General features: G+C 41.4%; 2 long non-coding RNA genes across 2 annotated transcripts; both read left to right on the top strand.

Moving 5' to 3' along the window:
• The first annotated feature begins 249922 nt into the window (after positions 1-249922).
• Positions 249923-557657, top strand: LOC142661463 (uncharacterized). The gene is made up of 3 exons (XR_012850738.1): positions 249923-250326; positions 250407-250786; positions 557482-557657. It is a non-coding gene; the product is annotated as an uncharacterized LOC142661463 (long non-coding RNA).
• LOC142661741 (uncharacterized) lies at positions 399619-425909 on the top strand. Its single transcript, XR_012850802.1, has 3 exons — positions 399619-399742; positions 401656-401764; positions 425832-425909. It is a non-coding gene; the product is annotated as an uncharacterized LOC142661741 (long non-coding RNA).
• Positions 557658-576716: the final 19059 nt, after the last annotated feature.

Here is a 576716-nt window from a genome sequence, read left to right as displayed (position 1 = left end):
TACCTTTCTGAGCTCTGCCGTGTATCCCAACAGCAGTTTATGACCATATGTGGGATATTGCTGTATTCGGGAGAGATTGCTTTACAAATGTTGGGGTGCTTTTTCTACTTTAACTCTTGTAGAAATGAAAAATGTCAACATTTTAGTGATAAAAATGTTGATATTCATTTTCAGAGCCTAATTCCACTAAATTCCACAAAAAACTGTGGGGTCTAAATGCTCACTATGCCCCTCGATAAATTCCTTGAGGGTGTAATGGTGGGGGGGGTAGGGAAACGGACAAGTGAGCCCTAATCTACCCGCCACTCTGTCCCTGCCTACTTGCAACGACCCGCCCTAGGCGACGGGGTACAACTGGGCGGCGGTCCCTGCGCTCAGTAAGTGCATGACAAACACGACAAACAAACAAGGGAATACAAGCAAGGGAAATGGGCAGTTGCTCGCGGAAACACCGTGAGCAACAGAGTAGTGAACGAGCCGAGTCAAGCCAGGAGAGTGCGAGGTACAAAGCGAAAAGCAGAAGAGTAGTCGGTAAGCCGGGGTCTGTATGGAGCAGGATCAAAAAGTAGCAGGAGCTGTAGCTGGGCCAGGAAACCTCAAGGAAAGAATTCACAAGCACAGATGGACAGGAAGAGCAGGCTTAAATAGACCGAGGGAGGGAGCTAGCTGAGTCTGGCCAGGTTGCGATAGGCTCTCCCACTCCTAAGCCTGCCAGCCTGAGTGGAGGAAGCTGGTGTCTGTCTCAGGGATGTACACTCAGGTGTTGACTGATTAATTCTGGGAGTTAACCCCGAAGCAGTGCCTGGCAGATCCTTTACAGTACCCCCCCTTTTATGAGGGGCCACCGGACCCTTTCTAAGTGGACCTGGCTTACTGGGGAAACGCAGGTGGAACCTCCTGACCAATACCCCAGCGTGAACATCCCGGGCGGGTACCCAAGTCCTCTCCTCGGGCCCGTATCCTCTCCAATGGACCAGGTACTGGAGGGAGCCTTGGACCATCTTGCTGTCCACGATCCTGGCCACCTCAAATTCCACCCCCTCAGGGGTGAGGACGGGAACAGGAGGTTTCCTCGAGGGGGCCAAGGACGGGGAGCAGCGTTTCAGGAGGGAGGCATGAAACACGTTGTGTATACGAAAAGACGGGGGTAACTCCAGCCGGAAAGAGACAGGACTGAGGACCTCAATGACCTTATACGGCCCAATAAATCGGGGAGCAAACTTTTTGGACGGAACCTTGAGACGCAAGTTCCTGGATGACAACCACACCAGATCCCCGACCACAAACAGGGGGTTAGCAGAACGTCTTCTATCGGCCTGAGCCTTCTGTATGCTCTGGGACGCCTCTAGGTTCTTCTGAACCTGGGCCCAGACTGTGCACAGATCCCGATGAACGACCTCCACCTCGGGATTGTTGGAACAACCAGGTGAAACGGAGGAGAACCGTGGATTAAACCCAAAATTACAGAAAAAGGGAGAGACCCCTGACGAGTTACTGACCCGGTTATTAAGGGAAAATTCGGCGAGGGGAATGAAAGAAACCCAATCAAATTGACAGTCAGAGACAAAACATCTTAAGTATTGTTCTAGAGACTGATTAGTCCTCTCCGTTTGGCCATTGGTTTCGGGATGGAAAGCAGAGGAGAAGGACAGATCAATCCCCAACTTATTACAGAAGGCTCTCCAAAACAATGAAACAAATTGTACCCCTCTGTCAGAAACAATATTGACGGGGACCCCATGGAGACGCAGGATGTGTTTGATAAACAAGGTAGCCAACGTCTTGGCGTTGGGTAGTTTCTTGAGGGGCACAAAGTGGCACATTTTACTGAAGCGGTCTACCACCACCCACACCACCGACTTGCCTTGGGATGGAGGCAAATCGGTGATAAAATCCATGGAGATATGTGTCCAAGGTCTCTGGGGAATGGGCAACGAACGCAGTAAGCCCGCTGGTCGGGACCTGGGAGTCTTGGACCTGGCACAAACCTCACAGGCGGCGACGTAGGCCTTAACGTCTTTAGGCAAACCAGGCCACCAATAATTTCTGGTAATGAGGTGTTTGGTACCCAGGATGCCTGGATGGCCAGATAGTGCGGAGTCGTGATTTTCCCTAAGTACCCTTAGCCGGAATTGCAGGGGAACAAACAGCTTGTTCTCAGGAAGGTTCCCAGGAGCTGAACCTTGATCAGCAGCAATTTCAGAGACTAAATCGGACTCGATAGAGGAAATGACTATACCTGGAGGCAAAATACAAACAGGATCTTCCTCCGAAGGAGGGCTGGCCATGAAGCTACGCGACAGTGCATCCGCCTTAATATTTTTAGACCCGGCCCTATAGGTAACCAAAAAATTGAATCTGGTAAAAAACAACGCCCATCGAGCTTGTCTCGGGTTTAGCCTCCGGGCAGATTCTAGGAAAACCAGATTCTTGTGGTCGGTAAGGACCGTTACCTGGTGCCTAGCCCCCTCCAGGAAGTGGCGCCACTCTTCAAATGCCCATTTAATGGCTAAAAGTTCGCGGTTGCCAATATCATAGTTACACTCCGTGGGCGAAAACTTCCTAGAAAAGTAAGCACAGGGGCGGAGATGGGTGAGGGAGCTGGTACCCTGGGACAAGACGGCCCCCACTCCCACCTCGGACGCGTCAACCTCCACAATAAATGGCTCCCTTTGGTTGGGCTGAACCAGCACGGGGGCCGAGATAAAGCACTTCTTGAGGGTCTCAAAAGCCTGGACGGCCTCAGGGGGCCAATGGAGGACATCAGCACCCTTGCGAGTGAGGTCCGTAAGAGGCTTAGCGACGACCGAGAAGTTAGCAATAAATCTCCTGTAATAGTTAGCGAACCCCAAAAAACACTGTAGCGCTTTCAGGGAGGCAGGTTGGACCCATTCAGCCACAGCCTGAACCTTGGCAGGGTCCATGCGGAAATCATGAGGAGTGAGGATTTGACCTAAAAATGGTATCTCCTGTACCCCAAATACACATTTTTCGATTTTGGCAAACAGTTTGTTTTCTCGAAGGACCTGGAGCACTTTCCTGACATGCTCTATGTGGGAGGACCAGTCCCTGGAAAACACCAATATGTCATCAAGGTACACTACAAGAAATATCCCCAGGTAATTTCTCAAAATCTCATTTATGAAGTTCTGGAAGACCGCAGGGGCATTGCACAACCCAAAGGGCATGACGAGGTATTCGAAATGGCCTTCGGGCGTGTTAAACGCAGTCTTCCACTCATCCCCCTCTTTGATGCGAATAAGGTTATACGCCCCCCGTAGGTCCAATTTAGAGAACCATTGGGCCCCCTGAACCTGATTAAAGAGATCAGGAATCAAAGGAAGGGGATACTGGTTCCTTACCGTGACCTTATTCAGGCCACGGTAGTCAATGCATGGCCTAAGACCCCCATCCTTCTTCCCTACGAAGAAGAAGCCAGCACCTACCGGAGAAGAAGAGGGACGAATGTAACCCTTGGCCAGGGATTCCTGGATATACTCCCTCATGGCTTCACGTTCGGGACAAGAAAGGTTAAATATCCTACCCTTAGGAAGCTTAGCTCCTGGTACCAATTCGATAGCGCAATCGTATTCTCTATGAGGCGGTAATACTTCAGAGGCCTCTTTAGAGAAAACATCAGCGAAGTCCTGAACAAACTCGGGTAGCGTATTCACCTCCTTAGGGGGAGAAATAGAATTAACAGAAAAACATGACGTACAACATTCATTACCCCATTTGGTTAGCTCCCCAGTATTCCAGTCAAACGTAGGATTATGCAACTGCAACCAGGGAAGACCTAGAACCAAATCGTACGATAATCCCTGCATCAATAGTACAGAGCATTGCTCCAAATGCATGGAGCCAACAAGGAGTTCAAAAACAGGGGTATGCTGTGTAAAATAACCATTAGCAAGAGGAGTGGAGTCGATACCCACTACCGGAACAGGTTTAGGCAAATCAATCAGAGGCATAGCGAGAGACATAGCAAATTCCACAGACATGATATTAGTAGAGGACCCTGAATCCACGAAGGCACTGCCGGTAGCAGACCTACCACCAAAAGAGACCTGAAAGGGAAGCAATATCTTAGTACGTTTCATATTTACGGGAAATACCTGTGCGCCCAAGTGACCTCCCCGATGATCACTTAGACGCGGGAGCTCTCTGACAGCATTCTTACGCTTGGGACAGTTGTTTACTTGATGCTTGACATCCCCACAGTAGAAGCAGAGACCATTCTTCCTGCGGAATTCTCTACGTTGTTGAGGGGACACGGAGGCCCCGAGTTGCATAGGTATTTCTGAGTCTTTAGGGGAGAAACGAAGCAACGGGACTTCGGGAGGCATCATGGGGGAGTCGGAGGAAAAAACACATAAACGTTCACGTTGTCGTTCCCTGAGACGTCGGTCAAGTCGTACCACTAAAGCCATAACCTGGTCTAAGGAGTCAGAAGAGGGATAACTAACTAGCAGGTCTTTCAGGGCATTCGACAGACCCAACCTAAACTGGCACCTTAAGGCAGGGTCATTCCACCGAGAAGCTACGCACCACTTCCTAAAGTCAGAGCAATACTCCTCAACAGGTCTCTTACCCTGACGTAAGGTCACCAGCTGACTCTCGGCAAAGGCAGTTCTGTCAGTCTCGTCATAAATAAGTCCGAGGGCAGAAAAGAAACAATCAACGGAGGAAAGTTCAGGGGCGCCAGGAGCCAAGGAGAAGGCCCACTCTTGGGGCCCTTCCTGGAGCCGGGACATAATTATACCCACCCGCTGGCTCTCAGAACCTGAGGAGTGAGGCTTTAAGCGAAAGTAAAGCCTACAACTCTCCCGAAAGGAGAGAAAAGCCCTCCGGTCACCTGAGAACCGGTCGGGCAACTTGAGGTGGGGTTCAAGGGGTGCGGTGAGGGGAACTACCAAGGTAGCATCAGGCTGGTTGACCCTCTGAGCCAGGGCCTGGACCTGTAGGGAGAGACCCTGCATTTGCTGAGCCAGGGTTTCACGGGGTTCCATAATGGTGTCAGGGACCAGGGTAGACTAGGTATACGGCTTGTGAATTTGTAATGGTGGGGGGGGGTAGGGAAACGGACAAGTGAGCCCTAATCTACCCGCCACTCTGTCCCTGCCTACTTGCAACGACCCGCCCTAGGCGACGGGGTACAACTGGGCGGCGGTCCCTGCGCTCAGTAAGTGCATGACAAACACGACAAACAAACAAGGGAATACAAGCAAGGGAAATGGGCAGTTGCTCGCGGAAACACCGTGAGCAACAGAGTAGTGAACGAGCCGAGTCAAGCCAGGAGAGTGCGAGGTACAAAGCGAAAAGCAGAAGAGTAGTCGGTAAGCCGGGGTCTGTATGGAGCAGGATCAAAAAGTAGCAGGAGCTGTAGCTGGGCCAGGAAACCTCAAGGAAAGAATTCACAAGCACAGATGGACAGGAAGAGCAGGCTTAAATAGACCGAGGGCGGGAGCTAGCTGAGTCTGGCCAGGTTGCGATAGGCTCTCCCACTCCTAAGCCTGCCAGCCTGAGTGGAGGAAGCTGGTGTCTGTCTCAGGGATGTACACTCAGGTGTTGACTGATTAATTCTGGGAGTTAACCCCGAAGCAGTGCCTGGCAGATCCTTTACAGAGGGCTTTAGTTGCCCAAATGAGGTCACTTTTGGGGAGTTTCCACTGTTTTGGTCCCTGCAGGGCGTTGGAAACGCGACATGGCACTGAAAACCAATCCAGCAAAATCTGCGCTCCTTCCATTCCGAGCCCTGCCGTGACTCCAAACAGCAGTTTATTACCACATATGGGGTATTGCCGTAATTGGGAGAAATAGCTTTACAAGTTTTTTATTCTTTATTCCTTGTAAAAATTAAAAATTTCTATGTTTTAAAAAAAAAAAAAAAAGTAATTTTCATTTTCACGGACTAATTCCAATAAATATAGCAGAAGACCTGTGGGGTCAAGATGCTAACTATACCACTAGATAAATCCTTGAGGTGTGTAGTTTCTAAAACAGTGTCACTTTTCGGGAGTTTCCACTGTTTTGGCACCACAAGACCTCTTCAAACCTGACATGGTGCCTAAAATAAATTCTAAAAAAAGAGGCCCCAAAATCCTCTAGGTGCTCCTTTGATTCTGACGCCTGTGTTTCAGTCCATTAGCACAATAGGGCCACATGTGGGATATTTATAAAAATTGCAGAACCTGGGCAATACATATTGAGTTGTGTTTCTCTGGTAAAACCTGTGTTACAGAATTTTTTTTATTACAAATTAATTTCGGCAAAAATAAATACATTTGTAAATTTCCCCTCTACATTGCATTAATTCCTGTGAAACGCCTAAAGGGTTAAGAAACTTTCTGAATTTTGTGTTTAATACTTTGAGGGATGCAGTTTTTAAAATGGGGTGTTTTATGGGGTCTATTTAGTATATAAGGCCCTCAAAGCCACTTCACAACTGAACTGGTTCCTGAAAAAATAGCCTTTTGAAATTTTCTTGAAAATGTGAGAAATTGCTGCTAAAAGAATGTTCAAAAAAACAATGCACACATAAAGTAGACATATGATATATGGGAAATAGTAATAATTTTGTGTGGTATTACTATCTATTTTACAAGCAGATACATTTAAAATGAGAAAAATCATAATTTTTGCAAATTTTGGTGTTTTTCACAAATAAGCAATGAATTTATTGACCAAATTTTTCCACTGAAATAAAGTAGAATATGTCACGAGAAAACAGTCTCAGAATCACTTGTATAGGTAAAAGCATTACAGAGTTATTACCACATAAAATGACACATGTCAGATTTGGAAAAAAAACCACCTTTTCAGAAAAGATTTCAACCTGCGATAACCCTGCTGCCATTACACTACTGGATGAACAGCTTCTAACCTCCCCTACTGTGTCCTTCTAACTTCCTGTAGCGGCCACCACCAACCTCCCTCTCCTCCACTTATACTCACCTCTTCACAGAACCGCTCCATTCACTGCAGGCTGCGGTCTGGCCCCCTTCACTGCCTACTTCATTAAGGATTCCAAATTCCTTCCATGTATCCCTACTCAAACCTCTGGTCTTCAACCGTTATTCTAAGAAGAATTCCCCTCCTCTTACTTCCACTACTAACCCTGAGTTTGAAGTCAATGAAATCCTTGATGCTAAACGCTCCAGAGATAATCTGTTGTTTTTAGTTGACTGGAGGGGGTTTTAGTTCTGAGGAGAGGTCGTGGGAACCTGAAGAGAATATTGATGCTTCTTCTCTCCTCAGGGCTTTCTACCGTAAATTCACTGATAAGCCAAAGAAGAGGGGACATAAGGTGGTGGGGGAGGTTACTGTAGAGGCCACTACTGCGCCTCTCTCTCTCCTCCACTCATACTCACCTCTTCACGGTACCGCTCCATTCACTCCAGGCTGCGGTCTGGCCTCAGTCCTCTGCTACATCTGCTATTCCTGGTACTACTGAGGACAGCTCACACTATTAATTACTTAACTCTCTGCACCTGATGTCCTTGCCTGTGAAGTAGCAGCCTGCACTAATTGGTCATCTTCAGCACCTGTTGCTTTCCTAAATAAGGCCTTATTCACACATTCTTTTAACGGCCGTTTGCAGAACAATAATGTTCTATGGGTGTATTCACATGGCCGTTTTTTTAACGGCCGTGTATAATGGCCGTCAAAAAATAGAACATGTCCTATTTTTGGCCGTTTTCACGGTCTGACGGCCCCCATAGAAGTTAATGGATCAGTTTTTAACGGCTGTCAATACATGTAACAACCGTTAAAAACGGATCTGTGTCATGGGGATTGGCAAGGGAACTACTAGTTCTCTTGCTGGCTATCGGCGCCTTGATGACATACTCACCGATGCAGCGCCGACCTCTTCAGGTGTGGTCTCTCTCCTTCACGGGTTCTGCGAAGGCGAAGTGATGACGTCATCCCGCCGCATTCGACGATCCCATGAAGACGAGAGACCAAACGAGAAGATGTGCTGCATCGGTGAGTGTTATCGCGTCGCCTTCGCAGATCCCGTGAAGGCGAGAGACCTGACCTGAAGAAGACAGCGCTGCATCGGTGAGTATGTAGGGCATTCATGTCGGGCAGTGTTGCATCAACTACATCGGGGCTGTGTGGCATCATATACAGGGGGGCTGTGTAGCATATACAGGGAGGCTGTGTGGCATATACAGAGAGGTGTGTGGCATCATATAGAGGTAGGCTGTGTGGCATATACAGGGGGCTGTGTGGTATCATATACAGGGAGGTATGTGCCATCATATACAGGAGGTGTGTGGCATCATACACAGGGAGTTGGGTGGCATCATATACAGGGTGTGTGGCATCATATACAGGGAGGTGTGTAGCATCATATACAGGAGGTCTGTGTGGCATCATCTACAGGGAGGCTATGTGGCATCATATACAGGAGGGCTGTGTGGCATCATATACAGGGGGCTGTGTGGCATTGTATACAGGAGGGCTGTGTGGCATCATATTCAGGGAGATGTGTGGCATCATATACAGGAGGTGTGTGGCATCATATACAGGGAGGCTGTAAATAGTGTCTAGGTGAACATGTGACCTTCCTTTTTTCAGGGGGCTTGGACAAAAAAAGCCTGACCAATTAAATCAGTTTTTGTAACGACCATGAAAAACTGATGCAAAACGGATGTCAAACGTCCATTAACAACCAACAGACAGGTTGGAAATGGATGAAAATTTAGAGACACACTGATGCAAAATGTCCATGAAAAACTGACAGTTTTTAATGGACATTTTTTTTCACTGTTGTGTGAATATAGCCTAAGGCCTTATTCACACAAACGTGTGCCTTTTGCGCACGCAAAAAACAGAGCGTTTTGCGCACGTTGCAGTTCCGTGTGACATCCCTGTATGGTGCGTGTCTGCGGGATTTTCGCGCATCGTTATGACACTGTGTTTTTATGTTTAAAATCAGAAATGAAGGAGGGGCTTTTATTTTTGCCTTCATTTCTTAAACAACTGTTGCGCGAATCAGAAGTGCGTCCGTGTGCCGCGCGTGATTTTCACGCACCCATTGACTTCAATGGGTGCGTGATGCGTGAAAACCGCTCAAGTATAGGACATGTCGTGAGTTTTACGCAGCGGACACACTCTGCGTGAAAATCACGGACTGTTTGAACGGCCCCATTGAGTTACATAGGTCCGTGCGACGGACGTGAACTACGCTCGTATGAATAAGGCCTAAAACTCTCACTCTCAGTTTGACTTTGCCAGAGCAATAAGATTGCTCTATCTTAAGCCCTTCTCAACATTTGCTGTATCCATACGTCATAGCCCAGTAGGGGAAGTATGGTACGGGCTCCCGGAGTGAACCCGCTCCATACGATGTGGGTGTCGGCTGTATGTTACAGCCGACACTACACAGTAATGAGTGAGATCGCGCTCGAGCGCGATCTTGCTCGTTTAACCCGTTAAATGCTGTGGTCAATAGCGACCACGGCATTTAAATCGTTAGAAAGAGGGGTACGCCGTAATTTTTTTTTGTAAAAGCCAGAATCTCTATTTTTTGGTCACCCCATCTAGTCCCCCCCCCTTAAAATAGAATAAAAAGTGATCAAAACGTTGCATGTACCCCAAAATGGTATCCTTAAAAACCACAGCTTATAATCCAAAAAATAAGCCCTCAAACCACTTAATCGACAGAAAAATAAAAAAGTTATGGCTCTCAGAATTTGGCGAAACAAAATAAATTAAATTTTTTACACTTAGTTTTTTACTTGTAAAAGTAGTAAAACATAGAAAAAAATATATATATTTGGTATCGCCGTAATCGTATTGACCGCAGAATAAATTTAACATGTTTTTTTTTAATTGCACAGTGAATTCCGTAAAAATGAAGCACAAAAAACAATGGAGGAATTTTTTTTTTCATTTTCTACCCCACAAATAATTTTTTTCCCGTTTCCTAGTACATTATAAGGCACACTAAATGGCGCTACGAAAAAACTACAACTCGTCATGCAAAAATCTATCCCTCATAGGACTATATCGACGGAAAAATAAAAAAGTTATGGCTTCTGGAAGGTGGGGAGGAAAATTAAAATCTGAAAGTTGTTTACGACGGGAAGGGGTTAAAGCCTGGTTCTGTATCTGCTGTTTTTGATCTATTGGATTGTATCATCAATTATTCTTGTTTGCCACCTACCTACTGACCCTGGAACGTGACCCCTACTACTCTTCAGTACCAGTGCCTACCACTATGGATCTGCACTCGAGACTGTACACCTAAATAGTAAGTTCGCCATTCGTCACTTCTATTCCGTTGGTTATTTATTGGCTATTGTATAGGGAGACTATTTCGTGAGTTCAGCGATCAGGGACTTCCTCTCCCTGAAGACCAAGACCCTATACAAGGGTTGAAAGGTGACAAGCCGAGGGTCCCCCGGAATCCGCTCTTAGGTATAGCCTCCAGAAATCCCGTACGACACGGTGGGTTCATTATACCCCCATCCGAAAATTTTATTGCTGCGCTATATTGGACGGAGAGCGTCACACTTCCCTTGTAGATTGTAAGTCCTTGTGGGTAAAGACTGATTTATTAAAGGGCTAGTCCGGTTGCGAAGGGTTTTTACCCTTTTCAGTGGGGTCCACTGAATGCCAGAACAGGGGGTCTCATTTCCACCATTTAATGGAACAGTGGTTAAGCATTTGTGCTGCCACTCCACTTTCTATTACTATTATTTCAGCTTTCTAAGAGCACAGATGCATTTGATAGAGTTAGCAGTGTCGCACCTACGTCAACCACCGTTCTCGACAGGTCCCAGAACTAAGATTTATCAGACATTTATGTGATATCTCGTGAATCTGTCATAAATGTCTTAGATTGTGTAACGTCCATGGTCGCTGACCACAAACTCCTCCCATCCTGTCGACGCCCTTCTCTCCAAAGATGTCTGCACATGCGGCCGTCCTGTTCCGCAGTGACCACTAGGGTGAGCTTGCGAGCTCAGTCCAGTCTTAAGGAGACAGAGCGCACCCATGTGTGAGATTGAGCTGATTGCTCCCAGATCACACTGGACTATAAGAAGGGCTCTGCTCCTCCCTGCATTGCCTGAGCGAGTTTGTATCTACCCGTGTCTGTCTTTGGTCTTTGCAAATGGTTCCTTGACTGTTTTCCAGTTCCAGTGTTCCCGCTCCTGCTACCTGTATCCTGTTTCCCGTGCTACCGTGTTCCTGTGCTATACTGAGTTGGAGTCGTGTTGTGTTGTCTACTGCACCCGCTGTGTTTCTCCGCACCTGTCTACCTGCTTCCAGAGTTCCATCCGAGCCTCAATCATCGCTACTGTCTGAATTTCCACAGGTACCTTTATCCGAACAATAGACATTGACTTTGTACCCTGTTTGGCCAGCTGCTATACCGCTACGGTGGTACGGCCCAGTGGCTCCACATACCCACAGATCATGACAGTTGGGAACCTTTTAAGGGGTTGCTATTCAAGAGTAAGGAATCATATACTGTTCTTGCACAACGGCGCTCTAATGTCTATGTCCACCCCTCGAAAAAAATATTAAGTGAGCAATTGATGGAAGTTCTTTTATGGTTTGTTTTTGTATTTTAGACTTGTGGTGTCTTTTTTTAATATGCAGGACCCACTGTTTGCATTCTTTTCATAATATACACTTTATAACTTATTCTGTGGTGTGCAACTGTAAAATAAATAAACTTAGGCTATGTTTGCATTAGCGTCGGGTTCCATTCGACTACGCTATTGTTTCCGTGATAAAAATGTAAACTTTACGGAATGGAAACCAACTGCAGTGGTAGCATTACCTTTGAAATCAATGGTGATGCAAACAGAATCTATGGTTTTCATTCGGCTTTCCGTTCATTGGTTCCTCCGACAGAAAGGTCGAATCAAACCAATGAAGTGAAGTGTATACTCCCTAGACGCTCTAATTGGTGAGCGTGGTAATTAGAGCGCCTAGGGAGTATACACTTCACTCCTATACCCAGTTCACTCAATACACTGCATGGTTCAACTAAGCGGCAGTAATATATGCCGTTCGGACTGAAATATAAATACCGAGCCAGTTGTGTTACTGCACAGCCACCAAACAGTGTTTTGTCTAGCTGCAGTATTTAATATACTTTTACGGTTAACATTCACAGCATAATATTGTTATGTTACACTACTGAGCTCATAATTTCATTTGTCTCTATCCCTCAAATCCCAATTGATCAATTTCAAATATAGTTGTTTTCAATATTGGAACACCATTTGTCAAGTGGGATGTGTTTAAAGGAAGGGTGTCGCGAATTTATTTTTTTATTTTTTTTAATATAAATTTGCTTTTAGTGTTTTATTAAAAAATGTTTTATTTATTTGTGTGTTTGTGTTTTTACTTTTTTTTATTCTCTAACTTTTTCTTGTCTATGGGGGCTGCCATTTATTTTTTCATCTCTGTATGTGTCGATTAACGACACATACAGACATGGAATACAGCACATACAGCCCCATAGTGAATGCGAACTGGAGCCGTTCCATTCACTATGCTGTACGCCGTCTGTGTGGGAATGGCGCATGCGCCGCTCCCACACAGTCCAAATGGAAGGTCTTCGGCCGAGCGACATCCGGCACCATTTTCTTGTGTACCGGAAGCCGCGGCCGGACAGTAACATTACTACTTCCGGTCGCGGCTTCCGGAACATGTGTTCTGAAGCAAGCACTAGGAGCGGAGGGAGCAGACGGAGCGGACAGACCAGAGGGAGCAGTGGCGGCAGGAGCAGGTAAGTTATGTCTGTGTTTGTTCGTGTTTTACTGTGTGATTAGCACTGTATGTAAGCCTACTACACTGTGTATTTGCTCAAAAAATGGCGACAAACAGTGTAGGAGGTTTGAACGTTCAATCCCCTCCTTTCTCCTGGCACTAGCCAGGATAAAGGTGGGGGGATTGTTTGAGGACGCTAGAGCGAGTGTGTCTTCTCAAATTTTGCAGCATAAAGCAATGTGGTTGCTTTACCACATGCCAATGCTGCAATTTTGGGAATTGCTCCCTCTAGTGACCAGCACAGGGAAATGTTATAAATTAGAATCTAATTTATAATATTTCCTGACTCGTGAAAATGTAAAAAATTAGAACAATGTTTAATCATTTATACACTAACTGTTTAACTAAAAGGCAAAAAAAAAATTTTCTACCGACACATTCCCTTTAAATATATAGGGTGTTATTAAGGGACCGCTCACCCTATCCCTCTATGGTATAATCAACCTTCACAGCCGGGCTAATATCATACCTTCTGATCCCACACTTCCTGCCCTACTTCCCCCCCTTCAATATATTCACTTACGTGACTCACATTAGGGCAATGTTGACCGGAAGAAGTGTTTGATCCCAATACTTTATTTATCTAGGTTGGCCAATAAAGGAGACACCCAACCTATGCTCTTCAGGGTTACCAATTTATCCCTATGTACACTTCTACCTTTTAATATATAATGAATAAAGGTTAAATTTTAATTTAGTTTTATACCAGCTTTCCTCCTCTCTCCCTCCTTCCGACATTATTTACGCTTTCCCATACAGTGGGCCACCGCAAAGAAAGCAGTATGGTTTTTTTTAAAATTTTGTACATTGGTGATGTTTACCATGCTTTTGCTATTCAGTGCCATACATTGGAAGTATACGTTGGAGTTGTACGTCGGAGGTATATGTAGGGAAGTACTTCCAACATATACCTACGACATTGCTCTGACCTGATGTAAAGAAGGGCCTAATATGTTTTAAATAGAAATATGATGGCAGCTCTCCATGTGGTATTTAAGAATGTTACACGGAGCACTCATGCAATCAGCACACAAAAATATATTGCTTGGACTGTTTGTGGATCTATGTTCTGATTTTAAGTCTCAGTCCGGCCCAGGATTTGGTAGTATAAATTTGCTCACCGTTTGTGCTGCACATAAGATGTAGAAATGGGAACCGATTGTGTGTCATGTTTTCTAGGTTCCCGTATTCATTTTGGGAGCTTTGCTGTGCAGTTCTTAGTGATTATAATACCGAATTACAGCAGAGGAGTCTGTACGTGATTTTGGTGCTTAGGTGGTTAGGGGTTTAGGCTTGTTAACGTCAAACTGTCCCCAAAGCTAGTTTTTGCAATTCTGGCATGGGCACTTGGAAGGTGGTACATTTTGGCATTTCTTCCCCATTTTCTTCCAAACCTGCAGAGCTGTTGGGTACTTTGTAGCATAATTCTGGCGGCACTAACAAACAATACGTGTATGGAGTGGCTTCTGGCAAAGGGCTTCTTGGGGTAGAGAAAAGGGCAAGATTTTGTGTGGCTTATTTGGGGTTTGCTCCAGTCATGTGTCAGTGTTCCTTGCATTACTGGCCTGCTTCCAGCATAACAAAATGTTCACTTGGGTCAGACCTTAGTAAGCATTTTTTCCATGCATGGAGCAGGGCTGTGAGAGGTGTGATTGTAGTATATTGTTTTATGCCTATTCCCCTGGAATGAGCAGGAGACTCTCCGAATAAGAGTATCTTGCCCAGTCTCCTGTCAGGCATAGACTGCTCCAGTTCCTGCCGAACAGATGGTATTTGTAAATGCTTTTGGCTTGTTTACTACCATTATTTTGCAGACAATGTGACTGACATTATGTGGGGCATTCTGGCTCTCATTCTGCTAGTCTTTGTTTCGCACATCCTTTTTTTTTGTTTTTTATTGGGCTTGTGTAATGTTTTTGTAGCTATTTACTGCCTGTGTGATTCCCCTGGCCCAGTCCAGAGCTGGAGGGGTATAGGAATAATCAATATATATGTAAACGTACATGCTTAGCGACTGTATGCAAAACAAAATCCAACTTACTGACCACTGAGTGGCAGCAGAGAGCCCTTTGCATTCTTTGAAAATGTTTCCGATTGTCTTACAAGTCTTGGCTACAGATATAAAGAAGATTCCTATTCCTACATTTTGTGTGTGACTTCTGAACAAAATTCATATTTTTCAAATAAATGTGTAACTGACAGCTTCTGTACGATTTGCCAAATGGTAACATGGCTCCTACAGGAAATTTGTTCTATTGTTCTTTGGTAGGGGTCCATAGGAGAGCTGATAATATAGATGGGGCACACTCCGGTGCTTCTAATGTAAGTCATGATGGTACCTCTGAAGTAACTTGCTACTTTACTAGGGTAGCCAGCTGAGCCGCAAACTAATATTTAGTCATTTCTGAGACCCCAAGACCACCCCTGAAACAATGTCTATGCAAGGACCCTGTCTGAAATGCGAAACAATCTCTACACTATATCATGTGTTCAGTCATGGGTTTTAAATGATTTTGGAAATAATCTATTTGGTTATATACTTACCACACATGCTTGGGATTCTGGATCTCTTCTCTTTTTGTACATTTGTGAAACAGTTTTGCTCTATTGATTTCCATGCACCATACCTCTGTGTGTGATGTTATGATCCTCAAGAATGAGCTATCTCTCTGGTTTTGTTTTAGATTTCTATATAAGGTGAATCTATTGGTTCAAGGGATAGTCATTCCATATAAATTTCAGTATCATGCGTTGGACTGTTTGCAGATAATACCCTGAAACAAGGTTGGGTAGAACTCAAAAATAGTATAGTAATTTTTGAGAGAGGTGTAATTTTGACTGCAGCAATCCAGCCCAGCCACGTAATATCTTACCTGGGGGTTAATTGACTGCATAAAATGTAGATATATCGCTTAAATAATTATAACTCTCGATGACATTTGTCTTTGAATAAGGGTTAATTGACTGCATAAAATGTAGATATATCGCTTAAATAATTATAACTCTCAATGACATTTGTCTTTGGATAAGGGTTAATTGACTGCATAAAATGTAGATATATCGCTTAAATAATTATAACTCTCAATGACATTTGTCTTTGGATAAGCATTTTTTTTTAATGCTGTAATTGTATCTGTCATTACTACCTTGTGGGGTAGGGCATTCCATAGTTTTACTACTTTTACTGTAAAGAACCCTTTCCTATATTGATGTTTGAATTCCTTTTCTCCACAAATAAAAAAAGTCTCTAGGTTCTTAGGACTTTTCTTGGAATTAGTAAATCATGTGCCAGTTCTTTATATTGACCATACATTTATTTGCAGTACATCCCTCATGACCGCACCACAGGAGGCTGCCCTATTGACCTCAAAAGGGACAGCAAGACCGGTCACCCACTTGCCAGTGTTCCTCCTGTCCCTACAGGGTCAGGAGCAGAGATACATCGCTCCTGGATAATTCGGGCAGGGGGCTAGATCAGAGAGTCCGTGTACTCACCCTTCTATTCCCCCTATGTGCCTAGGCTAAATACCTCTCTAACGAGAGGGCCCTTAGCTCCTCAACCGAAGCACCTAACTTGGGATTCCCGAACCGCACGCTACCGGAATCCAGCCTAGATTCCTAAGTCCAGGCCGGGAGCTGCGAGATCCATACGGGACCGGGGGCTCCATAAGGTTGATAGCGCCGGAAATATCCTCGTCAGCGGCCGCGTAGCCGGAAGTGATCTCAGGGAGTAGCCACATCACCGGAAATGACGCCGGGCTACTTCTGATCCGCGGCCATATTGTAAGGCGGGAAATTCAAAAAACGCCCGCATTTAAAGGGACCCGCGCAGGTATGTGTTAGAGCTAATACCTCTAACGTGGATTTATATATACAGCCTTAGAGCATATATATTTTTGATTTGGATATTGGATTTTCTTGTTGCGGTGATGGAACTACCTCGTTCTTATGGAATTCCAGATATATCCCAGGGTCATGTGAGTATCACCCTTGGGGTAAGGGTTAGGATTCCATATGTAAGTAAACCTTACTTTACCTGCCTTTGTTTTCTCTAGGATAAAGATTCCTCTCAGAGACAAACAGACCCTAAAAAATGTGCGACTTGTGGGAAAAAATTGCTAGAATCGCATAAGAAACAGTTGTGTCAGGACTGCATCACAAAACTACTGAAAGAAGTGAGTCAGTCAGTAGCCTCCCTCGCCCCTCCTCAAGAAACTCCATCACACTCCCGTGCAAAAAGGCCACGGACAAAAGTAGAACAAAAACGGTGCCCACCGTCTCAGGGGTCTGACTCTGAGCAGGAGTGTCATTATTTATCGGAGGTTGAATTAGAAGGAGAGGAGCTCTTACCTTCAACCTCATCCACACAGGAGAACATTTTTTACTTCTCTTCTGATATGTCCGATACCTTAATCCAGGCAATACGGGAGACAATGGATATCCCAGAAGAAAACCAACCCTATACCATCCAGAATGAAATGTTTGGGGGCCTGACGGAGAGAAAAACAAAGATTTTCCCGGTGAATGAAAATCTCAAGAAAATGGTAACGGTGGAATGGGAGGATTCTGAAAAAAGACTCTTAATTTCAAGAGAATTAAAAAACAGACTTCTCTTTGAGCCAGAAGACACGAAATCTTGGGATGAGATCCCAAAAGTTGATGTCCTGTAACTAGGGTTGCTAAAAAAAAAAATGCAATCCCTTTAGAAGATTCATCTCCGTTAAAGTACCCCATGGCCCGGAAAGCAGACGGACGGCTTGGGAATCTTCATCCGCTTTAATTTCTACAAATATCACTGCCACGTCTGTAGCAAGATCGATGTTTATTTGGTTAAACCAACTGGAGGCCCATTTAATGATGAAAACGTCAAAAGAAGATATATTGGAATCTCTACCCTTACTAAAAATGGCAACCGGATTCTTGGTAGACGCATTAGCCGAATCCATTAGATTTGCTGCCAGGATGCTGTGAAATGCTGCTAGAAGAGCATTATGGCTCAAGATGTGGTCAGGAGACAAGAAGTCTAAAAACAAACTGTGTTCCATCCCATTCACAGGATCCCTGATGGATAGAAAAAAGGGGTTTCCAGGAGAGAAACCTAGAAAGAGACCTCCGTTTCGCCAACAGAGGGAAACAATTTTACAGAACTACAGAAGTAAAGGGAAGTCGTGCCGCTGGAGTTACCCCAAGGGTGGAAGGGGTCGAGGATATCTCCTCAACCCCAATAACTCATTCCAGCCCTCAAAGCAATGACGCCAGAAGCGTAAGGGGAAGGAAGACTCCTACATTTATATTCCAAGTGGACCAGAGTAACCCAGAACCCTTGGGTTCTACAAATTATAGAAGAGGGGTACAAGATAGAGTTCTCCTCCCTTCCACCAGAGAAGTTTCTATTAACCAAGTACCAGTCAAGAGATCTTCATCAATTTCTCATGTTGGACGTCCAGAAGCTGCTACAATTAAAAGCGATTACTCCAGTACCCCGCAACGAAAGATTCAAGTGCCACTACTCAAAAATCTTCTTGGTTAGAAAAACAAATGGTTCTTACAGGACTATCATCAATCTGAAATTATTGAACAAAGGAAAGAAACATCAATGTGTACAATAGGTTTAAAGGATGCGTACTATCACGTCCCTATCCACCCAGCTTACCAAAAATTCCTCAGATTCGCGATTCAGGATGGTCAGTCCGTTATTTACTTCCAATTTGTCTGTCTCCCCTTCGGCATTTCCTCCGCCCCCCAGAATATATACAAAAATTATGGCAGAGATTATGGCATTTTTAAGGAATCAAAACATAGTGATCATCTCATATCTGGTCTATTACCTGCTGACAGCAGATACTCTGTCTATCCTAAACAGCTATCGGTTACAGGTTCTTTCCCTACTACAGGAATTGGGATGGATGTCACGAGGCGTGGTGACTGTCACGATGCGGGGTGTGGACCCACTGAGCCGTACCGCGTAGCGGGGTGGCAGCTAGCCAAACAGGTATGGTACAGAGCCTATAGTCCAGAACGGGTACCTGAAGCAATGTAGACAGTAGCAAGGCAGGCTCGGCTGAGACCAGGCAGCAGGTAGACGTCAGGCGTGGAGTAGCAGAGCAGGCGTGGAAATGCAGCACAGCACGACGACAGCTCAGCACGGCAGTAGACCAGGATGTACTGGATAGCACGGGAAACAGGATACAGGTACGGGGAACACTGTGAAGCTTGAAGACACTTAGGAGACCATTTGCAAGACAAACTTTGGGAAACAACAACAACGTTCAGGCGAGGATAAGAAGGGCGGTGAGTTATGAGTTAATGATGATGATTTTCATATGCGCGCTGGCCCTTTAAGAGCGAGCACGAGCGCGCGCGCGCGCACCCTCCGGCTTGATACCCGGAAGTGAGTGGCGGCGCCTCACAGGGGGACGACGCAGCACAGCAACAGGACGTCCATGGCCGCGGTTTTCGAGGGGTAAGTTAGAACGACCATTGACCGGGGCCATAGATGTTACAATGGATAATCAACTTCGAAAAGTCAAGTCTTCTTCCCCAAAAACAGAAGATCTTCGTAGGAGTACTTTTAGACTCCTCCCTCTAACATTCCTTCCTCCCAAGGGAGAAACAAATACTTCCACAGGCCGAAGTTAGGAAATTTTGGGGAAAAACACCTGTTCCATAAGAGAAGGAATGCGGATGTTGAGTTTGACATCTTGCATACAATCCATTCCGTGGAGTCAATTCCACTCCCGACCCTTACAGAATCTAATCCTGTCCCAATGGGATCTGAAACAAGACTCCTTGAATTCAAAAATTCAGATTCCCGAGACAGTGAAGTCATCTCTCCACTGGTGGCTCTGCCCAAACAACCTAAGCAAGGGGATCCCATGGAAAACTTCTCCTTATGTGTTAATTACCACAGATGCCAGCGAACATGGCTGGGGGTCGGTGGTGCAAGCAAGCATTTTCAGGGCACATGGCCTACTCGGATTAAAATTATGTCCCTAAACTTCAGAGAACTAAAAGCTGTATGGGAGACATTCATAAAAGCTATGCCCATCATAAAAGGGATGCACGTAAGAATCTTATCAGACAACACAACGGCAGTGTTCTTTCTTCGCCATCAGGGGGGAACAAGACACACTCATCTTCAGGCCTTCTCTGCACAAATCTTCAGTTGGGCAGAAGAAAATGTCCTATCGGTCTCTGCGGTCCACTTGAAAGGCTCAGAGAACATATCGGCAGACTTCCTAAGCCGGAAGAAAATAGACCCCGGGGAATGGTCCCTGAACAAGGAAATTTTCCAGTCTTTAACCCAAAGGTGGGGTTATCCCCAAATACAGTAGATCTATTCGCCATGAGGAAACTTCCAGGTAGATGCATTCTTCTCCCTAAATCTCAGAGAGAACCCATTGGGGGTAGACACATTATCCCAAACCTGAGACATGGATCAGGCCTATGCCTTTCCTCCGTTTCCTCTAATACCAGTGGTGTTAAGAAAAATCCAGGAAGATTTGACAAAAATTATCATCATTCTTCCCTATTGGCCAAAAAGAAGCTGGTTTCCAATCCTAAAGTACCTAGCATTGGAAGACCCTATCATGCTCCCAGTCAAGGAGAACCTTCTCTCCCAGGGTCCCTTATTCCTTCAAGGAGTAGAAACGCAAATTGTCAGCTTGGATTCTGAAAGTCAGATCCTGAGAAACCACGGTCTGTCAGACGAGGTAATTTCAACTATCTTACTAAGCCATCAATAAGTTACCTCGAAATCTATAAAAAAATTTGGAAGAAATTCAGTTCCTGGTATGGAGATCGAAGACCAGACCCCTTTCTTCCCAACTTCGCAAAGATCCTAGATTTTTTACAATCAGAATTCAAAAAAGGGCTTAGCTCTCGTACCTTTAAAAGTGCAAATTTCAGCCCTAAGCAACTTTTTCAATATAGGAAAGGACAAAAAATTGGATCCAGCGAAGAGTCTGTGTGATTCTGTTAAAATAAAGGAATCTTCTTCCAAGTTTTATTGAAGCAAAAGATAAAACAAGTGCGGTGAATGACTAAGGACGCAGCCAGCGTCAGAAACGCGTAGGCACCGCTCCAATAGCTGTTCTATCCCTCCATTGCATATTTGAGACATTCATTCTTATTCACCGCACTTGTTTTATCTTTTGCTTCAATAAAACTTGGAAGAAGATTCCTTTATTTTAACAGAATCACACAGACTCTTCGCTTGATCCAATTTTTTGTCCTTTGCTATGTTTATAAGTGTGCCGACACGGGGATCCGTGCGTGAGTGACTCTGCATATCTGCCAAAGGTGAGCTGGAGGAACCCTCCTATTTTTTCTACAACTTTTTCAATACTCCCTTAGCTGAACATAGGTGGATCAGAAGATTCACTCAAGCCATTTCTAAATTGAAACCTTCCCTAAAGAATTCGGTACCTACCTGTGATTTAAATCTAGTTTTAATGGCTCTTTGCGATCCCCCCTTTGAGCCTCTCGACTCCATTAATATACATTTTTTAACGCTAAAATCTACGTTTTTAGTCGCTATTACATCAGCGAGAAGGATTGGAGAAAACCAATCTTTTTCGGCCATAGAACCCTACCTAAATATTCAAGAAAACAAGATCATTCTAAAACTAGACCCTTCCTTTATTTCGAAAGTGCCTACTGCCACTCATAGAGAACAAGAAATAATAATACCTTTTGTCCAGATCCTAAAGACTAACAATAAGAAGAGATCCATTGCAGGGATGTCCGGCGAACAATTCTTCATTATCTGGATAGAACCTCCTCTTGGAGACAAGATAAAAATCTTTGTCCTGTATGGTGTTAAGAATTAGAGGAAAGAAGGCCTCAAAAGGCTCTCTAGCGAGATGGGTAAAAACTACCATACAAGAAGCCTACAAGTCCCAAGGACTCTGTGCCCCCGAGGGCATTAAAGCTCATTCAACGAGAGCAGTTTCGGGCACTCTGGGCAGAAAGAAGAGAAGCCTCTATGGACCAAATCTGCAGAGCTGCCACTTGGTCAAGCCATCATACATTTTGCAAACATTATAGGCTAGATGTTCTGTCAGATACGGATTTAAGTTTTGGACGGAAAGTCCTTCAATCCGTGGTCCCGCCCTGAGGATTATAATCTGGTATTGCTCCTGTGGTGCTGTAATGAGGGATGTACTGGAAAGTAGGAATTAGACCTACCGATAATTGTATTTCCAGGAATCCATCATGACAGCACCCTTACATTCCCTCCCTTTATTGAAATTCTGATTTGTGCAAGTAACATGTCAGTTATTATCCCTAGAAATAAAATAGGGTTGCATCCATCCTGGTGTAGTAATTGAAAAATACTGGCAAGTGGGTGGTGGGAGGGGCCTTTTAACCTCTGTATTCCTGTCCCTATAGAGGTCAATAGGGCCACCTTCTGTGGTGCTGTCACGATTGGTCCTGGAAATACAATTACTGGTAGGTCTAATTCCTACTTTATACATGTAGGTGCAATAAATGGGATTGTGGGTTTTTATACACTATAAAAGCCTATTTGCTTTAGCTGTTGCTGAGTGACATTGAGTATTGCTGCATAGCTTACTTGTAGCCTGCATACCAAAGACCAATAATGCTTGTGTTTTACTAATCAAAAAAAAACTACATTATAGTAAACATACAAAACTTATCATCCTTCATTCAAGCGTATACAATTTACAAAAGCCAATATCACACCTGACCAGTGCCTTTCAGATTCATCTCACTAGGAGCTCTAACCTCCTATAATATATTACCTACACTATAAGAAAGACACATTTCCCATTGTCTCCCAGTTCATATCATTCAAATACTGTTAGCAGCTCTGTAATCTGCAGATGACCCCAGTCTCTCATATCTCTACAACCAATGATACATTTTACTGAATGTGTCATTAAGTTCTGTACTGAATCCCATAAACATATTGAACTCACACAGAGTGTCAAAAATCCCCCAGAAACTCTCCGCAAGATCTTGTCATTTTAATCATCTTGTCCGGCTGTACCTCAGCTGGGTATCAGGGTATAGGAAGTAGATAAAGCCTATTCCATATAATGATATGTTATGTGTGTAACGTCTGTGGTTCATATATGCACTTGCTGCACAGAGGGGATTGATCTAATCAGCAGAATGTAGATCATTGCTGATATGATTCCTGCTGCAATGGCAATGGAAAATAATCCCTCTTATTTTCTCCATCTGTATTAAAGATCACATATTAACATACATATTAAAGGGGTTGTCCAGGAAAAAAAAAAATTCTAAAAAATGTCCCCCAGCCTTGATTTGCCTTCCCTAATACCCCCTATTAAACTTCTAACCAGTTTCTGTTTGATTTCCATCGTCACTGCTGCTTTTTCTGTTTGTTTACATCCCTTGCTGTTTGTTTACATCCCTTACTGGCTGTTTCCTGTCTTGTAACCCACTATACCCATGATCCCCGGCTGCATCTGAGGAGACAGTTGCATCCTCCCCCTTCCTCCAAAGCACCTCAGCTATTTGCATACTGCCACGCCCCTCTATGGTCACATGGTCCTTCCCTGCTCTAATTACAGATTACAGGCAGAGGCTCCCTCCCTGCACACTGTCTGAGGCCGGATTACACCAGCGTGTGCCTTTTGCTTGCGCAAAAAACACATCGTTTTGTGCGCGCAAAAGGTACATAACAGCTCAGTGTGTCAGCCGCGTATGATGTGTGGCTGTGTGATTTTCGCGCAGCCGCCATCATTATGACACTGTTTATATGTTTGTAAACAGAAAAGCACGTGGTGCGTTTCTGTTTTCATTCATACTTTTTACTGCTGTTGCGCGAATCACGCGCGTACCACGGAAGTGCTTCCGTGTGCTGCGATTGATTTTCACGCACCCATTGACTTCAATGGGTGCGTGATGCGCGAAAACACAAATATCGGACATGTCGTGAGTTTTACGCAGCGGACACACGCTGCATGAAACTCACTGACAGTCTGCACGGCCCCATAGACTAATATAGGTCCGTGCGAGGCGCGTGAAAATCACACGCGTTGCACGGACGTATTACACGTTCGTCTGAATAAGCCCTAACACAGTAATAATCATCATTATCCTTTGTGTCTCCATCTATCCCTGATCTAAGTACAGGCACCCATCTCCCTCCCCCGCCCCTTCCACAGCCTGATAAATGTCAGGGTATGTTCACGTTCCGGGCCATGCTTTCACTTTTAACCCGTTTTGTACCCATTTTTTTCCTTGTCCGTTTTAAAAACGGATGAATTTCATTTGTCAATTTCCTGCCACACACTGCCCCCTGTAGATAATGCCACACACTACCTTCTATAGATACTGCCACAGCCCCCTGTAGGTAATGCCACACATCCCCGCTGTAGGTAATGCCACACATCCCCGCTGTAGGTAATGCCACACATCCCCGCTGTAGGTAATGCCACACATCCCCGCTGTAGGTAATGCCACACATCCCCGCTGTAGGTAATGCCACACATCCCCGCTGTAGGTAATGCCACACATCCCCGCTGTAGGTAATGCCACACATCCCCGCTGTAGGTAATGCCACACATCCCCGCTGTAGGTAATGCCACACATCCCCGCTGTAGGTAATGCCACACATCCCCGCTGTAGGTAATGCCACACATCCCCGCTGTAGGTAATGCCACACAGCCCCCCTGTAGGTAATGCCACACAGCCCCCCTGTAGGTAATGCCACACAGCCCCCCTGTAGGTAATGCCACACAGCCCCCCTGTAGGTAATGCCACACAGCCCCCCTGTAGGTAATGCCACACAGCCCCCCTGTAGGTAATGCCACACAGCCCCCCTGTAGGTAATGCCACACATCCCCCTTGTAGGCAGTGCCACACAGCCCCCTGTAAGTAATGCCACACAGCCCCCTGTAAGTAATGCCACACAGCCCCCCCTGTAGGTAATGCCACACAGCCCCCCCTGTAGGTAATGCCACACAGCCCCCCCTGTAGGTAATGCCACATAGCCCCCCCTGTAGGTAATGCCACATAGCCCCCCCTGTAGGTAATGCCACATAGCCCCCCCTGTAGGTAATGCCACATAGCCCCCCCTGTAGGTAATGCCACATAGCCCCCCCTGTAGGTAATGCCACATAGCCCCCCCTGTAGGTAATGCCACATAGCCCCCCCTGTAGGTAATGCCACATAGCCCCCCCTGTAGGTAATGCCACATAGCCCCCCCTGTAGGTAATGCCACATAGCCCCCCCTGTAGGTAATGCCACATAGCCCCCCCTGTAGGCAATGCCACCCCCCTACTTTCCTGTAGGGGACGGCTCTGGAGAAATCTCTCACTTCACTGTCCATATATGAACAGTGAAGTGAGGTACTTCTCCTGGAGCGGAATCCCCGGCCACATCGGCGGGGATTCCGCTTCAGAAGTCACTGACGTCACTGTCCATATATGGACACAGTGAAGTCAGTGACTTCTCCTGGAGCGGAATCCCCGGCCACATCGGCGGGGATTCCGCTTCAGAAGTCACTGACGTCACTGTCCATATATGGACACAGTGAAGTCAGTGACTTCTCCTGGAGCGGAATCCCCGGCCACATCGGCGGGGATTCCGCTTCATTAGTCCCTGACGTCACTGTCCATATATGGACACAGTGAAGTCTGTGACTTCTCTTGGAGCGGAATCCCCGGCCATTTCGCCGGTGATTCCGCTTCAGAAGTCACTGTGTCCATATATGGACACAGTGAAGTCTGTGACTTCTCCTGGAGCGGAATCCTCAAACCCGGGCTTGGGGATTACGCTCCTACAGTGACCAAATAAACACCCTCCTCCTCCTCCTCCTCACATGCGCTTCGGACTGTGAGGAGAAGGAGAGAGCGAGCTACAGTAGACACGGCCATCACAGTGCACACCGATACCACATACTAAAACTTGCGCATGCGCAATGAAACTGCTGCTGAAGACGCAGCCATACCATTTAACAGAGCATGCGTGGTAGACACAACCACGCATGCTCTAAGCAGATGGGGAAAACACGTGGTACAGTTATGACGTACCCGTACACTGAAAACCGGAAACCGCAAACCGGAAGTTAGGCGCGAATGGACGGGTATGCACAGGAAGTGCAAATTTTACATGGACAAGCGGTCACGTGACGGAAGAGGGGATACGACGATACAGCCAGCTAATCAAACGTAAGTACATTACAAAGTTAAATGTTTTTTATTGTTTAGTTTAATTAAAAGTAATTTTTTACTTCTGGAAAACCCCTTTAATGTCTCTATACATCTACAATTGATCTTTCACTCATATATTCTAGCATATGTTTTTATCTGAAAATACAAACTATATTAACCCCTTCCTGCCGCAGCTATTTTTCTGATTTTCATTTCTGTTTTTCCCTCCCCACCTTCGAAAAGCCGTAACTTTTTTTTATTTATACGTCGATAAAGCTGTATGAGGGCTTGATTTTTGCGAGTTGTAATTTTTCATGGTACCATTTATTGTACCATATAATGCATACCTCCCAACCGTCCCGGATCCGGTGGGATAGTCCCGGTTTCTCACCGCTGTCCCGCCGTCCCGGCCGGTCTGCAAAATGTCCCGCTGCATCAAAACAGCCGATCACTGCTTACTACAGCAGCGATCAGAGGAAGGCAGGAGTCTTGCGGTGATGTTGTCACTGGGATCGATGCCGGCCCATGAGTGGACCAGTCCAGTCAACTGACCTGTCACCTGACTTCACCGGTCTTGTGACTGGACTGGTCCACTCCCGCTCTCCGCTCTGGCGGCAATGTGGCACCTACAGGGGGACTGTGTGTGGAGCTATCTACTGGGGGGCTGTGTGTGGAGCTATCTACTCGGGGGCTGTGTGTGGAGCTATCTACTGGGGGGCTGTGTGTGGAGCTATCTACAGGGGGCTGTGTGTGGAGCTATCTACGGGGGGCTGTATCTGGCATTACATACAGGGGGGCTGTACCTGGCGCTATGTACAGGGGTCTGTGTGTGGCGCTATCTACTGGGGGCTGTGTCTGGTGCTATGTACAGGGGGCTGTGTCTGGCGCTATGTACAGGGGGGCTGTGTGTGGCGCTATGTACAGGGGGGCTGTGTGTGGCGCTATGTACAGGGGGGCTGTGTGTGGCACTATCTACAGGAGGGCTGTGTCTGGAGATATCTACAGGGGGGCTGTGTGTGGAGCTATCTACAAGGGGGCTGTATCTGGTGCTATGTACAGGGTGGGCTGGGTCTGGAGCCATCTACAGGGGGGCTGTGTGTGGAGCTATCTAAAGGGGGGCTGTGTGTGGCGCTATGTACAGGGGGGCTGTGTGTGGAGCTATCTACAGGGGGCTGTATCTGGAGCTATCTACAGGGGGGCTGTGTCTGGCGCTATGTACAGGGGGGCTGTGTGTAAAGCATTCTACAGGGGGGGATGATTTTTCCATTAACCGGTAGCAGAGTTACACTACTAGAAAAAAAAAATCCCCATCATGTAAATCTGCTACCTGTCAATTGAAAAGTCATCCACCACGGGGTCTCCCTCTTGACTTTCATTGTTCTCAGCCTTTTGGTTTGTCCTGCAGCTGCCGCCGCCGTGATGAGCAAATGTTATACCCAAGATAGGAAAAGTAACATAAAGACGATATAACCTGATCCATAATATCTGTAATATCCAGACAGTTTAGAGATCCGCAGTGAGAATTTGCGCTTGTTATTTGCAGAAGGATCTGGCCGTGATTTGATGTGTTTATGCGGGATATTGGGCGTGGTTAGGGGCGTGGTTTAAAATGTCCCTCTTTTCCGAATTCAAAAGTTGGGCGGTATGTATAATGTGGTGGACAACTGGGAAAAAATTCTTTGCAGGGTGGAATGGTAAAAAAAAACAGCAATCCCTCCATTTTTTTGGAGGGTTTATTTTAAACGGCGTTCACAGTTTGGTAAAAACGACATGCCAACTTTATTCTGCGGGTCAATACAATTACGGCAATTCCAAATTTATATAGGTTTTTTTATGTTTTACTACTTCTATAAGGAAACAACTAATTGTTAAAAAGAAAATTTGTTTTGTCACCAAATTGAGAGCCATAACTTTTTTTATTCGATTGAGCGGTATGAGGACTTTTTACCGGATCGAGCTATAGTTTCTATTGGTACAATTTTGGGGTACATGAAGCTTTTCGATCACTTTTAATTAAAATTTTTTGTGGTAGATAAGGTGGCCATAAAAACAGTGAATCGGGCATTGAAATACATATATTATATCAATTTTTTTTTTTACAGTGTTCTCCGTGCCGGCTAAATTTTATATTGTGATAGTTTGGACTTTTACATACACGGCCATACCAATTATGTTAATTTGTAGACCTTAATGACCAAGCATTTTTTTACGTTTTTTCATCATCGCATTAAAAGAGCTATAACTTTTTTATTTTTCCGTCGACGTAGCTGCATAAGGACTTATTTTTTGAGGGACAAGTTGTATTTTTTAAAAGCACTATTTTGGGGTTCATATAATTTATTTAACTTTTATTAACTTTTTAGGGGCTAATGGAAAAAAAAACCTTAAATTTCGCTATTCTTATTCGCGTCTTAAATTTACTCGGTGATACCAAATTTATTTAGTTTTTTTTATGTTTTTCTGCTTTTACACAATAAAACCTTTTTTTTAAAAAAAATATTTGTTTTTGTGTCGCCATATTGTCGGAGCTATAACTTTTCTCCTTTTTCTGCTGACTAGCTGTATTTTTTGTGGGACAACTTGTTGTTTTTATTGGTATAATTTTGGAGTACATATGACTTTTTGATCCCTTTTATCAATTTTTTTTTGAAGGCAGGATGAACAGAAAACTGCAATTCTGGCATTGTTTTTTTATTTTATTCGTAATGGCGTTCACCGTACGGTTTAAATAATGTAATAGCTTTATAGTTGTGGTCATTACAGATGCGGTAATAGCAAATAACTTTTTTTTTGTCTTTTCATAATAAATCATTTTGTAAGGGGGGAAAAGTGGATTTCTAATTTTTTTTTATTATAAACTTTATTACGCTTTTTTTAACTTAATTTTAGTCCCACTAGGGGACCTTAAAGGAAGGGTGTCGCGAAAAAATAATTTTTTTAGATAAATTTTGTGTTTTATTAAATTTTTTTAAATTTATTTGTGTGTTTGTGTTTTACTTTCTTTTTTTTCAAACTTTTTCTTCTCTATGGGGGCTGCCATTTTTTTTTTCATCTCTGTATGTGTCGATTAACGACACATACAGACATGGAATACGGCACATACAGCCCCATAGAGAATTCGAACGGGAGCCGTTCCATTCACTATGCTGTACGCCGTCTGTGTGGGAACGGCACATGCGCCGCTCCCACACAGTCCAAATGGAAGGTCTTCGGCCGAGCGAGATCCGGCGCCATTTTCTTGTGGACCGGAAGCCGTGGCCGGACAGTAAGATTACTACTTCCGGTTGCGGCTTCCGGGCATGTTTTCAGAAGCAAGCGTAGGTAGCAGACGGACCGGAGGGAGAGGTGGCGGCAGGAGCAGGTAAGTCATGTTTATGTATGTTTTGTGTTATAACCACTGTATGTAAGCCTACTACACTGTGTATTCTCTGAAAAAATGGCGGCACACAGTGTAGGAGGCTTGAACATTCAATCCCCTCCTTTCTCCTGGCACTAGCCAGGATAAGGGAGGGGGGATTCTGTGAGCTCACTAGAGCGTGTGTGTGTTAACACCAAATTTGCAGCATAAAGCAATGTGGTTGCTTTACCACATGCCAATGCTGCAATTTTGGGAATTGCTCCCACTAGTGACCAGCACGGGGAAATGTTATAAATTAGAATCTAATTTATAATATTTCCTGACTTGTGAAAAAATGAAAAAAAAAATTATAACAACGTCTAATCATGTATACACTAACTGTTTAACTAAAAAAAATAAAAAAAAAATTCTAGCGACACATTTCACAATTCACTGATAGTGTCTAAAAGTAGAACAACTTAATTAAATATGTCGTTAAACAGGGAAACAATCCCCCTGTCATAACCCAATGTGCTCAAAATAATAAGAATAACAGACAAAAGCGGTATATATTCATCATTTGGTCCAGTTGTGGATCCTATAGATGAACAACCTAGTATTGATACTTGGAGGTAATTGTGCCTAACAATGTTGCTACAGCAGTCCAACCCTAATTCTAGTTGGACAGACAGGGCATTCCCTGAATGACCGAGGTAAATGGGCTAAAAGATCGAAATATGCTGTCAACTGCACGTATTCCCTCACTATTTTGACCTTAGGGGACCTTACTATGTGATTATTTGATCGCTTTTATAATACACTGCAATTTTTTTTTACTAGTACCCATAGGGGACTTTAACCAGCGATCGTTAGATCACTAACATGATATACATCAATACTAATGTATTGAATTATATCGGGATTCTGACAGGCACCTAGTAAGCCTAATAGGTGTACAAAGATGGCAGACCTGAGGGCTTTCATTAGGCCCCCAGGCTGCCATGACCTCCATTGTTTAATCGCGTTTGCGTCGTGGAGGGCACGATGGCACATCAGAGTTGGCTGCTCCCTAATTGTAACGGCTTATATGCTGTGGTCGCTATTGACCGCAGCCTCTAAGGGGTTAAACTAACGGGATTCAGCTTGTTACGCTGAAGTCTAGGCTGTAATATACAGACATGCTCTTTCCATGAAGCGGGCTCAGCCTGTGAGTCCACTCCATACTCCCCTGTCAGACCTCTGCCGTATATATACAGCGGCTGTCGGGAAGGGTTTAAGGGTGCAGTCACACGTGGCAGATTTTTTTGCAGAGATTTTCTGTGACTAAAAATCAGTTCCATTCATTTGAAATCTATGCACCTGCTGCAAAAACAACCCCATGCAGATGAATGGATTTGATTTTCAGTCGCAGAAAATTTCTGCAATAAAATCTGCCATGTGTGACTACACCCTAAAAGGATGCTAATTTACCAGTCTGCTCAATTTTATGTGAGTTCCTACATGAAAACTGGGTCCATATAGAGAATTATTTAGCTCCTGGAACATATCCAAAAGGCTTTTCTTATTAGCTCTCTGTGGGGAATCACACCTCCCAAGACACTCCCTAAACTTTTAAAATAGTCAATTGATTTGTAGACTGAATTTCACTCTTCCTCCACTCTAGGGACCATTGCTCCACTGGAGGCTTTGGAATGCGCCGCTGATAACCTAGACTTACAACTATGGAAATTGAGAGGTATCTCTTATCTATCACGGTTGCATAGCGAGGTGGAAGAGGCAGCGTAACTGTGGATCCGGAACAGACAGGAGGTGTAACGATGGAGCTGCAGCAGCATCCAGAAGAGGAGCAGGAGGCTGATCCAGTCGGGCGATGATATAGTTTACTGCCACGAGGAATTAACTCTGGTGTGCACGCAGGTCACACATATCCGTTTGCATCACCTGAACCACGGTCTTAGGTTGGCCAGCGGATTCCATGGTCTGAGCGTACTGTCACGATCTAGGGGTATGTGGACCCACTAGGCCGCTTCGCCATAGCGGAGTGGCAGCTGGCCAAGCCACAGTCTATAAAAAGTTCTTAGCACAAGGGTACCAGAGGTAGTCCAGACAATAGCAGAGGCTTTGGCGCAGATGGGGCTTGACGTGACAGGTTGCGCCAGACGATACCAGGAGTGGTAGACAACAGCAGACGTGGGGTGTAACAGCAGGCGTAGTGGATGACACCAGATGTGGTGTATAACAGCAGGCGTAGTAGATGACACAACACGACTCCAACACTAGAAAAAGCTCAGGAACAAACCGCACAGGATACAGTTACCATGGTACGGGAACACGTTTTCAAGACTAACATGGGAATACACAACAACGGTCAGGCAAGGAGTGAAAGGGCAGGGTCTTTTTTATAGTCCAGGGTGATCTGGAAATAATGAATTAATTACATATATGCGTGCTGGCTCTTTAAGGCCGGGAACGAGCGCAAGCGTGCCCCCAAGCAGTCACTATAGAGCAGTGTGGCCAGATGTGGTGACTTCTCCGGGGAAGGAGACGTCGGCCACAGGAGAGAGGTCTGCGGCCGTTAGCAGGTAAGGGGAGGTGGCGGACCGCGGCCGTTACACAAACTGACTGTGCAGATGGCACTTGTTCTAGTTTAGTTGAATATCTAAAGTTGCTTTGAGTTCGTTTTGCTCAAACCATGGATATGTCGGCTACATTGCACATATATTGTAATGTTTCAAAAATATTATTGCAGGGTCTATGACATATGTGATTTGTAATACACCCTAGTGATTCTGTACATATTCCTGCATGATCTGTAATGGATATGTGCATATTAATGTTTACCTTTTTCATTGTATTAAACTGTGTATTACACTTTATTAAACTGTGAAAATATGTTAATACAAATTTATTGTAGCGAAAACCGGGGTGCTTCGCCTCTAATAAAAGACACCTGCAGCAATGGTCCTTAAGAGTAAGGCCACATGTAGCGGCCGTGGTTCCACTGAAGTGCGGCCTCAATGTGGTTGAAAACGTCACCTTCATGCGGTCTTGCCACGAATTGAGGCAGTTTTGGAATGCACGCAGCTAAACTGCCACCGCTACATGTGGCCATACCCTTAGGCCTTATTCATACGAACGTGTTATACGTCCGTGATACGCACGTGATTATCACGCGCGTCGCACGGACCTATGTTAGTGAATAGTGCCGTTCAGACTGTCAGTGATTTTCATGCAGCGTATGTGCGCTGCGTAAAACTCACGACATGTCCTATACTTGCTCGTGTTTCGTGCAGCACGCACCCATTGAAGTCTATGGGTGCGTGCAAATCGCGCACGGCACACGGAAGCACTTCCGGGTGCTGCGCGTGATTCGCGCAACAGTAGTAAAAAGAATGAATGAAAACAGAAAAGCACCTTCTGCTTTTATGTTTGTAAACATAAAAACAGAGTGTCATAATGATGCCGGCTGCGCGAAAATCACGCAGCCACGCACCATATACATATGCCACACGGAGCTTTTGCGCGCGCAAAACACAGCGTTCGTGTGAATAAAACAGACACGTTCGTGTGAATAAGGCCTTATACTTGGCCGTTCTAACCGAGACTATATGAGGTAATAGGAGCACCTGTAGCTGTAGGTCAACTAAGGGATAGACCTTGGCCTGTCAATGGCCCTCAGAGCAGTCCTGTGTGAATCCCTGTTAAGACGTACCTGAGATTCTTTAACAGCTGCCTGTGCATTTTGCATACACAGACAGTAATGTATTGGAATACCAATACATTATAATCAATTCCAATCCATTATAATAAAAATAAAATGCCTCTTATCTGAGTTTAATAAAATAATTACTTAAAAAAACACATATATATGTGATATTTTTAAAGGGGCTTTTGACTCCCGGGACCCCAGCCAGCCTGACTCACGGGACCTCTGCCGATCAGCTGTTTTGAAGGGGCCCCAGCACTACTTCCCCTTCATTTCATTTACTGCTCATACTGTGAATCGCCGACACAGCAGTAGCGGTGGTTCATAGTATTACAGCCTGAAGTGATTGGGAGTAGGCTGTAATCCAGTGAACCACAGTTAACATGTGTGTCGTCGATTCACAGTATGAGCAGTAAAGGAAATGAAGGGGAAGGGGAGTATCACAGGATGAGTGTTGCGGCCCCTTCAAAACAGCTGATCGGTGGGGGTGCCGGAAGTCTGACCCCGACTGATCAGATATTGATTTCTTATCCTGCGGAAAGGCCATACATTTTTTGTGACTGGACAACCCCTTTAAGTTTCCCCTTAATCCTTACAAACCCCAAAATGAATGTAACATGTAAAAAAAATACCCGGAAATACAAAAATACACAGGCAAAAATGGAAGAATGTGCTGCGTCCTGAAAGGCTAAAATTAAGGGGTTAAGCACTATTTGTATATTCCTTGATAATATGCCTCATGCACACGACTGTTGTGCCACTCGGGTCATTTTTAACGGCATCCAAGTGGCACCTGATAGTCTTCATGGACCCATTCACTGGTGAATTGGGTCAGTGAAAAATTATCCGAGTCTCCAATCCGAGGAAAGATAGGACATGTTCTACCTTTCCTCGGAACACTGACGGGGCTCGGCTGGTGCACACGGTCGTGCGCATGAGGAGCAGTGGCGTAACTACCGCCGTAGCAGCCGTAGCGGCTGCTACGGGGCCCGCGTCATGAGGGGGCCCGTGTCGCCCGCCGGCACGGGCCCCACCATGGCCGGAGGCTCCGCTAGCAGCCGCTATGGCTGCTACAGAGCGACGCCACTAAACACTACGGCAGAGCAGGGAGGTATCTCCCCGCTCTGCCATTAAACAACAGACATGTATCCCCTATCCGTTAGCGCCATACAGCCTCCTCTGTAGATAACGCCATACAGCCCCCCCTGTAGATAACGCCATACAGCCCCCTCTGTTGATATCTACAAAGGGGGCTGTATGGCGTTATCTATGGGGGGGGGCTGTAAAAAAGGCACTATCTACAGGGGGGGGGGGGGTTGTGTGACACCCAGCGTAGGGGGGGGGGCCCAGTCAAAAGTTTGCTATGGGACCCAGTCTTTCCTAGTTACGCCCCTGATAAGGAGAGTAGGGCAACTGTTGTAGGAAGATCATGATTTATCCTTTGTGCATACCGTAACAGAAAGTGCAACCTCTCTGTGTCAGCACCATTTGACCGCACCTTTATATTGTCACTGATTGTACCAAATATCAGTCTATCATTCTGGTTGTTATTATTTTTCTTATTTCCAGTAAATGTATTCTGCAATAGAAAATCTGTGTTGATGTTAACTATTATTGTGCCCAGAGGATGCATTTACAGTACATTACAGTGGTTACCATGGGGAAGTCGTTTTATGGAGACTGGTAGTTCTAGTGCTATACCACTTATTCCTCCTATGTTATTAGTAAATATTCTGCCACTAGTGTTGCAATAAATGTCAAAGGCAAACACCTCAATGAAGTGATGCAAGTTTTCAATGTTGAAAATGCGTCTTGTGTGTTTATCCACATTCTTCATTGTTTAGATGAGGATGGGACATGTTACGCTTTATCACAGCATGATGTTCAGACGTACAGTAGTTGGCAATCCATTTCTTATCATATTGACCTAGGAGAAGCTAGACTTTAAAGCATTATTAGACAAACACTTACTAAACAAAGAATAACAATCATATTTGAGAGACAAGAATTCCTTTAATTCCAAGCTTTTCATTGTTTTCCTTTGATCATGACGTTTTTGAAATTTTTAAGTAAGTATTCCACCAAATGCTATTATTCTAATTTTAGGCTACTTCAGTATGGAGAACTGGGTTACATTTAATCTCCTGAGGAGAATATCTTGTTATGCGTCAGTCACACAGGAGTTCAGATTAAAAAAAATAGTTGCCATCTTTTGAGGAGGGACATTCTGAAAGTGCGGGACCATGTTCATTTATGTAGGTCACACCTCGAAACTGCTGCATTTAAATCACAGTACACAGTCTCCTCCTTATCACACCCAAAAGAAATAGACCCCCAGACCAGACTCCCTGAATAAATAGACAAAAGACCAGACCTCCTAAATAAAAATAGTCCACAGACCAGACTACCTAAAATAATATATACCCCAGACCAGAACTTCTTAATAAATACAGACCCGAGACCAGACCCTTAAATAAATACAGATCACGGACCAGACCCCCTGAATACATACATACGCTGGACCAGACCCTTAAGTAAATACAGACCCCAGACCCTGTAAATAAATGCAGACCCCCTTAACCCCTCCTGGACTGAGCCATTTTTTATTTTCATTTTTCACTCCCCGCATTCCAAGAGCCATAACTTTTTTATTTTTCCATCAGTAGAGTAGTGTGAGAGCTTTTTTTTTGCGGGAGGAGTTGTAGTTTTCTGTTGGTACCGTTTATAGTTCCATATAATGTACTGGGAAACTAAAAAAAAAATATTTGCGGGCTAAAGCTGGAAAAAACTGTTATTCCTCAATAGTTTTGTCAGGGTATACCAGACAGACAAATGTTGGTACACATCTTTCCTCAGTTAAGTAGGAAGTAAGAACTGAACTTTTTATTGAACAAAGAAAGAAACACAATCTTCTCCCTAGAGATGTGGGATGTGCTTAAGCCCCATTGGCTCTATTCAGCTGTAAGTCCATCTGTACACTCCTCTTGCATTCCAGGGGCGGTGTCTCCATAGGCGTGTTCCTGATACAGCCTCCATCTTGTTTCATTTACAAATCTTTGTGGAATATACTGATATAAAGCAATAATGTTTTTGAAAACAATATATAGGCTAATGATCCCTGACAGTCCCCCCTAAAAACATTATTACTCTATCCCTGAGTCTTGCCTATCAACCTACCACTGACCACTCGAGCCAGACGGGTAGGGGTTTTGGATTTCTTCACCAGCTTGAGACGAGCTACTCCTTATGAGTAACCCCCCTTTGTACCTCGACTTCCAAGGTTTCGGAGTGGTCCTAACTTTCCCTATTCTCCTCAGGATACAGGATGGTTGTCTTGGTATAATCTACAAACCGCTGCTGGTTGTAATATAATTAATCCAGTCTACATTTTATTAATGGTAATAATTGTCGCACTGTCACTTACTGTCCTAATGGGACTTTTACCCCTTCAGATATAACAGGTCATAGGCAGCATCTTCCCCAAACCTAAAGACACCCGGGTAACATAACCTCTGGGCTGTCATTGCTGCCATGTACTTCTCACATATGAGTGACAACAACCAGTGACCTTCACCTCACTCCTCCACATAAAACTCCTCAGATTGTATTTTGCAGCACCGTAGCATATTTACACACATTATAATTATAAACCTCCGACAATATAAACAATAGAGCCTCAATTAATAATATAATTCTATCACCAATCTCATGCTATCACCCTCAGGTTTTGGGTCCCATCAGTTCATTGCAAGTCCTGTACATCATCGTCCTCTTCTTCTACTGTCTTCTGTCGAGTCAGACTGCACATTGGTTTCCAGTGGGGGATTTATTATTATCCTCCACCTGGTCACTTACTTATTAAAACACTTGATCCTGCTGACGGATTCACTCAGGTCTTTGGTCTTTACTTTACTTTGCTGATGTCATCAGGACTTGGTTTGGTCCTTCTCATCTGTCAGACACCGTCTCTTTTAGTTTATGTCACCGGGCTGTACATAGCACCTCATGCTGTGAGCCTGGGGTGAGATCCCACGTAGACGGAGTACTGGAGTTTTATTGTGACTACCACAAACCCTCCGCATCTGTCCTCTTCCTCCGTTAAGTTACTTGTCTGGGCGGCTGCTTAGAATTGTGACACTGCCGTCAGTTCATGATAAAAGCGTTGTACTGGCTCCGGCTGCGCCTGCCGCATCTCAGTGATGGAGTTCATCATATTAAAAATCTTTTAGTTCATGTTTACTGGCACTTGTTGGGGACCCCCAAAACTTGTCAAATGTTAAAATAAATACTAATCTGGTGATAACATCATCCGCATACATTATAAACGTTGTTCTAAGTACATACAATAATAATGACAGGCCCTTAAACGACATCAAACAAACACCTTTATGTAAGAAAAACTTCTCTGTTCCACTGGACAGGGCACCTAGAAGGTGTGTAATTACTGGGTACATTGTATTTCAACTTGGTGTCACACTTTCCAGCAGGATTTATACCTTGATCTCAGCTGATTACCTGGAACATCTCCTACTCACAGAAATCTACACAGATTCCACATGTTTATCTGACAAGTGTCTCAAACCAATTTTCCCCCCCTACTCTGGTTCGTTCTACCTGGGAAGGCCTCTCAAGGTCTCTTCTCTTTGTGGGAGCCGGGTATGATCAGGTTGGCATCGGTCTGCCAGGACCGTTCTGTAGGCAAATCAAACAGCTCTAACAGAATTTAGCAGCATCAGCTGTAAAGCCTGGGACATACCAATTAGATCTTACCACATTGATCCTTGCAGTCTTGGGGCATATGTGAGGTCATACGCCATCAATGCAAGTACCATCAAGAGTGCCTTGGGTGCTACCGGTTTACCTTCCTTTATCCGTCCACATTCTGTTAGAATCTGGTTCTCATGCCTTCCGCTCCCAGTTGGACACTTCCTGTGGAGAACAAGCTTTTCATCGCATAATCAGTAATTGATTCTAATCAGATAATTAATTTGAAGAAAAACATTAACAATTACATATTTATGTTAAACGTTCACATTGAGCAATAACTAAAACTGATATATACAAACTGATTCTCCTTCTCTTTATATATATATATATATATATATATATATATATATATATATATATATATATAATCTATACATACACATATACACTGCACAGAATTCTGTGCTCTAAAATTTTCCTTTCACAACAAATATATTTTCAAATGGGAATCTACTTGCACTGAGAAGTTATCATCTACACAAACATAATACTGACGCCTCCAATAGTCCAATGCTAAGGCTGGTCCAGAACTTTATATAAGACTTAACCTCAGTATTTAATATTCCCACAACACTTTCTGAATATCTTTATTAAACGAACTAACTTTGGGACAACATCTGGAGAACTGCTGACATCTTATCATTGTACAAACACCAGGTCAATACTTGGGATAACACTGTTCCCCTGTCACTACACACAACGTCTGCAGTGGGGAAGACACCGGCCGGGCTTCAGGCCCCCCTGAGAACAGGTCTACACACACGAGCACATTGTCATACACTTCTGCCTCGGGTAGTTGTATGTTCTGCAGTCGCTGGGACGGGTAATCTGGCCGGGCTGCACTTTTCACAGGTACCTTAGCTGTTTTACCTATGTCACGCCGTGCACACATCATGCAGGCTGCTACAAACCTAGTGGTGGCATTATTGTATCCAGGAACAAGCCAATTTACTGCCACCTGGCTGCACATACCCTTGTTGTCAGTTCTGTCATCACCTTGCTCTCTCAATTGTCTTACCCGATAATCCAATAAAGTTCCTACTACCAATGGGCCCATAATTGTGGGCGATGCCAAAATCGTACCTATAGTCAGTGTAAATGTCGGCCGTCTTACCTTCTGCCAGGTTACAAGCCTCAGCAAGCACCTCCAGCTTCGCTTCTTGAGATGAACAAGAAGGTGAGAGTGGTTTCTGGATGATTTACCTGGTGCCTCGTATCCTGTCTTGTACATACTGTATATAATCAAGTATTTCTACATTACAAATTTACATTAAAAACCCATGTCACATATAGATAAAACATTTCAAAGGGGGGCGTCCTCATTCTCGAAAATAAAAACAAATGTTATACACCTCTCCACACTCATCTGATAATCCAGAACACTGTGAGAATCTCACTTTTAACAGGTTCTGTAAATACTTGATTAATACAAAAACAAATAAAAATTACTAAAATCTTTACATAAAATTAACAATGTTCAGATAATTTTCACCTCCTTCCCTACTAAATCTGTAAAGACTCATCTGTGAGTGACCTCGGCCTCTTGTGTAAATTTGCTGGAGGGGGATGGTCTCTTACACATTTTGTAGATCTCCTGGAACCAAATTCATTAATTCAAAACAAACCAAAATTGTACCTGATCAGTCCCTTCACCATTCCCCCTTTGTGGACTCTGCGAAAGTAATGTAGCAGGGTTCAAAACTACATCTCAACATAATAAGGTTGGGCACTCTATCTGGGGGGCACTAGTTTAACCCCTGTAATGCACAACAGCCTGGAACAAAAATGACTTTCTCCTGACAAAAATACATCTTATCTTTAAAATAACTTGCAACCATTTACCTGTAAAACATCTCACATTTTCCAAAATAACATTTAGGCCACACTATAGCACGTGCCTCATGTGTAAAAACAAAAACAAAACAATTGTAATTAGTTATTCAATAAAACGGAAAATAATATAGCTGGTAATATTAATTACTGCAAACCAATAAACTGTATATAAAAATAGGGAACAGTGGGGGCACATACATGTTCAAGACCTGTCGCGGACACAGGGTATGTGGACCCACTAGGCCGCTCCGCCGTAGCGGGGAGGCAGCTGACCAGGTCACAGTCTATGCGAAAGTCAATGGCAGACAGTAATGCTTGGGTACCTGAAATAGTACGGACGGTGGCTTTGGCTACAGCACGGATGGAGGCAGGTGGCACCAGACGTGGCGGGCAGTATGCGATGAAGCAGAAGACACTGGACGTGGCAGACGTCACTGGACGTGGCAGATGACACTGGACGTGGCAGAAGACACTGGACGTGGCAGAAGACACTGGACGTGGCAGAAGACACGACTCCAACGCTGGTAGGCACAGGAACTGGAACAATACGGAATACAGGAACGGGTAACAGGGCACGGGTAACAGCTGGAACGGGAGACACTAAGGGACCATTTGCGAGACAGACTGGGATAGACTAACAAGGATTAGAAGGCCTGGGGCCTTATTATAGACCAGTAAATCGTGACAGGTGATGATGATGACGACTTCCTATTTGCGCGCGCTGGCCCTTTTAAGGTTGGGCGCGAGCGTACGCGCGCACCCTATGGGACACAGCCGAATGGAGCGGAAGTGAGCGCTGGCGTCTCCTAGAAGGGAGACGGGAACCAGTGCTCACGGATCCATGGCTGCGGGCGTCGGGAAGTGAGTAAACCCGACGGCCCGCGGCCATGGATGCTACAGTATCCCCCCTCTTACGTCCCCTCTTCTTGGGGCCAGAGCAAGAGAGGAATTTTTTAATAAGAGCAGGAGCGCTGAGGTTCTCTTCTGGCTCCCAGGACCTCTCCTCAGGACCAAACCCTCTCCAGTCCACCAAATAGAAAGTCCTTCCTCCTACCCTTTTGCAGTCCAGGATCTCTTTTACCTCGAATACATCAGAAGGACCACTGGGGGCATCTGTGGAACTAGAAGTCTTGCTATAGTGGTTCAGGACCACTGGTTTCAGGAGGGACACATGGAAGGAGTTAGGAATTCTGAGGGTAGGAGGCAGCCACAGTTTATAGGAGACAGGGTTGATCTTTTGCAGAATCTCGAAAGGACCAAGGAACCTGGGGGCGAACTTGTATGAGGGTACCTTCAAGCGAATGTTCCGAGAGGACAGCCAGACTTTAGTCCCCGGAAGATACTGAGGCGGCTCTCTTCTCTTAGTATCTGCCTTTCGCTTCATGCGATCTACTGCCAGCAAAATAGAGGACCGGGTCTGTTGCCAGATTTGCAGGAAGTCCCCATATGCAGAGTCAGCAGCGGGTACCTGAGATGAAGTCGACACAGGAAGAGGGACTCTGGGATGTTGACTGTACATGATGTGAAACGGAGGGGAAGTGGTGGATTCACTTGTGTGGTTGTTGTATGAAAACTCAGCCCATGGAAGAAGCTGTACCCAGTTATCGTGCTGTGAAGAGATGAAGTGGCGGAGATAATTTTCCATGATCTGGCTGATCCTCCCAACTTGCCCATTGGATTGGGGATGATAGGCAGAGGAAAAGTCCAAACTCACATCCAGGAGTTTACAGAGGGTTCTCCAGAACTTAGAGGTAAACTGAAACCCCCGGTCGGACACAATGTGAAGAGGCAAGCCATGCAAGCGAAAGATGTGCTGAATGAAGAGACTCGCCAGTCGGGGAGCAGAAGGTAGGCCGGTCAGCAGGATAAAATGTGCCATCTTAGAGAACCGGTCCACCACCACCCAGATGGTGTTGCATCCTGCTGAGGGAGGAAGGTCTGTGACGAAGTCCATTGCGATGTGCTGCCAGGGGGCACTGGGTACAGGCAAGGGTTGAAGCAGGCCGGCAGGCTTGGAGTGAGTCACTTTGTTAGAGGCACACACCATGTAAGAAGAGACAAAGTCCAGAACATCCTTAGGTAGCGTGGGCCACCAGAAGTGACGGGCAATCAGGTATTGTGTTTTACGGACACCAGCGTGCCCAGCTAGTTTACAACTGTGTCCCCAGCGGAAAATTATTTTTCTGTCTGCCAACCGAACATCCCGGAGGGATATTTCTAAGCTGCAGAGGATTAGCGGTGACAACGCAGGATGGGTCTATGATAGTCTGAAGGGACTCCACCGTGTCTTCCGTCTCAAATGATCTGGACAGGGCATCGGCCCTCACATTCTTGTCAGCGGGACGGTAGTGGAGCAGAAATTGGAAACGGGTGTAGAACAGCGACCACCTGGCTTGACGAGAATTCAGTCTTTGAGCGGACTGAAGGTAGGTGAGGTTCTTGTGGTCGGTGAAGATCAGGATGGGGTGAGCAGCGCCCTCCAGAAGATGTCTCCACTCCTCCAGGGCCAATTTGATAGCCAGTAGCTCCCGATCTCCAATTGAGTAATTGCGCTCAGCAGAGGAAAACAGTCTTGAGTAGTAGCCACATACCACTGCCTTTCCTTTGGAGCTCCTCTGGAACAGAAGTGCACCTGCACCAACAGATGAGGCGTCCACTTCTAGTGAGAACTGCCGAGACATGTATGGGTAATGGAGGATTGAAGCTGAAGTGAAGGCTTTCTTGAGGCTAATGAATGCAGACTCTGCTTCTAGAGTCCACACCTTGGCGTTCACACCCTTCTTGGTAAAGGTAGAGATGGGAGCCGTCAGAGAAGAAAAGTTTGGAATAAACTGCCGGTAGAAATTGGCGAATCCCAGGAACCGTTGTATGGCCCTTAGGCCTTGAGGACGTGGCCATTCCAGGACAGACTTTAGTTTCTCAGGGTCCATCCTAAGGCCTTGATCCGAGATGACGTAGCCCAGGAAGGGCAAAGACCTCTTTTCAAAGGTGCACTTTTCCAACTTGGCATACAAGCGATTCTCTCTTAGTCGCAGAAGAACTTGACGAACATGCCTCAGATGGGTCATCAGATCTGGGGAGAAAATTAAAATATCATCGAGATAAACTACAACACACATATAGAGGAGATCTCGGAAGATATCATTAACAAACTCCTGAAATACTGTGGGAGCATTACACAGTCCGAAGGGCATCATTAGGTATTCGTAGTGCCCATCGCGGGTGTTAAATGCCGTCTTCCATTCGTCACCCCGGCGAATCCGGATTAGATTATAAGCCCCCCGCCGTTCTAGCTTAGAAAAAATGTTGGCTCCTCGTATGCAATCGAAGAGCTCGGAAATAAGTGGCAACGGGTATTTGTTCTTGACCGTGATCTGATTGAGACCACGGTAGTCAATGCAGGGTCGAAGAAATCCATCTCTCTTTTTAACGAAGAAGCCTGCCCCGGCCGGGGAGGAAGATTTTCGAATAAAACCCCTCTCCAAGTTCTCCTTGATATAGGCTGACATCGATAAAGTCTCTGGCAAGGAGAGAGGATATACTCGTCCACGGGGAAGAGAAGCATTCGGAACCAATTCAATGGGACAGTCATAATTCCATTGAGGAGGCAATGTCTCAGCCTCTCGTTTGCAAAAGACATCCGTAAAACTGGCATACTGAGATAGTAGACCGGAAAGTGACTGAGGCAGAGGGGGTACAACTGGACGGACTTGTGACAGGCAATGGCTATGGCATCTGGAACCCCATTGAAGAACCTCTCCAGAATTCCAGTCAAGTGTCGGGGCTTGTAGACGGAGCCATGGCAGACCCAGCAGGATAGGATTGATAGCCTTGGGTAGTACCAGGAAGGTGATCAGTTCTGAGTGAAGAGCTCAGACAAGTAGTGTCAACGGCTCTGTGATGAGCATGATTGGATCAGGCAATGGTAGACCATTCACGGAGGCAACAGCCAGGGGTCTCTCCAGACGGACTGTGGGTAGACGAAAACGATCCACTAGATCCTGCTGGATGAAATTAGCAGCCGCTCCAGAGTCAAGATAGGCGGAGGAAGGATGTGATGTCTCTCCGGTGACGATGGCCACAGGAATCGATAATCTGGAAGAGGTTTTAACGTTTGGAGACGTTCCACCTAGAGTTGCCTCTCCAATCAACCCTAGGTACTGGAGTTTCCCGGTTTCTGTGGGCATTGGCGCACAAAATGACCCTTGAGGCCACAATACATACATAGTCCAGAGGAGCGTCTGCGCTGCTTCTCCTGTTCAGATAACCGGACTCTGTCTACCTGCATGGGTTCTTCAGGTAGCGCACTAGGAGTGGACAATAGTGGTCCCTGGACTGATGGTGCTGGTCTGTGGACCCGGCTCTCCTGTCGAACCTCTTGAGAGCGCTCCCGGATTCTCATATCAACCCGGGTGGCTAACAGGATGAGGGCATCCAAGGTAGAAGGAAGGTCGCGGACTGCCAGTTCGTCCTTGATGTGAGAGGACAGTCCCTGCCAGAAGGTCGCCACCAGTGCCTCATTGTTCCATGCCAGCTCGGCTGCTAGGGTACGGAAGGAGATAGCATACTCCCCTACAGTGGAGTCTTCTTGCTTGAGGGTCAACAGAGTGGCTGCGGCAGAGGATGTTCGACCCGGCTCCTCGAACACGGCACGAAAGGACTGCAGGAACAAGGCTAGGTCCGCGGATACAGGTTCTTGTTTCTCCAAGATTGGGTTCGCCCATGCGAGGGCCTTGCCAGCGAGGAGGGAGATAATAAACGCCACTTTGGCCTCCTCGGAGGGGAAGAGATGAGGCCGTAGCCTAAAATGCACCGTGCATTGATTGAGAAATCCTCTACATGCTCTGGGGTCACCGTCGTAGCGAGGAGGAAGAGGCAGAGGAACTGTGGATCCGGGAAAAACAGGAGTAGCAACGGGCAGTGGCACAGCAACAGCTACAGGAGGAAGAACCGGAGGTGGAACAGCGAGTCGATCCAGGCGGACCATGATAGAATTCACCGCCTCAAGGAGTTGATCCTGACGTGTGCGTAGGTCATGCATCTCTGTCTGAATCTTCTGGACTGCGGTCTTGGGCTGGCCAGCGGGTTCCATGGCCTGAGCGTACTGTCACAGACACAGGGTATGTGGACCCACTAGGCTGCTCCGCCGTAGCGGGGAGGCAGCTGTCCAAGTCACAGTCTATGCGAAAGTCAATGGCAGACAGTAATGCTTGGGTACCTGAAATAGTCCGGACGGTGGCTGTGGCTACAGCACGGATGGAGGCTGGTGCGGCAGGTGGCGCCAGACGTGGCGGGCAGTATGTGATGAAGCAGAAGACACTGGACGTGGCAGACGACACTGGACGTGGCAGACGACACTGGACGTGGCAGAAGACACTGGACGTGGCAGAAGACACTGGACGTGGTAGAAGACACTGGACGTGACAGAAGACACGACTCCAACGCTGGTAGGCACAGGAACTGGAACAATACGGAATACAGGAACGGGTAACAGGGCACGGGTAACAGCTGGAACGGGAAACACTAAGGGACCATTTGTGAGACAGACTGGGATAGACTAACAATGCTGAGGCAAGGATTAGAAGGCCTGGGGCCTTCTTATAGACCAGGAAATCGTGGCAGTTGATAATGATGATGACTTCCTATTTGCGCGCGCTGGCCCTTTAAGGCCGGGCACGAGCGTGCGCGCACCCTACGGGACACAGCCGAACGGAGCGGAAGTGAGCGCTGGTGTCTCCTAGGAGGGAGACGGGGACCAGCGCTCACGGATCCATGGCTGCGGGCGTCGGGAGGTGAGTAAACCCGACGGCCCGCGGCCATGGACGCTACAAGACCCCGTGTCTCACAATATCTGTAGTTTAATACATCTGAATTAACATCAAAACACATTAAATCTTATCACATCATAACACAAATCTGCAGCGTAACTTTTATCTTTTTTTTTTAGACATATCCAGCGGTCTGTAATATTTTCCTCGCTTGGTGAAGTAATGGACAACAATGCATGCGCAAAGAGAAGACATTTTCCTTTACACAGAAAAAAAAAACTGATTTTAATCCCATACACAAAACACTAAGAATTTTGGTTTTTAGACATTACTGCTGTTAAAAATAAGAGCATACAATATAGATCTAAAATCAGTGCAATATTGTAATCCCTTGTCTCATCAGTCCACGCCCTGTATACCAGTCTGCTTCACACTGCACACAGCCCCCCTCCCCCACACAATCGCATTCTACTGGAGGGGGTCACGCACTCACTCCTCACAGCTTCTGTTCTCACAATCTTAATAATTTCAATGCCGGCAAAACAATGTACGTATCTGCAATCATTCATCACACTATTGTATAGGAAATATCTATGTTCAAAACATCAAACACATAATCTGTAACTGTGTCTAATCTGTCGGCCACTATCTCTATATTATGATGACGTGTCTTTTCACCAGTACACAGGGTCCTGCACCCCTGGGACGGAATCTAGAATAGAAGAAAACACTGCAGCATGTGTTACTGGCGAATCTTTACTGAGGGAAATGACAAAATTAACAAGGCTATCATTTCATACTGATTTGATTGGGCCGGGCGTGACCTCATCAGGGGGTGGGGGCGGCCTCTCCCACAGGAAGCACATTGCTCAGCTGTGAGGGGGGTTTTGCTGCCCACAATGAGGAGACACTCAACACGAGGGACGGCCGCCATTACAGTTCGGAGGCCAGTCCTGTGGTTTCTAATACATATAACATACAATGCCGTTCTTATTTCCAACTTCCCTTCCCTTCACCAAATCATATGAATAGGATCGTCCGGGTACAGGTGTTCCTGATGATTTGAATATGGACCGTAAACCATCCATTCTAACCGTCTATATTATACACGTAATTTATATAACAATGTTTGGTCTGCAACTCTCTGGTGACCGGTTTCACCGTAGTCTGGCCAACATATTACAATCTCCCAGTCTGCAATTTTTTTTAAATCTCGCTGGAATATAACAATCTCCCAGTCTGCAATTTTTTTTTAAATCTCGCTGGAATATAACAATCTCCCAGTCTGCAATTTTTTTAAAATCTCGCTGGAATATATATCAATCTCCCAGTCGGCAATTTTTTTAAAATCTCGCTGGAATATAACAATCTCTACGCTAGTAACAATTTTCGGACTGCAACTCTCTTGGTCTGGCCGATATATTACCCACAACTTTTCACACGTCTTATCGTGTCCCTGTATAAAACAGGTTATATTTTCTATCTAGTCCCTAATTACCCAGAGGATGGTTAGTCGGGCGCGACTAATTTCTTATGGGTACGTGACCACACAGCGGGGATGTCTCCCCTGTTGCCTGAGCTAATCCAGCCAACCGACAAGGCTTATACAGATTCCCACAAGACCGTCCACTAACACAGATAAGTCGTAGATTAATAAAATCAACTGACTTACCGTGTTATTGTGGAGGTGATCAGGCTCCTTCAGTGGGCAGTCCTGGATCGACTGTTTCACCCTGTGATTGTCGGTTCTCCAGATTCTGAGATCCCCTCAAGTATGGCCCCACGTTTGGGTGCCAATTGTCAGGGTAAAACTTTATTTTCCCTGTTATTTCCCACCGAATAACCACCTCTGTAGGTTGGAATCTGAGGGCATGCATGGAAAAAGTACACCAGACAGACAAATGTTGGTACACATCTTCCCTCAGTTAAGTAGGAAGTAAGAACTGAACTTTTTATTGAACAAAGAAAGAAACACAATCTCCTCCCTAGAGATGTGGGATGTGCTTAAGCTCCATTGGCTCTATTCAGCTGTAAGTCCATCTGTACACTCCTCTTGCATTCCAGGGGCGGTGTCTCCATAGGCGTGTTCCTGATACAGCCTCCATCTTGTTTCATTTACAAATCTTTGTGGAATATACTGATATAAAGCAATAATGTTTTTGCAAACAATATACAGGCTAATGATCCCTGACAGTTTTTTGGGTTTTGTTTTTACGGCTTCCACCATGTGGTAAAAATGACAACTTATCTTTATTTTGTGGCTCAATCCATTACGGTGATACCAAATTTATATAGGTTTTTTTTATATTTTACTACTGTTATTGCTAAACTTTTTGTTTAAAACAAAAAATGTTTAGTCACCACATTCTTTGAGCCATAACATTTTTTTTTTCACCTATTGAACTTCTTTTTTGCGAGACAAGCTGTAGTTTTTATCAGTACAATTTTTTGGTACGTAGAACTTTTTGATCACTTTATTATATTTTTTTTAACCAAAAAAACAGCGATTTTGGCCGGGAGTCAGTGATAGCAGACAAAGCTAGAATGGGATTTAGGCGGCCCCGTTCTAGAGATAGGTGCGGGTTCCAGAGGTGGGACCCGCATCTATCTGATATTTATGACATATTCTGTAGATATGTCATAAATGTCCCTCGTGGGAAAACCCCTTTAAATACAGAACCAAGACCAAACCCTATAAAAAATAAAGAATAAAAAAAGACCACAGACCAGACTCCGTAAATAAATACAAACCACAGACCAGATTTTCTAAAATAAATACAGGCCCATAAATAAAGACCCCAGACCAGACAACCTAAATAAATACAGACCCCTTAAATCTATACAGCTCCCAGACCAGATCCCCTAAATAAGCAAACTTACAACAAGAGCCTCTAAATAAATACAGACCCAAACACTCTAAATACAGACAACAGACCAGCAGATATTAACCTCTCCTTGTCCTTCTCTTCACTTATGTGCACTGCTGCAGACAGCGTTGTGACGTCGACCCCAGCTTCAGGACGTTGTCTGCATTGGCACCAGGAAATTAAGAGTATTTCAGGAATGAGTAGAGATGAGTATGTTGTGAGGTCAAGGAACACCCAGGAGATTTTCCTGCTCTGCCTAGGGAATCTGGGAGGTCTCCTCTTTTTCTGGGAGTCTCCTAGAGACGTTCCGAGAAAATTGGCAAGTATTATAAAAACATGATTTGGGAAAGCAGGACATGAAAATACCCTGGTGCATAGATAGTTAGATATGAGATATATAATTAAAACAGGGCCAGCCTTAGATTGGATGATGTCCTGGGCAGTACCTTCTATTGGCTGCCCCCCTTTATAATGTATTATATAAAGCCCAAATGATAATCATACAGTGTACAAATGACATTGTAGTATAGGGTCCAAATATCACTGCCAGACATTTGCCTATATAACACTGCCTCATAAATACTAAACTATAAAATGAAGCTGCATCTCGTGTAGCTACCTTTACATCTCATGCAAGTTCTGGGTACCTAGGCCAGTGGCGCCCCTTCAGTAATAACAGGTAGTGTACCCTGATCAACCACACAGAATTACACAACTTTAAAGCCATCGCTGAATAGATAGATAAAAAACTGTAATACCAGGAAAAATCCCATGAAAGCACAGGGGGATAAAAGATATCCACGTGGATGTTGTCCCAGTTTCTCTCCTGGACCCCTGTGCTGCAAGGCATTAGTGATAACCACTGAGCCACCATGCTGCCTTTTATTTTGACAGAGACTGTACATTAGTAGGTTGCCCTGTCATCCTGTTAAAATGTATAAAACGTAACATGTCAAAATACGAGAAACTGGAAACACATTTGGTACATTTCCTATGGTACTGTACTTCTGTTTCATTTCCGCCCCTTGGGATGCAGTTCTACTTCTCCACCTGCTGCCGTCTTGTCCAGCTGTACAGCAGCTAATAAACTGCAGGAGAATGTGTAATTATTAATACATCTGTTGTATAATTTGTACGTGGGAATGAATACACGTTAAACCAAGATTGCTGAAGCCATAGAACTGCCACTATTGTCACAGCACATTTTTTTCTGCCTAACTCCTGACTGGTGCCTGAAGTAAAGAGTCATGACATGTTGTTCAGCAGCTTGTAACAGCAAGAATAACAGAGGAATTAAATAATGACATGTTGTGAAGCAAGTATAGGGGAAAGTTCCCATGTAATGGACTTGCTGCTGAAATTTTCCGCAGGAAATCTGCAGCAGCAAATCCGCCCCAACACATGCAGATTTTGTTGCAGATTAATCTTATGAGTAACCTAACAGTTGATTTTTTTTATTTTAAACAAAAGCAGTATACTCACTTTACCAATCTTCTAGCACTGCTGTTATGACGCCACTCTTTTGCCACGCCGGATTCTGTTTAGCCTGCTCCAGCAACGACATGTCGACACTTGACTGCTGCAGCCTTTGATTGGCTGCAGTGGTCACGTGTTAAGATGACACATTATTGCAGAATGCTGGCAGATAGAGACCAGTGAAGCATCACCACAGGAGGGCCAGGGGAATTCGTAAGGTGAGCATACTACTTTTCTTATTATAAAGGATTATTTGCATGTCTGGATTATGCTGCGGATGCGCAGATTGCTTTATTTCATCGTAATGTATTCTTTATTGTAGGCAACGTTTGTTTACTTTAACTTTTGTATATGGTCTGGTTGAATGCGTCGTTGGGACAAATGGCCCGGATGGCTTCTTTTTCACGCCAATAAGGGTGTGAGGCAACCAGCATTGGGACACTCAATGCAAGTCTATGGCCCTGAGAGCAGTGGGGTGTTGTAGTGCTGGCAAGCACGTGGATAATGTGAAACCCTTGAGATTGAGTGGGTCTGGAAATGCCAGGTGGATTTGCTAGGGAGCCTCCCCGCAAGCACAGAAATTGATATGGCAGGTGGAGTTGACGGGGAGTTTTCCTGCAGGAAAGATTGATATGGCGGGTTGAGTTGCGAGGCAACATATCCAGAAGACAGATTGAAAAGGCCCTGGAAAAAAAAGAGGACACTACCCTGCATTAGCGAGGAGTTGAAAGCTCTGTCTGGAAGTTGTGGTGAGCCACCATTGCCTGCATTACTGCCATTGTAAGAGACTGTGTACATTTTATCTATGAGAAGCTGTTTGCACCCCTTCAGGATAATTCCGGAATACCTGTGAGATAAAAAGACTTGTGTGTACATTATATCTGGGCTACTGTCATAATTTTTTATAAAAACCTCAATGCCAAACCGACTGTAGACTGCGGTCCAAATAATTTAGAAGGTTTGGTTTTGGGTCTGCATTTCTTTAGGGGACTAGACTGGAGTCTAATTAATTTAAGGGACTGGTGTCCTAATAAATGCAATTTAGTGTTTTGGTCTACCGTCTGAATTTTATTTTGCTATAGACGGTAGGGATGTGCTGCAGAAGCGAGGGGCCAAAGATGTCTTAGAAGCAAATATTGCAGTCATCAGGAGAAGTAGTCATGCCGGGCTGGGCTGGATAGAGAACAGAAGTGACCATCTCAAATCTCAGAAGACGTCGCCTGTGAGTCACTGGATTTATTTGGCATGTATTCTGCCTTTAACTCTGTCTGATCAGCACTAGATTCTCTTGTATGGTATGCAGCGTGATAATACTCCGCAGACCGCCTGTGTAGTACTGGTATCTGACCAGGATATGGTCACTGTTTGGCAGTATTATTGGTTATATTGGTCTTTGTATAGTGGTAGCATATACCTGTCCCTGACTAATAACTTATTTGTACATTCAGGAACAAACCTATTGCTGCTTACTGATAAACAGAAACAATTAGTTTGATGTGAAACCAAGTAACAACTTGGTGCATTGACCTATAATATCACAGGTCTCGCCTATAAATGAAGGTCAATTAACACTCAGATTAAGGCCTCATAAACACGAACGTGATATACGTCCGTGCGACGCGCGTGCTTTTCACGCGGGTCGCACGGACCTATACAAGTCTATGGGGGCATGCAGACAGTCCGTGAGTTATGCTCAGCATGAGTGCGCTGAAAAAAACTCACGACATGTTCTAAATTTCTGCTTTTTTCGCGCATCACGCACCCATTGAAGTCAATGGGTGTGTGAAAACCACGAAGATCGCACGGAAGCACTTCCGTGTGAACTGCGTGATTCGCGCAAGAGCTGTCAAACTCTGAAAGTAAACAGAAAAGCACCACATGCTTTTCTGTTTACAAACATCCAAACGGAGTGTCTTAGAGATGAGCGAACCGAACTTCACCGGGTTCGGCCGAACTCGTTTTGACCGAACCCGGCAAAATTTTTTCCGGTACGCGACGTCAGGAGACAGTCACTGTCCAGGGTGCTGAAAGAGTTAAACTGTTTCAGCACCCTGGACAGTGACTTCCGATCACAATATATATGAACGTGTAAAAAAAAAAAGAAGTTCTGACTTACCGATAACTCCCGGCTTCTTCCTCCAGTCTGACCTCCCGGGATGACAATTCAGTCCAAGTGACAGCTGCAGCCAATCACAGGCCAAGCACAGGCTGCAGCCAATCACAGGCTGCAGTGGTCACATGGACTGCCGCGTCATCCAGGGTGGTGGGGCCGGATGTCAAGAGAGGGACGCGTCACCAAGGCAACGGCCGGGAGACCGGACTGGAGGAAGCAGGAAGTTCTTGGTAAGTATGAACGTCTTTTTTTTATTCACAGGTTGCTGTATATTGTGATCGGAATTCACTGTTGAGGGTGCTGAAAAAGTTACTGCCGATCAGTTAACTCTTTCAGCACCCTGGACAGTGACTGACGTCGACTAGCCTCATCTCTATGATGGCGGCTGCGCGAAAATCACGCAGCCGCGCATCATACACTAATGACACACGGAGCTGTCAAGTGCCTTTTGCGCACGCAAAACGCTGCGTTTTTTTTTGCGTGCGCAAAACGCACACGCTCGTGTAAGTGAGGCCTAGTAGAAATATGAAAAAACTTTATTTGACATAAATATACAGAATATGAATGATAAAAATAGGACCATGCTATGCAAAGAAGTGTCCTGCAGTTAGAAGCAACATGGGGGGACAGAATATCATAACATATCAATACAAAGATCAAGGCTGTCTAATAAACAAATATATTCACCAAAAGTAAAGCTGTAGCTGTATTACTGCCCAGAATCAGTGCATGTATATGACCAAAAGTCAGCTTACCCATGTATATATGCTCCTGCAACTGCAGAGACACCAAGCCCGACGCGTTTCGGCAGGAATGCCTTCGTCCGGGGGTGGCGTCTCTCCAGCGGAACAGGGTATTTAAGGAACTGCTATCCAATGGAAAAATTAGGGCACATAAGGAGGAATAATCACTGAGATCAGCCACTATAGAACGGCATGCGTGAGGTACAGAGCAGACCCATGACGCACTTCCGGCGCTGCGTCATCAAGGAGGTCGGAGCAGGAGCGCACGTGGCACCCGTGCTCCGCCCCTCCAGATGAAGACACATAGACGGAAGACGCCTGAGACACTCCCCCCTGACGTAAGCCCTGGGCTGGTCATCTGCAAAATGCAGTATGTGTCTGACTAAAAGAGCGACTACGTGATTAGGTGTTTCTGTGCTAAACTTTTATTTTTCTTCTTGAGTTGACAGTTTGGCTTACGTATTTATAAAATATTGAATAAAATTTGGTTTGTAGCGTGAGGAGGCTTTGCGTGAATAGTACCTTACATTATAGATGTGTGGGAGATGCTTTTTTGATGTTCGCCCTGTCATCCAAATTCCTTAGAAACTGCCCTGGAAGAAGGGAACGCATAAAAATATATTTGCTGTGATATAAGCACTATCTACTGCATGCTTTGTAAAAGACCCTTATAGAATTTCTATCACAACATCACTTTCGTATAATTATATACATTGCTTTCAGAAGTAAGAATAGGTGAAGCAAGTTGTATATATAAAAAGAATAAGCTGGAATCCGTCAAGACATGTCCTTTTATTCTCTGCACTATGCAATATTTTTGTCATAAATATTAAATGTAATGAAATCCTTGGACACATTGTAAGCTGTTGGCATTATACAATATCTGTGCAAACAAGCACATACTTGTTCTGATCATACTTGTCTCCTGTACAAAAGTTTAGAAACAAACTTTATGAATTGTGAGGCTCTGTTCACTGATATCATGGCTTCCATTTTTAATGAAGCCATGACGTATATGACGGATCTGTCATAATCCATTGGGTAACAGATCCTAACATATTTTACTGGATAAAGTATTGCAGCATACTATGCTATCCTGAACATTAAACAATAACAGAAGCCTGTCTGAAGAAAAGTGTGAACAGAGCCTTAACTGCTTCTCCATTTCTAGCCTTTACATCTGGCTCAGTGGTTAGTAATGTTGCCGTGCAGCACTGGGGTTTTGTGTTCAAAGCCAACAAAGTACAACATTTATAGGAAATTTGAATGTTCTCCCCGTATTTGTATGGGTGTTTTTTGGGTCCTTTGGTTTCCTCCTACACTCCAAAAGTATACTTATAGGCATATTTGCCAACTTTGGAGATTCTGTAAGAAGTCTCAAAATATTGGGCTTCATGCCCTGCCTATACATATAGGACAATTCCCCATCCTTGGGCCTTTGAATCAATTATAGTGCATATCACCCACTTCATCACACCCCAAAATGAATACAGAGCCCCTGAACTATTACTGACACCAGACCAGATCCCCTAAACAAATACAGAACCCTGCTCCCTTAAATACAGAACCAAGACCAGATCCCCTAAATAAATACAGACCCCTAGAGTTTGTGTGAGATAGATAAATTAGATTGTGAACCCGATTGGAGACGGGGACTTATGGGAATGATTACAATACCTGAACAGAACTGTGGAATATGTTGGCAGAAAATGAATAAATTAAATACTGCGATGATTTATATTTTCCTTCCAACAACAAATATTTTCTACATGTCCAATTGTCTTTTGAAAAAACACGTAAATTTACTTCCAGTATGCAGCAGAGGGAGTATTTTTCATATAGACTATCTCACTCTGCTGACAATGCCATGATCTGTGGGAAGCAGGCAGGATGAAGCCCCGATATCGCCATGAAACTCAAGTAAGGCTGTTGGAGTGAAAGAAAGCCCCTTCCCTGCCCTGGGACACACTGACCCACTAGTAGACAAGAGGATACTCCCGAAAGGCTCATGTTCTGACGTGGTCATGGGTTTTAGCCACAGCAGGGACTATCATGTCCAACCGCAGATCACTTGCTACTGAGGTAATTCAGCAGAGTTTACTTAACCATCACTCCTGTAACCATGTTTTATCCAAGATTTGTTGACGACTTTGCCTGACCCCCACCAGGCATCTTTGAGTCACTTGCCATCTCAGAACTGCAATAAAACGTAGAATTTCACTAGAACAAAAGCAGAAGACTGCTCTGATTAAAAAAAAAAAGTTATAGAAGCATATTCTGTGTTAACAGTTTATTATAAGCTTTATTCATGGATCTTCTCTACAGTTACAAATGAGTTTAATATACTTTCCTATGGCCATTTGATAATCCAGAATATCTAATAATCCGGCACCTGTCAGGTGCCATTGATGTGGGTTAAAGAGAAAATATATCTGTAGAAGTAATAATAAATAGGGCATCAGGGATATTTCAAATTCCCCATGGCTTACCTGATCAATTATTGTGAGGGCGCATTCACACTTGCATATGAAAATACATTACAAATACAGGTGTCCAATAAGAATCAATTTTTTTTATTTATTTTTTTATAATTTGTACCAATTTTTTCTGTGTTATATCTGTTTTTGTTCCTTATTTTATTAGTTGTCCCTTTTTTATCTGTAGTTGGTCCGTTACCGTAATGTTGCTGAAATACGGATGTAAAAAACGGAACAAATACGCACATGTAAACTATGCAAAAAATGTAACATGCGTTTTTAAACTTAGTCCATTGACTTGTATGGGCTAAAAACAACATCAATACGGATCCATTGTAACGTGCTGCGTATTTAATAAAATGCCGTGGACATAGAAAAAAGCACCAACAAAAAACGCAAATGAGAATAAAAACATTTAAACGTATTGGCACCATTTTTTCGATTGCAAAAAATGGATAAAAAATACGCAAATGCTGCAGAAATTTCTGCGGCTGAAAATATTTTTCATTCTTCGTTGCAGAAACAACCCTATTCAGATGAAAGGAACAGATTTTAAGTTGCAGAAATTTCTGCAACAAATCTCCCACATGTGAACTTAGGGTATGTTCACATACACAGTGACCAGAAACGTCTGAAAATACGGAGCTGTTTTCAGGCGAAAACAGCTTCTGATTTTCAGACGTTTTTTTAAGAACTCGCGTTTTTTACACCCATTTTTGGAGCTGTTTTTCAATGGAGTAAATGAAAAACGCCTCCAAAAACGTCCCAATAAGTGTCCTGCACGTTATTTTGCGAGCTGTATTTTGACAGCGACGCGTAAAATTGTACCTCGTGGGAACAGAACATCGTAAAACCCATTGTATGCAATGGGCAGATGTTTGTAGGCGTATTAGGGGCATTTTTTCAGGCGTAATTTGAGGCGTAAAACGCCCGAATTACGCCTGAAAACAGTGCATGTGAACATTCCCTCACCCTTATTGGGGTTGTTGACCTCATTAGTATGTTTTCACCAGGGCTGGCCTTAGGATAGATGGCGCCCCGTGTGAAATTATTTTTCGGCGCCCCACCCCATCATAAAAAAATTACCCATAAAAAAGTATAATGCCCCCACAGTATAATGCCCTATATAGTGCCTCTGCACAGTATAATTTCTCATTAGTGCCCCACGCACAATATAGTCCCACCATAAAGTATAAGAATATTTAATAATATATATTATAACCCCTTCAAGAACACTGTATTTTGCCCTCTAATTGTGCCCACGCAGTATTATGCCCCCTGTAGTGCCCCTACACAGTATAATGTCCACTTTGCGGCCTCCACACAGTGTAATGCCCCCCTCCCTTGGCTACCACACACAGCCCTCCCTTTGTAAGGCCAAAAAATCTGCCATAAAATTCCTTCAGGAATTGACAGCGTTATTTGAAGTTTTTGGGCGTTTTTTTTTTAAGCCGTTGAAGCTAATGCAAAACACACAGGCAAAAAAGAGCCAAACGAGCGCCGCAGGTATTTTCTGCCTCCTATTAATTTCAATAAGAGGTCAGAGGTAAAAACCACTTGAAAACCATCAGCCCCCCACTCACAGAAAAAGGACCATCAGCCCCCACTCACAGTAAAATAACCATCAGCCTGCCACTTACAGATAGGTAGAGCGCAGTGGACGTGGATTCTGCTTCAGAAGTTGCCCCTGATGTCACTGTCCATATATGGACAGACATCAAGTGCTCTGTCCAGGCGCGGAATACCCGGCCACAGGGGGATTCCGCTCCTTCAGGGAGTTACAGTGGCGCTAGTAGATAGCAGAGCAGAGAGCTACCTCCCTTCTCTGCTATAGTGTTCAATAGTACCTGCCTCCTAAGGACGCAGATACTATTGAATGCGGCGTTGCTACCACTGTAGCAGCCACAGCGGCTGCTAGCGGCACCATCGGCCATGGGGTTGCCCGTCACAGCGGGCAGCAGGGCACCCTCAGGCCCGGTGTCGCTGCTATGGCTGCTACAGTGGTAGCATCGCCACTGAGAGAAGCAGGGGAAGGGAGCCAGCACAGCGCCCCTTCCACCTGCTGGAGTTATGTGCACTGTGAAATGGCACAGGTAGCACATCCCTAACGCCGGCCCTGGTTTTCACTCTTTATTTTACAGAGCGCACAGCATTGCATGTATTGATAATTGATAGTAACTAGAATCCGGCTCCGACCATGAGGGCAAGGTGCCAATTCCCTCAGGGCCTCCCTCATGCATAAGCCTCTGGTTCCTAGTGGAAAATCAGGCTGTGAAACTGGAAGAAAGAAATTTCCCTTAGAACCTAATAGTAACTACTGTACCAATAAATGACAAACCTGTGGCTAAAAGGAAAACAATTAAGTGAAAATGACTCCGAAAGATTAGAAGTGCAAAACTCATCATTATATAAAGGGGGACACAAGAGCACCATTTACATCAAATATTCAAAATGGTTTTCGTTAATTTCAAGTGTACGTGATAAACTGTGAACAGGAAACATTCTTTGTAGATAAAATTTGCTCATTAGGAATAGGTTGAGCCATAATAATGTGTATTGTGAAGCTGTTTACTATGAAGTGAGCACATTAGTCAGCATCATTTATTCAGGATACATATTAAATAGCAGCTAATGAGTATGCTTAGCATTATGTCTCTATTGAGTAAGAAAGGCTATTGAAATAATTTGCTTACCTGGAAGCTCAGACAGCGAAAATTAAAAGTCTGACGCTGAATGTCAAACATAAATCCTGTGTGGGAAAATATAAGAAGTAAGCGCAGCTTTTAAAATATAATCACAACTGATAGAAATGCTTGAGTTGTTCTCTTCTGTTCACCTGGTTCTATAAAAGCATGGTAATAATCAATATTACTTTCTGATCACTTTGTTACTCGACAGAAATGCCATTCATCTCAATGACTTATAAAAGCTGTAATGGCGGCCATATTAGATGTTAGTTTTCCTAGAAGTTGCTCATACACATTAACCCCTTCCCGTCACAGCCATTTTTCAGATTTTAATTTGAGTTTTTTCCTCCCTACCTTTCAAAAACCATAACTTTTTTCTTTTTCCGTCGATATAGTCCCATGAGGGCTTGATTTTTGCGGGACGAGATGTCGTTTTTTTGTAGTACCATTTATTGTGCCATATAATGTACTAGGAAACAGGAAAAAAATTATTTGTGGGGTAGAAAATTAAAAAAAACTGATTCCTCCATTGTTTTTTTGCGCTTCGTTTTTACGGAATTTACTGTGCAATTAAAAAAACATGTTATCTTTATTCTGTGGGTCAATACAATTACGCCGATGCCAAATATATATAGTTTTTTCTATATTTTACTACTTTTACAAGTAAAAACCTAAGTGTAAAAAAGAAAATTTATTTTGTGTCACCAAATTCTGAGAGCCATAACTTTTTTATTTTTCTGTCGATTAAGTGGTATGAGGGCTTATTTTTTGCGGGATAAGCTGTCGTTTTTAATAATACCATTTTGTGGTACATGCGACGTTTTGATCACTTTTTATTTCATTTTTTGTGGGAGATGAAGTGACCAAAGAAATAGAGATTCTGGAGTTTACAATTTATTTATTTTTTACGGCGTTCACCGTGCAGGTTAAATAATGATATATTGTAATAGTTCAGACTTTTATTGACGCGGCGATACCAATTATGTTTATTTATTTATTTTTTTACTATGCTCTAGGGGGAAAAGTTTTTTTTTTTTACTTTTAATATCTATTTTTTTATTTTACATAAAAATAAAACTTTATTTTACTAATTTTTACTTTTTTTATTAGTCCCCCTAGGGGACTTCAACCAGCGATCGTTAGATCGCTTGCACGATATACTGCAATACTAATGTATTGCAGTATATCGTGATTCTGACCGGCTTCTATTAAGCCCTGCCGGAGGCAGCGCTTAATAGGAGCACAAAGATAACAGAACTAGGTGCCTTTATTAGGCCCCCAGGCAGCCATAGCAACCATCGCCATCCCGCGATTGCATTGCGGGGGGTGCGATAAGCTGTTAGAGGGGGTCGCCCTTCTCTTTCTAACGATTTAAATGTCGCTATTGACCGCGGCATTTAACGAGCTAAACAAGTGGGATCGCGCTCGAGTGCGATGCCCATCGTTACTCTGAAGTGTCGGCTGTAACATATTCTGTGAGCCCGTTACATATTTCCCCTACCCGACTTTGGCGTATGGATACGTCAAATGGCGTGAAGGGGTTAAACAAAACTGCAAAAACCTCTGATTTCAGCTGGATCAACCACTGATCTAATGTGTTTGGCAGCTACGTGACTCTTCCCCAATGGCTTCTTCTGTTTCAATGCAGAGAACTTTTGTTCCTCTCTACCTCTCTTATTGAAATAAACATGCACTCACGGCTGGGGAAGTCGTGGAAATATAGGTGTTCGTTAGTGACCACAGTTATTTAATGTATATGACCACAGTTATTTAATGTATATGGCCACAGTTATTTAATGTATATGGCCACAGTTATTTAATGTGTATAGCCACCTTAAAGGTCACATACACATTAGATAGAAATCGTCCAAAATGGCAGTTAATTAGTCATGTTCTTATGCAAAAACAACCGACTATCTACAGATATTCTCCTGAAATTTTGATGACCATCTGTTTTTTTCTAATGTGCACGATGACCTTTAGGAATCCTTTAGATGCACAGATTTTTGTCCCATTTCTATCCAGACAATATCAATATAAAACTGGCCCTACAGCTGGAGAATGCTCATTTGGGCAACAGGTATTCCTCTATACTCCACAACAAATATACGACCCCACTCCTCCTTGAAGTAAGTGTAGCTATGATTATTAGTAGATGTAAGGTTAGCATGCTGCGCTGTTTTGTCAGGCAAGAAATGCTAATCACATAACTGGTCTCACATGTATGCTTTATAATGAAAGCATACATGTGAGGCCAATTATGTGATTATTAAATATAATCGTTCAAGATTTCGCTGGTTATTATGAATAATAAATAATCACAAGAATATCCAGTTAAATATCTCAGTAAGTGTAATTATTATTACACGGTGCCGTCCAGGATAGAATATAAGACTATGACAAAAAAAGAAAAAGAACATTCCCGGACATAGCCAACACACACTGATATTTCAATATTTAAATTTATTATATATTTTCTAGTATAAAAAAATGTATAGATACCATTTCACTGGTCAATACCATAAACCATTTCTAAAAAACAACTAGTGCAATATAAAAAGTGATCACTTGGCCAGGAAACTAGTAAACGATTAGAACCACAGATATTTAAGAACCAGAGGACAATGTCCTTCAATATAAACAGTATTAAGTTATAGGACCCCAATAGTACACATACTGACAAAGAATCTAACCATTTCCTTTCACCAGACCCGGTTCAACATGCAAAATGCCACCATTGGTTGATAGCGGGTCTGTCAGATGTTGGTCATATAGACTGGGTACAGCATTGATCTGCAAACTGCTTAAGCTCCAGTTACGTCTTTCAGGACGTGGTGAACAGTTCCTTATCGAGGAAAGAAATACAGTTTAGATATGGAAGATGGCAGGTCCCGTGTGGTCTTAGCCGTTTCAGGCAAAAATAACGGCTTCAGATCTGTGTTGCCTAGGTAGTGTTTCCTGCGTGGCGTAACATGGTGCATCTCAGAAATATGATAGCAAGCCGTATGGTCACGCAGGGCAAACACACGGCGTGATGACGTCACTCAAATCCATGTCAAAACATAGCTTGCAAGCTGATTGGCTGACGCATTTCATCCCATCCGAGACTTCCTCAGAGCCACTATGGCCATTACCATATCCACACCTTATATAGTATTCCAATTAAAGGTGCAGTGCGGCTCCAAATGGAGCTTCTTTAAATAAAAAATAATCATAATCACAACTATCTATTATAAGCAAATACAGTACAATGGTACCTTATGGATTCCAATCAATATAACTCATAAAGAGTGCAAATCCTGCTGTACATATTACCACTTAAAGGGCAGTATTTCTCCTAATAGAATGGAGCTTCTTTACAGCAAAAGAAAGAGACAATAGACAGAACTCTTCAATATAGACGGTACAATACAATGGTTCTTCATTCATTATAATCCGTATACCACACAATAGGATATGGATCCTGTCAGTATCATGGATAAGTGCTTTCTCGAAAATAAGAAGAAAAAATAATAAAGAAGGTGAATTATATAAATAACAAAATAAAAAATAAAACTAACCAAAATAGCACATCTGTTCTTGAAAAGTATGTTCCTAATTTATATCCAAATAAGTATGGGTTGATAGGGTACCAGCTGTTGGTGACAGGCAGCCAGACAGAGACAATGCCCATAGGACAGTCCCAGACCAGGTCCCCATTGACAGCGGCAGGCACCAATATCGCCCCCAGGTTTATAATTAAATAAAGGGAATTAAATGTATCAGGTGTCCACCGGCAGTGACAGCAAGTCAGTACATAGGATCGGCTCACCAACGGCAATAGACACCATGATTATACATCGATCAATGCCACATAGCATTAAGTAATTTATTAAGTAATCTTTAACCTAATGTCCGCATCTATCAGAAAAGATGATAAGCGACCCTCAGTGTTGGGGAGCCGGCTCAGGGCCACCGCTGGTAGCCACGGGTCCTGTCTTCAGCACCGATGGCTGAAAAATAAATCCAAATTTTTTACATTTTTATCTCCGGGGAAAACAATAAGGTTCAGGGATATAAACATTTATAATCTCATATGAGCCAACTCTTATCCAGTAACCCATAAAATTAAACATCTATATGGGGCCAAAACCATTCGGAATATCGGGTGCAGAATCATCATCAAAAGTATAAAAATGTTTAATGCACCTATGTATCAAGAGATGGTCCATGGTGGCTCATTGTCAACTAAGACACTTGTATGCAGTCATACAGTGGAGAGGCATCCCACAAGAACCACTATAGCCTCATATTCCCTTATTCAATTAGAGAAACATATTACATTTCATTATTGAGGCCACCAGGGGCAAGCATACCAATTGTATTAATCCACATAGTTTCTATTTGCAACAGTATTCGATTTTTATCACCTCTCCTATCCTCAGGCAGTTGGCAGATTCCCATAAATTTTAGTCCAGAGGGGGACTGATGATGATTTTAAAATGGGCTGCCAAGAGATTTTGGAAGTCAAACTAGAACAAAAGGAAATTTCTATTAGATAAAAAGAAGAAATATCAAAGGGATATGCTTTTGAACAGAATCAGATATTTTCCTTTCTAACCAAAAAAGAGGGACATAATAGACGTAGACTCTTTATAAAAAGGGTTTAATTTGTCTCTGCTGATGGGGATACTACAAGTGATCCCTCTAGTGATAATGAAATCAATAGGGGTACAAGGATTTATTTTTTTTAGGAGACGGGAAATAGAAGACACGTAGAGGAAAAAAAGTAGAGAAAAAAGGTAAACCAAATACGAGACCGAGAAGGGGCACATAATTGAGAATAACAATGGAATTCACCTCACAGATGTTACTTTATCACCTTGTCGTATTAGTTTTTTAAATCATGGTTCGGGATTTTCATCAGTCACCATGGAAAATTAATTTGAGATATATATGGATCTCCATTTATTTGAGAATTTTTATTAAGACTATGGCATGCGGAAAAAAGTGATGAGGAAGTGGCAAAAATACAACAGCCTACTCCTATTATGAATTCAAACTTGGAAGTAACTCTGAGCCGAAGAGATCTTCCTATATTATTTGATTTAGAGGAGTTATGGAAAGAGGGCAACATTGGAGATGATAATTTTGACTAAGACTGTATCTTAGGATATAATACCAGAATTTACCGACTTACGTAAAAAGAGCAGAACTATGCCAAGTGTTTACTCAAATAGGTACACACATGCCTTTATGGAGGCTATACACATAGATTTGGGCCTCGTCGACTGGTCTTGTTTCCTGAGTATGGACCACCTTACCCAAAAAGAACGTACAGCCTTAATGGAACTATGTAAATTAGAAAATGTGGTTATCAAACCAAGTGACAAAGGCAGTAATATTCTTCTCAGGGAGGAATACTATGTCGTCGAGATCAGAGACAATTGAATACTAACTGTTATGTCTATCTAGTGGACAACCCAATTTAAAACATATCCTGTATGCTGGTGAGGAACCACGTATGCCAACCATCTATATACACTCCAAGGTACACAAGAATAAAAATTTACTCCCAGGGAGACCTTTAATCTCCGGATGTGGAGGGCCTACTAATCATCATGGGAAGTATGTGGAAGAAAAGCTTAAACCATTTGTTCGCCTACTTCCGTCATTTGTCTTCGATATGAGTGATCTTTTAAGAACGATCAATGATTTACAACTTGATTCTGGTTTTCTATTAGTGGGTTTTGATGTAGAATCCCTACCTACCTCAATACCCCATGAGATTGGCTTAAGAACATCCGCACATTTAATTTATTATTGAAATGTTGGAATTTGTATTGAATTATAACTGTTTTTCATTTGATGGTAAACACTACCGCCAGGTGCAGAGGACTGTGATGGGTCATCTTGTGCTCCATCATATGCCTGCTTGCACATCGAGTGGAGGGAGGAGATTGTGGTTTCTAAAAATCATCTTTTCAGTAAATATTTAGCCTGTTGGTAAAGATACATGGACAATATTTTTATCTGCTGTAAGGGATCTGTTCAGGAACTGGAGTGTTTTGTGAAGGATCATACTTTAAGTATCATCTTAATCTATACTTATAGTAAGTCAACAATGAGCTTTTTTGATCTCAATATTCACAGGGATGATTGTTAACAATTTCTACATATCGAAAACCAACTGCAGGCAAATCCCTGTTAGCAGCAAGCAGTCATCATCCTCCCTCACAGATAAAAGGATTTCCGGTGAGCCAGCTCCTTCGAATCCGATTTTTTTCTTTTTCAATTTGATCAATTTAAATCTGAAGCTATTGACTTATCAATGCATTTCCAGTCCAGGGATTACTAAAAAAAATTTTATAAAACGGGATACAATCAAGCATTAAGGAGTGATAGAAATGAGATTTTGTGGAGGAGGAAGATAATAGGGTTCGGTTCATTTCAAGATATGACTTACATTGGGAAGTTCTATGTAACATTATGATAAAAAATTATCCTCACTTGACCCTTAATTCAAAAATTAACCGGTTAAGGACTAGGCTCTTTTACAGCTAAATGACCAGAGAAAATGTCACAATTTTGCTATGCACTTCTTTAGATGACTATAACTCTGCAGGTGAATAAAGTTCATCTTTGAATTTTACACTATTTTTAAAGGATAGATAGGGCTTTGTTTTAATGGCATTTATCAGTATACCTCATTTTAATTTTTTTAAGTGGGCAAAATTGGAAAAAAATGCAAGAATTTAGCAATTGCGTCAGTTTATGCTAGCATTTTTGACACCCAGTATGGACCACAGACAAAATTAATCTCCTTTCACATTCTTCCACTTCTCCCGTGCATGGGGATACCAAATATGTATGGTTTATTCAATGTGCGGGCATGTGCCAGGGCTTGGCATAAAAGGAGGCTTTTTGGCCTTTTCGGGCCAGGAATTCTGCAAATGATTTTATAGCAGCATATTGATTTCTGGGTGGCCTAATGCTGCTGAAACATTATAAACACCCCATAAATGACCTAAGTTACACAAGTAGACCCCACAAGGTTTTCTTCAAGGGGTTTATCATATTTTTAGAAAGTCCAGTTTTCTTCTGAAAGTTCCTTGAATAAGATGGAACAAAATAAAATTAGCACTTTTTTAGCAAATGCGTCAGTTTATTCTAGCATTTTTCACACACAGTATAGTATAATAAGTGTGTCTTATTTATCACATAGAGGTGTAGGAGGGCGGATGATAGAAGAAGTTTTAATTTCACAAATCACCTATTTTCAATGCTGGTTTTACAAAACTCAACAGAGTTTCTATAACACTTTCAAGATATCTGCTCTTGAAGCAGAAATCCCAAAATATTCATCTAGGGGTTTCGGGTTTCCTAAAATAAGAAATCGCAGGTTTATGCAAATGGAGCTATCCAGTATATGAACTTTAGAAAATATGCAAACATGTCATACCCCCCCCCCCCCACCCATTCCCTCCCTCACCCTTGGAGTAAAATCATTGGAAAAATAAAAATGTAATGTAGGGGAAATATATTTTCAACTAATAATCTAAAATCTAATAATTCAGAACAGTGTGGTATTTTTTTAAAACATGGGTGAATGCACAGGTCTGGTTGCGAGGGACATTAGGGACGGAAATATCGGGAATCTTTGCAGACGCGGCACTTTTTCTGGGGGTTGCTTCTAGTTGGTGTTGTGGGAATGCGAGTGATGAAATGTCTTTCAGTCAGTTGCTTGACATCCTCAGACTGGGGGCATTCTCTGGTGTCCTGAACGTCAAATATGAGGCCTTCAATAATTTTCTCCTGGAAATCCAGGTATGTGTCTCTGCCTCTGTTTTTTTTATAGATCACAAATGAATTGTGGATTGCCACCTGTTAAAGATAAATAGCCACTTTTTTGTACCAGGTTTTTGTTTTGCGTTTTACTAAATAGGGCTGTAAAACCTGGTCGCTTAAATCCACCCCCCCCATGTACTTGTTATATTCGGACACGCTCACTGGTTTGTGCTTGTCCAATGTTGCCCCCCTTCCCCTCACTGTCACTGTTCCTGCGGTATGAATCGTGCTTAGTACATATACATCTCTGCGATCCCTGTACAGGACTGCCAGCAATTCTTCAGATGCATAAGCACAGGAGTCCCCCTTTACCATGCTCTTCCCCACTAATTGCTATGGAAAACTAATTCGGTTTTTGCGCATGGTACCACATACCCCAGTCCTTGCAGCATGCAAATGCCTAAACAGGGGCACACTGGAATAAAAGTTGTCGCAGTACAGGTGGTACCCCGGGTGAAGCAGCAATTTTGCTGCTGGTGGAAAGATCAGGGGAGCATCCAGGAATATTTATTGAGCGGTCTGGCCCTTCATAAATTCAGAACGCGGTGGTACATCCTGACCCGCTTTCACACAATTTATAAAGCTTAACGCCATATCTTGCCCTTTTGGAAGGTAGATATTGGCGAAAGCTAAGTCTTCCATGGAAGTTGAGGAGGGATTCGTCCACACTTACATTCTGCTGAGTCTGTGCCACCATCCCCGGGCGTCAGCTGTATGTTACAGCTAACACCCTGCTGTAATGGCAGGGATTAAAGTTAGCTCCGATCCTCGCCATTAACCCCTTAAATTCAGGGGTCAAAAGCAATCTCTGCATTTAAGGTGTTTGCAGCTCATCGCTACTCCAGAAATTAAATAGCCGTGGTGCCGGTGGCTGCAATGGCAACTACAGGCCTAATACAGGCCTCCCAATCTGCCTAGTATGGAAGCCTTCCGTAGCAGATGGCAAGATGGCACGGGCTCAGAAGCTGAGCCTATGTCATCAGCGGTGGGTGTCATTTGTATGTTACAACTGACACCCTGCTGTAACGGCAGGGACCGGAGCTAGCTCAGATTCCTGCTATTAACCCCTTAGATGCAGCGATTGGAAGCAATCACTGCATCTTAGTGGTTTGTAGCATATCGGCAGCCGACGGCTGCTATGGCAACAGGAGACTTAATAATGGCCTCCTGGTCTGCCATTATGGAAGGTGATTAGGCCCAACCCAGAGGCGGAGCCTAATTAGCATGCTGTCAGTGAACGACTGACAGATCTAATACATTGTACTACGTAGGTAGTGCAATGTATTAGGAAATAAATTAGACAGTTGGACCTTTTCAAGTCCCCTAGTGGGACTAAAAAAAAAAAAAAAAAAAAAGTTTACAAAATAAAATACGTTTCAAGTCATAAAATAAAACACAATAGCCTTTTTCCCTTATAAAGTCCTTTATTATTGAAAAAATAAATAAACCATACATATTTGGTATCGCCACAACCGTAACGGCCTGAACTACAAAAATATTATATTATATTATTATTATATTATTGATCCCACGTCGTAAACAGCGTAATAGAAAACCTTAAAACAATGCCAGAATTTCAGTTTATTGGTCACTATCTTGGTCAACTCTGAATTTAAGAGGAGAAGAGGGAGGGAAATCAGGTTTGGTTGAATAAATATCAAAGACGTATGTATAAATGTGGGTCATGTACCTCTTGTAGATATGTCCTAAAAACAGATAAATTTACTGATGTTAATGATAAGAAGGAATATCGGGTGTAGACCTTTATTAATTGCCGTTCACGCATGCTTGTATACTCTATCATCTGCCCTTGTGTGGCAAGATGTACATCGGTAAAACAAACCGTGAACTTCAGCTATGTATAGGTGAATATATCTCAGATATACGGAAAGACGAGGTCAAAAATCCCTTGGCAACCCATTTTAAAATATGTCATCGTCATTCCCCCTCTGGACTAAAATTTATGGGAATCTACCAACTGCCTGAGGATAGGAGAGGATGTGATAAAAATAAAATAGTGTTGCAAAAATAAACTATATGGATCTATACAATTGGTACGCTTGCCCCTGGTGGCCTCAATAATGAAATTAAATTTAATATGTTACTCTAATTGAATAAGGGAATATGATGCTATAATGGTCATATGGGATATCTCTCCTCTGGACGACTGCATACCAGTGTCTTAGTTGACAGTGATCCACCATGGACCATCTCTTGATACTTGCAATAACCCCTTCCCGCAAATGGGCGTCCCTGTACGCCCTTTTTAGCGGTGCGTTCCCGCAAATGCGCGTACAGTAACGCCTTGAGGATGAAGCGGGCACAGGAGCTGTGCGCACCCCATCTGCACCGGGTGTCAGCTGTAATATACAGCTGACATCCCACTGCAACGGCGGTGATCAGTTATCTCCGATCACCGCCATCTAACCCCTTAAATGCCGCTGTCAATAGCAACAGCTGCATTTAAGTGATTGACACAGAGGGAGGGGGCTCCCTCTGTACCCCGTTGGCCCCCGTGAAAAATTACAGGGTGGCGATGGTTGCTATGGCAACCAGGAAGCCTAGCAATGGTATTAGGTCCTGCCCAAGGCAGGACGTAATAGGCTTAACTGTCAGTTGTAAAATGACAGTTACAATACACTGCACTGCATAAGAAGTGCAGTGCATTGTACAGGGAATAAAAAGATCAGATCTTTAAGTCCCCTAGTAAGCGTAAAAGAAAAGTGAGAAAAAGTTTAAAAAAAAGTTATAAATAAATAAATAAATAAAAGTTTTATGCAATAAAAACAATAATCTGCCTTTTTCCCTTTATAATTAGAAGAAAAAAAACAAAAAACTATACATAATAGGTATTGCCGCGTTCGTATCTGCCTGACCTATTAAAATATCATACTATTTATCCCACACGGTGAACACCATAAAAAATAAAATAAAAAACAATGGCCATATTTCCTTTTTTGGTCATGTTGTTTTTTCAAAAAAATTGAATAAAAAGGGATCAAAAAGTCACACGTACCCCAACATGGTACCAATAAAAACGACACTTTGTCACGCAAAAAACAAGCCCTCACACAGCTCCGTCGACAAAAAATTAAAGTTCTGGCTCTCAGGATATAGTGACACTAAAACATTATTGTCACGTTGGGTACGTGGACCCACTGGGCCGTACCACCTTGAAGATATGGCAGCAGGCTAACAGGACGCAGGTCACAGTCTATAGTTTTTATAGTGTACCTGTGGCAGCTCGGACAGTAGCGAGACAGGCTCGGCTGGGACTAGGCAGCAGGCAGACGTCAGGCGTGGTGTAGCAGGACAGGCGTATACAGCACAGCACGACTTCAGCTCATCACAGCACTTGACAAGGATAGCACAGGATACAGGAACGGGGAACACTGGGAACTGGGGAACACTAGGAGACCATTTTCTTAGACAAACTTTGGGTATGACAACAACGCTCAGGCATTGCAGGAAGGGGCTGGGCCCTTCTTATAGTCCAAGGGGCTCATGGGCTAATTTAGTACTAATTTCAGTTACGGGACCTGGCCAGGAGAAGTGGAAGTGAGCGCTGGCGTCTCCTGAGGAGGAGATGGGGACCAGCGCTCACAGTTCCATGGCTGTGGGCGTCAGGAGGTGAGTGAACCTGACGGCCCGCGGCCATGGGCATGACAATGATTTTATTTAGAAAAGTGTTTTTATTGTGTAAAAGTAGTAAAACATATAAAAACTATATAAACTTGGTATTGCCATAAGTATCGAACCACAGAATAAAGTAAACATGATGTTTTATACTGCACAGACAACGCCGTTAAAAATGTATAAAAAAACAGTGAGAGACTTTCTGTTTTTTGGTCTCCTCACCTCCCAAAAAATGAATAAAAACTGATCAAAATATGACATGTGCCCCAAAATGATACTAATAAAAACTACAGCTTGTCCCATGAAAATCAAGCACTCACACAGCTCGTCAACGGAAAAATAAAAAGTTATGACTCTCGGAACGCAATAATGCAAAACGAAGATCCAGACTAATTTATATATGCAGCAGTTCTTCACCTAAAACCCTACGCCATCACTTGCTAGCCCCCACTGGTAGACCCTGTAAATGCACCGGAAACTATGACATTTTGGAGTCTGTGCTACATATGGGGCTAGTGAAGAAGTGAAAGATTAGGCAATGCTGGAGTGCGGATATTTTGTACAATACCACAGACACCCTTTAGAAGTGCCACTCCTGCCCCCAAAAAACTGGCCTGTGCATAAAGGATTGGTTCAAAGCGGACGTCACTATCCAGGGATAATTAATTTTATTATTCATTTACCCCATTATTACATCATCCTATTATGACCTGATGTACTCCGCCCAGCTTACATAAACCCTGATGTACTCCACCCAGCTTACATATACCCTGATGTACTCTGTCCAGCTTACATATACCCTGATGTACTCCGCCCAGCTTGCATATACCCTGATGTACTCCACCCAGCTTACATATGCCCCCATATTATAAACTGAAACACCAGTAAAACACTAAACAAAACTACTAGCAAGCAAAATCTGATCTCCAACTGGCGGTCCTTCTGGGCCTGGCAGTGTGCCCAAATAGCAGTTTATGACCACATATGGGGTATTACTGTACTCTGGAGAACCGCTTAACAATTTATGGGGTGTGTCTCCAGTGGGACAAGCTGGGCACAACACATTGGGCACTGAAATAGCATTTCTGTGGAAAATGGCAATTTTCAATCTGCAACATCTACTTTGCACTAATTTCTGCAAAACCTGTGGGGTAAAAATGCTGACTACACTCCTAGATGAATTCCTTGAGGGGTGTTGTTTCATAAATAGGGTCACTTCTCGGGGGTTTTCACTGTACTGGTACCTCAGCGCAATGCAACACAGCGTCAAAAATCTATTTTGTAAAATCTCCACTCCAAAAATGAAATTGCGCTTTTTCCCTTTAGACCTTTGCCATGTGTCTAAATAGCAGTTTACAACCACATATGGGATATTTCCCTAATTGTGTAACACATTTTGGGGTGTCTTTTCTCCTGTATTCCTTGTGGAAATGAAAAATGATGAGCTAAATCTACATGTTATTGGAAAAAATATATGTTTTCATTTTCATGGCCCAATTCTTATAAAATCTATTAAACTCCTGAGGAATAAAAATGCTCACTACACCTCTAATTTAATTCTTTGAGGGGTATAGTCTCCAAAATGGGATCACACCTGGGGAATTTCTAATGTACTGGTACTTTCAGGGGCTCTGCAAATGCGACATGGCACCCAGAAACCAATTCAGAAAAATCTGAGCTGCAAAATCCAAATGGCACTCCTTCCCTTCTAAGTCCTGCCGTGGGTCCAAACAGCAGTTTATTACCACATATGGGGTATTCCCATAATCAGGAGAAATTGCTTCACAAATGTTAAGGTGCTTTTTCTCCTTTATTCCTTATAAAAATTAGAAAAGTATATGTTTTTTTCAGAAAAAAAATTTCGATTTTCATCTTCCCAGACTAATTCCAATAAATTCAGCAAAAAACCTGTGGGGGTCAAAATGCTATCTATACCACTACAAAAATGCCTTGAGAGGTGTAGTTTCCAAAATGGGGACACTTTTAGAGGGTTTCAACTGTTTTGGCACCATAAGACCTCTTCAAACCTGACATGGTACCTAAAATATTCTAAAAGGAGGCCCCAAAATCCACTAGGTGCTCCTTTGCTTCTGAGGACTGTGTTTCAGTCCAGTAGCACACTAGGGCCACATGTGGGATATTTCTAAAAACTGCTGTAAAGGATCTGCCAGGCACTACGTCTGGGTATACTCCCAGGATTAATCAGTCGACACCTGAGGCCAGACCTCTGAGACTGACACCTGCTCCCACCAATCAGGGTGGCAGGCTCAGGAGTGGGAGAGCCTATCGCGGCCTGGTCAGTCAGAGTTAGCTCCGTCCCCTGTCAATTTATACCTGCCGTTTTCTCTTCCTCCTTGCTTGTTTTTCTTCTTGGATTCCTGGCCCCACTGCTGCCTTGCTCCAGCCTGCTTCTGCCGTGCTTCTGCCTTGCTTCAGTTCCGTTTATCCTGCGTTGCTCTGCCCCTGGCTTGCTTCTGCTCCGTGCTCCCGTTTGTATACTCCACTACTTCCTGATCCTGACTGGCTCATTCACCGCTCCGTTTCCTCGCGGCGTTCCGTGGGCTACTGTATTCCCTTGCGTGTTCCCTGTTTGTACTCCCTTGCACTTAGACAGCGTAGGGACCGCCGGCAAGTTGTACCCCGTCGCCTAGGGCGGGTCGTTGCAAGTAGGCAGGGACAGGGCAGTGGGTAGATTAGGGCTCACTTGTTCCCTTCACCTCCTTCCTGCCATTACAACTGCAGAATCTGGGCAATAAATATTGGGATGCATTTCTCGGGTAAAACCTTCTGTATTACAGATTTTTTTTTATTACAAATGAATTTTTAAATTTCACCTCTACTTTGCTTCAATTCATGTGAAACGCCTAAGGGGTTAAAACACTTGCTGTTTTGAATACTTTGAGGGTGAAGTTTTCAAAATAGGGTGTTTTATGGGGGTTTCTAATATATAGAGCCCTCAAAACCACTTCAGAACTGAACTCGTCCCTGAAAATATAGCCTTTTGACATTTTCTTAAAAATATGAGAAATTTCTGCTAAAGTTCTAAGCCTTGTAATGTCCTAGAAAAATAAAAGAATTTTTAAAAAACGATGCAAACATAAAGTAGACATATGGGATATGTTAATTAGTAACTATTTTGTGTTGTATTACTATCTGTTTTACAAGCAGATACATTTAAAATGAGAAAAATAATAATTTCTTCACATTTTCTCTAAATGTTGGTGTTTTTCACAAATAAAAAATTAATTTATCAACCAAATTTTTCCACTAACATAAAGTACAATATGTCACGAGAAAAGCATCTCATAAACACTTGGTTAGGTAAAAGCATTCCAAAGTTATTACCATATAAAATGACACATGTCAGATTTTTAAAAATGGGGCTGGTCCTGAAGGCCAGAATGACCTTGGTCCTGAAGGGCTTAAACATTATTTTTATACTTTTGATGATAATTCTGCACCCGATATTCTGGTCGGTTTTGGCCCCATATAGACATTACTTTGATTAATTTTATGGGTTACTGGATGAGAGTTGGCCCATATAAGAATATAAAGTTTTATATCCCTGAACCCTGCGGTTTTCCCCTGAAATAAAAATTTGAAACATTAAAGTTAAAGATTACTTAATAAATGCTATGTGGCATTGATCGATGTATGATCATGGTGTCCAGTACCGTTGATGGCGACCCAATCCTATGGACTTGCTCGCTGTGGACTCCTGATACATTTTAATTCCCTTTGTTTAATTATAAAGTTGGGGGCTATATTGGTGCCTGCCACTGTCGATGGGGACCCAGTCTGGGACTGCCCTATGGGTATTGTCTGTCTAGCTCCCTGTCACCAACGGCTGGTACCCTATCAACCAAAAGTACTTATTTGGATATAATTTAGGAACATACTTTTCAAGAACAAATGTACTTTTTGGGATAGCTTATTTATTTGTTTTGTTATTTATATAATTTTTATAATTTTTTCTTCTTTTTTTGGAGAAAACACTTATTCATGATACTGACAGGATCCATATCCTATTGTGTGGTATACTGATTATAATGAATGAAGAACCATTGTATTGTACCGTCTATATTGAAGAGCTCTGTCTATTGCCTCATTCTTTTGATGTAAAGAAGCTCCATTCCATTAGGAGAAATACTGCCCCTTTAAGTAGTAATATTATTTACAGCAGGATTTGCACTCTCATTATGAGTTATATTGATCAGAATCCATAAGGTACCATTGTACTGTATTTGCCCATAATAGATAATTCTGATTAGGATTAGTTTTAATATAAATAAAGTCTATTTGGAGCAGCACTGCGCCTTTAACCCCTTAAGGACGCAGCCTAGTTCGGACCTTAAGACTCAGGACCTATTTTTGAAATCTGACATATTTCAATTTATGTGGTAATAACTTTGGAATGCTTAAACCTATCCAAGCGATTCTGAGATTGTTTTCTCGTGAGACATTGGGCTTTATGTTATAACACCCAAAATAGTTACTAGTTCACATTTCCCATATGTCTACTTTAGATTGGCATCGTTTTTTGAACATTCTTTTATTTTTCTTGGACGTTACAAGGCTTAGAACATAAACAGCAATTTCTCATATTTTTAAGAAAATGTCAAAAGCCTTTTTTTTAAGGTACCTGTTCAGTTCTGAAGTGGATTTGAGGGGCCTATGTATTAGAAACCCCATAAAACACCAAATTTTAAAACCTAGACCCCTCAAAGTATTCAAAACATCATTTAGAAAGTTTATTAACCCTTTAGGCATTTCACAGGAATTAAAGCAAAGTGGAGGGGGAATTTGCAAATTTCATTTTTCTTGCAGAAATTCAATTTTATTCAATTTTTTTCTGTAACACAGAGAGTTTTACCAGAGAAACACTGCTAAATATGTATTGTCTAGATTCTGCAGTTTTTAGAAATGTCCCACATGTGGCCCTAGTGTGCTCGTGGACTAAAACACAAGCCCCAGAAGCAGAGAAGCACCTAGTCCATTTTGGGGCCTCTTTTTTTATTAGAATATATTTTAGGCAGCATGCCAGGTTTGAAGAGGTGTTGCGGTGAAAAAACAGTAGGAATCCCACAAAAGTGATGCCATTTTGGAAACTACACCCCTCAAGGAATTAATTTATGGCTTTTGTTACCATTTTGACCCCACAGTTTTTTCACTGCACGTATTTGAATTGGGCTGTGAAATTAAAAAAATTACATTTCTTTCAATAAGATGTCATTTTTTATCAAAATGTATTATTTTCACAGGGAACAAAATATCCCATTTTGTTGCCAAATTTATGCTGAGTGCAGAAACACCCCATTTGTGGTGATAAACGGCCGTTTGGGCCCATGGGAGGCCTCAGAATGGAAGGAGCGCGTTGTGTTCTTTGGAGTGCAGATTTTGCTGGATTGATTTTCAAGTGTCATGTCGCATTTGCAGAGCCCCGGAGGTATCAGAGCAATGGAAACCCACCAGAAGTTACCCCATTTTGGAAACTACACCCCTCAAGGAATTCATTTATGGTTGTTGTTACCATTTTGACAGCACATTTTTTTCACAGCATGTATTTGAATTGGGCTGTGAAGTTAAGAAAATTACATTTGTTTCAATAAGATGTAATTTTTGACCAAAATTTCTTATTTTCACAGGGAAAAAAATATCCCATTTTGTTGCCCAATTTCTCCTGAGTGCGGCAATACCCCATTTGTGGTGATAAACTGCTGTTTGGGCCCAGGGGAGGACTGAGAAGGGAAGGACCACCATTTGGCCTACTGGAGCTTTTTTGTTGCTAAGTCATGTATGTAGAACCCCTGAGGTACCAGTACAATTGAAAACCCGGAGAAGTGACCCCATTTTAAGAACTACACCCCTTAAGGCATTCATCTAGAGGTGTAGTGAGCATTTTGACCCCACAGGTATTGTGTAAAAGGTAATGCGCAGCAGATGGTGCAGAGTGAGATTTGCAATTTCCTATACATATATGCCATTTCAGTGTCCTATATAATGTGCCCAGCATGAGCCACCGGAGACATACACCCCATAAATTGTAATGTGGGTTCTCCCGGGTACGGCAATACCCTACATTTGGCTGTTATCTGCTGCCTGGGCACATGGCATGGCTCAGAAGGGAAAGATGAGGGGGATAAGCTGTGCGGAGTGCATCAGGGTAAATAAAAAATCAAGGGATGTATAGTACATTTTAAAACAATCTTTTATACAGAGCCCCGTTTTTTTCGGGACAAGTGTCACATTGATATGTTGTGTCCTCCATTCCCCCCCTCTTATAGCAGACTTTGCACCTCTTTTGACTCTTTCCCTTCCCACGAGTTTGGGGAACTTCTCCTGGAAAGTGTTGCCCTGGTACTATGCGTGTGGCCTGGCTTCCAGAAGTACTGGGTGGCCCCCCTTCCTGGTCCCTAACAAATATGTTCTTGATAACCACCCCTTGAAATTCCAGGAAAGTTTCCCTCTGGCCTGCACATCGACGTAGCATGTACGCTTGTACAATGCCATCTGTATGATGTGCACGGCCAGCTTCTTATGCAACACCCTTGATTTCCGCATGGTGCTGTAAGGCTTCAGGACTTGGTCTGACAAGTCCACCCATCCCATGTACCTATTGTAGTCCAGGATGCAGTCTTATTTGGGGGTCTCTGTACTGGTACCTCTTCCTGGTACATTGGTACTTTTTAGAGAACAAGTGGACTTCCCTGACACTAAAACTAACTAGGGCTAGGGTTCCTAACACTAAACCTAACTAAATTTTATGTGAACTTCCCTAACGCTAAACCTAACTATGGCGACGATTCCCTGACACTTAACCTATCTAGATTATTCCGAGCTTCCCGGACACTAAACCTAACTAGGTTATTCCGAACTTCCCTGACGCTAAAACCTAACTACGGTGACAAGCGCCTGACGCTAAACCTAAGTATATTTTATGTGAACTTCCCTGACGCTAAACCTAACTACGGCGATGGATCCCTAACGTTAAACCTAACTACGGTGACGGATTCCTGACGCTAAATTCCCTGATGCTATACCTAACTACACTTTTTGACGGTTCCCTGACACTAACTAACCCTAATACTAAACTAACCAGTTAAATTGTCAAAATTGGCAATAACCTTTTCTTTTTTTTTTTTATACATATATATTTTTGGGTTTTATATATTTTATATATATAAAAAAAATCCACAGGGACCAAGAAATTTGATCCTGAAGACTGAGAAGTGGTCAGTGATTGGAGATCACTGACCAAACACGTGGGGGGAACTCAAGGAGGAAGGGAACAGGAGTGGGTAGTGGATGGAGAGATGAAAAGCAAAAAAAAAAGTGCTTTTTGAAACAGTTTTTTAAAATTTTTTAAATTCTCTCTTTTCTCTCCCTGCTCACAACCGCTCTGAACGCCTCGCTAACTCCAACAGAGACATTCAGGGTGGTTGCAGCAGGATGTGATGTCAGGGAGAGGAAGTGAAGAGACCGATCACCGCTATTGGTCAGTCACTGACTAGCTAATAGCGCGTTCGCCGAGGCGGGGTCTTCGCGACTGGTCCCAGCACATGTCGGAAACAGCAGCTATCACAGCTCGTGAACGTGCCGGGCACAAGCGCCACTGTGCTGAATGCAGGACGTACTATTAGGTCATGGATCGCGAATGATACAGCTACCATGACCTAATATTACGTCCAGGAGCTGGAAGGGGTTAATTGGAATACGATATAAGGTGTGTATGTGGTGATGGCCATAATGGCTCTGAGGAAGTCCCGGATGGGATGAAACATGTCAGCTAATCAGCTTAAAAGCTATGTTTAGACACGGACGTTAGTAACATCATCACGCCATGCATTTTTCCTGCGTGACCCTACGCCATGCTAGCATGACTCTGAGATGCAGCATGCTACGCCACACGGGCAAAACTACCTAGGTCACACAGATCTGAACCAGTTATTTTTCCCTGAATCGGCTTAGACCACACGGGACCTGCTATCTAAACTGTATTTTTTTCCTTAACCCCTTAAGGACGCAGCCTAGTTTTGGCCTTAAGGCTCAGAGCCCATTTTTCAAATCTGACATATTTCACTTTATATGGTAATAACGTCTCAGAATGCTTAAACCTATCCAAGCGATTCTGAGATTGTTTTCTCTTGACACATTGGGCTTCATGTTCGTGGTAAAATTTAGTCGATATATTCAGTGTTTATTGGTGAAAAATTGCAAAATGTAGAAACATTTTTGAAAAAATAGCATTTTTCAAAATTTAAAGGAACAGTGTCATCACAATTTTTTTTTTAATATGTTAAAGATGTTAGTGCTTTATTAAAAACGTTTATATTTATTTGTGTGTTTGTGTTTTACTTTTTCTTATTTTTACACTTTTTCTTCCCTATGGGGGCTGCCATTTTTTTTTCCATTTCTGTATGTGTCGATTAACGACACATACAGACATGGAATACGGCAGCCACAGTCCCATAGGGACTGCGAATGGGTCCCGTCCCATCCACTTCTGTGTACGCCGTCTGTGTGGGAACTGCGCATGCGCCGCTCCCACACAGTCCAATTTGAAATGCGCGCCGTCCGGCGCCATTTTCCTGTGGACCGGAAGTCGCGGCCGGACAGTAAGATTACTACTTCCGGTCGCGGCTTCCGGACTTGTGCACTTGGACCAGCGGCAGCAGACGGAGCGGACAGGCCGGAGGGAGCCGCGGCGGCAGGAGCAGGTAAGAGATTTCTATGTATGTTCGTGTTTGTGTACGTTTACTACTGTATGTAAACCTACTACACTGTGTGTTAGCTCAAAAAATGGCGACACACAGTGTAGGAGGTTAGACCGTTCAAACCCCTTGTTTATCCCGGCACTAGCCAGGATAAAGGAGGGGGGGGGATGCTGAAAGCTCACTAGAGCGAGGGCTTTTTACCCAATTTTGCAATGCTGCAATTTTGGAAATAGCTCCATCTAGTGACCAGCAATGGGAAATATTATAAATTAGAATTAATTTATAATATTTCCTGACTCGTGAAAAAAATAAAAAAAATTTGAACAATGTTTAATCACCTACACACTAAATGTTTAATTAAAAAAAAAACAAACATGTTTTTCTGGCAACACATTCCCTTTAAATGCATCTGCTTGTAAAACAGACGGTTATACCACTCAAAATAGTTACTAGTTCACATTTCCCATATGTCTACTTTAGATTGGCATCATTTTTTGAACATTCTTTTATTTTTCTTGGATGTTACAAGGCTTAGAACATAAACAGCAATTTCTCATATTTTTAAGAAAATGTCAAAAGCCTTTTTTTTTATGTACCACTTCAGTTCTGAAGTAGCTTTGAGAGGCCTATGTATTAGAAACCCTGATAAAACACCCCATTTTAATAACTAGACCCCTCAAAGTATTCAAAACAGCATTTAGAAAGTTTTTTAACCCTTCACACATTTCATAGGAATTAAACCAAATTGGAGGTGAAATTTGCAAATTTAATTTTTCTTGATGAATTTCAATTTTATTAAAAAAAAATTCTGTAACACAGAAGGTTTTACCAGAGAAACACTACTAAATATGTATTGTCCAGATTCTGCAGTTTTTAGAAATGTCCCACATGTGGCTCTACTGCGCTCGTGGACTAAAACACAAGCCCTAGAAGCAAAGAAGCACCTAGTGCATTTTGAGGCCTCTTTTTTTATTAGAATATATTTTAGGCAGCATGCCAGGTTTGAAAAGATGTTGAGGTGCCAAAACAGTAGGAATCTGTGACCCCATTTTGAAAACCACACCCATAAAGGAATTCATTTACGGTTGTTGTTACCATTTTGGCCGCACAGTTTTTTCACAGCACCTATTTGAATTGGGCTGTGAAATTAAAAAAATTTCATTTTTTTCCAATAAGATGTCATTTTTTTATCAAAATTTCTTATTTTCACAGGGAACAAAATACCCTATTTTGTTGCCCAATTTCTCCTGAGTGCAGCAATACCCCATTTGTGGTGATAAACTGCCGTTTGGACCCATGGGAGGCCTCAGAAGGGAAGGAGCGCTGTGTGTTCTTTGGAGTACAGATTTTGCTGGATTGGTTTTCGGGTGCCATGTCGCATTTGCAGAGCCCCAGAGGTATCAAAGCAATGGAAACCAACCAGAAATGACCTCATTTTGGAAACCACACCCCTCAAGGAATTCATTTATGGGTGTTGTGACCATTTTGACCCCATAGTTTTTTCACAGAACTTATTTTAATTGGGCTGGGAATTAAAGCAAAATTAATTTTTTCTAATAATATGTAGTTTTGGCTGAAAATTTCTTATTTTCACAAGAAACAAAATACCCCATTCTGTTGCGCAATTTGTTCTGAGTGCCGCAATACCCCATTTGTGGTGATAAATTGCCGTTTGGGCCCATGGGAGGGCTCAGAAGTAAAGGACCACCACTTGGCCTACTGGGGATTTTCTGTTGCAAAGTCATGTATGCAGAAGCCCCTGAGGTACCAGTACAGTTGAAACCCGCAAGAAGTGACCCCGTTTTAAAAACTACACCCTTAAGGCATTCATCTAGAGGTGTAGTGAGCATTTTGACAGGAGACATACACCCCATAAACGGTAATGTGGGTTCTCCCGGGTACGGCAATACCCTACATGTGGCTGTTATCAGCTGCCTGGGCACACAGCAGGGCCCAGAGGGGAAAGACGAGGGGGGATAAGCTGTGCAGAGTACATCAGGGTAAGTAAAATTGGGGTAAATTTTAAACTAAGAGAGGTATGATAAATTTTAAAACACTCTTTCATACAGAGCTCTGGTTTTTCGGGACACGTGTCACATTGATATATTGTGTCCTCCCTTATCCCCTTCTTATAGCAGACTTTGCACCTCTTTTGACTTTTTCCCTTCTTGCCAGTTTCGGGAACTTCTCCTGGAAAGTGTTGCCCTGGTACGATGCGGGTGGCCTCGCTTCCAGAAGTACTGGGTGCCCCCCCCTTCTTGCAAAAAATACAATGGAGCGGACCTCAATAGTTGGTGGGCGTGCAACAGTTAAATTAAAAAAAGGCTGCCTGCCGGCAGAAATAAGCCCTGTTTTCCAACCATTATTAAAGAGTAAAAATAAAAAAGTCTTTATTCAATTTGCAACAAGGACAGACTACATGAAATTTAAAAGTTAATGTCCATTTCTGACAGCAATTAGCACAGTGCCAGACGTAAGAGCTCTGTCTAGAAAGGGTTAAGTACCACAACCACAGAGCGCTACATGCAGTTAGTTATTAGTTAGATTCAAAGGTGTCAATAGGACAATTATTAAAATAAAGGTAGAAGCCCCCCCGACATGTTTCGCTACGATGTAGCGTCCTCAGGGGTATCGGGGCCAGTATCATCCACTTCTCTTCAGAACGCCCAGCTTCTGGCAGTGCAGCTCTGTGACGTCACTCACAGGTCCTGCATCGTGTCGGCACCAGAGGCTACAGTTGATTCTGCAGCAGCATCAGCATTTGTAGGTAAGTAGCTACATCGACTTACCTGCAAACGCCGATGCTGCTGCAGAATCATCTGTAGCCTCTGGTGCCGATGTGTCCTCGCTCGTCTGACACGATGCAGGACCTGTGAGTGACGTCACAGCGTGATCTCTCGAGAACACGCTGTGTCTGCACTGCCAGAAGGTGGGCGTTCTGAAGAGAAGTGGATGATACTTCTATACACAACGCCCAGCTAGTAAAAGTAGTAAACACGCCCCGATGTACGCACATAATACACGCCCAGTTGTACTTTTACTTTTCAACACGCCCAGTTGTACTTTTGCGAGCCTCATTTGCATAAATACGAAAATGGTCATAACTTGGCCAAAAATGCTCGTTTTTTAAAAATAAAAACGTTACTGTAATCTACATTGCAGCGCCTATCTGCTGCAATAGAAGATAGGGGTTGCAAAATCTGGTGACAGAGCCTCTTTAAATGTCTGTGGTTCTAATAATTTACTAATTTTCTATAAATTGTTTATGGTATTGACCAGGGAAATGGTATCTCTACATTTTTTATACTAGAAAATATATAATAAATTGAAATATTTTTGTAACTCAGTGTGTGCTGGCTATGTCCGGGAATGTTGTTAGTTTTCTTTTTTTTTTTCGTAGTCTTATATAATGAGTAATGGCCCATTGTAACATATCCTATATCCATCAACATATTCATTTATGCACCTGATCTTGCAATTAACATTTTTATCTCAACTTACAAAACATTGTCGTTTTATATTTTGCTGTAAATTGAACACCAGTCATGTATAAAGTGGTTAGAGAACTAGTCTCTTTCAACTTTATGATTTTGGTAACAAGTGTTTGCAGAAGGTGTCATTGTGCTTAGTGGCGCTCTATATACTGAAGATCAATTAAATGAAAGCTGTCAGCATTTAATACATTCTCAACTGAGGCTGTGGCCACATGCCAACAAGCATTGTGAGTTTCAAAAGGACAATTTTCTGCCATTTATGATTGCTGGGAATACTCTAGTGTGAAATTGAATGGCATTTTAACTTTCATACTAATTGGATAGACTACAGCCCATGATGTTATTATGCTCCGCTTTACTATCCGACGCATTATTGTAGCTATTCCCAACCCTAGACTTTAGGGACATTGACTAGCCTAAGCTTTAAAGTGAATTAATTAGTCAACAACCACAAAAATCTGTTCTGTAAAATACAACACACCACTGGCAGAGCTGGAGAAATATAATAAAGGTTAATAGGATTTATAATCACCATTCCCTAAGGCCTCTTGTGACATGTAGTAGGGAGAGCTGGGATTTACTTAGGACACTTACAGTAAAAGAAATTTCGCTCTAACAAACTAGATGTTTTCTGTTCCATTGCCGTTTAATGGAAACAAATATTTCATTACTCGCTGTGGGCTTTTATTCTAATTCTAACACACAGCTGTATGCTGAGATTTTGATAAACTTTTTCACCACTTTCAACATTATTTGTGACTTTCTTAAAATTTCGCTCTACATTTTATGACTGCTAAATATACCCCTAGGCCAAACTTTATTTTTCTGGAGCTGCAAATGTGCTTTGTTTCCCTCTGCACATCTATGAATAAGCACAATTTTTAGACTGCTTTTGTAATTTTTTTCAAAAGCTGCATATATAAAATAATACCGCCATAGAATGCCTAAATAATACCTCCGTACAATAGCTAAATAATACTACCATATAACACCGCCATATTTTACCTACACAATACTGCCATGTAATGCCCAATTAAAACTACAATTTAGTGTCCAAATAATAAGACTATACAATGAGTAAGTGATTCTGTGTGGTTTTGATTTACCAGCTGTACAGTCCTCTCCATTTTTGGGCTCAGTGTACATGAATGCTCTGTAAACAACTAGAACTGTCTGTGAAGTAGGATGTTTTTTTGCCTTACTTTCGGGTTGCTTCTGATGGTCCCAACCTCTGGACCCCCCTATTAATTGTGGGCCCTGGCAACTGCCTACTTTTCCACCACCTAAAATAACTCCTCACTGCCACCTAAAGCTGTACATAGTGGGGGAAATATATCAACACTAGTATAAAGGATCTGCCAGACACAGCTTCTGTGTCAACGCCCATAGGTAATCAGTCTGCACCTGCTTCTATGTCTGTGAGACTGACTCCATCTTCCACCACTCAGGATGGCAGGCTTAGGAGTGGGAGAGTCTATCACAGCCTGGCCAGACGGAGCTAGCTCCCGCCCTCTGTCTATTTATACCTGCCTTTCCTGTTCCTCCTTGCTTGTGATTCTTCTCGTTTGGTTTCCTGGCCCTGCTGCAGCTTCTGAACTCTTTGACCCTGCTTCATACTGACCCTGGCTTACTGACTACTCTCCTGCTCTGCGTTTGGTACCTCGTACACTCCTGGTTTGACTCGGCTCGTTCACCACTCTTGTTGCTCACGGTGTTGCCGTGGGCAACTGCCCCATTTCCCTTAGCTTCTGTGTTCCCTTGTCTGTTTGTCTGTCGTGCACTTACTGAGCGTAGGGACCGTCGCCCAGTTGTACCCCGTCGCCTAGGGCGGGTCGTTGCAAGTAGGCAGGGACTGAGTGGCGTGTAGATTAGGGCTCACTTGTCTGTTTCCCTACCCCCATCATTACATAATCACAAGCCCATATACCTAGTCTACCCTGGTCCCTCACACTACTATGGACCCCCTTGAGACCCTGGCTCAGCAAATGCAGGGTCTCTCCCTACAGGTCCAGGCCCTGGCTCAGAGGGTCAACCAGCCTGACGCTACCATGGCAGTGCCCCTCACCTCACCTCTTGAACCCCACCTCAAGTTGCCTGACCGGTTCTCAGGGGACCGGAAGACTTTTCTCTCCTTTCGGGAGAGTTGTAGGCTCTATTTTCGCTTAAAGCCTCACTCCTCAGGTTCTGAGAGCCAGCGGGTGGGTATAATTATGTCCCGGCTCCAGGAAGGGCCCCAAGAATGGGCCTTCTCCTTGGCTCCTGACGCCCCTGAACTTTCCTCCGTTGATCTTTTCTGCTCTCGGACTCATTTATGACGAGACTGACAGGACTACCTTTGCCGAGAGTCAGCTGGTGACCTTACGTCAGAGACCTGTAGAGGAGTATTGTTCTGACTTTAGGAAGTGGTGTGTAGCTTCTCGGTGGAATGACCCTGCCTTAAGGTGCCAGTTTAGGTTGGGTCTGTCGAACGCCCTGAAAGACCTGCTAGTTAGCTATCCCTCTTCTGACTCCCTAGACCAGGTTATGGCTTTAGCGGTACGACTTGACCGACGTCTCAGGGAACGACAACTTGAAAGTTTTTGTGTTTTCCCCTCTGACTCCCCCATGATGACTCCCGAGGTCCCATTGCTTCGCTCTTCTACGGAAGACTCGGAGGTACCTATGCAACTCGGGGCCTCCGTGTCCCCCCGTCAACGTAGAAAGTTCCGCAGGAAGAATGGTCTCTGCTTCTATTGTGGGGATGACGAGCATCAAGTGAACACCTGTCCTAGGCGTAAGAATAAGCAGCCGGAAAACTTCCGCGCCTAAGTGATCATCGGGGAGGTCACTTGGGCGCACAGGTATTTCCCGTAAATATGAAATGTAATAAAATCTTGCTTCCCTTTAAGGTCTCTTTTGGTGGTAGGTCTGCTACCAGCAGTGCCTTCGTGGATTCAGGGTCTTCTGCTAATATTATGTCTGTGGAATTTGCTATGTCTCTAGCTATGCCTTTGATTGATTTGCCTAAACCAGGTCCCTCACCCATCTCCGTCCCTGTGCCTACTTCTCCAGGAAGTTTTCGCCCACTGAGAGTAACTATGATATTGGCAACCGCGAACTCTTAGCCATTAAATGGGCATTTGAAGAGTGGCGCCACTTCCTGGAGGGGGCTAGGCACCAGGTAACGGTCCTTACCGACCACAAGAATCTGGTTTTCCTAGAATCTGCCCGGAGGCTAAACCCAAGACAAGCTCGATGGGGGTTATTTTTTTACCAGATTCAACTTTTTGGTTACCTATAGGGCTGGGTCTAAAAATATTAAGGCTGATGCACTTTCGCGTAGCTTCATGGCCAGCCCTCCTTCGGAGGAAGATCCTGCTTGTATTTTGCCTCCAGGTATAATCATTTCCTCTATTGATTCTGATTTAGTCTCTGAAATTGCGGCTGATCAAGTTTCAGCTCCCGGGAACCTCCTGAGAACAAGCTGTTTGTTCCCCTGCAATTCCGGCTAAGGGTAAGGGTACTTAGGGAAAATCATGACTCCGCACTATCTGGTCATCCAGGCATCCTGGGTACCAAGCACCTCATTGGCAGAAACTATTGGTGGCCTGGGTTGCCTAAAGACTTAACGTCGCCGCTTGTGAGGTTTGTGCTAGGTCCAAGACTCCCAGGTCCCGACCAGCGGGATTACTACGTTCTTTGCCCATTCCCCAGAGACCTTGGACCCATATCTCCATGGATTTTATCACCAATTTGCCTCCATCTCAAGGCAAGTCGGTGGTGTGGGTTGTAGTAGACCGCTTCAGTAAGATGTGCCACTTTGTGCCCCTCAAGAAACTACCCAATGCTAAGACGTTAGCTACCTTGTTTGTCAAACACATCCTGCGTCTCCATGGGGTCCCTGTCAATATTGTTTCGGACAGAGGGGTACAATTTGTTTCATTGTTTTGGAGAGCCTTCTGTAAAAAGTTGGAGATTGATCTGTCCTTCTCCTCTGCCTTCCATCCTGAAACTAATGGCCAAACTGAGAGGACTAATCAGTCTCTAGAACAATATTTAAGGTGTTTTATCTCTGACTGTCGCGTAGCTTCATGGCCAGCCCTCTTTCACCACTCTTGTTGCTCACGGTGTTGCCGTGGGCAACTGCCCCATTTCCCTTAGCTTCTGTGTTCCCTTGTCTGTTTGTCTGTCGTGCACTTACTGAGCGTAGGGACCGTCGCCCAGTTGTACCCCGTCGCCTAGGGCGGGTCGTTGCAAGTAGGCAGGGACTGAATGGCGTGTAGATTAGGGCTCACTTGTCTGTTTCCCTACCCCCATCATTACAACTAGTGCAAAGGAAAAGTAGAGTAGTTGCCTAGATGGCAACAATTCAGCTACCAACTCAGTTTTTAAAGGCTCTTATGAAAATGAAAGAAGAAATCTGATCTATTATTATGGGCAACTACTCAATTTTCCCCTTGCACTAGAGTTGATAAATCTCCCTCATTGTGGTTATCTCATTGTTAGGATATGTTCACATGGCTTATTTTCGGAAGTTTTTCGTCTGAAAAATGGCCAAAAAATCGGAAGCAGAACGCCTCCAAACATCTTCCCATTGATTTCAATGGAGAAAAACGGGGTTCTGTTCCGACGGGGCGTTTTTTTACGTGGCCATTGTGAAAAACAGCTGCGTTAAAAAACACCCGCGAAAAAGAAGTGCATATTATTTCTTGAGCCATTGTTGGCGCCATTTTTCATTGACTCTATAGAAAAACAGCTCCAAAAACGGCCATAAAAAACGCAGCGACAAATGCTAGTTAATTAAAAAAAACGTGTGAAAATCAGGAGCTGTTTTCCCTTGAAAACAGCTCCATATCTTCAGTCATTTTTTGCTAAGCGTGTGAACATACTCTAAGGTTATGTTCACATGCTTAACAAAAAATGTCTGAAAATACAGAGCTTATTTCAGAGAAAACAGCCTCAGGCATTTTTGAAGCTGAAAATGAAATTTGGAGCTTCTTTTCAGGCTTCTTTTCAGGCGTTTTTTGAGGCGTTTTTTAGGCTATGTTCACACGGAGTATTTTGCAGGAGGAATTTCCTCCAGCAAAATCAGTTCAGGTTTTACCTGAGCGGTTTTTTACAAGTGGATGCGGTTTTTGACGCGGTTTTTGAAGCGGTTTTTGAAGCGTTTTTTTAAAGACATCCCACAGGAAAAGGCTGTACTTCCCAAGAGGGAAAAAACTCCTCCCAGTCTTCACAATTGCCATTACACACAGTGTTGTTGGAGAAACAGAACAGCTATGGACCAAAATGAAGAGCAGCGCAGCAGTGTGGCATTACCACAGCCACGAGTAAAGGTGAGGAGGCGTGAGATGCGCCTCCTCATGAAGGTGTTGATCAACGTCGTGCGTCGACGTCGCTTGCGTCAGGTAAGTTTTTACAAACACTTTTTCTACGCTGCATTATCAAATGTTAGACAAAGCATTCATTTCTGTTCAACGCTTCATTTTTTTTAGGAGGAAGAGCGACGCAGAGAACGGCACCGTCGGTACTGGGTACACCCCATAAATGAACTTCGGCCACAGAGGGGACATATTGGACATCTCTACGCAGAACTGCGATGGTGAGATTTGTTTGATTTTGCAGTTGCAATTCTAAAAATATGTGAAGAGCGAATTATGATCATGTCCATTGTAGTAATAGATGATGTGATTCCACGGCATCCAGGCCATTAGCGGTGTTGTAACTACCATGGGGTACACTGCATGAGGGTGCCCGTGCCGTCCTCCAACACCGGCCCCCCCATGCCCGTAGATGCCGCTAGCATCTCATATGGCCACACTACATTGAATAGTATGTGCTTCCTTGGACGCATATACTATTGAACAGTATGGTATAGCAGGGAGGACATCTTTGTACTGCATCTTTATCATGTGCAGAGAATGGATCCCAGCATTTTAGTGGTGTGATGCCATCACCGCATCACGCTGGTCTATGCAAGGATCCCGTTGGTCTTGATGTTGTGGATCAGCTTAGTTGATTGCCTAGATGAGTATTAAATATTTTTAGTTTTTTTTGGGTGGCGTGGCTGTATGTCGCTATCTACAATGGTATCTGTATGGCACTATCTACAAGGGGTAGTTGGGTGTTGCTATCCACAAGTGGGTTGTGACACTGTCTACTCCAGGGGGGGCTGTTATTTATGTTTGGCAGGGCTGAATGTGAAAACTACATTAAATATAACTTACAAATGCTTAATCCATACTTTTTTTTTTTTATTTACAGCTATCCTGAGAAGTTTTTTTATTTAATCAGATTGACAATAACTGCATTCGATCGACTGGATGAAATCCTGCAATGCCATTTGATGCGCCAGGACACCACCATGAGGAAGGCCATCTCTCCTACGCATAGGCTGCTAATCACATTGCGGTGAGTTTCAAAAGAAAACAAAAAAAAACTTGTGTGTTTTGCCTTCTTGACCATCGATTCAATGTGTATATTACTGGGTATGGTCAAGATAGGCTTGTATATACGCGATTGATCCTTGGTCTAATTTTATTCTTTCTCTCTCTTTTTCAGATTTTTGGCAACTGGGGAGAGTTACGCATCTCTGCACCTGCAATTCCGGGTTGGTAAATCTACCATCTGCGGAATTGTGAGTAGTACATGCCACGTGATCTGGCAGCACTTACAGCCGATTTTGATGCCCAGTCCGACCCAGGAGACTTGGTTGCGGGCAGCAGCAGGCTTTCAGTCTGTGGCCAATTTCCCAAACTGCATAGGCGCCGTCGACGGTAAGCACATACGTGTGAAGCAGCCACCGCACTCAGGATCACATTACTTCAATTACAAGAAGTACTTTTCTGTGGTCCTGATGGCGGTGGCTGACTCCTCGTATAAGTTTGTTGCTATTGAAGTCGCGCCTATGGCAGTACTGGGGACTCCCGGGCGCTACTGACATCGACATTCGGCCAGCGAGTGCTGGTAGATCAGGTGACTCTGCCCCCTCCAAGACCTCTTCCGGGTACCACGCATCCATTCCCTTTCGTCATGGTAGGGGATGAGGCTTTTCCGCTGATGACCATCCTGCTACGCCCATACCCACGAAGGGGACTGGATGTCCGGAAGAGAGTCTTCAACATGAGGCTGAGCCGGGCACGACGCTTCGTGGAGTGTACCTTCGGGATCATGAGTAGTAAGTGGAGGGTCTTCACCTGTGCAATGCAGTTGGATCCCGGACCAGTTGACATGGTTATTAAAGCTGCCTGTGTGCTCCACAACTATGCTCGGGACTATGACAGTTTGGACATTGGTGAGGAGCAACAGGCAGCTTTTCGTGACATACCTGGCAATTATTTTTTTGGCCGTTCATCCAACCGTGCTGTACAGGTGAGAGATGGCTTTGCGGACTACTTTATGAGTCCCGAAGGTGCCGTGCCCTGGCAATTTGCATGTCTCAGCGAAGAGCAGCCTGTCCAGGATTGATGTTTCTCCTCGTGGGTCCCATCCAATCTCTCAGCATCCTGCCTGCTATCAAGTTTCTTCTTCCGGCTTTGGGTCCTGTCGATTACTTAGACTTTGATGTGAAGGCCTTGTATACTTTATTAAAAGTTAATTTTTGTTTGTAATACATGTGTTGTGTTTTTTTTTTCTGCTACGTTTCTATGAAGGCCTTGTCCACACGTAACAGAATTTGTTCAGCAATAGCAGCAGACTTTCCGCTGCAGAAATTCTGTGGACTTACAACATTAGAAATTGCCGTGCCGTAGCCAAAAAAATAGACCATGCACGTCAAGTTCGGCTTTCATTTTTTGGGCAGTGTGTGTATGCGATTTGTTCAATCTCATACACTTTGCTTCTACTGTATTCAGATGCGTATTTCCCATCCACATTTCTGTGTGGCAAATACGCAGCAATTCGGATACGTGTGGACAAAGTCTTTTCTGTCTGACCAGGACACTGTACAGTTGTGTTGTTGCTGAAATATACCTTATGCTTCGTTCACATCTGAGCAGACACAAAGTGACACGGTCAGAAAACAGAGGTTTCCATCTCCATCACTATTAATTGAAAAGGTGACGGAGCCGATGCATGTGGTTTACGTTTGGCTCATTTGTGCACAACATCAGTCATTCAATGCACAAAAGAGCTACATGTAAACCACCGGCACCGGCACCGGCTCCGTAACCATATCAATCAAAGTTGATGCAGACGGAAACCTCTGTTTTATGACGGTGTCACTTTGTATCTATTTATAGTCCCGTTCAGAGGGAAAACTCCCATGGAAATTAAGAACGGGACCCCAATACAGATCTGAAGGAAGGAAACCTAAATAGAGTGGATTAAGCATAATGTCATGTTTTCACATGAGGGACATTTATGAGCTATCCGCTAGATATGTCATTAATGTCAAGACAGATGCCGTTTCCAGGTCTTGTACGCACACCTTACATTTATGACATATTCCGTCGATGTATCGTAAATGTGTCTCGTGTGAAAACATTAAAAACACAATTTAACGTTAAAATAAATAGACACACACACAATGTAACGAAATAATTAAATAAAACTTTATTACAAAACAAGTAATATCAAAAAGCAAATAATTAAATAAAACTTTATTACAAAACAAGTAATATCAAAAGCAACGGATCCCTTACCATAATTTACCGCAATTTTAAACTTGGCAACAAAAACAAAACATAGGCAACGTCACCCAGAGGTGAACTACAAATTGTAATACCGGGGTGGTGTGGTGGGGTTTGAGCACGAAGCATGTTGTCCAGTGCTGCGAGGGTGGTAAGAGTCAAATGTTTGGTAACATTGTCGGTCAGCATTGGGCTGGGGAGGAGCGGGGTAAGTGGTATACTGGGGTTGGCTGTAGGTGGCGGTGGTGGGCGCGCCCGAAAGTTGAGCCATATGGAGCTGTATGTCCTGCCGGAAATGGCTAAGAAAAATACAGAGTTCCGGCAGGGAGGGGGCGTTACAGAAGTCTGCCGCCACGGCGTGACAAAAGGCAATAAAATGATCTTTCCTATCTGTTGGCATCTTGCGGCAGGAAGATGTCAACACGTACCCAAAAAAAAATCAAATTTGTCATCGCCGTCCACCCTCTGGATAAGGGAGATGGCCTCGGACTCCACATCCAATTGCCTGTCCCTTACCCGGGGGGTCCTTCTGCGCACCCGCGTGGAAGAGGGGCTGGTACGGGGGGGGGGGCGGGATCACTGACCTGGGTGGCCACAGGGGGGGCCTCACGCTGAGACACTGTCAAGGGTGAGGAGATAGGTGTCTCATCCCCAGCGGCATGTCTGTGGCCACCAAGTATCCCGCAAGATGATCTTCCCCCTCCGCTTCATTCTGGGTCGATGTTGAAGGAGTGGGTTCCCTCTCTATCTGCTGCTGCTCATCTTGGGTGGCAGGGGCCTCTGGCTCGTGAAAATTGCCAGCAGTTCTGTTGAAAAAAAAAAATATTAAGTACCTAGGAGAATTGGTTTGGGAAATTAAAACATAGGCATTAATACTTATGGCCGTTGTCCCCTGCTAGGCAAGATGAACAGCAGCTCTTCGTAATGAGGGACCTTAAGTTTTTTCAATGGAGAGGTCCCACTCCTCTCTGTCTTCCGCACCTCCTTCATAAAGCGGTCCCGCACACTCTTCCATCGTTTCTTTACATCGTCCGCTGCAACGACAAAAAAACATTTCAAAATAGTTGTCAAAAACATAGCATGTGGAAAAAAAATGCAGTTCCAAAAAAAACAAAAAAAACTCACCGTTACGAACTTTTTGGGCAGGTGAAAGACTGCTCCAGTCCGGGTACAGTGCCTTGCAGATTGCTGTCCATGCATCCTCACGGACATTACGGTCACTATACCCGTCGGCGCCCTTGTCCCATAGGCAGGGATGTGACTGGACCTGTAATAACATATAATTGAAACGTTAGTTTATTTACTACATGCAAACACAAAGTAAAAACGTTAGCGCACATGCATTATCATTGAAATCAATGGTGATGCAAAGGGAATCTGTGCTTTCTGTTTGACTTTCCGTTGCGGGGTTCCACAACGGAAACCTCCGACGGATGGGACCCCTGAACGGAAAGCCAACGCTGATGTGAAACAGCGCAACACTTGCACAACTGAGGCAAAGTAAAAACATTAGCGCACATGCATCATCATTGAAATCAATGGTGATGCAAAGGGAATCTGTGCTTTCTGTTTGACTTTCCGTTGCGGGGTTCCACAACGGAAACCTCCGACGGATGGGACCCCTGAACGGAAAGCCAACGCTGATGTGAAACAGCGCAACACTTGCACAACTGAGGCAAAGTAAAAACATTAGCGCACATGCATCATTATTGAAATCAATGGTGATGCAAAGGGAATCTGTGCTTTCTGTTTGACTTTCCGTTGCGGGGTTCCACAACGGAAACCTCAGACGGATGGGACCCCTGAACGGAAAGCCAACGCTGATGTGAAACACAGCGCTAATGTGCACAGGCACACATGAAAAAACATTGAATACTCACTTCATGTATCAGTTTCCCGACGTTCATGTCCATACGATGGTACGCCACTTGAGACATTTTGGTACCTGAAATGTAAAAAACAATATTTAGTAAAATGAAGCTCATTAAATATTTTAAAAAAAATGAAAAAAAAATGAAAAAAAAAAACAACATTTTTTTAAAAATTAAAAAAAATAAAAATAAAAACACATCTGCACACATGTATGGCATGTATGTCAGATGTGAACAGGAACCAGTAATTGCACTTACTTTTTCACTCGGATGGTGCTTTTCAAATGAATGATGCTGCTGTCCTCAGGGGAGTTCTTCCACGATGTGGATTTCCAGGAAATGGCTGCCTCCCGTTTATGCCAGCCCCTGTTTGGGCTGGGCTTGTGTTTTACACACAAGCTTTTTTTGTGAAATACAGCGTCAAAACAAGCCTCGAAAAACTTGAGACGCTGTTTTTCAGCCTCCCATTGATCCCAATGGGGTTTTGGAGGCGGAAAACGCCTGAAGATAGGTCATGTCGCTTTTTTTTTCCTCGAGGCGTTTTTAACGCCAGCGGGGAAAAAACGCCTCCACATCCCATTGAAATCAATGGGAGTCAGTTTAGGGCTGTTTTTGACTAGTTTTTTGGCGCGGAATAACAAATAACTAGTCAAAAACCTCCGTGTGAACATAGCCTTATAGTGTTCAATGGAAAATAAGCTAAAAAAAATGCCTCAAGAAGTGACATGCTACTTCTTTTTATGGAGCATATTTTTACGCTCCGTTTTTTGAAACAGAGGCATAAAAAGACGCCCCGTATGAACTACATGCTGTTTTTCCCATTGATTTCAATGGGCAGATGTTTGTAGGCGTTCACCTTCCGTTTTTTCAGGTGTTTTTCGAGGCATAAACGCCCCGAAATACGCCTGAAAACACTGCGTGTGAACATACCCTAAGTGGAAAGCATTGTGTTATGACAGATCCAAATGCTGTCCTATGGACTCCACTGACTTATAATGGAGTGTGTCGGTGTTCTAACCAAGTTGTTCTTTTGATTGGATGAAATCACTGCGCTATTTTTGCTGTCAAAGTGACGGAATCCCAGGCAGCGGTGCCGAAAGGCAGTATGAAAAGAGAAAAAAGCCTTAGATCATTATACTGTATGGCCACTTTATTAGAGACAGCTGCCGTTTCACAATTGGAGCTTCCTTGTATGGACGTTAGACACGTGACCCTGGAGTGCAGCATAAAATCAAGTGAGCAAGTTTTCTGTGGTTCAGTTTCAGTGTAAATTCACATTAGAATAGGAAAATCAAGCAATCCGAATGACTTCAAACAAGGCATCATCGGTGCTAAAACCAGCCACGGCCAGTATTTAAAAAACTGCCAACCTTGTGATGTTTTCTTGTGCAACAGTGTCGAGAGTACACCAAGAATGGTGTGATCGAGGAAAAACATTAGTTGTGAGAGGATCCTGTGTACGTAAGAAACCTGTCGATGAAAGAGGTCAGAAGAGGATGTCCAGAATCATTCTGATGAACAGGCGGTTCGTTTTGATAATGTATCAGTGGAAAAACATCGCCTGGTCAGATGAATCCCGGTTTCTGTTGCACTATGCGGAGGGTCAGAATTTGAATGAAATGAATCGATGAACTCTTCCTCTCAGGTGTCAACAGTTCAGGCTGGAGGTGGAGTAATGGTGAGGGGAATGGTTTTCTTTTTTGCACATCCTCGGTACCCCGATACCTGTGGATGGATGTTTGAACAGTGGGGCTTTCCAAAGCATTGTGCCCTACCAAGTGCATCCCTTCATTGTAGCAGTTTACCCTATAGCAGAAGGTCACTTTAGCAGCTACTGCAAGAATCTGTCCTGTCCGCATGGGACGATAAACCTGCAGAACAATTTCAATACCTAGTGGAATCTATGCCACGGTGAATTGCTGCGGTTCTGAAGGACAAAGGAGGTCCAACGCGCTACTAGATGGGTCTCTAATAAAATAGTCATTCATTAAAAAATCCACTAAAAAGAAGAAAAAAAATGATAATATTAGGTACAATAAAGTAAACCGGAGTTAATTTAAGCATAAATCACATGAGATGGTAAAAAACAGATATAATAAGGTGTTACTTTATGTACAGCAGATTCAGAATGTATCAAAATACAAATTTACCTGTGCTCATACTAAACATAATATCTAAATAGTTTGACTATATAATCAAATGAGAGAGAAAAGTTGTACATCCTATAATAGGATTTAAATGCTGGCAAATTGTATATCCTATAATAGGATTTAAATGCTGGAAAAGGAACTCTTACCCATCACATAAGTCACCGTCTCTGGTGTCAACCCCGAGGCGCGTTTCGGCCCTCAAGCCTTCGTAGACCCCCAGACGAAGGCTTGAGGGCCGAAACGCGCGTCGGGGTTGACACCAGAGACGGTGACTTATGTGATGGGTAAGAGTTCCTTTTCCAGCATTTAAATCCTATTATAGGATATACAATTTGGCAGCATTTAAATACTATTATAGGATGTACAACTTTTCTCTCTCATTTGATTATATAGTCAAACTATTTAGATATTATGTTTAGTATGAGAACAGGTATTATCCTGAGTGTCTCATATGACAAATCCATTCTTTGAGCTATATTTTGCTATATTCTTGTCATTATAGTGGTAACATTTCACTTTCTACCATCTTTTTGATCTTATAGTGATCTTTAAGAGAGTTTATCTACTTGCTTGCTGAGCAGGTCCTCTTACCTCGTCATTTATCATCTGTATAACACAGTTTATTGTTTCAACATGTTGTAATTTTGACTGCTTGGGCTACACTGTGGCATTATGATTACCTTATCCCCTTTGTACTAATCTGGTTGTCTTTCCGCACTGTGGAAATCATCTCTGTTTTTAAATGTGTGTTATTTTATTTTATTGTTTCAATAAAGTTATATGGTTTTATATTTCATTCTGGTGTGTCAGACTCCAATTTTTAGGTTTTCCATTTGCTAAAATGCAGCCCCAAACTTGCGAGGAACCTCCGCCGTGCTTCACTGTTGCCTGCAGAAACTCATTATTGTACTGTTCTCCACCCTTCGGTGAACAAACTGCCTTCTGTTACAGCCAAATATTTCACATTTTGACTTCTCAGTCCAGAGCACCTGCTGCCATATTTCTGCACTCCAATTCCTATGTTTTTGTGCATAGTTGAGTCTCTTGGCCTTGTTTACATGTCGAAGGTATGGCTTTTTGGCTGCAATTCCTCCATGAAGGACACTTCTAGCAAGAATTCTCTGAACAGTAAATGGGTGTACCTGGGTCCCACTGGTTTCTGCTAGTTCTGAGCTCATGGCACTGCTGGACATCTTCCGATTTCAAAGGGAAGTAAGCCTGATGTGTCTTTGATCTGCTGCACTAAGTTTTCTTGGCCGACCACTGCGTTTACGGTCCACAACGTTGCCTGTTTCTTTGTGCTTCTTCAAAAAAACTTGAACAGCACATCTTGAAACCCCAGTCTGCTTTAAATCAGCCTCCTGACAAAGCCGTTCTGTAGGTCGAAACACGCGTCGAGGTGCTTTTTCTTGACAATGCCTGACGTTGCCAGTTCCACTTCCCACTATGTCTTAGGGGATGTCTATACTGTTGTCACTTTGTATTCCTGCATAATACCTTGTGGTTTTCTGCTTGTGCTTCCTGCATATCACCTCACTACTATTCTATGTAGGTGTCTGCAGACAAATATATATATTTTGTATTTACTATATTTATTTTCTATTTGCCTATTTAGATGTACAGGGTGGGCCATTTATATGGATACACCTAAATAAAATGGGAATGGTTGGTGATATTAACTTCCTGTTTGTGGCACATTAGTATATGGGAGGGGGGAAACTTTTCAAGCTGGGTGTTGACCATGGTGGCCATTTTGAAGTCGGACATTTTGTATCCAACTTTAGTCTTTTCAAATGGGAAGAGGGTCATGTGACACATCAAACTTATCGAGAATTTCACAAGAAAAACAATGGTGTGCTTGGTTTTAACGTTACTTTATTCTTTCATGAGTTATTTACAAGTTTCTGTGTGTTTATACAGCTAGGTCCAGAATTATATGGACAGTGACACAATCTTCACGATTTGGGCTTTGCATATCACCGCAATGGATTTGAAATGAAACAACTGAGAGGCAATTGAAGTGTAGACTTTCAGGTTTAATTCAAGGGGTTGAACAAAAATATCCCGTGAAACGTTTAGGAATTGCAACCATTTTCCTACACAGCCTCCTCCTTTCAGGAGCTCACAAGTAATTGGACATATTAACATTACCATAAATGAAATGTCGTTTTTTAAAAATACTTTGTAGAGAATCCTTTGCAGGTTATGACTGCCTGAAGTCTCAAACCCATGCATGTCACCAAATGCTGGGTTTCCTTCTTTGTGATGCTTTGCCAGGCCTTTACTGCAGCTATCTTCAGTTGTTGCTTGTCTGTGGGTCTTTCTGCCTCAAGTTTTGTCTTAAACAAGTGAAATGCAGCTTGATCGGTTTGAGATCTGGTGATTGCCTTGGCCATTGCAGAATATTCCACTTCTTTTGCCTTAAAAAACCCAAAACCTGGGTCGCTTTCACAGTATATTTTGGGTCATTGCCCATCTGTACTGAGAAGTGACATCCAATCAACCTTGCTGCATTTGGTTGAATCTGATCAGAAAGTATATCCCTGAACACTTCAGAATACATCCGGCTGCTTCTGTCTTCAGTCACATCATAAATAAACACTAGTGACCCAGTGCCTTTGGCAGCCAGGCATGCCCATGCCATCACACCATGTTTTACATAGGATTTAGTGTGCTTAGGATCATGAGCCATTCCAAGCCTTATCCATACTTTCCTCTTCCCATCATTGTGGTACATGTTGATCTTAGTTTTATCAGTCCAAAGAATGCTGTTCCTGAACTGGGCTGACTTCTTTAGATGTTGTTTGGAAAAGTCTAATCTGGCCTTTCTATTTTTGAGGCTGATTTATGGTTTGCACCTTGTGGAGAACCCTCTGTATTTGCTCTCATGAAGTCTTCTCATTATGGTAGACATATACTGATACACCTACTTCCAGGAGAGTGTTCTTCACTTGGGTAGATGTGGTGAAGGAGTTTTTCTTCACCATGGAAAGGATTCTGAGATCATCCACCACTCTTGTCTTCCGTTGACGTCCACGCCTTCTGGAGTTTTGCGCTTTTTTTTTTCTTTCAAGAATGTACCAAACTGTTGATTTGGCCACTCCAAACATTTGTGCGATCTCTCTGATGGATTTCTTCATTTTTTTCAGCCTAACGAGGGTCTGTTTCACTTGCATTGAGAGCTCCTTTGACCTCGTGTTGTGGGTTCACAGCAACAGCTTCCAAATGCAAATGCCACACCTGGAATCAACTCCAGACCTTTTACCTGCTTAATTGATGATGGATTAATGAGGGTAGGGCCCATGCAGCCCATTAAATAGCTTTTGAGATAATTGTCCAATTACCTTTGCTCCCTTGAAAGAGATAGCTACATATTAATCCCTTAGTGACCACCAATACGCCTTTTCACATTGGTCACTAAGGGGACTTAGGCTAGGCTGACGCCTTTTCACGTGAGCCTAGTCTAAGTCCTGCACGGGTCTCCCGTGCAGGCAGGAGCCGGGGCTCTGCTATCTCATGACAGCTGGGCTCCTGCTCCAACACCCGCGATCGAAGTTTACTTCAATCGCGGCCGTTTAACCTGTTAAATGCCGCGGTCAATAGCGACCGCGACATTTAACTTGTTTACAGAGGGAGTGAGCTCCCTCTGTCAACCATCGGCGGCCCGCAAATGCAATCGCGGGTCTCCGAAGGGGTGTCATGGCAGCCGGGGGCTTGATGAAAGCCCCCAGGTCTGCCATAATATATTGCCTGTCAGATTTACACTGACAGGCAATAATGCTCTGGTATACGAAGTATACCAAAGCATTATAGCAGCGATCTGAAGATCCCACAGTAAAGTCCCCTAGTGGGACTAATAAAATAAGTCATAAATGTGAAATAAAGATTAATAATAAAAATTACAGTAAAAAAAAGAAATAAAACCATTTTTTTCCATAAAAAGTGATTTTATTTAGTGAAAGTGTAAAAAAATAAATAAAAGTACACATATATGGTATCGCCACAACCGTAATGACTCAATTAATAAAGTTAATATGTCATTTAAACCGCAAGGTGAACACCGTAAAATAAACATGCAAAAAACAATGGCAAAATTGCAATTTTTTTCCATCGCCCCCCAAAAAAGTCATAATAAAAATGAATCAATAAGTCCCATGCACCCCAAAACAGTACCAATCAAACTACGTATCGTCCCGCAAAAAACAAGCCCAAAAAATCACTACATTGATGGGAAAATAAAAACGTTACGGCTCTTGGAAAGCAACGATGCAAAAACAAATAATTTTAGTTCAAAGGTGTTTTTATTGTGAAAAAGTCATAAAACATAATAAAACCTCTACATATGTGGTATCGCCGTAATCGTACCGACCCATAGAATAAAGGTAACATGTTATTTATGCCGAACAGTGAACGGTGTCAATTTAAAAACGCATAGAACAATGGTGGAATTTCATTTTTTTTTATAATCCCCCCAAAAAAAGTTAATAAAAGTTCCTAAAAAAATTATATTTACCCAAAAATTAAAAAGTACAACTAATCCCGCAAAAAACAAGTCTTCATACAGCTATGTAGACGGGGAAAAAAAAAAAGTTATAGCTCTTTGAATGCAACTATAGAAAAACGAATAAAATAGCTTGGTCATTAGGGCTTAAAATGGGCTGGTCACTAAGGGGTTAAAGAGCTGTAATTCCTAAACCCTTCCTTAAATTAGGATGTGAATACCCTCAAATTAAAGCTGAGAGTCTGCACTTTAAGCCCATATTGACTATATAACTATATATTTAATGTTTTGGTAAACAACTAAAATGCCAAAACTTACTTGTGTCACTGTTCAAATAATTCTGGACCTAAGGCCTGATTTACACGAGCGTGTGCGTTTTGCGCACACAAAAAATGTGGCGTTTTGCGTGCGCAAAAAGGCACTTAACAGCTCCGTGTGTCATCAGTGTATGATGCGCGGCTGCGAGATCTTCTCGCAGCCGCCATCATGACACTCCGTTTGGATGTTTGTAAACAGAAAAGAACGTGGTGCTTTTCTGTTTACATTCAGAATTTGACAGCTGTTGCACGAATCACGCAGTTCACACGGAAGTGCTTCCGTGCGGAATGCGTGGTTTTCACGCAACCATTGACTTCAATGGGTGCATGATGCGCGAACAGCGCACAAAGATAGGACATGTCGTGAGTTTTACGCAACGCACTCGCGTTGCGCAAAATTCACACACTGTCTGAACTGCCTCATAGACTAATATAGGTGCGTACGACACGTGTGAATGATGCCTAACTGTGCAATTATCGCAATTATTATTTTCTCCCATGTGAATAGTAGAAACTTTTCAGCACACACACTGGGGCTTTTTTTCAAGCAGTGTGTAATATGTAAAGGTCAGTTATATAAAGCCAAGTTCATTAGCCCTTTCATGCCGACAATCTGTATATTCACGTCCTTTTCGCACATACCCCGTGCAGCCAGGACGTGAATATACAGATCACTGTTCCAGCGCTGTGAAAAGCGTTTGGACGCCGGCTGTGTCACTGTCCCCGGCTCCCCAGCTACCTGTTCTCTGACAGCCGAACCGATTGGTTCGGCTGCAGAGAATATTATCACCGGTATTAACCGCTTCCTGACCGCCCACTGTAAATTCACGTTGGCGCTTGCTTGGCTCTATGGACCGCCTACGTGAATTGACAGTGGGTGTTAAAAGCGTGATCCGGGTTTCGCAGAGTAGTGCTGACACCCGGATCACGCTGTTATCCCCTGCCTCTGGTCCCGGAGACATGACCGGGACCTGATTGGTTCAGGTCCCGATCATGTGATCGCAGGGAAAGTTTGTTGAAATAACAAGTTACAAGCTACAAAAACCAAAAAATGCTTTTTTTCCTATAATAAGTCTCTTATTATAGGAAAAAAATAAACCGTTAAAAAGGTACACATATTTGTTATCACCGCGTTCGTAACGCCCCCAAATATAAAACTATAATATAATTTTTCCCGCACGGTGAACACCGCAAAAAATAATTAAAAACAATACTAGCATCACTATTTTTTTTGTCAATCACCCCTCCCAAAATATAGAATAAAAAGTGATCAAAAATTCGCATGTACCCCAAAATAATACCAATAAAAACTACAACCCGTCCCGCAAAAAACAAGCCCTTACACAGCTTTTTTTGACTGAAAAATAAAAAAAATTACGGGTCTCAGAATATGGTGACACAAAAAAGAAATAATTTTATAGAAAAGTGATTTTATTGCGCAAACGCCACAAAACATAAAAAATGATATACATATGGTATCGCCGTAAGGGCATGCCCAAACGTGGCGGAATTCTTCCGCTACTGTCCGCATCAATGCCGCACAGAATCTGCATTGCAGATTCTGTTGCGGCTCTGCCCAAAATGGGCATTAAATTGATGCGGACTAGCCGTTGCGTATTGAGGTGAAGTACTTCCCTTCTCTCTATCAGTGCAGGATAGAGAGAAGGGACAGAACTTTCCCTAGTGAAAGTAAAAGAATTTCATACTTACCCGGCCGTTGTCTTGGTGACGCGTCCCTCTTTCGGCATCCAGCCCGACCTCCCTGGATGACGCGGCAGTCCATGTGACCGCTGCAGCCTGTGATTGGCTGCAGCCGTCACTTAGACTGAAACGTCATCCTGGGAAGCCGGACTGGAGGAAGAAGCAGGGAGTTCTCGGTAAGTATGAACTTTTTTTTTTTACAGGTTGATGCATATTGTGATCGGTAGTCACTGTCCAGGGTGCAGAAACAGTTACTGCCGATCGCTTAACTCTTTCAGCACCCTGGACAGTGACTATTTACTGACGTCACCTAGCAACGCTCCCGTAGTTACGGGTGCACACACATAGTCACCCGTAATTACGGGAGCCCCATTGACTTCCGCAGTCTCGCTGTAGACCTAGAAATACAAAGGTCCAGCCAGAATGAAGAAATGTCATGTTAGTAAAACCAATACGCTCCGCAGCACACATAACATCTACATAACATCTGCGGACTTCATTGCGTAATTTTGACTCTCCATTGAAGTCAATGGAGAAATTCCGCAATGAGTCCGCAACAAGTCCGCTACACATCCACAACAACCATTGTATGCTGCGGACACCAAATTCCGCTCCACAGCCTATGCTACGCAGCGGAATTGTCCGCCACGTGTAAACGAACTCAACCACAAAGCTGTGGAAGGCAATGGAAAAACGTGTACGCTGCGGATTTCCGCTGCGGACTGTCCGCAGCGGAATTCCAGTGCAATTCCGCTACGTGTGGTCATGCCCTAATCACACCGACCTGCAGAATAAAGTAAAATGTCATTTATAGCGCACAGTGATTACTGTAAAAAAAAGGTGTGTATGTCTTTTTTGTCACTTTGCTTGCCAAAAAAATCAAATCAAAAAAATCACATGTACCCTAAAATGGTACCAATGAAAACTACAGATTGTAATGTAACAAATAAGCCCTCGCACGGCTCTGGTGGAGAAAAAATGAAAAAAAGTTCTGGCGCTCAGAATATAGTGACAGAAATTGTGCAGAGTGTCCAAAAGCGGATAAGATTGGGCACCATTTATCAGTGCGACACCGGCCACGAAATCTATGAATTATTTATTTACCCCCTTATTATGCCCTGATGTACTCTGCCCAGCTTACATATACCCCCACATTATAAACTGAATTACCACCAAAACCCCAAACAGTACTATTACCAAGGAAAATCTGCTCTCCAAAAGCCAAATGGCGCTCCTTCCATTCTGAGCTCTGCCGTGGGTTCAAACAGCAGTGTATTACCACATATGGGGTATTGCCGTAATCGGGAGAAATAGCTTTACAAGTTTTGGGGTTCTTTTTATTCTTTATTCTGTAATGACGGGGGGTGGGGAGACAGACAAGTGAGCCCTAATCTACCCACCACTCAGTCCCTGCCTACTTGCAACGACCCGCCCTAGGCGACGGGGTACAACTGGGCGACGGTCCCTACGCTCAATAAGTGCACGACAGACAAACAGACAAGGGTACACAGAGCTAGGGGGAGAAAGGGGCAGTTGCCCACGGCAACACCGTGAGCAACAAGAGAAGTAAACAAGCCGAGTCAAACCAGGAGTTGTACAAGGTACCAAACACAGAGCAGGAGAGTAGTTAGCAAGCCGGGGTCAATATGAAACAAGGACAATAGTACAAGAAGCTGCAGCAGGGCCAGGAAACCAAACGAAAAGAATCACAAGCAAAGGAGGAACAGGAAAGGCAGGTATAAATAGACAGAGGGCGGGAGCTAGCTCCGTCTGGCCAGGCTGTGATAGGTTCTCCCACTCCTAAGCCTGCCACCCTGAGTGGTGGAAGATGGAGTCAGTCTCACAGACATAGAAGCAGGTGCAGACTGATTATCTATGGGCGTTAACCCCGAAGCTGTGCCTGGCAGATCCTTTACATATTCCTTGTAAAAATTACATTATATTTTTTCAGAAAAAAATGAGATTTCCATATTCACAGACCTATTCCAATAAATATATAGCAAAAGACCTGTCGGGTCAAGATGCTAACTATACCCCTAAATAAATTCCTTGAGGTGTGTAGTTTCCCAAACCACTTTTGTGGAGATTCCACTGTTTTGGCACCACAAGACCTCTTCAAACTGACATGGTGCCTAAAATATATTCTAAAAAAGGAGGCCCCAAAATCCTTTAGGTGCTCCTTTGCTTCTGAGGCCAGTGTGTCAGTCCATTATCATACTAGAGCCACAAGTGGGATATTTCTAAAAACGGCAGAATATGGGCAATAAATTGAGTTGCATGTCTCTGGTAAGACCTACAAATGAATTTCTCCCCAAAAAATGAAATTTGTAAATTTCACCTCTACTTTGCTTTAATTCCTGTGAAACGCCTAAAGGGTTAATAAACTTTCTGAATGCTGTTTTGAATACTTTGAGGGGTGCAGTTTTTAAAAGAGGTGATTTATGGGGTCTATCTAGTACATAAGGCCCTCAAAGCCACTTCAAAACTGAACTGGTCCTTGACAAAATAACCTTTTGAAATGTTCTTGAAAATGTAAGAAATTGCTGCTAAAGTTCTAAGCCTTGTAAAAATAAAATAATGTTCAAAAAACAATGCAAATATAAAGTAGACATATGGGGGATGTTAATTAGCAACAATTTTGTGTGGTATTACTATCTGTTTTACAATGTAGATTACATTTAAAATTAGAAAAATTATAATTTTTGCAAATTTTCTTTACATTTTGGCGTTTTTCACAAATAAGCTATGAACTTATTGACCACATTTTTACACTAACATAAAGAACAATATGTCACGAGAAAACAATCTCTGAATCGCTTGGATAGGCAAAAGCATTCCAGAGTTATTACCACATAAAATGACACGTCAGATTTGAAAAAATGGGGCTGGTCATTGAGGCATCGAGGACCCTTGGTCCTAAAAGGGTTAATTAGTTTCAAATGCAATTCTTTCTTTTTTTTACAAGGTATCCAAAATGCATTGTGCTTTTCATTCAAATCTCATTATTTAAATTACTATGTAGGCAGGGTCTGATGGTCAATTATCACTATAAGGGTATGTTCACACGGCGGGGGTCCGTAACGGCTGAAATTACGGGGATGTTTCAGCCTGAAAACATCCCGGTAAATTCAGCCGTACCGGCATGTGCAGGCGCTTGAACGCTGCGTCAATTACGGCCGTAATTAGCGCTGCTATTCATTGGAGTCAATGAATAGCGGCTCCAAATACGGCCAAAGAAGTGACAGGTCACTTCTTCTACGCGGGCGTCTATTTACGCACCGTCATTTGACAGCGGCGCGTAAATATACGCCTCGTGTGAACAGACAAACGTCTGCCCATTGCTTTCAATGGGCAGATGTTTGTCAGCGCTATTGAGGCGCTATTTTCAGACGTAATTCGGGGCAAAAACGCCCGAATTATGTCCGTAAATAGGCCGTGTGAACATACCCTAACAGCATCCCTGGCAGCAAAGGAACAATTCTCATAAAGGTAACTTGGCGTTATTGATGATTCAGTGTGCGTCAGTACAGTTAAAGCCTCTCTAGCTGTGCATATCTCATACATATATTTTCATTTCGCATATCCTGTATAAAACAAATCTGGTGGTACATCAGATTATAGTATAGATCACCATAGTAATTGCTAACCAAGGGAGCATATTAACTCAGCATCCATAATTACAGGCTATTTCAGGCAGCTACTAATTTTTTTTGTGTCCACAATTAGTGCATCTTCCCGGTTAGTCATATGAGACATGGGCACACAGTTACCATTTACAGCCTGTATTAATGGGGTAAGCAACAGTCTGTGATCGTCCATGCTATAGCAGGCAGATGATTCCCACAGCATCAACATTTGTGAGTGCAGCGGAGGCCTACCACAGCACCCCCAATGATAGGGCACAAAGCCAATTTCGTCAGCGCACTGGAGTTGTGTCCTCTCTCGTTTGTATAAAAAGAAATCAAACTATCATAACTTACAACAAATGTATAAAATATCCCATGACTTTATGGATTAGTAGACCGCTCGGCAGGATAGAAGTTAGTTTACAAATAAATAATGGGATATATTAATGGAATTTGTATCTATGTGTATACTGAACGTACGTTAATTACTCTATGTAGACTAATATATTTTATGGATCACCAATAGTGTATACAACATGAAATGCACAATGCACTTTAAAAATTGTTCTTATTTAGAAAAAGTATCTGTTTATTGACACCAAGTCATGTTATTTATGTACATTTATGCACATGGCTTTATACACCTGACCTTCATATATTACATATTGTTTGAAAAAGCCCCTGTGTGTGGGCTGAAATGTCGATACTATTTACATGGTAGGATAAAATCACTTGAATTTATGTTACTTAAGAGTACTGCAAAGTTCTTGGACTGGGTATGAAGTGATATACTATTGGGATTTACTTCTGCTGGCACCGTTTGTTTTTTTCAATATATACTCTGCTTCTTTCTTATGTGAATGCATATTTATGTATTTATAGTGCTTAGGTGGCATTAGTGTTAGCAGTGTGCTGTCGCTATTTTTGTATAGTGTATTGCCTTGCAGTCTTAGGCTTCCTTGCATCTCTATACATGTTTTCTTTCATTTTGCTGGAATGTGCTTATCAAACTTTTGGAATTTTGATGTATTGCATATATGTGGAGTTGGTGACTGCCTCCATTTTTTGATCTTGCACTCCTCCCATTCTGCCTTGGGTGATTTTAATTAGTTTAATGCTGGTTCCTACCAGCCCCAGGTATATGTAGGCTTAGTCCCAGTTCTGGGAGTACGAGTAGCGTAGGAGCCCACCTTATAGAGGTCGCCTTGTCGTGGCAGATGGGCTTACACAATTTGATCAAAATGTACGCTAAGAAACTCACAGTTGTAAGTAGATTCTGCAGTAATGCATTTATTTATTAATAGTGCTATAGGTGGCATTTTTTTTTTTTTGAAGAGTGCTGTCGTTAATAAAATATTTCTTCTATGTCTTTGTATTTTCTCTTGAACTTCATTACTACTGCCTTAGTAATGGCCACTGGCTGATTGATCGTACTCAGCTCTTCCCGGCACCCCTGGTGGCGGTGGGTACCAGGGTAATAATGGGGGGTTAGGGTTAGCCATTTCACCGGCTAGCATTAAGCCCCGCCTTGGTAATGGAAGCTGTCAATCATCCAGCGGCCATTACTAAACCCACACAAACCTCATTAACCATTTTATTGAGAATAAAAAAGCTGTCATCAAAGTAGTCCTCGAATCCGACGTAGTCCAACAACCAAACCTGTAAAAAAAAAAAACACAAACACACCAAAAAAATTTGTAACACATACAAAGGTAAAGCAATTCTTATACTTACCTTTCCTGGGTCCAGCGCTGGAGCCGTAATGTCAGCGAGCTTTACGGCTCTATAGCTAATCCTATAATGTGTTATACTGGCTGCTGAGCCAATGTATCTAATCCTATCCATAGGGTCGTAGTGCTATAGATATGCTGTTATATATATATATATATATATATATATATATATATATATAATTAGTCCTTCTCAATGATTTAGGATATCAAAAAGTCACACAGAGTGATCTATTTCCAGCATTTTTTATCAGCAGTTAATGAAAACCCAAAATTTAGTATCACAGAAAATTAGAATATTAAATAAGCCCAATTTAAAAATGATTTTTAATATGGAAATGTTGGCCTACTGAAAAGTATGTACAGTATATGCACTCAATACTTGGTCGGCGCTCCTTTTTCATGAATTACTGCATCAATGCGGCGTGGCATGGAGACGATCAGCCTATGGCACTGCTGAGGTGTTATCAATGCGGCGTGGCATGGAGGCGATGTGCCTGTGGCACTGCTGAGGTGTTATAGATGCCCAGGTTGCTTTGATAGCGGCCTTCAGCTCGTCTGCATTGTTGGGTCTGGTGTCTCATCTTACTCTTGACAATGCCCCATAGATTCTCTATGGGGTTTAGGTCAGGCGAGTTTGCTGGCTAATCAAGCACAGTGATACTGTGGTTATTACACCAGTTATTGGTACTTTTGGCAGTGTGGGCAGGTGCCAAGTCCTTCTGGAAAATGAAATCAGCATCTCCATAAAGCTTGTCAGCAGAGGGAAGCATGAAGTACTCTAAAATGTCCTGGTAGACGGCTGAGTTGACTCTGGACTTGATATAACACAGTGGACCAACACCAGCAGAGGACATGGCTCCCCAAACCATCACTGACTGTGGAAACTTCACACTGGACCGCAAGCAACTTGCCTTGATGCCTCTCCACTTTTCCTCCAGACTCTGAGACCCTGATTTCCAAATGACATGCAAACTTTACTTTCATCTGAAAACAGGACTTTGGATCACTAAGCAACAGACCAGTCCTTTTAACTCCTTATTGACCAGCCTATTTTAAACCTTAATGACCAAGGTATTTTTTAAGTTTTTCCATCGTTGCATTCCAAGAGCTATAACTTTTTTATTTTTGCGTCGACATAGCTGTATAAGGTCTTGTTTTTTTGCGGGACAAGTTGTATTTTTTAATAGCAACATTTTGAGGTACATATTATTTATTGATTAAAAATAACTTTTCTTAACTTTTTTTTGGGGGGGAATAGAAAAAAAATATATATTTTGCCACTCTTTTCCGCGTCCTAAATCTACGCCGTTTGCCGTGTGATATAAATAACACAATAACTTTATTCAGCGGGTTGTTACGATTGCAACGATACCAAATTTGTATAGATTTTGTATGTTTTACTACTTTTACACAGTAAAAACGCTTTTTTTTCAAAATTATTTGTTTTTGTGTCTCCATATTTGAAGATTATTGTTTTCTATTGTCCTTTTTATTGTTCAGCCGATGCAATTGTAGGAGGGCTTTTTTTTCCGGGAAGACTTGTAGTTTTTATTGGTACCATTTTGAAGTAGATGTGACTTTTTGATCACTTTTTATCACATTTTTTTTAAGTCAGGATTCACCGGAAAATTTTTTTTCCATAGTTTTTTATTTATTTTTTTATGGCGTCCACCGTGCAGGTTAAATAATGTAATAGATTTATAGTCGGGGTTGTTACGGATGTGGCGATACCAAATATGTATAACTTTTTTACTTTATTTTGGTTTTTTTTAGTAGTAAAGCAGTTTGTAAGGGGAAAAAGTGGGTATTTCCATTTTTTTCAAATTTTTTTTAATTAACTTTATTAAACTTTTTTTTTACTTTTTTACTAGTCCCACTAGGGGACTTTAATATGCGATTCTCTGATCGCTATTATAATACACTGCAATACTTTTGTATTGCAGTGTATTACTGCCTCCAGCATGACCTGGCAGGCATTCACTACAGGCAAACATGGGGGCTTTTATTAGGCCCCCGGCTGCCATAGAAGACACAGACACTCGGCGATCTTATCGCCAGGTGTCGGTGGGAGAGAGAGGGAGCTCCCTCCCTGTCACCAAAACAACTCCGATGCGGCGCACGCTATTAAGCGCCGCATATGAGGGGTTAAACAGGTAAGATCGATACTTATATCGATTTCACACGTTCGATCAGGGATGCCGCCAGCCCTCAGCTACCTCTGGCAGCTGAGAGCAGGGAGATTTGACAGCTCCCTGCTCTGTTTATTTATTCTGATGCAGCGCCGTAAAAAGTCTTATGCATCAGAATAAAGCCCATTAGTGGCTGCCGTGAAAAGGCGTATTAGCGGTCACTAACGGGTTTAAGGCTTAGGAAACATTTGCAGGTGTTTTGTGCTGATTAGCTGATTAGAGTGTCACACCATGAGTCTTTAATCTTCAACTCTTACCCAATATTAAAATTTTCTGAGAGACAAAATTTTGGGTTTTCATTAACTGTTAGCCATAATCATCAACATTAAAAGAAAAAAAAAATGCTGGAAATAGATCACTCTGTGTGTGATGAATCTATATAATTTATGAGTTTCACTTTTTGAATTGAATTACTGAAATACATTTTCTGATGACATTTTGATTCATTGAGAATAACTAATATATATATATATATATATATATATATATATACATATATATATGTATATATATATATATATATATATACATATACACACACACACTTTTTGGGGGTGAAGATATGTTAGTACAAGGATACTTACTGCTGGGGCTTTGTATCTTAGCCTATCATGTGTGATACTGTCTGCTGAGACAATGCATCCAATTCTATCCAGCGGTGTAGCTATAGGAGCCTTAGTCTTTATAGTTATGCTATTAAGATATGTATGGAAAAATTGATTTATTTTTCAGGGGAGGTAAATATATGTCTCGGGTCACAAATTGTGCCCCTAATCTTTTGAGAGCTTAGCAACGCCCCTGCTGGTGAGGGTTCAAAGTCGAGTGACTAGATTATTAAATGGGATGGCATAATCTGTTCTTTCCAAGGACTTTATAACTAACCAAGCAATAAATGACATGTCATTTATTGAGAGAGATTGAACTTGATTGATATGTGTCTTTTTTCAACCTATGGAACTATGTACCATCACTATGTAACACATCAACTTCAAGAACTGACGGTTCACTTGCTGCCTAATATATCCCACCCAGGGGCGTAACTAGGAAAGACTGGGCCCCATAGCAAACTTTTGACTGGGCCCCCCCCTCCCCAGGGTGTCACACAACCCCCCCCCCTTGTAGATAGTGCCTTTTTTACAGCCCCCCTCTGTAGATAGCGCCATACATCCCCCTGTAGATAACGCCATACAGCCCCCCTTGTAGATAACGCCATACAGCCCTCTCTGTAGATAACTCCATACAGCCCCCCTGTAGATAACTCCATACAGCCCCCTCTGTAGAGAACGCCATACAGCCCCCCTGTAGATAACGCCAAACAGCCCCCTTTGTAGATATCTCCAGAGGGGGCTGTATGGAGTTATCTGCAGAGGGGGCTGTATGGAGTTATCTACAGAGGGGGCTGTATGGCGTTATCTACAGAGGGGGCTGTATGGCATTATCTACAGGGGGGCTGTATGGTGTTCTCTACAGTGGGGCTGTATGGCGTTATCTACAGAGGGAGCTGTATGGCGTTATCTACAGGGGACTCTGTATGGCGTTCTCTAACGCCATACAGCCCCCCTGTAGAGAACGCCATACAGCCCCCTGTAGAGAATGCCATACAGCCCCTCGTAGAGAACGCCATACAGCCCCCCCTGTAGAGAACGCCATACAGCCCCCCGTAGAGAACGCCATACAGCCCCCCCTGTAGAGAACGCCATACAGCCCCCCCTGTAGAGAACGCCATACAGTCCCCCCTGTAGAGAACACCATACAGCCCTCTGTAGAGAACGCCATACAGCCCCCCGTAGAGAACGCCATACAGCCCCCCTGTAGAGAACGCCATACAGCCCCCCTGTAGAGAACGCCATACAGCCCCCCTGTAGAGAACGCCATACAGCCCCCCTGTAGAGAACGCCATACAGCCCCCCCTATAAGGAACGCCATACAGCCCCCCCTGTAGAGAACGCCATACAGCCCCCCCTGTAGAGAACGCCATACAGTCCCCCTGTAGAGAACGCCATACAGCCCTCCCCTGTGGGGAACGCCATACAGCCCCCCCTGTAGAGAACGCCATACAGCCCCCCCTGTAGAGAACGCCATACATCCCCCCCTGTAGAGAACGCCATACATCCCCCCCTGTAGAGAACTCCATACAGTCCCCCCTGTAGAGAACGCCATACAGCCTCCCCTGTAGAGAACGCCATACAGCCCCCCCTGTAGAGAACGCCATACAGCCCCCCCTGTAGAGAACGCCATACAGTCCCCCCTGTAGAGAACGCCATACAGCCTCCCCTGTAGAGAACGCCATACAGCCCCCCCTGTAGAGAACGCCATACAGCTGCCCCCTGTAGGGAACGCCATACAGCCCCCCTGTAGGGAACGCCATACAGCCCCCCTGTAGAGAACGCCATACAGTCCCCCTGTAGAGAACGCCATACAGCCGCCCCCTGTAGAGAACGCCATACAGCCCCCCTGTAGGGAACGCCATACGGCCCCCCTGTAGGGAACGCCATACGGCCCCCCCTGTAGGGAACGCCATACAGCCTCCCTGTAGAGAACGCCATACAGCCCCCTGTAGAGAACGCCATACAACCCCCCCTGTAGAGAATGCCATACAGTCCCCCCTGTAGAGAACGCCATACAGCCACCCCCTGTAGAGTACGCCATACAGCCCCCCCTGTAGGGAACGCCATACGGCCCCCCTGTAGGGAACGCCATACAGCCCCCCCTGTAGTGAACGCCATACAGCCCCCCTGTAGAGAACGCCATACAGTCCCCCTGTAGAGAACGCCATACAGCCCCCCCTGTAGAAAACGCCATACAGTCCCCACCTGTAGGGATCGCCATACAGCCCCCCTGTAGGGAACGCCATAGAGCCCCCCTGTAGGGAACGCCATACAGCCCCCCTGTAGGGAACGCCATACAGCCCCCCTGTAGGGAACACCATACAGCCCCCCTGTATAGAACGCCATACAGCCCCCCTGTAGAGAACGCCATACAGCCCCCCTGTAGGGAACACCATACAGCCCCCCTGTATAGAACGCCATACAGCCCCCTGTATGGAACGCCATACAGCCCCCCTGTAGAGAACGCCATACAGTCCCCCTGTAGAGAACGCCATACAGCCGCCCCCTGTAGAGAACGCCATACAGCCCCCCTGTAGGGAACGCCATACGGCCCCCCCTGTAGGGAACGCCATACAGCCCCCCCTGTAGGGAACGCCATACAGCCCCCCTGTAGAGAACGCCATACAGCCCCCTGTAGAGAACGCCATACAACCCCCCCTGTAGAGAATGCCATACAGTCCCCCCTGTAGAGAACGCCATACAGCCACCCCCTGTAGAGTACGCCATACAGCCCCCCCTGTAGGGAACGCCATACGGCCCCCCTGTAGGGAATGCCATACAGCCCCCCCTGTAGTGAAAGCCATACAGCCCCCCTGTAGAGAACGCCATACAGTCCCCCTGTAGAGAACGCCATACAGCCCCCCCTGTAGAAAATGCCATACAGTCCCCACCTGTAGGGATCGCCATACAGCCCCCCTGTAGGGAACGCCATAGAGCCCCCCTGTAGGGAACGCCATACAGCCCCCCCTGTAGGGAACGCCATACAGCCCCCCCTGTAGGGAACGCCATACAGCCCCCCTGTAGGGAACGCCATACAGCCCCCCCTGTAGGGAACGCCATACAGCCGCCCTGTAGGGAACGCCATACAGCCCCCCTGTAGGGAACACCATACAGCCCCCCTGTAGAGAAAGCCATACAGCCCCCCTGTAGAGAACGCCATACAGCCCCCCTGTAGGGAACGCCATACAGCCCCCCTGTAGGGAACGCCATACAGCCCCCCTGTAGAGAACGCCATACAGCCCCCCTGTAGAGAACGCCATACAGCCCCCCCCTGTAGGGAACGCCATACAGCCCCCCTGTAGGGAACGCCATACAGCCCCCCTGTAGGGAACGCCATACAGCCCCCCCTGTAGAGAACGCCATACAGCCCCCCCCTGTAGAGAACGCCATACAGCCCCCCCTGTAGGGAACGCCATACAGCCCCCCTGTAGGGAACGCCATACAGCCCCCCTGTAGAGAACGCCATACAGTCCCCCCTGTAGAGAAAGCCATACAGCTGCCCCCTGTAGAGAACGCCATACAGCCCCCCCTGTAGGGAACGCCATACGGCCCTCCCTGTGGGGAACGCCATACAGCCCCCCCTGTAGGGAATGCCATACAGCCCCCCCTGTAGAGAATGCCATACAGCCCTCCCTGTAGAGAACACCATACAGCCCCCCCGTAGAGAACGCCATACAGCCCCCCTGTAGAGAACGCCATACAGCCCCCCCTGTAGAGAACAGCATACAGCCCCCCTGTAGGGAACACCATACAGCCCCCCCTGTAGGGAACGCCATACAGCCCCCTGTAGAGAACGCCATACAGTCCCCCCTGTAGAGAACGCCATACAGCCGCCCCTGTAGAGAACGCCATACAACCGCCCCTGTAGGGAACGCCATACGACCCCCCCTGTAGGAAACGCCATACAGCCCCCCTGCTCTGCCGTAGTGTTCAGTGGCGTCGCGCTGTAGCAGCCATAGCGGCTGGTAGCGGAGCCTCCGGCCATGGTGGGGGCCCGTGCCGGCGGGCGACACGGGCCCCCTCACGCCGCGGTAGTTACGCCACTGATCCCACCCCTTGTCAGACTCCATTGCAACAAGATAACCCATGTTCAAACCTATAGAGAAAAGATGCCATGAAAACAGGGTATATGTAAACCATAGAAAAATCTTTATTAAGTTACATAGTAAAAACAAAAAACGTAGGATAAAAAATCCACAACCAACAGATTAAAAGGGACAATGCGCTGTATAGCTCCAAAAGTGGCCAAATGACAGGATGTTTTACGAGATAACCTTCAAATAAATGTATACAGACCAAAGTATAGTAAACAGATATAAATACAAACAAATGTTAGACATGCACAAAAAATATAATTACTGATGAAAATGGCTAATGGCTCATGCCAGGTCAATACAAATATGGAGGAAAACATGGTAACAAAGATGATGATAGTACCCATGATAGATGTAGGAGACCAAACACAGCGGGTGTCTGCCCCAATGCGTGTTTCGGCGCTAATGCCTTCGTTCACCAGAGTGTCTCCTACATCTATAATAAGTAAGTGATATCTCTTGATAGGCACGATCATCATCTTTGTTACCATTTTTTCTTTCATCTTTGTATTGACCTGGCATGAGCCATTAGCTATTTTCATCACTGCATATATTTTTTGTGCACGTCTAACATTTGTTTGTATTTATATCTGTTTACTATATTTTGGTCTGTATACATTTATTTAAAGGTTATCTCGTAATACATACGGTCATTTGGCCATTTTTGGAGCTAAGCAGTGCATTGTCCCTTTTAATCTGTTGGCTGTGGATTTTTTTTTTATCCTACGTATTTTGTATTTACTATGTAACTTAATAAAGATTTTTCTATGGTTTACATATTCCTTGTTTTCATGGCATCTTTTCTCTATAGGCTTATATCATGCATTCATGATGCTATTGGGATTGCTCCCCAGGATTAGCCTGCACACATTATATGTATTAATTTCTTCATGATATATCCAGGGCTTTTTTGATTATAAGATAATCGTGTGTGTGTGTGTCTCCGAACACAGAGTACCAGTACAGGCGCAAAACGAACAAGAGAGGCCGGTCAAATATTTAGGAGGGGCCTAGAGTACACTAAGTTTAATAGACCCGCAGACGTAGTCATGGCCACGGCTATTGTGGTCAAAACCTTACATTGGGTGAAAAAAATGCAATTAAATTGTTGAGTACTAACAAGGAGTTCCTGGGGAGACCCATTGTAGCTGGCATTGGCAGCTAGTGTGAAAAGGCTTGTATTTACTTTGACTTTTTTCTACAGCCAATGGTTGACGAGATTTAGTCCTATTTGAGGGACTCCATACATCTGATTCAACAACTTGAGGCATTTCAGTTTCCAGGTGATGTTTACCTAGTGACATGCGATGTTGAAGCGCTTTATTCCAATATCTCACATCAGCATGGAATCACAGCAGTCAGTTATTTTCTGGACCTTCAAGGTAAGGAGGATAGGTTGCATGACTCTTTTATTATTAACCTTCTAGAATTCATATTGCATCACAATTATTTTTTGTTTGATCGCAGTTTCTAGCGGCAAGTATCAGGTACTGCAATGGGTGCGCGTTGCGCCCCTTCATTTGCAAATTTGTTTTTAGGCTGGTGGGAGTGTACACAAGTCTATCCCTCACAATTATTTTAAACCAATGTTATAAAATGGTTTCGGTATATTGATGACATTGTGTTCTTTTGGTCTGGTTCTTTGGAAAAATGTATGGAATTCATTACTGATCTTAATCAAAATTAATTTAATATTAAACTTGCCCACTGTATCCCAGAGAATACAGTTGATTTTTTGGACCTGCGTCTACGGATTGTAAATCAACTAACAACTATGGTTTTCAGAAAAGAAACATCTAATAGCCTGTTACATTTTTCTAGTTTTCATCCACATCATTTGAAGACCGGAATTCCGGTGGGACAGCTCTTAAGAATAAAACGTAACTGCTCAGAGTGGGATGATTTCCTAGAACAGTCACAACAACTAACGCATCAATTTTGTGAAAGGTTGGCCACGTCAAACAATATCTACTCTTCTGCAAACAAAAACACATCCCTGCGATAACGACATCTGCTTTGTGACACCTTATAATAACCAACGGAAGAAGATTAGAATATTATTCGAAGATCATTGGCAAATTTTGTAGTCGGATCCGCGTATATGACGTATTATTTCCGAGGCCCTTTAATCACAGCCAGAAGAACCCCTAACTTACGAGACAACTTGATGAAAAGTCATTTCACAAGACCTACAGAAAAATTGGCGAGGGGTCACCAACTGCTTGGTTCATTTCCTTGTGGGGACTGTGTGACATGCCAATTTGTTGAACCCACAACTTCTTTCAAAAATCCTTGCAATGGTGTAAATTATAAACGAAAAAACTATATCAATTGCAAATCAAAATGGGATTTATGGGATTGTGTGCCCATGCAATCTAGTGTATGTGGGACAAACTACACAAGAGTTGAGAAAGAGAACTCAGAAACATGTATCAACGATTATGTTGGCCCAGAAGGATGAAGCCAAGGGGAAAACGTTGACTTCTGTTGCCTTACGTTTTCTGAGGGCCCATAGAGGTAAGCCATGGGGACTTAGGGTCATGGGCCTCGTAATCTGTTAAGTACAGAATCTAAATGGATTTATACATTGGACACCGTTGCACCACATGGGCTCAACGAGGAGCTTGTATTTACGGCCTTCCTTGGTTAAGATCTAAAAGTTGTATATCGGTTCTTTTCACATTAGGAGGAGCTATTGTCAGAGCGATGGTGTTGGATCTTTATGGCTTTTAACATGTTGTTCTCTTTACTTCTTCCTTTTTTTATTTAAATATATGCAGATTGTTTATGTAGCAGCCTCCTTTTATGTCTTTCTATCCATGGATGACTGGAGTTTGGCGCTTCGCTATTATTGGAGAACTATTGTTTGGCTTAGACTATATCTCAACAGTGGTCATCTGAGTCGCTGATCTCAATTGAAGAATTGAAAAATCTCTTGTGTATCTAATTGTGCTTATTTGTCTATATGTAATAGGATAATGTATTATCTGTCTGAATGTAAGATGTTCACATGCTACTTGGCACTATATCAGTTTATCACATCTATCTGGGCAAAATTATAGGTCATATTTCAGTAGAGAGAACTTTATAGTCCATGGATTCAAACTTATTTATGCCAGCGCGGCCACATGGGCTTCCTAGAGATGCCTTATGGGGACGCTATATTTTTAAATTAAATTCAACAGACCTATTGGTATATTTTGAGTTCTCTCCTCTGTATTATGTGACTGGCTGGATTCCTCCTATTTTGTGACTTTTTGGTTATTGCATCATTGTTCTCCTCTGTCACTTATGTATGTATACTTATATGTGTATGTATACATGTTTATATGTATATATACACATATTGTCTTATGGATGGTTATTTTGTATTCTGTATCTGGGGATATATGTTAGTGTTATTTATTACTAGTTTTGTCTTTTTATATTTACGTCACTTGGTCTCTGGCTCTTCATTAATCCCCCAATGTCTTCTGGTAGTGTTTGTACCTTCCATTTTGGTGGGTATGCTGTATAGCGTACCCTTCAACCTTCTAAATTTATTTCTATAGTCCCTAGAGTATGCGCTTGACCGGCCTTCTGGTTAGATCTGCGCCTGCGCGAGCACATTGTATTTTTTGCTCATGTGTCATGTATGGCAATTTGCCAATTTCAGTGATGCCGTTTTCTTAATTTCCATGTCCGGGCGCTTCGTTCCACGCACACGCCAATTGTTAATTATTAAACTTAGTCTACTCTAGGCCCCTCCTAAATATTTGACCGGCCTCTCTGGTTTGATTTGCGCCTGTGCTGGTACTCTGTATTCTGACCAATGTATCATGCATGGAAACTTGCCTATCACAATGATGGCGTTCTTTGACTTTTCGTGTCTGATTTGGCTGGTGTCCGGGTGCTCCGTTCCGTGCATGCGCCAATTTCCTTGGGCATGCGTGGTTTGGATCTTCCAGATGCCATGACAACGTCTGGGTGTGTTTGTCGAACCCAGCTTATCCACGGCCACTCCTGAATAAGGCAGGTGTAACAAATATCTTGTAATTAACTAACTACAAAAACAGTGTTTTTCTGATCCATGTTAGCATTCTATTTCCCCTGAGGAAGCTGCATTGCAAAGCAGTGATACGCGTGGGGTAGTTCCCTTACTACAGCACCTCTGGCTTTGCATAGCTGATATTCAGTGTGCTCTAACTTTTGGCGTCTACTCTTTCTGTTTTCTATTCATTTTCTGGTGCCTACTTGCAACTTCTTCAGCTTTATTTTTTGTGTAGCTACAATTTTTGGCACGCTGAGCACCAGATAGCCCCAGGTTTCTGGTTCTTGTGAGTACTATATTATTATATGTGATTATCATATGTTGTAGAGTAGAGGCAGTATTTTTACCCAGCATTATCCTTCCATTTGTATATTATTGTCCTATTGAGACAAGTATAGTGATTGTAGTCTTGCACTGTTTATCTACAAACAGGCTTCTGTTTTATATATGTTTTTAAATGTTTTTATTTGTGATATATATATATATATATATATATATATATATATATATATATATATATATATAAAGTTTTTCATTTTTCATAATACTTGTATTGGGTGCTCTATTTTGATCTTGTTTTCATCTATAACCTAATTCTCACACCAACTGTATCCCTATGTGCTCTTGGCAAGCTAGACCTCAAAAGGGATCAAGAAGTGCTTTGTTTCTCTTGCCTTATTGAATCTTTCCTGAAGAATCTATTGCGCTGCTTCCCCTTCATTTCTACTTGCTCACTATGAATTTAAGTGAATGGAAGAAGGCTGCAATACTGTGAATTGCTATATCTGTGTCAAAGATTCACAGTGAGTAAGTAGAAATGATGGGAAAGCACCCTTTTCAAAACAGCTGAAAAGCAGGGGTCCCGAGAGTCGGACCCTGACCAATCAGCTATTGATGGTCTATTCGAAGGACCGGAAAACCCCTTTAATTTGCCCCGTGGTTGTTTTGCAGGGAAACGGAACACTTAGGCCCCATGCACACAACAGTATTTTTCATCAGTAATTACGGATAGTAGATACTGACAGTAATTACGGACCCATTAATTTCTATTGGCCACGGACACCTTTCAGTATTTTTACTGATGGGTGTCCGTGCTGGAAAAATTATAGAACCTGTCCTATTCTTGTCAGTAATTACAGCAAGGACTCTCCCATAGAAGTCTATGGGAGCTTCCGTAAACACGGACGGCTACTGATGTGCATCCGTAAACTGTCCGTATTTATGGAAGCATTGATAGGCAACATGTTGATGACATAATTTGTAATCTCCCCTCTTTTTGTAAGGATCCATATAAACGGTTGGAATACGGATGCAATACGGACTGTATTTACGGACACCCTTCCGTATATATGGATCAAATACGGATGCCTACTCATCCATATTTACAGTCAGTATTTCGGGATAGATGAAAATACTGTCGTGTGCATGGGGCCTAAGGGCATGACCACACATGGCGGAATTCCTCCGCAACTGTCCGCATCAATGCCGCACAGAATCTGCGTTGCAGATTCTGCAGCGGATCTGCACAAAATGTGCAGAAAATTGATGCGGACTGGCCGCTGCGGACTGCAGGAAAAGTGCTTCTCTTCTCCCTATTCAGTGCAGGATAGAGAGAAGGGACAGCACTTTCCCTAGTGAAAGTCAAAGAAATTCATACTTACCGCCCGTTGTCTTGGTGACGCGTCCCTCTTTCGGCATCCGGCCCGACCTCCCTGGATGACGCTCCAGTCCATGTGACCGCTGCAGCCTGTGCTTGGCCTGTGATTGGCTGCAGCCGTCACTTACACTGAAACGTCATCCTGGGAGGCCGGACTGGAGACAGACGCAGGGAGTTCTCGGTAAGTATGAACTTATATTTTTTTTTACAGATACATGTATATTGAGATCGGTAGTCACTGTCCCGGGTGCAGAAACAGTTACTGCCGATCGCGTAACTCTTTCAGCACCCTGGACAGTGACTATTTACAGACGTCTCCTAGCAACGCTCCCGTCATTACGGGAGCCCCATTGACTTCCTCAGTCTGGCTGTAGACCTAGAAATACATAGGTCCAGCCAGAATGAAGAAATGTCATGGTAGTAAAAACAATACGCTCCGCAGCACACATAAGATCTGCGGACTTCATTGCGGAATTTTGACTCTCCATTGAAGTCAATGGAGAAATTCCGCCATGAGTCCGCAACCAGTCCGCCACTGCTCCGCAACAGACAGAGCATGCTGCGGACACCAAATTCCGCTCCGCAGCCTATGCTCCGCAGCGGAATTGTACGCATCGTGTAAACGAACACTGCTAAATTAAAGTGAAAGTCAATGGAGAAACGGCTCCGCTGCGGATTAACGCTGCGGAGTGTCCGCAGCGGAATTTAAGTGAAATTCCGCCATGTGTGAACCCGCCCTAAGGCTGTATTTCCATGTAGCATAAATGCTGCAGAGTTTCCGGAAAGAAATTCTGTGAAATACAACAAAGTGAACGAGATTTGACCATCTCATGCACAGGCTTCAAACAAAATTTGCAGCGAAAGATTATATAAATTGACCTGTGGCCATGTAAATTTATGATGCAGATGCTCTTTGTTGTGGGTTATCCCCATAGAATTCAATGGGGATGTGAAACCCGCAAAAAATTAGCAAGTGTTGCGATTCCACTGCAAAAACGCAAATTAAAAAATAACTTTGTTTATTCATTTGAAACTAGATAAAGGGTAATATTTATCCCTGGTTCTTGTCCTAGCGATGCATTCCTCTGTTCTCCATCCTCCTGGGATAACTTTTCATCCCATGTGACTGCTGCAGCCAATCACAGGCTGCAGCGGTCACATGGGCTGCAGTTTCATCCCAGGAGGCCGGACTTCACGGAGAACAGAGGAACGCATCGCCGTGACAACAGCCAGGGGTAAGTATAGAGGTTTTGTTTTTGTTTTTTCAAGCACCGGTTTCCGCAGTGGAGATTCCGCCCACATTTTTTGTTTCCAGGGGGAATCCCCTGCGGCCTCTTGGTTGGATACACTGCGTACTTTAACGCAGCTTATTCGACCTGTGGGAACCCAGCCATAGGCCGAATTCAGACCAAGCGTAAACTCGGATGTGAAAAACGGACGTTCTTCACATCAGAGTTGCACCTGTGCGGGACCCGTTTTCACGGATCCCCATAGACTTGAGTCTATGGAGGGGTCCATGAAAACAGAAGAAAATAGGACATGTTCTTTTTTTCAACGGACCCTTTCAAATACATGTGTCCATGTGACGGGCGTTGTTTTAACGGCCGTCACATGGACATATTCTGCGTTCGTGTGAATTAAGCCTTACTGATAGGTTTCCCTACAGATTACCGTTTATACCAGCAGAAGGAGACTTTGTGATCAGCTTATTGTCAAAAGACCTTTTAAACAACTAAGAATTGTCCAAAGCGGAGAACTCCTTTCAGTACAATTAGTTATCACTCAGAACACATACACAATCCGTTTTTTTTTAAATCTTTTTTAAAAGGCCATAATTAGAATGACTGAGAAATAAGTTGCATGCCCTGAACATCCACCAGGCGGCAGTATTTACTAAACTCTATTATAAAGAGACACTGTGTGTTCTGCATATAAATCAAAGATCGATGTTACAACACAGACTTGTCGTTTAAGTCAAATCAAACTCAGATTTCCATTTCACAACAGACTGAGATACTTTCCAGTAGCAGCCGACAACTAGCGTCTTATTTTAAAATGTTGTTTGCAGTTCTCACTAGAAGAGAAAGCATTAAAGCAGAACAATTGTTCTGTAGTGTGTGAAATGAGAGGTGTCCAGCTCAATGTGGAAGGAAAGGAGCCGGCATCTATTCCTGTTACTCCTCAAGGATTTCGCAGACCCTCACAAATCAGGGCAGCAAAACTATTTCCAATTAGTAGATATTTTTGAAGGTGTCAGAGGTTGATTTTTTTCTTTTGCTCTGGGCTCTGATGATAAGAGAGACTGAGATATTATACGACTGATATTAAAGGAGACAAGAGGCCAGATATAGAAGTAATTTCATTTGAGATCAAAATGCTATCAACCAAACATATTTTTAGTCCCCTTTGAAATCCCACTGGCTGTTTTGAAAATTCAGTTTCATCATAGTAAGTTTTAGTGACCAGCAATGACTGCCGGAACGGAGAAAAAAAACTTTGCAGAACTTCTATAGAGACCATAGTTGTTAATAAACTAGGAAAACGAATAGAAGGTAATGAGCTAAATTTTAGAATAAAGTCGCTAATAAAGTTATTTTGGCCCCTATGTGCTGATCTTGGTGACTGTGACTAAGGGAAGCCACTGTTTTAATGGATATGTATGTCATATATCATTCTTATTGTACATATCCAAATGAATAAGACTCTTAAAGGGACTTTCTCATCACAGATAACCCCTTTGGTATGAGAGCCACTGAGTCCCTGGGAATCCGTTTATTTTGTAGAAAGTTGCAGCAACCACTACAGGCAAAATATAATACCACAAGATGAGCCAAAATTTATTCAGATTTATTTTGTGTCATATTACAATGAACAGGCCAATATCAGAATTTCAGAAATCAGAACTGTCCACAACAAAATAGTAACCTTATATCTCCACTTCAAAACATGCTGCATCAGGTGAATCTGTACATGCATGGTTTCAAGGCTGCATTACAGTCTATTCCGCAGGGGCAAAGCAATGATTACAAAATGATCATTAGCGCAGATAGACATCCTGTTGCTGAACACCGTGCCAGGTATAACGCCCCCGTCACAGATGAAGTTGCAGTGGTTTTAGTTGATCAGGAGTGTGATAGGTGTGACATCGTGTTGCGCACTCATGATGAGCGCCTGCAACGCATTTTCTAAACACACAGAGCTTACGACGTCTTGCAATATCCTTTCATTTATTGATACGGCGAAGATGGGTACAATTTTGGACTCTACCTAGTTAATCCTACTACTAGGGTAACACATTTTTATAAAAATATTATCAGCCCAGCAATTTTATTCATACCTGCTGCAGATAAGGCGTAATCGTTTTATCTATTTGCCACGATTTCGAGGATTGTTCCGCCAATTTATTGTGGACATGTATGTGAAAATAGAGACGGAGCGTTTAGTGTACATACGCACTAACCAGACATGTTTACGCGCTGAAGATTACGTGCATCTGCGAGACCACATGCAACAAGATAATAACGTGGAAAACTTAGGCCGATTAGTTATCCTGCCATCCAGTTTTACCGGTGGTCCGCGTTACATGCATGAACGTACACAAGATGCTTTCTGCTACCTCGGAAAATACGTCCGGCCTGACCTTTTCATAACGCTCACAACTATTTAAAAATGGTACGAAATTTCCCAAGAACTTCTCGCAGGACAGGCGTCTTATGATAGGATTGATATTATAGCCAGAGTTTTCCACTTAAAACTAAAGTTGATGATCGACCTGATCACAAAACAAAAAGTTTTTGGTTTTCATGTACAGCGTTGAATGGCAAAAGTGTGGCTTGCCACATGCCCACATTCTCCTGTGGCTGCAAGAAAAAATTTGTCACGATGCTTTTGACACGGTCATAAGTGCTGAATTTCCTGACCGTAATTAGGATCCGGTATTGCATGAGATTGCAAAGACGCCCATTGTTCATGGGCCATGCGGCGCTTTAAATAGAAACTCTCCTTGCATGCAGAAGGGTCATTGCTCTAAAAGATACTCTAGAGTGCTATTAGAGCAAACGATGTCGGAAGAAAATGGGTATCCCTTGTATCGTCGAAGATCACCCTTACAAGGCGGTTTCACAGCTACAGTCAGGTTACATGGTCAAGAAATTGTTTTGGACACTCGATGGGTTGTACCCCATTTACCAGTGTTATCAAGAACATTTCAAGCTCACATCAACGTCGAAATATGTAATAGCATCAAAGCCATCAAATATATATGTAAATACGTCAACAAGGGAAGTGACCAGGCAACGTTTGCGTTGAGAAATAATAATGAATACGAAAAAGTCACAAGGTTCCAATATGGGCGATATATAAGCTCTTCTGAAGCGGTGTGGCGCATTTTAAGCTTCCACATTCATGAGTGACATCCGCCGGTGATGCATCTTGATGTTCACCTTGAAAGCGGGCAACGGGTGTACTTCAACCCTGAAAATGTGCCAGAGCGGTTAGAAAACCCAAGACAAACCACTTTGCTGGCATACTTTCAACTTTGTGAAACAGATGATTTCGCAAAAACTGTTATAAGTTCCGTCATATTATACTTATAATAAGCAGCAAGGTGTTTTCAACAGTAGGAGACGTGGAACAGCTGTGACTGGCGAGCCCGGCATTTTAAAAGAACACGTCATTGGAAGAGTCTATACGGTGTATCCAAACAACTCCGAATGCTATTACTTACACTTACTTCTAAATACAGTGCGAGTGTCTACTTCTTTTGCCGAATTGCGAAAGATTGACCATATTGAATATTCTACTTACCAGGCTGCTTGCATCACTTGCTAGATGGTGATCAGTATTGGGATGGTGCTTTGGCCGAAGCATTCGTCAGCGATAGTATACATCGCATGCATCAATGGTTTGCCATTTTGCTGTTTTTTTGTGGACTTTCGGATGCTGCACAGTTGTGGCAAAAATATCAGAAAAAATTAGTTGAAGACTTTTTCAGGAATACACAACTAAACAATAACAGCAAACTGAACGACACATTGCGTGAAAGTAATATGAATCGATGTTTGCAGTCTATCCAAGACATAGTTACATCTATAGGGGGTAATCCTGTCTCTCAATATGGTATACCCGCACCAGCTTTAGACGGGGAACGCATTAACAGGGAGTATGCGGCAGAAAAATAAACTATAATCCAGCGGAACTGGCCGAAAGATTAGCAAAACGGTGTTTGGAGTCTGACAGCGGAAGAGCGTATGATATTCGATCACGTGTGTCATAGCGTAGATGGTATTTTGGGAGACATCCTGTTTTAAGATGCACCCGGTGGCACAGGAAAAACATTTCTCACAAAAGTCATCTTGGCCCAAATACGCAATCAAAGCAAAATTGCTCTTGCTGTTGCCTCATCGGGCATAGCAGCCACATTGTTGGCCGGAGGCAAGACCGACCATACAATGTTCAAGATTCCCGATTGACTTGAATCTTATGGAAAGCCCAGTGATGCAATGTTTCTAGAAACAGCAATAAAGCAAGGGTTCTACGCGATTGCTGCTTAGTAATATGGGACGAGTGCACTATGGCAAACCATAAAGCGGTAGAAGTGGTAGATAGAACCTTGCGAGATATCAGACAAAATGACCATGGATGGTATGACAATGCTTTTCTGTGGCGATTTTAGGCAGACTTTGCCAGTCATACCACGAGGAACGAGGGCAGATGAAATTAGAGCCTGCCTAAAGAGCTCAAGACTGTGGCGCAACGTTATACCGATGCATTTAACAATAAATGTGCGGGCACGAACAGGAGGCAACCCAAATGCACAAGAGTTTTCAGATTTATTACTAAAAATTGGTGACGGCACGTATCCGCAAGAAAAAGGGAAAGTTATTTTACCTGATAATTTATGTTGTACTGTTCCATCACTGCAAGACCTCATTTCTTCTGTGTATGGTGACCCAATGCAAATAACAAATCATGAAAACTCTTGGCTATGCAAAAGAGCTATTTTGACCCTTCGCAACAACCAGGCAGCAGCAATAAACGCTGAAATATTGACGTGTGTTCATGGGGAAAGTGCAGAATATATCTCTATCAACAGAGTCATTGAACAAGTAGACGCTACCAACTATCCCGTGGAATTTTTAAAGTCCCTAAGCACACCCGGTCTTCAGTCACACAAAATTAATTTAAAAGTCGGTATCCCCATAATTTTCCTTAGAAATTTAAGCCCACCAAAACTATGTAACGGCACCTGACTAAAAATCACAAATCTACAACAAAACGTGATAGAAGCTGAGATTTTAACAGGATGCGGCGCAGGTGGTAGCGTTTTTATACCCCGAATCCCCGTCATTCCAAATCATTTTCCCTTCAGTTTTAAACGTGTACAGTTTCCTATCAGCTTACCTTACGCTATGACCATCAACAAAGCGCAGGGACAAACGCTGCGCTTTGCGGGCGTGGACCTCAGTATCAACTGCTTTGCGCATGGCCAGCTCTATGTGGCTCTCTCGCGTGTTAGCAGCTCCACCAATCTTTATGCACACATCCCTGGTGGTTGTACTGCTAATATTGTTTATGGTGAAGCGTTGTCGTAGTGAACCTGACTACTGAAAGAAAACTATTTTTAATTGAAGTTTGTTTATTGTCTTTGTTTTTTCTTCATTTTGTTTTGAGTATGGTCCAAGGCTAGGAGTATACTTATAAAAAATGGCATCGGTAACGTTTTTCAGTGGTCTGCGCATACGAAGTCGTGGGCACAGTTTTTCAGTGGTTGCACGTACGAAGTTGCTGGCACAGCTAGTAGAAAATAAATCCATTACTCATTATGGTGGCTTTGTAGCTATGTCTTAAGACAATTGGCAAACTTGGTTATCTCCAAATTTTGGTAATTGTAAAATTGTAGTCACATGTGTATATATTACATGTCGCATATATTATTTACCTATGGTGTCTAACAAATGCACAAGTAATCCACCCCTTGCCCTTGGGGTGGTCAAGCAACCACCCCAAGGGCAAGGGGATAGCTAGCCTGAACCCAATACACGGATGATGGCAGCAAAGTCAACTATCCTAGTTATAAGAAGCATGTATGTCTGTCAAGTATTTGGTTTATCCGCTCTACTTGACCATTGGATTGAGGATGGTAAGCGGAAGAGAAATCTAGTTTGACCTCCAGCAGTTTGACAAGGCTCTCCAGAACTTGGATGTGAACTGTACTCCTCTGTCAGAAACAATGTGCTTAGGAAGACCATGAAGGCGAAAGATGTGTTTGGTAAACAGCGTTGCCAGTCGGGAAGATGATGGAAGGCCTGAGAGGGGTACAAAATGCGCCATCTTGGAAAAACGATCTACTACTACCCAGATCATGGTACACCCAGCAGAACTAGGCAGGTCGGTGATGAAGTCCATGGCAATGTACGACCAGGGAGAGTCAGGTACGGGTAGAGGATGCAAAAGGCCGGCAGGTCTTAAATGGGAGACTTTATTCTGAGAGCGGGTGGAACAGGCTGAAATAAAGTCTTTAGTGTCTTGGGACATGGAAGACCACCAGTACTGGCGGCCAATCAAATTGAGAGTCTTTCTGATGCCAGGGTGCGCAGAAACCCTGGAGGCATGACCCCAGCGAAGACACAATCCCTTTGTTTAGGGGGTACGTAGGTCTTTCCTGTGGGAATGTTTACCACTTCAGCTGGAGCAGCGATCATAATACGTTTAAGATCTATAATAAACTGAGGGCTGGGCTCTTGGTTTGTGGGGTCAAAACAGCGAGATAATGTGTCAGCCATGGTATTCTTTCCAGCGAGTCTGTAGTGAAGCTGAAAATCAAATCTGGAGAAGAATAATGCCCACCGTGCTTGGCGAGAATTTAGGCGTTGAGCAGTTTGCAAGTATAGGAGGTTCTTATGATCTATGTAGATGATGATAGGATGCCGTGCACCCTCAAGCAAATGTCTCCATTCCTCCAGGGCCAATTTAATAGCCAGAAGTTCTTTATCTCCAATACCATCATTTTTCTCTGCGGGTGTGAATGATTTGGAGAAAAAACCACAGGCCACCTGTCACCCTCTACAAGTCTTTTGTGAAAGAATAGCTCCAACTCCCACAGATGAAGCATCGACCTCCAGAACAAAGGGTTTGGTGGAATCCGGTCTATGTAAGACTGAAGCAGAAGAGAAACAAATTTTAAGCGCTTGGAATGCTGCTTTGGCCTTCGTGGTCCAGTCTTTGGCATTAGCCCCATTTTTGGTCAGTGCAGAAATAGGAGCTGTCATAGAGGGGAAGTAAGGAATAAACTGGCGGTAATAATTTGTGAATCCCATCAGGCGTTGGACAGCTTTGAGTCCTTGAGGACGAGGCCAGTTGAAAATGGAGGATAGATTGGCTGGATCCATTTGAAGTCTCTGGTCGGAAATGACATACCCCAGGAAAGGCAGGCTGGTTTTCTCTAAGAGGCATTTCTCTAGTTTGGCAAACAGAGAGTTCTCTCGCAGATGCTGTAACACTTGGCGCACATGCACACGATGAGTCTGAATATTTGGAGAAAAGATTAAAACGTCATCTAGGTATACCACCACACAGCTGTAAAACAGATCCCAAAAAAAAAATTAACAAAAGCCTTGAAAACCGCAGGAGCATTACAAAGTCAAAAGGGCATGACGAGGTATTCAAAATTCCCATCACGAGTGTTGAATCCGGTTTTCCATTCGTCTCCCTCGCAGATACGTATGAGGTTATAAGATCCACGAAGGTCTAGTTTGGTGAAAATTGTCACCCCCTGTAGGCAGTCAAAGAGTTTAGAGATCAGTGGTAACGGATACTTGTTCTTTAGCGTGATATTATTCAACCTATGGTAATCAATACAAGGACGCAGAGAGCTGTCTTTATTCCCCCCGAAGAAAAACCCTGCGCCAGCAGGAGAGGAGGACTTACGGATGAATCCTCTCCAGATTCTCTAGGATATACCGAGACATGGCCTCTGTTTCGGGCAAAGACAAAGGGTAGACTCTACCTCTGGGAGGCGTAGCGTTGGGAACCAGGTCAATGGCACAGTCGTATGGCCTGTGAGGTGGCAGCGATTCAACTTGTTGTTTACAGAAAACATCAGAGAAGCTTTTGTATGGAGTAGGAAGTCCTGCTGAATTAGGTTCTGTAGGCTGAGGCATAGGTGCGTGAATTAATTGTAGACAATGTTGGTGACAGATGCCACTCCAGCGAGTAATTTTACCTCCAGTCAATAACAGGAGAGTGCTTCTGCAACCACGGTAGGCCCAGTAGCAAAGGGTTCAGAGAGTTCTTTAAAACATAGGAGATACGTTCCTGGTGCAGCGCCCCTGTTAACAAGAGAATGGGCTCGGTGACAAGATAGATAGTCTCCTGTAGAAGCCTCCCATCCACAGAAGCAATGGACAAAGGTTTGGTTAATTTTTGCACTGGGATTTGGTAGTGATTTACCAAGGACTGGCACAGAAAATTCCCAGCGGATCCGGAATCTAGAAAGGCTTGGACGCAGAAAGTGGTTCTTGCAAAGGACAGTTTAGCTGGTATGGTCATCTTTTGATTGGAAGATATTCCACCTAGGGTAGCCTCTCCTACTTGCCCTAGGCATTGGAGTTTTACGGCCTCACTGGACAGTCTTTGAGGAAGTGCATTTTCCACCACAATATAAACATAAGTTCAACTTGCGTCTATTCTGGCGCTCCTCGTTCTCTCCACCTGCATGGGTTCATCCAACCGAGAGGAAGATGAGGCAATAAGAGGCCTTTGGAAGGTTGGTGCCAACCGTGATGTCCGATTGCCTTGAGCAGATTCTTGTTATCTCTCACGGAAACGTATATCAATTCGATTAGCAAGAGTAATCAAGTCATCCAAGGATGGTGGAAGGTCTCGGCCAGCAAGTTCATCCTTGATTCGGTGATTGGTGAAGATCACCTGTCTCACAGGGATGTAATGGGTCAGGAAGACCACATTGGTGTGCACCACCAAATTGAGCTAAATTGAGTCAGGAATTGGGGAAAGAGGAAAGATGTGGTCTGTGGGTAAATTAATATTTAACTTTTATTGATCTGCATTAAAATTGTTAAAAGTCCATTGGTGCAAACTGGTATGTGTGAGTGACCCCCAAACTCACATACCCTTGGCCACGAATTGTATAGTGAGGTATTGTATTGAGTAATTGTGCTGTCACTGTTGCTCAATTGAAATCCACAGATCACTGAGCTGAGGATGTCAAATGAAGTTGCAGGTCGGATAGAATGGAGCCAATGAGCTACAATATATGGCAATAGGTCAGTCTCAGGAAGCTAGATTGTGCTGGATAGCAGGCTCAAATTGTCTTTACTGCACTGTTGTGACGACAGGCAGCAAAGCTAAATCAATTCAAATTGGCCCTGCAGATGATGTTGATGTCAATTCAGTGAGCAGATGCAATCTCTGCCAAACGCACACCATGCGTTATTGCTGCGGTAATTGTGAGCAGTAAATGAACCAACCGCACCCTCACGCCGGTGTCCCTGCTAATAGAGCAGCAGCGTGGGGAGCGGCTGTAATGTGTGTTGCTGCCGCCCTCAGTTGTCAGCCCAGAGGCGGCGAATTGGGGCCGTCCTCCAGGTTGACTCCGCTGTCAGAGCGGTTGTAAATAGGTCCAGTGACCGCGCTCAGCTGTCAGCCGAGAAGCGGTGCCACAGGATCGGCCTGCAGATATAACCCAGTGTGTGCACTGAGTTTGTGAGCGGTGCGGTAAGGACTCAATTGCCGAGACCTCACAGCCACCCCGCAGCAGACCTGCGGTCTATTCCCGTGGGTGAATGGTATATCAGCCCCGGGAGGACTGCACTGGAAATCACCAGCCGTCAGGCAAGACGCGGTGATAGGAGGGAGAAAGTGCCCCAGCTGTTCTGTGAGACACAGCGGGGCGCGCTGCAGTCACAGTCGTGCAGCAACAAGTGAGCAGCTGACAGCTGTCAGCCGCAGTGTATTTCGTGATCTCAATTGAACTTGGACAGCTCGGGCCAAGTGTTTGCACCAGAGGATTATAGATTATACACCCGACGCGCGTTTCGCCAGCATTCTGGCTTCATCCTTGATTCGGCCCACAAGACCCTCCCAGAAGGTAGATACCAAAGCCTCATTATTCCACTGGAGTTTTGTAGCCAGGGTGCAAAATTGAATGGCGTATTGACCTACAGTGGAGGTTCCTTGCCAGAGCTTGAGAAGAGAGGAAGCTGCTGAAGTGGCTCCACCCGGTTCTTCAAACACCTTTTAAAAGTGGAGAGAAAGTTCTGAATATTATACATGATGGGGTCGTTTCTCTCCCACAAGGGCGATGCCCAAGCCGGCACCTCGCCAGACAGCAGGGATAGGATGTAGGCCACCTTGGCCCGGTCTGAGGAAAAATGATGCGCCATGACTTCGAAATGGATGGTGCATTGATTAACAAATCCCTCAGGTCTTGGGATCTCCCTCATAGCGGGCAGGCGTAGGTAAATGTAGTCCTGGACTGTAGACAGGAGCTTGCAGTGGTGGTGGTGGTATCGGAGGCACCGGAGGCGCTAGTTCATTCAAACGAGTGGACAAATTTAGCAGCAGTTGAAAAAGCTGATCTTGGCGGACTCGTTGTCTAGAAACCTCCTGAGCCATATCAGCCGTGTCAGGCAGGGCTGTGTCAATCCATGGCTTGTTCAAACTATAATGGTTCTCACCGGTTTGTTTGTGGATCATCTGTGTCGTCCGGGAGGTGGTGCTTGGAACCCAGGGCAACGCTTGGCACAGCGGGTTTAGGGGCGCTCGGATGATTAGGCCAGAAGTCAGGACAGGCAGCAGACGTCATTACGGGTATGGATAGCAATAGGTCAAGGCAGGCGGCAGGCATGGATAGACAAGTTCAGGCAGAGGTCACAACGGGAAATCCAGACAAAGGCAAAGGCAAAGGCAAGGAAACAGAGAACCAAGGTACAGGTAAACTCACTCTGAAACTTGGTTGAACAAGCATGGATCAGAGGAAGGAGGATCCTTAAATAGGAAGTCTTTGAATGAAGGCGCGCGCTGGCCCTTTAAGAAAGGACGAGTCAGCGCGCGCGCCCTCTAGTGGCTGCAGCCGCACATCGAGGGTGATGGCCGCAGAAGGAGGTAAGGGATGCACTTACCTGACGCCGCCCAGGTCAAGCAGAGCGTCCGGACCTGGTAAGTGGAGCTCGGGATGAGCATGAGGGAATGGAGGGCGCCGGAACCGGAGCAGAGGCCGTGGGGAAGGCGGGGAACGGCACGGCAGCCATTACAAGAGACGTCCATCTCTCCATATCCTCACTGAAGACAACTTTCTTCTTCCACCGGTCCAGTTACAGGTTGGCATAGGGGGGGTGCACAGGGACTCCCCCCCACCCCTGAGCTGGTGGAAGACTTTACAGTCAAATAGGAAGAAATTATGTTCGAGCACGTAATGTAAGAGACTAACTACAAATTCATTGTGGGCCTGATATTGTATCCCCCTCTCAACCAGAATGTCCCCTACAGCTCTACACCCAAGTGTACGGGGTATAGAGCTGTAGAGAGCCTCAACCTCCAGGGAGGCCAGCTGGACCTTGACATCACATCTAATGCCCTCCAACCTTTTTAGTATGTCCATGGTATCCCTCACATAAGACGGGAGGGCCACTACGAAAGGTTTGAGGATTTTATCGACATATAAACTCGCATTTTGAGTAAGGTCGTTCACCCCCGACACGATCGGGTGGCATTTGAGGGGATCTGTTGCACCTTGGGTAGGCTATAGAAGGTGGCACACTGTGGATGATCTGTGATATTGAAGAAACGTAACACTGGTAAACAAATTCGGATCATAGGGACCTATGATTCGGCTAACGAGGAAGTAAAAAGAATCCTACAGATCTACTGAGGATTCTAAAGGCGAACCCTGATGGTGGGGTCTCGTTGGAGATATGCCTTTGTTGACATATAGGAGGGGGAGGAACATAAGAGACAGGCTGGTACATAGCCTTCTGCAACCATAAGTACGGACATCATGGCTGTCAAACGTACCAAAAGGGACATTCAAATGTGGGTCATGTAGGGCCAGTGAATCCATATTGTGCAGCGGAAACTTTACTAGTAACATCACGGGAAAGGTATATGAGAACAAATCCTTCATAAATTTCAAAACTAGGGAATTGTCTATCTCATAACATGTGGCTGTGGGCTCCAATATGTAGGGAAGACAATCATAGAGTTTAAAAGGAGAATTAGGGAACATATAGTCGACATACGAAGAAGTGAGGATACCCCGGTGACACGACATGTCTGGGACTGTTACAAGGGAGATGCAGCCACTCTCAGATTCCAGGGCATTGAACAGATAGAATTATCAGTAAGGGGTGGTAACCTGGACAAGAGGATCTTGCAGAAAGAAGCCCAATGGATCTTCCGTATGCAAACCATTAAACCTGCAGGTCTTAACTAACACATTTCGTATACTTGCTTTCTGTAAACCCCCAATTTCTCATGTTACTCGTGGATGTGAGTATTATCCCCATTCTCTTGCACTGCTTTGTGCTGTATATATTCATCACTCTTTTTGGGCATGTTATGATTCACTTTGCCATTGCAGACATACGTGCTTCCCATAACTTGGATGGTTGACTTTGGTGTCATCATCCGTGTATTGGGTTCAGGCTAGATATCCCCTTGCCCTCGGGGTGGTTGCCTGAATTAACACACCTAGGTCTGCATGGCCTTTTATGCCATTTACACACACACACACACACACACACACACACGCAACGGGGTTCCCTACTTACCACAGGGATCGATCAGTGTGTGGTTTGTACCTTTTCAATTGTTCCTTACTCGTGTTTCAATGGGCAATTACTAATTACTACTACTATTTAAAATTGGCCAGTTCTACACTGCGTTGTGATGGCAAGTTCTGTCAGTTATTTTTGCTATTTATCATGTTGCCACTATGCTTTCACATTGAGTATGCAGTTAGGTCCAGAATTACTTGAACAGTGACACAAGTTTTGGCATTTTAGCTGTTTACCAAAACATGTTGAATATACAGTTATATAATCAATATGGGCTTAAAGTGCAGACTCCCAGCTTTTTTAAGGGATTAGGTATTAGAGCTGTTTAATATGTAGCTGCCTCTTTTTCAAGGGACCAAAGGTAATTGGACAATTATCTCAAAAGCTATTTAATGGGCTATTCTCTCATTAATCCATCATCAATTAAGCAGGTAAAAGGTCTGGAGTTGATTCCAGATGCGGCATTTGCATTTGGAAGCTGTTGCTGTGAACCCACAACATGAAGTCAAAGGTGCTGTCAATTCAAGTGAAACAGACCATCGTTAGGCTGAAAAAAAATGAAGAAATCCTTCAGAGAGATTGCACAAAATGCTAGGAGTGGCCAAATCAACAGTTTGGTACATTCTTGAAAAAAAAAACAGTGCACTGGTGATCTCGTGAACTCCAAAAGGCCTGGACTTCCACGGAACACAACAGTGGTGGATGATCACAGAATCTTTTCCATGGTGAAGAAAAACCCCTTCACAACATCTATTCAAGTGAAGAACACTCTCCTGGAAGTAGGTGTATCAGTATCTAAGTCTACCATAAAAAGAAGACTTCATGAGACCAAATAGAGAGGGTTCACTAAAAGATGCAAACCCTTAATCAGCCTCAAAAATAGAAAGCGAGATTAGACTTTGCCAAACATCTAAAGAAGCTAGCCGAGTTCCGGAGCAGCATTCTTTGGATAGATGAAACTAAGATCAACCTGTACAAGAATGATGGGAGGAAGAAAGTATGGAGAAGGCTTGGAACAGCATATGATCCAAAGCACACCAAATCCTCTGTAAAACATGGTGAAGGCAGTGTGATGGCATGGGCATGCATGGCAGCCAAAGGCACTGGGTCAGTAGTCTTTATTGATGATGTAACTGAAAACAGAAGCAGCTGGATGAATTCTGAAGTGTTCAGGGGTATACTTTCTGCTCATATTCAACCTAAAATTTAGCAAGGTTGATTGGACGTCGCTTCACAGTACAGATGGACAATGACCCAAAACATATTGCGAAAGCAACCCAGGAGTTTTTTAAGGCAAGGAAGTAGAATATTCTGCAATGGCCAAGTCAATCACCAGATCTCAACTCGATCGAGCATGCCTTTCCCTTGCTTAAGACAAAACTTAAGCCAGAAAGACCCACAAACAAGCAACAATTGAAGACAGCTGCAGTAAAGCCCTGGCAAATCATCACAAAGGAGATAACCCAGCGTTTGATGTCCATGGGTTCCAGACTTCAGGCAGTCATTGCCTGCAAAGGATTCTCTACAAAGTATTAAAAAAAGACCACTTTATTTATGGTAATGTTAATTTGTCAAATTACTTTTGAGCCGCTGACATGAGGAGGCTGTGTAGAAAAATAGTTGCAATTTCTAAACGTTTCACAGGATATTTTTGTTCAACCGCATGAATTAAACCTGAAAGTCTAAACTTCAATTGCATCTCAGTTGTTTCATTTAAAATCCAATATGGTGGCATGCAGAACCCAAATCATGAAGATTGTGTCACTATCCAAATAATTCTGGACCTAACTGTAGGTGGCCGCTTACAGATATCTAGGTTACCAAGGATGTATGTCGTTGCTGCCTGGTTGTTGGCTGCTGGTCTGGGGGCTCGTCTTTGCCCGTGACATCAGATTCATGACGTAGGCGGGCGGGGATTGGCCCGCAGGCGACGCGTCATCGCTGGGTGGGCGGGACGTTACTTACTTTATTTCCCGCATCTACACAGAGCGCGCATGGCCAGCTGACTAGTGTTGTGCATACACCTGGAGACTGTACAGCACGTTATAGGTGCTCACCGGCCATTTGGTATTGAATATAACAAAAAAATGATGATACACTCCAAAAATGAGGGTTGTAGAAACGCGTAGGGTTGCAATTTCAGTGCTAACTGTGATCGAAGTGTTATCTAATAAGAAGGGAGAGTGACATTTTGGTGCTTGAGGTGTACCATGATGTGTGATACCTTTTTTGCACACTCCTGTTTTGTCATACTACCTATGCCTGTTTAGTATCCTGGCCAAAGAGGCATTTTTTAGTGTCTTGAATTACCTTAATAAAATTCGGTTTTTAATCGTTCACAAAGGCATCGATATTATTACATTTTTTTGATCGAAAGATTTCTCTTACACTTTTTTGGACAGTGCCTAAATTAAGGCCCCAGATCTCCATGACAACCACAGGCACCCCGCGATCGCGTTACAGGGGGCCAATGAACTGTCAGAGGTGGCCACCCGCCCTCTTTCTAAAAGCGTAGATTTCGCTGTAGCTATTGACTGCAGCATTTAAGGGGCTAAACGAGTGTTGCAGTGAAGTGTTGGCTGTTTTATACAGCTGGCACCCGCTTAGTATGGAGCAGGTTCAGCCCGTGTGCTTTCTCCACACTTCCCCTTATGTAAGTATATGTCAAATGTCAGCAAGGGACTAAATTTGGCATCTGGTCTTGTGACTGAATTTATTAGGGGTCTGAAATCATTTGGGGTCTAATCTGGGTGTTTGAATTTCATTGCGTTTTGTCTGCACAGTATAATTGGCACATATGGCAACCAGGGACGTAGCTAGGGGGGGGCGGGCATTGCATTTGCCCCGGGCGCAACCCGGAGGATAGGGAAGGGGGGCGCCGAAGAGCAGCTGATCGCTGCTGACAGGCGCCCCGTATGTGGGACACCTGCAGCAGCTTAGGAACAGCCAGGACATTACGGCGTTCTGACTGGGGTCTGTGACGGCCAGGGAGTGGACCAGTCCAGTCACCTGACCTCACGTCAGTGACATGAGGTCAGATGACTCAGGTCAGGGGACAGGTCCACTCCCGTGCTGCAGCCTCCCTGCATCTGCCTGTGCTCTGTGCTCTGCCGAGAAGCAGAGAGGAAGCTCCGCCCACACACAGCCCGTCCTGACCTGTCAGCAAGAAAAGACATGGTGAGTGTCTCTCTGCGTGTGTTTGTGTATCTCTGCGTGTGTGTGTCTCTGCATGTGTTTGTCTCTGCATGTGTTTGTCTCTGCCATTTACTACATTATCTGTACTCAGAGAGTTATCACTGTGTTATCTGTGGTGTTACATAGGACTGCAGATAACACTACTACATTATCTGTACTGTGTGCTAAATTACAATCTCAGCTCTGCTACACAGTACAGATAATGTAGTAGATGTTACCTGCAGTCCTATGTAACACCACAGATAACACAGTGATATCTCTCTGAGTACAGATAATGTAGTAGTGTTGCCTGCAGTCCTATGTAACACCACAGATAACACAGTGATAACGCTCTGAGTATAGATAATGTAGTAGATGTTATCTGCAGTCCTATGTAACACCACAGATAACACAGTGATAACTCTGATTACAGATAATGTAGTAGCTGTTGCCTGCAGTCCTATGTAACACCACAGATAACACATTGTGCTAAATTACAATCTCAGCTCTGTTAAAATGTGTTATCTGTGGTGTTACATAGGACTGCAGGCAACAGCTACTACATTATCTGTACTCAGAGAGTTATCACTGTGTGTTATCTGTGGTGTTACATAGGACTGCAGGTAACACTACTATCTGTACTCAGAGAGTTATCACTGTGTGTTATCTGTGGTGTTACATAGGACTGCAGGTAACACTACTATCTGTATTTAGAGAGTTATCGCTGTGTTATCTGTGTTGTTACATAGGACTGCAGGCAGCAGTTACTACATTATCTGTACTCAGAGAGTTATCACTGTGTTATCTGTGGTGTTACATAGGACTGCAGGTAACATCTACTACATTATCTGTGTTGTGTACATATGTGCCTGTGTGCGTATATATGGGTCTGTTTGTGAATGTGTCTTTGTGCTTGTATATTTGTGCCTTTTATGTATTTGTATATGATCCTGTCTGTGTATTTATCTGTGTGTGTGTGTGTGTGTGTGTGTGTGTGTGTGTGTGTGTATATATGTGTTTGTACGTCTATATATTTACCTGTTTGTATATATTCCTGATGTGTGTATGTATATTTGCCTGTATGTCTAAATATCTATCTTTATGTATGTACAGTATATATGTTCCAGCGTGTCCATATATGTGGTTAATTATTGGTTTGTGTAGGGGGCGGCAATAGAGAGTCCCGCACAGGGCGCCATCCAAGTGAAGGCCGGCCCTGGCTTTCACCAACCCTAGTCAGAAGGAACTCCGCCGCTGCCTGCGCCGCATGACCTCCACGGCTTCTCCGGTAAGTCACACCAGGCAGAGCGGAGAGTGGTAGAGGTAGGCTACCGCTCACCGGTCTGTTCACAGTGTGGCGCTAAGTACAAGGGGGGAGGAGTGTGGCGCTAAGTACAAGGGGGGCTGTGTGGCGCTATTTACAAGGGGGGCTGTGTGTGGCCTCTTTAATTTATTTTATTTTAATTTATTTTTATGTTAATTACATTATAGAACTATATCGCTTGTAAAATGTAGAAATGCTTTTATACTCGCGTTACAATCGTGAAAAAAAATTACACCTCATTGGTTGGTTGGGAAAGAAAACATGGCGAGGGGGAAGGGGATGTCGGGAAATAAGTTGGGGGGGGGGGCGCCAATCTGAATCTTTGCCCCGGGTGCAGAAGAACCTAGCTACGCCTCTGATGGCAACATAGTATATATCTAGGGGCACATATTACTGCACAATATATCTCTGGGGGCACGTTTGTGGCACAGTATATCTCAGTAACCAGCAATCAATTGTCAGACCATTTTGGGAGTTACTACGACTCGACCAGCAGGTGTGCCCTCAACGTAACTTTCACATGGAGATGGCAAATGCTCTGGGGTAGAGGCCCATTTAAAAGTTTGATATAGGGCCTAGAAACTTCTAGGAACATCACTGGGTTAAGGATTAGAAAGAATTAATTGTGACAAAAATATAATAATAGTGAAGTTTAGAAAATGGATAATTCAAATTACAGCACTTTAGACAGCTGCTCTTTGGAAAATATTATTTTTTGTAAATTGTTTGTAAAATGTTAATTTTGCATTCCTATGTAATTATAAAATCACTGTATCTTTCAGGAACATTTCTTCACTAATTGACAATTTAATATACCCAGGACTTTTATCTAAACAAAGCAATTTATAAAAGCGCTCTGATATGACTTGTGTGTACAGCAATCCCTGCATCGCTTGTTGCAGCTATAAACTTGGTCCACAGATATCAGGAGAGACCTGGACCCAAGGCAATATCCCCATCTGTTCTTGTTATAATTAGTGTGAATGAGTTACATTGTCACTGAGCCATTTATATAGTTTTGTGCTTAGCTATGAAGTAATAGTTAATGTATGTATAAGATAAGTGTACAATCATTGGGACATGCTGCCAGAAATATCAGTCACTGCCACAGCTTTTTGCGGTCTCAAGAAATGTGTCCATACCCATTTTAGTGATCTTATTTTAATTATTATTTTCACACCTCAAGGCGCCTTTGTATTAAAAGCCCATCTGCTGAGACCTTGTTGGCCAAACTTATCAGCATGGAGATTGGCATCAGCAGCTATTACACAGTGTGCCCTGATGCTTTACACCCTGCAAAGTATAACTATGTACCGTGTTCATATCAGACTTTACAGTTTACACAGTTTGGCTGTTTTCTGTTTAATAGAAACCATAATTCAGGTAGTGGGATTTTGACATAGAAGAGTGGCAGTGGGATGGGTGGTCCCTACTAGTAAGAAAAAACTGGTTCTATAGGACCTTGACATACAATATGTAAAACAAATTGTGTATTATTACATAACATAATAGGCGAATAATTTAATAACATAAGAACAAATGTGCATAGAATAAAAAATATGCTTATTGTGTAATGCCCACTTCTGTATTTCCCATTGTTTACACTGTTGAGCAGCTCAATGAGGGTGGAAGTCCAGTGTGATTGACAGCTCTATTCTGAAGAAATTATAGGAGTTTCTGTGCCAAAGTGATCACTGGGAATGCATGTGCCTGTAATTTTCTACAATATTAATTTTTTTGTACAGGACAATATGTTCAATGGCTGGTCTACATCCTGCTGGGAGCTGGTGTATAACCTGCCCGTGTTTCAGTAAGTTAGGCCTTTTTCTGTGATTGAATGAAATTTGATAAAATTTTCTGTGATATGTTTTTAATTCTAATGTAGGAACTCTCAGGATGATGAGGACCCTTGACCCAGTTTCGAGCTTGCGTATTTTGGCCAAAATATCAACTAATATCTCATGTTTATCATGTTTATAATTTTTGCAGGATGCAGCCAGGCCTTGTAATGTTGGGGAAAATAGTATGTCAGAGGTGTACTTAGAGGGTGCTGGGCAGCCCATCTGATCTAATAGTATGGGCGTAACTAATAGGCTTTACCTGTGTTCAATTGCAAGGCTGGGTTCTCAGGGTGCGGAAACCGCACCAACATGTTAGTGACGCGGTTTTTTAGTTGACTACAGGGTAAAGCACTTCCATTGTTAGTGGTCACGCAGCTACATAGCAGTGTGCAGTGCAGTTATTATCAATAAAAGTGCTTTTCTGCAGTTAAATTGAAAACCGCCCCAATCTTTTTCGGCACCATGAGCTCTTAACCTTAGGGTGTATTCACCCAGTGCAGTTTTGTCGCGTTTTTTGCTGTGTCTGAAAACTGCACTTCAAAGATTCATGTGTTTTTACTGAGATTTGCTGCGATTTTGCAGGTAGCATGGAAACCATAACAAATCATAGTAAAAACACATGCGTTTTTGCAGTGCAGCTTTCGGGCGTGCTGCAAAAACCGCGGCAAAACTGCAACATGTCCATACACCGTTATACTAAGATTGGTATAACTGAGATAAATGGAAGGTCCGAGAGTGGATGTTCATCAGAATTTTTCTGTGTTCTCCCTCCATGTAGCATTGTGACTTGTCTGCATCCTGCTGGGAACTGCTATTTTAACGTCCCTTGTAAGTATGGCCTTTTTCTGTGATGGGTGTGCAGATTCATAACTATGTTCTTGTCATGTGCTTCTATGCCTCTTTTGTTCCATCCCACGATTATATTTGGGATGTACCTGTATGTCCAAGTGCACGACGGGTTAATGAAATCTCCAATTCCGGCTGTTTAACACCTTAGATGCTGCAGTCAATGCTACTTCAGCACTTAAGATGCTTGACAGAGAAATTTTAATAAAAAAAAAAAGTGCTCAAAGTAAATAAAAGCTGAACATTGCCCAGAGTATTACACTGGCTCTGGCAGTTGCGTTCTTCCCATACTGGATCCTGGTGCCATCTCTTTCTCAGGTAGGCAACACACATGCACCCAGCAGTCCTCATGATGTAAAATATAATGTGATTTATCAGATCAGGTCACCTTCTTTCATTGCTCCATGGTCCAGTTTTGATGCTCATCTTCCCATTGTACACACTTCCGACGGTGGACTGGGGTTAGCATGGGCATTCCGGCTAATCTGCTGCTATGCAGACCCAAAAGCAGCAATCTGCAATGCACTGCGTGTTGTGATACCCTTCTATCATAGCCAGCATTAACTTTTTCAGCAATTTGTGCTTCTGTAGTTTTTCTGTGGGTTTGGACCAGACAGGCTAGCTTTCGCTCCCCATACGCATGAATGAACCTTGGGCACACATGGCTCTGTCGCCTGTTCACTGGTTGTCCTTCCTTGTATCACTTTTGTTAGGTATTAATCGCTGCATACCAGCAACACCCCACCCCACCTATTTTGGAGATTCTCTGACATAGTCTTCTAGCCATCACAATTTCGGCCCTTGTCAAAGTCACTCAAATATTTACACTTGCTAATTTTTCCTGCTTCCAACACATCAACTTCAAGAACGGACTGTTCACTTGCTGCATTATATATCCCGCCCCCTGACAGATGCCATTGTAACACCTCTTGCACACGACTGAATTCGGGCCATGAAACACAGTCCGTGTGTCAGCCAGATTTCCCGGCCTGACCGCGGTACAGGTGAACGGCCATAAACCACTGAGAGGTGAAGTCCCATTAACCTGTACTGCGGTTGGGCCAGGAAATCTGTCTGACACACGGACCACTTTTCACAGCCCGAACTTGGTCGTGTGCAAGAGGTGTCACAAGATAATCAAAGTTATTCACTTCACCTGTCAGTGGTTTATGGCTGATTGGTGAATGTAGATAGTGTTTGAAAGGGACATCTGTGTAACAATAGAATAGAATAAAACTTCAGTATCTCCCATGTTTGGGCAGATAACAGTTATATTTTGCTACCCTCTGCATAGAAAATAACCATACACAAAACCACGATACATATTTCTATGCAGACAGAAGAGCATAGGGGAGATCACCTGACTCCCTTGTTGTATTACGCTGTTACCCTAGCTACCATTGTGAAATTAGTTTTTTGACGCACTTTAAAAAAATAAATAAAAAGGTTCTATTAATAATAATTCAATATTGATGGGTCATTTCTTTCTTTTTTTTTAAGAAATCTGGGTGACAACCAATATAGTTGCCATTACAGCTAGTACAGGGACTGAAACCTAACTTTCTCAGAATCCTAAATGCTAAATCTGCTTAGATATGCAGAGATAAAACCAAAATGATTGTATTGCAGCACAACTGGACAATTATAGCATAGTGATTGCATGCCTACATGTCGACTAATAGCTATAGTTTAGGAAAACAGTAAGATAGGCATTAGAGATGGCATAATAACAGTAAATTAGCAGGTGAAATAGCACCCACAAAACACCTGGCGTAAACTACATGATAAATGTGGGCCAATGTATTACCTCCCCCTGCTCTCCAATCATGGACTAGAGCAACATTTTCAGTCAATACCCCATTTACAGAACTAGTACAACAAGAGAGAGTGTGTCGTCACTGCATGGGTTAACAGTCCTTCAGACTTTACAGACTTTCTTAGCCGCAAGCTGTTCCAAATTCCAAATTGAGCATTTTTGGTAAATAAAGAAACCAGTAATTTATTGATGGAGGGGAATAGATGTGAGGGGCCACACCGTCTAGGATAACACAAACTGTAGATACAGTCTTGATCTGATGAACAAGTAAATTTGAACCTCATTAGTTATTAGATTTGTATTCACAATAGTTTTTATTTAGATTTTTTTCATAAGAGACACATATAACTTGAAAAGTAGATTTTTGTGATGGCACTTCTTGAATTCAATTGTTGACTCTACTGCCCTTGAGGGTCTTGTCAGAATGCCAAATACATGTATCCATGCCCATTTACAAAGCTCTATCCAATAAACATATGGCAAACCCAGAAAAATGATACCGTATCTCTTATGTATGTTGGATCAGATGCCATGTTGCTTTTGTTATCATGCCCTACAAGCTCCACTTACTAACTAATTTCTGTTTCAATATGTCTTTATTAAACAGTTGAGACATCAGAAAATATATGTGAACAGTTCTACTCGCAGGTAGAAGTAAATAGTTAAAGTCTCAAATAATAATGAGTTTTAACATTTTGAGAAAATGGGATTTAAAATAATATGGATAATAAAAAAAAAGATAAGTAAAATAAATGTTGTGAAGAACATATACAGGTCATCATAAAAAGAAAAAAAAAATGTATACAACATACAACGTATGAGCTCCTCCCACTAGAAAGGGAGTAGTACGGCATATACAGAGTTATTCCAACACATCTAATCTTTACAGAACCGGTCATGTCTTTGTATGCTACAGGCATAAATATATTCATATTGATAGTTTGTATTGACTTTTTTAATGATGTCTGTAATGGTCGGGATGTTACATGTTTTCCATCTGAACGCTACAGCTGATGTGGCAGATATTAAAATATGACATATTGCAATTTGGAATTGTTTGGGAATAACATAAATTCCAAGACGTAGTAACCCAAGTTCCGGCGTGAGGTTGATATTTTGAGTTGTAATCTAATTTAATAGTGCGCTAATTGATTGCCAAAAGGTTTGTCTTAGATTTTATGGACTGGAATGAATGATTTTAATGGGCTCAATGCATTATTGCTGTACCTCTATGTCAAACATAAAATCTCCACTTTTTGCCTTTACATACGGCTCTGATTCCTGATTAATATCCCCAATAGACAATCAACTAGACATTTAGGCTGAAGCCTTTAATGGGGTTCTTTCCAAAGTTTGTGCAACATTATAGCCCTATTGTGCCAATGTTACAATAACTGGCATCATACCCGGTCATGGCTTAACCCAGAATAATCATTAATGCAGTACTAAAGTGGTAATACAAAGGAACAAAATGTAGCAGCCTACTACTACAAAAAGCTAGATTTCAATCAAATGGTATTTGCTGTCATTGATAGTAAAATATATAATGGCAAGAAAATATCACCTACATATTAGTTAAGATTACCCAGAAGCCAACACTGAGCTGAGAAGGAAGTGGCTAAAGGGGCGCTGAATGTGATGTTTTTAATGAAAGCATCAAAGACTCATTCTTCTACTTTTTATCTGGATGTTGATTCCATTATTCCATTGGCAAGACTTCCTCATATCACCGGCATCCTTCTCTCTGATAAAAGCATGACGGGGATAAAACCAAAACATAACACAATGGAAAAAAAAGAAATAACTGACATATCCCCATCTGCGATCTTATCCACAATGGCTGCCAAGCTAAAATTGTTTCAACGCCACACTGATAAGATCACCTCGTTTTGCTAGTCTTTTCAAAAAGAGGATTTCTCCAGAGATATTTAGTTCTCTTTGTACAGAAGGGAAATGGAGGGAGTGTTAGCCATTTGCAGACATTAAATTTGGTCTTTTATAAATGGAGTTGACTTTTATAGGAAAGTAACATAGTTTAAAGTCAGTAAAGAATAGATTTTTCAGTTTTATCCTACTCTTATAAATTGTTAACCGCAAAAACAAAATTACATCTGGTTGATTCATGTTTATAATAATGTCTGTATTAGAGATAAGCAAATCAATTTTACAGAAATCAAATTCGTTACGAATTTCCCAAAAGTTTTTGATTTTTGCAAATGCAAAACTTTTGGGATTCATCCTGCACGAATCACTCAAAATGGCGACCGCAAACGCCATTTTGCAGATCAGAAGAAGGATCACATAGCCTCAGGTGGAGGCCTGGCAGGCTTCTCCGTAATGCCTAGGAGGCAGCTCTTCCTCTAGCACATCCAATCATGAGACGTATAGGTGTGAGTCACTAATCAGTGGATGACAGTCATATGAGTCATAGCCACTATAAATAGCCCAGCAAAGGAAATGCCGGTGTTTTGAGGCTGGGGATTGGAATAGTACGGAGAGAATGTCAGACAGCCTGTTAGCATATTGGCATATTATTTTGTGTCAAGCATGTTGTACAGCGCCATTATAGATTAGTCTGTTCCAAGTGATTTTTTTTATTAAATAAATAAATAGAGTAAAGAGCCATTACTTCTTCACTTTCCAGGATGAATAGGCACACTGTCACTGGCATGTAAATAGTATCTCTCTCTCTCTCTACCATCTCATATCTGTTAATATCTATCTAGGGCTGGCATTAGGGGTGAGCAACCTGTGCGGGTGCACAGGGCGCTGCACCCACCCAGCATGTAGGGGGTGCCACTGGGCTCTGCCTCTGCTCTGTACTTTGCTCCTCGTTACACACATGGAGGAAACAAGAGCAGAGGAGAAGGCTCCATCCCCAGCCCATCCTGCAAGTAGCCTGTGAGCCTGTCAGCAAGGAGCGATGGTAAGTGTCTGTGTGTCTATGTGTCTCTGTATTTGTGTGTGTATATGTTCCAGTATATGTGTGTGTGTATATATGTCTCTATGTTAGTATGTATATATGTATGCCTCTGTGTGTTTGTTTATATATGTGTGGATATAGTTATCAGAGAGTCATATCTTTGGTGTTACATAGGACTGCAGATAACATCTACTACATTATCTGTACTCAGAGAGTTATCACTCTGTTATCTGTGGTGTTACTTAGGACTGCAGGTAACATCTACTACGTTATCTGTAATCGGAGAGTTATCACTATGTTATCTGTGGTATTACATAGGACTGCAGGTAACATCTACTATGTTATCTGTGCTGTGTATATATTTGCCTGTGTGGGTATATATGGGTCTGTATGTGAATGTGTCTTTGTGCTCTTATGTATGTGTCTTTTATGTATTGTATATGGTCCTGTCAGTGTATTTATGTGCCTGTGTGTGTCTGTATATACAGTAGGTGTATGTATGTCTATATATTTACCTTTATGTATGTATACAGTATATTCCAGAATGTGCATATATATTTGCCTGTTTGTCTAAATATGTCCCTCAATGTAACATAAATACTGTACATACATAATGTCTGTGTCTATATACAGTATGTGATTCATTTTTGGTTTTGTGGAGGGCAGCAATAGAGAATCCCGCACAGCACACCATCCATTCTAAGGCCGGCCCTCCTATATGTCTCTGTCGATCTGTCTGTCTAGCTATCTATATCCAAAATCAGGCAGCACTCTAAAAATAGTAAATGAAAAAAGTGTGGTACTTTGTTAATCCATAAGCCCAATGCAAGGTTCCAGCTCCTCCATAGAGCCTTTCCCAAGCTTGAGAAAGGCTTTATGGAGGAGCTAAAATGTTGCATTGTGCTTATGGATTAATAAGGTACCATACTTTCTTAATTTACTATTTTTAAAGGGCTGCCTGATTTTGGATATATTTGTCTGTGTCTTTGGTCCTGACCCTTGCAGGCTTGCACCCATCAAAGTTTGGTGACTGTGCGGCTGTTTTTTGTTTTTGTTTTATCTATCTAAATATATTCTTTAAAAACACCAAACCTGTTGCTGATCCCCAAAAAGAGATGATATTTGGACCGCTTGTATGGAAGCCATTGCTTTTTCCGATACCACCATGTTTGTAAAAAAAAAAAAAAAAACAAACAGCAGGCATCTGACACCAAAAAGGGATCACTTTTGGACCATTTTTTTTTATTTTAAATAGCATAAAAAATCTGACCATGCAATGTTTTTCTAAACCGGCTGTTTGTTACCACTGGCTAACAATAGTTTACCAATAGCCATATATGTCGCTGTAATTTTGACATTACTAATGCAGTCTTGCGTTAAAGTGCTTGAAAGGGGTTGTGTAAAGGATCTGCCAGACACAGCTTCTGTGTCGACGCTCGTGGTTAATCAGTCTGCACCTGCTCCTAGGTCTGATGGAGTGACTCGATCTGCTACCACTCAGGCTGGTAGGCTCAGGAGTGGGAGAACCTACCACAGACTGGCCAGACGGTTCTATCTCCCGCCCTCGGTCTATTTATATCCTTCATTTCCTGCTTGTCTTTGCCTGTGATTCTTTCCTGTTTCCTGGCTCTGCTGCTCCTGCTATTATTATTGACCTTGCTTCATTTTTACCCTGGCTTTACTGACTACGCTCCTGCTCTGCGTTTGGTACCTCGTACACTCCTGGTTTGACTCGGCTCGTTCACTACTCCTGTTGCTCATGGTGTTGTCGTGGGCAACTGCCCCATTTCCCTTAGCTTCTATGTACCCTTGTCTGTTTGTCTGTCATACACATATTGAGGGTAGGGACCGTCGCCCAGTTGTACGCCGTCGCCTAGGACGGGCCGTGCAAGTAGGTAGGGACTGAGTGGCGGGTAGATTAGGGCTCACCTGTCTGTCTCCCTACCCCGTCATTACATAATCACAGGCCATTAACCTTTTCTACCCTGGTCCCTGACACTACTATGGACCCCCTTGAGACCTTGGCTCAGCAAATGCAGGGCCTCTCCCTACAGGTCCAAGCCCTGGCTCAGAAGGGCAACCAGCATGATGCTACCCTGGTAGTGCCCCCCACCTCACCTCTTGAACCCCACCTCAAGTTGCCTGACCGGTTCTCAGGGGACCGTGAGACTTTTTTCTCCTTTCGGGAGAGTTGTAGGCTCTATTTCCGTCTAAGGCCCCACTCCTCAGGTTCTGAGAGCCAGGACGGGCCCCAAGAATGGGCCTTCTCCTTGACACCTGACGCCCCTGAACTTTTCTCTGCTGATCTTTTTTTTTTCTGCTCTCGGGCTCATATATGACGAGACTGACAAGACTGCCTTTGCCGAGAGTCAGCTGGTGACCTTACGTCAGGGTAAGAGACCCGTTGAGGAGTACTGTTCTGACTTTAGGAAGTGGTGTGTAGCTTCTCGGTGGAATGACCCTGCCTTGAGGTGCCAGTTTAGATTAGGTCTGTCGAACGCCCTGAAAGACCTGTTAGTTAGCTATCCCTCTTCAGACTCTCTAGATCAGGTTATGGCTTTAGCGGTACGTCTTGACCGACGTCTCAGGGAACGACGACTTGAACGTTTTTGTGCTTTCTCCTCTGGCTCCCCCATGATGGCTCCCAAGGTTCCGTTGCTTCGTTCTTCCACGGAAATCTCGGATGAACCAATGCAACTCGGGGCCTCCGTGTCTCCCCAACAACGTAGAGAGCTCTGCAGGAAGAATGGTCTCTGCTTCTACTGTGGGGATGACAAGCATCAAGTGAACAACTGTCCAAGGCGTAAGAATAAGCAGCCGGAAAACTTCCGCGCCTAAGTGACCATCAGGGAGGTCGCTTGGGCGCACAGGTATTTCCCGTAAATATGATAATAAGATCTTGCTTCCCTTTCAGGTCTCTTTTGAGGGTAGATCTGCTACCGGCAGTGCCTTCGTGGATTCAGGGTCTTCTGCTAATATTATGTTTGTGGAATTTGCTATGTCTCTAGCTATGCCATTGATTGATTTGCCTAAACCTGTCCCGGTAGTGGGTATCGACTCCACTCCACTTGCTAATGGTTATTTTACGCAGCATACCCCTGTTTTTGAACTCATTGTTGGCTCCATGCATTTGGAGCAGTGCTATGTACTGGTGATGCAGGGATTATCGTCTGATTTGGTTTTAGGCCTTCCCTGGTTGCAGATGCATAATCCCACGTTTAACTGGAATACTGGGGATCTTACCAAATGGGGTAATGAATGCATGACGTCATGTTTTTCTGTTAATTTTATTTCTCTCCCTGAGGAGGTGAACACTCTACCTGAGTTTATTCAGGACTTCGCTGATGTTTTTTCTAAAAAGGCCACCGAAGTGTTACCTTCTCATAGAGAATACGATTGCGCTATCGATTTGGTACCAGGTGCTAAGCTCCCTAAGGGTAGGATATTTAATCTCTCTTGTCCCGAACGTGAAGCCATGAGAGAGTATATCCAGGAATGCCTGGCCATGGGTTACATTCGCTACTCTACTTCTCCGGTAGGTGCTGGCTTCTTCTTCATTGGGAAGAAGGATGGTGGTGTTAGGCCGTGCATCGATTACCGAACCTTGAATAAGGTAACTGTAAGGAACCAGTATCCCCTTCCTTTGATTCCTGATCTCTTCAATCAGGTTCAGGGGGCCCAATGGTTCTCTAAGTTTGATCTTCGGGGGGCTTATAACCTTATCCGCATCAGAGAGAGAAATGAGTGGGAAACTGCGTTTAACACGCCCGAAGGTCATTTCAAATACCTCGTCATGCCCTTTGGGTTGTGTAATGCTCCCGCGGTCTTCCAGAATTTCATAAATGAGATTTTAAGAGACTACCTGGGGGTATTTCTTGCAGTGTACCTTGATGACATACTTGTGTTTTCCAAGCACTGGTCCTCCCACATTGAGCATGTCAGGAAGGTGCTCCAGGCCCTTCAGGAAAACAAACTCTTTGCTATAACCGAAAAATGTGTGTTTGGGGTGCAGGAGATACAATTTTTGGGTCAAATCCTCACTCCTAATGAATTCCGCATGGACCCTGCCAAGGTTCAGGCTGTGGCTGAATGGGTCCAACCTGCCTCCCTGAAGGCGTTACAATGCTTCCTGGGGTTTGCTAATTATTACAGGAGATTTATTTCTAACTTCTCGGTTATCACTAAGCCTCTTACGGATCTTACTCGCAAAGGTGCTGATCTCCTCCACTGGCCTCCGGAGGCAGTCCAGGCTTTTGAGGTCCTTAAGAAGTGCTTTATCTCGGCCCCATTGCTGATTCAGCCTAACCAAATGGAGCCATTCATCGTGGAGGTTGACGCCTCCGAGGTGGGAGTGGGTGCTGTCTTGTCCCAGGGTACCAGGTCCCTCACCCATCTCCGTCCTTATGCCTACTTCTCCAGGAAGTTCTCGCCCACTGAGAGTAACTATGACATTGGCAACCGTGAACTCTTAGCCATTAAATGGGCATTTGAAGAGTGGCACCACTTCCTGGAGGGGGCTAGGCACCAGGTAACGGTCCATACCGACCACAAGAATCTGGTTTTCTTAGAATCTGCCCAGAGGCTAAACCCGAGACAAGCTCGATGGGCGTTGTTCTTTACTAGATTTAACTTTTTGGTCATCTATAGGGCTGGGTCTAAAAATACTATAGATGATGCACTGTCGCGTAGCTTCATTTCCAGCCCTCCTTCAGATGAAGATCCTGCTTGTGTTTTGCCCCAGGTATAATCATTTCCTCTGTTGATTCTGACTTAGTCTCCGAAATTGCGACTGATCAAGGTTCAGCTCCCGGGAACCTTCCTGAGAACAAGCTGTTTGTTCCCCTGCAATTCCGGCTAAGGGTACTCAGGGAAAATCATGACTCTGCACTATCTGGCCATCCAGGCATCCTGGGTACCAAGCACCTCATTGCCAGAAACTATTGGTGGCCTGGGTTGCCTAAAGACGTTAAGGCCTATGTCGCCGCTTGTGAAATTTGTGCTAGGTCCAAGACTCCCAGGTTCCGACCAGCGGGATTACTATGTTCTTTGCCCATTCCCCAGAGACCTTGGACCCATATCTCCATGGATTTTATCACCGATCTGCCTCCATCTCAAGGCAAGTCGGTGGTGTGGGTTGTAGTAGACGCTTCAGTAATATGTGCCACTTTGTGCCCCTCAAGAAACTACCCAATGCTAAGACGTTAGATACCTTGTTTGTATCCATGGGGTATCCATGGGGTTCCTGCCAATATTGTTTCTGACAGAGGGGTACAATTTGTTTCCTTGTTTTGGAGAGCTTTCTGTAAAAAGTTGGAGATTGATCTGTCCTTCTCCTCGGCCTTCCATCCTGAAACTAATGGCCAAACCGAGAGGACTAATCAGTCTCTAGAACAATATTTAAGGTGTTTTATCTTTGACTGTCAATATGATTGGGTCTCCTTCATTTCCCTCGCCGAATTTTCCCTTAATAACCGTTTCAGTTACTCGTCAGGGGTCTCCCCCTTTTTCTGTAATTTTGGGTTTAATCCACGGTTCTCTTCCGTTTCACCTGGTGGTTCCAACAATCCCGAGGTAGATGTCATTCATCGGGAACTGTGCACAGTCTGGGCCAAGGTTCAGAAGAACCTAGAGGCGTCCCAGAGTATACAAAAGACTCAGGCAGATAGAAGACCCTTGTTTGTGGTCGGAGATCTGGTGTGGCTGTCTTCAAAAAATGTGCGCCTTAAAGTCCCGTCCCAAAAATTTGCTCCCTGGTATATAGGGCCGTACAAGGTTATTGAAGTCCTTAACCCTGTCTCCTTCCGACTGGAGTTACCTTTTCGAATACACGACGTGTTTCATGCTTCCTTCCTGAAACGCTGCTCCCCGTCCTTGGCTACCTCGAGGAAACCTCCGGTCCCTGTTCTCACCCCTGAAGGGGTAGAATTCGAGGTGGCCAAGATTGTGGACAGCAGGATGGTCCAAGGCTCCCTCCAGTACCAGGTCCATTGGAGAGGATACGGGCCTGAGGAGAGGACTTGGGTACCCGCCCGGGATGTTCACGCTGGGGTATTGCTCAGAAGGTTCCATCTTCGGTTCCCCAATTAGCCAGGTCCACCTAGAAAGGGTCCAGTGGCCCCTCATAAAAGGGGGGGTACTGTAAAGGATCTGCCAGACACAGCTTCTGTGTCGATGCCCGTTCTTAATCAGCCTGCACCTGCTCCTAGGTCTGATAGAGTGACTCGATCTGCTACCACTCAGGCTGGTAGGCTCAGGAGTGGGAGAACCTATCACAGCCTGGCCAGACGGTTCTAGCTCCCGCCCTCGGTCTATTTATATCCTTCATTTCCTGCTAGTCTGCCTGTGATTCTTTCCTGTTTCCTGGCTCTGCTGCTTCTGCTATTATTATTGACCTTGCTTCATTTTGACCCTGGCTTTACTGACTACGCTCCTGCTCTGCGTTTGGTACCTCGTACACTCCTGGTTTGACTCGGCTCGTTCACTACTCCTGTTGCTCACGGTGTTGCCGTGGGCATCTGCCCCATTTCCCTTAGCTTCTGTGAACCCTTGTCTGTTTGTCTGTCGTACACATATTGAGCGTAGGGACCGTCGCCAAGTTGTACGCCATCGCCTAGGATGGGCCATGCAAGTAGGCAGGGACTGAGTGGCGGGTAGATTAGTGCTCACCTGTCTGTCTCCCTACCCCGTTATTATAGGTTGTTTACAATCCTAGAAGCCCTCAGAGCGTCATATGCGATTTTTCAGGGCATTCGGGGCACTTTTGATTTGTGACTTATTTTTTCGGACCAAATCGAATCTTACTGCCAGTTCGATTGAATCAGACCTGAAAGCAATTTTGGGAAATTCGCTCATCTCTTGTCTGTATATGTTTTTTAATCTACTAGTCAGCTTATTATGACCTGCTGTAAGCATTCTGTTTAGTGTCAGGTGATGTATCGTCCATACCATTCATGAGCTACTGTCTCTTGCATAAAGAAATCTGTCTTGATCTTCCTTCTAAATACGAGACATCCAGCAGGCCTAAATTATAAAAAATATTACTATATCAATATCAGATTTTAGATGTGTTTCTCGAATATAGGGTCTTATTCAATCATTTTACACATCCCTCACGTCAGAATTCTCAATTTTTTTTACACCAAGCAATGTTGTCCATGAGAATTTCCATTCAGTCCAAATGTAGGTTCTATACTTTTAAATATATAAAAAAATATATATATTTGGGAGCAATTCTCCACTGTTTCATCATGCCATGTAATGAACCAATATTTTCTAATTATCTTTTGGAACAGTTTTAATAAGTGTAAAAAGTAGCCAGGGGCGTAACTAGAATTCATAGTGCCCCAAAGCAATATAAGATGGGTCCCGACCACCTAGTGACAGGAAATTGAAACAGCAGCACAAAGGAATAATTGATAGGGATGGATAAAAGCGCCATATATATCAGGGAACCCACATAGTAGTGCTAGATAGCAGAAAGCCACAAACTTGATATTCCCTATAAAATGGAACAATGTTCTTGCACCTGAGTGGACCCCCTCAACGTCTGGGCCCCAAATACGCTGCTATGGCTATAGTTACTTCCATAGAAATAACTATATGTATGATAATGCTATTGTTTTTCTCTTTTTTTTTTTTAATCCTGTAATTCAGTATTATCTGTACAGTGTTTAAGTATTCTTATTCTAGCTGTTGTTCGGTAAGTAGCCACTATAAGAGTCTGATTTGCACACATAAAGGACCACTGTCACGCACAGGTGGGTTTGCTTTTACCATAGACAGATCTATGAGAATGACTCACCTCTTTATGTCAAGGCAGGCAGCTAGCATCCACCTGTTGTTGTTGATGAACAGTTCGCTGCATGATCTGCCACTGGCAGGCAAGTCATGCTGGGCATTGCTTCTCAACAACAGCTGGGAAGCCACAGGTTCCTACTCCTTAAGTGTAAAAACTTGCAAAACCGCTGAGGCCCAAGGACTATGATTGTTTACACCTGTATGATAAGATGCGTTCTTGCACTAAGGCACTTATAGAATGAGTGAAATGAATTACTCTCCCATATTCAAGCAGTTTGCAATAAAATAATAGTCTGTTTTACATTTAACTCAGTACTTGCCAAATCATATTTAAAGGCAATACGGTGTAAACCATTCTATTGCAATTTGCCTGGAATTGTGACATTATTAGCTTTGCTATAACCAATTAAAAGGCATGCGCTATTACTAGGAAAACCCAAATTAAATAGTTTTTTTAATTACCAGGATAATAACTGGAAAAGATGGAAGCGACAAAACGGCTGTGTTCTTCATCTTAAACCAGCATGAAGTACTTACAAATCAGCCTATTATGGAAAGCAGTACTGTACGAAATCATATCGAGTAAATGTATTTTTACTTATTCTACATAAGGAAACATAAATATTATACAGTGTTCAGCCATAACATTAAAACCAATGACAGATGAAGTGAATAACATTAATCATCTCTTTACAATTTCACGTGTCAACGGGTAGGATGTATTACACAGCGATTGCACAGTAGGAAAAATAAGCAAGCATGAGGTTCTGAGTGACTTTGGCAAGGGGCAAATTGTGATGCCTAGAAGACTGCGTCACTGTATCTCCAAAACAGCAGGTCTCATGGGGTGGTCCCGATATGCAGTGGTTAGTACCTACAAAAACTGGTCCAACGAAAAGCAACAAGTGAACCAGCAACATGGTCTTGGCGCCCAAGTCTCATTGATGCGCGTGGGCAGCAAAGGCTAGCCCATTTTATCTGATCCCACAGAAGAGCTGCTGTTGCAAAAAATTGTTCAAAAATGTAATACTGACTATGATAAAAATGTGTCAGAACACACAGTGCATTGCAGTTTGCTGCATTTGGGGCTGCGTTGCAACAGACCGGTCAGAGAATCCATGCTGAGCCCTGTAAACCAAATCACCTACAATGGGCACATGAGAATCCGAACTTGACCATGGAGCAATGGAAGAAGTAGTCCTGGTCTGATGAATCACATTTTCTTTTTTCACCATGGAATAGCCAGGTGCGTGTGTGTCGCTTACCTGGGGAATTGAGGGCATTAGGATGCACTATGGGAAGAAGAAAAGCCAGCTGAGGTAGTGGAATGCTCTGGGCAATGTTCTGCTGGGAAAACTTGGGTCCTGTCATTCATGTGGATGTTACCTTTACACGTACCACCTACCTAAACATTGTTGCATACCAAATACACCTCTTTGTGGAAATGGTATTTCCGAATGGTTTTCAGAAATGGTTAGAGGAACATGATGAAGAGTTCGAGATGTTGACTTAGCTTTCAATTTCTCCATATCTCAATCCGATCGAACAACTGTCGGCTGTGCTGTAAAAACAAGTCTGGTTTATGGGCGCCCCATTTGGCAAGTTTTAGGACTAAGCATTTTCGTGCCAGATACCACAGGACACCTTCGCAGGTCTTGTGGAGTTCACACCCCAAGTCAGAGCTGTTTTAGGAGCATGAGGGAAGCCTGCACAATATTAAGCAAATCAGGTTAATATTATGGCTGAATGTTGTGTGTGTATATATCAGCTTCTCTTGGGCTCTAAGAAAAAGTAGGTGCATTAATATTATAATTTATTTTACCCCTTCACGCACCTGGATGTACTGTAACTTTGCATCCTGATGCGGGAGTTGAAGTATGAAGCTGACTCATGCGCTGAGCCTGCTCCATATGCTGCAGGTGTCAGCTGTGTGTTACAGCAGACACTTCACACTAACATCCAGGTACAGAGATCGCTCTGATCCTGGCTGTTCAACCACTTTTTTTTAAGTGAATTCACAGGGGAATTGGTAGCCAGTTCAGGGATTGGCAGAGGGTTTAGGCAGAGATTGAACGAGGGGTAGATTAACCGGGCAGCAGAATTGAGGGTGGATTGGAGGGGTGTAAGAGTGTAAGTTGGGATGCCACAGAGACGGATGTTGCAGTAGTCTAGGAGGGAGATGATGGGGCACGTACTATCATTTCTGTTGACTCGAATTTAAGAGATGTTTTTGAGATGGAGGTAGCAGCAGGAAGTTAGGGCTTGGATGTGCAATTTTAAAGACAAGGCGGAATCAAAGGTTGCCACAAGGAAGTTGACTTGTGAGACTAGGGAAAGTGTGTAGTTATTAACTCTGATTAATAGTTCAGGTAAAGCAGTTAAGTGAGAATGGGGAATGATGATGAATTCAGTTTTCTCCATGTTAGTTTTAGAAAGCGGGAGCTGCAGATGGTGGAGATAGCTGATGGACACTCTGGGACTCGATAGACTGGATATCACAGAAGTAACATCCAGGCAAGATAGATAAATGGGTTGAGTGTACTAGATGTCAGCATAAAAGTGATACTAGAAGCCAAAGCTAAAGGTGTAGATTAAGAAGAGAAGGAGTCCCAGGACAGATCCTTCTGGGATACCAATAGACAGAGGGCAAGACGAGGAGGTGGTGTTTGAGCAGGGGGACACTAAATGTTTGGTTGGGGAGTTATGAGGAGATCCAGGAGAGGGCCAAGTCTGTGATGCCAAGTGACGAGAGAATTTGTAATAGGCAGGAATGGTCGACTGTGTCGGAGGCAAAGGACAAGTCTAGAAGAAGGAGAACAGACTAATGTTGTGAGACTTTGGCAGTTAACAGATAATTAGTGACGTAAGTTAAGGCCGTTTCAGTATGTTGGTAATGTTGAAAGGCACATTGTAAATGGACGAAAAGAGTTGGATAAAATGTGCGAGGACATTTTAAGACGTATTTAAGGATTTTTGAGGTTAGCTGGATAAAGAGGATGGGTTGAGGGATGACTTTTCATGGATGGGTGTCATTGTGCATGGTATAATGAAGGGAAGATGCCAGTGATAGCTGGATAAAGAGGATGGGTTGAGGGATGACTTTTCATGGATGGGTGTCATTGTGCATGGTATAATGAAGGGAAGATGCCAGTGGTTAGTGACTAGTTAAAGAGATGGGTTAAGGTTAAGGCCGGGATAAAAAAAAGTGGTAAGGTTGGGGATTAGAGGGGAATTTATAAAGCCCTCTACATCAGTTTTTTGGTAAAAATAATTAGCAATTTGCGCAAACACTTGATTTTTGTGTAAAAATTTTGAGCCTTTTATTATTTTTACGCTACGTCTGTCACAAAAAAGGGTGGGACTTATTAAAATAGAGGGGACCACTACGGCCTGATAAATTTACTATAATTCATGCCAGAAAACTGGCTTAAATTATAGCGCAAATCTATTTCAGCACCTAGCAAGCATAGATTTGAATTTCTGGTGCACGGACGGCCAAAGATGCTACTAATTTATTAAGAGGTGTGCACCTTTTAATAAATTAGGCGCAGCTTACTCCAATCTTCTTTAGATTAAGACAGGCATATGCAATGCCAGTCTTAATAAATTCCCCCTATGGTGGCGTTGGGCTACGTTCATGCTTTACTGGATGTGCAGTGGATTGGATTTTATGACTTCTCATTCCCACATTGCATGATTAAACGAAATAGTACCTTTTTGACTCTGGGCTCATCATGTGAAGTCTTTCATGCTTCACAGATGCACCATACAGAGGCACCATGCAAAGGCACACAAAGTGCTTACTGCTCTGCGATACATACCTATGGGGACTCCATGTGCTTCTTTACAGATTTTTGCGCACACCAATTCTGTGTTTTTAATCCCTAAATCACAAAACCATGTCTTAACTATTTAATGTCATTTGATCTGAATATTTAAGACCTTTAACAGACAATACACATCACATCCCTGGACGCATAAATAAATGCAGATGTCTGGTTGTGGTCCTAAAGATTATATGGGATATATTATTATATCAAATATCTTTATATAACAATTATATGATTAGAATTTCTTTCAGTGTTGGCAGATTTTTCGCTTTGTTACAGAGCTCTTCACCAAAAAATGGGACTATTAAAAATTGCATTCACACTTTGTGTAAAGCATCCATGGAGATTTTAGGATGTGCTGCTAATTTTCAAATCTGCAGAATACCATATCTTTTCTGGACTTTGAGTGGATTTTGATGGACTTGGGGAATCCACATCTGAATCTGCATGTAAATCTGCATGCATAATACCATATTATGTATCCGTGTGGCTTGGATCCATAATACGCGTAGGGACCCGTACTGTACCTCCTTGTGCCTCTGACTTTATATGAAGGTATTCTCTAATAATAATAGGGAAGAATACGGTGCTTTACAGAGGTACCAAGCAGCAATACATGGACCCTTAGACTATATGCACTCATAATAGGTCCGTGCACGTGTGAATGCCATGTGCATGGATGTTTAGACTGTGGATTTTGTGGATATTATGTGGATGTCCGCATCATGTGAAAAAGACCAAAGTTTTTCCTGTACACTTCTTCTCTGTTTAGATTTAACTTCTGGTGATTTTCAGCTCAAGTACCAAAACAGTACAGTGTGAGCACAGCCTTCCAGTACTAATGCTGTATGATGCTCACCCGGATCCTGTTATACTTGGCTTTAACTAACCAAGCAAAAACATTTTGTTTGAGCACATGTCCCCCTCTCATAGGGTACTGTAAATGGAAGTGTTTTATATATTTATATCTATGTACTGGGCTCCAGTTCATAGAAAGGATGCCCTGGAGTTGGAAAAAATACAAAGAAGAGCAACGAAGCTAATTAGGGGCATGGAGAATTTAAGTTATGAGGAAAGATTGAAAGAATTAAACCTATTTAGCCTTGAAAAAAGACGACTAAGGGGGGACATGATTAACTTATATAAATATATTAATGGCACATACAAAAAATATGGTGAAATCCTGTTCCTTGTAAAACCCCCTCAAAAAACAAGGGGGCACTTCCTCCGTCTGGAGAAAAAAAGGTTCAAGCTGCAGAGGCGACAAGGCTTCTTTACAGTGAGAACTGTGAATCTATGGAATAGTCTACCGCAGGAGCTGGTCACAGCAGGGACAGTAGATGGCTTTAAAAAAGGGTTAGATAATTTCCTAGAACAAAAAAGTATTAGCTCCTATGTGTAGAAATTTTTCCTTCCCTTTTCCCGTCCCTTGGTTGAACTTGATGGACATGTGTCTTTTTTCAGCCGTACTAACTATGTAACTATGTAACTATGTAACTATATTTGTCCCTCCAGAAAGGTGTATATTCATCTCCCTACCAGGTAATCAGACCCCCTGGGGGATGGAAACCATAAACAGTGAACTAATCCAGGAAGCAGGAAGTTCCAACTGCCCTTCCATCCCCCTACTAGATAATGGTATTCATTGACGTAGCCATGAGGCCCAGGCCCCCCCTTTCACGTGCATGAGCTGGGATGTCACACAGATGTGCACGGATAAGGTATAAGAGGGTCAACGGCCTCACACTCTCTCTCTCTTGTTCCTGCTCCCTGGCTCCACTAAGGGTCTCCTCTTCCCTCCTGGTCTGCTCTTGCCTCATGGCCCTTCCTGAGAGACCACACCAACTTGGACCACATGAAGCGCTAAGTATCTTCTCCCCTATACACCTAAGTAACCCTTTCTCTCCAGCTCCTCACCTGCACATTAACCCTTGTAGCCCTGAGTCCCTGTTAACCATTGATGCCCCTGATTCCCTGTTTACCCTTGCTGCCCTGAGTAACTTGCTGTCCCTGAATTACCTGCATATCCCCTGGTATACAGCAACCCATTCCCCTTGTTAACCCTTTCTCCTCCTAAGTTCCTAAGTTAACCCTTGCTGTCCCTGTTACTTGCTTAACCCTTAGTGTTGATAGTTATTGCTAGGTGGGAGTGAGACAGAAACAGTGAGCATGTACATGTGTATTTGTAACGTCTATGGCCACGGCCCGTCGTTCGGTCGTTAACCCCGACGGCCGTGGCCATGGACAGCTTACCTCCCTGCAGCATCGTCCCCCAGGCAGGCGCCGGCACTCACTCCCGGATTCTGTGTGTCTCCGGAGGGGGCGCGCGCCTGCGCGTGCACGGCCTTAAAGGGCCAGTGCACGCGTTTTTGCAGTAAACCTGCAATCTGGCCCAGGATGCCCTGGGCTATAAAAAGGGCTCTGCCCTCTTGCCCTTTGCCAGAGCGTTGTTATTTTTCCCATTGTTCGTCTTGCTTATGGTCTCCCAGTGTCTTCCAGCCTCCCAGTGTACCTTGCTCCTGTATCCCGTATCCGGTTTCCGTGCTACCTAGTGCTATTGCCGTGCTGTGCTACCTTCCGTGCTGTGCTACAGCCTACGCTGCCCTGCTACGCCTCACCGGACGACTTCCCGCCGCCTGGACCTGGACGTGCCCGTCTCGCCACTGCCTACGATTGCCTCAGGTACTCTCGCTGAACTATCGAACTGTGTACTTACCGGTTTGGCCAGCTGCCATCCCGCTACGCGGTATGGCCCAGTGGGTTCACACCTCGTACCATGACAGTATTGTGTTGTAACGTAACTTCTATGTATGTTTAGGTAAGTGGGTGGCGGTATAATTAGGACTGTGATACCGTGTTTATATTGTACTACGTATAGTGTGAGTATACTCAGTATATATTAACGTGTTATATGTATTGGGGTATACTGACACTATACTTTGATCAGTTACTGTGTTCTGTGTTTGGTGTAGTTTATATGTAAGTGTGATTATTGTTAGTAATAAATATTACGTTTTATTTACTATACAATTGTATTCACTGAGTCGTATACACTTACGTAGTAGCAAAGCAAGTAGACTAACGTTAGTATAAGGAAAAGGTAGGGGAACTAGGCATAACCCTGATTATAAAGGAGGTAGTAACAGTGGGTGACACAAATAGTGGGTGACACAATATGTGTGTATATATATATATATATATATATATATAGCCCTTATTCAGGTACCACCAACAAATGACCCACCCCCAATCAAAATACACTTTCCTGTAGTTCATAAAAAATCTTGTTTCTCCGATCCCAAACCATTCCTCAATAAGCCCCTGTACCTGAATTCTGTACCCGACGTTTTCCCGTTCTGTATGTCAAGATAAGTCCCATGTGTGTTCTGCAGCCCTGATGAATCCTGCTTATTCATGAGATTCCTGCCCAACCACTCCTTCTAGGATTTGATTAACAGCTTTCCCTATTTCCTTGATTCGTCTCAAATCCCTCGCCTTCGTGATGTAGGAGTTACTAAGCACAGGTGCAGGATAATGTCCTCACCTCCCGATCTGTGTATGGATTTGGTAGGGAATTGTTTCAGGTGCGGGATCTGAGACTAGATTAGGCAGGCATTGGGCTTGGCCAACACGTCAATCAGTAGGCAGGAGGTGGGACTGCAGAGTGGAGACAGCCGCCCTCATAACGTAGTATGGCTAATTTACATTCCAGGCGAGAAAACCATACCTCCCAACTTTCAAGCATTGCCAATAGAGACAACCGATGTCCACAACATAAGGGGGTCGGTTGGTTACTGATATTTTCACTAAATCCACTGATTGTAATAATTTGTTATGATATGACAGTGAGCATACAGTAGTATGGTCAAGTCCTTACCATATAACCAGATGCTGGGGGGTTAAGAGGATCATTGAAAAGCCTTCTAGGGTGCCAGGCAGACTTGATGAAATGGGTAGAAAGTTTGTGAGTAGGGGTTATCCCAAGAAACTATTGGAGGATCATATGAGGAAGGCACAAATGCAGGAGAAGGATGCATTGTTGGAGGGCAGGAATAGTGTCAGGGTGGTTATTATTTATTTCTATGTATAACAACCATAGTGCATAAGTATCTGCACTTATACGGAAGCATTGGTCTACGATTTCACGTTACTACACAGAGATCCCAAAATTCTCAGTACTACCTCTTTTTTTCTTACAGGAGGTCACAAAACCTTTGTGATTGAGTGGTTAAAATAGACATTGGGAGGAGTGGAAAGAGACCGGTTTTAGCTGCTCTATTGAAACCGGGGTGTTATCCATGTCTGCATTGTGACAGCTGTAAGTTGATGAAGAGGAGTGTATTTACCCATCCAATCACAGGAAAACTACATCGGATCAGGTATCATTCAACATGCAAAGCAGATTTTGTAATCTATGCGCTGCTGTGCCCATGCCCTAAGATATATGTGGGAGAAACCACCACTGATTTTAGATTCCGATTAAATAATCATAAATCTAGTATTAGGAATGATGAAATGTATTTGCCGGTAACTAGGCACTTTAAAGCAAAAAGTCATACTCTAAATGATCTTGAATTTGTTATTTTGGACCAGGTTCAAACTTCAAGAAGAGCAGGGAATAGAACTAAACTTTTAAAGAGAAGGAAGACCATGTATATTATGAAATTGGAGGCATTACATCCACAGGGACTAAATGTAGATTTTCATTGGGGTCTTTTTTTTAATGATGGAAATGCCCAGTTACTACTTTATAATTCTGATTTAATCTTTTTTCTGTAGTAAGGATTAATATATGCTATAATGTTGTTTTGGCCTTTAAGCTCACACAAAATGTTTTATTTTTTTTCAATTATTGACGGTATAACAGTGAAAAAGCATAAGTTTATGGTTGCTGATTTCCATGGATACGAAGAATATATATTTATATTATGGTGTCCATGTGTTATTTTATATATGGTATAATGTTTGTTAAATATTTCCTGACATGGCATCCAGTCATACACTGGGTGAAATGGATCTGACATCAGTTGGAGCGGTGATCGCAGTACACATTAACGTGGAGCGTTGTGGTACCGCGGGCTATTAGATCATTATATTGTGGAACAAATATAGGATAGATACAGTAATATAAAATATTCCTTTGATACAGTTTGGCACCGCAGATGCCATGTTAGAGCCTGCCAAAGGAGCTGCCCTGCCATAAGCATTATGTGATGTTTGTTGAGTACAGACAGTGTCTGGAAATGGGCATAGAGCAATCCCTGATAGAGGCGGTTCTGTGATGTGAGTAAGTGATGCGCTCTAAGGAGCGCCCACCACATTGACACATGTCTGCCAGATAGGATGATGGTGTTTTCAGAGTCTAGGAATAGTGCGATTGCACGCTAGTGTTTCTAGTGATAGGTTCCAGCTATTGGGGATGGGTTGGTGCACAGGCGCAAATAGCGCCATTAACAAACATACGAACATGTGTAATGCTAGATCTCCTAGAGTGCCAACCTCCTATGTTAACTATTTTAGTTATGGTTTTGGATACATATGTGATTGTTATGATAGTATTATGGATTATACATTGATGGAAATATATATCTTGCACTGTATGGGATATTGCAATAGGTCTGTATAAGATTATGCATTTTGACGTGATTGTATTATGCACTTTGCACATTTTTGTATATTCTATATGAATTTATCTTTTAACCCCTTCAGGACCCAGCCTGTTTTGGCCTTCAGGACATAGCCGATTCTTTCAAATCTCACATGTGTCACTTTATGTGGTAATACCTCTGGAATGCTTTTACCTATCCAAGTGATTCTGAGAATGTTTTCTCATGACATATTGGACTTTATGCTAGTGAAAAAATTTGGTCGATAAATTCCGTTTCTGAAAAACACTAAAATGTACAAAAATTAGCATTTTTAGACATTTAAACGTATCTGCTTGTAAAAACAGATAGTAATACCACACAAAATACTTACTAGTTTACATTTCCCATATGTCTACTTTATGTTTGCATCGTTTTATGAACGTGCTTTTATTTTTCTAGGACGTTACAAGGCTTAGAACATTAGCAGCAATTTCTCATATTTTAAAGAAAATTTCAAAAGGCTATTTTTTCAGGGACCAGTTCAGTTCTGATGTGGCTTTGAGGGACTTATATATTAGAAACTACCCATAAATTACCCCATTTTGAAAACTGCACCCCTCAAAGTATTTGAATCAGCATTTATAAAGTGTTTTAACCCTTTAGGCGTTTCACAGGAATTAAAGCAAAGTAGAGGTGAAATTTACAAATGTTTTTTTTTTTGCCGAAATTCATTTGTGATATATTTTTGTCTGTAACACAGAAGGTTTTACCCGAGAAATGCAACTCAATATTTATTGCCCAGATTCTGAAGTTTTTAGAAATATTCCACATCTGGCCTAGTATCCTAATGGACTGAAACACAGGCCTCAGAAGCAAAAGAGCACCCATTGGATTTTGGGCCTCCTTTTTTTAGAATGTATTTTAGGCACCTTGTCTGGTTTGAAGACGTCTTGTGGTACCAAAACAGTGAAAACACCCCAAAAGTTACCCAATTTTGGAAACTACACCCCAAAGAAATTTATCTAGAGGTATAGTAAGCATTTTGACCACACAGGTTTTTGGCTAAATATATTGGAATTAGTCTGTAAAAATTAAAATCTACTTTTTTTCTGAAAAAACATAGAAATTTTTAATATATATACAAGGAATAAAGAAGAAAATGCACCCCAACATTTGTAAAGCAATTTCTCCTGATTATGGCAATACCCCATATGTGGCAATAAACTGCGAAAGCGCTCAGAAGGGAAGGAGCGCCATTTGGATTTTGGTGAACAAAAAGAAAAACGTAAAATGGAACCAAAGTGGCGCTGCTAATGATAGGCAAAGAGGCTAAGCAAAGTTCATAATTTAATATTGGTGTGCAGGGTCGACAAGCTACGCTTTTCAACGCCGGACCGGCGGCTTTATCAGGCTAAACGCGTTGAAACACGTAGCTTGTCGACCCAGCACACTAATATTAAATTATGAACTTTGCTTAGCCTCTTTGCCTATCATTAGCAGCGCCACTTTGGTTCCATATTTCGTTTTTCTTTTTGTTCATTTTTGACAACAAACACAGTTTTGTTGTGTCTGTGGACCAGGCAGCAGCTTCTGCTTTTACACCTTCCCCATTGTGATATCAGTCAGTACCTACAACCAAGGTAAGCACCTTCTATTAACTTAGTTGCCCTCCTAAAATCTCTTGTTTTACCTGTACTATGTGGCGCCGTGTCTCCTTTTCTCTTTTTTAATTTGGATTTTGGAGCACAGATTTTGCTGGAATGGTTTTGCAACACCCAGGAGGAAACCCCCCAAAAGAGACCCAATTGTGAAAACAACACCCCTCAAGGAATTTTTCTAGGGGTATAGTGAGCAGGTCTTTTGCAGAATTTATTAGAATTAGGCAGAAAAAATGAATATAAAAATGTTTCCACTAAAATGTTGAATTTTCTCATTTTCACAAGGGATAAAGGAAAAAAAACACCCCAACTTTTGTAAAGCAATTTCTCCCGAGTACGGAAATACCCCACATGTGGTCGTACAGTTTATTTTTATTACAAATGAATTAACCCTTGCAGGGCTGATACATTTTTTGCTTTCTTATTTTAGTTTTTCACTACCCGCATTCCAAGAGCCATAACTTTTTTCTTTTTGCATCAATAGAGCAGTGTGAGGGCTTGTTTCTTGCGGGAGGAGTTGTAGTTTCTATTGACACCATTTAAAGTACCATAAAATCTACTGGGAAATTGAAAAAAAAATCTTTGCGGGCTGAAATTTGAAAAAACTGTGATTCCTTCATTTTTTGGGGGGTTTCATTTTTATGGCTTTCGCCATGTGGTTAAAAGCTAAAACTTTACTTTGTTCTGTGGCTCAATACAATTACGGTGACACAAAATGTATATTGTTTTTTTTATATTTTACTACTTTTACACTATTTGTTAAAATATTTTATTTTTTTTGTTTCACCACATTCTGAGAGCCGTAACTTTTTTAATTTTTCATTCGGCTTATGTTTTGCGGGACGACCTGTAGTATTTATTGGTACCATTTTTTGTTACATAAAAAGTGTTCAAAAGTTGTATTACATTTTTTTTTGACAGTTAAGGTGACAAAAAAACTACGATTTTGTCGGTTTAAATTATTTATTACATTTTTTACGGTGTTTACCGTGCGAGTTAAATAATGGCATATTGTAATAGTTCGGAATTTTACGGACGTAGCAATACCAATTTTGTTTACTTTTTTACATTACTTTAGAAGAAAAATGGGAAAACGTTTTTTTTTTTAACTTTTAACTTTATTTTTTTTCTCACTACTAATAACTTTAATTCTTTTACACATTTTATTAGTCCCCTTAGGGGACTTGAACCAGCGAACATTGGATCGCTGGTACAATACACTGCAATACTAATGTATTGCAGTATATTGTTAATTTTAAAGGCTTCTGTAACAGCACGATCGCTGTTTCTGTCCGTTAGTCCCGGGTATCAGCTGTAATACACGTGAGCCGGCTCCATACATCAACCCCTGCACCATGACGTGCTATTAAGTCATAGTGTGCAAACGGGTTAATGTGCAGCGGATGGTTCAAAGTGGAAATTACAATTTTCCATTGATATGCCAATTCAGTGCATAATATGTTCTGCCCAGTTTGTGCCACTGAAGACAAATACCTCATAAAACGTTAAGCGGGTTCTCCTGGGTATGGTGATGCCATATATGTGGACGTAAACTGCTGTTTGGGCAAACTGTAGGGTTCAGAAGAGAGGGAGCGCCATTTGGCTTTTGGAGCGCAGATTTTGCTTAGTAGTTTTTCTGTTTGTGGTATTGCTGGTATTTCAGTTTATAATGTGGGGGCATATGTAGGCTGTGCGGAGTACATCAGGGCACAATAAGAGGGTACATTAATGCGGTAAATAAATAATAATCTGCAGATATGTGGCCAGTATCTCATTGATAAATGGTAACCTATGTAGTGTAATGTATTCTAACTGTCATTGTGATGTGACAGTCACTCTGACAAGAAGCCTAGGAGGACCAGCCGGAGGCTGCTCCTCCTTGGCTTCCGTACATGGCAACCCAGAGGCCATTGTCTGGCCCCCGTTTGCCATGACAAGCATTGGCAGCCACCACAATCACTTAGTGGGGGCTGCCAATATGCTTCAAACTCATTAAATGCGGCAATCACAATTGATCGCCGCATTTAAGGGGTTAATTGCCGAAATCAGCGGCGATGGTCCACTGACCGGCAAGACTGGAGTGTCAGCTGTTGGGGACAGCTGACCTCATGGTTCCCGGACACTGTCCATTTGGACAGTGTGCGCTGGGAACAGGCCGCAACTGTACGTCCTGGTGCATGAAGCAATCCCTCTCCAGGATGTACAGTTATGGCGTTTCGCTGGAAGAGGTTAATGATGTAATTGGACTATGTACATTTTTGTATGAGATGGGTGTCTGTATATACATAGACACAACTTGTTCACTTTGCTTGAAAATGACTCTATGGTAGAGTCGAAACGTTGCCTATTCACCATGGGTGAATTAAATGTGATATTTCGATTAAGCCAATGTTTGGAGTGCTGCACTCACTCTGCTACATGTGTGATAGGTAGAGATAGGCGGACAGGGTTCTCCTTTTGTGTGTGCAGTAAATAGGATACATGATAGCAATAAGGCTCCTCCTCTTCCTGAGAATTAGAGATAGAGCCTGCAGAGGGGAAAACGGCTAAATAATGCAGAATACAAGTCATATAATGACCAGAAAATTTGTTCTTCCTCATGTACACACATATGACAGCTTATTCTGAAAAGTCACCTGAAAAGTTAGGCATGCTTTAAATACTTCACATGGGAACTTCATACTGTGTGTCAAATTTATTAGAAATCAACTTATTTAAAGAACAGCAAGTAATTGTAGAAGTAAATGAAGCGAGCTGCTCTGTCCAACTCTAGCAAGTCAAGGAGACCCCTACAAATAGCAAAAGGAGGAGACAAAAGCATTATATTGGAACACTATTAGCTGCTAGGCAACAGGTTGTTAAAGACACACTGACTTCTTATTGAGAAAAAATAAGAGGTTGCAAGATTTCTAGTCAGTTCCGAGATCATGAGACATTCCACCAGGATTCAGGCTTCATTCTTGAAACATAGTATGAGCACAATGCTAGATTGCCCATGCTGCTTGTAGTTATTCTTATATCCCCTGTACTACTTTGCTATTTGTTGGGGGATATGTTGTCTGGTGCCGCCCCCTTTTGAATTATGTTGTGATTGACCGCTACATTATGAAGATAAATAGCAACATTATTTCACTCAATTCCTAGAAATGGATTCTCGGCAAAATACTTTTTTTCTTTATGAAATAATTTTTTGGTTTTCTGTCTGTAGATTTTTAGTAGAAACTCTATGCAATATACAAAATTACATATATGCAATATGGAATACTGTTACATTAATTGGCTACTATGGGGATACATGATGGGGATTGAAATTTTTTCAATATTATTTAGGCACGTTAAGCCAGGATCGCAGCGATGACAGTACTGTATGTATGTAGAAAGCTGAGAGACAGCTAATATGGGTTCCATTACAGCTGACATTGATGTTTTCAAACAGTTTATCCCAACTCCTGACATAACTAAGGCACTGTGGATAAACTCCTACCCAAATCTACTACCCACATTGGTTAACACAGCAGACTGCATGACATTTTGAATGAAATGATTATAGAAGTCCTTTATTAACAAATATCAAAAATACTAAAAAAGACTTCGCAACAGAAACAATTTAACAATAACGAAAAGGATAGGGTCACTTGATGGTCAAATCTAAACTATTTTACCCCCTGCTGCCAAACGCTGCCTCGAGGTTACCAAAACACTCTTGCAGGAGCTGTTAATACATCACCCCTCTGTATCTTTTAAGCCCAGGATCCATAATAATACAGGCTACCACTTTAAATAACCACCTTCACCTTCAAATGACCCACTTCTCCTCTGCCACTGTTGTGACACCTGTAATAAACATTCTGATCGTTTCCCACACCCCAGTCATGTCTCCCTAAGGTTAGGCCTTGCCTGCCTGCACTCACACTTGACTATGGAACTGTAGATAAACTCTTAGGGTATGTTCACATGACAACGCCAAATACGTCTGAAATTACTGAGCTGTTTTCAGGAGAAAACAGCTCCTGAATTTCAGACGTTTTTACAAGTGCACGCGTTTTTTGCGGCATCTTTTACGGACGTAATTGGAGTTGGTTTTCATTGGAGTCAATGAAATACGGCTCCAATTACGTCCCAAGAAGTGTCCTGCACTTCTTTGACGCGGCCATTATTTTACGCGCCGTCTTTTGACAGTGACGCGTAAAATGACAGCTCGTCTGCACAGAACATCGTAAGACCCATTGCAAGCAATGGGCAGATGTTTGCCGACGTATTGGAGCCGTCTTTTCAGGCGTAATTCGAGGCGTAAAACGCCTCCATTACGCCTGAAAATTGGTCGTGTGCACATACCCTTACCCAAACCTACCACCCACATTGGTTAAATAAAAACACACCACTCACTGCATAACACGCACTGCATAACATTTTGGTTAAAATGGTTACAGCAGCCCTTTATTAACAAATATCAAAGTTCCAAAATTACAGTTTGTCTAAAAAAAACACATTATGAACAGATACAATTTAACATTAAAGAAAAGGATTGGGGTCACTTGATGGCATCTCCAAATATCAACCACCTTTTATACACTTAGCACATATAAAAGTGTTACCCACGGGGTGGCTATTACCCACATCAATCCTCTGTATCAGGGCACAGCTGTAAGAGGCTAACTGCCCTTTTGAATTCAGGATCCATACATCCACAGGCTCCCACTTTAAATAACTACCATCACCTTTAAATGACCCCCTTCTCCTCCGCCACAGCAAGCATGTGTGACCCTTTTTACTAGAGATGAGCGAATTTCCCAAAAATGTGTTTCAGGTCCATTTCAGTCGATTTGTCTATACGATTCGACACAAAGAAATTCCCCGCGAATCACAAGTTCCCCGATTTCCCAAAAAACTCATATCTGACTCTCTGATGTCTTCTAGGACTGTATGCAATCCTTTTTAAGCTCTTTAACGCCAAACCAGGAACTTATATGGTTAGAGGGAGGGATAACCGCAGTGCATTTTGGGAAGGCTGACTGCAAGGAATTATGAGAAATCCACCTGAAGTCATGTGATTCTTTTTGTATTCTGTACCATAGTGGCGGACACTCACCGGCAGCTGCCATTTTGCCACGATTCATGCGCCACTAACCTCAAACATTTTAAAATTGGACAAACATAAACATTTTGGAACTATTGACCGAATTTGATTTGCGTAGAATCAATTCACTCATTTCTACTTCTTACACATGTGCCGTCCTCCACAAAACAAGTTCTTTTCCCACACCATCTTGCAATGCCAATGCAGATAGATCAATTCCTATTACATTAAGTTGGAAACCCATCGTCCCTCAAAACATGCTAGAAGTTGGCTCCAGCCCCCTGTGCCACAACACAACTGTATAAAACCCCCTCAGCACCCTTACAACTTGATTTATTTAGGATTTTCTTAAATGACACCCCACTTTTGAACAGGCGTACAAAAGTCCTCACGTAATAAACCATCCTGACATTGCCTACCAGGTGACACCAACTCACCAATCCAAAACGCTCCACAGAAAGACAAAGAAAATGCTAATCAGAAAAAAATCCCTTTCATATTCTGATGAACACAAGAAGTGCAAGCATTTCAAACAAGTGACACACTAATTCAAACGACACAAGCCTTCTACCATCACGCTAAACACCACACCTAAACACCACACTCACATCTAAGCCTCTTCATAGCCTTTCACCAAGAATTACTTCAATTCATATAGCTCCCTTCTTAGGTTGAAAAGAAACGAAAAAGCATTTTTAAAAAAATCAGCACTGCAGCTGAAACTCTATCTACAAAAGAATAACCAATAAAATATAATAACAAACCTAACAGATAATGCAAATAAACGCATTAGAATCCCACCAGAGTACACTATACACAGACCACGTGGTCCTACTGACAGACCCGTGAAATGAAATCACTAGTCACCACCACAGCAAACTCCACAGCTGACTGGAGGACTCGATCCCTCGTTGCTTTACCTACGGTGCCAATGCCCGGAATCTGTCCCACTGAAAATATGATAAGAAGTCCGTTATCTCGCTAAAAACACCCAGAACATACACAACCATGACAAAATAGATAAAACGCAAACATAGGAAAAACCAATTAATGTAACAAACACACAACCTGTGGAGAATATGCCAACTGCCTATTGATGGCCAACCCCACACTCCTGTTGTCACAATGGAATCTCAACCGTCTATCATGCAAACGTTACTTCCAAACCTCAAATGCCACAACAATCTTAAAACATAAATCCACCACATCTGTGAATAAATTCAAAGTTGAACTCACCACCACAGGGGCCATTCGCTCCAACCTTCAATATAAAACCTCCCACATGAACGAGTCCGCCTGCAGATCCGCTGACAGCCTAACATAATGAGGGAATTGCACCCATGCCATTGCGGCAGCCAGGCTCCAACTAATTACTATTCTTCCCATAGGGATAATGCGATACCCAAAATTCTGCTTCCCCAGCAGGGTGTAAACCTGCCGAAACCGCAACTTCTTCGCCTGATAAGCCTGACAATTAAGGTTAGCCACCTTGTCCTTATGAAGACCACATGGCATCAGAATCTTTCACAATTGCGAGAAATGTTATCAACGTCGTATTACTTAGTAAATTACTGCGCATGCTAGATCCTGCCAGGACAAGTTACAGAAAATCATCCAAGACGTGCAAAACCAAGCACAATCCAGATTCCTCCTTCACTACCCAATCGAGAAACGTACTAAACGTCTCAAACAGCGAATAAGAAATGTCACAACCCGTAAGGAGATTGCAATCCACAAAAAAAATCGGATCTTGCCACCAACACCCCAACATGGAAAAACTATTTGGGTGCACAGGTATAGGATGCAGCCTCTGTATTGTTTTTTTGCCATCAACATTTTAGCCACAAAATGCCTAGCCCACGCAACTGAATCATTGCTGAGTTCCCTTCTAGGCCCCACTCCCAGAGTGGACACCCAAAACCTCTACAAAGGAGCAACCTCAAAGGGGCCATTCTTTCAAACACAACTTCCTTCTTAATCTTCTCTGTAACTACCTCTGGCTGAGCTAAAACAGACTACAAGTTCCGTGGGAAAACTGCCAGTAGAGAGGATGAACATGGAATGCTAAAACCATATCTAACCCGTCCACCAACAGCACTACTGCGCTACTGTCCGGATACCACACAAGATAGCTTTCCCGTTGGAGTATAGCAACAGCTGCAGCTTATACTGGAGGGACTATGGTAAAAAGGACATAGCTGCCGCTGCAATCACTGCTAGTGTTTGTTAATGTGTAGTTTCTCTTGTCTGTACAGTCCTGGCCAAAAGTTTTGATACTGGCAAAAATTCTGGTTTTCACAATGTTTGCTGCTGCCGTTTTTATAGTGGCACTTTGCATTAGCTCCAGATTGTTATGAAGAGTGATCAGATCAATTGAAATTAATTGCAAAGTCATTCCTTGTCATGAAAATTAACTTAAAGAGAACCATTCATCTGCCCATACGTGTGCAGAATGTAATAGGCAGGGCTGCCCAAACCCTGGGGCACTTTACATTTCTTTTCTACCCTCCTCCGTTATTTAGATATTGGTGCTGTTATATTTGGCACCCGATATTTAAATAACACCCTGAACTGTCAATAGGGCATGTAATGGCAAAGGGGCGTGTAAAATCGCTGTGACACCATCCAATCAGCTACAGACAGTGCCACAGCAAGAGCTGGAGAGAGGAGAGCGTGTGCACACACAGCTCAGGGCTGTGCGCGCATGCGCATGCTCTCACTTACTCTTAAGCTCTTGTCAGACAAGTACAAGACTGTGATCTCTCTACATTTTTTTCCTACCCTCCTCCGTTGTTTAACCCCTTCCCGACATCCGCCGTATATATACGGCGCTGCCGGGAATGTGTTCCCGCAAAGCGCAGTACAGTTACGTCGCAGTGAGGGTGCGGGCTCAGAAGCAGAGCCGGCACCATCACCGCGGGGTGACAGCTGTATTATACAGCTGGCACCCTCCTGTAACTGCCAGGACCGGAGCTAATCTCCGATCCGGCTGATTAACCCCTCAGATGCTGCTCTCAATATTGCGCAGCATCTGATGGGTTTTAACCCGACCGGCAGCCCAGCGACGCAATCGCTGGGTTGCTATGGCAATCGGATACCAGAAAATGGCGTCCGAGTCTGCCTTGTACGGGAGCCGATGAGGATCCGCCTGCGGCGCGTCCTCATAGGCTTGCTGTCAGTGAATAACTGACAGCGCTAATACACTGCACTACGTATGTAGAGCAGTGTATTAGAGTAGTGATCGGGGCATCAGGCCCTCATGTCCCCTAGTGGGACAAGTCAAAAAAGTTAAAAAAGTTAATAAAAATGTGGTAAAACAATAAAAACACACACGTTTCAAATAAAAATAACGCTAAACTGACTTTTTTCCCATAGTAAGTCTTTTATTATGGGAAAAACCGTAAAAATTAAAAAAAATTATACATAATTGGTATCGCCGCGTCTGTAATGACCCAAACTACAAAACTATTATGTAATTTATCCTGCACGGTGAACGCGGTAAGAAAAACAAACATGAAAAACAACGCCAGAATCTTTGTTTTTAGGTCACATCTCCTTCCAAAAAATGCTATAAAAAGTGATCAAAAAGTCACATTTACTCCAAAATAGTACTAATAAAAACAACAATCCGTCCCGCCAAAAATAATCCCTGACACGGCTTTGTGCACGCAAAAATAAAAAAGTTATGGGTCTTAGAATATGTCGACAGAAAACAAATGATTTTATAAAAAAAGTGATTTTATTGTGCAAAAGCTGCAATACAAACTATATAAATTTGGTATCGCCGTAATCGAATCAACCCGGAGAATAAAGCTAACATGTAATTTAGGGCGCACTGTGGATGCCGAAAAAAAACCCAATAAAAAACGATTCCAGAATTGCTTGTTTTTGGTAATTTCCTTTATCAAAAAATGAAATAAAAAGTGATCAAAAAGTCACATTTACTCCTAAATAGTACTAATAAAAATGGCAATCCGTCCCGCAAAAAATAATCCCTGACACCGCTTTGTGCACGCAAAAATAAAAAAGTTATGGGTCTTAGAATATGGCGACACAGAAAACAGATGATTTTATAAAAAAAGTGATTTTATTGTGCAAAAGCTGCAATATATAAAAAAAACGATATAAATTTGGTATCGCCGTAATCGTATCGACCCGCAGAATAAAGCTAACATGTAATTTAGGGCGCACTGTGGATGCCGAATCACCCAATAAAAAACTATTCCAGAATTGCTTGTTTTTGGTAATTTCCTTTAACAAAAAATAAAATAAAAAGTAATCAAAAAGTCGTATGTGTTCTAAAATGGTACCAATAAAATCTACAGCCAGTCTCGCAAAAAACAAGCCTGCACACCGCTCAATCAACTGAAAAATAAAAAAGTTATGGCACTAGTAATGCGGTGATGAAAAAACATCTCAATGCGCAGGCTGGAGGGGAACTTTCCGTCAGTTTCGGGGCCCTAGTATTTAGGAACTCGGAAAGGGAAGGGACATAGCACATCCGCTGGAAGCGAGGGTGCCCGTATTATACCAGCGCAAAACTTTCCCAGCAATATTTCCCAAACTACGAAGGAGAAAAAGTCCCCAAAAGGTGCAGAGCGTTACAAAAGGGGGATAAGAAAGTAAATCAGTGTGACACCGGCCTGCGCATAACGGATTGCTTCACAGCGTAACACACATCTATGGATAATTGTATTATTTACCCCATTATTATACCCTCTTATTATGCCCTGATGTACTCTGCGCAGATTACATATGCCCCCACATTAAAAACTGAAATACCAGCAAAACCCCAAACAGAAAAACTACCAAGCAAAATCCATGCTCAAAATGGTGGTCTTTCCCTTCTTAGCCCTACAGTGTGCACAAACAGAAATTTATGTCCACAAGTAAGGCATTACCATACCCGGGAGAAACCGCTTAACAATTTATGGGGTAAGATTCTCTAGGGGCACAACATATAGTGTGGTGAATAGGCAGATCAGTGGAAAAATTGCAATTTTCACTTTGCACCATCCACTGCGTATTCATTTCGGAAAAACACCTGTGGAGTCTAAATTCTCACTACACCCCTTGATAAATGCCTTTAGGGGTATAGTTTCTAAAACGGGGTCACTTTTGTTTGCTACATCAGTGGTTTTGCAAATGCAACATGGCGTCCGCAAACCATTCCAGCAAAATCTACACTCCAAAAGATAAATACTGCTACTTTTCTTCTGAATGCTCCCATATATGTGAACAGCCGATTATAACCACATATGGGGTGCTACCGTACTCGGGAGAAATTTCTTTACAAATGTTGGCGTGCTTTTTCTTCTTTATTCCTTGTAAAAATGAAAAATGTTGATCTAAAACTACATCTTGTTGGAAAAAAAAATATTTTTCATTTCATGGCTTAATTCTAATTAATTCAGCAAAAAACCTTTGGGATCAAACTTTTCACTATACCCCTAGATGATTGCTCAGGGGCTGCAGTTTACCAAATGGAGTCACTTTTGGGGTGTTTCCACTGTACTAGTACTACAGGGGCTCAGCAAATGTGACATGGCGCCCAGAAACCATTCCAAAATCCAAATGGTGCTCCTTTCATTCTGAGCCATACCGTGTGTCCAAACAGATGGTTATGACCACATGTGGGGTATTGTTTTACTCGGGAGAAATTGCTTTACAAATGTTGCGGTGCTTTTTCTCCTTCAGTCCTTGTGGAAATGAAAAAAAAATACCTAAACCTACAATTTCTTTGAAAAAATTTAGATTTTCATTTTTACGACCTACTTCCAATAAGTTCTGTAAAACACCTGTGGGGTCAAACTGCTCACTGTACCCCTAGATAATTTCCTCATGGGGTGTAGTTTCAAAAATGGGGTTACTTGTTGGGGGTTTCCACTGTTTTGTCCCCTCAGGGGCTTTGCAAATGCGACATGGCCACCACAAACCATTCTTGCTAAATTTGAGTTCCAAAAGCCAAATGGCGCTCTTTCCCTTCTCAGCCTCGCCGTGTGTCCAAACAACCATTTATTACCACAACTGCCCCATTTCCCTTAGCTTGTGTACCTTTGTCTGTTCGTCTCGTGCACTTACTGAGCATAGGGACCGTCGCCCAGTTGTACCCCGTCGCCTAGGGCGGGTCGTTGCAAGTAGGCAGGGACAGAGTGGCGGGTAGATTAGGGCTCACCTGTCTGTTTCCCTACCCCCATCATTACATAATCACAAGCCCATATACCTAGTCTACCCTGGTCCCTAACACTACTATGGACCCCCTTGAGACCCTGGCTCAGCAAATGCAGGGTCTCTCCCTACAGGTCCAGGCCCTGGCGCAGAGGGTCAACCAGCCTGACGCTACCATGGTAGTGCCCCTCACCTCACCTCTTGAACCCCACTTCAAGTTGCTTGACCAGTTCTCAGGGGACCGGAGGACTTTTCTCTCCTTTCGGGAGAGTTGTAGGCTCTACTTTCGTTTAAAGCCTCACTCCTCAGGTTCTGAGAGCCAGCGGGTGGGTATAATTATGTCCAGGCTCCAGGAAGGGCCCCAAGAGTGGGCCTTCTCCTTGGTTCCTGACGCCCCTGAACTTTCCTCCGTTGATCTTTTCTTTTCTGCTCTCGGACTCATTTATGACGAGACTGACAGGACTGCCTTTGCCGAGAGTCAGCTGGTGACCTTACGTCAGGGTAAGAGACCTGTTGAGGAGTATTGTTCTGACTTTAGGAAGTGGTGCGTAGCTTCTCGGTGGAATGACCCTGCCTTAAGGTGCCAGTTTAGGTTGGGTCTGTCGAACGCCCTGAAAGACCTGCTAGTTAGCTATCCCTCTTCTGACTCCCTAGACCAGGTTATGGCTTTAGCGGTACGACTTGACCGACGTCTCAGGGAACGACAACTTGAAAGTTTTTGTGTTTTTTTTCCTCTGACTCCCCCATGATGCCTCCCGAGGTCTCGTTGCTTCGCTCTTCCACGGAAGACTCGGAGGTACCTATGCAACTCGGGGCCTCCGTGTCCCCCCGACAACGTAGAGTGTTCCGCAGGAAGAATGGTCTCTGCTTCTATTGTGGGGATGACAAGCATCAAGTGAACACCTGTCCTAGGCGTAAGAATAAGCAGCCGGAAAACTTCCGCGCCTAAGTGATCATCGGGGAGGTCACTTGGGCGCACAGGTATTTCCCGTAAATATGAAACATAATAAAATCTTGCTTCCCTTTCAGGTCTCTTTTGGTGGTAGGTCTGCCACCGGCAGTGCCTTCGTGGATTCAGGGTCTTCTGCTAATATCATGTCTGTGGAATTTGCTATGTCTCTAGCTATGCCTTTGATTGATTTGCCTAAACCTGTCCCGGTAGTGGGTATCGACTCCACTCCTCTTGCTAATGGTTATTGTACACAGCATACCCCTGTTTTTGAACTCCTTGTTGGCTCCATGCATTTGGAGCAGTGCTCTGTACTGTTGATGCAGGGATTATCGTCCGATTTGGTTTTAGGCCTTCCCTGGTTGCAGTTGCATAATCCCACGTTTGACTGGAATACTGGGGAGCTTACCAAATGGGGTAATGAATGCTTGACTTCATGTTTTTCGGTTAATTCTATTTCCCCCCCTGAGGATGTGAACACGCTACCTGAGTTTGTTCAGGACTTCGCTGATGTTTTCTCTAAGGAGGCCTCCGAAGTGTTACCTCCTCATAGAGAATACGATTGCGCTATCGAATTGGTACCAGGAGCTAAGCTCCCTAAGGGTAGGATATTTAATCTTTCTTGTCCCGAACGTGAAGCCATGAGAGAGTATATCCAGGAATGCCTGGCCAAGGGTTACATTCGCACCTCTACTTCTCCGGTAGGTGCTGGCTTCTTCTTCGTAGGGAAGAAGGATGGTGGTCTTAGGCCATGCATTGACTACCGTAACTTGAATAAGGTCACTGTAAGGAACCAGTATCCCCTTCCTTTGATTCCTGATCTCTTTAATCAGGTTCAGGGGGCCCAATGGTTCTCTAAGTTTGATCTACGGGGGGCGTATAACCTTATCCACATCAAGGGGGGGATGAGTGAAAGACTGCGTACAACACGCCCGAAGGTCATTTCGAATACCTCGTCATGCCCTTTGGGTTGTGTAATGCTCCCGCGGTCTTCCAGAATTTCATAAATGAGATTTTAAGAGATTACCTGGGGGTATTTCTTGTAGTGTACATTGATGACATACTTGTGTTTTACAAGGACTGGTCCTCCCACATTAAGCATGTCAGGAAGGTGCTCCAGGTCCTTCGGGAAAACAAACTGTTTGCGAAAACAGAAAAATGTGTGTTTGGGGTCCAGGAGATAGAATTTTTGGGTCAAATCCTCACTCCTCATGAATTCCGCATGGACCCCGCCAAGGTCCAGGCTGTGGCGGAATGGGTCCAACCTGCCTCCCTGAAGGCGTTACAGTGTTTCTTGTGGTTCGCTAATTATTACAGGAGATTTATTGCTAACTTCTCGGTCATCGCTAAGCCTCTTACGGACCTCACTCGCAAAGGTGCTGATCTCCTCCACTGGCCTCCTGAGGCTGTCCAGGCTTTTGAGGTACTTAAGAAGTGCTTTATCTCGGCCCCGGTGCTGGTTCAGCCCAACCAAATGGAGCCATTTATCGTGGAGGTTGACGCATCCGAGGTGGGAGGGGGGGCTGTCTTGTCCCAGGGTACCAGGTCCCTCACCCATCTCCGTCCCTGTGCCTACTTCTCCAGGAAGTTTTCGCCCACTGAGAGTAACTATGATATTTGCAACCGCAAACTCTTAGCCATTAAATGGGCATTTGAAGAGTGGCGCCACTTCCTGGAGGGGGCTAGGCACCAGGTAACGGTCCTTACCGACCACAAGAATCTGGTTTTCCTAGAATCTGCCCGGAGGCTAAGCCCGAGACAAGCTCGATGGGCGCTGTTTTTTACCAGATTCAACTTTTTGGTTACCTATAGGGCTGGGTCTAAAAATATTAAGGCCGATGCACTGTCGCGTAGCTTCATGGCCAGCCCTCCTTCGGAGGAAGATCCTGCTTGTATTTTGCCTCCTGGTATAATAATTTCTTCCATTGATTATGATTTAGTCTCTGAAATTGCGGCTGATCAAGGTTCAGCTCCCGGGAACCTTCCTGAGGACAAGCTGTTTGTTCCCCTGCAATACCGGCTAAGGGTACTTAGGGAAAATCATGACTCCGCACTATCTGGTCATCCAGGCGTCCTGGGTACCAAACACCTCATTGCCAGAAACTATTGGTGGCCTGGGTTGCCTAAAGACGTTAAGGCCTACGTCGCCGCTTGTGAGGTTTGTGCTAGGTCCAAGACTCCCAGGTTCTGACCAGCGGGCTTACTAAGTTCTTTGCCCATTTTTCAGAGACCTTGGACCCATATCTCCATGGATTTTATCACCGATTTGCCTCCATCTCAAGGCAAGTCGGTGGTGTGGGTTGTAGTAGACCGCTTCAGTAAGATGTGCCACTTTGTGCCCCTTAAGAAACTACCCAATGCTAAGACGTTAGCTACCTTGTTTGTCAAACACATCCTGCGTCTCCATGGGGTCCCTGTCAATATTGTTTCGGACAGAGGGGTACAATTTGTTTCATTGTTTTGGAGAGCCTTCTGTAAAAAGTTGGAGATTGATCTGTCCTTCTCCTCTGCCTTCCATCCTGAAACTAATGGCCAAACTGAGAGGACTAATCAATATATAGAACAATATTTAAGGTGTTTTATCTCTGACTGTCAACATGATTGGGTCTCATTCATTCCCCTCGCCGAATTTTCCCTTAATAACCGGGTCAGTAACTCGTCAGGGGTCTCCCCCTTTTTCTGTAATTTTGGGTTTAATCCACGGTTCTCCTCCGTTTCCCCAGGTAGTTCCAACAATCCCGAGGTAGAGGTCGTTCATCGGGAACTGTGCACAGTCTGGGCCCAGGTTCAGAAGAACCTAGAGGCGTCCCAGAGCGTACAAAACACTCAGGCTGATAGAAGACGTTCTGCTAACCCCTTGTTTATGGTCGGGGATCTGGTGTGGTTATCGTCTAGGAACTTGCGCCTTAAGGTCCCGTCCAAGAAGTTTGCTCCCCGGTTTATAGGGCCGTATAAGGTCATTGAAGTCCTCAATCCTGTCTCCTTTCGACTGGAGTTGCCCCCATCTTTTCGAATACACGACGTGTTTCATGCCTCCCTCCTTAAACGCTGCTCCCCGTCATTGGCTCCCTCGAGGAAACCTCCTTTTCCCGTTCTCACCCCTGAGGGAGTGGAATTCGAGGTGGCCAAGATTGTGGACAGCAAGATGGTCCAAGGCTCCCTCCAGTACCTGGTCCATTGGAGAGGATATGGGCCTGAGGAGAGGACTTGGGTACCCGCCTGGGATGTTCACGCTGGGGTATTGGTCAGGAAGTTCCACCTTCGTCTCCCCAATAAACCAGGTCCACTTAGAAAGGGTCCGGTGGCCCCTCATAAAAGGGGGGGTACTGTAAAGGATCTGCCAGGCACAACTTCTGTGTATACGCCCATAGGTAATCAGTCTGCACCTTTGTCTATGTATCTGAGACTGACTTCATCTTCCACCACTCAGGATGGCAGGCTTAGGAGTGGGAGAGCCTATCGCAGCCTGGCCAGACGGAGCTAGCTCCCGCCCTCTGTCTATTTATACCTGCCTTTCCTGTTCCTCCTTTGCTTGTGATTCTTCTCGTGTGGTTTCCTGGCCCTGCTACAGCTCCTAACTATTTGATCCTGCTCCATACTGACCCTGGCTTACTGACTACTCTTCTGCTCTGCGTTTGGTACCTCGTACATTCCTGGTTTGACTCGGCTCGTTCACCACTCTTGTTGCTCACGGTGTTGCCGTGGGCAACTGCCCCATTTCCCTTAGCTTGTGTGCCCTTCTGTTCGTCTCGTGCACTTACTGAGCATAGGGACCGTCGCCCAGTTGTACCCCGTCGCCTAGGGCGGGTCGTTGCAAGTAGGCAGGGACAGAATGGCGGGTAGATTAGGGCTCACCTGTCTGTTTCCCTACCCCCATCATTACACAAGGGGTATAGTTTCCAAAATGGGGTCACTTGTTGGGAGTATCCACTGTTTTGTCCCCTCAGGGGCTTTGCAAATGCGACATGGCCTCCGCAAACCATTCCTGCTAAATTTGAGCTCCAAGAGCCAAATGGCGCTCTTTCCCTTCTAAGCCCTGCCGTGTGTCTAAACAACCAATTATTAACACATGTGGGGTATTGTTTTACTCGGGAGAAATTGCTCTACAAATGTTGTGGTACTTTTTCTACTTTAGTTCTTTTGGAAATGAAAAAAAATTAGCTAAACCTACATTTTATTTGAAAAAATGTAGATTTTCATTTTCATGGCCTAGATCCAAAAATGTTTGCAATAAAACTGGTGGGTCAAAATGCTTGCTACACCCCTAAATAAATTCCTCGAGGGGTGTAGTTTCCCAAATGGGGTCACTTTTGGGGGGTTTCCACTGTTTTAATTCCACAAGACCTCTTCAAAGCTGACATGGTGCCTAAAATATGTTCTAATAAAAAGGAGGCCCAAAATCCACTAGGTGCTACTTTTGCTTCGGCGGCCGGTGCTTCAGTCCAGTAGAACACTAGGGCCACATGTGGGATATTTCCTAAAACTGCAGAACCTGGGCAATAAATATTGAGTTGCATTTCTCTGGTAAAACCTTCTGTGGTACAAAAAAAATGGATTCAAAATGAACTTCTGGAAATATAATGAACTTTGTAAATTTCACCTCTAATTTGCCTTAATTCCTGCGCAAAGTCTAAAGGGTTAAGAAACTTTCTAAATGCTGTTTTGAATACTTTGAGGGGTGTAGTTTTTAAAATGGGGTGACTTATTGGGGGTTTCTAATATCTAAGGACCTCAAAGCCACTTCACAACTGAACTGGCCCTTGTAAAAATAGCATTTTGAAATTTTCTTGAATATGTGAGAAATTGCTGCTAAAGTTCTAAGCCTTGTAACGCCCTAGAAAAATAAAATGATGTTCAAAAAACGATGCTAAACTAAAGTAGTTATATGGGTGATGTTAATTAGCAACATTTTTGTGTGGTATAACTGCCTGTCTTACAAGCAGATACATTTAAATTGAGAAAAATGCAAATTTTTGCAATTTTTGGCACAATTTTGGTGTTTTTCACAATTAAAGACTGAATGTATGGGGAAAATTTTGCCAGTAACATAAAGTCCAATGTGTCACGAGAAAACAATCTCAGAATCGCTTGGATAGGTAAAAGCATTCCGGAGTCATTACCACATAAAGTGAAACATGTCAGATTTGAAAAATGAGGCTCTGTCAGGAAGGTCAAAAGTGGCCAAAGAGGGAAGGGGTTAAAGTGCCCCAGGGTTTGTGCAGCCCTGCCCTGCACATGTATGGCCAGGTGAAAGGTTATCTTTAATTACAAGAACCCGATATGCACTGCATTTCAGCCCAGCCACAAAATGTCCTACGAACGTCATTTCAGTAATTTAAGGCAGCTGATATCACCCTGTCATGCTGGTTGAATTATAAGAGCAGACTGTTTGCTTTAAAAGGGGGGATGGTGCTTGAAATCATTGTCTTCTTCTGTTAACTATGGTTACTTCCAAGAAACTTGTGTAGTCATCATTGCTTTGCATCAAAAGGGCTTTACAGGCAAGGACATTACTGCTTGTAAGATTGCCCCTAAATCAACCATTTATGGGATCATCAAGAACTTCAAGGAGAGAGGTTTAATTGCTGTGAAGAAGGTTTTAGGGTGCCCAAGAAAGACCAGCAAGTTCCAGGACCATCTCCTAAAGAGGATTCAGCTATGGGATCTGTTCAACACCAGTGCAGAGCTTGCTCAGGAATGGCAGCAGGCAGGTGTCAGTGCATCTGCACACACACACAGTGAAGTGAATGCTTTTGCTGGCTGGCCTGGTGTCAAGAAGAGCAGCAAAGAAGCCACTTCTCTCCAAGAAAAACATCAAGGACAGACTGACATTCTGCAGGAAGTAAAGGGATTGGATTACAGAGGACTGGGGTAAAGTTATTTTCTCTGATGAAGCCCCCTCCACACTGTTTTGGACATCTGGAAGAATGATTGTCTGGGGAAAAAAAGATGAGCGCTACCATGAGTCCTGTGTCATACCAATAGTAAAGCATCACGAGACCATTCATGTGTGGGGTTGCTTTTCATCCAAGGGAGTGGGCTCACTCACAATTTTTCCTAAGAACACTTTCATGAATAAAGAATGGTATTTAAACATCCTCCAATCAGCAATTTGGTGATAACCAATGCTTTTTCCAGCATGATGGAGCACCAGGTCACAAGGCAAAAGTGATAACTAAGTGGCTCGGTGAACAAAACATTGACATTTTGGGTCAATGCCAGAAAACTCCCCAGATCTCAATCCCATTGAGAACCTGTGGTAAATCCTTGAAAAACGGGTGGACAAACAAAAACACAGAAATTGTGATAAACACCAAGCAGTGATTAGGCAAGAATGGGTTGTCATCAGTCAGGATTAGGCCCAGAAGCTGATATCCAGCATGCCGGGGTGTCACGATCACAGGGTATGTGGACCCACTAGGCCGCTCCGCCATAGCGGAGAGGCAGCTGACCAGGTCACAGTCTATACGAAAGTTTATAGTAGTTAGTAACACTTGGGTACCTGAACTAGACCAGACAGTGGCTGTGGCTTCAGCACGGATGGAGATCGGTTCAGCAGGTAGCGCCAGACGTGGAGGGCAGTATCATATGTGGCAGAAGACACTGGATGACGCAGAAGACACTGGACGTGGCAGAAGACACTGGACGTGGCAGAAGACACTGGACATGGCAGAAGACACTGGACGTGGCAATGACAGCAGGTGCAGTAGACATGACTCCGACACTAGTAGGCACAGGAACAAGAACAGCACGGGATACAGGAACAGGTAACAGGGCACGGGTAACAACAGGAACAGGAAACACTAAGGGACCATTTGCTCAGGCAAGGATCAGATCTGGGGAGAAAATCAAAATATCATCGAGATAAACTACAATACACATATAGAGGAGATCTCGGAAAATATCATTGACGAATTACTGAAATACTGCGGGAGCGTTACACTGTGCGAAGGGCATCACTAGGTATTTGTAATGCCCATCACGGGTGTTAAATGCCGTCTTCCATTCGTCACCCTGGAGAATCTGGATTAGGTTATAAGCCCTCGTAAGTCTAGCTTAGAAAAATGTTTTGGCTCCTCGTATGCGATCAAACAGCTCGGATATAAGTGGCGACGGGTATTTGTTTTTGACCGTGATCTGGTTGAGACCACGGTAGTCAATGCAGGGTCGAAGAGATCCATCTCTCTTCTTAACGAAGAAGAAGCCGGCCCCAGCCGGGGAGGAAGATTTTCGTATAAAACCCCTCTCCAAATTCTCCTTGATATAGGCTGACATAGATAAAGTCTCTGGCAAGGAGAGAGGATATACCCGTCCACGGGGAAGAGAAGCATTTGGAACAAGTTCAATGGGACAGTCATAATTCCGATGTGGAGGCAACGTCTCAGCCTCTCGCTTGCAGAAGACATCCGTAAAACTGGCATACTGAGATGGTAGACCGGAGAGTGACTGAGGCAGAGGGGGCATAACAGGACGGACTTGTGACAGGCAATGGCTATGGCATCTGGAACCCCATTGAAGAACCTCTCCGGAACTCCAGTCAAGAACCGGGGCGTGCAGACGAAGCCATGGCAGACCCAGCAGGATAGGATTGATAGCCTTAGGTAGTACAAGGAAGGCGATCTGCTCCGAGTGAAGAGCTCCGACCCGTAGTGTCAACGGCTCCATGATGAACACAATTGGATCAGGCAATGGTAGACCATTCACAGAGGCAACAGCCAGGGGTCTCTCCAGAAGAACTGTGGGTAGATGTAGACGATCCACTAGATCCTGCTGGATGAAATTAGCAGCCGCTCCGGAGTCAAGATAGGCGGAGGAGGGATGTGATGTCTCTCCGGAGATGATGGCCACAGGAATTGACAGTTTGGGAAAGGTTTTAACGTTTGGAGACGTTCCACCTAGAGTTGCCTCTCCAAGCAACCCTAGGTACTGGAGTTTCCCGGTTTCTATGGGCATTGGCGCACAAAATGACCCTTAAGGCCACAATACATACATATTCCAGAGGAGCGTCTGTGCTGCTTCTCCTGTTCAGACAACTGGACTCTGTCTATCTGTATAGGTTCTTGAGGTAGCGCAGTAGGGGAAGGCAATTGTGGTCTCTGGACCGAGGGTGCTGGTCTGTGGACCCGGCTCTCCCGTCGACCCTCTTGAGTGCGCTCCCGGATTCTCATATCAACCCGGGTGGCTAACAGGATGAGGGCATCCAAGGTAGAAGGAAGGTCGCAGGCTGCCAATTCGTCCTTGATGTGAGAGGACAGTCCCTGCCAGAAGGTCGCCACCAGTGCCTCATTGTTCCATGCCAGCTCAGCTGCCAGGTTACGGAAGGAGATAGCATACTCCCTACTGTGGAACCCTCTTGCTTGAGGGTCAACAGAGTAGCTACGGCAGAGGATCTTCGACCCGGCTCCTCGAACACGGCACGAAAGGACTGCAGGAACAAGGCTAGGTTCGAGCATACAGGTCCTTGTTGCTCCAAGATTGGGTTCGCCCATGCTAGGGGCTTGCCAGCAAGAAGGGAGATGATAAATGCTACCTTGGCCTCCTCGGAGGGGAAGAGATGAGCCCGTAGCCTAAAATGAACCGTGTATTGATTAATAAATACTCTACATGCTCTGGGATCACCGTTGTAGTGAGGAGGAAGAGGCAGAGGAACAGTAGATCCGGAAGAAACAGGAGGAGCAACGGGCAGTGGCACAGCAACAGCATCAGGAGGAAGAACCAGAGGTGGAACAGTGAGTAGATCCAGATGGACCAAGATAGAATTCACAGCCTCAAGGAGTTGTTCCTGACGTGTGTGTAGGTCATGCATCTCCGTCTGTATCTTCTGGACTGCGGTCTTGGGCTGGCCAGCAGGTTCCATGGCCTGAGTGTACGGTCACTATCACAGGGTATGTGGACCCACTAGGCCGCTCCACCGTAGCGGAGAGGCAGCTGACCAGGTCACAGTCTATACGAAAGTCTATAGTAGTTCTTAACACTTGAGTACCTGAACTAGTCCTGACAGTGGATGTGGCTTCACCACGGATGGAGGTTGGTACAGCAGGTAGCGCCAGATGTGGCGGGCAGTATCCAATGGGCAGAAGACACTGGATGAGGCAGAAGACACTGGACGTGGCAGAAGACACTGGACGTAGCAGAAGACACTGGACGTGGCAGAAGACACTGGACGTGGCAACGACAGCAGGTGCAGTAGACACGACTCCAACACTAGTAGGCACAGGAACAAGAACAGCATGGGATACAGGAACAGGTAACAGGGCATGGGTAACAACTGGAACGGGAAACACTAAGGAACCATTTGCAAGACAAACTTGGGATAACTAACAACGCTCAGGCAAGGATCAGAAGGGCTGGGGCCTTCTTATAGACCAGGAAATCATGTGGTTGATGATGATGATTGTTTTACCCTATGGGACACACACAGCAGACCAGAACGGAAGTGAGCACTGGCGTCTCCTAGGAAGGAGATGGGGACCAGCGCTCATGGATCCATGGCTGCGGGCGTCGGGAGGTGAGTAAACCCTACGGCCCGTGGCTATGGACGCTACACAGAGCGAATTGCAGAAGTCTTGAAAAAGAAGGGTCTATACTATAAATATTGAGCCTTTGCATAAACTTGGTGTATTTGTCAATAAGATTAAAAACCTATTAAATGCTTAGAATTGTACCTCAGTATACCATAGAAACATCTACATAAATATCTAAAAACACTGAAGCAGCAAACTTTGTGAAAAACAAAAATTGTGTCAATCCCCAAAATTTTGGCCAGGACTGTATATTCTCTCTGGTTTTTATGTGTCTCTTATTCCTGTATCCTCCACGTTGTTGATAAAGATAATGGCTGCTACATGTGCCAAGTAAAATAGTTCTTTCCCCCACAGAGCTCTAATGCCTCTGATCAAAACTTAAATCTGACGAAAACTGAACGATGACAATTACCAGCTATGGAAGTTTAAAGTGGAAACGTTACTATCCAAAAGATGACTTGTGGGAGGTTATTACCAAAGAGTCTAGAGATCAATTATCAGCAAAGATAATTATGTGTCAGAGCATATAAATGTCATGCTGGAAGTGATTGCATGAGGTCAGTCGGTGAGGTTGTATAATACAGTATGCAGTTTACACTGCACTAGAGACAAGTCTTGAGGAAGACCTGACGCTAGAATTTGTGAAGACCAGGCTAATAGATGAATACCTGCAAAGAAAGCAGAAGAACAGAAACAATTTCCAAAAGGGACTAAACAAGTCAAAGCCAAAATCTCTGATCTATCGGCAGATAATTGGAATGGCACCTTTAAGGTGAGGAATAATCAAACGCTGCAAGACTGGAACGCTGACCCCGGAGCAGCAAGTCACATGACAAGTGATAGAAGCTTTTTCACAAAACTTGACTTAAAAAAAGAAACAATCTATCTTACAGATGAAAGCAGAATAAGTGGCACGAACTGGACATGAAATCCTAGTGTGTCCTAGTAAAAATTGACACAATTTGGCTGTACCAATTTTTGAGGAGGACTTTTCAGTAAAACACATGACAGCTAAAGGACTCACTGTAAAATTCTACGTTTTCTATCCTGGATGGAAAGGGGGTTATAGCCATGCCAAAGCAGATGATCATTTATATCATGTTAACCTTTTCCCACTGAAGCCATTTTTCAGATTAAAATTTTTTCCTCCTCACCTTCCAAAAGTCATATATTTTTTTTTTCCATCGATATAATTAAAAGGATAATCAGAACTTTGACTGAAATGATCATATAGTTGCTGACAGATTCTAGATTACATGAAGGATACTGGGGTGACACCACAATGACAGTTACTTATTTGCAAAACAGACTCTTTCAGAACAGTTGAGTAAACCCTATATGCACTGTGGCATGGGGAGAAACTTAGTGTAAAACACATCAGAGTTTTTGGTTTCAGAGCTTTTATTTATATTCCAGAAGAAAAACGTACCAAACTCTGAAACAGAGCAGTATAAGGAATCTTTGACGGATAAAGTGACAATTCAAAAGCGTACAGAATCCTAAACCCCAAAACAGACAAAGTTACTAATAGCAACAGTGTAACTTTTTCTGAGGATCCTTAAGATGATGTGATGACATCACCAAAATTAGGAACAGAGGAGAAAACTGACACTGGTCAGACTACCTTTGTGTCTTAACAAATTGTCGGAGTCAACACAAGCCCAAACACTACAAATAAGGAGACACAACCAAGCCCAGATACAGAACCAAAGTGTTTAACTAGAGAAAACCAAGGTAAACCACCTGTACGTCTCTCATACAAGGCAAGCACAGTCAGTGTGTATTAACCCGCAACTTGGGAAGATATATCTCAGCTCTCAGAAGCAGAAGCCAATAAATGGATATAGGCTGCAGAGGAAGAAATGAAATCCATACATGACACCAAAATACGGACACTAATAGAGCTGGCAACTGGGAGAAAAGCCATAGGCTGGTAATGGACTTTTAAAGTAAAATGCAATAGAGATGGCACAATGTAACAATACAAGGCAAGACTTGTTTTGAGGAGAGAACTACGATCAGACACTTTTCCCGTGGTCAAACATTCTACAATCAGGATTATGCTCACAAAAGCAGCCACAAAGAAAATGCAGGTGAAACATTTTGATATGAAAACAGCGTTTCTGCATGGTGACTTCACAGAAGATATTTACTTGGAATAACCACAAGGATTTCGATATTTTAGTTTGTTTTGAGCAACGAGGGGGCAATACAGAAATACTACAAACCCTAAATCAGTATTTTGAGATTCCTAGAGCATTCCCTAGGTATTCAGATTTAGAGAGAAGAGGAAGATCCCAATTTTCTTCTAAACCAAAAGCACAACATACAAGGACTTTCACAATGAAAGATGCAAAACTAGTAAAGTCTCCAATGGAAACCAACTTCTTGAAAAGAAGGCAATAGGGAAATTGCTCTACATTACTACTGCTACAAGACTAGACATTGCAGCAACAGTATGAATCTTATATAGAAAGGTCTCCACGCCAAGTCAGAGGGACTGGAAGGCTGTAAAGACAGTCATACGTTATCTGAAGAGCAATTTGTATTTCAAACTAAGGTTACAAGCAAGTGATAAATGTAACCTGATGGGATATGTGGATGCTGACTGGGCTGGAGACCCCTGTGATGGAAAATCCCCTAGTATCCCCTATATTTTTTTTCTTTTAGGTGGTGCAGTCAGTTGGACTAGCAGATAAAACAACTCTCTGTAACACTTTCATCGACACAGGCAGCATATGTTGCAGCAGTCAAGTCAAGAAGTTATATGACTGGAACAACTGTTAGCGGTTTTGTGTCAACAACAATTACAACCAATGAATATCTTTGAAGACACCCGAGGATGTCCCGCACTCACACAGATGGATAGAGTTAACCCAATTGCCAAGCATATCGATGTACAGTCCCATTTTCTGAGGGGTGTTCAAGAAGGACTACTTGACTTACAGTACTGTTCAACTGAGAACATGAGTGTGGATATTTTTACAAAGCCCCTGAATGCTGAAAGACATTCCAGGCTAATGAAGAAGCATTACCTAACACACTAAGCCTTAGCTGTTGAATGTCTGAGTGCTGATGCTTCTGCTCAAAGTTGAAATCTACAACAGTTCCATCTCGCACAAGTTCAATGGCATTAAAACAATATACAGAGTAACCAATTATTGAGCTTGAGTGTTCAAGCGGTTAACGTTTCATATTTTAAAAAAATATTATTTAGGCATTTTATGTCAGGATCGCATTGATTACAGTACGTATATAGGAAAGCTGACAAACCACTAATATGGGAGCCGTTGGAGCTCCCATTGTGGTTTTCAAGCAGTTTACCCAGACTCCTAACAGGTATTTTGGGTGTAACCATTATAGGAGCTGCCATTAGTAAAAAGATTTTAAAAAACAAACAAACAAGATATAACTAAGAAATGTCTTGACAGATGAAGACAACTAAGAACTTATATTGACTGGTCATTTTCTTTTTGATTTTAGGTGGAAATACTTCAAATGTTTTTGATTATTATCACAAGGAAAGCAGATAATAGAGTGCAACAATGTATATGACATGCAAAAGATTTTCGGACATTAGTTGTAGTCATCTCCCTGATAAAAACTTATTCCTGCCACTTCTTGATATGAACTTTCACCATTGAACAGACACTACTGGTGCTTTTACTACTGTTTTCTGGGCATGATGGTGTAAAAGCCTTGTGTGGGTCAAGATTAAAAATGAGCTTGAGACTACTCAAGGTTTATATTAAAGAGGCTCTGTCACCAGATTTTGCAACCCCTATCTGCTATTGCAGCAGATAGGCGCTGCAATGTAGATTACAGTAAAGTTTTTATTTTTAAAAAACGAGCATTTTTGGCCAAGTTATGACCATTTTTGTATTTATGCAAATGAGGCTTGCAAAAGTACAACTGGGCGTGTTGAAAAGTAAAAGTACAACTGGGTGTGTATTATGTGTGTGTACATCGGGGCGTGTTTACTACTTTTACTAGCTGGGCTTTCTGACGAGAAGTATCATCCACTTCTCTTCAGAACGCCCAGCTTCTGGCAGTGCAGACACAGCCGTGTTCTCGAGAGATCACGCTGTGACGTCACTTCCCCAGGTCCTGCATCGTGTCAGACGAGCGAGGACACATCGGCACCAGAGGCTACAGATGATTCTGCAGCAGCATCGGCGTTTGCAGGTAAATCGATGTAGCTACTTACTTGCAAACGCTGATGCTGCTACAGAATCAACTGTAGCCTCTGGTGCCGATGTGGCCGACACGATGCAGGACCTGTGAGTGACGTCACAGATCTGCACTGCCAGAAGCTGGGCGTTCTGAAGAGAAGTGGATGATACTTTTCATCAGAACGCCCAGCTAGTAAAAGTAGTAAAAACGCCCCGATGTACGCACATAATACACGCCCAGTTGTACTTTTACTTTTCAACACGCCCAGTTGTACTTTTGCAAGCCTCATTTGCATAAATACAAAAATGGCCATAACTTGGCCAAAAATGCTTGTTTTTTAAAAATAAAAACGTTACTGTAATCTACATTGCAGCGCCTATCTGCTGCAATAGCAGATAGGGGTTGCAAAATCTGGTGACCGAGCCTCTTTAAGCCAGTGAGATTTCCAGACCACTGGTACCAAACTGAAGAAATTTTACTGAAAAATGTCATATGTTAGATCTGCCATAGATGTGGCATCATTTGTGCCACAAAAAAGATTTTTTGTTAAGCAATTAACTATTATAGGTACAGCTGCTAATAAACACATGAAGAGCAGAGAACAATCATTGTGATCCAATATTACACACTAGGTTTTGACTTCCAAAAAGGCATCATAACTGCACCATGTAAACCTGGACTTAGAGTTCCCTCACTATACTTTAACTATATAGCTCCCAATATCAACCTAGTACATTGTGCTTACTCTGTCTGGCTTATGAACGCACCTTCATGCTTGTTAGCTAGGTCACATGAACATGGCATTGCCGTGTGCATGGACCCTGTACAGCAGCATTCCCAGCAAGTCCATATTACGGAGCTGTAGGCACTCATTGTGCGGCCGAGTGGAGTGGCACAGTATCCTTCCCTAGAAGAAATGTTTCTAGGGGAGACTACCACTATAATACATCATCAGTGGAACATGCCACAATTTTTTAATTGTAGATTATCACGGAAAAATCTACACATGTCGCCCAGAATACGGATGTATGAATGAGCCCTAAATCTGAAGAAACATAATCTGAATTTATGCTGATTTATCAGTCCTCTATTATTTTGAGCAAGGTATAAAACTCTGCTACCATTTTAAGTTTATTTTTCGCTGCATTACATTGTGATGTCCATGTATCAAAATGTGAAGAACACCAGATGCACCAGCCCTTAATGAGGAAAAGATGCCAAAGTGTAAACTTCCAAATATGATTTGTAAACTGCCACACGCATGCTTCCTATGAGGGTTTATGTATAAACATCTCATATAAAATGTTAGATTGTTGAGACTTTAAAAACAATCAGATAACTTTGGTAATGCAGTAGTCTTGTGGATTCTGGTTCTGGCTTTATCAGAGGGACTGTTGTTTTCTCACAGGAGATCATGACAACTTGCCGGTTTCTAAAGCCAGGATATACTTACATACAAGTATGTGTTCAAGATGTTGGCTAGTCTGAAATATCTACATATTTACAATTTCCTTATTTAAACAACTAATTGTGTGAGTTATTTGGATCTTAGGTGCGCTGTGAAGCATAATTGTTACTGTAAAACTCGAAAAAGTAATTCTAGGAGTCTTTTACCTTCATGGCTCCTGCCGTGCAGAGATATTTTGGAAATTTAATGGCAGAATATAATCTGAGGCTAGTTACCACCTACTTGTAATATTATCTGCCATGAAATGAAATACATTTAAGTCCAGTAACCCATTGATTTCATTGGAATGATATTGGAGTTACTATAATGATTGTCTATTGCAAGGCCTCATGTATCCTGTGGATCGGCAGTGAACGGCTCCAAGGTAGCCTCTGTTTTAATTAAAAAATGAGACCTATAGAGATCATTTGGAATTGCTTGGCATAATTGCAAATCAAACCCAATGACAACTCTAAGGCGGGATTCACACGACCGGGTCCCGCCCGAGCCCGAGTGCCGGCCGGTAAAATCGGCCATTTTGCCCGGCCGGTTTGCATAAACTTTTGCATCCGTGCCGGGCCGGGCAGATTTGGACAGTGACATCAGCGGCAACTCCTGAAGGGGAATCCCCATGTGTTTGGGGATTCCGCTTCAGGAGTTTCCCCTGATGTCACTGCCCAGATATGGACAGAGACATCAAGCGCTCTTTCCAGGAGTGGAATCCCCAAAAACACGGGGATTCCGCTCCTTCAAGGAGCTAAAGTGCGGCTAGCACATAGATACCTCCCCGCTCTGCTATAGTGGCGACGCTACAGTAGTAGCAACCGCAGCAGCAGCAGCTGCTAGCGGCGCCAGGGAAGGTGTCGCCGGGCCAGGGCGCTTTTAAAACAAGCAGGGGAAGGGAGCCAGCGCAGCGCTCCCTTCCACCTGCTGTACACCCCGGCCCTGCCACACAGTGTACAGCCATTCGTCCGAATGGCATCAACTCCTCCTCCTCACATACAATCTGTGAGGAGGAGGAGATAGAGCACAAGCGCCGGAAAACCCGGCCATCACTCGGGACACATCCCGGTGATGGCCGTGTATTACCCGGCCCCATAGACTTCTATGGGAGTCGGGCGGCCGGGTACCCGGCCGAAGATAGAGCATGTCCTATTTTTTGACGGACGGTTTTCCCGGCCGTCAAAAAATCGGTCGTGTGAATAGCCCCATTAGGGGTCTATTATTCCTAATGCAGCCGGGTGCCGGACGATTTATGAACGGCTGGCACCCGGCCGGGAAACCCTGTCGTGGGAATGAGGCCTTACTTGCACAGAATAATAGAATACCTGCCCCTCACCATAGAAGCCTTTGCCACGTTGAAAAACTTTACGTTCTATATCTTCTGGGTTTTCTTGCAGTTAATAATCAATGAATCAAAGGACAAATATTTAAACATGCTCTTCTCTTTTTTTTCTTCAGAAAGGGAAATTGAACTCTCAATACTTTGTAACAAAAACAAGGACGACCCATTCAGGTTAGGAAAACCTCTTTCCTATTCATCTCTGTGGGGGGAATGGAAGCGATATTTGGTTCCTTTATAGTTCCCTTCTAATAAATCCACAGTCGATTTCCCAAGGATAGAAATGTATTCACATGAATGTAAAATACAACAAATTGCAACACGTTTCGACCACGCACGAGGTCTTAGTCAGGCATCTCGTGCCTGATGAAGACCTCAGTGCAGGGTTGAAACGCGTTGCACTTTGAATTTTACATTCATGTGAATAAATTTCTATCCTTTGGAAATCGACTGTGCACTTGCTTGAATACCTGCATAAGAGCACCCCATGAAGGAGTTTCTTTTTTACTTTTCCACTGATAAACAGACTACAGGATACCCTCCGGCATTGGAGCTAAACACCCAAAGTCAACTCCGGAGGCCGGAATACTGTGCTGACATCAGGGTCATATCGACCCAATACATCCTGAGTTGCATCCTGCCCAGCTCAATCAGGTGAGTCTACTCAGATTCACCACTCTTTCAATGTATCTATTCCCAAACTTTATCACCTTAGAGGATTGCCGTCTTCTCCTTTTTTGTTTTTTTCTTGTAAGTAGTTCCCTGATAGCAGGATACATGTATATACAAGGGTAGACACAGACAACAGAGGGCCACTCTGCAACAACAGTATATTGGCAATTTCTCTATATTTATAGAAAGGTGTCCGGGCCGTAGAAATGATGGGTAAAAAATAGGACATGTCCTATATTTTGGTTTTATGGACTGTGCTACTATACTTTATAATGGAAGCACGGCCAGCAAATGACTCTCCGCTGCCAGCTGTGCCCATAAGTACCGGCCAAGATTACGGGCATGACAGAGTGCAGGGGGCCTTAGAGCTAGTCAGCAACATAACTTGCAAGGACACCTCCAAGGCTCTATGTCTGATTAAGGAGGCAAAGAACTGCTTGTATTGAAAAACATGTCTCAAGCAGTAACATGTTTAGGGGGACCTGGGCACCTTTTATCAGACTTAAGTGACAAGCACATACAAAAACATAGACTATTTAACTGAAAAAGGCACTAAATCATTAGGAGTGGCTGCAGACATCATACAAAACAATGCCAATATAATTACTTTATTGGGAAAACACATACTAGTGCTGTGCCTACACAATATCTAACAACCATTTAACCCCTTCAGGACCATTTTTTGCTTTCTCATTTTAGTTTTTCACTCCTCGCCTTCCAGGAGCCATAACTCTTTTATTTTTCCATCAAAAGAGTGGTGTGAGGGCTTATTTTTTTTGCAGGAAGAGTTGTAGTTTCTATTGGCACAGTTTAGGGTAGAAACACACACAGTGTGTTCAGGGCGGATACGATGCGTCAAGCTGCACAGCTAGTGGTGGATTAAGTAGACCTTAGGTCCTGGGCTGTTACCCAAACTTGGGCCCCCCCTTCTCCACTGCCGTGCCTTAACTATTGTTAACACTACCTTTTCGTGCAAGCATTAACTATTGGGTGTTACAATTCCCCTTGTCACAGGGTTGTATCCTCCTGACAAGTGGTATGGTAACACGCATTTGTCTATCAGTCCTGGACTTCACAAAGACATTATGTGAAATACAAGGATTTCCTAAAATAAACATGTCAAGAGAGGTGACAGATTCTCTATAAATCTAGTGACTCACAGGTGACGTCTTCTCAGACTGCAGCATTTAACGGGTTAAATGAGCGGGATCGCGCTCGAGCTAGATCCTGCTCATTACGTGGAAGTGTTGGCTATGACACACATCCAACACACTCATCCTGTGAAGTTGGCTCAGCCCATGAGCCCACTCCATACTCCACCACCCGACGTGTATACACAACGCATGTCAGTAAGGGGTGAAAGTACTATATAATGTACTGAAAAAAAAATTCTTTCTGGGTGGAATTCTAACATTTTTTGATTCCTCCATAGTTGTCTGGATTTTGTTTTTTTGGCTTTCACCATGCGGTAAAAACGACAACTTGACTTTCTTCTGCGGCTCAGTATGATTACGGTGATATCAAATTGATATCATTTTTTTTGTTTTACTATTTAAAAAAAAAATTGTTTTGTGTCACCACATTCTGATAGCCATATCTTTTTTATTTTTTCGAGTGATGTGGGTCCAATTTTTTGCAGGACATGCTGTCCTTTTTATTGGTACGTACAACTTTATGATCACTTTTTATTACATTTTATTTGAAAGCTAAGGTGACCAAAAAATAAAGATTTCGGTGTTTTAATTTTTTTTTCATGGCGTTCCCGTGCGATATTGTTATACTGTAATAGTTCTGACTTTTACGGACGTGGCGATACCAATTTTGTTTAGGAACAGCTGACACCCGCAACGTTTGGAGCAGGCTCAGCACTTGAGCCCACTCCATACATCACACCCCGCACCAGGATGTGCTATTACGTTGTGGTGCGTGAAGGGTTAAGGTTAGCCTTCACTGATACTTTATCCATATGTGTTTTACCCTATGAAGTGCTGTGCTTTATTTTAGTTTTTGTATATAGATAGGCAATGCCATTGCTATGGGGCAAAAGGGTATTTTCAGTTCGTTGAATATGTGACACTATACAGCAACACAGCTCTGTATTGTATGTGTGTTTGTGCAGGAGCGTCGCTAGCACTGTGTCTGTGTGGCCCAAGCCCCGGTTCTTTGCCCCAGATCCCTGGAGACTGCCACATTTAGGTCGCAATGACTACCGGGTTGCAATTGCGACCGGGCCGTGGCTGCCTGCACCGCATCTAGTAACTGGGGCCTATGTAATAAAATACATGGGCCCCTGTTACTATAGTAATGACACATACTTACCCATCTTCCTTCCCGAGCGCAGCGGAAGTCCAGACGGCTGTGCGCCGCGGATGACGGCACGGCGCTCGATGCTGTTGGGACATCCACCGCACCTGGAGCTGAAGAGGAGGTTAGTGTAACGTTATGGTCTGCTGGGTCCTGTATCTAAGCCTACCATGTTGTAAGCTTAGATTCAGGGTCTAACAGACGGTGTTACACATGGACCCTGTATCTAAGCCTACCACATGGTATTCTTAGATGCATAGCCCATGTCTGATCCTGTCTGATGGACCCTGTATCTAAGCTTAACATATAGTAGACTTAGATACAGGGCCCCAGCAGACAGTAATCTTATACAATATAAGATTACTTTCTGCTGGGGCCCTGTATCTAAGCCTACCTTGTCGTAAGCTTAGATACATGCTCTAACAGACCATGTCACACATGGAACTTGTATCTAAGCCTACCACATGGTATTCTTAAAAACATGGCCCATGTCTGATGGGCCCTGTATCTAAGCCTACCATATGTGTTAATAATGTTGTTTTTTTTGTTTGTGTCATTTACAGGTTCGGTCTTTGAACTACGTCGGATTCGAGGTCTACTTCGATAATGGCTTTTCTTATTTTCAATAAAATGGTTAATGAGGGTTGTGACGGGGGGGGGGGTATTTCAATAAAATATTTTATCTATATCTTTGTATTTTCTTTGAAACATTATTACTACTGCCTTAGCTATGGTCACTGGCTGATTGACAGCGTCCATTACTAAGGCGGGGCTTAGTGTTAGCTGGTGCTAACCCCCATCATTAACCTGGTACCCACCACCACCAGGGGTACTGGGAAGAGCCGGGTACAATCCAGAACCTGATCATCTGTAGTGATGGTCGGGCACCGGGGCGGCCGCAGGCTGGTATGAGGCTGGGGAAGGCCAAAAACGTGGCCCTTCCCACCCTGGTAATGCTAGGCTGCTGCTTCTGGCCTTTCCCAGCCTAATAATACAGGGCCCTATCATGTGTGATACTGTCTGCTGGGCCATGTATCTAAGTCTTTCATGTATGATACTGTCTTCTGATACAAGGTGGGTGTGTGGGACTACCTACAGGGGACTGCATTGCACTGTCTACAAGGGGGGATGGATGGCAGGGGGACTGAGTGCAGAACCATACAGGGGGGTTGTGACACAATATACAGGGGGCATTGTGTGGGGAACTCTCTACATTTGTCTTTAATTAGAGCTCACGAGACATTACTTTGCTTGGGGCTCCAGAAATGCCAAATTTGCCCCTGATACAAGGATACTTACTGCTGGGGCCCTGTTTCTAAGGCAACATTCACACGAGCATGACAGATTTACGCGCGGAAAAAACCCATGTAAATCTGGTCGTGTGCGTTGCGTTTTGCATCAGTGTGAGTGTGTGACGTGTGTTTTTCACGCACTTGCAAACACTTTTTTTCAATCTAATTGATACATGAAATGCGGACAGCACACGGATGTCGTCCATACGCTGTCTGTGGTTTTCACCCACCCATTGACTTCAATAGGCGACTAGGTGCATGAAATACACCAATATAGGACCTGCAGTGAGTTTCACGCATGTGTGAATTTCCCCATTGAAATCAACGGGTCCGTGTGCTCTGCGTTATTTCAACACACAGCACAGGGACGAGATTCAGGCTCGTCTGAATGAGCCCTAAGTCTATCATGTGTGATAATGTCTGCTGGGGCCATGTATCTAAGCCTATCATGTGTGATACGGTCTGCTGGGACCATGTATCTAAGCCTACCACGCATGATACTGTGTGCTGAGACAATGCATCCAATTTTTTTAATCTTACTTACATACTTACACAGCAGTGTGTGTTTCTTCCTCAAGGCTGGCCCCCTGGGATGATGTTTCATCCCATGTGACCGCCGCTGCAGCCAATCACAGGCTGCAGTGGTCTCCTGGGATGAAACGTCTGTTAAATGTACTTTATGTTAGTGAAAAACACCACAATTTAGAAAAAATGTGCAAAAATGTGCATTTTTCTAAATTTAACCCCTTCCCGACATTTGCCATAAAGATACGTCATGGAAAGCCTGTGCTTCCCGCAAAATGTCGTATATTTACGGCAAATGTTTGGCACCGGCTCAGAAGCCGAGTCGGTGCCATAATCGCCGGATCTCAGCTGTCATCCGGCTGTAATAGCGGGGACCGAAATTAGCTTCGATCCCCGCCATTAACCCCTTAAGTGCAGCGCTCAAACGCGATCGCTGCACTTAAGGTGTTTGCAGCTCATCGGAACCCCAGCAATGAAATTGCTGGGGTTCCGGTGGCTGCAATGGCAGCCGGAGGCCTAATACTGGCCTCCCGGTCTGCCTAGCACCGAAGCCGGTCAAGATCCACCCGGCGGCGGAGCCGGATCGGCTTCCGTAGCTGGCGGCAAGATGGCGCCGGGTCAGGAGCTGATCCGGCGTCATCAGTGGTGGAAGTCAGCTGTACTGTACAGCTGACATCCACCTGTAACGGCAGGAACCGGAGCTAGCTCCGATCCCTGCCATTAACCCCTTCGATGCAGCAATCGAAAGCGATTGCTGCATCGTAGCGGTTACTAGCAGATCGCCAGCCCTGACAGGCAATAAGGACTGGCGACTGCTGTTATGGCAACAGGAGACACAATGGTCTCCTGCTCTGCCATTACGGAAGCCGATTTAGGCCCCGCCGGGAGGCGAAGCCTAATCGGCTTGCTGTCAGTGAATAACTGACAGATCTAATACATTGCACTACGTAGGTAGTGCAATGTATTAGAAAAAAAAAATCTGACCGTTGGACCTTCAAGTCCCCTAGTGGGACTTGAGAAAAAGTGTAAAAAAAAAGTATAAAAAAGTGTAAAAAAAGTGCAAAAAATAAAAGTTTGAAAACAATAAAAGTTTCAAGTAATCAAATAAAACACAATGCCCCTTTTACTCTTATCAAGTCCTTTATTATTGAAAAATAATAATAAACCATATGTATTTGGTATCGCCACAACCGTAACGACCTGAGGTATCAAAATATTATATTATTTATTGCACGCGGTGAACAGCGTAAAAAAAAACGTAAAAAACTTTACCAGAGTTTCTGTTTTTTGGTCACTTTGCCCTACAAATATTAGAATAAAAAGTGATCAAAAAGTCGCACGTATCCAAAAATGGTACCTATAAAAACTATAGCTCGTCCCACAAAAAAACAAGCCCTCATACACCTCCGTCGACAAAAAAATTAAAAACTTATGGTTCTCACAACTTGGCGACAGAAAAAATACATTCTTTTTACAAAAGTAATTTTATTGTGCAAAAAGTTGTAAAACATAAAAAAGTGCTATAAATTAGGTATCGCCGGAATCGTACTGACCCGCAGAGTAAAGTTAACATGTAATTTATAACGCATGGTGAACGCTGTATAAAAAAAAATGAAAAAAGCTGTGCCAGAATTGCGTTTTTTGCTTACCTGGCATCCCAAAAAATAGGATAAAAGGTGATCATAAAGTCGCATGTACCCCAAAATGGTACCAATAATAACTACAGCTCGTCCCGCAACAAACCAGCCCTCATACCGCTACGTCTATGAAAAATAAAATTAGTTATGGCTCCAATAAGTCAGGAAATAAAAAAATATGCAGTTGTGCCCGAGGGGAACATTTCTTCTGTTTCAAGAGGCGATTTATCAAGGACCTAAAGTTAGGGAACCAGGAAGGGTAGGGCCCAAACATATCCGCTGGAAGCGACGGTGCCCGTATTATACCAGGACAACACTTTCCCAGCAAAATTCCCCAAACTACAAAGGCGCGGAATGTGGACCAAAAGGGGGATAAGAAATTACACCATTTATCAGTGCGACACTGGCCTGTGCAGAAAGGATTGCTTCACAGCGTAACACACATCTATGGATTATTATTATTTATTTTTTTACCCCATTATTATACCACCTGACTATGCCCCTTATATACTCCACCCCGCTTACATGTACCCCCACATTATAAATGGAAACACCAGCAATACTCAAACAAATATAGTACCAAGCAAAATCCGCTCTCCAAAAGTCAAATGGTGCTCCCTCGGCTCTGAACCCTACAGCGTGCCAAAACAGCAGTTTCCTTCAACATATATGGCATCGTCATACCCGGGAGAACCCTTTTAACAATTTTTGGGGTGTGTGTCTCCAGCATCATAAGCTTGGCATGACATATTTGCCACTGAATGGCATATCTAGGGAAAAATATAAATTTTTAATTTGCACCATCCGCAGTGCATTCATTTATGGAAAAGACCTGTGGGGTGTAAATGCTCACTACACCCCTTAATAAATGCCTTGAGGGGTGCAGTTTCCATAATGGGGTCACTTCTCAGGGGTTTCTTTTTATTATTTCACATCTGAGCCTCTGCAGTTGTGAACCAATACTTTGTAAATCGCCAAATTAGGCCTCCACTCCGCATGGTACTCTTCACTCCTGAGCCCTGTCATATGTCCAGGCAAAAGATTAGGGTCACATGTAGGGTGTTTCTAAAACCGGGAAACACCGCATGACAATTAGAGAGCTGTCTTGTTATGGTGGCACAAGCCGGGCACCACATATTGGCATATCTATGGAAAAAAATCCAATTTTCACTCTGCAACATCGAGTGCACACTAATTTCTACAAAACACCTGCAGGGTTAAAATGCTTACTACACCCCTTGGTTAATGCATTGAGGGGTGTAGTTTCCAAAATGGGGTCACTTCTGGGGGGTTTCCACTGTTTTGGGCCCACAGGCGCCCAGAAACCAATCCAGCAACATCTGCACTCCAAATGGCGGTCCTTCCCTTCTGAGCCCTGCCGTTTGCCCAAACAGCAGTTTATGACCACATATGGGGTATTGCCGTACTTGGGAGAAATTGCTTTACAAATGTTGGTTTCTTTTTTTCCTTTATTTGTTGAGAAAATGAAAAAATTTGCACTAAAGTTTTTATTTTCACTGCCCAATTCTAATAAGTTCTATGAAACATCTGTGGGGTCAAAACGCTCACTACAACCCTAGATGAATTCCTCAAGAGGTGTAGTTTCCTAAATGGAGTCACTTTTTGGGCGTTTTCATTGTTTTGTCCCCTCAGGGGCTTTGCAAATGTGACATGGCCTCCGCAAATCATTCCTGCTAAATGTGATCTCCAAAAGCCAAATAGCGCTCTTTCCCTTCTAAGCCTCGCCGTGTGTTCAAACAGCTGGTTATGACCACATGTGGGGTATTGTTTTACTCGGCAGAAATTGCTTTACAAATTTTATAGTGCTTTTTCTCCTTCAGTCCTTGTGGAAATGAGAAAAAATTAGCAAAACCTACATTTTCTTTGAAAAAATTTAGATTGTCATTTTCAGGGCCTACTTCCAATAATTTATGCAAAAAACCTGTGGGGTCAAAACACTCACTATACCCCTAGATAATTTCCTAAATGGGTGTAGTTTTCAAAATTGGGTCACTTGTGGGGGGTTTCCACTGTTTTGTCCCCTCAGGGGCTTTGTAAATGTGGCATGGCCTCCGCAAACCATTCTTGCTAAATTTGAGCTCCAAAAGCCAAATAGCGCTCTTTCACTTCTAAGCCCTGCCGTGTGTCCAAACAGACGTTTATTACCACATGTGGGGTATTGTTTTACTCGGGAGAAATTGCTTTACAAATTTTGCAGTGCTTTTTCTCCTTTAGTCCTTGTGGAAATGAGAAAAAAAATTGCTAAACATACATTTTATTTGAAAAAATTTAGATTTTAATTTTCCAATAATTTCTGTAAAAAACCTGTGCGGTCAAAATGCTCACTACACCCCTAGATAATTTCCTTGAGGTGTGTAGTTTCCCAGATGGGGTCACTTTTGGGTGATTTTCACTGTTTTGGCACCGCAAGAGCCCTTCAAACCTGACATGGTGCCTAAAATATATTCTAACAATAATAAGTCCCCAAAATCCACTAGGTGCTCCTTTGCTTCTGAGGCCGGTGCTTCAGTCCATTAGCATGCTACAGCCACATGTGGGATATTTCCTAAAACTGCAGAAACTGGGCAACAAATATTGAGTTGCATTTCTCTGGTAAAACCTTCTTTGTTATAAAAAAAATGATATTTAAAATGTATTTCTGCAAAAAAATATGAAATTTGTACATTTCACCTCTACATTGCTTTAATTCCTGTGAAATGTGTAAAGGGTTAAGACATTTTCTAAATTCTGTTTTGAATACTTTGAGGGGTGAAGTTTTTAAAATGGGGTGACTTTTTGGGGTTTCTAATATATAAGGCCCTCAAAGCAACTTCACAACTGAACTGGCCCCTGTAAAAATAGCCTTTTGAAATTTTCTTGAAAATGTGAGAAATTGCTGCTAAAGTTCTAAGCCTTGTGATGTCATAGAAAAATAAAAGGATGTTCAAAAAACGATGCCAATCTAAAGTATACATATGGGGGATGTTAATTAGCAAGAATTTTGTGTATTTTAACTGCCTGTCTTACAAGCAGATACATTTAAATTGAGAAAAATGCACATTTTTGCAATTTTTTGCTAAATTTTGGTGCTTTTCACAATTAAATACTGAACATATTGAGCAAATTTTGCCAGTAACTTAAAGTGCAATGTGTCACGAGAAAACAATCTCAGAATCGCTTGGATAGATGAAAGCATTCCGTAGTTATTACCACATAAAGTGAAACATGTCAGATTTGAAAAATGAGGCTCTGTCAGGAAGGTCAAAAGTGGCTAAAGAGGGAAGGGGTTAAACGTATCTGCTTGTAAAACAGTTAGTAATACCACAACAAATAGTTACTAGTTAACATTTCCCATATGTTTACTTTATGTTTGCATCGTTTTTTTAACGTCCTTTTATTTTTCTAGGACGTTACAAGGCTTAGAACTTTAGCAGCAATTTCTCATATTTTAAAGAAAATTTCAAAACGCCATTTTTTCAGGGACCAGTTCAGTTCTGAAGTGGCTTTGAGGGCCTTATATATTAGAAAATCCCCAGAAGTCACCCCATTTTGAAAACTGCACCCCTCAAGGTATTCGAATCAGCATTCACAAAGTGTTTTAACCCTTTAGGCGTTTCACAGGAATTAAAGCAATGTAGAAATTAATTTCTAATAATTTTTTTTTTTGTAACACAGAAAGTTTTACCAGAGAAATGCAACTCAATATTTATTGCCCAGATTCTGCAGTTTTTAGAAATATCCCACATGTGGCCCTAGTGTGGTAATGGACTGAAACACAAGCCTCAGAAACAAAGGAGCACCCAGTGGATTTTGGGCCTCTTTTTTTTAGAATGTATTTTAGGCACCTTGTCTGGTTTGAAGAGGTGTTGTGGTGCCAAAACAGTGGAAACACCACAAAAGTTACCCCATTTTGGAAACTACACCCCTCAAGGAATTTATCTAGGTGTATAGTTAGCATTTTGACCACACAGGTTTTTCGTTAAATTTATTAGAATTAGTCTGTAAAAATGAAAATCTACTTTTTTTTCTGACATTTTTTTAATATTTACAAGGAATAATAAAGACAATGCACCCCAACATTTGTAAAGCAATGTCTCCCAATTACGGCAATATCCCATATGTGGTAATAAACTTCTGATTTGACGCACAGCAGGGCTCAGAAGGGAAGGAGTCCCATTTGGATTTTGGAGCACGGATTTTACTGGATTGGATTACGGTGCCATGTTGCGTTTGCAACGCCCTGGAGGGACCAAAACAGGGGAAACCCCCAAAAGTGACCCCATTTTGGAAACTACACCTCCCAAGGAATTTATCTAGGGGCATAGTTAGCATTTTGAACACACAGGTTTATTGCAGAATTTAGTGGAATTAGGCAGTGAAAATGAAAATCGACTTTTTTTCTGAAAAAGCATAGAAATGTTAAATTTTTACAAGGAATAAATGAAAAAAAGAACCACAAAATTTGTAAAGAATTTTCTCGTGATTAAGGCAATACCCCATATGTGGTAATAAACTGCTGATTGGACCCATGGCAGCGCTCAGAAAGGAAGGAGCGCCATTTGGATTTTGGAGCACGGATTTTGCTGGATTGGTTTTCGGTGCGATGTCGCGTTTGCAATGCACTGGAGGGACCAAAACAGTGGAAACCCCCTAAGTTGCCCCATTTTGGAAACACCCCTCAAGGAATTTTTCTAGGGGTATAGTGAGCATTTAGATTTCACGGGTCTTTTGCAGAATTTATTAGAATTAGGCCGAGAAAATTAATATCACAATTTTTTTTCACTAAAATTTAACATTTTCTCTTTTTCACAAGGGAGAAAAGAAGGAGAAAAAAACAACCAATTTTTGTAAAGCAAATTCTCCCGAGTACGGAAATACCCCACATGTGGTCATACGTTTTTTTCATTAGAAATTAATTAACTCTCTCAGGACTGATCCATTTTTTGCTTTCTTATTTTCGTTTTTTACTCCCCGCCTTCCAAGAGCCATAACTTTTTTCTTTTTCTGTCAGTAGAGTGATGTGAGGGTTTATTTCTTGCGGGAGGAATTGTTGTTTCTATTGACACTATTTAAAGTACCATAAAAGTACTGGGAAACTGAAAAAAAATAGGAAAATATAGGAATATAGGAAAAAATTCTGATTCGATTTTTTGGGAGTTTTAGTTTTTACAGCTTTCGCCGTGCGGTAAAAATGAAAACTACAGCGATTTTTTTACGGTGTTCACCGTGCCAGTTAAATAATGGTATATTGTAATAGTTCGGCCTTTTACGGACATAGCGATACCAATTTTGTTTATTTTTTTAGATTACTTTAGAAGGAAAATGGGAAAAGGTTTTTTTTTTTTAACTTTAAACTTTTTTCTTTCTCACTACTAATAACTTTAATTCTTCTACACATTTTATTAGTCCCCTTAGGGGACTTGAACCATGGATCATTGGATCGCTGGTACAATATACTGCAATACTAATTGCAGTATATTTTTATTTTTACAGGCTTCTATAACCACACGATCGCTGTTCCTGTCCGTTAGTCCTGGGTGTCAGTTGTAATACACAGCCGACACCCGCAGCGTATGGAGCGGGCTTAGCATGTGAGCCCGCTCCATACATCAACCCCTGCACCATGACGTGCTATTAAGTCATAGTGCGCAAAGGGGTTAATGCACAGCGGATGGTGTGAATATTGCAATTTTCCACTGGTATGCCATTTTAGTGCATAATATGTTGTGCCCAGTTTGTGCCGCTGAAGACAAATACCTCATAAAACGGGTTCTCCTGGGTATGACGATGCCATATATGTGGGCGCAAATTGCTGTTTGGGCACGATGCAGGGCTCAGAAGGGAGGGACGCCATTTTGCTTTTGGAGCGCAGATTTTGCTTGGTAGTTTTTCTGTTTGGGGTTTCGCTGGTATTTCAGTTTATAATGTGGGGGCATATGTAATCTGTGCAGAGAACATCAGGGCATAATAAGAGGGTATAATAATGCGGTAAATAAATAATAATTCATAGATGTGTGGCCGGTGTCGCACTGATAAATGGTGTCGGATGTTACCCGCTTTTAGAAAACACTGCACATTTTGCATCGCCATATTCTGAAAGCCAGAACTTCTTTATTTTTTCCAAACCGGAGCTGTGTGAGGGCTTATTTGTTGCGGGACAATCTTTACTTTTCATTGGTACCATTTTGGGGTACACGCAATTTTTTTGATCATTTTTTATTACATTTTTTTGCAAGCCGGGTGACCAAAAACAAGCAATTCTGACAATGTGTTTTAGTTTATTTTTTGCGGCGTTCATCGTGCACTATAAATGACAGTTTTACTTTATTCTGTGGGTCGGTACGATTACGGTGATACCATTATGTTTTGCAGCGTTTGCGCAATAAAATCACTTTTTTATAAAATTATTTATTTTCCGTGTCACCATATTCTGAGAGCCATAACTTTTTTATTTTTCAGTCAAAAAAGCTGAGTAAGGGCTTGTTTTTTGCGGGACGAGTTGTAGTTTTTATCGGTACTATTTTCGGGTACATGCGACTTTTTGATCACTTTTTATTCTCTATTTTGGGAGGGGTGGTGACCAAAAAATAGCTATTCTGGTGTAGTTTTTATTGATTTTTTTTGGGGTGTTCATCGTGCAGGAAAAAATAACATTACAGTTTTATAGTTGGGGTCGTTACGAACGCGGTGATACCAAATATGTGTACTTTTTTTAGCGTGTTAATTTTTTCCTATAATGAAAGTCTTATTATAGGAAAAAAAAATGCAGTGTTTGTTTATATAACTCATAACATTTATTTTTACACTTTTTTTAAAACATTTTTATTACTATCTTTAACTTTTTTCACTTGTCCTACTAGGGGACACTTAGACTTGCAGCTTTGATCACTGCTAGAGTACATTACACTACCTACGTAGTGTAATGTATTCTAACTGTCATTGTGACGTGACAGTCACACTGACAGGAAGCCTCGGAGGACCGGCCGGAGGCTGCTCTTCCGAGGCTTCCGTACATGGCAACCCGGAGGTCATTGTCTGGCCTCCGATTGCCACGACAAGCATCGGTAGCCCCCACAATCACTTCGTGGGGGCTGCCGATGTGCTTCAAACCCCTTAAATGTGGCGAAGACAATCTGTTGCCACATTTATGGGGTTAATTGCCGAAATCAGCGGCGATGGTCCGCTGACCGGCAAGACTGGAGTGCCAGCTGTCGGGGACAGGTGACCTCCCGGCTCCCGGACACTGTCTCCACAACTACTCCGCAACTGTACGTCCTGATGCGGGAAGCAAGCCCTCTGCAGGACGTACAGTTGCGGAGCAGCGCGTGAAGAGGTTAAGGTCTGTAAGCATTTCCTTGTAATTGCAGATTAATTTACATTTTTAGACTTTGAGTGATTTCATATTTTCTTCCTCTACTTGAGCTTGAAAAAATATGTTATCAATTAAAATAATTTAATGTAATGTGTTTGAGGTATGTTTCCCAAGCCAGAATGTTAAGTAATTACCCTTCTGTGCACTACAATGTAACTGTACCTCGTGGTAAGGACAAACTTTCTGCATCTTGATGTACAGTTACATTGCATTGATGAAGCGGGCACCACTATACAGCCAACATCCCGCTGCAACATTGTTATTGACTGTGGCGTCTAAGGGGTTTAACAGCCGGGATAAGTTTAACATAGGTCTGGGCTCCTTCTGTTTCCTCTTCAGCACCACTGCAACGCGATGCTAGGGTTCTGATTGTTTCTGTTGCAAAAGGCACGGCCAGTGTAAAGCTGACAGGCAATCCGACAGGCTTTAATGCTTCGATATGCTAAGTATATTATATTATGTCAGCGATCAAAAGATCGCAAACAAAAGTCTCTTAGGGAAACTTTAAAAAAAAAAAATTAAACATAGTTTAAAAAAGTTAATTAAGAAAAAAAAGTTGTTCACAGTACAAATAAAATAAAGCTATATTTTCCATAAAAAGGGGTCATATTCAAAATGTGGCATAACATAACAGCGTCAACCAACTCACTAAGGTATTCAATATAGCCCGTTCAACTGCCAATATATGGAGATCACTTGGAGTATACTTGACTTCGTGCACGAAGGGTATGGCTGAAATATCTAAAGGGGTGTTCACAAACTTTTGGCAAAGGGTATGGCTGAAATGGCTAAAACCAATTATAAGGGGTATTCACATACTTTTGGCCATTTGGTATAGCTGTTCAGTGTATGCTACACCTGAATAAACTTCAATCTGTTTAATGTAGAAACAATATAATCTCTCAACACTGGAAATCCTTCCTAAATTACCCGAGATACATTGCCCAAACATGTTTTTATATAACTTAAGTAACTAATCTCACAATAATTAAATTGGATAATGTCTGAGAAATACAATCGTAAACTATAATTTCTCAAAGGATTTTGGATATTTATGTTTTACTTTAACGTACATTTCAATATTTCACCCAGAAAATTTGCTCAAACTAAATATGAAAATGTATTGTCCAGTAGTACAAAATACTAAATTAAAATCAACAACTGGATGAAGCAGCAATAATATAAAGAACTGTGTCTGATTTCTTTAAGTCAAAAATAAAATAGATAACAATTTTGGATCTTGTATAAAGTATAAGTATGAAATATGAAGTATAAAATATGTATCTTTATGGCAATTTTTCATCCAATTAGTCAGTGTTGGCTGTTTGTCTGCTTTTCCGTCTTTGCACCATTACTTTACCACAGTTACTGCATATCAGCTGCATTGACTTATGGGAACCCACGATACTCCGAAATCCACCTATTGTCTCATCAGAATCTTAAACTGCTAAGATTCGCCATGTTTTACACTGCAGCTCTGCCTGTTCAGATTTTTTTTTGGGGTTAGAGAAACAAGTTTTTTACAAACTCACCAGGAAGTCAGTGCGTGGGTAACTGATATCTATTACAGTAAGGATAGAATGATTAAAATCTCAACTAATCGAAACCTCCAGTTAGAAGAAGAAGAAGATAATCAGGTGATTGCTACTCATATACTGAGTGCAGTAATGGGATCCCAGAGATTTGCTTTGACATAATGCTATACTCACTGACAGGTAGGTGGGTAGGTGGCATCATCTTACTGCACTTTTTTTTTTCTTTTTACTTCAATTTTGACATACAAGTGAGGGACACATAACATAGTCAATTATACATTTTTAATTTACAGTAAAGCCTTTCCAAAAGACCATATTTTTGAGAAGACTATCCCTATATCTGGACAGGATTATGCCCCAGAGACGCATAAAAAGAGGGTTTTTATTCTATGATAAGAAAAAATTAAAAGACGCTGGAGTCCAATACTCTTTTTTCGACAAGTCTGAGAATTAAATATGAGAGAACTTTTTTTTGAGGACTGCTTGTAATTGGCTGGACTCTAGGTAGGAACTAAGTGTTTCCCCAGAATATTAATTTATATAATAATGTGCAGGTTCTAGGTGTGCATTTTTATAATGCATCTTAGTAGATATGGAGGGTATGGGGAAGGCAAAAAATTAATGAAGAGACTTATCGTGATACGGCAGGGCATGATGGGTCATGGGCTCTGGGGAGAGGAGAGGAAGAGTTGTTTTTTATTTTCTTTCTTTTGTTATTCTCAAATAAAAACGCTTAACAAATATGGTTGGATAAGTATTGTGGACTGTTACATATTTGGGGGACTGTATTAAAAGAATTCATTGTACAAAGAATACCCCTTGATGTGCTGCTGTCCGCAATGATTTTATGGGCTGCTTTAACTATGTGATCAGCATTGTAAGATGGGCCATGTAAATGGGGCTTAAAAATGTGAACATAAGTGGTCGGTCTAAACTGTCCAACTTTATCTCTGAAGCTGGATGGACCAATGTATGGAGATATCTTCTTCCTAAGAAAAAATCCTACTCATGTTATTCTAGTGCCACTGATGTATGTCATGCATAGATATATTAATATGTAATGATAAAGCACTTGGATATGAACAACCAGTAAGATAAGTACCACAGGGCTTTCTGATCATGTCCCATTGATTAGCAAAATAAAAAATCAGGAAGGCGTTAAATTTTTTTCTAAATTAAACCATATTTGATAGACCAACATGAAAGATTAAAGGATGAGATGACTTGCTTTCTGATAGAAAATTCTTCTCATGGGGATATACGTATAATGTGGGATGCACTTACGAAAGGCTGGCTGCAAGCAGGGATTGGAATAAAATAACAAAATAAGTAATACTCACCTGATAATTCCCCTCCCACCCCAGCACTGACGCTCTGGTAGTATCCCGTTCCATTCATTTGACCACCATTTTTCAGAAAAGTATAGACCTCAAAGGTGACGTGCCATTCTTACCAGCATCACTGATGCAGCCAGTTTTTGGCTGCAGCGGTCACATGGATGGAACGGCCGTCATCTCAGCCTGTAAAAGCAAACAAACCGGTGGAGAACCCCGGAGGGGTTGAAAATATTTCATTATTCGCATGAGAATGGGCCATTGCTTTTATCGATGTGCAAGGCTCTCATCCTCCTGATATTAATGGAAGGGAATGACCATTTGTCGGTAGAATCTTTTAGACCAATTTCATTACTTACTTTAGACTATAAAATGCTTGCAAAGTTCTTGGCACTACACTTAACTAGGGTGATTAAAACACTGGTCCTTTTAGACTGGATTTATGACCGGGAAAACAACGGCACTAAATATATGGCGAATGCTTCTAAATTTGAAGGGACCAGTGGGAGATAGATGCAACATAGCAGTGATCTCGATTGATGCCGTCAAAGCTTTTGACCACATAGAGTGGGACAACTTGTGAGTGGGTCTCCTGCAATTTGGGTTTAGATACATATAGTAGACAAAATTATTGTATAAGGTAGCAAGTGCTAGAGTTTGCATAAATGGGGGGCATCACCTCTTTTCACTTTTGAGAGAGGGACAATACAGGGTTGTCCCTTCCCTTTTATTTGCCCTTGTTAAAGAGCCGCTCGCACATATAGTAAGAGGGATTTAGTTGGACTTAAATATGGAGCAACGGAAGATAAGGTGATGCTACATTTGCTAAATTAATAAAGTGTTGATAATACTTAAGTTACATGGTCAATTATCAGGTACTAAAATTAATTGGTCCAAGTCAGCAATACTTCCTTTATAAAAAGGTAGGTTTAATAAATTGGTGGAAGGACAACTAATGCTGGTAAATACATTTAGATATTGGGCATCTGGGTCCCTCGAAAGATTGAGAATTATCTCAAGTTAAATATATTGCTGATGATTTAAAAAAATTAAAGCGTTATTTGACATATCTTACCAATTAGATTTGCAGCAAGGACAACTTTGCTTAAAATGGTTATTTGTTCTACAGAACAGCCCGGTAATGGTTTCAAAAGATATTTAATACCTTAGACACATTCATAAGGGAGTTCTTATGGAAGCGCAAACAAACCAGTCAAAGTCTAGAGAAATTGTGGATGAGAAAAAATAAACAGGGAATGGCCATTCCTAATTTTAGGGTTCTATTTAAAAAGAAAAAAATACCAGATTTTTATGTTTTCAATATATCTTATGTTTTTTAGCTTCTACAAGACTATTTTTTTTTTAAAGCAATTTTAGGTGGACATCTCAAAGACGTTTAAGTGTATTATGCTGTTTGCCCCATTGAATTGCATACCACTGCCATTGTCGGACTGGGGTTTCTTGGGTCAACCAAATAAAATAATTGTTCGAGGTCCACCCTCCATCTATATAGAATATGTGGACATCCACTTTCATTCCAAACCAGTTCACTGCTAATGTTGAATTGCGGATATTATTTGTGATTAAATGGTTGGCAGCCATATAGATCAGAGAAATTACTAAGATATATTTCTATTGAACAATGTGCAAACTCAAGGTTGTGTCAGGAATATTTATTTTTAGGATGAATATTTCATTTGTACATTGTTCTACAAGTCTAAACTCTAAGCACCATTCATGTACACAAGCAATCTCCTGTAAATAGGCCTTTAAGTATGACCACAGCCTCTTCATGACCTTCAGCTATAGTCAAGGCATTATAATGGCACTTGCCTTGCCATAAATCTGTGAATAAATTAAGTGGCATTTTTGGAAATGAGTATTACAGCGCTGTTCTAAAGTAAGTGCTTGGGTGTATGTTCTGACTTTTCCAGCAAACAGCTGAGCATTGCCCTGGCCGGCAGAAATTCTACCACTTTCTACTTTACTGCATTCTATATTAAACAGGTCCCTTAAAGTTATTTAGTAAATTTTACTTTTGAGATCACACTTTAAGCAAGTTGGAGAATTGTAACCTGAATTACGTTCCAATCACAAGGTATTATATTTATTATTTCGTGTTAAACCCAAAAGATTGTACAACCACATGAAAACCTTAGGTCAACATCCAAAGTAATGGTCCAAAAAGAAGCACCAGGCATTACACAAACATTCATGTATAGGGTTTCATACCAATAGGACTAGGCTGTATCGCAATGTGCAACAGAATCAATTATAGGCCAAATCACTTGAAATATAAGGTATGGCTATATGGGGGGAAATATTCACGCGCACATCGACGGATGTAAATAAATATTAAGAATATATATAGCACCAAATATACCAAATGTTAATAGTATCTCCCCCTACAAAAGTTAGGTGGTGTCCATAAAAATTTAATCTGTCACACTCCATCATGTAAATACATAAAAAAAAAATATATGGGCTCCACCAAATGGATGTGATATAATCTATGGACATGCACAGTGGACAGTGTAGGACGCTGACAGCCGACCCAGCGATGATAGAATGATCTGCTTTTAATTTTGGTATGTTTTATGCACCTGATGATATAATGCTTACATGAAGTCACGCATATTTTGCCAATCCTGTTGATTGACCCTATTAATATAATGAGTATTACACTGTATACACTTACCTCTTTGTTAATATATTCCTATATATGTTAATTTATATTTTCATAGGATTCTATTGATCTAATATTTGTGTGATTTTTGTACTTTTTTCACTATTTTGTATGGCATGTTTTTAATTAGATTTATAATTGTGAAAGACATATATATGTGCTACTTTGTTACACTGTTATGCTTGAGAAAGGCTCATACTGAGCTGAAACGTTGCATGGGGAATTAAACGGGATCACTTTTTTCACTCATCTGGTTGTGCTGCCTCGCTTTCCTCCATCTTAGGTGCACATAAGTATTTAAGTGTAAGTCAGCAGAGCCCCAGTCTCTTATCCTCAGACATTGTGTCTGCATGCCGGGCAACAAGGACGCAGACACCTTGACGCACCTCCGTACATCTCCATGGAGGCAGGGTAGCACTTGATAAAAGTGTCTAGCGGCCTGTGTTCAAAAGGGATACGGAGCTAAATAAGGAACTAATAAAGGAACAATGGAGAATAGATTACAAAGCATTGGGACCCTGATGACCCACAATATATTGCATATTACAATAGGAGCTATTTCATTTAATGATTTAATAGTTTATAATTATTATTAAGTGTGGAAAAACTAGTACTAAAAGTGCATAAATGCATAATCTAAAGGTAATAAAGTGCAGAGTTCCAAATACATGATCCCAACAGTGGCATACCTACTATACTTTTGTCTTTTTTGACACAAAAAGTATTTGACATTGCATATTGTTTCTGGCTAACACGGTACTACGCTGTTAACCTCAGTTTTATGGGCCCGGCTTATCTTAATGATGTATAACCTCATGTACTAATTGTCTTTGTGTAACATCTTAAATGTTATGCTTTTTTTTCTCAGTCATTCATTTGTTCCCTGCCTGAAGAAGGAGCCTCTGTGCTCTGATTGCTTGCATATAGAACTTTTATGGTTAGCCAATAAAGGTATCATACCTACTATACTTTTGTCTTTTTTGACACAAAAGTATTTGACATTGCATATTGTTTCTGGCTAACACTGTACTACACTATTTTTTTTACTGTACAACAGTGGCAAAAAGTGCAACAGTGAATAAATCAATAAAGTGCAAAAAATGCCATGGCTACAATGAGTACAGAAAAAATAAAATACACACATGACAAAAATAGAAAATATACCGTTGACTACACTATTGATTCCGTTAAAAAACAGAAAACTTACGGAATGGAAACAAACGCAAACTAACTGAAACTGAATTATTACCATTGAAATCTATGGTAATGCAAACGGAAGCTATGGTTTCAGTTCAGCTTTCCGTTCATCTGTTCCTCTGATGGAATAGATGAACGTAAACCCCAAACGAAACCCGACGCTGATGTGAACAGGCCCTAAGTGTTGATGAGATTGAAAAAATTAATAAAAAAACCAAAATAACTCACCTAGGCTGCATTCCTCTGCCGTTTCTCTTCCAGCCTGCTGAATCAGAATAGAATGGTTGGGCAAAAGCTGGTGAGTAATGTCATCAACTGTGCCCACTCGCTACATTCACTTAGACTGTGCTGACATTAAATTACCATTTCCCCCCGGGATACCACTGGAGAGAATGGGTGGTCTGAAAGTCAAGGCAACATCAATGGCCACTGAGATTGTGCTAGCGGATATTGAAGAAAGTTTGTCAGGGCTTCATCTCCAAGATCCAGGGGAAAAAATATTTTAACCATTGAAGTCATCTGCTCTTATCTGTTCTGTTCTCCATTTCGAACTCCATTTTCAAAAATTAATCCATTAAAGGTAAGAGTCAAATATAAGTGTGAACAAATTTAAATTAAAAACTGGATTTGCGTCAACATTAAGGATTGTCTTTTTAGAAGAGGAACAAGTAAGTGATTTTCACATTTAACATCAACAAAAAATGATAATTCGATTTCTACAGTATATTGGAAAAAAGAGAAAACACCCTTCCATCCAAATCAATTATTTGAACAATGAAATGATAACAAAATATTTAGTATGATTCATAAAATATCATCTGGTGATATATGAAAGCCAAGGTGTCAGGAGCACAGAAATCATTCTCACATCAAAGCAATATCAAATAAAGTCCATTATGGATTGCCCAATGTTCCATGAAACTGAATGAGGAACCATTTCATCACCACAGTTAGATTCCCTGGAGTATTGATACACATTCCACAATAAAGTTCTACAGGTCTAGTAACTCTTTATTAGTCTGAGGGTTTACCCAGAGAGTCCAGAATTTTGCCTTGCCAGTCATCTTCTAAATACCCATGTTACAGCTGTCTTCAATGTCAACACCTTACAATTCATACATATGGCAAGTAAGAAAATACTGAACAAAACTATTTCAAGTTGAGGAAAAATGTTTCAAAGTTATCGGCGCATAGTAATTTTCAACAGAATCAAGGTGCTAGTATTGGGCCAGATAAAGGAGGGTGTATTACTAATTCAGAAAGATTAAACTTTGATAATATACTAAAAAGATTTAAATCATACCATTATAAAAACTCAAAATAATAATATTATAATAATATCCCATGGCTTAATTATTTTTTTGGTTTCCTTAAAGAGAACCTTTCACCTCTCCAAACATGTGCAGCTGAGTGCAGCATGTTATAGGAAAGGCTTCACAAACCCTGTCTCACGTAAAATAATTTCTCTAACTCCCTCCGTTATTTACATATCGGTGGCATTATATTTGGCGCCCAGTATGTAAATAAGCCCCTGAACTGTCAATGGGGCGTTTCTAACTAACTAAAAGGCAAGGGGGCGTGATGTCTTCGCACTGACACTGCCCAATCAACTGTGGACAGTGTCAGGGCAACGGCCGTTCGCGCGCACATCGACTGATGTAAGTCGATCTCCTCTTCGTCTCCTTCTTCTCCTCCTCGTCTCTGCTTCTTCTCCTCTTCTCTGCTTCTCCTCTTCGTCTCTTCTCGTTCCGTGGTGGCGGGAATAGTGACGTTGATGTGCGCATGCGTGAGGGCGTGCGCACACCATTTGCAGCACAAACATCAAGTCTTTGTGTGTTCTCATGGGAGGGAACACAGCGCAAGCCGCCCTGACACTGTCCGCAGCTAATTGAACAGTGTCAGAGCGAAGACATCACGCCCCCTTGCCTTTTAGTTAGTTAGAAATGCTCCATTCACTGTTCAGGGGCTTATTTACATATCAGGCACCAAATATAATGGCACCGATATGTAAATAATGGAGGGAGTTAGAATTATTTTTTTACGTGAGACAGGGTATGTGAAGCCTTTCCTATAGCATGCTGCACTCAACTGCACATGTTTGGGAAGGTGAAAGGTTCTCTTTAAAGTCAATGTCCACCATTTTGCCCTTTTTTTAAAAAATCTAATTAGGGGAAAATGGTTAGTGATTCATTTATTTTTAGCAGCCAGAGCTCCATTTTTCTAAGACTACATGTACACGACCGTTTGTATTTTGCGGTCCGTAAACTACGTATCCGCAAAACATGTACAGTACACAGTTGGCAACCATGTGCTGTCTGTGGATTTCGGGTTGCCATGCATTTGAATGGGTGAGTCTGAGCCACAAACATGGACAGGAATAGGACCTGCTCTGAGTTTTGCGGCTCGGTCCCACGGCCCCCATACGGATCCATGAAAACCATGGTCGTGTGCATGGGGTCATAGAAATCAATAGTTCAATGTGCTGTCCGTTAAAAAAACTGATAGCAGACTGATGAAAATAACGGTCTTGTGTATGAGGCCTTAGGCCGAGCTTCAAATTCCCAGTATAGTAATTGTGTTAAATGACACAATTCTGGCTGGCTGAAGCAACCACTAGGGGGAGCCCTGGGGCTTACTATATACTATGTTATTATTGACCTCAATGTATAAACAGTATGCAGTCAGCTCCCAAGCTGTTCCTAATGGCAGCTGCCTAAATTATATTATTTATCGTTATGACTATAAGGGATATGGAGTTCTGTATCAGAAAAATAAAGCTCAAACCACTATAAATACAGTATAAATTAAGAAATTAATCAGTACCAGTTTTTAAACCTAAAAATAACTTTGTGTCAAAGGTGCAGATTCACTTTTAATATTATTGGCTAATTATATTTTCCCCCTTTGAGCACCATGTCAATGTTGTTCTCTGATAAAACAACTTTGTCATTGTAAAAGTAATACAAGTCATCTGACAAGATCTTCTCTAATATATCTGCTCCGAACACCTTCCTTTTAAAATAGCTCTTTTCCTGAATGTAACAAGAAATCATGTGGTTTGACCTGAAAGTTTCAACTTTTCGAATAATGCCAAAGACAAGGATCATTGTTAGACCTGTTCTGAAAGGGTCAGTCTATTGTCCACCTCTATATTTCACTTGTCAGATTTGTGGTGCCAATGTTCTGAAGAAGTTGTCATTGCTCAAGAGTTTTTGACAATATTATGCATTATATTTTCTCGGTCACACTGAAAGATATTTTGGCTACTACATTGAGCAGCTTTTAAATTGACTGAGGAGAAGGCCAAGACTTAAACTATTTTTATCTAATTCTGAACAACTTTGTGAGGTACATGTCCTGTTTGCTGAATGTAGTGCTGGTAACCTGTCACCATCAAATCTGATACCATACCATAGTGCATCATCATTTCCAGAGACTGTTTATTATCTTTCTCTTGATGTCCTGATTTCTATATTGCCAAAAGTTGAATCGGTATTATCTAACTTTCTATGAGTTCTGCCTGAGAATTAGTTACCTTGCTTTGAGAATACTTTATGTTCCTTCCATGAATTTGAGAAGCCATATGCTAACATTCCCAAAAAATATATACATGTTTACCCTGGTAGTTGCCTAGTTACTATCTTCCCCAAGGTCTCCCCATGTTCTTGATTCACTCCGGTTTCTACGCCCCTCTTAATGGTTTTCATGCTTGCCTTGTTATTGGTGGTCTGCATGCATGTCTTTAGCCACCCATAAACACATTATTTTGGACTACAGTTTATGCCTATGGCCAGCTTTAGTTTCTCTCAGACTGCACAGTTCAACGGTTGGCATACGTCTTTCCTTCTAAACAAGATCTAGAAGCAATGGTCATGAAAATAGAATCCACCTTCTACTTAGATAAGATCAGATAATGACATTCTTTTTTCGAATCTTGATTCAAGGAATAGAGATAATTTCAGTTTGCTCAACTTTTTTTTTATCTTAACAATTTTAATACTAAAAGTTGAAGATCTCTATTGCATGCCACACTAAAAGAGTATGGTTGTCTCTCCAGCTATAACATGAACACATTAAAAACAGATGCTCTCCCTCTCAATATCTCTCTGCTATGCTTGACTTACTATGGCATAATTTAAGCTATAAGGGGAAAGACACCTCAATTAAATATTTTAAAATGGTTTTCCCATCAGGGACATTTATGGCATAGCCACAAGATATGACATAAATGTTAGATGTGGGTCCCACCTATGGGCAGGCTCAGACGTGGCGGAATTGCTGTGGAATTCCGCTGCGGACTGTCCGCAGTGGAATTCTCCAGTGCCCGTTTTTTACATTTGTTTCTATTCATTTTTAGGCAAGTTAGTTCAGACGTTGCAGAAAACTCCGCTGCGGACCATAGGCTGAGGTGCGGAATTTTCAGACTGCAGCATGCACTGTCTGTTGCGGAGAAGAAGCGGAATTTTACTGCGTATTTCAGCCTTTGCAATGCAAAAACTGAAATCTGTGGCAAGTCCGCTGTGTTTTCTGCAACGTCTGAATTACCTGTCAAATATGCAAATGTTGGTGCAGATTCGTTGCGTAATTGGCCCAAATCTGCACCAACATTTGCAGCGGAAAAATTCCAACACATCTGAACCTGCCCTATCTCTAGAATGGGACCCCCTAAACCCCCTTCTACGGCTCTGTGTTGCGGCTTAAGCGTGTGAATTACGACCATGAAGAATAATACAGAGTAGCTCGCTGAGCGACGCTGTTTCTGTAAGTCCCATAAAACTGAGTGGTAGTTACGGAAACAGCGTAGCTCGCATGCTATGCTGCATCCGTAATTGCCATTTACTACTATGAGAGTTACGGAAACTTCATGGTCAGAAATCAATGATCACTGCCGGCAGGTGGGCTCAAACAATTTGATCAAAATGTGCACTAAGAACCTCCCTATTGTAAGTAGATTTAGTACTAATGCATATTTATTTATATTTAGTGGCTTAGGTGGCATTAGTGTTCGCAGTGTGCTGTCGCCATTTTCTTGTATATTGTACTTTATGTTAGTGAAAAAAATTTAGTTGATAAATTTAGTATTTATTTGTGAAAAACACCCAAATTTAGAGAAAATTTGCAAAAATTCACATTTTTCTAAACTGAAATGTATCTGCTTATAAAACAGATAGTAATACCACACAAAGTAGTTACTCGTTAACATTTCCCATATGTCTACTTTATGTTTGCATCATTTTTTGAACATCCTTTTATTTTTCTAGGACATTACAAGGCTTAGAACTTTAGCAGCAATTTCTCACATTTTCAAGAATATTTACAAAACCTATTCTTTTATGGACCAGTTCTGATCTGAAGTGGTTTTGAGGGCCTTATATATTAGAAAGTCCCCATAAATTACCCCATTTTAAAAACTGCACCCCTCAAAGTATTCAAACCAGCATTCAGAAAGTTTCTTAACCCTTTAGGCGTTTCACAGGTATTAAAGTAAAGTAGAGGTGAAATGCACAAATTTCATTTTTTTTGCCGAAATTCATTTGTAATACATTTACTTTTGTACCACAGAAGGTGTTACTCGAGTAATGCAACTTAATATTTACTGCCCAGATTCTGCAGTTTTTAGAAATACCCATATGTGGCCCTAGTGTGCTAATGGACTGAAACACAAGCCTCAGAAGCAAAGCATTTTGGGGCCTCCTTTGCCTCTGTGTATCAGGTCTCAGATTCACATAGCTTGTAGACCTTGATGCCATACCTGGCGCGCTCATTGGTCAAATATCGGCGAAACTTCAGCCTGCCGTTGAAGAGCACCAGAGATTCATCTATGGATATATCTTTTTTGGGGGTGCAGATTGCTGAAAATTCTTTCGAAATTGGGGTCATCCCTGGGGGGGCGGGGGTTATTAGGAGTTGTCACTAAAATGCATAAATTTATGAAGGGCCTCAAAGCGGGCTCTGGTCATTGTATTTCGGTACAGAGGACAATGATTCAAAATGTCCGTGGACCAGTAGGATCTCACCTCTGGCTTTTTAGTGAGACCAATGTTGAGGAATAACCCCCAATATTTCAGCATTTCTGCACAATTGGTTGGTTGCCACTCATTAGGCTGGACCAAAAAGAAGTTGGGGTGTTTAGAAATAAATTTGTGGCCATAAACGTTGGTTTGGTCCACCATAAGCTGCATCAAATTAAGTGTAAAAAAACAATTTAAAAAAAAAGCCCATTACAGGCAGCCCTTCCAACTGCACGTGAATTACTGCCACAGCAGTAAATTCTGGGATTTGGGGGGGTGTAATTGGTTGGGGGTGATCAATCAATGCTGGCAGTATCAGGAAGAGCCTCGGCACTAAACCCCCTGCGACTTCGAGGAGGTTCCTCACGGTCAATGGAGGAGGGGGATGACGAGAGAATGAACTCTGGTTCCTCACTGCACGCTGAGTCTGTATCAAGCACGATCATGGCATACGCCTCTCCAGTGGTGTAACATCTTGTTGCCATTTTATAAATGTGTATATGTATATATATATATATATATATATATATATATATATATATATATATATAGTGTACATACACACTTAGCTCAGTGACCTTTTTTTTCACAAGAAAATACTGAAAACATTAGCTAATGCAAACACTGAAACACTAACACTGACAAATAAATTATTTTTTTTTTATAACACTTACTAATTAACACTTAGGGAAGCTGACTAACTGACAAGTGACACGACTGACAGTGACAGATTGACGCTGGCAAACTGACAAGTAACGTGACTGACAATGACGGATTGACGCTGACTGACAAGTGACGCGATGGACTAACACGGACGCTACGGATTGACACTGACAACTGACACAATGGATTGACGCTGATGAACTGATGCGATGGATTGATGCTGACTAACTGAGATGAGCTAGAAAACGACCTAAAAAATAAATCTAGTTATTATTTTTAGTGAATTATGGGTAAAAAAAATAAAAATAAAAAAAATGATCTCCCTTATACACTGGGAGGTGGTGGGGACACACACTGGGAACAAGGAGCTGGAGATGAGGAGTTAATCACTTTTTACTTGTGAGGGGCACACAAAACGGCACAGGCTCTTATCTCTACAACTGCTTTTCACCTACTAAAAGATCTGAACCTGTAAATGCACTGTGATTGCTGGGTCTGAACACTCTGAATAGACCCACCAATCGCAATGGACCAATAGGAGTGTTCCATTGCCAGTCACATGGGACATGTAGGGGGAATATAGTTACCGTTCCTGGACTTAACTATGTCGTGGAAATCAATGGCTCAAAATATATTAGACTGAAATTTATACGAGTCCAAACAGACTCTCAAGGCCAGGCCCCAATATTCAGTATCCTAATTAGGATATTTCACCACACACAGAGAGGAGAAGAAAACACACAGACACGCTGAAATGTTCAAAATGCTCCTCTGAAGGATTTATTGCCAAGCTCAAACTGTTAGACTGAAATTCAAAAGGGGTGTAGGCTTGAGGTTAACCAATCAGAGACAATGTGACAATATTTGTTATTCAGTAAAAAGCATAAAATAAAATACATCCCAGATACATCATTATAATTCTTCACACATTAGGTTTGCAGGTGGCCTTATCTCTCTTGGACAGAATATTCTCGTGGAGATGGGGGGGAGACCTTCCTTCACGCATACTTGCCACCCTCCCTTCTCACTCCCTTTTCTTTCTCTACAAACTTCGCATGGGAACCAAGGTCAAAGATAAAACATCCGAAATCAACATTATTTGTATTAAAGGAACAATGACTTTTCTATTCACTACAAAAGAACCAAGATGGGAACTCCAGACAAGATGCTGCAGCACGAAACAAAATCATTTAAACATTATTATAATCACTTTCACATATTACATATCTTAGTAATTCGGCATCCTGCTTGATAATTCACAATGTAATTTCATACAGAGAATATAAGCAAATAAACCATCCTTCACAACTACAAGTACTGGGAATGGTTTTAAACAGTTTTAAACTTAGATACAATGTGATCAGTGGATCTGTACAGATCTGTACAGATCCACCGATCATATCGATCGCCGGCATTGGACTGCTACTATGGGTCCATTGCCGGAGACTGGGGAGCGTGTTAGCTGTCGGGGACAGCTACTCTCACGGTTCCCGGTGCACACTATCACTCAGTGTGCACCAGGAACATCTCAGAACTGTACATTCTGGTGCGTCCTGGTGCGCCTAGGGGTTAATTGGAAAAATATGAACAAGAGTTACAGTTAAAAAAAAATCTTGAAGAAATGCTTTCAAATTATAAGATGTTGAGTCCTGTAAAGGGGCACTAATTAATATATTAGAGGTAAATTCTTATCATGAATATACATTTTTCATAAATGCCTTTTTTTTTTTTTTTTTTTTAAATTAGGGTCGATAATATATCACTCTTCCAGGATATGTCTAATGGAGTTGCAGCATCATTACTCCTGGTGATGAAATTTGTCTTGTATTTATTCTAAGGTTTCTATCTTTTTTTCCCCTCGCGTCCTGTAGTTAAGATTACCTTAGCTTTAGAGGCTGTAGAATAGACAGACTACACAATAAGTCTTTATTTCACATAATGTAAAGATTTTTTTTTATACAAATCTTCATCTAATTTCAATGTGTTTAACCTCTTAAGGACATGTTCAATTTAAAAAATTTTATCTTCGCCTTTCAAGAGCAATAACTTTTTTCATTTTTGGTCGTATTATAAGGGCTTCTTTTTGTGGGCCGAGTTGTATTTTTTTAATGGTAACATTTAATATACCAAGTAATATACTGAGAAAAAGTATTTTGTGGGGTAGAATTAAAAAAAGAAATGCAATTCCGCCATTGTTTTCTGTGTTTAATTTTTACGGCGTTCACTGTGCAGTAAAAATTGCAAGTTATCTTTATTCTGCGGATCAGTATGATTGCAGCAACACCAGATTTATATAGTTTTTTTATGTTTTACTACTTTGACAAAATAAAAACGTTTTTGTTTCGGCATACTCTGAGACCCATAACGTTTTTATTTTTCCGTTGATGTAGCTGTGTGAGGGCTTGATTTTTGAGGGGTGAGATGTAGTTTTATTGGTACCATTTTGGTGTACCAATAACTTTTTGATCACTTTTTATTCCATTTTTTTTGAGGAGCGAGTTGACCATAAAACATATTTTTTTTTTCACTAATGTGTTCAATATGTGGCTTAGCTAACGTGAAAGTTCACACAGACCGGATACGCTGCGTCCAAGCACACAGCGTATCCGCCCTGTGCGCCACAGTGTATTTCAGCCCAAAAAATCGCACCAAGTTGTGGTGCAGTTTTTTTACCGGAATGTCCACTGCAGAAACATACACCTAAATAAGATTTTTTTTTAGCCATGGCGACGCATCCCTCCGCCATCCTGCAGGCCGGCCCCCTGGGATAACGTTTCATCCCATGTAACTGCTGCAGCGGTCAAATGGGCTGAAACGTCATCCCAGGAGGCCGGCCTGGACGAAGAAACACAGAGTTTAGTTTTTTTGCGGTGGAATCGCTGCTTTTTTGCTGCAAAAAATGCAACTTATACTATTTGTTGCAGGTTTTACTTCCCCATTGAATTCATGTACTAGTATACTATCTATCTATCTATATATATATATATATATATATATATATATATATATATTAGCCCTTCTCAATTAATTAGAATATCATCAAAAAGTTTATTTATTTCAGTAATTCAATTCAAAAAGTGAAACTCATATATTATATAGATTTATTACACACAGAGTGATTTTTTTCTAGCATTTTTTTCTTTGTTGATGATTATGGCTAACAGTTAATGAAAACCTTAAATTTAGTGTCTCAGAAAATGTTAATATTGGGTAAAAGTTGAAGAATGTAGACTAATGGTGTCACACTCTAATCAGCTAATCAACACAAAACACCTTTAAAGGGACTGGTCTGCTGCTCAGTGGTCCAAAGTCCTGTTTTCAGATGAAATTAAATGTTGCATTTTATTTGGAAATCAAGGTCCCAGAGTCTGGAGGAAGAGTGGAGAGGCGTCAATCCAAGTTGCTTGCAGTCCAGTGTGAAGTTTCCATAGTCAGTGATGGTTTGGGGGGGCCATGTCCTCTGCTAGTGTTGGTCCACTGAGTTATATCAACTCCAGAGTCAACACAGCCGTCTACAAGGAAATTTTCGAGCACTTCATGCTTCCCTCTGCTGACAAGCTTTTTGGAGATGCTGATTTCATTTTCCAGCAGGACTTGGCACCTGCCCACACTGCCAAAATTACCAATACCTGGTGTAATAACCACAGTATCACTGCGCTTGATTGGCCAGCAAACTCACCTGACCTAAACCCCATAGAGAATCTATGGGGTATTGTCAAGAGGAAGATGAGACACCAGACCCATCAATGCAGACGAGCTGAAGGCCACTATCAAAGCAACCTGAGCTTCAATAACACCTCAGCTGTGCCACAGGCTGATCGCCTCCATGCCACGCCACATTGATAACACCTCAGCAGTGCCACAGGCTGACCGCCTCTATGCCACACCACATTGATGCAGTAATTCATGCAAAAGGAGCCCCGACCAAGTATTTAATATATTTTGGAAGTAGGGAGAAAGGAAAAGAGTTGTGGTTCCTATTGAAAATTGAAAAAAATAATAAATTTTATTAATATATTTAATTTAAAATATTCCTAAAATGTTTATTTCTCAATGTAGGTCAATTATTCAGCAGTGCAGAGGACCCCTTGTCCTGCACTTAAAGAACAGAATTTGTCTTTTATGCTACTATCATACAACAATATAGTTAGACTTGGTTAATAGCTGAGGTAAGTATAAATTCGATCCCATAGGCATATTGTATGCTCTGTGTGAATCAGTGTTAGCTGTCCCCAAGAGGAAGCCGGAATGCCGGCGAAACGCGCGTCGGGTGTCCAGTCATATTAATGAACTCAATGCATAAGGTCTTAGCCTAATTCAATGCTGCTACCAACAACAATTTAAGAACTATAAGTCTGCAAAGACTCACTTATAAAAGCACTGCTCCCTATATTAATTACATTATTTGGTGGTGTACACCTTGTGGTTCCCCATAACTCACTTTGTATATATATAAATAAGTGAGGGTATCAGCAAAATCTATATTTTGAACGTCCCCGACCAAGTATTCAGTGCATATACTGTACATACTTTTCAGTAGGCCAACATTTCGGTATTAGGGCATGTTCAGACGTGGCGGAATTGCTGCAGACACTGTCCGCATCAATGCCGCACATAATCTGCGTTGCGGATTCCGTTGCGGATTTGGCTAAAATGTTAGGTAAAATGCGGCGGATTTGTCGTTGCGGATTTAGGTTCGGATCACACCCTGCTCTCTTTCAAACATTCCATCCCAGTCTGGGTATAGACCTCGACACACAGGTCCAGCCTTGATCCCGTGTGTTGGGCTCACTACACCCTGCACTGGAGGTGTCCCACAATTCGGTACGGTTATGTACTTGAAAAACAAATAGACAGTGCATATTGAGGTTTGATTTGTACTTATGAATAATGTTCTATATGTTATATGTTTATCTTTGTTATAATGTTTACATACTGCAGATGCTGCTATTCAGACATCATACATACAAGTAAACTAGTGAAAACATGACATAAACATGTAAAGTTACTTACAAGGTTAATAAGAGTGGACACTTCCATATCCATTTGCTTATATCTGACCATGGTAAAGCTCTGTGTTCATGTAATAAGCCTGGAAGGCGAAAATGGATGTTTTCTCTTCCTCATCAGAATGATGAAATATCCTGTTCCAGAAAGACATCCGCAACGCAACACACAGCAAATCCGCAACACACATTACATCTGCGGATTTCATAGCGTAATTTTCAAACTCCATTGAAGTCAATGAAGAAATTCTGCAACAAGTCCGCAACAGACAGTGCATACTGCGGTCTGAAAATTCCGCACCGCAGCCTATGTTCCGCAGCGGAGTTTTCCGCAAAGTTTGCACAAAATTAACTAAAAAGGTGTTGAAACCAATGGGCAAACTGTCCGCGGCGGAATTCCAAAGCAATTCCGCCACGTCTGAACGTGCCCGTAAAAACTATTTTAGAAATTGGGCTCAATTAATATTCTAATTTTCGGAGACACACAATTTTTGGTTTTCATTAACTGTTAGCCATAATCATCAACATTAAAATAAAAAAATGCTGGAAATATATCACTGCGAAAAAAATTAGCTGAGAAAACATTCATAAATTGAGCTGTGCTGAATTTACCTTTGGCTCAAAAAAACTGAGAAAAACATTTCACCAAAAACTGCATGATAACTGCATGTGTGATCTTGTCCTTAGACTGTAATAAGAAACACCTGCTGGAGATTGTTACTGCATTTCTATGCTAATTTTAAATGTTTTTATTATTCATGTGGTGTATTAATTTTAAATAAATATATTTGTCTGCTACTTATATTGTTATCTCATGGTATTTTCTTTGCCTCATATACATACCCATTTGGTGTTTTGAGTTTCATACTGTTATTGCCAAAGGGGGCAATACTACGTATAAGAGCACAGTACTTTACTTATCCCAAGATGAAATTATTATAATATATAGAGTCAACCAATGCCATTGCCATGAAACGACTCTAAATAAGGATCATGTATTTCATACATAAGATTTGCATAAGAAATGGATGGGCTGGCTAAACTGGGGGCAAAAGAATAATGTAAAAGTTTAATATATACATATTTATTCATTCACTTTTTCTTTCTTTCCCCTTATGATTTTTTGGAATGCTTATATAAGTTCTATGAACTGCTATAAATACATAAATTCATTTTTATGCCATATGTATTGTTAAATGTTTGCTTGTATGTGTTGGGAAAAAAAAGAAAAACTTTAATAAGGCCTAATTCACACGAACGTTGCGCACCTCGGCCGTGAAAAACGATAGTTTTTCACGGCCGAGGTGCATCCGTGCTCGGCGCAGGGGGAGGCGATGTCACGCATCCCCCATAGTTGAGAGTCTATGGAGGGATGGGTGATGCGTGAAAAGATAGGACATGTCCTATTTTCGCACGGACCCTTCAAACGGTCCGTTGAAACAACGGCTGTGTGAACGGCCACAATGAATTACATAGGTCCGCGGGACGGCCGCTGTTTCAACTGCCGTCCCATGGACGTTTAACACGATCGTGTGAATTAGGCCTAAAAAGTATGTTAAGAAAAATAAATAAAAGCACTTTAAATAGGGTGTCCTTACTTTTTTCACAAGCTCATTGTTGACCTTGCATCTTGTATGTTTTTATTGTGTACTGTGATATTAATGAAAAGGGCAGGAATTAACCATTGAGTAATGTGTCCATCTTTATAGGTCATACTAGTGACCTAATGATCCTTGTACAGCCCTGATAGTGTTAATTGTGTCACCATGTAATGCAGTGACATTCAGTGACATTCACTCCGTAGTCTTACATTCTCTGCTCAATACATGTTTGTTAACATTACAACAACCTCATTGTTATCTGAACTCTTTATTATTTGTGATAGACAGCGAGCCCCATTTACATAATCTATACTAATTATTGTAGCTAATTAATGCAGCGTCTTCACTTTAATCATTACTTCTAAGCAGATTATCTGTATGATATCAATCTAAAAGAGCACTGCTTTATAGAATGTACCCTTGTAAGTGTCTTCAAAACGTGCTACTGTTACTGGAATCTGTCTCACGTGTAGATCATCGCAAATGGGAAAGAATTTAGGGATAAAATACTTATGGACATGGTTATTGTCTCAGGCAGTGCTACCACTAGAAACTGAAAGGCAGGACCGGCCTTAGGTTGGATGGCGCCCTGTGCGGGACTCTCTATTGCTGCCCTCGACAAACCAAAAATGGACCACATATATAAACAATCACATACTGCAACATATATGCTGTACATACATTGAGGCAGATATTTAGACAAACAGGCAAATATATATATACACACATTCTGGAATATATACATACATAAAGGTAAATATTTACACACAAAGGCACATAAATACACAGACAGGAACATATACAAATACATAAAAGGCACATATATAGACATACAGGCAAATATATACAATCACAAAGACACATTCACATACAGACCCATATATACCCACGCCGGCACACATATACACAGTGCAGATAATGTAGTAGTGTTACCTGCAGTCCTATGTAACACCACAGATAACACACAGTGATAACTCTCTGATTACAGATAATGTAGTAGTGTTACCTGCAGTCCTATGTAACACCACAGATAGCACAGTGATAACTCTCTGATTACAGATAATGTATATACACAGATACACATAGACATACATAGGCAATTACCATCTCTCCTTGCTAATAGGCTCACAGGCATCTTGCAGGGCTGGCTCTGGGCTGAGCTTCCTCCTGTATTCTGCCTTGCTTTTTGTTTACTCCGTGTGTGTAACTAAGAGCAAAGGACAGAGCAGACGCAGAGCCCAGTGGCGCCCCCTACATGCTGGGAGGGTGCAGTGCCTTTATGCACTCACACAGGCCGCACACCAATAAGGCCGGCCTTGCTGTAAGGTCACCTAGACGTCTGCTGTGTGATGGAGTGTAATGTCACAGCCATATCCTATCATTGCATTGTCCACTCTGTTAAAAGGTGTGATGCATGGCCCCTATGAATCAATGGCCCCAGGACACTACCAATACTGTGAGACCCTGCAATAGCACATGCAGGACAATTGGAAAGCATAGGTCGGTTCTACCCACTGTTAATATATAATATAATATCAATATAAACATCATTTGATATAAACCTAATGGACTTCATATAGTAATTCGACTTTCAAATCTCTTACTTTTCTTTATTTTTGGTTAATATTATATCTTACAAACCTCTATATCATGTATTTTTTTCTACACACACACACACACACACACACACACACACACACACACACACACACACAAACACATATTTGTTTTTTATATATTTTTTTGTTTTTGTAAAAAAATTTTGCTGCACACACCGACTACATAATTTAGAAGATTGGCTGGTTGGTAATAGGTTCACTGAAATTCATCTAAATGAGACAGTAAACTGTCATCACAATATCACTAGAGGGCACTGTAGGCCCCCAAACTGTACAGTAGTGGCATGGTAGATTAAAATGGACACTATCGCTTTAATTTTGTAGAACTAAATGGCATACTTATCCCTATCATGTATCCCTTTCAGCAAACATCACAATATAATGATCTTGCATCAAAGCATTTTCTTATTAATCTGGGGTCTTCCAAGGGCTTTAGACCCACTGCTACAATGGGAGAGTTTGTCTGTGTTCACACTTTCTATTACAGTGCAGTTTTTTCTGCAGTTTTTTTTAACAAGAATGGGGAGAAAGCCCTTTCCTTTTCTTTTTTTATTTTCCCCTTACCTAACTAACCATGGCTCAACTTAAAATGTGTTCTCTTAATATTCGTGGTGTGAATGTTCTATCCAGCTTGGTATCATAGTTCCAATCGTGAAGAAAAAAAGTCCAAAGGAGTCAGCATAGAAATACATAAGTCTTGGTGATTCAATCTGACACAAATGGGCGATATGTGTTTCTTAAAATCTCTGTATATTCTAAAATATTCACCCTTGCTAACTTCTATCTCCTTAGCCGGGACCCGGTCAGAACACGACGAATGTTCCTGCACAGTCTAGAGGCGTTTACTGAGGGCCTTGATGTTGTAGGAGGCAATTTAATTTTTTTTATTTGATCCTTTCATGGCTGCGTCATCGGGCAGGAGCCACCAACCTCGTTCTTATCTAGAGCTTCTCTCTTCCACTCTTCATATTTTGCAATTAATTCATGTTTGGTGGGCACTACACCCAGATGTTAAGGATTACACCTTATACTCCCCTCTTCATGGGACATGTAGCAGATTGGATATTTTTCTAGTAAGTCATCATTTACTTACCTGGTAACCTTCTTTATATATAGAACCTATGGTGTGGTCTGGCCATGCCCCGGTATACGGTACTTTGAATATACCTGATTCCTCCCGCTGTTTCCAGCAGTGGAATTTGAGTGATAATTTATTAAAGGATGCTCCCTGCTTCTCTGCACTTTAAGACGCTATTAAAGGTTTTCTTATTATTCATGAACAGGACTCCAATGGGAGGCATTCAAGTGTGTGCTATGGGAATTCATCAAACATGGATTTTGCTTAAAAAGGCAAAGGGTGTGTTTAATCTCATGCCTTTTGGAGCGATCATTTCTTTGAAATTTAGACATAAATCTACCTTGTCTGCACAAGTTTTATCATAATTATTGACTGCAAGAGATAAATTGAGGACATTTATTGATCAATTCTATTTTTAGGTTTAGGGATCGTACCAGACGTTATTGCTATTAGACAAATGTGGATGTTATTTAACTAGGATGTTACACTTACGTACGCAGACGGCGTATATTTCCAGATTGAAAACCCAATCCAATGTTGAGGATAACAACCCCACTGAAATTGTCAAAGCGTTTTGTCAATAGTATGTTTCTCTGTATAATATACATGGTCATTTCCATGATCTCAGATTAAAGGAAGATGATTATGTCACTAGAACGTCAGGCACTTGAGGTTGCCTTCACAGACCAAGAAATTATTGCTGCAATTAAATTCTTACCTGCTGGAAAACGCCCTGGTTTTTGCACATTTTTTGCGGTTCGGCTGACACAGTTTTTGACAATGGTGTTTAACCCCTTCACGACTGTCATACAGCTATATACGTTCCAACTGCCGATGCCCCGTGCAGTTGCCACGTGTATAAACATTGACATCCTTGAACAGGTTTAATGTGTGCAGTGCTGTACTCTCATGCCTGCCGAGGCTTTAAGAGCCCCCGGACTACACCCCCCACTGTAGATAGTGCCTCCCACAACCCTCTGTATATAGCGCTACCTAAGCTCCCTCTAGGAGTGGAATCCCCGGCCAACTCTCTGGCCAGGCATTCCCCCCCTAGTGGGAGCCCCCGATGTCTCCCCATCCCTGCTGTATATAGTGCCCTCCACCCTGTAGATAGCAAACCCCCCTGTAGAGCGCCACCTAAACTCCCACTAGGAGCAGAATCCACGGTGTCAGATCCCTCTGTGCCGGGGATTCTGCTTCTAGGGAGAGCCCCTGATGTCACTGTCCACCGTCAGGGGCTCTCTCTTGGAGCAGAATCCCCGACCGACACTCTGTCCGGGGATTCCGCTACTGGACAAGCGCATGGCGTCACTATCCATATATGGACAGTGAAGTCAGCGGCTCTCTCTAGGTGCGGAATTCCCGGTGCCAGATCTTTCTGTGCCAGGGATTCCGCTATTGGAGAAGCCCCTGGCTACACTATCCATATATGGACAGTAACGTCAGCGGCTCTCCCTAGGAGTGGAATCCCCGGTGTCAGATCCGCTTCTAGAGACCATGGATTCTGCTACTGGAGAAGCCACTGGTGTCACTATACATATATGGACAGTGACGTCAGCGGCTCTCTGTAGGAGCGGAATGCCCGGTGTCAGATCGCTCTGTGCCAGGGACTCCGCTATTGGAGAAGCCCCTGGCGTCACTATCCATATATAAACAGTAACGTCAGCGGCTCTCTCTAAGAGTGGAATCCCCGGTATCAGATCGCTCTGTGTCGGGGATTCCGCTCCTAGAGAAGCCCCTGGCGTCACTGTCCATATATGGACCATGACGTCAGGGGCTACTCCTGGAGCGGAATCCTCGGCCACAGTGCTGCCGACGCTGAGGCAGGGGATTCTGCTTTTAGAGTTAGCCCCTAAACTCGATGTCCATATATGGACAGAGACATCAGGGGCTCCCTCTAGGAGCGGAATCCCCGGCCAGATGGGTTCCGCTCCTACAGGGAGCTACAGTGGTGCTATTTATAGGAAGGGGGTGCCAATTATGGGGGGGGGTGCTGATACCTAAAGATGGAGTGGCACTATCTGCAGGGAAGGTGGCACTATCTGCAGGGGGTGGCGTTATCTACAGAGGGGATGTTGCTATCTACAGGGGGGATGGCGCCATCTGCAGGGGATGGCACTATCTGCAGGGGGAGGGTGCTATCTACATGGGGTGGCACAATCTGCAAGGGGTGGCACTATCTACAGGGCATGTGGTACTGTCTACAGAGGTATGGCACTATTTACATGGGCACTGTGGCATTATATGGGCACTACCTATATGAGCACTGTGTGTGGCACTATGTGGGCACCATCTACAGTGGGAACTGAGGAACTATGTGGGCACTGTGGCACTATTTACAGTGGGCACTATCTATGTGGGCACTGGCACTATCTACAATGGGCAATGTGGCACTATCTACAGTGGTATTGCATCAATATCTACATGGGCACTGTGGTGTTTTCAGGTGGCTGCAACAAAAAAATCTAAATAAAGTTCATTCATTTCTTTAACGTCCATTAAAAATGGATAGCAAGTGGTGAAAAACGGTCAGACGGTCGGGAAATGGATTAAAATTGAGAGTTGATCCATTAAGTGCCCTTTTTTTCAAGTCGTGTGAATATAGCCTTGTAGCCCTCTTATCCGCTCACAGCGATCCACGGTGATAGTATATATATATATATATATATATATATATATATATATACAAAGTGAAGGAAATAAGTATTTGATCCCTTGCTGATTTTGTAAGTTTGCCCACTGTCAAAGACATGAACAGTCTAGAATTTTAAGGCTAGGTTAATTTTACCAGTGAGAGATAGATTATATTAAAAAAAAATAAAAAATCACATAGTCAAAATTATATATATTTATTTGTATTGTGCACAGAGAAATAAGTATTTGATCCCTTTGGCAAACAAGACTTAATACTTGGTGGCAAAACCCTTGTTGGCAATCAAAGCAGTCATACGTTTTTTGTAGTTGATGATGAGGTTTGCACACATGTTAGATGGAATTTTGGCCCACTCCTCTTTGCAGATCATCTGTAAATCATTAAGATTTCGAGGCTGTCGCTTGGCAACTTGGATCTTCAGCTCCCTCCATAAGTTTTCGATGGGATTAAGGTCTGGAGACTGGCTAGGCCACTCCATGACCTTAATGTGCTTCTTTTTGAGCCACTCCTTTGTTGCTTTGGCTGTATGTTTCGGGTCATTGTCGTGCTGGAAGTCCCAGCCACGAGCCATTTTTAATGTCCTGGTGGAGGGAAGGAGGTGGTCACTCAGGATTTGACAGTACATGGCTCCATCCATTCTCCCATTGATGCGGTGAAGTAGTCCTGTGCCCTTAGCAGAGAAACACCCCCAAAACATAATGTTTCCACCTCCATGCTTGACAGTGGGGACGGTGTTCTTTGGGTCATAGGCAGCATTTCTCTTCCTCCAAACACGGCGAGTTGAGTTAATGCCAAAGAGCTCAATTTTAGTCTCATCTGACCACAGCACCTTCTCCCAATCACTCTCAGAATCATCTTGCAAACTTCAGACGGGCCTGTACATGTGCCTTCTTGAGCAGGGAGACCTTGCGGGCACTGCAGGATTTTAATCCATTACAGCGTAATGTGTTACCAATGGTTTTCTTGGTGACTGTGGTCCCAGCTGCCTTGAGATCATTAACAAATTCCCCCCGTGTAGTTTTCGGCTGAGCTCTCACCTTCCTCAGGATCAAGGATACCCCACGAGGTGAGATTTTGCATGGAGCCCCAGATCGATGTCGATTGACAGTAATCTTGTATGTCTTCCATTTTCTTACTATTGCACCAACAGTTGTCTCCTTCTCACCCAGCGTCTTACTTATGGTTTTGTAGCCCATTCCAGCCTTGTGCAGGTCTATGATCTTGCCCCTGACATCCTTAGAAAGCTCTTTGGTCTTGCCCATGTTGTAGAGGTTAGAGTCAGGCTGATTAATTGAGTCTGTGGACAGGAGTCTTTTATACAGGTGACCATTTAAGACAGCTGTCTTTAATGCAGGCACCAAGTTGATCTGGAGCGTGTAACTGGTCTGGAGGAGGCTGAACTCTTAATGGTTGGTAGGGGATCAAATACTTATTTCTCTGTGCACAATGCAAATAAATATATATAATTTTGACTATGTGATTTTCTTCTTTTTTTTAAATATAATCTATCTCTCACTGGTAAAATTAACTTAGCCTAAAAATTCTAGAGTGTTCATGTCTTTGACAGTGGGCAAACTTACAAAATCAGCAAGGGATCAAATACTTATTTCCTTCACTGTATATATATATATACACATATAATTATAGAGAAATATATATAAAAAATTACAAAAAGTGTTTTTTTCCATATCTTTAGTGATTTGTCTGCTTATAATAAAAATTTAAAAAATTGAATTAATTAAACTAATCTAGAAAATAAAAGCCTCATAAGTCTTGTAAAATGCAAAGTAAAAATTGTTGCAAAGATATTATCGTTTAAAAAACTGCATATCAGAAATGGAAAATTTGACCTGGACACAGGGGTATCAATGACCCTTGGTTATGAAAGGGTTAGTGCTGTCTCTCTTGACTGCCCTTTTTACAACACATTCATTAGAGGCACATATAACTTCCAAAACCTGAAAAGAATGATTGTTGGAATTTTTATCCTATAACCTTATTCAACATATCTGTTAAATTGTTTTCTAAAATGATTGCATTCCTATTTTCTCAACTTGTACCAAGGATCATTGATGACCATGTTGACTTGAATGTTCGATAAGCATGAGATAACATGTCATGTGCCCAAAAGTGTAAAATACCTGTCTGTCTGAGTTCTGTTGATTGAGAAAAACAACAAAAAACCCAGGTTAGATGGGTGTTGGTCCTTCTACACGAAATAAAATGATGCCCCTTTACCAACGTCCAATAGCTAGAGCCTAGAGTCAGAGTTAATGGTTCTTGTCTGACTCCTTTCATATTAAAAATGGTACGTGACATGGTTGTCCTATGTCACCTCTATTACATACTGTACATTAGTGATAGGACATTTAGCAGTGGCGTTTTGTAATAATCCAGATATTCAGTGTATAAATATGGGCTTGCATCATTATAAACTGGCGTTACATACTGAAGACTTGTTACTATACAGTATGTAACAAGTTCTCTTATTTCTATTCCGTACATAATTAAAGTGTAGCTAAACGTTTGACAAACTTCATAGTGACATGTCAGAAGTTTGGATTGGGGGGGAGGGGGGTGTCCGAGCACTGAGACCCCGACAAATCGCTAGAACGAAGCAGCTGAAGCGCTCGTCTTTTTTCGGAAAGCCAATGTATCGGAATACGGGCTCATAGACATTCTATTGAGTCCATACACCGATATATTTATTTCCGGAAAAAGCCGAACAGGCACGAAGCGGCTGAGCACTCACACGAGCGCTTCAGCTGCTTAGTTCTAGCGATTGGTGAGGGTCTCAGTGCTCGGACCCCCACCAATACAAACTTCTGACATGTCAGAAGTTTGTCAAATGTTTAGCTACACTTAAAGAATTGGATTGATATTGACAGGTAAGTAACTTTAAAGTAAATTTTTCTATAACAGAGGCCCTCAACATTACTTACACAGATGATTTATTAGGCCATTTGGCTGCCACTTTTCCTTTTAGGTGGCAACGAACATCAATCAAATATCTTGGCACTCAAATTGTTACCAACAAATTGCTGAGACCTAATTATTACCCTATTCTACAACGCACACTCAGAGATCTATCTAACTCTAATCTGAAACACATACCATGCTTTCACTGTACTTATACAATCAAACTGGATGTGTTACTAAGATTTAGATATTTATTTCAAACAATTCCTATTTGAACCCCTTCTAGTTTTTTTGGTCGGCTTACAAAAGCGATTAGTAAATTTGTATGGGAAATAACCCACCTTTGGATTCGGTTTAACATATTATATCATCCCAGCATAGAGGGAGGTGTAGGTCTACCTGATTTACAGAAATACCTCCAGGCTTCAGTCTTTATGAGACTAGTGGATTGTTTAATACCTTGGCACACTAAATAGCTGGGGAGATTGGAAGATAATTTGTCCCCTTGGGCTTTGTTTTCTCTCCCCTGGATTGACAAAATGTATACAGTATCCACCATTTTCAAAGTTTTCCTTTACTCACTTAACATTTCTTACATAAGTGGCAACAGACTTTAACTCATATTACATTGTCACATTGTTTGATAATTCAGACTTTCCATTGGCAGTTAGGGTGGATTTTTTCTTGATCAGCGATCGGTTGGGTCGCACTAGGTTCTCCGAGCATCTGCCAGATCATCTTGCCAGGTACTCTTACCCCAGAGACTGTTATTAACTGTTTGGCCAGCTGCTACTCCGCTAGTGGCCTAGTGGGTCCACATACCCCACAAGCGTGACAATAACATTGCATGTCAACAGATATATCAATCCACTGGTCTACTCCCCCCACCTTCTCCTGCTGTCCAACTGCATTTTTGTTCTCTTTTTTCTTTCTTTCTTTCTTTCTTTCTTTCTTTCTTTCTTTCTTTCTTTCTTTCTTTCTTTCTTTCTTTCTTTCTTTCTTTCTTTCTTTCTTTCTTTCTTTCTTTCTTTCTCTTTCTTTTTTTCTTTCTTTCTTTCTTTCTTTCTTTCCGTCCCCATTGCTATTGTTACAATGTGGAATTTCTATTGAGGACATTGATGTAATTTTATAATCACTTTATGCTTATTCTTATGTTATATTGGGCTGGGTCCCATATTGAAATGTCTGTTTTGGAACATTTTTGACTGTTCTTAATCTTTTTATTTCTTTAAATAATAAGAGAAAATGGCTAAAAGAAATAAACAAAGGAAAAAAACTTGCATGGATGCTGCAAAGTATGAACTTGCTCTTATCTGCTTGTGTGGTTTGATTGAATTCTCTTTTAGCATTATTGTAAGTACACATCCTGTGTCTATTAATAATACTGCAATCAGAACAGTTTTCAGAGAACTCCACCTTACTTCATCTTCTGATGTCATACAAGTCAGAAGGAAGCATTCATTTCTTAGCTAAGAGCTCACCATTCCCAAAGTGAAGGCTTTTGGGCACATACAGAATGTTTCAGCCCCTTCTTTTTGAGAGCTGATGGGTCTTCTACCTTGGATCACTATGAATCTGTGAAATGATTTAAGGTGCAATGCATTTCAAGCTCTAAGGCCCTTGCTCACATCATTTTTTTGGCATATATGTCGAAAAAGCTCCCAGGGTATACACTAAACAGAGGCTTTGAGGTATGCCTATCAGTGGCATCTGTCACCCATTGGCTAATATGGCATCCGTTTAATGTATACATCAAGAAAAAGTCATGACATTTTCAAGAGGTTTATACTAAATGGATGCCTGTGACAGATACAATACAGTGGCATTTGTCATCTATAGGCTCCAATGTTAAAAAAAAAAAAAAGATTACCATGTGGTATGCATTTTTTTTAAAATAAATCCTGTTGTATGGAAAAGCGATAAAGATGAGCGAACTGATTACATGCTAAATGCATGTCAAAACCTGGAAGGTTGGAATCACATATGCAGTTTTCATGGCAGTTTTTTGTGCTTAAGTTAGGAGTAATCTAAAAAGAAGGAAAAGTGTAAAGGAAAGACTGATATGTCGTCTCTCTTTTGTATACTCTCCTGTATTTGGCTTAAAAAATTGCATCAAAAAGTGCAGCAAAAACTGCCACAAATTTGCCACAAAAACTGTGTGTAATTCCAGCTTAAAGTCGACCTAACCTTTTAAGAGATTTTCAGAATACTCTGTCATATGTGTTTACACAAGGAATCACGCTATTTATGGCTATTATATGACTTGTATTCTGCATTATTTAGCCATTTTAACCTCTGCAGGCTCCCTAATTCTCACTTGTCTCTGAGCTAGTAGGTGGATCTTAATGGCTATTCTGTCCTCTATACACAGCACACATTAGAAGAGGAGAAATCTTCTCTCCTATCTCTTTCTGTCACATATATTTTTACATAGTTACATAGTTTGTACGGTTGAAAAAAGACACATGTCCATCAAGTTCAGCCAAGGGATGGGAAAGGGGAAGGGGGAAGTAAAAAATTTCTACACATAGAAGCTAATGTTTTTTTGTTCTAGGAAATTATCTAAGCCTTTTTTAAAGCCATCTACTGTCCCTGCTGTGACCAGCTCCTGCGGTAGACTATTCCATAAATTCACCGTTCTCACAGTAAAGAAGGCTTGTCGCCTCTGCAGGTTGAACCTTTCTTTTTCCAGACGGAGGGAGTGCCCCCTTGTTTTTGAGGGGGTTTTACATGGAACAGGATTTCACCATATTTTTTGTATGTGAAATTCATATATTTATATAAGTTAATCATGTCCCCCCTTAGTCGTCTTTTCTCAAGGCTAAATAGGTTTAGTTCTTTTAATCTTTCCTCATAACTTAAATTCTCCATGCCCCTTATTAGCTTCGTTGCTCTTCTTTGTATTTTTTCCAACTCCAGGGCATCCTTTCTATGAACTGGAGCCCAGAACTGAACTGCATATTCTAGATGAGGCCTCACTAATGCTTTGTAAAGTGGCAATATTACATCCCTGTCCCGCGAGTCCATGCCTCTACTGTCATTGGTCCAACCTACGCACACACCCCCTTGATACGTCACCAAGGATTCCCATAATAGGGAGAGTTATCGGCGCGCCGCCAGTAGCCCCATGAACCCCTGAGGACGCTACTTAGTAGCGAAACATGTCGGGGGGGCTCTCTGTTCTATTTTAATACATGCTGGCATTAGGGCAATTTAGCAATTTAACTATCTTACTGCCTAGAAGTCCGCTGTCGGTGTCGGTGCTTGCTGTATCAGTCTGTCTGTAGACACGGACGATAGACACACGTGTCACTGCTACATTTATTGTTTATACAATCGGCACACTGTTACCAACAGGGACTATCCAAACGGCATACACATATGCACATTGCTGTAACCACGAACGGCTATTGACCCTATCCATGCATTGATAATTTTACCCTTTATGTTGGTTTTGTCTGTATGTCTGTTTGCTGTAATAGCACATTAAAGATTCTAAATACAATTTAATGGTAGTTGGGAAATAGGGTCGTTTTTGCCTTTGGCATCTTGTTGTTTAATTGTTATATTAGACCTGCCAACTACCAAGGGTCCAAACCTTTTTTCATTTTGCTTTTTGAAAATAGGCACCACATTTGCCCTGTGCCAGTCCCTTGGCACTATACCAGTCATGAGAGACTCTCTAAATATTATGAAGAGGGGGACAGAAATAACTGAACTAAGCTCCTTAAGAACTCTAGGGTGTAACCCATCTGGTCCCGGGGCCTTGTGTACATTTATTTTATTTAATTTAGCTGGCACCATATCTACATTCATCCAATTCAGTATATCAACTGATATATTAACAGCACTGGCAGCGGCTACATCAGCTGCTCCTTCTTCTGTTGTATATACAGAGCGGAAGAACCCATTTAGTAACTCTGCCTTCTCTTGATCCCCTTTGACCAACTCCCCATTACCACTATCTACGGGTCCTACTTGTTCAGACATTGGCTTTTTTGCATTTATATGCTTGAAGAATTTTTTAGGATTTGTTTTACTATCCGTGGCCACTTGCCTTTCATTTTGTATTTTTGCTGATTTTATTATCTTTTTACAGATTTTATTAAAGAGGCTCTGTCACCAGATTTTGCAACCCCTATCTGCTATTGCAGCAGATAGGCACTGCAATGTAGATTACAGTAACGTTTTTATTTTAAAAAAACGAGCATTTTTGGCCAAGTTATGACCATTTTCGTATTTATGCAAATGAGGCTTGCAAAAGTACAACTGGGCGTGTTGAAAAGTAAAAGTACAACTGGGCGTGTATTATGTGTCTTACATCTGGGCGTGTTTACTTCTTTTACTAGCTGGGCATTCTGATGAGAAGTATCATCCACTTCTCTTCAGAACGCCCAGCTTCTGGCAGTGCAGATCTGTGACGTCACTCACAGGTCCTGCATCGTGTCGGCACCAGAGGCTACAGTTGATTCTGCAGCAGCATCAGCATTTGTAGGTACGTAGCTACATCGACTTACCTGCAAACGCCGATGCTGCTGCAGAATCATCTGTAGCCTCTGGTGCCGATGTGTCCTCGCTCGTCTGACACGATGCAGGACCTGTGAGTGACGTCACAGCGTGATCTCTCGAGAACACGCTGTGTCTGCACTGCCAGAAGCTGGGCGTTCTGAAGAGAAGTGGATGATACTCCTATACACAACGCCCAGCTAGTAAAAGTAGTAAACACGCCCCGATGTACGCACATAATACACGCCCAGTTGTACTTTTACTTTTCAACACGCCCAGTTGTACTTTTGCAAGCCTCATTAGCATAAATACGAAAATGGTCATAACTTGGCCAAAAATGCTCGTTTTTAAAAAATAAAAACGTTACTGTAATCTACATTGCAGCGCCGATCTGCTGCAATAGCAGATAGGGGTTGCAAAATCTGGTGACAGAGCCTCTTTAAGCTCTTTATATTTTACAAAGGCCACAGCTGTACCCTCAGATTTGTATTTTTAAATGCCCTTTTTTTGTCATGTATTGCCCTTTTTACAGCAGGTGTAAGCCATGTGGGGTTTAATTTTAGTCGTTTATACTTGTTACCTGTAGGAATAAATTTTGCACTATAATTACCCAAAGTAGATTTGAAAATCTCCCATTTATCATTTGTCCCATTATTTTACATTAGTTCTTCCCAGTCTATATCCTGAATTGCAGCCCTCATCCTGGGGAAATTGGCCTTCTTAAAATTAAGTGTTTTTCCCTCCCAGCCTGTGTTTGTTTTTTACAGTATAGGTAAAATGTAACTATATTGTGATCACTGTTACTGAGGTTTTCACAAACATAGACATTCCCAACAAGATCTGCATTATTAGAAATGACCAGATCCAACAGAGCTTCACCTCTAGTCGGGTCTTCCACAAACTGGCCCATAAAATTTTCCTGCAACAGGTTGAGGAAATGTCTCCCCTTTGCAGTTGAAGCCGAACCATGACACCAATTAATATCCCGGTAATTAAAATCTCCCATTATCACAACAGTACCCGCCTCTGCAGCCCGCTCCATCTGTTTATATATTTGACCTTCTATCTCTTCAGTTATATTGGGGGGTCTATAGATTACACCAAAAGTAATTTTTTCCGTGTTTACCTCTCTTTGTAATTCCACCCACAATGTCTCAACCTCCTCACAATCTTCACCCTCTAATGTCTCATTCACACTCACCTTCATATCGCTTCTCACATACAGACATACACCACCACCTTTCCTATTTGCCCTGTCTTTCCGAAACAGTGTAAAGCCCTGTAGATTTACAGCCCAATCATGTGAAGAGTCCAGCCATGTCTCAGCAACACCAACTATATCTATATCTTCTTCCAGTATAAAGGCCTCCAGCTCCCCCATTTTGCTTGCTAGACTTCTGGCATTTGTGAACATACACTTTAACTTGCCTTTAAATGTTTCACTTTCAGTATCAGAAATGTGATTATTTGACATTTGGGCCTTTTTATTTTCACTGCTGTTTTGTAACGAAAGGATCTCCTTATCTTGTTGCTTAGTCCTCTCCCCACCGTCTGTTTCTCCCCCCACCAATATAGTCTGACCCCTCTCTAACCTAACTACCTCTTTATTTTCTACATTGGCCTCCCTCCTCAGCCCTAGTCTAAACACTCCGCCACCCCAGCTAGAATTCTCTCCCCCAGCACAGCGGACCCCCTTCCATTTAGGTGCAAATCATCTGCAGAATACAGTTTGTACCCCAATGAAAAGTCAGCCCAGTGCTCTAGGAACCCAAAGCCTTCTCCTCTACAACAAGACTTAAGCCATGCATTTAACTCCCTGAGCTCCCGCTGTCTTTCCTGTGATGCGCATGGCACAGGCAGTATTCCTGAGAATACAACCTTGGAGGTCCTTCCCTTCAGCTTGTAGCCTAGTTCTTTAAAATTATTGTTAAGGCTCCTCCACCTACCATTTATTCTGTCGTTGGTACTGACATGGACCACAACAGCTGGATCATCACCAGCCCCTCCCAGCAATTTGTCCACCCGTTCCACCACCTGCCGAACCCTGGCACCAGGGAGACAGCAAACCATTCTCTTGAGGCGGTCTTGGCGACAAATTATTCTATCCGTCTTCCTGATTATAGAATCCCCTACAACTATCAATTGTCTTGGCTTATCTGCATTACCATCCCGCCGACTACTAGCTGGGCTGTTCTCCCGGCTGTTAGGGAGATCAGTATCCACTAGGGCTGCCATTTCTGAGACCGACACCCTCGCATCATCACCCAACTTGGCAATTTTGCTTGAAATGTCAGAAACCGGATCGGCCTTCCTTTTCTTTGACCCCTTTCTACTGCCCCTAACTACATTAACCCAGCTACTTACCTGATCCTGCTCACCCATGTCTTCACCCTCCAGTTCTAACCCACTAACTGCATGCTCCGTGAGCAGCAAGCTCAGCTCAAGATTGTCTATCCTCCTCAGTGTTGCATTCTGCTCCTCCAGATCTCTAATGCGAGCTTCCAGGTGACCAACATGCTCACATCTGCCACAGAGATATTCACCCTGGAACTCCGGCTCCAGTCGTGTATACATATGGCAAACTGTGCACTGAAGAAAACCTCCAATCTTGCTATCCATTATCCAAGTTACAACAAAACAGTGAACAATTGTCAAAGTAAAAGAAAAGAAGAGTACTTACTGGGGCTTCAACTCCTCTTTTCAACTCCGGTTTTAGAACTCCACTTAGATCGCAAGCCACTTAAACCACCAAGCTCAGAAAGAGCAAGCTCAAAATGAGGCCTGCAGACTAATTTATACCACCTGTGTCCAGTTAACCCCTTCCCCCTAGTCAGCTGCTCATATGTAGAAGCTGCAGCAGCATGGAGGACATTATACAGCAGTAATGAGTAGTGTAGCTGAGAATCCAGCAATGGGGTGTAATAGAAATCATACCAGCAGCCTGTGTCTTTCACAGCCTGCTCATTCTTCCAGCCCTGCTTATCCCTCCCCCTCCATAGACTTACATGCAGCATGTGTGTTTGCTGACTCACTCTCTCTCTCTGCTCCCTCCTACTGCTCCTCCCTACCCTCTAAATAAACTTATATAGAAGATAGTGAAGAGACACCCCCACCTTCTGCAGCTGACAATTCTGCTCTGATGCATTAGTCTTTTCTTTATACATTTCCATCCTTTTGGATCCGCTTCTTGCTTTGGCTCAAAAAACTGTACCAAAAATTGCCACAAAAACGAGATTAAAACTGTGTTTGTGATCCTGGTCTTAAAGAAGATTGAAATGCATCTTTAACAATGAGTTATAAGAAACCTATTAATTTATTTTAATGTGGGTTTAGCTGCAGTATTTTGTATAAGTATTTGTAAACCAAACCCAGGAGTGGGTCCCAAACACAAAAGAGGAACTAATCTTTCCATTATACTTTTTCCCTGTTTACGTGACACTCCTGGTTTTTGACCTACAAATAATGATGCAAAATACTGATCAAAATACTGCCGTGTTAAAGTGGCCTTATTCAGATCTTGAAGGGGCACTATAACATTTGTGAACAAAACACAAAAAACACACCACGTCTTTGAACTTCTTAATACAGTGTGTGAAAATGTGGTAATCTAGTAACACTTGTCCTGGTATTCAACTGATTGCCACTAGTCTGTTCCTAGAAGGTTCGCATACATGCAGGAGAAATGTAGTACTGCATGCCGGCCGAGCAAATTATTGGTCGACCATGTAATATATGAAAGGGCTCGGTCTGTCAGAGTGGAAGGCAGTCTTACTTAGCTGCTCTCCGCTCTGACTCATAGGGTGTACCGAGCAGGGAATCTCCCTCTATGATGTTCAAATTTTTACATACCGAAACACATGCATCGAAAAAACCTTGTAGATATAGGGAGCACATACAGGGTCCAAAATATTATTCTTTGGTATCTAAAGGGCATTTTACACCGGCCGATAAGCGGCTGCTGCAGCGAGCGCCGATCAAAAAGACATAGTTGATCGGCGCTCGATTGCTTCTGTCACACGGAGCTATGGATGGGGACGAGCGGTCATTACTCCGATCACTCGTCCCTATCCATTATTATTATGTCGGCTGCGCATTTCCCTGTTTACACAGGAAGATGTGCTGCCGACAACGATAATCTTTTACTTTTTTAAAACGATACGATCAGCAGATGATCGAGCGTTTGCTTGTTCATCTGCTGATCGTTCCCCTGTTTACACAGGGCAATTATCGGCAACAAGCGTTATATGAACGCTTGTCTGCCTGATAATCGTCCTGTGTAAAATCCTTTTTGTTTCCCAGAAAGACTAAAATATTACAGTTGCTATTGAAATTAATTTGTACCTCCCCAGAATCTATGAAGTATTTTCTCCTTAAGTTCCAAGCAGCATTTTTTGAAGTTAGGGTCTGAATAATAGGGTTGTAATTCACATGGTAGCAAAAATATTTTGTTGTTAGCATGCTTTGTTCTTTTAGATGTTGTGTTTACAAACCTGCAGGGCTGCCATAAGGCCAGTACCAGTAACACTGTTAAATGGGGCCTAGCCATGAAAATTAAAAAAAGGGGCCTGGCCGCCACCTTTCCGAGCCGCCCGCCCACCACTATCAAAATGATAGACACTGGTAGTTAATTTGAAGGAAGTAGCAGCCCCATTCATTTGCAAAAGCTGTTTTCTTCTCCAGACAAAGGGTATGTTCACACACACTGTTTCAAGACGTAATTCGGGCGTTTTACGCCTCGAATTACGCCATAAAAAACGGCTCCATTATGCCTACAAACATCTGCCCATTGCTTTCAATGGGTTTTACGATGTTCTGTTCCCACGAGGTGTAATTTTACGCATCGCTGTAAAACCGCCTCACGGGAGAAAGAAGGGACATGTCCTATCTTCGGGCGTTTACACCACTGACCTCCCATTGACTTCAATGGGAGGCAGAGAAAGCGTATTTCGCTGCATTTTATGCCCGCGGTGCTCAATGGCCGTGGGCGAAAAACTCTGCAAAAATTGGCGTGCAGGGAGAGGAAAATCTGCCTCAAACTTACAAACGGAATTTTGAGGAAGAAATTCCGCCTGCAAAAAAAGTCCATGTGAACATAGCCTTAAAATACGTCCTGTATGAACTAAATGCTGTTTTTCCCATTGATTTCAATGGGCAGATGTTTGTAGGCGTTCAGCTTCCATTTTTCATAAACGCCCCGAAATACGCCTCAAAACACTGCGTGTGAACATACCCTAACTATCACTGGATCCTTGCTCTCCAAGGTCCTGAGAGGACATTGCGCGGCCGTGCATACAACAACCTGACATGTTGCATTCGCTGCCGCACACAATGTTCTGACGTCAGCAGCTTCTATAGCAAGGCTCCGGCGTCAGGGTGAGGTGCCAGAAGTGAAGAGGCGCCCAGAGACCAGAAGTGGTTCCAAGCAGACCTGGGACTCGAAGCAGTAAGTACAAAGGGCGTCTGGTCTGGTTCTAATTTTTTTCAGAGGTCTGGGCGTTTGTATTCATTTAGGGGTCTGGTCTGGGATCTGTATTAATTTAGGGGTCTGTATTAACTTAGGGATCTGGTCTGAGGTCTTAATTCATGTTGGAGTCTGGTCTGGGGTCTGAATTAATTTAGGGGTCTGGTTGGGGGACTGTATTATTAAAGGGGTCTGTATTTATTTAGATTTCTTGTTTGAGGTTTGTATTAATTTAGAGTTCTGTTATGGGGTCCGAATCAATTAAAAACATCTTGTCGTGGGTCTAAATTAATCTATGGGTCTGGTCTGGGGTCTAAATTTATTTAGGGGTTTGGTCTGGGGTCTATATTTATTTAGGGGTCTGTACTAATTTAGGTGTCTGAATTAATTTAAGAGTCTATGCAGGTGGCATGTGTGCAACGTGTGAGGAGGAGGTGAAAACATGCCGCGGCGATAGGAGATCGCAGAGCCTGCAGAATCTAGCAGCAGCAGCCAGCACTGCATCTTGATGAGTGACTCTGCTGTGTAAAAGTTGCAGCTTCAGTGCAATGATTTTAGTTATGCTGCCCACCTGCACACCTACAGTCTCCCCCTTGACCTCTCACTGAGCTCCTGCCCACCTGTCCCTCCACAGAGCCCGTGTCAGGGTGTGTATCCCCCCAGGGCCCACTCCTGCTCCTGCCACTTTCCAATCTCTTAGCTACCACAATAGGGCTGTCTTGATAGATACATTATGAATCATCAGCATCACCAGCTTTGTTACCTGTGGCTCAAATGCTATTTAATATTTAAAACATGTTCATCCCCCATTGATTTTGTGGATGTGTTCAAGAGATAAGTTAAATATGTCTCCAGATAAATACATGCTTGAAGTGCCAGGATCTCTGCTGCTCCAAATGTCCTTCTAATGAGGCTGAATTCTGCTCTTTTTGTATTCCTTGCAATTTTTTTTAACACAAATTTGGACTTCAAAAACACAAAAGAGTTTTAATTGCTGTATAAGAATGATTTTTAAGTTTAGGAAACTGCAGAGAAATCTATTTGGCGTAATGCTTGAGATAAGAAATACATGACCATACTTTGTTTTTATTAAATTCATCATGGCTTTTAATCAAACACATCTGTAAAATTAGAATAATAGTAATTCTCCTTTTGGGGTTGAGAGCATACTAAAGTTTATACACTGATCAGTCTTAATATTTAAACCACCTGCCTAATATTGTGTAGGTCCATCTTGTGCCGCCAAAATAGCTCTGACCTGTTTAAGCATGGACTCCACAAAACCTCTGAAGGTGTCCTGTGGTTTCTAAATGGATCAGACTTGTTTTCCAGTACATCCTACAGATGCTCATGAGATCTGGGGAATTTGAAAGCCAAGTCAACACCTCAAACTCTTTGTCATGTCCATCAAACCTTTCCTGAAGCATTTTTTGCAATGTCATAGGGCATTATCCTGCTGAAAGAGGGTCACTGCCATTAGGGAATACTGTTGCCATAAACTGGTGTACTTGAACAATGTTCAGAAGTGGTAAGTTTCAAGATAACATCCATATGAATGCCAGGACCCAAGGTTTTACAGTAGAACATTACCCAGAACATCACACTTCCTCTGCCGGCTTGCCTTCTTCCCATGATGGCTTACTGGTGCCATCCCTTCCCCAGGTGAGCAACGTACACGCACCCTGCCATTCAGGTGATGAAAAAGAAAACGTAATTCATCAGATCAGGCCATCTTCTTCCATTGCTCCATGGTCCAGTTCTGATGCTCACGTGCTCAATTTAGGCATTTTTCATGGTGGACACGGGTAAGCATGGGCACTCTGACTAGTCTGTGGCTAAGCAGCCCAAAGTGCACCTTTCTATCACAGCCAGTATTGACCTTTTCAGCAATTTGTTCTACATTAGCTCTTCTGTGTGATCGGATTAGAGGGGCTAGCCTTCACTCCCCACATGCATCAATGACCCTTTAGCACCCTTGACCCTGTCGCAGGTTCACTGGTTGTCCTTCTTTTGGAAGGTACTAACCATTGCCTATCAGGACCACCCCACCTGACATTTTGGAAATGCTCTGATACACTCACTCAGATCCTTACACTTGCCAAGTTTTCCTGCTTTCAAATCATCAACTTCAAGAACTGACTATTTATTCACTTGCTGTCTGATATACCCCATCCCTTGTCAGATGCCATTGTAACTTCACCTGTCAGCGGATTTAATGTTATGGCTAATCGGTGCATATATCTGACTCCCGGATAGTTTCGCCAATTGTCATGTGATTCAGGTCACTGTCATGTAGCATAGGCTGGCGAGAAACATTGGGTCTCATTCATGAACTGTCAATAATGTAACACAGTTACACTATTAAACTATTATAATTACACAGTGACAATGGCGTTATTAATTAACACTATATTTATTAAAGAGCTAATGATAGTTCTACCTCTCATACTGACAGCATTGAATTTTTAAATTTTTTTCCTAATAAGAGGGTCATGGCAGCACCTTCATACTTTACTATTACATATGAAGTGGTGTATGTGAGGTAACTTTGGTGTCGCAGCCCCATGGCTGTCATACAGCACATGTCTTATCAGTGAAGTATGACAAGATGTATGACTGCTTTGCACATCTTGTTATAGCTATGCATGCAACTGGATGTCAGTGAAGCTCACCTACAGTATGCGTCTTTATAATGACAATTTTCATACATGTGCCCAATACCATTCAACTGGGCTACAGGAGAAAAACTGACCCATGCATCATGAATCAGAATATAGTGTCACAGGTACATTAAGACAAAGATTGATTAAACTGACATTTTTTTTTAAATCTAATTTATTCTTGGTATAAAATGTGGAAATTGCTTCATGTGCATCTAAAATAGCTGCGTCTGCTTCGTAGGAACTACCGAATTGTTGATACATTATTCATCACTGTATTACTAAGATGCACAGGAATGCCATAGAGATCTCTGAAATTCCCAAAGGTGGAGTCGTCCTTAATGCAAAACATTTAATGAATAACAAAGCCTTTACAATGTCAGACACTGACTCAGAACTGCCTTGGTGTCTCATGCCTACCCATTCCAACCACCGTCATTTTTTTCAGGAAACTGACATATCCCAAAATGTGTGGCACAAGATGTTAGACAAACATGTAAAAAAATTCCTACTTCTGATGAATGCCTCCGACGGAAGGAAGCCTTCTGTCAGCCATCTGTCGCCCATAGACGCGCATGTTAAAAAACGTATGTGTTTAAGGGTTTCTGGGGAGGGTGATAGCTATGAGATTGAAAAGTGGCAGGGGTGGAAGTGGGCCCCCAGGGGAGATACCCACCCTGACAGGGGCTCCGTGGAGGGACCGGGGGAGACAAGTGGACAGGAGCTCTGTGGGAGAGGAAGGGAGAGACAGTAGGTGTGCAGGGGGGTAGCATCAATAAAATATGTGTGTTTTGCTGCAACATACAGTATTTAAACAAAAAATCCTACATATATATCGAAGTACGGTGTGGAAAAAATATGTGTTATAATAAGTTTTTGGTTTTTTTCAAGATATTTGCCATTATAAACGGATAGAACTTGGAGGTGGATGCAATAGCTTCAACATGCCCATCAGGCTGTATAAAGTAGGGGTTGACTGAGGTCTTCTATGGCAAACCTTCCACCACATGAAAATGATGGGACTCACTGAAGGATGCGCATCTGAAGCTGTCAGTGGAATGGATTATTTATTACTCCTCCAACGGTTTTTGGTGCTCATCAGGCAAATGTGCTCACGCAAAGTGATGTCACAGCACTCTGTGATGACATCACAAATTCCTTCCCTCGGATCAAGAGCTATTCAGTCTGGCCCAGGCATAACGTCTGACTCTGATGGATTCCTTTTCATTTGTGAAATGTTTATAAATATATTTATTGGACTCTCTATAGTTGCAATAAATGTGGGTCTGTCTCTATGGCACACTGTAATCTATTGTATTATAATCTAGTACAATGCCTTGTGAACAATACATTATTTTCTTCTTTCAATATTCCATGTTGTATGTGTACAGACTGTTCTGACCAGTAGGGTTTTCAGTGGAGCTTTATTTCCTCTGTGATCTTATTGATTTTACTAACTGTAATATGACAGTACAGTAGTTACACTGAAAATTGACAGTGCAAAGGTCATTTATTGAATGAATCCAGAAAATGAATAAGCCAGTTACCTTCCCTACAATAGAGGCACTAAAGCAACACAAATGTGATGGGGAAGGGGCTGTCTGCAGTGATATTACTAATATATAGTGCCTGAGCCACAAATGGCATATATCTAAACCACAAGCTCCACTTTTGAGGGTACAATAACATTATATGAAGGAAGACACAGTACATACATCCTGCTTCTTGGAATATTAACATATAAAGTCAATATTTATGTGGAACCACTTTATATATTATAGTAGGAATTGCATTATTATTTTATTATCAGAATTGCTCCCTTTTCCATTGAGAGAGGTTCTCATAATAAGCCCGAGGGGCTGCCGTGAAATCACATTCCCTGCAATTGTCCTGCTGGCACCAGCGCTGTTTATGAATGGGCTTTTCTTGGGTGTTGTGATACCCATCAGCTCAATGCAGCCGTCCATTCATAGAGTGCAAGCTTCTGTAAGTGACACCTATAGGTTGCTGACGGCTTCTGCAGGAAATGCTGCAGGTTTATTATCAGGATTACTCCTGAATATAGGGAGAGAGGTTCTGGCAATATCTTTACACTAGAAAACTTCTCCTAATGAAATTCCCTTATATGATAATACTTGAATAATATTTTTATCTAAATTTGAATATGAACAAAAAATCATCATCCGTTGTTAAAATGTGGCATTCCAGCCACTACTTCTATGTAGAAATTCTTTACCTATAAACATGTACATAGGTAACAGGGGCGTAACTACAGGGGGTGCAGAGGTTGTGGTCTCACCTGAAGATTGAGGGTGACCAAAAGGTCCATCTGTCTCATATGAGGAGACCAATACCACACATAACGCGTGATAGTTGGGTGCCCTCTCACAAAATTTGAATTGGGGCCCAGGAGCGTCTTTGGTAGGTAGCAAAAGTGAGCTACATTCCTGTACACAACCATTATTGCCTTAGCAGGCATTATTTTAATGTAGACTGATAAGATTTCTGCAATCTGGGGCTCTCTAGCTGTTATGTAACTACAAGTCCCAGCATGCCATGACAGCTTGCATCTTTCATGGCATGTGGGAACTTCCATACCACGGCCTTACACCATTACCTTCTTTCTTTAACCATTGCCTGCCCAGGATCCTGTTGTAATGTGAAGTGATCCAGGAATTGAGAGGAGCCCTGATGTCAGCTGGAGCTCCGATCCCTCATTTCTGCCATTATTATATGCTCCTAATTACCGTCCATTAACCACAGATCTGGAGAGAGCCTCAGTTTTGTATATGGAAATGTAACCCCAAGGTCAGCATCTGGACAAAGTAAAGACAACTTAAGGGATCTCATTCTTGGGATCCAATAAACGTGTTTTATAAGTGTAGCTTTCCATGGAGATTTATTGGATTTAGCGGATACTCCATCATCTTTCTGCTCTTGCAGTTTAAATGTCAATTAGTATGCATCACTTATGAGGTGTCATTTATGTTTGGCCCCAGTATTTCCTCTGTCTCCTTATCTTATTAGCTCCTTGCAGTTCTCATTTCATCCCTGTTAAGATTAAATCATTGTCAGAAATGCCACTAGCCCTCTTGCTTGCCCTAAGCTTTAGTTGGCTGTGTTGCCATGAGCTTGTGTAGAGGGGAAAGGCAGGTTGCCAGCAGTGTCCGACTTATCTCTTTAAATTGTTCCCTATGCCGTGGTATGAGGTGCTATCGGTTCTGAATGTTAATGTCCCTGTGTGTGCTTCTGTCTCTGGCTTTCCCTGTGTGTGTGTGTGTGTGTGTGTGTGTGTGTGTGTGTGTGTGTGTGTGTGTGTGTGTGTGTGTGTGTGTGTGTGTGTGTGTGTGTGTGTGTGTGTGTGTGTGTGTGTGTGTGTGTGTGTGTGTGTGTGTGTGTGTGTGTGTGTGTGTGTGTGTGTGTGTGTGTGTATGTGTGTGTGTGCGTATCTCACTCTTCCTCTCCAGCCCCATCTCCCTGGCTGTATCTGAGTGCATGCATCTATGTGAAAGAGGGGGAAAAATACATCAGTTTAGCACGGACATGCCTCTCTAACAAGGAGAAGAGGAGGAGAGATTGAGTAGAAAGGGAGAGAGAAATCAGCAGAATGACAAGGGACATTTAAACTGCTCATATATTCCGTCCACAAGCAGAGAATATAGAGAGACGAACTCGGGAAGGATATAGACCTGTGCAGATGCAACATGCAGCCAGGTTCAATTCTCAGCCAGAGCCCATGAAATAAACACAAGACTTCAACTGGAAATTCAGGGGTTTTTTTTTTTTCATTTATTTTTCCAAGTCATTTCTTCCTCAGAAGAAAAAAACAGAGGAAAAGAGGAAAGGTGATTTTTGTTTCCCCATCTACTCAACGTTGTTTAACTTTGAATGCAACATGTGTAATGTGCTCCTTTTACCTTGATAGATTCCAAACAACCTTGTCGGCTGCAGAGAAGAAGAAGAAGAAGAAGAAGCAAGGAAACAAGATTGGAAGCAAACTCTGAGCAAAGCAGATGAAATAAGGGGGATGTGATAATATAACCTCCAGCTGCCTGCCAGGAATAAAGGACTACCCCACCTTCTTTGAATTTGGAGCACTATATTCTGGGAAGGGGCCACATAATATGCCTGGTGCATAAACGTGTTCTGATCTTGTGTTCATTTTGTGTTTCTGCCTGTCACTGCATGACATCAATGGAACTGACACAGGGATGTATTAAGAGAAGCTTAGGCTGTTCTGGCAGGTCCTAGCTTACCACCAGCTGCCTCTGTCCCTACTGGTTTTGGGAGCCGTGCAATGAGAAGGTAAGTTGGAAGGATTTCCTACTTTTATATTATATCTTCTTCACCACACAGGGCCTGAATAGAGAGGTAACGCAGGAGTCCCGATATCTAATCGATTCTCCATCTAGAAGGTCACATAATACATTCGCTATTTGAGCACACACATATGGGGTAAAAGTTATTTTATGAAATAAGAACTCCATCCATGTTTTCTCTGTGTAAAGGCTTCACTTTAAGTAAAAGAGTAAAGTCTGATTCTCTGGAGATAAAGAAAAATCATCTCTTTCAAGAAAAGATCAAGGGCATTCTCATAAAAGGAACATTCTATGCTGTATGTGTTCTGCTTCCACCAACAGAAATAAAAATATATTCAACGCTAATCTTTTTTCACTTTTGCCCATGGGGAAAATTATGGACCACATCATATTCTGTTAAAATTTGGATCATGGGATCTTATTGCCTGTATGTCACGGCTGCTGCTCTATAGCGTGCGCTAACCAGGCTCATGTCAGATATTTTGTCTTTTCACAAATGTTTACACAGCCACAAGTTCTAATGTTAAATGTTTGGCAGGGCTGAGTGCATATGTGTGTCCTAGTGTCTATTTGTGTATGCCGCTCAGTGTGCCTGTTTGTATCTCCAGTTCCTCTGCATTACATCCTTTTTTTTCTTCACGTTTCATGGGCTATTGGCTCTGGAAGGCTTATCAATTTCCATTTGAAAAGCTGTTTCTTCTTTATTTAATTGCCCTTGCTTCTTGGCTCGTTTTGCTGGTGGGCATGTAAAGGGGGGGGGGGGGACTGGACTCACAGCTCAGAATGTTAAATAAAATATATATGGAATCTAAAATATAAATGTCCACACGTTTATATGCCTCAGGATGTATACCAAGCCAATATAATCCTTCATGAGGACAAATTGCTGCTGTTTTTATAATATCTGGCACAAGAGCTAGTCTGAACATACATTTAATCTTATTTAATCATGCAGGCGCCTGCATTTTCCCCACTGCTGACCGGCAGGGTCATGCAGCAAGCTGCACTTGTGGCCTGCTGGCAGCTGAATAGTTAAATATACAGATATGAAATCTCTGTTTCTCCAATTGATTGACCGGGTTACTGTTCTGGATGAAATTTGCTATCCAATGTATACCTAGTTGCAGTGCTATAATCTGGAGACTGCATTACCAGGTCTTTAATTCACATATGGTTGCCTATGTTCTCCAGCACTTTGCAGAATAATATCATGTTAGATTAAAGGGCTACAAAAAAAGTAAAAGTTCTCAAGCCCGGATTTGTCACTGTTCTTGATTATTATATTTTCTGTATTATTGCAAAATGTGAAAATAATGCATCTAGTATTAACTAGAAAATGTAGCGAGGGCCAAAATACATTTTTCCCTGCTGCATAGTCTATGAATGTTTTAATGGTTTTGACCCTCAACACATAATAATGAATATCATTATTTATTATCCTGTAGTTTGTGCATATTTCATTACATTTAGTCTTCTTTATTATAGTGATCAATTTCTTTATCGTTGACATTATGTTCCATTGGTGGTGCAATTATACTCCAATGACTCCAATTTCTGTTCCTCCCCAAAGCAATCTAGGTGGGAGGGGGGAGACCTTTATACGTTCTTCTTGGACTAAACACCGCCATCTGTATGTGATAAATCATACTACAGCTTACTTATCAAAATCAACATTCTATCATCTTTACAGTGGTGGAATTTTTCAGTGATCCATGTGAAGATCAAGGATTCTGTTTAATATACCTACTAAGTATAGTTCACAGTTCAATTCCTAATCCGGTGATGTTTTGTAAATTTCATCTTTATGATACCTTTATAAAACTTTAAGCAATCACAATTGAGCCAAAAAGCCGCTACAGTCACCTATCAAAGAACAGTGGTGGAGATTTATCAAAACTGCTACAAAAAAAGTTAGGCATTTGCTCTTATCAACCAATCAATTTTCATTAAAAATGAGAGCTGGAATCTGATTGGTTGCAATGATAAATCTCCCCAAATTAATTTAATCATCATCTAAATTTAGTTAGCAGTGACGTGTAAACTGTTCCTGAATACCCTTGTGGCCATCTCTACATCAATAACTGCTATTTAGTCTAACTTGTAACTAGCTCTGATTGGAATAAATTATGGAAACTGTGGCTCCAGTGTTGTAGAGCTTGGTGACTACTATCAGAGATTAGTCAGTAAAGTTAAGGTGAGTTGGACTTTAAGGCACTGAAATACCCTTTCATCTAACACTGAAACTGACATCTGATCTAACTGACCTACAGAACATACATACATACATACATACATACATACATACATACATACATACATACATACATACATGCCTTTGTTAGTCAACTTTTAGTAGTATCTTTGTAGTGTGCAAATTTTTTTTCTTCAATCTAAAGTTTTCACTCGTTTTGTATTAAGGCATTTGAGGGCAGCAATACAAAGAAATTCACCCATCGCCCCTTAGTGTCTCCAGTCAATACTATTTGTTTTTATGTCTAGACACACTTGTATTATGTATATTTTAGCATACTCTTTTAAGTGTTCCTCTCATTTTGAGATTTAACAGATAGATTTGATCAACCCATTACAGACCCAAGAGGCACATAAACCATCACCATGCAATGGCTTCTATTCTCTTGCGTACACAACAGGTTAATTGAGTGCACACTTAAACTTCTCTCCTCACTATAGATAGGACTCATGGGTCTCCAGGGAATATTAGCTCATCAGAAGTAGTACAGTACGTGTGAGAGACACCAAGGGGAGAAGTCAGTGAATTAAAGTACCACAAAAAGAAGAAGCAGTCTTTCAAACTATGCGAATGGAAGCTATTTTATGTTTTGTAATAATCAATAAATTACATTTAACTCATTTAAAGTACTTACTTGATGATGATCCCTTTGCCTGCTAGGTATACCAGAACGCAGTTCAGCATGATTTGCCATTCTATTCACTTTTACTGATTTGTTTATCTAACAGCATTTGTCCCCTGTGAAATTGACTTATTTCTTAAGACTAAAGAATTGAAAGTATAAGTTCACCTTTGGTGAACCAAACCTGAACTTAAAGAGGCTCTGTCACCAGATTTTGCAACCCCTATCTGCTATTGCAGCAGATCGGCGCTGCAATGTAGATTACAGTAACGTTTTTATTTTTAAAAAACGAGCATTTTTGGCCAAGTTATGACCATTTTCGTATTTATGCAAATGAGGCTTGCAAAAGTACAACTGGGCGTGTTGAAAAGTAAAAGTACAACTGGGCGTGTATTATGTGCGTACATCGGGGCGTGTTTACTACTATTACTAGCTGGGCGTTGTGTATAGAAGTGTCATCCACTTCTCTTCACAACGCCCAGCTTCTGGCAGTGCAGCACTGTGACGTCACTCACAGGTCCTGCATCGTGTCGGCCACATCGGCACCAGAGGCTACAGTTGATTCTGCAGCAGCATCAGCATTTGCAGGTAAGTAGCTACATCGACTTACCTGCAAACGCCGATGCTGCTGCAGAATCATCTGTAGCCTCTGGTGCCGACACGATGCAGGACCTGTGAGTGACGTCACAGTGCTGCACTGCCAGAAGCTGGGCGTTGTGAAGAGAAGTGGATGACACTTCTATACACAACGCCCAGCTAGTAATAGTAGTAAACACGCCCCGATGTACGCACATAATACACGCCCAGTTGTACTTTTACTTTTCAACACGCCCAGTTGTACTTTTGCAAGCCTCATTTGCATAAATACGAAAATGGTCATAACTTGGCCAAAAATGCTCGTTTTTTAAAAATAAAAACGTTACTGTAATCTACATTGCAGCGCCGATCTGCTGCAATAGCAGATAGGGGTTGCAAAATCTGGTGACAGAGCCTCTTTAAGCTTAAGACAGCAATTCCCTGATATTCTTTTAGTATTGGAATCTCCCACTGTTTGAGTTGAATAAATTTGATTATATGGGAGAGAAATAAGGAAATTACTGTTACAAGTACAAATTCTGGGACATAAGCAATATAATGGTTGTAGAATACAGACTGCCATGAAGACTGACTTGTATTCTGCTGATTTTCTTGCTAGAAAAGACGCCTTGGAGGTGATCTTATCAATATGTATAAGTTGATAAGAAATATTTTATGTGTGGTCAATACAAAGAACTAGCACATTCCCTTCCCTTTTCCCATCCCTTGGTTGAACTTGATGGACATGTGTCTTTTTTTCAACCGTACTACTAACTATATAATCTGTTTTTACAAAGGTTCAGGGATAATTCATTTCATGTGGAAGAAAGATATTCAGACATCAATACAGGAAAGGGTTCTTTACAGTTAGAGTAGTCAGACTATGAAATGCCCTACCTGAAGAGGCAGTAATGGCAGATACTATGTTAGCATTTAAAAAAAGGCTAGATGATTATCTACTGACAAATGACGTTGAAGGTTATAACTAATCTAGTAATGAAAGACTGTAATTGATTGAGAAAGGTTGAATTTGTTGAAGCTTTCTCTTTTTTTCAACCTATGTAACTATGTAATACTACCTTTATTTTATTGGATCACTCTGAACAATTCCTATAATATAGGTATATATTATTTTATTTACATTCCTTTATGTACAAACAAAGGTGAGCCACAGCTTAATTTATTCTTTACAGGAGTTTTTCTACTATAGACATTTGTGGTGTATTTATTGGATATATCTGATTGGTGCGATCTGACCACTAAGACCCTGTCCAATTTGTAGAATAGGGTTGCCTGGTCCCCAGTTTCCTGCAGATAGTAAAAGGGAAATATGAAAACAGCTGAACAAGCTTACTCTGTTGTTTCAGTATCTCCCACTCAATAAAATTGAGAGTGAGTGAGCACATGTGTCCAAGGGACCGCCACTTATTAGACTTGTATGGCTTCCATATCAATATGCATTAATGCATTTAGCTGACTGAGATATTTCATTTAGTTTGCTTGCCTGATTACTATGTAATGAAGTCTAAAAAAATAGGCAAAAATGTTCAAGTCACTCATCACCCACACTGAGGTTTTATATATGTAGCACCATAAAAGTGTGATATATTATCACGGTACAGAGTGGAGTCAGGTAGATGCCATCACAGGTATATGGCTGGAATTAAAGTTTTTACTGCAAAGAAGTCTAGGGAACAAAGTGTTAAGGAGGATACACTTTTTAATGGGAACGTTGGCCTCAATTTATCATCTGAAAGACTTTGATCCCCCCAGGTTGTGTAGGTATTGAGCTGGCAAGCTGCTTCTTTAGGAAACCAAATTATTATTTTAACTAATTTGCTGCAGTATCTCACCCTTATAACATAGAGCAATGCGAGGTAACCACGGAGGGTAATGAACACATTCCAAGGGATGATCCTACTCTACCCTTCTGTAGAAGTGGCGTGGGCGTACTCTACATATAAAACTCCTCGAGGTATAGAATGTTGTAGCTCTACAGATCACTTCATGGCTAAGTGAAAAGTTTCTCCAACCATCAGAGCCCGTTTTCTTCTTTTACTTACATGTCAAATAGCAGGATATCTACTGCAGATGTTCGTGGAGGTAGAGAAGTATTCATAGTTATCTAGTTAGTTGTCACATTGATTACTGAACTAAAAGAGAATAGAGGAATAAGGAGGTCCCCATAAAGCCCTGTAATAACTGATCGTTACTTCTGAATTATTAATGTACATACTATTATATTATAAGATCTATAAGCTTAACACTTTATTATTTACAGGAGTTATCTGCTTTAGACAATCCTTCTTTATACAACCTATTAAGACATGAAGGTATAATACATTGAAGGTCATCTACTAGACGCCTTACTTGGCTTTGGACCACTGCTATTGTAGGAAGATCTGACATGTAATTCGGTATCAGACCCTTTGAACATTAGACTACTAGCTCATGACTGATAAATAAATGTATATTTATAGTTATTAATTTATAGTCTTGTTTGGCTCATCATGGGACATATCAAGTGACTATCATTTCAGCTTTATGTTAGCTGCCAAAACTCTTGAAAACACAATGATAACAGCGTTACCGTTTCCTTCTTGATTCACCAAGGAGAAGGTTCTGCAGCAGCTCCGACTAGCCGTTATATCAGACGTATATATGTTGTCCAGCTCTTCTTGTGGACAGCATTAAGTTTACTTGATAAGAAGCTGGCATAAGGCACAGTATACATTATTGTGAAACATTGTTGTAACTACTGTAAGTCTAATAGAAATATCAGCCGTTTTAAGGCACCATAAATGGTATAATGTACTTTTTATAGACATTTTACATTTTCACTATCTGTTCATTTATGACTTTATTATGTCACAACAAAGAACATCGTCAAGGTTGGTGATAAATCTAACCACATATTCAGACATAGGATTGTAGATCTCATTAAAGTAGACCTGTTAATATTTAAATGTCAATAAAATCTAGGATACAATTTTATGTCCTAAAATGATATATTAAGACATTGTCAAATCCATATGAAAATTATTTTTCTTGACAAACTAAACTTATATATCTTATTTTATATATTGTATATTGTTTTGTATTGTTTTCAGCTTATGGAAATGTTGGATTTTGAAAGGCTGACTTCATCATCAGCCATCAGCAAGCCCAACGTGTATTTATTTCTATTAAAATCAGGAGGGTACAAGTGTTTAATGCTATCTTAAAATGCTGCCCTATAGATCGGAAATTTGGGTAGGACATATTTAATCTTTCTACTATACACCCCCATCCCTATTCTGCCTCCCCACACTGTTCATGACGAATGGGGCAGTGGTAAATATATTGGAGAGATCTCCGATTTCTCATCCAAGAAATGTTCTGTGTGCAGAAGCATTTACTCTATAATCTTCTTAACACACTTGCACATACATTTCCAGGACATGATCTCTGAATCTACACTACTGTCATAGAAAATTATTCTCCTTACCTGTTACCGCTGTAGGGTAGAGTTTAAGAAATATCAAGCATTCCTTAAGTTCTATAAAGAAACCTTATTCGCTTCTGTAAAACAAAGGTTACGTTCTATTCTCATCAAAATATCTACATGAGTGTACATGAATAACATTGCCATTGAGTTGGATATGCATCAATAACTATCTCATTAAATATAATATTGATTCTTGTGAAGATAGATCAAGTATTCATAGACCCATTTAATTCCTCAGAATATTTTCTTTAAAAAATGTGTTATTTTTCTTTTGGACTGAGAACCAGGAAGATGTGTGATATCTTAGGACCTAATTTGACTGCAGACATTGACCTCATGATCTTCTCATAACTGATGCAATGGCACTATGCAAGAAATAGAAATGCTTGTGTTTTTAATTGGCTTGATATGTGGCTAACTTGACATAAAGTACATAAATAATAGAGATAGAGCATTGTCGTGTGTATGAGCATATTGTTTTTAATCGATGCAAGCCATATGATCCAAAGTCAGTCATAGTCCTGTAGGTTCTAGCTAATATTTTTACCTCTTGGAGAAGGTTTTCCTTTTTTTTGTAAAGTACCTGGCATAAATGTACCTACAAAGTCCAAGTAACATATCATTTTCAAAGTTATAATATTAGCCAAGAATCTGATAAGCTAGATTTTGCCACTTTATGAGACAATCAAATAGTTTTCCAAAGCTGATGAGTTTTGTAGTATTAACACTACCTGAGAGTCATTGGGGTGGGATTTATTAAGACTGGCGTTTCATACGCCCGTCTTAATGTAAAAATCGCTGGAGTAAGATGCACCTAATTTATTAAGACATGCACACCTTTTATTAAATAAGGCCGTCCGTGCACCTGAAAGGAAAATCTACGACACCTACAAGTCAACATTTTTTGTGCAAATTGTGACTTTTGAAACATTTGCAGCTATTTTACACCAGAAAGCAGGCATAGAACATATGATAAATTCCCCCCATAGGGTTGTATATACTGAAGTACCTAACCCTTATCGAACCACGGGTGTATACAATATACCAACCACGGTGGTCCAGAGGTTTTAACATTTGTGCTCAGTCACTTTCTGTGTGCCTCTTATTTGTTCCGGACAGGAAGACTTGCTGATGAAGCATCTCGGTTGTTGGTTATGAATAAAATATACTATTCATCATTATCTAGTATGTGCTCATGGACCCTGTTATAATATATAGTTCTTATGAGATTTATATATTCATAGTTCCTGGACAGGCTGACAGATATGATCTTTCAAGTTGGACAGACTTGTTATAGTCTGTCCACTTGAATGTCCCATTAACCCCTCAAGGAAGCGGTCTATCTTGGCCACACCGAATGTTTTTGTTTTTCATCCCCGTATTTCAAAAGCTATGAACTTTTTATTTTCTGTCTATGAGGGCTTGTTTTTCTTTTTATGGACAAGTTTATATTTTTCAAGGATACAAATTTCGGGGTACATATAACTCATTGATTAACCTTTATACTTTTTATGGGGGAAGAAAAGAAAAATGTTGCTATTGTTTTTTTGTTTTATTCTTTTCTTGTTGTTTATCGTTTGGTACAAATAGCATTTTAACTTTATTTTGCAGATTGTTACAAATGCGGCGGAGCTGAATATATAGTTTTTTTTTTATAATTCACTACTTTTGCACAATAAAAGCATTTTTGCTATATACTTTTTTTACATCGCCAAATTCCGAGAGCCATAACTATTTTTCTTTTTCCATGGACGTAGTTTTATAGGGGGTTTTATTTTGGAGGAAAAATATTTTTAATTTGTACCATTTTGGGTTACACATAACTAATTGATTTTTTTTGGGGGGGAGGTTAATGAAAAAAAAAAAAAAAAAAAAAGCAATTCCGCCATTGTGTTTAGGGTTTTTCTTTTCCGTCAATCCGTGTAGGGTAAAAATAGCATTTTAATTATATTATATGAGTGGTTTCAAATGCGGCGATAAAAAATATTTATTTTGTTATGTTTTACTGGTTTTGCCTTATAAGTGGATTTTTAATAGTAAACACTGTTTCATTGATTTTTTTACTTTAAATGTTTTTTTTAAAATTAACCTTATTTTTTTATGATTTTTTTTAATAACACTAGGCGAATTGACTTTGCAATCCTTTAATAGTTTCTATAATATACTGTAATACTTCTGTAATACACCTGTCAGTGTTCTACTGACAGGCAACCTACTAGGCCCTGCATTAGGCCCTAACAGACATATAGACCTGGGGGGGGGGTTCTTTGTTAGGCGTTCAAATGCTTTGATAACCCATTGCTACTCTGTAATTGTGTTGTGAGGGCTTCAGATGGGATGACAGGGGAAGCTGCCTCCGTGTGTTTTTTGGCGCCACAGTCACTATTGAAAGCGGCATCTAAAAGTTAAATGCCCAAGATCATTTCCAGCTATTACAGAAGAATGTCACCTGTAAGCTACATCCAGCAACCTGTGCCACAACCATAATGTAATATTACGCTAGTTAGTGGAACAACCCACTCACTAAGACATACTTTTACATTTTGGGCCCAGAAGGGCTTCAGGGAAGTAGCAAACACAACTACAATCATAGAGAACAGGTTAGCTAGTTCCATTACTTGCATTAAAGGTATTATCAAGGACTAGAAAAAAAAGACACACTTGTTAATGGACCAAGTGTGGTATTGCAGCTCATCCCCAGTTGAGTCAATTCAAGGGACTGAGTGGCAATGAGAGACACAGCACATAAACAAGACACCGAATTTGTCAATCAGAATAAATCTCTAGATCAGCTTTCCATCTCCAGAAATCTAGTAACCATAACTTGTGATATAATAGCTTTTAAGAAAGGCATTCAGGCCCTCCTTGAACTTGTTGCATGAATCAACTATCACAACATCGTGTGGCAACGAGTTCCATAGTCCCACTGCTCTCACAGTAAAGAATCCCCGTCTATAATGATAATGAAACCTTCTTTCCTCTAGATGTAGAGGATGCCCCCTTGTCATGGCTACAAGCCTAACACTTAAAAACTCTGCCCTTGAATAACATTTAGCAACATTCCACAGTTTAAATCTACATAAAATGTTGAGTAGCTTTGTAGATCATTTGATCGAATTATCCTATACCACAGGGGTCAGCAACCTATGGCACTTGTGCCACAGCCTGCCCTCGGGACATGTTTGCCTGGCACGCTGAGTCCTAAGCCCTATAAGTGCTGTCCAGCCTAAAACTAGCCTAACACCATCCCCTTGGATTGATTAATGACCATGCACCAACATCACTGGTTTCTTCAGGACCAGGGAATGCACAGTGCTTTTAAGATTTTACAAAAGAAATCAGTTTGTGTTATATGACTGATCATGTACTGCATGGCACACTGAGTAATTCATCTTTGATTTTTTTTAAATTGGCACATTGTACAAAAACGGTTGCCTACCCCTTCTATACCACTTTTTAATTACATGATGTTTTATTAGCAGTTTAGCATAATCCTTGTTACCAGAGAGCAATGCATTGTGGGAGCTCAGATGACAGTTATATATTTAGGTCTATGCTGTCAGGTCACATGTCAGAGAGGGCAATGGAACTGTCTGGTTTAAAAAAAAACAGTAGTACTTTGAACAACTATTGAAAGTAGCTCTGTATATGAATCGAGAACACAACATGAAATAACTTGAAGTCAATGCAAAACCAGTAAATCAAAGTATTAAAAAGTTACTTATCTTTATATTTAATTTGAACCCATTGACGACTAGCGCCATAATACTATAGTGAAGTCAGGAATCCTCAAAGGACCAGTGGCATGTTATTACAGAGCTCTGATCATGCCGGTACTGTCACTGGGCCTGTGTGATCAGCAGCAGGACCATGACTGTAATACATAGCCATGGTCTTATTACAACTGTCAGGATTGGAGATAACTCTGATCCTAGTGGTTGATCTCCTTGGATGCTGCGGTCAACAGCAACCGCGGCATCCAATTTGTTTAACAGAGGGAGGGGACTCCATCTGTCAGCCCATAGGTGCTCCGCAATGCAATCTTTGGGTGCCGATTTGGTTACTTAGGCAGCTGGGGGTCTAACAATTGCGCCAAGGCCTGCCATCGGTATCTGTCTATTAAGCCATGATGGCAATAATGCTTTGGAATACTATGTATTCCAAAGTATTATACAAGTGATGAAACGAGTGGAAAGAAAATAATTATATTAAATAAAGTTTAAAAAAATATAACCCCCCCCCCCCCCCAAAAAAAAAATAGCCCTTATTTAAAATAAAAATTGTTTTCTTTTTTACAAACTTGTTTACCACAATAACAGAAAACTTGAAACTTTCTTGCTCTTGGAATCCAACCATGATAAAAATAAAAAATTGCATGGCCCTTAAATGGGACCTGTCAATAGGTCATATAAGTTGAACTTGTTTACTGACCTGAATAGTGCTGTCTTCCTGATTCCAGTGATGTTTTTCTTTTTTTTCCTGTATCCCCCCCCGTTCCAGAGATATGGCCCACTGTTGTGATGACTCCCCCTATGCTAATTTGCTGTGGTTAGTCAACAGGGCGTGAACTACCCTCAAGCTGCGTTGTGCTGATCAGCATCAGGGGCAGGGAAGCTAGCTCCACTCCTTAGGCTAACTACAGCAAATTAGCATATAGGGAGTTAAAACAACAGGAGGAAACAGGAGGCGGGGGTCCCAGAAAAAAAATTAATGGCACTGGAATCAGAGACACAGCACTATTATGGTCAGCAAACCAGTTCAACCTATATGACATAGTAACAGGTTCTCTTTAAGGCCCACATTAGGCCGATCCTTAACCCCTTGACGCATTATCACGTAACTGTACATGATAAGCTCACAGGCTGAGCACGCTCCATACTTAGCGGGTGATGGCTGTGTAATACAGCCGTCACCTCACTGCAACTGGCGAAATCAAAGATAACTTTTATTCCGCCTATTTAACCCCTTTAATGCTGTGTTTAATTGCGATCGTGGCATCTAAGGAGTTAGAAAGAGGATGCGGACGATCCGACGGCTCATCGGCCCCACCATGACGCAATCGCAGGGTGCCGATGGTCATCATGGCAGCCTTGGGGCCTAATGAAGGTCCCCAGGTCTGCCATCCTCATACTCCTATGTAGCTTCAGGGCTTCAAAGGAGACTGTCAAAATAATTATACACTGCAATACATTAGTATTGCAGTATATGGTGCCAGTGATCCAACAATCGCTGCTTCAAGTCCCCTTGGGGGACTAATGAAAAGGTTAAATACAGTTAAATAAAGTTTTTTAAATACATAAGAAAAATTAAAAATATAAAAGGTAAACAAAAAACCTTTTCCCATTTCTCTGCAAACACAATATAAAAAAAAATAAAATATTAACAAATCTGATATCATCACGACAACAAAAATCCAGACTACTATAATATAACATTATTTAACCCGCATGGTGAACGCCGTAAATAAAAAACAATTAAAACTCCAGAATCAATGTTTTTTGGTCAGATCATCTCCCACAAAAAATGAATTAAAAAGCGATCAAAAAGTCTCATGTACAGTATCTCAAAATTGTACCAGTAGAAACTACAGCTCGCCCTGCAAAAAACAAGTCTTCATACTGCTCAATAAACTGAAAAATAAAAAAAAGTTATGTCTCTCAGAATATGGTGACACAAAACAAATTAATTTTTTTTAACAATCAGTTTTTTCCTTGTAAAAGTGGTAAAACGTGGTAAAAAAAATTATATAAAATTTGGTATCACTGTAATCATATTGACCCGTAGAATAAAGTTAACATGTCATTTTTACCATACGGTAAACACCGTAAAAATAAAATCCCCCAAAAAATGGAGGAATCGCTGTTTTTCTACCATTCCACCCCACAAAGAAATTTCTTACAGTTTTCCAGTACAGTATATAATACAATAAATCGTGTCATGAAAATCTAGAACTCATCTTGTAAAAAACAAGCCCTGATATGGCTATATTGACGAAAGTTATGGATTTGGACGTTGGGAAGGAAAACACAAAAGTGAAAATCTGAAAAATGGCTGCGGAAGGAAAAGGTTAAAGGGTTAAACGGAGAAATTTGCTTTATGTAATCAGAGGAGGGAGCGCGATGCATCAGCAAACAAGTTTCTATGGGGCCTTTTTTTTGGCCCAAAACACTGTATTTTGTCAGAGCACAATGATAATATTGCTAACATAATTTTAACATTTTATTTGCACTTATCTATGACATTCAACATTGCAACTTACTTATAGAACTGAAAAACATTTTGACGTTAGTAATGACAGTGAAATTAGTAAATTCTTTGTAGTTGCGTATTCTGACTCCATGACCAGGCTGTAAGTTGTAGGGCCCTTGAGACAATCTCACTGTATATGTCTGTATTGAACCGGTACTCACACCAAGACACTGTCAGATAGCGTCAACTCAGCTGAAGAGGCACGTGGGAAGTTTCCAGAGAAGTTTATTTTCAGGCTGAAATACTTGTAATGTACACAAACCAGCAGGTGAAAAGATGATATTTTGCCAGAGTTGAGCAGGAGATGACTACACAGTATGGGAACCATGAGGAAAGACAACTAGGCACAGAAAGAAGGGAGGAGCTATTACCTCAGAGCCTAGCTACAGGGAGATAGCAGGGACAAACTAAATAAAGCAAAGCAACTGCAATAGGAGCATATAACATAACATGACAGTGAATAGAAACCTAAGTCGAGGGACATGACACTCCCCGTCTGAAATCTTTAGATTTCACAATAAAATCAAACTTGAAAGAATGTCCTTGAATAATGTCCAGTAGTGGATCCTGGAACCTGAAAGACAAAAGGAACATGCAAACAATGACAATAGTTATAGTCCAAGTCTGTTGCCGATAGTCCACAACAGTAGGTATCCGCTTGTACAAGTTCCAAGTAAAAAACCCATCTTCGGATTGGGGAAGCCGCAACTTGCCAACACTTCCACCAACCCACTGTATATTCCAAATGGTAAGGTGTTCCAAATATAACACAGCTAGCAGCCAGCTGGGGGCTGTGTCCTTTATGTGCCTTCTTTCTTTGGAAGAAGAAGCACTAGTTCAGTGATTGGGCGGAAGAAAACTCGCACTGAGCCTCCTTTGGTCACCTTGACCTCTACCTTTCGAGTCTTTCCATCATCACTAGGCATAACCTTGGTAACAAGACCCATTGGCCATTCATTGCGATGGGCTTCCTTATCCTTTAGAAGAACAAGGTCACCTTCCTGGAGGTTAGGTCTCGACGTCTGCCATTTGTGACGGCTTTGAAGTATGTGCAAATACTCTGTCTTCCAGCGGTGCCAGAACACGTTGGACAGGTATTGTACCTGTTTCCATTGGCGTCGGTAAATGTCGCTGTGGTCAAAGATTCCCGGAGGGATTGCAGCAGTCCCGATCTTCTGGGTAAGAAGCGTAGCTGGGGTAAGAATAACTGGGGAATCAGGGTCCGAGGATACTGGGACTAGTGGCCTTGCATTGATTATGGCGGACACCTCTGCAAGAAAGGTGACCAAGATCTCATGAGTAAGCAAAGACTTGTGATCCAGCAACATGGAGTCAAGGATTTTGCGTGCAATTCCAATCATGCGTTCCCATGATCCTCCCATGTGAGACGAATGTGGAGGGTTAAACACCCATGTGCACCCATTGTTAGACAAGAAATTGTCTAACTGCAGTTCTTTGCTGGCTCCCACGAAGTTAGTGCCGCAGTCAGACCTCAGTTGCTTGACGGGTCCTCGGATAGAGAAGAATCTTCGGAGGGCATTGATGAAGCAAGAAGAATCCATAGACTCAATCACTTCGATGTGTACTGCTCGGATGCTGAGACATGTAAACAGCACAGCCCACCGTTTGCTGTTTGCGACTCCACCACGGGTCCTTCGTGTAACAACTGACCATGGGCCAAAGACATCCACCCCAACATAAGTAAAGGGCGGTTCCGTACTTAGTCGGTCTGCTGGGAGATTTGCCATTTGTTGTTGATGGTGTCTTCCTCTTAACTTATGACACTTGACACATTTATGGAGCACGGAAGAGATGCATCTCTTCATCCCTACGATCCACAAGCCGGCTGACCTGATGGCACCTTCCGTAAACTGTCTGCCTTGGTGCTGCACTCTTTCATGATGGTGTCGGACCAATAGTGTAGCAATATGATGCCGACCTGGTATAATGACAGGATTTTGTTCCTTGCTACTTAGATCAGATCTCACTATACGGCCGCCCACTCTCAGCAATTTGTGATGATCAAGCACTGGATTCAGTTCAAAGAGTGCACTGCTCTTGGAAAGATTGATACCCTTTGTAATATTGTCAATCTCCTGACTGTATACTTCTTGTTGCACACAACGGGTAATGACTTCTTCAGCATGTTCGATGTCTGCGACAGTAGGGTGTTCTTTACAGATATGCCAGCCATGACACTCTGATGTGTCCTTAGCAAAGCAGTGAGCGATATGAATTAGGTGAGCAACAGCTCGCACAATAGATGACCAATTTGAGAAGCGCTCAAAGCGATGTGACTTCAGCTTCAATTTTGGAATTACAGAAGTGAAGAGCGTGGTATTTGTAGGCCTGATTTCCTTGTCAGACTCGGGATCCACCATCTCATAGGTGGTGTTGGTAGGAAATAAACAGGGATCCTCATACAAGAATCTTGGAGGTGACAACCACATGTCACATAGGCCTGCTGCCGGTTCAGGTCTTGTTCCACGATCAGCTGGGTTAAGGTCAGTGGAGATGTACTGCCACTGCCCAGGAGTAGAAAAACTTCTAATGCGTTCTACTCTGTTGCTGACATATACATAGAATTGTTTTGTTTGGTTGTATATATAACCAAGCACAACTTTACTATCTGTGTAGAAAGCAAATGAATCAATTGCAATGTCCATTTCGTTTTTAATAACTTCAGCAATCTCTACTGCTAGCACAGCTGCACAAAGCTCAAGTCTTGGCACAGAGTGTGCAGGTTTTGGGGTTAGTTTGGCCTTACCCAGGACAAATCCACAGTGAGGCTTGTTGGTTCCTGGGATTCTCAGATAGGCTACTGCAGCTATGGCTTCGATAGACGCATCAGAGAAAATGTGTATTTCTCTTCTGATGGCAGCTGAAAGAGAGCTGGGAACGTAACAACGTGAGACTTGGAGTTGTTCTAATATTTTCAGAGACTCCTTCCATATCTTCCACCTTTGTTGTTTCTCAATAGGCAGAGAAGTATCCCAGTCTATGTTCTCGGTGGTAAACTGTCTCAGCAATTTCTTGCCTTGACTGGTGACGGGGGCTATGAAGCCAAGAGGATCATAGATGCTGTTCACAACAGATAAAACTCCTCGCTTGGTAAAAGGTTTGTCACTGGCTGACACTTGGAAGGTGAATGTGTCTTGCTTAATGTCCCACAGCAAACCTAGGCTTCGTTGTATAGGAGGAACATCAGAACCAAGATCGAGGTCTTTCAAGTTGGTTGCATGATCTTCAGAGGGGAACGCTTTCATTACCTTCTGGCTGTTAGAGATAATCTTGTGAAGTCTGAGATTTGCTACAGACAGCATTGCCTGCGTTCTGGTGAGGAGATCGATTGCCTCTTCACTTGTGGGTAAGGATTTAAGTCCATCGTCTACATAGAAGTTCTTCTCAACAAATTGACGAGCATCAGATCCATACCTCTTCTCACCTTCCTGGGCTGTCCTTCTCAATCCATAGATTGCTACAGCAGGAGAGGGGCTGTTGCCGAAGACATGTACCTTCATCCGGTAATCTGTGACCTTGTTGTTGACATCATTGTCTTTGTGCCATAGAAACCTGAGGTAGTTCCTGTTGTCTTCCTTGACAATGAAGCAGTGGAACATTTGCTGGATGTCAGCCATTACTGCAACAGGTTCTTGTCTGAAGCGGATGAGTACTCCTATGAGGTTGTTCTTTAGGTTAGGCCCAGTGAGGAGCAGGTTGTTTAGAGAAACGCCTTCATGCTGAGCGCTGGAATCAAACACCACTCTGATTTGATTAGGCTTGCGAGGGTGATACACGCCAAAGGATGGAAGGTACCAGCATTCTTCTCCTTCCTTTAGTGGTGGTGCAGGTTCTGCATGATCTCTATCAAATATATTTTGCATGAAGTCTACAAAATGTTTTTCCATCTCTGGTTTCCTCTTTAGGGTGCGTTTTAAAGAGGAAAATCTCGAAACTGCTTGCTGTAGATTGTTTGGTAATTTTGGTCTTGGGGAACGGAAAGGCAAAGGTGCTACCCAGCTGTTAGACTCATCCTGAGCAAATTCTTTGTCCATAACCTTGAGAAATTCTTTATCCTCTCTTGCAAGTGCCAACTTATTGTCTTCACTTGTAGAATTGAACACTGTTGCTCCAAGACTGTCATCCCAGGACAGGAATGTGTTCATATTATCTTGGTGGTCAAGCTGCCACTTACTGTTGTTCAGCTTCTCTTTCACCCAGTAATGGTGTGGGCATGGCTGAAAATAAGTGTTGCGACCATTTGGCAAAATGTGAGTTTTAAATGAGGAAATCTTGGTAGGCTTCTTCATCTTGTCTATACAGACGTTGCCTATGATAACCCAACCTAAATCAAGGCGTTGGGCAAACGGAGCATCATGTGGTCCGTTGATTTGCTGGCGTACCTTATGTACCCTGAGAATGTCTCTACCGAGCAGAAGTAGGATCTCTGCACTCTTGTCAAGGGCTGGTATTTCTTTCGCTATAGCCCTTAGATGAGTGTGATGAAGAGCAGCCTCTGACGTAGGAATCTCATCTTTGTTGGATGGTATCTGGTTGCACTCAACAAGTGTGGGTAAGGGTATCTCCTGATTGTTGAGAGAAGCCACTATAAGTCCACTGGCTCTTCTTCCGGAGACCTCTGTAATGCCACTACAAGTACCCAAGGTGTAAGGGTAAGCATCTCCTTTTAAGTTGAACAGGTCAAAGAGTTCTGATCTTGCGAGTGAACGGTTGCTCTGATCGTCCAGGATGGTATACACCTTTACGGCCCTTTCCGGTTGACCCTTGGGGTATACGTTGACTAGACATATCTTTGCGCAGGACTTGTCGCAAAGGTCGTCTCCGCAGACTTCTGTGCATGAAGAAGATACAGTAGTAAGATTTGCTGCTTGCTCTGCATTCTCCCCGCCATGATTTATCGCAGGAGTGGAATGTGCAGGTGGAGCAGGACTGAATTGAGATGGATGGAGCGCTTGCACATGGTCCTCACAGCCGCACTCTATGCATTTAATAGTAGTTTTACAGTCTTTAGCGAAATGTTCAGTAGACGCACAACATCGGTAACATACCCTAAATTTCTTTAGAAGCTCTTTGCGTTCCTGGAGCGGTTTCTTTCTGAAGCCAATGCATTTCTTGAGAGGATGTGGCTTCTTATGAATAGGACATAGGCGATTAGGATTTTCACTCTTTTCACCTTGGTTGTACTTGTCTGGAGCTGATGAGGGTGTGGGAAGGACATCAGTCTTTTTCACTGACACTGGACCTCTGTGGTTTCTATAGTTAGAACGTGGGCTGTCGTACTTAGGATGGGGTGAACCAGGACCACTGGACTCACTGGAGGTAAAGCTTGGGTCATTCTTGGATTCTGCAATGTTCCTGATAAATTCACAGAAGTAAGAAAATGGAGGAAAGGAGACTTGCTTTTCTTTTTTGTATCTCGACCCAAGTGTAGTCCACCTTTCTTGAATATTGTACGGCAGCTTGGAAACTATTGGGTTTACCCCACGAGCTGTGTCTAGGTAACTGAGGCCAGGTAGGTGTGGGTCTGCCTTGGCCAGCTGGAGCTCTAAGAGTAGGTCGCTGAGCTCTTGGAATTTTTCATTGTCTTTGCCAGATATTTTTGGAAAACCTTGCAGCCGTTTAAACAGAGCATTCTCTATGGCTTCAGGACTGCCAAAGCTTTGTTCCAGTCTCTCCCAAGCAGCGATGAGGCCTGCAGTTGGATTCTCAATGTGGACAGATCTCAATCTCTTGACACGTTCTGTAGACTGTGGACCGAGCCACCTGATCAGCAGATCTAGTTCTTCAGCAGCAGTAATGCCAATGTCACTAATAACGGTTCTGAAGGCACATTTCCAGCCCCTGTAGTTCTCAGGCTGGTCGTCAAACCTTGTGAGGCCGGTTTTAGTAAGTTCGCGGCGAACCATGTATCTTGCAAACTCTGTCATGTCAGTTCTCTCTGACTTTGGGCAGAGTATTGCTGGCTGAGTAGTGCTGATCACATTATTTGCGGTGTTCTGGCTAAGAGACATAGGGAAATACGGGTCTGCACGGGCGTTCAATCCAGGAGATAGTTTAAAGTCCATAGGTTTAGCTACACATGGAACTGGAACTATGTGGTTGTCAGGAGTCCGGTGACTTGCTAGCATATTGGATTTCACCTGGGCGTCTGTGTAATGAGCTTGCTGAGGTGCAGGGTTCTGGTGCAATGTGGTATGTGGAGAAAGGTAAGGATGACAAATTGGTAATGCATTGTACTGACCTTGGATGCAGAATGCTGCAGAAGAATCTGTGCCCCGTTGCTCTGGAGAAATATTTGCGCTGTCAGGATCATTCGCAGCAATCACAGGTTCACTGTTTTGGCTTAGTACGTAGTCTCTTGTGCGCTTAAGAGGATCTTCTACCTCCACTTCACATACACTGATGCTGTCTCTTTCACTTCCCCTGGCAGCTTCTTCTAAAACCTTTAACCTTGCCATAGCTGTGGCATGCTCGCATTGTTTGTTTAAAGTTTCTATTTCCGCCTTTTGGCGCGCTGCATCGGCTTCCATATCTGCCTTCTTTTGCGCAAAGACGGCCTGTATTTTAGTAGCCTCTGCTTCTGCCCGCGCTCTTATGAGCTGTTCGCTGAGCGTGGAATATTTTGAAGATCTTGACTTAGAAGATAGTTTTGAACGACTGGTAGACTTAGAAATGCGAGACGACGTTTCCTGTAATTGCGCGATTCTTGCCTCTGTGTTAGACTTAATTTTGCATACTAGGCTGTCTCGTTCCAAATTAAGTTTCTGGAAGCTTTCAAATTCTTCTAAAGAATCCTTTGTATTAAGTTTCTTCAAAATGCCAACATATTCCTGGCTTTTCAGTGAATAATGTTCATATGCTGTACAAAGCTGTTCTAGAGCTCCCTCTAGTGGTGAAACATTGTGAGCAGGCTGTGAGATGGTGGAGATGTGACTCAGCAATCTTTGCCAGAAGTTTGAGACAGCAGAAGAAAGTTCATGTTTTGCACCTTCTAGATTCTCTGTAACCTTCCATGTAGGCTTAGCAGAGCGTTTAGCTCTCTCACTGTACTGCAGACTAGGATCCATACTTTCTTCTGACTGTAGGTACTGTTCACCTTGAGAAGTCTGTGCAATGTTCTCTTCAGACATGACACCTCACAGACAGGATGTGGATAATACAGAGGTGGGGGTGCTAGCTTGCTAGAAGGGTCTATGCTGTGGGGTCACACACACTGATGATTTCTTCTGCAGGCAGTTGCTTGTCTGTGACTATCTCTGCAGGAGCTGCACACTGACTATACAGCAGGATCTGGCAGATATATAAAGCATCTTTTCACTATTCTGACTCCATGACCAGGCTGTAAGTTGTAGGGCCCTTGAGACAATCTCACTGTATATGTCTGTATTGAACCGGTACTCACACCAAGACACTGTCAGATAGCGTCAACTCAGCTGAAGAGGCACGTGGGAAGTTTCCAGAGAAGTTTATTTTCAGGCTGAAATACTTGTAATGTACACAAACCAGCAGGTGAAAAGATGATATTTTGCCAGAGTTGAGCAGGAGATGACTACACAGTATGGGAACCATGAGGAAAGACAACTAGGCACAGAAAGAAGGGAGGAGCTATTACCTCAGAGCCTAGCTACAGGGAGATAGCAGGGACAAACTAAATAAAGCAAAGCAACTGCAATAGGAGCATATAACATAACATGACAGTGAATAGAAACCTAAGTCGAGGGACATGACATTGCGCTTGCCACCTATTGTGCCACCCAGTGTCTGAAAAGATGGTGATGGCCAATCAGCATGATCCATCCCTGACATAACCCATTTTCTTCATGTAACAGGACGAACAGGCTAAGAATTTGCCAGGAGAAATGCGGGAGAGTACTTCTTGAAGTAAACTTTTTGTAATGTTTTTAATACTGGACTTGGGCCTAGAAAGAGTTTCTCTGCTAGTGGGTTTCTTAAATGTTATATTTTGATTTTGATAGCGTAATCTTTTTTAGATTGAATATTTTGTTTCTCTAATACAGTAGTTCCAAACCTGTATCTCCCTTGCTATTGTAAAACTACAACTCCCAACATGTCCTGACAGCTACAGGCTTGGAATTGCAGTTATGCAACAGCAGAATAGCCACAGGTTGAAGACCACCGCTCTAACCCGATAGTCTGTATTGTGTGAAATTGTTCTTTCTTTGCTATGTACAATAGGATCCTATATCACTGAATGAATTGAGCAAAACATCTCCCTATAGAAAATGTACAACATATATTAAATTTTTACTCCAAGATGTTAAATATTGATTAAAAAGCAGGCAAGGTGCAGTAAAATATTAGAACCTTTTATCAAATATTATACGGCAACTAGACAGATGGCAAGCCACATAAAAGGGATTGTGAAGAAATAATATAAATCTTCTCCTTATTATTGACTGGTCTGCCTCAAACCCAGGAATTGGATTAGAAACTATTTGGTATTTAAAGCATTTCTGTTTTTTATTACCGCATTGTCGGAGCTACTTTTCTATAAAACATTTGCCTGCTAGGGTATGTTTACACAGAGGAAATTTGCAGCAGAATCCACCACGGATTCCGCCTCCGATTAATTTCAGTTGGATTTGGACGCTTCTGTTTCCCGCTAGCTTATTTTTCAGCTAGAGGGAAAAAGAAGCATCCCTCTTGATCTTCGGGCTGTTTACACCCGAACCTCCCAAAGGGAGGGAGGAATCTTCCTGCCGACGGCAGGAATAGTTCCGCTGCGGATTTTGTGGTGGGGCCCACCACGCAAAATCCGCTTCGTGAACAGGGCCTTAGGTTCCAGTCTTTTACTACACCCGTTTTGTTTGTTCACATACTAAAGAGTATTTTGCCAACTAAAGTTTTATATTTATTTTTAGAGTGTAAGTTTCATTAAGTTTGTACTACTACAGATCATCTAAAAAAATTAAAAATAATAAAAATGAAGCAACAATTCCTGGGTAGTCTGATTCTGCAGTCATAATCCCTTGTATCTGTCCCCTATTTCTTGCTGATCTCACAAATGGATGCTATTAAGAATAAGGGGACCGATAGAAAAAGGCCATGACTGCATGATCAGACTAGGGTTTGTTTGTTGTGACCAGGAATGTAACTAGAAAGTGCTGGGCCCCATACCAAACTTTTTAATGGGCCCCTCAATCAACCAAGTATTTACCAGCTCAATGTGAAAGTTAGGGTGAGGGCACAGTTGCCAGCCGGATCGCAGGAAAAAAAAAACAACTTTAGTGAAAACTCCCAGAATGACCTGATAAATTATTAGAGCATTCTGGGACAATAGTAGCACATATACATCAGTCACATAAGTAGAAACTGTAGGTTGAGCGCACAGTAAACCTCAAAACCAAGACCAGACCCCTAAATTCAGACCACAGACGAGACTCCTAAATTAATTCAGACTCCAGATTAGTCTCCAAAATCAGATCCATAAATCAGACCCCAGACAAGACCCCTAAATTAATTCAGACCTTAGGCCAGACCACTAAATAAGACTCATATTAATGAGACCCCTGATCAGACGCTAAAATAAATCAGACATCCGATCAGACTAAAAAACCCCAGCAGGTACTGACCACTCCTTGCTCCCGGGTTCTCTTGTCTATTGAACCCCGGCACAGAAATCCTGACGCCAGTCAGTGTCAGGATCTTGTTTTCTTTGCCCCCTTAAATAATTTTATTCAACACTATTTGCAAGAGTTTTTTTATTGTAATAGTAGATGCATCGGATCCATAAACCAAATTGGTAACAAAGGTGCACATAGACTTTTACGTTGCCGCATGAAATCAATACATATTATTGTCAATATAGAGACATAACAATTAAAGGTGATGGATGGCGAGAGCTCTTTCTTCTTGGTGTTTTAGTGTTCCAGCCTTACTTGGCTTTTACATACAATGCAGTGTATGTATTAATATGTTTGTGGTAGAAAATACATAGCCTGCTTATAACAATATAGCAATGCATGAAAGAAGAGTCTCTTCCTCTATTACAGGGGGTGTCTGTGATTAGAATAAGGGGATGCTTTTATTTTACCCCAGAAACCCGTAGCAAACAGCTGAGTTTGACAAAGTAAGCTTCCGTTGTCTATGTAGACATGATGTACTGTATATGCATTTTCTGCTCACATTTTGTCTGTTATACTCATGATTTACATGATACGACTCCACCCCGGTCACATTTATAGCTATTGATTATTAATTATAGTAAATATGGCTCTGCCAGAAGACTCATCTATATTCCACTGCATACGTCAATGGTTGCGATCCAGAATCCTTCTTACATCCACATGGGAGGTAATCAATCACAGTGATCCCCTGTTATATAGATATTCGCTATGATGTATTCATATCAATGATAACTGCACATCATGTTTACATTAAAAGGCCATTAAAATGGATAATAATAAGGAAGCCACTAATAAAGGTCTGGGGGTTTCTGCAGTATGGCCAATGTTCTAAAAATTCTCCGAGCTTGTAGTTATTGCCAGCAATTAAGGAACTCTTATAAACCTCTGAGTGATTTATAGGACCACCATATCTCCCAACTTTCAAGTATTGCATAGAGGGCCAATGCTTGCCCTGCCACACCTCTTACCCTGCTCAATCCCCGCTCATACACACCCTGTTGAGAACACACAATATCATGCCCCATAGTACCCCCACGCTGTATAATGCCCGTATAGCTGCCCTCCACGCAGTAGAATACCTCATAGTGCCTCTCACACAGTTTAATGCCAAAGAGCTGCCCCCACACAGTATAATGCCCCCATAGCTGCTCCATACAGTATAATTCCCCCACAGATGCACCCATACAGTATAATGCCCACACAAAGTCCCCAATACAGTATAATGTCCCCTAGCTGTCCCCATACAGTAAAATGCACACACAAATAACCCCATACAGTATAATACCCCCACGGCTGTCCCCATACAGTATAATACCCACAAAGATGCCCCCAAACAGTATAATGCCCCAAAGCTTCCCCCATACAGTACTGTCTATGCCGAGTGGCTCACGGCTGCTTCACACAGTGAATGCTGAAGCAGGGAACTGACGATTCCTTGGTTCAGCATTGGATTCAACTGTATCTGCATCCTGAGGACACAGATACAGTTGACACCAAGACATAACACCGGCCGCCCGGGACAGCGCGCCACCGTCCGGAATCCGGGACTGTACCACTGAATCTAGGATGGTTGGGAGGTATGGGTCCACTGGCATAGATATGGTGGGTGCAGAGATAGCAGTTGCCCTAGAGCTCTTGTGCCCAATGAGACTCTGCCACAACAGTATTATAAATGTGTTGGGTGGGAGACTTGTTACAGATTTTGCATTTGAGTCCTAGAGCCCCAATGCATAGGAAAAATGTCAACAGATGTGCCCTCCTATCTCCACCTAAGAATTTTTTTCAATTCAATTAAAATTTTCCCTTTCTTCAGGAATAATGAGAACACAATTCCCATATTGATTTGTGCATAAGTTCATTGAAACAACAGCCTAAAATCAGAAATATAATGCCACAAAACAAGAAATGAAATGACACAGATTTATGTGGGAATTTCTTGTCCGGGTTATAATGATGTAAACAGGATGAAAGTACATATGACATGGCATGAACTAATGAGACGTGACGGGTATGTACATTTGTGGTAATGGGCCTAATCCGGTAGAGAAGCCGATCTTTTATTTCTCTCTATTTGATTCTCCAAAAACTTTGCACCTTTAATAAATCACATTTCCATTACAATGCACTACTTATCATACGACTGATCAATAATACTTCTGAGTTAAAGCTCCAGCTTTGCACACAGGGTCAAAGGGATGTGGAAATGTGACTGTCCTATTAAATGGAATAGTATATTAATGTGTTAGTTATTAGGAGTGAAAACAATCTACAAACATTTAAAGACACGGTTTTAAGATCAGTACAGATAGTTTACCAGCAGTATTGTTCCATGTCACTAAATGACCAATATCAAACTAGTGACAGTCAGTAATTCTAAATGATTACATACATAATACTCATAATGAAAGGATGATACAACAGGCCACGAAAGTGCTAGTTGCACAAAATAAATCTCCCATCTTATCTTATGATTTATTATCCCTAATTTCGCATTCACCTATTAAGATGAATTCCCACGGTGCTGATTTAGTACAGATTTTCAGTGCGGATCACTCATCAAAAATCTACGAAAATTTACAGATATTTTTTTTAAAACTTCATCCACATGTAGCAGACACAATTTGCGGAATTCAGGGCAGAAATATAAATTCTGTCACAGATTTGTAGCAGCTTTTCACCCTTTTCAAAGCATACAATGAAGTACGCAGCAGATTATGCGGCAAAATCTCCAGCGGAGAAAGTTTATCTAGACTTACCTTTATATTTAATTTCTAAAGGAAGGTGGGAGCAATTGTAGAGAAAACATTTCTGATGCATTCTCTGCCTATGGATGAACATTAACACCTGCCTAGTAAAGAGCTGGGACTACACAGACCATGGGGGCCAAAATACAAAAAAAACAAAAAACTTTCCAATGTACTTACGTAAAGGGATTGCATTATGAAGACAACCACTTTTTGAATGGAAGTGGCAATGGCAGTGGTCAAACAATTGTTATCAACAGGGGAAGCCGTGTCTGGCCAGTAGCTACTGCAGGAAAAATGGGGCATTACAAGGCGGCCATTCAAATGTAGGTCTTCCATGTACGGCTTGGTTTACTTGTTTCTGGGAAATCTCCCAATGTATGTGCTAAATGTAAAGCCTCAATGTATGCAACTGTATACCATACAGTTTCATATCTCGCCCACAGGCTGCATATGCCTATTTGCGAGATTCCTCTGTATTGAAAAAAACTTGACTACACTGACTGCACTTTTCAAAACAGCAAAAAAAAAAACGAGATTCTGGCGCTTACCACCTGAATGGATGTCAAATGAGTGTCCTTTGGGCATATGCCTGGTCAATAAGAGCATTTCTGGCACATATGCCAAACTTAACCATAAAATGTGATGTGAACATAGCCTAATGCATGGATTTGCTGCCAGAGCATGATATAAGAGGATCTCACAATCTAAATCCCCTATAACTATTAATCACAAAAGGGGAAATGGGGTTAATTTGGAATTGGTTAGGAGTAACCTATCAAGTGTATATATATATATATATACATGTTTTGGGTATAGGGTTTTATTATCTTGGTATGATGGTGCTGCTCTGTGGCATGTATTGTGTATAGGTTATTAGAATTTTGATGCTGCTCTGTGGTATGCTTTTGGTATACTGTATTATAATCTTGGTATTATGGTGCTGTTCTGTGGCATGTATTGGGTATATTGTATTATAATCTTGGTATCCTGGTGCTGTACTGTGGAATTGGGTATATAGTATTATACACTTATGATGGTGCTGCTCTGTTGCATATATAGGGTATTATATTTTTGCAATTCTGGTGTATGTTTTGGGTATGTTGTATTATAATTTTGGTATTCTGGTGCTGTACTGTGGCATGTTTTGGGTATATTGCATTATAATCTGGTTTGATGGTGCTGTTCTGTGGCATGTTTTGGGTCTATTGTATTATAATTTTGGTTTTCTGGTGCTGTATTGTGGCATCTATTGTGTATAGGGTATTATAATCTTGGTATGATGGTGCTATACTGTGGCATGTTTTGGGTGTATTGTATTATAATTTTGGTATTCTGGTGCTGTACTGTGGCATGTTTTGGGTTTATTGTATTATAATCTTGGTATAATGGCGCTGTACTGTGGCATGTTTTGGGTGTATTGTATTATAATTTTGGTATTCTGGTGCTGTACTGTGGCATGTTTTGGGTTTATTGTATTATAATCTTGGTTTTATGGTGATGTACTGTGGCTTATCATAGGTATATTTTATTATGATCTTAGTTTGATGGTGCTGTACTGTGGCATGTTTTGGGTATATTGTATTATAATCTGGTTTGATGGTGCTGTTCTGTGGCATGTTTTGGGTCTATTGTATTATAATTTTGGTTTTCTGGTGCTGTATTGTGGCATGTATTGTGTATAGGGTATTATAATCTTGGTATGATGGTGCTATACTGTGGCATGTTTTGGGTGTATTGTATTATAATTTTGGTATTCTGGTGCTGTACTGTGGCATGTTTTGGGTATATTGTATTATAATCTGGTTTGATGGTGCTGTTCTGTGGCATGTTTTGGGTCTATTGTATTATAATTTTGGTTTTCTTGTGCTGTATTGTGGCATGTATTGTGTATAGGGTATTATAATCTTGGTATGATGGTGCTATACTATGGCATGTTTTGGGTGTATTGTATTATAATTTTGGTATTCTGGTGCTGTACTGTGGCATGTTTTGGGTTTATTGTATTATAATCTTGGGATGATGGCGCTGTACTGTGGCATGTTTTGGGTGTATTGTATTATAATCTTGGTTTTATGGTGATGTACTGTGGCTTATCATAGGTATATTTTATTATGATCTTAGTTTGATGGTGCTGTACTGTGGCATGTTTTGGGTATATTGTATTATAATCTTGGTATAATGGCGCTGTACTGTGGCATGTTTTGGGTGTATTGTATTATAATTTTGGTATTCTGGTGCTGTACTGTGGCATGTTTTGGGTTTATTGTATTATAATCTTGGGATGATGGCGCTGTACTGTGGCATGTTTTAGGTGTATTGTATTATAATCTTGGTTTTATGGTGATGTACTGTGGCTTATCATAGGTATATTTTATTATGATCTTAGTTTGATGGTGCTGTACTGTGGCATGTTTTGGGTATATTGTATTATAATCTTGGTATAATGGCGCTGTACTGTGGCATGTTTTGGGTGTATTGTATTATAATTTTGGTATGATGGTGATGTACTGTGGCATGGCATGGGTATATTGTATTATAAACTTGGTATGATGGTGCTGTACTGTGCCATGTTTTAGGTACCAGTATATTGTATTGTAATCTTGGAATGATGGTGCTGTACTGTAGCATGTTTTGGGTTTATTGTATTATAAACTTGGTATGATGGTGATGTTCTGTGGCATGGCATGGGTAGATTGTATTATAATCTTGGTATGATGGTGCTGTACTGTGGCATGTTTTGGATATTTTGTATTATAATCTTGGTTTGATGGTGCTGCACTGTGGCATGTTTTGGGTATATTGTATTATAATCTTGTTTGATGGTGCTGTACTGTGGCATGTTTTGGGTATATTCTATTATAATCTTGGTATGATGGTGCTGTACTGTGGCATGTTTTGGATATCTTGTATTATAATCTTGGTATGATGGTGCTGTACTGTGGCATGTTTTGGGTATATTGTATTATAATCTTGTTTGATGGTGCTGCACTGTGGCATGTTTTGGGTGTATTCTATTATAATCTTGGTATGATGTGCTGTACTGTGGCATGTTTTGGATATTTTGTATTATAATCTTGGTATGATGGTGATGTACTGTGGCATGTTTTGGGTATATTGTATTATAATCTTGGTATGATGTTGGGTAATGTGGCATGACATGGGTATATGTTGTTATAATCTTGGCATGCTGGAGCTGCACTTTGGTATGTTTTGGGCAAATAACAGACAGAACAAGTAATCTGCGGGATAAAATGCTGTCATGTGTTAATTGTTTTTGGGATTGTGGCAGCATGCTAAGTCTATATCCTGGTATGGTGGATGCTACGAAGGGTTATATTTTAGGAATATAAGATTATTAGACTGTTTATCTCTGTGTTATGCTATTTCCATCAGAGGTTCTAGTATTTTTGATGGCAAGAGTAGCGAAGTCTGCAGCACTATGCTTGCTGTTAAAAATACCAGAGGCCCAATGTAAACCTGATGGTGCATTAGTCAATGGGGTCCAACATTTTTGGGGATCCTTTTGAAAGCAGATCTGTCATAGCTTTCATGACTGCTATAAATATAAGCTATAAATAGTATGAACAGAACTGAATACATGGGGTATGTAGAGGTGCAATTCATTGTACGGTGGCATGATGGGTAACATAAATCTGCAACATGCAATATGGCATGTTTTGAATAAGGTACCAAAATTAACTTGTCACTTTGAAGATACTGCAATGCAGCATGTTGTGGGTAGTGTTGCATGCCAGCATGACTGCATTTAAATGTAGAATGTATTCTGTACATACGTGTACGTAGGTATCATTTGCTGGCATGACTGCATGTAGCATGTTTATGTATGTACTGTAGCAGTATAATGAGTCTGCATGATATTATGGTTGAGCTGCAGTGTGGCAGGTTTTGCACATAGCAGCGATATAGTGCTATTGTATAAGGCTTAATTTGACCACATTTTAAATCTGTATTCTGGCATGGCATATTTTAGAAACAAACGATAATGGTAGTGCATGGAGCATGCAGAGTAATCGTGCAATGATATGACTGTGGCATGATGGGTTACATAATGACATTTTCATGAATCTGTTTGTTGTAATGATGCTGCTGCAATATGTCATGTTTTACATGAGGTACCATAATGAGATTGTTTGCTAGTTTGATAGCACTGCAATGTAGCATATTTTGTGTGTTGTATACTTGGTATGATTGTGCTATGGCGTGATGGTGCTGTATGTTTTGGGTATAGGATAATATAATGAGTCTGTATATTGGTATGATGGTGCTGCAATGTGGCATGTTTTGGGTATAGGATAATATAATGAGTCTGTATATTGGTATGATGGTGCTGCAATGTGGCATGTTTTGGGTATAGGATAATATAATGAGTCTGTATATTGGTATGATGGTGCTGCAATGTGGCATGTTTTGGGTATAGGATAATATAATGAGTCTATATTGGTATGATGGTGCTGCACTGGGGCATGTTTTGGGTATAGGATAATATAATGAGTCTGTTTATTGGTATGATGGTGCTGCACTGTGGCATGTTTTGGGCATGGGATAATATAATGAGTCTGTATATTGGTATGATGGTGCTGCACTGGGGCATGTTTTGGGTATGGGATAATATAATGAGTCTGTATATTGGTATGATGGTGCTGCAATGTGGCATGTTTTGGGTATAGGATAATATAATGAGTCTGTATATTGGTATGATGGTGCTGCACTGGGGCATGTTTTGGGTATAGGATAATATAATGAGTCTGTTTATTGGTATGATGGTGCTGCACTGTGGCATGTTTTGGGCATGGGATAATATAATGAGTCTGTATATTGGTATGATGGTGCTGCAATGTGGCATGTTTTGGGTATAGGATAATATAATGAGTCTGTATATTGGTATGATGGTGCTGCACTGGGGCATGTTTTGGGTATGGGATAATATAATGAGTCTGTATATTGGTATGATGGTGCTATACTGTGGCATGTTTTGGGTATGAGATATTATAAGAAGTCATCATACTGGCATGATTCTATTGCTCTGGGCATGTTTTGGACTTATAACAGTAAACACAAGTAGCCTGCAAGACACTATAATATAATGCTGCTGTTATTTGTGGCAGCATATCAAGTCTACATGCTGGCATAGTGATGCTACAATCTGGTATATTTTGGGAACATATAATATAACTAATACGTGAGCAATGCAGAGGTGCAATGATATGACTGCATGGTGGCATGGTGGCACAGTAACATAATAACTTATCATTACTCTGCATGTTTGCATGGTGCTGTGGTAATATGGCATGTTTTGTAAAAAGTACCACAATGAGTTTGTTTGCTTGTTGAATGGTATTGCAATGTAGCATGGTTAGGGTATAAAACAGCATAATAATTCTGCCTGTTGTTATGATGCTGCTGAACTGTAACATGCTTTAGACAGAGGATAGAGATATATTGTTCCTTTTGGGAATATGGAAACCTTCCTATTTCCAATGCATCTAAAATGAAAATGAATTTTGTGTTTATAGGGCCTGGGTAGGCCTATTTGTCTTTATGGTTACAGACTACAAACAAAGACTGTATAGTCTGATTCTGCAGTCACATTGCCATCCATTTATCCCCTACTCCTTGCTACTAGCTAACTAATTGATAAACAAACTAATTAATTGTATGTTAGTAAAAAGTAGGGGGCAGATGGAAAGTAGTGTGACTGCAGGATCAGACTACAGAGGGCTTGTGTAAAGGATTTGCCAGACACAGCTTCTGTGTCGACACCCGTGGGCAATCAGTCTGCACCTGCTCCTATGTCTGTGAGACTGACTCCATCTTCCACCACTCAGGATGGCAGGCTTAGGAGTGGGAGAGCCTATCACAGCCTGGCCAGACGGAGCTAGCTCCCGCCCTCTGTCTATTTATACCTGCCTTTCCTGTTCCTCCTTTGCTTGTGATTCTGCTCTGCTTGTTTCCTGGCCTTGCTGCTACTGCTTGTACTACTCATCCTCTGCGTTATAGACCTTGGCTTTCTGACCACTCTCCTGCTCAGCGTTTTGTACCTCGTTCACTCCAGGTTTGACTCGGCTCGTTCACTACTCTTGTTGCTCACGGAGTCTCCGTGGGCAGCTGCCCCTTTTCCCTAGCTTCTTTGTACCCTTGTCTGTTTGTCTGTCTTGCACTTACTGAGCGTAGGGACCGTCGCCCAGTTATACCCCATCGCCTAGGACGGGTCGTTGCAAGTAGGCAGGGACTGAGTGGCGGGTAGATTAGGGCTCACCTGTCTGTCTCCCTACCCCGTCATTACAGCTTGTTTGTAGTCTGTTACCATGGAGCCAGGTCTCAAAGGAGCTGTAGATGCAAAACGGTACAAGATTTTTTAATAAAGGCTGTTTGCACAGCTCCTTCATTTTTCAATTTAGATGTATTACAACAATAACACAATTTGGTTTTAAAGGTAGACTTTTCCTTAAAGGAGTTTATATTTATCACCTATCCACAGGATAGGTGATAAATATTTGATCAACGGGTGTTCGACCGCTGGGACCCCCACCGATCACAAGAACAGGTTTATTTTATTGTTCTCCCAGAAGACCCATAGGAATGGAGCGATTAAATAAATCAGTGTGCTGGTATGACAGTATGTTGCCATTTTATGAATCTGCATGTAGTAATGATGCTGCCATTACAAGATTGTTTGTTCATTTCATGGTATCGCAATGTAGCGCATCTTAGATATAGTATGCTTATGCCAGTATTAAATGCTGGCATGAATGCTCAGCAATGTGGCATTTTTTTGGGCATATAGCAACGTAATACCTCTGCATGATGCTAGGATGATGCTTAACTGTCGCATGTTTTGGACATAGGACAGATGTATGTGGTTTATTTTGGGAATACAGGAATTCATAGGGGTTTTCCCACTAAGAACATGCATCACCTCTCCACATGATAAATGTATGATTACTACGTGCCCCACCGCTAGGACCCCAACTGATCACTAGAACGGAGGTCCTGCACTGCATGAGTAAATGGAGAGGCAGAGCACATGCATGACCGCCGGTCCATTAAAACTCCTTCTTACTGTGATCATGTAGTGAGGAAAAATGGGGGGGGACGGCTTGGGACCCCCATCCTAGCAATTGATGGGGGCCCAAGTGGTGGGGCCTCCAACGATCATACATTTATTACCTATCCTATGGATAGGTGATTTATGTTCTAAGTGGGAAAACCCCTTTAATAAATCTGTATTCTGGTGTGGCAGCATATTTAGGATAATGGTAATTTGTAGAGCATTTTTTTGGGGTATGTAGCAACATAATAAGTCTGCTTACTGTTATGATGGTGCTGCACTGTGGCAAGTTTTATACATTTGACAAAATAGAACATTAGTCTACAGAATGGCATAGATGTGCTGCCTTATTTAGTGGAAATAGGGCAACATACATACTAAGTGCTGAAATAGGGTATCTTATAGGAATATACAATATAAAAGAAATAATACATAAAATAATAGTAATACTTAAGACATGATAATAGTAGAGGTGAAGTGTTATGACATGATGGGTTATATAATGACTTATTATGAGTCTGCATGTTGCCATGGTTTTGCTGTAATATCGCATTTTTTACATCAGGTATCAATGAGATTACTGGTTTAATGCTACTGCAATATAGCATGTTTAGGGTATGTAGCAGCATAGTATGTCTGCATGTTGTTATGATGATGTTGTAATCTGGCATGTTTTAGGTATGTTATTATTAGCAGAGGTAGCAGTCTCAACAGGGCTCCGGTGCCTGATGGGACCCAAAGGCCCATCTGCCTCATAAAAAACACTGGTGATATAAATGGCACATGGTAGGTAGGGGATGCCGATACTGGTTTTGCATTGGATATCTTTAAGATAACATCTGATTAGTATAATACATCTCCAGGCTAGCATGATGGTGCTGCGATATGGCATATTTTGACTGCATTGTGGCATGATGAGCCTGTATGCTATAATAATACTGCTGGAATGTTGCATGTTATGGATATATAGTACCAAAATGAGTCTGAAGATGGACTGAAGTCTATATATGAGTCATATATGATGGTCTCAAGCTGAAGCAATGAAGCATGTTATAAGGATATAGCCAGGGTTGATTCTAGTTTTTCTGCTGCCTGAGGCGAAAACTAAAATGGTGCCCCCCAGATCTTGATTGACATCCCCCTGGCTGTTCTACATCACTAGCAGCCTCACAAAAAAAATAATAATCATACCGCCCATTATCTCGCAGATCATACAGTGACTACAGTACTGATTAGATGCAGAATAAACATTCACATTAAGTGATTCACAGGTGATGTCTCCATCAGGTCTAGACCTCTATGATGACTTGTCCTGGCCACAGACCATTTCTGCAGTTGTCTTCTGAGATGTCTTCAGCTTCTCGCTTTTCAAACATTTCTGCACCTATAAACAAAAATAAAAAATTCTCATGGTGCCACACACTGCACCTCTAATTCTAATAGTACCATACACTGTGTCCCTGAACATAATAGCACCATACACTATATCACACACACACACACACACACACACACACACACACACACACACACACACACACACACACACACACAGTGCCCCCTGTAGATACTGTCCCTATAGAACCCCCCGTAGATAGTGCCCTACATAGATCCCCTGTAGATAGTGCCCCACATACAGCCCCCTGTAGATAGTGCTCCACATATAGCCCCCTGTAGATAGTGCTTCACATATAGGCCACACACAAACAGGCCATACTTACTAAATGGGTTGGTAGACACCAGTTCCCAACAGGTCGCAGACAAGTGAAAAAATGCTACAAAGGGAGAGGGCTCGGGTGCATTAAATAGTAATATCCACTCCCACTAGTCTTGAGGGGAGTGGCTGCTCAGTGTTATCACTGCACACAACCAAAGCTTCAAATATTGTGCCAGTTGCAAGGTGCAGCGTATCTTGCCGGATCACAGCCTATTAGTCACGCCCATACTATTAGATCAGGCGGGCTGCCCTGCACACCACACCAAACAATGGCACACTAAACTCTCCCAACAGTATAAGACCTGGTTGCATCCTGAAAAAAGTGTATACAGTAAACGTATCCATGAAAAAGATGAGGTATTAGCTGTTATTTTGGCCAAAATACGCAAGCTCGCAACCCAACGTCAAGGGTCCTCACCGTCTTGCGAGTCCCTACGCTAGAACTTTTCGTTCCCTACATAAAACAATACACAGAAAAAAGGGGGACATAGATATACTCAAATAAACACAAAAAAAGGCCATACATTATTTGAACCTTTGGTTTTGTGCAGTGATAACACTGAGCAGCCACTCCCCTCAAGACTAGTGGGAGTGGATATTACTATTTAATGCACCTGAGCCCTCTCCCTCTGTAGCATTTTTTACTTGTCTGCGTCCGGTTGGGAACTGGTGTCTACCAACCCATTTAGTAAGTATGGCCTTTTTTTGTGTTTTTTTGAGTATATCAATGTCCCTCTTTTTTCTGTTTATTGCCACATATAGCCCCCACTTGGAGCCCCTCCTGTAGATAGTGCTCCACATATAGACCCCACCTGTAGATAGTGCTAAACATATAGCCCCCACTTACAGCCCCCCTGTAGGTAGTGCTCCACATACAGCCCCCTGTAGATAATGCTCCACATACAGCACCCCTGCAGATAATGCTCCACATATAGTCCCCTGTAGATAATGCTCCACATATAGCCCCACCTGTAGGTAGTGCTCCACATATAGCCCCCTGTAGATAATGCTTCACATTTAGCCCTCCCCCGCTGTAGATAGTGCACCACATATAGCCCCCTGTAGATAGTGCTCCACATGTAGCCCCCTGTAGATAATACTCCACATATAGCCCTTCCCTGTAGATAGTGCTCCACATATAGCCCCCTGTAGATAATGCTACACATGTAGCCCCCCTGTAGATAATACTCCACATATAGCCCTTCCCTGTAGATAGTGCTCCAGATATAGCCCTCACACTTTACATACTCACTTAAACCTGTTCCCTTGACGTCCTCTTGCAATGCAGACCTGCTCTGTTCTGAGCAGGTCTGCTGGGGCTGAACAACGCAAGCGGTGCTGAGAGGCAGGGCAAGTCATTCTGCCCGGCCAATCTGCGGCATTGTAATGTGGCATATCTTGGATATGTGGTGGATTAATAAAGCTTATTAGGTTATGATTGTGAACAGCATTGTAACTGCTCATATATTGGCTTAAAGGAACTACATTTTGCATAGTGTTGTATGAGTCTTCATGTTGCATCGCACATGATTAAATTGAATGTCCATGTTTTCATGCCATGTCATTTTTAGCTACAAAATTCTAAACTAATTAATGTTTTATAATTTTAAAGTTGTTTTTTAGAGCTCCATTTTACTTAACCAGACCTCCAAATCTGTTGCATTGGCATACAGCTAAATGATAAAATTCTTGCTGCCCGCAGCATTAAATGGAACCTAAGAGCTTACTGCTTATTATTGAGTTCACTGTATGTGGCGGTGACTGCAGGCAGGCAGAATGTTATTATTTAACTTTGTCTATTCAGGGGAATTAGAGCTTTATATAAAAAAATGGAGCTCCAACCCCTATAAAGTTATAGCAATAAATTAATTAGCACAGAATGCTGGACCTGTTTAGGGCAGAAAAAGCAAAATGGTTTCCAAGGGTGGACGTTAAAGGGTAACAGTGACATGTCAGAAGTTTTGATCGGTGGGGGTCCGAGCACTGAGACCCCATCATTCGCTAAAACGAAGTGGCAGAAGCGCTCGGGTGAGTGCTGAGCTGCTTAGTTTATCGATCTGCTTTTTTCGGAAAGCCGATGTAACGGTATATGCGCCCATAGACATTTTATTAAGTCCGTACACCATTACATAGACTTTCCGGGCGATTCGGCAGCATCATATTAGCGATCGGCGGGGGGCTCAGTGCTCGGACCCCCACCGATCAAAACTTCTGACATGTCTCTTTGACATGTCAGAAGTTTTCTGAAAGTTTATTAACCTTTTAATTTTAATATTACAGAGATCCCTTTTGCAAGAAGCCCTGTACCTGCATGATCATTACATGACTGGGACAGATTTTATCCCCTGGAAGTCATGAATGAAGGTTCTTATTGAATCACTGCAAGTATGAGGACTGAAATCCATGAGAAATTTATACAGAAAATATTTTGTAAAAACCAACATTGAAATGAGTATTCGGAAATTATACTGTCATTTAGTGCCCAAATAATATACTGTAGTCATGCAGTGCCTGTATAACATCACAATAAATAGCCCAAGTAAACTTCTTGTTCACATCCCCAGTGTGATGACATATCATATACAACTCATGACCTTGGCCGCCAATCACTGTCAGTAGTGATGACGTGCCATCCATACTGACGCCCGTTCTTTTGAGGTTTGGAATCAGTGCAAGATAAATAATGCAATGTATTTACAAAGTTTCTGAACTTTATATATATATGTGTGCGTGTGTGTGAATTGTAAAATGGTATTCATTGGAGGACAGCGACCTTGTGAACATTTCCTTTGGATTCCCCGGCCTCTTAGCTTACTATTCAAGGGCTTATAAGACTTGGACATGAAATGATCCCACTTTAAGGGTACGTTTACACAGGGTGGATACGCTGCATAAAAGAACAGAGCGTATCCGCCCCGTGTGCCGCAGGGAATTCCGGATGAAAAACCGCACCAAATTGTGGAATGTCTGCTGTGGAAAACTGCACCTGGAAAAAAAAAAGATTCATACTTACGTAGCCATGGCGACGCGTCCCTCCACCGTCCTGCAGGCCGGCCTCCTGGGATGACGTTTCATCCCATGTGACCGCGGCAGCCTGTGATTGGCTGCAGAAACGTCATCCCAGGAGGCCGGCCTGAATGAAGAAACACAGAATCCTGGTAACTGCGAAAAATGCAACTTCTGCTATTTGTTGCAAGTTTTACCTCCCCATTGAATTCTATTGGGAAAACCTGCAACAAATAAGCAGCGTTTACGCAAATACAATGGACATGCTCCGGACTAGAAAACAGCACCGCAGGTCACTTTCTGAGCGATTTTTCCGCTCAGCATTTCCACAGTGTGTGGATGAGATTTGTTCAAATCTCATCCATTTTGCTGCTACTGTAATACGCTGCAGACTTTCCGCACTGAATTTCGTTGCGTAAAATCCGCAGTAGTTACACTACTTGTGAACTTACCCTAAAACTACCACACAGCCCAGCCATTTACATTTAGGGGCCCCTTCAGGCACTCCTAAGATTTCCAGACGGTAAAAAGGTTTTAATCACATATTTTCTGATTGTGTTTATGTATTTGACAGTGCAGCCTGTTTGTTTGTTTTCTCATGTTGGTGAATTTTAATGTCTATTTGCTGATTTTTGTGCTTTGCTTTTCATATTAATAAATGGCCTTGGTTCTCGCTATATATAATGAATCCAACAAAGAAAATGATCGACTGAAGCACAACAAATTAATAGCAAAAAATACAAAATTTTATTAACATGTAACCATGACAAAGATTAAAACTGGAACAGGGGATGAGACACTCAATAGAAAGACATCGAAAACAGTCATGTACTGGATATAGATGTGACATAAATCTATACAAGCTTGTTTATTTATTAGTACAGCAAAATAAGATAGTATACATGCCTATGCAGACCTGTAGCTAATGAAGCCTAATAAATGATGGCAAAAAGAGGGTCAGCAAGGGATAGAATACATGTATGTATGTACTGCCTGGGTTGCCTCTATAAGAGTATATGTGTGGCAATGATTATATGCAGATACCTGAGTCCAATGATTTATCTGTACATGCATGATAGCCTAATATACGCCATGGTGTGTACTACGGGATCAGTGCTACAGGTAACATACAGCAATGTGCATAGACGCACACAGAGGTGCCAGGCCAATATCAAGCAAGAAAGTCAATGATAGCTGTACAACATACCAGTAGACATGTATATATAGTGTGATCTGTGATGGCTGACCACGGATCAAGTATTATATCACCCTCACAGCATATGAAGATCAATATCAGAACAGATTTACCTGCCGAGGCGCTATTTTTTCTCTTCCAAGTCTGACAACACATTGATTATTTTATAACTATGCATTGTTGGTTTTTAATGTACATTTATTCTTAGAACATCAAATATGCACTTTGTGACCAATGAAGCTGACTTTAGAGCAAATAACTTGCAGCTCAGGTTTATCTTTTGCAGATTTTCAGTCTTAGGGCTTATTCAGACGAACGTATAATAGGTCCGTGCAACGCGCTTGATTTTCACGCACCTCGCACGGACCTATGTTAGTCTATGGGGCCGTGCAGACTGTCCATGAGTTTCACGCTGCGTGTGTCCGCTGCGTAAAACTCACGACATGTCCTATATTTGTGCGTTGTTTGCGCAACATGCACCCATTGAAGTCAATGGGTGTGTGAAAATCCCGCGCAGCACACGGAAGCACTTCCGTGTGACGCGCGTGATTTGCGCAACAGCAGTAAAAAGTATGAATGAAAAAAGAAAAGCACCACGTGCTTTTCTGTTTACAAACAGAGTGTCATAATGATGGCGGCTGCGCGAAAATCACGCAGTCACGCATCATATGGTGATGACACACGGAGCTGTTAAGTGCCTTTTGCGCAAAACGCACACGCTCATGTGAATCCGGCCTTAGGTGGCCCAAAATGTATTATCTTTGGTGGGCCTGAGGTATCCCAGGCCAAGATTGATTTTTAGGAAAGTTCATTTTTTCATTATGTGTTCTTCTGTGGTCAGCTTTTAAGTTATTATTAAGTTAAGATTATTTTTTGAAAATGAAGATACCGCAATCCATGCAGTGTCATTATTTTATGGACATAAACATGTGGTTCCATAACTTTTCTGAAGTGTGCAATGTTAAAGTGTGCAAGAGCAGGGCCAACCTTACAGGTGTGTGACCTGTATGTTTCACCATTGAATGGGGTCCAACTGGCCCTCTATATTGATTGAACGTGGTACATGAACACCGTACAATATATTTGGGCACTATGTGGTAAACTATAAGAGGGTGCGCTAAAAGAAGGTACTGCACAGTGCACCATCCAATGTGTAATGCCCTGTGTAATGCCATCACTTCATATTTCCTAGAACTATAAGCATTATGAGTGAGCTTAATATGGCTCATTATGACCAATCCAACTCTCATTTCAATAAGCACTTTGGAAATTGAAAGCGGCAATATGTGCATCCGAGATGTGGAATTATCACATTCGTCTGTGCAAATACAGCAGGTTTCTCATTTGCATTTTAAATACCGTAAGTTACAGTTTTTCTTCAAATTCTTGCGCTCATATATATTTAAATGACTAATGGTCAGGCCAAAATGCTTTCTTAATAGATTTTAACCCCTTGTCGGAACAGCTATTTTTTTTATTTTTTATTTTAGTGTTTTCCTCCCCACATTCCAAAAGCCAAAGCTTTCTTATTTTTCTGTACATTTTTTATTTTGGAGGAGTTGTAGTTTTTAATGGCACCATTTAATGTACCAAATAATATGCTGGGAAACGGAAAAAAATAATTATTGTGTGGTGGAATGGGAAAAAACGGTGATTTCTCCATTGTTTTTGCGTTTCGTTTTTAAGATGTTTAGGCCTGATTCACACGAGCGTGTTAAACGTCCGTGGGATGGCCGTTGAAACAGCGGCCATCCCACGGACCTATGTAATTCAATGTGGCCGCTCACAAAGCCGTTGTTTCAATGGACCGTGTGGAGGGTCCGTGGGAAAATAGGACATATCCTATCTTTTCACGCATCACGCATCCCCCCCATAGACTCTCATCGCGTCCCGCAGCGCCGAGCACGGATGCACCTCGGCCGCGAAAAACTGTCGTTTTTCACGTCCAAGGTGCGCAACGCTCGTGTAAATAAGGTCTAATGGTGTTAATCATGTTAAATACATTCAGCGGGTCAATACGATTAGGATGATACCAAATTTATATATATTTTTTATGATGTACTACTTTTTCAAAGAAAATAATTATTGTACCGTATATTTGCCACAGTCTTGCCTCAATTTGAGGCTGAATTCTGGTGCATTTTGAAAAGTAAATTTGCCCAAATGTCTCTAACATCTTTGGAATCATTGGGTGTGTGTGTGTGAATATTTCAGTAAACAGGTATAGGCCCCACTTTCATACAGTTGGTTGTATTTTTCTAGCATTCATTTGATATCTAACCAATGAACTCTATAATACTTTGCCATTGCAAAGGGTTTTATTTCCAATAGGAGCCAAATCACAAGCTTGTAGGCCGTATTCGTGTCCGATTTGCATCACCAAAAAAAGCGGCTGTTATGACTGACTGTGTTGTGTCAGTGTGGTTTCCGTGCGTCATCCGTTTTTCTCGTCCGTCTTTCTCCTCTGCAAGTACTTCCTGGTTGTACTTTTTTTCTCTCTGCATTTCTTTAGCAGCTGATGCGTAAAAAACGGTTAGCACATTGATGTCATCCGCGTGCTGTCCGTATTTTTTCACGCACCTATAGACTTTAATGGGCGAGACTGATTCGCAAAAACAGACCAGAATAGTACATGTGGTGAGTTTCACGCAACGGACACACGCCCTGTCATAATAGCTCCATTGAATTGCATCGGTCACTGTGCCGTCAGGTATTTAAACGGACAGCACACGGATGTGAAATACGTTTGTGTGAATAAGGCCTTATGCTGACCCCTGATTGTACGTTTTATAAAATGAAACATTAGTTCCTACAGCATGAAACCCAAACTGACTCCACTTCAAGCGGAGGAACCAAGTTGTGTAATTCTATTTCTGTTATACAGCACTAGAGGGACCCGTGCTGCAGTGCAGCATTCAATCACTTCTTACTTACAGCAGACGCTTGTGTTAGCCATCTAGCAGTGACTTATAGAATTATAGATGGGAAGCCAGCGTGAGCAGAGCTATTTCTCCTACAGGAATAATGACAGCAGCTTTGGGGTCACAGAAACCTTGGATCTGCACTGTATAAGAACCACGAGCACGTTATTGCATATAAAAACCTGAACACACTTCAGGAACATCATTAAAGGAACCTTGTGTTCTCTACACTGTCCTTTAAAAGAAAAAACTATTTTTTTTTATTTTATTTTTTTGCATTTATCTGCTGTTTATTTCAGTGGCAGAATTCTTCAGGCTGTATCTGTACAGTGTCAGAACAGTTGTAGGACTGGGTGTGCAAAATATGAATATTATACATTCAAACATTGGCAATAGGCCAGTATATGTAAAATGTTCAAATCATTGCAAAGTATTTATTAAGCTTTACATTTTTGCTAGAACTGTACTATTATAGTAATCAGTATTGGTTAAAAAATAATTGTAACACAGAGAGCCATAGACCAGTGGTGGTTCTGCATGTTTCTGGTTGGACAGTTGATATATTATGGTTATAAACAGAATTTGTTTCCAGGGATAGATTACTTGGGCCCACCAGAGTAGATGATTCTCAGGCCCATCCTCCATCCGTACAGAACATGTACACATCCACTTTTAATTGCATTGTACACTTTGTTATCATGGCACACAAAGGACATATCATCAATAAGGTCTAATAGGTTATTTGTGAATCATTCTATAAATCAATGGTGGAAGATAATTAACTCCAAAGTCTGAACCAAATGTTTTCTGTTGAACCTTTGGGGCCCATCATTGTGTCAAAGCCCGGGCCCACTCGAGGATCCTTTGGTGCCAAGGCAAATAAGATCATCGGATGAGAACTATGGAACTCTCTTTTTTTAAAGATATAATATGGCAAGTGATTGATACTAGATTACTGGAGATGGGCTGTTGATCCAGGGATTTATTCTGATGCCATACTGTATTTGTAGGCTTTTTTTCCCCTAAGCTGTGGAAAATTGGCTTTTGGAGTTTTTGCCTTCTTTTGGATCAACACTGCAATTCAGTTCAACTCTAGACACACTTTCATTGAGTCTTTTCATCCAATCAGATGCACTTGCTGCTTTAAACAATTATATTTTCAGGGAAATCCATATATTTTTCCTCTTAATTGCATTGTATACTTTGCTGTTATCGCTGCACACACAGGGCATATTATCAATACGTTCTCACCTGTGTATCAATTTTTAATAAAAAAGCCCTGTTGTATTATGGGACAATTATTGTGTCAGAGCCTGGGCCTACCAGAGAATACTCTGGTACTCTACTGGGCCAGTTTAACCCTGTTTGTTTCCAAGACAGAACTTTTTAAATTAGAGCATCTGGTACAATATTGCCATCTGAGCAGGCAGCATGTCCCTGTCTGCAGATTAATTAGGAGGAATCACCTGACAGGCTGCATGGCAAATTTTTTATACAAGGCACGCTTCCCATGGCAAAAACAGTTGATCGCCAGGGGTTAGAGAAACTGGACCAGCTAGTGATCAGCCTATAACTGAGCTGGCTTCTATTTGAATAGGGGTTGTCATCGTTAGAGAACCCTTTCAAGAAGGCAAAACAAATTGACCCCTTTAAATGAGCCTTCCGATATATTTTTTTTACTGTAGTGGTCATTCTAAAATACAGGTGGTGATATTGATACAAAGTTAATGATTTTCCCATAGGTGATTAAAGGGAACATGTCATGTTGCAGTTTTCACTCATGCCACTGAGTCCCACAATAGACTGATACTTCCTGTTCTGTAGAGATCACTTCTCAGGAGTCATCACAGACAGGATTATAATGGAAGGTAACACCCATATTTACTGTAGATAACACGGGATCCACCATTGACAGTAGGTGATGGACACAGATCCTCTCCTCCTTCCTGCACAATGACCTCTACACAGGTCACAGCGCGTGTCTAGAACACTCTCCAATAGAAGTTACTAAGTCCCCTCCTATTCACAGGCTCCTATGGTCCATGTGACTGCTGTAAAAAATGTCTCTAAATGCTGTCAACAGCAGTTCAGGCAAGATGTCTGCCCCATAATAATGAACAGAAAATTAATCGAATAAAAAAAATCTACAATAAAAAAAATAAAAACAGATGAGAAAAAAAAAGATTATGTTTCACTATTTGCGTTTAATCAGGAAAAAAAACCTACATTCCCTTTAATGTATAAATACAACAATGGTACAATCAACAAATACTCCAACCAGTCAGATTTACACAATTATTTTAACTGCATTAAAAGGATACATATTGTTGTGATCGGTCAGTTTAGGTGAAAAGCATTGCTTCCATGGCCATGTAACCTGTAATCCAGTGAAGCCTTTTCACCCAAGTTTTGTTGCCATAACAGAATAATTACATGCCCATCGTTATGAATGGAACTCACATCGAGAAAAATATCAGATAAAAATTAAAAAGCACGCCATAGGGTTTATTGATTGTTATGGTGACAAACATCGTCTGCTTACAGCTATAGATCACTGAACATGGAATAGAACAGATCACGGTCACTGATATCCTGAGCACTGTGTCAATGGATTCAGATCGGATTTTAAAAACACATTTAGTAAAAATTGATTCAATTTCCCCCAGGCACTTGTGAACCAATTTAACCAAATAATACAAATATAATTCAAATACTAAATTAATTTACAATGAAATACCATGTAAATACACTGTAAATGCTTATTGTGATGTGGATGCCTTCAGACGTTGGGTTTCTCACTTTATCCTGATAGATGGCAAAGTGGATTTGAAGGTATACTATCGCACAGTTCACCATAGGGTACTCATTTTATTTTGTTTCTACTTAATTTTTAATAACAACTCCAACCTTACTGTAGACCATTAAGAAGCAGGCAGGTTATATAAGGTATTCTGTGTATTTAATGCACATTCTGGGTTTAATGGCAGAGTACACTGACATTATTTTGGGTTACGATGTCACAATGATAATCTGATTGAAACAGAATGACAGGGAACTATTAGCAGATTAGCAAAACATATTTCCTAATTGGAAGTATGAATTAAATACTTAGGAGTTGCCATTTTGAGTTCATTCCCCATGACAAGTTCAGGTGAAAAAGTTGCACAGGATACATTATCTGTGTCTTCCCTACATGACCTAAAAAAATGATCATTTGTAACAACTGCTCAATGACCAGACACCATTGGACCACTGATATCTATGGTCTGAACAAATAAAAATGGAACATTGGATAGATATTGTACGTATATGTGTGTGCAACTTTTTCCTATCCATTTTCCGTCCATGTCTTTCAGCCCTCAGCACAGGCATAGCATTTTGTCTCATGGTCCACCCTCTGAAATCTTAAATGTCTACGGCTGGTACCTTGATAAAAGCAGAGATATTTCTTAGTGTTTTTAATTTTTATTCTACACTTTTACATTTCCAGCAAAACCTTAGAGATAGTATTAGCCTTGTAATACTGCTTTGAACTGCATAATGAGTTTTCACTGTCATCTTAAAATGAGAATCTTTTGGGTAACACCTTGGAGCAAAGCTTTCTTATTTTAATTGCAGAAATGAAGAATGGCATTGCCAAGACCACTATTCCCAATATCATTATGAAAATCATGCTGTTAAATACTTCGGGTGACGCTTATATCCTTGCGGTGTTGGGGCTGTGTTAGTTACTAATCACCATAGCATAATTATCATTATTATTATCGTTATCCTTTATTTATGAAGTGTCAATATAGTCTAGGTTTCTGTATATTACCAAATTAAGGGGATACAAACCTAACAATGCACAGACACAAAACACAGTACTAGTATCATATTATCTGTGACTACTATAATACCTGCTGCTCAAAATATATCCCAATTCCCTTTTTTGACAGCTTGTGACCTGATACATTATACACATAGACACATATGTATTATGTTCTTGTTGCCGCACATAACAATAAGAATGAAGTCACCGTGACCCCCGGTATGAATCATTCTTTCTGTTCCGTCTGTGCTTATTAACATATAAAGTGTAATCTAATTTAACTGGTGCAAGATCAGCAGCACATTAATGTTAGCGCACTGCAAAACTTACTGGTACGGTGGATGGAAATGTGATTTAATGTCACCACCATATATCACAGTTTTCAGGATATTCTCTTCTTGTGCATGTATTATTCTGCCATGTTCGTCTCTGCATGGAATAGTAGCAATATATATGTGAATAAATTATTCTCCCTTACAAATGCTGACTATACAGTGGAGCTATTGCCTTCATTTGTTCATCATACAGAATATTAAAGACAAACATACCAGTTCTTATAAATTCAAATAATGAATGAAGATTGTCTGAAGAGAACTGTAAGAGCTGCTAAACATCAATATATCTTTTTTTTTCCAACTCCGTTCCATTTACATTACATCAATTTATTCTCACAAAGTGTAGTAATTTCTTTTCATTCCCATCTAACACTTGACATTTTAAATAAATGTTAATAATTTTCTTCTGGTCTACATAGCACAACATTTCCTTAAATAGCTACTGTATATGGTCAAAGACATTTTAGCATTTAAATGTAACCAATCTATCTGTCAGATGGGCAGCAATGTAAGTTAGCGTCTCATGGCAAGGACGTAGTGGGTTTAAATCTAGTCAGGGCAACATCTATATATTTATGTGGGTTTTCTCAAATCCCTTCCTATAAGGCTTTTCTTACTGCTGGATTTCTTGTTGGGGCCAAGTGCTGAAGAGTTCAGTCGCATACGGGCCTGGTGCCATAGGTGTCCAACAGGAGCTCTGCTACAATGAGGATGTGTTGAGGGGATCACTTCAAGTTACTCCTCCGGTTGACATGCTCTCTTGGGCACAGGAGGATTGGTGTCTTAATTTACATTTGATGGGTAACTATAGCTAGCACTGGTTGGCTCTAAGGCCATTTGACATGTAATAGAGGAATGAACCATGTAACTGTTCTCCAAACATTGTGGTGACCCATGTCGACAGTTTATGTTGGGACCCATGAGACACTAGTTACTACGTTTATCCTATAGTGTGTGTGGGGACAAATATAAGTGAATGAATTTAATGCACATCACATAAGACCATAAATAACTAATACTAGTAAGTAAAGTTAAAGAAATTGCATGTGCAATTGCTATATTAAAGGGGTTGCCTGCTCTATTGGGATATGCAAAGATGATAATGCTATGAACAAAAAGATATCCACCAATATTCATCCATCCATCTGCAGTACTTTAGCCTTAAATATAACATTTGTAGCATTCATTAGACTAAAGAGGTACAGTAGCTTTCTAAAAAATGTTATCAATAAATACAATTAATGCATTTTTATATATAGGACCTCTTGGTGTATCTCACATCTGTAAATTAGCATAACAAGGCAAAGATGCACATGCCGGTGGTGCACAAATAAACCGTAAACATATTCCAAGAAGGAACCAGTAGATGTTTTACTTTAACTTTGGGTGTGAACAGCAAATAAAAGTGACATCTAGCTGACAATCAGTACAAGATAGAGTAAGGATAAGTGAAGGAAAGTACTTACAGTGTCACTCAACTTCTTACGCAGGTTTTAAATGTGAAATATTGTTTCCCTTTAAATTTCCCCTTAAGACTTGTCTATCCTTACATAAAGAGTACGACATCAATGGTTTAAACTTAGGGTTATATAAAATGTCCTAATAGAAAGGGCATAATATATGTTTCTGCATTAATATATTGCACCTAAAAGTGTGAATTGGAGCCAAAAAATAGTCCACACTATTAACAGTAAGCATACACTACCTTCCTGACTAACAGTATTGTTTAAAGCAGCAAGTGCTTCTGATTGGCCGAAGTGGCTCAATGAGAGGGCATTAAAGAGATTTTTCCAGGGTTGGACTGCTCCATCGGACTGTCAGATGATCCTCCGGTGGGGCCTGGCTTTGATACAATAATGGGCCCCAAAGGGCCAGCAGAAGACAACCCCATTTGGAGCCACCATGGGTTTATGGGTTAATTCACAAATAGTGATTTTCTGTGTGTTTAATGACAACGACAAAGTGTATGATACAATTCAAAGTGACAAGTTCTATATAGATGATGGGTAGGCCCTCAGAATCATCTCCTCTGATTGGCCCAAGAAACCCTAGTCCGACACAAGATATGACAGATTATTCCAGCTTTCCTATTAAGCTACACACCTTTTGTCCCACCCGATTATAAACTGCCTGTTTACCCAGTTCTGTATAGAAGTGATATATCATTATTCCTTAGAAAGCACTTTATGAGACATTTATTGTCGGGTGTGCTGGAAAGCATTAGTGGCTGCTGGGTGCCTCTTATTAAGAAGTCTTGCGTGTTGAACCCAGGGATGTTGTGTGCATTCCTGCTGCCATGAAGGATGATTACACATTAAAATCAAGGCTCTGTGTCAGCATTAATCCTGCATGACTTCCCCCAAACACCACACATCACACGTTTAGTAAATGTGACATATATACTTGAATATTGAGTGAGTCTTGGGTTAAAGAGCAGCATTACTCTAGGGAAGGTAAAATGCCTGACACATGACTCCTACCTGCCAAGCATCCATCACACCTGTATTATTTATAACTGTTTACAATGAGGTCATATTTCATTTTTATGAGACTAAAACTCTTTTAATTAAGTGATCTTGTCACTCTATGAGATTTTTTTTAAATATTATGTCCTATAGTATAATTCTACTGCAAACCAGTGATAGAAATCAAAGCCGGTTATAAGGCCAAAACATTCAATTGTAGTAGATGAGAATCAATCTGTATATACATGTTGTAACAATATATACAAATAAATGATTATTTGCCTACTACATGGAAACGTAGTAAGGTAATAATAAGTTCAACCTACTCTTTTTTTATTTCGATTCAGGCAATGTTCTGTAGTCTATGACCCTCCAGATTGTCAGGACATGCCACGGGTTGTAGTTTCGCAACAGCTGGAGAGCGACCGATTGGCGATCACTGATCTAGGGAAAGTCAAAACAATCCCCCTCTCGTCATCATGAGGTAGTTGTCAATTTGTTCTGATGTTAAGAGAAAACAAATTATACCTGATTCCAATTATGATAAATTGATGAAACAAACTATGGATAAAACAATACTTTGGAGTAGGAGTAGTTCACAAAATGTACACACATTCCCCACATTTATATCCTGTATGGACATATATATTGTTTAGCCCTCTTCTTCTGCCTGCTGTTTTCTTGTTTGCAGCCATGGCTGAAAATGATAGACTTGTGTTCTATGCATAAAGCACATACAACATTTTCTAGGTCAAAAAACTTTCAGCAAACGGGTCAAAGTAGACAATATATGTGTTTTGTTACAAAGGAAACACATACTATCAACTGTATGACCAAACATGCTGTGAACTTGGCCTTGAAGGCAAGACTTGGACGTGCTGTGAGAGAACTTTGGACAGACAAGTGTCAGGAGTGTTTGTCAGTAGAGAATCTGATGATGAAAACACACCGTTTAGTGCCTGGCTGAGCTTTATTACCAAGAAGTATTATCATTAAGTATGGATTACATGAGTGAAAGAAGAAAAACCCTGTCCTTTACTGCGCATTTGCAATATGACCTGATTTTGTATTGCAAAAAAAAGATGTATTAAATGACCTGTATTGTTTTATGTTGACATGTATGTTACGTGTTTACATATGCCTGATGGAGTTCTTTTATATTTCTATATGCAATTGCAAAACCCCAAATACAAATTTTAATTGGTGGAGGGTGCGGGCAAGTTAGCAAGAGCAATAGCACCCAAATGCGCCAAAAATTGCATGTGTCCCGAAGGAAAGCTGCTATGGCTCTCCAAAATAAGAAAGGCCTCACTGCAAAGTGGGTGGGCAGCAGTAAAAGAACCTACATGTGTGTGGGCTCTGAGGTTACAAGACTGTGGGCACTATTTCTATGAGCAACCAACTAGAGCTATACTGAGGATGTCTGAGTGGGCAAGGGCATAACTGCCAAGAGACCAAGCCTTCCCAGCCCAAGTTATATGCAGGAAGCTCTGCTGAAATGAACCACAATGTAGAGAAATTACAGAGTTTGGAACTCCTTGGAAAAGCATATCCTGTGACCCCTAAATTTTCAGTGCTACATGAGTCTGGACTTCACAAGATTTTTTTTAAACAGCCTGAGGGTCTAACATATTATTGCTAATACTGATATTTTTCTGTTTAAATAGTGGCACCATTACTTTATCTAATATACTAAATGATGTAACAGTCCTTTTTCCATATCACTGTGATCTTAGGCTAGCACTAGATGAGGATTCCTCTGTGTCTAAAACCTTTCAAAAAGCTATAAATATAAAAACCAGTGATTGCCAGTGTAGTCAGAGCAACTTAACCAGGAACAGTTGTCTTGTTCCATGTAGAAAAAGAAATGTGAACTTATTAAATAACTAGCTATAATTTCAAACACTTTAGAATTGGTGTCTGTAAGTTTTCTAATGTACAATTGCAATGCTAAGTATGATATAGTTGTTGTTGTTAATGAGATAATAGATCATATGATATTCAGACATTCATAAGCTATTGCAGTGACTGAGCTTATAGCGTATATTTTAAGTGAAGAAACTGAAAAAAAAATGCTCCTTGCAACGGGCGCTCTGGTGTGAATAGTTCACTAATTCCAAGGAATCATCGATGGAAATTAAAAGGATTTATTTGACAACATACTAAAAAGCAATAAAAACTGCTGCTGCAACGCGTTTCAACCTCGTAATGAGGTCTTCAGTTGCCTGACGAAAAAAGCATATCAGAAACCATGCGGCTCAGCACTCACCCGAGTCCTTATGCCGCTTCATTCTAGCGATCAGTGGGGGTCTCAGTGCTCGGACCCCTACTGATCAAAACTTCTGACATGTCACTATGACATATCAGAAGTTTGTTGAAAGTTTAGTTACCCTTTAACAAACTTCGGCTATTATTTGCTTTACCTCGAAATTCTTCCTTTCCAAGTTCTAGTGCCTGAGCCCCTGTACCAGACACTCTAGTCTGCATGGCTATAGGATCGCCCTCTGAGCTCGTTGTCTGGTGGAATCTGTATCCTGTGCTGTGAGATGCTAGAGACAGATTCTAGGTACCTTACACTGAGAGGAGATGAGTTTCTTCCCCCACACACACTCCTGATCTCACACTTTTTCGAGAGCAGAGAGCGATAACGACTGACGATATGTGCAACAACCTTGTTGAGCAATGCTGCATCATACTCCATGTCCACACTTCTAATCTTGATATCTTCTGTCTCATATACATACTTGGAATATAGCCCTAAAAAATTTATTCTCAGTTACTACTAATCTATGCGCTATACTGTATTTTGTTCATCCACCATTTGCAAGTCATCCACAATTTGTATTTATCTCTATGTATTGGAATGCTCTATTCAGCTGGGGATCAAATTATTTTTGGCAATGAAATTGGAGGTACTTTTTAAAAGAAGGACTTTTGCAAGATCTGTTAAATTGCCTGTGGTCTGGGAGCAAGAGATGTGTATTTTGTTTTTTAAACTATAGAAATGCTGTAATTGATGTATGCATGTTTGAAATCCCTTCCTGTTGATCTCAGCCACTGCAAAACTCAACCATATTTTTACTTAAATACAGTTGAAAGTGTCACAAAGTGGTCAAGTGAAAGTAAAATAGAGACACTTGTTTTATACCAAGGAATTAGAGGTGAGCCAATTTCCCGATATTTGTTTCAGGTCCGATTCGGTTAAACTGGTCGTTAGATTCAATTTAGTCCAAATAAATTCTCTGCGAATCGAAAGTCCCCGATTGCCCTGAAAAGTCTTGTATGACACTCTGAGTTCTTCTAGGACTGTATCAAACCACTTTCAAGCTCGTTAACGCCAAGACAGCCTTAATAATGTCAAAGTGACAGCAACATATATGGCTATGGGTAACTAGATGGTAGCCAATGGTAACAAATAGCCTGTTTAAAAAAATCACTGCACTGTCAGATTTTTTATGCTTTTTAAAATGTAAAAAAATAAATCCAAAAATTAGCCCTTTTTGGTGGCAATTAGATATATGCAAAACAATGAGTGTCGTCACGTCCATGATGTCTGTTTCAGCAGGCAGCGGCACGCTATCAGCACCAGGATTTAAATTCAAATCTATTTATTTGAAAAAAATTGTCACTTGGGCAAGATACAGCCGACCCGTTCATTCTATGAAGCAGGCTCAGCCCGTGAGCTCGCTCCGTAATACCACACACGACCTCCGCTGTATATGTACAGCTGATGTTGGGCAGGGGTTAAAAGCCATTTAAGTTCTCTGGCCAGTGTACTTCATACCACAGAGTATAGCACTCACAATTCTTCTCGTTAGGACAACTCCAAGTACACATGAATGTCCATCAAGTACTCAATAAAGTGCATCAGTTCTGGCTGCATGTATACACTGATATTACCACAGGAAGAGTTCCTCCTAAAAGTCTTATTCATTCATATAAGGTTATATAGTCCCAACGGGCATAGTCGCAGGATATAGCAACCCCTGGTTCTTCACATCATACTGCCATCCGTTTGGTAAAGTAGCTGTAGTTATGATATCATATAGATCAACTTTGAACAAAATAGCCACAATTTCCAAGAGGTGAATACGGCAAAACACCTTTTTCATATGCAGCACACATCAGTCATTTCACAAAGAGTATATTGCAGCTAGAATTTATCTTTTCAAATGTACATCCATATAGCTCGGGGCCCCATTTTTAACAACCTCAAATAGTGTCCCGTTATGAGTAGACTTCTATGCCGCATCTAAGTGTTCCAGATCATGCGGTAAGAATTCCGATATGTGGCCAGGAGAGATGAAAATGTAACATTGCATAGGGTCACGCTAGGTTCGAGCAGGACGTGATGATGTCATTCATGCCTGTTCAGCCCAGTTGATAGCTAATTGACTAACGCGTTTTATTCCATACTGACCTCCCTTAGAGCCATTGCAAGGAAGTATACATGATATTCACTATTTTTAGCTCCCTAGAGAGCCGCACCCAAAACCATTCAAGCTTCCGTTATCATTATAATTCAACAATTCAGGCAGATAATATAATTTATTCTATTCATTATATTCGAAAGTCTAGTATTCATTAAACATATTTTTACAATAAGTACGAGTTATTCAAATGAACCCATCATATGTGATTGATAGGTGTACCCCTCCAAACAAAATTACTAAGTGAAAAAATGAATATAAAAAAATCATAAATGAAATAAAAATAACAAATAATGATAAAATGAATAATGAAAAATAAAAAAATAATAAAAATATATTAAGATGAAAAGGAGACATCTTGTTTAAATTTCAAGACAAAAGTTAGTATCCTGGTTTGAGGCGGTAGGGAGTTGGTTTGAGACACTGGTCATAACAACCGGGTCCCAACCAGCAAAGACCAGTATAAATATCCTGTAAAATATATACTTTATACTCTGTAGGATAAGTATATACTCTATAGGATATTTATATCCTATAGAGCAGCGGTCCCCAACCATTTTTCAACCACGGACCAGTTTCATCCAAGACAATTTCTCCACGGACCGGTTCAGGGTTTAGGGTCAGTTCACACATTGCGTAAATACTGCAGATTTTCCAGAATTTGTTGTGGAAAATACACAGCATACAGTAGCAGCAGAGTTGATGAGATACAACAAATCTCATCCACACGCTGCGTAAATAGTGGGCAGAAAAAACGCTCTGAATTTGACATGCAGTGTACAGTTTTATTTCGAAGCATGTCAATTGTATTTGCATAAACGCCGCTTATTTGTTGCTGGTTTTCCCCATTGAATTCAAAGGGGAGGTAAAACCCACAACATATAGTAGTTGTTCCATTTATTGCGGCAGAATCGCAGTGATTCCGCCTCAAAAAACACAACTGAGAAAAAAAAACAATCTTTAACTTACTCAGAAGTCTGTATTTTCCCCCAGGCCAACCTCCTGGGATCATGATTTATCCCATGTGACTGCTGCAGCCAATCACTGTAGCGGCAGTCACATCTGATGAAACGTCAGCCAAGGAGGCCGGCCTGGATGATGTCAGAGGGCCGGCCTCCTGGGATGACGCTTCATCCCATGTGACCATCGCTGCAGCCAATCACAGGCTGCAGCGGTCTCCTGGGATAAAACGTCAGAATGCTCAGGAGTTTTCCTTAGCGGACATTCGGTGTGAAAAACTGCACCACAATTTTGTGCAGTTTTTCGCCCGGAATTCCCTGCGGCCACCGTTGCGGATACCAGACACCACGACCCGGTATTGGTCCGCGGCCCGGTGGTTGGGGATCACTGCTATAGAGTATATACTTTGAAATTATTCAAAGGTTCTCTAGGCAATCGCATCCATCCCCTTTGTAGGAACACCTTTCTTATTTAACCTCTTAGGGAGCATTGTACCCAAGGTATACAGTAGTTGGAACACTGGTCTGAGATGGCAGAGACTTTCCCTTGTGTGTTCTCTATTTTAGCATTTCTGCCACTATTATTTTCATTATCATTAGAAATATCACTGGTCACATCTCATAGTTGATCACAGTTTATTCACTGGTACTATATCATTATCTAACAATAGTTGTTGTGGTTTCTTTCCCTCAAATTATTTTAGATGAAATTGTTTGTTCCACTTTCCAAAATAAGAAGTCTGCTACAAGTCCATCAGCATATTTGACACATTATGGCTCAGTCAATCTGCTGTACATATACTTAATATTGTTTTCCTAGATAAAATATATGGCACTTAAATTCTATGTACACCTTTGAAGCAAATTTTATTTTTCTTATATCACTTTTAAGTGATTTGAAACAACTTTTAAATTTACTTTTATTTAAAAAAGTTTTTATTTTTAAGATGTAGCTTTTACGTATCCCGTACACATAAAAGCTTTATTGTTCTGTCAAAGGCAATTCCGTCAGTTCAGCTTCTATGTATACAGGATATAGCTTCTATGTATACAGGATACGTAGAAGCTGTATCTTAAAAAGTAAAAAAAAATGGTTTAATAAAAGTCAATTTAAAAGTTTTTTCATATCGCATAAAACATTGACTTATTAAAAAAAAAGAAAAAAATTGCTTCAAAGTTGTACATAGCCTTTAACTGTAATGATTTTAATAGAATTAAAAACTTAAAGCACTAAATTTTGATGGTAGTAAATAGCCAATGCTGCAACATGTCAGAAAACTTACAAAAATACCCAATTTTTCGGAATCATTTCTGGTTACAAGCCCCTTGAGTCAGACAATCCGAATAGTGAATTTACTTACCAAGTACTAGCACCAGCATACCAGTAATAATTATAACACATGGTCACAAAAATATCTGGATCCTGCTTTCTCTGAGACATCTATTGTACTATAGACTGAAATATGCTTTATGCTTTGATGCAGCACAAATTGTGCTCATTTTGTGCAGATAGGACATTTATTGCATGGATATGGATCTGCCATTTATTTGGATATCCCTTATTCTGAAGAGGTTGAGGTCACCCATTTCTTGCGGAATGTACATTAGTACAGATTATTACCACTGACAGATATGGATAATGGAGCTACAAATCTGTGTAAAGCTTTTCAGTTATATAAGGGAACACAATGCTTTTAAAGCTTATAAATATATATTGTAGTGGAAGCTCCTGTGCACTTTGAAAAAGCATATTTCCTCCTGTAATATTAATGGAATTACTGTAAACTAGATAAAAAAAACAAGAAAATTCTCTTAAAACTGATATGTGGCCCATATCATATTTCCCATAGAGCTAGGATATGCCACTGATATGAGGCCTGGCAGGAAAGAACATTTCAGTGCTGGGCCCTCCTTCGGCACGATGATACCTGTCTAACACTATTATTTGACCCAGTACTTGCTTGATTCAGTGTACGGACTGGAAAGATTCAGGCTCATGGTGACAAGGACATGAGAAGCTATACTACCAAGTGTGTACCTACACCGATGTACAGTAGTGTCATTCATGGTGAAGATGTGCACAATGCAAATAAATATAAATATATATAATTTTGACTATGTGATTTTCATTTTTTTTTTTTATATAATCTATCTCTCACTGGTAAAATTAACCTAGCCTAAAAATTCTAGACTGTTCATGTCTTTGACAGTGGGCAAACTTACAGAATCAGCAAGGGATCAAATATTTATTTCCTTCACTGTAGATAGATAGATAGATAGATAGATAGATAGATAGATAGATAGATAGATAGATAGATAGATAGATAGATAGATAGATAGATAGATAGATAGATAGATAGATAGATAGAGAGATAGATAGATAGATAGATAGATAGATAGATAGATAATTATAGATAGTGAAAGTATATGCAGCGGGCAAGAAAAAGGTCACTGCACTCCAGTACTGCGGACAGCAAAATTGCCCACTTTATATATATATATATATATATATACATATCCCAAAGAAATAAATCTTGCAGCACTCCGGTAGAATAGATGAAAAACTGTGTTTTTTTATTCAAGCCAAAATAGAAAAAGTGCGACATTTCAGTCCAACATTAGGACTTTTTTCACGCTTGAAAAAAGTCCTAATGTTGGACTGAAACTTCGCACTTTTTCTATGTTGGCTTGAATAAAAAAACACCGTTTTTCATCTATTCTATGGGAGTGCTGCAAGATTTATTTCTTTGGGATATGTATATAGTTTCTAGATCTGGACTACTTGCTGGCACCCGTTTACCTATCAATTTGACTGTGTTGTAGTGCTGCTGTCTTTTCTGCTGATATATATATATATACATATATATATATTCATTGAAATTGTAAGCAGCAGCACTTTGGCAAATAGTAACAGCTCAGGGTGTCAGCAGACTTGATCTTGATTAAGGGGTCTAAATTCATGTACTTAGAAAAGAATCACAGCACTCCAGGAATAGTGAATAGAAGTGTTTATTCACCCATATCAATGCTTCATTTCTATTGACTATTCCTGGGATCTGCGTGCACTTGTAGATCATAAACTAAATAGTTAAATGCAATGTCAATCAGCTGCTTCTAAGGCCAACAGGATATTGTCGTGTATTAAAAGAGGCATGGACTCGCGGGACAGGGATGTAATATTACCACTTTACAAAGCATTAGTGAGGCCTCATCTAGAATATGCAGTTCAGTTCTGGGATCCAGTTCATAGAAAGGATGCCCTGGAGTTGGAAAAAATACAAAGAAGAGCAACTAAACAAATAAGGGGCATGGAGAATCTAAACTATGCGGAAAGTTAAAAAGAATTACATTTAATTAGTCTTGAACTGAGATAACTAAGGGGGGACATGATTACCTTGTATAAGTATATAATTGACCCGTGCCGAAAATATAGTGAAAAACAAATTCCATGTAAAATCCCCTCAAAAGACACGGGGGGCACTCCCTCCATCTGGAGAAAAAAAAGGTTCAATCTCCAGAGACAAAAAGCCTTTATAACTGTGAATCTATGGAATAGCCTACCGCAGGAGCTGGTCACAGGAACAGTAGATGGCTTTAAAAAAGGCTTAGATAATTTCCTAGAACAAAAAAATATCAGTGCCCATGTCAACGTATAGCATTCTTTTTTGAATGTTGATTCAGTCTGATCACCTCTTGGGATCAGGAGGGAAATTTCCTTTATAGGGCAGATTTATAAATGCCTTATGGGTATTTTTTAAACGATCTTTCTGGATCAATAGGGGTAAAACAAAATGTTATAGTTTACCCATGTCCCTCTCATTTCTCCTATCCCTTGGTTGAACTTGATAAACATATGCCTTTTTTCAATCGTACTATGTAACAAACCTGTTTATTTAATTCAGTTATAACAAGATCTTTTTCTACATAAAGGGATTAAAAAAAGATACACTAGTACATACATACACACACACTCCTCAACATTGAAATTGCAATACTAAGAAGGGAAGCCGTAAGGTTATGCAAATCGAGGTATCAATAAGATCTACATATAATCTAATTTTCACACACCTAACTCCAATCTGTGGCATGTGAAGGGGCATAAAAGCCAGATTGAAAGCAAAGTTTTTTAGGAACATGAAACCTCAAAAATCGCATCAAGTGGTGTGGGATGATTGTGTGATTCCTCCTGTTTGTCGATGTGTCAGTTATCGCCACTTTTCACAAACTGAAAGGGACAGAGTCCTTGAACTGACCTTGGTTTATCGATCCAGCAGATCGCTACGTGCCTAGGCCGAGATGTCAGCACTGTTCAATGTTGCGTGTCCCAGATGTTGGGAGAACAACAACAAATGGGAATGACAGCAAGAGGTGCGCAGAGACTAACCTATGCATGGACGGATTGTCTGATTGGAAGGATTGCGTAGTGATCCATTCTGTACTGCATGTGAAATTAAATGTCCCATGCCAAGCCTAGGGCAGTAACCAGTGTCGACACAAACCGTCAGAATGCATTTGCACGATATTGGGCTACGAGGCAGATATCCAGCTACAGGTGTTCCATTGACCACATGGTGCCGCTCTCAAAGTCTATCATAGTGCACAAAAAGGCGGCAATGGAGCCTGGAATGATGGTCTATCCTCTTTAGCGATGAGTCATGCTTTTGTCTTGAACACAATGATAGCCGGAAATTGGTCTGGAGACCACGTAGGCAACGCCATGAAGAGGCCTTCACAAGGGAACGTTACACCAGTCCTACTCCCGGGATTATGGTGTGGGGTGGCATAACGTATGGTAGTCGTACCCCTCTAGTCTTCATTTCAGGTACACCAACAGCTTGGCGTTACATTGATTTGGTCGTGGAACCAGCGGTACGGACATTTCTCGAAAGTGTCCCAGAAGCCATTTTACAACAGGACATCATCAGGCTGCATGCTCCTTGTGCTATTGTGAGCAGCCTGCATGGCCTAAACGTGCTACCATTGCCTGCTGCGTCCCCGGACATGTCTCCAATCGAGCACATCTGGGACGTCATTGGTCGGCAATTGCAAAGGCAACTAACAGCAGCCAATCTTGATGATTTGCATGCCTAAATGCATTCAGCGTGGCATAACATTCCTTAGACAACCATTCGTAACTTCATTGATAGCATGCCAGAGCATGTAAGTCTGTTTATTTCTGCACGTGGCATGATACTGAATAAATAAATATGTTTGGAAAATTTTGTTTCCACTATTTTCTCATTTACATATCATTAACATGTCTATCGATCCTGTGATTTCCACAATTCTTAAACTTTTTCCAAACATGTATACAGTATAGAAAGTTTAACAATAACTGAGAAAAAGGTGGGATCCTCCAGCTCACCTGAGTATGGCAGTCACACTGTCTGTAGCGCTCGGGTCCTCGTTTCGGCACACGTGGTGGATGAAGCAGGAAAGGCAAAGTAGTGGATCCAGCGCTGAGACCAGGTAAATTGGTTTAAAATTGGAAACTTCTTCCAAGTTTTATTTAACAAGACAAAAATAGTGATTTAAAAGTTAGACATTCGGTGTTCCTCCAGGATACAATGGCTAGTTAGAGGGAATAGGCAGGTGCCTACGCGTTTCAGACGCGATCTGCATCCTTAGTCATGGCTTACTATAAAGGAAGCCATGACTAAGGATGCAGATCGCGTCTGAAACGCGTAGGCACCTGCCTATTCCCTCTAACTAGCCATTGTATCCTGGAGGAACACCGAATGTCTAACTTTTAAATCACTATTTTTGTCTTGTTAAATAAAACTTGTAAGAAGTTTCCAATTTTAAACCAATTTACCTGGTCTCAGCGCTGGATCCACTACTTTGCCTTTCCTGCTTTAACAATAACTGTCAGGTTTGCTTATATCATAGTTATTGTCTCTGATAGGCACACAGTGAGGTTTTGCTTGCTGTCTATCTCTCTCATATACAGGTATATATAAAATATTTTTAGAATGTTTATTCCTAATTATATAACACTTTTCTTTTGGGACAGTAATACTAAGATCATTTTATGTAGAGCTATCCCTTCGGGATAAAAAAAAGGGCATAGCAATGTTTTTAAATATAGTAGGCTAGAGGAATATTAACCTGGCTCTAATGGAAGCAATTTCCACTGTGATATCAGGACACAGTTAAAAACTTGAAAATTGCCTTCCTTGGATATATTTATTAAGTGCTGTATAACTAAGGTCTCATATCCTGCCATATAGTTAAAGTTAGTGTTGCTTGAAATGTTATAACTGAACTATATAAGGAATGATATCTAGTAATTCAACACCTCAATATACAGTATCTAAATTTGAAAATTGAATTTAATAAAGGAAATGCTCTACCTTAGTTCTAGGCCTGTGGGTCTATAAGGTCATACTGTACCCAGGGAAAAATACAGGCCAGACTAGTATCAACCCCATTCTGGCTTTCCTAATGCTGTCTCCTGCCATCCCCAATTATCCGGTGACCTGTTTTCGTGGTTGCTCGTCTATTGGTAGACCTGTCCTAAACTTACGAGATTTTGGAGCCGAATATTTGGAATAATTTAGAGTTTATTTGGCATAATCATATGTAAGGATCTCAAACTTGCATTTCAGCACTTTAAAGGGGTTTTCCAAGTTCTGATAACTGTTGACCTATCCACCGGATAAATCATCAGTATATGATCGGTGCGTGTCCGACACCCGGACCCCGCACCAATCCGCCACTCCAGGCACAGAAGGATATTGCCGGAAGCAGATGGCTCCGGTCAAAGAATAGCGCCCAAGCTACAGTACTGCAGCTCTGCTCCTATTAAAGTGAATAGGAGCAGAGCTGCAGTTCTGCAGAACGGCTGCTATGCAGTGGTTGGAGCCATCTGCTTCCGGCTCCAACTACTGCATACCGTTCCAAACATCCGGTGCACGGAGGCAGCCAGATTCGCAGATCGGTGCGGGGTCTGGGCACCGATCATATACTGATGACCTATCCGGTGGATAGGTCATGAGTTGTCAGATAGTGGAAAACCCCTTTAAGACACCTGAACCTCCTCATTCTCAATTCAAACTATTCTCCTATATCCTCCTAGCTTCCAAAATTACCGTAGATCATTCCTGGACAAAAACGAATTGTCCAATTTGGGGATTTCAAATTAAGGGTGGACCATATATATATATATATATATATATATATATATATATATAGAGTATTCAAAAAAATAGGCAGCACTCCGCAGTAAATGTGAATAAAAGGGTACTTTTATTGCCCCCTGTGCAACGTTTCAGCTCTGTCCTCTAGAGCCTTTCTCAAGCCTGGCTTGAGAAAGGCTCTAGAGGACAGAGCTGAAACGTTGCACAGGGGGCAAAAAAGTACCCTTTTATTCACATTTACTGCGGAGTGCTGCCTATTTTTTTGAATACTATCGAGTTTGGAACGTGGTCTGTTCCTGAGGATTTGCACCCACTGTTTGCCGGTGCTGCTGGATCTATTTGTTTGCCTATATATATATATATATATACATATATATATATATATATATATATATACATATATATATATATGGTCCACCCTTAATTTGAAATCCCCAAATTGGACAAATTTATTTATATATATTAGTGAAAAACATACTAGAATCCTACTTGATTTCTTGGATGTTCCTTTCACAAGGTTATAAGTTCTTCTGCATGCGCTCTATTTCAGATATGTATCTGTGCTACAATTGTTTTTCTTATTCCGTTGAAACTCCCTGTATTGGGATATGCTTAAATTTTTTGTTACACTGCAATTGTAAGATGAACTCTAAAAAAAACTATTGAAGAGAATAGAATGCATACCAATCTGTTTGGAGACTACATAACTACTAAACTACTAACTTTCAAATTCCAGCCCTATAGACGAGAAGCAGCGCCAAGGGCCTATAACCCCTGTAGACGCTGCTTCTCGGCAAAACATGTTGGGGGAACATTAATCCTATGTTTTTTCTAAATCAGATACTGTACTGTTTCACTAAAAAGAGAATAGAATGTGAACTGTATTCACCTCCATAGTAAATCAATTCTTGTGTCCATACCACTGCTGGCTGGCAGGGTGAAATAGTTAGTTAAAACAGCGTTTTAGCTTTGAGGCAGGTCTAGCTGCTAATACTGCGATTTAGGCTTGAGGTAGTCTGTCAGACTTTTAAATTTTGTGCCTAATTTTAGCGATCCAATAAAAGTTATATTTAAGTAGAGTGAAAATTAGGGTATTATTTTCCTTATCACCATTAGTCTTGTATTGCTAAGGGCACCATCTCCACCGTGGAGTCATTCTTGTGTACAGATATCTTACTGGAGGGTCAGCATGGTGGCTCAGTGGTTAGCACTATTGCCTTGCAGCGCTGGGGTCCTGGGTTCAAATCCAACCAAGGACAACATCTGCATGGAGTTTGTATGTTCTCCACATGTTTGCATGGGTTTCCTCCCACACCCCAAAAACATACCAATAGGGAATTTAGATTGTGAGCCCCAATGGGGACAGTAAAAAAAGAGGACCTGTGTACACTGGCGTAGCTATAGGGGTCTCAGCGGTCGCAATTGCGACCGGGCCCCGAAGCCAGGGGGCTCACAGCCCCCCGCACCACATCACACCTGTTACTATAGTAACATACTTTACTTACCTTCCTGGTTCCGGAACACAGCGGAGGTCCTGACGTCAAGCATTGAGACGGCATTGACAGCATTGAGATGACAGAACTCCCGCCACGGCCGAAGAGGAAGGTAAGGTACGAGAGCTGCTCCCCTTCATTCCGGTCACTTCATTTGGCGATTCACAGTGTGAGCAAGTAGTGACATGAAGGGGAAGCAGCTCTCACTGTTTTTGGCCTTCCCCAGCCTAATACTACCAGCCTGCGGCCACCCCGGTGCCTGCCCGTCACTACAGATGGTCGGGTACTGGTTCGTACCCGGCTCTTCCCAGTACTCCTGGTGGCGGTGGGTACCGGGGTAATAATGGGGGTTAGTGTAGCCTCTGCATCGGCTAACATTAAGCCCCGCCTTAGTAATGGAGGTTGTCAATGAGCCAGCGGCCATTACTAAGGCGGTGATAATAAAGTTTCAAAAGATACAAGCACATAGAAAAAATATTTTATTGAAATAAAAAAACACAACCCTCATTAACCATTTTATTGAGAATAAAAAAAACGCCGTCATTGAAGTCCTCGTATCCGAAGTCCAACAACCGAACCTGTAAAAAATACACAAACACACAAAAATAATCAGTAACACATAAGGAAGCAAAATTATTATTCTTACCTATCCCGGGTCCAGCGCTGGAGCCGCAATGTCAGCGAGCTGGGCCCTGTATCTAATCCAATCATGTGTGATACTGTCTGCTGAGCTGTGTATCTAATCCAATCATGTGTGATACTGTCTGCTGAGCCACTGTATCTAATCCGATCATGTGTGATACTGTCTGCTGAGCTGTGTATCTAATCCTATCATATGTGATACTGTCTGCTGAGCCACTGTATCTAATCCTATCATGTGTGATACTGTCTGCTGAGCCAATGTATCTAATCCAATCATGTGTGATACTGTCTGCTGAGCTGTGTATCTAATCCAATCATGTGTGATACTGTCTGCTGGGCCCTGTATCTAATCGTATCTTGTGTGATACTGTCTGCTGGGCCCTATATCTAATCCGATCATGTGTGATACTATCTGCTGAGCCACTGTATCTAATCCTATCATGTGTGATACTGCCTTCTGAGCCACTGTATCTAATCCTATCATGAAAAAAATAGAGACCAGAAGCAGCACTCAAATAGCAAAAAATATGAATTTATTTACCCAGCAAAGCAACGTTTCACTTCCTCCATGGAAGCATTTTCATGCTATTTTTCATTTTTTGCTATTTGAGTGCTGCTTCTGGTCTCTATTTTTTGCATATTCATGAGGAGCGCGTCACTCCTTTTTTTTAAGCTAGCACCAGCCGTTTTTGGTATTCACACTGTGCTGCTCCTACTATTTGTTTGAGTCTAATCCTATCATGTGTGGTACTGTCTGCTGAGCCACTGTATCTAATCCTATCATGTGTGATACTGTCTGCTGGGCCACTGTATCTAATCCTATCATGTGTGATACTGCCTTCTGAGCCACTGTATCTAATCCTATCATGTGTGGTACTGTCTGCTGAGCCACTGTATCTAATCCTATCATGTGTGGTACTGTCTGCTGAGCCACTGTATCTAATCCTATCATGTGTGATACTGTCTGCTGGGCCACTGTATCTAATCCTATCATGTGTGATACTGCCTTCTGAGCTACTGTATATAATCCTATCATGTGTGATACTGTCTTCTCAGCCACTGTATCTAATCCTATCCATAGTTTATAGGGTCGTAGTGCTATAGAAATGCTATGCTGTCTCCTATACACACATTTTTTTTTGGGTGGACACATATGTATTGGGGCTATTTCCCGGACATTTTAAGCCCTGAGTGTATGTTCACACGGCAGCGTCTGTTACGGCTGAAATTACTGAGCTGTTTTCAGGAGAAAACAGCACCGTAATTTCAGCCGTAATGGCATGTTCAGGCGTCTTTCGCTGCGTCCATTACGGAAGTAATTGAAGCTGGTTTTCTATGGAGTCCATGGAAAACGGCTCCATTTACGTCTGAAGAAGTGACAGGCACTTTTTTGACGCGGGCGTCTTTTTTACGCGCCGCCTTTTTACAGCGGCGCGTAAAAAAAAATGACTGTCGGCACAGAACATCGTAAGACCCATTCAAATGAATGGGCAGATGTTTGCCGACGCTTTTGAGCCGCATTTTCGGACGTAATTCAATGCTAAAACGCCCGAATTACGTCCGTAAATAGGGTGTGTGAACCCAGCCTTAGTGACGCCCCCGTCTGCTAGTGCTGCATTGTTGGGTCACTTAGGAGACCCAGCGATGCAGCTGAAAGCGGACCGTCGGCTATGAGAAGTTTGCGGGGGGGGGGGCCCAGTAGGAATTTTTGCATCGGGGCCCATGAGCCTCTAGCTACGCCCCTGGCTGTGTAATATGTTGGCGCTATATAAATAAATGAGGATGATAAACAGATGTGTGGCAGATCACACAGGAAGAATAAGAAGATAAACCCCAAGGCTCCCACACTGAGTTGGGTCCTCTTTACCTCCAGGCACAGCACTGGTTCCTGATGCCATTCAGCAGTAACAGGGTGTAGTGTACTGTGTACAGATGTGGTGCGACCCCTATAGTTACTCCATTGCTCAACATATACACAATACATGTGTCTTTCTGCAAAAGGATCCTCTATCAGTAAAGGAAACTCCTACTGACTCAGTAATGATGTCTTCAACATAAGTCGAGATCAGTTATTATCAACATATCCATGACATATAAAAAAAACTGATATTGAGATAAACAAGATCAATCTTGCCTTGTATATGTACCCATGGGAAGGTCCCCCTTGTCTCCTAATATGAGGATCCCTCTTCCTAATGGTTTTAATTCTCACATAATCTATCTGTAACAGAATAGCATATGATGTAACATACATTTCCTTGCCAATGCTGGAAATGCTGGAACGCCAAGAAATAATCTTTCTCTCTTTGACTACTCTGAGGAACTTTGTCAAGGACGTTTGGCATAAAGGCGCACCAGACCTGCCAAGTGGGAAAGCCACAGGAGATGCCATCTTCACCAAACCACTTGTTCACATGGCTGAAGATCTTTTTTTTTTTTACTGATAAAAAATATTACTGTTTTTTTCCTTTTTTTTACCTTTAAATTTGTTTTTTAACTTCTGTCCCTATAATGATGGTTTGTTAACAAAGTTTTTATATCAAGCTCATGGTCATTTCAAACACTATCTCCTGCTGTTTCCAAATGTTCCCCCTTTCAATTAACATGACAAGCATAAAATTATCTACAGGACAGTAAAAAAGGCACTGTAATCTGAACAATACATATGATGCGTAGTCCGTCAGCTTTCATTACAGAGTTATTTAATAATTAGATATTTGATATGCTAAAGCCTTGCCCTTAATGTGGACTGTGAACTTTCTACACAAAAAAACAGTAAAAGTGATTATGGTTTTTTTCTCTATTGATGAACAACCGCACATATAAAACTTTTACTTAATGTAGATGTGTCATTGTGGTCTTTAAAATGATACGCAACTACCTTGGGTGGTGTTATTTATTGTCTTTAGTGTTGACTACTTGGTTGATTTCACTTCTGGTCTATTGCAGCATACCTGCAGATCTGAGGTAGTCCTAAATCCACCTCCTGTCTCTCAGAAGCTTGAGAAGCTGCTGTGTCCGTCCTCTATGCTTTACAGTTCATCTCTGCCTGTTCGGATTGGATGCTGTGATTTTATATAGACCTACAACCAGATCACATGGAAGGCAGTTCCAGAATCTTATTTTTTATGAATGTAAACTATAGGCAAATAAACAATTATATATAAATAGATGATTAGCAGATGCAATTATAAAAAAGAGGTAACTGTCACTAATATAGTGAGACAAATGAGCCCCAGTAAGGGATCGTTCACATGTAGCACTGAAATCCTGAGTTTAAAGCTGACCATGGGTAGCATGTGCTTGGAGTTTTATGTTCGCTTTGTGCTTGCAAGGGTTTCCTCTGAGTTCGATAGTTGCCTGCCACCATCTAAAAACATACTGATAGATTAATTAGATTCCTATGAATTTGGTCCTAGTATTAGTATATAGGACAAGAATGATATTTGGCCATTTAAGTAGGTTCTCCTATTCAGGTTGTTAAAATCGCAACCGGATTGCAGAATCCTTTGTTGGTCATATCCGATCCAATCGCTGACAACATTATATGGAATTTAAAATCCAGCCTTCACTGCTTGTCCCACCATTCACCGCGCAGGCCGCAAGCCTCAAGCCTCTTTTGGCCTGCGGCCTGCGCGTGCGTCTGTTTGCGGACTACCTGTTAGTACACAGACGGCGCAAGCCACAGGCCGGAAGAGTCCTGTACATCCAGATGTTACGTTGAAGCAAGGGCAGGTACGTTAAATACCAACTACTAATGCACTGTGTAAGCCATTGTGTGGGACATATGGTTATGGCACTGTATCACACTATTTATATGGCCACTCTATGGCACTCTTTTCTTTTGGGCACTGTATGTTACTGCTTATCAAGGCATTGCATGACAATATTTATCTAGGCGCAGTATGGCACAATTTATCTGGGCAGTACATGGTTTTATTAATCGGTGCACTTTAGGGCGCTATTTATCCTGGGTACTGAATGGCTATTTAATGTGAAGAGTACGGCACAGTACACTGTCAACTAAAAACAATTAATATACATACATCGAGTGTTTCCAAATCATGTCCAATCAAATTAATTTACCACAGCTGGACTCCATTCAAGGTGCAGAAACATTTCAAAGATGATCTAGAGAAATGGGAGGCCCCCAGAGCTAAATTTCAAGTGTCATAGCAAAGGGTCTAAATGCTTATGGCCAATGCGAAATTTGAGATTTCATTTTAAATAAATTAGCAAACATTACTAAAATTCTGTTTCCGTTTTGTCATTATGTGGTATTGACTGCACAAGGCCTCAACATAACAAAAAGTTGAAAAAAGTGTAAGGGTCTGAAGAGTTTCCGAATGCATTGTACATTGAGTTAGCACTGCTATGTTTTCCAAACAACCATTCTGGGCATAAAGTATTTTATATTTGTAGTGTATTTATGTTGTCATACACATTACTGTCTCCAGTTAAAGATATCAATCTGACCCACTGTATCGTGACATCTATCTTTATTTATGTACAACATCAATGGGCTTTTAGAGCTATATTTATGCAAATGTAAAGCACTTTATTTGTATTATTTATGTTTTAACCACATGTCAACACAATCTAATTTGATTTGTTGAACTTCATAAAGAGATATTTATACAATCTGTACAAGGCCACAAGTAAATTTTTAAAGCTACAATTAAATTTTAGAAATGGTAATGTTTAAAATAATATAAGAGTATTAACCAGTAATATTACTGTAATCTTTACTCTCCTAATAGTCTGGAGCTGCAAGAGCTGGCAAGCAACAGGGTAATTGCATTATAATGCTTTCTCTTCAGTGCTGGGTCCAACAGTTGGATCACGATTTGGCACATGGAATGGACGGGAACATGTTGCTTTCAAATATTTACAAGACACAGAAACACTGAAATGATTATGTATTGTATCTGGCATACAGATTATATTTATAAAGTAAATCCTCGCTAATTTCCTTCCTTCTTTCATTACTGAAAAATCAATGTAGCACAATGACTTGTGGGAATATGGTTGTCTATTATTTCCTCTTATTTTAAAATATATGCCAGGATGGGTGACATATGGTGGCAAAAGTTATATAGTCTATCTTTCTATTTAACATATGTCCACTATTTCATTTAAACATACTAGACGTAAAATGACATCTACTTGGCCATTATGAAAAGCAAATTGAACATAACTATCAGAAACCTGGCTCAAGTTTTACATGAAGAGCAGTCCACTGCTGCTACTAACAATATAATATTCTTACTATCAATATTGTGTCAAAATAATAGGTTAGACCAGACATGGGCAAACTACGGCCCGCGGGCCACATACGGCCCGTTAGGCTTTTTAATCCGGCCCGCCGAACTTGTCCAAGATATATCCGTCCTCAGCAGCTGCTAGTTCGCGCAGGAGGACGGATATATCCGTCCTGTGATCGCGCGGGTACTGACAGTTTACCCACGCGATCAGCGGCAGGAGCACGGCTGTTATACACAGCCTGGCTCCTGCTGCAACTGCCGGAATCGAAGCACGCGCCGATTCCGGCAGTTTAACCCATTAAATGCCGCTGTCAATAGTGACAGCGGCATTTAATGTGTTTGACAGAGGGGGGAACTCCCTCTGTCTCCCGATCGGCGCCCCCGCAAACAAATCGCGGGTCGCCGTCGGGTTTCCATGACAGCCGGGGGTCTAACAAAGACCCCCAGGTCTGTCTTCAGCATCTGCCTGTTAGGCGATGCCAGAGGCATGACCTAACAGGTTACCTGTCAGTTTTACACTGACAGGCAATAATGCTTTGGTATACGAAGTATACCAAAGCATTATATATGCGATCGGCATATCGCATAGTGAAGTCCCCTGGTGGGACTAAAAAAAAAAAAGTAAAACCGTTAAATAAAGTTTGTGAAAAAAAAAATAAAAAAAATTACAGTCAAAGTCAAATAAAACTACTTTTTTGCCCCAAAAAGTGGTTTTATTTAATAAAACGGTCAAAACAAATCACACATACACATATATGGTATCCCCGCGATCGTAACAACTTGACCAATAAAATGAACACATTAATTAAACCGCCGGATGAACGGCGTCCAAAGAAAACGCAAAAAACAACGGCAAAATTCTCTCTTTTCTCCCATTCCCCCCATAAAAAATAAAATAAAAGTTCATCTATAAGTCCTATGTACCCCAAAATAGTACTAATGAAAACTACACATTGTCCCGCAAAAATCAATCCCACGTACGGTCACATCGACGGAAAAATAAAAAAATTACGCCTCTTGGAACGCGGCGATGCAAAAACAAGTAATTTTTTTCTAAAAAGGTTTTTATTGTGCAAACGTAGAAAAAACATATAAAACCTTTACACATTTGGTATCCCCGTAATCGTGCCGACCCATAGAATAAAGTTAACATGTTATTTACGCTGCATAGTAAACGGTGTAAATTTATAACGTGAAAATTAATGCTGGAATAGCTGCTTATTTTCAATTCTCTCCTAAAATAAAGTTAATAAAAGTTAATCAATATGTTATAAGCATCTAAAAATGGTACAATTACAAAATACAACTCGTCCCGCAAAAAACAAGCCCTTATACGGCTATGTCGACGGAATAAAAAAAGAGTTACGACTCTTGGAATGTGACCGTGAAAAAACAAAAAATAATCCTTGGTCATTAACGTGCAAAATGGCCCGGTCATTAAGGGGTTAATGTGGCGCGTATTTCTCTTTATTTCACTTTAATTTTCACTTCGTTTCACGTCACCATTAAGCCCTTCGGTTTTCAAAGAGTACAATATCAGCCGTCACTTTGCCACGAAGCATGCAAACTATGCTAGCAAGCAGTCAACACAAGAACGGGCGGCTACTGCTCAGAGGTTGGCAGCTAATTTACAGAGTCAACAGAACTTTTTTCTTGATAAATCACAGTGCGTATGTTATTTTAATCTATTTACATTTCCTCCTCCCAGTATCTGCGAAATAGTATGTAAATGCCATATCTTGCATATTCCTTGAGACAAATTTATTAACTGATAAGGGCTATTTTTCACATTTGAAAGACAGTTAATAAATTGGGTTGTAGTGTTCTTACTGTGCTATGAGGTTTGCACACACTACATTTAATGCTTTAGTATATCCGGCCCAAACACTCCCTCCAAATGCTCCTGGCCCGGCCCCTCTGTCAAATTTTAGAACCCATTGTGGCCCGCGAGTCAAAAAGTTTGCCCACCCCTGGGTTAGACCGATGCATAGTCACCCTATATATTGAATAAATTACATTAAAAAAACAAAAAAAATTATATAAGCAGTTAGGAGTTACTAAAGGTTTGAGCAAATCATCTCATTTTAATATGAGTGTGGGTAGGGTCTATCTCATAGGCGCCAGTACCCACTCAGAGGCCTCTGTTGCTCAATTCCTAGAAAAAAAACCTGAAGCTTTCGGTGGGTACAGAAGTGTAAGACACAGAACACATTTCTAACAAGTTTTAAAATTATTGTAAGGTCTCCAATGAAGTGTATTGCAAAGAGGCTTATATTAGTGTCATAATAGGTTAAAATGTCCTTGTAACTATAGGTATGTTTTTGACTTGACCCACGGTATGTCCAGTTTTAGGTTCCACTCTCACTATGTTAACATTGGTAATTGGTAAGGAAACCATGACGTCATTTTTGGTCAAATATTCATTTTTAAAAATTTTAGAGAATGTTGTGGAATTTGGGTGATGAATATCTCAGGTGCCATTTGTGACGATCTCATGAAGTAGATGCAGCAACAGCCTTCAAGGCAGATTAATCCATGCAAGAAGTTTATCGGTGATGGAGTAAAAATGTTATTACTAACAAGCTTTCCGTTTTCTTCTAGTTGTGTAGGGCAAGGGATGTATTCTGTCATCATTATATATCAATATCTGGTAACTTTTTAGCTAGGCGTGCTGACACTATATTAACATTTGCTGTATTGTTTTTGGAAATGGTGTGTGATTGTGTCTTTATAGCATTCATTCTTTGACCTGTTGCTTTATGGATTGCTGATAAATTTGGGCTTTTGTTAAGTATTTATAGAATTTGGCAAGCCAACTACTAAATTCTTCTTACAGTATGGAAATAAAATGTGCTTACATACATGAACATGTAAATGAACATGGAAATGCAGCAACCATGTGTACCTGTAATTCCTTATTACTTCCATATGTAGGTCAGGAGACAAGCTGAAGTAAGACTTTTACTAAAAGAGGTTCTATATCTGAGAACTGGACTGTAAATGAACAATGAAAAAAAATAATTTAAAGCATGTTAAAAGTAACAGCAATTTCATGAATGTGTCTAGATCTGCTTAACTACTTGTTCTTCCATACTAAGTGCTAATGCATATTGCCATATTCTGGCTCTGTATAATCTATGAGTCGTACAAAGCCGTAATAGGGCACCCATAGACTTCTATGGCACCCTACTGTATCTCCATATCCCTCTTATTTCATATGGAATCTGGTAGAAACAGTAAGGCATGTTCTATCGGATGCCATATTACAGTGATAAAAGCCCCATATATCTGCACACGGAGTCCCCGGCTACGTACTTTTTAATGGTTCATAATCATCAAACTAGTAACAAAAGGAAGTTGAGATGAACTCTGATGATCAGTAGGAATTGTACTTATGGGGGTCATTTCTCTTCAAACATTCAGGCAAATTAATTAATACTGCCAATTATATTTCCCATGATAGTGAAGTTATTTGAGAAATATGACAGAGCTACTGAACTATGCTAGGTTGTACCTGGAGTAGTTCACTACTATTTTTCTGGGCAAGTGGTGGAAAACTATTGTTGCTCGGTATTTCTTGAGTGTGACTTGAAACCCCTTTCAGAAAAAGTGGAAGAGAAGTTCGATAAATATGGCATTTATGCTGAACATAAGTTTTTTTTAATTCATTCATTCCAAAATACATGCATTATGACTTGATACTGTAGGGGGCGGGGCTTAGCTATGGCGGAGTGAGCACGCGTTTCGGGGGAGCTCCGTGCAGCAGAGTGCTAAATAGCAGCCTGAGCCCGCCTGAAACTGGCAGGAGATGCCAACAAAACGTAGGGGACAAGACACTACACCCTCCCGCTCCTTGCCTAGCTTGCAGACGCGGAGTGCTAGCATGGAGCGCTTCTTATCAGCGGCGCCCGCTTCTCAAGTACTCCCAGGTGTCATGGCGGACCCGGCACTGCATCCTGCCACGTGCAGATCTACAGGCCTTCAGCACGCAGCAGCAGGAGCTCAAACACAGGGACAGAAGATCGCACCACAGCCTGGGGCCAGCAACAATGAGGTACCGCATGTGTCCCCTGTGTCCCCTGTCCTATCTGGTTCTGCATCTCAACCAGCCACCGTGTGCCTGCCCAGAAGCCCAGATTCTGTCCCCTTACAGCCCGCATTACATGCAGATTTGCAGATGCTGAGGGAACTGATCCAAGCTCTCCCTACCAGGCAGGACTTAGATTCCCTGGTGACCAGAATGGAACAGTCCCACCAACAAGACATCGCTGCCTTACAACAAGAAGTGGATAGGGTGGACACTAGGATTACCAACACGGACCAAACGGTCTCCAATATTGACAGCAGAGTGCTAGCTCTGGAGCAGGCAGCCATTTCCAGCAGAACACATACACAGTCCCTGGCGTTACAGTTGGACGATCAAGAGAACAGGGGTCGTAGAAACAATATCCGACTGAAAGGCCTCCCAGACCTGGGTCCCAGATATGACCTTCCGGCCAGGTTAACTGCCATCTTTAACACGGTCGCTAATAGGCCGTTGGAAGCGACATTTCTACTGGACCGTGTCCATAGGGTTTCTCGACCCGGTCCAAACGACCCAGTCAACCCTCGTGATGTGCTGTGTAGACTACATTACTACTCGGACAAGGATTTAATCATTCAAGGTGCGTGGTCACATGGCCCGGTTACAGTGGATGGATGCAGGGTCACGATATATCCAGATGTCTCCCCACGCACGCTCTACATGCGGCGCCTCCTGCACCCCCTACTAGAGAAGATCAAAGCTGCGGGAGCCACTTATAGATGGGGTCACCCGTTCCACGTGGTCGTCAGAAAAGAATCAGCCACCTTCCTTTTGCGCCATTTCTCAGATTTGGAGGCCTTATTCAATTTCCTGCGGATCGAGTCGTTTCCAGTCCCGGATTGGCTGGCATTGGACCGGCCGGAACCAGCGCAACGCCGGCGCACTCGGCGCCCTAGCCAACATCTCAGCAGGCCTTCGCTCCGAGAATCATTAAGGTCTCAGCCGGATCTTTCGCTGCTACTACCTCCTGAGGCCTGACGTGGATTACCCTTCTGAAGAATCCTTAGATCTCCATGGCAACGCCTGATCTACAGTTTACAGCGCTGGGCTCTGTACAGCGCCTAGCGTCTTTTTGTTACAGGTTGTCCTGACAGCTCCATCGAGGAGTGCCTTTCCCAACGGAACTCTGGGAGCAGTCCCGATACTCCTTTCGTGACTTTCCGAGACTTCCTTGGACAGTGAGCTGTCACCGAAGATTCCACAGATGCCTACAGAACTGTAGATATGACCTGACATACAGTTTACCATCATTTATTTATTTATTTATTTATTTATTTTTTCCTGGTCCTCCTCCCCCCTTCCCCCCCTCCCTCTCTCCCCCCCTCCCTCTCCCCCCTCCCCCCGCCCTCTCTTTGGGTCCTTTGGGTCCTTTTTTTTTTATCTTTCTCTGTCAATTTCCCTTTTTCTCTATGGTCTTTCCCTCTACCCCTCTTTGTCTTCCCTCCCCCCCCACTTGTGTTCATCACCTACCGGGGACATGGCCTGTCACTCCCAGAATGACCTTCGGATAGGCTCGTTGAATGTCAAGGGGTTGCATAGTCCCGGGAAACGATCCATTTTGTTCAACATGCTGAAAGGTAGACACTTACATGTAGCTTTCCTACAAGAAACGTACCCTAGTGAACAAAAACCTTTTAAGATGTCTAATCTTTGGTTTCCGCATGCCTATCATAGTTTCTCTCCTTACCCGAAATCCAGGGGGACGAGTATTCTCCTGTCTCGTACTCTTCCGTGGGAATTTCTGGATTCTCGCAGTGATGGGATGGGGCGAATGCTACTACTTAAAGGCAGCATTAATTCACAGATCTACACCTTTGCTTCCTTTTACCTACCCAATGTGGGTCAAGGTTCAGCCCTGCTTGGCTTTTTGGATGAGCTAGAGGAGTTTGGGGAGGGTACCATTGTCCTGGGAGGTGACTTCAATGTCGCATTGGAGCCCACCATGGATGTCTCAAAGGGAACATCTTCAGTTCCGCATTCCCAACTGTGCCGTATTAAACGCGCGCTCCACGAGCATAACTTTGTGGACACATGGCGCCTTCTTCATCCGGGTGATAAAAAATTTTCTTTTTACTCATCCGTCCACGACACTTACTCCAGACTCGATCTAATATTCGTCAAACATCGCTCACTCCCAATTTTGCAGGCCGCCGATATTGATTCAATCTCTTTTTCAGATCATGCTCTTGTCACGCTATCCTTAACAATGCAAGCCCCGATATTACACCAATCCCAGTGGAAGCTCAATCCGTTGCTTCTTAATGACTCCTTGGTTTCTTCAGATGTGCAGCGTACACTTGAAGAATACTTCACGGCCAATGCCCCTGCAGACACAAACCCACGGATACTGTGGGAGGCACACAAGTGTGTTGTACGAGGCACCTTTATTAAACACGGAGCTCGACTAAAAAGGGAGCGTGCGGTGACCACTGCTCGGCTTCTATCAGAAATTAGGGTTCTAGAATCTACTCACAAGCGTTCCCATGAATTAGCATGTAAAGTCGCGTTACTCCAGAAACGTGAAGAGCTCCGTACCCTATTAATGTCTAAGGCCAAAGCTACCCTCTCGAAATGCAAGCGCCACTTCTACGAATTTGGGAACAAATGTAGCAGGTCTCTGGCCAGAGCACTGAGACTCCAACAGGCGCGTACCTACGTACCCTTTATTGCAACATCCCCCACTACTCGGGCTAACTTGCCATTAGACATAGCCTCACAGTTCCGCAACTTTTATGCCTCCCTATACAACACAGACTCTACCAATCCGACCACGATGGCGAACAACTTCCGTACACGTATCAAAAACTACATTGCAGACTCAGGTATGCCTTCTTTGTCAGAGGAGGCACTGGGCGTTTTGGAGGCTCCAATCTCTCCACCAGAACTAGCTGATGCACTTAAGAGCTCTGCTAATGGTAAGGCCCCGGGGCCTGACGGGTTCACACTCCCCTACTATAAAAAATACATCGCGACCCTTAGCCCACACTTTCTAGCATCCTTGAACTCCTTTTCCTCCTCAGTTTGCGTTCCACCAGACACACTCAGGGCCCACATTGCAGTGATTCCCAAACCAGGGAAAGATCTCTCTCAGTGCGCTAGCTACAGGCCGATTTCGCTTCTCAACACTGACATTAAACTCTTCGCGAAGATTTTGGCAATGCGTTTGGCTCCGTTGCTTAGTGGGGTCATTCATCTTGACCAGGCGGAGTTCATGGCGGGCAGAGAGGCCCGAGACAACACCACGAAAGCGATTAACCTCATACATAAGGCTAAGCTGTCCCGGGTTCCACTGATGCTCTTGTCAACTGACGCTGAAAAGGCATTTGACAGAGTCAATTGGACATACATGGAGGAAACGCTACTCCGACTTGGCCTAGGCCCTCAGATGATGAGTTGGATCATGTCTTTGTATTCTTGCCCCTCGGCGAGGGTCCGGGTGAATGGCATTCTATCGGAAGATTTTGCCATCCATAATGGGACACGCCAGGGCTGCCCACTCTCTCCCCTGATTTTTATCCTGACCCTGGAACCATTTCTAAGGCATGTTCGTGCCAATCAGGACATTCAGGGCCTTGGGGAGGGCTCCCATGTCAATAAGGTGGCAGCATATGCAGACAACCTTTTGTTTTTCCTGACCAACACAACCACTTCTCTCTCGAATCTGATGCAGGAGTTTCGTCGCTTCTCCAGCCTTTCTAATTTTAAAATAAACTTTGCCAAATCAGAGGCCATGAATGCCTCCCTCCCCGCCCCCATTCTATCTACGCTAGAACAATCCTTTAGCTTTAAATGGAACTCGGTTGTGCTCAAGTACTTGGGAGTACATATCCCGGCAGATTTAAAGGGATTATTTAACTTGAACTTTCCGAGGTTTCTTACTGAGATTAAGGCGGACTGTGCGAGGTGGTCAAGAGGCACATTTACGTGGATGGGACGATGTACTATTTTTAAAATGAATATCCTGCCTCGACTTCTCTACTTATTCCAGGCCCTTCCTATAGCAGTGCCACCTTCATTCTTTAAAGCGATCAACTCCATACAAATATCATTTGTCTGGAATGGCAAACATCCACGCCTTAGTCGTTCGCTTCTGTGTCGCTCCCGGAAGTCGGGAGGACTGGCTCTTCCTGACATACGCTCGTATTACAACGCTAATCACTTGGTGCGCATAGTGGATTGGTGTAGACATGCCCCTTTTAAGGCATGGGTGGGTATTGAACAAAGCTTTTCGACGGTCCCTCTCGAAGTATCTCCATGGCTGAAACGCTGACTTCTCAAATCCCTACATCACCACCCCACGATCGGTCCCACGCTCAGATGTTGTGCCCTTGTAGCGGTCCGTTCACACCTCCTGCCTCTTTGCTCCCCCATGTCACTGATCCTGGGGAACCCATCTTTTCCCTCGGGGTTGAGTGACTCGGTGTTCAAGTCCTGGGCGGTGAGGGGTGTATTCAAGGCAGAGCACTTTCTGAAGAACTCGGAGTGGCTATCCCTTGAGGAACTGATGCAGATGCCGGAACTCCCTCCTTTGGGTTACTGGCGCATATTTCAACTCCGTCATTTCTACTCCTCTTTACCACCCGCGGAGCTATTCCTAACTCCGAGGTCTCCATTGGAAGACTTGTGCGTGGGTTCTGAACCGGTTCGCCTCTCATTGTCCACGATCTATCACCTCCTCTTGAACCCGCCTGACCTGACAGCGCCTGGTTATATTTCCGAATGGGAGTCGGATCTGGGAATTTCCCTAACTACAAACCAATGCTCTCGCATTCTCTCTCTTGCCCATAAAACCTCAATTAGCTCGCGATACCAAGAGGCTAGTTTTAAACTACTCTCGCGCTGGTATAGGACCCCGGTTCGCCTGCACCGGATTTTCCCGAACATATCACCTCTCTGCTGGAGATGTGGATTGGACAATGGTACCCTCCTCCACACGTTCTGGTCATGCCCACTACTTGCAGACTTCTGGGATGGGGTTAAGAAGGTGATTTGCGAGGTAACTGATACCAGCTTTGCTATGGATGCGGCTTTCTTCCTCCTCCATCACTGTGACATCCCAACAAACATCTACAGACGCTCCCTGCTTCACTATCTAGTGATGGCGGCGCGGCACTGCATTCCCTTGCGTTGGAAGAATTCTTCTCCTCCCACTCTGTCCCTCTGGGTCTCCAAGGTCAACGATCTATTGCACATGGAGGACCTGACCTCGACCATTTATGATAATGATGCCAGATTCTGCCACACTTGGGCTCCGTGGATTATATTTTAGGACTCCGACTCCTACAAAGACATTCTGGGACAGACGGGCACTGGTGAATAGTCTTTATTGGAGGCGGTCTGGGGGAACGGAGATGTCCCCGGAGGGAGCAGCTATCTTTCCACCCCCCCTTTTTCCCATCCTTCATCTTTTCCTCCTTCATTTTGTCTTGTATAATTTCTTGTGTGCACAGGGGGGGGGGGGGAGTATATGGCACTATATTCTAGTAATGATGAGGTTGTTGTATACCGTTACATTTTGGATATGCTACTCAATTCAATGCATTCCTAACCTTGCACATGTATATCACCCTCCCTTATGTATATGTACATGTTTCTGTATTTGTTTTCTACTGTAAAAATTTGGCTGTTAGCCATGAAAATAAAGAATTTCAAAAAGTGCCCTACTGTACAGTTTACCTCCTGCATTAATAAAAAAACATACATTTTGTGCAGTGGGCCAATAGTAGTTGAACATTTTACGTGGTCTGATGAATCCAGTTCCACTTGCATCGGGAAAGGGTAGGAAACAAAATCAGCTTTTGTGTTGATGATGCAACAGTCAGAATTAAACATAAGGTGTGCTGGGTAAATAATGGAGCATCTTTAAAAATGCTATGAGGCTGTCTGTACATAGCTGTCACATGAAGAAACATTGTACGCATGCATTTTTATATTTTTATAAAAAAAATATTTTATTTAAAAAAAAAAATTCCAGCAGGGAAATGCCCAGTGCCAAAAGCATAAAAAGAAAACATGGTCACAAAAAACTAAATATTGCATTTGCTAATAACTTGCAATTACTGTTCACTGACACCATGTACTCTATATCACTTTCAGCTTTCAGATTGCCTTGTATACTTTCCATAGCTTCTAAGGTACAATTAAACTGTACATTTCTATAGACCATTGGATAATTAAGATTTGGATGTGCTGATTATTGTTAGAAATGTTAATAATTTATAGTTACAACAGTTATAATACACCAAACACAAATCCTCCAGGTATATCCTATTATTTTCAATCCAGGTGCAGTGGTAAAGAGGAGAATTGGCGCCATGACAAAGCTCGAAATAACCTCCCACCCCGCCATTTTGGTGCTGGGTTTTGTCCAGGTTAGTGGAGGGGGATGCCGCTGCAGTTTCATACACAGTGTTAAAGGGAAACAGCCTGAGGAGAGGAGACAAGGAGAAGCAGGGGGAAACATCTGATTGGCTTAGAGCATACAATACACATGTTCTAACATCGCGCCAGGAAACGTCCACCCACTAAGCAAGCATCGAGATAGAAAATGTTCATTTACAGAAACCAGCAGAGTGAAGGAAAAAAGGACCTAAAAATATGAGGTTAGACTTAACGTTTGTGGTATAATATACACCTATGCAGTGACTGGGTTTTCTGTTTTTTGTAACAATAGGAACGCTTTAATGTTTGAGAAATACAAGGCTAACTGATGATGTTGACCTGCTACAATCTAGAAGGAACAATCTGTATCTGTGACTTCATCATTTATTTTGTCCTAGTTAAACATATCTAGAGTTGATTATCTCGACAAAGAGGAATATAGTGTTAGGTCCAGAGTTAAGTTTTTTTTTATCCTTGACTTGTATATTCTGATATTCTAGATTGTAAGCACTTGTAGGGTGAAGTTGACTGAGGTTGTGGTGGTACAGTAGTTTACGTTTTCCCTTTTACACCTTTTTAAATAACTAAATATCCTATAGAAAAATGAAATTTTCCTGTTTGGCATTCACAGCTTACCATGTGTCTCTTAAATTGAATTCTGTGGTGTACATTTTGTGTATAAATCAGGAAAATCTCATAGTCTATAATAGTCAAATGTATGCAAAAAGTCATCCATGGCAGAATTATGCATCGGTAAAGGGATACTGTAATGTCGGGGTAGGGAGACAGACAGGTGAGCCCTAATCTACCCGCCACTCAGTCCCTGCCTACTTGCATGGCCCGTCCTAGGCGACGGCGTACAACTGGGCGACGGTCCCTACGCTCAATAGGTGCACGACAGACAAACACACAAGGGCACACAGAAGCTAAGGGAAATGGGGCAGTTGCCCACGGCAACACCGTGAGCAACAAGAGTAGTGAACGAGCTGAGTCAAACCAGGAGCGTATGAGGTACCAAACGCAGAGCAGGAGAGTAGTCAGTAAAGCCAGGTTCAATTTGAAGCAGAGGTCAATAGTAGTAGCAGGAACAGCAGAGCCAGGAAACCAGACCGAATCACAGGCAAAGGAAGAGCAGGAAATGAAGGTATAAATAGACAGAGGGCGGGAGCTAGCTCCATCTGGCCAGGCTGTGATAGGTTCTCCCACTCCTCAGCCTACTACCAGCCTGAGTGGTAGCAGATCGAGTCACTCTATCAGACCTAGGAGCAGATGCAGACTGATTAACCACGGGCGTCAACACAGAAGCTGTGTCTGGCAGATCCTTTACAGATACATTTTCATATACATCTGGGACATACGTTTGGCTGAAATCTTTTAAGTGGTCCCACCAAATGTAATCGACGAATGTGGTGTGCACTTCGCCCCAACATGGTCACACATGTATAGCTGTCTACCCTATACACTCTATACACATAATGGGAATCCAACTCTACCCTTTTCCATGAGAAAACAGAAGTATCTGGTCCTAGCAAAGATACTTTAAGACAAAGGGTGATGTTTTCAGGATTTCCTTAGTATTGCACAGGTGATAATTATTGTCAATGCTTAAGGAATTACATTCTTTCTATTGGAAATTTTAAAAACATGACTTGTTGTGAGTAATTGAGGATTGGATTTTAGGAACACTGTTCTAAATAATCTTACTAATGCATGTTTGTGGTACATACCAACGTTCGTCATATACTCTCCATGGCCTATAATGGGCATACATATTGACTACTCTTTTTGATATAAAAGAATCCCACATTATTTTTACAGTAAGGCGCTTTGGAGCCGTATTTTCGGACGTAATTCGAGGTTAAAATGCCCGAATTACGTCCGTAAATAGGGTGTGTGAACCCAGCCTAAGGCCTCATTCACACGGCAGGGTTTCCCGGCCGGGTGCCGGCCGTTCATAAATCGGCCGGCACCCGGCTGCATTAGGAATAATAGACCCCTAATGGGGCTATTCACACGACCGATTTTTTGACGGCCGGGAAATCCGGCCGTCAAAAAATAGGACATGCTCTATCTTTGCCCGGGTACCCGGCCCCCATAGAAGTCTATGGGGTCGGGTATTACACGGCCATCACCGGAATGTGTTCCGAGTGATGGCCGGGTTTCCCGGCGCTTGCGCTCTATCTCCTCCTCCTCACAGCGCAGAGTGCATGTGAGGAGGAGTTGATGCCATTCTGACGAATGGCATCGCTGTACACGGTGTGGCAGGGCCGGGGTGTACAGCAGGTGGAAGGGAGCCCTGCGCTGGCTCCCTTCCCCTGCTTGAAAAGCACCCTGGCCCGGCGACACCTTCGATGGCGCCGCTAGCAGCTGCAGCTGCTGCTGCTGCGGCTGCTACTACCGTAGCGACGCCATTATAGCAGAGCGGGGAGGTATCTCCCCGCTCTGCTATGTGCTAGCTGCACTTTAGCTCCTTGAAGGAGCGGAATCCCCGTGTTTTCGGGGATTCCGCTCCTGGACAGAGCGCTTGATGTCTCTGTCCATATCTGGGCAGTGACATCAGGGGAAACTCCTGAAGCGGAATCCCCGAACACATGGGGATTCCCCTTCAGGAGTTGCCGCTGATGTCACTGTCCGGATCTGCCCGGCCCGGCACGGATGCAAAACTTTATGCAAACCGGCCGGGCAGAATGGCCGATTTTACCGGCCGACCCTCGGGCTCGGGAACGACCCGTTCGTGTGAATCCCGCCTAAGAGTTAATGGGCACTGTGTGGCATACATATGGCATATGCATACTTCGTGGCTATACTATAGGTTCAGCAAATTCTTCAACAAATTGTCCCGGTGTATAAATCAAACGTGAATTCAGCCTTAGAATAAAGAGAAGATCAAGATTAGTAGATTATTGTGCTAGAGTGGTCTGTACAGAAGACAGTGACAAGTGCTCAGTATCCACCATAACCAGTACGTGACTAGAGATGATCAAATTGATTCTGCACATATTGAATTCAGTCCGAGTTTGCAGCCCACAAAACGTGGCAAAATGGCGGGCACAAGTTTTACAGATAATAGAAAGGATCCCATGACCTCAGATGTGCTTCCCTATAATACCTTGCAGACAGCCTTCCCAAAATGCATTGCGGTAATCCCTTCCTCTACCTATATATTTTGCTGTCACTTTGATATTACATGCTGGTTTGACGTTAAAGAGTTTGAAAGGAGTTCATGACTACATTTTTCTTTTTGAATCTAATCAGACGGCCGATTCATCTGATCAGGATCTGAAGAATTTTTGGGAAAATTTGCTTATCCTATATGTCAATGACCATAAAGGGTACAGCATAAGCTTTTTGTTTGAATGGAAATAACTAGATTTTTGATTCCTGGTTATTTTTGTGTACACAATATTTAATCCATAATAACGGTGTACATATCTACTGTTTTTAAAAAAAATATAATTGCTTTGTCCATTAAAAACCATTAGTACAATGCTTTTATAGCCATGTAGAGTGCTGACAGACCTAGCCTAGAATAAGTTGCTTTCATAATTAGTTTGGTCACATTTACTTTTGTCTACAATTAAATATACAGTTTAGACATAATAAATAAGGACACCGCTATCCTGCTACCAATTTACAAAAGAATACATTATAGCAAGTACTTTATTTATAATTTAGAGTGATATATCCATTGACTCAATGCTGATGCTCATATATTTTTGAAATTACATATTTTTATTTTGCCAAAGTACATAACCTCTACAATTTCATCCTACCTTATCCAGAACGTGATTTTACAATTACTACTTCAGCTGGAAGCTTTTTCAAGAGCTTGATTGCTCTTTGAATTAAAAAGCAGATTTCGAGTTTCTAGATTGAATGCTTCCTTGACCAGATTGCTTCACAGCTTTGTATTCACATATGAATTAAGTACCAGCATGCTACTTTCTTGTTCATTGTAGGCTTCAAAATGCTTTGTTTTTTTATAGTAAGAACAATTTTCTGTCACTTTGTTATATTTAGTTCTGTGTTATTTTTGTTCAGCTTGTAGAAATCTCTTTAAATTAGTTATTATTTTTATTCTATTGAAATTGTTTTGTCAGTTGGTAGAGTGTGGGCTAAACCACATCGGGAATGAAATGTCATAATATTTTAGTGCTTTGGGTTGTTGGGTGTAATATTAAAGAGATATCTCAAGGATATATTTTACTTACTAAAGAACACATTTATTTCATAGCGGTATTAGTATCACTAGATTGTCATTATTAACTTACACGTTACTATTGTGTGTTTATTTTAAAATAAGTGTGGCCATAGGCTGCATACAAAATACTGTCTTCACACCATAGGAAACCTGAATATGGAATATGGAGTACAATAATCTATCAGCAGATTTTCAAAATGTCCTAACAAAAAGGTATTAGTAGGGCTGGTTCGACTGCTCCAACTAAATGCCTCCCGGTCAGAGAATACAATATGTTTTTAAACTCTCCAAGGTAAAAAGAATAGAGCCCCTATTGGTGCATCTAATTTGTTCGGAGGATTCAGGATAGTGAAGAAGCCATCAAGTGTAAACTGTAAGGCTGGGTTCACACACCCTATTTACGGACGTAATTCGGGCGTTTTAACCTCGAATTACGTCCGAAAATACGGCTCCAATGCGTCGGCAAATATCTGCCCATTAATTTGAATGGGCTTTACGATGTTCTGTGCCGACGGTCATTTTTTTTACGCGCCGCTGTCAATAGACGGCGCGTAGAAAAGGCGCCCGCGTCAAAGAAGTGCCTGTGACTTCTTGGGACGTAATTGGAGCCGTTTTCCATTGACTCCATAGAAAAACAGCTCCAATTACGTCCGTAATGGACACAGCGAAAAACGCCGGCAACATGCCATTACGTCTGAAATTCAGGAGCTGTTTTCTCCTGCCGTGTGAACATACCCTAAGGAAATATGGAAGCCAGTGTTTAAATCTCCTGCAGCTCTGGAGGTGAACTAAAGCATTGCACTGTGCCCTATTGAATAAAAAGCTGTCTGTTTAATGTAAGGATTTGCTAGGTTCTTCAGTTCCAGAGCAAGAGACTCTCTTTGTAGTCTATCCCCATTCTGACTGATAAAATAAGGTCCTGAATGTGACACCCTCAACCTCCTTATTAACTCAGAATCCCCTAATAAAGTGCATGAACATATCATTTTTTAAAACTTTACTAACTCCTTAGCAAAATTTGTCATACATGCACAGTAATGTGCACTCTGTCAACATGGCATGGGTACCAGCTGCAATATATAAGTATTGCCGTGTATTGCATAAGCGATCTAGTGATCACATTGCCCCTAGACAAAAAAAAAAAGAAGTAAATTATGCTCAATAACATTTTGTAAAAAATAAAAAATAAATAAAAAGTTTTAAAGACCCCCTTCTCCCATTTTTCACATAAAAATGTATACAATTAAAAAGATAACATAATTGTTATTACCACATTCCATAGAACTATTAAAATATCACAGTATTTAATTCGCAGGGTAAACGCTGTAAAAAAAAAATTAACAGAATTGCTGTTTTTTTTTCATTTCCACCTCAAAAAATAATTTTTAAAAAGTTCTTAGTATATTCTATGGTATATTAAAATGTACCATTAAAAACGACAACACATCACGCAAAAAAAAAAAAATAGCCTTAATCTGGCTATCAATGAAAAAATAATAAAGGTATGGATCTCACAATGAGACGATGGAAAAATAAAAATAAGAAATAAATTAGCTGTGTCCTTAAGGGGTTAAATGTATTTTTAATTTTTTTTTATATTCCTAAGAGGGGATTTCAACATGTGATCGCTTGATCACCGGCACAATACACCACATACTTATGTATTGACATTCATGGTACTTTTAACAGCCTCCTAGTAAGACCTGCCCAGGTTTAGAGTTATCTCTGATCCTGGCTCTTACAGTGTCTGCTGCCCGCTCCATGCTCCCCCCACCTGACTTTGATGTACGTCAAATGGCAAGAAAGAGTTAAAATCTTGTTCCAAAATTGTCTAAAAAAATAGAAATCTATCCTTAATACTGTAGAATACATAGAGTATACTTTAATTCTGTATAGGATCCACTCCTGGTTTTGTCTAGAAAAAAAAAATATAATAATTGCATAAAGTGCACCGAAACTGTCCAGTGAAAATAAGGCCTAAAGGGGCTGTCTGGTAACAGATATTTTTTCAGGCTGATCTTATAATGATTACTAGAACTCAAAACAACTAAAATCTGTTGGTAATTGGCAAAGGTGGTATACCATTGTCACTTGACTGATCTAACTAATAATGGTTTTCCAAATGAAGATCAAATCAGAAGATGAATTTATTATCTTTGCTTTTATAATATTTTCAAAATACAGTGGTCTTTCCTGGGCCATCGTAGCCTGAAACCACATTCAACATACAATACTGCAAACAGTCTCGATCTGTGGTGTATGTGATTGACTGAAAAATCCACCCAATCAGCATGGGCATTTCCCTAGTAAAAAACATCTGACAATTAGAGCATCACATTGGGGCAACTAAAGCCAATCAGTGGGCACTGTATTACTTCTAATATAATGGTGGTTTCTCTTGGCTCAAATACCCACAAAATCTCTCTCAGACCGGAGCAGGCAAAACTAAATTGGGTATGATCCAACAAATACCCTAAATAACATATATAAAGTACAGTGAAGTTTACCGCTCAGACGGCACTGGTAACAGTCCAATATCATTCAGTATGGGCTCTCTCCCAGAAAAATGCAGTGGACAGTCCGCAATCCAATGAGGGTGTGGATGGTAATTCTTATCCTTGTAGTTCCACCAAGCTCCTTATCGTCTCTCTCCACATTCAAAGAACTCCTGGTAGGAAAAGGATCTTATGTCTCTAATAGATGGAAAAAGGAAGACACATAGTGCAACACCCTCTGCAAAAAGATTGCTCCACGCCAAGTTTAATCCATACTCACAGAAGTAACAAGAAATAAAAGCATCAAGGTAAGTAAAAATCTTTACAATTTCTAGGCGGCACGCCAAACACTCTCGCCCGACCCTGGGTTTCGCCCTTCCGGCTTCCTCTGGGGCATCTGGATTAAACTTGGCGTGGAGCAATCTTTTTGCAGAGGGTGTTGCACTATGTGCCTTCCTTTTTCAATCTATTAGAGACATAAGATCCTTTTCCTACCAGGAGTTCTTTGAATGTGGAGAGAGACGATAAGGAGCTTGGTGGAACTACAAGGATAAGAATTACCATCCACACCCTCATTGGATTGCGGACTGTCCACTTCATTTTTCTGGGAGAGAGCCCATACTGAATGATATTGGACTGTTACCAGTGCCGTCTCAGCGGTAAACTTCACTGTACTTTATATACTGTATTACTTCTGTCTGTGCAATGATTGGCTGTCTAGTAGCACCCCTCTGCAGGACAGTACGATGCTTTGGTATTGTTCTCTACATGTACCAGGATGAGCTCCTCCTTTGGACACCAGGTAAGAGTGGTTCTTTTTTACTTTTACTGCACACAGGACCCCCGAAGAAGCTCCCGTCTTCATCATAAAAAGTGATTGACCAGCTCCCAGCAGCTCTTTCTGACCTTTATATGTAAGGACTTGCTTTATCAGTATTAGTTATCTGTGTATATCAAAGGGGAGAAAGAAAACCTGGACCGCACATCCACTTGCTGTACTTGATCTATTGCGGCTCAGCAAAATAAAATGCACGAACATGAGGTTCTTAGTAAACATTTTGATCAAACTGTATAAGCCCACTTGCCACTTCACAGCGACCTCTTTCAAGTGAGTCCCTACTCTACCAAGTGTAGCATTACATGGCAACCATTGCCGCTGCAACACAGCACCTGCAGAGAGAGAAACCCAGGAGACCAACAGCAACCCTGCTGCCGGTCCAAGCTTTCAGCCAGGATCAGAGATAACTCTTAACCTGGGCAGGGCTTACTAGGAGACTTTTAAAGGCACCATATGCTGAGCTTGGTTATGAAGTTGTATATATGTACTGAGCTTCTCTTTGGTGCTGCATATATGTATTAAGCTTGGTTGTTATGATGTATATAACTTCAGAACCAAGCTCAGTACATATATACAGCACCAAAACAAAGTTCAGTACATAAATGTATCACCAAATCCAAGATTAGTACATATATACATCACCAGAACAAATCTCAGTACATAAATACAGCACCAGAACAAAGCTCAGTACATAAATACAGCAACAGAACCAAGCTCAGTACATAAATACAGTACCAGAACAAAGCTCAGTACATAAATACAGCACCAGAACCAAGCTCAGTACATATATACAACACCAGAACCAAGCTGAGTACATATATATATAGCAACAGAACAAAGCTCATTACATATATACATTACACCAGTGCCGAGCTCAGAACATAAATACAACACCAGAACCAAGTTTAGTACATTTATACAACACCAGAACCAAGCTCAGTACATATATACAACACCGGAACCACCCTTAGTACATAAATAAAGCTCCAGAACCTAGTTCAGTACATAAATATAGCACCAGAACCAAGCTCAGTATATAAATACAGCACCAAAACCAAGCTTAGTACATAAATACAGCCCCAGAACCAAGCTCATTACATAAATACAGCAAAAGCACAAAAACAGCTCAGTACAGAGATCATTTGCAAATTTAGTTTAAGCCCTGCCATATATGTTTGTACGGCATGAAACTACAGCTCCTAGTATAGCCTGAACAATGGTAAGGATATGCTGGGAGTTGCTGTTTCACAAAAAAAAATGATACACCCATCATCTCGCTGCAAATCATACAGTGACTACAGCACTGATCAGTCACAGGGAGAATAAACATTTACATTTAGTGACTCACAGATGACATCTTCTCAGATTGGAGTCTTTTTTTTTTTCCATCCAGTCAAGACCTCTATGATGATGCCTCCTGGCCATGACCCTTTTCTGCAGTTTGCCACTCAGATGTTTTCGGAAGCTCACTTTTCCAACATTTCCGCACCTATAAATGAAGATAAAATTCTCATGGTGCCACACTCTATGCACCTGAATATAATAGTATCATACACTGTGTCCCTGAATATAATAGTGCTACACACTGTGCCCCTGAATATAATAGTACCATACACTGTGCCCCTGAATAAAATAGCACCATACACTGTGCCCATCTTTAAAATTGTGTCAAATACTGTAAAGTAATGCATCCCACACACAGTCCCCCCTGTAGATAGTGCCACTCACAATGCCCCTTGTAGATTGTGCCCCTCATAGAGCCCTCTGTAGCTAGTGCCCCCTGTAGATACTGCTCCCCATAGTGTCCTCTGTACATAATGCCCCATAGAACTCCCTGTAGATAGTGCCCTCATAGAGCTCCCTGTAGATAGTGCCCCCATAGAGTTCCATGTAGATAGTGCTCCCCATAGAATCCCATGTAGATAGTGCCCCTGTAGCTAGTGGCCCCTGTATATAGTGGCCTGTTTAGTTCCCCCTGTAGTCTACAGGCTGTAAATAGTGCCTCCTGTAGAGTCCCCTGTAAATAGTGTCCCCTTTAGAGTTGCCTGTAGAACGTGCCCCTGTAGAGTCCCCTATAGATAGGGCTTTCTATAGATAAGGCTCCCTGTAGATAGGACCCTCCATAGAGCAAATGCTCGTTCATGTTCTGATCGTATCGTCTTAAAAGTGTAAAATATTATCGTTGTCGGTAGCACATCTCCCTGTGTAAACGTGCTGTTGACATGATAATAATGTATGGGGACGCGCGATTGAAGTAACAAGCGCTCATCCCCATACATAGCTCCTTGTGAATAGAGCAAACGAGCGCCGATCAACGAGCTGTCTCATTGATCGGCGCTCGTTTACACGGCCCAGGACGGGCTGTGTAAGAAGACCTTTACAGTACACGCTGAGAAAGTGAATTTCTCAGCATGTACTGTTGAAAAGAATTTCCACCCAAAATGGAAACTGGAACATATTTTAGTAAATTAGATGTTAGGTCTTGGTAATTGTATTTCTTTTCCATATCGATATATTGACAGTATTTTATTTTGTTGTGGCAGCTATCATTGCCGAATTGGTTTCCACCTTTCAATTACTATCAGAAACTGATGATTAATTGTAATTTGATCAAAATATTCAATCAATAACAAAGTGACAATTTACTAAGAAAGCAATTCAAGGGTTTCCATTAATATGAATGCACTTCATGTTGTCAGATTTTCAAAAAGGCCTCTGCAAATTAATAGAAAAATGCCAATATCTCTTTACAGAAAAGAAGCATGATTAACATTGGCTATTGCTTTTACTTCTGATTTACCAGTGTATGGACATATTTACATCTTTTTAATAACAAATTGGCAATTTATTAACCAATTATTTGAGATGAAGAAAGGTGTGTTCTTTAGGGTATAGGGTTATTGGGGTGACAAATGTATAATTTATTCACTCAGTGTTTGGCGCAACATCATCTGTCCATACAGCGTGTACAGGCACGTACAATTTGCAGAGGAAGGTTTTTTCTGTATGCTGTTGCATAAATTTTGATGCTTCTCCCTTTATTCTCGCTTTGTATTAACCAGCAAGCAGCTATTTTGTGTTATCGCTTTAGATAAGAAATTGAAATTTAGTCTCCTACCCGCCGTTCCCATCTTTTTTCCATAGAAATTGTTTCATTTTTTTTTATCAGACCTTTACTTTTTCAACTTTCCTTCAATGTAAGCAAAGGATAGGAATAGATCATAAACAACTCCAATAGCTGCTGCCTACCAAAAACAATTACAATTATTGCTTCTAACAAAAAAGAAGGTACAGCAAATTTAAAGCGGCATTTCCACCCGTATATTCCCATTTACATTACAAAATGTCTTTACCAATATACCCGGCATACAAAGCACCAATAAATCTGCAAATAGAATTACGTAATAAATTTGGATGGCTACAATAAGCTAGAGCCTCTCCATGCAAAGCAACAGTAACCCTACAATGAGGGAGATACAACCCATACACAAAGTATAGGTCAAAAATATAAAATAGGCTTTATTAAAACATTTATCAGGTGAACAACATGTATAAAAAATGTGGCCGAGAGAAAATGCTGCACAAATAAAAGCATACGACAACAGTAATCCATGTTAGTCTGATCAAATAACATGTGCCGGTATAATAATGTGCAAAGTGCAAGGTATCACCCATGGATACAATGCTAACTAACACCCTTGCAGTAAGCTGGGGGAAATAAAGTTACAGCTTCCCAAGTGGATTCAGCTACAGAGAATAATCAATGGTCATAATTATTATTACAAAAGTAGAGATAGCCATCCTGTATAGCGCAAGGACTAGCAAGAGGGCATAACGAGAGAACTATAATCCAGCCCAGAGGCGCTATTTGCCTTGAGCGGCTTCGTCTAGGGGTGTATACAATATATACTTCATGGTCTACAAAGCAACTGGAGCTATGGAAGTAAATATTCACATGGAGCAACATCTGTCTATGTTTATGACCAAACAAAATACTAAGCCTTTTGGTGCCATGACTTTGATTTATATATTGACAACTATACCGTCTTCCTTTAATCATATTTTCTATTGTGTTTTATGTTTCTGGTGCTGAGAAGCTTTTTTGATTTCTACTACTTGTGGATTCATACACTGCTGTAAGAAGGCCACAGGAAACATTATGAAGGCTTTGCCAAAATCCCAAACTGTAGATAATTTCTTCAGCAATTACTACATTGTTTTGTGAAAAGTGTGAAGCAGCCAATATGTTTGCACACAATGTTTGTCTGGAGCTATTTCAAGATTCACGCGTCTCAAGGTGAAGTTGCTTTATCAATTTGCTGCCAATAGCAATGTAAACAGATATTGGGCAGTCCAGCTCGCAGATGGCAAGAGCATCGGTTTTCTGATATTGCCAGTTAGGACTGTGAAAGGCTTTTAAATTAACTCTTCAATGGTATTCCTGACATTTTACAGTTTACTATTTTTATTATGCATTTCAGATTGTTTTTTATGCATTTCAGATTGTATTTTATGCATTTCAGATTGTCTTTTTTTTATCCATAATTACTAACAGGCTTGAAATACTACTTCTCATAAAGTAAGGAAGAAGTCACTCAGATCAATCCATAAATGTAAAGGTACTTTTACACGGCCCGTCCTGGGCCATGTAAACAAGCACCGATCAACGAGACAGCTCGTTCATTGGCGCTCGTTTTCTCCTTTCACAAGCTGCTAGTATGGGGACGAATGGTCATTACGCCGATCGCTCTTCCCCATACATTATTATCGCGTTGGCAGCGCGTCTCCCTGTGTACACAGGGAGATGTGCTGCCGACAACGATAATATTTTCAGTATTAAAACGATACGGTCAGCTGATGAACGAACGTTTGCTTGTTCATCGGCTGATCGTTGCCCTGTTTATACAGAACGATTATCGGAAACAAGTGTTCTGTGACCGCTCGTTTGCCCGATGATTGGCCAGTGTAAAAGGGCCTTTACAGTTCTATTTTGTACCATACATTACCTCCTCCATTGAGGACTATTTGGTCCAGTTTGAGTTCTGCATGTACATTGGCATCAAAGACATGTTTTTAAATAGCTTTTATTCTCTTCTTCATAAAACTCCTGATGTGAATAGTGTTTCTCTAGAATGTTCTGGGATCTGTTGAGGTCTCCAGACATATTCATGATTTATGTGATAGTATCCATCCTTGTGTTGGTCAATCTCTTCCCCTTTCTATTGAAGTTCTCCAGACACACACTATATGGTGTAGGTTCTGGTTCATTTTAGATGGTTCTGCCACTTTAACTTGGGCTTTAGCATTATTTTTTTCAAGAGATACTGAGCACGAGTATGTTATACATTTCTAAGAGTAGCTCGGACAACGCATGCGCATCACACACACACACTTGTTGATAATAATTGCTTTTACTTGTTTGTTCAAGAATGTACGGTATACTTATTAAAGTTGGTCTTGAAACATTTAGATTTTGGGGATTTGCCATAAGGTGAGTATAAGGAAATTAGAAACTGTCAGGTTAATAAGAAACATTGGATAAACAAAGGAAGCTGAGCTCATCTGGAACTGCAAGTGTCCACGACCCCTGTGCTACTCTTATTGAAACTTATGGGTGTTATGCAACAGTGGGATCTCCTAGATAAGCTAGGCGAAGACTCTGCTGCTTTTATATGCTTTGTCTGTTTACTTACTGCTTTGTATCTTTTGATATGTATATTTTGCACTTAAAGAGGCTCTGTCACCACATTATAAGTGCCCTATCTCCTACATAATCTGATTGGCGCTGTAATGTAGATAAAAGCAGTGGTTTTTATTTTGAAAAACGATCATTTTTGAGCAAGTTATGAGCTGGTTTAGATTTATGCTAATGAGTTTCTCAATAGACAACTGGGTGTGTTTTTACTTTTTACCAACTGGGTGTTGTACAGAGAAGTGTATGAGGCTGACCAATCAGTGACTAATCAGTGTCATACACTTCTCATTGTTACAGTTTGATTGTGCAGTGAAACAAGCTGGGCTGGAACAATGAGAAGTGCAGGACACTGATTGGTCACTGATTGGTCAGCCTCATACACTTCTCTGTACAACACCCAGTTGGTAAAAAGTAAAAACACGCCCAGTTGTCCATTGAGAAACTCATTAGCATAAATCTAAACTAGCTCATAACTTGCTAAAAAATTATCGTTTTTCAAAATAAAAACCACTGCGGTTATCTACATTACAGCGCCAATCAGATTATGTAGGAGATAGGGCACTTATAATGTGGTGACAGAGCCTCTTTAAGTAAACCTTATGTATTCACTTAGCGATTGTGTGTGGATCTATTTATTCACGCAATCATCGAATCCGTTGAAAACATATGGACAAAAGTATTGGGACACCTACACATTGTAACAAGCATGTAACAGAATGGAGAGTGCTGCGTGCATGCGTGAACCTCTCTCCTCTAGTCTTCACCTGGATTCTGCGACCAACGGCCACTGCACCAGGTGAAACATGGTGTCGGCAGACTCCCGTTGACGATATAGGTGCAAGTCTCAAAGCAGGGACCCGCATCTACCAGGCATTATTGGCATATCCCGCGTGTATGCCATACATGTCTAAGATCGGAAAACCCCTTTAAGATTTTCCTTCCCTGTAACTAAGGGGCCCAAGCCAATTTTTGTGTCAATAGAGCGTTGGCGACTTTTATGCACTATGTGCCATAGCACTCGGTGACCGCGCTCTGTAACTTTACGTGGTCTGACACTTCGTGGTTGAGGTGCTGTGGTAAACTCTTCCACTTTTCAATAATATCACTTACAGTTGATTGTCGAATATCTAGAAGGGAAGAAATTTCACAAACTAACTTAATTCAACAGTGCACTCCTATTACGGTACGACACTCGAATTTACTGAACGACTCATTCTTTCACAAATGTTTATAAAGGCGGACTACATGACTAGGGGCTTGCTTTTATACACCTGTGACAATGCAACTAAATGAAACAGCTGAATTCAATGAATAAGAGGTGTGTCCCAATACTTTTGTCCATATAGTGTATCTGTCTTCTCTAGTGAGCTGGGTCTTCTCATAATATGCCATTTGAACTTCATGGAAGAGTAGGCTCAAGTCGGTCATATATCTAGGCATTTGCTTGTGTGTCAGACATGGTCCCTGAATAAAATCGGCTATTGGTTAATATAGCTCTTGTACATATCGCCTTGTGGCTGATGATCAATGAGTCTTAATATTGTTCTATTAGTTAAAAAATATATATTTTTGTCTTTTTATGGCCAATGTCGGAGTGTTAGCCATAAGGGTTAGCATTTATTTTATTAATATGTTGTATCCAAACAACCATTTTGACAACTGAAAAAACATCTATGCATCCGTGAACAGCTTTACCACATTAGAATCTTCCTCTCCCTTAGTGTTCACCTCTACTATGGAGATATTCGGCCACAGGAGAATATTTTACTAATCCTGACTGAGGCGCTGTATGTTGACATCTCCATAGTACAGAGTTGCAGGCGCTCATGCGCCTCTGTATACGCTCCATGTACATGACTGTACTATGTGCATGACGCCTTAGCCTGTGTAAAGATGTAAAACAAAAATAATATCGTATTAACCCTATCTATAAGTGGTTTGATGACTTGACACTCTGCCAGCACTTTACATTAAAGTCCTTGTCACTGTGTTTATTAACAGGGAAGTGAAAGGAAAGAACTCCCAGCCAACTCCGCTATTATTGCATTCATTCTTCTATTATTTATGAGGATTCAGCAGTGTACACAGTAATTTTATAAATTAGACAAAGCAGAAAACCAGGGAGCATAAGATGATTAACTAAAGTCCAACAACGAGGATCAAAAGGGAGAGAAATCTTTAACTTTGTAATATTAGCCATCAGTCGACGAGACGTGTATGTGAAATTACCTCTTTTATTATGGCATATTAGAATTTTATTCCTTCAACCTGACATTTTTGAAGTTAATATAATTTTGCACAATGTGGAAAATGTAAGAAAAGACATACAAAGATTCGAAGAGATAAATGATCTTTTGCTTCTATCTTTGTTGCTGTCATTGACTTAGAATAGCGGTTTTAATGCATCACTATGATAAGCCCGATGGATTTCATACCACCAGGCAACAGTGTATCCTTGTCTACAGCATAATAGATGGTCACACTGCGGCCCCACCACATATTTCTCTGCGTTACAGTGTATGATATATAAAGGCTGTACATTTATGGCTATCTCTAATTAAGTATTTTCGCTGACATATGGTTTTTGGTGAGGCATTTTCAAATTCTACCTTTCTTTCCCCTCTCATCTTATTTTTCTTCAATGTCTTGTGACTCCGTCGGCTCACTTTCTTTCTTTTATCACAGTGTAGCTGGGATTTTTGGGTCTATATTTATGTTACTGCCATTCTGCATAGAGCTGTTAAGGCCCGTGGCAGGGTGTCTAAATGCTCAGCAGTCTCCTAACAAAAATACAAACTGATATTTCCATAATTATTTAAGTCTTTAAAGCAGCGCAGGAAATAGCAAGAAATTATTCATCAAGGAATTTAATAAAAGTTAGGTTAGGTAACATCTCACTTGCTGAGTAATTGAAAAATATTTACACATGGATCCAATTAGCAAGCACATATAAATACAGCATTAGAAATACTCATAAAATGGGCCTAAATTGTATTTTCAAGGTCTATTGTCATGGACTCCAAACCTGGACCTAGATTCAACTTGGGAAAGTCTGCAATTCAAATATTTCTTATCCTGGATAGATCTTCTTTCTGCTAGTAGCTCATTGTTCTCATTGGTATTAAGGCTCTATTACACCGGCCATGATTTTGCATGCTTATGTTTGGAAAGACAATGCCTAAAACTACATATACATATATATATATATATATATATATATATATATATATATATATACATACACACACACTAGTATAGAAAACCCGTTACACAGGTTTGCTAGCAAAAGGAATGCAGTGGTCTGTTAATATATATAAATGTTCCCCATAGCTGCCCCCCACACTGTATAATTCCCCCCATAGCTGCCCCAACACAGTATAATGCTCCCCATAGCTGCCCCGGCACAGTATAATGCCCCCCATAGATGCCCCCACACAGTATAATGACCCCCCATAGCTGCCCCCACATACTATAATGCCCCACACAGTATAATGCCCCCCATATCAGCTCCTCCCACAGTATAATGCCCCACATAGCTGCACCCACAGTATAATGCCCCTCATAGCTGCCCCCACAGTATAATGCACCTCATAGCTGCCCCACGCAGTATACTGCCCCCAATAGCTTCCCCCACACAGCATAATGCCACCCACAGCTGCCCCACACAGTATAATGCTCCCATAGCTCCCCCCACACAGCATAATGCCCCCCATAGCTGCCCCACACAGCATAATTCTCCCAATAGCTGCCCCCACAGAGCGTAATGCCCCCTCCCATACACAATATAATGCCCCCTCCCATATACAGTATAATGCCCCCCCTCCCTCCCATATACAGTATAATACCCCCCTCCCTCCCATATACAGTATAATGCCCCCTCCCTCCCATATACAGTATAATGTCCCCTCCCTTCCATACACAGTATAATGCCCCCTCCCTCACATACACAGTATAATGCCACCCTCCCTCCCATACACAGTATAATGCCCCCTCCCTCCCATACACAGTATAATGCCCTCCCTCCCATACACAGTATAATGCCCCCTTCCTCTCATACACAATATAATGCCCCCATATGTACGGGCCAAATAGAAAAATAATAACACACATACTTACCTATCCCCGTTGGCTCCTCTGCACTGTGCTCAGTGTGCTGTGAGCAGCTCGGCGAAGGCAGGTGCGATGTAGTGATGTCATCACGCCTGTCTGCACCGAGTCACTCACATCGCAGAGACCGGAGGAGGAGAAGGGTCCGTTATTATTTTTCTATTAGGTCCGTACATATGGGGGCATTATACTGTGTATGGGAGGGAGATGGAGACCTTATACTGTGTATGGGAGGGGGGCATTATAGCTACTCCACTAATCACTCACATCTTCTTCCGGAGTCTTCTGGCTGTGGGCGGAGCTAACTGGCGGTTGGGCTGTGGGCGGAGCTCTATGTTGGCGGAGCTCTATGTGAGCTTCGGACACCACGTCCTTCTCGGATATATAATAGATATACATATACACATATACACACATACATATACACACATATACACATACACATATATATACATATACACATATACATACAAACATATACATATACACACATACACATATTCACATACACATATACATATATATATATATATATATATATACAGTTAGGTCCAGAATTATTTGGACAGTGACACACACAAGTTTTCGCATTTTAGCTGTTTACCAAAACATATTGAATTTACAGTTATATAATAAGTATGGGCTTAAAGTGCAGACTCTCAACTTAAATTTGAGTGTAGTCACATCCTAATTTGAGGAAGGGTTTAGGTATTACAGCTCTTTAATATGTAGCTGCCTCTTGTTCAAGGAACCAAAGGTAATTGGACAATTATATCAAATTTAATGGGCTGTATGGGCTATTCCCTCGTTACTCCATCATCAATTAAGCAGGTAAAAGGTCTAGAGTTGATTCCAGGTCTGGTATTTGAATTTGGAAGCTCTTGCTGTGAACCTGCAACATGATGTCAAAGGAGCTCTCAATGCATGTAAAACAGACCATCGTTAGACTGAAAAAAAAATGAAGAAATCCATCAGAGAGAGAGAGCACAAATGTTAAAAGTGACCAAATCAACAGTTTGGTACATTCTTGAAAAATAAGAGCGCACTGGTGATCTCCTGAACTCCAAAAGGCCTGGACTTCCATGGAGGACAACAGTGGAGGATGATCGCAGAATACTTTCGATGGTGAAGAAAAACCCCTTCACAAACATATACCAAAGTGAAGAACATTCTCCTGGAAGAGAAGAGAAGACTTCATGAGAGCAAATACAGAGGGTTCACCACAAGGTGCAAACCCTTAATCAGCTTTAAAAATAGAAAGGCCAGATTAGACTTTGTCAAACAACATGTAAAGAAGCCAGCCCAGTTCTGGAACAGCATTCTTTGGACATATGAAACTAAGATCAATCTGTACCAGAATGATGGGAGGAAGAAAGTATGGAGAAGGCTTGGAACGGCTCATGATCCAAAGCACACCACATCCTCTGTAAAACATGATGGAGGCAGTGTGATGGCATGGGCATACATGACAGCCAAAGGCACTGGGTCACTAGTGTTTATTGATGATGTGACTGAAGACAGAAGCAGCCGGATGAATTCTGAAGTGTTCAGGGATATACTTTCTGCTCAGATTCAACCAAATGCAGTAAGGTTGATTGGACGTCGCTTCACAGTACAGATGGACAATGACCCAAAACATACTGGGAAAGCAACCCAGGAGTTTTTTAAGGCAAAGAAGTGGAATATTCTGCAATGGCCAAGTCAATCACCAGATCTCAACCCGATCGAGCTGCATTTCACTTGCTTAAGACAAAACTTAAGGCAGAAAGACCCACAAACAAGCAACAACTGAAGAGAGCTGCAGTAAAGGCCGGGCAATGCATCACAAAGGAGGAAACACAGCGTTTGGTGATGTCCATGGGTTCCAGACTTCAGGCAGTCATTGCCTGCAAAGCATTCTTTACAAAGTATTAAAAAAATAAAAACATTTTTTTTGGTAATGTTAATTTGTCCAATTACTTTTGAGCCCCTGAAATGAGGGGACTGTGTAGAAAAATGTTTGCAATTCCTAAACGTTTCACAGGATATTTTTGTTCAACCCCATGAATTAAACCTGAAAGTCTACACTTCAATTGCATCTCAGTTCTTTCATTTCAAATCCAATGTGGTGCCACGCAGAGCCCAAATCATGAAGATTGTGTCGCTGTCCAAATAATTATGGACCTAACTGTATATACACACACACAATTATTCAATAAAGGGGATGTTTGGTTTAGAAAAATAATTTTCACTATTGTACTGGGAATTAAGTTAATAGAGGACGGTCCCTTGTTTGGGACCCTCATCTTTTAGTCAAATCAGAGCGCTCTGGAGGTCTAGCAGGTACATGCATTACTAGGGCAGCATATTGATCAATAGTAACTATGTAATACGTCATTTCTACTCTGGGGGGCTCTGCAGGCATCTTAAACACTTGCTTGTTGGTTTGCCACTAATTACAGCTGATCACTGGAGGGTCTGGCAGGAATTAAAAGGAATTATAGAATGGGCAGGAACACCCTGTGATTATCTTATTGTAATGAAAAAGGATTATCCAAAGCATACACCCCTTTTAAAGAAAATACATAAAACAAATAAAGAAGCTCTTTACAACAATACAAATTAATGATGAAAGCGTTAAATTATGCAGACAAAATAGATATACAGTCTGTTGTACTCGAAGCTTTATGGGTTTACATGATACAAGAGCTACAAAATAATAGTTTATGTTTTTGAACCTTCACATGCAGAATGACAGATTTATTTGAATTTGTTTTTTTGGGCAATACCAGGGTTTGACACAGACAACAAAGGGCTTCTGAGCAAGGGCAGTGTGTGGGCCCCTTGATCCCCTCCACATTTTTTGTAATGGTCACAGCGCTGAAAATATTTCGACTCAAAATATATTTCCATCCACCACGAGTTCTGAGGACTGACCAGCAGGTGGACAACATTTCTTCATTAGAAAGAAAATAAAAAGACTCCATCATTTTTCAATGATGAATCTTCAGCAGCTCTGTTTCAGCAATATATGGCCAGGGGATCTGGACTTCAATCCAGGACAACCTAAGTGAACCACATTGTGACTATATCATTCCCTGTTCTCAGTCAGATGTAAGGTTTCTACTTGGAATACTAATGGCCACAACGTCTCTGAGGAAATTCCAGCTGGGATGAAACGCGTCAGCCAAACACTTCTGTTTTGTCATAGACGTGAAAAGACGTCATCACGCCGTGCAACTGCCATATGTTCCGGCTTATTGATCTAACAGGTCTTGGAGATACTGCATGTTGCGAGACAAGCCGTAGAGCATAGGCAAAATCGCCTAAAATTTCCTAACCACATAACTTTGAAACCAGACCACTGCTCACCTGCCAGCTGATATTGAATTGGAGAGGTCTGTTTGTTCTGCCCTGCAAAACGGGACTAAGGAGTCTAAGGGCAAGTGGAAACCTTACATCTGACTGAGAATGGGGAATAAGATACTCATGATGGGGTTCACTTAGGTTGTCCTGGATTGAAGTCCAGATCACCTGGCCATATATTGCTGAAACAGAGCTGCTGAAGATCTTCAACTAGATGAGTATATCTACTCCTTCAATCCTTTTTATATTCTTTATGCGCTCCTATTTTTTGTCTGGAAAATCTGCAGATAACGGATTCCGTTGCAAGGGCTATTTTTCAATCTTGCTGCTTTTTCTATGGTTATACAAACTACTGTGCATATATTGCTTCCTATAGTGATTATACTAGGATTCTGTTTATTTTCCATTCTGGTAATTGTAGTTCTACTGTTCCAATGACTGGCCAGGCAACTTGGGTGATGCATTAATTTATAAATAGTTTACTATTGTGATTGTTGTTATTCAGAGAAATGGTATTTATACAATCTTAGACTTTAATACTATGGGGATTCAATTTAATATTTCCGTAACTCAGTGAGTGCTGTTTTTTTTTCTTTTTTGTTCTTTATATTTCCTATATTATCTGGAAGGCACCGTGTAAAATTATTTACCTTGTAGAGCTGGTTTACTTGACAGTTTTGTAGTTTTTCCATACTAAGAAAAGATGCTTCAGAATTTTAATTTCATGGTGAAAAAAAGTATTTACTAAAACAGACATTTCAGAAGGACTAACCAGTCATGTTTAAGCGGCATCATGTTTGTATTTTTTTTTACCACATATTTTGTGATATAACGTATCAGGATACATGTTTATTGTCTAGGAAAAATGCAGTTCATCTATTTTTTATATAGCTACTTGATATTGTGTGATAGCGTATACTGGCTCATTTTGTCTTCAGGATGATGAGGACTACTTAAAAGAAACCAATATACTGCAGTGCTAGAGAATAGATATCACTATATACCATGCTCAATTTTGACTCTATAATACCATTCTTATATTATATAAGATTTCATTTTATTTGTAAGTCCTTCAGTCAAGCATACAGTCGAACACTTAGCCTGAGCTTAACCATTAAGGAACTGGTTTCTTCTAAACATAGAAAATATTCTGCTTCTTCTTGCTGAGTTTCTAAATTAAATTAACTTTTTGAGCTACCTTGGAAAAACCCAGCTAATATTGGAAATGTTATTTTATGGTTTATTTACACCCTGACAACAGAAGGTTCCTAGAGGTGAATCTAATATTGACTGTAAATAAATGTGCAATCCCAAAAGTCCCTGAGTAATTCACAAGTTCTAAAACAGGAGCTTTTCTTTTTCACTATATCAATCTATGCAGCATGTTTAAATAAGAGTTCACAGACAAATATATTGGGATTTTTTTTTAACAGATTTAATTGGATTAGACATCTACATAAAATGTAACATTCGTCTGCTTTTCTATCCAATATATAAAAAAGTGCTATCCCCGAAAGAGTGTACAAGTGTATTTTTTTTTCTTTAAGGCCTGGTTCACACACAGCATAAATACTGCGGATTTTCCGCAATGAACAACTTTGCGGAAAATCCGCAGTGTATTACAGTAGCAGCAAAGTGGATGAGATTTGAATAAATCTCATCCGCACGCTGCGTAAAGAAACAGCCCAAAAAAGTTCATAAATTGACCTGCAGTGCGTTTTTTTTAATCAGCAGCATGTCAATTTATGCTGCAGAATCGCTGGTTTTCTGTTGCAGGTTTTCCCCATTTAATTCAATGGGGAGGTAAAACCCGCATCAAAAAGCAAATGAAAATCTGTGATTTCGCCACAAAATCTCTATACTCTATACTGCGTCCAGTCCGGCCTCCTAGGATGACGTTTCATCCCATGTGACTGCTGCAGCTAACTATATGCTGCAGCGGTCACATGGGATGAAACGTCAACACAAGGGACTGGGCTGCAAGACGTCAGAGGGACACATCACTTTTTTTCTCTGTGCTGTTATCCACAACGGACATTCCGGCCGAAAAACTGCAATTGGTGCATTTTTATGGCAGGAATTTCCTGTTGGGGACCAGGGTGGATATGCTGTGTACTTTTACGCTTCGTTTTCGCCCTGTGTGAAAACACCCTAAAGGTGCAGTCACACGCTGCAGATTTTGTTGCAGAAATTTCAGCGACTAAAAATCAGTTCTATTCATCAGTTCTATTTGTCTTTGCAGTAGGTACATGGATTTCTGCAAGTTCATTCAGATGAATAGAACTGATTTTCAGTCATTGAAATTTCTGCAACAAAATCTGCCAAGCGTGACTGCACCCTAAGGCCAGGTTCTCACGGGACGGATTTGCTGCTTAAAAATCACACAGCGTGTCCAACCTGGAACCTGCAGGACATTCCATCCGAAAAATCGCACCACATTATGGTGCGATTTTACGGACGGAAAATCCGCTGCAGAAGAATGCCCCTTCCCTCTTTGGACGTCCGCTCCGGCCTCCCTGGATGACGTTGCAGGCCATGTGACGCTGCAGCCTGTTATTGGCTGCAGTGGTCACAAGGGATGAAATATCCTCCCAGGTGGCCGGACTGCAGGAAGAAGGAGGGCGATCTGGTATGATTGTTTTTTTTCTTCTGGCGTTGCGATTTTTGTGGCAAGAGTCGCAACAATTGGCTTTCTGTTGTGGGTATTGTATCCCATTGAATTTAATGGGGAAAACCCACAACGAAATATCATCAAAAAGGCAGCATAAATTGACATGCTGCGGGATTAAATTCTGCACCGCAGTTCAAGATATTACTTTTTCCGCTGCGTTTTTTTCCGCAGCGTGGGCATGAAATTTACTAAATCTCAAATTTTGGTGCTACTGTAAATGCTGCAGAATTTCTGCATACAATTCCGTTGCGGAAACACAACAATGTTTATGCTAAGGCCTGGATCCCACGGGACGGATACGCTGCTTAAATCCATGCATCGTAGCCGACCTGGAACCCACAGTACATTCCATCCAAAAATCACACCACACTGTGGTGCATTTTGTCAGACGGAATTTCCGCTGCGGAAAGCAGCGGCAAAAGCTGCTCATACTTACGTAAACCACTGTTATGGCAACGCATCCCTCCTGTGCAGTCCGGTCCGGCCTCTTTGGATGACGCTGCAGCCCATGTGACCACTGCAGCCTGTGATTGGCTGTAGCGGTGGACACATGGGATGTAACGTCTTCCCAGGAGGCCGGACCTCTGACGTCATCCAGACTGGCCTCCTGGGATGACGTATCATCCCATGTGATCGCTGCTACAGCCTGTGATTGGCTGCAGAAGTCACATGGGATGCAATGTCATCCCTGGAGGCCGGACTGCAGGAAGAAGGAGGGCGTTCTGGGTAAGATTTTTTTTTCCTAGTTGCGATTTTTGCGGCGTAATCGCTGTGAACGCGCTGAAAATGTCTCAACACTTGGCTTTCTGTTGCAGGTTTTGCATCCCCATTGAATTCAATGGGGAAAACCCGCAACTGGTTTTTTTTCAAGCGTTTTTTTTTTTTCGCTGTGTAGGCATGAGATTTTCTGTATCTCATCCACTTTGCTGCTACTGTAAATGCTGCAGAATTTTCTGCACAGAATTCCATTGCGGAAATTCCGCAGCGTTTACGCTACATGGGAACACAGCCAACGTAGCATAACTACTGTGGATTTTCCTCAACGGATTTAGTTTCAGAAAATCTGCAGCATAATACAGTAGTGGCCAAATGGATGAGATTTGAACAAATCTTATCCACACGCTGCGTGAATGATAAGTGTAAAAAACGCTCAGAAATTTACCTGATGTGTTTTTTAAATCCGCAGCAAGTCAATTGTATTTGCTTAATCGCTGCTTTTTTGTTGCGGGTTTTCTCAATTTAATTCAATGGGGAGGTAAAATCTACAACAAATAGCAGATGTTGCGATTTTTGAGGTGGAAAAGCAGCGACTCCGCTGCAAAATACGCAACTCAGGAGAAAAAACTTATTTTGCTTACCCAGAATTTTGTGCTTCTTCATCCAGGTCAGCCTCCTGGGATGTCATTTCATTCCATCTGACTGCTGCAGCCAATCACAGGGTGCAGCGGTCACATAGGATGAAACATCATCCCAGGGCTGCAGAACGTCAGAGGGGCACGTCGCCATGGTAAGTTTATCCACTTTTTTTTTTCATTGCAGGATTTCCGCAGCAAACATTCTGGGTGAAAAACTGCACCACAATTTGGTGTGTTTTTTTGTCCGGAATTCCCTGCGGGCAACAGGGCGGGTACGATGTGTACCTTTACTGCATATCCGCCATGTGTGAACTTGCTCTAAATGTATTAATTAAAGTGGTTTTCCCACTTTTATAGCATACTAGAAAAAGTACCCGGCGCTTCTCGGGTATAATGTGTCGGTCTGTCTGTTTGTGTGTTCATTGGATTTGTTCCAAGGGTGCCCAGGAGGCCAATCCATGACCCGTATTTTCTTGGTTTATGGGGAAATCGCTAGTAGCCCTATATATCCCGGCAGTTACACACTGTTTATTTCCATTTCAACTTCCTAAATAACTAACAGCTAAACTGGTAGGAAATGGAGTCATACGATTGTAACAGAGCCTGTTGATTAACAACATTGGCAGTTTTATTACCAGTTGACCATAGACTATGGTCGGATCATAATTGAAAATAGCATCGTGCATGAAAGCCCACTCATTAGCACGCTGAACATGATGTGCTCAATCAGCGTGCTTTCTGGCCTGGGTTCGGGCAGGAGTCTCTGCGCTTCTGAGAGCCACCTGCCTGATTTGTTGCGGAGAAAGCCTGAGTTTGCTGAGGAGTTTCAGCAGTTCGAGCAGCAGTATAACGCATTTGATCAGCTTGCAGTTGGGCAAGAGGAGTCTCTGCAGCTAGTAACACAGCTTTCCTCCTGGCCATCAGTAATCTGATTGGTTGCTATGGGTAACAGCTCTCCTGTACCTTCCCATCTAGGATTATCTTGTAAAGTGCACTACCTGCTACTGCCAGATAAAAACATCTTTACTATAAAAGAGAAGGTCTGTATTCGCTTTTATAATATGCGAAAAATAAGCTTTTTACATTTCAGGCAAAAAAACAAAAGAAACCTGCTTAGCACATATGTACACAAATGTAGTCCCTGACTATGCCAGGTACCTTCCTACCAGGCACTGGAGACTCACACAAACTGTTACTCACAGACAGCAGGCGATGTCCCTGACTAAAGCTTAAGGCCCTATTCACATCACATTAGGGACTTCCGTCGAAGGAAGACCCCCAACGTATTCTTCCGACAAAAGTCCCAAACGTATCCCACTGTATGGCATACAGTGGGATACGTTGCCTGGGGACCGGCCCTGGCACTGCATTTATGGACAGTGACTTCAAGAGTTCCCTATCTCTGGATTCAGCAAGCAGAGCATCAGCTGATGCTCTGCTCGGGGACTCCTGCACTCCTCCTGACGTCACTGTCCATATATGGACAATGACTTCAGGAGCTTTCAGGAAGCTGGAGTGCCGAGACAGAGCCATCTAATAGCGCTCTGCCCACGGACTCTAACACTGTGGAAGCTCCTGCCTTCACTATCCCTATATGGACAGTGATGTCGGGAGCTCCCCGAGGTATATGTTTAACGTATACCTGTGGCGATGGCATCCGTCACCCATAGGCTCCCATGTTAAAAAACTTTTTTGCGGGATCCCCTTTAGGATGGAATAGCGTAGTCTACTACGCTACTCCATCCTTAAAAACAAAAAAGGTATACCGATGTATACTAGCCCGACGAAGGCCAAGTGCCTTAACGTGATGTCAATGGGGCCTTAGATCCATAAGTGAGCCAGTCAAGCCTGTGTCTGCACCTAATTGACCAGCAGGAGACTAAGAAACATACAACAGGACTCTACGGGAAATGTACCCTCCCTCAATGACTTTACCTGTCACTGTCTCACAATATAAATATATATATATATATATATATATATATATATACACACAAGACTTTTTGGTAGAAGCTGCAGAAATTACATTGCATCACTTATTGACACTCTCGAGTGAGCAGGGATGCATTGTGGGAAGTCAGGGCAGTGTGAATGATGCAGAAAGTACTGGCAGATTTTAGAGAAGACCTGTCCTGCCCCTCCATCTCGCTTACTCAGGATTTTTGTAGAGCTGGAATGGAACGTTGCTACGAACAAGAAAAGGTACATGGGGACTGAGAAATAAAATACTAAGAGGTATGACTTCCAGGAATACCTGCTGCTCAATTCTGACTTCTTTTTCTTTTGCCCAGAGTGACAGTTACACTACTCCCATGTATAATTTTCATATCAAAAGATCAAATCCTGTTAATAGCTACAGTGTATTTCAAAATAATTTCCAGTGTTCCTAGCATAAAAAAATTGCTTTTACATAATTTTTTGTCTCTGAGCGGAATCAGTCTCTTTCCCCCTTTTGGCATCTGACCATAAAGTCCAGTTTTACTTCTTCTCCAGAAGTAGTTTTCTCAGCTATAATTCCATGTTACTGCACTCTGCTCCTTCCCTGACAAGCAGGTAACAAAGCTATTTCTTTAGGCTGCTCTGCAGTGAATAGAGAATTACTATGCCAGAGACTTGGCTATGACTAAGCATGCGTGTCCACCAGACTCAGCTCAGTAGGTGGATGTGCACATTGCTATATATTTTGAACACCAGGTTACACAATACTATGTAAGTAAATGGCATAACTCTTCACTGGATTGTTTTTTTAACAGCATATAACTGGCATCACATAAAGCATGCGTGTGTTCCTCTTCTTTCTGTGGGCCATGTTAAGTTCACGCAACTGAATTTTTTGATAAACAAATTTTATTGATCCACTATACATCAAATCATTACACACAGCAATGAAACATTGTAAACAAAGCATTGGGATAAGGATCACATTTTTTACAGAAAAACAAAAGAGAAACATACAAACAAACAAAACTCCCGGTCCAGACACGGCAAATTGACCACATATTTGTCTAAGGTAATCATAAGAGTATGTCGTAGTAAGTAGAGTCAGTCCATTGATCCCATAAGAAAGTACGAGCGTAGGACCCTTGAATAGAGGCTAAAGCGCGTTCCATAACACAATTGTTGTTAACATATAAAATCACTTCACTCATACTAGGCACTTTTGTAGATTTCCAGTATTTTGCAATTAATATCACGCGACTGAATTTAACCAAAAATACCTTACATTGTTCCTTTTCTTCTCGTACCTCATCTTAAAGGACAGGTGTCGCAAAAATAATTTTTTTTATATCAATTTGCTTATAGTGTGTTATTAAAACAAATTTTATTTATTTGTGTGTTTGTGTTTTAATTTTTTCTTTTTTCTAACTTTTACTTCACTATGGGGCTGCCATTTTTTTTTCATCTCTGTATGTGTCGATTAACGACACATACAGAGATGGAATATGGCACATACATCCCCATAGAGAATGCGAACGGGAGCCGTTCCATTCACTATGGTGTACGCCGTCTGTGTGGGAACAAAAGGAAGGAGCAACATCCGGCGCCATTTTCTTTTGGACCGGAAACCGCGGCCGGACAGTATGATGACTACTACCGGTCGCGGCTTCCGGACATGTGTTCAGAAGAAAGGACTAGGAGCCGACGGAGCGGAGGGAGCGGCGGCAGCTGCGGCGGCAGGAGCAGGTAAGTTATCTTCGTGCATGATGTGTGTATTATGTTCGTGTTAGACTGTGTGATTACCACTGTATGTAAGCCTACTACACTGTGCATTCGCTCAAGAAATGGCGGCACACAGTGTAGGAGGTTTGAACATTCAACCCCCACCTTTCTCCTGGCACTAGCCAGGATAAAGGAGGGGGATTAATTGAGCACATTAGAGCGAGTGTGTCTTCTCTAATTTTGCAGCATAAAGCAATGAAGTTGCTTTACCACTTGCCAATGCTGCAATTTTGGGAATTGCTCCCTCTAGTGACCAGCACATGGGAATGTTATAAATTAGAATCTAATTTATAATATTTCCTGACTTGTGAAAAAATGTAAAAAATTAGAACAATGTCTAATCATGTATATACTAACTGTTCAACTAAAAAAAATAATAAAAATTTTCTAGCGACACATTCCCTTTAAATGGATCTGTATCTATCATGACCTTTCCTCATTCACAATTCTCTGCGTTTAGCCTGGTGTTTTTTTCACACTAAAATATTAAGAGTGGACTGTTTAGGTCACTATGAGACTGAACAAAATAATGCTGCACAGAACATACAATTATATAACAAAGACACCTGCAGCTGCCATTGTCAAATCCTATCAATTTATTTATGGAATCCCACAGAATGTTTTCAAGCACAAAGTCTACCTTTGACATGTATCTCAAATATTAATTGCCTGAGTAGGGACAAACTGATGCACGTATGGCTTGTGCATTAAACCCTGGTCTGCTTCATAATATATATGTATATATACGGGAACAGAATATCTGTTAGTAGACTGACCATTGTTCCCCAGCTGACTGTATAGTAGAGTCCCCAAACAATTTTGTGTGCGACTATTTTTGTTTCCTATCTTGTGATTCAGGGCGGAAACCAAGGAGTGCCCCTGTGCAAGAACAGTATTTACTTGTGACAACTGTACATACAGTATATCCACCCCTGAGCTCACCTAACAGAAACGAGTTGTGAAGTAACAGCAGATTACCAGACGGAAACAAAGAGAGACAAATGCAGGATTTTTAAAGGGGGGTTTCCAAATGCATACTTTTTAAACCAAGTTATTTTTGCCACTCTCTCGCTGTCCTCTGGTTTTTATGCTATGGGTATTGGTCTGCACATATCCACTAGCCCTAGGTATGTGCTGACCCCTACTGGTAGCGTAAAAACCAGCGTAGATAGTGCCACATTCAGTGCCAATGTAGATAGTTCTGCAGGGCCCCCTGTAAATAGTGCCACACACTGCCCTCTGTAGATAATGCCCAGTGCCCATGTAAATAGTGCCACACACAGTGACTATGTAGATAGTGCCACCGTGTCACTGGAAATAGTTCCACCGTGCCACTGGAAATAGTGCCACAGTGCAACTGAAAACAGTGCCACAGTGTCACTGGAAATAGTGCCACAGTGTCACTGGAAATAGTGCCACAGTGTCACTGGAAATAGTGCCACAGTGTCACTGGAAATAGTGGCACAGTGCCACTGGAGATAGTGCCACTGTAAATAGTGCCACAGAGCTACTGTAAATAGTACCACGGTGCCACTGGAAATAGAGCCACAGTGACACTGGAAATAGTGCCACAGAGACACTGGAACTAGTGCCACTGTGTCACTGGAAATAGTGCAACGGTGTCACTGGAAATAGTGCCACAGTGCCACTGTAAATAGTGCCACAGACTGCCCCTGTACATAGTGCCACAGGCAGTGCCCATATAAATAGGGCCACAGACAGTGCCAATGTAGATAGCGCCTCAGTGCTCCTGTTGATAGTGCCACAGTGCCAATGTAGATAATGCCACAGTGCCTCTGTAGATAATGCCTCTGTGGATAGTGGCACACTTACGTGTCCTCATTCCTGCGCCATCTTCTCTTCTGACTAGACCTGCTTCAGTAGAACTTTGCAGGCTGTGTGACGTCATCACGCCTCCTGCAACCATCACAAGGAAAGCGCCAAATGGTGGGGAAGGGAACCGATGGTACCCTTGCCTCGCTAAGCGCTGTCAATTGTATGTGAGGGCCTCCCTGAATCAGGAGAATAGCTGGGTGCTGGTCATGGGGGCGGAGGGTTCCAGGCAACTGGAAATCTTCTGCGTGCGCCATTGTCACACTTGTATCACATAAACTTTCTTGACTGAAACCCACTGGGGATGTCACAGCAGCTTAGCTGATAGAAAGAGAGTTGTTATGTCACAGCTGCTTACCTGACTGAAACACTCCTATTATATCACAGTAGCTTACCTGACTAAAACTAGTTGTGATATCAAAGCTGCTTACCTGAGTGATATATGTTTGTGACATCACAGGATGTTACTGAAACTCACTTGTGATTTCACAGCAGTTACCTGACAGAAACACAGTTGTTAACTGACAAAAGCACAGTTGTGATGTCACGGCAGCTTACCTGACTAAAACTTACATGTCACAGTACCTGACTGAAACAGCTGTGATATCCCAGTAGTTACCTGATGGATAAACACAGTTGTAATGTCATAGTAGCTTACCTCACTTAAGCTTTTGCCGACTCATGACCAGTATTCTGGTCATGAGCGGCATGCACTATAATTTATTATTTTTAAGATACTGCTGCAGTAGGTTCCCTTGCATGTAGGGCTCACAGGTTGCACATATGGAATGTCCACTTCTGATGTGCTGGTGTTTGAAAGACTACTGCATGTTACAATTTAACCAATGTCTGTATAGTTTATGACCTAATCACCTTTACTGTACTTCCCGTGGCCAACTGCATGCATCCAATGAATATTTGCATATTACCAGCTTGCTTTTAATAATTCACAATATGTATCCACCTATATATAGTAAAAAGCTACCCAGACAACCCCCTCACCCTGCTATCTAAACGGATTGGATTTTCCCACCATTCTAAGGAAGTCGCTCCGCTATAAACAGACCACCTCCAATTCCAACTAAAGACCACTTTTTTTAGCACATTTTTCAGTTAGAACTGATCTGTAAAGACAACAAATTGGACTTAAATGTGCTGTGAATCATCTGGACGCAGGTCTGCGCCGCATCATCAGACCGGAGAGAGCAGGAGAGGAGACTTGCGTGGCACATCAAGGGAGAGAGGCTGCCAGCTTTGCACCTCAACATTGGAGCAAAGAGAGCAGGTGGAGGAAGAACATTTCCAGCATAACGGAGGAGGAGGAGGAGGAGGAGGAGGGAGCCTGTGCGGTTGCTGAGCAAGGGAGTCTGCAGACTGTCACTAATGTGTCAAGGTTGGCCGGGGGAAGATATGGAGACTGAAGCCTGACTGGGGTTGAAGAATGAGGGGAGCCATGGTGAGATGAGAGGTGACCCATGGTGGTGTACTGTACTGCATAGGAATGAATAGGAAGCCATGCTGGGGACCACGATTGAGAGGGGAGCTATACTGGGCCAAAAGATATATGTATTTTATTTGTTAAATGATTGTTAATTTGTTATATGATTACAGGAGCTTACTATAATAATTTCTTTAGCACCTCTGATTTTCTACTAAAAATGTACTACTGCAATATATGTAGTTTAGGTTTATTCCATAATTCAGTAGTATACAGTATATCCTCTTTATTAGTAGTATATCTTATCAGGGAAAAGTTGAAACCCTCCTTTTTTCATGCCTGCAGGCTTTCTGTAAATATTTAGGCCCTGTTCACACGGCGGAAATTTTGCAGCAGAACTGGCCGTGTATTTCAATGAAAGTCAAACGCTTCTTTTTCTCGCTAGCTGTTTTACGGCCCAGACTCACACCCGTAAATATACAGGAAGGTGTCTGTGGCCGATAGAAATGAATGTGTCAATATTTTATCCGCAATTACGGATCTATTATTGCGGACAGAAACTACGGACGTGTGCCTAGGGCCTTACACAGTAAACGAAAGGGGTTGTATCAGATGTCCAACACTTTAAGACCAAGAGCCGAGGAGAGGGAGAGAGGAGGAGAAGGGATCATATTACTGTCTCTTTGCCTCAGCCTGTATGTGAGACTTATGCTGTGAGAGGGGAGCAGCAGTGGGAGGCAGCTTTTTGGTCAGAGTTAGAGCCTACCCACAGATATAGAGAGAAAATGTATATTTACCGACATGATACAGAGGGGAGGAAATGCAATGACAGGTACTCTTTGACATTTAAAATTATAGCAACTTGAAGAATAGATCTGAATAAAAAAAATATATATTGTGATGGGTGAAATTGTAATCTCCTTAAAGAAGCACTTCTCACAATCTTTTTTTTTTTTTTTGCCCCATTTGTAATGGTCATTGTATACAGTTTGTTCAGTTAAAAATCCTATCGATCTCTTTATCAGCCTCCATTCTGTTCCTCCGTTGCACTATGTAACCGCTCTCTGAATCATACAGGCTCTTAAGCTGGCCATACACATTAGATCCGCTGATTTCAGCAGGACTGACATCTAATGCAGGGGTAGGCAAACATTTTTGTATGGTATGCCAATAAAAAAAAAATCAAAGATGAAGTACTCAGTGTGCCATGCAAAAAAGAAATTGGTGCTGCTAAAGGAGGCCATTATTCAACACAGAAATAGGTAAAACAATGATTTAATATAGGCTACGCGTTTTAACGCTGGACTAGCATCTTCATCAAGCCATACAGCTAAAATACAAGTGACATCTTATATACCATGAACAGAGAGGAAAAAAAACCCAAGTGACAAGGCAATGATCACCTCTGACGTCACATGGGGTCATCATTATGCAAACATAGAGGGTCAGTCTAAATAAACGGACAAATGTATGAATACAGAATTTTGAAAAACAATTTTTAGAGATATACCAAGTATATAAAAGAGAAGGTACCTAACAGTACAGCCAAAAAAACTCAGACCGAAGCAGTAAAGCTTTTCAATTTATCTAAATATACACTAAACATTAACGAAAGCAGTCTTTTGTTAGAAGGCCTTTCTTCCTGCCCTACAGCCTCGCCAGATGGGTTTGAACTTTTTATGGATCAGAACAAATTTATCAGAAAATTAACATTACTTTTGCCATTTCCCCCACATCCGTCCCACCCGCTGTCAATGACACTCACCCTGTCCCGGTGCCCATTAGAGTGGATGTACACCCAAAATCTACTTTCTACCCGGCACACCACAGTGGACTGGTGCTGGAAAGCTTTACAACTCTAGTAGGCAATGATTTCAAATCTCTTGAAAGTCCTAACACCACTATAGACAATTTTACCACCTTTGAACGCAGGGCTATTAAATCAAGTAAAAAAAAAAGGAACATATTGTAATCCGATCCGAAGATAACGGGGGTGGCATTGTTATGCAAGATAGAATAGATTACATGCATGAAGCATTTAGACTTTGATCTGATGTTACTTTTTATGAGAGACTATATGCCCTTTTACACCGGCCAACACTCAGGGAGATGTGCTTACGACAACGATACTCTTTTACTTTTTTTAAACGATACGACCAGCAGATTATCGAGCGTTTGCTCGTTCATCTGCTGATCGTTCCCGTTTACACAGGGCAATTATCGGCAATGAGCGTTATATTAACGCTCGTCTGCCTGATAATTGTACATTACTGAATACAAATCCCTCATTGAGTCAGCATTTGCTAAGGGCGTTTTATCTAAAAAAAAGAAAAAACTTCTTATCAGTCCCGTTTCCTACCATGCCCTTCATGTATCATTTACCCAAGATACATAAATCTACAACTGGCCCTTCTGATCGCTCCATCATGTTCATATGTTCTCTCACTAGTAATTTATCCCTTTACATAGATTTACATTTACAACCATTGGTAAAAATAATGACAATTTTATTACTAAGACACACTTAAAATCAGTTGACGTCAACAGCTGCCTTGACCCCAAACATGCCCACTACCCACCGTGGCTCAAAAACATTCCCTTTGGGCAATTCAGAAGGGTGACAAAAAACTTTTCTGACCCTAAAGATTTCCATATAGAATGCACTCAGCTTAAGAAAAGATTCAGAGACAAAAACTTGCCTAATAGCTTAATTAATGGGGCACACCAAAAAGCCATGGGCCTGACACAGGACTCTTGTATTAAACCGGTAATAGTAAATAATGACACATCGAATATTTTTAAACATAAATTTATAACTTATTTTAATACTGGAAGCAGAACTGTTACGTCAATTCTCCGTAAACACTGGCATATACTCAGAAATTACGCTTTCTTGAAAGAACTAATAGTCATTAATCCTAAAATTACTTTTAAAAGATCACAAACTCTGAGAAATATGTTAGCTCCAAGTAAACCCAGTTCTCCCGAAATGTTCCGGACACTGTTCGGATCCTTTCGTTGCAGAAATTCCAGATTCCAGATGCCTTTGTTGTTTGAACATTACTCACAAAACCAATACGTACTCTTCAGCTGTTACACTTTAATCGTTCCCCATCAAAAGTTTTCTTAATTGTGGTAGTGAATACGTAATTTACCTACTGCAGTTCACATGCAATTTACAATACATAGGGAGAACTACACCAACACTGCACAATAGAATAAACAAACATCATTCAAATATCAACAAAGGTTTCCTCAAACAGAGTGTTTCTCGCTCTCACAAACAACATCATTGCAAATTTGATAATATTACGGTCACCCCCATTGAACAAATCCCATTGGATACTGCCAACAGATTCTCCAAACTTAAGCAACAGGAAAACTATTGGATTTTCAAGCTCTCTTGTTTACACCCAAATTATCTAAATTACATTAGTGAAACATCATTAGAATGAATACATGTAAGGCCTCATTCACATCTGCGTTGGGGTCCCGTTCTAACGTTCCGTCGGAGCTTTCCGTCAGAACGGGACCCTGAACAGAGGTTTCCGTTTCCATCACCATTTATTTCAATGGTGACGGATCCGGTGCCCATGGTTTCCGTTTGTCTCTGTTGTGCACCGGGCCCATCGTTTTGCCAGAAGCAATAGCGTAGTCGACTATACGGAACGTCAGAACGGAACCCCAACGCAGATGTGAACGAAGCCTAACACTCCCCGAATGGTCCATACTTTTTGTATATAAGTAGTTATTAATTAGTTTACCATACGGTATGTGCATCGTGCAAGTTCCCTTATACATATTCTTCTACTAGTACCGCACGTTATCTCTTCTGTTTTTATACCAAACTTTTTTTAAATCAATTTATTCCCCTGTTTCTCTCCCTACAGATATATATATATATATATATATATATATATATATATATATATATATATATATATATATATATATATATATATATATATATATATATATATATATATATATATATATGCTATTTTCTTTTAATAACAAACTATCCCCATGTGTTCCCTATGTTAGGTGGAACTTTTTGGTCCTTCCCTTACACATCACCCATATCATTAACTTATTGCTATTTTTATCTCAATTAACTGAACATTCCGTTCTTATAAATATGTATGGGTAAGTTTCGTTTGAGCCATATAAAAGATCTTCCTTCCTTTATAGTTATGTTTAATAAATATTAGCACATTCACATTTTAAAGTGGAGACCGTTAGTTGATTTCCTTACCTTCCTGCGCTCGGACACCGCAGCACGTATCCATTGCCCCAGTCCCTTTTCTCCTATTGCGGCTTCCATAGTTTCTTTGTTGCCATGACTCCAGGGACGCTCCTTAAGCGCCGCCTGTGTTTACTTCCCCGCAACATCCTATGAATCGCCAATTAGATTTGTGGGTATATATTGGGTTTTCTTCATCTGTCGCTAATATAAAACTCCTAATATAAAATTTGTTTTCACAATTTTGTATTCATACATTTGTCCGTTTATTTAGACTGACCCTCTATGTTTGCATCATGATAACATGATTGGCGCTGCTTATTTGGGGTCCACTTTTATCTCCTTTCTTATACCTCTAAATATTGTGACAACTGTTTCTGTTGCTGGTTTTGACCTTGGCTGTAGCGTTCTCAACGTGGATTGTTGTTCATGCTTACACCAGAGTTGTGCCTGGGACCGCACAAAATCCATAGGTGAGCACATTCCTGTTCTCATCTTATGTCGTCCCACCCGGGGTTACCTGCACTATGTGGCGCCGTGCATTGTTTTTTACTCTTTTCTAGTTATGCACAAAAGAAAGTCGTAATTTGCATAATTTGCATAATTTGCTGCTGGAAATGCTGCAGAATTTCTTAGATGAGGTGGAAATGACATCACAGGAAGAAGAAATATCACCATCACACAGCCCTTGAACAAAGAAAACGCACCAAAAAAACGTAGCAACAATCCACACTTTTTTTCCACGGTAGTAAACGCATGAAATGGTGCAGATTTTCTGCAGCGGATTATCTGCTAGTTGATGCGGAAATTTTCTGCAGCAAATCTGTTACATATGAACAAGGCCTTAGTGTATGTTCACACGGCTTATTTACGGACGTAATTCAGGCGTTTTCCGCCTCGATTTACATCCGAAAATGCGGCTCGATAGCGTCGGCAAACATCTGCCCATTCATTTGAATGGGTCTTACGATGTTCTGTTCCGACGGTCATTTTTTTACGCCCCGCTGTAAATACGCCCGCGTCAAAGAAGTGCCTGTCACTTCTTCAGACGTTAAATGGAGCCGTTTTCCATTGACTCCATGAAAAAACAGCTCCATTTACGTCCGTAATTGACGCAGCGAAAAAGCGCCTCAACATGCCATGACGGCTGAAATTACGGAGCTGTTTTCTCCTGAAAACAGCCCCGTAATTTCAGCTGTAACGGACGCTGCCGTGTGAACATACCCTTACAGTGATCTGCAGTAAGCCTTACTACGTGAGGGGCTGAGGATGGAATTCATGTGTAACGAGATCTGTTCACACAGATACGCACAGGAGAGAGTGCCTACTAAACACCAGCTTGCAGGGGGGTGCTCACAGGAGAGGAGAGGCTACTAAACACCAACTTGTGGGGGGCCGCTCACAGGAGAAAGCGCCTACTAAACACCTGCTTGTAGAGGGGTGGTCACAGGAGAGAGCGGCTGCTAAATACAAGCTTGTGGGGGGGGGGGTGCTCACAGGAGAGCGCGGCTACTAAACACCAACTTGTGGGGGGCCGCTCACAGGAGAAAGCGCCTACTAAACACCAGCTTGTAGAGGGGTGGTCACAGGAGAGAGCGGCTGCTAAATACAAGCTTGTGGGCGCTACTCACAGGAGAGGGGCAGCTACTAAACACCAGCTTGTGGGAGGCTGCTCACAGGAGAGGAGCGGCTACTAAACACCAACTTGTGCGGGGCTGCTCACAGGAGAGGGCGATTACTAATCACCAGCTTATGGGGAGCTGCTCACAGCAGAGATTTTCCTGTGGATGCTAAACACCAGCTTGGGGGGGCTGAAAAAAAGCTGCTCTGAAAATTTTTATATTTTCAGTGATTTATAACATAACTTCATAACTTGTAGCTCATATTTTACAGGTAAACCAGTAGAACAGAGAGGCTTGTCAGATCTGAACAGGACAAAGAGCGGTGCTGCATTGCCAAGCACACAACACAGCACCGCCCAGTGTTCAGTACCAAGAAACACAAAAAGCAGAGCAGAGCCGTACTAAATTAAGCGGCACTCTCTTCTCTCTAACCCGCTCTGCCCCTGTGTCTACCTACTCTCTCCCTATGTTTAGCGCCGCAGCATACAACGGCCCTGGACACTGGGAGAGCGTGCCCAAGATCAAGGCCCCACATTCCAGCTGTGGCACGGGTGCCTCAGCTTGCCGACCCCTGATCTAATGTTTGTGGCAGCATCCTGATTCTCCCCCGATGGCAGATGTTGGGGGACAGAAGGGTCGGGCGTGTCAATTTTCAACATTCCTAATCCTTTTGTTCATTTGAAGATAAGCAGCTGCCAGGGGAGTCTGGCTGGGGCTTTCTCCCTTCTCCCTATTGAAACATATGCACGTTCAGCCAATCCATGAATATTTATGGGGAAGTCATTAGAAATAGCCTTTGGCTGACAGTTATCTGAAGTGTATGGCCAGCCTTATGTGTGGACCGGAGGTCAGTTTCTCTAAACAGGCCTATGAAACTAAGATTGAGGGTCTCAAAGGCTTGCATAGAGAGACTTACTTCTGGTTCATACAGAAGAGCTTGTATGATTCGGAGAGTCAGAGTACAGTCACGTGGTACAATGATAGGACTGGTATGGAGAATGATTAATCGTGAATAAAGCAAAAGGCAGGACTTTTATCTGAACAGCATTGTACCCAATGTCCATCAAAAATGGGGACAAAACGAAAAAAAATTGTCATGAGTGCTTCTATAATTCCTTTAATACTTGCAGACTAACGTCAACATGGATAACTAGAATTTCATAGTTGCACTGTATTTACTGATTGAAAAATCCATCAGTTAATTAGACTGAGATCTGCAGAGCCCGGGCAATCTTATTATTAGGAGCTTTATAGTGTACGTCCAAACATTACAATATTGGAATAGTATGACTCCTGGAGCTGAAAATTGTAATTGCTATTACGAATTATCATTACGAATTTGTCATATTTTGCAAAATACTTATGCGAATTTTTGTTGCAATAGCAACGTTGTGTAGTTAATTTTTGTATTTTTATGTAAGACTTCCTTTTCTGTAGTAAAAACATTTTCTACAATACTTACTAACTGAATTCCCCCACCACCGGCTTCTCTTGGTCTGGTTTCTGGTGACTAGGCAATATTGATGTTTTATCCATTTGGACATCATATTACTTGGTTGCATCATCCATTGGCTACTGTGGAAAAAACATGCTACCATGATAAGGCATCAGTGAATCCCAGAGCCATGCAATCGCGTAAAGTTGTATCAGTAGGGACGAAATGCGACCTAGTCATGACACAGGCAGCAAGGAACCGAGGAAGAATGTATATGGTACGTATATTTAACTATGTTCCGCATTTTTTCTAAGCGTACGTGGGACTTAGGGTATGTTCACACGCTGAGAGGCAGTTACGTGTGAAAAGACAGACTGTTAACAGCTGCCTCGTTTCACACGTAAAAGCTCCTCCTCGTAATTTACGAGGCGTCTGAGACGCTCGTAAACCTTGAGCCGTGCTTCATTGATTTCAATGAAGAACGGCTCAAATTACGTGGCAAAGAAGTGCCCTGCACTTCTTTGCCGAGGCAGTAAATTTACGGGTCGTCGTTTGACAGCTGTCAAACGACGACTCGTAAATAACAGGTCGTCTGCACAGTACGTCGGCAAACCCATTCAAATGAATGGGCAGATGTTTGCCGACGTATTGCAGCCCTATTTTCAGACGTAAAACGAGGCATAATACGCCTCGTATACGTCTGAAATTTGGCCGTGTGAACATACCCTTAGGGAGAAGAGGAGTTAGGTTTTTCCCATTTACATTTCCCATATGTATTGTGAACCTGATTCCTACCCTCTACATATGCAGCACAATTTTAGAAAATTGTGGAAGAAACAATCTTAAAGGCCTTACCACCCTACACTGGTTGCATAATGTGTACTGTGCTTTAGTGCTGAAATCTAATGTTATTATTTGCACCCATGTGATACAGCAATATTTACTTTAGAAGTAATAAGTATTGCCGCATATATTTTATGGAATTTTTTAGTTGAGACACAGTACTCGTCTCATTTACCAAAACTGAGAGAGCACATGTCCTTCTTGCTTCTAGTAATCCGTTCACATTCCATTTTCTCTATGCAGTTTAGAAAATAAACGCAGAACTCTGATTAGTTTCTATGGGTAACGTCTTTTTCACCGCACTGGTTTTCATCAGAGATGAGCTAAGTGATTTACTCAGTTCAAGGCTTGTAGCAAATAAGGTCTTCGGCAGCAAACTGTGACGTGCAAACAATTTTAGATTCACCAAAGGTAAATCTAAAAATGATATTGACTTCAGAGTAACAAATTTCTAATCTGTGTTTGGTTTAGCGTGTTACCAGTGTTCCCCCCAGTTATTTCTCTGTTTGAGAGTAACCCCTCTCTATTCTTGATGTGAGTATGACCTCGGGTTATCTTCAAATGTTGGTGAGATGACAAGGTAATGAGAATGACCCAGAGGTCATCTTCATTAGTGTAGTCTTTGACGAATTCACAAAGTAACGCCAGCCAGGTTTCTGCAAATTTGAGATGAAACATATTCTTTTTACATATTTATAATCAATTTTTTTCATTAACGAGGTTCTACATGTGCCAAATGTACAAATACATTGTTGCAGTTGCCTTCCCCATGATAATAATCAGGCATGAGTGCTTCTGTACGCTGAGTTTTTCCCCAACCATTAAGTTAACTGCTCTGGTTTCTCCTTTATGGGGGCACCGAGGTATCTTTTCCATCTCCAAAAGTTGCATTCTTTGATGTTAATATCCAGTTTCTTTCTGGGATTCCTTGGGCCGACTAGAGGAAATAGTTTTTAAAACCTATCTTTTATCTACAATATATAGAACATGTACACGTGCACTTTTAGACACAAACTATGTTATTATTGTACACAATAAGGTCTGAAGAAATAGACTCCAGTGGCAAAATATTGGCTTCAAATGGGGCTGTCTACAGCTGGACATTTGGGAGCCATGATTGTGTCAGAGTCTAGGCCCACTGGAGGATCCACTGGTACACTTATGAGTTAGTCTGACCTGGTTTCTGTATATGCATTTATGTATGGACTTTTTATATGCCTGGATTTGTGGTCCATGTTCCAACAATATGTATTTGACAAAAAACAAGAACGGATCTCGGAAGGTTTTTGTTTTTTCATCATCTGTGTATAAACCTGTTTTTAGCTAAATTCAACAAATACAGCTCTAAGAAAATGTTATTGGTGTAAATGTGCCTACCCCTTGACCCAGCCATGACTGAATGTAATGTGAGGCCCTTTGATGGAATGAAGGGCCGAATTTAAGGCCCCAACAATATGCTGTGTTGGCCATCCCTGTGCTATAGCTACTATGTGGGTCAATAATATGCTAAATGTTGAGATTATGTATTTGTCGATTGACTTAGACTTTTCTATTTTACTGGGTAATCTGATGGATAGGTGAAAAATGTATATTGTAGCAAAACTTTTTTTACTATTACTGACACAATAATAATATATTATATCTACTGTAAATTTTTTGGGGCTGAACGTGTAATTGAGGATTGTTGAATCCCCAGGTAAAACTAAGATTTCAGTGGTAGAGATTAATTTGAATGGATATCGTTTGGACTTTACAAGACAATGACTAATTTACAAGTTAAAATTTAGTTTTCTTATCTGGATATTTTATTGTTTCTTTGCAGTGCAGAATATTTAAATACAGACTTTACTATCCACAAATAAATGACACAATACTATTTTAGAGGGGTAGCAAAAGGGAAGGTAGGGAATCTTTTCCAAAAAAAAAAAGAGAATCTATATATATATATAGTATTAATTATTGGGAAGTGTAGCAATTCCTGGGCAGGTATTATGCATGGCAATGTCTGTATTTTTTTCTGATCCTGCTTCATCTTATCCTTGGATTTGCTGTATAAACTGAAGAAAGCAAGAGAATGCTCTAGGGAAACATCTATTCTTAAAATGGATAAGAACCCTACAAAATGTAATGTTTGCTAAGAGCTTCCTGCATATCATTATTGAGATTTGTTGTCAGTAATTTGACCTGTGTAGGACATGTAAAGACACTTCTAGATTAGCCATTGTTATCACCTTACATCCTAAGATTTAGCTTACAATGTTAATTTAATTATTGTTATGTAATTAATGAAACCCTCATTATTCGTTTTATAAGAAAATCTAATCTTCGGCTAATATTTAAAAAAAAAAAAAAAAAAATCCCCCCTGTGTGACTCATGTACATATTCACAAAACATGAAAAAAGAAGGGATATAATATTCAAGTCACACAATCTCATCGGTTTAGAAAGGGACACGTTTCTGGTCTTTTGTGAAAACAATAATTATCTGATATTGTTACCATGTGCAGTTATATGGATATTTAATGCCATTAATGAAATTTAATTAACATCTAATTAAACTTAATGACTGTGACAGGAGAGAAATAAAATATCATAATATTACAGAGGCTTAAAATAATATTTTCAAGATGGCATCTTGCACTGCTAATTTTCAAAAGTTGTCTGATGGATCATATACCTAGGGAAAAAATTCATTATAATCACTGTAATACATTATTTGGGGAGTTTTCTATGTAAAATATTGAATTGTCCAAATAAAATAATTGGCTACTAAGTTTGGTCTAATGTATATTTTCTTTAATTGAAAGTTAAAGACAACCCATAAAGACCACCCTTTTTTCAGATTGAAGCCTGTCCTGTGATGTTCCTGTCTTCAGACTTACAGACTCATAGACTCTTTTAGCAAAGGCAAAGGTTAAAAAAACGCAAATTAGCTGTGCAAATACAAATTCAAACAGTGTACCATTTAATAAATTTGGCACAATTTTCGCCATCTATCCTCTCTAATTTCATTGGTGCAAAATATGCCCTTATTATGAGCATGGCGCATATGTCAGAGGCTGTGCAACATTTAAAAAAATGAATAATGAGACAAGAAGAGTCGACTATGAGTTTTTACAGAGCACTACAAGCTATCCCTGTGGCTATTGATAAATCTGGTTCTCTGTCACTTTTTCCCCTTGGGCTCCACAGCGACACAGAGTCTCACGATTCTCGCTAAACTTGTATCATTATTATTACTCTCGGGAGACTTCAATGTGTCCCTACGGGAAAGAAGTAACAGGCGTCCTTCTTAAATCAGTTGCGCAGTACCTTGTAGCTTTTTTTTTATTTTTTATATAGGGACACATTACAGTCTCACTTAAGTTGTACTAGTTCCATGTTAACGGAAATCCGAGCTGCTCCATATTGCTGTGGTGTACTAGTTTTTATGTCATCACCACCTTGTCTTTAATAATGCTATTAGCACTGCAGCTACAATGCTCCTTCTATAAAGGTTACCAAGTATTCTATTTCATAGCTTTATGTACCTGAGATACATTTCTGGAATTAAATGGTATATTTGTTTAACCCCTTGGCGCAGAATCACGTTCATGCACGGCATAGAAAGGCAGCCATTTGCGCATTCTGCCATGAATGTATGTGACTGTGATTGTGTGGGCACTGCAGGAGCCCAGCTGTGAATGACAGACGGGACTCCCGCTGCAATGGCTAGGATTGATGAAAACACCAATTCCTGCCGTTTAACTCCTTAAATGCCGCAGTCAATAGCGAATGCGGCATTTAAGTGGTTTGACAGAGGGAGCTCCCTCTGTCACCCATCGGCAGCCTGTGAATGCGATCGCCGACCGCCGATGGGTTGCCATGCTAGCCGGGGGCCTAACAAAGGCCCACAGGCCCGTCCTGGCCATATGCCTATTAGGCTGTGCCAGAGTCATGGCCTAATAGATTGCCTGTCAGTTTTACACTGACAGGCAATAATGCTTTGGTATACAGAGTATATTTGCGAATCGCACTGTGAAATCCCCTAGTGTGGGACTAGCAAAAAACAATTTGAATAGTTAAATAAAGTATATATTAAAAAAAAATAAAAGATTACAGTAAAAATGAAAATAAAATCACTTTTTTTCCATAAAAAGTGTTTTTTATTTACTAGAAGTGTAAAAAAAAAACAACATACACTTATATGGTATCGCCGCGATAACACATTCATTAAACCACCGGGTGAACGGTAAAAGCTTTTTTTTCCCAACAAAAAATAAATTAAAAGTTAATCAATAAGTCCCATGTACCACAAAATGATACAAAGGAAAACTACATCTCGTCCCTCAAAAACATATTTTCTACATCGACGGACAAAATAAATTGGCTCTTATGGCTATTGGAAAGCGGGTATGCAAAAACAAATCATTTTTGTTTGAAAGTGTTTTAATTGTGCAAAAGTAGTAAAACAAAAAAACCTATACATATTTGGTGTAAATAATAATAAAGTTAACATGTTATTTACACCGCAAAGTGAACAGCGTCAATTTGAAACACGAAAAACAATGCTGGAATATCTGGGTTTTTTTTTCTCAATTTCATCCCCAAATTTTTTTTATAAAAGTTAAAGGGGTTTTTCCATCTTGGACATTTATGGCATATCCACAGGATATGCCATAAAAGTCTGATAGATGCGGGTCCCACCTCTTGGATCCGCATCTATCTCTAGAACCCCTAAACCCTGTTCTAGCTTACTCGGCTCGACTGTTTCCATAACTCCCGACCACCTAACCAGGATGTGGCCGGTAGGATACAGGAGCCGAGTAAGCTAGAATGGGGTTTAGGGGGCCCCGTTCTAGAGAGAGGTACGAGTCCCAGAGGTGGGACCCGCATCTACGGGACTTTTTTAGCATATCCTGTGGATATGCCATAATTGTCCAAGATGGGAAAACCCCTTTAAGCAATATAATATATACACCCAAAAATTGTGCAATTAAAAAATACAACTCGTCCCAAAAAAAACAAGCCCTCATATGACTATGTCGGCATAAAAAAAAAAAAGTTATGACACTTGGAAGGCGGGGAGGGAAAAACGAAAAAGAATGCTTGGTCATTAAGCCCAAAATAGGCCTAGCCCTTAAGGGGGTTAATAGCTGGGAATGGGCTAAAGCTCTTTTTTTTTTTAACAATTCCTATTTACAAGACTTTTACAGGATCCAAAGATACAGCAAAATATGTGGTGTTCACCTATATCTTGTTTTTTGCTTTTGCTCTATATATCAAGCCCAGGCTAAATGCAGCTGTGAATGTAAAACCGAAGGCCATCGAGTAGTGATTTACGTGAGCTGGCCCGTCACTTGCTTGTTTTACAGTTCTAGTGATGATTGAGCATATGAAATGCAATTCCTTGCTTAGTCGCACTGAACAATCATCAGCTCCAAGTGACGTTCTTCAACCATTTATTGGCTCACTTTGCATGAGATGTGATCTGAATAAAGATAAATTAATAAAATGTAAATAAAACAACTTTTTTAGATCAAACTAACAATTATTTGATGGAAGGCCAACTGATTTTTTTTAAAAAGTATTGTTGATTTTGTAAATTGAACATTTTAGGAACTTGTAAAGCATTAGATGATTTTTCATGCAATATGGCATCAATGTTGCAGATTGGGGGCACATTCAGACATGGCAGAATTTTTGTTGAACTCCGATGTAGAGAGTAGGCAGTGGAATTCTGAAGCAGTCGTTTTTTACATTGGTTTCTATACATTTTTAGGCAACTTGGTTCAGACGTTGCGGAAAATAACTGTGCGGAATTTAGGCTGCGGTGCAGAATTTTCCCTCCGCAGCATGCTCATTACGTTGCTGAGAAGAAGTGGAATTTCACTGTGGATTTCAGCCTTTGCAATGCAAAAACTGAAATCTGTGGCAAGTTCGCTGTGATATCCGAAAAGTCTGAATTACCTGCCAAATATGCAAATGTACCTGTAGATTCGTTGCGTAATTGCTGCGAATCTGCAGCAACATTTGCATCAGAAAAATTCTGCCACGTCTGAATATGCCCTTATAGTTGGTGATTAGAAACAGAATTGTTTGTCTTCATACACTAGTAATATGTTAAGATTTCATTAGTACATATGTATCAGCTTAGTAATGGGCTGCATTTTAGTGTCCATATCAGGGTATGTTCACACGGCCGTAAACGCCCGAAAAATGGACGAAAATTCGGAAGCAGAACGCCTCCAAACATCTGCCCATTGATTTCAATGGGAAAAACGACGTTCTGTTCCGACGGGCCATTTTTTTACGCGGCCGCTTTGAAAAACGGGCGCGTAAAAAAAGAACTGCGAAAAAGAAGTGCAGGTCACTTCTTGGGACGTTTTTGGAGCCGTTTTTCATTGACTCTATTGAAAACAGCTCCAAAAATGGGCGTAAAAAACGCCACGAAAAAAGCAGCGAAAAACGCAAGTGGCTTAAAAAACGTCTGAAAACCAGGAGCTGTTTTCCCTTGTATTTTCAGACGTTTTTAGTCTAGCGTGTGAACATGGCCGGCCTTGGATACGTTCGACCAGTGCGGTTGCACAGGGCGCCAGCCGCCAGACTACAAGAGGGGCGTCAGCGGGTGTGTGTATCCCTGCGCCGTTGCAACTACCAGCGGGGATACACACACTAACTGCAGTCGCCTTTCCACCCGGGCGCTTCTTAACTTATTTGCCTTCGCTACCGCTGTAGCAGCCATAGCGGCTGCTAGCGGTGACACCGCGCATGAGTGACTGCTATAGCAGTAGCGACTGCATTATATCAGAGCAGGATGGTATCTCCCTGCTCTGCTATCTACTAGCGCCACTGTAGCTCCCTGAAGGAGCGGAATCCCCATGTGGCCGGGGATTCCGCTCCTGGAGCGCTGCTTGATGTCTCTGTCCATATATGGACAGTGACATCAGGGGAAACTCCTGAAGCGGAATCCCTGGTCACAGCGTCAGCATCATGGACACAGATGACAGGAGCTTCTCCTGGAGTGGAATCAACTGTCACAGCGTCAGCAACGCTGTGGTTGGGATTTCCGCTTCAGGAGTTTCCCCTGATGTCACTGTCCATATATGGACTGAGACATCAACCAGCGCTCCAGGAGCGGAATCCCCAACCACATGGGGATTACGCTCCTTCAGGGAGCTATAGTGGCGCGATGTATACTCGAAGGGGTTGGGGGGTGGTTTCTATCTACAAGGGGGCTGTGGGCTGTGTGGCACTACCTACAAAAAAGGACAACTGTGCAGGAGCACACAAAATACACAGCTGTCCCAGCTATCAAATAAATGTGTGGAAATAAACTAAAATATAACTTTTATTTAATCTAGCTAAAAGGATTAATCATTTAGCTAGACCTAATAAAAGTTATATCTTAGTTTATTTCCACACATTTATTTGATATCTGGGAAAGCTGGGTATTTTGTGTGCTCCTGCACAGTTGTCCTTTTTTGAATGTCTATTGCCCGCCAGCTATCAGGGTCATTTCGTAGTCCTTGCACTACAAGGGGGCTGTGAGCAGTGTGGCACTACCAACCAGGGGGCTGTGGGGTGTGTGACACTACCAATCAGGAGGCTGTGTGGCACTACCAGCCAGGTGGCTGTGGGCTGTGTGGCACTACCAACCAGGAGGCTGTGGGCTGTGTGGCAGTACCAACCAGGGGGCTGCAGGCTGTGTGGCACTACCAACCAGGGGGCTGTGGGGCACTACCAACCAGGGGGCTGTGGGCTGTGTGGCACTACCAACCAGGGGGCTGTGGGCAGTGTGGCACTACCTACCAGGGAGCTGTGGGCTGTGTGCCACTACCAACCAGGGGGCTGTGGGCTGTGTGGCACTACCAACCAGGGGGCTGTGGGCTGTGTGGCACTACCAACCAGGGGGCTGTGGGCTGTGTGGCACTACCAACCAGGGGGCTGTGGGGCACTACCAACCAGGGGGCTGTGGGGCACTACCAACCAGTGGGCTGTGTGGCCCACCCTACCAGGGGGCTGTGGGCTGTGTGGCACTCCCTACCAGGTGTCTTTGCGGAACTCCCTAAGAGGGGGCTGTGCGGCACTCCCTACCAGGGGGCTGTGTGGCACTCCATAGCAGGGGGCTGTGCGGCACTTCCTACCAGGGGGCTGTGTGGCACTCCCTACAGGGGGCTGTGTAACGCACTCTACAGGGGGCTGTTTGGCGCTCTTTACAGGGGGCTTTGTGGCATTATCTACAAGGGGGCTGTGTGGCGCTACCTACAAGGGGGCTGTCTGGCGCTACCTACAAGGGGGCTGTCTGGCGCTACCTACAAGGCGGCTGTCTGGCGCTACCTGCAAGGGGGCTGTGTGGTGCTACCTACAAGGGGCTGTGTGGTGCTACCCACAAGGGGGCTGTGTGGTGCTACCCACAGGGGCGCTGTGTGGCACTACCTACAAGGGGCTGTGTGGCGCTACCTACAGGGGGAATCTGTGAGTGGTGGGCTGATGGTCATTTTACTGTGAGTGGTGGGCTGATGGTCATTTTACTGTGAGTGGGGGGCTGATGGTCATTTTACTGTGAGTGGTGGGCTGATGGTCATTTTACTGTGAGTGGCGGGCTGATGGTCATTTTACTGTGAGTGGGGGGCTGATGGTCTTCAAGTGGTTTCCGCTTCTGACCTCAAATTGAAATTAATAAGAGGCAGAAAATACCTGCGGCGCTCGTTTGGAGCTTTTTTTCGTCTTTTGCATTCGCTTCAACAGCTTAAAAAAAAGAAACACAAAAAAAAGGTCACGCAACGCTGTCAGTTGCTGAAGGAATTTTGATGCAGATTTTTTTTGCCTTACAAAAAACGTGCGTGAACATACCCTATGAGTGTAGTGCTTGTTCTTAGCCATTTTCTGTGTTTCTCGAAACAATTTTTGGTAGGGGGCCCTGAGCAAATTTTATTTTTCCAGTGCTGCCTCGAATCTGCAAAGATTGGGAAACGTTGTACTAGGTTACAGGATCCCGTCATGGAGCAGCTCAGTTCGTCATGGGAACGGGTCCTAGGTGAGTACAATTTTTGTTTTTGTTTGGGGGCACTGTCTACAAGGGGGAGGTGGGAGACTGTATGGCACTGTCTACAAGGGGGAGGTGGGGGACCGTATGGCACTGTCTACAAGGTGGAGATGAGGGACTGTATGGCACTGTCTACAAGGGGGAGGTGGGGGGCTGTATGGCACTCTCTACAAGGGGGAGGTAGGGGACTATATGGCACTGTCTACAAGGGGGAGGTGTGGGGATGTATGGCACGATCTACAAAAAGGAGGTGGGGGATTATGGCACTGTCTACAGGGAGGCTATATGGCAAAATCTACAGGGGGGCACTTTACTGTGTGGGGGCCACTAAGCGGACATTATACTGTGTAGGGGTACTACAGGTGGCATAATACTGTGGGCACAATTAGAGGACAAAATACTGTGTCCTTGAAGGGGTTGTAATATATTATATTATTAAATATTATTATTATACTGTATGGGGCACTAAAGGGGCATTATAATTTTATTATGGGGCATTTTTTTTTAATGATGGGATGGGGCGCCGAAAGATCATTTCGCACAGGGCGCCATCTATCCTAGGGCCGGCCCTGCGTGTGAACATACCCTTACAGCTGCAACATACTGACCACACATGGTTTATTGAGTCAAACAGGGCTCAATTGTGATGTGAGGCTTAGAGGAAACCTGTCACATCAAGTATGCTGTCCCATCTGCTGCCAGCATGTTACATAGCATGAGGAGCTGAAAAGATTGATATTTAGTGTTGTGGAAAAATATTCAGTATAACTAGAAATCCCTTCTACCTCTGAGCTTATGAGTTCAGTAGGCAGTCCTATTTAGGGACTGAGAACTCTGTATGCATGCTCATACAGGGAAGCCTGTCAATCATTGAGTCACTTCTCCCATCGGACTAGTAAGCCCACAGTGAGCAGGGATTTAATCAATAAATTAGAAATTATACTGAAGCTTTTCCCATATAGTATATATCAATTTGCACAGCTCCTCCAGCTCTATAACAAGCTGCCACACTAATGCAGGGAAGGCTGTCAATTAGTGGTAGAGACCGCCCACTGGACTCTTCTCTGCATTAAGCCTCATTCAGATGAGCCTATGGGTATGTTCACACGCTTAACAAAAACGCTTAAGGGAAAACAGATTTTCAGCCATCTTTTAAGCATCAAGCATTTTTGGATGCTTTTTTTACCGCTGTTTTTGGAGCTGTTTTTCTATTGAGACAATGAAAAACGGCTCCAAAAACAGCTCAAGAAGTGACTTGCACTTCTTTTTTACGGGATGGATTTTTTACGTGCCATTTTTATAAACGGTGCGTAAAAAAACGCCCTGTGGTAATGAAATGCAGTTTTTCCCATTGAAATCAATGGGCAGATGTCTGGAGGTGTTCAGCCCCCCTATCTTAAACGTCCATAATACGAATCTGTAATACAGACGTATTACTGATGATTTTGCATCAGTATGTCATCAGTATGTCATCAGTATTTCATCAGTATTGAATCAGTATTATGGATCTGCTTTACTGATAGGCTGTCTTCTAGGGAGATCATTGAATGACATAAGGGAGCCCCGTTGAAAAACAGATGCAATATGGATGACATACGGGTGACATACAAATCACATAAGGACTAAATACGGAAACATCCATATTTTCATCACTCTCCATAGACTTAAGTGGGTGTTTTCCATCACCAACATGGATAAAAGGGTATGTGCACACAGGGCGCAGCATTAAAGCACACAGCGTATCCGACTTAGAAACCACAGGGAATTCCGACAAAAAACTGCACCAAATTGTAGTGCAGCTTTTCTAACGGAATTTACGCTGCAGAAAACATAGTTTAGGGAAAAAAAAGCCAATGCTTACCTCACTGACAATGTCATTGCGACTAGTCCCGCTGTTCTCCGTGCAGCCTGGCCTCCTATGATGACGCTGCAGCCCAGGTGACAACTGCCGCCTGTGATTGGCTGCAGCAGTCACATGGGATCAAACGTCAAGTCAGTAGGCCGGGCTGAGAACAGAGGGACGTGTCGCTATAGCAATGGCCGGGGGGTAAGTTTAGACTTTTTGATTAAATTTAAACAAAAATGGGATTTTACATTCTTTTTCTGATTTGTGATTTTAAAAAAAATGCACAGTAGATCAATATATGAATATTTTCTCAGTGAATTTTTTGAGCAGCATGTAGAAAAGAGATTTGTTAAAATCTCATCTGATTTGCTGCTACGGTAATACGCTGCAAATATTTCACAATGAAATCTGTTGTGTAAAATTTGCGGTTAATTCGCTAAGTGTGAACATACCCTGGAAGTCCATATTGTGTAAAGCTGATAGTAACGGGCCTCATGATCCCAGGGCATGGTTTCACTGCACAGTGATGCATAAATAACTTTGGGGAATGCAGCTGCCATAAAGTTGTGATGTGTTACTGTTTATGTAAGGAGAAGATGACTTGAAGACAAGTGCTCTCTAAATATGTTAAATGTTTTTTTATTTGAATACTACATCATTTCATGGTAATATAATGATTTTTTTTTTGTGCATCTATGAAGAGGTTGTTTGGTTTAGAAAACCCATATTCAAAAACTGGAATTCTGAGTTAATAGAGGGGGTACCACATCCTCATCTATAAGCTCGAGCAGACAGAGACTACATAAACTCATCCATGTCTTACACCTTTCTTTTAAATCTATAATTTTTTATTAGATTTTTTGTAGTTGCATTAAAGTTACAAACAATTGCTTCAAGGACAATCAGAGACACATATTAAACCTCTTAATGAAACTGCGTCATTACAAAGCCTCCAAATTTTATCTAAAAGTTACAACCAAAGCTAAGGTAACTAGAACAAAAAAAAAAAAAAGGCATAAAACATCAACTAATCAGAGGCCGAATACATGTACAGATGATTGATTTCAAAGGGCATTGTGTAATTCTTCATTGCACCTGTGGTGGCACTGCAGGGGAATTGAACATTTTCTGCTGGTTTCCGCCACAGATACAGGTGATTGCTGGGGATTCCAGAAGCAGGACACTCTAATCCACTTATCTTTGGGAAAACTTCTAAAAAGAAGAATTGTCAAAACAGCACAAACCCTTTAAGATAGCCATCCTGTTAATTGAACATGCTGCCTTATGTAAGGGCTGCATATTACAGCTACAGGTCCAGACTCCTATCATCCAAAATGGCACAAAAAAATGTCCCTTTTGGGTAATAGGAGAGATGAAAGATTACAGCAGACTCATAGTTGTCTTCCCCGGTTTTCAGCAATTTCTGACTGTTTAACTTTGGCAAAATCCAATAAATTTCTGCAGTCATGGAGTTTAATGTAAAGATTAAGTTTAAAGCTTAACTGAGGGATAAGTTATTTGATTTTAGCTAGAGCAGAGCAGTGACCGGATGCCAAGAATTCGAGAATTGAAAATCATTCTGGGAGTCAGAATTTAATTTAGTATGTTCTTGTACAGAAAGAAACTGTGAACTGCTCAACACGTGGAGACACTACCTCGACTTTGCAGAACTGCCATATTTAAAGATAAACTGTCTAATTTGAGATAATGATATTTTTTATCTACGCTTTGCCTTGTCGAGTAACATCTCTCAGAATTTTTTTAGCTTCTGCTTCTTTAGGCATAGGCAAATATGCACCTAAAATAATAAATGGAAGACTGAACAGCCAGGGTTGTACACAGAAATCATTGGGCCCCAATGGTAACTCAGAATAGGATCTACCCCAGAAAAGGATCGGGGAAAACAAGCAGGTAGGAAAAATGCACTATAGCTACATAAACTGGATTTCCTTCACACAGTAATACTGGATGCCTTCAATCGCCACTAGGGGATGCCTACTGCATATGCTTTTATGTTTTGTTTTTTTATAGCTAGTATCAAACTTGTTGGGAGTAGCGTGAATCTGTATGCAGTGAGTTCCCGTAGTGTCGGCTGCATGTAAACATAATTTTATCATAAAGGGAAGCATGAGAAGCATTTTAGTGCTGGCTCCTCTTACATGGGCCCATAGCAGTGGTAGGTAAACAGCTTAAAGGTTCTGTCCCACCATTAAATATCTTATTCCTTGTATGGATAAAAAAAAGAACAATGTTTGCTATTTACATGCAGTTAAAAAAACATTCCAGTGATGAGTACATTTACTTACATAGTATAGTGCTGCCTTGTTTTCAGAGTGTATAGTGCTGGTGTACTCATATGAATGTTCACTCACTCTCCCCTCAGGCAGGCCAGGCCTCTTCATAGTGATCCTCTGTTCTTAGCATAGTAGCCAATAGAAATTACTTTCTGCCCTACTTGTCAGGGAAGGAGCAGAGCCTGTATGTCAGTATAGATGAGGGCACATTCAGACGCGGCGGAATTGCTGTGGAAATCCTTAGCAGACAGTTTGTCCATTGGTTTCCACACCTTTTTAGTTATCTTCGTGCAGACGCTGCGGGAAAACTCAGCTGCGGACCATAGGCTACAGTGCGGAATTTTCAGTCCGCAGCATGCACTCTCTGTTGCGGAGAAGCGGAATTTCACTGCGTATGTCAGCCTTTGCAATGCAAAAACTGAAATCTGTGGCAAGTCCGCTGTGTTTTCTGCAACGTCTGAATTACCTGTCAAATATGCAAGTGTTGGTGCAGATTCGTTGCGTAACTGCCCCAAATCTGCACCAACATTTGCAGCGGAAAAATTCCGCCACGTCTGAATGTGCGCTAAGTGTGAGTTTACACGCAGATTTTCAAAGCAGATTTTACCCTTTGCAATGCAAAAGGGTAAGATCTGCGTCAAATTCACAACAAAATCTGCGACTAATCTACGACATGTGAACTTAAGCTATGCATCCTGACAGCTGATATGAGTCCTGCACATGCCCACTCAGCCTTTATTTTTTATTTCATTATAGTTTGAATTTTTTTAATGGGTTGCATACTTTGGATGTCTCACAATATACAGTATATCTTTACTACTCTGGATCCCATGTTACCTATCTGCAACTGGCAGAGGGGAAAGGAGACTGATTGGGTACATGACGTGAAGAGGAAAAGATGCAGTATTCAGGACACGGCGCCTGACAGGTAGGTATTCAAAACTAAGTTTATTAAAGTAGGCTTTATTTGTAATTGATACCAGTTGGTATCAATTACAAATAAAGCCTACTTTAATATAGTTCGTTTTGAATACCTACCTGTCAGGTGCCGTGTCCCGAATACTGCATCTTTTCCTCCTAACATCTTGTGTTCGTTTTCCCCCGGGAACATAACTTTTTCTCGTGGGATAGCAGCGGGTGGCAGCCGACGTCCACAACGATCTTCATGAATTCTCTTTTCCATGCTCAGCAATAGTGTTGTGCTTATCCTAGCACAACACTGCCAGGTGAGTGCATCAGCTCGCCTTTGCTCACATTGTCCCCCGTTCCTTACAATATTACCTTAGAGGAGCGCCGTGTCCTCCTCTCTTCGTTTTTCTTCATACAGATATGATTGTGCACAGAGCCCGCCCCAGCAGCACAGATTAGCAGCAGCACAAAGGGGTATACAGGGAAGCAAAAAAAAATATTTGTATAAATGCTAGAAACACTGCAAATTACTTCAATATAGCTATTAATCTCATTTATGGTCTTTTGGTATGAAAACAAATCATGGGATAACCCCTCTAGGTAGATGCTGGTTATTTTTCTTAAAACTTTAGCAACAGTTTAAGTATATTTTTTTAATAAATCTTAAACACGTTCATGCGAACATTTCTTTAAATCAGTAAATGTATTATCATCCATATATATATATATATATATATATATATATACATATATATTGAATACATTCTAAAACTATTCCGTACTTGGATTGTGAAACACCCTATACTCACAATCCATAAAATACTCTTTTTCATAAAGAACTAGTTTGATCTCTCAAGTCCTATTCCTGAGCACAAGTTATTCTAAGCTAACTTTTTGTATCCCTACGTATAGTATGTTGTTGGAATATGTCTTCACATCACCCTGCAGCTTCTACATTGAACTGTCCTTTCATGTCTGTTATCCAACTACTCAGTTTAAGGCCTCATGCACACAGCAATGCCACGTGCACAAAGCATGTACGGAACATGTAGTCCCTATGGAATAGCACTACAGAGCCATAGGCATTTTGAGAGCTGCTGTATGGTGCCACTTTAAAGCACTGTTTTCTCCTCTATATGCAATGCTTCTAAGGAAGAATATCCCTGTAATACGGCATCCCATTAAACATAGCATTATTTTTTTTTCTGTTAGATATTGTATGAATTTCTATATGAATTCCATATAACATTGGAGGCATATGGAGGTACAGTGATATAGAAAGTGATATAGAACAGATATATTTGCATGGTATGTTTAATACAGTGGTTGTAAGTTTAGATAGCTTGGATAAAATTATTTTTTCTTTTAGTATAAAGTGATTATATTGGATAAAATCTACTAATTGGTTTTAGGAAATTCCGTTTATGATGAGAAGTAAAAAGGAAGAAATATCCAAAGTAATGCTAAGTATGAAGTGTTATGCTGTGAAATCAACTTTGCCACTTTGTCTGAACTACGTGCCAGCTTGCGAGGTTACAGCAGGTTGCCTTGACTTTTCATCCTGTGAGTGATTCTACAGGGAGTCTTCTGTAATTTCGACTGAAAGAATTTCTGCAACATTATCCGGGGTTTTCACTTTTTTTTCCATGACTTAGCATCACCTGAATGAGTCAGGGAGAGCAAGGCAGGAGACATGAGATGGAGGGTGCTAGAGAGAAGGGCTCCTGGGCTTCCCAGCTGGTGGTTAAACTTGGAAATAGAAATCAGTGGGTGTAACTACAATATGAAGTACACAACTCAACTAACACCACTTATGCCTTGTAATATAATTAGCGAAATGTTAACCTGTCATCACTCCCTTCTCACCTGCCTGTGATAAGTTCACAACTAAATAATGCAGGACGATGAAAAGCAACAGCAAGTGATAAATGAATATCTTTGTCTGAAGCTGCGATTATTCTTGGGAAGAATAACCTCAAGATTAATGTATATACTGCAGGAAAATGAGCAGGCAGGGCCTCTTGAGACGAAGGTAAACTAATGATAATGGCACGTTTAGTAGGTTAAATATAGGATATTATTTATGTTGATGTCTTGTGTACTTTTCATACTCTTCTGTGGGATCTCCGACTGTGGTTGAAACATATGGGCAAATTAATCAACCTTTCCACGCCAATTTTCTGGCATAAGAAACTTGCAAAAGGGCCTTTTTGTGCGCCTTCGCCCCATTGGGGAAAAGGGAGCATGACTTAATAAAAGAAAGTGGGACCATAGTGGCCCTAAAAATTTATTATAATTTACGCCAGAAAACTGGTATTGTTAGGGTATGTTCACACGGCGGGGGTCCGTAACGGCTGAAATTACGGGGATGTTTCAGCCTGAAAACATCCCCGTAATTTCAGCCGTACCGGCATGTGCAGGCGCTTGAACGCCGCGTCATTTACGGCCGTAATTAGCGCTGCTATTCATTGGAGTCAATGAATAGCGGCTCCAATTACGGCTAAAGAAGTGACAGGTCACTTCTTCTACGCGGGCGTCAATTTACGCGCCGTCATTTGACAGCGGCGCGTAAATATACGCCTCGTGTGAACAGACAAACGTCTGCCCATTGCTTTCAATGGGCAGATGTTTGTCAGCGCTATTGAGGCGCTATTTTCGGGCGTAATTCGGGGCAAAAACGCCCGATTTACGTCCGTAAATAGGCCGTGTGAACATACCCTAAACCTACACTAGCTTCTTGCTGGCACAGATTTCACTGGTGGGTTGTAGCAAGGCAGAGGCCCGAGCCGGGTATCGTACCTTGCCCCCCCCCCCCGATCAGATTACCCCCCATTGGGCAATTAAATAAAATAATAATAATTAATGCTTCATTGCTACTCTTCTCCCCTCCAGGTCCCCTCGGGTCCCCTCAGAATGCGGCGTCTCGTACAAGGTCTTGATGCCGGCCTGACGAGGACGTTGTATGTGACGCAGCACTGATAACGCTGAGTGCTGCGTCGCATGTAAGGCCCTGACGCTGCTCGGCGTCAGGTGCTTGTATGAATGTCGGGATGTTGATGGAGCCTGGGGGGACTCAAAGCGGAGTAGAGGAACGGTAGCTCACAGGGAGATGTGCTGCAGACAAGCGACAATTTTTCTGGCCGCATAAAAAAATCAGCCGCATGTGCTTGTACGAATGTTTGTCAAGCCAATCATTAACCTGTATACAAGGGTCTTTAGGGTTTTGTAGGATAAGAAATTTAAGGATACAAAAATCTTGTTAAATGTTCAAATATATCTAAAAACAATGTATCTTTTCCAAACCCCTAATATCCACCTACCCTCATCTGTCTTTTCTTCAATTAGAAAACTCTTAACTAAATTTATGGATTGCCTACAAAATTCTGACCAGAACAAATGACAAATGACAATGGGGCAATATGCCTTCCAGACCCCTTTCTATATTACAAAGTAATTCATGTTAATCGAGTAGTGGACTAGCTAACACAACAACACACCAATATAAAGCTCTAGAAGACTCTGTCGCCATTTTCTCTTAGGCAATTGGTACTCAACAAGGACCACCAGTCTTCTGCCCCAAACTTTTTACAAAATCTATATATGAAATATTGCACACACTCAATTCTACTCCACTATAATTATATAACATATCTGTCCCCTATATTTCCTCACATCCAACATACTCATATCAAATAAAATGCAATTTTATGCAAAATTACTAGAAAACAAGACAGTTTTCTAGTAATTTTGCATAAAATGGTATTTTATTTCCCACATAGAAATATTATTGTTTAAAGGTTCTAACCAGATAGTACATTACCCGGTCTAAACTATGTAAATTTTAGCACCCATACCCGGATATATGCTGGAAATGTCAAAATTATGTGGGCAGCTAATTTTCTCATGTTTTGGACATGTCCCATGGTGCAAACATTTTGGTCGTCTGTGGCGAACGTCCTTGATACCATTTGTGTCAGAACTCTTCCTTGCGGAATTGTATTTCCTACATCTCATGTCTTACACCCCCCCCCCCTTCAAATATGAAATCCTTAGTTAGAGCTCTTCTCGCAGTTGGCAGGTAGTTGCTCTCTGCCTCATAGAAGTCCACAACGCCCCAGTCAATTCCACAGTGTTTATCTAAAGTGGAACATATCTATAGATTAGAGAAGCTTGCTCATTGAGAAAATGGAGATATTGAAGTTTTTTCGTAACAATGGGACTTTTCATCTCAGACACCCAAAACAAATGTTCACGTGAGGGGGGCAATACTTATCGCATTAGTAAAATTTTAATGACAGATTGGAACAATATGTCGCTACGCTCTCCCTGTAATTTTACACCTTATGTACACTTCACCCCCTCCCCCTGCCTAGTATTACCTCCCCAACCCTTCCCTTTTTTTACCCTGTGTTTATAGACACCCTGTTATTAGGCCACTTGACTGAATGAGTCGTATGCTGATTTTCTGCAACAATTATCCTTTGCGTCAGCTAATGTGTTAGCTGTTACTTTATCAATGTCTATGGTTGTAAACCCCACTAAGCTATTTAATGTTATCCTCTCTTTTTTTATTCCTTTAATAATAATAATAATAATAATAATAATAATAATAATAATAATAATCTTTTTAATGTATAAGGAAAAATGTAAAATCAGGAAAAATTTATCTAAGGGCTTATTCAGATGAACGAGTGTAAACTCGTATGTGAAAAACAGCAGTTTTTCACGTGCAAGTTGCACCCGTGCCGGAGCCGTTTTCACGGATCCTCATAGACTTGACATGTCCTATTTTTCACGGACCCTTCACATGGTCCGTTAATACAATGGCCGTGTGAACAGCCCCATTGAATTGCATGGGTCCGTGTGCTGTCCTTTTTTTAACGGACAGCACGCGGATGTATAATATGGTTGTCTGAATAAGGCTTAAAGAGAACTTGTCACCTTCCATTTGTAACTTCTATATTTAAATTATATCCAGACTCCATAGATGTCTATATTCTGAATATCCCGCTATATAGAAGCACAATTGAGCTACCCTGCTTCCTCTCTAGTGTATTCCGAGTCACTACAGACTGGTAAATAATGTCAGACAGACAACATCTTCAAAGCCTTGTGGGTATATTTAAGGAGAAGAGAATGGTTTCTGGTCCTCTGGTTTCATAAAATAGAAAGGATTATTCTCTTTTTAATTTTTTTATATCAATTACAACGTTTCTTGCAAAGTATGACAAAAAACCCAAAACATTATCCATGTGCAATATACAGATCTATGTAAAATGCACAATATTAACTCCACCAGCTGCCATACAATACTATTAGGCCTCATGCACAATTCCGTTGGCCGTCGTACGGCTGTTAATGACGGATCTGTGAAGCACGGACTGCACACGGAGGGCTTCCGTGTGCAGCCCGTTCTTTCACGGACCAAATCAATGAAAGGGCTGAGACTGTGCCCTCAAAAATGGACAGGAGTAGGACCTGTCCTATTTTTGACGGAACGGCCACACGGTTCGTGTGCATGGCCCCATTGAAATGAATGTGTCAGGGTGCTATCAGTTAAAAAAAAAGGTAGCACCCTGAAGAAAAAAACTGAAGTGGGCATGAGGTCTTAGGCCAGGTTCACAAGTAGCGTAAACGGATTTTCTGCAACGGATTTAATTGCGGAAAATCTGCAGCGTATTCCAGTAGCAGCAAAGTGGATGAGATATCAACAAATCTTTTTTTAATCCGCAGCATGTCAATTTATGTTGTTGGATCGCTGCTTTTCTCTTGCGGGTTTTCTCCATTGAATTTAATGGGGAGGTAAAACCCGCAACAAATAGCAGATGTTTCAATTTTTGCGGCGAAACGGGCTCTTAAAGATCATAAAATGCTCTGTCATTTCTGTCCTCACTGCTGCTGATCACAAACAACATTTAAAACATTCAGGATTTTTTATGCTCTGACAATTCACTTAAGTTCAACTTAAAAAGAAAAAAAGAACAGTTAAAGTGCTCCGAGTGTCAGGGCTAGCTGAGATAACGTTATTCCTTATGGACAATCATTTCACATGAGCACTTTGCATATTTTCCAGCATAAAAAATATATAGTTCATTGCTTGTTTTTTGTGATGACAATCAGGAGCTACATGGTGGAAAAAATGATACAGAGTGTATTTGAGTTTACTAATGAATTCTTACTAACTCCGAAAGCCAACACAAAAATACCAACATTGTATCTCTGCTTCAATTAATCACTGGATCAAACTGGCCCGCCGGAGTATCAGAGGATCCTCTGGTGGGCCCAGGCTCTGATACAATTGTGGGCTCCAAAGGCCCAAAAGAATGCAACCCCATTTTAAGTTGACTTCAGAACAATCACTACAACTAGGGTCTATTTCTTATTAGGCGAATCACACATAACCTATTAGACTTCATTGATGAAATGTCCTGTATGTGCACTGATAACAGCAAAGTTTTCCATGAAAATAAAAGTTTATGTTTACGTGTTCCATATAGAGAGAGGATGGACCCAAAAAATGACTTCACCCGGTGGGCCCACCAACACTGTTTGAACCTCACCATTACCCTTCAGTACTAATGTAAACTTGGGCAGATTTATTTTGTATGATAAATACCAGATTAATAGATCAATAATGCCAAAGAGCGGCCAACAAATTCTCACTGTTCACTTTAGGACCCCTAGTCTAGGACAATGGTTGTACTCAGGGCACAACAATAATGGGTAATAGGGAAAATATGTTTTTTAAGAGAACGGAAACGATGGCTAAACAGAGATAATTTTCTTAACACAATAATATATTACATCCACTGAATGCATTCACAATTTGCATTTATTCTAGTTATAGTGCTTTGCAGCTGGATCGGCAGGACAACTGCCTATTCAACTATTCATTGAAATTAATGGGTTTGGGTGAAGCACCTGTCAGTCATTGGGCAGCCATGATGGGCGCTCCATCCAATCAGGGCTTCTTTGGAAAGCAATGAATGCTTTCAATGAGCGCTCATTAAATTCTTAGATATGACGGACAATTAAAGCTGCGGATCTGTGTCAAAATTTGCATATGAAACATGCAGATTTTGTTGCGAATATAGCAGCGGATTTGCCACAGGTTTCAGCTTATGCATTGCAAATGCTGAAATCTGCGGGGAAAATCTTCAGCTTTCCAGGAATAGACTGAGCATGCTGTGATTTGAAAACCTGTAACATGCTCTGCTCTTACTGCATATCTTTTTGCTACATGTGGATGTGGTTTTAAAAACCCCATTCGCTTGTATTGTACTGTAATTTGCTGCAGATTTGCAATGTTGAATCCGCCTCGCAAATCTGCAGTAAATCTGCCAAATACGAACATGCCCTTATACTTTTAAATATCCACTTTAGTATCCTGCATTCTTTAAGAATGAGGCATGTGAAATGTGATATCCCGAGATTAATATTGCAGATAGTACAGTGTAGTGATTGTCTTTTGGATTATATTTTTCCTATATGCTGTAATTTACAGTATTATTTGCGTACAGATATGTCACCCACTATAGAAGAACGTAGTTTCATGGTTTATTTGATGTGCTTTCCTTTGCATACACAATGACTCTGGCAGCGACATTAGAAGAATCATGCTGCTGGAAGGAGAGTATCATCTTGTTTTATGCCTTCTCCCTTTGGAACCATAAATGAATATTATAAGTGTGTGCGTTGGAGAAGTAGAGCCAGTGACTATATAAAAAGTAGAACACACACAATCCACAACACATGGGAGATGTTCTAAAAACCAAACCTGAAATGTTAAAAAATTCTCAGCCAGTTTAAAATACAATTATACTGACCGTTAAAATAAATGCAGTCTTTACAGTGCTGGGATTGAATGTATTAGAAGATATTTATCCATACCACCCAAATCACTCTTAACAAATGAATTAAATGTTTCCATTGGCTGCTAAAGCCGTCTGTGTCCCAGGGAGCCCTAGATCAAGTTAGCCGTTCACTCCTACAAGAGATGAGAAGAGAGAGGATGGTGTATACAAGTGCCAGACCCACATGACAATTACATACCACCATATACATAACAGTCTTAATCGTCTTTATACCAAATTTACATGTATCCTCTGTTTGGCAGTTCTCTTGTATTCCCATCTACGGAGGAGGGAATAGGTTCCAGACACCCCTTGTATGACTTATTTCAAGGGGAAAACCAAATGAATCAGCAAAAAAAACTGATATAGCAGATGCATTCCAGAGAGCGGAAGGGTCTACCAACCCCCCATACAAATGAAACAGTCAGATGATCCCAGCCCAAAATGAGAGGACCTGTAGACATCAATTTAATAAGTGATTCATATGTACAAGTTAAAGAACTTTTGCCGTCATAAATCTATCTCTCTAAATGTAAAGTGGGTTTATAGGTTGTAATGGGGATTGTGTTTACTATACGAATGTCTACCACATCACAACTTTTCTTTTTATGGTGGAAAGCATGAAACCACCAATAAGCCAGTATCAGACAGTTACATAGGTTGGGCATTCTGCTTTAGCAATGCACATTGTTAGTCTGCTATTCCAATACAAACTTTTTACAAAAAAAACCTGATCTTGAAAATGATGTGATTTTCAGCCGTTTTTAATGCATCAAGCGGTTTTTGATGCGTTTTTTTTTTGTGGCCGTTTTTGGAGCTGTTCTTATATTGAAACAATAAAAAATGGCTTCAAAAACGGCTCAAGAAGTGACATGCACTTCTTTTTTACGGAGCGTCTTTTTACAAACGGCTGCATAAAAAAAACGCCCCGTGGGAACGAAACTCAGAAAGAAAAATTCAGACTGACGGCTGAACTGACAGCTCGGCTGAGAGTGGGTCCTGTGTATGTCCAACGTACAGGATTACAATGATATCATTCTAAGGTCATCAACTATATGTGATCAATGTTACTGTGATACTGTGTGTTAGCCACACACAGTTTCCACTATTAGCCAAGCCGTCAGTTCAGCTGAACTGACGGAACTGGCTTATAGCAAACAATACAGCAAAACTAAATCTAATCTTTAATACAAGTCAAATCAAAATATGTTTAGAATCACATAAAACTTTGAATTAATTAAACAAAAGCTTTCAAATGTGGTTAAAGAATTAAAAATCAAGTTTGCTACATCCGCATTGAATTCTCTGTGCACGGGCAAATCAGGATACACTGGGATCAAATGATTCAGAATACAGATGTCCAGCCCCAGTGGATGTCAATAAAATCTTCTGCTTTATTTGATGGCACAATGTTAAATTGACTACTTGCCCTCACTTGGATTTTAACTTGATGCTGTACACAGCTTTAATAGCCGTATATCACATGTTCCTCAGTGAACCTTCCTATTGGCTGTTTGAACATTTAAATATATCATGTTTGTTTAACTCAACTATGCTATGACCAAGGAAACTTTGCATGCCTGAAACATGTAAGAAGAATTTGTTACCATGTCCTGTGTATCCTGTTTTGATTTTTACTATGTGCCGTCAAATAAATCTGAATATTTTACTGACTCTATACATATTACCATCATACTGTTACTAAACAAAACCCACTATATCAAGACCAACATTACCAATAATAACACTGCATAAGGAACAAATAATATCCCCAGATAATGAACACAAATTACCACCACATAGTGACTGAATACCATCACCACACTGCTATCAAACAATAACTCCACACTAGGACCACAAATGACCACCACAAAGTGACGAAATAACACCACCATACTTCTTCTGATTAATACCTCCAACCCAGAACCACATATTACCACCACATAATGACTAAATAACACCACCGTACAGTTATGAAAAAATATCTCCACAAAAGGACCACATTTTACCACCACATAGTGACTGAATATTACAACCACACTGTTATCAAACTTTACCTCGACACCAGGACCACATATTACCATTACATAGTAATTGAATAATATCACCATACGTGTTCCTTAATATGACAGCCACATCAAGACCACATACAGACGTAGCCAATTTTATCTTGACTCCGTTCCGATCCAAAGTAGAGCATGTCCTACTTTGGTCCGGGATTCTGTGACCGTGAGGCCCATGCAAGTCAATGGGGCCGTCCAAAAAACTGAAGGCACACGGAAGGCATTCGTGTGCCACCCGTGTGCCGTCCGTGTGTGACGGAGCCGTTGCCTAGCAACGGCTGGGCGGGCAGAAAAACATAACAGAAATATTACACTAATCGGCAGCCACTTGTCTCTATCAATCACTGATAGAGAAAAGAGGCTGCTGATTAAAAATAAAATAAAAATCAGTTCATACGTACCCGGTTGTTGTCTTGGTGACGAGTCCCTCTTCTTCCTCCAGTCCGACCTTCCTTTCTGACGCGGCAGCCTGTGATTGGCTGCAGAGGCCGCTGCAGCCTGTGGTTGGCTGCAGAGGCCGCTGCAGCCTGTGATTGGCTGCAGAGGCGGTCACGTGGGATGAAGCGTCATCCCTGGAGGCCGGCCTTCTGACATCATCCTGACGTGCGTGACCGCCACTACAGCCTGTGATTGGCTGCAGCGGCGACATGGATGAAACGTCATCGCTGGAGGTCGGACAGGAGGAAAGTAAGTATGAAATGTATTATTATTATTTTTTATTACATTAAAATTGTATATTCCGTGCGCCAAGCATGGTACTGTCCAGGGTGCTGAAAGAGTTACCGCTGATCAGTGCAGCTCATTAACTCTTTCAGCACCCTGGACAGTACCATGCTCGGCGCACGGAAACGGAAACACGGAGTGCACACGGCCGCTAAAACGGGCACACGGATCCGTCACAAACGGCCGTGAAAACTGTGGCGGAAGTGTGCACGAGGCCTTATAGCACCATACTGTTATCAAATAATACCTCCACACTATCACCACATATTACCACCACATAGTGACTGAATAATACCACCATACTGTTCCTGAATAATAAAGCCACACCCTGACCACATATTCCCACCACATAGTGACTAAATAATATCACCATACGGCTTCTGAATAATACCTCCGCACCATGACTACATATTATTACCACATAGTAATTGAATAACACCACCACACTGTTATCAAATAATACCTCCGCACCAGGACTACATATTACCACCACATGGTGAATTAATAACACCACCACACTGATATAAAATAACTTTTCACAAAAGGACCACAAATTACCGCTACAAAGTGAATAAATAATACTACCATACTTTTACTGTATGATACCACCACACCATGACCACATATTGCCACTACAGATGGTAATAATGCCAACCTTGGTGCCCCACACAGTAAAAGTATACCCCTTTTGTGCCCCCTATATGACCTATACAGTAAATGCCACTTTTAGTTCCCCATACAGTAATAGTCTCCCCTTAGGACCTCATCAAATTATAGTGCCACTTTTATTGCCCCCTCCCACACAGTATAGTGCTCCTGTGCTACTCCTTGTGGTCAAAATAGTGCTTCCTTTGTGCCCTCACTCATTAATCATGCCCCCTTTGTGCCACCCCTCAGTACAAATTCTCCCCTTTTATGCCTCACTTAGTAATAATGAGCACTTGCTCCCACTCAGTAATAATGCCCCTTTATGCCTAGACTCAGTAATAATGACCCCTTTTTTTGCCCCACTCAGAAATAATGCCCCCTTTTATGCCCCCACTAAGAAACAATGTTCCCTTTTATGCCCCCTACAGAAGTAGTGTCCTACTTCCCCCATTAATGGTGCCCCCTTTGCGCCCCAGAAAAATAAAAAACACCTAAACTGACCTAACCTGCTTCTCACGAGGAGTTGGTACTCCTTTCTCTTTTTCTCTGCAGTCAGTGGCCTGTCATTGCGCCACCTGTGGCTCAGTCATAGTTTTCAATACAAAGGAGACTGTTGACTGCCGGCCCTGTAGTAACTGCTATTGCTCCTAGTTACGCCTCTGTCTTTGTACAAAGGAGGCCGTTAATGCGCAAATCTCTGGTGTGAAATCCTTAATCTCTCTGCAGGCTTATATCTTCATCCTTTTAGCGGGTTTGTGCTGTTGTGATGGAGACACAGTTATATCACCCAGTTCATAGAAATCTGACCCGATGTGTACCTCTCATGCACTTAAACCATTTATGTTTTGAGAAGCGGCTAAGAATAAACTGCTTGACAACAAGAAAACACATTGAGACCTTGCCATCTTCTCATGTGTTTTTTATGTTTTGCATTGTAATTAATTTAAAAGGTTTCCTTTTGTTCTTTTTTTCTCAAGTCTCTTGAGCCTTTGCTCATCTTTAGAACATTCTAGCCCCCTGTGTTAATTGTCAAAGATGTAACTAGGTTTTTCTTATGACTGTTGAGTCGCAGTTTTCCCCTTAATTTTCTTCAAGCGCGTTGAGAGTCGTACTTACGGCATAGAGTTCAGGTAAAAATATTTTTATGATACGCTTGACAGCCACGGTATACCTTAAATAAATCTTCTAGTGCTTTCACAGCAATTTGTTCCTCTTGTACAATATTTTCTTCTCGTATTAAACTGGGTTATGTCATTGACAGGAATATGAAATGTATGAATCACATTTTGCCATTTGAAATTCCTGAGATACTGTATATGTTATTATACATTTGCTGCGGAGGTACCTGATCAGTGTAGGGTATGAGCAGCAGAAATGAGCTTTGAGGTAGCTTAGCCAGATGTCGTACAGCCTGTCAGACATTATATTGGTTGTTATGACAGTATTCATTTTGAATTTTGCTGTTTCCCTGCATAATCGCACATATAGTATCACTCCCTTCTTGTCAGGTAAAGAAGATGTTATCACTGAAAGCATCTTTACTTATTACTACTAGTTTTTAGGTTACTTTTGAATACCATAGGCAATCTTTGTCTCTAGGATGTCTGTTTTGAAAGCAGTTTAGTATTCTGAAATTACAATTTTGATGACAATGTTCTAAAAAGCTATAAAATTCACCAGTGTAGTATATCAGTCCATTCAACAAAAAGTACAACCAAAGGGGTAAAATGTATTAAGGCAAAAATTAGGTTAGTGACTGGAACGGAAAAGCCATTATTTATGAATGTCCAAGGTATGAAATACATCTGTGCATAGTATGGGCAATATTTCAGGAATGCATGGAGGCATGGTATGACATGTCTTTGTATGCATCATGAACATGCGTCTTTGAAGAATAGAAGTCTCCACTGACATGAAATATGACAATGTAAAATATTTAGAAATTCTATTTAATAAGGCATTCAGTGCTTTCAGGACAACCCCACTGTTACTTTTGTATAATAGTTTTTGCAACTCTGATCAAATAGACGCATGGTAAATAAAATATATCTGCAGTATGCAGTTAAAGCAGATGGAGATAAATACAATAAAAGTCACCAATGCCCTGCTCACTCAATAAGTGCAGAGCTCTAAACCTCCTCTGGCATTAACATCTGCAAAATACTGTGCCTAGGAGCTTCATGGCATGGTATTCCATGGCCGACCAGATGCATGCAATCCTTACATCACCACGCACAATGCCAAGCGTCGGATGGAGTGGTGTAAAGAACGCCGCCACTGGACTCTGGAGCAGTGGAAATGGGATCTGTGGAGTGATGAATCCCATTTCTCTATCGGACAGTCTGATGGACGAGTCTGGGTTTGATGATGGACAGGAGAACGTCACCTACCTGACTGCATTGTGTCAAATGTAAAGTTTGGTGGAGGAGGGATAATGCTATGGGGTTGTTTTTCAGGGGTTCGTCTAGGGCCCTTAGTTCCAGTGAAGGGAAATCTTAATGCTTCAGCAAACCAAGACATTTGGGACAATTGTATGCTTTCAACTTTTCGGGGAACAGTTTGAGGAAGGCCCTTTTCTGTTCCATCATGACTGTGTCCCAGTGCACAAAGCAAGGTCCATAAAGAAATGTTTGGGGTGAGTTTGGTGTGGAAGAACTTGACTGGCCACACAGAGCTCTGACCTCAACCACATTATACAACTTTGAGATAAACTAGTACGGAGATTGCAAGCCAGGCCCTCTCGTTCAACATCAGCGTCTGACCTTACAAATGCTCTTCTGGATGAATGGGAAAAAAGTTCCCAGACACAAGGGCGGACTAATTCCATATTAATGCCTAAGGACTTAGAATGGGAAGTCACAAAATCTCCTGTAGGGGTAATGTGTAGGTGTCCCAATATTTGTGTCCATATAGTGTGTATATATAGTGCAAAAGGTTGAGAGGGTTAATCTGGCAAGGGATATCCCTAATCAGCAATTAAAAGGTTAACCCTGTGACTGCTCTTCCCACAGCGGGTGTCAGCTCTAGCATACAGCTCCTGCTGCAATCACCGGGATCGGAGTTGAATCTGATGCCGGCTGTTTAAGGCCGTGTTCCTACGTAGCGTAAAGGCTGCAAAATTTCCACAACGGAATTCTGTGCGTAAATCCCACAGCATTTACAGTAGCAGCAAATTAATGAGATTTAGAAAATCTCATGCCTACGCTGCGGAAAAAAAACAAGCAAAACTGTTCATAAATTGACCTGCGGTGCAGATTTTAAAACCATGGCATGACAATTTATGCTGCGTTTTTGTTGCCTTTCTGCTGCAGGTTTTCCCTATTGAATTTAATGGGGATGTAAAACCTGCAACAAATAGCCAAGTGTGGCTACTTTTGCGGCAGAATGGCAGCGAATACGCAACTTAAATAAAAAGCTTATACCTACAACCCGGGCATTGTCATAACGACGCTTTCTTCTATTCTTCTTCCAGGCCGGCCTCCTGGAATGACGTTTAATCCCATCTCACTGCTGCAGCCAATCATAGAAATTCTGCCCAAAAAAAATGCACCACAATGTGGTGTGGTTATTCGGACAGAACGTGCTCAGAGTTCTAGGTCATGTAGGCTGCTTCGTTTTATGCAGCGTGTCCGAGCTGTGGAAACCCGATCTTAACCCTCATATACCGCTGTTAATATTGACTGCAGCACCTAAGTGGTTTAGTAGAAGAAAGAGTTAAACTAAAAATATATCAATTTGGTATCGCCTTAATTGTAACGGACCGTTGAATAAAGTTGACATATTATTTCTATGATTTGGATTCTGTCAAAATAAATCCCCAAAAAGCAATGGTGAAATTTATTTTTTGTTTTGTTTTTTTTCATTCCTCAAAAAAAAAACAAATAAAGTTTATGTAATATATTATATGTACCCCAAAACGGTGCTATTAAAAAATAGAACTCATTTCGCAAAAAGCAAGCCCTCATACTGCTACAATGAGTAAAAAAAATCAGAAGTCGGACACTTACGTGTGATTGTTATGCGAGCGCTGTAAAGGAGGAGTCCGGCGTATTCATGAGCTGCCGCTCCCCCTGCCCAGCCACTGCAGATTTGTCAGTTTTCTCCATCTGCACAGTAATAGGGAGCGGGTACACTGTGGTTTTTCTGCAAGAACTTGAATTGTGGAAGATCCGCAGTGTAGTACAGTAGCAGCAGCGTGGATGAGAATTGAACAAATCCCATCCAAACACAGCAGAAAAACTGTTCATTAATTGACCTGCGGTGCGTTTTTTTAATCCGCAGCATGTCAATTTGTGCTGTGGAATCGCTGCACTTCTGTTGCTGGTTTTCCCCATTGAATTCAATAGAGAGGTAAAACCGGCAACTAAGAGCCATGTATTGTGACTTTTGCAGCGAAAACGCTGATATTCCACCGCAAAAAAACACAAATAAGGGAAAAAAAAGCTGTTCTCGATGAAAAATCAATAAAAAAGCTTATACTCCACCTCGGCTGTTGTCATAGCGACGTGATCCTTCATTCTGTGCGCAAGCCGGTCCCCATGAAAGACGTATCCTCTTATGTGACTGCTGCAGTCAACCAAAGACTGCAGCGGTCCTATGGACTATCGCTTCATCCCAGGAGGCCGGGCTGCGCTCAGAACAGAGGAACGTGTCGCCATGACAACGCTCAGGTGCTGAGTATAACTTTATTTATCACTGTAGTATTTCCTATGCGGACATTCGGCCCAAAAAACTGCACCACAATTTAGTTTGGTTTTTCAGGCGGAATTCCCTGCTGTTTCCAAGATGGATACACTGTGTACTTTTAACGCACCTTATCCATCCTGTGTGGCCCTACCTTAAAGTTGCTGACAGGTTTCCTTCAAGGCCCAAAATAGGCTGAGTTCCTAAAAGAGAAAACCCCTTTAAGGAAGGATTCCCATGGGTTGAATACGCCTAAAAACAAACTATGCAGAGTATCCGAGCTAGAACCCGCAGCACATTCCGTCTGAAAAACTGCACCACATTGGAGTGCAGTTTTCCGGGCAGAAATTCCTCTGCAAAAAGCATCGTTAGAAAAAAAACGTTCATACTTACCCTGGCCGTAGTCATGGTGATGCGTCTCTCTGTTGATGAGTAGTCCAGACTCCCAAGATGACGCTGTGGCCCATGTGACCACTGCAGCCTGTAAGGAGGCTGGCCTGGAAGAAGAACAGAAGATAGCGTCACTATGACAACGCCTGGGTTGTAAGTATTAACTATGGCTATTTGAATTCAATAGGGAAAACCCGCAACAGAAAATCAATGAAAACGCAACATAAATTGACATGATGCAGATTTAAAATCCGCACCGCAGGTCAATTTATTAACGTTTACACTGTGTTTTGTTCCCGCAGCGTGGGCATGAGATTTTCTAAATCTCATGCACTTTGCTTCTACTGTAAATGCTGCGGAATTTCCGCATAGAATTTGGTTGCAGAAAATCTGCAGAGGAATCTCAAAAAACCTCAGTCACTCGTTGTACAAACGCGACAAACGCGACAAAACTTTCCACATGCTGTATGTAAAGCTTATTTCTGTTACAACTTTTTTTAGGCTGAGGAATAGCTATATTTGCGTTTGTTGGGCTTAAACTAAAGCTACTTTTGAAGAAAAAACAAATGGGTATAGAGCTATTTTTAGTGTTTAGTATTTACATTTTTTGTGGGCATATATATATATATACATATATATATATATATATGTATATATATGTATATATATATATATATATATAAAAATCACTTCATATACACACATGTGTATATGAAGTGTGAAGTGATTTAACTTTTTTATTACCCCCCCTAGAAGATGGGATTGAATTGCTTGCACAATATACTGCAATAGTTATGTATTGCAATATATTGTGTTTTTACTGGCTCTTATTAAGTCCTGCCTCTGGCTGGGCATAATAGGAGCACAAAGATGGTAGACCAGGGGGCCTTCATTAGGCCCCCCTGCTGCCATGATAACCATCGGCTCACCCACTTTCTAAAAGCTTAGATGCCACAGTCACCATCGTTAGAGAAGTGTGTTAGCTGTAATATACAGCTGACACCCGCTACCCGTCAGTCCACTTTATATAACCCCTCCTATGATGTATATAGGCAGAGTTTAGTCGGAAATGGTTAAAGAGCCCACTTATTACAGTATAGTTCCCACATAATAGTATATTTTGATTCCCAAATGCTTGTGGTTTTAGGGATAAAGAGTAACTAAACTTTCCAAAAACTTTTCACAGTGGCATGTCAGAAGTTTCAATTGATGGGGATCAGAGCACTGAGACCCCCACTGACCAAGTCGCAGAAGTACTCGGGTGAGCGCTGAGCCGTTAGGCTTATAGACTTTCTATTGAGCCCGTACACCACTCGCTCGGCTCTCTGAGGAAAGATGATCAGAAACAAAGCGGCACAGTGCTCAACCAAATACTTCTGCAACTTGGTTTTAGCAATCGGTGGGGGTCTCAGTGATCTGATCGATCAAAACTTCTGACATGTCACTATGATATGTCAAACGTTTATTGAATGTTTATTTACCCTTTTATTTTAATCTCGGGAGGTAGCACGGTAAGAGTTGACAATACCTGGTGGTCTAGGATGGTGAAAGTGATTAATTGTGACATTTATGTCTGTCTGTCTAGGGAAATCAATAGGTTAATGGAGACATCCCTATTGGTCTAGGGCAGCGAAGGAGTTCCTGTTCTTAGGCCGTATAGGGAACAAGGACCAGTTTCTCACCCAATAAAACTAACCCTCAGTACCTACAAGAAGTAATTTCTTTTTGAGGTATTAGCTGGCCCTCATGTTGTGATGTGGACTGTCTTTATTACATTTTATATTCTGTCGTCTTCTGTTGATTCTGCCCATTTGCATTACAAGCTTGTAGTGGGTGCTATTTATATTTCACAGTTCACTTCTGGTCCTGATTATTTATAGTGATCTCCCTGGCCTTGGCTGAATGTCAGACGTTCTTTTGACTGAATTCATCTGCTGAAATACATGCACGCTTTCCTTAGGGTCGCCTAACCCTTTTATTTGATTTGTCGCTAAAACCACATGTATAATGCATATCCTATCATTCAATTAGTCTATATTAGCAATTTTCTTCCCCTTATATCTCAGCTTATACCAGGCTATGATATGATCGTTAATCAGGACTACAAACGTACAAGTCTGTTCAGCCAGTTTGAACTCATTTGCATGATGATCAATTGATATACCATCTTTCAGAGTAAGTAAAAAATAGTGTTGTTTTTTTTGTAGGCACAGGGAAAACTAGTTCTGGCATCTTTCTTCACACAAATCCTGTTCATGAAGATAAAAGCATAGACACAGCTAAATAAGATGTTATTTGTTAGGTTATAATCAAAGCGGTTGCCAGCACTACAAAAAAAAGAGTCTGTTTTTTATTTACCTAAAGAGCGCCACTCTTTTCCATGGGCTGGTTTGGTATTACAGCTTTGTCCCATTTAAGTGAATGAGGCTAATCTGCAATACCAGACACAACCTATAGACAACAGTGTCACTGTTTCTGGAAAAAAGCAGACCTTCTTATTAACAACTATTAAAATCCTAGTAATTTACATTATATAATACACTATCCAATATATTATTTATACTATCAGAGTTTATTTCACAGATCCCCTGCTGGAAAAATCCTCATGCATAAATCTCATAAGCTCTGGAATTTTATATTCTTCAAACTTATTGTGTTGATTTATTCATAAAACGAAATGTTCATTGATGCTGTAACAGTTGTTCTTTCCACTAGAGAAATGATTACTTGTGAAGACATCAAGTATAAACATGTCTCCTACATTCAGTTTTAAGGTCTTCTGCATCATTTTGACATTTTCACTGAACTCACGTGATAAATATGCAAATGTAGAAAATTACACCTATATAAACAGGCATCAATTCATCATTTATGTTTTTTGTCATTTAACAAGTTATAAACTGAGGATTTGATACAGGATTTGGTACATATGATGACGACGATGATGACGATGATGGTGGTGGTTGTCCATAGACAACTCCTACAATGTCCGAGTTGGTTGAAGAAGTTGTCATTGTAAGCAAATGTTCAACCATTTCTAGAGCATTGAAATACAAAATTGGGTTAATAGCCAAACCAGAGTCACCCATTCAAAGCTCTATAAGGAGTCGGACATTGAGTTACAAGGTAGTCACCTATAGGTGGCAATAGGGAAACAGTTTTCTTCTTTCTGGAGGAGAGCTATTTTGCATACTTATTCTCAGGGGGCATTTCCCTTAAAGGGGTTTTCCCAGAATCATAAATTATCACCTATTCGCAGGATAGATGATAATTTTCTAATAGCTGGGAACCTCGTCATTTGTGAGAATGGTGGTCCTGAACCCCCGTTCCTCCTCACCTCTCGACCACAGTGAGGAGGGCAATGAATGGGACGGCAGTCGAGCATGCACGCAGCCACTCCTTTCAAAGTCTTTGGGAATAACAAAAGCAGCCGAGTGTTGTACTCGGCTGTTTCCATCAGTCCCATAGATATTGAATGGAGTGGTAGCGTGCATCCTCGTCTGTGGCCCTATTCGATGTCCTCACTGCGCTCAAACAGTATGGGCCCCAGCAATCATAAAGTAGTCACTTATCCTATGAATAGGTGATAATTTATAATTCTTGGAAAACTTCTGTAAGACTTTCTACCAGCTTAATCTCTGCAATGAAAAGCTATACCTTTAAAGAGCTGCTACAAAGGCATCTTAGTCAACCACCCAGAACCCTACTCTGTACTGATGAGAAACAAAACCTCTGAAACAGTGCTGTCTAGATATGGGTGTCTCGCGTTTGTGAGTCATGTTTCAAGGCTCCATAAAGGGTCGGACATTGACTTGCAAAGTAGTCACCTATAGGTGGGACTAGAGACAGTTTCTGTCTTTTCGGAGGACTGCTCTTTTAAAGGGGGTTTCCAGTACCATAAAATTGATGGCCTATCCTGAGGATAGGCCATCAATATGTGATCGGTTGGAGTTCGACTCCCGGAACCCCCACCTATCAGCTGTTTTGAAGGGGCTGCAGTGCTCGTACGAGGTAGGACCTGGATCTATCGGACATTTATGACATATCCTATTGATATGTCGTAAACGTCCCACGTGGGAAAACCCCTTTAACCCCTTCGCGCACCCAGACGTGCCATTACATCCAGGTGCGGGTGGTGATGCTTGGAGCGCGCTCATGCGCTGAGCGAGCTCCATATGCAGCGGTTGTCGGCTGTATTTTGCAGTGGACACATGGGACTAACAGCCGGGAGCAGCGATCGCGCTGTTCCTGGCTGTTTAACCCCTCATATGCTGCGGTCAATCGCGACCGCAGCATCTGAGGCGTTGAAAGGCGGGGGGCGGCCCCTCTGACAGCTTGTTGCCTAATGAAAGCCCCCAGGGCTGCCTTGCCTCTGTTAAGCCCTGCCTGTGATAAACGTTAGTATTGCAGTATATTGTACCAGCGATCTAACAATCGCTGATTCAAGTCCCCTAGGGGGGCTAATAAAGTGTGTGGAAAAAAAGTGTAAAAAAGTTTTTCGTAGTGAAAAAAAATAAAAAAATATTAACAGCTCAAAAAAAAAACTTTTACCATTTTACCCCTACAGTAATGTAAAAAATAAAAAAAGTTAACAAAATTGGTATCACTGCGTCTGTAAAAGTCTGAACTATTACAATATACCATTATTTAACACGCACGGTGAACGCCGTAAGAAATAAAAATTTAAAACGCCAAAATCGCTGTTTATTGTTCAACTTAGCTCTCAAACATTTTTTTATAAAAAGTGATCAAAACGTTCTGCGTACCAAAAAATTGTACCTATAAAAACTACAGCTCGTCCAGTAAAAAATAAGCCCTCACAGTGCTCAATCGGTGAAAAAATAAAATAGTTAGGGCATGGCCCCACGTGGCGGTTTTCCTCCGCAGCTGTCCGCATCAATGCCGCACAGAATCTGCGTACATGTGCAGTAAATTGATGCGGACTAGCTGCTGCGTACTGCGGTAAAAGTGCTTCCCTTCTCTCTATCAGTGCAGGATAGAGAGAAGGGACAGCACTTTCCCTAGTGAAAGTAAAATAATTTCATACTTACCGGCCGTTGTCTTGGTGACGCGTCCCTCTTTCGGCATCCAGCTCGACCTCCCTGGATGATGCGGCAGTCCATGTGACCGCTGCAGCCTGTGATTGGCTGCAGCCGTCACTTAGACTGAAACGTCATCCTGGGAAGCCGGACTGGAGACAGAAGCAGGGAGTTCTCGGTAAGTATGAACTTCTATTTTTTTTACAGGTTGCTGTATATTGTGATCGGTAGTCACTGTCCAGGGTGCAGAAACAGTTACTGCCGATCACTTAACTCTTTCAGCACCCTGGACAGTGACTATTTACTGACGTCTCCTAGCAACGCTCCCGTAATTACGGGAGCCCCATTGACTTCCTCAGTCTGGCTGTAGACCTAGAAATACATAGGTTCAGCCAGAATGAAGAAATGTCATGTCAAAAAAGCAAGACGCATCCGCAGCACACATAACATGTGCATGACATCTGCAGACTTCATTGCGGAATTTAGAATCTCCATTGAAGTCAATGGAGAACTTCCGCAATGAGTCCGCAACCAGTCCGCCACTGGTCCGCAACATCCATTGTATGCTGCGGACACCAAATTCCGCACCGCAGCCTAGGCTCCGCAGCGGAATTTTCAGCCTCGTCTAAACGAACCCTACTAAAAAGAAGTGGAAGGCAATGGAGAAATGGGTCAGCTGCGGATTAACGCTGCGGAATGTCCGCAGCGGAATTCAAGTGCAATTCCGCCACGTGGGACTTTGCCCTAATCGCTCTCAGAAAACAAAACATTTTTTTTTTAACAAAGAGTTTATCAATAAAAGTAGTACAATATAAAAAAAACGATATAAAGTTAGTATCACCTTAATCGTATTGAGCACAGAATAAAGTTGTCGTGTTTACCGCACGAGGAAAGCCGTAAAAATGAAACCCAAAAAACAATTGGGGAATGACAGTTTTTTTCCAACTTCAGCCAGTTTACCAGTACATTATATGGAACTATAAATGGTACCAAAAGAAACTACAACTCCTCCCACAAAAAAATAAATCCTCACACCTCTCTGTTGACGAAAAAATAAAAAAGTTCTTGGGAGTGAAAAACGAAAATTGAAAATCAAAAAATGGCTTCGTCCCGAAGGGGTTAAAGACTACCTACCAAGATCTCAACAAGAAAAATCAGTACCTTCCAAGAAAAGATCTGGTTAGCAACAAAGCCAGATGTGTTCCCACTGTCTTTGCAACATGAAGGGCCCTCAAAAGACCATCTAGAATAGTTAAGTATGTATCTATTAGTCTGCTCATATTTGATATCACTAGGGTAACATAATTTAAGTAGATCCTTAGTGATGAATATGTTTATCCAATCCACTCAGTCTCTAGAGATGCTTCAGTTTCCAATTGTTTTTCTTACATGCTCGTGGTCTCAAACCCTTAGGCCACGTTCAGACATGGTGAAATTGCTGTTGAATTCCGCTGAGGACAGTCCGCAGTGGAATTCTGCAGCAGCCGTTTTCTACATTGGTTTCTATAAGTTTTTAGGAAACTTAGTTCAGAAGTTGCGGAAAATAACTGTGCGGAAATTAGGCTGCGGTGCAGAATTTTCCCTCCAAAGTATGCTCATTATGTTGCAGAGAAGCAACGGAATTTCACTGAGGATTTCAGCCGTTGCAATGCAAAAACTGAAATCGGTGGCAAGTCCGCTGTGATATCTGCAACGTCTGAATTACCTGTTAAATATGCAAATGTTGGTGCAGACCCATGGGTCGGATACGCTGCATAAAAACTGTGCAGTGTATCCGACCTGGAACCTGCAGTATATTCCATTCGAACAACCGCACCACTCCGCAACACAAAATCAACGAAAACGCAGCATAAATTGACATGCTGCGAATTTAAATTCCACACCACAGGTATTAATGTTTACGTTGTGTTTTTTTCCGCAGCGTGGTCATGAGATTATCTTAATCTCATCCACTTTGCTGCTACTGTAATTGCTGCGGAATTTCCGCACAGAATTCCGTTGTGGAAATTCTACAGCATTATGCTAACTTTTATCAACTTTTTTTGGGGGAGATAGAAGAAAACAGCGATTCTGCCATTGTTCTATGCCCGTTTAACCCCTTCCCCCTGCTTGTATTCTGGGCCCTAATGACCAAGCCAATTTTTACGTTTTTCCATCGTCACATTCGAAGAGCTATAACTTTTTTATTTTTGCGTCGACATAGCTGTTCTAAGGTCTTATTTTTGCGGGACAAGTTGTACTTTTTAACAGCACCATTTTGGGGTACATATAGTTTATTCATTAACTTTTATTAACTTTTTTTTCGGGGGATAGAAGAAAACCTGAAATTTCGCCACTCTTCTTTTGGGGCAAAATGCACAAAATCTGCATCAAAATTGCATGCAATTCCGCAGGTAAAATCCACACCTAGTAGTGCATTTTTTTATGCGTTTTTAGGTGCGGTTTTTACATTTTAATGTGGAAGTAGGTGTGGTGTTATGCTGCAGATTTTTGTGCGTTTTTTTAAAAAACGAATCAGATACAATTCGCAAGCGAAACGTAAGATAAATTGACATGCTGCAGATTTTAAAATATGCCCCGCAGGTCAATTTACGGGCAGAAAAATCTGCACCGTGTAGGTGAGATTTCCTGTAATCTCATTTATTTTGCTGGTACTGTATTACGCTGCGGATTTGCCACGCAAAAATCTGCGCGGCAAATCCGCACGTTATACGCATCGTGTGCATTTGGCCTGAATGGCAAAAATTCTCTGGTATACTAAGTATACCAAAGCATTATATAAGTGATCAAAAGAAAGCAAAGTGATTTCCCCTAGTGAACTAAAAATTATTAATAGTTAACAGCAAAAAAATAACACCATTTTACCATAAAAAGTGGTTATATTTAGTAAAAGTGTCAAAAATAAATAAGAGCACACATATATGGTATGGCCACATTCACAATGACCTGAAATTAATTTAACATGATATTTAAACTGCAAAGTGAATGCTGAAAACATAAAAAGGCAAAAAAACAAAACAATGGAGGAATTGCTATTTTTTCCATTGCCCCCCAAAAATAATAAGTTGATCAATAAGTCCCATGTATCCCAAAATGGTACCAATGAATAGGATATTTCGTCCTGCAAAAATCAAGCCCTCATATGGCGACATTGACAGAAAAAAAAAAAGTTATGGCTCTTAGAAAGTGGCAATGCAAAAACAAATAATTTTAGTTCAAAAGTGTTTTTATTGTGCAGTAAAACATAAAAAAACATATACAAATGTGGTATCGCTATAATCATACCGACCCTTAAAATAAAGACAACATGTTATTTATGCCGCATGATGAATGGTGTGAATTTAAATCACATATTACAATGGTGGAATTTCTGTTTATTTTTCCATAAAGGTTAATCAAAAAGTTATATGTAACCTATAATGGTGCAATTGAAAAATACAAGTACTAATACAGATATTTAGACTGTAAAATAAAAAAAGATATAGCTCTTTGAATGCGACGATGGAACAATGTTTGTTGAGTAAGCACATGGAAGTGATAACTAATCTACACTCCTCAACATTGAAATTGCAACACCAAGAAGGAAAAGTTTTGGAATTGTGAAAATCACAAGATCGATAGACATGTTAATGATATGCAAATTATAAAAAAAAATGGAGACAAATTATTCCAAACATCTTAATTTATTCACGCACTTACACGCCTTGGCATGCTATCAATGAGATTATTAATGGTTGTCTGAGGAATGTTATGTCACGCTGAATGCACGCAAATCATCAAGAAGGCAGCTCCCTTTGTAATTGCTGACCAATGATGTCCCAGATGTGCTTGATGGGAGACAAGTCGGGAGAGGCTGCAGGCCATGGTAGCACATATAGGCCATGCAGGTTTCTTACAGTAGCACGAGCAACATTGCAGGCTGGCGTTGACCTGTTGAAGAATGGCCGTACCATTGGTTCCACGACCAAATCAATGTAATGCCAAGCTGTTAGTGTACCTGAAATGAAGACTAGAGGGGTCCGTTTGCAATACATTATGTATACGGTGTGACGTTTCCTTGTGAAGACCTCTTCATGGTGTTGCCCACGTTGTCTCCAGACCAATCTCCAGCTATAATTGTGTCCAAGACAAAAGCGGAACTCATCGCTATAGAGGATAGACCTCCATTCCAGGCTCCTTTGCCATCTTGCTGTGCACCATGACAGCCTTTGAGAGCGGTGGTGTGTGGTCAATGTAATGCCTCTAGCTGGATATCTGGCTTGTAGCCCAATGACGTGCAAACGCATTCTGATGGTTTGTGTCGAGACTGGTTACCGCCCTAGGCTTGGGATGCGACGTCCAATTTCACTTGCAGTACAGAAGGGATCACTATGGGCCATTCTTCTAATCGGACGATGCGTCCGTGCAGAGGTTCGCCTCCACTCACCTCTTGCTGTCATTCCCGTTTGTTGTTGTTATCCCCACCTCCGGGATATGCAACGTTGAACAGTGCTAACATCTCGGCCTAGGCACGTAGCGAACTGCTGGAGTGATAAACCAAGGTCTCTCAGTTCATGGAGTTTGCGACAAGTAGCGATATCTTGCACGTCGATGAGCAGGAAGCATCGAACAATCATCCCACACCATTAGATCCAATGTTTGAGGTTTCATGTAGCTGTAAAACTTTGCTTTTAATCTTACTTTTATGCCCCTCGCATGTGCCACAGATTGGAGCTAGGTGCTTGATAATGTAATAATTTGATAATTAACTCTTAGCAACACCTGCTACTTCTCAATTTGCATAACCTTACGGCTTGCCCTTCTAGATGTTGCAATTTCAATGTTGAGGAGTGTATATCCCACTTTATACATTTTTCATAAGCACCAATAGTATTTGAATTCCTTTACTCTAATAACTTAATTCCCTTTCGATCGATTGTAAAATTTGGAGTTCAATCTCAATTATAAGCCTTATTACTGTACTAAAGGGATTGCAATCAAGGCCGGAGATAGATTCAAAATTCTCACCATTTCTGCCAATGTCTTTATTCCCCTCTTTACTATCAAATAGGCCAGTAGAGACAACTCTGCTATGTAGAAAAGTAGGTGCAACCACAAAACACATAATTCCTCAATGGCACCATGGTTTTTGATCCCACCTACAGTTGTAGCCGTCTTACTCTTGAATTTTAAATTCACAGTCATTACTTTTTCAATGGCTTTTCAATGGCTTTTGTTATTTGATATTACGCTGCAGCAATTTATCAGTCAAGATAAAGATGGCTACATCCATGCCTGAAGAATCTTATACATTAGAAATCTCTGAATCATTTTAACAATCAAACGCTTAGAAATTTTTGAAAAAAAATTCTCAGAAATTCTGAGACCCTTATGATATGAAAACTATTCAGCTTTGCCCAAAATGCCCCCTAAACTTTTTTTTCTAAATTATATTCCCATCTTCTTAACTTATGTTCTGATAAGCCTAGACTTATTTGAGAGTGGAAGACTGTTATATACCACCTTTTTGACATGGGGAACCAATAAAATAATGTGGAACGCCCATGTTTTTTTTTACGTGTGTACGCATGCAGAAAAACTCACACGTTTATGGCAAGGTGGTATAGGTCTCCGGCTTTCCTATACAAACTCAACCTAGCTCCCAAAAATCATAAATGAATGCTTTGCTGGTAGAGATTAAATATTTTTTGTGAAGCTGCTAGCCATGGGTTCCCTATATAGTGGTGCAATGGACTTATATCATATATTATATCATATATTAATGATATCTTTAATTCTGTTTTCAAAGCTCTAGACAAGGCAGGTAATCACTCAGTACTAAAGAATTATTCAAATTTCCTAAAAACAAAATATTAATCATTTTGAAATAGAGTGAAGATTGGAGTGGCCAATCATGTGACTGCACCCTAAGGGTAGGTATTTATGCTTACCAATCAGTAACTGCTGTATTAATGAAGAACATAGAGCTCTTTTACTCTAAACACGAGAGCTCTGCAAAATCTTGAGTTCTGAGACTAGAGTCTGACTAGAGATGTGGGAAGTCACACGGGGTGCCGAGAGCACCAAATGAGGACGTTCCATAACGTCCTGAAGAGTTAGCTGGTTTGCCGCACCTGTCTCTGGACAGCTGTATAACAGAGCTTCAAAGCAAGAACACTCAGCGTGGTGTCTGGTCATGTGATCGTTGTGGCAATCTGATTACAACGATCACATTCCTCTACCCAGGCTGCCAGGGAGGGAGAAGAATAATGTAATGTAAAAAACACACACATACTTTTTTTTAATAAAGATATTTTTTTATAAATATATTTATCTGTCTGTCCATCTATCTGCTATATGGCGACTTTGGCCACGACACAGGTCGCCCGTAGTCAACATTGAAAGAAAGTCAATGTTGTTGTGTCGCAATGCGCAAGTTGCCGCGACATGACATTTGCAAGAAATACAAACTGTCACGTTGCAGTTACTTGCAGGTCGCACCGCGACTTTCACTAATTGCGATGTAGGCTATGGGACATAGCGATCTTTGGCTGTGCAACCTGTGTCACCATGTACCCCCAGTCTTAGGCCTCATGCACACGAACGTAAAAACGCCCGTAATTACGAGCCGTAATTACGAGCCGTGATTACGGGCCCATAGACTTCTATTGGCCACTGGTACCTTCCCGTATGCTTACGGGAATGTGTCCGTGCTGTTGAAAAATATAGAACATGTCCTATTTCAGGCTGTAATTACGGCACGGGCAGGCCCATAGAGTCTATGGGGCTCCCGTAATTACGGGTGGCTACGTGTGTGCACCCGTAATTACGTTAGCGTTGCTAGGTGACGTCAGGGGATAGTCACTGTCCAGGGTGCTGAAAGAGTTAACTGATCGGCAGTAACTCTTTCAGCACCCGGGACAGTGACTACCGCTAGTATTAAAGGTTAACTTACCTGCTTCTTCCTCCAGTCCGTCCTCCCGGGGTGACGTTTTATCACATGTGACTGCTGCAGCCAATCACAGGCCAATCACAGGCTGCAGCAGTCACATAGACTGCCGCGTCATCCAGGGAGGTCGGACTGGACGTCAAAAGAGGGACGCGTCACCAAGACAACCGTACGTATGAACTTTTTACTCTCAATCGCTGCGGAAACTCTGCCCAAAACGGCTGCCCCTTCTCTCATTCCAGCACTGATAGAGAGAAGGGGCTGCTGATTAGTGCAGAGAAAATGGGTGGAATACTGGTGACACCGGACCCATATTTAAGGGCATGGGTCCGTAAATACTGGTGGAACACGGGTCGAATACGTGTGACAAAGGACCTGTATTTACGCCAGCATTTACGGGAGGAAAGAAAATACGTTCGTGTGCATGAGGCCTTAGGGTGATTATGCATATGGCGGATTCGCTGCAGATTACAGTACAAGGCAAATCTTATCCACATGCTGCAGACATTTTACACTGCAGATTTTCAAACCTTTGATATGTCATTAAATGAATATCTTAAGGGTTCTAATTTCCATAAAAGTGTCATTTTGGGGTTTGTTAACCCTTTAAGGACACAGCCTGTTTTCACTTAATGGACCAGGCCATTTTTTTTAAAAATCTGACATGTGTCACTTTATATGATAATAACTTTGGAAGGCTTCTGTTTTTTCAAGGGATTCTGAGATTGTTTTCTTGTGACACATTGTACTTTAAGTTAGTGGTAAAATTTGGTCGATACATTCAGTGTTTATTTGTGAAAAATACCAAAATTTTGCGAAAATTTGCAAAAATTAGCATTTTTCTAAATTTAAATGTATCTACTTGTAAAACAGATAGTAATACCACACAAAATAGCTACTAGTTAACATTTCCCATATGTCTACTTTATGTTGGCATAGTTTTTTGAACATTCTTTTATTTTTACAGGATGTTACAAGTCTTAGAACTATAGCAGCAATTTCTTACATTTTCAAGAAAATGTCAAAACTCTATTTTTTCATGGACCAGTTCAGTTCTGAAGTGGCTTTGAGGGCCTTATATATTACAAACCCCCTATAAAACACCCCATTTTAAAAACTGCACTCTCAAAGTATTCAGAACAGCATTTAGAAAGTTTCTTAACCCAATTGGTGTTTCACAGGAATTAAAGCAAAGTGAAGGTGAAATTTACAAATTCTTTGTTTTTGCAGAAAATCTGTTTTAATTTATTTTTTTCTGTAACACAGAAGGTTTTACCAGAGAAATGCAAATTCATGTATATTGCACAGATTCTGCAGTTTTTAGAAATATCCCACATGTGGCCCTACTGTGCTACTGGACTGAAGCACCAGCCTCAGAAACAAAGGAGAACCTAGTGGATTTTGGGGCCTCCATTTTATTAGAATATAATTTAGGCACCACGTCAGGTTTGAAGAGGTCTTGTGGTGTCAAAACAAAGGAAACCCCCCAAAAAGACACCATTTGGCAATCTACATCCCTCAAGGAATTTATCAAGGGGTATAGTGAGCATTTTAACCCAGCAGGTTTTTTGCTGAATTTAGTGGAATTAGGGTGTAAAAATGAAAATAAAACATAGAAATCTTCAATATTTACAAGGCATAAAGGAGAAAAAGCACCCCAACATTTGAAAATAAATTTCTCACGATTACGGAAATACCCCATATGTGATAATAAACTGCTGTTTGTACCCATGGCTGGGCTCAGAAGTGTAGGTGCACCATTTGGCTTTTGGAGCTCAAGTTTTGCTGGAATGGTTTTCGGGTGCCATGTTGCATTTGCCAAGCTCCTGAGGGACCAAATCAGTGGAAAACACCCAAAAGTGACCCAATTTGGGAAACTACACCCCTGAAGGAATTTATCGAGGAGTATAGTGAGCATTTTGACTCCACAGTTTATTTTGCTGAATTTAGTGGAATTAGGCTGTGAAAATGAAAATCTACATTTTTCTAATTACATGTAGATTTAGGTCAGATTTTTTCAATTTCACCTTAGATAAAGGAGAAAAAAGGAACCCAACATTTGAAAAGCAAACTCTTCTGAACACGGCAAAACCCCATATTTTGTGATAAACTGCTGTTTGGACCCACGGCAGGGCTTAGAAAGCAAGGAGCATCATTTGGCTTTTGGAGCTCAAATTTAGCTGGAATGGATTGCGGCGCCATGTCGCATTTGCAAGGGTCCTGAGGGGAAAAAACAGTGGAAACCACCCAAAAGTAACCCCATTTGGGAAACTACAACCCTGAAGGAATGTATCTTGGGGTATAGTGAGCATTTTGACCCCACAGTTTTTTTGCTGAATTTAGTGGAAATATGGTGTGAAATTAAAAATTACTTTTCTTCTGATAAAACGTGGAAACGTTACATTTTTACAAGGAATAAAGGAGAAAAAGCACCCCAACATTTGAAAATAAATATCTCCTAATTATGGCAATACCCCATATGGGGTCATAAACTGCTGTTTGGACACACTGCAGGGCTCAGAAAGGCAGGAGCGCTATTTGGTATGCAGATTTTGCTGGCTTGGTTTTTGGGCTCCATGTTGCATTTGCAGAACCCTAAGGTACCAAATTACAGTTGTAGCCCCCAAGTAGTGACCCAATTTTAGAAACTTCACCCCTCAAAGCATTTATCATTTGCCTGTACATATGACAGGGCTTAGAAGTGAAGAGCACCATGCGCATTTGAGGTCTATTTCGGTGATTTTCATACCATTGGCCCACAATTGCAGGGCTCGGAGGTCCAATAGTAAAACAAACCCCCAAGTAGTGACCCCTATTTTGCAAACTACACCCCTTAAGGCATTTTTAGGGGTTTAGTGAGCATTTTGACCCCATAGGTTTCTTTCATGAGAAATTAATGCGCAGCAGATGGTGCAAAGTGAAAATTGCAATTTTCCTCTGATATGCCATTTTAGCGCACAATATGTTGTGCCCAGTTTGTGCCACCGAAGAGAAATACCTCATAACATTTTAAGCGTGTTCTCCCAGGGTACGGCGATACCATATATGTGGACGTAAACTGTTGTTTGGGCATGCTGTAGGGTTCAGAAGGGAGGGAGCACCATTTGTCTATCAGAGTGCAGATTATGCTTGGTAGTAGTTCTGTTTGGGGTTTTGCCGATATTTCAGTTTATAATGTGGGGGCATATGTAAACTGTAGGAGTACATCAGGGTATAATAAGAGGGTATAATAATGGGGTAAATAAATAATAATTCATAGATGTGTGGCCGGAGTTGCAAAGATAAATGGTTCCCAATCTTATCCACTTTTGGAACACTATGCACATTTTGCATCGCCATTTTCTGAGATCCAGAAGGTCTTTATTTTTTCTTCACTGGAGCTGTGTGAGGGCTTATTTGTTGCGGGACAATCTGGGTTTTTTATTGGTACATGCGATTATTTGGGGTACATGCGATTATTTGATCACTTTTTATTAAATTTTTTGGCAAGCAAGGTGACCAAAAACCAGCAATTCTGTTATTTATTTTTTTACGGCGTTCACCGTGGGCAATAAATGACCATTTTACTTTATTCTGGGGGTCGATCCGATTATGGCGATTACAAATGTACATAGTTTTTTTACGTTTTGCAGCGTTTGCGCAATAAAATCACTTTTTAAAAAAAATTTAATTTATTTCTTGTGTTGCCATATTCTGAGAGCCGTAACTTTTTTATTTTTCAGTCAAAAAAGCTGTGTAAGGGCATGTTTTTTTGCGGGACTAGTTGTAGTTTTTATTTGTACCATTTTGGGGTACATGCAACTTTTTGATCATGTTTTATTCCATGTTTTGGGAGGGATGGTGATAAAAAAAAAAGATTCTGGCATGCTTTTTTACTTATCTTTTTTGCAGTGTTCACCGTGTGGAAAAAATAACATTAGAGTTTTATAGATGGGGTCGTTACGGACCAAATTTGTGTATGTTTTTTAACGTGTTCATTTTTTCCCTATAATAAAAGACTTATTATAGTAAAAATGGCAATGTTTGTTTTTATTAACTAGAAACTTTTATTTTTACACTTTTATTCAACTTTTTTTTTGTCCCACTAGGGGACTTGAGGGCCTGCACCTCTGATCTTTACTCTAATGCATTGCACTACCCACGTAGTGCAATGCATTAGAGCTGTTAGTCATTCACTGACAGCAAGCCTATTAGGTCCCATCTGTGGGCGGGTCCTAATAGGCTATCGTACGTGGCAGACCAGGAGGCTATTATTAGGTCTCTGGTTGCCATATCAACGATCCACATCGTCACGATAACATCGTGTCCATGCCGATCGCTACAAATTACGAAGATTCCGAGATCGCTTTTGATCGCGGCATCTAAGGTGTTAATGCCAGGGATCAGAGCTAGCTCCGTTCCCTGCCGTTACAGCATGGTGTCAGCTGTAAAATACAGCTGACACCGGCAGCTGATGTTGCAAGCTCAGCTTCTGCGCCATCTTTCTTTAGCTACCGGAAGCCTTTTAGGCCCCGCCTCCGGGCGGGACCAGCAGGCTACCGTACTTGGCAGACAGGAGGCCATTGTTAGGCCTCTAGTCTGCCAGAACAGCCATCGGAACCCGGCGATTTACATTGCAGGGTTCTGATCTGCTCGGAAACACCATAGATGCGGCGCTTGATTTTGAGCGCTCCGTCTAAGGGTTTAATCGGCCGGTCCTGGCCATGCCGCAGGGTGTCAGTTGTAATATACACCTGAAACCCGCTGGCGATGATGCGGGCTCAGCTTCTACCCATACGTTGTGTTGCATTAAGTCCTCAACGACAACGACGTACTCATACGTTGGATGTCGTTAAGGGGGTTAAAGGGTTTTCCAGGATAGGCCATCAATAGCTGATCGCTGGAGGTACGACTCCCGGCACCCCCACTTTACGAGCGCTGCTTCCCCTTCATTTCCCCCTTCAAAATGTGAAAATGGGACAGGTCAGGAAGGGGGGTAAAGCTTCTGGTCAGGAAGTGGTTACGTTTGTTTATACTGATCTTTACCTACATTTGTTTAAATTGAATACATCATGGAAAATAGTACTTTATAAAGGGGCTAATGATTTTATTAATTAAAAAAAAGTACCGTATTTTCCGGACTATAAGGCGCACATAAAATGCTGAGAATTTCTCAGAAATAGAAAGTGCGCCTTATAATCCGGTGCGCCTTATATATGAACCCGACAGTAAAGAGAGGGGTTCATACAGGATCCTTTACCTCTATCGTGGGCGGCAGGGGTAGGCGGCGGCATACCACAGCACACACCATGCTCCTCCCCCCCGTGCGCCTATGAATTTATTCTTCACTTGGGTTTTTACAGTATCCATAAATGGATTGAGCATTACGGCCACCGTAGTCAGGAGCCACACTGAGTGATACTTACAGCTCTGTAGGATCCTTGCAATATATCTTTGCTTTAGCGTTAACTATACCCACTACCCCAAAAAATGCCTCCTGTTAAGAGACATGCTTATGATGCAGGTTTCAAGCTTAAAGCTATAAGTTATGCAGTAGAGCATGGAAATAGGGCAGCTGCAAGAGAATTCAACATTAATGAATCCATGGTGCGTAAGTGGAGAAAACAAGAAGATGCCCTCCGCCAAGTAAAGAAGACCAAACTGAGTTTCCGAGGAAACAAAGCAAGGTGGCCACAGTTGGAGGACAAAATAGAACAGTGGGTTATGGAACAGAGAAACGCAGGTAGAAGCGTCTCCACTGTCTCTATTCGACTCAAAGCCACTGCTTTAGCACGTGACATGGAGATCAAGGACTTTCGAGGAGGTCCTTCATGGTGCTTTCGTTTCATGAACAGGCGTCATCTCTCCATTCGCACCAGAACTACTGTGTGCCAGCAATTACCAAAGGATTATGAAGAGAAGCTGGCCATTTTCCGCACCTACTGCATAACCAAGATAAATGAAAAGAATATCCAGCCAGAACACATTATTAACATGGATGAGGTTCCCCTCACTTTCGATATCCCCGTAAACCGTACTGTTGAGAAAACAGGGACCAGTACGATATCTATACGTACCACAGGAAATGAGAAGTCATCTTTCACTGTAGTTCTCGCTTGTCAGGCTAATGGCCAGAAACTACCACCCATGGTAATTTTCAAGAGGAAGACTTTGCCTAAAGAAAATTTTCCTGCTGGTGTCATCATTAAGGCTAACCCAAAGGGCTGGATGGATGAGGAGAAGATGAGTGAGTGGCTGAGGGAGGTCTACGTCAAGAGACCGGGTGGCTTTTTTCACAAATCCCCATCCCTATTGGTCTGTGACTCGATGCGCGCCCACGTGACCGATACTGTCAAAGCCCAAGTGAAGAAAACTAATTCGGAGCTTGCTGTCATCCCTGGTGGATTAACCAAAGAGCTCCAGCCGCTAGATATCAGCATCAACAGGTCATTTAAAGTTAAATTGCGAGCTGCATGGGAGCATTGGATGACAGAAGGTGACCACACATTCACCAAAACAGGGAGGCAACGCCGTGCGAGTTATGCCACTATGTGCCAGTGGATCGTGGATGCCTGGAAGAATGTATCAGTCTCCAGTGTCATCCGAGCTTTCAGGAAGGCTGGAATCACCACTGAAGAGCCTAGCAGCAGCAACGAGACCGACTCGGATAATGAAGAGGAGGACCCCATGCTTGATGCCGAAATCGCCCAACTGTTCAACTCCGACACTGAAGATGACGGATTTGATGGATTTCTGGTGGAGGAATGAACTGAAAAAGTACGGTAAGGGTATGTGCACACACACTAATTACGTCCGTAATTGACGGACGTATTTCGGCCGCAAGTCCCGGACCGAACAGTGCAAGGAGCCGGGCTCCTAGCATCATACTTATGTACGATGCTAGAAGTCCCTGCCTCGCTGCAGGACAACTGTCCCGTACTGTAAACATGATTATACTACGGGACAGTTGTCCTGCAGCAAGGCAGGGACTCCTAGCGTCGTACATAAGTATGATGCTAGGAGCCCGGCTCCTTGCACTGTGTTCGGTCCGGGACTTGCGGCCGAAATACGTCCGTCAATTACGGACGTAATTAGTGTGTGTGCACATACCCTAAACGTTTTGATTTGCAATTACAGCTGAACCAGTTGCAAGTTATTGTTAAAAAGTGTAATAAATTTTGACTTGCAGTCTGAGCAATGGTTTAACAACGGTAATGTGCTGCGCCTTATAATCCAGTGCGCCTTATATATGAAACATGATTGCTTATAAGGCGCTCATAGAAAGTGCGCCTTATAATCCGGTGCGCCTTATAGTCCGGAAAATACGGTACCCTACAGTATGTGCCGTGATAGGTCCTCGTTAAGTATGAGGGTATTTGGCCTACTATGAAATTGGACACCTGCAAGAGACTTTAGAGACTCTTTGGTTGGATCTTTGTTTAGAAGGCTTTATGCTGCAGCAGGATAATGACCTAAAGCATGCATCAAAGCTTTGCAAGAACTACCAAGAAGACCAAAGAAGAGCTAGTAGTACTGACTGTGAGGGTATGTTCACACGCTAGCTGTCATTTACGTGTGAAAAGGCAGACTGTTTTCAAGAGAAAACAGCTGCCTCGTTTCACACGTAAATGCTCCTCCTCGCATTTTGCGAGCCGTCTGAGACGCTCGTAAATCTTGAGCTGTGCTTCATTGAGTTCAATGAAGAACAGCTCAAATTACGTGGCAAAGAAGTGCCCTGCACTTCTTTTCCGAGGCAGTCCATTTATGCGTCGTCGTTTGACAGCTGTCAAACGACGACGCGTAAATTACAGGTTGTCTGCACAGTACATCGGCAAACCCATTCAAATGAATGGGCAGATGTTTGCCGACGTACTGGAGACATATTTTCAGACGTAAAACGAGGCATTATACGCCTCGTTTACGTCTGAAAATAGGTCGTCTGAACCCAGCCTTATGGTCTTCCCACCAGTTACCTGACCCAAACCCCATTGAACATTTATGCTGATACGTGAAGACCAAAAAAGCCAAGCTTTCAGTAACATCACAAGATGCACTTAGGAACATATTCAAATCATGCTTGAATCGTCAGGTTGTGCACACATTTGTGGCATCTATGCCAGTTTAACCACAGTCAAACTTAAATAGCTAATTTAATTAGCAGTGAGAAATTTTGGATTAAATTAGAAAAATGGTCATTTATTATGAACATTTATAAAAAAAAGAAATTTGGTGTCAGTATAATAATTGTACTAATACAATCTGTCTTCTGTACTTTTGATTACTAAGTATTAGGGCAGAACACTTTAGAAGCTCCTGAAGTTGAAAAAACTAATTTACATATTTTTTCGCAATCACACAATTACAAGAGCGTAGATGCTGATTAAAAATGACATTTTAAAAGAGTCACAACAATTTTTGAGCCTTCGTTTGGTGTAAAGATGTTTGAAAAAAAATGCAAACATTAGCAATCTAGCTGCTTATTAAAATGTCAGGAATGTGATTTGCTTAACACACATAATAAGAAGAACATATTTAGGCAAGACTCCCGTATGGCCATACAGTATGATTATGATATCATTGCATTTAGTACGGCTGACTAATTATTCACAGTCATGGAAAATAACTTCTTGTCATCTTCATTTTAACCTATTAGTATAACCTCAACGTTTCAGTGAAGGTTCAGGAGACCAAGTTTATCAAATATATATACATAAACTTAATATATGCAATTGCCATATGCCAAGGTGAAGCAGAAATATTCATAACCGTTTCATCTCTTTTTAAATGTGTTTATTGTCTATTCACATACTTTACATTTTAATTGAGATGCCCAGTAGATAATCATATTGTACAAATGATCAATATACACCAATCAGCTATAACATTAAAATCACTGTCAGGTGAAGTGAATAACATATATTATATTATTACAATGGAACTTGACAAGGGGTTGGATATATTATACAGCTCGTGAACATTCAGTTCTTGAAGTTGATGTGTTGGAAGCAGGAAAAATGGGCAGGAATAAGGATCTGAGCGACTTTGACAATGGACAGATTGTGATGGCTAGACAACTGTCAGAGCTTTTCTAAAATGGCAGGTATGTCAGAAGTGGTCAGCACCTACCAAAAGTGGTCCAAGGAAGGACAAGCGGTGGACCAAGGACAGGGTCATCGGTGCCAAAGGCTCATTGAAACATATGGGGAGCAAGGCTTGACCGTCTGGTCCAATCACACACAAGAGCTACTGTAACACAAGTTGCTAAAAAACGTAATGCTGGCTATGATAGAAAGGTGTGAGAACACACAGTAAATCAAAGTCAGAGTGCCAATGCTGACTACTGTTCATCACCAACAGCACTGACCATCGGCACGTGAGAATCAGAACCGGACCATGGAGCAATGGAAGAAGGTGGTCTGATCTTATAAATCACATTTCTTTTGCATTATGTGGATGATGGGGTACGTGTGCATTGCTTAGCTTGGGAAGAGATGGCCCCAGGATGCACTATGGGAAGAAGGCAAGACAGTGGAGGAAATGTGATTCTCTGGGCAATGTTCTGCTGCAAAATTGTGGGACCTGGCATTCATGTGGATGTTACTTTGACATATATCACTTACCTAAACATTGTTGCATTCCAAGTACACCCCTTCATGGCAACGGATTACCCTAATGGTAGTGGCCTCTTTCAGCAGGATAGTACGCCCTGCCACATTGCAAAAATTGTTCAGGAATGGTTTGAGGAACATTTAGAAAAGGTTCAAGGTGTTGACTTGGCCTCAAAATTCAATTCAAATTCAATCTGTGGGATGTGCTTGAAAAATAAGTTCGACCCATGTGGGCCTTACCTCGCAATTTACAGGACTTAAAGGATCTGATGCTAACGTCTTGGTGCCACACACCACAAGACGAATGTAGGGATGAAAAGGAGTGGATCATCTGAAGGCGCTGCTGCGTGGTGAAATCACGGAAGGACGAGGAGATGAAGTCCAAGTATAAAATATCTTTTTATTTAAGACAAGACGTGGCTACGCGTTTCGACGCTGAACAAGCGTCTTCCTCAGGCCATGTACACATTATGCTTCTGACACTTATATAAGAATGAATTCAATTTAGCAGGAGCAAAAAACCGCCAAGTCTGCCGGGGTCAGAGTGTGACTGTGACGTCACACCCAGTTCTTTTGTTAAGAAGTGACTATGCTTAGAACAGGCTGTTGGCACTGAACTTGAGGTTCACGGTCACACTCTGACCCCGGCAGACTTGGCGTTTTTTTGCTCCTGCTAAATTGAATTCATTCTTATATAAGTGTCAGAAGCACAATGTGTACATGGCCTGAGGAAGACGCTTGTTCAGCGTCGAAACGCGTAGCCACGTCTTGTCTTCAATAAAAATATATTTTATACCTGAACTTCATCTCCTCGTCCTTCCGTGATTTCACCACGCAGCAGCGGCTTCAGATGATCCACTCCTTTTCATCCCTACATTCGTTTTACCAAGCGGTCCCTTCTGGGAATCGGTTCGGATCCGGCAGCAGCACCTGTGGACCTTTCTTGCGATATATACATTGGACCTAGGTGAGTATGGTAATGTCCTACACTCTCACCTACCTAACCTATTGATCCGCACAAGGTGGCGCCGTGTTTTTTGCTCTTTTTTCTTCACACACCACAAGAGACCTTCAGGGGTCTTGTGGACTCTATTCCTTAACAGGTTAGAGCTGTTTTGGCAACTTGAGGGGGAGCTACACAATATAAGGGAGGAGGCTGATTGATGTACATACTGTATAATCCATTTCAAATCTTTGGTGCCAGTGAAGTCCTCAGAATATAAATTTTTGCACATTTTTGGGCCTTGTACCCTCTTTTAGGGGGGCTATTGAGATTTAGTCTAGGATTAATTATCCTACATCATATGTCTTATATGCAGAAAGAAGCTAGCAAATTCACTTGCCTACTCACCCAATTATGTTGTCATTTATTTATAGTTTTGTTTATATAATTTAAATTATTATTAAACTTGTATCATTTAGTATACAAAAAAATTAAGATGATCATACCAAACAGTTGGTATTATCCCCAAGAGGCCCCCATGTTTCTGTAGGTCAGGAGCCACTGTTAACATGGTAGCTGGTATAAAGGCACACTGGATATTAATAGGGAAAAAAAAATCTCTGAAAGAAATGCCCAAGTTTTATGGCTCTTACCTTAGTGTTAACTTCTCGGTAAACTCTAGTGCCAAGTTCAGTAATGCTATTAGATCCCTGATGCCACTAGTGCACAATATTGCTTAGAGCTGCTACAAGCTGTGGAGCCACGTGCAGGAAGCCTGACAGCCACATGCGGCTCACAAACCACTGGTTGGCGATACAGTGATAAAGAATGTCAAATTAAGGCTCTGTTCACATGGTGTTTGTTTTCCATTTCTGCTGGGTTTCCGGTATTTTTTAAATCAAGAATAACATAGACTAGAGCACTATTCTTGCGGTCATAAATACCAGAAACCTTACAAACTCTATTGTAAGTCGATGGGATCTGTTTGAAAACTGATCCGTCGTAGCTTAACTTTAACAAATGTACGATTTTTAGATAGTATATGTGTAGATAGTATATCAAACAAAATATATCATTTTAATGATATAGTATAGTGACGCAACGTTGTCACTATATCAAGACTTTTAGATTGTTATATATTTATATCTATGTTCATTATCTCTCTCTACAGTATCCGCAAATAATACATGTCGTTTTTAATTAATGTGGCAGAGTTTTAGTACAGTACATGTGATTACATATTAAAGGGAACTTGTTAGAAACTTTATGCTGCCCTCTCTGATTTCAGCGGTCTGTCACTTATGTGGAAATGTACAGTACTTTCATTTTTATAATTTACATTTTAACCTCTTCCCACCCATACCACAAATTAACAGGTAATGAATGACATTGTTCTCTGTGCCTGCAGCCGGTTAATTTACGTGCTATCTTTAATAGCATTGCACGCTCCGGCACACAGTGCCTTCGGCAGCGTCGACATCCCGAACCTGTACGGTGATGGAACTTAAATAATCAGTTTCCTGTCACAGAAAACCCTAAACACAGTGCTCATGTTGATCGCAGGGTTCCCAAACGCAGAAGCCGCTGCTTGAGCTAACTTGTGCCCCATATAGTAAAAAAAAGTAACAATAATATGTTAAAAAATTAAAAAGCTCTCTTCCCAAAAACAAGTGCATACCTCTCTGAATCCACACGCCAATTTGACACATTCTGCGTCACACAAACACGTTGTGCCTGGACCTCAGGTGCGCAAGCATTAAAATGTTCCTGTTAAGCAGAACTTCTGTTACGCCAAACATAAAATAATGACCCCTGGCCATCCATTTTAGTCCATGCTATGCCAATTATTTCTACATTTTGCACATTTACTTAAAAAATTTCTGTACAATGTAAACATATTTGACATTGCTAAGTGTGGGAGAATTACAGGATACATTTTTGGGGTAAATATTATTCATTAAACAAACAACATTCAAAATTTAGCATAAAAAAATAAGGAAAACCAGTATACTTCAGTGTAGCCGGCTGACTGTACCTATGTGTCTGGCAGCCATAATATACAGCGCTGCAGTTCTTCTTTATTAGGGTTGTACTGATCATAAGTGACACTGATCAAGGTATTTAACCCTGTTCCACATAGAAACCTTTTAGGTGAAATTGGACGCTTCGTAACAGCAGTATCTTTTAATGTATATCTAATAAAAGTGATGTCATATAATTATAATCCACTAGAGGCAGTGATTTTGTTTAGAATAGGTGGATAAAAGTTTTGAATAACTGCACTGATTGTTGGCTGATTTACAGTAATTTTTATAGGGAACCTGCCAGGTTGAACATGGTGCCCGATGTGTAGGCAGCTTGTTATAGAGAAGGAGGAACGGAGCAAATGGATACATAGTTTGTAGGAAAAGATTCGGTATAACTTATAATTTATTGATTGACATTCCTGCTCAGTGCGGGCTTACTAGTCCAATGGGTGGAGTGACTCAATCATTTGATTTCAACTTCATTTACTGTTTTCAATTCTCTCCTCATTTTATCGGTTGTTATTTTTCCGCATGGTTATGTGACACATATTGCTGTAGTTGGCAATCCTTTATATAAAAAAAGCCAGTAAAATACTGTCTAAATGTTTGAGGAAAATCCACAGATGATCTGTTTTTCAGCCATCAGTGTCTGAGCTTCGCCTCCGTTCTGAACAAGTTTCATTAAACATTAATGCTCAGCTTAACTCAAGATGATTTTATTATAAAATTATAGAGATTCTGAAGTTTACTCTAACAAATGAATATTTGAAAGCCTTAGGTTGACATATGACCACATGTAAGGCTGTCACTCAAAGATGATCTTCCTGAGAAGGTACTAGATATTCTAAGGCCCTGTGCTGCAGAATGAATCATCTGTGAACTTCTTAAAATCTAGAGGTGTTTCATGCTCAATATATTTATATGTAATCACAGTTAGAACACAGTTAAATGAAAACAAGCGTTTAGTCTGAGCTGACAGCATGGAGGAGATGTGCACAGCATGGAGAGTATTCAGATCTGTAGTATGCTAGAGATACAGATGTGTCCACCCTTACCTTTGGTTGTATCTGGTTGAGGACTCCAATTTCACATGAAACAAAGTCAATACAATATCACAACATGATAGCAAAACCCTTGACTGGCTGTAATTCACATTACAACCACTTGGTGGCCAAACATAGACACATATAGCATAGACATCTCATGACAGAGTATCACGAGATTATGTTTTTTTCAAAGCTCATCATCCAGCGCCACACATCTAAGAATCTGTTGACATAAGAGAACAGGTAAGGAGGACACATCTTTAGGGACATACATGAAAGAACTGGTCCATTGCATGCACAATGCATTCTGTGTGGCTCTTGGCATTTAATAGTTCTCGGTTATATGCAATATAAAATTTGGATCGCAAGTATAAAATGTTTTTGTTTTTTATGACAATTTTGATCTACTGAATACATAGCACTATATTAAACCTACCCTCTCACTGACGTCCATATTCCCTAAAAGGGGTATTTTGTTTTTAGCGAATAAAGCGTAATCACTGTATAATAAAAGTTATACAATTTGATAATGTACTTAGTGTATTAATTCTTCATGTTTTTAATTATCTCTGCTTGCTTTCATTGTATGGGGTCCTTCAGTGTTTACTTTTAGGGGATAAAAATTTGTCCTATCATGCAATGATGATCACACATGTACTCGTCTCATTACAGGTAAAGTTATCAAAATTCTTTCTTGCAACGAGCCCTGCACCTATGTGAGCATCCCATGACCAGGACAAATTCTCATCCTCTGCAATGGAGGTTCTCATTCAATTACAAATAAAAGCTATATAAGGACTATCAATGTTTTACTTCATATTTAATCAAGAGTCACTTAATATCATGATACACTCCTTAGGCTGGGTTCACACGTGGCGGAATTTCACTTGAATTCCGCTGCGGACGCTCCGCAGCGTTAATCCGCAGCGGAACCGTTTCTCCATTGACTTCCACTTCTATTTAGAAGTGTTCGTTTAGACGATGCGTAAAATTCCGCTGCGGAGCATAGGCTGCGGAGCGGAATTTGGTGTCCGCAGCATGCTCTGTCTGTTGCGGACCAGTGGCGGACTGGTTGCGGACTCATGGCGGAATTTCTCCATTGACTTCAGTGGAGATTCTAAATTCCGCAATGAAGTCCGCAGCTGTCATGCACATGTTATGTGTGCTGCGGATGCGTCTTGCTTTTTTGATATGACATTTCTTCATTCTGGCTGGACCGATGTATTTCTAGGTCTACAGCCAGACTGAGGAAGTCAATGGGGCTCCCGTAATTACGGGAGCATTGCTAGGAGACGTCAGTAAATAGTCACTGTCCAGGGTGCTGAAAGAGTTAAGCGATCGGCAGTAACTGTTTCTGCACCCATGACAGTGACTACCGATCCCAATATACAGCAACCTGTCAAAAAAATAGAAGTTCATACTTACCGAGAACTCCTTGCTTCTGTCTCCAATCCGGCTTCCCAGGATGACGTTTCAGTGTAAGTGACGGCTGCAGCCAATCACAGGCTGCAGCGGTCACATGGACTGCCGCGTCATCCAGGGAGGTCGGGCTGGATGCCGAAAGAGGGACGCGTCACCAAGACAACGGCCGGTAAGTATGAAATTTGTTTACTTTCACTAGGGAAAGTGCTGTCCCTTCTCTCTATCCTGCACTGATAGAGAGAAGGGAAGCACTTTTTCCGCAGTCCGCAGCAGCTAGTCCGCATCAATTTACTGCACATTTTGGGCAGATCCGCAGCGTAATCCGCAATGCGGATTATGTGCGGCATTGATGCGGACACTTGCGGAGAAAATCCGCCACGTGGGGGCATGCCCTTAAAGGTAATGTGTCGCTAGAATTTTTTTTTTTTTAGTTAAACAGTTAGTGTATAAATGATTAAACATTGTTCTAATTTTTTTATTTTTTTCACGAGTCAGGAAATTTTATAAATTAGATTCTAATTTATAACATTTCCCAGTGCTGGTCACTAGATGGAGCAATTCCCAAAATTGCAGCGATGGCATGTGGTAAAGCAACCACATTGCTTTATGCTGCAAAATTTGAGAAAACGCACTCGCTCTAGTGAGCTCACAGAATCCCCCCTCCCTTATCCTGGATAGTACCAGGAGAAAGGTGGGGATTGAACGGTCAAACCTCCTACACTGTTTGTCGCCATTTTTTGAGCGAACACACAGTGTAGTAGGTTTACATACAGTGGTAATCACACACTAAAACACGTACATACACAGAAATAACTTACCTGCTCCTGCCGCCGCCGCTCCCGCCGCTCCCTCCGCTCCAAGTGCTTGCATTAGAACACAAGTCCGGAACCCGCGACCGGAAGTAGTAATCTTTCTGTCCGGCCGCGCCTTCCGGTCCACAAGAAAATGGCGCCGGACGTCGCTCGGCTGAAGACCTTCCATTTGGACTGTGTGGGAGCGGCGCATGCGCCGTTCCCACACAGACGGCGTACAGCATAGTGAATGGAACGGGTCCCGTTCACATTCACTATGGGGCTGTATGTGCCGTATTCCATGTCTGTATGTGTCGTTAATCGACACATACAGAGATGAAAAAAAAAATGACAGCCCCCATAGAGAATAAAAAGTTCAAAAATAAAAAAAAGTAAAACACAAACACAGAAATAATTAAAACATTTTTTAATAAAACACTAAAAGCAAATTGATATAAAAAAAATTTTTTCGCGACACTTGTCCTTTAACTGCATTATTTGCAAAAACAACACCTAAGGATTAACAGAGAGACAAACCTTGCCCTACCATGTTCCTGCGTCTATAAAACCCTGCCTACACCAGGACAGCCGCCCTGGTAAGGACAACCCCACTCAGGAACCTTATTTCGTAACCCTAACTAGTCCCTAATAATATGATAATTTTATGTTGCAATAAATGGCCAATGACAACAATAATGGTGTTCTGATACCAAAAACAATAACCAATTCTAAGCCAAAGATCTACAATTAACACAAGTCCAAATAGTTCAAAGCCACAAATATGCAGTTAATACAAAGCAGAAATTTTTATCCCATGATCCCAACTAGTCAAAAAGTCCCAACGCATTCCCCTATGGCAAGTACCATAGTTCATCAAAGCACACAAGACACAATAATTAATTACTATCCAATGAGACAGTAATTAGACGGATGCCATACAACAAACCAGTGCACAATACCGGCCTAGATAATAAATTGTGGCATGATAAGCCCAAAACTGAAAACTGGTAGGACTTGCACATCCCAAGAAAAGAGGTCACTGACGTTCACCCAATTGATACTATGTCGGGCACGATGGTCGACCACGTCCATGTATTCATTCAATTACAGCAAGCAGAGATTTTGAAAAACATGAGGATTTACATTTCAATATAAACTGAATAAGCTTTATTTGCTGAAACTGAAATATTGCTTTCAATTTTCCTTTTGGTCAACTGTGCGCTGACTTCTTCTAATGGTAATTTGAACTTACAAACATTACAGAGATGTCTTACTGATTTTCAAGGTTTTTCAATCATTCTTTTCAATTTCACTCTGTAGAAGAATACTATTCTTTCACTTTTTATATTTGAAGTAAAGACATACATGAGTCACTTTTATTCTCCACAGCTTGAACTTTGATTTATTAAAAAACTACGAGTGGACAAGATTGTGCAAATGATTTACTAGTATAATATAAATATTTTCTACAATAATAGCTGTTTACTGTTCTTTTAAAATACTTGTATGAGGGCGTGTTCACATCTGCGTTAGGTTTCGTTGATGGGTTCTGTCAAATCTTTCCGTCAGAGGAACCCATCAATGGAAAGGCAAACGGAAACCATAGCTTCCATTTGCATTACTAAATTCATTTCATATCATTAAATAGAACCAGTAAATGCGCCCCGGGTCACAATGTTATCTCAGAGCCCCCACTGTATAAACAGGAAAAAGCACCCCTATTACTAAGTGACCAGCTTAGAGGGATCAGTACATGCACATAAGAAAAGACTAACCAGGCTTAAAGAGGATCTGTCACTAGTTTATTAATTCCCTATCTTCTAACTAATCTAATAGGTGCTATGATGCTCATAACTAAAGTGTACATTTTGTTTTTATTATTTGCAGAGTTATGAGCATTTTTCTAAATATGCCAATTTGGCTATACTTGCCAATGGGAGGTTACTCTTTCTTTTCACTCTGGGCGGTGTAATGTTTTCTGTATGACGCTGTCCAATCTTCATACAGCTTCTCCCCCTTCCCAGCCCAGCAACACAGCCTGATCATATAGTATTTAGTTTCCATTCCTGACTATGTTTTCAACTGGTGATACCTCCAGTTGTTTTACAGCTAGAACTGCGATCCTTGTGCCATATGAAATATTAGAATCTCATCTTTCATATGACACCAGAACCACTATTCTCCACACCTGGAGATATGGCTTTTTGAAGTGATCCCCTTTCCCCGCAGCCTCAGTCTCTCACACTGTGTGAAGCAGCTTCATGCTGATAGGACAGCGTCAAAGGCTGTGCAGTAGCTCAACCTCTGGAAAATCGCTGGTGTTACCTCCCACTTGTCTCATAGAGGCTCATTTGCATATTTAGAGAAAAGCTCATAACTTTTAAAATAATAAACATTTTGGAACACAATTTTCACTAGCATTTTCAGCGTGACAGCACCTATTAGATTAGCTAGGAGATTGGGCATTACTAAACTAGTGACAAATCCTCTTTAAAGGGAAGTTGTCATGATTTTTTATTATTATTATATTGCTTTTAATATAATGTAAACAAAAATTTTATTTATTTGTGTTGTCACTTTCTACTTTTTAATGTATTCATACTTGTCTATGGGGGCTGCCATTTTTTTTTTAATCTCTGTATGCGTCGATTAATGACACATACAGAGATGGAATACGGCAGCTACCATGCATAGGGCACAATGAACGGGAGCCGTCCATTGCTTCTGCTATCTGGCTCTGTACTGCGCAGACGCAGGTCAGAGTCACAAAGCAGAGAAGCTGTTTGTAGGGAGATAGCAGGCGCCATTATGAAGACAAGCTGAACTGCAGGTAAGGTGTGTGTGTCTATGTCTGTCCCTCTCTCTCTCACAGATCCCCGCTCTCGTGACCCTCGACGGGCCCCCCCGACACCCCCGATGGGCCCCCCCTGATGTCCCCCCCGACAGCCCCCCGATGGTCCGCCCACCCGACAGCCCCCCCCACATGACGGCCTCCCCTGACGGGCCTCCCACCCGATGGCCCCCCCCACAACGCCCCACCTGTCGCTAGATGTATTGTCAGTGTGGATGGTGTGCAGAGCGAAGCTTGTCAGATGTGGCAGTACTGAGTGTGTGTGTGTGTGTGTGTGTGTGTGTCTGTGTAACAGAGCTCAGTGTGTGTGTGTCTGTGTAGCAGAGCTGAGTGTGTGTGTCTGTGTAGTAGAGCTGAGTATGTGTGTGTGTGTGTGTGTGTGTGTGTGTGTCTGTGTAGGAGGGCTGAGTGTGTGTGTGTCTGTGTAGCAGAGCTGAGTGTGTGTGTGTGTCTGTGTAGCAGAGCTGAGTGCGTGTGTGTGTGTGTGTGTGTGTGTGTGTAGCAAAGCTGAGTGTGTGTGTCTGTGCAGCACATGTGGCATATGCACGGGCGCCGGTGATCCTTCATAGCCACTTATCAGCTGTTTTGAAGAATCAACGGAAAACACCCCCCATACACACACACACACAATTCCCCCTAAACATGCAACTACGCCACACACAACCCCACCCACTGTTCTTTTTTATGCAACACGTTTTTTAAAAACGCTTGCGTAAAAAACTAACGGCTCGCTTTGCCATTGACCCAACAGGTTTTTTTAAAATGTGTGTGTAAAAAGCGCGTTGTATGTACTAGCAGCGCACTTTACCAATTATGTAAATAAAAAGCGTAAGCAAGCGTTTTTTTATGTGGTTTTTGGCACGTAAAATGCACAAAATTTTTTATCAAATACACGCCGTGTGAACCTGTCAACTGAAAAGTCATTTACTTCACTTTCATCATTCTAAGGGTATGTTCACACGCAAGGTTTTCATCCGTTTTTCGGGCCGTAAACGTCCCGAAAAACGACTTAAAATCGGAAGCAGAACTCCTACAAATGTCTGCCCTCTGGTTTCAATGGGAAATACAGCGTTCTGTTCCGATGGGGCATTTTTTACGCGGCCGTTTTCCAAAAACGGCATGTAAAAAGACGCCCGCCAAAAAGAAGTGCACTTCTTTGGACGTTTTTGGAGCTGTTTTTCATTGACTCTATAGAAAAACAGCTCCAAAAACGGCCGTAAAAAACGACGCCAAAAACGCGAGTTTGATTAAAAAATGGCTGAAAATCAGGAGCTGTTTTCCCTTTGTTTAGTAAGCGTGTGAACAGAGCCTTAGCCTTTTGGTGTATCCTATAGCTTCTGCCAGCTGCAGAATCACACAAAAAATGGCAGCCGGACACTGCTTAGCAATTTGAAGACAACTTTTCCTGGCTTGTAGGGGGGGGGGGGTGAGATTCCCTCTCACATTTACGGCAGCTGTGAGTCAGGTTGCTTTGCCGTATTCACCTTGCTGTAATTCTGGGAAATGCTCCCTCTGGTGGCCAACATAGGAAAACATGACAAATTATTATTTAATTTTTAATACTTTCCACCATGTGGAAGAAAAAAAAAATACAGCAAAAAACTTACAAAATAAGTAACTTACTTTAGAAAAAAAAAAGGGTTTAATTTGCGACACATTCCCTTTAACACAAGCCCAGTAGGATGAGTGCCCCTAGTTACTGGACTTCTATTGAATCCGAAGATACTTATGAAATAAGTATTGGGAGACACCTCTTAATCATTGAATTTAGGTCTTTAATTTAGTCCCATTGCCACAGGTGTATAAAACCTAGCACCTAGCTATGCAGTCGCCTTTACAAATATTTAGGAAAGAATGGGTCATTCTAAGGAGCTCACTGAATTTGAGTGTCTTACAGTGATCAACTGTGAGTAGTATTATTGCATAGTAGAAGAGTTCAGGAACCACAGCAACTCAGCCACGAAGTGGCAGACCACGTAAAGATACAGAGCAGGGTCACCGAGTGCTGAGGCGCATAGGGTATTGCTCAGCGTGATCTCGAGAGGCCACGCTAAGCTAAAACAGTGTGTGTAAAGCAGCCTCGCACTGATTGGGCAGCGTTAGGGGCTGTGAGGTAGCTACACCTCAGGAGAATCACTGGCCACTTGATGCCCACTTGACCAGACAGCGAATGATTAGCATATTTGGCACCCAAACTACCGGGGCCATTTCTCAGGGACTGGGGGGTGGGCTAGATATAAAACAAAAGCACTGCTGGAGTCCAGGAGACGGCGGTAGTAAGGGGAGACTGATGGTTCACTTTTTAGGACCTAGTGATAGGTGATCTGTAATCCCAAAAGGTAAAGGACCAAAATAATGCTAACATATAATATCTCTATCTAGCATGGTACTACGCCCTATATAGTAATATAAGGGTCCTTCCACGTGGGGAAATGTGATGCACCAATGGGGCATTCATTTCAGATGACCTCATCACTTGCTGCACAGAGGAAATTGTTAGCACAGACAAGTATGGACACAGCATATTTTATTATCTGTGTGAACAAGCCCTATGGGTGTTTTGGAAAAAATATATTTCAAGCCTTTTACAAATTAAAGCAGAAGTTTACGCTTCTGTATTTTTATTGGTACAACATCTGTTCCTGGAGAAAACATTAAAAAATGTATATAAAACTGTCTAGCGTTGTCACTAATCCTTTTTACTCAATATATGACAGCTTTAATGAGTGCTATCATTTCCTTGCCTTATATTATCTTGCAATGTGAAATCAAATATACAAGAAACCTCTAAATTGCTCTTCAGAAGTGTCTCTCCTTCTCCCCCTCTTTGTATTTAGGAAGTGTCTTTATCTTACTTCTGTTCTTATTTAATACAAATTTTGAAGTGTTCCATCCATTGCATTTAGAAAATTGTGTCTGAAAAAGATCACAAATACTGGAATGTAAGTCTAATAATATGTGGTTGCACAATACAGACACCTTGTAGTAATTCTCTGTGATCAGTACTATTGCAAACTATCATAGGCATTGCTGTATGGTACTGATATAACAGTACTATTGTGAAAAAACTTTCTAGTATGTCGAGTACAAATGTGTAGGCTTTATTTAATAAATGTTGTGGAGGAACACCAATTTAGTCCATATGTTATGTTGAGTAGCTTCCTGAACGTATTAGGTATCAACAATAGTTAAATACCCTTAAAAAATACATCATCATGACATTAAATATCCCCCACATCATCAAAGTGAAATACAATTATAAGACATAAATAGATCGCCAGTCTAATACCTGTATATCAGTCGATTAGGACACATCTTATCTTGTCAGCGTCTATGGTTCTCCATTACGAATGATCGGAAATCCTAGTAACCTCAATGTCCGGCGTCTGCCGTTACTATGGTTTCACATCGCGATCTCACTCAGGACCGCGCATGCGCATGCATATTGAGATAGGTTACGGAATCGAAACATAATTACCACAGAACCCGTTGTTATAGTAACAACAAGACGCTAACATAGATGATTCCCAAAAAGAGGCATTCTGCGTGTCTTATCAGAGAAATGGTAATCAAAGTGTATTTATTTTACAATATATTTAACAAATGTCCAAAAATGGAATCATTAATATCAGTTTCAATAAAAATTGGACAGAAAAGCCTATAACAATCCTGCACCTATAATTTTTATTTTTCGATAAGACAAGCAGAAAATCCCAAAACAAACAGCAATCCAAAAGACTGATAAGGTTTCTTCAAAGCTTTCTTCACGGATAATTCAAAAAGGGATTCCCCGTATAGTGTAAGTGGCCTAAAAATATAAAAAGGAACACACAAGTAATATTAAAAGCAATATCCAATAATATTACACTCACATGACTCTTGGTCAGGCACTCTATCTTATATCTATTACCGATGACGATGTGGTCAGAACCATGTCCAAAGACACAATCCTAACAGATGCCTGAACTCCCTGTTTAACCCTGTTTAACCCCTTGGGTTCCAGGGTGTCCAGTTCGTAAATCCATTTTGATTCAAGTTTTTTAAGGGTCTTTTCCCTATCACCTCCTCTCCTCATTGGAGCTACCCCATCAATTATTCTAAAACGCAATTATGAAATATTATGTCCGAATTTAATGAAATGTTCTGGAATCGGTAAGTCTACCTTCTTACTCCTAATGGTATTCTTATGCTGGTTAATTCGTGTTCTACCTTCCTGAGTGGTTTCTCCCACATATAACAGTCCACATGGACATTGAATAATATATATGATGAAACTGGAAAGACACGTAAAAAAATTGTTTAATCCCATATATTTTCCCTGTCCTTGGATGTACCATGTTGTTGCCCCACATCTTACTGTTGCAATTGCAACATCCAAGGCAGAGAAAACATCCCTTTTTTTGTCTCTTAGCCCCAGTCAGAGAACCAATGTCCGCACGTACAAGGCGGTCTCTAAGATTAGGGGGTCTACGAAAGGACATAATAGGAGGGTCAATAGGAGAATAGGCCAATAATCCCTAAGGATTTTGGAAATTTTTCTACTCACAGGAGAAAATGTCGATACAAATGGAATTCTCTTAAGTGTTTTCTTATTTAGATTTTTCACAAGTAGATCACTACATTTGCGTTTTTTAACATCATTAGTTGCCCTTTCGATCACAAGTCTAGGATAACATCGACTAAGAAATTTGTTGCACATATTATTAAGTCTATCCTCCACAATATTATCATATGAAACAATTCTTTTGACTCTGAGTAGTTGACTAAATGGAAGGGATTTTACTGTTCCCTGAGGATGACAACTATTATAATGCAACAGATTGTTACAGTCGGTGGGTTTCACATATAAATCGGTAACAAGACGATTGTCCTTCTTAGATACAGTTGTATTGGCCTATTGTCAGTGATACTTTCCCTAAGAATATTGAATTTCAGGACCCTCCTATTATGTCCTTTCGTAGACCCCCTAATCTTAGAGACCGCCTTGTACGTGCGGACATTGGTTCTCTGACTGGGGCTAAGATCCAAATAAAAGGGATGTTTTCCCTGCCTTGGATGTTGCAATTGCAATAGTATGATGTGGGGCAACACCATGGTACATCCAAAGACAGGGAAAATATAGGGGATTAAACAATTTTTTACGTGTCTTTCCAGTTTCATCATATATATCATTCAATGTCCATGTGGACTGTTATATGTGGGAGAAACCACTCAGGAATGTAGAACACGAATTAACCAGCATAAATATACCATTAGGAGTAAGAAGGTAGACTTACCGATTCCAGAACTTTTCATTAAATTCGGACATAATATTTCGCAATTGCGTTTTAGAATAATTGATGGGGTAGCTCCAATGTGGAGAGGAGGGGATAGGGAAAAGACCCTTAAAAAACTTGAATTAAATGGATTTACGAACTGGACACCCTGGAACCCAAGGGGTTAAACAGGGAGTTCAGGACAACGGGCATCTGTTAGGATTGTGTCTTTGGACATGGTTCTGGCCACATCGTCATCGGTAATAGATATAAGATAGAGTGCCTGACCAGGAGTCATGTGAGTGTAATATTATTGGATATTGCTTTTAATATTACTTGTTTGTTCCTTTTTATATTTTTAGTCCACTTACACTATATGGGGAATCACTTTTTGAATTATCCGTGAAGAAAGCTTTGAAGAAACCTTATCAGTCTTTTGGATTGTGTTTGTTTTGGGATTTTCTGCTTGTCTTATCGAAAAAGAAAAATTATAGGTGCAGGATTGTTATAGGCTTTTTTGTCCAATTTTTATTGAAACTGATATTAATGATTCCATTTTTGGACATTTGTTAAATATATTGTAAAATAAATGTACTTTGATTACCATTTCTCTGATGAGACATGCAGAATCCCTCCTTTTGAGACTCATCTATGTTATGTTAGCGTCTTGTTGTTACTATAACAATGGGTTCCGTGGTAATTATGTTACGATTCCGTAACCTATCTCAATATGCATGCACATGCGCGGTCCTGAGTGAGATCACGATGTGAAACCATAGTAACGGCAGACGCCGGACATTGAGGTTACTAGGATTTCCGGTCATGCGCAATGGAGAACCATAGACGCTGACAAGATAAGATGTGTCCTAATCGACTGATATACAGGTATTAGACTGGCGATCTATTTATGTCTTATAATTGTATTTCACTTTGATGATGTGGGGGATATTTAATGTCATGATGATGTATTTTTTAAGGGTATTTAACTATTGTTGATACCTAATACGTTCAGAAAGTGATGTCATTCAACATGTGTTATATAAAGGGTGCACTGATTTACTATCACTATGCTTGACAAAGAGCCAACAGGGGTTGAAACGTTGTAGTTTTTACTGCTTGGTGAATAAAGACCAACACCTTTTGGATATCTGAGTGCTGCAGTTTTTCTTCAATCTACTGTGTGCAAGTTGTCCCGTTGGACCTGGGACATTTGTGCTGTGTGCACCATCCCTTGCTAGGAATTATCTACCTTGTCTCCCTCAAAAGAACCTTTTTGGCTGTGCTGCTGATTTTTTTTACATTGCCATGAGGATGCCATTATTCTATCTGTGTAATTTACGCGAGGACAGAATTGTCCAGGTTATACAGATTAAATGTGAGATGTACACCTTGGGTTCCTTTGGCCTTCTAGAGAGGTAGAGCTAAAGCTCAGGTTGAACTTTTCCCAGTATACAGGGGCGTAACTAGGGGGGGGGGGCAGGTGGGGTATGTGCCCCCGGCGCAACTAGGAAGGAAGGGGGTGTGGCGGGCATAGTTGCAGGGACTGTCCCGAATTTACAGAGACCGTCCCGGAAAATTACTTTCCCAGACATGTTCCGCTAACTGCCATATTCAATTGTATCTGCGTCCTCAGGACGCAGATATAATTGAATACTATTGTAGAACAGGAAACTATTCGCTCCCTGCTCTGCCATTTTTTTACCCCCTGGAGCGGAATCCTCGGCCAGAGCATTGCTAGAGAGAGCCCCTGACGTCTGTATCCATATATGTGACGTCAGCTGCTCCTTCTGGAGCGGAAATCCCGGCCAGAGCATTGCCGACGCACTGGCCGGGAATTCTGCTCCTGGAAAAGGCCCTGACATCACTATCCATATATGGACAGTGACTTCAGGGGCTCCTCCAGGAGTGGAATCCCTGGCCAAAGCATTGGCAATGCTCTGGCTAGGAATTTCACTCCTAGAGGGAGCCCCAATGGCGCTATCTACAGGGGGTGGGCATAGCTTTATCTTCAGGGGGGCTGTGTGGTACTATGTACAAGGAGGTGTGTGGCACTTAAAGAGGCTCTGTCACCAGATTGTGCAACCCCTATCTGCTATTGCAGCAGATAGGCGCTGCAATGTAGATTACAGTAACGTTTTTATTTTTAAAAAACGAGCATTTTTGGCCAAGTTATGACCATTTTCGTATTTATGCAAATGAGGCTTGCAAAAGTACAACTGGGCGTGTTGAAAAGTAAAAGTACAACTGGGCGTGTATTATGTGCGTACATCGGGGCGTGTTTACTACTATTACTAGCTGGGCGTTGTGTATAGAAGTGTCATCCACTTCTCTTCACAACGCCCAGCTTCTGGCAGTGCAGCACTGTGACGTCACTCACAGGTCCTGCATCGTGTCGGCACCAGAGGCTACAGATGATTCTGCAGCAGCATCGGCATTTGCAGGTAAGTCGATGTAGCTACTTACCTGCAAACGCCGATGCTGCTGCAGAATCATCTGTAGGCTCTGGTGCCGACACGATGCAGGACCTGTGAGTGACGTCACAGTGCTGCACTGCCAGAAGCTGGGCGTTGTGAAGAGAAGTGGATGACACTTCTATACACAACGCCCAGCTAGTAAAAGTAGTAAACACGCCCCGATGTACGCACATAATACACGCCCAGTTGTACTTTTACTTTTCAACACGCCCAGTTGTACTTTTGCAAGCCTCATTTGCATAAATACGAAAATGGTCATAACTTGGCCAAAAATGCTCGTTTTTTAAAAATAAAAACGTTACTGTAATCTACATTGCAGCGCCTATCTGCTGCAATAGCAGATAGGGGTTGCAAAATCTGGTGACAGAGCCTCTTTAATGTGTGCATTCATTTACAAAAGTGAATTTGATATCAATCATCATGCAAGTATTCCGTTTTAGCTATGAAGCATAATTGCATAAATGGTTTTGCTATGTGGGAAGCGGCCATAAAGATTTTCATACCATTTCATACCATACCGCATGGCGGAATAGAAACACAGCTAAGTCAACAACTAAATCAGGACCCACTATGCTTGCTGTCAGTGAGTAGCAGACAGCTCTAATACACTGCACTACGCACGTAGTGTAGTGTATTAGAATAGCGATCAGGGCCTCCTGCCCTCAAGTCTCCTAGTGGGACAAAGTAATAAAGTTAAAAAAAGTAAAAAAAAAGTTGTGAAAATTAAGAAAATAAAAGTTTTAAACGTAACAAAAGTAAAAATCCCCATTTTTCCCTTAGCAGTCCTTTATTATTAATAAAAATAAACAAATACATTATACATAATTGGTCATCGCCGCGTCTGTAATGGCCTGAACTACAAAAGTATTTTGTTATTTATCCCGCACGGTGAACGCGTAAAAGAAAATAATAATAAACCATACCAGAATCACAATTTTTTGGTTACTTCACTTCCCAAAAAATAAAATAAAAAGAGATCAAAAAGTCGCATGTACCTAAAAACGGTATTGATCAAAACTGCAGGTCGTTACGCAAAAAATAAGTCCTCACACGGCTTTCTTGATGGGAAAAAAAAAACGTTATGGCTCCTAGAATATGGCAGCACAAAAAGTACAAGATTTTTAATAAAAAGTATTTTATTGTGCAAATGCCATAAGACATAAAAAAAACTATAAATATATGGTATCGCCGTAATCGTATCGCCACACAGAATAAAGTGAATATGTCATTTATAGCGCATGGTGAACGCTGTAAAAAAATAGAATAAAAAATAATAGTAGAATTGCTGTTTTTGGGGGGTTTCCACTATTTTGGCACCACAAGACCTCTTCAAACCAGACATGGTTCCTAATAAATAGGAGGCCTCATAATCCTCCAGGTGCTCCTTTACTTCGTAGGCCGGTGCTTCAGGACATTGCCACACTAGGGCCACATGTGGGATATTTCACAAAACTGGAGAATCTGGGCAATAAGCATTGAGTTGCGTTTCTCGGGTAAAACCTTCTGTCAAAAGAGGTGCAGAGTCTGCTATAAGAAGGGGATAAGGAAGGACACAATATACCAATGTGACACGTGTCCCGAAAAACCAGGGCTCTGTATGAAAGTGTTTTAAAATGTATCATACATCCCTTTATTTTCAATCTACCCCAGTTTTACTTACCCTGATGCACTCCGCACAGCTTGTCTCCCTCATCTTTCCCCTCTGGGCCCTGCTGTGTGCCCAGGCAGCTGTTAACAGCCACATGTAGGGTATTACCGTACCTGGGATGTCTACGGTGGCACATGCTGGGCACATTATCTTTTACACAATACCTGTGGGGTCAAAATGCTCACTACACCTCTAGATGAATGCCTTAAGGGGTGTAGTTTTTAAAACGGGGTCACTTCTCGGCGGTTTCAACTGTACTGGTACCTCAGGGGCTTCTGCATACATGACTTAGCACCAGAAAATCCCCAGTAGGCCAAGTGGTGGTTCTTTCATTCTGTGCCCTCCCATGGGCCCAAATGGCAGTTTATCGCCACATATGGGGTATTGCCACACTCAGGACAAATTGGGCAACAAAATGGGGTATTTTATTCCCTGTGAAAAGAAGAAATTTTGAGCCAAAAACTACATATTATTGGAAAAAAGTATTATTTTTTTTAATTCACAGCCCAATTCGAATAAATTCTGTGAAAAAATTGTGGGGTTTAAATGATCACAACACCCATAAATGAATTCCTTGAGGGGTGTAGTTTCCAAAATGGGGTCACTTCTGGTGGGTTTCCATTGCTTTGATACCTCTGGGGCTCCTCAAATGCGACATGGCACTCGAAAACCAATCGAGCAAAATCTGGACTCCAAAGAACACATAGCTCTTTTCCTTCTGATCCCTCCCATGGGCCCAAACGGCAGTATATCACCACAAATGGGGTATTGCTGCACTCAGTACAAATTGGGCAGCAAAATGGGGCATTTTGTTCCCTGTGAAAATAAGAAATTTTGATAAAAAATGACATCTTATTGGAAAAAATTAAATTTTTTTAATATCACAGCCCAATTCAAATACGCGCTGTGAAAAAACTGTGGGGTCAAAATGGTAACAACCACCATAAATGAATTCCTGGAGGGGTGCAGTTTCCAAAATGGGTCACTCTTGGGGTATTCCTACTTTTTTGGCACCTCAACACCTCTTTAAACCTGGCATGCTGCCTAAAATTTATTCTAATAAAAAAGAGGCCCCAAAATGCACCAGGTGCTTCTTTGCTTCTGGGGCTTGTGTTTTAGTCCACGATCGCACTAGAGACACATGTTAGACATTTCTAAAAACTGCAGAATCTGGAAAATACATATTTAGTAGTGTTTATCTGGTAAAACCTTCTGTGTTACAGAAAAAAGATTGAATAATATTGAAATTCAGCAAGAAAAATTAAATTTGCAAATTTCACCTCCACATTTCATTCATTGATGTGAAATTCCTGAAGGGTTAAAAAACTTTCTAAATGATGTTTTGAATACTTTGAGGGGCCTAGTTTTTAAAATGGGGTGTTTTGTGGGGGTTTCTAATACATAGGCCCCTCAAACCCACTTCAGACCTGAACAGGTACCTTAAAAAAAAGGCTTTTGAAATTTTCTTAAAAATATGAGAAATTGCTGTTTATGTTTTAAGCCTTGTAACGTCCAAGAAAAATAAAAGAATGTTAAAAAAATGATGCAAATCTAAAGTAGACATATGGGAAATGTGAACTAGTAACTATTTTGGGTAGTATAACCATCTGTTTTACAAGCAGATGCATTTAAATTCAGAAAAATTCAATTTTTTCTAAATTTTCTCTACATTTTGAAATTTTTCACAAATAAACACTGAATATATCGACCAAATTTTACCACTAACATAAAGCCCAATGTCTCATGAGAAAACAATCTCAGAATCGCTTGGATAGGTTTAAGCATTCTGATGTTATGACCACATAAAATGAAATATATCAGATTTGAAAAATGGGCTCTGAGTCTTAAGGCCCAAACTAGGCTGCGTCCTTAAGGGGTTAATTGCTGTGCGCTGTATCTTTTGAAAAGATGTCCCCTATTGGAGTATAGCACGTTGTCGGAGTGTAACAACCTACTTACTATTAGAGACCTGAACAACAACATTTCAGGGACTGCACAATTTTCTCTCATTACCATGACAAAGGCCAGTAAATCAATGTCCTTTAATGTCTTTCATTTAAAATTCAATACGAAGCTAAATGGCCATTTCACAACAGGAATCCAACTATGATGAGATCTATTCACCAGTCTTAGTAGTTCACTGTTAAAACCCAGTCATTAGCAGAGATTGCTATTTATCCACTTTTAAAGTCTAGAAATAAAATACTGGGGTTCGATGTTGTGCCAAAAACAAACAGGGGTCTCAAAAAAGGTCATAGTGGTCAGGAAACATTTCACTAATATGATGAGGACATACATATGTAGTGGAGTACATAGCAAATATCAAAATTGGACCCCATTATGGTACCAGATTTTGCCTGCTAACAATGCACATGGCTGGTTATCTCACGCCATACATATCAGAATTTATTGAAATAAGAAGAAAGGTAAGGAAGGACACATCTGTATTTACATATAAGTAAGTCAACATTTTATGCTGGTAATTATATATGTAAACTGTAAAACGGCGTTCAAATGTGAAAATACATTAAATGGTTATCAAAATGTTTATGGATTAATGTTTCCTTCTACTAGCAATATCAATATTTTCTATTTAACATGATATGAAAATATATAAAAAGGTTTTTAGTCAAGATAAAAAATAAATGGCTGAATCCTGGAGTAGCGATTCTATAATTGTATGTTTCTAGCCTTAAACCCAGGTTACACTTCATTGTGAGAATGCAGTGGGATTTCAGTGCGTTTTAAATGTGTCCATAATTCTTAAATGTAAATTGATTTCATGTGGGATTCCTTACTGAAATCATCTTAGATGGAAAAAAACTTATTTGCTGATGAGTCTTTCACCGTGTGTCAGTTGTAAATTTACAAATGTATGCAAATGTTCAACACTCGAAAATAGCAATCGAAGCCCCACAAAAAGAATGCTTCAAGATTGATAATGAATTTAAACAGTCCACCGACCTGGATAAATATAATCAGTTGCATGATGAATTAAAGAAAACGATTGATAAATTAAAAAACTCACTATTGCAAAATAAATGTATCAAAATGATTATCAACACAATAGAGTCTACTTATGGGCTGAAGAACGGAGATTTAACAGACAAACGAAAAAGAACTATAAATCTAACACCAGTGGTGATTATTCCTCCACTGACAATGAAGCAAAAAAAAGGAAAACGCAACAAAAACGCACAAATGACCTTGCGTTCAACATTGAAAAAACATAAAATAGCTAGTGCTTCTTTTTTTAGCAAAAACCAACAATGCCCAGGAAGAAACAGATTCATCTATAGAAGGGACTTCAAAAACCAATACAGACCCCAGACAAACAAAAACGAAGATAAAAGTCTACAAAACAAAAAAAACGACTTAACCATTTAACATCTCGTCAAAAAATTTGACTGAATCAGAAAATAAAGTTTTGAATAAAGGTCTTTGTTTTGTCCCAACCCAGGACATTAAACAATTTGATTTTGCAGTAATTTCCATAGTTTTTGTCGTAAATTACGACTACAATTGTATTTTAATGAAAAGTCCAAAAAAAATGAATAAAAAATTAATGACATTCCATATGCTCTCAAGAAACATAGCCAATTTAATCCTGAAATAATTAGTCAGTAATTTACTGCTTTTTAAGATGCAGTTACCAGTGTGGTTGCTTCAGAGTGGGACACGGAAAAACTTAAAAGTTTATACAATCTAAAGAAGGAAGAATTTCTTGCCAGCAGGAAATTAAAAGAAGATGATTCGATTATTATTAAAAAAGCAGATAAAGGCGGAGCTACTATTATCATGGACAGAGACATGTATTATGAGGAAGCCTTCAATCAACTTTCTGACTCTAAAATCTACAAAAAATTGAAAGGTTATCCTACCAGCAATTTAAAAAAAGAGATCGACCAGATAATTGATGATGCAGCCCTTTTGGGCATTATAGATCAGGATTTAAAAATTGCACTGATTAATAAACATCCCCGGATACCGGTACTATATATTTTATGAAAATTGTGATAAACCACCGGGACATCCTATCGTCTCCGATGTTAATTCTATCCTTCAACCTCTTGCAATTTATATCGACTGTTTTCTTCAAAAAATTGTTGGTAGGTTACCAAATTGTTTGAAAGACACTACTGATTTTTTTTTTAATAGAATCTCTAACATGACCATTCATGAAAATACCATATTATGCACTCTTGATATTAAAAGTCTCTACACCAGCATTCCATACATTGAAGGGCTAGCAGCAGTAAGAACCAAATTATGTGAGGACATGACACTCAATAATCCAAAAATGTAATTCATTATGACATTACTTGATCTGGTTCTTACTAAAAATTATTTTAGATTCGATAATGAATTTTTTCTTCAGCTACAAGGCACCACGATGGGCTCATCTGCAGCCCCGGGGTATGCTAACATATTTATGGAATCATTTGAATCTTCTCATATTTATGATTGTCCATATAAAATACATATTGGCATATGGTTGCGTTATGTGGATGACGTTTTTCTCCTTTGGAATGATAATATTAATAGTTTCAAAGAATTTGTTTCATATATTAATAGCTGTCATACATTAATTGAATTTTCATTAGAATATAGTTTGAACAAAATAAATTATCTAGATGTTGAAATCATTAAAAATGAAAATAATACATTATTAACTACACTTTATTCGAAACCTACAGACAAAAACAATTTACTAAGAAGAGACAGTTCTCACGCTCCACAAACATTCAAAGGAATTCCAAAAGGGCAGTTTATTCGTGCACGACAGATTTGCAGCACAGAAAAACAATATCATGAACAAAAAGAAAAATGAATTAATAAATTCACTGACAGAGGCTATAAGAGAGAAGAAATGATTAAAATTGGCACTGAAATCTCACTTCATAGTAAAGAAGAATTACGTATATCGAAAAATAAGGATAAAAATAAAGATCAGCAACCATTGTTCATTTTCACATATGATAACCATGCCAATCTTATTAAAAACACCATAAATAAATATTGGGACATGCTGAAATATGATTCAAAATATGGTTCCTTGTTCTGCGACAGACCAAAATTTGTTTACAGAATGGGCAAGTCCATAGCTAACGAACTTATTCTTGCTGATGTTCGTAAAAAATTATCTTCCAAACAAACTTTACTAAATACTCCAAAAAGAGGTACATATCCATGCCTGTCATGCCCTAATTGCAGCTCCATCATGAAAGGAGATCATTTTAACCATCCGACTAAAGGGTACAAAATCTACCACAAAGGTTATTTGAACAGTAACTGCAAAAATGTCATTTATATGCTCAAATGCCCTTGTGGAATGGTCTACATCGGTCAGACGACGCGTCTAATTAAGACGCGTATTAACGAGCGCCGATCAGAAATTAAAAATTACGGAGAAAAAACTAAAGAACAAGTCATCAAATTAGATAATACATCTAAAAGGAAACATGGTGAGACAACCGTAGCCAAACATTTTTTTGACTTAAAACAGAAGGTATTTGAATTAAAATGGTGTATCATTGAAGAGATTACAGGTGGTGACAGTGAATACATAAAATAAAGTTTTTGCTAAAATAAGTCTTCTGGATTTATACATTACATAGTGTAAATCCCGCAGGAATGAATGAAATATGTAACTTTGATATTTTTCTATAGATAAATTAATCACAAAAAAGATTAATGCTATATGTACTTTGAAATGGAACTTTTAGTGTTTTAACTATATATGGAACGTATTCACGTTTATATATAGTTATCAAGATGTCATAATGACTCAATTGCATCCATTCATTTAGAGGAGGATAACTTTATCAGTGAAATATCTCAAAAAATAATATCGACATAGAATTACATAGCATGGCGATAATCAAAATAGCTTGGTTTTTTGCCAAAAATATATTCGTTACCTCTAAATGATGTGTAGTATATTTTAATCACATTTATCAAAAAAAATGTCACAAAATTATTGTTTATACTCACATTTTGTTGACATTGGTCGCTCCGGCTTCACTATTTAAGCCCACACCGGATGTAACCGAACACACTTGAGAAAGGGGAGGATCCCCAAAACGTCGCACCTGGCGTAGTCTAATGCCGCACTTCTTCCTCTACGTCGGAAGAACAACATTTATACATTTATACAAATAAATATATAAATACATATATTTTTCCATAACTTAAAGGTTGTGGTTTCATTTATTCGTTGTGCCTAAATCTGATATTTTTGAAATTTACAAATGTACTATTATATAACAGATTCCTGTCACATAGGGTTCGTGGACCCACAGGGCCGTACCACCTTGGCGGTATGGCAGCTGGCCAACAGGGTGCAGGTCAGAGTCTATAGTTCATATAGAACAGACAAGAGTGTGACCCCTAGTGGCTGGCGGGCACAATATACATTTATACAAAAGAGGGGCTGCCTGCAAACAGCCAAGCCCAATTTCCCAGCCACCACTGATGTGTAAAACAATAAACTTTATTAAGCTACGTGTAGCTAGACAGACCACATGAATAAATTTAAAATTATCACTAGCCGAGAGACGGACACAAACATGTGTTATCTGATTCAACAGGCAAATGTAGTTTCTGACGTAGGAGTATTAGTGTCTTCCCTAGTCAATTAGATTTGTTAAGGTAACTAGTATGCACCAATGGGTCCGATCAGCGGCAGTGTATTAAAATATTAGCAGCCCCCCCGACATGTTTCGCTACTACGTAGCGTCCTCAGGGGTACACCTGAGGACGCTACGTAGTAGCGAAACATGTCGGGGGGGCTGCTAATATTTTAATACACTGCCGCTGATCGGACCCATTGGTGCATACTAGTTACCTTAACAAATCTAATTGACTAGGGAAGACACTAATACTCCTACGTCAGAAACTACATTTGCCTGTTGAATCAGATAACACATGTTTGTGTCCGTCTCTCGGCTAGTGATAATTTTAAATTTATTCATGTGGTCTGTCTAGCTACACGTAGCTTAATAAAGTTTATTGTTTTACACATCAGTGGTGGCTGGGAAATTGGGCTTGGCTGTTTGCAGGCAGCCCCTCTTTTGTATATAGTTCATATAGGGTACCTGTGGCAGCTCGGACAGTAGCAATGCAGGCTTGGCTGGTCCTAGGCGGCAGGTAGATGTCAGGCGTGGAGTAGTAGGACAGGCGTGGTATACAGCACAGCACGGCAACAGATCAACACGACACTAGATCAGGATACAGGTTACAGGATACAGGAACAGGGAAGACTGGGAGCAGGAAACACTAGGGGACCGTTTGCAATACAAACTTAGGATACGACAACAATGCTCAGGCGTGGGAAGAAGGGGCTGAGACCTTATTATAGCCCAGGGTGCTCAGAGGTTAATCAGCACAATCTCCCACATGCGTGCGCTCTGGCTTCTTGAGTCTGGACTGAGCTCGCGAGCGCACCCTGGTGGTCACTGTGGAACAGGACGGCCGAATGTGCAAACATCTCTGGAGAGAAACGCGTCGACTGGATGGAAGGAGTTCGTGGTCAGCGACCACAGACGTTACAATTCCTGTGTTAATCCAAATTTATATACTCTTAATAGAAATTTAGAAAAAACTTAGTAAAATGGGTATTTCTATCTAAGATATTTATGGCGTATCCACGGTATATGCTATAAATGTCGGACAGATGTGGGTCCAACCTTTGGAACCAGCACCTATCTCAAGAACAGTGGTCACTCATCTGGTGATGTCTTAGATGGATATAACCCTTTAATGAAAACTCCTATTAGATTGTATTAATATGGCCTCCACTGTTGTCTAACCGCTTACGGACCAGCCTATTTTAGACTTTCAAGACAAAGCTATTTTATTTTCAAGTCTTGGATTTCCAGAGCTGTAACTTCTTTATTTTACATTTTACGGTTGTAGTTTTTATTGTCACTTTTTTAACTTTTATAAAGTATTCTTAATTTTTTTTTTCGTAGAGTCATAATTTTTTTGTTGACATACCCATATTGGGGCTTATTTTTTGCAGCATGAGTTGTATTTGTTTGGTGCCATTTTAGGGTGAACATCATTTATTGTTTGATTTGTAGAATGGGGAATGGGGAAAAAATTCCGACATCGTATTTTGTGTTTTTTTTTTTAATGCCAAACACGATAATAGGTTATGTTTTTTTCTACGGCTTGTTTTAGATTGTGTTGATACCATATATTTATTATTTTTACATTTTTTTACTATTTTAGAAAATAAAATATTTTAATTAATGGACTTTTTTTTACATTTATTTTATTTGACTAAATTCAATTGAACTTGATTAAACTTTTTTGTTTTTGCCCTTTTAGGGGACTAGAAGATGTGATTCATTGATCACTTACACAATGCTTTGGAATACTTAGTATTCCAGAGTATTATTGCCTATTAGTGTGAAAATGACAGGCAAACTAATAGGCCTGGCCTGGCCTCTGGCATGGCCCAAGAGGCAGGTGACTCTCAAAGACCTGGGTCCTTTGTCAGGCCGCCAGCTGCTATTAAAAGTTATCGGTACCCTGCAATTGTGTCGCAGTGTGTCAATAGACTGACAGAGGGAGCCCCCTCCCCCTATTAAACTCCTTAAATGCCTAGGCCACTATTGACCGCAACATCTAAGGGGTTAAATGAGCTAATCGGTTAGGCCCACCCCGCTTACATCCTGTCGCGGTATCCGTACTTACGGCGTGTAGTTAGCAGGATGATAGAGGGAAAACCTTGGAACCGCTCCACCGGAGACTTATTCACCTCCTAATGGAAATTGCCACGTTCTATTAGAATGAGAAAAGGCAGCGCTGTGTGACGGTTCAGTAGTTCGCAGTGTTGTCTTACTACTGGGGTCCTGGATTAAAATCCAATGCAGGGCAACATCTGCATGGAGTTTTTATGTTCTCCCTATGTTTATGTGGATTACCTTTTGGAACTCTTGGCTTCCTCGCACACAAACAGTACATACTGATAGGCTCTTTGAATTTCTATTAAAAAAAAACCCCAGTGTGTGTTTTAGATTGTGAGTGACATTGGGGATAGTGAGTGATGATGATCCCTGTACAGTGCAGAATATTTTGGCACCATAAAAGCAACAGGGAACAAAAAAAAAATACGCGTTTTACGCCTCAAATTACGCCTGAAAAGACGGCTCCAATACGTCGGCAAACATCTGCCCATTGCTTGCAATGGGTCTTACGATGTCTTGTGCAGACGAGCTGTCATTTTACGCGTCGCTGTCAAAATACGGCGCGTAAAATGACGGCTCATCAAAAGAAGTGCAAAACACTTCTTGGGACGTTTTTGGAGCCATTTTCTCATAGACTCTATTGAAAACAGCTCCAAAAACAGCCGTGAAAAACGCAGCGAAAAACGCGAGTTGCTTAAAAAACATCTGAAAATCAGGAGCTATGTTCCCTTGAAAACAGCTCCGTATTTTGAGATGTTTTTGACTCTGCGTGTGAACATACCCTAAGGGTATGTTCACACGCAGTGTTTTTAGTGTTTTTCTGGTTTGCACTCCCACCAGATATGAATTAAAGTACCTGGAGAACCACCACACCTTCAACACGCATCAGATGCAGTATCATACATTCTAGCTACTATATCCGGGGACCTATATCACCTCGTAAGCAGCTTATAGGCATTCTCTTGAGTTCTAACACATCTTGACAGACTATGAGATCTTTTACGTATAGCTAAAGTGTCTCGGGGGGAGAACAAAACTTTCAAGTCCCGTTCCCAAGCACAAAGAAAGAGAGGCTTTTCCTGTACATCAAAGGTAAGTATTTTGTTATAGAGGATGGAAATCTGTTTTTTGGGCAAGGGTGTAGAGCAAATCAGAGCCTCAAACTAAGAAAGGTATCTAGCAATGCTATAACGCCCCAGGAACCCCAAACTAGTAGTATTGAAATGGTCGTACTGCGCTTTGGACCAATGTTGTCCTATACCTAAGTCATTAAGAGCATCAAGAGTTGGTACAGTACCCCCTTTATATAAGTCCCCTATTGTGATAGATTTCAATGAGCTCCACGAGTTCAAGGGGTCGTCAAAATGCAGGGAAAGAATGGAAGGAGTCAAATGTGCCGGCATTAAAGGCGAGGGAAACTGAAAACTGGACACATGGGTAGAACTAAATTTTCGAGAGAACAACAGGCCCTTTATCAATGGACTCTCACTATCACCCCTCCCCACCCCATAAAGTAGTTAGGACTTGAGTCTTGAAACTTCCCAAAGCAATTTGTTTAGCCAAAGTCGAATGTGAACCAGACAATAATTCAAGATGCGACCGAATTTGTATAGCTTGATATTAGAGTAGTATGTCTGGAAGACCAAAGCCTCCTTTTGCCTTGGGGAGAGTCAATTGTCTATATGAGATTCTAGGTCACGATTGGTTACATAAAAATCTAGAAAACAATCTCCTAGTCTCCATGAAAAAGGAAGCGGGGATGAAAACAGGGCCAGAGATATAGAAATTTAGGTACTACAAATGATTTGAGTAAATTCTTCCTCCCCATCCACGAAATCATCGGAACCCTCAGATCACGTAGTTGAGCAGAAATCGACTTCAATAGTGGGGGGTAGTTAAGGCGGTAAATATCCTGTAAATTACTAGATAATTGAACCCCCAGAAAAGTGATATACACTGATGCCCACCTAAAGGAAAAGTCTCTCGAGACACTAGAGACTACAGGTGGAGACAGAGTAACATTTAGTGCCTCACATTTTAAGTGATTGATTTTAAAGTTGGATAAAGCCCCAAACTCCTCCAATAATTTCAATAAAGCAGGGAACCCAGATTTAGGATTGGAGATAAACAATAACATGTCATCTGAGAAAGAAGCTACTTTATGTTCTCTGTTCTCCACCTGCAGTCCCCTAATATTGGGGTCCTGTCTGATAGCTTGAATTAATGTTTCTAGAGTTAAAATGAAGAGGGTAGGAGACAGCGGGCAGCCCTGTCTTGTGCCATTGGCGAGGACAATAAGCCATTAGCTCTAATCCTAGAAGAGGGCGAGGCATAGAGAGTAAAGACAGCTTCTGCCATTGCTAAGGGAAATCCAAATTTTAGCAATGTGAGGTACATGTATTGCCAATCCACCCTATCAAAGGCCTTTTCCGCGTCCCTACCTAGTAACATAAGTGACCTGTTAATATTTTTTGCATGGTTTATGGCATGTAAAACCCTATAAGATTTGTCCCTACCCTCCCTGCCTCGCACAAAACCAGCCTGCTCCGGCTCAATCAATTTGGGCAGAACCAGAGCCATTCTATTTGCTAATATCTTCGCACATAATTTAACATCTGTATTTAGGAGTGAAATGGGACAATAATTCCCACAATGAAAAGGGTCCTTACCCTCTTTATGAAGTATAGCTATATGTGCCTCAAGGGCTTGCGAGTGTGGGGGGCAGCCTGAATTTAACGAATTAAAGTATTCCACCAAAGGAGCATCTAACACATCAAAAAAATGTTTCTAGTAGAAAATCGGAAAGTCATCAGGTCCAGGGCATTTCCCATTCGGAATAGTCCGCAAAACCGTCTTAATCTCAGCCGAAGTGACTGGGGCCAAAAGTGATGTCTCATCTTCTTTTAAGTAGGAAGAGATAACTTGTCTAAGAAACTGGAGATGGCCTAGCAATTTGCCTCCACAAAGGGGGCGGGCGCAATAGAGATAAGGTTGGTTGTCAAAACAGTCTTTTGTAAATTATACAGTGAACTATAGAATGAGGAGAAAGTATCAGCTATAATAGATGGGTCAGCAGACAAAGAGCCCTGCTCTGTTAGTATTTGTTTGATATGTGTTTTCTCTCTGTTTTTTTTAAACTAATGCGGACATAACCTTCCCCCCTTTATCCCCATGAGAATAATATTTATGCTGCATACGAAGGAAGGCCTGGGCAGATTTAATATTTAAGACATCTTTAAGAGAATTACGAAGAGTAGTCAGTGTATCTTGTTCTACAATAGCAAGTGACCTCTTATGTAACCTTTCAATTTTAGCTATCTGAGTCAAAAGTTCACTTATCCGCTTAGCTTGCTGTTTTTTCTGGAATGCTTCAAATGCTATAATTCTCCTCTCATATAAGCCTTATGGGCCTCCCATCTAGAATCTTGAGTAGTGTCTGCAGACAAATTAGTAGCAAAATAGGACTTCACCTTCCCCTCAAGAGCCACCAACGTCTCATGGTTGTCCAAAAGAGTCTCATTTAATCTCCATGTCCACTCTCTTGCCAAATTACCAATAAGTTTAACCTCAAGATAAACAGGCGCATGATCGGAAATTGTTATGCTGCCTATCAAGGAACTCAGGATCCGTGAAAGACAAGAGTCAGGAGCAAATAAATAATCTAGCCTCTGATAAGAACGAGAGCCGCAGAGAAGAAGGTGAAGTCCTTAGTGTCTGGGTGTAGAATCTTCCACACATCAACCAACCGAGTTTGCGCCAATGAGGAAAGGACACGTCTCTGAGCCCTATATGAAACTACCGATCTCTTTGAAGTAGAATCCAATAATGGGTTCAAAACTAAATTCAAGTCACCTCCCAAAAACAATAACCCCTCGGTGAAAGCTTCAATTTTCTTTAAAATTTCAATAATCCAGTGTGTAGTGTTAACATTTGGAGCATAGAGGTTACTAATTGTGTGCCAAATCTACCCTTCAATAACAAATATCTCCCTTCTGAGTTAGCTATCAAGTCCTCATACATGAATTGAGAATGCTTATGAAAACCAATACTTACACCCCTAGATGCTGAGGAGGGAACTAGGGGCATGATACCATTTATTATAAAGACCAAATTGCAAATTCGGAATATGACCAGAACGAAAGTACGTTTTGTGTAACAGTATAATTTCAGACTTCGTTCTAGACAATAGAGAGAAAATGCGACTCCGTTTAGGTGGAGAGTTGCATCCCCTTACATTAAATGTACAAAAGTTTAGAGCTACTACAGCCATGTTCAAAACACCTTGAAAGAGCATATAGTATGAGTACCCTTAAGATGAAATACAAACATAAAGTAAAACAATGCAGAACAAAACTGCATACCATGTAGGAATATTACATATGTCGTATTGACAGCATAGAAAAAACAAACTGTAGAGGAGATACTCCTATATAGAGATGCAAACCTGAAGGGAAGGAAGACAATGAGAGGGAGGGAGAGGGGAGAAGGAAGGAGAGTGGAAGAGCAGAGAAAATAGTAGCCCTGATCGGAGGAGCTACCAAAAACCATGTTAGCAGAGAACATTTTTTGTTACCGGCCAATAGTAAAAGCTAGGACGTTTCTTTTTTTTTTTTTTTTGGACAGAGTTCAAATATAACAAGAAATCATAAGGACAAAAAAGGATATGGATGGAGATAATTTGTAGAAAGAGTCCTAATTGATGGATGATCTAGAGAGATGTTTCTTGGATCTCGGTGACTCCATCGTAGCAGCCGTGGACCAGGCATCCAAAAGTGGTAATTTGGGTAGGTCATCAGATTCATCCAGTGGCAACCAGGAAGAAATTTCCATAGGAGCAATGTGACGTTCACCCCAAACATAGCGAAGGTCCCCTGGTTGTCTAATCATCATCTTCTTCCCTCCATGAGTAATGGCCAGGCCGAAAGTATACAACCAGCGATAGGGAATTTTGGAATCTCTAAGTTTATCTGTTAGTTGTTTCAAAGTTCTGCGTTTCTGCAGGGTAGAAGGGGCAAGATCCTGAAACAACTGTATTGCCGAATCCTCAAAAGAAAGTTCTCCTCTATCTCTTGCAGTAGAAAGGATAAGCGAAGTATCTACATAATTCAAGAGCTTACATATGATGTCTCTAGGTGGGTCAGACTGTGTCGGCTTCGCTCAAAAAAAGCTCTATGCACTCTTTCTATGACAATGGCCGCTGCTCTGTCTCAGCCCAAGAGAAGTTCAAATAAATGAGAGTAAGTGGTTTGCAAACCATCTGGTAAATAGGATTCAGGCAGACCTGTGATCCTTAACTTATTTCTTCTGCTCCTGTTCTCCTGATCCTCCAGGAGCAACAAGGTCTGATTAATGTGTGCCTGTTGCGCAAGAACCTTAGCCTTTAATGCAGTGTTGAAGACAATGGAGGATTGGTGAGCTTGTTCCCGGGCCTCCACCCGACCCCCAACATGTCGCAGGTCAGACTTAATATCTGCCAATTCACTGACCACCGGTGCCAGATCTGTTGTCAATGCCCTCTTCAGAAATCCCCTCGATATACGGAGCAAATCATCACTTGCCTGTGCATCTGAAGCACTTTCAGCATTCGAATCCTCAGAGTGCTGGGCGGCATCTCGTGGTTCTGACGCCATCTTGGGAGCCAACGCCGGAGAAGCCGGCAAGTTCTTCTGAAAGAACCGATCTACTTCATGCTGATTCCGAGAAGACTTAGGAGCCGGAGTGAGTTCCCGATTCTTCTCCTTGCCTGTCATCTTACCCATGATCAAAAACGGCCGGTATAAGCAGGGTTTCATGTGCTCGACAGTGCTCGACTAAGTATTACACATCTGTCATGTATCGCGGTCAGGCTCCGTCCCCAGTCTCTCCGAAAATTTGAATATTAAATAAGCCCAATTTCAAAAATGATTTTTAATACCAAAATGTAGGCCTACTGAAAAGTATGTACAGCATATGCACTCAATACTTGGTCAGGGCTCCTTCTGCATGAATTACTGCATCAGTACACCGTGACATGTGGCGATCAGCCTGTGGCACTGCTGAGGTGTTATGGAAGCCCAGGTTGCTTTGATAGCTGCCTTCTGCTCGTCTGCATTGTTGGGTCTGGTGTCTCTCATCTTCCTCTTGACAATATCCCATAGATTCTCTAAGGGGTTTAGGTCAGACTAGTTGGCTGGCCAATCAAGCACAGTGATACTTTGGTTATTAAACCAGGTATGGGTACTTTTGGCAGTGTGGTGGGTGCCAAGTCCTGCTGGAAAATGAAATCAGCATCTCCATAAAGCTTGTCAGCCAAAGGAAGCATGAAGTGCTCTAAAATTTCCTGGTAGATGGCTGTGTTGACTCTGGACTTGATATAATACAGTGGACCAACACAAGCAGATGACATGGCACCCCAAACCATCACTGACTGTGGAAACTTCACACTGGACCGCAAGCAACTTGGATTGATTACCTCTCCACTCTTCCTCCAGACTCTGGGACTTTGATTTCCAAATGAAATGCAAAATTTACTTTCATCTGAAAAAAGGACTTTGGACCACTAAGCAGCAGACCAGTGCTTTTTCTCCTTAGCCCAGGTAAGACGCTTCTGACATTGTCTCAAGGAATGCGACAGTTGTAGCCCATGTCCTGGGTACATTTGTGCGTGGTGGCTCTTGAAGCACTGACTCCAGCCACAGTCCACTCCTTATGAATTTCCCCCAGATTCTTGAATGTCCATTTCTTGACAATCCTTTCAAGGCTGCGTTTATCCCCGTTGCTTGTGTACCTTTTTTTTACCACATTTTTTCCTTCCTCTCAACTCTCCATTAATATGCTGGGATACAGAACTCTGTGAACAGCTGCCAGTTTCTTTAGCAATGTCCTTTAGTGGCTTGCGGGTGTCTATGAGGGTATGTGCACACGAGGGCATTACGTCCGTAATTGACGGACGTATTTCAGCCGCAAGTCCCGGACCGAACACAGTGCAGGGAGCCGGGCTCCTAGCATCATACTTATGTACGACGCTAGGAGTCCCTGCCTCGCTGCAGGACAAATGTCCCGTACTGAAAACATGATTACAGTACGGGACAGTTGTCCTGCAGCGCGGCAGCGACTCCTAGCGTCGTACATAAGTATGAGGCTAGGAGCCCGGCTCCCTGCACTGTGTTCGGTCCGGTACTTGCGGCCGAAATACGTCCATCAATTACGGACGTAATGCCCTCGTGTGCACATGCCCTGACTGTCTTCTGGACAACTGTCAAGTCAGCACTCTTCCCTATGATTTTGTAGCCCACTGAACCAGACTGTTGGACCATATAAAGCCTTAGGAAAACTTTGCAGGTGTTTTGTGTTGATTAGCTGATTAGAGTGTGACACCATTAGACTTCAATCTTGAACTTTTACCCAATATTCAAAAATGCTGTAAACAGATCACTCTGTGTGTAATGAATCTATATAATATATGAGTTTCACTTTTTGAATTGAATTACTGAAATAAATTAACTTTTTAATGATATTCTAATGCATTGAGAAGGACTAGTACATATATATATATATATATATATATATATATATATATATATATGTAGGCAAAAAAGAATAGCAGCAGCACTCACGACGAAGAAAAGTTATGTCTGGCTGCCCAGCAAGTAGTCTTGATCCTTGGTCTAAATAGTATATTAGAAAGATGATCTTGAAGCACTCCAGTAGAATATAAGAAAATGTGATTTATTCAGTCAACATCAGGCAGCGCAACGTTTCAGTCCTGCAATAGAACCTTTCTCAAGCATGCTTTCTTATGCTTGAAAAAGGTCCCATTGCAGGACTGAAACGTTGCACTGCCTGGTGTTGACTGAATAAATCACATTTTCTTATATTCTACTGTAGAGCTGCAAGATCTTCTTTTGTCTATCTATCTATCTATCTATCTATCTATCTATCTATCTATCTATCTATCTATCTATCTATCTATCTATCTATCTATCTATCTATCTATTCATATATATATATATATATATATTTATATTTATTTATATATATATACATATATATATATATACATATATATATATATATATATATATATATATATATATATATATATATATATATATATACAAATAGATAGGAAAAACACAGCACTCAAGGCAAACTGAACATAGGCCATGTGCACGTTACCGGTGAAAGGATGAATCAACTCCTTGGAATGGAATAACAGGAACAAAAGACGAGTAACAGCACCAGGACTTCAATGTTGGGGAGATGTTGGTTTATTCACCACCAGGTGGAAAGAATGAGCAACGTTTCGGTTCACAATTCAGGTGTGAACCGAAATGTTGCTCATTCTTTCCACCTGGTGGTGAATAAACCAACATCTCCCCAACATTGAAGTCCTGGTGCTGTTACTCGTCTTTTGTTCCTGTTTATATATATATATATATATATATATATATATATATATATATATATACAGTGAAGGAAATAAGTATTTGATCCCTTGCTGATTTTGTAATTTTGCCCACTGTCAAAGACATGAACAGTGTAGAATTTTTAGGCTAGGTTAATTTTGCCAGTGTGAGATAGATTATATAAAAAAAACAAAACAGAAAATCGCATTGTCAAAATTATATATATTTATTTGCATTGTGCACAGAGAAATAAGTATTTGATCCCTTTGGCAAACAAGACTTAATACTTGGTGGCAAAACCCTTGTTGGCAAGCACAGCAGTCAGATGTTTTTTGTAGTTGATGATGAGGTTTGCACACATGTTAGATGGAATTTTGGCCCACTCCTCTTTGCAGATCATCTGTAAATCATTAAGATTTCGAGGCTGTCGCTTGGCAACTCGGATCTTCAGCTCCCTCCATAAGTTTTCGATGGGATTAAGGTCTGGAGACTGGCTAGGCCACTCCATGACCTTAATGTGCTTCTTTTTGAGCCACTCCTTTGTTGCCTTGGCTGTATGTTTCGGGTCATTGTCGTGCTAGAAGACCCAGCCACGAGCCATTTTTAATGTCCTGGTGGAGGGAAGGAGGTTGTCACTCAGGATTTGACGGTACATGGCTCCATCCATTCTCCCATTGATGCGGTGAAGTAGTCCTGTGCCCTTAGCAGAGAAACACCCCCAAAACATAATGTTTCCACCTCCATGCTTGACAGTGGGGACGGTGTTCTTTGGGTCATAGGCAGCATTTCTCTTCCTCCAAACACGGCGAGTTGAGTTAATGCCAAAGAGCTCAATTTTAGTCTCATCTGACCACAGCACCTTCTCCCAATCACTCTCAGAATCATCCAGATGTTCATTTGCAAACTTCAGATGGGCCTGTACATGTGCCTTCTGAGCAGGGGGACCTTGCGGGCACTGCAGGATTTTAATCCATTACGGCGTAATGTGTTACCAATGGTTTTCTTGGTGACTGTAGTTTTCGGCTGAGCTCCCACCTTCCTCAGGATCAAGGATACCCCACGAGGTGAGATTTTGCATGGAGCCCCAGATCGATGTCGATTGACGGTCATTTTGTATGTCTTCCATCTTCTTACTATTGCACCAACAGTTGTCTCCTTCTCACCCAGCGTCTTACTTATGGTTTTGTAGCCCAATCCAGCCTTGTGCAGGTCTATGAACTTGTCCCTGACATCCTTAGAAAGCTCTTTGGTCTTGCCCATGTTGTAGAGGTTAGAGTCAGACTGATTAATTGAGTCTGTGGACAGGAGTCTTTTATACAGGTGACCATTTAAGACAGCAGGCACCAAGTTGATTTGGAGCGTGTAACTGGTCTGGAGGAGGCTGAACTCTTAATGGTTGGTGGGGGATCAAATACTTATTTCTCTGTGCACAATGCAAATAAATATATATAATTTTGACTATGTGATTTTCTGTTTTTTAAAAAAAATATAATCTATCTCTCACTGGTAAAATTAACCTAGCCTAAAAATTCTAGACTGTTCATGTCTTTGACAGTGGGCAAACGTACAAAATCAGCAAGGGATCAAATACTTATTTCCTTCACTGTGTATATATATATATATATATATATATATATATATATATATATACATATAATATAGAGATATATATATATATATATATATATATATATATATATATATATATATATATATATCTATATCAGGGGAGTAACTAGGAAAGGCTGGGCCCCATAGCAAACTTTTGACAGGGCCCCCCCAGGTATCACACAACCCCCCTTGTAGATAGTGCATCCCTGTAGATTCCGCCACACAGCGCCCCCTATAGATAGCACCATACACAGCCCCCTGTAGATAACACCTTACAGCCCCCCTGTAGATAACGCCATACAGCCCCCCCTGTAGATAACGGCACACAGCCCCCTGTAGATAACGTCATACAGCCCCCCTGTATATAACGCCATACAGCCCCCCTGTAGATAACTCCATACAGTCCTCCTGTAGATAACGCCATACAGCCCCCTCCTGTAGATAACGCCATACAGCCCTCCCCCTGTTGATAATGGCACACAGCCCCCTGTAGATAACGCCATACAGCCCCCACTGTAGATAACGCCATACAGCCCCCCTGTAGATAACTCCATACAGTCCCGCTGTAGATAACGCCATACAGCCCCCTCCTGTAGATAACGCCATGCAGCCCCCCTGTAGATAACGCCATACAGCCCCCAACCCTCCCCCCAAAAAAACGGCCTGTAGCTTGTCCTACAAAAGAGATGTATCCCCTATCCACAGGATAGGGGATACATGTGTGATCGCTGGCAGCGATAAGTAGAACGGGGGACCGAAAGTCCCCCAAAGTTCTCCATGACGAACCTTAGACTTCCGGGGTCTGCGCAGTTCAATAAAAATGAAAGGCGCGCTGGTCACGCATGCGCACAAGCGCGACCAGTGCACAATTAATTTCTATGGAGCTGCCGACAGACCCCGGAAGTCCGAGGTTTGTCATGGAGAACTTCGGGGGACTTTCGGTCCTCCGTTCTTCTTATCACTGGGTGTCCCAGCGATCACACATGTATCCCCGTGGATAGGGAATGCATGTCTTTTGTAGGAACAACCCCTTCAGTGGTGTCGCGCTGTAGCAGCCATAGCGGCTGCTAGCGGAGCCTCCGTCCATGGGGGGAGCCTTATGCTGCGGGCCCCCTTATGCTGCTAGTTACGCCACTGCTCTATATCTATCTATCTGTATATATATATATATAGGGATTAGTTAGAGGGACAGTCGTCTCCTGGGGTAGACGGGCACTCAGTATCCAACACGCCGGTAAATTTCAGTCCACACAGCAAAGATGTGGTACTACTGGCCTCAGCCAGTTTTCTTTACAGGTTGTACATGAATAAAAAAATAAAAAAAATAAAAGTAAACTCTATGCCTGTCCGCCACTAACTATACAGTCAGGTATCCTAACTAATACAGTGCAGACGCAGACCTAATGCCTGGCACCATAAACCATACAGACCATACAACCTGTTATGAATGCAGTCGGTCTGCTCACACAAGCTCCTCTCCCAAGGCTGAGAGAGAGAGTCTGACTGAACTGCAGTCTAGCTGTCTAGCTTGGGCTAGCTTGTCTAGCTTGGGCTGTCTAGCTATTAATCAGGGGTCAGGTGTGTAAAAAGGGCTATCACACCTGACCCCTGATTAATAGCTAGACAGCCCAAGACCAGGACTGTGTGGATGGAGTGGGGACCCACCCATCTCTCCCCACTCCAACAACCAGGCCCTTTTCCAGGTTTTAGATAAAACCTATTGTAGAGGGAGAACCACATTTGCTGCTGAATTTAGTCCCTGGTTGTTTTCAGATAGCAGAAGACAGAAATATTGAGGAAATATAGACCCCATCCACAACCTCTCCACATGGTCTGTCACATTTCCTCCCCCCCTGTTTCAGATTAGTGGCTGCAACACATCTGGACACAGAGCAATGAACTCGGGACAATGCATCTGCATTTCCCATTTGAGTCCCTGGCCTGTGTTTTACAGTAAATCTATATTCCTGTAAGGCCAAGAACCATCTTGTGACCCTCCTGTCTTTCTCTTTGTTTTCACACATCCACTTAAGGGGGGCATGATCTGTGATTATTTCAAAGTGACGACCAAGAAGGTAATAGCGGAGTGCCTCCAGTGCCCATTTAATAGCAAGGCACTCTTTCTCAACAATAGCATATTTTTTCTCATGGTCGTTCAGCTTCCTACTCAGATATAGTATGGGATGTTCTTCCCCATTTCGTACCTGTGACAGTACAGCCACTAGACCCACATCAGATGCATCCGTTTGTAGAATAAATTCTCTTTTAAAGTCTGGGGTAATACAGACTTTAATACAGTCTGGGGAGCACACAAAATGTTTTTAAGAGCCTGAAATGATTGTTCAGCCTCTGGTGTCCACTTGACCCTTACAGAGTCTTTCCCTTTAGTCAGGTCTGTCAAAGGGGCTGCCAGTAGAGCAAAGTTTGGTATAAATCTTCAATAGTAGCCTGTGATCCCCAGGAAAGCACGAACTTGCTTGTTGTTTACAGGGTTAGGCCAACCTTGGATGGATTCAATCTTATTTACTTGGGGCTTCACCAAACCACGGCCAATTGTATACCCCAGATACTTGGCTTCCTCCAATCCAATTGTACATTTTTTTGGATTGGCAGTAAATCCCGCCTCACCAAGGGAATCAACAACTGCCTGTACTCTAGGTAAATGGGATTCCCAATCTGGACTTTGGATGATGATGTCATCGAGGTATGCTGCTGCATACCGCATGTGGGGTCTTAAAATGTTATCCATAATTCTCTGAAAAGTTGCTGGTGCCCCATGTAAACCTAAGGGCAGGACAACATAAGCATCGGGTAAGCATCAAATTTAGAAATAGTATTGAGTTTACGGAAGTCATTGCAAAACCTCCAACTGCCATCTGGTTTTGGAATGAGGACTATTGGGCTAGACCATTGAATATGGGATTCCTCAATTACTCCAAGGTCCAACATTTTCCTTACCTCCTCTGTAATAACGATGTCATGTTTAATTAGACTGTTGCGACCTGGGATCTCAGAAAAAAAATCCTTATTTTTAATTAGGAAACTTTGCACCTCTACCTTTTGGGTATTTGCCAGGGTGTCCGGTACGGTTACCTCTGGCAGCAATGGCTTCTTCGAGCCTACATGCTCAGGTTGAGACAAAATTTCTGCAGCAAGAGAATGCCTGTCTTTCCATGGTTTTATTAGATTTATATGATACACTTGCTCAGGCTTCCTTTTCCCTGGCTGACGAATTTTGTAATTCACCTCATTTAATTTTCTCATTACCTCAAAGGGGCCTTGCAACTTAGCCAGAAATTTACTTTCAATGGTTGGTATAAGAACAAGTACCCTGTCACCTGGTGCAAAAGAACGTACTCTGGCACTGCGGTTATACACCCTTTGTTGTGCCACCTGAGCCTGGGCCATATGTTCTTTAACAACGGGCATTACTGCTGAGATTCGATCTTGCTTTTCTAAAATGTGTTCAATGACACTTCTATAGGGTGTAGCTTCTCCTTCCCAGGATTCTTTTGCTATATCTAAAAGGCCCCTGGGATGACGACCATATAGCAATTCAAATGGAGAATACCCTGTGGACGACTGAGGGACCTCACGTACTGCAAACATGAGATAAGGAAGAAGAAAATCACAGTTTTTCCCATCTTTATCCACAACTTTCTTTAACATCGCCTTTAGCATTTTATTAAGTCTTTCTACTAATCCATCAGTCTGTGGGTGGTAGACCGATGTACGCAGTTGTGTGACCTTAAACAATTTACACAACTCCTTCATCACTCGTGACATAAAAGGGGTACCCTGGTCTGTAAAGATCTCCTTTGGTATTCCCACTCGACTGAACACCTGCACCAACTCTTTAGCGATGGTCTTGGATGACGTATTACGCAATGGTATAGCTTCAGGATAACGAGTAGCATAATCCATAATAACTAAAATATGCTGGTGGCCTCGTGACGATTTTATAATAGGCCCTACCAGGTCCATTTCTATTCGGTCAAATGGCACCTCAATAATTGGTAGGGGCACCAAGGGACTACGATAGTGTGGTCTGAGAGCCGAAATCTGACACTCAGGGCAGGAATCACAATAATTTTTCACATCTTTGTGAACCTCAGGCCAAAAAAATCTTTGTAGGATTCTCTCAGTAGTTTTTTCAACTCCCAAACGTCCCCCCATAATGTGGCCATGAGCAAGATCTAACACCGTTGATCTAAATACTTTAGGAACCACTAATTGTTCCAAAAGATCTTCTCCCTTTTTTACCACCTGATACAACAGGTCTCTTTTTATAGCCATGTAGGGAAAAGAAAGTCTAGTATCTGGCTCCACCAGTTCCTCATCAATAACCTTCACATTTTCCCTGGCTCTCATTAGGGTAGGATCTTTTAACTGCTCAGCACCAAACAGATATTTTCTCACTTCAATATCAAGCATATTGTCAGTCAGGGGGTCTTCTCTCTCTGGATTGCTCTGACTCTCTGTAGGGACAGTATCACTATGGTCAGCGTCCTCAGAGTCTCAAGGCATGACAGAAAATGGAAAAGTTTGTGCGTCTACCGCAGCCACTCCCACAGGCATATATACTTCTGTACTATAGTTACCCCTAACATTTTTATCCTCATATACAGGCAGTGTAAGGGTATGTTCACATGATGAGAGGCATTTACGTGTGATAAGACAGACTGTTAACAGCTGCCTCGTTTCACACGTAAATGCTCCTCCTCGCATTTTGCGAGGCGTCTGGGACGTTCGTAAATCTTGAGCTGTGCTTCATTGAGTTCAATGAAGAACGGCTCAAATTACGTGGCAAAGAAGTGCCCTGCACTTCTTTGCCGAGGCAGTCCATTTACGCGTCGTCGTTTGACAGCTGTCAAACGACGACGCTTAAATTACAGGTTGTCTGCACAGTACGTCGGCAAACCCATTCAAATGAATGGGCAGATGTTTGCCGACGTATTGTAGCCCTATTTTCAGACGTAAAACGAGGCATAATACGCCTCGTTTACGTCTGAAAATAGGTTGTGTGAACCCAGCCTAATAGTAATTCTATTTTCCCCCAACTTACAGAAATGTGGGAAATCTCGCCCCACAATGACATCATACATTAACAATGGTACTAAACCCACCGTGAACTTTACTGCACCAAACTGGGTGTTTATGTCCACCATAGCAGTGTGGTAATCACGGGCATCCCCATGTATGCAAATTACATCGATGGTCTTATCCTGCCATTTTCTGGGGTTTACTAAATCAGACTTTACCAAAGTCACCAAACTGCCTAAATCTGATAATGCATTTACATCTTTACCTTCCACAGAAATAGTGCACATTTGTTTCTCACCAGCTACATTAGGCAATGCAGTACATGCTGGCCGAGCATACAAAGACGAACAACGGTTTATATATGCAGCATCACATTGCATAGGTTCATCAGTCATTGGGCAATTAGCAATCACATGACCTGACATATGACATCTAAAGCATCTTATTAAGTCTTTACTGAGTCACTTATAAGCCACAGACCTCCCTGGCACAGTGTGCCAGTCTCTAGACCCTTCAGTCTCTCCAGAAGTAGGCACAATTCTATCAGATCTGCCAGCCCCCTTTTCCCTTGGAACAGTCTTACCAGGTAATCCTGTAGTTCTCCGCTGTGGGGCTAGGGTGCATTGTGGAAGATTCATCAGCTCCTCGGCTGCTGTGTATCTCTCCACCATCTCTACTAACTGGTCAGCATTTTTGGGATCCCCATGGCTTACCCACTTGAGTAAGGTAACAGGCAGGGACCTTAAGTATTGATCCATTACCACCCATTCCACCATCTGTGGACCTGTCAGGATCTCCAGCTGCAATCACTTCTTGGTAAGGTGGAGGAGGTCGTGCATTTGAGAGCGAGGAGGTTTCTCCATTTGGTAGGCCCAGTTGTGCACACGCTGTGCGCGGACAGAAACTGTAACTCCCAGTCTGGTTAAAATTTCCTTTTTCAGCTTGTCATAGTTTATGGCATCCTGGTTATCCAAGTCAAAGTATGTCTTCTGCGGTTCCCCTGAAAGGAACGGTGCCACAAGTCCTGCCCACTGTTCCTTTGGCCAACCCTCTCGTTCAGCGGTCCTTTCAAAGGTTGTTAAGTAGGCTTCCACATCATCTGCTGCCGTCATCTTTTGCAAAAAATGGCTAGCTCTTATTGCTGTAGAACTGGCACCTGCTACACCTGGAACCCTTTCAACCACACTGGTTAGATCCTGCACAACACCTTTTAAAGTATCCCGGTCTTTTCTTTGTTCTGCCTGTGTAGCCTCCAGTTGGGCAGTCAGTCTGCGGTTTGTTTCATCCAGAGCCATCTGCTGCACCCTGGTAGCATCCTGTTGTGCTCTGGTAGCCTCCTGTTGTGTTGCCACAGCATGCAGCATCGCTTTATGCATCTCCTCCATCTTCTAAGGAGCAGAGTATCAGTCTTTTGAAAAATGTCTAACTAGACCCAGCACAGCCCTATTAGTGACAATCGTCACTATGAGAGGGCTGATTTCCCCTGTAACTGGGGCTGCTGAGCAGCTCCAGTTTCAGTGGAAAAGATTGTGTAAAAGAAAGAAAAAAATATATATATAAAGTTCCCCAAAGGTCTTTTTTGACCTGTGAGGAACAGACCATAGTAATAAAAAAAAGTAAAGTAAAGTGCACAATTTTTTTTTATAATAAATACACATAAAATACCCACGCAAAAAAAAAAATGTTCCCCCCGCCAATCATTGTCGTAACGCTAGCGCGGACCCAATTACCCTAATATAGACATGTAATATATTCAAATTTACGGTAGACAATGACGATCACAAATAAAAGGTCTATTTTAGGGTAAAACTATGTTATTACCCAAAAAAAATAGCTGAAACGTAAAAAAGCTTATTTTTTTACTATTATTTTCAAACTTTATGAATAAAAATTCTAAAATAGCAAAAAGGATGTGTATAAAAACAATAAAAAAAGAAACCTGCATTGTCTATGGAAAAAACATTGCAAAAACCATGTAGTTAGCGCAACAAATAAGAAAGTTATAGCCATTTAACTATCGCGTGCTAAAAATGGCTAAACGGTGTCTGGTCCTGAAGGCTCAAAATAGCCCGGTCCTGAACTGGTTAAAGATGGGTGTCCCTGGTTTGGCTAATAATCCGAGTCATCTTTTAATGCTCTATTAAGGTTGAAGCATTGACTTACAAGGTAACTCCCTATAAGTGGCACTTCTGGAACAAAAGCTATTTTGCATACTTTTTTTTCCCAGGGAACATTGCCCTAAAGTCTCTAAAGACACCCTACCAGCTGCATCGCATGGAAAGGAGAATCTGTACCTTCTTAATAGGTAACCATGTAATACATGGGCACTTCAAGTCCCCCATATTAGAGGTTCCTCAGCAGGGCATCTATATCTATGGGGTCTATATGCCCTGATAGGATGGGGCAAACAGATTAATGTTTTAACAACATATACAATTTCTCCTATAATTTCAATAAAATGTATATTGTTCCCCGCATTAGCCACAAAAATGTAAGTTACTTTGGAAAGCTGAATTCCATTGAGCCTCAATTCCTCTGTTCAATAAAATTGTCTCTTACATGTAAAAATGAAAGCACAATAGAACTTTGGATATATCTTGATCTATTATTCACAAGACAATGGATATTGATCAAAATAGATATTCCAAAAATGGCTTTAGCATTTCTAAAGTTAGCCATTCACTCCAGATCTAAAATAGCTCTAATATTCTGCTAGATGTACTTGTGTTTGGAGAATGAAAGAAACATGGGTTTTAAATTGTAGAAAGACAATTTTACCTTTAGAAAAAGTAGTTCATCCAAAGATCCAGAATCTGTAGATCATGCTACTTCACGAGGAATGGAGTGTGCTACACTAATAAATAGTCATGTGATCCCCAAACCCCCTATATAACCAACAAAATAGGATGTCAAAACTAACATAACCAAGGAAAAATGATAAAAGATACAAAGTATAAAGGTGCCTCATTGTTCCGAAACTTCAATTCTACACCACACAGAAATATTTAGACTGATAAATGTAAAAACCTGCTCCACCAGACAATCAAAGATGGTCCATGCCGCAGACCATTGATCTTTTAACCCCTTCCCGCTGTGGCCACTTTTGACCTTCCTGACAGAGCCTCATTTTTCAAATCTGACATCTTTCACTTTATGTGGTAATAACTCCAGAATGCTTTTACCTATCCAAGCCATTCTGAGTTCGTTTTCTCGTGACACATTGGACTTTATGTTACTGGCAAAATATGCCGGATACATTCAGTATTTAATTGTGAAAAACACCAAAATTTTGCGAAAAATTGCAAAAATTAGCATTTTTCTCAATTTAAATGTATCTGCTTGGAAGACAGGCAGTTATACCACACAAAAATGTTGCTAATTAACATCCCCCATATGTCTACTTTAGTTTGGCATAGTTTTTTGAACATACTTTTATTTTTCTAGGACGTTACAAGGCTTAGAACTTTAGCAGCAATTTCTCACATTTTCAAGAAAATGTCAAAAGGCTATTTTTACAGGGGCCAGTTCAGTTGTGAAGTGGCTTTGAGGTCCTTATATATTAGAAACCCCCAATAAGTCACCCCGTTTTAAAAACTGCACCCCTCAAAGTATTCAAAACAGCATTTAGAAAGTTTATTAACCCTTTAGACATTTCGCAGGAATTAAGGCAAACTAGAGTTGAAATTTACAAAGTTCATTATTTTTTTCCAGAAATTCATTTTGAATCCATTTTTTTTGTACCACAGAAGGTTTTACCAGAGAAATGCAACTCAATATTTATTGCCCAGGTTTTGCAGTTTTAGGAAATATCCCACATGTGGCCCTAGCGTGCTACTGGACTGAAGCACCGGCCTCAGAAGCAAAAGTAGCACCTAGTGGATTTTGGGCCTCCTTTTTATTAGAATATATTTTAGGCACCATGTCAGACTTGAAGAGGTCTTGTGGTACCAAAACAGTGGAAACCCCGCAAAAGTGACCCCATTTGGGAAACTACACCCCTCGAGGAATTTATTTAGGGGTGTAACAAGCATTTTGACCCGCCAGTTTTTTTTGCAAAATTTGGTAGAACTAGGCCATGAAAATTAAAATCTACAATTTTTTCAAATAAAATGTAGGTTTAGCTAATTTTTTTTCATTTCCAAAAGAACTAAAGTAGAAAAAGCACCACAACATTTGTAGAGCAATTTCTCCAGAGTAAAACAATACCCCACATGTGGTAATAAATGGTTGCTTGGACACACAGCAGGGCTGAGAAGGGAAAGAGCGCCATTTGGCTCTTGGAGCTCAAATTTAGCAGGAATGGTGTGCGGAGGCCATGCCACATTTGCAAAGCACCTGAGGGGACAAAACAGTGGAAACCCCAAACAAGTGACCCCATTTTGGAAACTATACCCCTTGAGGGAATTATCTAGGGGTATAGAGAGCATTTTGACCCCACAGGTTTTTTGCAGAAATTTTTGGAAGTAGGCTGTGAAAATGAAAATCTAATTTTTTTCAAATAAAATGTGGGTTTAGCTTATTTTTTTTTATTTCCACAAGGACTAAAGGAGAAAAAGCACCATAAAATTTGTAAAGAAATTTCTCCCGAGTAAAACAGTACCCCACATGTGTTAATAAACGGCTGTTTGGACACACGGCAGGGCTGAGAAGGGAAAGAGCGCCATTTGTCTTTTGGAACTCAAATTTAACAGGAATGGTTTGCGGAGGCCATGTCGCATTTGCACAGCCCCTGAGGGGACAAAACAGCGGAAACCCCCAACAAGTGACCCCATTTTGGAAACTATACACCATGAGGAAATTATCTAGGGGTACAGTGAGCAGTTTGACCCCACAGGTGTTTTACAGAACTTATTGGAACTAGGCCGTAAAAATGAAAATCTTCATTTTTTCAAAGAAAATGTGGGTTTAGCTAATTTTTTTTCATTTCCACAAGGACTGAAGGATAAAAAGCACCACAACATTTGTAAAGCAATTTCTCCAGAGTAAAACAATACCCCACATGTGGTTATAAAGGTATGTTTGGACACACGGTATTGCTCAGAATGGAAGGAGCACCATTTGGATTTTGGAATGGTTTCTGGGCGCCATGTCATATTTGCTGAGCCCCTGTAGTACTAGTACAGTGGAAACACCACAAAAGTGACTCCATTTGAGAAACTGCACCCCCTGAGCAATCATCTAGGGGTATAGTGAAAATTTTGATACAAAAGGTTTTTTGCTGAATTAATTAGAATTAAGCCATGAAAATGAAATATATATTTTTTTTCCAACAAGATGTAGTCTTAGATCAACATTTTTCATTTTTACAAGGAATAGAGAAGAAAAAGAACCCGAACATTTGTAAAGAAATTTCTCCCGAGTACGGTAACACCCCATATGTGGTTATAAACAGCTGATTACATATATGGGGGCATTCAGAAGAAAAGGGGCGGTATTTATCTTTTAGAGCATAGATTTTGCTGGAATGGTTTGCGGACACCATGTTGCATTTGCAAAACCACTGATATATCAAACAAAAGTGACCCCGTTTTAAAAACTACACCCCTAAAGGAATTTATCAAGGGGTGTAGTGAGAATTTAGACTCCACAGGTGTTTTTCAGAAATGAATACGCAGTGGATGGTGCAAAGTGAAAATTTCAATTTTTCCACTGATCTGCCTATTCACCGCACAATAAGTTGTGCCCCTAGAGAATCTTACCCCATAAATTGTTAAGCGGGTTCTCCCGGGTATGGTAATGCCTTACTTGTGGACATAAATTGCTGTGTGGGCACACTGTAGGGCTAAGAAGGGAAAGACCGCCATTTTGAGCATGGATTTTGCTTGGTAGTAGTTCTGTTTGGGGTTTTGCTGGTATTTCAGTTTATAATGTGGGGGTATATGTAATCTGTGCGGAGTACATCAGGACATAATAAGAGGGTATAATAATGGGGTAAATAATACAATTCTCCATAGATGTATGTTACGCTGTGAAGCGATCCGTTATGCGCAGGCCGGTGTCACACTGATAAACAGTTTTCTTTCTTATCCCCTTTTGTAACACTCTGCACCTTTTGGGGACATTTTCTCATTCATAGTTTGGGAAATATTGCTGGGAAAGTTTTGCGCTGGTATAATACGGGCGCCCTCGCTTCCAGCGGATGTGCTTTGTCCCTTCCCTATTCTAGTTCTTAAATACTAGGGCCCTGAAACTGAAGAAATGTTTCCCTCCGGCCTGCGCATTGAGATGTTTTTTCATCACCGCATTACTAGTGCCATAACTTTTTATTTTTCAGTTGATTGAGCGGTGTGCGGGCTTGTTTTTTGCGAGACTGGCTGTAGATTTTATTGGTACCATTTTGGAACACATACGACTTTTTGATCACTTTTTAAAGGAAATTACCAAAAACAAGCAATTCTGGAATCGTTTTTTATTGGGTTTTTTTTCGGCATCCACAGTGCGCCCTAAATTACATGTTAGCTTTATTCTGCGGGTCGATACAATTACGGCGATACCAAATTGATATAGTTTTTTTTAAGTATTGCAGCTTTTGCACAATAAAATCACTTTTTTTTTATAAAATCATTTGTTTTCTGTGTCGCCATATTCTAAGACCCATAACTTTTTTATTTTTGCGTGCACAAAGCTGTGTCAGGGATTATTTTTTGCAAGACGGATTGTCATCTTTCATGATATTATTTTGGAGTAAATGTGACTTTTTGATCACTTTTTATAGCATTTTTTGGAAGGAGATGTGAACTAAAAACAAAGATTCTGGCGTTGTTTTTCATGTTTTTTTTTTACGGTGTTTACCGTGCGGGATAAATTACATAATAGTTTTGTAGTTTGGGTTGGTACGGACGCGGTGATACCAATTATATATAGTTTTTTTTAATTTTTACGGTTTTTCCCATAATAAAAGACTTACTATGGGAAAAAAGGCAGTTTAGCTTTTTTTTATTTGAAACGTGTGTGTTTTTATTGTTTTACAACATTTTCATTTACTTTTTTTACTTTTTTTACTTGTCCCCCTAGGGCACTTGAGGGCCTGATGCCCCGATCGCTACTCTAATACACTGCACTACATACGTAGTGTAGTGTATTAGCGCTGTCAGTTATCCACTGACAGCAAGCCTATGAGGACGCGCCGCAGGCGGGTCCTCATCGGCTCCCATATAAGGCAGACTCGGACGCCATTATTTGGCCTCCGATTGCCACAGCAACCCAGCGATTGCGTCACTGGGTTGCCGGTCGGGTTAAAACCTCTATTGAGCGCAGCATCTGAGGGGTTAATCAGCCGGATCGGAGAATAGCTCCAGTCCTGGCAGTTACAGGAGGGTGCCAGCTGTATAATACAGCTGTCACCCCGCGGTGATGGTGCCGGCTCTGCTTCTGAGCCCGCACCATCACTGCGACGTAACTATACTGCGGTTTGCGGTAACACCAACTCCATCCGATATATCATTTATACCTTTTGTTCATAGCTCCTTCTTTATTATCATAATTTTCCTTTGACAATGGCTACAGGATTGTATTATATTAGCCACCTGATACATTGTAGAGATTATGTGTGACTAGTTTTAATAAAATTATTTTATATTTTTACTTTTATATTTCTCAACAAGAAAAAAAATGGAAAGATAAGAATCTAAGACCCTAAAGCCCCATTCAAATGGTCAAGATTTGCAGAAGTAAATCCATCATGGATTTTAAGTGAAATTCATGGCAGAAATCTGCGGCTGATACTCTGACGCAAATTTGGATGCAGAATCGTTCAATGGAGCTAATCCCCAGATTTTTAATGAGGAATCAGCGTGAATAATGTACATGTTGCACAATTTTATAATTCTGTGTGGATTTTTTTCCAGAGCATGTAAATGGGACATAAAAAAGAATATTCATATGCATTGCTGGCGGAATTACAGTAGATAATGTCCAAATTTACATCCAGAATCCATGCAGAATTCCAGACAAAAACCATAAACTGTGAACATACCCTTAATATCCAGAACGTGAACCACTTTGAACATCTAAAACATAATGTTAAAAATGGTGATCATCAGATCTAGCATCTATATTACTTTGTATTCTTTATTGCAAAATGTGAGCATAAATATTCCAACTGAAGGCTGCAATCGTCCTCCGGCACTGTGGTCTCTTCCAGACTGACTTCACACAGCACAGTGACCCACAGTAGACACCAGCACAGGAAGAAGTATAGGAATCTGTCTAAGTGCTTTATGTTTGATCCCAGGCTTCCTTCCAATAGATGTCACACTGTGGAGAAAGCTTATTTGGAAAATGACATTGTAAGACAGTAGCACAGTGGCCCGCCGTGCTGCACCGCAGAGCTGGAAACATGGATCTGTGTCTGGCGAAAGCCTCATGTGCATGAAATGTGAATGTCCTCACTGTCCATCTCCATCTTTTGAAGAAACAGATGCTCTTTTCCCATAATGTCTTGATTTGTGTGTTTGATCAATAGGTCTGAGTTGGTGAAATTACCAAATTGCCCCAAAAAAGCATGTGCTTGGCATCTAACTATAAGGGTATGTTCACACGGCGGGGGTCCGTTACGGCTGAAATTACGGGGATGTTTCAGCCTGAAAACATCCCCGTAATTTCAGCCGTACCGGCATGTGCAGGCGCTTGAACGCCGCGTCAATTACGGCCGTAATTAGCGCTTCTATTCATTGGAGTCAATGAATAGCGGCTCCAATTACGGCCAAAGAAGTGACAGGTCACTTCTTCTACGCGGGCGTCTATTTACGCGCCGTCATTTGACAGCGGCGCGTAAATATACGCCTCGTGCGAACAGACGAACGTCTGCCCATTGCTTTCAATGGGCAGATGTTTGTCAGCGCTATTGAGGCGCTATTTTCGGGCGTAATTCGGGGCAAAAACGCCCGATTTACGTCCGTAAATAGGCCGTGTGAACATACCCTAAGTGTACCTGGATCAGAAAAACAGGCTACTACTAAATTTACTGTAGAATATAAAAAAATGTGTCATGAAGATTGTAAGTATTAGTATCTGTAAGCATGCTTAAGGTAAAACATAACCAACATAAAGGAAATGTATGACCAAAGAGAGAGAGAGAGAGAGAGAGAGAGAGAGAGACAAAAGACACAGATGCTGCAGCAGCTCATAGTAAGATTTATATCTCATCCCAAGTGCTGGATTCTCAGCTCCACTGCTCATTACTGCTGCACATGCGGCAGCTTCTATCTTTACATGATAGGTAGAGATAGGAGAGAATTTTCCTCTTCAATGTGTACAGTGTATAGAAGATATGATAGCAATTAAGCACAACTCACTAGCTCAAAGACAACTGAGAATTAGAGATAAGCCTGCAGAGTGGAAAACTGCTATATAATGCAGAAATCAAATCATATAATGGCCATAAATAGTGTTATTCCTCATGTAAGCACATATGAGAGCTTACTCTGAAAAGTCACTTAAAAGGTTAGGTATGCTTTAACATAAAAACTTGATAGTATAAGATACACAGCAGTAACAAAGGGTTAGCAGACCAGCATGATCTCCCTTGTATACCAGATATAAACACTAACTGCTTATATTTATTGATGTAGCCCCAATTGAAGAAATTGAGCAGATTTGTAATAAAATGTAATTTTTTTTTCTTTTTTTTAAATGTTTTCTTTTTTATTTTTTTTTTGCTTTAGCATTGCCGTCTATGAAACTTTGAATACTATAACATGTACAACCCCTTTAAACATGCATTGGTAAACCATTCATTTCCATTCATTCTAGTCATCTATGAGAAGTAGTATTTCCTAATTTTTATGTGAATCCTACTAAATATTCCTTCACTATAAGATACTTTTGATACTAGTAAGAATGATTACTCAGGTTGGCCCATGATTCTGTTGTAATTATTTTTAAAAAGAGTTCCTTTCTTTAGATTGCTGTTACAAACTTGTTACGGCGCTCCCTGGAGTTCTTTTAATTCCCTTTCAGAACATCTGCCTAATCAGGGGCGTAGATAGGGGGGGCAGGCGGGGCATGTGCCCCGGGCGCAACTTAGAGGGGGGCACCAGCGCCACCCCCTCCTGCACTATAATTGTACCTGCGTCTATAGAACACAGGTACAATTAGAAGCAATGAATGGCTGGGTACATTCCGTGCCCGGCCATTCAGCGCCTTTCTATGAGTCAAGCGATGCGATACTTTGCACCACTTGCGTCGTTGAAAGGCGTTGAATGACAGGGAAAGTCATTCTGCCCAGCCAATCAGCGCCTTTCATAGATGCTTCGTTCAACCCCAGGAGACCTGCGCAAAAGAGAGCAGGTCTCCATTGCTGCCGGATGGGATTAAGGTGAGTTTAAGTAGTTTGTTATTTTATTGTAATAAAAAAGTGCTTGGCTTTATCTTCGGGGGTGGCTTTACCTACAGGGGGGGCTTTATATATGGGTGGCTTTATCTACAGGGGTCTTTATCTACGGGGGGGCTTTAACTACTGGTGGGGGCTTTATCTACGGGGGGCTCTACCTGCAGGGGGGGCTATATACTGTGGTGGGCTATCCATGGAGCACTATATACAGGGGTTGGCTATATCTACAGAGGGCTATATACAGGGGTGGGCTATCTATGGAGCACTATATACAGGGGAGGACTATATGTGGAGCACTATATACAGGGGTGGGCTATATCTACAGGGGGCTATATACAGGGGTGGGCTATCTATGGAGCACTATATACAGGGGACGACTATATGTGGAGCACTATATACAGGGGTGGGCTATATCTACAGGGGGGCTATATACAGGGGTGGGCTATCTGTGGAGCACTATATACAGGGGTGGATTATATGTGGAGCACTATATACAGGGGTGGGCTATCTGTGGAGCACTATAGGGGGAGCTATTTGTGGGTCATTATATACAGGGGTGGGCTATATGAGGGCACTATCTACAAGGGGCTCTATGGGGGCACTATCTACAGGGGGCTCTATGGCAGGCACTATCTACAGGGGGCACGGTGTCTGTGTGTGTGTGTGGGGGGGACACAGTGTATGGTGTATGGTACCCTATTATATTTAGGGGCGTAGTGTGGTATAATGAGAGCTTTATCTTTGTTTATAGGTGTAGAAATGTTGGAAAAGTGAGAAGCTGAAGACATCTGAGCGGCAAACTGCAGAATTGGGCTGTAACTGGGAGAAGTCATCATAGAGGTCTGGATCGGATGGAGAAAAATAACTAGAATCTGAGACATCACCAGTGAGTCACTTAATGTAAATGTTTATTCTGCCTCTAATCAGCACTGTAGTCACTGTATGATCTGCACTGAGATGATGGGTGGTATGATTATGATATGATTTATTTTTTTGTGAAAAAGCATCTCCCAGCATATCCCTACCATTGTTCGGGCCATGCTGGGAGCTGGAAACAAATGAGTGCAGACCTATATGGCAGGGATTGCACTAAATAGAGCTGTATTTGTGCTGGTGTTGTATTTATGTACTGAGCTTGGTTCTGGTGCTTTATATATGTACTGAGCTTGGTTCTGGTGTTGTGTATAGAACTATATTGCTTGTAAAATTGACAAATGTTTTTATGCTGGAGTTACATAAAAAAAATGTGGAAAAGAAATGACACGTCATTGATTGGTAGAGAAAACAAACATGGTGAGGAAAGGTCGGGAAAGAGGTTGGGGGGGCGCCAAACTGAATCTTTGCCCCGGGTGCTGGAGAACCTAGCTACGCCTCTGGCTTAATGTGTCCAGTGCCAGTCGGAAAAAGCTGCTTCTAGTACACAGATTCTCACTGGCTGGTCTACACAATTGAAAGAATAACTTCGCCGTCTGTACTTGTACAAGAGTAGATGAACTGTGGCCCTGAGCTACTGAGCTTGTGCGTCCACCGGCACTGGACACATTAGCTGGATGTTCTGAGAGGGAATCAAAAGAACCCCAGGGAATGCCATAAGAAGTATGTAACAGGAATGTCTAGACACAAGAGTACTTTTTTTTTTAATGATACTAATTGAAAAATTGTACTGTTTTGTATATTCCATCATTTTCCATCAACTAGACCGTAAGACTGTGTACCTTTTGGCCATCTTCATCCCTTAAATCCTGGTTTAAGAATTGTTTGGAATGTATATTAAATGATAATATATCATGTCTGTCAATGCCAGGCGCATTGAAGTAAGGCGCTCTAGTGTTGTCACCCATTTCCTGCTGCAATAGTCCAAACATATTGGGCCTAATTTATGAAAAAAACTGTTTAAGGTTTGAACCACACACACTGTTTTTTAGAAAAAATGCCATGTTTTTGTGGCATTTTCCTTTGTGTTTTTTTCTGCTGCATTTTTAGAGGCAAAAAAACCTGATACGGCCAGATGTTAGCTTAAAGTCAATGGGGAAATATAAAACACCCTACAAACATGATGTTATTTTATGTGGCTTTTTGTTATTTTAATTAGCATTTTTTGGGTCAGTGGTGTTTTTCCAAAATTGCAGCAAGTCTGGCTTAGGCATTTTTTGCATTATTTGGTGGAGTTTCTCCTCATATAGACCACCATAGGTTTGTTTTGCCTCTTTAAATAAACACAGGTGCAATGTGTGTTGTTTTTTTATATGGTGTTTTTGGTGGCGTTTTTTCAAATTTTGCTTCACGTGATCTCTGAATCACAGGATTTGCAATGGAAAAAAATATTACCTAAAATAAACGCAGGTAGTAAAACACACTATTTTGATAAAACAGCACTAAAATTGCCATAAAAAAGCATGTACCATTTTTTTTAAAAACGTACGTTATTTGTGTGGCCTTTTTTGTTTTTTTTTACAAAAAAAAAGCTACAAAAATGTGTGTGTGAAGGAAGCCTAAAAGAAAAAAAATGGTCTTGTTACCCATGGCAACCGATCATTGTGCAATTTTTATTTTCAGAGCAGTTTAAGAAATGAAAGCTGAGCTCTCAACAGTTTTTCTTAGACAGTTTATGATAAATGAAGCGATATTGAAGTTTTAGCAGAGTTCCTCTGACATTTTTTTACCTATGGATTATTCAGTAGCCATTGCTTCACCACTTTAGTCAGAGGGAACAGTATATTACAGCAGTGTACGTTGAAGATCATCGTGAAAAAATTGTGTTGTGTTCTTGATTTATGTGCAACCTTCAGTTGAAAGCTATCTATAAAAAAATCTAAAAATCCCTCCAAATGTCTTTGTGATACATGTCCCATCACCCCCTCCCACACAATTTTTAGTACCACTCTAACATACATTGTGCGGCCTTTCTGCTTGCCAACCCATCATTTCATACTCTCAATATACCGTACTTGCTCTCTTTACCACATCTCTACTCCAACCACTTAGATGAGATAATAGGACAAACTCTTCGGGGATCAAATGTATATCAATATCAGATATTCGCTCTAAGATCAGGACAGAGATATATGACAACTTACTGCATTAAGGAAGAATAAGTGTTACCAGAATGGAAGTCAGGTTTTCCTGACAGACAGTGGATTGACATGATTAATGTCTAAAATAGAATACCCAAGATTGCCCCTGCAGTGAGCTGGAGGGAAATGCAGTCTAACATCTTGAGCGGAGCATCTGTCATGCGATCACTGAAAGATAAAAAAAGAGAACCAGAGAACACCATCGCCCTAAGTGGAAGAGTAAAAGTAAAAGACAGCTAATGTGAAACATTGCCTGTAGGGGAGTTCCTCCATGGGAAAGACTCTGGCATGATACAATATCACATACCCAGTGGAATCTGTGTCTGTGCACTGTGGGAATACCAGCCAGAAAGAGCATTCACTTAAAGCTAGATAGATTTGCTGTGTAGAAGAAATATTGTGCCATTCCAAACAGCTGCCAATTGTATTCCAGTCCTCAGGGACGCAATAATAACACTCTCAAATAAATGCAATAATGTTAACCTTTGTATAAGAAAACCTAAAAGAGACATCATCTTGCTAAATGTTAAGTTGGCTCTATGTAAGTGTACATTATGACAACTATGATACTATAGGTAACTTGTATATATTGATTATATTATCAAATTGTTAATATGATACCAAAATGTGGTTAGACTGCAGTGGTTAGTACTGGTATAGTGCTGAACTATCAAAATGGGTTCAAAGTGGACAAGAGGAACATGTACGTGACGTTTGCACAATCTCCCTGTGTTTCTGACGGTTTCCTCCAACACTACAAAAATTCTACCATTAATTGGATTTGTTTGGTCCCAAAGTGTGTACATCAGATTGAGAAATTGGTGTATGAGACCATTAAGGACAGGGTCCCGTATGACGCCATTCTCCTGATGCTGTACAGAATCAGCACACCTTATACTAATACAGAACATATCATACCAATACCATGTCTAGATGTGCAAACACCCTCGTGTTTTCATTTTCATCTCCTACCCGGTTTTAGTTTTGCTTTAAATTTAAATTTTTGCCCTTTGATTTTGGTTTTAATCCATTTATTTTTATTTTTAAATTAAAAAACATCTAAAAAAAGCCCAAAGCACTTAATAAAGGGTGCTTATGATATTTTAGGCTCTTCTACTGCTATTCCACTTTATTTTAAGTAAATCTGAGGATGCAAAGGAAAGCACACACGGGAGGAACTGACTCTCAATACGGATCGGGACTTTAGAAAAATCAGAATCCAGACTGTTAATCACTATTGCAGAGCCCCATCTTTAAATGCAAATGACACAGTAGGGAACATATCTAAATTTTGAAGCAGATAACTTTTGGGCGTAAAGCTGGTGTAGAAAAAGTCTGTCTCATATTCACCACTTTTATAAAGCATCTAGATACAATATTTTTTATATACGCCTTAAAATTCAAGAGGTTGCCCAGGCACAGCATTACATACGCATGATAATCCCATATTTTATTATTTAACAATAAAAAATAATACAAAATACATTTCATGTAACTTAAAAGAGTTTTCTGAGTTCAGGAAAAAAAATGGCTAGGTGCAGAAAATAATAAAATGACCAGTACTCACCTGATAAATCCTCTGCCACTCGAGCCTCGGTGCTCCACACCGGTTTTTGTTTACTGCATCTACCACATGACTGCTGCATCCAATCACTGGCTTCTCACTGGCCTCTGCAGTCTCTGCTGAGTACAGTGATTAGCTGTAGCACTCACATGGGTGGACGGCCATTTAATCGCTAGAGCCAAGTAAACAAAGACCATCGGGAAGCACCAGAGGGGGGGGGGATTTATCAGGTCAGTTGGTTATTTCATTATTTTAACACATTTCCTACACATAGGCATTTTTTTCCCCTAAACTCTCAAACCTCTGTTAGATAATACTACAGTTTATTTTAATACCCATTGTGTGATTATACCCAATTTTAACGACCATTCATAATTTATAAAGAGCATATAATGAAAGCTATGGACATGTGTTTCTTCATAGAACAAAATTGGTTAGACAAGAATATCTTAACTCATTAAGACATACGGGAAGATAAAGTTGTTGTTCCTCAGACCCAAGAGCTATAACACTTAGTAAAGAACCTAAATCCCTTGGTTAGAAATTTCATAAGCTAGACTTTGAAAGTTGCATTGGTCATGCTGGAGTAGCAGGATAAATGTTCCATTGTAATCCATGGAGCTTCTAACCAGATGTTGGAGTAACACAAATGTCACATCGGAACTGAAGAGTTTGGGCCTTTTTATTGAGTGCTAAAGACTTTGTTCAAATAATGCTTGGGCGGCAAAATTTCTCTTTAATAGACACTGATATTCTCTACAAAGGGGATCGATACACAATCAAACTCAGATTACAATATTATATAGTTGCTGAGACCTTGAATAGGACCTCTTTAGTCCCCGTATTATTCACTATTACTTTTTTGTAGTCTTTTTTTATTTAGTGAGAAGAGAAGGACTGGATTTACTTTGCCTTTAACATTTATTGAAGCATTTGTGTATGATAACTTTTATCAGACTCACAGCTCGTACATCATTAAGGGGCATTAGTCACTGATATCGACAGCAGTGTATTTAACAATTTCTGAAAATGTACAGATCTATTTTCCCATGCTGTCCAGGGCCAGATCTGCAGCTTTTTGACCAAAGGTGAAATTAATCTTCCTGTCTCAGATATCAGGCCATTAGTATCTGTCACACTCCCACTTCATGTATGGTAAGGGCCTGGCAGCAAAAACCATTTGTTCTGGTGATTAGAATTCATGGCCACAATGCCTTAGCCTCTGAAGGTCCTCTTAGGGAATATTACATACAAATTCTTGCCATTATTTCTAAGAGTCACAAACTCATGCTTCTAAATAACAAATGTGAGGGTCGTTTTATCAAAACAGGAATTCTTAATTTATATCAGTCTTTACAACATCCATTATTCTCAGTTGAACTGAACTAAAATAAATCATGTGTTTTATCCAAAGCTATATACTTTATGTATAAGCACCTTGTGTACAGCCTAAACGAATGACAATTCGTAGAATTAGATAATATCTCCTTCAGGATATCTTCTAAAATCCTAGAAAAGCATGACAAAATCCTAATGCATTTTTTTTTTTTTATAAAGGTAGTAGACGGTACAGACAATAAGCATGCCATATTACTTTCAACTACTTGTGCTAGATGCAGATTAAAGGGGTTATCCCACCAACAATTTTATCTAAAAAGGCAAAAAAAAACAGTAACTTTGCAATATAAATGCTGTATAAAAAGTTTTCTTGTGCCAAGATAACTTAATTTGAAGTAAATGATAGCGCCCCCTATTGTTTCTAGTAATCCCCTAAGCTGTGTCCACCTTACACAGCAGCCAATGGTGGAAAAGTAGGCACCGTTTATCTTTTTCTATCTCTTTAACCACAGCATTGTGGAGGGATTCCTCCTGTTGATGGGGCCCTATGAATAATTAGAGACCTCTACTTGTCCAGGAGAAGCCGAGCATGCACGGTGGCATGTTCTCCTCCTCTAACTAGCGGAGAGGTTTCTGCATAGGGAATTTATTTGGAGTGGAGAAGGTTGTGAGGAATTGGAATGACACGCAATTTTTTTAGATTTGGATTCTGGGGGCGGAGTTAGGACTGATGTACCGCAAGGAATTGCTGTGAAAATAGAGCGTGAAGGGAGACAAGTGGTGCAGCGTTGGTGCCCACACCAAAGCCAGCATCAGAGCACAGAAAGCAGTGGGAGTAAGAAGGTAATGAAATGTAAAAAATTGCCATGTTTAGTTATTTTTAATGATGAATACCCTTAGACAGCTACATTCAGTGATTGCCTGTAGTTTGTTTTGTAAGTGGGTCTATGGGTAACCCCTTTAAACCTACAGCAGGACTGGGTTTTATTATTGTCAAAATGGGCAATTACCTTGGGACCTCCACCATTTAACCCCTTCCTGTCGTAAACAACTTTCAGATTTTCATTTTCATTTTTTCCTCCCCACGTTCCAAAAGTCAGAACTTTTTCAATTTTCCGTCAATCTAGACCTATGAGGGCTTGATTTTTGCAGGATCAGTTGTAGTTTTCCGTAGCACCATTTATTGTGCCATATAATGTACTAGGAAATGGGAAAAAAATTATTTGTGGGGTAGAAAATGAAAAAAAAACAGCGAGTCCTCCACTGTTTTTTCTGCTTTGTTTTTACAGAATTCACTGTGCAAATAAAACAACATGTTAACTTTATTCTGTGGGTCAATACGATTACAGTGATACCAAATATATATATTTTTTCTATATTTTACTACTTTTACAAGGAAAAAACTAAGTGTAAAACATTTATTTTGTGTTGCCAAATTCTGAGAGCCATAACTTTTTTTATTTTTCCGTCGATTAAGTGATATGAGGGCATATTTGGTGCAGGTGAAGCAAAAGTTTTTAATGATACAATTTTGGGGTACATGCGAGGTATTGATTACTTTTTATTCAATTTTTTGTGGGAGATTAGGTGACCAAAAAATAGCGATTCTGGCGTTTAAATTTTTTTTTTACGACGTACACGTTGCGGGTTAAATAATGATATATTGTAATAGTTCAGACTTTTACGGATGCGGCAATACCAATCATGTTTATTTATTTATTTTTTTACAATGCTCTAGGGGGGAAATGGGAAAAGGGGGATTTTTTGAACTTTTAATTTTTTTTTACATAAAAAAAATCCTTTTTACAAATTTTTACTTTTTTTATTAGTCCCCCTAGGGGACTTAAACCAGTGATCGTTAGATCGCTTGCACTATATACTGCAATACTAATGTATTTCAGTATATCGTCTTTCTGACAGCCTACTAGTAAGTCATATATTTACATTACTTAAAATTTAAATATTTTTCTACTCTAATGAATGATGGATATGTCCTGGAACATTTTTTCCTTTTTGGTTTTTCATAGCCTTCTATTAAGCCCTGCCAGAGGCAGGGCTTAATAGGAGCACAAAGATGCCAGACCTGGGGACCTTCATTAGGCATTGACCGCTCCATTCAACGGGTTAAATGAGTGGGATCGCGCTCAGGCGTGATCCCGCTTGTTACTGTAAAGTGTCCACTGTAAGATACAGCCGACACCCACATCGTATGGAGCGGGTTCACTCCGTCAGCCCGTTCCATACCTCCCCTACCTGGCTATGACGTATGGACGTCAAATGTCGGAAAGGGGTTAATGGCCGATTCCTTTTACCACATGCACCTAACTGTAAACTTCCTCCTTGTTGGTCTATCTTTAACCAACTGTGTTCTACTTTGTATGGTTCTATCACAGAATGTTGGAACACTATGGTACAATAAAGGAAATATGGAACTACATAGCAGAATGAAAACTGGACTTCTTCAACCACTAGTTGTCACACCTCCATACATCCTAGATCAACTGTTCCCCATTTTTCCTTCACACCCTTTGGGCATCAAGATTGACAAACTGGATTGGCCATATCTTTACATCCTAATATAGGTTGTAGGCCACACCAAGTAAGGCTACATGCACATGTTGCATATTTTGCTGCGGAAAAACAAAACACAGGAAATTCACAGGTAAAAACCACACCAGATCAGCAGTTTTTTATGCGTTTTTCTGTGTGGTTTTTAAGTTTTGATGCGAAAAATCGGTGCGATTTAATGCTGCGGGTTTTGGTGTATTTTTCCTTAGTATTAGGCACATACAATTCGCAAGCGGAAACACAAGATAAATTTACCTTCTGCAGATTTTAAAATACGCACCGCAGGTCAATTTACGTGCAGAAAAATATGCTAGTACTGTATTATGCTACGGATTTGCCGCATGTGATACACATCGTGTGCATTGAACCTAAAGCTATTAGTGGCATTGACTCACTTCTGGGAGCTACTATTAGTCTCTCAATAAACAATTTCTCTACAGTATAAAGTAATGATTATCATTTGTATCTCAAAAAGCAGAAAACATTCTTTTATAGGTTCCTTTAGAGAACTGAACTACTGCATGTTCTCTGGAAGTAATATATTGTACATTGTAATCAATATACTCCAGTTCCTAGACCATCACAGAAATCTTTCTCATCTGCTCTCCAGCTATGGACTTGCGGTCCTGTAAGCTTGTATGTACTTACTCTAGAAGTAAATTTGTATCATTCTCACGTCCAGAAGTCATGAAATAATAATTAATTAGTTAATTAGGGTGCCAATAAACTGACTATTACAAAGATCGATGGTCTAGAAAACCTGGCTTGCAACCGAAACTTGTAAGGAATGAAGTTCTCACAAATGGCCTCATTTCCCATTGACTAATTCATTATTTTAACCCTTTACACTGACATGGCGATACCATTAAACACACTGCCTGCTAGGTAGAATAAGACAGAATTGGGTTAAGTAGCTGCTCTATCTTTTCAATGATTAAATCATTGACATCTAATTTTCCACTGCTCATGATGTACCATTGAGTTCTTTATAACACAAAGATCCAAGCTTGGCGATTTAGTCAATTATCATCAACTTAGATTGTTTGTGAGTAGACGTTCAACACTATATATCTTACAAATACGTTTGAACAGATTCTTCCTTTATTTGTGACTCTTTGTCTGTTTTATCGATTGGTGAAATAATTATTAACAGTAAGATGCAACATTATCACACACATATATTTTCTACTTTCGAGCAAAAAATAAATAATACATTTCAATTATAAAGATATGCTTGAGCTGTAAGTAAAAGTTGAATTTACGGAATTATACTGCGTAAATATTTCAAATGTTCTCATTTAGCCCTAGAGATATTGTAATTATATAACGTAAAGTAAACAAATAGGGATAAAGGGGGTTGCCCACAAACCTGAGTGCTGAAATTCTAGGTAAATATAATTTTTGGTGACTTTCTTTGCATATTCTGTCTTGTATTACCTCTGTTCTATCCCGTGCTTCCGCCCCTTCTCCTGGCAAATCTCCATTATGTGGGCGTGATCAGAACGAGCGGTCACATGACCAGAGCAAAGCTCTGCAGACTACATTTCCCAGAATTCTTCTGTCTGCAGACCGCACTCCCAAACCTTGCCTGTACCCAGCCTAGCACAGAATTCAGTGTGCCGAATCCTGTCCCCCAGATTGAAATGGTATTTCATTTTTATTTATAATTTCATCTGACTGTTGCTGCTCCCTTATTTAATGCTTTCCATATAATAAAATGAATCCAATTCTTCCCACACAATTTGGGATAAATATTTAATATTTCTCAAGCATCACTCTCATGTATATATATATATATATATATATATATATATATATATATATATACAGGGTAGGCCATTTATATGGATACACCTAAATAAAATGGGAATGGTTGGTGATATTAACTTCCTGTTTGTGGCACATTAGTATATGGGAGGTGGAAACTTTTCAAGCTGGGTGTTGACCATGGTGGCCATTTTGAAGTTGGCCATTTTGTATCCAACTTTAGTTTTTTCAATGGGAAGAGGGTCATGTGACACATCAAACTTATCGAGAATTTCACAAGAAAAACAATGGTGTGCTTGGTTTTAACATTACTTTATTCTTTCATGAGTTATTTACAAGTTTCTGACCACTTATAAAATGTGTTCAAAGTGCTGCCCATTGTGTTGGATTGTCAATGCAACCCTCTTCTCCCACTCTTCACACACTGATAGCAACACCGCAGAAGAAATGCTAGCACAGGCTTCCAGTATCCGTAGTTTCAGTTGCTGCACATCTTGTATCTTCACAGCATAGACAATTGCCTTCAGATGACCCCAAAGATAAAAGTTTAAGGGGGTCAGATCGGGAGGCATTTCTTCTGCGGTGTTGCTATCAGTGTGTGAAGAGTGGGAGAAGAGGGTTGTATTGACAATCCAACACAATGGGCAGCACTTTGAACACATTTTATAAGTGGTCAGAAACTTGTAAAGAACTCATGAAATAATAAAGTAACGTTAAAACCAAGCACACCATTGTTTTTCTTGTGAAATTCTCGATAAGTTTGATGTGTCACATGACCCTCTTCCCATTGAAAAAACTAAAGTTGGATACAAAATGGCAGACTTCAAAATAGCCGCCATGGTCAACACCCAGCTTGAAAAGTTTCCCCCTTCTCATATACTAATGTGCCACAAACAGGAAGTTAATATCACCAACCATTCCCATTTTATTTAGGTGTATCCATATAAATGGCCCACCCTGTATATATATATATATATATATATATATATATATATATATATATATAAATATATATATACTCAGTGAAAACTCTTTGAGCCGACCACTCAAAATTGCACAGAAAAATGGTCTCTTGTGGTTGTGGTCCTCATAAAGAAATAAGTACACAACATGCATGTACAGCACACAAATAAACAGCCCCTTAATTTTTAGTCCAGAGCATGAATCCCACTCTCATTTCTAGTACACAGCATAGTTTCCCTCTCATTCCTAGTCCCTATTCTAGCTCCCCTAAAATAACTTATGATGGCAATCTGAGTTTAGTCATGTAGTTAAAGATCAATTCTGATACCTTTAGTTAAAATATGCTTACAACTCCACTCCTTTTATTTTCTAGTCTAAATTTCCATATTTCTAAAGGTCTGACATCTAAATTATACAGTAATCTCTTGAACTTTGGGTTGGGGATCCCACAGTATAAATCTAAAAACAAAAAATGGGAGAAGGATTTTGACCCTTCTGTAGACATCAATAGAGCAGATATTTATAAACAAATTCCACTAGTTTCTTTCAATAATAACCATAGGGTCACACAATTTGTTTGTTCATAAATTGTATTACTCAGCAACTTTCTTATATAAAATAGGAAAAAGAAATTCTAATTTCTTTCCTAAATGCCTGGGTCTGGGTGCTGACTGATACCATCTGACTTGGCGCTGCCCCAAACTCTTCAGGTTCTGTAACGAAGTTTTAGACTACCTTTTTAATATCTTTTATTTTAAGGTTCTTTTAGATACCGGACCATGACTTTTGGGAGATTTATCACTATTGATCTCTATGACGGATCCTCTATGACCATCCAAAGTTCCTTATTTGTGGCAAGATTGTTAATAGCTAAACAGTTCCCTACCCTAATCAATGGGGAAAAAAGTCTCATTTTATTTTATTTTTTAATTTTGTATTCTCAATTTATATGATTACAAAAATAAAAATAACATTACATATTTATATTAGCCACCCACCCCAGAAGGAGAGGAGTACTGAAGAGGTTCTCAGTTAGAAGTTATATAACCATAGATTCCAACCAGACAAAAAAATAAAACAAAAAAAACCTGCTAATTTTCCTTTTTGTATATCCACCTCACTCAAAATAGCATAAGACTAAGCAATACCTACTTAGTCTTATGCTATTTAGAGAGAGGTGGATATACAAAAATAAAAATTAGCATTTTTTTTTTTGTTTATTTTTTCCAAGTTACATCTGATAGAATATTATTTGACAGCGAATGTCATAATCAAAATGTTTGCCATATTAGTAGTAGATTTCTTTTTATACACAGAGGTACCCAATTCATAACTATCACTGAATTTAAATAGTAGGACCGGAGAAATCCAGATGTCCAGATTGTGTATACCTTTTAACTTTTCAATCACTTTATTCCAATATACTGTAGATACATTTTTTTTACATTTCCAAGACATATGGTATAAATCAACCCTGTTATCAAAACCTTAGTTTATGTATCATAAGGATACATTTTAGAGAAAAATAGTCCTACACATTTTTGAAAACCATCACTCCAAGATGCTTAAAAGAGGAACTATGCTTGCAGTATCGACATTTGTAGAAGAGAATTCCTTGAGCTCTTATGTATCCTAAAGCTTCTAGGAAAATGCCTTGAAAAATGACAAAAGTTAACAACTAAAAGGTGAATGATCCCTAGTTGTGTATTCTGCTTTTTGAATCATTAACAAGTATTATTAACTAGAGTTATATCTATACAGAAGAATATGTTACAAGATTTTAAATAGCAAAAGATATTGTTTAATTGAACGATTATATACCCTTCATATATCATCCCACCCAAATACAAATATCTAGAGAATGAAGAATTACAAGTCTAGAGAATGAAGAATTATGACATTTAAATACCCCAGATTTATTCTATTTATCCAATTGAGGGTCAATAACAATATTTGAATCTCTTACCGCCAGTATGGGGCAGCAGTTTTTCTCACACCATTATTCATATAGCTTATATAAAGCTTCTGGGTTATATGGGAGAGGAATGTATATATTAGCTATTATCATAACTGTTCCACACACTCTCCCAGCCTTGGAACCCTGGCTTTGATGTTCTGGCTCTACCTTAAAGGGAATGTGGCGCTAGAATTTTTTTTTTTTTTAGTTAAACAATTAGTATCTGAGTGATTACACATTGTTTTAATTTTTCAAATTTTTTCACAAGTCAGGAAATATTATAAATTAGATTCTAATTTATAACATTTCCATGTGCTGGTCACTAGAGGGAGCAGTTCCCGAAATTGCAGCATGGTCAATGTGGTAAAGCAACCTCATTGCTTTATGCTGCAAATTTTGGGTAGACAGACTTGCTCTAGTGTCCTCACACAATCCCCCCTCCTTAATTCTGGCTAGTTCCAGGAGAAGGAGGGGGTTGAATCTTCAAACCTCCTATACTGTGTGCCACCATTTTCTCAGCGAATGCACGGTGTAGGAGGATTAGATACAGTGCTAAGTAGACAGTATAACACTAACATACACGAACATAATACACACATCACATACACAAACATAACTTACCTGCTCCTGCCGCCGCATCCGGAAGTCACGGCCGGAAGTCATCATCTTACTGTCCGGCAGCCGCTTCCGGTCCACAAGAAAATGGCGCCGGATTTCGCTCTGCTAATGAGCTTTATTTTGGTCTGTGTGGGAGCGGTGCATGCGCCGTTCCCACACAGACGGTATACTCTGCAGTGAATGGAACAGCTCCCATTCCCATTCTCTATGGGGATGTATGTGTCGTTAATCGACACATACAGAGTTGAAAAAAAATTGGCAGCCCTCATAGAGAAGTAAAATGAAAAAAAAAGTTAAAAGTAGAACACACGAACACAAATAAATACATTTTCTTTTTTTTATCATACTAAAAGCAATATGATAAAAAAAATAATAATTTTCATGACACCTTCCCTTTAACCTAAATAAAAAAGAGAGACAAGGAGTGTAAATATCTTTTCCTTCCTTTTTTTCCCTCGGTCACGTGGAATTGGGGGGGGGGTGGGGGTTAGATTGGGAACTATTGCCTGTCATGATGATATCTATAATTTCTCTTTTCTTTTTTCTGTTTTTTGTTCAAGCATAAGAATATAAAAAAAGATAAATCTACATAAAAAAAAATCTTACCTTCCCTCTCATTCTTAGTCCCCATTATGGATCCCCTCTCATTAGTTCCCTGCATGGCTCATCTCTCCTTCTTGTTCACCAGAATGGCTCCCCTCTCATTTCTAGTCCCCAGCATGGCTCCCTTCTCATTCTTAGTCCACAGCATGGCTCCCCTCTCATCCCTAGTCTCCAGCATGGCTCCCCTCTAATTCTTAGTCCCCAGAAGGGCTGCCCTTTCATTCTTAGTCCCCAGCATGACTCCCCTTTCATTCCTAGTCCCCAGGATTGCTCCCCTCTCATTCCTGGTCCCCAGCATGACTTCCTTTAATTTTAAATCTAGTTCTATAATTTTTTTCCCCCTTTTGTTCCCAGCATGGCTCCTCCTTCATTTTTGGTTCTTATTAGGGCTGAACCTCTAATTTCTAGTTCCCACCATGGGTCTCCCTCACCTTTTGATACAGTACAGTCCTTCCTTTAATTTTAAATCTAGTTCTATAGCTTTTTTTCCCCATTTGTTCCCAGCATGGCTCCTCTTTCATTTCTGGTTCTTATTAGGGCTGAACCTCTCATTTCTAGTTCCCACCATGGGTCCCCCTCACCTTTTGATACAGTACAGTACACAAGCATGGCTCCCCTCATTCTTAGACCTTCAGTCAGGCTCTGCTCTCCATATCCCCTTTCACTGATAACCTTGATACCCCAGAGGCAGTCAGCAGGCTTCCTTGCTAAGTAATCATGCTGGCTGTTCAGTGCAGCAAAAAGTGTGGTTCATCCTCCCATTCTCTGAAAGCTCTCCACTTTCCTCCTCTTACCTTCTTCTCTAAGATACTCCAAGGTTCTGGAAATACTCCCCCTGCTCTCTCTGCCCCAATGATATGGTGCAATGCTGGCAGCTTTTCTCCCCCATGTGCCATGCAAGTCCCCTTCTCCTGCTCTATCTGGTCTGGTGATACGGCGCACACCCTCATCCATAGACTTACAGCACATGTAAGTCCAATTTGTGAGCTTTTCAAAGAAATTCCTATTGAAAAAATTGCTAAAAATAAGTGGTCTTTGGTTGGATTAAGTGGTGGTCTGCCTATAGAGGGGCAGCTTCTATAAACTATAATGGTGAGGAAAATTATTCACAGATAAATTTAGTCTGAATGGTGGGTGGTCTTCTCAAAGTAGTGATCTTTCTTGAGAGGTTTTACCATATATATAACTAACAGCATCAGAGGTATCTATGATGCTGTTAATTTGGTGCATTAACATCGTCTGTATTAATGGGTCTGTATTACGCTCACCTGGAACTGACCTTGTGGCACATTCACACAATTTTTTTAAGGTCCGTTTAAAAACACACCAAAAAAATGCTGTTAAAACTGTACAAAAAAATGCCATATAAGCTACATAGGTGGTGTTTTTTGTTTCCATTAATGTCTTTGAGGGTTAAAAAGTTTTTAAAATTGGCAACCCTCAGAGCATAATGGATTTTTAGAAACACCAAATAAAATGCTTCAAACTTTCTTTAGTGACAAGTCTATTAGCAGGCTACAGCTCATACGAGATCCTGACAGCAAGAAGTCTGATTACTGCATCGCATATAAGGCCCTGATGCTGCTTGGTGTCAGGAGCTTGTACGAGCCACAGCCTGCTCTGAGAGCCTGAGGAAAGAAGTAAAGGGGAACAGTGAGGTGAGCCTACATATTTTTTTGTGTCATGTCCAATGGGGGATGATGTTGATGTGCGGTCATTACGACATAATTGTGGCGAACCACCAGCCGAAAGATGCAGCACATTAAAAGGTGCTCGCTTCTTAAAAAAAAGTGTTACTAGAATAAATTGTTTATTAAGACTGGCGTCTAAAACGAAAAGTCTCCCCCAATGTGTGTCGAGAACTTTATATATTCCTTTTGCCTAACAGCAAACATCTAGCTGCAGAATTTTTAGCTAAGAAAAAAATGCGCCCCAAAAAGGCTATGAAAAACATAACTAAACACTGTCTATAAATTTAGCCTTACAGAACAAAATTGTATAAAGTTACAAAAATAAAAACCCCTGATAACAAATCCAAAGCCCCAGCCCCAACCCTACTTTCTTAAACTATTCATGTCATACAATATTTAGAAATTATTATAAGAGGACAGAAAAGCCATTCTAAAAAAAACGACTTTAGGACTGATCTACAGGATTAAAATAAATATTGTATACAGTATATGTGAAAAATATACCATTTCTTATAAGACATTGCAGCCAATTATATAAGAATAGACTTGACAGAAAAGTCTTAAAGAGGCTCTGTCACCAGATTTTGTAACCCCTATCTGCTATTGCAGCAGATCGGCGCTGCAATGTAGATTACAGTAACGTTTTTATTTTTAAAAAAACGAGCATTTTTGGCCAAATTATGACCATTTTTGTATTTATGCAAATGAGGCTTGCAAAAGTACAACTGGGCGTGTTGAAAAGTAAAAGTACAACTGGGCGTGTATTATGTGCGTACATCGGGGCGTGTTTACTACTTTTACTAGCTGGGCGTTCTGATGAGAAGTATCATCCACTTCTCTTCAGAACGCCCAGCTTCTGGCAGTGCAGATCTGTGACGTCACTCACAGGTCCTGCATCGTGTCGGCCACATCGGCACCAGAGGCTACAGTTAATTCTGCAGCAGCATCAGCGTTTGCAGGTAAGTAGCTACATCGATTTACCTGCAAACGCCGATGCTGCTGCAGAATCATCTGTAGCCTCTGGTGCCGGCTCGTCTGACACGATGCAGGACCTGGGGAAGTGACGTCACAGCGTGATCTGCCAGAAGCTGGGCGTTCTGAAGAGAAGTGGATGATACTTCTCGTCAGAAAGCCCAGCTAGTAAAAGTAGTAAACACGCCCCGATGTACGCACATAATACACGCCCACTTGTACTTTTACTTTTCAACACGCCCAGTTGTACTTTTGCAAGCCTAATTTGCATAAATACAAAAATGGTCATAACTTGGCCAAAAATGCTCGTTTTTTAAAAATAAAACGTTACTGTAATCTACATTGCAGCGCCTATCTGCTGCAATAGCAGATAGGGGTTGCAAAATCTGGTGACAGAGCCTCTTTAAGTCACCCAGCAGTCATACAGGCACTTCCCTGCTCGTTCCTTTCCCCACTGTTAATTTTTATCTCTTTCTATCTTGTGCACATTCCTTCCATAGTCACAATCTTGTGCCTAGTTGGACTAGTATACAGCAAGAATGCACTCTTAGGCCTCATGCACACAAACTTATTTTTTCCCTCCCGTAAATACTGGCGTAAATACGGGTCCTTGGTCACATGTATTCGACCCATATTGCACCAGTATTTACGGACACGTGCCTGTAAATATGGGTCCGGTGTCACCCATATTCCACCCGTATTTACGGGTACGTTTTTGCTGCGAAATTGCACTAATCGGCAGCCCCTTCTCTCTATCGGTGCAGGATAGAGAGAAGGGGCAGCCCTTTCCGAGGTAAAAGTAAAAGAAATTCATACTTACCCGGCCATTGCCTTGGTGACGCGTCCCTCTCTTGACATCCAGCCCAACCTCCCTGGATGACGCGGCAGTCCATGTGACTGCTGCAGCCTGTGATTGGCTGCAATGCTCACATGGGCAGAAACGTCATCCCAGGAGGCCGGACTGGAGGAAGAAGCAGGGAGTTCTGGGTAAGTATGAACGTCTTTTTTTTTACAGGTTTATCTATATTGTGATTGGTAGTCACTGTCCAGGGTGCTGAAACAGTTACTGCCGATCGTTTAACTCTTTCAGCACCCTGGACATTGACTATTTACTGACGTTGCCTAGCAACGCTCCCATAATTACGGGTGCACACACGTAGTCACCCGTAATTACGGGAGCCCCATAGACTTCTAAGCGCCTGCCTGTGCCGTAATTACGGCCTGAAATAGGACATGTTCTATATTTTTCAATGGCACGGGCACCTTCCCGTAAGCCTACGGGGAGGTACCCATGGCCAATAGAAGTCCATGGGCCCGTAAAAACGTGCCGTAATTATGGCCCATAATTACGGGCGTTTTTACGTTCGTGTGCATGGGGCCTTAGGGTATGTTCACACGGCTTAGCAAACTACGTCTGAAAATACGGAGCTGTTTTCAGGCGAAAACAGCTCCTAATCTTCAGACGTTTTTGCAGCAACTTGCGTTTTTCGCTGCGTATTTTACGGACGTAATTGGAGCTGTTTTTCAATGGAGTTGAAAAACGTCCCAAGAAGTGACATGCAATTCTTTTTCACGGGCGTCTTTTTACGCGCCGTATTTTGACAGTGACGCGTAAAATAACACCTTGTGGGAACAGAACACCGTAAAACCCATTGAAATCAATGGGCAGATGTTTGTAAGCATAATGGAGCCGTTTTTCAGGCGTAATTCGAGGCGTAAAATGCCCAAATTACGTCTGAAAACAGTGCGTTCATTCATACCCTTATAGTATACTTGGGTAAGAATGCCTAAATCGCATCTCACCAATAGTCTGAGAGCAAACATTACATACTCTCCCTTTTAGGGTTTTCATTAATTTCAAAGAAGGCCGCAGACTTGGATAAAACAACAAAATAAAGTAATGTAAATCCTTTTAAATATTTACATATATCAATGTGTATCAAATAGTTGAAACACTTTTTTTTTTAAGCTATATATAGTTATTTTCTAGTTAGCCCCTTAAGGACACAGACGGGTTTGGCCTCATGGACACAGCCATTAGGCGTTTCACAGGAATTAAAACAAAGTAGAGGTGTAATATACAAATATAATTTTTTTTTTTTTTGAGAAATTCATTCCTAATCCATTTGTTTCTGTAACCAGAGAAATGTCATTTAATATTTATCACCCAGATTCTGCAGTTTTTAGAAATATCCCACATGTGGCACTAGTGTGCTACTTGACTTAAACATGGGCCTCAGAAATGAAGGAGCAAATTTCTCCCGATAGTGGCTATACCCGATATGTGGTCATAAACTGCTGTTTGGACGCACGGCAGGGCTCAGAGGGGAAGAACCGCTATTTGGCTTTTGGAGCTTAAATATTGCTGGATTGGTTTTCAGGTGCCATGTTGCATTCCCCTGAGGGATAAAAACTGTGGAAACCCCCTAAAAGTGACAGTTAGGAAACTACGCCCCATAAGGAATCTATCTTGGGGTACAGTGAGCATTGAGACCCCACAGGTCTTTTGCAGAATTTTTTGGAATTAGGCTGTGAAAATGAAAATCAAAATTTTTTCCTCTAAAATGTTGCATTTTTTAATTTTCACAAGGCATAAAGGAGAAAAAGAACCCCAATATTTGTAAGCAATTTCTCCTGAGTACAATTTCTCCCGAGTACAATTTCTCCCGAGTGGACACACGGCAGGGCTCAGAATGGCAGGAGCGCTATTTGGCATGCAGATTTTGCTGGATTGGTGTTTGGCATCATGTCGCATTTGCAGAACCCTGAGGTACCAGAGTAAAGTGGAAACCCCCAAGAAGTGACCACATTTTGGAAAACTACACCCGTCAAGGCATTTATCATTTGCCTGGTCATATGACAGAGCTTAGGAGTGAAAGAGCACCATGCACATTTGAGGCCTATTTTGGTGATTTTTGCAGCATTGGCCCACAATTGCAGGGCTCAGAGATCAAATAGTAGAACAAATTCCCAAGTAGTGACCCCTATTTTGGAAACTACTTCTCTTAAGGCATTTTAAGGGGTGTAGTGAGCATTTTGACTCACAGGTGTTTTTTTAATTAAAAATTGGTGCGGAACGGATGGTGCAAAGTGAAAATTGCAATTTTCCACTGATATGCCATTTTAATACACAATTTGTTATGCCCAGTTTGTGGCACTGAAGACAAATACCTCATAAACCGTTAAGCGGGTTCTCCCAGGTATGGAATTGACATATACATACGTACGGGGGTGTTCTATGATATGCTATCATAAGAAATGTTAAACATTAAATAAGTGAAAATTAGTTCTAAATGGTAGTCTACAGGATAGTTATGTTCTCTATATCAAAAAGTATTGTTTTTTAAAACATATTGATAGAGCTTAGTTCAATAACACCTACATTCTATATATTTTCAGAGAAATTCAGATGTACTGTAGTCAAGCTAATACCGAGGAGAACTTTGATCTTTCTGGCTAATTAGGTAGAGTTCACGCGCTGTTTGTTGAGTATTTCTTATTACCTGAAGTGTTTACCACAGAGTAGAACTTTCGGACTACCTTGGTTTTCATTTAATTGCTCTGTGTTGTTTGGAGTTTATTTACTAATGTGATTCTTTATGAAAACTGTCACAATGAGTTAGATAGTATATTTCTGCTCTCGTCTATGGCTAATGTGCTCATTCCCATTTTTTGGCCTGAAATGTAGACAATTCTTTAATTTATTGTACCTATAGCGTAAACACAAAGTACAACATTAAGAAAAGAAGATGGAAACATATATTGAGAACAAAAAATAACTCAGAGGTAAATAGAGAAATTAGACCTGTATTAGTCTGAGAGAATTTGTGGTTATGATACAATATCTACTGTACATGTATTGAGGAACTGCTCACAACACTGAACTTCCGGCTTGCTCCAACAAAGCCATGGCTTTTTGTTGTGTTGTTACTATTAGAGTTGAGTGAAGCTTTAACATTTTTGTCATCAATTTAGAGGTGTGAGGGCTAAATTTTGCAGGGCGAGCTGTAGTTTTCACCAATACCATTTTGGGGTACATGCGACTTTTTGATCACTTTTTATTCCTTTTATTTGGAGAGCTAAAGTGACCAAAAAACAGCAATTTGCATGTTTTATATTTATTTTTTTTACGTCGTTCACTCAGCGGGTTAAGCAATGCAATATTATGATAGTTCGGACTTTTACGGACGCGGCGATACCAGTTATGTTAACTTTTTATTTAACATTGCTTTAGGGAAAAAATTTGAAAAAGGTGTTTTTTTTAAACTTTTAATATATATTTTTTTGGAACATTATAAAAATGTTTCATAGCTTTTTACTTTTTTTTTATTAGTCCCCCTAGGGGACTTGAAGCATCGATCGTTGGATCGCTTGCATAATATACTGCAATACTAATGTATTGCAGTATATAGTAATTCTGACAGTCTCCTCTGAAGCCCTGCCAGAGGCTTTCAGTAGGCCCCCACGCTGCCATAACAACCGTCGTCACCGGCCGATCCCATAGCCATCAGCCTGTGAGCTCCATACTTCCTCTTAACGGCTACCGTGTACCAGTACGTGACATGTCGTTAAGGTGTTAAGTTATCAGCCAAACTCCAGACAGCCATTTGAGTTATTTCTCTTCATCAGTACAGACTAGGATCTGGTTGGTTGTGTGAGATGCAGTGTGGTAGGTACTGATTCTTCTTACGCAATGGGTGGCAATAGATCGTTTTGTTCCTTCTTACTATTTTGCATACTTCCTCCCAGGCAGTATTGCCATAAAGACCCCTTACTTGCTAAATCTCTAAAGGAGAATCATTGTCTTCTCTATTGTTTCTTTATTAGATTCTTCTTCAATAAATCAGTGCTATCTTCAAGTTAGGGAGCCGTGAGGAATAGGTAGCAATATCATTGGGTTATATTAACAAATAATAATAATAATAATAGTAATAATAAAGGTCAATATAATTCTGCACTGCTGGTTTATTTACTTTTGACATTTTGTGTGTAATGCACCTTAACAAAACAAGTGGATTCTTAAACAGGGAATCAAGTCAAAATAATCATTGGTTAACCCTGTGATCTCGGACCACCACTGATTTTCAGAACATAAAGCCAGAATAGAGGCATAGCTTGAAGCTCCAAGACCAATGCAAAATTTGTAATCACTCCCCCCCAACTATGACATGTCAGTGACAGTACTAGTGTCCTCTCGTGGGGCAGAGGGGCAATTGAGCAACCCCCAACCTCTGCACCTTATAATGTTTGGCCTCTGAATAAAGAGCTCCAACTCCTTCAGCACTGACCATGGATTTCTATTACTGAATATCTGACCCAACATTCTAAGTATTAGTAACGTGACTCAGGAGAAGATTTTTATCAGTGTCCTCCTAGAATTACAAGGAAAGTAATCATTGCTGCAACAATTGTTGAAAGCATTAACCTGTGAATCTCCCTGTAGATTAAAATAACAGTAACTGCTTTTAGAATGGACTTGACTTCCCTTTTGAGATCAGGGGCCCAGTTTCCAATCTGTTATTTAAACTTGCACACAATTGTCTGGGACTCTTTATTTTCTTACTAAACCATAGAGATAGACTATAATTTTTTTTTCTCATGGTGTTATTATGTAGTTTGGGGCAGCATATGTTACGACTAGTCGGTGGTGGACCCACTGAGCTACTCCACTGGCTAGAGTAGCGGCTGGCAGCGGATAACAGGACCCAGACCGTAGTAGATATCGGGATACAACCTGATAACTGGACACAGGCTGGTAGCGTATAGCTGGATACAGGCTGATAACAGATAGCTGGATACAAGCTAGTAGCAGAGAGCTGGATACAGGCTGGTAGTGGATTGCTGGATACAGGCTGATTACAGAGAGCTGGATACAGGCTGATAACAGATAGCAGATGCGGACTGGAATCAGTATGCAAACAGGACCTTTTGCAGGACACAACTATGTTGCACCAATGTTGCTCAAGCAGGGTGTGTCCATTGAAGCCGACTAATATACCTGGTGATTGATAGGAATTGGCTGGGGAAGGATTTGGGTGCGCTAGCCCTATAAGATGTGGGAAGTGAGCGCGCACCAGCCCTCTGAACAGACCCAGCAACACCGGCATCAGAAAGAAGTTCACGTGCACGGCAGTGTGGAGATTCAGGAACCGTACAGTGTGTATCAAAGGTAACCTGGCAGCTGTGCCCGATGGGAGAGGTAGTACGCCGATGAGCGCTGACGTTACAGTTTACCTGTAATGGGTAAAATTTTAAACAAGTAATTAAAAGATAGAAAATAACAGGTGTTTGAACAGAAGTATAAGGCCTAGTTCACACAGAGTTTTTTTGTGATATTTTGCTACGGTTTTCACAGTGCTTTTCGCTGCAGCTATTGAAGCATGTGCAATGACCACAGGCAAAAAATGGAAGGTCAGAGTAGGAAAACCTTGGTAAGAAAGGACATGCCACTTTTTTTCCCCGCAAGCGTCTCACAGCTGCTCTGGAAAAAAAATGACACTGCCTCCCTTTAAAATCAATGGGGGGGGCGATTTCGGTTGTGTTTTGGCGCTGATTCGGACGCAATTTCCCACATCAAAATCAGCGCCAATAAACTGTGCGAAAAGGGCCTAATGACGTAGTTAAAACTCGACTACATTTGCTTTAAAGGGGTTTTACCATCTTGGACATTTATGGCATATCCACAAGATATGCCATGAATGTCCGATAGATGCGGGTCCCACCTCTAGAACGGGGCCCATTAAACCACGTTCTAGCTTACTCGACTCCACTGCCTCCTGGACGCTTTCTAGTTAGGTGGTCGGGAGTTATGGAAACAGCCAAGCGCTTGCTGAGCTACGCTATTTCCTTAGAAGTGAATGGGTGTTACTGAAACAGCGTAGCACGACAAGCTACACTGTTTCCGAGACTCGGAAGGTGCAGGAAAAGCGTAGCTCACCGTGCTACGCAGTTTACGGAACTCCCATTCACTTCTATGGGAGTTATGGAAACAGCGTAGCTCAGTGAGCTTGTCTGTTCCCATAACTCCCGACCACCTAACCAGGAAGTGGCCGGGAGGCAGCAGGAGCCGAGTAAGCTAGAGCGGCGTTTAGGGGGGCCCTGTTCTAGAGACAGGTGCGGGTCCCAGAGGTGGGATCCGCCTCCATTGGACTTTTATGGCGTGTCCTGTGGATATGCCATAAATGTTTTTCAAATTAAAAAAATTATTCTAAACAAACTAGTATGATACTATGCAGGACAAAATGTTTAATCTTTCTCCCTGTCTCCGCTCACCCTATATGTATATGCATATACATATTATGGTATATATGTTTTAATAATTTAGTGGGTTATAATTTACGTAACAAGCAATCAGTGAAAGTGCTTCTATTCTTGGAGTCGTAATCAGTAAGGGCGCAGCTTACTGTCTCAATCAGGGCTGTTCAGTGTCTTTATTTATTTATTTAGCACAGCTGTGGATGATCCGAGGTGTCTCCGTAGGAATGAGGGTGCAGAAGAAAGACATTTTGTACCCTTTTCATCTTTATGCATGTTTGCAGATCACAAGCTGTTTAAGCTCTACAACATTTAGATAGGCATCTTCTGCTACTCTAGTCCCATTGTTTCCCAATGCATGGAAAACGGAACACGCAGCAGTTCCACATTTTCTATTCATGATACCATGTTGGCATTGTAATTCATTGAAGAAAAATACTTGCCTGCATTTTCTTTGTTGTTAAAGAGAAAAAGTTTGATATGTGATTATGTGTTTGATGACAAGAATGACTTGCAAATAAATAGATGGCACATCTGTCGAGGAGTAGAAATGAATTGACTTAGAATGGAAACTGTTGAAATAATTTTTTTAAGTTCGACATATTTGTTTTATTTTTATTTTTCATTTCACAGTCTAAACTTTAAATTATGTAATATTTAGATATGAAATATTGCCGTTTGTAGAGATCACATTTCAGCTGGAGGGGACAGGGTCAGTAGTCACCTCATTATTATCGGAGGGCAGGATTTCAATAAAAGATAACATTTCTGTCATAAAGCTGGAGACAGGCAACACAGAAACCAGTCAACAATGAATTTCCAAATATTAGTGAACATCTACAATTTCAAGGGTATTGCCCAATTGCACAAAACTGTATTTGCATTATGACTAGAAGTGAGAATTCTAGTATTTAGACCAGATTCCTGTATCTGAGAATTGAGAACTTGGAAATCTGGTTTTTAGTTCCCATTTTGGTCACTCCAGAATCCCAGGTGATGCCTAATTTTGGACATTTGATTTACAAACGGAAATCTTATACATATATCATACAGATGTAGCAGGGCTGAATATGTCATTTCACACAATTCATTGTATAATCGTGATGTATTATCTTTGGTTTTCCATTTGACAGCACATAGGAAACAATCCAGAAAAGTGTTATACCTGGTGCAGGACCTGAGCAGTGCATGACTACTTTATTCAATGTTCTTTAACCCCTTAAAGATCAGGCCAATTTGAGTTTTTTCATTTTCGTTTTTTCCTCCCTGCCTTCCAAAAGTCATAACTTTTGTATTTCTTCGTTGACATAGCCATATGAGGGCTTGTTTCTTGCGGGACAAGTTGTAGTTTTTCATGGCACCATTTATTATACGGCATAATGTACTGGGAATCTGAAATTCTTTTATTTGTGGGGTGAAAAGGGCAAAAAACAGCGATGACATAATTTTTGGGGGTTTGTTGTTTTTACAGAGTCCATCAGGCGGTTAAAAACTACATATTCACCTTATTCTATGGGTTTATAAAATGACGGCTATACCAAATTTGTATGTTTTGTTTTATGTTTTACCACTTTAAAAAACAATAAAACTATTTGCTAAAAAAAAAAAATGTCGCCATATTCTGAGAGCCATAACTTTTTTGTTTTTCCATCAATTTAACGGTATGAGGGCTTAAAGTTTGCAGGGTGAGCTGTAGTTTTCACCGATACCATTTTGAAGTACATGCGAGTTTTTGGTCACTTTTTATTTCATTTTTTTTTTAGAACTAAGGTGACCAAAAAACAGCAATTTGCATGTTTTATATATATATGTTGTTTTTTTTTACGGCGTTCACCGAGCGAGTTAAACAATGCTATATTGTGATAGTTTGGACTTTTACGGACGCAGCAATATCAGTTATGTTAACTTTTATGTTTTTAACATTGCTTTAGGGAAAAAATGGCAAAAGGGGAGTTTTTTGAACTTCTATTTTTTTTTTTAACACTATAAAAATCTTTATTTAACAATTTTTTTTTACTTTTTTTATTAGTCCCCCTGGGGGACTTGAACCAGTGTTCGTTGGATCGCTTGCATGATATACTGCAATACTAATGTATTGTAGTATATTGTGATACTATCAGTCTCCTTTGAAGCCCTTTGTACTCCTTTGAAAGCAGGACTTCCAAGGAGTAGAAAGACGGCAGACCTGGCCCCCAGGCTGCCATAACAATCTTCACCGGCCGATCCAGTAAACGGCCGATGGTGCCGCGTGGGGGAGGGGCGTGATGGCGTGTTTAAGTGGGGGCCCCCTGATTCTGACAATTTAAATGCCTCGTTCGCGATTGACCGTGGCATTTAAGGTGTTGAACGGGCGGAATCAAAGTGATCTTTGATTCTGCCCTTTGCAGTGAGGTGTCGGCTGTATAACACATCTACCACCTGCTGAGTATGGGAGGAGCTCAGCCTGTGAGCCCACTCCATAGTTCCCCTTAACGGCTACCACGTATTAGTACGTGGTATGTCGTTAAGGAGTTAAATCCTTGCGTAATGCACTTCCCCCTCAGGCTTACACAAATCATTTTCGGACATTTTTTGGGCCGTAAACGGCTGAAAAATCGGAAGCAGAACGCCTCCAAATATCTGCCCATTGATTTCAATGGGAAAAACGGCGTTCTGTTCCGACGGGCCGTTTTTTTACATGGCTGTGTTTTAAAAATGGCCTCGTAAAAAAACACCCGCGAAAAAAGTACATGTAACTTTTTGAGCCGTTTTTGGAGCCGTTTGTCATTGACTCTATAGAAAAACAGCTCCAAAAACGGCCGTAAAAAGCGCTGTGAAAAATGTGAGTTTGATTAAAAAACAGCTGAAAATCAGGAGCTGTTTTCCCTTGACGTTTTTAGCTAAGCATGTGAACATATCCTTATAAGAAACTCCTCTACTTTCCCTTGCACTAGGTTTGATAAATCTCCCTATTTCTCATACTTGAAAGTTCTCCTTTAACAATGTTCTCTACCCGTAATAAGCTCACTTGTCTGTTGAATTAGTTTAACGTTAAGCCAGAGAATGGCCAACAATGCTGTCTGCATATTTGCTGTGTCTTTTCCCTAGACTTCATGCATAGTTAAGTATTAGACACAAATTGGCCACTAATTAGAGTCTTTTGAGAGGGTGCTATGAGTGTCAGTCATTCCAGGCGAAGCAATGGACCAGAATCACTGGCTTTATAGAATCACACAGCAGTAATTGAAATAGTTATGTCAGTATACAAAAGCCGGACATTCTGCAAAATTACTCTCTCCTCGAGAGCTTATTCCAATCCTTACCGCGAGCAAGCAACTGATTCAAGGTCACATAGACTCACCAAAATGTTCCAGCAGCATCAAGTGTATGTGCCTAGAAAATTAATTTGAGGAACTCTTTGGTATGCAGTACTTACACTTGTGTATGGCATGAATTAATGTGTGCGCTTACACCCTTTTAGTGTGCATATTGTTTCCTAGACTTCTTACGGAAGACAATCAGACAGGCTCATAAAAAGATATTTGTACAATTATATCAGACATTGCCTGGTCATTATTAGAATGTTATACCGAAAATGGCAAAACAACATTATAAATATGATTTTTGTCCCTACATTACGTAGGGACCTAGAAATATGTTTTAAGGATACACTTCCCTTCTACTGATTAGTAAACTGGGCTGTAATGCATGTGCTTTTAACAATTTATTCTCCTTTAATATGGATTATGATATATGTTTATTATAAATTGTGGTTTTATATGGTGTCCCCTCTTGTTACATGTTTGGTTGGGAAAATAGCAGATGTTTACATCCAAATTTCTTGAATCCTTCATTTATAATTTCATACGTTTTTTTCGAGCACAGACGTTGAGAGGACGGGCATCAGGTGAAGCAGCTTTAACTGTCTTGTTTTGTATGGATTTTGGGTGTTTATATATAATTAACTAGTAGATGCATATGTTTTTTAGAAATTTTTATTTTTTACCTCTATTGAGGCAATGTTTACTAAATACATATTTTTTTCAGGACCAGGTTGCCCCTGATTTTTGGAAAATGTGGGTGCTGCACTTAGTCAGAAAGCCAGAAGATTTTTTGGGGTTTTGGCCTTCCCACATATATAGCCAAAGCAGCCATAAAATTTTTCTTTTTATGTAGTCGCATCTATCTCTGGTCTTGTTTTTTGCAAGACGAGTTGTCGTTTTTGTAGGCTTCATTTTGTCATACACATACGTAAGATTCCTATTTATATTTAATCCCTTAAGTGCAGAATAAATAGCAACTGCAGCATTTTTTAATAACACCATAAATAACGTGTACACGGTATTGTCCGGGTTGTTACGGTAATAGGAATACCATATATGTATATGTTATTATATATAACTGTTTTGTAATGTTTATTTAATAAAGAATATTATAAAAACAGTTTATTATATGTAATTGTTCTTGTGCCGTTATTTTTTTGTAACTTTGCTAAAAGTTTACATTTAACCTCTTCACGTGCTACGTTGCAACTGTACGTCCTGGAGAGGGCTTGCTTCCCGCAACAGGACGTACAGTTGCGGAGCAGTTCCCGGCGCACACTGTCTTAATGGACAGTGTCCGGGAACCGGAAGGTCAGCTGTCCCCGACAGCTGACACTCCAGTCTTGCCGGTCAGCGGACCATCGCCGCTGATTTAGGCAATTAACCCCATAAATGCGGCGACCGATTGCGATCGCCACATTTAAGGGGTTTGAAGCACATCGGCAGCCCCCACAAAGTGATTGTGGGGGCTGCCGATGCTTGTCTTGGCAATCGGAGGCCAAACAATGGCCTCCGGGTTGCCATGTACGGAAGCCTCAGAGGAGCAGCCTCCGGCCGGTCCTCCGAAGCTTCCTGTCAGCGTGATTGTCACGTCACCATAACAGTTAGAAGACATTACACTACATACTGTAGGTAGTGTAATGTATTCCAGCAGCAATCAGAGCTGCAAGTCTAGGTGTCCCCTAGTGGGACAAGTAAATAAAGTAAAAAAAAAGGTAATTAAAATGTTTTTAAAAAAGTGTAAAAATAAAAGTTATAAGTTATGTAAACAAAAAATGCTTTTTTTCCTATAGTAAGAATTTCATTATAGGAAAAAAATGAACACGTTAAAAAAAAGGTACACATATTTGGTATCACCGCATTCGTAACGACCCCAACTATAAAACTATAATGTTATTTTTTCCCGCACGACGAACACCTAAAAAAAATCAATAAAGAACTTCACCAGAATCGATATTTTATGGTCACCCCCCTCCCAAAATAGAGAATAAAAGTGATCAAAATGTCGCATGTACCCTAAAATAGTATCAATAAAAACTACAACCCGTCCCGCAAAAAACAAGCCCTTACACAGCTTTTTTTGACTAAAACATAAAAAAGTTATGGCTCTCAGAATATTGTGACACAGTAAATAAATTATTTGATAAAAAAGTGATTTTATTGCGCAAACGCTGCAAAACATAAAGAAACCTATATACATATGGTATCACCGTAATCTTTCAGACTACCACAGAATAAAGTAAAATTATCATTTATAGCACACGGTGAACGCTGCAAAAGAATAAACTAAAAAAAAATTGTCAGAATTGCTTGTTTTTGGTCACCCGGCTTGCAAAAAAATGGAATAAAATGTGATAAAAAATCACATATATCCCAAAATGATACCAATGAAAACTACAGATTGTCCCGCAACAAATAAGCCCTCACACAGTTCTGGTGGAGAAAAAATAAAAAAGTTCTGGCTCTCAGAATATGGCGATGCAAAATGTGCAGAGTGTTCAAAAAGCAGATAAGATTGGGCACCATTTATCAGTGCAACACTGGCCATATATCTATGAATTATTATTTATTTAGCGCATTATTATACCCTCTTATTATACCCTGACATACTCCGCACAGATTACATATGCCCCCACATTATAAACTGAAACACCAGTAAAACCCCAAACAGAACTACTACCAAGCAAAATCTGCGCTTCAAAAGCAAAATGGCGCTCCCTCCCTTCTGACCCCTGCAGCATACCCAAACAGCAGTTTGCGCCCACATATATGGCATTACCATACCCGGGAGAACCCGCTTAACATTTTATGAGGTATTTGTCTTCAGTGGCACAAACTGGGCACAACATATTATGCACTAAAATGGCATATAAGTGGAAAATTGCAATACTCACTTTGAACCATTCGCTGTGCATTAACCCCTTTGCGCACTATGACTTAATTGCACGTGATGGTGCGGGGGTTGATGTATGACGTGCTGAGCCCGCTCCATATGCTGCGGAAGTCAGCTGTGTATTACAGCTGACACCGGGACTAACGGACAGGAACAGCGATCGTGCTGTTACAGAAGCCTGTAAAAATAACAATATACTGCAATTAGTATTGCAGTATATTGTACCAGCGATCCAATGATCTAATAAAATGTGTAGAAGAATGAAAGTTTTCAGTAGTGAGAAAAAAAAAATGTAAAGTTAAAAAAATATATATTTTCCCATTTTTCTTCTAAAGTAATGTAAAAAAAATAAACAAAATTGGTATCACTACGTCCGTAAAAGGCCAAACTATTACAATATACCATTATTTAAGTCGCACGGTGAAGGTCCGTAAAAAACTTAAATAATTTAAACCGCCAAAATCGCTGTTTTTATTGTCACATTAGCTCTCCAAAAAAAATGTAATACAACTTTTTGATCACTTTTTATGCACCAAAAAATGGTACCAATAAAAACTACAACTCGTCCCGCAAAAAATAAGACCTCCCACTGCTCAATCAACCGAAAAATAAAAAAGTTACGGCTCTCAGAATGTGGTGGAACAAAACAATAAACAGAATAAAGTAAAGTTTTCATTTTTACCGCACGGCAAAAGCTGTAAAAACAAAACCCCCAAAAAATGTAATCAGATTTTTTTCCAATTTCAGCCTGCAAAGATTTTTTTTTCAGTTTCCCAGTACATTTTATGGTACTTTAAATGGTGTCAATAGAAACTACGACTCCTCCCGCAAGAAATAAGCCCTCACACCACTCTCCTGAGGGAAAAATAAAAAAGTTATGGCTCTTGGAAGGCGGCGAGTTAAAAAAACGAAAATAAGAAAGCAAAAAATGGATCAGTCCTGAAAGGGTTAATTCATTTCTAATGAAAAAAATGTATGACCCAATGTGGGGTATTTCCATACTTGGGAAAAATTGTTTTACAAAAATTGGTTGTTTTTTTCTCCTTTATCCCTTGTGAAAATGAGAAAATTCAACATTTTAGTGTAAAAAATTGTGATATTAATTTTCGCGGCCTAATTCTAATAATTTCTGCAAAAAACCTGTGGGGTCTAAATGCTCACTATACCCCTAGAAAAATTCCTTGAGGTATGTTTCCAAAATGGGATCACTTTTGGGGGGTTTCCACTGTTTTGGTCCTTCCACGGCGTTGCAAATGCGACATGGCATCGAAAACCAATCCAGCTCCAAAATCCAAATGGCGCTCCTTCCCTTCTGAGCGCTGCAATGGGTCCAATCAGCTGTTTATTACCACATATGGGGTATTTCCATAATCAGGAGAAAATGCTTTACAAATGTTGTGGTTCTTTTTTTCCTTTAATCCTTGTAAAAATTAAAAATTTCTATGTTTTTTCAGAAAAAAAGATTTTAATTTTCACGGTCTAATTTCACTAAATTCTGCAAAAAAACTGTGTGGTCAAAATGCTAACTAAACCCCTAGATAAATTCCTTGAGAGGTGTAGTTTTCAAAATGGGATCACATTTGGGGGGTTTCCCCTATTTTGGTCTCTCCAGGGCATTGCAAACGCGACATGGCACTGAAAACCATTCCAGCAAAATCTGTGCTTCAAAATCCAAATGGCGCTCCTTCCCTTCTGAGCCCTGCTGTGGGTCCAATCGGCAGTTTATTACCACATGTGGGGTATTTCCGTAATTGGGAGACATTGCTTTACAAATGTTGGGGTGCATTTTCTTAGTTATTCCATGTAAATATTAAAATTTTTATGTTTTTTTTCAGAAAAAAAGTAGATTTTAATTTTTACAGACTAATTCCAATATATTTAGCGAAAAACCTGTGTGGTCAAAGTGTTAACTATACCTTTAGATAAATTCCTTGAGAGGTGTAGTTTCCAAATTTGGGGTAACTTTTGGGGTGTTTCCACTGTTTTGGCACCACAAAACCTCTTCAAATCTGACAAGGTGCCTAAAATATATTCTATAAAAAAGGAGGCCCAAAAATCCACTAGGTGCTTCTTTGCTTCTGAGCCCGGTGTTTCAGTCCATTAGCACACTAGGACCACATGTGGGATATTTCTAAAAACTGCAGAATCTGAGCAATAAAATATTGAGTTGCATTTCTCGCTTAAAATTTTCTGTGTTACAAAAAAAAAATGTATTAGAAATGAATTTCGGCAAAAAAAATTAAATTTGTAAATTTCACCTCTACTTTGCTTTAATTCTTGTGAAACACCTAAAGGGTTAAAACACTTTGTGAATGCTGATTCGAATACCTTGAGGGGTGCAGTTTTCAAAATTGGGTGACTTCTGGGGATTTTCTAATATATAAGGCCATCAATGCCACTTCAGAACTTAACTTGTCCCTGAAAAATTGGCCTTTTGAAATTTTCTTTAAAATATGAGAAATTGCTGCTAAAGTTCTAAGCCTTGTAACGTCCTAGAAAAATAAAAAGACGTTCAAAAAACGGTGCACACAAAATAGACATATGGGAGATGTTAATTAGTAACTATTTTGTGTGTTATTACTGTTTTACTGTTTTTCTCTAAATTTTGGTGTTTTTCAGAAATAAATACCAAATTAATCGGACAAAAATTTTCACTAACATAAAGTACATCATATATGGTTGTGTTCAGATAGCACCGGTATCATTGGGTGCTCGAGGTAGGGTCCCAACCCGGATGTAGGTTAAGAATTGTAGTCCGCACACCTTGATTGTGTTTCAAAAATTATATTTATTTGTTTCTTAGGATAAATGCCAGAGGCTATATATGCAACGTCAACGTTTCGGTCATAAGACCTTCGTCGGGCACTGAGCCGTACTGGGGACTTGGTCGATCTGAATGTATAATGCGTAGTAGCGCTGCTATGAATTGTATTCGGCTGCTTACCGCTCTTCTACTACGCATTATACATTCAGATCGACCAAGTCCCCAGTACGGCTCAGTGCCCGACGAAGGTCTTACGACCGAAACGTTGACGTTGCACATATAGCCTCTGGCATTTATCCTGAGAAACAAATAAATATAATTTTTGAAACACAATCAAGATGTGCGGACTACAATTCATCAAGTACATCATGTCACAAGAAAACAATCTCAGAATCACTTGGATTGGTAAAAGCATTCCGAAGTTATTACCAGATAAAATAACACATGTCAGATTTGAAAAAATCGGCTGTGTCCTGAAGGCCAAAACATGCTGGGTCCTGAAGGGGTTAAAGGGGTTTTCCACAGGATATGTGATAAATGTATGATTGCAAAGGGCCCCACCACTGGGACATCCACTGATCTCTAGACTGGGGGTCACGACTCCTGTTTATCCTCTTAGCATGATCGCAGTCAAGATGATTTTGAATGGAGTGGCAGTCGTGCATGTGCTCCATTCAATGTCTTTGGGCTGATGGCGACAGTCGAGTGCCCAGTGGTGGGACCCCCAGCGATCATACTATTATCCTCTATTCTGTGGATAGTTGATAATGACCTATGGTACATTATGCCTGTGAAGAAGAATACTATTGAGATTTTTATGCAAAGTAAATCCTCTTACAGATAACAGTATACTTGGTAGCTCAGTGTTTTTGCCTCTAATGTTGAAGGTCCTGGCTTCATGACCTGACACAAATCTGATAAATGAAGTGGCGGATTTAGGGCATGACCAGACGTGGCGGAATTACTCTAGAATTCCGCTGCGGACAGTCCGCAGCGGAAATCCGCAGCGTACACATTTCTCCATTGCCTTCCACAGCTTTGTGGTTGGGTTCATTTACACGTTGCGGAAAAAATCCGCTGCGTAGCATAGGCTGCGGTGCGGAATTTGGTGTCCGCAGCATACAATGGTTGTTGCGGACGTGTAGTGGACTTGTTGCGGACTCATTGCAGAATTTCTCCATTGGCTTCAATGGAGAGTCAAAATTCGGCAATGAAGTCTGCAGATGTTATGTGTGCTGCGGAGCATATTGGTTTTACTAACATGACATTTCTTCATTCTGGCTGGACCTATGTGTATTTCTAGGTGTACAGCCAGACTGAGGAAGTCAATGGGGCTCCCGTAATTACCGGTGACTACGTGTTTGCACCCGTAATTACGGGAGCGTTGCTAGGCGATGTCAGTAAATAGTCACTGTCCAGGGTGCTGAAAGAGTTAAGCGATTGGCAGTAACTGTTTCAGCACCCTGGACAGTGACTACCGATCACAATATACATCAACCTGTAAAAAAAATAGAAGTTCATACTTACCGAGAACTCCCTGCTTCTTCCTCCAGTCCGGCCTCCCAGGATGAAGTTTCAGTTCAAGTGACGGCTGCAGCCAATCACAGGCTGCAGCGGTCACATGGACTGCCGCGTCATCCAGGGAGGTCGGGCTGGATGTCGAAAGAGGGACGCGTCACCATGACAACGGCCGGGTAAGTATGAATTTCTTTTTACTTTTACTAGGGAAAGGGCTGTCCCTTCTTTCTATCCTATTCCCCTCAATACGCAACGGCTAGTCTGCATCAATTTAATGGCCATTTTAGGCGAAGCCGCAACAGAATCTGCAACGCAGATTCTGTGCGGCATTGATGCGGACAGTGGCGGAAGAACTCCGCCACGTCTGGGCATGCCCTAATAGATCAATACAGAGAGGCATCCCTGAGCACTGTCAGAGTGATGGGAGAGCCCCTCCCCCAATGTCCCATATCTGCCTGACCTTGCTGGGTGCTGACGTTGGCCTTGTGTCCAGCATGTGATTGGTGCATGTGTGGTATGTATTTAAAGTGCATGTGATAATTGAATGGTTCCTCTGCACTCAGTGTCTGCCCCTGACTGATTCTTTACATAAACTCTGTAATTGTGTTGACAGGTAGACATATGCTTTAAAATGATCGCGTTAATATAAAGATTTCACATATATTGTCATGCTTCTTTATGACGAATATATTCTCCCCTCCTCTGCCTGTCAATATAAGATAAAAATATAATGAAGGACAGTCAGTAACATCACAGTGATTTATGCAGAGGTGACCTTTTTTTTGTCTAATGAGAAATCTTTCACACTGGCACACCTTCTAAACTACTCTTGATCAGGACAGATCAATATTACTTTTTTTTTAGAAGTTTGGAGGGGAATGAAGATGGGGAGGGGAAGGTAATCATTAATTAGTTGAGCAAATCATTTCTCATGTGACCTGTAGTCTACAACAGCTGGATGCTCACACTGATTACCATGTAACTGCACATAATGGCGAGTTCTCATAAGATGTTGAAGTGGTCCAGGTGGCATTTTCCTTCTTGCATTCACTTAGACATGTCCTTTGGATATGCACTTAGCTTATTATTTTACTTTTTTTTCTAATATACTTTCACATTTCCAATCCTTGCAGACCTAGTTATGGAAATAAAATCCAGTTCAATCGCAGATGTAACTAAATTGTTTTACGTAAAAGGATTTAAGATTGTCTTCAATTTGTTTGCGAAAATTGGAGCATTTAATGCAGTCTTCAGATTTCTTATTACAATGGCCATGTTTATTGTATCAGAGCAGTAGGGTCTCATGGGATAAAAGGTACATTAGGAAATTCTAACTGAAATATACTCTGTATACAGTATTATCTGAAAATTCAGAAGACAAATTTACCTATTGCAAATAGCCTAAAAAGCCAGATCAGCAACTAAAGGAATATTAAGTGCAGATACAATACAATTCCAACAACTTCCCTATTAATATCCTCCTCTATAATTCAATTATGTTTCATTGCAGTCTAAACTGTGAGAAATTTGAAAACAAGGTGTCAGAAGAAATGATTTTACTTCTTACAAACTTCAGCTAAGACCTGTGTCTGACTGTAAGGCAACTGGCTGCAGCAGGGACCCTCTGTGCTGTAGTCATGTGGCTACTCTGGTTTATGGCTTTATTGTTCCTGTAAGTAAGTGAGAGTGCTCATAAAATCATGCAGTTCAGCCATGGAAATTTTAAGCTCCCAATTCTCTATATTTAATTGCAAATTATTATACAGATTTACCTGACAGGGTTAGGAGACGAACTGCTATTTCTAACCAAGGGGTCCTGCAGAATTTTAACAGCAGCTATGTATATAAATAGAGAAAAAACAACTATAAATCAATGTAAAAAGTGGAACAACTTTGTTTACACTATTTATTTATTTTATTGAATGTATGCAAAATTATAAGATTTCCATAGCATAAGAAAAAATTAATGATATGTTACAATAATTTGAGTATATTAACCAGTGTTACGTAAAAAGAGCCTGTTATATATCTTATTAGCACATTATATCCAAGCACACCTTACAATAATATATTTAAATCACAATAAACTGACAAAAGAAAACGTAAATAGGCAACACAAAAACAGTGGTGGCACAAGTTTTTATATGTGTTTAAAACCTGAAACGTTATTAAAATGGGATAACAGGTTTATTGCTATTCGGAGAATGTAACTTCCTAGATTGTTCTGCAGACTCTCAGCATTAGAGTGACTCACATAGCAAATATACATTATAAATGTTACAGAAGATGTACTTTTATTCTGACCTTCATAGTATTCATAGCTTGCTAATGGATGGGTTCAATAATTGATGGTTTTAGCCATCGGCCATAGAATACAGTTTAAATGTGCTGAAGTAACTTTCATATGCTTAAAGAAACAACAAAGTATGTTTGACTTAAGAGTCTATGACTATAAACTAATATAAATCAATATGATTTTCCAACACAATATATTTTTGTGTATTTTATGCATCCACAAATGTAAAATAAACTTTGTAGTAACAATTTCATTCATCATTTAGAGTTTGTGTATTCTCCCCATGACCTATTCCAATGAACGCAAAACTACAACTATGAGTATGGCTTCCAACACGAATCGTTGGGCCCCATAAAGATTGAAATGTAATCTCTGTACAAACAGCATGGTCTATCTATCTATCTATCTATCTATCTATCTATCTATCTATCTATCTATCTATCTATCTATCTATCTATCTATCTATCTATCTATCTATCTATCTATCTATCTATCTATCTATCTATCTATCTATCTATCTATCTATCTATCTAACTCTTTATTTAATAGATAGATAGATATCCATAATATTGCTGTAGCATCGACATATTTCACAGCACTGTACGTATCAGACCCAGTCACAAAATTGGTCGCACAATCTAATGCCCCGATCTTACTCACAAGTACTGTAGATGCTTAGCTAGTGGTGTAACATAAAGCTCCTAGGCTTAAACGGGACCTGTCACTAGGTCATATAAATTTAAATGGTTTGCTGACCTGAATCGCACTGTCTCCCTAATTCCAGCACTTTTCTTTTCTTTTTCCCCCGACTCCCGTTCCATAGATATGACCCAGTGTTATCTTGGCTCCCTCTATGCTAATTTGCTGTAGTTATTCAACAAGGCGTAAATCAGGAATCAGGGAAACAGCGCTATTCAGGTCAGTTAACCAGTTCAACTTACGTGACTTAGTGACAGGTCCTCTTTAAATGCAAAATGTGTAACAGGGCTCCCCAACTATCACTTATTTATAGTACTGGTTTCCTCATATGGGAAAGAAGAACTATTTTAGCTCCCTCAGGCTCCAAGGATGGGTGAAACCTCACACTCTGCACCACCTATAGCTACACCCCCCTGTTTAGCCATTTTTATAGGAAACATACAAACCTATCAATGTATGATTGGAAGTCAAACATGGAAAGAACACTGACACTCCATGGAGGTGTTGTCTGCTTAGATGAAAACCCATGGCACCAGTTCTTCAGCACTGATAGCACTATGTTGCTCATACCTTTATGATACTTTTATGTGCAATGTGATTATTCCTATGGTTTTATCACCAATGATTCACTGATGAACTAACAAGTTGCTGATTGCTGAAGTTTCCCTCTAGTATACATAAAATGCCTTAAAGGCTATGTAAACCTTTGAAAGGCATTTAAAAAAAATAAAATAAAAGGTCAATTAGTGTGATTGGTGCAACTTTATAAAAAGTTTTTATAAAAAATTATTTTTACTTTTTGAGATACTGCTGCTTTGTATTCTGTATACAGAGCAGCTGTATCGGTCGCTACGACCTGAATATGTCAGTCCCGCGGATCTGACGGGTTCAGTGTCAGCAGAGACATGCAGGAACCACCTGTAATCCATCACTTCTAAGTTATAAACTTAGATGTGATGGATTACAGGTGGATCCTGCGTGTCAGAAACACGCAGGACCCACTTTCACTGAACCAGTCAGTCACGCGGACCTGACGGAAACAGGATTTAGCAAAATTTACAGCTGCTCTGTATAGAGAATAAAGAGCAGCTGTATCTCAAATAGTTAAAATTATTTTTAATAAAAACTATTTATAAAATTGCATCAATCACACTGATTGAACTTTTTATTTATAAAATATATCTTTCAAAGGTTTACATAGCCTTTAAGCCATGTCATCACTCTGCAGTTTTTTAGGACATGAATATTCATGTGTGTTTAACCTTGTTCCATGGTCCCGTATCTCTGCTCATGCGATGGGTTTTCGGCACCAATGGTGATATTACCTCCTGTGGGACATGATTTAGTGACAGGGCAATGCAGTAGATTTTATTTTTCCCCTGTATGATATTATCGTACAAAACATAAAACTAGCAAGGTAAAAAATACATTTTCATGGAATGAAGGAGATTGACAGAGACATGTTCATCTATTGATCTCAGCCACAATAAAGGAATCACTATTTCTCTAGATGTGAAGACTGGTCAATACCAAACCAGCAGTATATGAGCAGCCAACTTAACCCAGCAGTCATTCTGTGGGAACTTAGCATCTACATTACTTTAATGATTGGAAGAAACATTTACAGAGCCACGGGTGGTAAAACGGCAACAAGTAATTGTATTGTCTTACTTTTTAGGGGAGGTGAACTATTTTAAAATATTTGAATTGTCAATTATTGCAGTAGTATTCTCCATTCATTAAAAGCGTTGTCCAGTTTTTATTTGCTTATTTGTATAATAGGAAATCATACTGTTTTCCAATATTCATGTATTAGAAATACTGCTTTAGTTGCTACAAACCCTGTGTGCAGTCTGATTGTGCATTCTTCTATGACTCTCTTCCACTTACCCACTCTCATATAGTCTGTAGGTTACATAGTTAGTACGGTTTAAGAAAGACACATGTCCATGTAGTTCAACCAAAGGACGGGAAAAGGGAAGGGATGAAACTAAAATTCTACACATTGACATAGGAGCTAATATTTTTTTGTTCTAGGAAATGATCTAAGCCTTTCTTAAAGCCATTTACTGTCCCTGCTGTGACCAGCTCCTGCGGTAGACTATTCCATAGATTCACAGTTCTCACAGTAAAGAAGGCTTATCATTTCTGGAAATTGAACCTTTTTTTCTCCAGACGGAGGGAGTGCTCCTTTGTCTTTTGAGGTGGTTTTACATGGGACAGGTTTTCACTATATTTCTTGTATGTGCCATTCATATATTTATATAAGTTAATGATGTCCCCCCTTAGTCATCTCTTTTCAAAGCTAAATATGTTGAATTATTTTAATCTTAGATTCTCCATGCCCTTATTAGTTTAGTTGCTCTTCTGGAGCCCATAACTGAACTGCATATTCTAGATCCTTTGAAAAGTGGTAATATTATATCCCTGTCCCGTGAGTTCATGCCTCTTTTAATACACGACAATATCTTGCTGAACTTAGAAGCAGCTGATTGACATTGCATGCTGTTATTTAGTTTATGATCTAGTTTATGATAGTACACCCAGATCCTTCTCAACAAGTGACTCCCCCAGTGTAGCTCCCCCTAGGACATATGATGCATGCAGATTGTTAGTACACAGATGCATAACTTTACATTTTTATCTAAATTAAACTTAATTTGCCAAGTGGATGCCCACACACTTAGTGTGTCCAAATCAGCTTGTAATTTATGAACCTTTCCATAGACTGAACAATGCTACATAGCTTGATATCATCTGCAAAAATAGAAACAGTGCTATTAATCCCATCCTCTATATCATTAATAAATAAGTTGAATAACAGTGGTCCCAGCACGGAACCCTGGGGTACACCACTTATAACCGGGGACCATTCACAGTAGGAATCATTGACCACAACTCTCTGGATACGGTCCTTGAGCCAATTCTCAATCCAATTACAAACTATACTTTCCAAACCTAGAGTCCTTAATTTACCCATTAGATGTCTATGAGGGACAGTGTCAAATGTCTTTGCAAAGTCCAAAAACACAATATCCACAGCGGCCCCTCTGTCTAGGCTTCTGCTCACCTCTTCTTAAAAACAAATCAGGGTGGTTTGACAACTTCTGTCCTTAGTAAAACCGTGCTGGCTGTCACTTGTAATACTATTTTTGTCACATGCCTGTATATAGTCCCTCAATAGCCTCTCAAATATTTTTCCCACAATGGATGTTAAGCTTACTGGTCTATAATTACCCGGCGAAGACCTAGAGCCTTTTTTAAAATAGGCACCACATTAGTCCCTTGGCACTATACCAGTCACTACAGTATCTCTGAATATTATGAAGAGAGGGACAGAAGCAACTGAACTATGTTCTTTAAGAACTCTAGAGTGTAACTCATCTGGTCCCGGAGCCTTGTGCACATTTATTTTAACTTAGCTTGGACCATATCTACATTCAGCCAATTAACTATATTAGTTGATATATTAACTGCACTGTCACCGGCTACATCAGCTGCTCTTTCTTCTGTTGTATATACAGAGCTGAAGAACCCATTTAGTAACTCTGCCTTCTCTTGATCCCCTGTGACCACCTCCCCATTACCACTATGTAGAGGTCCTACATGTTCAGACCTTGGCTTTTTTGCATTTATATACTTGAAGAATTATTTGGGATTTGTTTTTCTATCCTTGGCCACCTGCCCTTCATTTAGTATTTTTGCTGATTTTATTACTTTTTTGCAGATTGCATTAAGCTCTTTGTAATTTACAAAGGCTACAGATGTACCCTCAGATTTGTATTTTTCAAATGCCCTTTTTTTGTCATGTATTGCCCTTTTTACAGAAGGTGTAAGCCATGTGGGGTTTCATTTTAATCGTTTATACTTGTCACCCATAGGAAGAAATTTTGCACTATAATTATACAAAGAGGACTTTAAGATTTGCCATTTATCATTTGTACCATTATTTGACATGAGTTGTTCCCAGTCTATGTCCTGAATTGCAGCCCTCATCCTGGGGAAATTGGCTTTCTTAAAATTAATTGTTTTTGCCCTCCCAGCCTGTGTTTGTTTTTTACAGTATAGGTAAAATTTAACAATATTGTGATCACTGTTAGGCTGGGTTCACACGACCATGTTACGTCCGTAATGGACGGAACGTATTTCGGCCGGAAGACCCGGACCGAACACAGTGCAGGGAGCCGGGCTCCTAGCATCATAGTTATGTACGACGCTAGGAGTCCCTGCCTCGCTGCAGGACAACTGTCCCGTACTGTAATCATGTTTTCAGTACGGGACAGTAGTTTCACAGAGAGGCAGGGACTCCTAGCATCGTACATAACTATGATGCTAGGAGCCCGGCCCCCTGCAGTGTGTTCGGTCCGGGTCTTCCGGCCGAAATACGTTCCGTCCATTACGGACGTGACATGGTCGTGTGAACCCAGCCTGACCAAGGTTTTCACGAACATTGACATTCCCAACAAGATCTACATTATTAGAAATGACCAGATCCAACAGAGCTTCACCTCTAGTCGGGTCTTCTACAAACTGGCCCATTAAATTTTTCTGCAACATTTTGAGGAAATGTCTCCCCTTTGCAGTTGAAGCCGAACCATGACACCAATTAATATCCCATTAATTAAAATCTCCCATTATCACTACTGTACCAGCCTGTGCAGCCTGCTCCATTTGTTTATACAGCTGACCTTTCTTCTCCTCAGATATATTGGTGGGGTCTATAGATTACACCAAAAGTAATATTTTCAGCATTTACCTCCCTTTGTAATTCCTGACACAAGGTTTCAACCTCCTCACAATCTTCACCCACTATTGTCTCTTTCACGCTCACCTTCATATCACTTCTCACATACAGACATACACCACAACCTTTCCTATTTGCCCTGTCTTTCCGAAACAGTGTAAAACCCTGTAGATTTACAGCTCAGTCATGTGAAGAGTCTAGCCAAGTTTCAGCAACACCAACTATATCTATATGTTACTCCAGTACCAAGGCCTCCAGCTCCCCCATTTTGCTTGCTAGAATTCTGGCATTTGTGAACATATATTTAACTTGCATTTCAATGTATCACGTTTGGTATCAAAAATGTGGTTATTTGACATTATTTGGGCATTTAAGTTTTCAGTGTTTTTTGTAACTAAAGGATCTCCTTATCTTGTTGTCTAGTCCTCCCCCCACCGTCTGTTTCTCCCCCCACCAATATAGTCTGACCCCTCTCTAACCTAACATCCCCTTTATTTTCTACATTGACCTCTCTTCTCAGCATTAGTTTAAACACTCCGACACCCCAAATAGAATTCTCTCCCCCAGCTCAGCGGAACCCCTTCCATTTAAATCATCTACAGAATACAGTTTGTACCCCAATGAAAACTCAGACCAGTGCTCTAGGAACCCAAAGCCTTCTCCTCTACACCAAGACTTAAGCCATGCATTTAACTCCCTGAGCTCCCGCTGTCTTTCCTGTGATGCGCATGGCACAGGCAGTATTCCTGAGAATACTACCTTGGATGTCCTTCCCTTCAGCTTGTAGCCTAGTTCTTTAAAATTATTCTTAAGGCTCTTCCACCTACCATGTATTCTCTCATTGTTACCCACATGGACCACGCCACCTGGATCATCACCAGCCCCTCCCAGTAATTTATCCACCCGTTCCACCACATGCCGAACCCTGGCACCAGGGAGACAGCAAACCATTCGGTTGAGGCGGACTTGGCGACAAATTATTCTATGCGTCTTCCTGATTATAGAATCCCCTACAACTACTAATTGTCTTGGCTTACCTGCATTACCATCCTGCCGACTATTTGCTGGGCTGTTCTCCCAGCTGTTAGGAGGATCAGTATCCACTAGGGCTGCCATTTCTGAAACGGACATCCTCGCATCTTCACCCAATTTAGCAATTTTGCTTGGAATAAAAGAAACAGGATTGGCCTACCTTTTCTTGGACCTCTTTCTACTGCCCCTAACTACATTAACCCAGCTAGTTGTCTGATACTGCTGGCCCATATCTTCACCCTCCAGTTCTACCCCACTAACTGCATGCTGAGTGAGCAGCATGCTCCGCTCAAGATTGTCTATCGCACTCAGTGTTGAATTTTGCTCCTCCAGATCTCTAATGTAATCTTCCAGATGAACAACATGCTCACATCTGCCACCGAGGTATTCACACTGGAACACCGGCTCCAGTCGTACATATATATATTTAACTGTGCACTGAAGAAAACCCATCTAAAACAGTTATGGCATATGCAAAGGATAGATAACTCTCATAGAAGGGAATGGAGAAAGCTGTGCACATACACAGCCACCTCTCCATTCAAGCTCCACCTTTCCATTCATTCTCCTTCATCAGACGGAGCGGTGGTCTGGGGACCCCGGTACTGTACATAAGTGCCTCTATTAGATACTAATGACATATCACGTGGTTATGCCATAAATGTCTTAGGTAAGAAAAATGTTTACCACTGGAGGGGAAGATCACACTACACAAAGGGTGTGTTTGTTATCCGTGGTCATAGAGACACATAGACTTGTATAGGAGCTATGTACACAAAATGGTAGAGTATTTTAAATCAAGACCATTTGCAATAGCCTCCAGGGTATGAAAATAATTCCTGCTCATGTGACGATCTCTAAAAACTGTACTGTACCTTTAACATGAATAGGACGGATTTTTTTTTTCACCGGAAGTAAATATTGAATGAGTGCAAGCAAATATCTTAAAACCCATGAGGAATTGATACAGAAAGTATATTATTTTTTTATAACTTTTTATCATGCAATAAATAACCTGCGTTTGCTAAAACCATTATACCCCTATAAAGATGAGATTGCATGGGTGAGATATACATAGAATTCTGTGTGTGAGTAGTGAACCCTATCCTGAATCATGCTGAATGTAAACAAATAGCCATGGTCCCCAATATCTACTCTCAGGGGCTAAATTACTGTAGCACATACAGTGTATCAATTTTGAGAACATCCTGTGCTTAGTTCAATCTCTGGAGAACCCTTTAAGATATTTTGTCACATCGATTTATTAATCCAATAAATATTTTTGTAGCTTAGGGTAATGTTTTTTTTTTCCTGAAGATTATAATATTAATAAAGAGACAATATCATATCAGACGTCTTTTAAGAAAACACCATGTACTAAAATAACAAAACAGTTTAAAAATATATATGAAATGACAGACATTTGGGCAAATCTGGCCAATAAATAATTATAAAAAAAAGTGAAATTATCTTTTTGACCATCTAGCCAGTGCCAGCGGGCCTCATTAAATCCATTGACTTTTTAAAAAAACATATAGCTGGCACCAAGAATAAAAAGTATATCCAACTGGCAGTGTCAAGCAACATCACAAATGTCTTTGGGAAGATAAGTGAACTGCTTGTTTCACGTTTTTTTTTGTCTGTATTATTTATCCAAAATAATTCCCCAAGCATGATTTTCTCAAAACTTTCACAAAAATATTTCACTATGTTTTTTACACTTTCCCAATTTGGCAATTCTGGATGATTTTTGTCCAAAACAAGTGAATTTCATATATACATACATATATATATATATATATATATATATATATATATATATATATATATATATATATATATATATATAAAATTTTATGTGTAAGCAAAGATGCATGGATGGATATGGAATATTAACTTGCTTTTTATAGCTCTCCTGCTTTAGCTAGGTAACATGGCTTTGTCCCACGTGCTGTATATTTACTGTGAATAATTTCCTGATACAATGCATCATGGGGACTGAGATGATGGTTAAACAGTTGGAGCTAAACGGTTAGGTCATATGTCTGCCAGCAAAGTGAAGATAGAGGGCTGTCTGTTTCCAATGGCAGACAAAAGTTAGAAAACGAAAGATTTTCCTAGAACTGACATCTGAAATGTTCAATGGATGCAAAGCTTTAACTGCTGCATTTGGAGGATTCTTTGATGTAATGTATGTAAAGTTTGATAAATAGGTTATGATGTTGTATATATATCTACTACAATTTTTGTTCTATTTAAGGGTATCATGGTAAACAAATTCTTTAAAAAAACATTTCTCAAAGCAGTCATGCCAATTAGATAATAGTTGGCTGATCCTGTTGACTTTGGCAGCATCTACCCTCCATCTAATGTGTAAAATAACCTTCATTTTTTTGGGAGGGGGGGGGGTTATATTTTACAAAGGGAACCTAAGTAACCATATTACACAGTTTTTAAATTCTAACATTGTACAAGGGTGTGCTAAATGTCCCCAACAGCATGATGGAAGACTAATTTCATTTATAGGGCTTGTCCCTCCATTAAATATCATATTTTACAACATAAAATAAACCATGTTTGTCATTTGCATACTCCTAAAAAAATATTTATTTGAAGAATTATGAAATTTCCATACATATTATGGAGCCACTTGGTGTTCAAAGTGTATAGCAATGTGCACATCATCTCTGGTGGACACGCGTGTTCAGTTGCTCTTCCCACAGCCAGGTCTCTGCATAATGATCCTCTATTCAGTGCAGAGTAGCCCAAATAAATAATTATCTGCCTCTTCAGTAGCATGGGAGAATATCTGAGTAGGCTCCTTCTGCAGGGAAAGTAAGAAGGGACTATATTGTCATCTGCCAGAGGAGAAAAAAGATTGATTATGCTCAGAGCTCCTCTTCTAGCATCACAGATTAGCAGCAGCACCAAGGGGGACACATGGAAGAGAATAATTATATATATAAAAAAGTAATTTTATTTTGTTTCATAGAAACACTGCAAATTACTTTAAAACAGCTATTAACAGCATTTCAGCAATTTTGGTATGAAAATGATTCATGGGTTCTCCCCTTTAAGCACTGCAAAGGGGTTCACCAAATTATTAAGTATAAGAAGGTAATTTATTTTTCACAAGAGTGACATAGGTACTGTATTGGATCAACTTTGTTCGTAAAATAAATGCAGAATTAATTTGATGTGCTCATTCAAGTTCCTTTGCAAATATAAATTTTATTTACAGATCAGAAAAAAGTAAAGATTCAGTATGGCAAATCTCATATAATTGTAATTCAGACATTACAAATAGTGCAATTTAACAACATGGACACCAGTCCAGATTTGGGACGTTCTGTGCTGTTCCACAATTCTATCTTGTTAAATTAGAATTACTTCCGTCCCCGAGGCTCTGATAGAATTCACATAAAGATTTATCTTTACACATTCTAAAATGGATTTCTTATTAAAATAGCATCCTCCTTGCCAGTGTATCATGTAGTACTAAGTATGCATAATGTGGAAAGGTCTGATTTTTAATGCACTGAGATGAAGGAATTATGTTTAGGCCGGTAGCATAGCAGAATGAGTTGATAATAATAATTTGTGGCATTTCTCCTGCCAACACATTGGAAATCCATTTGAGTATAAAGTTAGGAACATGTAACTTTGCTAAACACAACATTTTCTTCTGTCAACCAAGAAGTTTATGCACGTGCTGCATATCAATGCACAAAATCATTTTAATCTGTATCTCCTGATTAGTGTTTTGGGAAATTTGGGGGAATGGAAACATTAAAAAGATTGAATAAATCAACTACTTGTGACAAGATATGATGAGAACTGGCCATTTCAGAATATATGTATGATAATTAAGATATGATAATGTTAGAGATACCCCCCCCTCCCCCGGCATTTCCCTATTTGACACATTGAACCGTTTCAGATCTTTCAATAAAATGCTATAGGAGACATAGGGAATCTAATTGAACACACAACTCCCAATTTCACCCATTTGCTGCGCTCCTCTTTTTGTTGCTTTCTAGCTCTGCTACATTAGGGCATTAGATCGCTGCTGTAATCTGTAATAGCAGTCTGCAATCCACCGATTTGAGGACTCTTCTGGACTTCTTGGATTAAATCAAGCAAGGGCAAGCCCAGCTTTCTTTTCTTTAATTTATGCCCCTACATTAGTCTACGATTAATATCCTGCAACTTTCACCTGACTCCCTAACTACAAAATTCATTAACATTCCTTAAAATCTATAGCTTCAAACCAAATTTGGATCAAATTGTGAAAAAAAACAACACATTAAAAATAGCGAAACCTGGCCAATGGGGAGGAAGAAAGTAAATGTGTGCTGTCACACATCTGCAATTTGGCTACAATATACTTTACAAATCTGGAAGAACCAATAAATCAGTTGACTATTTATTTTGTAGTCACTACCTGACCACAAATGTATTCATTTACATTGAAAATGCTGAATTGATTTGATCCAGCTTTAGTAACAATACAATATTGTTTCTACCACTTGTAAAAGCATTTAGATCGGAGATATAGATTTTGTGTAAGTAAACGTGACATTTGCCTTTATTAGCAGCGTAAGGGTTTCAGCTCAGTACTTTATACTCCATGGAAAATCGTACTACTGATCACATATTGACGTATGGCGCTAGAGAGGATGTAAATCCCATTATGCTAGCAAACTACGACCTCAGCATTCCGGTCCGGTAATTACTCTGTAATTTGAGTTATAATGGAAGGGAAAAAGTTAATCAAGGTGTCAGATGGTATTTAATGTTTGTTTGGTAGGAGCCAAGTGGAATATACTTCTTTCTGTCTTTTGAGGAAATTCTGTATCCACAATGCTTTAAGAAATACCTGATGCCATTAATTCATCCATTCTGAGCCATTTTTATTCTTTCTACAGTATTTAAAATCAATGCTCTCCTTTTTGGGATGTTTTAAAGATAAGTTTCCAGTCTGGTTTTTGGGTCTTGATAAAATGTTATTGGAATTTTTCTTTATTGGTTGAGCATTCCACTGTCATACTGCATGGCTCCTGGACAAATTCAATTCCCTCTTAATTGACGACAGCACTTTTTTCCACCAGTCTGAAGATTATTCAGTGGTGGACATAATATATGTGCAAATTGTGCAAAGGAGCCCACTGTTACCTTCCAAAAGAGAAACAATATGGCTCCCTACTGTCAATCAGACTATATATAATGGGGTTTTGATAAGGATTCTCATTCATGGGTCACAATTACTGGTGGATTGACAGATTAGTGAGAGATTTTCTGGAGAGCCATGGAGCAGGTACTGTATGACTAGCATCCTGCACTTGTGAAATTAGGAGTTGGGGAGCAAGGGGCCCGAACACTGTTATACACTTGCACAGGGGCCGCTCTTCTATCTGGTTTTGCCCCTGAGTTCATTAAAGGGGTTTTCCAGCCAATACACATTGATGGCCTATCCTCAGGGTGGTTTGAATATGATAAGATTTATTTTTTGTGAAACAGCATCTCCCAGCATATCCTTACCATTGTTTGGGCCATTCTGGGAGCTGTCGTTTTACACCGTACAAACCTATATGTCAGGGGTTGCACTAGATTGAGCTGTATTTGTTCAGGTGCAGTAAATATGTACTGAGCTTGGTTCTGGTGCTGTATATGTGTACTGAGCTTGGTTCTGGTGCTGTATATATCTATTGAGCTTGGTTCTGGTGCTGTATTTATGTACTGAGCTTGGTTCTGGAGCTGTATTTATGTACTGAGTTTGGTTCTATATTGTATATATCTACTGAGCTTGGTTCTGGTGCTGTATATATGTACTGAGCTTGGCTTTGGTGCTGTATATATGTACTGAGCTTGGTTCTGGTGTTGTATATATATACTGAGCTTGGTTCTAGTGCTGTATTTATGTACTAAGATTGGTTTTGGTGTTGTATATTTGTTTGAGCTTGGCTCTCGTGCCATATATATGTATGAGCTTGGTTCTGATGCTGTAATTACATGGGATTTTTTTGGGGGGGTGGCTGTCTGGCACTATATTCAAGGGGGAGCAGGGTGGCACTATATACAAGGGGGAGCAGGGTAGCACTATATACAAGGGGGAGCAGTGTGGCACTATATACAAGGGGGGAGCAGGGTGGCACTATATACTAGGAGGGCTGTGTGGCCCTATATACAAGGGAGGCTGTGTGGAAGTATACAGGGGTGGCTGTGTGGCACTATACACAAGTGGGAGCTGTGTGGCACTATATACAAGGGGCTGTGTGGAACTACTAAGGGGAGGCTGTGTGTGGCGCAATCTACAGGAGTCTGTGTGTGGCACTATCTACTAAGGGCGGGCTGTGTGGCACTATATACCAGGGAGGGGAGCTCTGTGGCACTATATACAGGGGGAGATGTATGACACTATCTACAGGTGGGCTTTATGGCGCTATCTACAGGGGGGCTGTATGGCACAAGGTGAGGTGGGGGCGCTATGTACAAGTGGGGTGGGACACTGTCTACAGGGGGGCCTGTGTAGCACTGTCTACAGAGGGGCTATATGGCACAACTACAGGGGGCACTATCTATAAGGAGGGCTGTGTGTGGCACCTAGGGGGGCTCCAGTCAAAACTTTGCTATGGGGCCCAGTCTTTCCTAGTTACGCCCCTGACTAGCAGTCTGTACACTGCTGACTGATTTCAGGGTATGATAGGGAATTTTGAATTCCTCAAGTTTGTAATGGAAACTCATGGGTAATGCATGTTATCTTTATGCAATATTTCTGGTAAAACCTGTTAAATAATCTTTATATAATACTTGTAAAATGCTCATAAATAATTACAATACATATATTGCAAGTGTTCTCTTTGACTTACAATTAAACATCATCTGTAATGAAAATGCTGTTTAATATCTCTAAATCAATCACTTTGTAAACAAGGGTGTATTTCCATGAGATAGTTTTGCGGCTTGTTTTTCCCCAAAAAATGTCACAGCATTTTCACATTGTATTTGCATAACTGCATCTTTTTTTATTTAAATTTTTTTTGTTGCAAAATTGGCATGTCCACCTACACCCCTAGAATGTGATTGGTCAAAGCCTTTAGTGTATGTGCACACACAGAATCAAAAACGTCTGAAAATACGTAGCTGTTTTCAAGAGAAAACAGCTCCTGATTTATAGACGTTTTTTAAACCACTCACATTTTTCACAGCGTTTTTAACGACCGTTATTGGAGCTGTTTTTCTATGGAGTCAATGAAAAATGACTCCAAAAACGTCTCAAGAAGTAACATGCATTTTCCCATAGAAATGAATCGGCAGATGTTTGAAGGCGTTCTGCTTCTGATTTTTCGGCCATTTTTCGTGCATTTACGACCCGAAAAACGGCCGAAAATAGGCTGTGTGAACATACCCTTACTGATCAAGTCTACTCTGTCCAGCCTATAGACTCCCAGATTCACAAATTGGCAAACACATTATTTGGACTAGGAGCCTTATGTCTATAAATGACAGCAATACCAATACATTAAATTTTTTGCAAAAAAAATCCACTCGCATTTCCTTAAAGATCTCCCAACGTATGGGGCTTTTTATCTCAATATATGCGTGCCCGTTTCCTTATAATCTTTTTATAATATTTTACTGGTGGTTTAGTTGTTAAAAGTTTAGAATCCTCTCTTTGCTGTAGTACCAATTGGAGACTGGTACTTCATGCATTGACTTCTTGTTGATATTGTGGTGGGCTTGTGCTAAACAACAGTAGACAGTCTGAACAGGAAGAGCTGCAGTGAAAAAATGGGGAAGATATGGAGCCTTTAATGAGACTGGAAGTGGATTTCAATCTACCTTTTGGTAGTGAGCAGCCTGAATGTAGGGACATCACTTAAAGAGCAGTAAGCTAGGCTTTGATTTAGACTAGTCCTCAAATAGATTTTTAGTAGAGGTTTTAGTATTGACTGAGCAAGAATGGCAAGGTAGAATTGTGCGTCTCCCTTTAATTGGCCATGTCATTGGTGCATTTGGTTGTTGTCCAGTTTCACACCTCTTGATTCTATTTTTCCAATGCTGGAAGAAATCGGGTTTACCTTTCATTTCGGATGCACTTTTATTTTTGGCATGAAATGTATGGCCCTATCATTAACTGAAAATTCACCATGTGAACGTTCCTACAACCTGTAAGATCCGAGAGACCTAGGTGCAAATTGTGAAACCAATCATGGATAATATATAAAATAATAATATTTTAATATTTAACTAGGAAATTAAGAACGGAAAGGTGAGCATACATTTGAACACAATTTGAATACAAAGATCACGAATTTGAATACATTTGAATACAAAGATCACGATTCTATCCAGCCTTGACTTACACAGCTTGTTGGTCATTTATACAGATAATGCCTGATATATGGCTTTTAAGATATTTCTCTACTTCTTCAACTTTGATTTTCATATTCATTTTGACCCAAAAAAAGTCTGAAGCCTGCAGCCGAGGATATACATGCCAACTCCTGCTGATTGTTCACATTTTCTCAGTGTATGCCAGGCAACACACAGCGCATTTTCATACACACATCAAAGACTTCAATCACAAAAAAAATATATCATCTTAATCTTTCTAGATAAGGCTCTTTGAAGTATACTAATGCCACTTTCATGACAGCGGATTAGCAGCCATATTAATTTAGATTTTGGACTGTTTTTAAGTAAGTAATTATTGCTCTGTTGAAACGCCACTGCTGATACTGTTTCAATGACTTTTGCAGACTGTCTACGCTCCAAGCTAGAAGTCCTTAACCTTCTTTTCCGGCATGCTGAGATCCTTGATTAGTGGAACAGGTGTATTAATTAGTCACTGACACATTTGGGATCATGTATTCAAGTGTTTGAAGGGTTACTGGATGAGGGAGAAAAATACAGGAAAAGTTACATGTTGCATCAGAACAGATTCATTTCCTATGACACCTTAGAGGGGTACTCCATAAATTTTACAGATAACCAATAAATGCATTATGACATACTGTAATACAAGGGCATCTGTGCATTTGAAGGAAAAAAATGTCTGTACTGGTTACTGCTGTGTTATTCCCATTAAGCATTATTATGAAGGCGGGACAGCATTGTAATTGACAGCTATGCTCTGAACCTCTAGATCTCGTTACGCCACAGTGCTGTGTTAGCGGATAACTGCACACCGCCATCAGCATTGTAATACGTATTACAATATTAGGGAGAAATGCTTCAAGGGGCCAACTACATTTCCTGGAAGTGTAATTGGTGGCAAATATCCTGATGTTCAGGCAGGGTTATTGAGACATAACCAGACTAGAGGTCTAGAAAGACTACAGAGGCAGCATTGGGCAAAGAAACATAGCTGTTGTTGACCCCCATAGACCGATGGAACTACCAGTTTTAGGGTTAATTCAAACTGTGTGGTTGGGATTCGGTTCTTGCCGAGAACTGCATGGCAAATACAGTATATGGTTTTACAGTTGTAATAGCTTCATCTTTGCTAGATGCAGAACCGCACCCTAACCGCTCCTTAACCACACCGTCTGAAAAACCTTAGGCAGGTCCAATGAGGGGTAGAACGAGAGAGTTGATAAGAATTCCAATCTACTGAGAAATACATAGGCCATGGTAACTCTACCCGACTTTAGCTGTTCCATCTCAGCAACAGACCGGTTGATCAGCCCAAATCATGTGATGTTGATTACTACCTCACTGTTTTACATGTGACATCTGGCTGGTGTTTTAAAGATGAGGGTAAGGGTATGTTCACACGGCTTATTTTCAACTGTTTTTTTGGGCCGTAAAGGGCTGAAAAACAGCCAAGAAATCGGAAGCAGAATGCCTGCAAGCATCTACCCATTGATTTCAATGGGAAAAACGGCGTTCTGTTCCAACGGGGTATTTTTTTACATCTTGAAAAACGGCCGCGTATAAAAACGCCCGCGAAAAAGAAGTGCATGTCACCTCTTGAGCCATTTTTGGAGCCGTTTTTCATAGACTCTATAGAAAAACAGCTTAAAAAAAAACGGCTGTAAAAAACGCTGCGAAAAACGCGAGTGGCTTAAAAAACTTTTTAAAATCAGGAGCTATTTTCCCTTGAAAACAGCCCCGTATTTTCAGATGTTTTGGATTTTGTGTGTGCACTTACCCTAAGGCTCCACAGAGTGGCATTGACACAGCACCCTGTACGGTGCGGTTGAGTAATTCCGTTGTAGAAGGTAAATCAGCTGTTTACCTGCAAAATCATGTGGCCATTAACTAATACATACTTTATGGGTGCCGGCTATTAAGACGCACTTTGATAACCGCCCTAAACAGGCGCTCCTGTCGGCCTCATTGCAGTCATGTCAATGCTACTCTGAAGGGCCTTACCCTAAAGTTTACACAAATTACCCACATGGATCTAATTGATAGATCATAGTTATATTGCATGTGTTACAGACTATAAAACCCCTGCTTTATATTCAGTACACCATGTATATGTGTATTATCATGGACAACAGTGTTATAACGGTAACTGTAAATTCATGGCAGACCTTGCACTTTGTAATAAACTCACAGGGAAATAATGTATGCGCACATTTACATATTGTACAGTATCTTATTTTCAGGACATCCATTTGGCAGATTAGTTTAACATTGCACTGTGATCATGCTATACTGAATTAGGCTGATTTCAAAGCGAAAACAGTTTTTTTGTAACTTTGTATTTTTGGTACTTAATTATTTTTTAATCTATTTCTTTCTTTTTTTACATTTAAGAAGTGTCTGTTTTATTAGGTGTGAGTGAATGTATTTATGTATAAGTTTACATATACATAGGGGTTTTCTGGTCATGGGGCGTTTTTTTATACTGATGACCTATCCACTGGATTCCACACCAAATCGCTCTATTTCTGGGAACTTTATTCAGCTACGTTCAGTGCTATATGCCATTCTTAAAGGGGTTGTCCACTTTCATTTTTTCTATTAGTTTATTTATAGAATAGGAAATCATACAGATTTCTAATATACATGTATTTAAAATTCTGCTCACATACTTTTCTTATAAGGGTATGTTCACACGCTTAGCAAAATCCGGCTCCTGATTTTCAGCCGTTTTTTTATCAAACTAGCGTTTTTTGCGGCGTTGTTTACAGACGTTTTTGGAGCTGTTATTCTATTGAGTCAATGAAAATGGCTCCAAAAAACATCTCAAGAAGTGACATGCACTTCTTTTTACGGGGCGTCTTTTTACACGCCGTTATTTGAAAATGAGGCATAAAATAACGCCCCGTCGGAACAGAACGCTGTATTTCCAATTGGAATTGATGGGCAGATGTTTGTAGGCATTCTGCTTCCAATTTCTCAGCCATCTTTTGGGACGTTTACGGCCCGAAATACGGCTGAAAACAGCCTGTGTGAACATACCCTATCAGTGCCGTTGTCTCTGTAGAAAAATAAAAAATTGTATAGTCCACAGATTTTTCCATAAAAAAGTACCCATAGGATAACTGAATGGACAGTCATGTGACCCACATCATGTGACCACTGGGATTCAGGTAACACTGTCCAGGTATCTAACAGGTAAATAGCAGGTTATTGAGGAGCAGAAGTTATAAAGTATTTCTACCTACAGCAGCAAATCATCATCATGTCTGTCAGTGTCTGTGAGGAGCCGCTCTTACATTCTTCTCCCTGCCGCCTTTTTTTTAAACTTTATTAACAGCATGACAACATCCCCTAGAGACCGGCAGTTATTTTATAAATCCTCTATAGACAATGAATACAGGCAGTGAATCAATTATTTATCATTATTCCACCATTACTCCTCTTCACATAGCCCATGTTGCCCCAACACATTGTGTGCGCGTGCGTGCGTGTGCTTGTGAGTGTTGGTGGTCACATGACTGGCGCCATGTTTAGTTATATTCAGTTAGCCTGTGGATGTATTACACAGGACTAATCTGTGGGTTATACCATTCTACTGTGACAGGGGCCTCATGCACTATAAGAAATGTATTTCAGCAGAATTTCTAATACATGTATATTAGAAAACGGTATGATTTCCTATTCTACAAATGAGTAATAAAAATTAAATAAAAACTGGACAACCCTTTTAAAGAGGTTTTCCCAACACAAATTATATGGCATATTAATTGGATATGTCATAAAGGTCTAATTGTGGGGGACTGACCACTTGAACTCAAACTGCAATGTCGAGCGTACTTTGCAGTTTCCCTCTCTATCATTGACTTTAATAACGAGTGACATGCAGTGGCGGATTAAGTAGACCATGGGCCCTGGGCTGTTACCCAAACTTGGGCCCCCCTTCCTCACCGCCGCCCTGCCGTAACTATTTTTGACACTACTTTTTTGGGCAAGCATTAACAGTGTTACGATTTCCCTTGTCACAGGGCTGTGTCCCTACATACTGACAGGATCACACTGTGCAGGGACACAACCTCCTGACAAGGGGAATTGTCTATCAGTCCTGGACTGCAGAAATACTTTTTGTGAAATACAAGGATTTCCTATAATAAACATGTCAGGAGAGGTGACAGATTCTCTATAAATCTAGTGACTCACAGGTGACGACGTCTCAGATTCTAGTAGTTTTTTTCCTCTTTTCTTCTCCATCCGGTCCAGCGCTCATGACGACTTCTCCCGGCCATGACTCATTTCTGCAGAATTTGCCACTCAGACGTCTCCTCACTTTTCCAACATTTCCACACCTATAAACGAAAATAAAGTTATCATGGTGCCACATACTGTGCCCCTAAATATAATAGCACCAAACACTGCGTGCCTGAATATAATAATACCACACACTGTAAAACACCACATACACACAGCCCCCTGTACATAGTGCCACACACAGCCCTGTAGATATTACACACCCCCATAGATATCGTCATACACAGCCCCCTCTATATATCACACATCCTCCCCGTAGAGAGCGTTACACACAGCCCCATATAGATAGTGCCATACAGCCCCCTGTAGAGAGCGCCACACAACCCTCCCCCTCTTGTAAATAGCACCAAAAAGCCCCCCCTATAAAGAGCGCCACACACATACCACTGTGGATAGCACTACACAGCCCCCCCTTGTATATATTGCCACACAGCGCTCCCCTTGTATATAGTGCCACACAGCGCTCCCCCTTGTATATAGTGGCACACAGCGCTCCCCCTTGTATATAGTGGCACACAGCGCTCCCCCTTGTATATAGTGCCACACAGCGCTCCCCCTTGTATATAGTGGCACACAGCGCTCCCCCTTGTATATAGTGGCACACAGCGCTCCCCCTTGTATATAGTGCCACACAGCGCTCCCCCTTGTATATAGTGCCTCACAGCGCTCCCCCTTGTATATAGTGCCACAAGGTTATGTACACATTTAAAAACTTAATATCATAATTTTATATATATATATATATATATATATATATATTACCCAATTACCCTAATATAGACATGTAATATATAACAATTTACGGTAAACAATGACGATTACAAATAAAAGGTCTATTTTAGGGTAAAACTATGTTATTACCAAAAAAAATAGCTGAAACGTAAAAAAGCTTTTTTGTTTACTATTATTTTCAAACTTTATGAATAAAAATTGTAAAATAGCAAAAAAGGTGTGTATAAAAACGATAAAAAACGAAACCTGCATTGTCTACGGAAAAAACGTCGCAAAAATCACGTCGTTTTTATTTCTTTTTTATAAAAATGTGTGTTTGGTGCAACTTTGTAATTACGTTTTATTAAAAAATATTTTCACTTTTTGAGATACAGCTGCTTTGTATCCTGTATCCGTCAGGTCAGCAGGACTGACAGGATCAGTGACACGCAGGATCCACCTCAAATCTATCACATCTAAGATTATAATTTAGCGCAGGGCCCGTTTCACTGATCCCGTCAGTCCTGCTGACCTGACGGATACAGGATACAAAGTAGCTGTTTCTCAAAAAGTGAAAATATTTTTTAAGAAAACGTAATTACAAAGTTGCAGCAAACACACATTTTTATAAAAAATAAATAAAAACGACGTGATTTTTGCGACGTTTTTTCCGTAGATAATGCAGGTTTCTTTTTTTTAATCGTTTTTATACGCACCTTTTTGCTATTTTAGAATTTTTATTCATAAAGTTTGAAAATAATAATAAAAAAATAAGCTTTTTTACGTTTCAGCTATTTTTTTTGGTAATAACATAGTTTTACCCTAAAATAGACCTTTTATTTGTAATCGTCATTGTTTTCCGTAAATCTTTTATATATTACATGTCTATATTAGGGTAATTGGGTCAGCGCTAGCGTTACAACAATGATTGGCGGGGGGGACGACGGTTTTTATTGGGGTGGGTATTTTATGTGTATTTATTATTTCATTTTTTTTTGCACTTTACTTTCCTATTTTTTTATTACTGTGGTCTGTTCCTCAAAGGTCAAAAAAGACCTTTGGGGAACTTTATATATTTTTTTTCTTTCTTTTACACCATGTTTTTCCCCTGTAACTGGAGCTGCACAGCAGCCCCAGTTACAGGGGAAATCAGCCCTCTCATACTGACATGTATTTGTGCTCACTTCTCCACTGGCAAAAAGGACTGTACACCACCATTCCCAATGTCAAAGGGGGTCCGAGCAGCGACCCTCCATCGATCAGACATATCCAGTCGATAAGACATAAAAGTGGGAAAAACCCTGCAAGTAAAATTGCTAGCAGCTTTCTCCCGACTCACACTACATTATGTGAATATACAGATGTATTTGTCCTTCACATCTTCTCTTCGCTTGTGTAAGATTTCCATTTTTTCTCCTCTGATATTTTCACACCAAGAAACAAAAGCGTCCTCTATTTTTGCCCCTGTCATTATTCCCGGTTCCTCGCTGTTTTCCTTCCATCTCGCCCCCTTGTTCCCTGGTCCCCTCCTATATTGTCCTTTCTGTCTCCTCTCCTCCAGCTGTGTCAGCAGGACCTCTACCTCACTCATCCACATACTCTTTAATCAAAGATCATTAGTGCCGCGGTGCACGGCTTTGATCCGAAACACTGATCTATCCTTATACTTTTCTACTCTATGCTCTTTCTTTTCTTCCAGCCTCAACTAATACAAGTCAAATCATCTAACACAAGAGAGCATTCCCATGCAAAATGATGTATGATTGCATTATTACAAGTTATTACAGGGCTCTTAAAAAAATCTCGGAACCTTCTTAACCCCTTGAAGATGTATCCTATATTAGACCTTCAGTAGTTGTTTTTGTTTTTTTATTGCTGCGTTCCAAAAGCCATAACTTTTTTTTCTCCCAAATCTGTATCAGGGCTTGTTTTTAAGGCACCTTTTGAGGTACATATAATTTATTGATTACATCTTTAAAAAAAAATTATTACGCTGTTTATCATGCCGTATCAATGACATTTTATTTTATTCTATGGGTTATTATGATATTAAATATGGCAATACCAAATATGTATATATTTTTATATGTTTTAACACTTTTACACACAAAGTATGATTTATGGGGAAATAAATCATAACTCACAACTATCGGTTTCTGGATTATTATTTTTTTACGACATTCACTGTGCAGTATAAATTACAAGTTCCCTTTATTCTATCAGTCATTACTATTGCCGCAATACAAATATCTATTATTTTCTAGAGTTTATGATTCTTACTAAATAAAATTATTTTTAATGTAGAAAAGTTTTTTTTTTTTTATTTCAGACAAGATTCTTTTTCTTTTTTTATTAGTCTAAGGCTGGATTCACACGAGCACATTACGTCCGTAATGGATGGAACGTATTTCGGCCACTAATCCCAGACCGAACACAGTGCAGGGAGCCGGGCTCCTAGCATCATAGTTATGTGCGATGCTAGGAGTCCCTGCCTCTCCGTGGAACTACTGTCCCGTACTGAAAACATGATTACAGTATGGGACAGTTGTCCTGTAGCGAGGCAGGGACTCCTAGCGTCTTACATAACTATGCTAGGAGCCCGGCTCCCTGCAGTGTGTTCGGATTAGCGGCCGAAATACGTTCCATCCATTACGGACGTAATGTGCTCGTGTGAATCCAGCCTAAGGCCTTATTTACGCGTTCGTGTTCGGTCCATGATATACGGACCACATGTCGGCCACATTTCCCGGACCGTACACAGTTCAGGGAGCTGGAGTTCCTAGCATCATTGTTATGTATGATGCTAGGAGTCCCTGCCTCTCTGCGGAAATACTCTCTGTACTATATTCAAGTTTTAAGTACGTGACAGTATTCCCACGGGGAGGCAGGGACTCCTAGCATCATATATAACTATGATGCTAGAAGCCCGGCTCCCTGAACTGTGTTTGGTCTGGGAATTGCGGCCGACATGCAGTCAATCACAGACCGAAGACACGGCCATGTGAGTAAAGCCTTACTGGGGGAATTGAAGCTGCGATCACTTGATAACTTGCATAATGCTTTGGAATACTATATACGGCGCAGTTGTGAAGTGGTTTCCGCAAAACACAGTACCATTACGTTGCGGTGATGGCACAGGCTCAGAAGCTGAGCTTGCACCATAGCAGCCAGGTGTCAGCTGTATATTACAGTTGACACCCTGCTGTAATGGCCAGGACTGCATCTAGCCTCCGATCCAGCCGATTAACCCCTTAGATGCCACAGTCAATATCGACCGCGGCATCTAAGGATTTGTAGCCGACAGCACCCCCTCAACGCGATCGCAGAGTGCTGCTGGTTGCTATGGCAATCAGAGGCCTAACAATGACATCCTGGTCTGCCAAGTATGGAAGCCTATTAGGACCCGCCTTTGGTGGAGGAAAAACATCCTGATGTGCAGGCCAGAGGAAAACATTCCTTCCTGCAATAAAACATAAGAAAGCTATATGTATTTGGTATCACCGTAAACGTACTGCCAAATAAAGTTAAGATGTCATTTATACAGCACAGTAAACATAGTAAAGAAAACGAAATAAAAAACAATGCCAGAATCGCTGATTTTTTGGTCACCTAGCCTCCCAAAAATGGAATAAAAAGTAATCAAAATGTTGCATACCCCCAAAAATGATACCAAAAAATCTACACCTTGTCTGTAAAAAAAAAAAAAGCCTTCATATGGCTAGGAGGATGGAAGGACAAAGGTAAGGCAGGGATAAAAAAAAAAAAACATCCTGACTTGCAGGCCAGAGGGGAACATTCTTTCAGTTTCAAAAAGTGGTTATTAAGGCCCTAGTATTTGGGAACCTGGAATGGGGAGCCATAGCACATCTGCCCGTATTGTACCAGGACAACACTTTCCCAGCAAAGTTTCCCAAACTTTAAAGGCAGAAAAGTCCCAAAAAGGTGCAGAGAGTGTTCCAAAATGGGCATAAGAAAGGACACCATTTATAAGCGCGACACTGGCCTGTGCATAAAGGTTATATGGACAGTTATGTAAGGGGCAACCCCAGAGCCAGAGTCTCAGGCAGCGCACTACTAGTGCTCTGGGCCTCCAGATCTGCTCCTGATACCACTGTCCATAAATGGACAGTGATGTCAGGGACTTCCTCAGAGCAGGACGCCCGAGCTGAGCGCTAGTATAAGCTCTGCTCTGGGATTGTATGTGGACAGTGACATCAAGGGCTTCATCATTCGCCAACGCACTCCTCCTTTGGTCAGCTATCCTCTCCTGAGGGAGCTACGGTGCCCCGCGGGCTGCAGATCACAGCCTCAGGGGCCGCATGTGTATTTGAGACTCCTGTGCTACAGCCATCAAAGTCCTGAATGTGGTTTGTTTAATACTAGAGAAAATGTAGCATCATAGTCTTCACCATATTTGTGCAAGTATCCCTTTGCAACAAATTTTCCCATAAATCTGATAACTCTTTCAGAGTCATATTTTGTTTTGGAAACCCACTGACATCCAATTGATTTCATTCCTTGAGGTAGCTTGGTGAGCTCCCATATCTGGAGTTGGTGAGGAGACTCAATTTTTTAATCAGCAGCTTCCCATGGACAAGCAGTTGTTGCCTCTCCTCCCATGACTGTGGCGCTGGTTCAGGAAGTGTTCTAACCATGTATGTAAGGTGTTTACGGGGAAACCTTTGTTTCTTCTTGTGGATCTCCTGAGTGAAGATGAAGCCGGTACAATCTCTTCTTCAGTGGATGAAGAACCTAACCAAACGTCTTTTTTTCTTTGCTATCTTGAATTTGTGATTGAGATTCCCGTTGTTGCTCAGGCTGAGCTATTGGTGTAAGTTCCTAAAATTTGACTGTCGCAAAGTTCTCATCAATCACTACATCTCTGGTGTTTGTTGCCTTGTTGGTCTCGGCGTGCAGGATTCTATATTCTTTTGGTTTTTGGTATAGACTACCGGAGCTCCTTTCTTTTCATGAACTTACTCTTTTTTTGGAACATTTACAAAAGCTTTACTTCCAAATATTCTTATGTGCAATAGTTCATGCTTCTTTTTGTTCCATTGCTCATATGGAGTTTTCTTTCTCTCCAATGTTATTGGCAAATCTGCATCAAACAGCATGCGTGTTCTGCTTTCGCAGAGTGTTTGGTTTTTTCTCCCTGCTACGCCATTCTTTTCAGAATAATGTGGCATGGTGGTTTGGAACCCGATTCCATTCCCTTTTTAAATGACTTTTGTCTTACCACTTGTGTATTCAGTTCCATTGTTTGCATTTAGCACCTTTTGGCATTCTCCCAAATTTGTTACATATTTCAGTAAAATACTCTTCAAATATCTGGAACGTCATCTTTGTTGTAAAGCAGGTAGGCAATTGTATATCTTTAATAATTATCATTAAATGAAAGAAAATATCTCTTCTTTTCAGAGGTTTGAGTACTTATTGGGCCACATTCATCTATATGTATCAAGTCCAGTGACTGTGCTGACGTAGAGGCACTGTTTTTAGGAAGTTATTTATTTGACATTTTTCCTGGTAGTACATTTCATCATTTGACTGCATTGGTCAATGCTAATACCATTAGCTAGCTCTTTCTTTTTTTACTAGCTTCCTTATTGCTTCCGGATGTCTATGTCCAAGATGCCTGTGCTACATAAGGATACAATTCTTGTGTTGTTCCTTCTTAGCCGGATAAACAGTTTCTTTGCATATTAGCTGGTGTACAATAGTTTATCTTTTATTTGTTTTCTTCTGTAAGAGTGTAACCCTCTTTTGTGAGGCGGCAGTTGTCATTGAATGTAGCTATATTCCCCTGTTTTAAAAGTTTATTTTATGACAAGTTACCTTCAACATAGAGCACATCCTTTACTTGTATCTTTCTGGTTTGTGATGGGGAGACTTGGCAGTGGAGGTAACTAGATCCTATTTTTCTGAAGTCATATACTGTCCATTAGCTAAAATCCATTTTACATTTTTTCTGTTTTTCTCAGGTCAAGATTATAGAAAAAGATTTTGTCATTAGCCATATGACTTGTTGCTCCCTAGTCTACAGACCATGCATGCATTATTGATGTACATCATGTACCTGTACTACTGGTATTATATGCAGCTTCAATACATGGTGTTATCTTCTTTTATGGCACTATTGGCCTTTTGTTTATTACTTTGTTTTTTAGCTGATTCATTCTATCTTTCCAGATTCTGCGGTTTGCTGTAAGGTGTCCATGTTTTATTGCATACAAAACTTTCACATGTTTCCCTTAGCTGACTTATTTTTATTTAAATCTTGTGTTTTTAATGCAGATTCTGCTCTGGACACATCAGTGCTGCTCGCACTCTCAATTTTCCGCACGTACTCATCCACAAGCTTTCCTTCAACATACTCTAATGTAAGCTCATCATCAGATCGTACTTCTAGTGCAGTAACAAGAGTGCCATAGCTTTCTGGGAGACCACTGCGTATCAGTGCAGCGACATGGAAATCTTTTATTTCTTCTCCAATACGCCGTAGACGCACTACTATTAATAGGATATTTCTCATGTTGCCCTGCATATTCTGGCTCTTGCTTAGCTTAAATTGGAGCAGTTTTTTCATTAAATTGAGTTTGCTACTGAGAGTTGTTGTTTCATGCGCTTCTTGTATCCCCTCCCACATTTCCTTGGCAGTTTTACATTTACATACTAGTATATGCACAATATGGTCATCATCTATACTGAGGGAGATAGTGCTTTGTTCCTTCTAATCTTACTCTATCCAATCGTCTGGTAATGAATATCGGCCCTATTAGACGCAGCGAATATCATACAATAGAATTGCTGAAATGTAAGAGATAATAGTCATGTGTAATCGCGTGCAACAATCAAATGACAAACGAAAAATTGTATGTTTCCGTGGATCGGCCACATCTACCTGAGTAAAAGATTCTCATTCGTCGCCGGAACATCCTTTCATCTAATCAGAAATCTTCCAGTCATTTTTGCTATATAGGCGCACAAGCAATGATCGCAGTAATGACTAAACAGCAAAAATCTTTAGCGAGTATTGTTACATGTAATAAACCGTTTTTTTTAATGCAAATGACTCTCTAAATCATTGGTTGTAGCTCGTTCTTGAAAGAATATGGGCCTGTTTTATAGGACCCTAAGGTCTAGGCTCCTGTCTATATTTCCAAGTAACTTCCCTTATTAGAAGCATCTTCACCTTGAATTTCCAGGATTGTGAGTCCTAATTCATCAGGTTTGGCCCTGTAAACTTGAGAGGATTGCTGCTGGCGGCCATCTTTTCCTTTCAGAATGCATCGTTTTTTTTTGGCCTGGGCCCATAACCTTTTAGCAGCGAATTACTCAGGACACCGTCCAGGCGTGTAACTGGTGAACAGTATTTTATTGACGAACAGAACTTACAACATAACAACATTTCTAGAGACAGGCACCACATACATAATGAAGTAGTTGTTGCAACACCTACAATAATGAGCATTATTCCAACAAAAAAATCTTCCAGCTGCCTATTTTTATTTTTCGATACATCTAGCTGCTAGAAACAGTAATACCATAGATTTTACCACAGTACGGAATTGTTCTTTAAATTGAATTTCCCCCTTTTATCATCATGTTGTTTGTAGGTCCAAAACTTCTTAATATATTGTCATAGTTCTAAATTACCTGCATAGATAATTAACCCCTTAACAACTTGTCACATACTGGTATGGTAAGTTATGGCTCTCAGAATATGGTGACACAAATATTTTTTTTTCCCCGCAAATATAATTTTTTTAAAAGTGGTAAAACATAAAACAAAACATATAAATTGGATATCGCCGTAATCGTATCAACCTGTAGAATAAGGTGAATATGTAGTTTTTACCGCCTGATAGGTGCCGTAAAACCCCCCAAAAAACGGTCTAATCGCTGTTTTTTGCCCATTTCACCCCACAAATATTTATTTTCAGATTCCCAGTACATTATGCGGTACAATAAATGGTGCCATGAAAAACTACAACTTGTCCCGCAAAAAAACAAGCCCTCATATGGCTATGTTGAAGAAGAAATAGAAAAGTTATGGCTTTTGGAAGGCGGGGAGGATAAAACGAAAATGAAAAAACTCAAATTGGCCTTGTCTTTAAGGGGTTAAAATGCTAGCTACCTGCAGCTGCCACTAGAGGGAGCATAGGAGCTAAGTGCATACTGTCTTATTATTGAATTCAGTGTATAATCAATTTGCGTCTTCTCTCCCTCTGGTGGCAGCTAAAGGTAGTCAGCATATTATCTATTCAATTTGTCTGCTCAGGGGATTTGGAGCTCTGTATGAGAAAGACAAGACCAGAGATATAAGAAATCAATCAGCACACAATTTTGGACCTATTTAGATAAAAAATCAAATTGTGTTCAAGGGTGAACATTCACTTTGAGGCATCACATTTAAAGTGTAGGTTTTAAAGAAAGTTTAAGTAGAAATGAAAGCTATGAACCTTTTGCAGCATGCAGTGCTAAAATGGCCTGTGGTGCATTTCTGTACAATGTGTTATCTTAGCACTCACAAAAGCTCTTCGGACTTGAGCGCAACTAACAGCAAGTCACTTATGCTACAAACACTTCGGCTGCCTGTTTTTTCTTTAACCCCCTTTTCATTCCACCTACTCTCGTGACCCTCTTCACCTCACCAGTTTTAATCCTCTTCAGTTGCATTCAAATTGTTATCCAAAGAGCAACAGCTGACATGCAGCTCGATGGAGCGATCCGGCTCTGACAAGAGATGCTGGAAGAAGCCGGTATGGTGCCGTGAGCTTATTGCCCGCAGGAGGACTGCTAAGATCTGTTTCAGTACCCATTTCAGTGCAGAAATGAAAGCAGGTGCGAAGAGATGTTGGCAGCTCCTACAGCACAAGACATATATTAAATGAGTTAATCTGGTACTCCCGTTACACGTACAAGTCTAATGCTGATGTAATGTCATGATTAGCATTGAACACATTGCAAATGATGGATATTAAATGCATTTATTTCTGGAGAGCAGCTTGGGGCATTGTTATTTTTTAATAATAACTAAAACTTAGAATGCAACATTAATTTACATACTGTGATTATTTGTGTTCAGTGTAGTATCTGCAAAATCCTATATAAACACCTCATACAGATATCATGTATATATAATAAGTACATATTAGTGCTGAGCCTGGATTTACAATAATGTCTTCCATCTATAATGATAAATGGATGATGGGGGTGTTATGGAACCAAGTCATATATACTTATAATGTGTATACAATTTTCCGTCTGCTTTACCTCCGTATGCCTCCGATTTCACATGGAGGCACTCGGGGGTTTGCTCTGTTGGATTACATTTCTGCTTACCTAATTACTTGATCTTTACACAAATCCTTAGTGAGGTTACTTTCACATATTGCCCCAATAAACCCTAGTAACTATTTCCATGTGGCCATGTAAGCTGCATTATTTACTGAGGATATTTGAACTATATTGAACGATTTTAACAAGTTTTCAGGACGTGGATAGGTCATCAGTTGTCCGTGCGTGGACAACCCCTTTAACAACATTTCTACACCAGTTTCCTAGTTTAGAAATGTCACTAATGGCCCACAAGTCAGAAAAATTGCAACTTTTGGGTCGTTTCAATCGCCCTTGCAACTATTAAAAAAAGAAATTGGCAAAGCTTCGCAAAAGGGGGCGTTGTAACCCCCGGCCCGGTTCATTTACTATAATTTACACCAGAAGCTGGTGAAAATTATAGTAGAAATCTACGTCAGCTCCTGACGGGAATGGATTTTATTCACTGTCTCACAGACAGCCGATGATGCTATGAATTTATTAAGAGGCGCGTGCTGCCTCATAAACTTGCTGCATCTTACTCCATCTTGATTCTTATTAAGACTGTTGCAGTGTTGGTAAATCTTGGTCTTTTGTGTCTTTTAGTCCCTCACTATTTTCACGATCTTGGCTTGCTGCCATTGAATGGAAGCATTCTTGTTAGGTCATGTTCAGATGTGGCAGAATTTTTCCGCTGCAAATGTTGCTGCAAATTTTTGGCAAGTACACAACGGATCTGCAGCAACATTTGCATATTTGACAGGTAAGTCAGACTTTGTGGATATCACAACGGACATGCCGCAGATTTCAGCCTTTGCCCTGCAAAGGCTAAAATCTGCAGTGAAAACCTGCTGCTTCTCCGCTGGTGGCCATGCATGCTGTGGAATGGAAATTCTGCACTGAAGCCTAATTTCCGCACAGTTATTTTCCGCAACGTCTGAACTATGTTTCCTAAAAAGGTATAGTAACCAATTAAAAAAACGGCTGCTGCAGATTTCCACTGTGGACTGTCCGCAGCGGAATTCAACAGCAATTCCGCCATGTCTGAATGTGTCCTTAACATCCAAAGGCTGAAACTGCCCTTAACTTGTCCTGCACTCACAAGTGCATGGCTCATTACAATAGCTTTAATAATCCTAAAGGTGTTGTACAGTTGTCTGCACTAATTCTAATAAAGGTATGGTCCTGAGTTGGGTAACCCCATGAAATTACATTTATATGTCCTAACAAAATTGTCTAAGACAGACAGTTGGATGTGATCAGGACTGATGATAGCCTTTGTGGGTAAACAGGATGTTTGAACTCACAGACAGCAATCAGAGATCTTGATAGGGATGGGCTTGAAACTTCAACTATAATTAAAGATTTCATATATGAAGTGCATTTATAACAATAGTTATCTCATGTTTTATACGAGAGAGTGAGAAAAACATCCTTTAAAGACTAGTATTAAAATATATAGGCAAATCATAAGTGGAAGTTTGATGAAGCTGCAGGACTATTGCATAAATGTCAATTTCCCAATATAAAGTTACTATTAGCCCCGATTTTGCAAGTTGCAGGGATTTTCCATCGGGAAGTTATAGCTTGCTATTTATGGCAGCCTACAGTCTGCATATGGGACAATGACTACATTATTCTGCAGATGAGTGCTCTGGCTACTAAAGGATAGTGACAATACCGCCATATTATAGCATTACATTTTAAGTAATCCCATAGTATACTCTCTTAGGTTCATCAAAGGTGAATTTATACACTTACGTCATGTTAATTCAACATCTCCATTGTAAACGCACAATAGGTTATAAACACCTTTTTATGGGGATCTTTATTAAAATGCTGGTAAATGGTCTATAGTCTCGGACATCACATTTTTAAGTCTTTTCAGTGTGGAACTAAGGTACTGTGGACCCTCCAGTAGAAATTCTTAGGTTAAACACTTCTTTCAGGTCATATCATCAATAAGGAATTATAAGTTATTAAAAGTGATAGTCCCCGGCCGCAAGCGGTCCACTCGACTCCTGTTCAGCTTTAATGGTGGGCACTGTTGTGATTAGGCCCCTTGATCAAACACGGGCCCGGACCCACCAGTGTGGCTCTATCTACAATAATATAACTGTACAAACAGAACCGATAAAAACAAGGGGACATATATGAAAACACAGAAAAAGGCCATACTTGCAAATGGACACAGCCAGGTCAGAAAATGCTGATGAAGGAGTGAGCAGGTGCTTTAAATAATAATAGCCACTCCCACTGGTCTTGAGGGGAGTGGTGTGTGGTGCATGGGATGTGTAGTAAGAAATAATAAATGAATAGTGTGTGTGTGCAAGTGTAATACTATGAGTGAAATATAGGGGGCAGTAATGAGTAAAGTGCCTCAATAGAAATAAAATGGATAATGGGGTGCAAGTGTGTGAAACATGGAGGGATAGTGTGTACGTCATGAGGCACAACGTGTATAGCCAGGTAGAAGCCTATTTGTGACGCCTTGATAGTTCATAGAGCGGGCTACCCTGCTTGCTATGCCAAACAACAACACACCATGCTCTCCCAGCATCAAAGACCCAGCTGTGTCCAAGAGAAGCGAATATATGTAGTAATGAAAAATACCTGGGGTATTAGTAATCATTTTGGCCAAAAGGACGCAAGCTCGCAATCCACGACAAGGATCCCCAGACTTGCGAGTCCCTAACTCCTTAGATGGAACAGAACGTTCCTGATGTACAAACAGAACCGATAAAAACAAGGGGACATATATGAAAACACAGAAAAAGGCCATACTTGCAAATGGACACAGCCAGGTCAGAAAATGCTGATGAAGGAGTGAGCAGGTGCTTTAAATAATAATAGCCACTCCCACTGGTCTTGAGGGGAGTGGTGTGTGGTGCATGGGATGTGTAGTAAGAAATAATAAATGAATAGTGTGTGTGTGCAAGTGTAATACTATGAGTGAAATATAGGGGGCAGTAATGAGTAAAGTGCCTCAATAGAAATAAAATGGATAATGGGGTGCAAGTGTGTGAAACATGGAGGGATAGTGTGTACGTCATGAGGCACAACGTGTATAGCCAGGTAGAAGCCTATTTGTGACGCCTTGATAGTTCATAGAGCGGGCTACCCTGCTTGCTATGCCAAACAACAACACACCATGCTCTCCCAGCATCAAAGACCCAGCTGTGTCCAAGAGAAGCGAATATATGTAGTAATGAAAAATACCTGGGGTATTAGTAATCATTTTGGCCAAAAGGACGCAAGCTCGCAATCCACGACAAGGATCCCCAGACTTGCGAGTCCCTAACTCCTTAGATGGAACAGAACGTTCCTGATGTACAAACAGAACCGATAAAAACAAGGGGACATATATGAAAACACAGAAAAAGGCCATACTTGCAAATGGACACAGCCAGGTCAGAAAATGCTGATGAAGGAGTGAGCAGGTGCTTTAAATAATAATAGCCACTCCCACTGGTCTTGAGGGGAGTGGTGTGTGGTGCATGGGATGTGTAGTAAGAAATAATAAATGAATAGTGTGTGTGTGCAAGTGTAATACTATGAGTGAAATATAGGGGGCAGTAATGAGTAAAGTGCCTCAATAGAAATAAAATGGATAATGGGGTGCAAGTGTGTGAAACATGGAGGGATAGTGTGTACGTCATGAGGCACAACGTGTATAGCCAGGTAGAAGCCTATTTGTGACGCCTTGATAGTTCATAGAGCGGGCTACCCTGCTTGCTATGCCAAACAACAACACACCATGCTCTCCCAGCATCAAAGACCCAGCTGTGTCCAAGAGAAGCGAATATATGTAGTAATGAAAAATACCTGGGGTATTAGTAATCATTTTGGCCAAAAGGACGCAAGCTCGCAATCCACGACAAGGATCCCCAGACTTGCGAGTCCCTAACTCCTTAGATGGAACAGAACGTTCCTGATGTACAAACAGAACCGATAAAAACAAGGGGACATATATGAAAACACAGAAAAAGGCCATACTTGCAAATGGACACAGCCAGGTCAGAAAATGCTGATGAAGGAGTGAGCAGGTGCTTTAAATAATAATAGCCACTCCCACTGGTCTTGAGGGGAGTGGTGTGTGGTGCATGGGATGTGTAGTAAGAAATAATAAATGAATAGTGTGTGTGTGCAAGTGTAATACTATGAGTGAAATATAGGGGGCAGTAATGAGTAAAGTGCCTCAATAGAAATAAAATGGATAATGGGGTGCAAGTGTGTGAAACATGGAGGGATAGTGTGTACGTCATGAGGCACAACGTGTATAGCCAGGTAGAAGCCTATTTGTGACGCCTTGATAGTTCATAGAGCGGGCTACCCTGCTTGCTATGCCAAACAACAACACACCATGCTCTCCCAGCATCAAAGACCCAGCTGTGTCCAAGAGAAGCGAATATATGTAGTAATGAAAAATACCTGGGGTATTAGTAATCATTTTGGCCAAAAGGACGCAAGCTCGCAATCCACGACAAGGATCCCCAGACTTGCGAGTCCCTAACTCCTTAGATGGAACAGAACGTTCCTGATGTACAAACAGAACCGATAAAAACAAGGGGACATATATGAAAACACAGAAAAAGGCCATACTTGCAAATGGACACAGCCAGGTCAGAAAATGCTGATGAAGGAGTGAGCAGGTGCTTTAAATAATAATAGCCACTCCCACTGGTCTTGAGGGGAGTGGTGTGTGGTGCATGGGATGTGTAGTAAGAAATAATAAATGAATAGTGTGTGTGTGCAAGTGTAATACTATGAGTGAAATATAGGGGGCAGTAATGAGTAAAGTGCCTCAATAGAAATAAAATGGATAATGGGGTGCAAGTGTGTGAAACATGGAGGGATAGTGTGTACGTCATGAGGCACAACGTGTATAGCCAGGTAGAAGCCTATTTGTGACGCCTTGATAGTTCATAGAGCGGGCTACCCTGCTTGCTATGCCAAACAACAACACACCATGCTCTCCCAGCATCAAAGACCCAGCTGTGTCCAAGAGAAGCGAATATATGTAGTAATGAAAAATACCTGGGGTATTAGTAATCATTTTGGCCAAAAGGACGCAAGCTCGCAATCCACGACAAGGATCCCCAGACTTGCGAGTCCCTAACTCCTTAGATGGAACAGAACGTTCCTGATGTACAAACAGAACCGATAAAAACAAGGGGACATATATGAAAACACAGAAAAAGGCCATACTTGCAAATGGACACAGCCAGGTCAGAAAATGCTGATGAAGGAGTGAGCAGGTGCTTTAAATAATAATAGCCACTCCCACTGGTCTTGAGGGGAGTGGTGTGTGGTGCATGGGATGTGTAGTAAGAAATAATAAATGAATAGTGTGTGTGTGCAAGTGTAATACTATGAGTGAAATATAGGGGGCAGTAATGAGTAAAGTGCCTCAATAGAAATAAAATGGATAATGGGGTGCAAGTGTGTGAAACATGGAGGGATAGTGTGTACGTCATGAGGCACAACGTGTATAGCCAGGTAGAAGCCTATTTGTGACGCCTTGATAGTTCATAGAGCGGGCTACCCTGCTTGCTATGCCAAACAACAACACACCATGCTCTCCCAGCATCAAAGACCCAGCTGTGTCCAAGAGAAGCGAATATATGTAGTAATGAAAAATACCTGGGGTATTAGTAATCATTTTGGCCAAAAGGACGCAAGCTCGCAATCCACGACAAGGATCCCCAGACTTGCGAGTCCCTAACTCCTTAGATGGAACAGAACGTTCCTGATGTACAAACAGAACCGATAAAAACAAGGGGACATATATGAAAACACAGAAAAAGGCCATACTTGCAAATGGACACAGCCAGGTCAGAAAATGCTGATGAAGGAGTGAGCAGGTGCTTTAAATAATAATAGCCACTCCCACTGGTCTTGAGGGGAGTGGTGTGTGGTGCATGGGATGTGTAGTAAGAAATAATAAATGAATAGTGTGTGTGTGCAAGTGTAATACTATGAGTGAAATATAGGGGGCAGTAATGAGTAAAGTGCCTCAATAGAAATAAAATGGATAATGGGGTGCAAGTGTGTGAAACATGGAGGGATAGTGTGTACGTCATGAGGCACAACGTGTATAGCCAGGTAGAAGCCTATTTGTGACGCCTTGATAGTTCATAGAGCGGGCTACCCTGCTTGCTATGCCAAACAACAACACACCATGCTCTCCCAGCATCAAAGACCCAGCTGTGTCCAAGAGAAGCGAATATATGTAGTAATGAAAAATACCTGGGGTATTAGTAATCATTTTGGCCAAAAGGACGCAAGCTCGCAATCCACGACAAGGATCCCCAGACTTGCGAGTCCCTAACTCCTTAGATGGAACAGAACGTTCCTGATGTACAAACAGAACCGATAAAAACAAGGGGACATATATGAAAACACAGAAAAAGGCCATACTTGCAAATGGACACAGCCAGGTCAGAAAATGCTGATGAAGGAGTGAGCAGGTGCTTTAAATAATAATAGCCACTCCCACTGGTCTTGAGGGGAGTGGTGTGTGGTGCATGGGATGTGTAGTAAGAAATAATAAATGAATAGTGTGTGTGTGCAAGTGTAATACTATGAGTGAAATATAGGGGGCAGTAATGAGTAAAGTGCCTCAATAGAAATAAAATGGATAATGGGGTGCAAGTGTGTGAAACATGGAGGGATAGTGTGTACGTCATGAGGCACAACGTGTATAGCCAGGTAGAAGCCTATTTGTGACGCCTTGATAGTTCATAGAGCGGGCTACCCTGCTTGCTATGCCAAACAACAACACACCATGCTCTCCCAGCATCAAAGACCCAGCTGTGTCCAAGAGAAGCGAATATATGTAGTAATGAAAAATACCTGGGGTATTAGTAATCATTTTGGCCAAAAGGACGCAAGCTCGCAATCCACGACAAGGATCCCCAGACTTGCGAGTCCCTAACTCCTTAGATGGAACAGAACGTTCCTGATGTACAAACAGAACCGATAAAAACAAGGGGACATATATGAAAACACAGAAAAAGGCCATACTTGCAAATGGACACAGCCAGGTCAGAAAATGCTGATGAAGGAGTGAGCAGGTGCTTTAAATAATAATAGCCACTCCCACTGGTCTTGAGGGGAGTGGTGTGTGGTGCATGGGATGTGTAGTAAGAAATAATAAATGAATAGTGTGTGTGTGCAAGTGTAATACTATGAGTGAAATATAGGGGGCAGTAATGAGTAAAGTGCCTCAATAGAAATAAAATGGATAATGGGGTGCAAGTGTGTGAAACATGGAGGGATAGTGTGTACGTCATGAGGCACAACGTGTATAGCCAGGTAGAAGCCTATTTGTGACGCCTTGATAGTTCATAGAGCGGGCTACCCTGCTTGCTATGCCAAACAACAACACACCATGCTCTCCCAGCATCAAAGACCCAGCTGTGTCCAAGAGAAGCGAATATATGTAGTAATGAAAAATACCTGGGGTATTAGTAATCATTTTGGCCAAAAGGACGCAAGCTCGCAATCCACGACAAGGATCCCCAGACTTGCGAGTCCCTAACTCCTTAGATGGAACAGAACGTTCCTGATGTACAAACAGAACCGATAAAAACAAGGGGACATATATGAAAACACAGAAAAAGGCCATACTTGCAAATGGACACAGCCAGGTCAGAAAATGCTGATGAAGGAGTGAGCAGGTGCTTTAAATAATAATAGCCACTCCCACTGGTCTTGAGGGGAGTGGTGTGTGGTGCATGGGATGTGTAGTAAGAAATAATAAATGAATAGTGTGTGTGTGCAAGTGTAATACTATGAGTGAAATATAGGGGGCAGTAATGAGTAAAGTGCCTCAATAGAAATAAAATGGATAATGGGGTGCAAGTGTGTGAAACATGGAGGGATAGTGTGTACGTCATGAGGCACAACGTGTATAGCCAGGTAGAAGCCTATTTGTGACGCCTTGATAGTTCATAGAGCGGGCTACCCTGCTTGCTATGCCAAACAACAACACACCATGCTCTCCCAGCATCAAAGACCCAGCTGTGTCCAAGAGAAGCGAATATATGTAGTAATGAAAAATACCTGGGGTATTAGTAATCATTTTGGCCAAAAGGACGCAAGCTCGCAATCCACGACAAGGATCCCCAGACTTGCGAGTCCCTAACTCCTTAGATGGAACAGAACGTTCCTGATGTACAAACAGAACCGATAAAAACAAGGGGACATATATGAAAACACAGAAAAAGGCCATACTTGCAAATGGACACAGCCAGGTCAGAAAATGCTGATGAAGGAGTGAGCAGGTGCTTTAAATAATAATAGCCACTCCCACTGGTCTTGAGGGGAGTGGTGTGTGGTGCATGGGATGTGTAGTAAGAAATAATAAATGAATAGTGTGTGTGTGCAAGTGTAATACTATGAGTGAAATATAGGGGGCAGTAATGAGTAAAGTGCCTCAATAGAAATAAAATGGATAATGGGGTGCAAGTGTGTGAAACATGGAGGGATAGTGTGTACGTCATGAGGCACAACGTGTATAGCCAGGTAGAAGCCTATTTGTGACGCCTTGATAGTTCATAGAGCGGGCTACCCTGCTTGCTATGCCAAACAACAACACACCATGCTCTCCCAGCATCAAAGACCCAGCTGTGTCCAAGAGAAGCGAATATATGTAGTAATGAAAAATACCTGGGGTATTAGTAATCATTTTGGCCAAAAGGACGCAAGCTCGCAATCCACGACAAGGATCCCCAGACTTGCGAGTCCCTAACTCCTTAGATGGAACAGAACGTTCCTGATGTACAAACAGAACCGATAAAAACAAGGGGACATATATGAAAACACAGAAAAAGGCCATACTTGCAAATGGACACAGCCAGGTCAGAAAATGCTGATGAAGGAGTGAGCAGGTGCTTTAAATAATAATAGCCACTCCCACTGGTCTTGAGGGGAGTGGTGTGTGGTGCATGGGATGTGTAGTAAGAAATAATAAATGAATAGTGTGTGTGTGCAAGTGTAATACTATGAGTGAAATATAGGGGGCAGTAATGAGTAAAGTGCCTCAATAGAAATAAAATGGATAATGGGGTGCAAGTGTGTGAAACATGGAGGGATAGTGTGTACGTCATGAGGCACAACGTGTATAGCCAGGTAGAAGCCTATTTGTGACGCCTTGATAGTTCATAGAGCGGGCTACCCTGCTTGCTATGCCAAACAACAACACACCATGCTCTCCCAGCATCAAAGACCCAGCTGTGTCCAAGAGAAGCGAATATATGTAGTAATGAAAAATACCTGGGGTATTAGTAATCATTTTGGCCAAAAGGACGCAAGCTCGCAATCCACGACAAGGATCCCCAGACTTGCGAGTCCCTAACTCCTTAGATGGAACAGAACGTTCCTGATGTACAAACAGAACCGATAAAAACAAGGGGACATATATGAAAACACAGAAAAAGGCCATACTTGCAAATGGACACAGCCAGGTCAGAAAATGCTGATGAAGGAGTGAGCAGGTGCTTTAAATAATAATAGCCACTCCCACTGGTCTTGAGGGGAGTGGTGTGTGGTGCATGGGATGTGTAGTAAGAAATAATAAATGAATAGTGTGTGTGTGCAAGTGTAATACTATGAGTGAAATATAGGGGGCAGTAATGAGTAAAGTGCCTCAATAGAAATAAAATGGATAATGGGGTGCAAGTGTGTGAAACATGGAGGGATAGTGTGTACGTCATGAGGCACAACGTGTATAGCCAGGTAGAAGCCTATTTGTGACGCCTTGATAGTTCATAGAGCGGGCTACCCTGCTTGCTATGCCAAACAACAACACACCATGCTCTCCCAGCATCAAAGACCCAGCTGTGTCCAAGAGAAGCGAATATATGTAGTAATGAAAAATACCTGGGGTATTAGTAATCATTTTGGCCAAAAGGACGCAAGCTCGCAATCCACGACAAGGATCCCCAGACTTGCGAGTCCCTAACTCCTTAGATGGAACAGAACGTTCCTGATGTACAAACAGAACCGATAAAAACAAGGGGACATATATGAAAACACAGAAAAAGGCCATACTTGCAAATGGACACAGCCAGGTCAGAAAATGCTGATGAAGGAGTGAGCAGGTGCTTTAAATAATAATAGCCACTCCCACTGGTCTTGAGGGGAGTGGTGTGTGGTGCATGGGATGTGTAGTAAGAAATAATAAATGAATAGTGTGTGTGTGCAAGTGTAATACTATGAGTGAAATATAGGGGGCAGTAATGAGTAAAGTGCCTCAATAGAAATAAAATGGATAATGGGGTGCAAGTGTGTGAAACATGGAGGGATAGTGTGTACGTCATGAGGCACAACGTGTATAGCCAGGTAGAAGCCTATTTGTGACGCCTTGATAGTTCATAGAGCGGGCTACCCTGCTTGCTATGCCAAACAACAACACACCATGCTCTCCCAGCATCAAAGACCCAGCTGTGTCCAAGAGAAGCGAATATATGTAGTAATGAAAAATACCTGGGGTATTAGTAATCATTTTGGCCAAAAGGACGCAAGCTCGCAATCCACGACAAGGATCCCCAGACTTGCGAGTCCCTAACTCCTTAGATGGAACAGAACGTTCCTGATGTACAAACAGAACCGATAAAAACAAGGGGACATATATGAAAACACAGAAAAAGGCCATACTTGCAAATGGACACAGCCAGGTCAGAAAATGCTGATGAAGGAGTGAGCAGGTGCTTTAAATAATAATAGCCACTCCCACTGGTCTTGAGGGGAGTGGTGTGTGGTGCATGGGATGTGTAGTAAGAAATAATAAATGAATAGTGTGTGTGTGCAAGTGTAATACTATGAGTGAAATATAGGGGGCAGTAATGAGTAAAGTGCCTCAATAGAAATAAAATGGATAATGGGGTGCAAGTGTGTGAAACATGGAGGGATAGTGTGTACGTCATGAGGCACAACGTGTATAGCCAGGTAGAAGCCTATTTGTGACGCCTTGATAGTTCATAGAGCGGGCTACCCTGCTTGCTATGCCAAACAACAACACACCATGCTCTCCCAGCATCAAAGACCCAGCTGTGTCCAAGAGAAGCGAATATATGTAGTAATGAAAAATACCTGGGGTATTAGTAATCATTTTGGCCAAAAGGACGCAAGCTCGCAATCCACGACAAGGATCCCCAGACTTGCGAGTCCCTAACTCCTTAGATGGAACAGAACGTTCCTGATGTACAAACAGAACCGATAAAAACAAGGGGACATATATGAAAACACAGAAAAAGGCCATACTTGCAAATGGACACAGCCAGGTCAGAAAATGCTGATGAAGGAGTGAGCAGGTGCTTTAAATAATAATAGCCACTCCCACTGGTCTTGAGGGGAGTGGTGTGTGGTGCATGGGATGTGTAGTAAGAAATAATAAATGAATAGTGTGTGTGTGCAAGTGTAATACTATGAGTGAAATATAGGGGGCAGTAATGAGTAAAGTGCCTCAATAGAAATAAAATGGATAATGGGGTGCAAGTGTGTGAAACATGGAGGGATAGTGTGTACGTCATGAGGCACAACGTGTATAGCCAGGTAGAAGCCTATTTGTGACGCCTTGATAGTTCATAGAGCGGGCTACCCTGCTTGCTATGCCAAACAACAACACACCATGCTCTCCCAGCATCAAAGACCCAGCTGTGTCCAAGAGAAGCGAATATATGTAGTAATGAAAAATACCTGGGGTATTAGTAATCATTTTGGCCAAAAGGACGCAAGCTCGCAATCCACGACAAGGATCCCCAGACTTGCGAGTCCCTAACTCCTTAGATGGAACAGAACGTTCCTGATGTACAAACAGAACCGATAAAAACAAGGGGACATATATGAAAACACAGAAAAAGGCCATACTTGCAAATGGACACAGCCAGGTCAGAAAATGCTGATGAAGGAGTGAGCAGGTGCTTTAAATAATAATAGCCACTCCCACTGGTCTTGAGGGGAGTGGTGTGTGGTGCATGGGATGTGTAGTAAGAAATAATAAATGAATAGTGTGTGTGTGCAAGTGTAATACTATGAGTGAAATATAGGGGGCAGTAATGAGTAAAGTGCCTCAATAGAAATAAAATGGATAATGGGGTGCAAGTGTGTGAAACATGGAGGGATAGTGTGTACGTCATGAGGCACAACGTGTATAGCCAGGTAGAAGCCTATTTGTGACGCCTTGATAGTTCATAGAGCGGGCTACCCTGCTTGCTATGCCAAACAACAACACACCATGCTCTCCCAGCATCAAAGACCCAGCTGTGTCCAAGAGAAGCGAATATATGTAGTAATGAAAAATACCTGGGGTATTAGTAATCATTTTGGCCAAAAGGACGCAAGCTCGCAATCCACGACAAGGATCCCCAGACTTGCGAGTCCCTAACTCCTTAGATGGAACAGAACGTTCCTGATGTACAAACAGAACCGATAAAAACAAGGGGACATATATGAAAACACAGAAAAAGGCCATACTTGCAAATGGACACAGCCAGGTCAGAAAATGCTGATGAAGGAGTGAGCAGGTGCTTTAAATAATAATAGCCACTCCCACTGGTCTTGAGGGGAGTGGTGTGTGGTGCATGGGATGTGTAGTAAGAAATAATAAATGAATAGTGTGTGTGTGCAAGTGTAATACTATGAGTGAAATATAGGGGGCAGTAATGAGTAAAGTGCCTCAATAGAAATAAAATGGATAATGGGGTGCAAGTGTGTGAAACATGGAGGGATAGTGTGTACGTCATGAGGCACAACGTGTATAGCCAGGTAGAAGCCTATTTGTGACGCCTTGATAGTTCATAGAGCGGGCTACCCTGCTTGCTATGCCAAACAACAACACACCATGCTCTCCCAGCATCAAAGACCCAGCTGTGTCCAAGAGAAGCGAATATATGTAGTAATGAAAAATACCTGGGGTATTAGTAATCATTTTGGCCAAAAGGACGCAAGCTCGCAATCCACGACAAGGATCCCCAGACTTGCGAGTCCCTAACTCCTTAGATGGAACAGAACGTTCCTGATGTACAAACAGAACCGATAAAAACAAGGGGACATATATGAAAACACAGAAAAAGGCCATACTTGCAAATGGACACAGCCAGGTCAGAAAATGCTGATGAAGGAGTGAGCAGGTGCTTTAAATAATAATAGCCACTCCCACTGGTCTTGAGGGGAGTGGTGTGTGGTGCATGGGATGTGTAGTAAGAAATAATAAATGAATAGTGTGTGTGTGCAAGTGTAATACTATGAGTGAAATATAGGGGGCAGTAATGAGTAAAGTGCCTCAATAGAAATAAAATGGATAATGGGGTGCAAGTGTGTGAAACATGGAGGGATAGTGTGTACGTCATGAGGCACAACGTGTATAGCCAGGTAGAAGCCTATTTGTGACGCCTTGATAGTTCATAGAGCGGGCTACCCTGCTTGCTATGCCAAACAACAACACACCATGCTCTCCCAGCATCAAAGACCCAGCTGTGTCCAAGAGAAGCGAATATATGTAGTAATGAAAAATACCTGGGGTATTAGTAATCATTTTGGCCAAAAGGACGCAAGTCTGGGGATCCTTGTCGTGGATTGCGAGCTTGCGTCCTTTTGGCCAAAATGATTACTAATACCCCAGGTATTTTTCATTACTACATATATTCGCTTCTCTTGGACACAGCTGGGTCTTTGATGCTGGGAGAGCATGGTGTGTTGTTGTTTGGCATAGCAAGCAGGGTAGCCCGCTCTATGAACTATCAAGGCGTCACAAATAGGCTTCTACCTGGCTATACACGTTGTGCCTCATGACGTACACACTATCCCTCCATGTTTCACACACTTGCACCCCATTATCCATTTTATTTCTATTGAGGCACTTTACTCATTACTGCCCCCTATATTTCACTCATAGTATTACACTTGCACACACACACTATTCATTTATTATTTCTTACTACACATCCCATGCACCACACACCACTCCCCTCAAGACCAGTGGGAGTGGCTATTATTATTTAAAGCACCTGCTCACTCCTTCATCAGCATTTTCTGACCTGGCTGTGTCCATTTGCAAGTATGGCCTTTTTCTGTGTTTTAATAATATAACTGTCACATATCAGGAACAAGAAACCATCATGGCCCCTGCTGTTTCCAAGCTGTGGTTCTGATTACGCTACACTAGATACTTTAGCTAAACAGATTTAGCTCTTTGTCAGGTACATCAGCCCCGAGGTCCTCTTCTTTATTGAGTGATGAATAACCTTATTTTATCTTAGCAACAAGCAGGGAACTTGGAGAACATGAAACAAATGATGGTTTTAAAGGTCTTCACAATCATTTAATTTGATCAGCTAGAACCAAATAGGTGGTTGAATGATTACTTAATAAATGTTGCGGCCATTTCAGCCCAGACATGACGATGCTGTTGGTGCCGTAAAACATGGCTCTGAAGGAGAAATAGTTCTCATTAAAACAATATATGCTGGGACATGTGTTAAAAAACCTTTTAGCACACAATGAAATGTTAAATAGCATTGCAAATACAGTTATCACTATTGAAAAGGATATTCATTGTAATACTTCATAAATTGCACACTTTTACAAATGTTGTATAGTGTGTTGTAACAGGTGTAGCAGACTTCATTAGGATATCACTGTAGTTTTACATAGGACAAAATGTAAACTAGCACTACTTTCTTTACTTGGGTATTCCAATGCATAAGCAAAGAATCACAAAGAGTTAAATTACAAATTCAGCTCTACTATAACTGTAGTTACCAAACACACAATCCTTGGAACATACATATATATGTGTGTGTACATGCGTTTAGATAGCTATTTAAAGTGTTTACTGCGCTACTGAATCCAAGGACGTACATACCATAAAGGCAGACCATACAGCTGCTATGGGGCCATTAGAAAGAGGGGCTCATCCCTGGTTGATAACGTAGGGTCTCATGGGAAGAGTGTGGAAGCAAACCCCAGACCCTTCTATCCTGGGTGACAAAAGCCAGGTCCATAATAGGCGCCTATTTTGATCTTTTGCTAGAAGGCCCCATCTCTTCTATGTACCCCACCGACTGTGTCACAATATAGCAAAGAGTGATACTCAATGGATAATGTCTTAACAAAAACAATAAAATAAAAAAACTAATAACAGATAATAAATGAACTGAAAGAAAAATGAATTTGATAGTAGATGTAGATGAGTACTGAGGTGGTAATACAATGAAGAGAACTTACCTTTTATACTAAAATTTTTACAATTTTTGATTGTGGTACCTACGAGTCTTTGTTGCTGTTGTGTCCTTCGCTCAATTGGTTTGTCATTTATACTGTAGTGTACCTATAATTTTCCACATCTGGACACAGCTGTCATCATTGGAGTGTGGGTACTGAGACCATATGAAGTCAATAGAACAAAAGGGCTGTGGCTTTGCTGCGCACAGTGCCGCTCTGGCTCCTGGCTTTGGCTTCATTTGAGCGAGATGAAGAGCTGCCTAGCATTACAGTAGGGATTTTAATGGGGACGACTTTTAAACATTAGTCATTCTAGAGTTCAGCTTCTTGTGGTAAGTCTAGATTCACTAACCCCTGGCGGAACTGTTGAGGGAATTTGCATCGGGCCATTAATTTCCCCTGTTCTGCCGCCTGTAGCATTACATGGCGGCCATTAAAAGTAATTGCTGACCATGTAATGCAGGAATGGGTCGAGTCTACTAGAAAGGAGCTGCTTTTACAGAGCGCCTCTCCAGTCTGACTTATAGAAAGGGATCCCGAGTAGGGGATCCTCTCTATGACATCAATATTCCCTAATAGGGTATATGTAAAGAGGCTGAATTAAAGAGACTCCTTTAAGTAGTCAAATGTGAACGCTACTCAGCTGACTACCACAGCCCCTACATTTTGGTGACTGGTGAGGGTCTCAACACCCAGATCACACAGATGTCAGCATTTTACATATTACAAGTTATGTGAAATTATAGATATAATTTTATTTGAACTGTGACCATATACTGTGCTTGTCCACCTACATTTATATGCAGTTCTGTGTGTCCCTTTATGTCTTGCATTCTTGAATCTGTACATTTTATAATGACATGTTCATGATTTCAGTGATAGTAACGCACTAAAGACATATACTTGTTGTAATTCCTTATTATCCAGCGTTTGTATCTTTGTAGAGCTACATAAGACACTATAGCCTGGGAAATTCTGATCTTTATTTATGTGCAAATGTTATTATTATTAGTTTATAAATAAAGATCATCTACTTGGACGTGGTGTCCAAAGCTCACATAGAGCTCCGCCCACATAGTGCTCCGCCCACATCCAAACCACCAGTTAGCTCCGCCCACAGCCAGAAGATTGAGGAAGGTGATGTGAGTGATCAGTGGCGTAGCTATAATGCCCCCCCCCTCCCATACACAGTATAATCCCCCATCTTCCTCCCATACACAGTATAATGCCCCCATATGTACGGACCAAATAGAAAAATAATAACATACATACTTACCTATCCCCGTTCCCCCACCGGGGGGGGGGGAGGATCCTTCTCCTCTTCCGGTCTGTGAGTGACGCTGTGCAGACAGGTGCGATAACATCACTACATCGCGCCTGCCTTCGCCGAGCCACTCACATCACACTGAGCACAGTGCAGAGGAGGCAAAGGATCCTCCACCCGTCGTGGTAACGGGGATAGGTAAGTATGTATGTTATTATTTTTCGTTTTCGTCCGTACATATGGTGGCATTATACTGTGTATGGGAGGGAGGGGGGCATTATACAGTGTATGGGAGGGAGGGGGCATTATACTGTGTATGGGAGGCAAGGGGGCATGATACTGTGTATGGGAGGGAGGGGGGCATGATACTGTGTATGGGAGGGGGGCATTATACTGTATATGGGAGGGAGGGGGCATTATACTGTGTATGAGAGAGGGCATTATACTGTGGGGGCAGATATGGGGAGCATTATGCTGTGTGGGGGCAGCTATGGGGAGCATTAAGCTGTGTGGGGGCCGCTATGGGGGGCATTATACTGTGTGGGGGAAGCTATGGGGGGCATTATACTGTGTGGGGCAGCTGTGAGGGGCATTATACTGTGGGGGCAGCTATGAGGGGCATTATGCTGTGGGAGTATCTGATATGGGGGGCATTATACTGTGAGGGGGCAGCTATGGGGGGCATTATACTGTATGGGGCAGCTATAGGGAGCATTATACTATGTGGGGGCAGCTATGGGGGCATTATACGGTGTGGGGGCAGCTATGGGGAGCATATATATATATATATATATATATATATATATTAACAGACCACTGCATTTCTTTTGCTAGCAAACCTGTGTAACGGGTTTTCTATACTAGTATATTTATAAAAGATTCTAAATGTGCATTTTGTGACTGTATTGTATGTTTGCTTGCTTACTAGTTACAATCACAGGACTATATGTTAACACCTATCTATAATGTAGACTGTTTATTTTCAGGAACCAGCTACATGCCACATCATTTGCTCAACATCAGAGGTTTTAACTGCGCTGTATGTGAAAATATTGGCCACACTCAGGTCGACAAGATGATTTTGAATATCCTACTGAGTAAAGGAGTTTGGAGATAGCCAGAGGATCACATCTGCCTGAATCCTCAAGACGGAAAATCTGAACTAAAGGCAAGTGTTACTAATAATTCATTTTCTTAAAACATTACTAAACAAGTGATTACACAGAGAATAAGAATGTGCAAAACAGACCCAAAGAATCCATTATGTGAACCAGGACATATATATATGTTATAAAATAATTGCACTGTCACATCAAACAATTGCACATAGTTGCATAGTTGATAAGGTTGAAAAAATACATCAAGTTCAACCTATAATCCTACCATGTTAATCCAGAGGAAGGCAAAACCCCCATGAGGTTGACGCCAGTTGCCTCATTAGGGAAAAATTCCTCCCTGACTCCAAATATGCAATCAGAATAAATCCCTGGATCAACGTCCCATCTCCAGAATCTAGTTCTCATAACCTTAAACTTATTCAAACAATCAACCATCACAACATCCTGTGGCAGAAAGTTCCATAGTCTCACTGCTCTTACAGTAAAGAATCCCCATCTGTGTCGGTGGTGAAACCTTTTTTCCTCTAGACATAGAGGATGCCCCCTTGTCCTTGTAACAGGCCTAGGGGTAAAAATATAATTAGAAAGATCTCTGTACTGTCCAGTTATATATTTGTACACTGTAATTAGATCGCCCCTAAGCTGTCTTTTTCTAAACTGAATAGCCCCAAGTTTGATAGTCTTTCTTTGTACTGCAATCCTCCCATTCCCTTAATTACCTTGGTCGGCCTTCTTTGCATCCGTTCTAGTTCAGCCATGTCCTTCTTATACACAGGTGCCCAAAATTGTACACAATATTCCATGTATGGTCTGACTAGTGATTTGTATAGAGGCAAAACTACTGTATGTTCTTGTCATGAACATCTATGTCTCTTTTGATGCATCCCATGATTTTATTTGACTTGGCAGCAGCTGTCTGGCACTGGTTATTAAGGGTAAATGTACTGTCCACCAATATCCCCAAATCTTTTTCAGTAGCAGTTTTACCCAGTGTTTTACTATCTAATACATAATTGTAGAATTTGTTTCCTCAGCCCAAGTGCATAACCTTACATTTATTCACATTAAACTTAATTTGCATTTTCTCTGCCCAAACTAGCTTCCCCAAATCCCTCTGTAGTATTATATTATCCTCCTCTGTGTTGATTACTTTACTTAGTATCATCTGCAAATACTGAAATTATACACTCTAAACCTTCTACAAGGTCATTAAAAAACATATTAAAAAGAAGAAGACCCAATACTGATCCCTATGGAAGCCCACTGGTAACTGTGACCCACTCTGAGGTTGTACCATTAATAACCACCATCTTTTTTCTATCACTGAGCCGGTTGTTGACCCAATTACATATATTTTCCCCCAGTCCCAGCATTTTCATTTTATATACCAACCTGTTATGCAGCACAGTATCAATACCTTTATTTAGAAGAATTTGGAAAACACATTGGGAAGGTCTGAACTGCCTACTCAGTCGGTTGAATGAAATGTCTTATGTATTAGATTTTAGTTCAATTAATTAGATGTGTGTTTATGGAAGAGAAATAATGTCATTGTTCAGTTTTTTAAATGTTTTTTTTTTTAAACTTCCCTTGAACGGCCATATTGGAGGCACGCTTTCTTCCTGTATTGTATGTAAATACCAATACCGGCTCTCAAATCGACTTGATTCAAAAAGTCATTTCTCCTATTTATTGTTAGTATCAGACAAGTCATAAAATCCTATGTAGTATTCAAAATCACTTTAAATATACATATACCAATTTCATGTCACCCAAACACAATGAACATGTGATATAAACAATAATACAATCTAAAAATGAAAAAAATTATGATTTTAAAAATAATAATAAAAAAAGACAATACACAACTGTGCTGGTAAGATCATTCCGGGGATAAAAGCGTTACTGCCTAACACGGGGGCCCTCGTGGTTAGGTTAGATTTTGCTAAAAAGAACCTGTCATGTCTCTAGAAAAGTTAATTTGGTTTCATACCCTTATATCTGGCTTCTACCTGATTCAGGCACATTTTATTTTATCTTTGTAGGTCCCTCGCAATCAGCCAGTAAATCTCGGGCGGCTTATATGCTATTTTATGAATAAATTGAGAACTGTGCTGGAATCAGGGAGAAGCCATCTTTAAAAGGTATGGCAGCAGATTAATATTCCTAGGGACACGACAGGTCCTCTTTAAAACATCATTGCAAAAACCATCATGATATGTTATTAACATAGGTATGGACACCAATTATATTATTCTAATTGATACAGAGAAATTATGACAATTACTAAGGTTACACCATATGGCCAATGGTAGCCTCTATATAAATAAGGTTATTACCTATAGATGTACTTTATAGGACCTCGGAATGTGCAGATTTCCAATGTTATGGTGCAATTTAGTAGAAGCATACAAATATGTTGGCAGTTATACTTGCAGATCAGATGGAGCAACAAATACAAATATTACTGCTGAATGCTCTTCAGAGCTCTATTTTCTCCTACTTCAGTAGCTATAGGCAAAGTGTCTGATCCCTTATTTTAGATCTATTTAAGGTTTTAAAAAAACCTGGACTGGCTTTTTTTTATGCACAAATTGAAATTGCCTGTTGCATTCTAGTGACATATGTATAACAAAGGATATCTCTCAACTACCTATGAAATCTAGAACATGTGTTGTAGTTGAGTATATTAATATATATATACGTATATATATATGTATGTATATATATATATATATATATATATATATATATATATATATATATATATAAAGATTAAAAATTTCCATTCCTGCTGAACAAATATACAAATTTATCACCCAGGTCAAATAGATGATAGAAAACATTAAATGTATTTGTGAAATAGTTCCTGGTAATTAACTAGCAACCCTATATTCCAGGGTACCCACATAAAGTACACCAAATGAAGACTTCTGTTTTCCTTTGGAATATATGGTTGCTACTTAAGTTCCAGGAACTATTGTACAAATCCAATTCATGTTTTCTATCATCTATTTGACCTGTTTTTTTTTTTTTAAAAGCCTTAAAGGGATTGTCCAGGTTGGGGGCCATTTTTCATACTGATGACCCATACACAGGTCGGTCATCAGTATATGATCGGTGGGAGTCTGACACCCAGACCCTGCACCGATCAGCTGTTCCGGCTGCCTCCAGGCACCGACAGCTATGCAGAAGGCTCCGGTCACAGTATTGCAGCCATGCTGCAGTACTGCAGCTCTGCTCCTTTTCAAATAAATAGGAGCAGAGATTCAGTAACCCAGTACGGCCTCTATACAGTGGTAGGAGCCTTAGGGCATAGCCATACGTGGCGTGTTTCTGCCGCCACTGTCCGCATCAATGCCGCACATAATCTGCGTTGCAGATTCTGTTGCGGCTTTGCCTAAAATGTGCAGGAAATTGATGCGAATTAGCCGTTGCGTATTCAGGTGAAGAGTACTTCCCTTCTCTCTATCAGTGCAGGATAGAGAGAAGGGACAGCCCTTTCCCTAGTAAAAGTAACAGAAATTCATACTTACCCGGCCGTTGTCTTGGTGACGTGTCCCTCTTTCGACATCCAGCCTGACCTCCCTGAATGACGCGGCAGTCCATGTGACCGCTGCAGCATGTGATTGGCCTGTGATTGGCTACAGCCGTCACTTGGACTGAAACGTCATCCCAGGAGGCCGGACTGGAGGAAGAAGTAGGGAGTTCTCGGTAAGTGTGAACTTCTATTTTTTTTACATGTTGATCTATATTGTGATCGGTAGTCACTGTCCAGGGTGCTGAAACAGTGAATGCCGATCGTTTAACTCTTTCAGCACCCTGGACAGTGACTATCTCCTGACGTCACCTAGAAACGCTCCCGTAATTACGGGTGAACACACGTAGTCACCCGTAATTACGGGAGCCCCATAGACTTCTATGGGCCTGCCCGTGCCGTAATTATGGCCCGTGATTACGGGCGTTTTTACGTTCGCGTGCATGGGGCCTCAGTCTGGCTATAGACCTAGAAATACATAGGTCCAGCCAGAATGAGGTAATATCCTGTTCGAAAAAAACAATACGCAACGCAACACACATAACATCTGCGGATTTCATTGCAGAATTTTGAATCTCCATTGAAGTCAATGGAAAAATTCCGTAATGAGTCCACAACAAGTCTGCTACACGTCCGCAACAACCAGTGTATGCTGCTTGCACCAAGTTCAGCACCACAGCCTTTGGTTCGCAGCGGACTGTGCGCAGCGGAATTCCAGAGCAATTCCGCCACGTCTGGCCATGGCCTTATGCCTCCGACACCCAGAACAGCTGATTGGTGCGGGGAGAGGGTTTTGGACCCCCAATGACCATATACTGATAACCGACCTATGGATAGGTCCTGTGGATAGGTCATCAGTATGAAAAACAACCCCCAACCTGGACAACCCCTTTAAAAATATATAAAAATATGGGATCAGACACTTTGTCTACAGCTACTAAAGAAGGAGCAAAGAAAGCTCCGAAACCCGATTAGCAGTAATATTTGTATTTATTGCTCCATCTGATCTACAAGTATAACCACCAAGATATTTGTATAGTGCTTTTTACTCTGAAAAATGTAACCAAAACATTGGAGATCTGCAAGTTCCCAGGTCGTATGAAGTGTTTGCACATTGAAATAAACCAACAGCCAGTCCGTGGCACTTCAAGATTGAGCGCAACTTAAAGGGAAATGGCTTATGCACCAGTGAAGTCCACCGGTCAGTAAAACAAGTGGTGAGTAGATTGTTTGACGTTTTATTATCGCCACGGTGCAACTGAAATCGATGAGTGCAAAAAATTAATCGTATGCCAACATACACCAGCTGATATTGAATGGACTGTGAAACATACAGATAACGTCATATGGTGCTACTTAACATACATAGAAGGCGATCTCTGCACCTATTTTACAACATTCAATGACAATAGCTCTCTATGAACTTCTATCTGTTAGGGCAGGTTCAGACGTGGCGGAATTGCTGTGGACAGTCCGCAGTGGAATTCTCCAGTGGCCGTTTTTTACATTTATTTCTCTACATTTTTAGGAAAGTTAGTTCAGACATTGCGGAAAACTCCGCTGCGGAACATTAGGCTGCGGTGCGGAATTTTCCCTCCGCAGCATGCACTGTCTGTTGCGGAGAAGAAGCGGAATTTCACACAGTATTTCAGCCTTGGCAATGCAAAACTGAAATCTGTGGCAAGTCCGCTCTGTTTTCAGCAATGTCTGAATTACCTGTTAAATATGCAAATGTTGGTGCAGGTTCATTGCGTAATTGCCCCAAATCTGCACCAACATTTGCAGCGGAAAAACTCTGCCACGTTTGAACATCTATCGGTAATAGCCTTATTTAAATGCAGGCTAACATCGGCCATTTGTTATAACCATCATTTCTCTATATCATTTAGAATAACATAATTGGTGTCCATACTTATGTTAATAACAGATCATGGTTTATTTAATGATTTTTTAACAAAATCTAACCTAATCTAACCTAATCTAACCTAATCAATGGCCGCGGGCGAAAAACGCCGTGAAAATCGACGTGCAGGCAGAGGAAAATCTGCCTCAAAATTCTAAAGGGAATTTGTGAAGCAGATTTTCCTCCTGCAAAAAACTCTGTGTGAACCCAGCCTTAAACATATTATTTTAAAAACATGTTGGAGGTGTTTATTTTCCATGTCACTATCTATATTTCAAAATAATCCAGAAATATTGCAGTTGCAGTGGAAACGAAACCCTAAGGGCACATTCACACCTGGCGGAATTGCTGTTGAATTCTGCTGCGGACAGTCCGCAGGGGAATTCTACAGCAGCCGTTTTTTTACATTTGTTTCTATACATTTTTAGGAGAGTTAGTTCAGACGTTGCAGAAAATAACTGTGCGGTAATCAGGCTGCGGTTCAGATTTTTCCCTCCGAATCATGCTCATTATGTTGCGGAGAAGAAGCGGAATTTCACTGCGGATCTCAGCCTTTGCAATGCAAAAAGTGAAATCTGTGGCAGGTCCGCTGTGATATCTGCAACGTCTGAATTACCTGTCAAATGTGCAAATGTTGGTGCAGATTCGTTGCGTAAGTGCCCCAAATCTACACCAACATTTGCAGCGGAAAAACTCTAAGGGTATGTTCACACACAAAAAACGTCTGAAAATACGAAGCTGTTTTCAAGGGCAAACCGCTCCTGATTTTCAGCCTTTTTTTAGCAACTCACGTTTTTCGCTTTGTTTTTTATGGCCGTTTTTGGAGCTGTTTTTCTATAGAGTTAATGAAAAACTGCTCCAAAAACGGCTCAAGAAGTGTCATGCACTTTTTCGCAGCCGCATTTTTTTTAGGGAATGCCCAGACATGGCACATTTCTTCCACCACTGTCCGCATCAATGCCGCACAGAATATGCATTGCAGATTCTGTTGCGGCTTTGCCTAAAATGGGCATTAAATTGATGTGGACTAGCCTTTGCGTATTGAGGGGAAGAGGGCTTCCCTTCTCTCTATCAGTGCAGGATAGAGAGAAGGGACAGCACTTTCCCTAGTAAAAGTAACAGAAATTCATACTTACCCGGCCTTTGTCTTGGTGACGCGTCCCTCTTTCTCCATCCAGCCCGACCTCCCTGGATGACACGGCAGTCCATGGGAAGCCGTCACTTGGACTGAAACGTCATCCTGAGAGGCCGGACTGGAGGAAGAAGCAGGGAGTTCTCGGTAAGTAGGAAATTCTATTTTTTTTACAGGTTGATGTATATTGTGATCGAAAGTCACTGTCCAGGGTGCTGAAACAGTTACTGCCGATCGCTTAACTCTTTCAGCACCCTGGACAGTGACTATTTACTGACGCTGCCTAGCAACGCTCCCGTAATTACGGGTGCACACACGTAGTCACCCGTAATTATGGGTGCACACACGTAGTCACCCGTAATTACGGGAGCCCCATTGACTTCCTCAGTCTGGCTCCGCAGCACACATAACATCTACATAACATCTGCGGACTTCATTGCGGAATTTTGACTCTCCATTGAAGTCAATGGAGAAATTCTGCAATGAGTCCGCAACAAGTTCGCTACATGTCCGCAACAACCATTGTATGCTGCAGACACCAAATTCCGCGCCGCAGCCTATGCTACGCAGCGGAATTGTCCACAACGTGTAAACGAACACAACTAAAAAGCTGTGGAAGTCAATGGAGAAACGTGTACGCTGCGGATTTCCGCTGCGGACTGTCCGTAGCGGAATTCCAGAGCAATTCCGCTACGTGGGGTCATGCCCTAACACTGTTCTTTTTCAAAACGGCCGCGTAAATTAACGCCACTTCGGAACAGCTTCTAATTTTTCAGCCATTATTCTGCTGTTTGCGGCCCGAAAAATGGCCAAAAATAAGCAGTGTGAACATACCCTCACAATAGGCTAAAACTTGTGACCATCCTGCATAGTGATCTCTGCACATATCACAGATCATGCCAGAGGCGTAGCTAGGTTCTCCAGTACCCGGGGAAAAGATTCAGTTTGGCGCCCCCCCAACCTCTTTCCCGACATCTCCTTCCCCCTCGCCATGTTTGTTTTCTCTACCAATCAATGACGTGTCATTTCTTTTCCACAATTTTTTTTATGTAACTCGAGCATAAAAACATTTGTACATTTTACAAGCAATATAGTTCTATACACAACACCAGAACCAAGCTCATTACATATATGCAGCACCAGAACAAAGCTCATTACATATACACAGCACCGGAACAAAGCTCTGTACACATATACAGCGCCAAAACCAAGCTCAGTACATATATACAGCACCAGAACCAAGCTCAGTACATGAATACAACACCAGAACAAAGCTCAGTACAAATACATTTCAGTACAGAGATCATTTGCAAAGTCAGGTTAGCAGCTTCCAGTATGACCTGAGTAATGGTAATCATATACTGGGAGTTGCTTATACCCCAAAAAATAGCACCCTCCACCATATGTAAAGATCACACAGTAATAATTAGGCTTTGTTCTCACCTGCTCGTGGTTCCTTTCATGGGTTCTGTCAGACCTTTCCGTCAGGGGAACCCACAAATGGAAACCAAACAGAAACCATAGCTTTCCGTTACCATTTCAATGGTAACGCTTCCGTTGCTAATGGTTTCCGTTTGTCTCTGTTTCACAAGGTTTCCGTTTTATTGGTGGTATCAATAGAGTAGTCGACTGTATCCACCTGTAATCTATTATATCTAACTTAGAGGTGATGTATTACAGGTGGATCCAGCATGTCAGAGACATACAGGACCCGCTGACACTGAACCCATCAGGCCCACAGACCTGACAAGTTCAGGATTCTGCGTAAGATAAAGCTGCTCTGTATACAGGATACAGAGCAGCTGTATCTCAAAAAGTAAAACGATTTTTTAATAAAAACTAATTATAAAGTTGCACCAAACACACTGACTGACATTTAAAAAAAAATCCCTTTCAAAGGTGTACATAATATTTACTGCAAACAATCAGATCGTAACAACCATTGTCCAGTAAAACACGCAGCACATGCAGTTTTACCAAAAGTCGGTGCAGTTTTTAAATGATTGTTAATGTCTGCAAAAAACTCCATGGACATTAACAATCATTTGAAAACTGCGCTGACTCGTGGGAATGCAGCATGTTGACGCGGCTGCTATATGTATATACTGTACGGGTATGTTCACACAGGGCAGATATGCTGTGTAAAAGCACTGCCCTGTGGTGCAGGTTTTCGGCCAGGAATGGCCGCTGCGGAAAAATGAGCAGAAAAAAAATAATGGATACTTACCATGGCGACGCTTCCCTCCTACATTCAGCAGCTCTGGGATGATGTCTCATCCCATGTGACCGCTGCATCCTGCAATTGACTTCAGCGGTCTCATGGGATGAAACGTCATCCCAGGAGGCCGGCCCGGAAAAAGAAACAGAATTCTAGGTAAACATTTTTCCTGAGTTGCGTTTTTTGGGCCTTTTTCCCACTCATCATGTGGGTGAGATTTGTTCAAATCTCACCCACTCTGTTGCGACTGCATTTGGGCTTGCCCACACGTAACGGAATTGCTGCGTATTTAAATACGACTGAATTGTTGCATTTTTCAGAGCTGTCACCATCCCCATATGTCACCATATAAACTACACATTGTAAACACACATGCACTTACCTTTTATGTAGGATCAATGTGAAGGGAGTTCTGCAGCTCGATGGCCTGACACAGTGCCGCAGACAGTCTCCCCTCCCGCTCCCTCAAGTCCCGAATGATAACAGAAGCAGCCCGAGGAAAGGTGTAAAGAGTAGGGAGGGGGGCTGGAGGGGGAGATTTGTTAGCAGCACAGACTACAGCTGCTGTTACAGTCGGGCGGCAGGTCTTAGCTGCTATGCCCTGCGCCTGAGGCCAGAAGCTCACCTAGAAGGCAGGCCGCCGACACTGATCGTTGGCGCCCCCCTCTAAGTTGCGCCTGGGGCACATGCCCAGCCTGCCTCCCCTAGCCCCTGATCATGCCGAGAACACTAAAAACAATCTCATAGAAGAAAATAGGGTGAGGTTTAATTTAGCCATAAGGGTATGTGCACACGGCTTATTTTCGGCCGTTTTTGGGTCGCAAACGGACAAAAAACGGTTTAAAACTCTGAAGCAGAACGCCTCCAAACATCTGCCCATTGATTTCAATGTGAAAAACGGCATTTGGTTCGGACGGGCCGTTTTTTTACGCACCCGTTTTGAAAAACGGCCGCGTAAAAAAACATGCATGTCACTTCTTGAGACGTTTTTGGGGCCATTTTTCATTGACTCAAAAACAGATCAAAAATTTGCCGTAAAAATCTAAGCGAAAAACGCGAGTTGCTAACAAAAACAGCTCCGTATTTCCAGACGTGTTTGGTTAAGCGTGTGACCATACCCGAGGCTGTTGTGAAGCAAATTTCTGGAATTGCAGGTCACAGCTCAGAGCAGCAGCTCAGGCAAAAATAGAATAAGAAAATAAAAAAAGATTCGAAGAAAATAATGTTCCATTGAATTTTTTTGGATTAGCAAAAAAAAAATAATATATATATATATATATATATATATATATATATATATATATATATATATATATATGTTATATATTTACTTAAAAGGCAGTAGAGATTAAACTCCTTTTTATTTATAAAATTGTTACAGGAAAATACCTGGCAGTATTAACTTGGCCCTTAGGCCTTATTCACACGAATGTTGAATAAATCTGGGTGACGGCCGTTAGAACAACAGCCGTCACATGGACCTATGTATTTCAATGGGGCCATTCAGACATGCAGTGTTTTTCACGCAGCGTGTTTCCGTTGCGTGAAACTCACTGTATGTCCTATTCCTGTGCGTTTTTTTAGCATCACGCACGCATTGAAGTCAATGAGTGCGTGACAATCATGGATAGCACAAATCCGTGTGCTGTCCGTGATTCACGTACAAGTTCATAAGAAATGAAGAGAAGAAAAAAAAATAAAGAAATGTGTACATAAACACAGAACACACACGGATGCCACACAGAACTGCAACGCACGACAAACGTGTCAGCAAAATGTACACGTTCGTGTGATTAAGGCCCTATATTAGACAAAGAGAAAATCCAGAAAATTATTTAGAAAATATATTTTTTTAAATGAAGCAGAAAATTTATCTTTATACATGTGTTATATATTTTTATGGGACGCTGATCCTGGTATTGGTAAAATTATATTCCTGTGCTGTAGATCATGAGGATAAGCATTAATTGATTCTAAATGAATTGATTCTCAATGACACACACTTACAAGTGCATATCACCTTCAAGTCTGGATGAATTGTCAGAAAGTGTCAGATCCTGAGTCATCATCATACTGTAGGTCGACTGATTTTTTGCAAGGTCATAGCAAAGACTAGAGGGGATGGCAGAATCTTAGAGTGCTCAACTCCTATCATGCAATACAATTTCAAAGTCTGTGGTAAAGGTGAAAATGTCTTTTGCGTAGAAAACTGACCTTTCACTACATCTCAGCAGATAAACAGTGACCTTATTAACAAGCCTTCAATATACATAATTGTTTTTTTACAATTTGGGATGTAAAATATTTTGGCTGAAACTTGAAATAGTTTGGATAATGTATTTTGGTACCAAGCAGGTTTTGCCATCCGGTATAGTTCGTAAAGTTACTATGCAGGGATTAGTAATACAACAAGGACACTATAAGGACTAATACTGTAACAGATTTAATGTTCTTGTGAAAATTATATTACATTTGATGTACTTAAAGTGTAGCTAAACGTTCAACAAACTTCTGACATGTCATAGAGACATGTCAGAAGTTTGGATTGGTGGGGGTCCGAGCACGGAGACCCCCACCAATCACTAGAACGAAGCAGCTGAAGCGTTCTTGTGAGCGCTCAGCTGCTTCGTGTCTGTTCGGCTTTTTCCGTAAATAAATGTATCGTGTATGGACTCAATACAAAGCTATGAGCCCGTACTCCGATCCATCGGCTTTCCGGAAAAAGCCAAACAGAAACGAAGCAGCTGAGCGCTCACACGAGTGCTTCAGTTGCTTCGTTCTAGCGATTGGTGGGGGTCTCAGTGCTCAGAGCCCCACCAATCCAAACTTCTGACATGTCACAATGACATGTCAGAAGTTTGTCGAACATTCAGCTACACTTTAAAGAGGACCCGTCAGCTTTTCTGACACGTCTGTTTTATTAAATGTTTGTATTCTCTATAATATAACAATTCCTCTGTTTCAGTTATTCCTCCTAGAAATATATAAATAAATTGATTACTGGGTGTTATCATTTCCCTTGTCAAAGGGTGTGTCTCTGCACAGTCTTGCACTGATTGGACAGTTTCAGACTGTGTATGGACACACCCCCAACTGGCAACACCCAGTTGTCAATTTATTCATAAATTTCTAGGAGGAATAACGGAGGGATGGCACAATGCAGAGTTTTAAGAAAAGATGCCACAGGAGCACTGACAGGTCCTCTTTAACCCCTTCCAGACCAGCCCACGTAAATTAACGGGCTGCAGCGCTGGTCCTTGTGCCTGCAGCCCATTAATCTACGTGTGCTCCTAACAGCGCACAGGCATTCCCCTATGCCCCAGATCTAGAGACCTAGTACTGAAGGAAGACATCGGGTGGGTTCACAGCCAAGATCCCCGCCGATTAACCCCTTCAATGCGACGGTCAATAGCGACCGTCGCATTTAAAGAGTTACAACAACATCGGCACCCCGCTACGCGATTGCAGGGTGCCAATGGTTCCTGTCTGCCATCTAGGGAAGGTGATTAGGTCTGGCCTGAGGCAGGGCCTAATACACTGACAGGTATAATACCCTGCAATACATATGTATTGCAGGGTATTATAACAACAATTGGATCTTCAAGTCCCTAGTGGGACAAATAAAAAGTTTAACAAAAAGTTAATTTTTTTTTATCAAAATAAAAAATGTTAAGTTCCAAGTAAAACAAATTCAAAAAGCGCCCTTTTCCCCCCTATGTTCTTTATTATTAGAAAAATATTCCTGTGGATATGTCATAAATGTCCTTTATGGGAAGACCCTTATAAATGCCACGGCATTTAACTAGTTAAACCGCCAGAAACAGCTCCGCCGCTGTTCCTGGCCGTTAGAGCAGCCTCTCAGCTTTAAAGCACAGCTGACACCTGAAGTGTATGGAGCAGGCTCAGCGCGTGAGCCCGCTCCGCTCCAAACATCATCCCCTCTGCTCCAAACATCATCCCCTCCCTGCTCCATGATGTTCTGGCACATCATGGGTCGGGAAGGGGTTAAGTAAGAAGTGGTCAGGGGTCCCTTGACTGCCGGCTATAAGATGCAGGGACTTTTTAGCAAGATTTATTCTTGCTAAAAACGGCGTCTTATAGTCCGAAAAATATGGTAAATAGAAACAGCTTTGTTCCCTGCTTGTCAGGGTAGAAGCAAAGCCTCTGCAGTAGTACAGCCATTTAGCTGAGAAGACTCCTTCTCAGTTTGTTAACATTGTAAAGCTCTGTATTATGTCATTAAAACATTTTTATTGGTTTGTATGGTAGTTAATGCTGCGGATGTCACATGAATGCATTTTAACTTCTCAGGATCACATGTTACCTATCTACAGTTGGTAGAGGGGGAAGGAGACTGATTGTATTCAAAGCCCCCTCCCCCAGGATCACAGATTAGCAGCAGAACCACGGGGGCACAGGGAAGATTAAAGAAGATGAGAAAAAACAGTTAACAGCATGTCTGGACTTGGTATGAAAATTATTTATGGGATTACTTCCATATGGGTGCAATCCACCTGTCCCTGGAAACCCTTATGATGTACATAGTGACAGAACCCCAAGGGATTCCCCAGAGACAGGTTTTAGATTCTAATAGTTTCTATGAACAACATTTTACTTAATACCTTTTTCATATCTCATACTTTTTGTACTTTTATCATATGTAGCCCTAGGTAGAGTTTGCTGGCTTAAAATATTGTAAGCAGTATTGTTTCCATTGAGCCGCATCAGGTTTTAAGCCAATATTAATGAAAATTTCAAGCTTAAAATGTTTCTTAAACTGCAGACAAACAGGTGTAATGAAAAAGTAAGCATTGATGTTCTCTGCATCAACAGTCGTTATACTTATGATAATATTTTGGTGCCCTATTAAGGTACTTAGTTAAGATAAATTACATCTATCTAACCAGAAAATATAAAAACAATGGTGTATGTAAAGACTCTGGCTTCCGAAAATATCCTGTTGCTTAAGTTATGATGATAAAGAAAGCATAGCAGCAGAAGTTTTCATTTCGCCATTCCTTGCAGGTGTGCTAACTACCCAGAGGTTTAATGGGCCATTTCAACAGTAATTGCTCACAAGCATTAGGTTCACAATTTTGTCTCCTGTTAAAAAGTCAGAGACAAATGGCAAAGGGAATATAATACAGTGTTAAGAGATTACAAGTGTAAAAAAACGGCTAAAAATAATTTTAGGTATTGCATGTGTAATTTAAAGGGGTTATCCGATCTTAAAAAAATTATGTGCAGATGGTTTAACTGCAGTAAGATAAGTCATTACTAATGTACTGTATGTAGCTGAAATAACTCTGTAAGCCAGTCTCATATGCAGTGACGTGACCATACTCCTGGTGTTTATCCCCTACTTTTGTGATGTCCTGTACAATGAACACATGGATATCTCCTATCTCCCTCTCCCTGTAGTATGGACTTCACACATCACATGTCTCTTGTCTCCACTGTTTCCTGCTCTTCCCCTGTTTCTGGGGGGATCATGTTTCACATGCTGGGCTGCAGATACTGCAAAATACAGCAACAGTTCTGTGTTATTTGTGAAGACAGTGAGTAATTACAGAACTATTTTACACCTTGTAATAGAGGAGTACACAGGCATCTTCAAATATAGGGAATGTCTGTGAAAGGGGAGAGAAATCGTGGGAACTGTACATCGTAATTGTGCCGACAGCAAAATCCACCAGCATCAAAACAACAGTGCTGCACAGTGCTGGGCAAGATAATGAAAGAAAAAATAACTACTACTGAGCTATGGTGGCAGCATCTGGTGAGCATTCAAACACATATAAGTACTTTCCTGTCTGGCCCAAAACATTAGTTAGTTGTCAGCTGGAAGATCTTTTGACCGACACCTGTCACCCTTGAGCATGTTTTATTTTAAAAGAGTGGTTGGATAAGCATCTGCCAATTCCTTTGGCACCACTTGACTCTTAGGTAAATAAAGCATTGTATAGGATCTCAAATGAACCAACTGTCAATAAAAATAATATCTACTTACCCTCTGCTGTTACGGTAAATCTTCGATCTCCCAAAAGTTCAATAATCTGGATGTAGATGATTGGGTTCAGAAATATTGTACTGTACCTTGACTGTACAACACAGTACAGGTAAGAAATATACTACATCGGCTTGGTTAAAATGTTTTTTCATGAAATAATTAACTTGGAGCTACCATCTGTTATTTTTTTTTCTGTATACTGTATAGAATGCATAGTAGTATACGTCCATATCATACAGAGAGCCTTTAAGGCCAATACTTTGGTAAATAAGCAAGAAATATATGCTAGGCACTGCGAGCCCACCCCGTTTTTGGTATATGTTATATCATGTAAGACTAGGTTCACAGCACACTTGGGAATTGCATTTGGCAGGACTGTTTGAAACTGTCCCTCAAATATATGCCCTAGATCTGTGCAACTGTTTGCCAAGACAATTGCATACACCTGCCATTGACTCCTATTAAAAAAACAAACAAAAAAAACATATACCCTGCGGTATAATTATAATTTTTGTGAATATAGTTAGAATGTAAGCATAGTCAGCTTAGGCTTTCAATGAAGTTGAGGCAAAGGCATACCAACATATAGAGACCTTACCTTTTGACAGTCTTTTGGTATAGGTGTAGCAAAGGATAGTCTGTGGGCACATTTTACGGTTTATACACCAAATCTTGACCCCAAACGTGGTGTAAACAGAATTTTAGTACGACATGCTGTGATGGGTAGGGCTGAGCTGATGGGACTCAGGGTATGTTCACCAAGGGCAAATACTCTGCATAAAAGTAAACAGCGTATCCACCCTGGACCCCGCACGGAATTTCGGCAGGAAAACTGGTGCAGTTTTTCAGCCGGAAGGCCCGCTGCGGAAAACAGAATGTAAAAAAAAAAGTCTTTACTTACCCATAGCCATGGCGACGTGTCTCTCTGGCGACCTGCAGCCCAGCCTCCTGGGCTGACGTTTAATCCCATGTGACCGCTGCAGCCTATGTTTGGCTGCAGCAGTCACATGGGATGTAACGTCATCCCTGGAGGCCGGGCTTTTTTTTTTCCTGAGTTGCGACATTTGCGACGCAATTGCAGCTTTTCCACCGCAAAAAAATGCCACATCTGCTATTTGTTGCGGGTTTTACCTCCCAATTGAATTCAATGGGGAAAACCCGGAACATAAAACCAGCTATTCCACTGTGTAAATTGACATGCTGCGGATTAAAAAAAACAAATCGCAGGTCAATTAATGAATGGTTTTTCAGTGGGTTTTTTACGTAGCGTGTGGATGGCATTTGTTCAAATCTCATCCACTTTGCCGCTACTGTAATACGCTGCGGATATTCCGCAATGAAATCCGTTGTGGAACATCTGCACTATTTATGCTATGTGTGAACTTACACTAAGGAATTCCTCTCCTTGTTCTTGGTGTACTGCCTGCATTTATCTAATTCACTTGTCATGAAGGTGGATCTTTGAAAACCCCACTAAATTATGAAATAATGATATAGTATAGAACGAGAAAAGGAAAAGTAAAGTAATATGTGATATTTTGTCTTAGTTATTAGAGGAATTAAATACAAAATAAATAAAACAGCAGATTACTTACATTATTTTGCTGTAAAGAATATTGAAACATCTGCTTCTCTTCCATAGAAACTATGTAAGATGAGAAAACGTAAAAAGAAGCAGTAATAATGATGCGTCCTCCGGAGTATTACAATGAACTTGGTCGTTTAGGTAAACAGTTAGCGGTCACAGCATGAAGAGGAGATCATATGCGGGTTCATTTATTGCTGAAATCAATGCCCAGTGTACAATAATCAATAGAGAGACAATAGCTCAGACTTCATAGGAAAAGGAGACAAAAAGCTGCCGTATTGGAGAGTTCTTGTTGCCAACAGAGACTTCCCTTTGCTAACAAAGTCTTGAAAAATACAAAATTAAAAATGCTTTAAATTTCTTTTGCTTGTCACTAGGGGGCTATGATAAGAACTCCTGGGATGTATCCTCTGTAGACTGCCGATAATGATTTTACATGTGTGAAGTACAGATTTCATTTTATGAGAACATCCTGAAGCTGCCAATTATAAGTAGTCGTTTTTTCTTATACATGTTCTTATATAAGTTCTGATAATACGTAATTCTATGAAACAGCACAAAAAAAGCACATTTCTTAAGGATCTGTATCTGAAACGCAAACACATTTCTGTTATATGTTGAAATCATGAAAATATTTTTAGCTGTATTAGCAATTTGCTAACTTTTCTGTCTAATTAGTACAATTCATAACCAACTACTTAGGGATGGACTGGTCATTCGGGCCTTAGGACCATAGCGAATGGGGGGGGGGGGGCTGCAGACCCTCAGCCTTCAGGAATTTACAACAACCTCAACAATTGGAAGCAGTACAGGAAAAATAAAAAAAGAAACAAATTAGCCAATAAGGTGTTGTTCATACCAAGTTTTGGCCCTACGATTTATGTGTACATTGGGAAAGCTCCCGACATATGCACTAAATGTGTCCCTAGGACTTTGTTGTCAGACAGAGGCCAAATGAGTGCCCTTTTAGCCTGTGTCTAACCAGTGTATGTTAGTATTCCGCAAAAAAAAGTATGGAATAGCGTACTAGACTATGTAATTTCACAAAATAAAGGTATATGTATAATTTCCAGTAAAAAAAGGTATATGCTTAACAGATGCCATAATAGCCTATGGGTGTCATATGCCTCTGTATGCCACAGGCTTCCGTTAAAGGTATACAGTACCTCGGGAAGCTCCAATAACGTAACTTTTCACATATGGCAAATATCACTGGAGCTTCCATGGGCAGAGAACCACTGAAAGGCAGGTTGGTACCGAAGTTCTTCTCTGTGTTGGTTACCTCTGGGTGACTGCTGGCACCTCTCCCACTGGGAACGGTGTAGCATTGGCGGAAAGGTCTGTCTTTAACCCCTTTGCGCCATTTCACGTACAGTTACTTCATGGGAGATGGCCTTTTCCCGCATCTCCACGTAACTGTACGTGAAGGAGATGGAGCTGGCTCAGGAGCTGAGCCAACGACATCACCGCCGGGTGACAGCTGTATGTTACAGCTGGCACCCTGAGGTATCGGCCAGGACCGGAGCTAGCCTCACATGCGTTCAATAGAGACCGCAGCATGTGAGGAGTTTATAACCTCCGGCACCCCAGCAACGTGATCGCTGGGTTGCCGGTGGCTGCAAAGGCGATCGGAGAGGTAATACTTACCTCCCGGTCTGCCAGTAACGAAATCCTCCTATTCCCCGTCGTCGGCGGGGCCCAGGAGGCTTCCTGTACCATCGGCAAGATGGCGCCGGCTCAGCTTCCGGCTCAGAAGCTGAGCCGGCGTCATCAGCAGTGGGTGTCCGCTGTATGTTACAGCGGACACCCCGATCTATCGGCAGGAACCGGAGTTAGCTCCGATTCCTGCCATTAACCCCTTCAATGCAGCGATTCAATGCAATCGCTGCATCAAAGTGGTTTGTATGAAATCTGCAGCCTTGCCATGCGATGGCAAGGCTGGTGACTGCTACTATAGCAACAGGATGGCTAACAATGGCTTCCTATCTGCCATTACGTTAGCCGATTAGGCCCCGCCCGGAGGCGGAGCCTGATCGGCTTACTGTCAGATAACAACTGACAGTTCTAATACATTGCACTACATAGGTAGTGCAATGTATTAGAACATCAAACAAACAGTTGGACCTTCAAGTCCCCTAGTGGGACTAAAGAAAAGTGTAAGAAAAAAAGTGTAAAAAAAGTAAAAATAAAAGTTGTAAATAATACAATAAAAGTTTCAAATAATAACACAAAACACAATCGCCCTTTTTCCCTTATCAAGTCATTTATTATTGAAAAAAATAATAAAGACATACATATTTGGTATCGCTGCGACCGTAACGACCTTAACTATAAAAATATTATGTTATGAACGCCGTAAAAAAACAAAAACTAAAAAATACTGCCATAATTGCTATTTTTTGGTCACTTTGTCTTCCAAAAATTGAAATAAAAAGTGATCAAAAAGTCGCATGTACCTAAAAATTTTACCTATAAAAACTATAACTCCGTCGACGAAAAATTTAAAACCATTATGGCTCTCACAACTTGGCGACAGAAAAAATCCATTCTCTTTACAAAAGTTATTTTATTGTGCAAAAAGTTGTAAAACATAAAAAGTGCTATAAATTAGGTATTACCGGAATCGGACTGACCCGCAGAATAAAGCTAACATGTCATTTATAATGCGTGGTGAACGCTGTATAAAAAAAACTAAAAAAATATGCCAGAATTGC

Source organism: Rhinoderma darwinii, chromosome 10, assembly GCF_050947455.1.
Source record: "Rhinoderma darwinii isolate aRhiDar2 chromosome 10, aRhiDar2.hap1, whole genome shotgun sequence".
NCBI classification, from domain to species: Eukaryota; Metazoa; Chordata; class Amphibia; order Anura; family Rhinodermatidae; genus Rhinoderma; species Rhinoderma darwinii.
The sequence above is the reverse complement of the archived record's forward strand: the minus strand, read 5'-3'. Positions and strand labels throughout refer to the sequence as shown.